Source organism: Balaenoptera borealis (genome assembly GCF_965194805.1).
Source record: "Balaenoptera borealis genome assembly, chromosome: 13".
In the NCBI taxonomy this organism is placed as follows: domain Eukaryota; kingdom Metazoa; phylum Chordata; class Mammalia; order Artiodactyla; family Balaenopteridae; genus Balaenoptera; species Balaenoptera borealis.
In genome coordinates this window covers 99,789,245-100,202,725 of record NC_138870.1, presented here as the reverse complement: position 1 = coordinate 100,202,725, position 413,481 = coordinate 99,789,245, and the positions used below count along the sequence as shown (strand labels likewise).

The 413,481-nt window shown below is 49.4% G+C and overlaps 6 protein-coding genes, 6 long non-coding RNA genes and 1 pseudogene across 33 annotated transcripts; 6 read left to right on the top strand and 7 right to left on the bottom strand.

Annotated features, from left to right (window-relative positions):
* Positions 1-3,003: 3,003 nt before the first annotated feature.
* On the bottom strand, positions 3,004-14,833 carry TSPO (translocator protein). Its single transcript, XM_082352686.1, has 4 exons — positions 14,692-14,833; positions 5,958-6,168; positions 3,921-4,059; positions 3,004-3,443 (listed from the first exon to the last, which is right to left on the bottom strand). Exons 2-4 carry the CDS (start codon positions 6,137-6,139, stop codon positions 3,252-3,254), a joined length of 513 nt encoding a protein of 170 aa, XP_082208812.1. The 5' UTR covers positions 6,140-6,168; positions 14,692-14,833; the 3' UTR covers positions 3,004-3,251.
* Positions 14,834-22,057: 7,224 nt separating this feature from the next.
* Positions 22,058-30,953, top strand: MCAT (malonyl-CoA-acyl carrier protein transacylase). Of its 2 annotated transcripts, XM_082352655.1 has the most exons (4): positions 22,065-22,545; positions 23,736-23,823; positions 26,435-26,652; positions 29,641-30,953. In XM_082352655.1, the coding sequence occupies exons 1-4, from the start codon at positions 22,126-22,128 to the stop codon at positions 30,058-30,060; spliced, it is 1,146 nt and encodes a 381-aa protein (XP_082208781.1). In that variant the 5' UTR covers positions 22,065-22,125; the 3' UTR covers positions 30,061-30,953. The 2 variants fall into 2 exon arrangements, with proteins under 2 accessions (XP_082208782.1, XP_082208781.1); XM_082352656.1 differs by lacking the exon at positions 26,435-26,652 and having other exon boundaries at positions 22,058-22,545; positions 29,641-29,848.
* A 33,787-nt stretch (positions 30,954-64,740) lies between these two features.
* LOC309608730 (mitochondrial import inner membrane translocase subunit TIM14 pseudogene) lies at positions 64,741-67,474 on the top strand (annotated as a pseudogene). The gene is made up of 2 exons: positions 64,741-64,750; positions 64,959-67,474. The product of its transcript is annotated as a mitochondrial import inner membrane translocase subunit TIM14 pseudogene (transcript).
* A 14-nt stretch (positions 67,475-67,488) lies between these two features.
* LOC309610179 lies at positions 67,489-72,270 on the bottom strand. Its single transcript, XR_014233765.1, has 3 exons — positions 70,481-72,270; positions 67,958-69,356; positions 67,489-67,639 (listed from the first exon to the last, which is right to left on the bottom strand). It is a non-coding gene; the product is annotated as an uncharacterized lncRNA (long non-coding RNA).
* Positions 72,271-72,453: 183 nt separating this feature from the next.
* TTLL1 (TTL family tubulin polyglutamylase complex subunit L1) lies at positions 72,454-114,758 on the top strand. Of its 9 annotated transcripts, none has more exons than XR_014233749.1 (13): positions 72,454-72,606; positions 75,855-75,886; positions 80,544-80,617; positions 83,959-84,075; positions 90,357-90,565; positions 92,235-92,415; positions 93,597-93,731; positions 94,496-94,604; positions 98,708-98,851; positions 102,788-102,874; positions 104,672-104,835; positions 109,453-111,075; positions 112,009-114,758. XR_014233749.1 is itself a non-coding variant. In XM_082352644.1 (12 exons), exons 4-12 carry the CDS (start codon positions 83,963-83,965, stop codon positions 109,580-109,582), a joined length of 1,272 nt encoding a protein of 423 aa, XP_082208770.1. In that variant the 5' UTR covers positions 72,454-72,606; positions 75,855-75,886; positions 80,544-80,617; positions 83,959-83,962; the 3' UTR covers positions 109,583-114,758. The 9 variants fall into 9 exon arrangements, 6 of the variants coding, with proteins under 6 accessions (XP_082208770.1, XP_082208773.1, XP_082208774.1 ...); XR_014233750.1 differs by having other exon boundaries at positions 109,453-111,973; positions 112,850-114,758; XR_014233751.1 differs by having other exon boundaries at positions 109,453-112,979; positions 114,552-114,758.
* A 16,635-nt stretch (positions 114,759-131,393) lies between these two features.
* On the bottom strand, positions 131,394-413,214 carry LOC309610184. Its single transcript, XR_014233770.1, has 2 exons — positions 411,572-413,214; positions 131,394-131,692 (listed from the first exon to the last, which is right to left on the bottom strand). It is a non-coding gene; the product is annotated as an uncharacterized lncRNA (long non-coding RNA).
* Positions 133,007-269,544, top strand: PACSIN2 (protein kinase C and casein kinase substrate in neurons 2). Of its 5 annotated transcripts, XM_082352640.1 has the most exons (12): positions 133,015-133,165; positions 161,522-161,612; positions 227,681-227,819; positions 246,163-246,319; positions 248,319-248,554; positions 250,733-250,888; positions 254,839-255,014; positions 257,075-257,195; positions 260,883-261,004; positions 263,094-263,216; positions 263,659-263,855; positions 267,750-269,544. In XM_082352640.1, the coding sequence occupies exons 3-12, from the start codon at positions 227,760-227,762 to the stop codon at positions 267,860-267,862; spliced, it is 1,461 nt and encodes a 486-aa protein (XP_082208766.1). In that variant the 5' UTR covers positions 133,015-133,165; positions 161,522-161,612; positions 227,681-227,759; the 3' UTR covers positions 267,863-269,544. The 5 variants fall into 5 exon arrangements, with proteins under 5 accessions (XP_082208765.1, XP_082208768.1, XP_082208766.1 ...); XM_082352639.1 differs by lacking the exon at positions 161,522-161,612 and having other exon boundaries at positions 133,007-133,165; XM_082352641.1 differs by lacking the exons at positions 133,015-133,165; positions 161,522-161,612 and adding an exon at positions 180,131-180,237.
* Positions 165,966-180,099, bottom strand: LOC309610178. The gene is made up of 3 exons (XR_014233764.1): positions 179,976-180,099; positions 172,693-178,853; positions 165,966-172,652 (listed from the first exon to the last, which is right to left on the bottom strand). It is a non-coding gene; the product is annotated as an uncharacterized lncRNA (long non-coding RNA).
* Positions 274,577-280,531, bottom strand: LOC309610176. Its single transcript, XR_014233762.1, has 2 exons — positions 280,125-280,531; positions 274,577-274,993 (listed from the first exon to the last, which is right to left on the bottom strand). It is a non-coding gene; the product is annotated as an uncharacterized lncRNA (long non-coding RNA).
* Positions 280,722-339,153, top strand: ARFGAP3 (ARF GTPase activating protein 3). Of its 3 annotated transcripts, XM_082352637.1 has the most exons (16): positions 280,722-280,941; positions 287,309-287,427; positions 295,033-295,105; positions 297,479-297,610; positions 298,538-298,621; positions 301,269-301,356; positions 304,449-304,511; positions 305,817-305,863; positions 306,446-306,588; positions 311,671-311,799; positions 312,702-312,824; positions 323,471-323,602; positions 331,030-331,150; positions 332,166-332,256; positions 336,735-336,856; positions 338,072-339,153. In XM_082352637.1, the coding sequence occupies exons 1-16, from the start codon at positions 280,873-280,875 to the stop codon at positions 338,087-338,089; spliced, it is 1,554 nt and encodes a 517-aa protein (XP_082208763.1). In that variant the 5' UTR covers positions 280,722-280,872; the 3' UTR covers positions 338,090-339,153. The 3 variants fall into 3 exon arrangements, with proteins under 3 accessions (XP_082208763.1, XP_082208762.1, XP_082208764.1); XM_082352636.1 differs by lacking the exon at positions 338,072-339,153 and having other exon boundaries at positions 280,764-280,941; positions 336,735-337,051; XM_082352638.1 differs by lacking the exon at positions 298,538-298,621 and having other exon boundaries at positions 280,769-280,941.
* Positions 365,773-391,365, top strand: A4GALT (alpha 1,4-galactosyltransferase (P1PK blood group)). 6 transcript variants are annotated; one of them, XM_082352666.1, is made up of 6 exons: positions 365,790-365,912; positions 373,241-373,330; positions 373,626-373,660; positions 379,346-379,506; positions 387,934-388,075; positions 389,492-391,365. In XM_082352666.1, exon 6 carries the CDS (start codon positions 389,535-389,537, stop codon positions 390,597-390,599), a length of 1,065 nt encoding a protein of 354 aa, XP_082208792.1. In that variant the 5' UTR covers positions 365,790-365,912; positions 373,241-373,330; positions 373,626-373,660; positions 379,346-379,506; positions 387,934-388,075; positions 389,492-389,534; the 3' UTR covers positions 390,600-391,365. The 6 variants fall into 6 exon arrangements, with proteins under 6 accessions (XP_082208791.1, XP_082208795.1, XP_082208796.1 ...); XM_082352670.1 differs by lacking the exon at positions 387,934-388,075 and having other exon boundaries at positions 365,789-365,912; XM_082352667.1 differs by lacking the exons at positions 373,241-373,330; positions 373,626-373,660.
* Positions 375,733-379,396, bottom strand: LOC309610183. Its single transcript, XR_014233769.1, has 2 exons — positions 379,307-379,396; positions 375,733-375,888 (listed from the first exon to the last, which is right to left on the bottom strand). It is a non-coding gene; the product is annotated as an uncharacterized lncRNA (long non-coding RNA).
* Positions 392,639-407,325, bottom strand: LOC309610181. Its single transcript, XR_014233767.1, has 2 exons — positions 402,396-407,325; positions 392,639-401,512 (listed from the first exon to the last, which is right to left on the bottom strand). It is a non-coding gene; the product is annotated as an uncharacterized lncRNA (long non-coding RNA).
* Positions 413,215-413,481: the final 267 nt, after the last annotated feature.

The following is a 413,481-nucleotide window of genomic DNA, read 5'->3' as shown; positions in this document are numbered from 1 at the left end:
ATGACCTAATCACTCACTTCCCAAAAGCCCCACCAACTAACTGTCACAGTGGGGGTTAGGATTTCAGCATGAATTTGAGGGTATAAATAGGCAATAGTTCCTGACCCAAAGCTTGGTTTCCTAGCACTGGTTCCATTTCAGAGTGGGATGAGGTAGGGACAGATGTGGAGCTGAGGCCCATCTCTGCATCATGACCAACACCCGGGAGCCTCAGTCCCCCTGTGAGCCCTGAATCCTGGCTCCGTGCTTACACCTGGGGGTTTCGGGATGGAGTTCCCTCCTGCCTGATTCCTCATTCTGGGGGTAGGGATAATAGGAGACTCTGCCCACAGGGCAGCAGGGGGTGGTCCGTGGGCCCTGTCAGCCAGCACAGTGGCACCCCCTGGTGGTTTTGAAGGTTAAAACAAAGGCAGAGGGCCCCTGACACCCAGGCCAGGGTCCTTCCCGTGCCCCTCAGAAGAGGTGCTCACACCAGGCTGTTCATCAGATGCCTCCCAGGATGCTCCTGCCCGTTCCCAGTTAACTTAGAACCTGGTTGCCCAGTGCAATCCCAGTGGAATCAGCATAGTCACTGGGATCAGAGGACCACATGATCCAGCCTTTCCGTAATTATAAATGTGCTTTTCCCCAATTCCAGAGGTCCTTACACCTCTGATCAGTGAAAATCAGACAACCCCCGGGAAGACCATCAAGCTGGGCTTCCAGGGTCCCAGAAGACTTGTTGCAGTGGAGACGGTTCTTATCCCTCTAAATACTTTCTGGTACCCATCTTCACCTGAGTCAGTTTCTCTGTGTTAAGAATTCATCAGAAGTCAGACTCTTAACGTTTTGGCTTGACAGGAGAGTCCCAGTAGCAGTGATAATTGTACCAAAGTTCTACAGGGCGACACAGAAGAAATCCAAAAGGTAAAGCTTGAGATGCTGACGGTGAAATTTAGAAAACGTCCCCAGGGATGACCTATGGCCACATAAACACGGCAGCTCTTTCATGGACACAGAATAGAATCTCTTGCTATAGGAGAGGCAGGGTTTCATCTTGCAGGGTCTAGAGCAGCAACCATAACATCAAAATGCCAGGCAAACTGAGAGTCGCTGTCGCTTCCCTGCTGACGACCAGCCAGCCGAGCCCTCCTGGGCTGTGTGAACTCTTGCTTGCATCCTTTATGGCTAGTCGGACCGAGAAGGGTTCAGATGCACGGATTTAAGGAGATCTCAATTGAATGAAGCAGCTCCAGGAAAGACGCAGACCAGAAGGACTTGACAAATCTGCGTGCTGTGGATTTTCCTATTAAACCAACACAGAGACTGTCACAACCCTGAAGTCCCTCGTGGGTGGCGACAGCTCAGAAAGGCCATCTAATCATGAAGACGGGGAGAGCATCGTGAGAAAGTAGCAAACAAAACAGCAAAACGCACCCTCCTCTCGCCCGTTTTCCCAGGTGTTTCTATGGCCGTGTGTGTTTTTGTGGCCAGTAGAAAGGATGTGGGATGTTGCTAGAGATGAACAAACCCACGAATGTACGGAATGGAAAAAAGGACTCTGCATGAGCGCCACTGAGAAGATTCCAGAAGTCTCAGGCACACTTAATGTGCTAAGTCTGGCAGGCACACGGGTGCCCACGATGCTTCAAGGAGCACCCCTGACCGTCTTGGAGAACTTTAGAAATAAATTAGTGAAAGGGATGTGCAGAGTCCGCCATCTGACTCTTCTGCTGCAATGAGCATCAGAGGAACTGGGGAAGGACTTCCCAGGCGGTCCAGTGGGTAAGACTCTGTGCTCCCAATGCAGGGGGCCCAGGTTCGATCCCTGGTTGGGGAACTAGATCCCGAATGCTGCAATGAAGATCCCGCATGCCACGACTAAGACCCAGCACAGCCAAAATAAATAAATAAATATTTTTTTAAAAAAGAAGAAGAAGAAGAAGAACTGGGGAGCTGGCCAAGGGCTCAGCTAAGTGCTCGTGGCTACCAAGCTGCTGGATTCCTGAGCACGATCTGTGGGACGTGAAATTCCACCAGGGTTGAGTGTGGGCAAAGTGACAGCCACTGAAAGAGCGGCCCCTTCTCTCAGAAGAATGCAGTCAGCTGTCTGCCCATCTCCCGGAGCATTTCGTACTGTTCGGTCACGTCCGGATGTGAGGACAGAAGAGGCGAGGTGAGAGGGAGAAGCGGCAAAAGCCACTGGCTGCCAAAATGAGTGTGAGCTCTAAATACGGAAATTTTATTTTTACTTCATTTGAATTAACTTTTTCAATGACCAAAACTAAAACAGACAAGCAATAAAAAGGCCAGCAGCTTGGACCAGCCCTGGTCCTAGGAGTCTGCTGCCGGGCGCAGCACAGGCTGTAGGAACTCAGAGGGAGAGGAGGTCGGCGCTCCAGCAGCAGCCCGGGTAAGAGGCTCTGCCCGGCCCCACTCCCAACAGCTGCCCGCACAGGTCACGGGTCACCCAATTCGAAGCCGGGGGTGACACCTCCAAATCTGGGCGGACCTGGGCCAGGGAGGGGCTGCTGTCTGCTGGGTTGGGGCATGGCCAATACTGCCTCTGACCGCCCCTCCCAGATGGAGTGTTTGTGAGGCTGTCCCTGACGGGGTGAGGCTGGCATGAGTCCCGGCACCCAAGGGACAGGTTGGTCGGCGTCCCCCGCTCTGGGCCCAGCCCCATCCTGGCTGAGGCCAGCAGAGGACCACGCTTGGCACCCGAGCGGAGTCAGGTATTGGACCAGGCAGGCTGCGGGCCTGTGCCCTTCAAGTGGCTGGGCTGGGCTTCCTGGACGTGAAGGGGGTGGGCAGGGCCTCCTCCCTCAGCTGCAGCTATGCCAGTGTCTGCTGCTCCAGCCTGGACGGGCCACCTCCGCTCTTGAAAGGGTCCCGAGAATTGTGGCGAAGCCCTGGCCGGGTCCAGCGCCATCTGGATGATACAGCCCAGACGCATCCAGCAAGAGGACGAGCCCCTCGCCCTCCCCACGGCCAAGGGTCCCACCCAAGTAAAAAGGCCACTGCCAGGAGGTTAAAAAACTTTATTTGGCTTATAAAATTCCACATTCTGAGAGCGAGCTTCGAGCAGTGCAGAAAGCGCAGGACACTGTTTCTGGGGTGGGGGCTCGGCCTGGAGCACCTCTGAAACTGCCGGTGACCCCTGGGCTGAGCCCGGACACGCAGGCAGCCTGGCGGCCAGGAGAGCCCGGGGGCCACTACCACCGGCAACGCCTGACCCGCGGCAGCTGCAGTCCTCGGAGGGCGGGGCGCCTTCATTCCGAGAGCCGCCGACGGCCACGGCTGTCGTCCTGGTTGTCCCGCCAGACGCAGTAGTTGAGCATGGCCGCAAAGGCCAGCCAGGCCAGGTACGGGTAGAGCAGGCAGGCGGCCGGTGGGCTCACCTGGTGCCAGGCCACGGCCGTGGCTGCTGCCACTCCACCTATCAGCAGGAGGTCCACCAGGGCCTGCACAGACACAGAGGGACGACAGGGAGGCCTGAGGCTCCACGTACCCATGGGGCTGTGTGTCCCAGCTGCCCACCACCACTATGCCTGAGGGAACTCTCCATCCGCCTCTCAGTGACCTGGCCAAGCCCCGCCCCCATTTTCTGCCTCAGTTTCCTCATCTGTAAAATGGGAACAATCGCCCTTCCCTGACTATGCCATGTGTGGGGTGCACAGCACCAGGTGTAATGTCGGTTCTCCTATACCAACGGCCCCTAAACCCATCAGAGCCCCGCAAGGCTTCCTGCATTGGAAGAAGAGCAGCTGAGGGGTACTGGTCCCCTAAGAGCTTCTGAGGAGACGTGAACCAGGAGCCAAGTGCCTCCCCTGCCCCCGTCTTTAGACCCTGACCCTGAGGGTCTGGGATGTGAGGCCCCATGTCCCCCAAGAGAGGGGCCGTCTCCAGGGACCAGGGAGACAAGCCAAGGTCACACTTACCCAACCCATTTGTCGGGCACCGAAGAAGAGGGGAGGCCATGCCCAGTTCAGAGCCAGCTGCCCAGCGTAGAGGCCCAGGGGAACCACAGCCTCCTTCGAGAAGCCCCCCAGCTCTTTCCAGATCATGTAGGAGCCATACCTGAAACAAAGGCTTCCGGTCAGGGCACCAACAGGGAAGAGGCCAGGAGCCTCCCTGCAGGGCCAGGAGCCACGCTCACCTCTGGGACCACACACTGATGGCTCAGGCATGCCCTGCCACTGACTGCTGTGTGACCTCAGGGAAGTTGCTTAACCTCTCTGGGCCTTTGTTTCTCACGGGGTTGCTGTGGAGATTCTACTTAACACACTGGCAGTGCCCAGGGCAGTACCTGACACATGGGACACTCAATAAATATTTGACATTATTATCAGTGCTGTAAAGGGGGAAGCACATAAGGCATGCAAGTAAACAGGATGGGACTTTTGGGCTGGGCCTTAGAGGATGAGTATGAGTTTGCCAGGGGGAGGCAACGAGGATATGCAAAGGCTTAGAGGCATGCCCGAGATCCCCTGAGTCAGCCTATGTTACTGGTGAAGTCTGGGGGGCACTGGGGAGGTGAAGCAGAAGAGGGCCTGGTCATGGGGCTCTTAGGGCCACAAGGACAACAATAACACCACCAATAATAATATCTAATGCCCTCCAGCATTTACACATGCAGGCATTGCTCTCTTTCCGAGCATTAACTCATTCATTCTCATGATAACGTCATGAGATGGGCAGTACTACCACCCCCATCTTACAGGTGCAGAAACTGTGGCACAGAGAGTCAAAGCGCTAAGAGCTCTTGGCAGGCAATCAGTAGGTGAGTCAGCATGTGAACCCGAGTGGTCTGAGGCCAGAGCCTGGGCTTTTTATTCTGTGAGGGGTTGGACCTTATCAGGACCACAGGGAGTTTCCACGGGGTTCCACAAGAGAGGTGCCAGATTTATGCTCCATCAGGATCTTGATGGTGGGGGGAGGCCTGGAGGCTGGAGCAAGTTAAGGCAGAAACAGTGGTGCCTGGGCCAGGATGGGGAGGAGAAAGCAGAATGCAGGAAGTGCTGCAGCCCGACTGGGCAGGAACTGGGGCTGGCAGAGGGTGTGGCCCAGGTGACACCCAGGTTTCGAGGACTATCTTACTCCCATCAGAACCCTGGGGCGGACTTTCCTGGTGGCACAGTGGTTAAGAGTCTGCCTGCCAATGCAGGGGACACGGATTCAATCCCTGGTCCGGGAAGATTCCCACATGCCGTGGAGCAACTAAGCCCATGCGCCACAACTACTGAGCCTACGCTCTAGAGCCCTCGAGCCACAACTACTGAAGCCCACGCGCCTAGAGCCCGTGCTCCGCAACGAGAAGCCACTGCAATGACAAGCCCACACCTCGCAAAGGAGAGTAGCCCCCCTTGACGTAACTAGAGAAAGCCTGCGTGCAGCAACGCAGCCAAAAATAAATAAACAAATAAAAATAAAATAAATAAATAAATTTTTAAATTAAAAAAATAAAAGAACCCTGGGGCATCAGTCTGGTCTCTGCTACCTGCCCTCTGCAGTCCCACCCTGCACTGGGCTAGCACAGAACCAGTATGCAGGGAACCTTCCAGAGGAGGGTGGGAAGCCAACCAGTCTCCTGGGTGCGGTTCCCACCGGAGCCACGGGGGCGGAGGGGGCACTCCCCCGATCTTGGAAGCATCCACATGCCCACGTCTGAACTTCGCACACGGAGCCGGCCTCACCCTGCTGTTGTGAAAACAGCCAGAATGCCAGTACGGGGTTGCCCGCCCCTCCCAGGAGGCCCCAGAGGAAAAAGTTCAGTTGTGCAACCAACAGGCCCCATAGTTTTCTCCACCCTCACTTGCCAAACGAGGCCAGGAAGTGGTGCCCACTGCCCCGGGAACACCTGGACAGTTCCCACTCTGGAGGAGAAGCTCTGCCCTCGGGCCTGGGCCTCCCCCTGCCCTGCCTGCCCCGGCAGGTGGACAGACCCAGCTGCCAGGCCAGCACCCATGCCCACCTACCCCATGGCCGAGTACAGCGTGCCCCAGATGGGAGCCAGCGTCCAGCGGGGCGGGTGCCACGAGGGCTTCTGCAGGCCGGCGTACCAGCGGAGACTCTCTCCGCGGACATAGTGGGAGGACAGGAAGCCCCCCAGACTGGGCACCAGCGTGAAGCCCACGGCGGGCACCCAGGGTGGGGCCATTGCTGCTGCAGCTGCTGTTCCGGAAAGTTCTGAAAGAGAAGACAGGGCTGGGGTGAGAGGCGGTGATGCTCCAGAGCTGGGGTGGGGCTTCCCCCGGCGCTTCCTGAGGACCTACTGTGCACAGACCCGGGGTGGGTCTGTTACCAGCCCCTCATCACTCATGGATCAACCAATCGATTGATGGAACGCGCAGGAGGTGCAGAAAAGATGTGTGAGGTTGGGGGGCCAGTGCTGAGTCCGCCCTGCAGCCCCTGCCAGCCCAAGGGCTCCAGGGAATGTGCTTCCACCCCCACTCCCACCCCCACCCACGAGGCTGCCCTGACAGGCAGGAGCCTCCCAGGTGCCCCTGCCGTCAGCCCCACGTCCGCTCCTGCTCCAGCTGCCAGGCTCCTGTGCTCTCTCACCCTCACCCTTGACCTTGGGTCTCCTGGCAAGTGACCCCTCCTCTCTGCTGCCTCAATCACGGCCAGTTTGGGTCCCCTCCACCAAGAAGGCTGCCCAGCCCTCCCTCCCCGGGCCGGTACTGCGAGGCCGCCTCGATCCACACCCTGCGCCTGACGCTCCAATACTTCTCATTCAGTCATTCGTCATTCATGCAACAACAGGTATCAGACAGAGATTGGCTCAAATACCCGCTCCCCACCAACATACTGTGGCCTCCGGCAAATGAACAGAACACCAACGTGGCCGACCTGGGTCCAGCCCAGTGCAGGGGGGTCTCTTTGTACACCATCCCACGGGCCCACCCTGAAATCACCTCCCCTTCCCTGTGTTCCAGAGAGGGAAAGCAGCCTCCCTGGGGTCACACAGCACTCTGGGGTCAGGCTCTGCCCAGGCTGAAAAGCTGCTGGGCCCTGACGCCCAGGGCCATGGACGTGGTGGGTGAAAAGGGACAGAGTTTAAGGCTGGTGAGGGCCCCTCAGCAGCCCTGAGAGGCTGACGGGGCTCAGGGCAAGGCAGGCCTGGATGCTGTCACCACCACCTCCAGGGCTGGAGCCCCCCAGGCAGGGACAGAGGGGACCCAATCTTCAGGTCTCTCCGTTCTGCTCGTCAAACACTCCCCCTTGCCCAGCAGCCCCCAGGTCTGCGCTGAGGACCTACTAGGCGCCCAGCAGCGCTCAAGGCTCCCAGGGAGCTGAGCTCATTGGGGCTGAGTCCAGCCAGACAGCAAGCAGAGCCCTGGGCTGGGTGTCGGGGGCCAGCTCTGCCTAACCTGCTGTGGGACCCCAAGCCTATCAGCACCCCTAACTGGGCCTCGGTTCCCCCACCACAAAATGAAGGGGCTGAGCTCCTGCTAACACGCCCTGACTCCAGTTGGAGAAGCCGGGAGTGTCTGTAGGAGATAAGAAGCCACACAGATGGATTATGTCAGCAAACTTGCAGGACGGCCTGCTAGGATGGGGGCTGGGCACCCACGGTGGATGGAGCGGAAGAGGCCCAGACCTCAGACAGGGCACCCCGACCCAGGATCAGAGAGAAGACGGTGCTGGAAGGACACGGAGCCCTTTCTCCCAGGGACACGGGAAGGGAAAGCGGCGGGGGTGGAGAGAGGCACGAGGCAGACGGGGCAGCAGGTACAGGGAAGAGGCTGTGCCCATCCGGAGGCAGTGGGGAGCCATCGGGGCTTCCGGGCAAAGGGCGAAGGCTGCCCAAGGCAGAAGGGGCAGCTGCTGGCCTGGGGCGCCACGAAGCTCCGTGAGATGCAGAAGCAACCTCAGTGCCCAACACCGGGGACTGTTAAGGATGGGTCAACGCCCAAGTCCCGCTTGGAGGACTCTTTAATGATGCGAAAACTGTCCTCAACATAACATTAAGTGCAGAAAGCAGAATATAAAATTGACTACAGAATTATCCCAATTTTAGCAAAAAATGAATATGCATTTTAAAAACGGTAACAAGCGCGTGAAGACGTTAGCAGCCGTCACCCTCATAAAGCAAACATCTCCTGGGGAACGGCTGTGAGCCCGGCCCAGGCACAGGCCTGACCCAAACACTGTCTTTCTGGCCTCACCCCGCGAGGGACCCACACCATCTTATCCCACCTGCCGATGGACCCAAGGTGCAGAGCGGCAGGGGCGTTTGCCCAGGGCCCCTCCACAAGCGGGTAGCTTGGGAGTCTAAGGCCCACACTCAGCAGAGGGATTTACGATGCTTTGTTATTGTTTTCCGAAATGTCTATAACGAGCATAATTTTAAAAGGAACAGTCGGAGAGTGTTAGGCATCCAGCAGAATCTGGCTCTGCCGTCTAGTGACTCTGATTCCTCCGGCCCTGGGCCTCAGTTTTCTCGCCTGTCGAGTGGGCACAGTGAGCTCATTCCGCACGATCACTGCACAGATGAGCCGTGGATAAGCACTGCCCAGGGCTGGCTGGTGACAAGTAAAGCTTCCTGTGCTTCTCCCCCAGCCCCTCCCACCCCACCCCCCGGCCCTCTGGTTTCCAGGGTGCACGCAACTGTTCCTGGGGTGGGGCTGAGGGGCTGATCTCACCACAGTATGAAGGCCCACCTCTCCCGGGGCCAGGAGAGCACTTGCCCAGTGCTGCTGCCAGGTGGATGTGGAGCCCTGGGACCCAGCCACCACTGTGTCATCTCGGAGGAGCCCAGGCCACCTCAGCCGGCTTTCTCACCTACGCCATGGGGCACAGCCCTGCTCAGCCTGTTTAATAAATGTGTTGAATCCGCAGCCAAGTGACAGCCCTTGGGCAACCGTAACAAGCTGTGTTCAGTGCCTGAGGGGTCCCCTGGACCGTGACATGAGCTGGGCAGGTGGGAGGGCTTCACCTCGCACTGACTCTCACACACAGATAGGGACACTGAGGCCCAGGGGGTCGGGGGCTGAACTGTGCCTTTTCCCAGGAAGGTCCCAATTTATGCCCACTTTGTCCCAAAAGAATGGCCCCCCACCCTCTCAGCAGTGCTCCTTTTACAGGTGACCAAGGTTAACGCTACCAGTGTAAGAAACATGACACGGTTCACAGAGGTGGACACACTCGCTCTGGTATTCATGCCCCAAACACAAACCCCAGTCCAATCATGAGAAAACGTCACAATCCCAGACAGAGGAACATTCGACCAAATACCTGGCCTGCGCTCTAGCACTCTTGAAAAGGGTCAAGGTCATGAAAGGCAAGGAAAGACGGAGGGAAATGTCACCGACTAAGGACAAATAACAGCTAAACGCAATGTGGGATCCCAGACGGACGGGGTCCTGGGCCAGCTGAGCACGTTAGCGGGGTTACCGGCACGGTGTGAATTTCCTGGTTCCACTAGGGGAAAGCTGGGTGAAGGGTATGCAGCAACTCTCTGCACTACCTTTGTAGCTTTACCGCAAATCTAAAATTAGTTCAAAATGAAACATTAAAAAGAAAAGAAGGATCCTGGTTTGGACACTAACGCGCATAGTCTCCTACTTTCTCCTCGATATTGTTGTCACTGCTTCGGTCCCTAAGTCCCACCCCTGACCCACCTGCCACCAAGGCCCCTCAGAGTTTCCTGACCATTTGGTTTTTATTTCTTATTGCTTTTGGTTAATGGAAATGAGAGTCATAAAACATAAAATGAACCATTTTAAACTGCACAGTTCAGCGGCATTTGGTACATTTCCCAATGTTGTGCAACCATCCATACCAAGTTCCAAAACATTTCCATTACCCCAAAAGACGCCCACCCATCAGCACTCACTCCCCATTCCTCCCTCCCCCAGCCCCTGGCAACCACCCATCTGCCTTCTGTCTCTGTGGATTTACCTTTTCCACACATTTCACATAAACAGAATCACACATTATGTGGACTTTGGGGTCCGGCTTCTCTCACTGAGCGTGTTTTCGAGGCTCACCCACATTGTAGCCTGGGTCCATACTTCTCCCCAAGGCGCTGTGGGCAGGGGTGCTCGTGTCACCCTGCCACGGCACCCAGCCGGTGCCCAGGAAATCCCCAGTGTGCCAGCTGATGGGGCTGGAGAGCCCACCACCCTGGTCCCTTGCTGTGCAGAACAAACAGACACCCAGGAAGAGGTGGTGGCTCTCCCCGCTGTGGTGACAGAGTAAGGCCTGAGCCCACGCTTCTGCTCACCCTTCCAGGCTGCTGTGTTTATGCACCACTGGGCCAAGGGGATTAAAGGGTCTGCCCAGCCTGAGGGTCAGAAAACAGGTAGGTCAAATGCCCCACATGGAGAGAGCCCAGGCAAGGAGCTTCCTGGGGCCTCATGGGGACTGCCAGGCTCTTGAATCACCCGATTAGGGGACCCACCAAGCTGAGTCATGCTGGGCTGGGCTGGGCAGGGCAGGGCAGCTGGCCCAAGCAGGCCTGAGAGAGATCCATCCTGTGATGGGGTTAGGGTTAGGGTTTGGGTTAGAGCCACTCCTGTGGCCAGGAGGGGGCTCAGGGCTCAGGCAGAGAGGCAAAGCCACCCACCTGCCCTTTATTTCTGTTTCCGTCAGAAGGTGACTAAGAGCCCAAACCTTGGCTCTGCCTCCAATTTTCTTGGTGAAGCCAAGCCAAAGCTCCTCTCTGGGCCTCAGTTTCCCCTTACATCAGGTGGCTGTAACCTGCCCTGTGTCCTTCATGGGGTCGTGGGCAGGCCCAGATAAGCCAGGGGATGTGGGGGTCAGTGTTGGGGACCACTTATCTCTCCAGGAGAAGCAGCAGCCACATGGCGCAGACCCAAGGCTGAGAAAATGTCAGCCAGTTGGTCACCCAACACTCAGTGGGTGAAAATGCTTCCAAAAGGCCCCGCCCTCAAGGCCTGGGGCCACTGAAACAGAGGCCAAGAACGGGCAAAGCAGAGAGCTCAGGCCTTGGGGTCAGGAGACTGTGCAAGGCCTCTGGGAGGGGGGGGGGGGGGGGCGGAGCCTGGTGCAGGGCCCGGCTGTCTTCATCCTGGGTCATCACCGCTTCACTCCGGCTTCACAACAGCCGCAGGGGTGGGGCCGGCTGCTTCTCTTCTCAGGCCCCGACTTCCACATCTCTCGGCCTCCACAGTGGACTCCACTTTCCAGATGAGGAAACCGAGGCACAGGGAGTCACAGAACTTTCCAGGTCTGGGTGACTCTGAGACCTCCTGAAACACCCCTCCAGTTCCTGATCTGGGAGTCTGCTGGCCTCAGCTCTGGGCCACACAGCCAGTCACAACGATGGGCTGTGTCACCTCCCCTCTCTCAGCTTCCTCCTCCATGGTGACAAGGCACTTAAGCCCTGCCCCAGAAAGCTGCGGGGGGGGGGGGGGGGGCAGGGCTCATCTCAGGCCACTCCCACCCCACCTCAGCCATTCCACCCGCTGCCTTGGTGCCAGAGGATTCTCTCAGGACCAACAGCCTCACTCTCTCCAGCACCAGGGCCAGTGTCCCAGCCCTGACGAGGCATCAGGTCCCAGCTGGGCCCGTGGGCAGCAGTTTCAGGATCTGAATCCTCCCTGCCCCTGGGGTGAGACTCAGGATCTCTCGTCCTAGTGATGCTTCACTCCTGGGCCTCTGTGCCCCCATCTGTGAAGGGGGGACTGCGGCAGTGGGCCTCTGGAGGAGCTTTCTGTTCTCTGAGGCCTCCCTATAGAAGGTGACAGAAACTGCTGCTCAGAAACAGAACAGAGTTTTGCCGTTTCTCTGGTCCCCACCTCCAAGCTGTACCCAGCTCCTCCTGGGCCTTATCTCTCCTTCAAGCCACCACCGATGGTCCCAGGGACTTGTTTTAAGGCTCCTTTTTTTTTTTTTTTTAAATGACTTACAGCTAATCATCCTCATTGTAACCTCTGTTAATCTTTTTCATTATGAAAGTATCCAATGTAACAGACAACAGGTCTGGAAACCCAGCTGGTCTGGGATGGGGTGGGGCCGGGGGTGACAAAGGGGAATCTGCTTTACGGAGAATGACTATTGAGACAGAGAGCATGCTCAGGCATTGCTTGCACAATCAAAAATAAGTAAAAGAAAATACAAATAAGAGACAGATTCAGAAATGAACTAATGAAAAGTCAAAAGTGTATACGGCACAAAGTAGGCTCAGCCCCTGTCAGCACCTCCCCTACCCCCGCTCAGCGATCCACTGTCAACGGTTTCTGGTTTCTGGCTGAACCAGCTGGACACCATTCAGTCATGGCCAGGCAGACACACACACACACACACACATGCACACACACATACACACACACGCACACACACACACACACACACACTCCAGGCACACACTCCTCTGGGCATGCACTGTGGAGGAAACAGGGCTTTGAAATCAGACCACGAGCATTTGAACCCCAGCTGCACTGCTCTGTGTCTCTGGGCAGTTTCCGTCAGTTCCCCCCCAAAGGGCTCCCTCGGCGGCCCAGGATTCTGTCTGAGCCTCCCCCTGGGGAGGCTGAGCAGCCTGTCTCCCTGCTCCCCGAAGAGGCTTGTTCCTCAGCTCCTTTCCCGACCAGTGGACAAGAGCTACTGCTTCCTGGGAGCGGCCCCTGGCCTCCCGCTGCCCTGTGTCGGGGTCCCCACGCCACTCCCCACAGAGACACTGGGGCCCTCGGGCCACATCCAAGCAGCCTGGCCTTTGGGCCGCGGGCCTGCTGTGTACCAGGCACTCTGGGCCGTGCTCCTTGTACACAGCCTTCTCCTTGGCCGTGACCCTTTGGAACACCCTCAGTCACACATCCTTAGGGGAGGCTCGAGTCCTGCCCCTCCTGCCGTCCACTCTGCAGCATGTGGCTGGTACCAGGGACCATCATGCCCTAGCAGGCCAGCCCGAGAGGCTCCCAATCCAGGCCAGGCCACAGGCCTCGGCGAGGCTGGCTCTGGCACTCAGCCAGGTGTTCACAGCTGGAAGCCCCCCTGTAAGCAGAGAGGGTCGAGTGCCCCCCAAGGAAGAGAACCACGCATGGCTTTCTTGACACAAGAGAAGCCATTTTAGGCCTAAGCTGTTTTGTGATCTAAGCCTGGCCACAGTGCTTGCCCTTCAACAGGCCTCTAATAATCTTAAGGGAATGAAAGAGCAGACAACTGTTATCAGGCAAGAGAAGTAACAATAGCAAAGATAATAAATCAGTTGTAAAGACTCCCAGTTCTGGGCTTCCCTGGTGGCGCAGTGGTTGAGAGTCTGCCTGCTAATGCAGGGGACACGGGTTCGAGCCCTGGTCTGGGAGGATCCCACATGCCACGGAGCGGCTGGGCCCGTGAGCCACAATTGCTGAGCCTGCGCGTCTGGAGCCTGTGCTTCTCAACAAGAGAGGCCGCAATAGTGAGAGACCCGCGCACCGCGATGAAGAGTGGCCCCCGCTTGCCGCAACTGGAGAAAGCCCTCGCACAGAAACGAGGACCCAACACAGACAAAAATTAATTAATTAATTAATTAATTTAAAAAAAAATATGCTTTCTCCCCATAATTAGTGAACCTTCTGCACAATAAAGACTTCCACCCCTCCTGCCCCTTTAAAAAAAAAAAAAAAAAAAAAGACTCCCAGTTCTGTCTCAGTGGTAAAGGTTACCCCGAAACACGTTTTTGAGCTGTTTTGCAGAATTTAAACACATCTCCCTACCCCCACCTCAAGTGCTCAGCTACCAGATCAACTGGAACCTAAGGGATAAGAAGCTGACCTTTGCTGACCCGTTGTAACTTCAATCAACTAAAGCTTCGACTCTACAGACCTCTGCCCCAATTCTATGCTGAATTCTCCTCTGCTCAAGCCCCTTCATGAATATGCAGCTTAAAACTTCCCCAGTTTTGCTGTTTGGGGAGACACTTCTTTGGGAAAGCTCCGAGGTGCTCTCCTTACTTGCTGGAAGTAAGAAATCCTTCCTTGTCCCGACCTTTGGCTTGGTTGTGCCTTTTGGCTCGGCACCCACCCGAGAGGCAAACCCAGTTTTCCGGGAACACCACGACCCCTCCCACCTGGGCTCCTAGCTCCTTTGCAGGAGGGGCAGGGGACAAGCAAGTCCCAGGGGATGCCCTGCCCACACCGGGATGTGTAGGCTACAGTGCACCTGAGCACTGGACGGCGATCTAGGGACCCGGTTCTAAGGCTCCGCGGGGCCTTCACTGGCTCTGGACAAATAACCTCCCCTTCTCTGGCCTGGGTTTCCTCCCCTAGAAATGGGGTGTCTCAAGCGGATCAGGAGCCCGAGGTCTCCCAGGCACTCTGTGATCCTCAAGGTATCCCGCTCCTCCACTCCCGCCCTCTGCCGGCCGCGGCTGCTCAACTACGCATTGGGCGGGAAGGGGGGGTGCCTGGTCCCTCCCGCGGCTCCGCTTCCCGCGGGACCCGAGGGCCCGGCGGGGTGCGGCGGGGCGGGGTTGCCCAAGTTCCCCCTTCCGCGCCCCCAATCCCGCCGGAACCCGGCCGCGCAGGAGCGCCGACCGCGGAGGCCAGGGCCGGGTGGAGGGAGAGAGGGGTCACAGCCCCCCTACGCCGGCCGACCCAATGGCCGGGTCCCCAATGCTGCCCCGCGGCCGCCCCCCGGGTCCCCGCCACCTCCCGCCGCAGTTTCCCCTCGGGCCCCGCGCCGGCGGGCGGGCCCTGTCGGGGGTCGCTGCCGCGCGGGGCCACCTTCCCGCCGCCCCCTCGAAGCCCCGTCCCCACTCACCAGCGACGAGGACTCGCTAGGGGAAGGGCACTGCGCGGCGGGAGGTGGGGCCCGGGCGCGGCCCCGGCCCCGACCGCGGGGCCCCGCCCACCCCGGCCCCGCCCGGCTTCGCTGGAAACCCGGACGGCGGCCGCCTACAGCCCCGTGGGTTGGCGCGCTCCCTCCTCTCGCCGCCCTGCCAGGAAGACGCGCCTCCGCCTCCCCCGGGCACGAGCGCGCCTCCCGGCCGCTTCTCCTTCCCACCGTGACCGCCCCGCCGCGCAGACACTGCCGGCTCTGCAGGCAGGTCGCGTCTCTTCTTCTGCCTCATTTCTCCTATCTGTAAAGTGGGACGATAGAGATCACCGATCTCAGATAGGGGAATTACGTCGCCTGACGGCAGAGCCTTGAACATCCTTCTACACAACAACCCTGGCCACCATCTCCGGAGGAGAACCCCAGTTCCTTTAGCTGTTGCCCCAGGACAGGAGGCAGCGCTGCCCTCTTAGTCCTGGCCCAGCCTCTCTGTGGCTGGCTCCCTCCGCCTCCATCTCCTCATCGGTAAAATGGGCACAGCATGGTGGGACTAAGGAGGATGCCACATGGTAATGCAGGAGACCACAGACGCTTGGCATTCAGTGACCATCATAGCCCAGAGGTGGCCTCCAGTTTGCCAGGGTCACCCTGATGGGACAGCATGTCCAGGCCCAGGCCTTGAGCACTTCACCGCCTCATCTGCACGCACTGCTTTATTACTGCAGCCCAGGGCCTGTCACTGCCCCCTTGACTAACTTGGCCTGGCAGGGCCCGCAGACTGCCAGAACCACAATTGCCCAAACTGGACACTTGGGGGTGGGGGTCGGGAGGCCCAGGTGAACTCTGCCTGCTCCTCCTGAGCTGAAGTCTGACTTTCCGAGGCCCTGCCTTTTTTGCCTTCATGGGCCTCTTCTACCTTTGACTGTGTTTGTATAAAGGCAGGTATAATCCAGGCTGGGTTCTTTTCATCTTTTTCTTCTGATTTTAAAAGAAATTAACATATTTTCCTGGATCCCTCAAGGTACCATGGGCCCACACATTGTGGCTACTGTTCCTCACGAAGTTGGTCTGGCCACGCCTCCCAGCAAGCTGCCAGCCCTCACCCTCTTCCTGTAAGGAGGTGCCCAGTGGCTTGGCCGAGTGGCAAACCCGCCTGCCCCGGAAGACCCGTGGTGGGGAGGCAATGCAGCTTCCCTCCCGCCTCTCCCCTCCTGCTTGCAGAGCTCTAGGCCCACGGGGCATCCTGGGAGGCAGCGATTTCTGGTCCCAAATACTTGCTGGGCACCAGGGCCCGGTGTGGGGGGCAGAGAACAAACACACTAGGCCCACCCTTTTCACAGATGAGCCCCTGCAGTTCAGAGGGCCAGTGGCCGCCGGAGGGATTAACACTGCAGGTCTAGATGAGATGTGGATGTCCCTCCTGGGGTGCCGGGAAGCCTCCCGTTACTTGTGCCCCCCTCTACCCAACCCCACACACCCCACCTGAGCCTGGGCAGCGGCCATCATCCTCCCTAGCTGGCCTCCAGGGAGTCCCTTCCATGCCCCTCCTCTGCTCGGGACCCTCTGTGGCTCCCTTAGGATACAGTTCAAGCCTTTTACCTGGCACTCAAGGCCCTGACTACCTGACCCCATCCCACCTCCGTGCCTTTGCATACACTGTTCCCCCTGCACAGAGGATCCTTCACGCCCACCCTAGGCAACTCCACGTGTCCAAGTCTGACTGCTCCCCAGTGTCACCCCAGGAAGCTCTTCCAGAACCCCGACTCTGTACCATCCCCACTCTAATCGGGCAGTGACCTCTGAACTTCACAGCACTGAGCACTGGAGCCTCTCCTGGGCATTTGGCATGTGCCAACCTCAAGGGACATATATATTGAGCACCGCAGGTTGCCCAGCTCTGGGCTCAACCCTGGAGGGTACGACACAAGCAAACCCAGCCCCCGGCCTCAGTCGATCGAGGAAGGAGGCATGGAAAACACCCTCCCAATCCCCAGAGAATACTCAGAGAGATGACAAGGTCACACAGCCTGTCAGTGATGCAGTCAGGATTTATTCCAGGGCCTGCACTCTTAACTATTGTGTCATTCATTAGGCTTCTCAATTCTGTGATTTGAGTACAGTATTTTCTTATATTTTATTTGTGTGTTTACTTTCTTACATGAATAATTCATATTTATTGTAAGGAAATTGGAAAATACAGACACAAAGAAAAAAAGTCACCCACTCTCCCATTACCCAAGCACAATCAACACTTTGTGAGTTTTTCTATGCCTTTTTCTAAGCATATGCACATGTTTCTTTACAAGAATGCCTTCATGAAATAATTGGTTTTGTAATTTGTTTTCTTCCCCTTACAATAAATCAGAAACATCTTTCTACATTATCAAACATTTGTCTACATTTAACACATGTACACTTTAGAGTAATAACAAGACGCCCGTCTGTCCACCCCCCAGGTTAATAAGAAGACGATTCCCAGTGCCCTAGGAACCTGGCGCTCTCTCTGGTGATTGCTCCGGCCACTCCAGAGGTCACCTCTATCTTGACTTTTTGGTTAAACACGCCCTTACTTTCCTTTAGAGTTTTATTAAGACCCTTAGGTATGTCTCCCTGAGCCCTATATTGATTCGCTTCAAACAGCTGAGGGGCAGCATGCAGCTGGCTGGAGAGAGTGGACACGATGGCCGGGGCAGAGGAAGACCCCTAGGAAGGTGAAACTGAACTGAGCCTCTGGGGCACAGACTGGTCTCAGCCTCCCTGAGCATCGACAGGAGTCCCTCTGGGGCAGCCGGTGGGCAAGGCTGGGTGTGCAGCTCCCCTGTCGGCACCTCCCGCCAGGCTGTGGTGTGGACATTCAACATGAAATAGTCAGAGGCATGGGCTGTGTGTCTTCTTGCTTCTGAGCTCCCTGCACCTGTGTCCAGACCTCAGGAGCAGGGGTGGACACTTCCGTGAGGCGGAACAATGTCCTTCACCGAGCCAGGCAGCAGGGCATGGAAGGGAGAACAGGGTCTCATCAGCCTGTGATCAAGACAGCCAAGTGTGGACGGGAATCTAGGCCAGGCTCACCAGATATTCCGTTCCTAAACAGGCAGACAGTGACAGGTGGCAACCTGGTGATGACAGCCCTCTGTGCATCTCTGATGTACCGGCTGCTCGAAGGCCTGGTGCACAGGTCATCCTGGGATCTCTCTTCACCACCAGCCTGGGGGTGGTCTTGACCCCTCTGGGAGCTGGCTCCTCATTTCCTGGACAGCACATCTCGCCCTTCCTGGTTCCCCCGTGTTTGCGATGAGCCCATCCTCCAAGGATGCAGTCTTTTTTTTTTTTTTTTTTTTTAATTTATTTTTTTTGGCTGCGTTGGGTCTTCGTTGCTGCACGTGGGCTTTCTCTAGTTGCGGTGAGCGGGGGCTACTTTTCATTGCGGTGCGGGCTTCTCATTGCGGTGGCTTCTCTTGCTGCGGAGCACGGGCTCTAGGCGTGTGGGCTTCAGTAGTTGTGGCATGTGGGCTTTGTTGCTCCGCAGCATGTGGGATCTTCCCGGACCAGGGCTCGAACCCATGTCCCCTGCATTGGCAGGCGGATTCCTAACCACTGCGCCACCAGGGAAGTCCCCAAGGATGCAGTCTTAAGAAAGGCTACATAGGAGGTATCTTTTTTGAGATCTTGCACTCTATACCGTGGTTGACTGATGTTTGACTGAGTAAAAATTCAAAGTTGGAGATCATTGTCCTTCAGCATCATGGAGACGTGCCGTTTTCCAGCTGCCATGGTGCTGATGAGCAGACTGAAGCCGTCCTGTGTTCTGAGCCTTTGTGTGTAACCCCTTTTATTCTTCCTGGAAGATTTTAAGCTTTTTGTCCCCAGAGTTCTGGAATTCCATGCTGATATTCCTCGATGTGGGTCTAATTTCATCCAATGTTCCAGCTCTCAGGAAACTCATATCTTTTATTTTTCAGAAACTGAATTTTTGGAGGGGATGATTTCCTTCCCTCCATTTTCTCACTTCTCTTTCTGGAATCCCTATTACTCAGAATCCTGGACTTCCTGGGCTTGTCTTCTAACTTCCCTTCCTCGCCTGCTTCTCATGGTTTGCTTTTTTCTTTTTTTGTAAACTTCTGTGACGTTTCCTCAACTTTCTCTTCTTGGCCCTCTATTGATTTTTAAAATTCAGCTATCCTATTCTTTTATTTCCAAGGGATTTTTGTTGTTGTTGTTTTCTGAAGGTTGTTTTTTTAAAAAAATAACTTCCTGGACTTCCCTGGTGGTCAAGTGGTTAAGACTCCGTGCTCCCACTGCAGGGGGCACAGGTTCAATCCCTGGTTGGGGAAGATCCGGAATGCTGCACAGCGTGGCCAAAAAAAAAAAAAAACTATAAAAAAAATAAAAACTTCCTATACATTTTTCACTGATGCAATGTCTTCTCTTACCTCTCAACTATCAAGGATAATTTTCTTAAAACAATTATTTTCTTCTCTCATCATAGTCTCTGATTCCTATGCATTGTAGTTATTTTATTTTATTTTTTTCTGTATGTAAGAGGCTTTCCTCAGATGCTTGGGAATCTTTGGCTGGTTGCTCATGATAAGAAGAAAAAAGGAAAATAAGTCTTTGGATGGTATTTGTTGAATTAGCTTCACTGTAAGTTGAACTTGGTGGTCATTTGTCTGGTAACTTCCTGGACTGTCAATATCTTCAGCATTTTCCTCTTGTACTGGTCAGATTCCCCCAGGCCCTCCAGTTCTTGCCTGGAGGGTAGGGGTCTGGTGGCACGTTTCTGGGAGCCCGGTGGTGGGGAGCATGGGAGGAGATCTCTGCATTCAGCAGTCAGGATCCACCTGTTTCAGCAGAGAACCCACGTTCACCATGATCCCTGGCCTGCCCAGCCCTTTCCAAAGCTAAGCATTTGCCAGAATGAGGGAGGGGTATCACCCAGGGGCTAGAGAGAGGGAAGACATCTAAAGATCTAACTGTTCTTCAAAGACACCTTCAAATCGTTCTCTTAATTTCAGCCTTTTTTAACCCTTAGATCTAGAAGTGGCTAGGGCTACCAGTTCCTAAGCGTTTAAGGATTCTGTTGTATGAATAAGGGTTGGTTCTCAGCCTTCGGCTGTCTGGAGTCTGCTGAATCAGGTAATACTGGTCATCCTGGTTTCCAGCTTGAAGAGATTCTGTTGCTGGGGCCCCCTTTCCTGTTCTCCCTGTCCTTGTGTTTTATGTCTTTAAAAGTTTCCTTTTGGGCTTCCCTGGTGGCACAGTGGCTGAGAATCTGCCTGCCAATGCAGGGGACACGGGTTCGAGCCCTGGTCTGGGAAGATCCCACATGCCGCGGAGCAACTGGGCCCGTGAGCCACAACTACTGAGCCTGCGCGTCTGGAGCCTGTGCTCCACAACAAGAGAGGCCGCGACAGTGAGAGGCCCGCGCACCGCAATGAAGAGTGGCCCCCGCTTGCCACAACTAGAGAAAGCCCTCGCACAGAAACGAAGACCCAACACAGCCATAAATAAATAAATAAATAAATATTAAAAAAAAAAAAAAGTTTCCTTTCCTCTGGGTTTATGTGCTTCTGGAGGCAGCGTGTGCTCTGTTCATGTCTTAATCTGAAAACCTCCTCCATATCTTTTATCACCACAGCATTGTATAGATTTGCCATCATTCATTTAACTAATCTCCTCTTGCTGGATATGCACCTCATTTCCTCCTTTTCCGTGTCAAAAGCAAGGCTGCTGCGGATGACCTGAGAGCTCATCTGATTCTTTTCTCAGGACAAGCTCACTGTAGTAGATTTGCTGATGTGAGTCTGATCTCGGAGAGACAGCAGTGAGCGGTCCTTAAGAGAGATTGTAGTTCCCTGCCCAGGAGTTGAACCTGGGTAGCCTAGATGAAAACCAGGAATCGTAGCCGCTAGACCACGAGGGGCAAGAGATTAGAAGCAAAGGGGCCCTAGCTCTTTCCCCCGTTTGAAAGCAAGAATGTTTCAAAGAGGCAAAAACTGTAAAATCAGGTACAAAGTTTATTATTAGAGACACAGCATAACATGTGGGAGAGCACACAGACAAACAGTCTGTTTAAGACAGAAGCAGGGCAGAAATACACACCTGGAGGGAAAGGATATGGGCCTCCTCTCTAACGAGGAGGAGGGCAGTAAGTCAGAAGCTAGCCAGAAATACACACGCAGAGAGGAGTGTGGGAGTCCTGAATAAGGAGCTCAGTAAAGAGGTGATTTAAATCACGTATATAGGACAGTTCTTCGGGTCTTTGTTTACATTTGGCCAATTATCTCGTTTCTTTTTTCACAGCTGACGGGTCCCAGGACCCTCCCCAACATGCATGTGCAACATTTTGCTAAGATGGATCCCACGGCAGAGGCCTTCTAGCTGGGTGTATGTCCACACATACTATGGGGTGGCGGCTGCTCCCTTTCTGACCCCCAAGGAGCCTTCCTGCGCATGTGCAGACAGGGAAGTTTTTATTGACCTCAGGAGTGGGCGCCTTATCTCTTTACCTTAGCAGAGCTCAGCTTCTGCCACTAGCTTTGTCCTTGGAGTGCCTGGGTGAGAACGAAGCTTCAATTTTACTCCACTTGACAAACCCCAGCTGTGCAGCTCAGCGGCCCATCTATCTCCTACCTCAGGTCTACCTAGATCTTTCTCATTCTGAGGTGTGGCGTGACCTTGTGTGTGTGTGTGTGTGTGTGTGTGTGTGTGTGTCCTGGGCTCCTTAGACGAGGCTGGCAGGGAATGAAAGAGGAGCAGGGGCGTAAAGGGGTGTAGTTAGCGATGAGGTCAGAATTAGACTCTCTCTGACCCAGCCTCGCACCCCCAATTTCCAATCCTCCTTTTGTCACTAACCACCTGTCTTTGAGCCCTTGTCTACTCATGTGTAAATTGAGGATAATAATAGCACGTATTCATCACAGCGTTGCTGTGAGGAATTAAACAGACTAATGTCTGAAAAATATCCAGGGCTTTGTTCAATGGAACAAATATTAATTGGATGCTTATTTTGTGCCTGGCACCGTGTCTGGTTTGTAGGAAACAAAAGAGAGGACAGTGCTGGGAAAATCAGATACAAGAAAGAATGTGGAAGCGTTTCAAGCACTTTTCCCATGCTAGGTTGAATATTACATTGCATTGAGTTGTTTACTTAATAAATATTTTTGAGGGCTCATTGTGGTGCGGTGTCGTGTTTTACTTTTGCCTGCGGAGGTTTAGGTAAGCGTGTGGATCACTTTCTGCACCCGGCGCACAGCCGACGGTTTCAGAGCAGGGGCGGAATCGGTAACAGCGGAACCTTTCTTCCCGCCCGGGGATGCCTCGGCCCGCCCGGCAGGAAATGCGTCAAGGACCGCGCCGCGCTGCGCCGCCGCAGTCGGGCCTCGGTCGCCCTGGTAACGCGCGTGGGGCCGGTTCCTCAGCATGAACGTCCGGGTCGCGCGGGCTGCGTGGGCCTGGGGCCGGGGCGTGAGCTGCCGCCGCGGCGCCTCGAGCCACCTGCTGCCTCCCTCGGGGGCGGTGGACGTGGAGGAGCTGCTGCGAGATGGGACAGCGGCGGAGGAAGGGCCCCGGGAGGCCTCGGTGCGGCGGTTGCCGGGCCAGTGCTCGGTGCTGCTCTTCCCCGGCCAGGGCAGCCAGGTGGTGGGCATGGGCCGCGGTCTGCTCCGCTACCCGCGCGTCCGCGAGCTCTACGCCGCCGCCCGCCGCGTGCTGGGCTACGACTTGCTGGAGCTGAGCCTGCATGGGCCGCAGGAGGCCCTGGACCGCACCGTGCACTGCCAGCCTGCCGTCTTCGTGGCTTCGCTGGCCGCCGTCGAGAAACTGCATCACCTGCAGCCCGCGGTGAGGCCCGAGGCCCGGTGGCAGGCCGGGGAGAATGGGCTCTGCCCGAGCTCTCACAGCTAGGTCGCGGTCCAGCCGAGGCTCCCGCCTGCCAGGCCGGCGTGCTCCAACGTCTGATGTGTTCGGCAGATCCTTACTGAGTTCCCACCCGTGCCAGGCACTGTTGTAGGCCCAGGGGATACAGCCTACAACAAACAAAACAAGGATCCCTGCGCTTGGGGAGCTTGCATGTTAGGGCAAGGAGATAGATAATAGAGAATAAATATGCTATGTAAATTACGTAGTGTGTTAAAGATAAGTGTTTCAGAAAGAAGAATAGAGCAGGGAAAGGGGCCAGGGAGTGGAGTGCCGGGTTGCGATTTTAAATGATCCTTAATCATTTAATTAATTACTAAATGATTTTAGAAGGATTAAGCTTCACCCTTAAAGGAAGGATCATTGAGAAGGTGATATCTGAAAGTATCAGTTCACTTGAAGTTGTAAAATGATTGCTATTAAGATTTATTATCACAACAGTAATTGTTAAGCTCGTACTTGACCCCATTTCATCCTCACAACAACCTTGTGAGGTAAGTACTGTTACTTTGTGGGTAAGGAAAGAAGACTCAGAGATATTAAAGGAATTAGTTTAAGTGGTCATGTCAGGTCATGATAATAACATTCATCCAGTGCCTGTCCTGGGCCAGGTCTGTGCTGAGCGATTTAGGGGTGTTATTGCCATGTAATTCAGCAGCCCTGTGAGGTCGGTCCTGCTGCTCTCCGCATTTCACAGATGAGACAACTGAGGCGCAGACGTTAGGGAACTCTCCCAGGCTAAGAATCAAATCCAGCGGTGACTCTGAAGGTCATGCCCTTAACTTCTGTACTGAGCGTCCTCTGTCTCCATCAGCCTGAGAGGCAGCACCAGGGCAGAAGCAAGAGAATCCAGAGCCCTGGGGTGGCATCACAGCTCAACCAAGGAGTCCGCCAATCAGCTTTAACTTGCCTTGCCAGTTAAAGTTCCTCATCAGTAAAGGGCTGGATCAGTGATAGTCAAGGCCACTTCTGTGTGTTGTCTTCTAGCTGGAGCACCAGGCCAGCAGAACCTGGCTCACTGAACTGCTGAACCCCTGTCAGCTTGCAAGTGCAGAGCCCCGGGCTGAACTCGCCTGAGAACTTGGCCTCATGTTCTTCTGCATGTGTCACTGCAGGTCATTGAGAACTGTGTTGCTGCTGCTGGATTCAGTGTGGGAGAATTTGCAGCCCTAGTGTTTGCTGGAGCCATGGAATTTTGTGAAGGTACATAGGAAGAGGTTTGGTTTTTTGGGTTTTTAAAAAATATTTATTTATTTGGCTACATCGAGTCTTAGTTGTGGCATGGGGGATCTTTCGTTGCGGAGCACGGGCTCCAGAGCGCACGGGCTTAGTTGCCCTGTGGCATGTGGGATCTTAGTTCCGTGACCAGGAATCGAACCCACGTCCCTGCATTGGAAGGCGGATTCTTAACCATTGGAACACCACGGAAGTCCTAAGGTTCGGTTTTATGTATGGGGTATTGTCTTGCTGGGCTTACTGAGGACAAGGGGCACTGCCAAAAATAATTCTGGACCTACTCAGGGGTAATAGAGAAGGGAGCCATGGGTGGGGGTGACAGTGGGACCCGAGGACCAGACTTCACCTTGATTCCCTTTTAAGCTTAAAGGGTTCATCAGGGAATTTCTTTCTTCTTGTAGTCTTGTGAAATCTTCTTGCTTTAGTGTCTCCCACTACTTCTGTGCATTCTTAGTCCACTCGTGTACCTCCAGTGCCTGTCGTGTGGTAGATCATCAATAGATTCCCATTAAGTGAAAAAGAATAAATCAGTGTTTGATCTTGAGCCATATCAGTTCCACTTCTTAAGATTTTTGTGTATAAACAGGTCAACATTTTTGCTTATAGTTAAATAGACAGAGGACTTGAATAGATATTTCTCCAAAGAAGATATACGAAGGACCAACAAGCACATGAAAAGATGTGCAACATCACCAGTCATTAGGGAAATGCAAATCAAAACCACAGTGGGCTACCACTTCATACCCACTGGGATGGCCTTTATTTAAAAAACAAAAGAGGAAAATAACAAGTGTTGACAAGGATGAAGGAACCTCACACATTGTTGGTGAAATGTAAAGTGGTGCAGCCATTGTGGAAAACAATTTGGTGGTTCCTCAAGTTAAACATAGAATTACCATGTGACCCAATAGTTCTACTCACAGGTCTATACCTAAGAAATGAAAATATATGTCCACACAGAAAAACTTGTACACAGATGTTTATAACAGCATTATTCATAATAGCCAAAAGGTGGAAATGATCCAAATGTCCATAATCAGATGAATGGATAAACAAATTGTGGTAGATCCATCCAGTGGAATATTATTCAGCCATAAAAAGAAATACTTATGTTGCAGCGTGGATGAACATCAAAAACATGCTAAGTGAAAGAAGCCAGACACACAAATCACATATTTTTATATGAAATGTCCAGAATACATAAGTCCAGAGAGACAACAGATTAGAGGTTACCGGGGATGGAGGGAAGGAGAAATGAGGTGTTTTATGGGCTGATGGAAAGTTTTGAAACTAGAGCTGGTGGTTGTACAACATGAACACAACAAATACCACTGAATTATACACTTGAAACTGGTTATATTTTATGTGAAATTCACCTCATTGTTTTTTAAAAAAGCATTATAGGAAAGAAGCATTATCAAGGAAGTGGAAAAAAATTTTCATATTTCTACATCCTAATAAAACTATACAAATACAGTTTTATGTGTATGTAATTTGCAGGATTATTGACATTCTGTGTTTTTTCACTTGACAATTTGCATAGTTATTTAATGCCTGCCTGGGAGGGTCTCCATGTTCCTGTGGGTCTCTCCTGCCTGCTAACACAGGCTTTTAATGTATTTGCTCCACAGTTCTGCTTGTGTAAGGGCTAAAAGTCCAGTACAGATATATACGGTGCCGGGTGAACGAAGGTGTATTAGAGAGAAAGGGTGCAGGGTTTGTTCCTCAGACTTTGTTGTCCCATCAAACCCTGGATTGGTCCCTTAACCGCTTCTTGGTCTGGTCATCTCCCTCCCCAGCAGGGAGCAGGCTCAGGACCAGGATGATAGCTGTCCAGTAATTGCAGTCCATTCTTTTTTTTTTGTTTTTAAATTTTATTGAAGTATAGTTGATTTACAATGTTGTGCTAATTTCTGCTGTACAGCAAAGTGGTTCAGTTATATTATACATATATGCTTTTTCAAATTCTTTTCCATTATGGTTTATCACAGGTTATTGGATATATATCCCTGTGCTCTACAGTAGGACCTTGTTGTTTATCCATCCTGTATATAATAGTTTGCATGTGCTAATCCCGAACTCCCAATCCTTCCCTCCCCCACCTTCCCTCCCCCTTGGCAGCCACGAGTCTGTTTTCTGTATCTCAGTCTGCTTCTGTTTCGTAGCTATGTTCGTTTGTGTCGTATTTTAGATTCCACATATAAGTGATACATGGTATTTGTCTTTTTAACTTACTTCACTTAGTATGATAATCTCTAGGTCCAGCCATGTTGCTGCAAGTGGCATTATTTCATTTTTTTTTAGACTAATATTCCGTCATATATATGTACCACGTCTTCTTTATCCATCTGTCAGTGGACACTGAGGTTGTACCAGGGACAGCACCCTGCCTTTTGATGATGGTGGTACCATATATGTATGGTTCAGATATGTAGAACTGCGGCTTGTAGACTGGTGATGGATACCAATATCAATGTCTCCAGCACACAGTGTGGAATTTGTGCTTTGTTTTTCGGGTCTGGGCTTCTCTTCTCCATTACGTGCCTTGATTTTTCCAAATGCACTTCTCTCTGGGTAGGTTTGTATGCAGTGAAAATCCGAGCTGAGGCCATGCAGGAAGCCTCGGAAGCTGTCCCCAGTGGGATGTTGTCCGTCCTCGGCCAGCCTCAGTCCAAGTTCACCTTTGCCTGTCTGGAAGCCCAGGAGCACTGCAAGACTTTGGGCATAGAGAACCCCGTGTGCGAGGTGTCCAGCTACCTCTTTCCTGACTGCAGGGTGATCTCAGGACACCTGGAGGTTGGTGTTCACGGGAGCAGCCTTCCTAGACCCCAGTCCAGTACAGAAGGTTGGAATTATTCCACACCTGGGAGCGCACAGAGTGTAACAGGTGCTCTGCCCAGCCCTGGTCCTTGGGAGGCATCTGTGGGCCAGGGGTGTGTGTGGTGGAGTGAGCACTGCAGAGAGAGGCAGGAGGCTGGGGTACTGTCTCCGCTCCACCAAGTACAGACCGTGGGCAAATTCCCAGCCCACGTGGAAAGTCAAGGGGCTGGACCAGATGATCTCCAGGGCCTTCCTGTGATACGTTCTGGGCTTCTCACAGCCTCTGATCCAGTTGCTTCCTTAGAGAAGCTGTTTCCTGCTGGGTTACTCTGCCCTGCTCTACTTTTTCCTAGGTGTCTGTTTTTGCACCCTTTCCTTCTGTCCATCCTTCCACTCACTGCTGCCCCAGACATCCTTTCTCGGGCAGCTCCTGTGTGGCAAGCACTGAGGACACACGGACGGATCAGCCAGGGTTCCTGCTGTTAAAGGAAGGCTGGCTGTAAACAGATGACTCCAGGTTTCAGGGCACAGTGAGGGTCAGGCTGACTACCAGGGTGCCAGGAGGCGGTGCCTGGAGGGTGAGGTGGCCAAGAGCAGGGGCATCCCAGGCAGACAGGAGCGCCTGACGGAAGGGGCAGTTCTGTACCGCGTGCCTGGCTGGGGAGCGTTGAGTGCAGACCGGATGGGTGCTTCCCCGTCTTGTCTCCTCCGGTCCTCCGTCTGGTCCTGTGCTCTGTGGACCGGGAAGCTGAGGCAGAGAGCCAAGTGCTTAGTGGTGGTGGAGGCAGGGTGAGCGCTCCCGCCCATGTCCCTCTGAAGTCCAGGTTTCCTCCACTTGACCATGCTGGTTCGTCTCCCTGTTAAGGCCTTGCCAGTAGGCAGGTGTCCTTACGTATCTCCTCTGAATCAGTGAGAGCCTCTGGGGCAGTTCTGAGATGATGGGAAGACAAGCTACGGTGGCTCCAAGCGAATCACGGAGCTGGTTGCTTATTCCCATTAACATCCTTGGAAGGAAGCCCATAAGTGGGCCAGGAGGGGCCCCCCAGTCAAGGCAGGAGTCTCCCTCCCAGGTTCCCAGACAGGTGGGCATCCAGTGCAGGTGGCGATTCCTGGGATTCCCAGGTTTGGCCTTTGGTGCTGTTGGAAGTGCTACAGCAAAGAGCTCAGGTGCGGGCAGGGTCCCCTGAGCAGGTGAGTCCCTTTCCAACAGTGGATGTGAAGAAACTCCTTGCCCTTTGCTAGACCCGCGCCTGGCCTGAGAGCCAGCCACAGGAGCCTCTGGACCCTGAGGCTGTGTCCTTGACTCCTGTGGCCCTGACCTGGGGCTTGAGGTGGATGAATCCAGAGACTTCCCATGGGAAGCACTTAGAGACCGTGGCAGTGGTGCAGAAGTGCCACCGGGTAGCTGTCTCCGTAGATGCCGGTGATCAGAAGTGTCCGGGCGTGGTGGGAAGCGCTTGGGCTGTGAAGTCCGAGTCTTCTGTTCAGAGAGGCGTGGGGGGCGCATCCTTCAGTGAGGTGGGGATGGATGGAGCGTGGAATTGGGTGTGAAGCACCAGGTCAGTCAGGTCAGGCTAGACTCTGCTGCAGTGACAGCCCAGGCCCCTCCGTGCTTCCCACTCGCATGGTTCACGCTCCGTGACAGTTCGCTGTGCTGGGCTCTGCTCCACTTGGATTTCGCCCCGAGGCTCAGGCGGCTGAACAGCCTCGGTGTGGAACAGATGGACTCGCTCACGGCAGAGGGAAGTGACACGTGATGGGCCTCGGGCTGAACTGACCATGCCTGGGCAGCAGGCTAAACTCCTGCAGGGCGGGGCCCACAGAGAGGGACGAACGAGCTCCATCCAACCAAAAATATTAGTCCCTCCTACCTTTCGGGGGCACAAATAGCTACCCTGCTGTATTTTTTTTTTTTTTTGGCCGTGCTGCACAGCTTGCAGGATCTCAGTTCCTCAACCAGGGATTGAACCCGGGCCACGGTAGTGAAAGCCTGGAATCCTAACCACTAGGCCACCAGGGAACTCCAGACCCTGCTGTATTTTTTCCAGTGGACATGGATGGGCTTGGTAACAAGTTAATAATTGCTACCCTTCTATAGGGTTTGTATACCAAGCATAGTTCTTCATAGCCCTATGAGATAACTATTGTTGTTATCACCGTTTTACAGGTGAGGAAACTAAGGCACTGACAGGTAAAGTAAAAGTGCGCAAGGTCATGCAGCTGCCATGACTTACCTTGGGCCTTCAGGAGCAGCTGGCACAGCTTCTGAGCAGGCCGTGGATGGTGTCAGGTTGGAGGGACGTGGCAGACGGTTTATTGCATAGGAAGGCCTTTGGTGGATCCCCGTGAAGGGCTGTCAGGGTGGTAGGCCTTGGGCTGTGTCCTGAGGGCACAGGGTCTCTTAAGAATATATACTGTTTTAAAGATGTTTGCAAGTGGTTCTAAATTTGGGCCCGTTAGTCCCAGAGGCCCCTTTTAATCAAGCTCTTGTCTTCTTTAGAGAACCCCAGATGAGGGGTTTCAGACCTTGGATTGTGAAATGAGGCTTGGAATCTTGTGAATTTTCATCTTGAAGGTTATGGAGTAACAAGAAAACAGGCTTAAAAAAACTATGAAGAGTAGCAGAATTCTAATTGAAAACTAACACTAGATACTGCTTTTTCATTCATCAGATACCTCCTATTTGATCACTTGCCAGCAATCTTGTGAAGTAGGTGAAATTGTGCTCATTTTATGGATGGAGTAAAAGAAGTTCAAAGAGGTTGCCTGGGGCCACCGGGCTAGTGAGGGCTTCTGGGTCACTGACTTTGCAGCTGTGCAGGATGAAGTAACACGTGCTGGTGTGTAGAGAGAAGCATATCCTACACGTAGGACTGTGATGACATCAGCCAGTGGTGCCTGCCTCTCTGTGTGTTTCTTCCCCTGCGATTTGCTTGGCTTAAACCTCCCTTCTTTTGCTTCCAGGCTCTGCAGTTTCTCCAGAAGAATTCCTCCAAGTATCACTTCAGACGCACCAAGATGTTGCCGGTTAGCGGTGGGTTCCATACCAGCCTCATGGAGCCAGCTTTGGAGCCCCTGGCACAAGTTTTAAAGGCAATTGATGTCAAGAAGCCTCTGGTGTCCGTCCACTCAAACGTTAATGGGAATAGATACATGCATCCCAAACACATCCAGAAATTGCTGGTCCAGCAGGTGGTCTCCCCGGTGAAGTGGGAGCAGACGATGCACGCCATATATGAGAGGAAGAAAGGCACCGAGTTCCCCAAAACTTTTGAAGTAGGACCTGGGAAGCAGCTGGGAACCATCCTGAAGAGCTGTAACCTGCAGGCCTGGAGGTCCTACAGTCACGTGGAGGTGCAGGAGGCTGACGAGGACCCGGACTAGAACGTGTAGGGGCCTCCCATGACCTTGGCTTGGAGGGGGCGTGGCTGAGGAGGCCGAAGGGGCTGCAGTGGGCCGAGCCCAGCCAGGCCGCCTCCTCCAAGTGATTGGGAGGGATTGTTTGCAGAGTGCTTTGAATGCCACATAAAAAGCACTGAAAATGAGTATTTCTTTACATGACACAGTCCATTTCTCCCCCCTTGAAACACGTTTGAGTGCTGGGGAGAGATGCAGCTGTGACGGTTCTGTGAAGACTGGTGAGTTCCTGCCCTGCCTCTTGGGCAGGCCTCTCCGCCTCTCGGGGGCTCAGGGGCTCCTCTGTACAAGGGGCTGGAAGGACCTGGCTGGCAGCTATGTTCCGAGGACTGGGAAGGCCTGGCCTGCTGCTGTGTGGGTGCCGTGGGCAGGTGGCATGGCCACAAGGCTGACCAGTGCCAGACGGGCTCCTCTGCTGCCCCAGCATCCTCTGGCCACACACGGCCAAAGCCTTAGCTCCTTTGTCACTGAAGCCAAAGGGCTTTAGGACCCAGTGGGCTTTGGCAGCCATTCTGTCCACCCCTTCACTCAACAGTCGGGAGACCCAGGGCCCCATCTGTTAACTTACCGCACAGAAAGTATTGAGTGCCTGCTGTATGCCAGGGAGTGGGTGGCCTCTGCCTTGGTAGGGAAGAGGGTCCTTTAGCAAGGCGGGAGTGGTGCGGGGAGGGCGGCTGAGGGCCCCGTTTCCTCCCCCACCCCCAGTCATCCCTTTAGACTGCAATCATGGAGTGCCTGCTGTGTGCGGGGGCCTGGTTCGGCTCAGGCCCACCCGCAGAGCTTATCCTCGGCTGCTCCGCACCAGGAGCCGGGCGCAGACTCTGCTCCTAATATCAATATTAAATATGAGTAATTCTATACTTCTTGGGTGATTTTTTTCATTATTCAGCAATAGTAGGAAAACCATATTGGGAATGAAATCTCTGAGCTTGTCTTTTAGGGTTTTTTAAAGATTTTTTTTTTTTATTTATTTTTTATTTTTGGCTGCATCGGGTCTTCGTTGCTGCACGCGGGCTTTCTCTAGTTGCGGCGAGCGGGGGCTACTCTTTGTTGAGGTGCGCGGGCTTCTCATTGCGGTGGCTTCTCTTGTTGCGGAGCACGGGCTCTAGGCGTGCGGGCTTCAGTAGTTGTGGCACGTGAGCTTCAGCAGTTGTGGCTCGCGGGCTCTAGAGTGCAGGCTCAGTAGTTGTGGCGCACAGGCTTAGTTGCTCCGCGGCACGTGGGATCTTCCCGGACCAGGGCTCGAACCTGTGTCCCCTGCATTGGCAGGTGGATTCTTAACCACTGCGCCACCAGGGAAGCCTTTTTTTTTTTTTTTTTTGATGTGGACCATTTTTAAAGTCTTGATTGAACCTGGTGCAATATTGCTTCTGTTTTGTTTTGGTTTTGTGGCCTCGAGGCACGTGGGATCTTAGCTCCCCGACCAGGGATTGAACCCGCACCCCCTGCATTGGAAGGGGAAGTCTTAACCACTGGACCACCAGGGAAGTCCCCTGAGCTTGTCTTTAAATGTTGCTGTTGTGTAGGCACATGTCAAACCCTGGGTATGGTTTCTCTTTTTTAATTGAAGTCTAGTTGATTTACAGTGTTGTATCAGTTTCTGGTGTACAGCAAAGTGATTCAAACTCAAACCCCAAACTCCTAAGGGTTTCTCATTTTTAGTTCTGTGTTTCTCAACTGGGGCCCTGTTGGCCTTTGAGCAGAAGTGGTCTTCATTGTATGGGACTGTCCGCGCTTGTGGGCAGCTGTCCTGGCCCCTAGCCATTACATGCCAGTAGCATTTCCGGGCATTGTGACCCCAAACATGCCCACACGTTCGCACAGCCCTTCCATGCTGAGAACCACTGCATATATTGCCACAGAACCCCATTTTCACCATGGCCTGAGTTTGCGTGCTCTTTGGAGCACAATGAAGAAAGAACTATTATATTTCTTCAGACTTTGTTTTAGAAAATTTCAAACCTTCACAGAGAACTTTGTTATTGTTTTTAAACAATGCTGAGGCTGTTGGAATCCCCTTTGCTGAGAGCTTTGAGAAAGCAAGCTCCCTGCACGGTCCAGGCTGTGGGCGTCTGGCTGGTCTGCGGGCAGCTCTGGGTACAGTGCCACGCAAGGGAGCCGGAGTAGCGGTGGAGGGCGGGTGGGCCTGCGTGCAGGCCTTACTGCTCCTCTGGACATAGCTCTTTGCCTCAAGGGCTGCCCAGTAGGAGGGAGCTCAGGGACGCAGGTGGGCAGGGCTGCATCTCTACTACAGGAGCCCTGGAGGGTTGGGTGGGCAGGGCCTTCCCCTGCCCCTGCTGACCCTGAATCTGGACAAGTGACAGAGGCGGGGGATTGTGAAGGGAGCTGTGGGAGGAGTCCTAGGGTGAGGGCCTGGGGGCCATGGTGGACCCTACGTCCTGTTCCTCGGCAGGAACTTGGCCAGTTCCTGCCCCCTTGGGGAAGATACCAGTGCTGTCCTTGGTCCGCAGGATCTAGCCCACCCCGAGCTGGGACTCGCACCTGCCACCACATCTCTGGTTCCATGTCCGTGGAGAACCTTGGCCTGCTTCTCCTTCCAGCCACTTGACTCCCCAGGTCTACCTGGAACTGGGCACCGCTCCCCTCCCGTGGTCTGTGTCCACTATGCGTGTGGCAGTGCCCCAGGGCCTGCCATAGAACTGCTGCAGGAGATCGGGGGGCATTGTGTGGAAATTCTCTAGGAATCATGAGGCCAGTGGGTGACCACATGTCACCCCTGCCCTCTACCTGAGAGGGACAGGCCTCTGGCTCTTCCTTTTAGGGACTGGAGAGCTTTCTGGTATTGCTGTTGACTCAAATGGAAGCCACTCTCAGCTCCTAAGGGCTGAGCATCTTTCCGCTACTGTGGAAACTGCCACGTGGAGCAGCCAGAGCGGGTTTGACTCTGGATCCCAATCTGATGGGGATGGGAAGATCCTGGTGTGATGGAAGCCTGGGTCCCCTTGGTCAAATCCCCTGCCTCTGGGCCTCAGTTTCCCCCTAGTCGGGTGGGCTTGTCTGGAGCAGACGAGAGTGAGGTGCTGGCCCAAACGGCCGGAACCGCATTTGCTCAGGAGGTCAAGCGCCGTGTGGGAGCTAAAGCTGTAGCAAGCTAGCTCATCAAGGCCCCAGGGTTGCGTGAACTGGGAGACACAGTGGGTCAGACGCTGCCCCGAGCTGGCCTGTCTGCCTCCATGCCCAGGCCTGTCTCCCAGCCCAGGGCCTTTGTACTGCAGTTCGGATCCCCCAGCCCCTCCTCAGAGAGGGCTTTTCTCACCCACCGCAGGCCCCATCATTTTCTGTCCTTTGGTGCCCTCAGAACACATCCGACAATACTCTTAGCTGAGTTATATGCATTTTCTCCTTCCCTAAAAAGAGTGTGAGATCTGAGGCAGGGACCCATGCTGTCTTCACATCCCCAGAACCTGCACCAGAGCTGATGTAGTACAGTGGGGGCTCCTGATACCTGTGGGTGGAAAGAATGTTGCAAACCCCAGGACAGGATGATCCTGGGGAATGTATCCCCAGACTCCTGCAGGGAGAGGCCACTGCCCAGCCAGCATCAGCTGCCACCTGGGGGCCCCATATAGTGTTTCCAGTCTGTCTCCTCTCTGAGGAGCCCCAAACTCCTTGAGAAGCCACAGGCAACCCTGGCCACAACCACGTGGGTACATGGTTGGGTGGGCAGTTTGTCCTGAGAGCTCAGGATGGAGCAAGCTGGGTGGTCTGGGAGGACTTCCTGGAAGAGGTGCCTCTGGCTTTGGCCTTGCCACATCCTTAGCCACTCTGATTCTACAGTGGGTGCCCGGGCCTTGGAGTTGGTACATCCACACAGGGTGAGGCCTGGGGTCACTTCCAGGTCTATAAGCTTGGTGGGGATGGGGTATTTGTCTGGGATAGAAAGTGACCTCTCCAGATGAAGCAGCCTGCCACAGATGGGGCATCCGAGCAATTGCCTGGGAATTGGGAGATTCTGGGCTCACCCTGTGAGGTTCTGAGGGCCGGACATAGTGACACCTTAGGAAAGGGAGGAAAGAGAGTGAAGTCAGGCCTTAAAGCTGCGAAGGGCCAGACGTTGGGGAGCTGTGGCATAAGGCCTGGGGGCCGGGTGGTCCCTTCAGTCATGAGGATTGGAAGGTGCTGGGGAGTGGGCAGGGTGCATCTCCTGAGGGGTCTGGAGGGGGCAGGGTCTCACCAGCCCGGCTGGAAGGTGGAGAGGCAGCTGCATCTGCTGGATCAGCTCCGGGGCTGAGTGAGGGCAGGGAAGGCTCCCCAACCCTGGGCCCTGGAGGGGGCAGGAAGACGAGGCTGCAGAAGGTGCTGGGTTGGGGGAGTGGAATGTGGGTGGGGGAGCTGGAAGAAGGTGGCTCACCCCAGCCCCCGGTTGGCATGAGGTCGGGGACTGGGGGTGGGGAGAGGCAAAAGGGCCTGGCAGGATCTAGAAACAGCACTGGGTCCAGGTCTGGGGTGGGCCGAGCCCGCAGGGTGGGAGGCCTGGCATCCTGCCCCTCGTGCCCCATGCCCAGCCCCCTCTCCGCACCACACCGATGCGAGAATGCCCACAGACTGCACTGCTCCAGAAGGAAGCGCTGGATAAGCAGATGTGGGGAGAGCGGGCAGCCCAGTTATAAGAGGCACTGACAGCCCAAAGGAAATAATCCCTAATGGCAGACTTCAGGCACTAAGGCATGACAAGGAGGGATAAACCAGCTTGTGTTGGGCCAGACACGCCAGCATTTGCAGGTGCAGGAAGGAGCCGGGAGGCTGTGTGGTACGCGCGGGTGCACAGGTGGCCAGGAGCACGCCCTGCCCTCCCCCGACCCCACAGGCAAAATGCAGCCCACGCTGCAAACCCCCGGAGAGGACCAGAGGCTGGCTGGAAACCAACATTTTATTGAGCTCTCCTCACCCCGCAGAAATCTATTCCAGCAGATTCTTTTTGCCACGGGCATCACAGATACGGGGGTGTGACCAGCACTCCCCCCGCTGCCCGCTATTTGACCGACCCCAGAGAGGGAGGCTGCTTCGCAGGACAGGCCACCGCAGAGCAGGCCGGGGCCAGGAGAGCAGGTCATTAACCAGTAACGACCCCAGAGGTATAATAAATTCATTTCTCTTACAAAAAACAAGGGAAAAACTAGGATGAACCTCAGTGTCCCAGCACTCAGAGTTTAAATATAAAAAAGGGTCATCAGAAAACAGTTAAAAGACAGCCAAACCAACAAGGCCACCTCCAGGGCGGCGGCTGGGCGGGCGGGGGGCCAGCCCCACCCCACACGGGCCAGCAGCGCGTCAGGGGAGGCGACACCCCCAACTGAGCATCACCACCACCAGCAGGGACAGCGCCAGCTCGGGCCACGGCCTGGGCGACACCTGTGGGATGAAGGTGGGGACAAGTGAGGACCTCCAGCCTGCAACAGGCCTGCTCGCTCCACACCCGCTCTGTGGCCGCGGGGACAAGGCGGGCGAGGGGCGGGGTGGGGGAGTCGGTTAAGGGGGGGGACGCAGGAGCACTTCGCTCAGAACTGGGGGGGTCTGGGGCGAGGTGGCCAGAAAGATGAGGAGCACAGGAGGGGTAGGAGAGGCCAGTGGCCCTGAGGACACGGCAGGAGCGGAGGCCAGCCCACCAGGGGCTGCCTGTCTGCGGGGAACTGGTGGGAGGGAATGAACTGGTGGGAGGGACATGCTGCTGTGCTGGTGGGGAGGGAAGGGGAGCAGTCAGGAAAGCTGCTCAGGACAAGGAACAGCTGTGAGCAACCAGTCCGCCGGATGAAGGCGATTCCCGGCAGAGGGAAAAGCACGGCACAGGTGTGGAAGCAGGCAAGGATTCGTGCACCTGGTCCACAAACCAGAGTCTCAAACCCAGAGGCCTTTGGGACCAGGCAGCAGTAGAAACGGGGGAAGCAGGCAGGACCAGGTAGTAGGGAGCGGTGGGGACTGTGGCATCCAGAGAGGGTATGCCCCGGGGAGCAGCTGCTCTACAGCTGGCACCACTTGCAGCAATGTAAGTCAAGGTCATGGAATCAAGGCTTACCCTGTCCCTGAGGGTCAGGAAGCTCCAGAGCCTTCTGTTCTCCCCGAGGTTAGTGAAAGCCACCATAAAACTTCTAAGAACGTCCCTCAGTCCTATGTGGCTGTAGGGAAAAACAAGCTGTAAGACAAAGGGGGGCAGGGCCATTATGCAGGAACAGGGGCGAGATGGCCTTGACTGTAGGTGACAACTGTGGGGAGAAGAGGGCCTGTCCCCTCCCACCCACTGTCACCCTATCCCCCTTCCCTGGGTGCCTCCACCAATGAGAGGCCTCTCTCCATGGGCTGTTTCTGGTCCCGTATTCATCCTGCTAGGGGTCTGGACTTGCGTCCTGGAGCTGGCCCCAGGGCAACGCTCCACTGCCCACCGGCCCACTGAGGCAGGTCCAGGGGAGGAGGAGCCGTGTTCTGAGAGAGGCCCGGGCTCCTCAAAGGAAGGCTGCCTCCCTGGAGACCAAGGGACCATGTCAGCTTGCATCCCGGTCTTTTGTGGTAGGGTCTCTCCGTCCCCACCTGGGCAATTCTGTGAGGTTCCGAGAGCCTGCAAGGCAGCCGGCAATTCCCGGAAGCTGAGTCCTCACGCAAGAGCCCCGTCCCATGCAGAAGGCTCTGCCCACACGGCTGGGCACAGAGCTCCGTCTTGGCTCACCCAGCAGTTCCTGTCATTTTAAGTCAAGGCTCTGCTGGAAAGGGGCTATCTCGGCTCGACGAGGGGAGGAGAGAGAGGCGCTGGGGTCTGTGGCCCAGGCCAGCTGCAGGAGCTGGGGACCCAGCGGGGGAAGGGGGAGCTGCGGGCTTCAGGGCTGCCCAGGAGCGGAGCCACCGGGGGCCAGCCCTGGGCTGTGGGGGTCCTGGGCCGGGCAGGGGCTCGTCACCTGTACACGGTCATCCGGATGGGCTCGACGAACTGGGGCAGCAGCAGCCTCAGCTCCATCTCGTCGGCAATGGAGGCCAGCTGCATGGCCAAGTAGTGGGGGCCGTCACTGCAGGGAGGCCACAGGGAGCTAGGTGTGGTTGCGCTGGTGACCCACAGCCCCAGACCGACAGGCTCGTCGCGAGGTTCGCGGGCAGGGAACCTTCACACACCCCTCCTCTGGCTCCCACTCTGCTTCAGAAGGAGCCCGTGGGGTGCCCTCCCCTGGAGTGCAAGTCCTAGACCCCGGGGAGAGGGCTGCCCAGGAGAAGCCTGTGCCCCCCCCCCCGTGGGAGTGCAGGGACACACTGAGAGCCTGTGCCAGCCGTCAGCTTCCCTTTCCCCTCCCAGGATAACTGAGCGCCCCAGAGGAGCCTGGGAGGGACCCTGGCACATGTCCCCTGGACCCCAATCCTGAGATTACCTCTGATGGCACCACCCCTTCTCAGAAAGGGGGGGCTACCTGGCCCCTGTCTAGGCCCCCCATTCTCACTGAATGAGTCCCTGATGGAAACGGGGGCGTGCACACGCCCACCGGGCACCTGGGCCAGCTTCAGCTCTGCTCTCAGCGGGCTGCCCACATGCCATCCCGGTGACTTGGCTGGGAATTCCCAGGGCTCCGAGCCCCTCCCAGCCTAGCCTTGGCCACCTGCCCAGTCTGGGGTAGGGGTTTGCTACGGAGGGCTGGCCGGCGATCAGGTAGTGGGTTGGGCTGAAGTCAGGACAACACTGGCCCGGGCTCCATCTACAGATGCAGCGTGGAAGGGAAGGTGGCAGGTTTTCAGGTCCCTCCAGCCCTAAAACCCTGACCAGTCCCAAACCCCAAGTCCAGGACCTAACGGCTAAGAGATTCCTGAGGCCTAAAGCAGGGGGAAGCGTCCAGAACCCTGGTGCTGATGCTGGGACAATCTCTTCTTGGCTGCCCTGACAACTGGGGTCAGGTCTGCATCTGAAGTGGCCTCCTTCGGATTTTCTAAAACTGAATCCATCTCTTAAGAGGCCTTGAGGTGACTGTGGTCCTGAGGGCCAGGAGGCACCCTGTCTTAAGGCCACAAGCTTGAGTCATTTTGATGGCCAGTGCCCCAGGGCCATCCTGGGACTAAGAATATGCTGGGTGCTCTGAGGGGCCCCTCTGTGAGCTGCTGTCAGAGCACAGCTGCCTCGCCCAGGGCACCTGCCTGCATGACCACGCCCGGGGAATTTCCACTCTGCAGCCCTGTCTGGAGAACCCAGAAGGCTCTGCTAACCACCCCGCCACGGTCACTGACCAGGAATGGGGGTGGGCGGGGCCCAGAGGCAATTGGGACCTACCTGTAGGGGGAGACAGGGTGGAACTCCAAGATACTGGTCACGCTGGGAAGCCCCTCACCTTGGTCATCCAGGAAGCCAGGGCCATGGTTTTGCAGGAAGGTGTACAAAAAGAGGTTCCTAGAGAGGGGTCTTGCTTGATACATTTCTTCTCTGGAGAAAAAAGACGTAGACTGGATGCTCTGGGGTGTCACTCACTAGTCACCTTACCTCTACCCTAGCTCCCCCTGGCGTGAATCCGGCTGTGTATGCTGGCTGTGTGCCTCTGGGCAAGTCACCGTGCGTCTCTGTTCTGTCATACACCCCTCAGGGATTTGGAGAAGATTCATAAGTGCCCTTGCCTTTTTCTCTTTTCTTTTTTGTGAAAAGAGAATCAGGGAATTCCCTGGCAGTCCAGTGGTTAGAACTTGACACTTTCACTGCCATGGCCCAGGTTCAGTCCCTGGTCGGGGAACTAAGATCCCGAAAACCGTGGGGCACGGCCGAAAAAAAAAAAAAGAGAAAATCAGACTACAAACGTAAGGTTCTAATACTGGCCCCCAAGAGGCCTGCAGTCGAACTAAAAAACCCAAGTGTCTGGTGTCACAGTGGACTAAGGCTGGGCTCCAGCAGGAGAGCCAATTCCTTGGGTTCTGCCAGCTTCCAATTGCTACGCCCCTCGAGCAGAAAAAGCAAATACAAGCTACACGAGGAAAAGTCATCCACAATCCCAGCTCCCAGAGGGATATTGCCAGTTTCTAAACACATGCACAGCACACACATTTTCAAAAATGGGATCACTCCTGGGGCGGGGGGCGGGGGAGGAACGAATTGGGAGATTGGGATTGACATATATACACTACTGTGTATAAAATAGATAATTAATGAGAACCTAAAAAAAAAAAAATGGGATCACTCCTTACATAGTATTTTATAACCTCCTTTCTTCGCTTGACTGTCTCACCTCTCCACCCCCCTGGCTCCTTGCTAATAGAACTAGTTTTCCTTGGGGTGGCCCTGATCTGTGTTCATCTAAGGCAGTCCGACACTCCTGTTCTCACTTTCCTGGCACGCCCTGCAGCTAGTGGTGGGCATGTAACCCAGTTCTGGTCAATGAGGTCTCAGAAGTCTGACATGGGGGCTGAAAGGGAGCAGACACGGCCTGGGCAGCTCTGTTTACATGTTCACATCATCGCTTGTGATAGCCGGTGAGGTGTGACCGTGTTCACCAGAATCTACCCCACACTGTATCAAACAGCCTTCAGTCCAGAATATAGTGAATGAAGAACCAAAGGGCCTGAGTTCAAGTCCCAGCTCTTCCACTCAGCAGCTGTGTGATGTCACAGTTTTCTCATCTGTAACGTATCAAGAGGCCCCCCCACTGGGCTGTAGGGGAATGAAGGAATCTCCTTTGAGTACTTTGAGCAGAGCCTGCAACACGGGGGGAACAGGCACTGTTATGACCTCTGTACTTCAGGCCATTATTCTTATAATAATAATAAATTGTAGGGAATTCCCTGGCGGTCCAGTGGTTAGGACTCCCCGCTTCCACTGCAGGGGGCACGGGTTCGATCCCTGGTCGGGGAACTAAGATCCCACATGCCGCGGGGCACGGCCAAAAAAAACTTAATTGTATTAATAACTACTTGGCTTACACCCAAGCCTCCTGCTCCCCAGGCCAGAGTGGACCAGCGTTCATCCCTGAAGCGGACTGCAGGCAGGACGTGCACGGGCACAGAGACACGGAGCTAAAACAAGCGTGCGTGCGCTTACCACGTGCTTTCAGCATTAAAGGGTGACGGCTGGAAATGCAAAGAAAGACAGGGCAGGGGCTCGTGGGCACACAGGTAAGGTTCCTGGGTCCTCCAGGTGTCTCGGGGCAAGTCTAGACAAGTTATTCTCAACAATGCATCCAAACTGCATGCAGAGATGGACATGACGTCATCAAGGGCGCAGACAGGTATTTGGGGGTCTGGGGCACTCTGGCCTTTGAGAAAGAAAACCACATAAGGACAGCATTGTTCCAGAGAGAATAAATGCCCAGAATTCGTATCAAAGAGAGATGGCTGTTTCAGTTTCCTAAGAGGGAAACAGTTTTACATCTGTTCCAGATGAAAGCTCAGTGTGAAAGGCAGGTCCGCAGGAGCTGGGGCTGGAGAGATCAGACGTGTAAACACAGCCACAAAGGCCACAAAAGAGCCCCGGCCTGACATATGCCACCCGCACCTGTCAGGACAGCCCCTTCCCCTGTGGGCTGAAAGGAGCTGTCAGGTCAGATCTGGTGGGTGGAGGGGGAGGGTGGCCCCCGGCAGGGTTGGGGGAAGGGTGCTGCCACCTGCTGAGGGCACCTGCAGGCAAAGTGTTAAAAGCAGGCCTGACCCAGCGACTCCCCCCACACCAGCAGGCCAGCACACACCTACAGGGAGAGTCACGGGGACTTTTCTAAGACCCCACACCCAGCAGAGGTACCACTCTGGGTGCCTAAATCTTCACACATTTGTTCTAGAGACTGCTGGGTATCGGTGAAAAGCCATGAGGTGAATCTAGATCCACCTGCCATCCTTGAGGAAAAAGTAGATGACAAAACTAGTATAGTTTGAAGCCACTTTTGTAGCCAGGGTTGACTTTCATCCCTTCTCCTTTTGATTAGGGGAGGCTGAACCAAGGTCACAAATCCTACTCCCAGGCCCCGGACCCCCGCGGGGTTGGGGCGGTGCATGGACACCACTTTGGGGCGGGGTGGACTAAATTAAGTTAGGTTTACCTTAAGAAAATTGTAAATGAATCTTAACAAGCTAGATCAACATACAAAAACAGCATTCCTACAAGGCAACTAGAAAATATTATAGACAATAAATACATCTACAGAAATAGAAGTTTTTTGATCAGGAATGAATTTAAGAAAGGATGCTTAAAATCTTTATGGACAAAAATTTTAAATTCCATTAAAGGACTTAAAAGACCCAGATAAATGGAGGCAGGTTTTAACATTGCAGAGGTTGTAAGCCCTGTGAACTTGACCTTGTGTTAGGCTGGCATTTCAGGAATTGTGACCAGGAGGTCTTGCTGCCCTCAGGCCCCAGGTTGTCTATGCAAATGGCTATTTTCCAGGGAAAGCTGCCCCAGCCGTCATTTGCATCAGTCTCCCCGATCCCTCACCCCTCCACCCAAGCCCAGCCCCCTGGGCATGGGGCTCTTCTCTTCCCAGAGATGGCTTATGCTCCCGTGGACACCCCTTCCCAAGGGGTCACAAGGGGACTTCACTGGGCACGTGGCCTGAACCTCACCTTGACCCACCGTCCCAATATCCCTCGTCCCCAGTAGACATGCCTAGAATCCTTGGGCACCTTGGGTACCAAATGGGATGAGGGGCCCTACCAGGCAGGTGCCTGACCAGGGACAGTGGCTACTGGCAGCTTGGCCAGGCTGGGGGTGAGGCCTGTGCTGCGTCTGACCAGCTCCATGGATGGCTGAGCAACGGAGCGGTGCCTCCCCAACCAGATTGAACTGTCTGGGGGACAGGACCCGCGTCTGCACCTTCATGTGGGTCCCCAGACCCCTCTGGACCTCTCTTGAGCTGGCCTGGGAAGAGAAGAAAGACACCAGACTCTCTTCTCCCCTTGCTCATCATCTGAGCCCTGCACGGATGCTCCAAGACAGGTGGGGGAATCTTGGGTTAACGTCCTAACCCACCCACTCACTTGCAGTGAGATCTTGGGCAAGACCCTCAATTTCCTTATCTGTTAAATGGGGATAATGGTCCCAAGCTAATAGGGTTCCTTTTCCAGGCAAGAACCAGCACTAACTGTCTTATAATTCTGGCTCATGTTTGGGTATCTACTATCGTCAGGCAGTGATTGAAGCCCTCCCTGTATACAGATTAACTCTAAAATGCTCCCCACTTAATCCTGTATCTAAGTCAGGGAAGTGAAGATTGAATCCAAGTCCTCAGCCCTCTTGCCCCAAAGATTCTGGCTGGTATTAATGGAGGAGAATCAGCAACCAGGCCTAGGCTGGCCTTGGGCCTCTAGATCTGAGTGTGGCCAGAGGGCTGGGGGCAGGGTCCCTACAGCAGCCTGCCAGCGCTGGTCCCTCCCAGCTACCCCATCACCCCAGTGGAGGCCCAGGGCCGGTCCCTCCTGTCTGGCCCTGCTCCTGCTGGGGTCTCCAATCTGATCCCCACTCAGCAGCCTCAGATCTGACCCTGCCACCCCTTCTTAGCTCCCCAGTCCCCTCGGGAGACATGCTACACCATTACCAGGGCCCTCTTCTCCCCCTGGTCGCCTTAGCCCTGCCACCCCAATCCTGGACCCAGTTCCCACCACACTAAAGAGCACGTGCCCAGACGTGCCAAGCCTCGAGTCTTTGCCTGGGCAGTGCCACTGGCCATCCTCAGTCTCCTTTTGACATCCCTGTTGGTCCCTGCTGGGTGTCCTTGGGTAAGTCAACCTCTGTGCCGAGCTTACTCACTCCTCAATAAGGATGCTAGCAATAGCCATTTCACGGGGGACAAACAGAAGCTGGGACTTCCCTGGCGGTCCAGTGGTTAGGACTCCGAGCTTCCGCTGCAGGGGGCCCGGGTTCGATCCCTGGTCGGGGAACTAAGATACCGCAAGCCACATGGTGTGGCCAAAAAATAAAAAATAAAAAGAAGCTGCCGTTACTGTTAATCTCTGCTTCCTGGCACACAACACAGAGCAGATAAATGCTTGTCGAATGACTAAACAAAGCCAAGTACTGAGGTCACTGCAGCTGCAGATCCAGGAGCCTGGACTGGTTTCAAGCATCTATTTTTTTCCAGCATATTTGCAAATGAGTAGTCTAAAACCCTTCTTTGGTGAAAGGAAGGCACACCCACCCAGGCTGCAGCCCACACATACCCTCCTGCACACTCAGTGGAAACCCATCTTCCTCCAGAGCTCGGGATGCAAATTGCTGTCCCCACAGCCATGAGGACGCCTGCAGGGCTTGGACGGGAGGGCAGGTTCTGGACCAGCCAGCCTGCAGTGTCACTGGCTGTGCCTCTTCCACACACACACTGAGATGGGAACAGCTGCCCCCTCTTTGGAGGAGGGACCCTCAGTTGCCCTAAGCCCAGCCTTCCCCCTGTCCCTGCGGCCTTGCAGCAAAGCAGGAACAGGTGATGACCCCTCTGGGACCACATCAGGGCCATCTGGTAAATGGAGTCCTGGGTGCCAGGCCAGTGGCTGCTGGGTGGATCCAGCTGGAAAGCCCTGGTCCCCAGTCTTTTCCTCTGGGGCTTCCCGCCCCCTCCATGAGCAGGGCAGTGCCCTGGCTTACAGAGCACCCAGTGCTCAAAGCATCAAGCGGAAAAGCCCCGACCTCAGCAAGACAGACCCAGTTTCCAGTCCCAGCTCTGCTACGGCTGTGTGACCAGAACCAGAGAGGGCTCTCGAGCACAGAAGCGGCACAGCCTCCAGGACTGCTCAGAGGAATAAAAGATACCACTGTTGCCCATTTTCTGCCACCTAGCAGGGGCTCCACAGCTGGTTAAGGAATCAACAGACCCAGAAGGGAATGGGAAACAGCTAGTCCCTACTTCTCTGGGGGCCAATTTGACAGTCTCTGCCCAAGTCACAAATGCACACAACCCTTTGATTTCTGGAGATGTGTCCTCCGTGAGGCCGGCCTGTACCTGGCAGGATCTTGCTGTGCCAGGATCCTGAAGGCGCGTGCGCACAGCAAGGAGCACGGCTACACTGTGCTGCCACAGGGGTAAGAAGAAAAGACAAACACCTCCACCTGCGTGAGTGCATCTCCTGAAGGAGAAAGGAGATGAGTAAAGAGGGGAAGGGGCCTCTCTGGGACGAAGGTAGGAAGGAGACTGAATTTTTACTATAAATGTTTTCCTCTTCCTGAACATGTGCTGGTATCACTGATTCAAAAAAGAAAGCAAAAGCAACTGTTTCCAGTTCATAGCTTTAATTTGCGGTCTGAGATGCTGTTTGTCTTAAAGGTCTGTTTCAGGAATCAGGCATCCAACCCCTCCCAGCCCCACTCCCCGCCCCTCCCACCTGGCAGGAGAGGTCCAGACTTACGAACCTGCAGATGCCCCAAGCAGCTGGTCTGACGTGGGTGGGGCTCACTTCCCTTAAGTGACAGAGAAATACCTGGGGGACAAGGAGAGAGGAAAGAAAGGAGGGAGAGCGAGAGGAAAGTAAGGAGAGGGAAAGGTATTTCAAGCAAAAGGTTGGAAATTCACCTGTGGGGTGGGCAGGAGTTAGAAAGCCGCAGCTTGGAAAGGACCCCCCTCAAGTCTTACTACCGCAGCGGCACCGGAGCCCTCCCTCCACCTTGAACCCCAGCACAGGTGCTGGCCTGAGCCACCTGGGACCAGGTGCAAACACTGCCATCCACTGAGCAAGAGATCCAGCCTCGGCTTGGCTTCCGGCTGGGGTGGCCTCAGGCAAAGGCTGCCCACTCTGGGCCTGGTGCTTAACGCTCAGTAACCCCACACCCTTTTTATTTGCATCTACTGAGTCCAGCCTCCGTCAGGACTGAGGGTTGGAACAGGGAAGGGCTTGTCACACACGTATGCGGAGGAGCTACATTAAATCTGGCCTCAACTCCAGGACACACTCTTGGCCGCAGTTTAAGGTCACAGTTTGGCTGGAGCTGCTCAGGGCTGTCTGGGCTCCAGGTCCGCAGCGCCTGGCCCAACGAGCTCCGGAATGTCAGCGGAAAGAATGATGCAAGACCAGCGCCCCCTCCTCCTCCCCACCTGGGCAGGTTGGCCACCGCAAAAATGGAAGGAGCTGGGGCCTCTGGGTAGCATGGAAAGAAGTCACGGTTAGCCGTGAGTGACAAGAGCGAGCAAAGGACCTGCTGTTTATGCAAATGTTTACGTCTCACTGCTTACACAGTATTTATGAATGGAAACGCTGTACCAAAGGGACCCTGGGCTGGGCGCACACCTGGGTTCCACTCCAGCTTGGCTGTGCTACTCTGGACAAATTCCTTAGCCCCTCTGGACCCCTAATTCTTCACTTGTAAAACAAGCATTGGGGACAGATTCTTTTCTGTCCTTTCCTGCTCAAATATCCATTAAAAAAAAACAAAACTGTAGAGAAAGTGTAAAAGATTAATAATTCTCTTAACTAATTTTGAAATGGTTTTCAACCAGTTTGCTGAGGTCTGAAAGTTTCTGTCCCGCCCCAAATTCCTCAGCTGAAAACTTAATGCCCAGTAATGGGAAAAGGAGGTGGGGCCGCTGGGACGCAAGTAGATCATGAGAGCTCTGCTAGTGGGTTCCGTCTCTTCTAAACGAGGCCCAGGAGAGCTCCCTTCCCCATCCTCCACTGAGGATACAGGAAGTCTGGGGCACCCTGACCTTGGACTTCCAGAATCCAGAACTGCGAGAAATAAATGTCTGTGGCTTATGAACCGCCCAGCTTGTGGTATTTTGTAAGAATACACACTTCAATGAATTGAACAGAAAAAAGGCAGGGGAAACATGGTGAGAAGACCCTGGAAGGCCAGGTCGGAGGGGATCCCAGTCGACCAAGTCCTTGTTGACACTCCTGTGTTTCTCCATCACCATTAGAAAGGAAGCGTGCCAAGATACCGCTTGGGTCTGCAGTTTAAGAAGCATGTATTTCAAACAATAAATGCCGAAGAGGGTGTGGAGAAAAGGGAACCCTCCTACACTGTTTTTGGGAATGTAAACTGATGCAGTCACTGTGGAAAACAGTATGGAGTTCCCGTAAAAAACTAAAAATAGAGCTGCCACATAATCCAGCAATCCCACTCCTAGGCATATATCTACAAAAGGTGAAAACTCCAATTCAAAAAGACGCATGCACCCCCAATGTTCATAGCAGTGTTATTCGCAATAGCCAAGACATGGAAACAACCCAAGTGCCCATCAACACATGATTGGTTTTAAGACGTGGTGTGTGTGTGTGTGTGTGTACACAATGAAATATTACTCAGCCATAAAAAAGAATGAAATATTGCCATTTGCAGCAATATGCAATATGTATGGACCTAGAGATTATCATACTCAAACAGAGAAAGACAATATTACATCACTTATATGTGGAACCTAAAACAGTACAAATGAATTTATTTACAAAACAGACTCAGACACAGAAAACTTATGGTTACCAAAGGGGAAGGGGGGGATAAATCAGCAGTATCAAGATTAACAGATCTGCACTATCATATACTTTTTTTGTTTTTTGGCCGCGCCATGCAGCATGCGGGATATCTTAGTTCCCCGACCAGGGATCGAACCCGCTTCCCCGTGGAGTCTTCACCACTGGACCACCAGGGAAGTCCCCACACCATCATATATAAAATAAACAAGGATTTACTGTATAGCACAGGAAACTACATTCAGTGTCTTGTGATAATCTATAATGGAAAAGAATTGAAAAATATATATATTTTTTCTGAATCACTTTGCTGTACACCTGAAACTAACACAATATTATAAATCAACTATACTTCAATTAAAGTTCCTAAGAAGAATTTAAGTGAAGGACTACGCCCTGCTTTCTTCAGTTTTGGGTCTCCCTCCAGCGCTGTGGCGTCTCAACCACTCACCAGATCCTGTCGCGGACCGCTCCAGTCGGCAGCCTTGGGGGCTCCCATTTCCTCCCTGGGACAGATCTCAGCTCCCCACTCCCACCTTTTCACACCCTCAACCCCACCTTTACACCCTCCCTCTGCCTTCCCCAGGTTGGCATCGGGGACCTGCTTCTTCCTCCAGGCCCAGCCCAGAACCCACCTCCTTCCAGGACAGAATTATCTGTTCCGTACCCAGCATCCTGCGTAAACAGACCTGGATTAGGCACTTAGCCCATTACGGTCTCATTAAATGTTTACCTGTCTATCTGCCCCGGCTCAGAGCAGGAACCCGGTGAGCAGGGACAGCCCAGTGGGAACCAGACAGTACAATGTCCAATAGAATGAGGGAACTGGGCTCACAGGACAGTCAGCTGCTGGCTGGGGCACCCTGGACTGGACAGCCTCACCTTTTGAGAGGAGGCAGAGGCTGCATGCGTGGTACACAGTCAGCGCTCACTAATGGGAAGCTCTCGTCTGGTGAGCCTGGAGCTCAGGACAGGCGCACGCCCACCCTGTGTCAGAGCTGGGATTTCCCGGATGCGTCATTGTCGGCACACGGGAAATCCGGCCCATCTCCCTGCCCGGCCTCAGCGCCTCCTCTGAGCTCCAAGCCAGACACAAGTGACCCTCCCCAGATAGCCACGTGGGGCTGCCCGCTCCGGCCCAGAGCTTGCATCTCCTCTCAGACTCTGGGTGACCCCGTGTCTTCTCCCACCTCCAGAAAAACAGGTTTACCAAGCAGTGCCTGACAAGGCCCAGCGGGTGTTTTGTGTAGTCACATCCTAATATTGACACTAGGATAATCAGCTGCCCTCCCCCGAGCCCGCCCCAGTGCCCTGACCACCAGGCCTGGCCTCTCCTGCCTGCCTCAGGGCCAACGAAGGACTCAGACCGGGGACTTATTTGCTTACATCCAGCGCCCGGCCCCAACCAACCCGCGGCAGGACAAAGCCACGGCTGCACACGTCCACTCCAGACCCGCTGCAGGCTTCCTGGTGGCCGCCGCCAACAAAATCCCGAGCGTGCCGGGAACTTCCTTGAAACCCCTTGGAATTGTTCTGAGCCAAGAAAAAAAACAGCCGGACTCTCGTGGGATCCACTATGTCCACGGCAGGGGAAGCAAGAAGCCATTAATTGTCTACAAACTTAATGGGTTCACTAAAAACAGGATGCTTTCCAGGGAGAGGGGAAAACACCTCCGAGGTCAGGGTCAAGACCCACTGATGGATGGAGCCCTTCGCGGTGTACCCCCTTCCATTTACTAGAGGATTGGACATGAAAAAATGGAATAACACTGCTCTCTGCTTTCTTTGCAGCTCAGTTTGTATACCTACTAACCACTTAATAAAATTTACAATAAACATACAGACAACCCTCTAACCAGCTTCTTCCCAGAGTGCCCAGGCTGTGACGGGCACTGGAGATGCTCTAATGCGTGTGACCTTTCTACATTCCTCTTCTAATGGAACTACAGCCTAGTGTAAATCACACGAAGTGAGCACACACAATTTCCACACTGTCTTGAGTGTCCTGAAGACAGTAAAGTCAAGTCTTAGGCCAGCCCACACTCTGGAGTGTTTCTCCCAAGACTGTTCCTCACTTTCTGAGACAGACCTCATTCTGTCTATGGAATGTGTATCTCTCTAAATAAATCCACTTCTTACCTATCCAAAAAAAAAGGTACTAGGCCAGAGGAACCGCTGGGAAGAGTGGCAGGGCTGTAGCTTTAGATCAGGTAGTCAGGGAAGACTTCTCAGAGAAGGAAGCAATTGAGTTGAGATGATGAGTCTGACATCCACAAAGACCCGTGCTGCTAAGCGCATCACTCCATTTGTTTTAGGCCTCACACCCTCCCATGCAAGGCCGCACAGAACCCCTGATGCTTGGAGTAATATTCCTGCTGACATAGTTCCACCAAAAAAAAGAAAAAGAAAGACCACCTGGCAGCCATCTTAGAAGGTAGATTAAAAATGTTCCCCACCCTTGCAGTGGTTAAGAATCCGCCTGCCAATGCAGGGAACACGGGTTCCGTCCCTGGTCTGGGAAGATTCCACATGCTGCGGAGAAACTAAGCCCGTGAGCCACAACTACTGAAGCCCGCGCACCTAGAGCCCACGCTCCGCAACAAGAGAAGCCACCGCAATGAGAAGCCTGCGCACCGCAACGAAGGGTAGTACCCGCTCGCCGCAACTAGAGAAAGCCCACGCGCAGCAACGCAACGACGACCCAGCACAGCCAAAAAGAAATTAAAAAAAAAAAAAAAAGTTCCCCACCTTAAAGGACATTTTGAGGCACTCCCTGAAAGCCCACATTCTGGAAGCCACCCTCTCCAGACCCCTCAGACATTTTAAACCAAACCCAAGCAAAAATAAACTTGTACAGTCTAATGTTGGTAAGGCTGGAGAAGCCACTGTGACCTTGAGGTTAAGATGGTGGGAAATCCCCAAATCCTGGAATGAGAAGGGAGGGGAGATGGGGGTGGGGGTGCAGAGAAGAGCAGCACCAGCAGCCAGATGCTGAGACTGGAATCCAGGCCATTTAGGGATCAGGTGCAAATCACCCAAAAAGTGCTGTTCCTAAGGACCCATTCCAAGGGCATGTCCAAAATAAGTAGAAATAAGGTTAAAGTGTTAACTCCAGAGAAGTCAGTAACAGCCACCAACACTTGGGGGTGGTGTTCCTCCGTCCCTGTTGGGAAACCTCATGGACCCATTTTACAGAAGGAGCAAACTGAGGCTCAGAGGTGGAGTAGCCCGTCTAAGACAACACAGCTGGAAAGTGGCTGCGTGGAGAGTTTGGCCTGGCTTCTAGGAAACGGCTCGTAATGCCTCCTGAACTATGTCTCAGTTTCTCCATCTGTAAAATGAGGCCTCCCATCCTTGGAGGCTGGCCAGCACAGAGCCCTCCCTAGCTTGGTAAGGATAAAGCCGATAACCCTCCCTTCCTCCCTTCCTGGGCAGCTGGAGCGAAGCCTGCGCAGAAAACCAAGCCACATGGGTGCTTGAAAAATGTTACAACAGCAGCGGCAGCAAGAGCAACAGCAACAACACCCGGCCCCCAGGGTGGCTCCTTCTGGCGAAAATTACAGTAACAATGAACGGTTTACAAAAAGACTCACACCCAGGAGGTAACGAGGCCGGAGCACCCCCACCCCACCCCCAGGGCTGGTTGGGGCCGCGCGGGGCTGGCAGCTGGACCCCTCGTGGTCACCGGATAGAACGCGCCCGGCGGCCCCTCCAGCGCCGCGGCGCCCGGCGGTCCCCGGTTTACACAAGCGAGCCGGGCGCCTTCCCCGCGGGGCGCACCTGCACTGGGCGTGGGTAGGAGGAGGGCGCCGCGCCCGCTCGGCGCGCAGTTCCTGTTCCGGACTTCCCCGCGTCCCGAGTCCGGCCGGTCTCGGGCCCCTCGAAGGTGCGCGGCTCCGGGGCGCCCCGGGGTCGGCGGGGACCGGTGCTCGACGCCATCTTCCGTTTTTTGGTGGCCGCGCGGCTGTACCGTCTCGGCCCTGGGCTGGCAGCCCCGCTCTCTGGCCCGGTCCCCCGAGGACGTGGGAGCGCGGCCCCGGAGGCCGCGCAGGCGGGAAGAGCGGGGCGATGCGGCGCCGGGTTCCCGGGGCGCGGCGCAGAGGGGCCGCCCCATTGCACAGATGCGGAGACTGAGGCCCGCAGGGGCCCCGGCTGCCACGATCGCCAACCGGGAACTGGAACCCCCGCCAGCGAGGAGGTGTTTCGGAGCCGGGGTCCCCAGACGTCGCCCGCGAGTAAAACACCCGGGACAGGAAAACCTGTGTACGGGTCCCCCACCTTCCAGCCGGCGCCCAGGGCAGCCCCCGGGCGCTTACCTGCCGGGCTCGGGCTGGGCGGAGGGGCGGACGCCAGCGGAGTTAGGGTCACAGCAGGGGGGGGGAGGGCTCGGACTCACCTCGCGTCGGCGGTGGCAGTGGCTGTGACGGTGGCGGCGGCCGCAGCGCTCGAGCCGGGAAGCGTATTGTCTGCGGCTAGGGGCCCGCGCGCGCGACCATATAAAACGCCGGGCCCCGCCCCGGCCCGCCCTCAGGGCCGCCTCCCCGGCCGATAGCACGGACTCCAGGACCCAGTCGGGTCCGAATGGCAACAGAGCTGCTACAAGCGTGATCTGTTTACTTGTTTACTGTCTTTCTGCCTCCTGCGGTCTGCAAGTTTGTTTTGTCGCGTGCGCTGGTTTGCTCCGGGGAATATTTGTGGATGAATCCCCTGGCTGCATTTGGGTGGGTATTCCAGGATCTTTATATCCTCAAAGAACTCCTAGGGGATTGATGCTTTTTTCCTTGCCCACGAGGCTCAAAGAGGACTTAATGACCTGCTAAATGACAGCATGAATTCAGCGCTCAAATATTGGCGCTCTTTGTGCTGGCAGTTTCAGGAGTTAGGTTTTGTTTGGGTTTTTTTTTTTTTCAATTTTTTAAACTGTGGTAAAATGCACATAACAAAATTTGCCATCTTTACTATTTTTAAGTGTACTGTTCACTGGTATTAAATACATTCATAATGTTGTGCAACCATCACCACCATCCATCTCCATAACTTTCCATCTTTCAAAACAAACTGTGTACCACTAAACAATAACTCCCCATTCCTCCCTCCCCCAGGTCCTGGCAACCATCAGGCGTTAGGTATTTTTAAGCCTATTTCACAAATGTGAAAACTAAGACTCAAACTTCTGTAGAAAAACAGCATCAGCAGCATCCTACCAAAGCCTGGGATCTTCCTGCCCCACTCCTTCCTACCCCACATCCTTCCAGCTGCACCTTCCATCACACCTCCATTCCCATTGCCACAGTGGGGGCAGCCTGCCCTGCTCTGGCGCTCCTGGGCCTAGGGGGAGGTGGGTGGCAGAGAAGGGCCCCCAAAGCCTCGGGGGAGGGAGGAGAAATCAGAAAAGGTCCAGGCAGGGTGGTACCCAGCCCTGGGGTGGGCTAAGGAGGTGTAGGGTCTCAAGTCCCCAACCTGTTATTGCTGGGGTGTGTTGAGGTAGAGGAATGCAGAGCAGAGCACTGGGGTTACAAAGTAGCTGTTGTCCCAGGAACGAAACAAAGCTTGTTTACCTCAGTCCTGCTGCCTCTTGGAATAGAGAAACAGCAGGGTCCGGGGAGCTCCCCTCCCCTTAGTTCTGCCATTTGCTACCTGTTGGAGATCCCCTCACCCCTTCTTCCCATCTCTGAAGTGATGACACTGATACGGATTTTTCCTTCTTTGTTCTCATCTGTGAAATGGGATGATGGCATGCCCCCTCCCACCCCCACACCCTATAGGGTTATAGGGAGGATCAGAGGAGATAATCATCAAATGTTTAGTAAACTCCCAGCAGAGTTTAAGCTTCAAGGCCCCTCCCACCCTCTCTTCTGGCCTCTTCTGATTTTGTAATCCTTTCTTTGAGGGCCTCCCAAATCACATTGACTCCAAGCCCTACAAAGCCTGGGCTGCTAATAGCCACAGGGTGCTTTACAGGAGGAGGGAGGAGCCCTCCAAAATAGAGGCCTCTCTCCAAAAGCACTCTTCAGATGAGAAAACAGAGACTCAGAGGGGAAGCAAAGGCATGGTCTCATCTATGTGTGTAAGAATGCTTCCAGAGGGGTCTCAAGGCTGAAGCCATGGTGCCAGGTACAGAGTAGGTATTCAGTAAACATTAGCAGAACAGCTGGAGGAAGGAGGACAGTTTAGGGACAGATGGGGGAGAGAAGTGCCCAAGGAGGCGGTGGGTGAAAATATTTGCCTTGCAAGGTCCCCAAATAATATGCAGATCAAATGGACAGGAGGAAGCAAAAACCTTTTGAATGGGAATTGGGCCTGTAGAAGGCCTTGCCTTCCTATCAGTCCAAAAAGGATTAGATGGCAAATGATAATAGCAATAACAATAACAATAGTAGCTGCCATGATCTCCTCAGATCCCTCCACCCCAGGGCTAAGCACTTTCTATTATCACCTATAATTCTTACCACTGTCCCATGTTACAGACACCAGTGCACCCACAAAGGGTCCATGTACAGGCAAGAGAGACCTTGTGGACCCATTTTACAGATCAGGAAACCGAGGCTCTGAAAAAGGAGGCCAGCCACTTGCCGGAGACCACCCAGCCCTTAAGCAGCAGAAGCAGATTGAAGCCTGGGTCTCCCTACTCCTGCTGCAGTGTCCTTTCCATCCTCCATGGCTGGCCTCCAAACCTCCTGGGCCTCACCTTCCCCTTCCCCATCGGGATTTGCTGGCCTGTCCCAGGGCCATCAGGCTGTGGATCCTGCTGTCAGAAAACACCATGATCCCGTGGGCAGTCCCTTCCTTCCCTGGGAGCCTCCTTCCTGAAGAGCTGCCTGCTCTGGAGCCTCTGGATCCTCCCAGCCCCAGGCAAGCCCCTCCTGCTGAGGCCATGACCGTGTCTCTCCGCAGTTTAGGGATCCATGACCCAGCAGACCCTCTGCTCCCACTTAGGGTTGAGTTGTGTCCTTACTGTGACTTTCTTTGATCATTCATTTAACAAATATTGATTGACACCTACCATATGCCAGGCACAGGGGTAGGTGATGGGGATCTAGAGACGACACATTCATGGCATTAATACAGGGCCCACATCCAAGTGGGGGAGACAGTGGAGGAGAAACCAGTGACAGGAAAATAGAGCTCTGGGCAGCTGGGCACACAGCACGCACTCAAGGAGGGAGAGTAAAGCCAGGCAGTGTGTGAAGAGTGGGGGCGGGGTGGATCTTTTAACCAGGGTGTCAAAGGAAGCCTCGGTGAGGATGCAACCTTCCTGCAAAGGCTTGAGAGAAGTGAGGACACCTTGCAGAGAGATGAGAACATTCCTATGCCCAAGGCCCAGGAGGGGAGGAGAGGGCAGGTGGGAGCCCCAGGGAGAGGGCTGGCCAAGCATGTTTGCCAAGTGCTGGCCTTGGCATCCAGGGCCCACCTGTGGAGCCAGACGCCAGAGCAGGTTTTAATGGCTGTCTTTCCACGTGCCATCCCAGACTATTGTCCCAGCCTTGGGACACCTTACCTGGAAAATCCTCCAGCTTTGACAGGGACTTTGTAATATCGGGAGGGACCCATCAAAGGGCTTCGAGGTTCTCTCCTGAGCTGGGCCTGAGCTTCTTGCCAGGAGCTAGAGCAACCTCACAGTGACAATCCACCCACGCCCACCTGGTGGACACCTTGTGGGGATACCTTCCCAGGACAAGAGGCTGTTGAGAGCCTGGTGGGCTGAGCGTGTTGCCTGGGTGAGTTCAGGTACCCTACGTGGCCTCCTGAAGGGTAGATCTCCTCATTTCACAGATGAAGAAACTGAGCCTCGGAGATGGGTCCTAAGAGGTCCATGACCACACAGCCAAGAGATTGCAGGGCTGGGGCTTGAACCCAGGTCTCTCTGACCTGTCTGACTTGGGGGTCTGTAGCTAGGCTTCAGGAAGTCTGTGAACCCCCTGAAGTGAAACAAAATGGCAATTGGGGTAAAAGCATTTTCTGGGGAGGGAACCTGCAGCCTGGTGGGTGAGGGCTGGGACTTCGGGGTCACACAGCCCTGAGTTAGAATCCTGCCTCTGCCACCTAAAACTTGCGTGGCCTCAGGTAAGTGCTTGGGCCTCTCTGAGCCTCAGTCCCATCCTCTGTGAAATTTCCCACCTCCCAGGGCTGCTGTGAGGATGAACACACAGGAAGCCCTCAGCGTGATGCCTGGTACACAGTAGGTGATGGGTAAACCCAGAGGCTGTTATTGCAGACAGGGATTAAAAACTGCTGAAGAGTTTGAGGGAATTCCCTGTCAGTCCAATGGTTAGGACTCCGTGCTTTCACTTCTGAGGGCACGGGTTCAATCCCTGGTCAGGGAACTAAGATTCTGCAAGCCGCGCAGTACAGCCAAATTAAAAAAAAGAACAAAAACAAAGAACTGGTGAAGAGTTTGACATATTCACAAAAGAAACTGTATCTTGGAGATGCGTCATTTATTAAATGAAATACACTTTACAGATCAGTGTGTCCAGTACAATCCCACATTAAAAAAAAAAAAAAAACCCATATAGAAAAGTCTGGAAGGAAATACAGCCCTGCAAAATGGGAATAGTGATCATCTCCGGGCATAAGGGTGATAGGCGGTTTAACGTTTGGCCTTGTGTTCTTCTGTATCTTCCCGATTTTCTATATAGAAGTATATTAACTTATGCTAGTATCAGAAATACATCACTTTTTATTCCAAGAAGAGGAAGAAAAGTATGTTTGGTCTCGTCCCAGGCCGGAGCTGAGCCAGAGACAGCAGCAAGTGCCTTTTGCTCCAAGTGAGACAGAACCAGGATAGAGTACACAATGGGTCTTAGGTAGGAAGTACAAGAGCTCAGGAGAGGGAAAACTAAGAGCTGGGATCCTAGAGAGGGGGCAAACATATCAGGAAAGTCTTCCTGGAGGAGGAGGCATTTGCGGGCACCCTGGAGAAGGGGCTGGATTCCAACTGGAATAGAAAGGTGGGTTCGGCCTTATTGTCCTGTGGGTACCTGGGAGCCATGGAAGGCCTCTGAGCAGAAGAGGGGCTAGACCTTTGGGAATTGGAATCTGGCAGCCATGTGGGGAGGTATTAGAGGGGAAATGATGCCCCAGAGTCTCTGAGAATGCCCAGGGCTCCTGAACGGGGACACCCCAGCCTCCATCCAACTGGTAACAGTGCCCAGGTTGCCCCTCCCCCAAAGCTCCACCTCCTTTATTTTGTGTTCCACACCCAACCATACTCACTGTCCTCCAGTTAGTGAGGCCCTCTGTGGACAGAGATGTTGTGAAGCCTCTGGGAACCTTACTACATCCCCATTTTACAGGTAAGAAGAGTGAGGCTGAGAGAGGCCAGCTGAGCTGCAGGGTAGAGAGGTGTGGATGCTGAGGGATGAGAGATGGGACCTTCCCTTCCCTGGCCTAATGCATCAGAGCTCCACTTTCCTTCACTTTCTGGGGAACGGGGATGGTGACACCCAACTCATACATCATGACTGTTCCGGTCACCCAGTGCTTGGCGGGGCTACTGCTCCCCTTCTTCCCTCACTTGCTTTGTCTTCTTTCACAGCACCTTCTGCTCTTTGCATATGTATTTACCTGTTTACTCGTCTATTGCCTGACTCCCTGCCCCCCACTGAGGCTAAGCCAGACTTGGCTTGTTCACAGCTCATGTAGTAGGTGCTCCGTAAATACCTGCAGAGCAAGTAAATGCATGAGGGTGAGCATTCTGGGGCCAACACGCTCGTCTATTTTTGGTCCGTTCCCTCCCTCTGTCCCTCCCTCGTTTTTCAGACGCACAGACAGTTCTCCCCCTTGAACGCCATTTTTAAATTGCTCACAGCTTCCTTTTCTTCTTCAGCAAGGCGTGTGCGGGGAAGGTCATGCTGCTCCTTGTAGGACCCCATGTAGGGGGTGAGGGTGCGCGTTTACACGCTTGTCCCTGGAGCTGTGAGGGAAGGTGGGGGGATTCACACGGAGCCCATGGGGGTTGGTCCCTCCCGGAGTCTGGTGTTGGTGGTCCCGGGCGGGGGAGCTGAACCTTTGCATGGCTCAGTTTCCCCTGGGCATTGGGTTCAGAGACCTGGATCAGGCCAGCCCTGCCTAGACTTGCTACACAGGGCCAGGCAAGGCTGTGTGACCGGTGTAGCCATGAGGACCCCAGGCTCCAGGGTCCGGAGTCCAGGCTGTGTGACAGCTGAGGGCGCTCGGCCTCTCTGAGAACTCCCAGGGACTGCGGGGGTGACCGAGGTCAAGGCCAAGGACTGGAGCCTGGTGTGTGGTGGGTCTCCGGCCGAGGGCCAGTGGAGATGGAGAGGAAGTCAGAGGTGGGGTGGGGTCCCTGGGTGTCACCTGGGGAGACCCCTGGGGAGGCCCCTGGGGACAAGAGTCAGTGGCAGTAAGGTGATTTTTGAGAGTCAAGGCTGGCTCTTGGCAGCTTGAATAACATCTTGGAAACCCAGAGAAGAGAGTTACCCCAGCCACCTTTTCCCTCAATTCCCCCCCAAAGCTTTGGCAGGAGCCTCCTCACAGCCATGAATAGGCAGATGGATTTCTGCCTCTCTGGCCCCTTAAAATTTTCTGCTTGTTGCAAACCGCTTGTAATGAGCTGGCCCAAGGCCAGCAGCGCTGCCCAAACTCCAGGCAGCTGAACTCCTGGGCCCCTTCTAGCCTCGGGCCGGCTCAGAGGGCCTCTGAACATGAGAAGCTGGCGGGGGCACCTGATGCAGGAGAGCCTCTGGCCTTGGAGGGAGGCCACAGCGCCAGCCAGGAGCAGAGCGCCGCCAGGAGCTGGGACCAAGGGGCCTGGAAACAGATGCCTAAGGCCCCCAGGAAAGCCAGTGGAGAACAGAAGTGGGCAACCAATAGACTTCAAAGAAGCTCCTCCATCTCCCCACCTGATATGTAAGAGGCACTTCAGGCCAGTGCAGCCAAATTAAACTCGTCTCCCCCAAACTTACATCTCCCACAGTCTCCCCATCTCAGCTGATGGCAGCTCTGTTCTCCTTGAATGTGGGCCAGATCTGGGGACTCTTTTTTTTTTTTTTTTTGCCATACCACACGGCATGCAGGATCTTAGTTCCTCAACAAGGGATCAAACCCGTGCCCCCTGCAGTGGAAGCGCAGAGTCTTAACCACCGGACCACCAGGGAATTCCCTGGGGACTCGTTTCTAAGGACTATAACGTGAAAGTCTGAGGTAGACCCACATGTACTAACACGGAGAGACATCTGTACCTGTGCTGTGTTAAATGAGACAAAAAGGTTGTAGAATAAGTATAATGTGAATTGGTTTATGTAGAAGAATATGTTTCATTTGCCTTGAAAGTTCTGTAAGGAACACACTAGAAGGTCAAGGTTGGGTAACAGGTGTGGATATCACTCACTGGTCTTTTCTTTCTCTTGTACGTTACTTGTAACTTTTGCCATAAACACGTATTATGTTTCCGGTCATAAAACAGTAACTTTTTTTTTTTTTAATTTTTGGACTCGCCGTGCGCGGCTTGCGGCATCTTAGTTCCCCAACCAGGGATCGAACCTGCGCCCTCGGCAGTGAAATCGCCGAGTCCTAACCACTGGACCGCCAGGGAATTCCCAAAACAGTAACTTTTTAACAGTGAAAGAAGCCAGATACAAGAGAGAACATACTGTATGAATCCATTTATATGAAGTTCAAGAACAGGCAAAACTAATCCACATGATAGAGGTGAGACTAGTGGCCATCTCTCGAGGTGGGATGGGTATTGACTGGAAAGGGGCATGAGGGAACTTTCTGGACTGATATGCATGGTGGTCGCAGGGGTACCTACACATGTAAATATGCACTGAGGGGAATGCTTCAGATCTGTGCACTTTGGGGTATGTGAATGAAAACTTGATACTACAAACTAAAGTGTAATAAAACAAAGCACAATGACCGGACCTGAGACAGCCAGGAGTGAGGATTTTAACCAAGACCCAGTTTTACAGCTCCCAGGGGTCCTTGGCAGGCTGAGCCCACAGTGGAGCCGGAGAGGCCAGCTGTGCTGGTGACAAGGGGACTATCACAATTGAAAACAGAACCAGCACGTTTCAGAGCAGATTACGAGGCTTACCCAGCCAGGTCGCTCAGCTCAGAGCCACGCCAATTTAATAGACACGCGCTAGGGCCAAAAGACTAAATGGCCCGTGTGACCAAAATAACCTAATCTCATGCAACCTGTCAGGGGGACAGAGAACAGCCTCCGCTCGGTCAGACAATTCCAGGAATCTGGGGTCAGGGAGGGGGTGATATCTGCTCCTGAAGCATTGTAGAGGCCCTGGACAGCAGGCTGTGGACATCCTGCAGTGATGGCCACCACTGTGCCCCGCCAGGGGCAGCCTCAAGGCCCCAGGTTATCGCTCAAGTTGGGTCTGGCGGGAGGGACGAGGCCCACGTGGGTGCCGGCAGGAAGGAGCCCCAGTCCTGCAGAATCTCCTTTCACCCAGAAATAACATCCCTTCTGACAGTCGAGTTTATCAGCATGATAGCAGATTTTTTCAAAACAATAACAGCAGTCCTAGCAGCTCCCTCAGCCGGCACTCAACAGGGACGGCTGGCCATGGTGTCAGCGGCCGCTGCTGTCCGCACCTCTGCTCTGGGGGAGGAAGCCCCTAGGAAGACCTGGTCTGTACCCCGAGACGGGAGGCCGTGTACGTTTTCACCGCTCTGCACCCCACATGCTGTGCCCTCAGTAGCCATCTGTTTCACAGATGAGTGAATTTCCCCTTCGCCATCCCGTTTCATCTTCACAACAACCCTCCAGGCTAAGAACTGAAGGTCCCACTTTACAGAGGAGGAAACTGAGGCCAGGCAGGTGAAATGGTGCACCTGACTCAGGAGCCAGTTTCTCATTCCAGGCCCTGGGTTTCCCTGTCTCATGACTGCTAATCACCACTCTCTCAACTCCCCTTCTCCTGCCTGGAAGAGCGAGGAGGACCTGGGAGACAGCATTTGGGGATGGTTTCTCTCACAGGAAATAATTTCTTTCTCTCTTTTCTTTCTTTTTTTTTTTTTTGGCCTCACTGTGCGGCTTGTGGGATTTTAGTTCTGCGACCAGGGATGGAACCTGGGTTCTTGGCGGTGAGAGTGTGGAGTCCTAACTACTGGACTGCTAAGGAATTTCCAGGAAACAATTTCCTTTTACTTAAAATTCTTCAGGGGAATTCCCTGGCAGCCCAGTGATTAAGACTTTGTGCTTTCACTGCCGTGGTTGCAGGTTCAATCCCTGGGCGGGGAACTAAGATCTCGCAAGCCGTAATGTGAGGCAAAAAAAAAAAAAAAAAAAATCTGAAGCCTTGTCCTTTTTTCTGAGGAAGTGTATGTATTCCCATGTCCCCACTAATAACAAAAGAAGTGCAAATAAAGCAATAATGATACTGTCCAACATCTAAGCCTTTGATAACACACAGCGCTGGCAAAGCTGTGGGGACCCTGTCTTCTTGGGCACTTCTTGGGAATACACTTGGATGCAGCCTCTTAGGAGGGCAGCTTGGTAAGCGTCTCAAAACATGCCAGATGCACGTGTTCTCTGACCCAGATATTTCACATAAGGACATTCTGGGCAGAAGGGAGAGCATGAGCAAAGGTGTGGAGATCGGAAAGCTGAAGTGTGGGTGTTTGACAGAAAAGGCTAGTCTGGCCCTTGGCCTCGGAAGGGAGGGAACTGCTAGACCAGCCAGGTGGCAGGACATACTTGTCCCCGCAAGGACTGGACTGAGCCCTCAGTGAGTCGAATGCGCTTCAGGGGAAGGAGAATTCTGGAGAGGAGGCCCCGGCTTGGAACCTGGTCGAGGTTGGAAACAGATGCTTAGCTGCCTGTGTTGGGCTGGTGTGCACAGCCTGTGAAGCCCTTGCAGCATTTATTTCTTTTTTCTATAATCTGGGGAAGCGTGTTTTATGAGCCCAATTCCCAGATGAGCAAGCTGACAGGCTCAGCCGCAGGCTGGGTCTACCATAAAACTTCAATCTGAACTCAGGTGTGACTGACGTCCAGCTTCAAGGTCCCTCATTCGTTCATTCCCAACTCCCCTTGGCATCTCCCCTGGGCAGCATGATTCTGGGGACAACAGAGGGTGTCCAAAGCCTCTGCCCTCAGGGGACTCAGCTTCTAGAGGAGTGGCTGGAATTGGGAAAAACTATTCAGCCAATGGCGTAGAGGTCTGAGTCCTCTGACACCCCAGTGCCTTTGAGGGTGGGATTGTTGCATCTGAGGGAAGAAATGAAACCTAGTGCAGCCCTTTCAGGACCAAATGTCTGCCTGGGCCAGAATGTCCCTGCGAATTTTCTATGGGACGTGGCCCAGGTCTGTGTGGGCCCCAGGAGAACTGCGGGGCCTGGGCCAGCCTCCTTGCCTCCATGAGCCTCAGGTGCCGTCTGTGCTGAACAGGGATAACGGTGTCAGCCTCCAAGGCCACAGAGGGACGATGCGGAGACCCTGGTGAGAACTGGGCCTCCGTTCTCATGTTCCCATGGGAGGCTGGGTAGCTTAATTCATTGGCAGGAACTTTTCTATGACCTCCTTACCAACACCAGCCCTCCCTGTCAGCCACCTCCAGATGTTTTCCTCCCCACACCCTCAGTCTATAAACAGTGGCCAGTGGTACAGTTTCGGGGAGTGGGGGTAAAGCACGTGGTGTGCTGGGCCAGAGGGAGGGACGAGGGCATATTACATTCGGGTCCGGGGACTTCCCTGGTGGTCCAGTGGGTAAGACTCTGTGCTCCCAATGCAGGGGGCCCAGGTTCAATCCCTGGTCGGGGAACTAGATCCTGCAGGCATGCTGCAACTAAAAAATCCGCATGCCACAGCAATGAAGATCCTGGGTGCCGCAACTAAGACTCAGTGCAGAGAGAGAGAGGGAGAGAGAAAGAAAGAAAGAAAGAAAGAAAGAAAGAAAGAAAGAAAGAAAGAAAGAAAGAAAGAAAGAAAGAAAGAAAGAAAGAAAGAGAAAGAAAGAAAGAAAGAAAGAAAGAAAGAAAGAAAGAAAGAAAGAAAGAAAGAAAGAAAGAAAGAAAAGGAAAGAAAGAAAGAGGGAAGAAAGGAGAAAGAAAGAAATATTTTTTAAAAATAAATAAATAAAATAAATCCGGGTCCGTGCACCTTGCACAGTTTGTTGAATTCCAGTGGCAGTGCTGCAAGGCCACGTGCACAGACACTCCGGGATGTGAAACCGAGGCCCAGAAAGGAAACTGTAGGACCGAGCTCAGATCTGAAGAAAAGGATCAGGGTTCAGGCCTTTTCTTCCCAGTCCTTACTGGTCACCTTCCATGGGGCACAGAGATGAGCAGACACAGGCAGGCAGAGGAGGCAGACAGGGGACTGGTCCTGGTCGGCCCCAGAAGATGGGCTCCCTGAGCCTCCCTTACCTGTATCCCCACTTCTCAGCCTCCACAGTTCACAGAACTGTCTGTCCACAGTCCCCCTGCCGCCAGCTACTATGGAAGAAAGAGCCCCAGAGGCGGAGTCCCCCAGACCCGGGCTCAAATCCCTCTGGCACCTGCCAGCTCCCTCCATCCTTCAGTGGCCCTCGCCTGGGCCATATGGAGGAGGCTGAGGCAAGAGTGTCTGCAAGGGCTCGATTCCTGAGCCTCACTGGGCACTGGGCATGGGGGGCGTGTAGGACCCTGAGTCTTGGGAAGATCAGCCCGGTCTCCCTCGGGGGCTTCTGTGTCTGTGCTGGGGGCCTTTTGCACGGGTGGGGAGGGAGGGAAGGGCAGATTCCCCAGGAATCTGAGATCTGTCTGGTAGAGAAGGTCTAGACTCTAGTCCCTTCCCTCCCAGACACTCATCCCAACTCTCCAAACCTGGGTCCTGCTGTGGGTGAACACACACACACACACACACACACACACACACACACACACAGCATGTGATCCTCATCTGAGGGCCTCTTTTTCATTAATGATGAATAACAATAACAACAACAATAATGATAGAAAGCGCCCTCTGTGCCTGAACTGTCCTCGATATCCTGCCCTGCGTTAATCCTCACGGCGCCCATCCCCCTAAGCTGGTTCTGTTACCTACTAAGTAACTCCATCTGAAAGAGGAGGGACCCGCACCAACAGCCCGAGGTTAGGCGTCCAAAGCCACAGCCTGTGGTAGGGCGGCTCCTTCCTCTATCACTGACTGAACACCTACTGAGCACTAGCTGGCAGAAGGCCTGGACACCTGGGACCCCGGCTGGGGGACAGTGCGGGGAGCCCAGCATGAAGACCAAGGGAGAGCTCCCGTGGGCACAGAAGGGATGAGAAGGGAGGGGACTGAGAGCTGGGCCCTGCAGAAGCTCCCCCCCAGCCCAGGCGGCTGTTCTTTGAGGAGCCGCCCTCACCCGCCCACCGGCTCTGGGCATGGAAGGCTCTTTCCAGAAGCTGTCTGTGCGTCCACTCTGTGCAGTGACAGGCATTCTGACTTCCGAACTCCCTCTCAGCCTCAAAGCCCTGGGGATTCTCTCCTTCCTCTGCTGGGTCCGTGAGCCGCCTGGGGCGTGTAGCTGGGACACGGCTGAAGCCTGAAGCGGCCATGTGTCCCCCGGCACCTGCTTGTGGATTCACCCCTCTTTCAGCTACCCTGTGCCAGCCCTGGCTTGGGGGCTGGATGGGGAGCCTGGGCCCCGGCCCCGCAGCCCGGGCTTCTGGACCGGACCACAGGGCATTCAGGGCCAGCCTGGGACACGGGCACGAGATGGGAAACCAAGGTGCTTGGGGTTGTGTTTTCTGCCTGAGTGGGGAGCAGCGTGGCGGAGGATGAGGGGAAGGACAAGTGTACAAGGGGCCTGGCCCGGAGTAGACTCACCACCGATTTTGAAAAAAAGGGAGGAGAGATGGAACTTCCCTGGTGGTCCAGGGGTTAAGACTCTGCGCTTCCACTGCAGGGGGCACGGGTTCGATCCCTGGTTGGGGAACTGAGATCCCGCAAGCCATGCTGGTGAGGCAAAAAAAAAAAGGGAGGAGAGAAAGAGGAAGTGACAGAAGAAGCTTATAGACAAAGGAGTGAAATGGAGGAAGCCGGAACAGGTTGCAGAGGTCAGAAATCACTGGCCCCATGGGGCCCGTGTGTATTTCTTGTCCACAAATAGTACGTAAGTACTTATTGGCTTATGTGCTAATGGTCCCTCTCCCCCAGGGGACCTGTGTTTGTCCCACTGAAGCCAAGCTTGGGGTAAGGGCCCCGTAATTATCTTTCAAATGATAATGACAATGTTTGTTTTCTAATGCTGGTCCTGCCTTCTAAACAGAGCTCACAACCCGCTCTTGGGCAACCACAGTATCAAGAAAGATGCTACTCCTGAGGGGTTTTCCCAAGAGGGTCTGTTCTCACCCTTTTTTTTTGGCCATGCTGTGCAATTTATGGGATCTTAGTTCCCCGACCAGGCATTGAACCCAGGCCCTCGGCAGTGAGAGCATGGAGTCCTAACCACTGGACCACCAGGGAATTCCCTTTTCACCCATTTCTTTTTTCTTTAAATTTATTTATTTTTATTTTTGGCTGTGTTGGCTCTTCATTGCTGCACGCAGGCTTTCTCTGATTGCGGCGAGCAGGGGATACTCTTTGTTGTGGTGTGTGGGCTTCTCACTGCGGTGGCTTCTCTTATTGTGGAGCACGGTCTCTAGGTGTGCGGGCTTCAGTAGTTGTGGCACGCAGGCTCAGTAGTTGTGCCTCGCGGGCTCTAGAGCACAGGCTCAGTAGTTGTGGTGCACGGGCTTAGTTGCTCCGCAGCATGTGGGATCTTCCCGGACCAGGCCTCGAACCTGTGTCCCCTGCATTGGCAGGTGGATTCTTAACCACTGCGCCACCGGGGAAGCCCCCTTTTCACCCATTTCTGAGCCCACAGGGACTCTACTCCTTTGGCCCCAGGCCAGGCAGCCCCCCTCCCCCCACCCTCACCCTGGGGCCAGAAATCGGTGTGACAAAACCAGAGCTGGGCTCCAGTGTCCAGTCCCTTCCTCAGTCCTTAGCAGATGCTCGGTCTGGATCTTGGTTCTGGCCTTCTGGCCTCACACAGCAAGGGCCCGAGGTGAGGGTACTAGGGACCCCAGTAAGGTGGGGGGAGCAGAGGTCTGTGTACCTGCAGGGCAGGGCCAGCCGGCTGGCTTGAGCCTAAGCAGGGTGGTGGGTTGGTGCTGGTTCTGTAGTAATGCTGGGCGCCATTGCAGGTTCATCATGGCCTCAGGGAACTGGTCTGGGGCTCCATCAAAATCCTTGAATGGTTCTGGCTGGCACCTTGACAATGGCAAGCCGCCCTTGGAGGCAGCATGAGTCAGGCAGGTCATTCAGTGCCAGTCACAGATGGATTGATAATATTAATGGGCGTCATGGCCTTGGGCAAGTTAATTAGTGCCTTCAAGCCTCAGATTCCATTTTTTTTTTTCAGATACCATATTAAAGAGTGGGGCTATCACACCCATTAGGATCCCTGCTATTTAAATAAATAAATAAACAAACCCAACAACAGGAAATAAGTATTGGTGAGGACGTGGAGAGATTGGAACCCTTGTGCCCTGTTGGCGGGGGTATAAAATGCTGTAGCCAGGGTGGTCGAGGCCTCTGGGCTGGGATGAACCTCGCTCCGGGTGGAGCCAGGGGAGCCGAGCGGGAGTCACGGCCAGTACAGTGGTAGCATCTGGACTGACCATTGCTGCTGCAGGATTTGCCGGCTGTCTTATGCTTTGCAAGCCAGGAAACACATGGAGCCTCAAGTAAAACAAGTTTTTCAAAGTCTACCAAAATGTGCCTTCTGTGGTGGCTATTACAGAGGTGGGTTTGAAGCCAAAATGACAAAATGGGAAGCAGCGTTAGCATGGTAATTAGTGTAAGCCCTACTGCCAATAAAGGAAAAATAAGAAATGTTTATTAACGAGCTATGCTTTTAAATCGCACGACAAAGGGGCATCTCCTTATATAGCAGCCCAAAATCAGTGATGCTAAAGATTTACTAGAAGGTCAAACTGAAAAATGAAATAAATGTATGATGAATTTTACTTTTTTTTTTTTTTGGCCGAGCCACGCAGCTTGTGGGATCTTAGTTCCCCGACCAGGGATCGAACCCAGGTCCTCGTCAATGTAAGCACAGAGTCCTAACCACTGAACCACCAGGGAATTCCCATATGATGAATTTTAAGTTCTTATTCATTTATGTACTTGAGTACCAGCTTTTTTAAAATAAAGTGCCTCAAAACTTAAAATGGTGTAGACACCCCTCAAAAAACGAAACACAGAATTATCATAGGATCCAGCAAGCCCACTTCTGAGAATATGTCCAAAAAAACTGAAAGCAGACTCTTGAACAGATATTTGAACACCCATGTTCAGAGTTATTCACAATGGCCAAAAGGTGGGAACAACTCAAATACATGTCCATTGACTGATGAATGAATGAACAAAATGATAAATACGTACAATGGAGTATTATTCAGCCTTAAAGAGGAAAAACATTCTGACACATGCTACAACAGGGATGAAACTTGAGGACATTATGCTAAGTGAAATAAGCCAGTCACAAAAAGACAAATTCTGAATGTTTTCACTTATGTGAGGCACCTGAAGTAGTCAGATTCATAGAGACAGAAAGTAGAATGGTGGTCAACAGGGCTGGGGGGCGGGGAATGGGGAGTTAGTGTTTAGTGGGAAAAGTTTCAGTTTTGCAAGATGATTAAGTTCTAAAGATTGGTTACGCAACAATGTGAATATACTTTATCACACTACTGAACTGTACACTTAAAAATGGTTAATATAATAAATGTTATGTTGTGTGTATCTTACCACATTAAAAAAAATATGAGATAACACTACTCACCAGGCAGGGTCCTTGAGAGGGTGTAATGAGGGGATTTCCGGCTAAGGTCTTAGGGTGGTGTCCTGCACGAAGTAGGGGCGGGCTTCATGGGCCTGCAACCTGGGCAGCCGTACAGGGCCCCTGAGCTCAGATCAGCCCCTCACTTGGTTAAAGCTGCTGTAGCTGTGTTGAAATTCCTAATAATTTTTGAACAAGGGCACCCGCATTTTCGTTTTGCATGGCGTCCTACAAATTATGTAGCTGGTTCTGCCCCTCAGCCAAAGGGAGGCTGATGGTTCTTAGTGAAAAAGACACCTGGACAGACCTTGCCATCAACCTCTTTCAGAAAGAGCTGGTGAAGGATATGCCGTGTTGGGGGTGGAGAAGGGTATGGGGGCCACGTGACAACAGCACCCCTCCCTGGGGGTTGAGGAGCAGTGGGGCCACCTGCCAAGGGAGGAGAGGGCCACAGACAGTAGAGGCTGGTAAGGGGCTGGGCCAGATCACCCCAAGATGGGGCCCCGACCATCCCCGAGTTGGTATTTCAAGTCTCCCCCCCGGCAGACTGTGGCCCCAAGGAACCAGCCTCAGAAACCAGCCATCGAAGGAACGTCTCATCCGGGAAACAGTGTTTATTGAACACCTACTATGAGCCAGCGGTAAACACACCATCTGTGATCCTCCCGTTCTCATTCACATTCTGGGTTTAAGGACTGAGGCCGGGAACCAAGGAGGGACCAGTGGCAGCAGTGGGGTGTGAACCTGGCCAGTCGGGCTCCAGATTAGCGCTGGCTCCACTAGATGGCGCTAAACGTAAATAATGATGGGCGCAAAGAGCTCGACGGGCCAGGGAGGGGTTGTGCGGAGGTTCCTGGGATGCCCGCAAGCAAAGCTCAGAGCATCACCTTGAAAGTGCAGCCGTCTCTCCAGAAGGCGGCTCTTTGTTTTTCAGGGAGGCAGTAGTGTGAACGATCAGGTTTCCTAGGTTCAAATCCAGGCTCTGCCACTTAAAAGTTCCACACATTTTCACAACTTTTTAATTTTTATTTATTTATTTTTCTTGCTTAATGTAAGTTTTATTTGATATTCTTGCTAGCTTTTCATTGCTTTTTTAAAAAAATTCACAACTTTTAAACTGATGAAATAAAAATATAATAACAATTGAGTATAGTTTTTTTTGTAATACAGGTCTACTAATGAGAAGACTGGATTTCTTTGGGGGGCAGGAGGGGAGATAATTTCACTTAATTGGGGTCCAAAGTTAGTGTGTTCCCTAACAACAAATCGCCTGCAAACGGTCACAAGTAAAAATCATTCTTAGCTTTCTGGAGCAGGTAGTGGGCTGGATTTGGCCAGTGGTTTGCTGACTCTTGATCTAGTATTTTAACTGTGTTAACTGTTTCCTTGGCATTCAGTTTTCCTTTTGCTGAATTTTGTGCCTTTCTTTTTTTTTAAAAAAATATTTATTTATTTATTTATTTATTTATGGCTGTGTTGGGTCTTCGTTTCTGTGCGAGGGCTTTCTCTAGTTGCGGCGAGCAGGGGCCACTCCTCATCGCGGTGCGCGGGCCTCTCACCATCGCGGCCTCTCTTGTTGCGGAGCACAGGCTCCAGACGCGCAGGCTCAGTAATTGTGGCTCACGGGCCCAGTTGCTCCGCGGCATGTGGGATCCTTCCAGACCAGGGCTCAAACCCGTGTCCCCTGCATTGGCAGGCAGATTCTCAACCACTGTGCCACCAGGGAAGCCCCTTTGTGCCTTTCTTGAATGTTCTTGGTCTTCAATGTTTTTGGCTGAGTGTCTGAACTCTCTTTTTTATGAACTATTCTCAAGGTTCACGGACTGAACTGAATATTTATGTCTCCCCTCACCCCTGACCCCCACCCTCTCATTCCTGTGCTGAAATCCTAATCCCCAATGTGATGGTATTAGGAGGTGGGCCTTAGGGAGGTGATTAGGTCATGAGGGTGGAGCCCTCATGAATGGGATTAGTGCCTGTATGAGACGCTAGAGAGCTCCCTCACTCCTTCTGCCATGTGGGGACTCAGCAAGATGATTATCCATGAATCAGGAAGCAAGCCCTCACCAGACACCAAATCTGCTGGCGCCAGAACTGCGAGAAATACATGTGTTGTTTAGAAGGCACCCAGTCGCTGGTGTTTTTGTTCTAGCAGCCCAAACGGATTAAGACGCATGGCTTTATCCTAAATGTCAGAGGACTGTCTGCTCTCTAAGGAGACCGACCAGTGATTACCTTACTTAATTTTCTGGCCAACTGTCCGTGTCACTGTTTCTTATCTCAGGGTAATTTCAGAGTTTTGTTCAGAAAACTAATTTTGGGGGGAACTTCTCTCTTTTGCGTGGTGGGGAGCATTTGTCCTCATTTTTACTGGGGTTGCCCATTTATCTGTTCTTATCTCATCTTCCAGGAATTCCTCACTGTTTTGTCTATAGGGAGTATTTCTCCTAGTCTTCCAACTAGGTCATGGATTTCCAGCAGATGATCACTTATGCAGAAAACCAAACCTGGAAAGTGGATTAAGACTATTCCTGTAGTTCAACTAACTTAACACCAAAAGGGAGACATGTCTTTGAAAAGAATTTGACAACCAACGTATATTTGCACAATTGCAGTTCAGTACTTTATACAATGGTTATCCTTCAAAACGCATAAACTGGGATCTGCCATAACTTGTGCTGTGATACCCCCAGGTGACATCTCCCCTTGTGCCTGAGTCCTTCTCCCCATGTGAGGAAGATGGGACTGCCCCAAATGAGCAATCCCTCTTGCCTGCCTGGTGGAGCTAAGAACACCAGTGATAATGCAGCATGGCAAACGGATCCTCAATAGCCACAAAGGCATGATCTAGGAAGAGATGATTTTTTTTTTTGGCCATGCCTCGGGGCTTGCGGGATCTTAGCTCCCCAACCAGGGATGGAAACCCGGCCCCAGCAGTGAAAGCGCCGAGTCCTAACCACTGGACCACCAGAGAATTCCCAGAAACAGATGATCTTAAAACAAAACCTTTTAGAGAAATTTCTTTATTTGGATGTTTTTGGTATTCAGATTCCTGGATAGTTAATCTTCTGTTGTATTTTTCTATTTCTTCTTCTGCCTTTTCAGTGAGATTTGGGGTGTGAAAAGATGTTCAGTCAGCTGTTTCAAAATGGAAAAAAGTTATTTATTTTTTTAATTTTTAAAAATATTTATTTTTATTATTTATTTATTTATTATTTATTTTTATTTTAGTTGCGGCAGGTGGGCTCTTCACTGAGAAACAGGTTTCTCTCTAGTTGTGGTGCATGGGCTCCAGAGCATGTGGGCTCACTAGTTGTGGTGCACGGGCTTAGTTGCCCCTCAGCATGCAGTATCTTAGTTCCCCGACCAGGGATTGAACCTGCATCCCCTGCATTGGAAGGAAGATTCTTAACCACTGACCACCATGGAAGTTCCAAAAGTTTGTTTTTTAACTTTATTTTATTGAAGCTTTAAAAAATTAAAAAATAATATTTTTGTGCTACTAAAAAATTCAGACAATAAAAAATATAGGCTATAAGAAGAGAAAGTACTTTCTTTTTTTTTTTTAATTAATTTTGTAAGTGAAATAGGGAGCATTTTCTTTTTTCAAATTTTATTTATTTATTTATTTTATTTATGACTGTGTTGGGTCTTCGTTTCTGTGCGAGGGCTTTCTCTAGTTGCGGCAACTGGGGGCTACTCTTCATCGCGGTGCCCGGGCCTCTCACTATCGTGGCCTCTCTTGTTGCGGAGCACAGGCTCCAGACGCGCAGGCTCAGCAATTGTGGCTCACGGGCCTAGTTGCTCTGAGGCATGTGGGATCTTCCCAGACCAGGGCTCGAACCCATGTCCCCTGCATTGGCAGGCAGATTCTCAACCACTGCGCCACCAGGGAAGCCCCCAATTTTTAATTATTAGAAACAATACTGCTTTAAATGCTATTGTACACATATCTTTGTTTACCTGTGAGAGAATTTCTATAGAATAAACTCCTAAAACTGGAATTTATAGGTTAAAGAGTATATAATTAAACGTGTATTAAAAGTCTGATGAATATTGCCAAATTGCCAGCCTTCTAAAAGCTATGCTAATATTCACTTCTATTAGCAGTGGATGTGAGTGCTTTTTCCCATATCCTTTCTAACGTTAGTTGTAACTATATCTTAAATTTTTGCCAATTTTGTCAGTAAAAAATACCTCATTAAACATTTTAATATACTTAATTTTGAGTGACTTGGGCATATTTTCATATTTTTACTTACCATCTTGCTTTATCCTTCTGCTCTGGAATTTGTGGTTCCATCTCTTCTGCCAATTTTTGTATTTTTTTCTTATTGGCTTGTGCAAACTCTTTGTATATTGTGGATATTAACTAATGCTTTGTCAGATGATGGACACATTTTCAGTTTATCATTTAACTTAGTTGATTGTATTTTTGGCCTCTTATAAGTTATGTTTTTACAACTTGTGAAGATGGATCTTTCTAGGTTAGGCCCAACAGGAAACTGAGATACTATACAGGAAAAAGGTTAACAGATTTTAACTACATTAAAACTAATAACATATTAAGGAATCTGGATGTTATCTTGATGGCAATGGAAAGTCCTTAAAGACTTAACTAGATTTACATGATTAGATTAGCATTGAGATTCTTAGTTTCCTGTCTTTCTCCTGGGACTACCTAGCTCCCAGTTAATTCTTCACATTGGCCAGAATTTTTCCTACTATTTGCTCTTGTGCTGTTGGTCTCCTCCCACTGCCTGCACCTAAGCCTTCTGGTATTTTGGCTGCTGGTGATGCTGTTTGGAGTGGCATGTACTCTGCACAGGGGCAGGACATGGTAAGACATGTTAAACATCTTCCTAGGTGCTATTCACCTAGGAATTTAAACACTTTTCCACCCTTGAGAGATGGAGATCATTATTCCCATTTCTCCATGAAAAAACTGTAATTAAGAGGCTGGAGTCTTCCCTGGTGGCACAGTGGTTAGGAATCCTCCGGCCAATGCATGGGACGTGGGTTCGAACTCCAGTCCGGAGGATCCCACATGCCGTGGAGTAGCTGGGCCTGTGTGCCACAATTACTGAGGCCCACGCACCTGGAGCCCGTGCTCCGCAACAACAGGGGAAGCCACCGCAATGATAACCCCTGCACTGCAATGAAGAGGGCCCCCGCTCGCTGCAACTGGAGAAGGCCCACGCACAGTAACAAAGACCAAATGCAGCCATAAATAAATAAATAAATAAACTTATTTAAAAATAAAAAATAAAGGCTGGGATTTTCCCATGCCCAGACACCTAGAATATCACAGAGCAGGGATATAAATTCTGTTTCTCTTCTTTCATGCTGCCTTCAAGTACACTTTCATGGCTGACAGATGTCTGGGGTACATGCTCTTTTATTGTGTATTAATTCAACAAGTATTTGAGCAATTAGTATTTGTGCCTTTTCTTTTTTAAATAATCTTTCCAACAACCCTTCAATATAGGTGCTGTTGTTCCATTTACAGACAAGAAACTGAGGCAGGAGAAGTGACTGTGACCTGCCAAAAGCCACAAAGCTAGTAGATTTTGAAGCGAGGATTCAATCTAGGCCTGGCTTGTTTTTCTGGGTTTTTTGGCCACACGCGCGCGGCTTGTGGGATCTTAATTCCCCAACCAGTGACTGAACCCGCGCCCTCGGCAGTGAAACCGCGGAGTCCTAACCACTGGACCGCCAGGGAATTCCCCTGGCTTCAGTTTTAAATTTCTCACTAGGCTAGGCTGCCTCTTCCTAACAGAAGGCGTTTTAAATATCTAGTTTGAGGAACTAAACCTGTCCCACGCTCAGGGAACACTTCACCAATGAGGTTACCTTTGAGTAGGCCATTTATTGATTACTAGTTGCTGAGCACAACTTCTTATCCTTACAACAAACCCTACGAGGGAGGTGCTATGAACAGTCCTAGTTTTACAGATACTGAAGCTGAGCAGCAGAGGGGATAAAGAGCCGACTGGACCGAGGGCCCCCGGCATCATACCGCTCTACCTCCCACTATCAGGCTCTATCCCGACCCCTCGCAACCTCATTTCTGGGCCCTGAAGGTTGCAAGGCTCCGGGGGGGTGGACGGCTGGCTCCTCGTAGGATCTCAGCGCCAGGCGTAGCGGGCCACCGGGATAGGGGTGTAGAAACCGGCAGGGAAAGTCTGACCCCGGAAGTAGTCGCGGCGCTGGCAGGGCCGCGTCTTCAGTTGCCAGGGCGCCGCCCCGGAAGTAGAGCCCGTCCGCGCCGGGTAGCGGTTTCCGTCCTCCTCTGAGCACCGAGCGGGGTTGGAGGCGGGGCCGGACCGCGGCGTGGGGCCGCCGTGCTCCGCGCTCCTGGGCGTTCCTCCGCACTGTGCGCCCACAGGTAGGTCCCGCCGCCGAGGCCGCCGCCTCTGGGGACCGAGGGTGTGGCCGTGCTGGTGGGCGAGTGCGCATGCGCGAACAATTGTGGGCCCTGGTCTACGGGGCCGCGAAGGTGCGGTTTAGATGCTGCTCGCTGGACTCGCGTTCCCCGGGAAGCCTGCGCTGACCACTGTGCCCCTCTTCCTCCTCCGAGTTCCTATGACTTAACTTGTGCCGCTCGATCCTTGTAATTGCATTCTTCTTCTTATTGGTTATCCCAGAATTTCATTGCTCCTACGCTTTTTCATTCATTTGCAATCTGTATTGTTCCTATTGGCATCTTGCAGGGCGCGGTGTACCTGTGGCTAGAGCTCTGGACAGGAGACAGGAGATAAGTGTTCCCCGCCCTGCTCACCTCTCTCTGGGGCACTGTTTTCCCTCTAATGATCTAGACCTCAAAGTATCTGGTTGTAAGCCGTTTGGAGGTTTGTTTGCAAAGCGGTTCTTTGTTCAGGAAATACTTAATGAGCACATTTGGGTGCTGGGTTGTGGCAGTAGAAGAAGGTTGACCCTGCCCTGCACCCAGGGAGTTACAGGCACTGGTAAACAGGTACGTGGAGCATGGGGGTGAGGAGACGGACAGGGCAACACAACTGCGACCGAATGCTGCACGGCGCTGATGGGAAGTCGTCATTTATATTGTTACTTTATTTAAAGATGGCTCTTTTTGCCTTTTCAAAAAAGACTTAACTAGCTGGAAAAGAATGCAAGTGTCCAAGGATCCTGGTCTAGCTGGGACTTTATTGAAACTGATAGTGATCAAAGTGTCTGGGGTAGGGGGATGAGGGCAGAGACTGCTCCCATTTTCCGACGGCTGGACCCAGAAGAGTGAAGTGACTCCCATGAGTGTGAGTTCTTCCCCCCCACCCCCGCCGCCCCCCGCTGTTTCTCCTCAGAGGTGGTTCTGACTTTTGTCTGGGAGTAGTCATAACTCCAGGAGGTAAAAGGCCTCCTGGCAGAATTCTGTCCTCCTGGGGTTGTAGGCACAGAGATTTCCCAAGATGTTCCCTTGCTCAGCGGAAATCAGCTAAATTCCCGGCCTCCTATTTCTCACCAGGGTAAAGCTGTGGAAGTGTTTATGGGTGACTGTTTCCAGGGTCTCCCCCTTGGGACTTACAGCCCCTGTAGGGCTGGGCTGCGCCTACTTCACTGCTTGGCACCAACAGTGCTTGTTTGATTGCGTGTGTGGAGGGAACTCACGTCTTTATTTTTGTTAATTCATCACATATTGGTTGAGAGCCTGCTGTTGCTAGACACTGTTCTGGGTGCTGGGGATTCAGGAGGAGATAAAGCGGAACAGCACTGCTGCTCACAACGTGACATATCTGTGTCAGACAGATAGTCACCAAGGAACCAAATACATGAACTAGACCAGGTCTTTTCTTTTCTAAAAAAATTAATTAATTTATTTATTTTTGGCTGCGTTGGGTCTTTGTTGCTGTGCGCAGGCTTTCTCTAGTTGCGGCGAGCAGGGGCTACTCTTCGTTGAGGTGCGCGGGCTTCTCATCACTGTGGCTTCTCTTGTTGCGGAGCATGGGCTCTAGGCGTGCGGGCTTCAGTAGTTGTGGTGCATGGGCTTAGTTGCTCCATGGCATGTGGGATCTTCCCGGACCAGGGCTCGAACCCGTGTCCCCTGCATTGGCAGGCGGATTCCTAACCACTGCGCCACCAGGGAAGTCCCTTTTTAAAAAAATTAAATTAAATTAATTAATTTATTATTTATTTATTTTTGGCTGCACCAGGTCTTCGTTGCCTGCAGCACACGGGATCTTTGTTGCAGCATACGGACTTCTTAGTTGCAGCAGGCATGTGGGATCTAGTTCCCTGACCAGGGATCGAACCCGGGCCCCCTGCATTGGGAGCATGGAGTCTTACCCACTGGACCACCAGGGAAGTCTCATAGAGCAGGTCTTTTCAAACTTGCACTTGCATAAGAATCGCCTGAGAACTTGTTAAGACACAGATTCCCGGGGCCCGCTCCCAAAGAGTCTGAATGTGTACACTCTTGTGTGCACATGGCGGGCGCTGGAAGATTTGTATTTCTAACGAGCTTCAGGTTGTGATGCGGATGCTGCTGGTCTGCGGACCATGCTTTGAGTTGGCACCGACTAAACAACTGTGTACAACGTGAGCGCCACGGAGAAGTAAAGCGACAGCTCTGTAAAGGGGGAGGATTGAGGTTGGGAAGGCCACTCTGAGGAGCTGACCTTTGAGAAAGGGCCAGATGTGGGGGAAGAGCAAAGCCTTAAGACCGGATGCCGCTTGGTGGGTGTGAGGGGCTGAAAGAGGCTGGGGCCTGGAGAGGGAAGACAGGTGGGAAGGGTACTGGGAGACAGGGCCCGAGAGGCATGGGGGTCCTGGGTCACGCTGGGCCAGCCTTGCAGGCCATGGGTGGACTGCTAGGTTTATTCTCAGTGCAGTGGGAAGCCGCTGCGGGCTTATGAGAGTGACAAGATTTGCTTTGTGTCTGAAAAGGTTGGTCTGTGTTGCAATGGGGTGAGAATGGGACCACGGAAGCCAGTTGTGGCCTGGATTGTGGGAATGCTGGGGAGAGACACAGACGGATCCGGAATTTTCTGGGGGTGGAGCGGGCATGATTTGCTGCTATACTGGACTGATGGTTACTTCCTCCCCAGGACTGAGGTTGGATTTTGTTAGGTTGTTAAAGCACTTTGCCACCGGGGCTGCCGCTGGTTGAACGCGTCTCTTGCCTTCCCTGGATCAGGACTGTCCAGGAGCACGTGGTCCCGGGTGGCTTTCCATCTCCCGTCACCCGCCTGGCACGGAGTGGCCTTCGGTGCCCAGTGGATGGATGAGATGGCCACCACTATTGGTGGCCCGGACGCCCAGGGATGTCACAGCGGAAACCTATTCTCAAGCTTGTGAAGATCCTGCCCACTTGCCCCAGGAGTGGGACCCACGGTGTTCTGGAAATAACCAGCAACCGTCTGGTTTCAGGATGGCTTTCCGAGGCTGCCATACCTCAGGTAGTGACAGCCCACGCTGACTCCAGGCTGTGAGCAGCGTGAGGGCCAGCACATCACTCGCTGCTTTTCCTGATTAGGTTTTTATGATGCTCAGTTTTGAGAGTAGCTGACCCTGTGGCTTAAAATTCTGAGGCGTCAGTTCATATGAACCAGTAGAGAGGCAACGTGTCAAGTTCATCACATAATACCGCTAATTCCACTTTTTTTTTCTCTTCTATTTTAGGAGGAAGTCACAGGAAAACAATCTAACCTCAGGTATTTATCTATTTACCTGATAAATAGATAAGGCTTAGTATTTCCTAGGGTTGGGAAGGCGTCAGCCCTGGCTTCTGTAACGTGGGGATTGGCCAGCTGGTTCCTTAGTCTGTTCTACAGATGATACCTGAGCCCCCTCATTGTGCCTGGCCCTGGCTGGGTGCTGGGGGACCCACCCCCTGCCCTGTGGGGTCGATGACGCCTGACAAGGGGGATGCAAGTAATGACGGTTGGCACCCCGTGTGGGAGGGAGACTGTGCGGGTTGCCAAGGCAGCAGTCTCTGCTCTGCCTCTTGCTTTCCAAGCCCCACATTGCCGTCTGTAAGTAGGGAGAGTACCTGCCTGCTGGCCTCAGGTGAGCTGTAGCCAGGTACCCAGTAGAGAAGGATCTACACACACCGCCCAGCCCGGGGCCTGATGCGTCCTGGTGTTCGGGAAGCGGTAGCTGTTGTTTCAGGGATGATGGAAGTACGTACTCACTTACTGTGTGAGGGCGGGGCCCGGCACGCCCGCCGGGAGGAGGAGCTGGAAAGGAGGCACGTGCGGAGCCGAATCAGGGGCAGCTTCAGGGTGAAGCTCTTTCTGCCTGATGCACTTGTTTCAAACCCAGTTGACTGTTCGGAGAACCTGCTGTGTGCCAGGTCCACGCCCACCTGACCTTGCGGTAATCCCAGCAGCACCGCCCAGGAGCTGTCACTTTCTTTCTTTTTTTTTTTTTAACATTTTTATTGGAGTATAATTGCTTTACAGTGGTGTGGTAGTTTCTGCTTTGTAACAGAGTGAATCAGTTCTTTCCCATTTATTTCACTGGGGAGGCTGAGGCCCGGAGAGGACATGCCAGGATCCGCGGTGGCTCCGTGGCTCAGACGCGTCTCTAAGCGAACTGGGTCTCTAAGCCTCGGGTGTGGAGGGAACTGCCGTCCCTCCTTTGGCTCTTCCCAAGGCTGCCTTTTCATCTGCTCTCAGTGGTGGTTTCCACATTGATTTGGGGCATTTCTGAAAAGAGATTCTTTTAAAGGAGAGGGGGCCTTACTTCATTTTTTCCTTTTTGAACCGTAAATGACTCTCTTGTCTTCTTGCTCAGCACTTTACTATGCTCTGTTCCCCAAATATATATATGTAAACCTCCTTATGGGTGTAAATTTCTTATTCTTCATTTTTCCCTAGTGTTTAGGATGGTCGTCTCTTGTATTAGTTTCCTAGGTCTGCGGTATCAAAGTGCCCCAAACTGGGTGGCGCAGTGAGGCCACAAGCCTGAAATCAAGGTGTTGGCAGAGCTGTGCTCTCTCTGAAGATTCTAGGGGAGGGTTCCTTGCGGCTTCTAGTTTCTGGGAGCCCCAGGCATTTCTTGGCTCGTTGCAGCATTACCTCCGATCTCTGCCTCCGTCTGCACATGGCTGCCTTCCCTCTGTCTGTCCGTCCTTGTGTCTTCACAAGGCGTTCCCTGCCTGTGTGTCTGTGTCCAACTTTCCATCTCATAAGAGTACCTGTCATTGGATTAAGGCTGACCCGAATGACCTCATCTTAACTGCAAAGACCCTACTTTGACCAAATAAGGTCATGTTTACAGGTACCCAGGTTAGGACTTCAATGTATCTTTTCAGGGGCACAGTTCAACCCATAACATCTCCAGGGAAGCGATGAGTCAGGTTCCAAGGACCCAGCCTTGAGGACTTGTCCATTCAGTCACTCACACAACAAGGAGTCATTGTTTGCGTCTCATGTGCTGAAGGGCTGGAGATAATGGGGTCGGGCAAATGAACTGTGGGGTTCGCTGCAAATGCTCCCCTTTAAATCTAGAATCAGTGGGCTGAGAGGGAAACGGGTGACTACGAGAGTCCCTTGCCTCATACGTTTATGGAAGGAACGTACATAAAGAACTGAAATGCAAGGTGGGAAGTTCTGAGTGCCGGCAAGGATGGCAGGAAGGGTCTGCAGGGGGTCCTGAGGAGGGAAACACTAATTCCAGTGAAGACGATGAGAGTGGCCCCCTGGGGGAAGTGGCCTTTGAACTGTGCCCCGCGTGGTTGGTGGAGCTGGATAAAGAGCAGCAGAGAGAGGCGTTCGGATGGAGGGACAGCGCGGGCACAGGTTCGCGGGTGAGCGCGTGAGCACAGAGCAGCAGAGGGGGGTGCGTTCAGCCAGAGCAAGGGCTGCGTGAAGTGAAGGGGTGGCCTGGCAGCTTGGGAAGGTCAGCGGGAGCCAATAAGTAATTAATTCAGAAGTACTTATCACGACAAGAGAGGAACCCAAGGCATCCTCCGTTGGGCACTTAAACAGAAGACGTCATCCACCGAATATTCTGGTTAGTTATCATTTGGCTATATTCATAAACTGTTAGGACACCTCTTGATCTTGTGCTGTGTACGTTTCGTCTGTATATTAATGTTTTTTCTAATTTTTAATTTTTTGGCTGTGCTGCATGGCATGTGGGATCTTAGTTCCCCAACCAGGGGTCAAACCCGTGCGCCCTGCATTGGAAGCATGGAGTGTTAACCACTGGACTGCCAGGGAAGTCCCTAATTTTTTTTTTCTTTTTAATTTATTTTTGGCTGCACTGGGTCTTAGTTGTAGCATGCGGGCTCTTCTTTGTGGCACATGGGCTCTGTAGTTTGTGGCACACGGGCTCTCTAGTTGAGGCGCGCGGGCTCAGTAGTTGCAGCACGCGGGCTTAGTAGTTGCAGTGCGCGGGCTTAGTTGCCCCGCGGCATGTGGGATCTTAGTTCCCCGACCAGGGATCGAACCTGCATCCCCTGCCTTGGAAGGTGGATTCTTAACCACTGGACCACCAGGGAAGTTCCCCTAATTTTTAAAAAATTTTATTGAAGTATAGTTGATTTACGATGTTGTGTTAAATTCTGCTGTGCAGCAAAGTGTTTCAGTTATACATGCATATATTCATTTTCATATTTATTTACAGTATGGTTTATCACAGGATATTGAATATATTTAGTTCCCTGTGCTATACAGAAGGACCTTGTTGTTTATCCATTCTATATATAGTAGTTTGCATCTGCTAATCCCAAACTCCCAATCCTTCCCTACACCACCCCCTCTCCCTTGGCAACCACAAGTCTGTTCTCTATGTCTGTGAGTCTGTTTCTGTTTCATAGATATGTTCATTTGTGTCATATTTTAGATTCCATCTAAAATCTGATATCTGTCTTTCTCTTTCCGACTTACTTCGCTTAGTATAATAATCTCTAGGTCCATCCATGTTGCTGCAAATGGCATTATTTCATTCTTTTTTATGGCTGAGTAATACTCCATTGTATATACATACCACATCTTCCTTATCCATTTATCTGTTGATAGATATTTAAGTTGTTTCCATGTCTTGGCTATTGTAAATAGTGCTGCTATGAACATTGGTGTGCATGTATCTTCTCAAATTATATTAGTTTTCTCCAGATATATGCCCAGGAGTGGGATTGCAGGATCATATGGCAACTCTGTTTTTAGTTTTTTGAGGAACCACCATACTGTTTTCCATAGTGGCTGCACCAATTTACATTCCCACCAACAGTGTAGGAGGGTTCCCTTTTCTCCACACCCTCTCCAGCATTTGTTATCTGTAGACTTTTTGATGAAGGCCATTCTGACTGGTGCGAGGTGGTACCTCATTGTAGTTTTGATTTGCATTTCTCTAGTAATTGGCAATGATGAGCATCTTTTCTTGTGCCTGTTGGCCATCTGTATGTCTTCTTTGGGGAAATGTCTATTTAGGTCTTCTGCCCATTTTTTGATTGGGTTGTTTTTTTGTTGTTGTTATTGACTTGTATGAGCTCTTTGTATATTTTGGAAATTAAGCATTTGTCAGTTGCATCATTTGCAAACATTTTCTCCCAGTCCATAGGTTGTCTTTTCATTTTGTTTATGGTTTCCTCTGCTGTGCAAAAGCTTATGTTTGATTAGGTCCCATTTGTTTATTCTTGCTTTTATTTCTATTGCCTTGGGAGACTGACCTAAGAAAACTGGTACAATTTATGTCAGAGAATGTTTTGCCTATGTTCTCTTCTATGAGTTTTTTGGTGTCATGTCTTATATTTAAGTCTTTAAGCCATTTTGAGTTTATTTTTGTGTATGGTGTGAGGGTGTGTTCTAACTTCAGTGATTTACATGAGGCTGTCTAGCTTTCTCAACACCACTTGCTGAAGAAACTGTCTTCTGCATTGTATATCCTTGCCTCCTTTGCCAAAGATTAATTGACCATAGGTATGTGGGTTTATTTCTCGGCTCTCTAATCTTTTTTTTTTTTTTTAAATACATTTATTTTTTTATTTTTGGCTGCGTTGGGTCTTCGTTGCTGCACGTGGGCTTTTCTCTAATTGCGGCGAGCAGGGGCTACTCTTCATTGTGGTGCGCAGGCTTCTCACTGCGGTGGCTTCTCTTGTTGCGGAGCACGGGCTCTAGGCACACGGGCTTCAGTAGTTGTGGCTCGCGGGCTCTAGAGCACAGGCTCGGTAGTTGTGGCGCATGGGCTTAGTTGCTCCGCGGCATGTGGGCTCTTCCCGGATCAGGGCTCGAACCCACATCCCCTGCACTGGCAGGCAGATTCTTAACCACTGCGCCACCAGGGAAGTCCCTGGGCTCTCTATTCTATTCCATTGATCCATATGTCTGTTTTTGTGCCAATCATTTGTGTATTTTATTTTAGGTAAGAATCCAAGTCAAAATTTGGTGAAACTGAAGAGAAATTGGACGTTCCCGTTGGCTCCATAAGTACCTATGGTAGGTCTGGGCTGAGATGTTTTCCTTGGTGACCCCTCGTCCACACAGCAGGTGGTGGGGGCAGGGGGCCAAGAGGAAACCCACCCTTCTCGGAGGCTCCATTTCCTGCTCAGTAAAGTGAAGATGAGAATATTTGCCCCATCGGCCTTATTGGGTTTAGGATTGTACCCTTGGAAACATTTTCAGACTATTTTATGACTGAAGCGCAGCACACGTATAAAGTACGGCCTTTATCATTATTCTGCGTTGTTGCTCTTACTTCTCCGTCATCTCCAGGTGGGAGGTGTGGCGGTAGTGAGGTCACCCAGTGAGACTGGCGTTTGAAGTGCAGGGTGTGGGTTGTGGTGTAGGCGCTACCTGGCTTGGGGGTGATTCTCACCGAAATCCTGTGTCTGCAGTTGGACTCTAGGGGGCAGAGTACGAGCAGGATTGGTCAGGGATGCAGGGCTGTTCAGACTGAAATCAAATACAGGCCAACCTCAGACATAACTGCAGATTCCGGTCCAGACCACCGCAGTGAAGCGAATTATCACAAGAAGGCAAGTCACATGAGTTTTTTAGTTTCCCGCTGGATTTAAAAGTTGTCTTTACACTGTACTGCAGACTGTATTGGGAGTTAGCAACTTGTCTAAAAGAGGTACATGCCTTAACTAAAAAATACTTTATTGCTAAAAAATGGTAACCATCACCTACAGCTTCAGTGAGTTATAGTAGTAACACCAAAGATCACTAGATCACAGATCACCGTAGCACATACATAATAATGAAAAAGTGTGAAATATTACAAGAATATTGTGACACAGAGACATGAAGTGAACAAATACTGTTGGAAAAATGGTGCCGACAGACTTGCTCGATGCAGCATTGCCACAAAGCTTCAATTTGTAACATGCAGTATGTGCAAATCACCCGTGGTGAAAAAGTAAATTCCCCTCAGCAGTCGGCCTGGACAGTGCAAGCGGGTGTGAGGCATGCGGGGTTTGCTCCGGTACAGATGTGAGTTACCGGCACACGGGGACGCGGCTTCTGTGGTGCTTCTGCCATCATTTCCGTGTGGTCGCTGCTGACCTGCACGTGGGTCATGACCGATCAGTTAGCAGCCTTATGTGGCTGTCATGTGGCACTTAGAGTTTGCAGAGAGCGGTTCCATTTATTCCTCACTGTGACCCTGTGGGCGTTGTCATCATCCTGATGAAGGCCAAGTTCACAGAGGGAAGGGATGGGCTGTGTGGAAAGAGGTTTAGAGTAGGGTCACCCTAGGTTTGGCTCAAGCCACCATCAGTCCCTTTGGTCTATTCTTACACAGGCTCTTAACCTTTGAGCCTCAGCTTCCTCATCTGAAAACCGGGGATGATGACAGTAGTATGAGATGTTTCCTGAGCGCTTCCTTACGTACCAGGCACTGTTCTCGGTGCTTTACATGTGTTCACTCATTTACTTCTCACTCCAACCTATGACATGGGTAGATACTGTTGTTATCCCCATTTTACAGAGGGGGAAACAAGTTCAGAGAGGTTAAGTAACTTGCCCAAAGTCACACAGCTAGTGAGTGGTGGAGCTGGGCCTCAAACCCAAGCTCCGGGACCTATGCTTGACCACAGTCCCCCCTCGATGACACTACCCGCCTCGTGGGCAGCGCGAGGAGGGAGTGGGCTGACGCTGGGTGGAAGCACCCTGAGAGTCCTGGTGGATTCTATCATGAGAGTGTCTTCGCTTTTCCTCTCCCAGGCAACACATACCTGGATCCCCGTCTCTTCGTCCCATACTTTTTCTGCCCTGTTAAGTTGCCCCAAATGTGAAGCTATTACAAGTCCATGGGGGAGGTGCCTCCTTTCATAAAAGGCCCTCGAGGCTCATCAGGTCCCCTGGCTTTCAAGCCCAGTTTTTCACGGAAGCCCTTCTTCCTGAAAGCCCTTCACCTTCTGTGAAGAGGTACACAGAAGTAACAAATGCAGCCCTCTCTGGTCAGAGCTGGGGTGGGAGCCTGGAATCCTGGACTGCCCCAGCAGTTTGAAAACCAGAATTCAAAGGAGGAAACAAGTCCAGAAACTTTCTCAAAGTCACATGGTGGTACTGACAGGCCTGTGACCACAGTCACTCATTCTCTCTGAAGTGATCATTTGCTGCATGCCAGGCACGGTGCCAGGCCCTGGGCACAAAGCAGTGACAAAGAAAGCCAGCTCCTGCCCTCTAGCAAGGACAGAACTGCAGGGTGCCAAGGGGCCGTGTAGCTGGTCTGGAGAGTCAGAGAGGCTTTGTGGAGGAAATGACATTCACTTATGCTGGCAGACGAGTGGGCGGTAGCTTGGCCAGGCAGAGCAGGGCGGAGTGCTGCAGGCAGAGCATGTGCCAAGGCCCTGAGGTAGAAGAGGAGGTGGGCAGAGAAGTCCAATGTGGCAGGAACAGCGGGTGAGGGAGAAGGTGGCACAAGATGTACCTGGAAAAGCAGGTGAGGGCCAGGGGGCTGCGTATTTTAAGTACAGTGAGAGCCACGTTGCTTGTTCACCGGGATTGATGTGGTCAGACAAACACTTAATATCACCCACAGTTAGGGACTTCCCTGGTGGTCCAGTGGCTAAGACTCCGTGCTGCCAATGCAGGGGGCCCGGGTTCGATCCCTGGTCGGGGAACTAGATCCCGCATACATGCCGCAACTAAAAAGATCCCGCGTGCCGCAGCTGAGACCCGGCGCAGCCAAAATAAATAACCAAATAGATAAATATTAAAAAATAATAACAATAAGATCACCCACAGTTAAAGAGAGTGAATTGGTGTAGCGAATCGGGAAGCAGCAGGGAGATAGGCAGGACTTGAGGGGACGGGGGGTGCCCAGACTGGGGCGAGTCCTCCCACCCGCCCGTCAGAAGTCAGCTCCAGGGTCCCTGCTCAGGGCAGCCTTCCCAGCTGCCTCCGCTCTCACAGTGGTGCCTGTCCTTGTGCCTCTCCTCGTGGCTCCAGTCGCAGCTGCCATCCAGCGTGTGTCGCCTTTATTTCCCGCTTAACCAGGATTCTCAGTCTCCGCACAACTGGCCTTCGGCGCTGGATGCTCTGTTGGCGGGGGCCGGGGCGGGGCATCCTCTGCGTCGGAGGGTGTTGAGCAGTGTCCCTGGCCTCTGCTCACCAGATGCCACAAGCATCCCTCACCCCAGTCCTGACAAGCAAAGTGCCTCCAGGCGTTGCCAGATGTCCCCCGGGGGGTGACCTGCGCTGGCTGAGAGCCACCGTGGGGGGGGACTGAGCTGGGGGTGGGGGACATCTGCTCACCTTGTGTAGAGGACTCCTTTGGGCGAAGGGACGTGAGTTGTTAAGTTTCATGGCTCCGATAAGGTGATCTCTTCCAGGATTATGGCAGGAAAAGTGAAATGGGTCACTGATATCGAGAAGTCGGTGCTGATAAATAACTTTGAAAAGAGAGGATGGGTCCAAGTGACAGAGAACGAGGACTGGAATTTTTACTGGTAAGTATAAACCAGGGTTTGGTTGTCTTGCAGAGCCCGTTTGTCAGCGTGGTTAATCCCGTACCGGCGCACGGACTGTCCTGTGCAGGCGCCTCCACGCCATCGTGCCGCCTCCCCCTTACACTTTTCTCGTCCCGGGCCCTTCGTGCGCGCGGGGAGAAGGCCCTGGGTTAGTATACGTGGCGGAGTGTGCCACGCTCCTGGTTATCAGGAAGTCCCGGGATGTCTCAGCACGGCTGAGTGTGGTTACACGGCAGTGGGAACTTGGGTGAGAAACAGAGCCCCACCCGCCTCCAGTTCGTGCTGGTCACAGTGGTGCCCCGTTGCCTGGCACCTCGGGGAGGTCAGCATCCTCTGGGGTGGGGTGGGGAGGAGGATGGGGAAAGGACTGTGGGGAGGGCTCGGTGCTTCCTTTCACCTCCCTCTCGTTAGGCCAGGAGGGTGCTGGCTGGACTGACTGAGAAACCACAGAAAGGCGAGTTAGGCTAGAAAAGCAGGGTGTGGGCACTGAGTCCCGGGTGGTACCCACCCAGCCAGGAGCCTGGAGTCTTCCTAGACTCCTCTCCCCGCCTCTCACTTCCTCAGGGTGAGGTCCTGTGTCCTCTTTGGTCCAGGCCTGGTCTGCTCCCTCCCTCGGGGCGGCCTCCACATCCCTGCTGGGTTACTCAGCCAGACACTTCGCCGACCCTGTGCAGCTCTTGGGTCCAGAGCGCTGCAGTGAACCTTTGAGGGGGCAGGGGCCAGTGGGGGCACACGTCGGGGTCGGCAGGGGCTTTGTCACCCTGTACATCCCCCCACCCCAGACTCACTCTCCCTGCCGCCACCTTGAGAGACGTTATTCGGCTTCTCTCAGCCACTTCTCCTCCCCCCGACTCCCCTACTCCCCGCCAGTGCAGCAGGCTGCACGTTTTGCCCTGTTGACCCACTGCTGAAACTATCTTTCTTTTCCATCTTTGTACGTGCTTTGCTTTCTAAGCCGCCTCAGCCCCCCATTTGGAGACGCAGTGCATCCAGGAGTTACATGTCCAGACCCTGGAGCCAGAGCCACGCGTGGCTTCAGCCCTGGCTCCTCCACTGCCGTCTGTGTGGCTGTTAGCAGAGGACTTGGCCTCTCTCTGCAAACACCGTTGTTTGAGGTTTCAAGGAAGCAGTGAAGCACAGAACTCGGGGCAGGGCCTGGCGCGTGGCGGGCGCCCCATCAGCGCGTGCCGTCACTGTCCTTTGTGCACCAGCGCACCTGCCCTGGAAGCCACCTCCGCCTCTCGCGCCCTCCCGGGCTGCTCTCTTCAGGTGCCGTGGCAGCAAATGCTGAGTGCCGTGATTTGTGATTTCCCGGGCTGTCCCCTCTTCCAGTGTCACCGTGAACCCCTGGAGAAAGAGGACCTGGCCTGGCTTATCCCAGCATCCCGGGAGCCTGGCCGGGCCTGGGCACGGAGTAGGCAGCACCCAGCCTCCAGCTCCAGCGGTGGATGGAGAGATGACCCTAGCTTTGCTCCTGACAGCAGTGAAGTCACCTGCCCTTTAAACTGCAGCCTGGGAACTCCCTGGCGGTCCAGTGGTTAGGACTCTGCGCGTTCACTGCCGAGGGCCTGGGTTCGATCCCTGGTTGGGAAACTAAGATCCCACAAGCCAGGCAGCATGGCCAACAAACAAACAAACAAACAAACTGCCACCTAATTTCCCTTCAGGAGCGTGGACTGCAGAGAGGGAGGGCGTTTATGGAGTAGTTCAGTGCCTGTGTATGGTTTAGTGTCAAGTTTACGTTCTTTCTTCTCAAAGGTAAAGGGAAATCCTTTATCCAGAGCCCTGTTTCATGGGAGCTCTGAAAAGAAGGCTGAACAGGACAGTATTTTGTACTTGCTGTTTTGTGTCCCACTGCCCAGTGCTGTGGGCCCAGCAGAACTCAGCGCGTTCTTTCGGCTTCTCTGGGCAGCTGGTCACATGCCAGGGATGGGGTATTTGAGTGCTTGCTTCTTCATGCCGAGAAGCGTTTTGGAGCTCTTCTTAACCAACAAGAGAATGACAGAGAGAAGAAAAGAGCTAAACAGCATGATAAGTTTGGATATTTGAGATATCTTGAGAGCTCATGCTTTAAGCACTAAGTGTCCTGTTGGGTCTTAAAAATTGGTTAGGGAAGAATATTGGAAACAACTAAACATTAACTGGTTGGGGAAAGGTGAATAGATTAACCAAGTGGATTACGGTACAGCCATTGAAATAATTGTGATGATTATAAAGCAGTTTGGGAAACTGAATAACAGTAAGTGTGAAGAAAAACATGTTACGAAATTGTATTTGTATTCTGATAACAACTATGCAAAAGCAGCTTGCATGTGGGCAGGAAGTAGAAGGAGAGTGAAACAGGTGAACACTGGCTCTCCTGGAGGGGGTGTATGGGTTATCCATTGACAAACTGATGGTGAGTAACAAACACCACAAACTTAGGGGCTTGAAACAACAACCATTTTTTGCTGCACATGAGTTTGTGGGTTTGGCTGAGCGGTTCTTTCGGTGTGGCAGAACTTCACTGTTCCTGCCTGGGCTCACTCACACATCTGCTGTCACCTGGCGGGTCATCTGGGGCTTGGCTGGTCTAGGCTGCCCTTGGCTAGGACGACAGGGGCTTCTCTCCACAAATCTCTCACATCCCTCCAACCGGCTAGCCTGGGCTTGTGGTGGCGTCGGGGGCCCAAGAGGGAGGTGGTAGCTCTCAAGGCCTTTCGGGGCTAGTCTCAGAAATGGCACACCATCACTTCTGCCCTTCTTTTTGGCCAAAGAAAGGCATTAGGTCAGCCCCAATTCAAGGGGAAATATATTTTACCTCCTGATGGGAGTTGAGGGGTGGACAATTGGGACCCTTTTTACAATCAGGCTACATAGTAGGTGAACATTTATTTACAACAAAAGGTCCTTTGCTCCTTGGAGAAATGCCTGATGCTGGGCCTCAGGAAGAAATGTACAAGGTGAGCTCGGAATAGCTTGTCTTATGGGAAAGCAAGGACGTCGTCGAGGCCTGCTGGATTCACGTTAATAAAACTCAGGAGACAACTTGCAGAGTTCCTTCTGCCCAAAATAGGGACAACTAGAGCTTCCGTAAGAATAATTACAGCAGACTGAAACTCATGAATCATGTTTGAATCTATGAGTTCATAAAAATGCCCCCCAAAAGAACTGAAACGGAACAAAACCCCACATAATTTGTGGCACGTTAAAATGGCCACAGCGTTTTTGACACCACTTCCCTCTGCAGATGGGGTCTTCGTTCCCCTCCTCCTGACCTTGGGTGGGCTCTGTGACTGCTTTGGCCAGTGGGATGCGGTCAGTGTGACCCAGGCCTTAGGAAACCAGCAGCTTCCTCCTCCTGTGTGGGAACCCCCTGCGGGAGCCCCGAGCTGCCACGTGAGAAGCCTGACCGTCCCGGGACCGTCGTGCTGGAGAAGTTGTAGCTGCGCTCACCTTCCAGCCGTGCCTGCCAGGGTGCCGGATGTGGAAGAAGCCTTCTCGGGGCCCCCAGACCAGCCGGCTGAATCCCACCCAGCGACCTCAGTGCTGCGTGGGGCAGAGCGCTCAGCTGAGCCCTGCCCAAGTTCTTGACCCACAAAACCTCGAGATATCATAAAATGGTGGTTGTCTCAAGTAGCTAACGTTGGGCAATTGTTTTGCAGGGACAGGTTCCCAGGACACGGCTCCTCACACGTCTGCGGGTGGTAGGGAACCAGCTCACTGTTTTGAAAACTGGTAAAGGGAAAGAATCACACACTTACTCAGTCTTCCCTGTAGGAACCATTCATGGGTTATCTAAATTGTTGACGCAGGGAAGTTTCTCCTTGTAGAAATATTCCTGCCAATAAATGAAGGAGGAATGAAAAAGGAGAATTTCACCGTTTTGCAACCCCTCACGACAGAAGGATCTACGCCTGTGCAGGACGGAGGCCGCTGACCACAGGACAATAGGACACTTAAGTGTGGCTGGTCCAGACAGAGGTGTATGTGCCGGAGTGTGACGTACGCTCCCGTTTTAGCACGAAGAAACAAATGTAAAATTCCTCATCACAAATTTTTATGTTGGTAATATGTTGAAATGATAATATTTTGGATATATTAGGTTAAATAAGATACATTAAAATTACTTTCACCTCTTTCCTTTAACTTTTTTTTTTTTTTTTTGGCTGCGTTGGGTCTTCGTTGCTGCGCGTGGGCTTTCTCTAGTTGTGGCGAGTGGGGGCTACTCTTCGTTGCGGTGCGCGGGCTTCTCATTGCGGTGGCTTCTCGTTGCAGAGCACGGGCTCTAGGCGCGTGGGCTTCAGTAGTTGTGGCGTGCGGGCTCAGTAGTTGTGGCGCACGGGCTTAGTTGCTCCGCGGCATGTGGGATCTTCCTGGACCAGGGCTCGAACCCGTGTCCCCTGCATTGGCAGGCGGATTCCCAACCACTGTGCCACCAGGGAAGTCCCTCTTTAACTTTTGTTTTAATGTGACTACTAGAAAATTCACTATGTGACTCAGCTGTGGGTCACATTCTGTTTCTATTGGGCGGTGCAGCTGACTAGTCACTGACATCCCGAAGGGAGAGGCTCTCCGGCTGGATGCCACCCGGGGACGCAGCTCTGCCCCCATCGACCTGCAGCTCATCAGACCTCTAGGTCTGACTCCCAACTTACAGGAAGTACAGGGCCCTGGGGAGCATGATAAATAAGGAAGCTGTGAGAACCCCTACCTGGTGTCTTCAACAAATAAATTGCATAGAAAAAAATTAAGGAGGGGTGGGGGAGAATGTATAGATTTAAAGAGATGTGTGAGAGAGAGAACAACTAATCAGAAGGCCTGGCCCTTATTTGCAAAAGTTGTAAAAAAATATTTATCAGACAACTGGGGAGATTTGAACACTGAGTAATATTTGATGATATTTAGGAATTACTGCTCCTGGGACTTCCCTGGCGGTCCAGCGGTTAAGACTCTGCACTTCCACTGCACGGGGCACAGGTTCGATCCCTGGTTTGGGAACTAAGATCCTGCAAGCTGCGTGGTGCAGGCAAAAAAAAAACAAAATGGAATTGGCTGTGCTCCTTTTTTTTTTTAGTTGTGATAACAGTATAAAATAGGATATCATATAATATAAAAAGGAGTCTTTAACTGTTAGAGATTCTAACAGGAATATAAAATAGGATATCATATAATATAAAAAGGAGTCTTTAACTGTTAGAGATTCTAACAGGAATATTTTGGATGAAATGATATGTTATCTGGGAAGTGCCTCAAAATAAGCCAGTGCTGTGAGGTACAGGCAAAGCAAGACTGGCCTCGTGGTGACTGTTGAAGCTGGATTACGGGGTTCTGTTACACTTTTGTCTATACTTCGTCGTGTGTTTGAGCTTTCCCATAATAAAAAGTGTTTTTTTTTTTTTAATCCTTTTGTTCTGATGATTATGGAATCAAAAGAAGCCCTCTGGTTGGTGCTATGGGGAGGGGTCGGGTTGGGGGCAGGGAGTACAGAGAGGACCTTGTCTTGTGACTCCAGGACTCCCTTGTGGGTGCCAGCCCTTCCGTCCTTCCTGCTTCTCTGGGGGGGTTAGGGAAGTCAGACAGATGTGGCAGGGAGACTGGCTTTCTTAGAGGATGAGAAGGAATCCATTTCTCTTTCAACTCTCATTTCACTGGGGGCTCCGCAGTTTAGCTGGCCTGTCAGGGGTCTCTCCAGGAATATCACATGCCAACTCAGGGTCCTTAAATAACCCCTGTTTTTTTGTTGTTTGTTTTTAATTTTTTGGGTTTGCCACGTGACATGCGGGATCTTAGTTCCTGACCAGGGATGGAACCTGCACCCCTTGCAGTTGAAGCATGGACTCTTAACCACTGGACCACCAGGGAAGTCCCGGGGTTTTGGTTTTAGGGGGTCCCTGTCCTTCCTGACTTTGGGTGCAGATATTGAGTCAATGAGTTTCCTGACTTCAGAGTGTGACTTTCATTAGTTTGGTATCAAAATCAATGTTATCATTAACTGATAAACATTTATTGAGCATCTACTCTGTGCCAGAGGGTACAACCAATCAGGGCAGAGAGTCAAAACAGCCCCTGCCTCAGATAGTTGAGGTACAGTCAGCGGACACACAGCCTGCCGCTGTGGGCTAGGCACCTCCTGGCTCGGTGCCGGCTTGGGGACGGGTAAGCTCTGAGGGAACCTGCTTCCTGGTCAGGAGTCCCCGGGCTTTAACGACACCCGCCTCCACGTGGACACATTCTGAGCTTCCGTCCTGCACATCCCTTAAGCTGTGCTTCTCTTTCAGGATGAGTGTGCAAACCATCCGCAATGTTTTTAGTGTCGAAACTGGCTACCGGCTCTCAGATGATCAAATAGTCAACCATTTCCCGAACCACTATGAACTGACGCGGAAGGATCTGATGGTGAAAAACATCAAGAGATACAGGAAAGAGCTGGAGAAGGAAGGGAGTCCTTTGGCAGAGAAGGACGAAAGTGGAAAATACCTCTACCTGGGTTTGTGTCCTTTCCACCGGCCTCACGTTTTAAATAGATAGTGGAGTATTTTCCAGTGGCACAAGACCGCAAGATGGTGCCTGTTGGCTTTGAGGGATGAACGTGTTTGTGGGCACCTCTTTCATTCCAGGCGTCTCCAGAATTGGGGGAGGGGGCTCCACTTGGAATCTGAGTTTGTGTGAGTGCCTTGGGAATGTGCACAGGAGGTGGTGGGCGTGGGGGACACTCCCTGAGTTACAGACTGCCAGCAGGGATCGTTACTGTGTCCCGCAATGCCTGGGGAGCACAGTGCATCCCTGCCCCGCCTGGTGAGAAAAGCTGGGCTGTCGGGTAATTTCAGAATCCCTTTTGCACAGCTGGGGAAAAGTACGTAAGTGACCTCTCTGGGCCTCGTTTCCTAATCTGATAAATGGGAATGATAACAATACCTATCTCACAGTTTGCTGTGGGGATTAAATGGTACAGATTTGTAAAGTACTTAGCACACAGCTAAAAGAGAAAACTCATTACAGGCAGACCTCAGAGGTATGGTGGGTTCAGTTCCAGACCACCAAAATAAAGCAAATTACTGCAATGGGACTTCCCTGGTGGTCCAGTGGTTAGGACTCCACGCTTCCACTGCCTGGGTTCGATCCCTGGTCAGGGAACTAAGATCCTGCAAGCTGCATGGTGTGGCCAAAAATAAATAAACAAATAAAAAGAATGAAGTTTTAAAATAAAGTGAATACCGCAATAAAAGCAAGCCATATGAATTTTTTTGGTTTCCCACTGCATATAAAAGTTATCCTTATGCTAAACTGTAGTCTATCAAGTGTACAATAGCATTATGTCTTAAAAAAAGTCAATGTACATACCTTAATTAATTAATTAATTATGTTTTTGGCTGCGTGGGGTCTTTGTTGCTGCACATGGGCTTTCTCTAGTTGCGGGGAGCAGGGGCTACTCTTTGTTGCGGTTCTCAGGCCTCTCATTGTGGTGGCTTCTCGTTGTGGAGCACGGGCTCTAGGCGCACGGGCTTCAGTAGTTGTGGCACGTGGGCTCAGTAGTTGCGGCTTGCGGGCTCTAGAGCGCAGGCTCAGTAGTTGTGGCGCACGGGCTTGGTTGCTCTGTAGCATGTGGGATCTTCTCGGACCAGGGATCGAACCCGTGTCCCCTGCATTGGCAGATGGATTCTTAACCACTGCGCCACCAGGGAAGTCCCTACATACCTTAATTTAAAAATACTTTATTGCTTAGAAATGTTAACCATCATCCAAGCCTTCAGTGAGTTGTAATTTTTTTGCAGTAGTAACATCAGAGATCACTGATTTCAGATCACCATAGCAAATATAATAATAATGAAAAAGTTTGAAATACTGTGAGAATTACCAAAATGTGACACAGAAACACAAAGTGAACAAAGGCTGTTGGAAAAATGGTGCCGATAGACTTGCTCCACGCAGGGTTGCCACAAACCTTCAGTTTGTAAAAAACGCATTATCTGTGAAGCGCAGTAAAACGAGGTGTGCCTGTGTTGTACCGGGATTGAACTGCAGAAGCCCTTGCCCTGTTAGATGCTGGGCGGGGGCGTGAGGTAGTGAAACAGGCACTGAAGAGGCAGTGGCAGCATCTTTCTGTCCGTGGCCCCCGGAGGGCTGGCTCACCGTTGTCCCCTCTCTGTTACCCTCAGACTTCGTCCCCATCACCTACATGCTGCCCGCCGACTACAACCTGTTCGTGGAGGAGTTCAGGAAAAGCCCCTCCAGCACCTGGATCATGAAACCTTGTGGCAAAGCCCAGGGAAAGGGCATCTTTCTGATCAACAAGCTCTCGCAAATCAAAAAGTGGTCCCGAGACAGCAAAACATCTTCGTAAGTGGGGGAGCCCGTTGCCTGTGCTTCCCAGCCATCTCACGTCGTCCTCAGTCTCTTGGCCGCGGCCGGGGGGGCCCTCGCTTGCCTTTCCAGGTGCGCAGCATTTGTGCAGGTATACACGTGGCAGCAGGGCAAGGCTCTGTGGCCACTGTAGCGTCACCAGTCGTAGAATCTCACCTGGGGATGGTGGGTAAACTGGCGTAAGGTCACAGGAGCAGGGAGCCTCGCCGGCCGCTCTCTGTCCTGAAAGCCGGGGGGAGACCCGTCCAGTCCTGGTGCTTCTGAGGTGGCGAAGCACATGCTTCACACCTGGGTGCCTGGGCTTGAACCCCTGTCTGGCACTCACCACCTGAGTAAGTTTTGTTGTACAGACTCTTAGGTTCTTCATCCAGGTAAACTGGGGACACAAATAGCACCAGCCTCACGGGGTCGAGGTGGGGATGGACCCGAGCGCCAGGCAGTGTGTGCGGTCAGTGTAAGAGAAGACCTAGGTGGCGGTCAGGTCAGGTCTCCTCTCTGGGTTGGGGGCCCCTCAGAACGGAGGACACCAGGAGATTTAGTCTAAGGCTCACTCTTTGCCTCTTCGAGGTCCTTAACTGCCGGCAAGCGCCTGGAGGCCACCAGTGGTGCCATCCTTTCCGGGTGGGCCGATGGCTCCCCTGAATTTCCAGGAGTGGCAGGGATGCCTCCTTGTGTCCTGCATTTAAGTCTGACTGCATGATGCCAGCACCCGGGGGTTCCTCTGTGGATACCCACCCACCCCCACCCTTGTTTTCTCCCCGTGAACCGGCCTCTCACTTAATGAGAGGCAGCAAGCTTGTCACCAGCCGACTAAACACCTCTGGTCTTTTTTTTTTTTTTAATTTATTTTATTGAAGCACAGTTGATTTACCATGCTGCTTTCATTTCTGCTGTACAACAAAGTGATTCAGTTATACATATATAGATTCTTTTTCATATTCTTTTCCATTATGGTTTATCGCAGGATATTTGAATATATCTCCCTGTGTTGTACAGTAGTACCTTGTTGTTTATCCATCCTATATATAATAGTTTGCAGCTGCTAACCCCAAACTCCCAATCCCTCCCTCCCTGACCCCCTCCCCCTTGGCAGCCACAAGTCTGTTCTCTATGAGACCTCTGGTCTTTGCATCTAACCTCGACTTTGACACGCCCAGGTTCATGACTCAGTCTACCAAGGAAGCCTACGTGATCTCTCTGTACATAAACAACCCGTTACTAATCGGTGGCAGGAAGTTTGACCTGCGCTTGTATGTTCTGGTGTCTACGTACCGCCCACTGCGCTGCTACATGTAAGAGCCGGAGTTTTGTTTCCATTCTTTAGACAGTGCTTTGGGAATTCCCTGGTGGTCCAGTGGTTAGGACTTGGCTTCCACTGCGGGGGGCCCGGGTTCGATTCCTGGCTGGGGACCTAAGATTCCCGCATAATGCGCTCTGTGGCCAAAAAAAAACCAAACAAAACCGTGCTTTGACGCGATACTTCCTACTCCTCAGAGACCTTTCAAGGGTTGGTCGAACTCCCCGTACGAGTAGTGCCTGGTATGTGATCCATGTTGAGTAAGGCAGTAACTTTGGCACGAATGTGAATCTTGAAAACAAAAAGCAACTCTTTTACCCTTACAAAGATACTCAGAGAAAGAAGCCAGACACAGAAGGCCACATGTTGTACAGTTCCGTTATATGATGTACCCAGAAGAGGCAAAACTGTAGAAACAGAAAGTAGATCAGTGTTTGCCCAACACCAGGGTTGGGAAGGGACTGCTGACGGTCGCAGGGTTTCTTTCTGGGGTGATGCAGATGTAAAATTGATTGTGGTGATGGTTGCACAGCTCTGAATATACCAAAAACCGTTGAGTTGTACACTTTATGTGGATGAGTTATATGGCACATAAATTATATCTTAATAAAGCTGTTGTATAAAAAGAACCATAAAAAATAACAAAGCAGCTGTTTAAAAAGTTTAAAACAAAAAGCAGCTCTTTTAAGAGAAAAAAAAGTGTTGTATTTTGTTTACACTTGTCCTCAGAGTATTGAACTAATCTGAATTCCCACTTAGGTATAAACTTGGATTTTGCCGCTTTTGCACAGTAAAATACACCCCGAGTACCAGTGAGCTGGACAACATGTTTGTTCATCTCACCAACGTTGCCATTCAGAAACACGGGGTAAGTGCTTCTTTTCCCTTGAGCTTAAGGAAATGGACTGATTTTATGGGTTTCTTTGTTTTTCTATTTGCAGGAGGGGTTGGGTGGGTATAGGAGTTGAATTTAAGATGCCCTGGCACTGATGAGGATTTTGTGGGTTTCTTCCTTTTTCTATTTGCAGGAGAGGATGGGTGGGTATAGGAGTTGTATTTAAGATGCTCTGGCACTGATTGGGAGGGGGAGCCCCAAATATCCAGTGTGCTTGTCCCACTGCGGGTGGGGCATTTGGAGAAAGTCCCACATTCAAGTAGTTCTGGGACCTTGGGCAAGTTAATTGACTCTCGGAGCCTGGGTCTCTCGAGTTGTAAAAGGAGATAGTATTATTACCTTGTGGGGCTTGTGGGAGGATTATATGAGAGGACTTGTGCTTGGTCATTCAGTTAAAGACCAGATACTGAGCACCTGTCTGGGTTGGTCCCATGCTGAGGGCTACAGATATGGGCAAAAACTTCCTTCACCCCTACTCTCATGGAGCCTAGAGCCTGTGGGGTGAAGACAGTCATCAAATAATCACACTGCAACTGAGATGCGCGTTCTGCAGGTAGAGATGCAGGCCTGGAGGAGCTTGGAATGAAGGAGCCTGGAGTCCAGGTGGTCGGAGGCCGCCATGCACAAGTGGCCTTGAGCAGAGAGCTGAAGTCTGAGCGGGGGTTCCCTGGGTGGAGGAGTAGAAAGAGCATTCTAGCAGAGGGCACAGCACGTGCCAAGGCCCCGTGGCAGGAAGGAGCATCGCAGGAGCTGAAAGGAGTCAGGGCAGCTGGAGCCTCCGAGCGAGGGGGGGTGGAGTGAGAGGGCCCTGTAGAGGCCAGCGGAGGCCGGGACACAGGATGTGGTAGGTTCTGTGCAGGCTTTGGGACTACAATCCAGTCCTGGTGAACAAGGCCTGAAGGTCTCATTTCTATAGGAAAGACTCTTCTCTTTGGGTCTTGCTTGAATGGAAGCCTGAATACCCTAATCTTTTTATCATTTGAATAGAAAGAGGGTAAATATTGATAGAAAACAAGCTTTTCTGAGTAACCTACTGAAGGGTTTGGTCAGACCAGCTTGGGCCCAATCCCATGCCCATCACTTAACCTCTGGGTGACTTGGGCAAGTCACCCAGCCTCCCTCTCAAACAGGAGCCCTGGTTTTTACCTTGCTGGTCGTGGCAACTGGCTTCCCTGGGGGGGCTGACCCCCGTTCACCTGCCCATCGGGTTTTCCTGAGAGCAAACTGAGAGAGTGTTGTCGTTACAGTGTTCGCAGTTAGAGGAGAAGGGGTGACTCGGCCAAGGCCTTGTTCACAAGAATTTGGGAAAATGGTCTTTCAGGTGACACAGCACAGAACTTATCAGCCATTTGGGGAAAGCTGAGCGTTGACGCCACACCCTTCATAGCCAAGTAGCACATTTCGTGAAGTCTGGGCGGGGGTGGGAAATGACAGTGACCGACCTCGAGTCCACTTTGGTGGTGTCCCGAGGACAGTGCATGATGTGTTGGCCTGCTAAGCCGCCTCACCCTGGGGGGGCCAGGCTGAAATTGGGAGGGTCCCATTTGACGAGCCTTCTCAGGACATCAAATGCGAGGTCACTATTTCCATCAATAAGGAAAAGAAACCATTCTTGTAAAAAGACATAAGGAGAGAGCTGAGGCTGTCTTCAGCCTGGCATCCCTACATGCACCGGAAGCAGCGGTGCTTTCCATATTCTTCCTATTTCTAAATGCTTCGCTTTTTAACGTAAGAAAGAGGTTACTCCGAGAAACTTCCTTTTCGCCCTTGAATGAAAGCTTCACATGGCTCTAATTTAACATTGCGTAGAGAATAGATGTTGTATTGAACACAGAAATGCTGCGGACCAGTGGATCTGCTTGCCCACGGAGGGCCCCTGGGGGCAGAGCGCCACCCCGCACTCTGGGGCAGGATGACGAGACACATCCCTGCCCTCGGGAAGCTCAGAGTCCAGCCAGAGGGGCAGACTGCAGAGGACTGAGTGTAAGGAAAGGTCAGGAGACCTCAGTGCTGCCTTGAGAGTGCAGGGGTGGGGTTTGGGGCCTGCCAGGAGGCTGGCTTAACCATGACTGCCAACGGGTTTCCCAGGGTGGAGGGGGAGGAGCTGAAAGAGAAGGGGTGGGTCCTGAAATGCGCAATGTTTGCACGTTGATAGGAGAAAAATGTTCTGAGATAATTCTGATAAAATAACTTTCCTACGGCCAAAAAGCAGGCGCTTTTTGTATCATTACTTTGTATCTATACTTTTTATATCTATGCATGTGTAAGACAGTGTTTTGCATAAAGTATATACTTTATGCCTCTGGAACTTTTTTTTTTAAGTAAACAAATTTTGTCTTGATAGTGAAGAGAATCTGTATATAGGAAAAGAAAAGGTATTGCTGGACAGTTAGCCTAGTTTTTCCTATAATTTATTTTAGGGATACAGTCCTTTTTTTAGGAATACAGACACCAAGTAATATATTTGAGAGCCTGTTTGAGGTGAACAAGCTTGGGCACCTCATCTTTTAAGGCATTTTAGTAAGAACTGACATGTAAAAGGAATTTGTCTCTGACCTTGAAAAGATGTTTTTAAAAATATGGATAATTCTTTGCTTTTATATGTAAACAGAGTCTGCTTTGAGTTTGTTCCTTATTAGGCTGATTTTGTTTTAGTTCACAGTTACGAACTTTATACTTAGAAAATGAAATCTCCATCTCATAACTTTCTAATATACTTCAGTATTTTCTAGCTTTTTGCCTCCAAAGAGGCAGTGTGTGGAGAATTAATGTTCAGGGTCAGAGAAATAGAAAGAGCACTGAACTGGCATCGGAAAACCTGGGCTAAGATCCCAGCTCTGTCACAGCCAGGATGAAAGCTTGGGCAAGTAACGGGGCCTCTCTGAGGCCGAGTCTCTCAGACAGCTGGGACGCTGTGAGGGAGGTTCATGTGTGGGTCTCTTAAACCATCGTTCCCCGGGGCACGGTGTGTCCCAGGTTGGCTTCTCCAGGAAACAGAGGCAGAGATGAGCATGCAGGAGGTTTACTGGGGCACGATGTCAGGGGCCACACCAGGAGTTGGGGGGAGCCGGATGGGGCAGAGGGGGGTCAAGTGGGGACACAGCTGCAGCAGGGGCCCCAGCCAACCTCAGCGCGCTCTGCAGCTGGGTGCCCCTGAAGAGTTGTCCCAGACGGACGGAGACAGGGGCCAATACCCGGGCACCAACCCCTCACCGGCTGTGGGCTGCCCGAGGAGGGGTTGGACTAGGCAGGTCCTTTTAACCAAGGGCAGCTCCCTGAAAGGGTCTGTGCTGCAAGAAGGAGCGCCTTGGTCTTGAAGGGGTGTCTGGGTGGCACTCCATCCACAGCATGCACTGTAGGGGATGAAGCATTGATTATGAGAACACTACAGAGTTGAGTAGAGTCGGCCCTCCATATCCCAGGGCTCCACATCTGTGGGTTCAACCAGCCGTGGGTTGAAAATATTCGGAAAGGGACTTCCCTGGCAGTCCAGTGGTTAAGACTCTGTGCTTCCGCCACAGGGGGAGTGGGTTCCATCCCTGGTTGGGGAACTAAGATCCTGCAAGCTGCCTGAAGCAACCAAACAAAGAAAATTCAGGAAAAAAAAAAAAAATTCCAGAAATTTCCAAAACAGGAAAACTTGAATTTGCTGCTCAATGGCAACTATTTTTGTAGCCTTTTTGTTGTGTTTACACCAATTTACATAGCATTTACATCACATTAGGTATTATAAGTAATCTAGAGATGATTTAAAGTACACAGGAGATGGGGAGGATGTGTGTAGGTTACAGACAAATACGGTGTCATTTTATATAAGGGACTTAGGCATCCAAGGATTTTGGAATCCAAGGGGTGTCCTGGAACCAATCCCCTGTGGATACCGAGGGACAACTGTATTTTTTAAAAATTGCATGTGTAGGAGGCCCAGATCTCCAAGGGGCAGGGCCCATCTGCTTTGTTCCCGGGTGCCTGCCCCCCGCACACCGAGGGGCACCAGGAAATGCTCAAGGGTGAGAGCAAGCGCGGGGTGCCTCTGGGAGCATTGCCGGGGGCCCCACCCCCTTTTCTGTGGCCAGGAGGATTACAACCACATCCACGGGGGCAAGTGGGCCGTAAACAACCTGCGGCTGTACCTGGAGAGCACCCGAGGCAGGGAGGTGACCGGCAAGCTGTTCGACGAGATCCACTGGGTCATCGTGCAGTCCCTGAAGGCCGTGGCGGTGAGTCCCAGGAGCGCGGGGGGGCGGGGCCGGGAGCAGAGAGCGAAGGAGACCACGCAAGCCCAGCACAAGTTCGGGATTTGGGGGTGCAGGTGGTTCTTTTGTTAAAAATAGCTGGGGTTTTGGGGTTTGTTTTTTTTTTTTTTCTTACTTGAGGGTTTTGGGGGTTTTTTTGGTTTTTTTTTTAATTTTATTTATTTATTTATTTATTTATGGCTGTGTTGGGTCTTCGTTTCTGTGCGAGGGCTTTCTCCAGTTGCGGCAAGTGGGGGCCACTCTTCATCGCGGTGCGCGGGCCTCTCACTATCGCGGCCTCTCTTGTTGCGGAGCACAGGCTCCAGACGCGCAGGCTCAGTAATTGTGGCTCACGGGCCCAGTTGCTCCGCGGCATGTGGGATCTTCCCAGACCAGGGCTCGAACCCGTGTCCCCTGCATTGGCAGGCAGACTCTCAACCACTGCGCCACCAGGGAAGCCCCAAAATAGCTGTTTTTGTGGTCTCACCTCCTACACGTCTGCCAGAGGCCAGGGTGGTCTCGGGAAGGGAGAGGGGCTGGCTCCTGGCCGGCGTTGCTGCAGCCATGGCCCTGGAACCTCTGCAGAAGGGCAGGGACCTCGTGACGTCATCATCGGCTCTTCTGTGCCCACTGAGTCGAGCATGAGTATTTTGTCATAGGTGATGCTTTGGAGATGGACTTTTCAGCAGCCTCCCTATTTTTAGGCTTCCTGCTTTGCTATTTCATAGACATTTAGGGCTGGAGAGATCCTCTCTTATTTTTTCCTCAAGTCTCATATCTGTTGGCTGGTTTGCAGCTTTTGTGTGTCGTCTCACCGTTCTAAAGCAGGTGTGCGTCTATTTTCAAAGGAAAAGAAGAGAATAAACCCTGGAGCACCAGCACGCAGGCCGCTATTTCTGGCGCAGATCCCGGTGGGCAGACTGGGGTAGCGCCCACACACGGGAGTGGAGGGGCTGTGAAAAGAGCTTCACTCGCTGGAGTCGGAAACGTGGGGAGATTGCTGTTCTGGAGAAAGTGTGATGTGGGTTTGGCAGCGAGGTGGATGTGTGTGACAATATTTATGTGAAAGCTTCTCAGCGGAAGATTAAGGCCCTCTCTCCCCCCCTGCTTTCTTTCCCCCCCTCTGGCGGCGCTGTGCGGCTTGCGGGATCTTACTTCCCCGACCAGGGCTTGAACCTGGGCCGCGGCAGCCCTAACCACTAGACCGCTGGGGAATTTGCTCTCCCATTTTTATCTTTGAAAATGCCAACTTATACTAATTCCCCTGTACGTGAAAAGCTTTGTTGAAACAACTGTGTAAAGAAAATTATGGACAGGAAAGGTGACCCTTCAGTGGACACCTTGGCTTTCCTGTGTCTTGAATCGAGCTCTTCCTGTTTCACCAAGTGCTGATGAGCCCTGCCTGTGCCTTCAGTCTGCGTCCCGGGCCCACAGGGAGGACTCGACGGGGAAAAACCCAGGGTCTAGTTAGTCTAGTTAGCTGTTGGAGAGAGGCGTCTCAGGGGCCACGTTCCACGTCTCTCACCCCACGGAAGCCATGCCTTGAACCTCGACGCTTGGGTGGGGGTCACGGTGCAGATGTGTGGGGAAGTCCTGGGCTCAGAGTTCAAGCCGAAGCCACCATGTGCCGCCTGGCGACGTGGCACAAGTGCCTGCCCTCCGTGGGCCTCGGGGGTCTCCTCTGTGAAATTGGGATCTCGACCCTGATGTCTCGGGTTGGTTGTGTGAACACGCTCCGTGGAGGCTAATTTACGGGCTGGGAAGGTAAATGGCAGCGGCTGTAACACAGGCGATGTGGGAGCCTTAGTGCCTCCGCTCCCGTCCTGGCCTGATTGGCAGAACTCTGAGAAACGGTTGGCTGTTTAATGAAGAAAACCTGTGTCCTGGCCCCGGACATGCAGCCTGTCTCGAGGCTGGATCCTTCGGGCGCCTCTGGGCGTCTTCTCCTGGGCCTCAGCCTCCTGAGCTGAAAAGCTGTTGGATTTCTAAGGCTCTGAGGCTTTGGGGAGCAGGGATTTGTTTCTGCAGTTTTTATTAATTTAGCAAATATTTGGTCACCTTGTTTTTTTTTTTTTTAAATTAATTTATTTATTTATTTTTGGCTGTGTTGGGTCTTCGTTTCTGCGCGAGGGCTTTCTCTAGTTGTGGCGAGTGGGGGCCACTCTTCATCGCGGTGCGCGGGCCTCTGACTATCGCGGCCTCTCTAGTTGCGGAGCACAGGCTCCAGACGCGCAGACTCCGTAGTTGTGGCTCACGGGCCCAGTTGCTCCGCGGCATGTGGGATCCTCCCAGACCAGGGCTCGAACCCGTGTCCCCTGCACTGGCAGGCAGATTCTCAACCACTGCGCCACCAGGGAAGCCCGGTCACCTTGTTTTTACCAGGTTGTTGCCTTCAGGGAATCTAGGGGAGAGGCGGGCAGGGAAACAGGCGGCTGCGGTAACTCGTGAGGAGGGCCTGGTGCAGGGCGTGGACCACGTGGGGGGCCCGCGGAGAAGCCGGGAGGCGGAGCTGGGGAGCAGAACGCTCAGAGGGCCGGGGACAGCGGGGCTGGGGGATGACAGAGGGTGAGTGACTTTCCTCTGCTCCCTCTGTGCTGCAGAGGCTTTGGGGGACAGTGGTGTGTGCGCTGGCCGGGTTAGGACACCAGGCTTTCAGTGGAAATGCAGCAATTCCACTAAATTTCCACGTGATGAGACAGCCCCCCAGCCTGCTTTTCCTCCAGCGAGTGGGGCTGCACTGGGCTCTCTCCCCCTTAGACGTTTCCTGTTCTAAGTCCAGTGTTTTAGGGAGAGTCCACGCATCCACTAACGTATGAATAGGCCTCACCATCCTCACGGTCGTGTCTGTGTGCTCCCCTCGCTGTGGGGTGCATGAGAGTCCCCGGGGAGTGCGTAGCACCGCTGCTGGCTGGGCCTCTCCTGGAGGGTTTAATCCAGGCAGCTTGGGCAGCCTGGAAATCTGTGTTGTAAACAAGCGGCTGGCGGGTTTTTTATGCACTTGGAGAACAGTTTTTGAAATGGAATTAAAAACTGAGAAGAAGGGACTTCCCTGGTGGCGCAGTGATTAAGAATCCGCCTACCAATGCAGGGGACACGGGTTTGAGACCTGGTCCGGGAAGATCCCACATGCCGCGGAGCAACTAAGCCCGTGTGCCACAACTACTGAGCCTGCGCTCTAGAGCCTGCGAGCCACAACTACTGAGCCCACGTGCTGCAACTACTGAAGCCCGTGCGCCTAGAGCCCACGCTCCGCAGCAAGAGAAGCCACCGCAGTGAGAAGCCCGCGCACTGCAACGAAGAGTAGCCCCTGCTCGCTGCAACTAGAGAAAGCCCTTGCACAGCAATGAAGACCCCAAAATAAATAAATAAATTTAAAAAAAAGAAACCTAAGAAAATCCAAAACTTTTAAGTAAATGGATTTGACTTTTGACATTTGTCACAGAGAACAGAGGTTCATAAGCTCATCCCGAGGGGTCTGTAAAGGGACTGACAGCCTGGTGGGCTCTGGGTGGGTGTGTGTGTGTGTGTGTGTGTGTGTGTGTGTGTGTGTGTGTGTGTGTAAGCTGCACAGGCCTGAACTCTGGGTGCCTGGGCTTGGAGCTGGACTTCTGTCCACTCTGAGGACGGTCTTGTGCCGATGGAGACGTTCATTGCTGGTCGTCAAGCCTCTGATGAATGAGACGTGGAGACAGTGATTGCTTCACGAACCCCCTTTCCATCCCTGACCCTGTGGGAGAAACACTGGGAGGAAGGGGGGAGGGGGGAGGACGGAGATGGGGAGCCGCTGGTCACAGGCGTGAGCCGCTGGCATCACCACCGTGAGGAGGGTCCTGCCGCTTTAACGTCCCGCATCTCCATGATGTGGGTCTCGGCTGGGCCCCCCAGTTCTGGCTCTGTAACCCACCGGTCCTCTCCCTGCAGCCTGTGATGAACAACGACAAACACTGCTTTGAGTGCTACGGCTATGACATCATCATCGACGACAAGCTGAAGCCCTGGCTGATCGAGGTACCCACGTGCTGCATGCCCGCGTGCCTGGTCGCCCTACACCCTCCTGGTGCCTGTGCCTCGGGCTCCGCGGCCCCAGCCAGATGTTTCCCAGGCCGGGGTGGGTGCGGCAGGACGGGGGCAGATGTTCAGGTCTGACGGTTTGCTGATGGTTGGGGAATACACACTGCCGGTCTGTCACCTCTGGCGAGCCCAGCCCACAGAGCCCGAGCCATCCTCCCCCTTCCGAATGGGTGCTTCCGGGTGAGTCCAGGTCCTGGGGCCCGGCCCTGTCGGACGCTGTTTCCATTCAGGAAAGGAGCTCACAGACCCAGAAGCCCTTGGGAGGCGGTAGCGTTCTGTCCGGAAATAAGGAGCGCTAACCTCTTGGGAGGAAGGCGTAGTTTGGAAGGAGACTCATCTGCCTGTTTCAAGGCGTAGACAGGATGTAGTGATGGCCGTTCTAGAAAGGGCGAGGTGCATACACCCTTTTCCTGATGACAGTGGCAGCGGGCGCTGGCACACCCGTCTGAGGCCCTGACATGGAGCCCACCTTGCCGGGTTGTCCTGCTTTGCTCTGCTACCAGGAAGAGGGGCTCAGGCCTCTGAGGGGCGCAGGGCTGGATGGGTGGAAAGGGTGCAGGCTCCCACTCTGGTGACTCATCTCCCCGCTATTGCCCCTGAGTGCCGTGTCCTCTCACCACACCCATGTGGACGGGACGGCTCAGGCCCTTTAGCTCAGTCCTGTTTCCAGCCAAAGCTGAGTCACAAAAGCAAGTGGCAGTGAGTGGTCCCTTGTAGGGAAGTCAGCGGGGGCCCTGCAGGGAGCTGCCAGGAGAACCAGGTTACGGGAGGGCAAGCTGTATGTGTGTGTGTGTGTGTGTGTGTAGATAAATGTACATACAGATAGACAGATAGGTCAGTCCTTAGATATAACATACTTATGATTTCTTTTCCTCCATCTTAAACAGAGTAAATAACTTGAATGGAACTCAAGCTTTCCTTGATGAACTAGGATCTTAATTGTGAACATTACTTCTAAAATAATAACAGGTCTTAACTGTAGCATATTTGTAATAAGAATTACAGTATTATACGATCAGCCACGGTGGTAATTTCAGGGGCACCCGAGGTCCACCCTGCCGGTGGCACAAAGACACAGTCTGACTACTGAGGGGGGAAGCCTGAACAACTTGCACATTTGCTGTCTCTTCTCTCTCACGGCCTGAGAAAACAGCCCACCAAAGTCATTACAGCTGTGCCTAAAATAAGGGTAAATAGGTGCTGACTGAGGGCCCGTGGGACTCTCGGCGGAGTAAATGGCCACGTTTTAACACGTGGATTTTGTGACTTGGCTGACCTCCTCAGAGGCCTGGATGGGCTCCTCACCTGGTCAGAATGTTGCTTTGTTGGTGAGGTAGTACTTACTCTCTCAGCAGAAGGGGTCCTTTTCCTTTTCCTTCAACCCACGATGCTGCTTGGTCAGGGCCATTGGGTCACTGATTCCAGCAAAGCTCTGGGCAGCTTTTGGTGCTGAGGACAGAGCTCATCACACAGGTAGACGCTGAAATTACGTTTGTGATGGACGTTGACCTACGATGTTTATTTGCGTGGTGACGGATTTGTAGCTTCTGTTCCTAGTCCTGTCTTTAAATATCGTTTGTATTTCACCTAACAGCTAATGAGATAGATCACGAAATGCTCCCTGAAGGTGTTAGGTATGAACAGTGTGAATCACAACCTTATCTGTGTTGCGGGGCCCTCGCTCCAGGCGAGTAAGTGGTCCAGCCAAAGGATGTGTTCTCTTTCCTCTCGTAGGTGAACGCGTCCCCATCCCTCACCTCCAGCACTGCCAACGACCGAATCCTTAAGTATAACCTGATTAATGACACCCTCAACATCGCCGTCCCTAACGGCGAAATTCCAGACTGTAAATGGAACAAGTCACCCCCAAAGGAAGTCCTTGGCAATTACGAAATTCTGTAAGTTTGTGTGTCTGTGCAGCTGGCCTCGTGTGTGTCAGATTGGGGGGCACCAGGGCCCAACTGGGATTTTCTAGGTATATGTGGACTCACTTTATCGGGTAGAGTATTTTGTTTTTCGGTGTTACGGGGTCAATCTTGTAGCAGACAAGTGCTTGCATGCTGAACCAGGCCTCTGTCTAGTCTTGTGCCTGAGAAACATTAACAAAGCATTTGCCACGTTCGCTGCTGGGGCAGCAGGAGCTGGTCACCTGCCTTGGAGCAGAGGCTGGCCACGCCCTGGTCCACCCCGAGAGCTGTGTGACACTGAGGAACTAATTGATCTCTTTGAGCCTCCGTGTGTACATCTTTTTAAATGAGGATAATACGATCTGTCTTACAGCGTTGAGAGGAAAAGAGATGCAGCATTTGAGGGCCTGACACACGTGTTGTCACATTTCATTTCTCCAGCAGCTTTGTGAGGTGAGGGTTGTCGATGGCTCCACCTTACACGTGTGGAAACAAAGGCTCAGAGGGGTTACGTGGCACGTTGGTGGTGACATAAAGCGGGGGAAAGTGAGAACCCATCGGGAGGGCAGTGGTCGAGCAAGTCCAATTCGTTCTCACCGTAGAAGAGTGAGTGGACGTTAAAAGGACTGACCTGGGGCTGTGCCGGGGGCCCGGGAGGAAAGCGAGCTGCAGGAAAGGGTGCCTGATGTGGTCCATGTGAAACGGGCAGTGGTCCCGGTGCCCCCTGCCTCGGTGTGATGGGCATTTCCACGTGTGGTGTCTGCTCTGAGAGTGGACGGGCCAGGAAGCGTGGAGGGACACGCGTTAGGGGGTCAGCATGGACACCACCGCTGCAGGGGTGTGGGCCGGGGAAGGGGAACCAGGAAGAGAGGGAAACAGCACCCAACCGAAGGACTGAATATGCTAGGATCACATTGCGAGATTCTGTAAAAGTAAACATGTACGTTTAACTTAGCATCTTTAAAAAATGAAGAAGTGGTGAGTGAACTTTACACAGTGCACAGATCCCAGGCTCTTGGCTGGTAGCGCTGCTGCCATGTGGACGTAAGTGTGCAGCCCGGGGAGGGTGGTCGGGAACCGAAAGGGCGACCAGTTGGCCGGTCGGTTGTGTCCTCCAGCGCGTCTGCCGCACAAGTGAGGTAGAGAGTAGGCAGAGGGTGGAAGTGCCCGGGGTGGGGTGCTCACCAGGTGCGGGAGAAGGGCAAGGAAGCATCAGGGTGTGAGCAGATGAGGACAGTGCGGGGGTGGGTAGGGGTCATGGGGTCAGGGCTGTAGGACAGTGAACTGGGAAGAGAAGGGGCAGAGGTCAGAGTGAGGCTGGCGGCCGAGGTTTTGCAGGGGCTGTGGTCCCCAAACATGGCAAGGTCGGGTGCCCTGGGAACAGGGCTGAGCTGGGGTGGAGGACAAGGTCATCGGAGAGGGCAGTAGGTCAGGGAATCGGGGTCCCATCTGTTTGGTCACTGCGGTCACCAGCAACAGGGAGCCGAGAGCCTGAATCTTAAGGAATTCGGGGCAGTGACACGGAAGATTAGAGGTGACCAACAAGGCCGGGTGAGGGTGGTGAGTTCTGCTGACCTGGGAGGGAGGTTTGCGGTGGGAGGGTCTCCCCCAGAGTGGGAGAGAAAACAGGCCCACTCCAGGGGCTGCAGGGGAAGCCAGGTTGCCGAGCAGGAAGGTGAAGGGGACCTTCCAGGATGAGGTGGAGGATGGGGGGTGCTCTGTCCATTGCTGACGAGGGACAGAGCTCTGAGCGCACAGAGGGAGGGAGAGTTTGCTGGTGGGGCCAGGATGGGGCCCGTCCAGAGCCTCGGGGGTTGGCATTGTGGGCGGTGCAGGGTGACACGCGGGTGACGGACGTCAGACTGTGATGGAGGGCCTCGTGGGCTCAGTCCTGAGACAGATGGGGGGCTGTGTGGGGAAGGAGTCTGGCCAGGGTCTGGTGGGTCCGCCTTTGTCCAGCTGAGAGTGGCGGGGAGGCGGGCTGTGAGGACCCTGTGGGACCCTCTGCCCCCATCAAATCATTGCCTCCTCGAGGGAGTGGGCAGACGCTCCATTTCCAGTTGAAGACGCAGTGGTCCGAAGCCTCAGTGCTTTTACTTGGAGAGACAAAAAGGTGGGCCCCCCTCAATCCGTTCAGCCACCCTCTCCCCAGCTGAGGTGATAAGGAAAGCTCGAGCGCGGGGCCGACAGTTCTGAATCCTTCCATTCAGGACCTGCTCCCGGTGCTTCAGAGGGCCTGTCAGAGCCCCGGGTGGGCTTACAGCCCTGGGGCCGCGTGGGGAGGGCCCCGACGTCACGGGCCCCGCCCTGCCCTCCTGGCGTGCCAGCCTCTCTGCATTCCGCTGCGTGCTCACAAGAGCCCTTCAGAGCGTCCCAGCGAGGGTGCCGGCGCCCCTGGTGTGGCACCCAGAAACAGGCGCTCTTGCCGCTGCGCCAGCTCGCCGTCCTGGCCTTGGGGCCACAGGTCCTGGCACTTTGCATCTGCTCCCTCCGGGGCCCAGTTCGGAAGGTGCCTGTTCTACTTTTACGGCCTTTCAAAAGAGAAATGCTCTGAACCCTGACAGTGAGTGGATTCTGCCTGTCAAAAGGCCAGGAGAGCAGCCCACCAGCACAGGAGGGGCCTGAGAAGAGCCATCCGGTCTCTGACTCTCCTCCACGCCCGCTCTGTCCGTGGGCACACCACCCCTGGGAGCAGCCCGTCCTGGATGCCAGCTGCTTGCCAAACGCTCATTTCAGTTTGTTTTGTTTTTAAGCCGCACAAATACCCAGTGAAACTGGGAGCCCACCTGTGGGTCTCCCCTCTGTTTACTCAGCAGATTCTTATTGCGCGCCACCCCACGGGTGAGATGCGGGGGAGGACCGTGAAGCAGACGGGGGGGCGGGGAGGGGTCACTCCAGCCCTTCGGTCGGTACTGCAGACGCGCGCAGGCAATAGAGTGATGACGTGTGAACGGGAGTCCCCGGGGGGAGGGGAGGGGCCAGGGCGGCTTCCGGGAGAGCCCCCCACAGGCAGAACCGCCAGTGTTCCTGGGGAGTCCCCTGTCCAGCTTCGTCTCTCTGTAGGGAGATGGGGAGGAGAGGGGGGCCCACGTGTTGTGGTCTGACATCTACGTCCGGCAGAGGGAAACCCCGTTGTGCCTGCCACGTAGATAACACTCAGCGACTGGCCTTCCTCCTCCCTCCCCTCCCCTTTCAGCCCCCTTTGCCACCAGAAGCCCAATGCAGAAATGTGTTCTTCAACCTCAGAGGCCTCTAACCCACACTCAACCCACAGATTTTGACTCTGGGAATGAGCTTATAACGGAAGCACACCCTCTTCCAGAAGTCAGCAAGATGTAGCTAATGCAACACAACTGAGCATCTTAGTACCTTTTGCGTTTGATGTGAACGTCTTCACACGTGTAGCAGAGGCTCCTCAGGGTGTGGTCAGCAGTGATACCTACGCACGCACTTCAGCAGTGACAGGAACTTCACACTCTGAGCTACAGGGTAAAAAGCTCCGAATTAGGAATCGGGACTCCTGGGTTTTATTTAATCCTACCTCTGCCGCGTACCAGCTGTGTGACTTTAGCACACTGACTAAACCCCTCTGAACCCCACGTTCCTCAAACAGGAAGTGGGAATCATAATACCTCCTGGTCTGAGTCAGGAGGGTGATGTGAAGCCACGGCGGGTGGGGGGGGGGGCGGGTAGGAGACCCTGTTCGCTGGAGCCTGCGTGGTGCCAGGGCCCACAACAGGTGCTGCGGGTTTCACCACCCTCATGGGACCCCCAAAAGAGGGACCCCACCCCAGCAAGAAAGGATCACCCAGATGCCAAAATGGTCAGGGGCGCTGAGGTTCTAGGCCAGTTCTTTCTTTTTTTTTATAGATTTATTTTATTTATTTATTTTTTATTTTTTGGCTGCGTTGGGTCTTCAGTTGCTGTGCACGCTATCTCTAGTTGTGGCGAGCCGGGGCCACCCTTCGCTGTGGTGCGAGGGCTTCTCATTGCGGTGACTTCTCTTGTTGCAGAGCATGGGCTCTAGGCTCGCAGGCTCAGTAGTTGTTAGGCCAGTTCTTTCTGATGCAAAAGCCCGGGCTGCACTTTCTTCCAGGCCGTGCTTTAGCGCTGCACCAGCCTGATGCAGGAACGTTGGTGGGGAGGAGCCGGGGAGGGGGGCGGGTCACAGCTGGTGGAGGCGGCACTGGCCTTGCCTGTGAGCGAGCTGCAGGGCCTCTCCCTGTCCTGGCCTCCTCCTGCGCAGGCCACTCACACCCTGTGCCCTGTCTGAAACGGGGTTAGTCATCCTCGCCCCACAGATGCTGAGCGAGATGCTGCGTGTAAAGTATTTCCAGACATCACTCCTCTCCCTCGCTCCCCGGAGGTCTCTTTCCTTTCCTTTCCTTCGGGTCATTGCCAAATTCAGTCTGGTGGCCTGCATGAAATGTCAGCTGCAGGGGGTGGGGACCACCCACAGTAACAGTTTGACGCGGTTGTCCTCGTGTTCCATGGCCTGGGGCGGTGGTTGGTGGGCTGGAGGCGTGTGGGACGGGGCCAGGCTGCTTTGCCGCACCTCAGCCATGGCGACACTGCCACTGAACCCTGGAGATGCTTCTCTGTTTCTAGGTACGACGAGGAGCTGGCACAGGGTGACGGGGCTGACCGAGAGCTGAGAAGTCGGCCGGGCCAGTCGCTGGGGCCCAGAGGGGGCCGATCGAGAGACTCCGGGAGGACCGTCCTCACAACCTGGAAGTGACCACCAGCGAGAGCAAGACTCCAGCCTGCACCCACCCTTGCTGAAGACCTGTTTTGGAAACTCCCTTTTTCTAGAGCTTTTTTCCTTTCCTAAACCCTGTAAATAAATAAAGGCATTTCTTTGGAAGGTTAAGGAGCCTATTATTGGGAAGAAATCCCTGTTTCTCCTTTACGCTCACACCCACAACACTCTGACAACAGATGTATGGAGATTTTTCCCACACCAAGCAATTCTGCTGCGGCGCTGGGTGTCCTACCGTTTAACTCAGTTCTGACGCTGTCTGCCTGGAGTTGGAGTCAGATCCCGCAGGGTAAGGCCTCAGTCCCACAAGACTGCCCCCACCGTCTCAACTTCAGACGCCAACCGCAAGCCCACGTTGTTAACTGTGCTTCTGACTAACTGGCTGTAAGTGGGAGGTTCCCACAACCCTATCCTTGGGTTCAATTAATTTGCTAGCGGGGCTCTCGGAATTCAGGGAAACAGTTTGCTTGCTAGATTACTGGTTTACGTAAAGGATGCAACTCGGGAAAAGCCAGATGGGAGCGATGCACAGGGCGAGGTGTGGTTGAAGGGGCACGGAGCTTCCACATCCTCTCCGGGGGCACCACCCTGGACGCTCTTCAGATTCCATAGTCCGGGGGTATTTATGGAGGCCTCGTTACACAGGCATGATTGATTAAATCATTGGCCATTGGCGATCGACTCACCCTCCGGCCCCTCTCCCTTCCTCGGAGGTTGAGGTGTGGGGCTGAAAGTTCCACGCCTCCAGTCACGTGGTGGTTGGTTGGTTCCCCGGGCAGCTAGCTCACATCCAAGGCCATCCAGGAGCCCCAGCCTCCAGTCAGTAGCACAAACTCTGGCTTGCTTGGAAGGGACTTGTTAGGAACAACAAAAGATACCCATTTCACCTTCATGCTCTGTAGCAATTTCAGGAACTGGGAACAAAACTAAGTATAACAAAGATGTCCCTGTAACTCTTAGAAAGGAAATTACAAGGGTTTTAGGAGCTGTGTGCCAGGAAAGGGGATGGAGACCAAATATATATTTCTTATAAATCACAATATCACAGTCTATTTCATTAGGGCTGTAAGAACTGATTCACAAATGTATAAAACGAGCTCTTTCCACAGAAAGTAACAGCTTCAGCATGTGATTTAGTTTATTATAAGGTATTCACGTTTGTAAAATTTGTTTTCTAAATTAAAAACAAACCCAAAACCTGAATATCTTACAGAATCATGCTGCTGTGAGAAAGCAAAATATTTAATCTGACAGCTGCTTTGGTTTCATTCCTTTTAGCTTGACTGCGATTTGGAAGAAAACAGGCTACTAGAAATATTCCTCAGCATTTATCGTTACAAAGTCCTTTGTCTTGATGCTCTCAGACAACTCACTTGGGTTTTGTAGGTGAGTCTGTCAGTCAGATGAGCCCAGGCAATTCCCAGCATGTGGCTTAAGTGACATCAGCATCTGGCTTTGCCACAGACGCAGAGGTAAGCGCTGTTGGCAGCCGTCAGCGGCGGGATAAGCTCTTGATGTGATGTGTTTACCCGCAAGCCACCCTGGTCACCACTGACCTACAGAAAAATACGAGGAGGCAACCCGTGTCCCTCTGTAGAGCGACTGATGCGGCCAAATAACCCATGGGGGTGTTCCTCTTAGTAAGAACCTTTTACTGTCACATGTGACATCTTTCATTGATGCTTCATTCACTGTCCTGAGTTTCTTTTTCAACTCCCCACCTCTTTTTGGTTACAACATTAGGAATAGGATTTTGTTGTTACATAATTACGCCAAGGACATAGAAGATAGAGGTCTTTCCTGTACCCATATGCGAACACCTGTCACGCTTACACATCTTGTGTGTATACATGTGCTCACATATATTTAATGATGTTTCACAGCCATTTAGGGAAAAAGGTCCTTTTAAATGGATCTGGTACAATACAAAGTGAACAAAACGTAATACAAATGGCATTTAGCCAGAATCCAAATAAATTGCAATTTGGAGGGATCTGTCTGCTGTGTTCACGTTAAGCCTGGAACAGTTCCAGCTTATTGATCGATGCATTTCGTGTGTTCCTTAATATTTAGGCCCGCTGTGGATGGCAGATGTGGCTTCGAGCCTCTGAATCAGACCTGGGCTCTGCCATTTATTAGTTTGTCCCAAGGCTGACAGTGGCTCTTTGGACCTTTGCTTCCCAGTGTTTAAGAAGGGGATTTCTTATATTTGCCTTAGAAATAACAAGTGCCACTGCCTGCCCCACCTTGCTCTTGTTCCAAGTCTGACGGTGTTTTCTTCCCCAGGAGGGGACAAAATCCACGTGGCTGGTGGCCTCCACCCTCAGCTTCTGCACACAGCTTTTCCACCCACCACTTCTCACAACCCAGGTTCTCCATTATGTTGCTTTATTTTTGCCTCTCAGATGTGTCTGGGAAAGGGTGAAGTCCCTGGCTGGGAATGTGACCGCAGGCTGAGCTCAGAGGGCAGTTCAATCACGGAGGAAAGAAGTTAGTTTGCCAATGACCAGGTTGCTAGGTGAGAGCGAGTGTCTGCTAAATAGATTTATGTCAAATATTGACTGTGACATTAGTGATGTCATGTTCTGGGGCAGATGTTTCCTCTGGACATTTCTAGAATATACATGGGTAGGAAGTATGCGATGTGTGAAGAGGCCTTGGGAAATTGTTGGGCTGTAAACAGACTGTCGAGTCACTCGGCTCAGATCTTGGCAGTGGTGTCCCCATTTGGAATCGTCCAGGATGACAATTTTTGTTTTCTTATCAACTCCCATTATTTTTTTCCATTTGACGGGGTAGGAGGGGGTGGTTTCCAAAGTCTGAGGGTTGTAGCATCTGGTCATTTTCACAATGATTCTTTTTGTTTGATTTTTCCCAGAGTAAACCCATCATTTGCCTGCTTCCTGAAAGGGCTGCTCCCTCAGTATTCTTTGGCAGATGCTCAAGCCCAGAATGAAGTTGTCTTCCTACATGTTCCCCGTCTCACAGCCCGGCAGTCCCCAAACCTGGTGACAAGCTCCTCGATGGGCCTCCCACCTGGACCACTGGGTCTCGGCCCACAGCCCCACCCCATGCAACTGGGTTCCACCCTCTGGCCCAGAGCATTTTTCTGACCTGTGGCCATTTCCCCCCGCACACAGTGGTTCTTCAGCACCATCCACAGAGCCTCCTGTGCTTGGGGGGACCTGGAGGCCCTCCATACACGGTGTCCACCAGCCCCAAACTCACCTGATTTTCTAACCCCAGGAGACTGGCAGTTTCCACCATCCCTCTAGGTCCACTTTCCAGCTCTGCGGTCTCTCCAGGCAGCCCCGGGAGGAGCTTCCGTGGTCTCCCCAGCGTCAGGCCATCAGCCTCCTGTGGCCCAAGGAAGCAGGTGAGTGTCTGCTGCAGGGACCCCGGCCAGCCGGCCTCTCGCCTGATGCCTGGCACTGCCCAGTGACCAGTGCCCACAAGGTGTTCATTAACAGGAGCTGTGCCCAAGGGGGGGTGCCCTGGGACATTTCAGGACACCTGTGAGGCAACAGGAGCACCATCAGATTTTGTTTCCTGTTTCTCATTCAAGCAGACGAGGTATTTTTATGTCTTTTCTGATTTGTCCCAGCCTGAACCATACTGTGTCTCATACGCTTCTCTCCCACGCCCCAGGCCACGTGGCTCGCGGGATCTTGGTTCCCCAACCAGGGATCGAACCCAAGCCCTCGGCAGTGAAAGAGCGGAGTCCTAACCACTGGACCGCCAGGGGATTTCCTCATATGCTTTTTTTTTTTTTTTTTAATTTTATTTATTTATTTATTTATTTTTGGGTGTGTTGGGTCTTCGTTTCTGTGCGAGGGCTTTCTCTAGTTGCGGCAAGCGGGGGCCACTCTTCATCGCGGTGCGCGGGCCTCTCACTATCGCGGCCTCTCTTGTTGCGGAGCACAGGCTCCAGACGCGCAGGCTCCAGACGCGCAGGCTCAGTAGTTGCGGCTCGCGGGCCCAGTTGCTCCGCGGCATGTGGGATCTTCCCAGACCAGGGCTCGAACCCGTGTCCCCTGCATTAGCAGGCAGACTCTCAACCACTGCGCCACCAGGGAAGCCCTGCTCATATGCTTTTCAGCTGAAGACAGCATCCTCGTACTTCTGTGCCTAGAGGGTTCCGAGCGTTCCATCTCGTGCTCATTTCTTCCGTGGCTGCCGTGTTCCCTTAGCAGAAGGGAGCCTGAGGGTCTGCAGGGTCCCCTGCGGGGAGCCATGGGCTTCCCCGCCCCTTGATTGTCCTTTTTTTTTCCCTTTCTTTTTCAAGTTTAATTCCCTTGATTTTTCTTATATGATAATGCTGTGTGGTAGCCCCGTATCTGGAGTCTGGGTTCTCCTCCCGGGATCTCGAGTGGGTCTAAGACAGCAAATTCTGAGCAAAGTCTCCTTCCAGGGGTTAGCGGTGAGGACACCGTAGCTTGGACAGGACACGGAAGGTGGCCTGGCAGATGGCCCAGGTGGCCGTGGCCATCAGCAGCAGCTTGGGCAGGGGGACCAGGCAAGCTGCAGAGCCGTGGCAGAGGGGCCAGTGGGAACTTGCTGGCCTTGTTCCCAGTGGCCTCCACACCGGGAGGTTGGAAGCTTGGCCAGGATGGGCCCTGCGGGTGGCAGCAGCAATTTCCTTGGAGCACTTGACAGCCACTGAGTAGCCTCCAGTGCCAGCCAGGGCTTTGAACTCGGCCCCTGGGTCTACTTCTGCAGGGGCATCACCTTCAGAACCTCAACCTTGTGGGACACCAGTGACCCCAGACTTCTCTGTGGGTATGCTGGGTTGAACAGTGTCCCTCCAAAACTCGTGTCCACCCAGAACCTCAGAACGTGACCTTGTTTGGAAATAGGTCTTTGCAGATATAATTAGTTAGGGGTCTCAAGATGAAATCGTCTTGGATTTGGGGTGGGCCCTAAATCTCATGACTGGTGTCCCTATCAGAAGAAGAGAGGACACAGGCACAGAGGACAAGGCCGTGTGAAGTCAGAGGCAGATGCCGCCCTGAGCCAAGCAAGCCAGGCGTTGCCGGCCGCCGCTTCGAAGAGAGGCGTGAACAGATCCTCCCTTGGAAGGAACCAACCCTGACACCTTGATGTTAGGCTCTGGCCTCCAGAACTGTAAGAGAATAAATTTCTGTTGTTTAATCCAGCCAGTTTGTGGTCATTTTTTCCCAGCAGCTCTAGGACACGAACACAGTGGGTGAGCGGCAGAGACAGCCCCAAGGAGTTGGCCCTCGACCGAAGGGCCCACTGGTGACAGGTGACCACCTGGTTCTCAGGTTTGCCCCACCGCTCCCAGCTCTCAGTCCTGCTCAGACTCCCTACGAAGGCCCTGCAGGCTCGGCAGCGCTGGGCTGGCCACGTCTGTTCTCGGAGAAGAAGCGTCACACCCGTGCCTTCTCTCTCCCCAGATCCCAAGCCTCCGCGACCTCCCCTCCTGAGCTCCCCGGGCCTGGCTGTGATTGTCCCCTGTTCTCTAGTTTCTCTCTCACCTGAGTCAGATGCTTCAGAGAAAGCCCAAGTTTTCTGGGCTTCTCAGTAATGTGATTGCTATGCTGATGCAGGTTGTGGGTGACCCTCTTGCCTGAAGGACAGCAATGGCTGCGGTGTGGTGTCTCTGCTGGTACAGTGCAAGCCCGCATGCCCCTGGGGCTTTCGTGCCTCTGCTGTCTGATTCAGGGCCATTCTCCAAGCTCCTCTCCTTCACCTTTTAATTCCAGTCCTGGACTGAGCCTTTTGGGTTTTTGCCTCCTGAATTCAGTCCCCTCTGTCTCACTGCCCCCCCATGCCCCCCCCTCCCCGTTCATTCCACCCCTCCCCATCCCGCACTGCCTCCAGCCCCTCCCCCCTCCCCTGCCCCGGAGCTGCCTTTGCGGCCCATCAGGTGTTGCCTGGGATCCTCCTGGGGAGAGGGTGGGCCACAGAGAAGAGCCTCCGAGGGCTTTCTCCTGCCGGGGGTCTCTCCTGTTGTGGCGGAGGACGCCGGGCAGCTCCTACCTCGGGACCAGACTCCCATCCTGGCTGGAACATCGAGCTGGGCCGGCTCGGAGCTCCAGGTGTGCCTCCTACCTGCCCAGCCGCAGAGCAGAGGCTGTGGCTCCCCATTCACCTTGTGCCCCAGGCCTTACGCCCCACAGCAGATGGCGAGAGGTGAGAAAAAGATGCCTTAAAAAGGGTCCACAGGACTTCCCCGGCGGTCCAGTGGTTAAGACTCCGAGCTTCCAGTGCAGGGGGTGAGGGTTTGATCCCTGGTCGGGGAACTAAGATCCCACATGCCAAGTGGTGTGGCCAAAAATGAAAAAAAAAAAAAGGAGAGGGGTTCCACGGAGGCACCTGGGGCTGATCTATCTGGAGAGACCACAAGCACTGAGCTTTTCTTTTTTTCTTTTATAAATTTATTTATTTTATTTATTTATTTTTGGCTGTGTTGGGTCTTCGTTGCTGCGTGCAGGCTTTCTCTAGTTGTGGCGAGCAGGGGCTACTCTTCGTTGCGGTGCGCGGGCTTCTCATTGCGGTGACTTCTCTTGTTTCAGAGCTCAGGCTCTAGGCCTGTGGGCTTCAGTAGTTGTGGCACGCGCGCCTCAGTAGTTGTTGCTCATGGGCTTAGTTGCTCCGCGGCATGTGGGATCTTCCTGGACCAGGGATTGAACCTGTGTCCCCTGCATTGGCAGGCAGATTCTTAACCACTGCGCCACCAGGGAAGTCCCACGAGTGCTGAGCTTTGTCTGCTGACATTGTCCCCGAGGAAGAGAAAGCAGCCCTGACAGCCAAGGGCAGGCCTGGCCCTCGCAGCTTGGTGTTCTCCCGTGGAATGTAAACAATCGCACAGACCATCGGCATCAGACCAGGCCACTGTGTAACTGATCATCAAGGCGGAATCCTTCCATCATCGTGTCTGAACCTGAACAGCGACATCAACATTGTCCAAGCCGCAAAATGACCAAGCTTCCCCGACCCTGTCCCAGCCACAGGACTGACTTCACCAATCACTGCTCTTACCTGCCCCAGGCTCCGCTCCCTGTAGACAAGGTTTACTGAGACACCTGGTCACAGAATCACCTGCCCTTCCTCAGAGCATCCAATCCAGAGCAAAGCCCACCTCCCCAGACCCGTCACCCAGTACACACCCAGTACCCTAAAGTCCCAGGCGCATTCTCCTTCTAGGTAACAAGCGATTCACCCACCCTGTTCCCCCGCAGGATGCTCCTGTCCTTTGGCTGAAGAACATAAGACTATGAGAATGTTTAATGATTTAACATGGGGAATTGCACTAGTTCTGACGTGGCTGAGATTTAAGAAAGACTGAGTCCTTCCCCAAGGTTGGCAGAGATCCTGTTCAGTCTTAGAAACAGGTAAACACGTTTTTCTCTTCAGTTGGTGCTACAGATGCTGTGAGTGGGGAGGGGATAATGGAGGAGCCCCAGCAGCAGCTTGGAGAAGGAAGCTGGCCTCCGGTGTCCCTGCTCAGGAATGCAGCCACCTCCCTTACTGCAAGGTGCGGGGAAGGTGGGGGGAGAACCAGGGAGGCCCAGGCACTCGGGGGGGGGGGCTGTCATGTAGTTATCTAACTTTTACAAATTACATTTCCCACAAAGCCTTAAGGGCCTACTAAATTAAAATCAAACAAACAACAACAACAAAAACCCAGCACCTAATCTGAGAGACACAGAATGCTGCCCGGTCCTTCTTGTGCGGGAGGAGGTGACTCCCCAAGGTCACACAGCTAGTGAAAGACAGAGGCTCATTGGGACCCAGTGCATGTGATTTCCCACCCAGCTCTTTCCAACACAACGTGTTCTCGCCTATGGAAAAGGCAGGGAAACACCAGGTCCCTATGGTAACAGGACAGTATCCAGGGGTTGAAATTGGAGATTATAAAATCAACAAATATTGGTTGCCACTTGCCATTCAGAAGGTTTGGGAAATTGGAAGATGCACAAGGGAGACTGCAGGGGGTAACAGAACAAGGACAGAGTCAGGTATCAGAAGACCCGAGCCCTCTCCCTGCTCTGCTGCTTGTTTGCTGTATGACTCTGAGTTTTGCTTTCTTATCTGCCTGGTGGAGATTATAATCTGTGCTCTGCCCACCTCACAAAGCCATCACAAAGAAGGAAAGACAATGATTGCAAAAGTGCCAAATCAGCATTAGTTAACTAATTAGTTAATTAGTTTTTTGCTGTCACTTGAGTTTTAAGACCTGGTGTCTGCCCTCAAGGAGTTCACAAACTATTTCTTGTAAGAACAATGAAAAAGACAGTATAGGCTCAGTGCCAGAGAAGTGGCAAGAATAATATATGCTCCCACAGCTGTGCTCTGGGTCGGCTGGGTGATCTGGGGTGGTTTCCTTGAGCTGTGTCTTAAAGAATGAGTGGAAACTGGATGGGAGGCAGGGGAGTAGTGGGGGGTAATTTCAGAAAGAGGATTCAGGGCCAAATTATGAAGGATCCTGGATGCCAGGCTAAAGAATTTGGCGCTAGGGAGCCGTTGAATGTTTCTGAGGAGTAGAGTGACAAGGGAGGTGTTCTTAGAGATGAGACTCTGGGGGTGGTTCAGAGGATGATCGAGGTGGGGAGAGGCTGGAGGGAAGCACAGCAAAGAAGAGCTGAGGTTGTGGACTAAGGAGGATATTGTGGGTGGGAGGGTTGGTGGAAGAGGTGGCTTGTGCACCCCGGGTTGCAGATCTTTAGAGCCAGGAGCAATTCTCAGTTGACCAGCAGGGGGCGTGTGTGTAAAAGGGGTTTGAGCCTTCAAAGCAGAATTAGGTAAACTTGGCAAAGTTATGTTAACTAAAGTACTTTCCAGGAGCTGTTCAGTGAGAGCCTATAATTCATGGCTATGAAATAATATTGTTTCCATGTAACAACTGTGTAGCGAGAAAGTCACTGGTTTGCTTCAGTTCCTGAATCTTGTACTCAGAATAAGAATGAAAATGAGTCTGCCGGAAAGCTGGACTGACAGGCAAACTCTTCTCACACACGTCTGTCCCAGGCAGAAACTTCTCCTTAGCATGCGGAATTCCCTGTTTTCCCATCAAATCACCCAATATTGAAGGAGCATTAGCGATTTGATAGCACTGGGTGCTGGGGGCACAGCCCTGAGCAAAACAGGCAAGTCCTTGCTCTGCAGAGTTCAGTCTGAAGGGGAGAGAGATGAGAGAGGAACATTCCCAGAGGTGGGCGAGACCAGAGGGCAGGCTGCTCAAGTGGACCCTCGGAGGGGCCGTGAAGGGCCTGGAAAGAGCTGACTGTGACCGGGCAGAGGTTTTGGAGGGGCGGAGGGCAGTGGATAAGAGAGGCTGGCTCTCTGTGTTGTGTCTGGACAGATCCTCAGGATTAGGGGAGCGATCTGATCTGCTTGGGGGATGGGAGGGCTGGCTGCTGGGCACAGGTGATTTCTCCTGGTCTGGAAGGAGCTTGATCCCCCAAGTGGGTCTTGGGGACATGTCTGTGCTGCTCGGGTCAGCACAGAAACTGTTGAGGTGGAGGTCCCTTGAAGATGTGTTCCAGAAAGAAGGACCATGAGCTTCAGAAGCTGAGGCTGGGGGCTGTCCAGTCACTTTCTTTCCCTAGTCCTGACCTTTCAGGTCTTCCTTCGATTGCACGGAACACTGCCTGTCTCCTTCCTGTAACTCCACCACTATTTTTAGCCAGAGTTAGAGAGAGTTGGCTGCAACTGAAAGAATTTTAACCTTTAAAAGGTCACTCAGGTTACAGTGTGGAGAACAGATGGGAGAATGGTCATCCAGACGATAGATGATGGTGTCCTGGAGAAAAAAGTGGTGTTTGGAAGTAGCGTCAACAGGACTTGGTGGGGGAGGATGGGTGAAGAAGGGGAGAGAGACCTCAAGAAGGATGCTCAGCTTTCTGGAAGGAGGTACCATTCATGTGGGGCTCAGGGGAAGATGATGCCTTTAGTTTTAGGGATGTTGAGCTTGAGGAATCTTGGGGACACTCCTGTGGGGTGTCACTTTGGCACTTGAGGATCTGAAGTTGGGCTGTGATATAGAATCGAGGGCCACTGGCGTGGAGCTGGGAAGGGATGCTCCAGGAGATTGCCTGAGGGTGGAGACCACAAGGAACAACAAGAAGGGGCTGAGAAGGAGCAGGCAGGGAGGAGTGAGGAGCTCAGCTCGGCATCTCATGGAAGCCAGGATGTAGGAAAGTGTGACGAGAGCTGCGTGGGGTCACAGGAGCTCAGCCCTGAAAGGGGCTCTGGGACTTCAAAACCGGGGGCTATGGTGGGCCTGGTGAGAGCAGGGTCGCAGTGTGGCAGGGAGATCCCAGAGGAAGTGGACCAGCCGTGGGGAATAAGTCTTTCAAGTAGGGAGGTGAGGGAGAGGAGAGGAGAGAGAAGGAGGCTCTGAGGGGCTGTGCACCCAACTGAAAATTATAACTTTTAATAGGCTTCATTCATTCATTCATTCATTCATTCTACTGGTATTTACTGGGTGCTCACCGTGTACCATAGCTGTTCGAGGTCCTGGGGACACTTTGCTAAACAAGATGGGTCAGTCCCTGACATCATGAAGCATAAAATCCAGAGGGTGCTAGAGGAGAAATCATCGTCTTGAACAGTTTTATTGAGGTCTAATTTACACACCATAAACACACTCATTTTAAGTGTATGATTCAATGACCTTTAGCAGATTTACAGGGTTGTGCAGTGATCACCAGAATCCGATTTTACAGCATCTCCACTGGCCACACAAGATCTCTCATGCCCATTTGCAGTAACTCCCTATTCCTACTTCTAGCTTCCAGCAGCCACTAATCTACTTTCTGTTTCTATAGATTTGTCTTTTTTGGACATTTCATATAAATGGAATCCTACAGTATGTGGAGTTTTTCTTCTTCTTCTTCTTCCTTTTTTTTTTTTGCAGCTAGCTTCTTTCACTTAGCATCATGTTTTTGAGATCCATGCATGTTGTAGTGGGTATCAGCATTTCATTTCTTTTTACTGCCTAATAGTATTCCATCATATGGATAGATATACCACATTCTATGTACCCATTACCAAGTTGATGACATTTGAGTTGTTTTTACTTTTTTAGCCATTGTGAGTAATGCTGTGTGAGCATCTGTGTATAAGTCTTCAGGCGGACAAATGTTTTCATTTGTCTTGCGTAGATATCTAAGAGTGCTAGGTCATAGGTAAATATATGTTTACTTTTTAAGAAACTGCCAAACTATTTTCCAAAGCAGGTGTACCATTTTACATTCCAACCAGCAGTGTGTGAGGGCTCCAATTTCTCCACATCCTTGCTAGCCCTTATTATTTGTCTTTTTAATTATAGCCATCCTTTGGATGTGACATGGTATCTCACATGATTTGCAATTCCCTAATGACTAAAGATGTTGAGCATCTTTTCACAGGTTTATTGACCATTCCTATGTCTTCTTGGGAGAAACTGTTTTAAAGAGGTGAATTTTCCATTCCTCCTAGGAGATTGTGACTTTTCTCTTATTCTTTGGTAGAAGATTCCATTGACTCTTCCATGAAGACTTTCCTGATGCTCTTGTCTACACTGGTCTCTCCTTTCTCTTAAATTTTAAAGCATAAGTCAGATCATATCTGAGACTTAACGCCCTCCAAGAAAACTTCCCCTGTAATTTAGAATAAACTCAAGCTCCAGCCTCATCTCCCCACCGCCCACTCTCCCTTCTGCCCTTGCTCCTTTTGCTGGAGCCACAGAGGCCTTTGAGGGTGCCACGCCCACCACCGCCTCGGGGCCTTTGCACTGGCGGTCCCCTCTACGTGGAATTCTCTTCCCCTTGATCTCTGCGGGGCCGGCTCCATCTCATCATTTGGGGCATCTTCTCAGAGAAGCTTTCCTGATCATCCTTCCAGCCACAATGTCTTATCATCTTCTCTGGCTTTCTTCAAAGCATTGATCGCTATCTGAAGTTATCTTAGGTATTTACCTGCTTTTTTACTTTCTCCCCCACAAAACCATCAACTCTGTGAGGGCACCACAACCTCTGCTTGGCCCGATCCAGAGTATGGCACGCACCTGATGGATGACAGTTGAATGACTGACTGAAGGAGTCTAAGGTGCCTGCTCATTTGTGATGGTCCTCGCCCTCACCTGTGTGGCTCCTGCTGCCCCAGGGTCATGGCCACACACCCCCAGGCTGAGGTAAGGAAGACCTGGGCGGGCTGGCATTTGTCCTGCGTGGCTGGGGCCCTAAGTGGTCACTGTGTGAAGCACTTCCGGACAGTGTTAGAGCAGCAGACACTGGCGGCAGTGACAAGTCAGAGCAAGATCAAACGGTGTGTGAGGAACGGTTTAAAACTGGAAGAAATTTAGTCTCAAGAAGAGAAGATTTAGGGGTGACACAAAATATGGAAGGGCCGGGAGTTCCCTGGTGGTCTAGTGGTTAGGACTCATGCTTTCACTGCAGTGGCCCAGGTTGAATCCCTGGTTAGGGAACTAAGATCCTGCAAGCTGTGCGGCATGGCCAAAAAAATTTAAAAATTTAAAAAAATTGAGGGGCTGTTAGGTGAAGAGGAATAATATGTAGTCGGGGTGTTTCAGAAGGCAGACCCAGGAGCAGAGGGCAGAAGTGGGACGGTAGATGTTGGCTTGGTGTAAGGGGGCCCTTTCTTGGTAGCATTGCTTGGGTGCAGAATGGGTCATCTTACGAGCCTCGCGTCTCAGGGAGGGTAGCACTCCCAGGGGTGCGGTAGAGGGCATCCATCACGGATAAGACTGGCACACGTAGCTGGTAGGGCCTCTCTGCCTCTGAGCCTCTAGGAGTTCCCTGAGCTGAAGGCATGTGCTGTCCCAATGTTCAGAGGTGACCTAGAATTTTCATCTGGGGCTTAAGGGGAAGAGTCATTTCAGGGCATGGGGAGGAAAGAGATCAGCTTGCCTGCGCCAGCCTAGCACCGCTGGCGGGGAGAGGACGGGCCAAGTTCTAGGGCCCTGCAAGCAAATTTTCTGTTCACTTGCTGATTTGTGGAGTATCCCTCTCCCCCTCTGCCCCAGGGGATCTGCCCCACAAGGACAGGGACTTGTCATCTCATTCACCACAGCACCCAGAACAGTGGCCAGTGGATAGTAGGTGCTCAATAAATCTCTGATTTCAAAGCCTGACTCTGGAATCTGAGTCCCGGGAGAACCCTTGTCCACTGACTGTCTGTGTGGGTCCGCTCCATCACATCTCTGTTTCCTTGTCTTCAAAGTGTGCATGATGACATGAGGGTGATTGCCATCCTCACCTGCCAGCTGGGAAGAGGCAGTGGCCGAGCTTGCGCACCTGGGTCTGGGCTGCCCTGGTTGCTGTCCTGCTATTTTTATTTTTATTTTTAAAATATATTAACTTTATTTATTTGGCCGCACCGTGCAGCATGCGGGATCTTAGTTCCCCGACCAGGGATGGAACCCATGCCCACTGCATTGGGGAGCGTGGAGTCTTGACCAGGGATGGAACCCATGCCCACTGCATTGGGGAGCGTGGAGTCTTAACCGCTGGACCGCCGGGGAAGTCCTGCTGTCCTGCTATTTTTAGCAGCAGTGATCACAAAGCTCTGTTGTGGGTCCGCCTTCTCTCTTCCCACCGTCCCCTGGGCAGCAGTCTCCAGGCCCCGACAGCTGGCTTGCGGAGGAGAGCAGCCCAGCTGGGGAGTGGGAACGTGTGTGCGAGTGCCAGGGGAGGGGGAACGGGCAGAGCCCTGGGCTGGGTGAGGGCTGAGTCACAGCCATAAAAACTGGGCTGGGGGGGGTGTCATGGTTACATTACACTCACTTCCTGCCCGGAGGGTGCTGTGTCCCATGCCTCCAGGCGAGTGAGCCCGAACAGAAAGGCTTTGAGAAAGCAAGGAAACAGGAGGACAAATGGAAAATTTCAGTGAACTGGCCGCCCAGGAATCCCTTCAGCTTGGGAGCGTTCTTGGAGCCTCAGCTCCCGTACCTGGAAAGGCCTGTCATTTGGCCTGGAGCAAGTTTCCTACTTACAGGTACGGTGGAACCTGCAGGCATCCCGCTTCCCAGCCATTCATGCCCCATGCCCGCCTCAAGACCACAGCTCCTGCTGTTCCCACAACCTGGCATCCTCCCCTCCCCTCCCCCACCTGCTGAAATCCTGCCCATTCCTGAGGCCCAGTTAAACGACCGCGTCCTTGAGTCTTTAAACCATCTTCTGACCCAGCACCTGCCACTCTTCTCTGCCTGCCCTTGACTTTTCAGTTCCACACAAGTGAACTCACTCTCACCTTTCACCTCTCTCTCCTCCCACTAAATCATCCTCACTTTTCCCCCCAGCTTGAGTATGGTTCTGGTGGCCTCAAACATTTTCATATAACTCCACACATATTTATCCAAATTTCTCATAGGTGCTTTTTCTGATCTCATAGTTCTATGACACAAAAGCCTGTAAATACAAAGCTGAAAAAAAATATCACCATTCCTTGGTATTTACCTAAATGAGAACTTCTGTCCACACAAAAACCTGCTCAAGAATGTTTATAGCTGTTCTATGCTTAATTGCCCAAACTTGGAAGCCACAAAGATGTCCTTCAGTGGCTGAATGCATAAATAAACTGTGGTACATTCTGGCAATGGAATATTATCAGAGATAAAAAGAAATGAGCTATCAAGCCACAATAAGATGTGGAGGAAACTTATATGCATATTGCTAAGTAGAGAAGCCACTCCGAAAATGTAACAGACTGTATGACTCCAGCTCTACGACATTCTGGAAAAGGCAAAACTATGGAGACAGTAAAAGGATCAGTGGTTGCCAGGGGTTGGGGTGGGGAGAGGGCTGAATAGGTGAAGCACAGGGGGATTTTAGGGCAATGGAACTATTCTGTAGGATATAATAAGGATGGACACACATCATTATGCACTGGTCAAAATCCAAAGAATGTGCAGCACAAAACATGAAGCCTAATGCAAACTCTGAACTTTAGTTAATAATAGCGTATTAATATTGGTTCCTCAATTATAACAAATGCACCACACTAATATGGACGTAAATAATAGGGGAAACTATTGTCGGGGGGGATGTGGGTAGGTGGGAACTCTGTACTTTCTAATCAATTTTTCCGTAAACTGAGGGCACATTAGCAGGTGAGCGGGGGACAGCAGAGCAAGGAAGTGGGAGAGGGCGCGGAGACCACAGAGCAAGTGCCTGGAAACAGTGCCCGACATCGGGCCAGGCTCCAAGGCCAGTGCTCAGGGAGGCCCCCAGGCCAGGGGACACTGACGAGTGACATGGCCTCTGTTCTCCCCGTGCCCTCTCTACTGGGAGACTCAGCATGGTGTGGGGTAGTGCAAAGGGTATGGCTTTGGAGCCAGACAAGAGCCTATGACCTTGGACAAGTCACTTTACCCTTCCGAGCCTCAGTTTCCCCAAGTGCAAAGAGGACTTGTCGTGAGGAAGCAGGAGTTCTCTTGTATAAAGCACCATCCTGGGGCCTGTCGCCATGGAAGGGGGTCATTTGGGTGGCGAATGTGATTGTTATTGGGGCCTGGGAGAAGCCAGGGCCAGTTCAGCCCCTTGGGCCCTCCGTGGACACCCAGCAGGTGATCTGTCCCAGTAGGTGCAGGGTGAAGGCTGCCTGAATGAGTGAGTAGCGGCAGTCTCCCAGGCCTGGTCCCCAGGAGCGCCTGGCCCGGGGACCCCACTCTCTGGGCGCACAACAAGAAAGCTGTGAGCTGTAATGAAGCCAGGCCTGGCTTGGCGGGCTGGCTTTCCCCAGGGTCCACAGATACTCCCATCAGCCTCAAAGAGTGCATGGGCCGAAATCTGAAACCCAAGCCATGGGCTAGAACCAGTTGCACAGAGGACAGAGTTGTCACAACAGGAAGGGCGTGTCTGAGCCTGCTGGAGGGACAGCCAGAAGCAGCCTCGGCCCTTCGCCCCCCAGCCCCCCAGGAGCTGCCAGGACCCAGACGCCCAGAGGACAGCTCCCTGGAGCGTGCTCTCGGCTGGCCGCCCCTGCCCTTGGTCTCAAACCATAAGGAGGGATGTTTGCCTACAGCCTTGAGGAATCAGCCTGTGCTCCACCTTGGGCTGACTGACCAACCCCCCCCCCAACCCGCCGCCCCAACTCCCACTGCTCCCATTACCTGCCCCTCAGACCCGTCCTCCCAAGTCCTGCCCTGTGAGTCTTCCGGAATCTACTCAAACTCTGCTTTTCTCAGGAGCCCTCCGGGACCCCGTCCCCAGGGCACTGCCTGGGCCCCTCACCATCACTGCTCACAGCCGCCTCCTCTGGCCCCCACCAGCATTACTTGCTGGGAAGTGGGGAATGCGTGTTTTTCATTCCTGCCCAGCTCGATACCCGGCGTCACATGTCTGCTGTGTTGGAGGGAAAGGGGGGATTGCTGTGGGGAAGTAAGGAACACAGGAGAAGGAGCCAGGAGGCCCCGGTTTGCGAGGGTCTCTGGCCCTGGCTGCTGGAAAACCTCTGGTAACTCACCTGACTTCCCTGGACTTCCACCTCCTCACCTTAGACGCAGGGAAGGACTCACCTGGTCACCCTCTGGGGTCTCTGGCTTTGATGTTCTGTGGCCCCCAAACAGCTTCCTCCGCCAATCTCTCCCACCCACCCCACCCCCTGCCCAGTACTGCACTCCAATGTGAAATGTCGCCCCTCCGCCTGTTACCCTGCTGACCCCCCATTCTGAACTACTGTCCATCATTCATGCTCCTGGAGAAGAAAAGAAATAGTCCTTCGTCACACACACTTCTGAGCACCTGCCACGCGGCATACACAGCTCCAGTTCAGATGGTTCAAAACCATCCTTGACCTACCCTGGCAGGCTCTGGTGTGGATCTACCATCTGCTGCCCGGAGCCAGAGAGAGGAGAGAGTGGGTGACCGTGGGCAGTCCACAGGGCACAGGAATTTCTTGAGCTTGACGTGGAGTTGGCCTCCCCAGCCCCCTGCCCACAGTGGGGCTGTCTGGATGGGAGGGTGGATTCTGACGGATCTCAGACTTGGTCGGAGGCTCCCACAGAGGGAGAAGGGTGCACAGGGAGACCAGGCGGGGGCAGGAACTGGGCCTGGGGAGAGCAGAGGTCTGCGGGAGTGGGAACACAGGCAGCAGGGTGGGGCGGCCGGTGATCCGGAGGGATGGTGCCCACATTCCTTCGTGGATGATGACGCCAGTGAATCTGGCACTCACTTGGGCTGGAAGTCCACCTTCCCTGGACCATGCCCGCTTTTGGGAGCAGCGCCCCGTGGCTCTGCTTCTTGTGGGGCAGGGGGTGCAGGAGAGGGAGAGGGAACGGGAGCGGGCACGTCCCCTGGGCCCTGCCAGGCCCCTCCCCTGCCTGCCCTCCCCTTTACAGATGAGGAGGGGCTCCCTGCTCCACCTCCGCACTGCGCGCCACGTGGGATTTAGTTCCCCCACCAGGGATGAAACCCCTGCCCCCTTCAGCGGAAGCACAGAGTCTTTTTTTTTTTTTTTTTTTTATTTATTTACTTGGTTGCACCGGGTCTTAGTTGTGGCAGGTGGGCTCCTTAGCTGGGGCATGTGGGCTCCTTAGTTGCGGCACGCATGTGGGATCTAGTTCCCTGACCAGGGATCGAACCCGGGCCCCCTGCATTGGGAGTGCGGAGTCTTACCCACTGTGCCACCAGGGAAGTCTCAAGGAGGCGCTTGATGGTTTGGGCCAATACCAACATCAGCATCGGTCGGGCGAGCGCCTGCTGTGCGCTGGGCACCATGCAAAGTCCTTTTCATCCATTAGCATGTTTAATTCCTCCATGCCCCACCCCCGCCCCAGGCAGGTGGTGAGCCGCTGTTCCCCTGTCCAGATGAGGACATTGAGGCTGGGAAGGGAGGTGACGTGTCCAAACCTGTGAACCTAAAACTGCTCTAAAAAAACAAAAACAAAAACAAAGCAAAAAAAGAACAAGGAACCCCTGAGCCTTTGCCTGAGTCCTAGGTTTCCCTAATTGTTGGTGGTGGTGGGGGGGGGGGAATTCTTTTTTGCAAAGGATAAAACTGGGCCTGTGGCCCTCAGGCCTCTCCTCCTTTCCTCTGACACCAGGAAGTGACCAGGACCTAATTAAATATTTAACCAGAGTCGGGGTGGAAGCTTGACCTCCAGCGCTGCTTCTTGTACTCCTGCCGTGACAGTAACATTGAGCCACATATAATCCCGAGCCCTGGCTGAGGAGGGGGCCCAAGTCCCACCCACCTGGAAGTGCCCACGCCCAACCCAGGTGAGATGTGGACGCCCCCAAGGCAGAACCCCTGTCCGGTGTTCACAGATGGTGATTCAACAAGTCAGGCATGGACACACGGATGAAGGTCACTCAGGTCAGCAGAACCTTTGGTAATAGCTGGTCTGGGGCCCAAGAGCAGTCCTTGAGGGCTCCCCACTGTCTCTAACTGTGGTTTCAAAACCTCTTTATGTTTTTAATTGTGGGAGTCTTTCCATGACATCCTACATGTAATCAGTAGCAGCATTTTATTGGTGTACATTTATTTTATAATGTAAGTATTGGTGCACAACTTCTTTTAAAAGTTCAAGTTCATAACATTTACATATTTTAAATGAACCAATATTATAAAATTAACCAATAATAAGAGCAATGTTACTTTTTTGATGAATACACAGTTTGAGACTGCTCCAGTTCTTTTTGTTTTGTTTTGTTTTTTATAGATTTTTTTTCATTTATTTATTTTTTGGCTGCGTTGGGTCTTTGTTGCTGTGCGTGGGCTTTCTCTAGTTGCAGCGAGCGGGGGCTACTCCTCGTTGTGGTGCACAGGCTTCTCATTGCGGTGGCCTCTCTTGTTGCGGAGCATGGGCTCTAGGCGCGCAGGCTTCAGTAGCTGTGGCACGTGGGCTTCATAGTTGTGGGGCACGGGCTTAGTTGCTCCATGGCATGTGGGATCTTCCCGGACCAGGGCTCGAACCTGTGTCCCCTGCATTGGCAGGCGGATTCTTAACCACTGCGCCACCAGGGAGGCACGACTGTTCCAGTTTTTAAAAACAATTAACTTCAGTATCTAATTTTATTTTGTGTCAAGGAAATCTGGGTTCACCGGAATAGATGCACATGACAACACTGTAAAACAAAATCTTGCTTTACAATCACAGGATGACCTTCAATTTATCTGATCTGGGAGCCTGAAAAAGGGTAAGATGATACTTTGGATTCAGAATGGAATCACTGTGGTGTTCAGGACCTCCTCATCCTCCTGAAATTCAGGGCCTCAAGGAAGGAGTTCCTGAGGGAGTTTATATCTTTATCACATGGTAGAAAATACAATGTATCACATAAAGTCTGGGCATTGCCAGGCCTTCATTCAAAGTTTCAAAACACTCAACTTGAACCTATTTGTCTCATTGTTGATACTTGTTCCACTTTGGCACCCAAGGCAACACTGTAACCCTGAACTCCCCAAATGAGCTTTTCCACTTAGTAAAAGTTAGGGTATCTGTCAGTGTCAGGAATAGAGCTTCAAACTGTGTGAGGCATAAGAACCAACTGAGGAACTTGTGGAAAATGGGGTGATCCCAATGCAGGGCATCCTGGAGATGCCCACTTTGGGAAACGCGACCCAGACGATGTGACCATATCTTGCTGACTTTGGGAGGGAGCAGCCTCCAGGCCCAGGGGTCTTGCCCAGTGGTGTTGAGTTGAGCGTGGCACATGTGAGTGGAGCCGTGTACTTGCTGGTACAATTTTATGTGAGCAGACGCGTACAGGCCAGCATGGAGCAAAACAAAGCAAAGCAAGAAAGGCTGGGGTAATTGCCTCCTAATCAAGGACACATTTATATGGAATTCAGATCTTTACATGACTTGGCAGAGGAGAGCTTCATTCCAAGGTATATTCAGAAATGTGTTCCTCCGGCCTCAACAGTTAACACTTTGATGTCTCCAGAATATTAACAGTTGGTGCAGAGAGCATGTTCTTGGGCCCGTGTTCTTTTTTTAATCACAAATTTTTAAAAAGAGCACTTTTACAAAATGCAAATAGGTCCTTGGAAAACACTCAACAACCTCTGGCTGTGCCAGCTATGTCCTAAGAGTATCACAGGTGTGATCTCAAGAATCCTTGCAGTTTCTCTAAGTGTTAGACTCTGTGATTATACCCATTTTACAGCTGAGAAAACTGAGACCTGGAGTGGCAAAGCAGATTGCCAGCATCACACGGCCACTCACGACTCAGCTGCATGCTCCAGCCAAGCAGAACCCTCCTGTCTCCCTGGACAGCAGGATTTCTTGCCTCTGGGCCCTTGCCCTCATCCTTTCCATCCACTTTGGCTCAGTTAAATATCACTGCCTTCAGTATTGTCACCCTCCAGCGATCACTGCGGTCACTCATTGGGGAGGCCTCTTCTAGACTCTACGTCCTTGCTGAGTCTTCCCAGGAGCACAAACAGGACCCAGGTCCGTCCCTCCCTCAATCCACCCCATCCCTTGCCCTGCACATTCTCTAAACATTGGAAGTAATTGTCAATCAAGTGAATATCTGTAACAGATTTTGATTTTTTTTTTCTTGGAAGACACACGTATATCACTGTACAAGAACTGTATCTGGACGTTTTAAATTTTTTGGAGAATGTTTTGTTCTCTTGAAAGTATGTTTTAACATCGGCTGTCTGTTTATACTGGCTGTTTAGTGGGAAATGGCTAATAAAGGACCAGTCAGCCTTTGCCCCAGACTCAGGTAATGAGCACATTTTGCAAGAAGGAGGGAGCAAAATGACATTGACAAAGCGTGACCACGTTAACCGCTCAGATACTAAGCACTCACGCCTGCATCCAGACCTGCTTCCCGTGCTTTTACCTGATTTGCCCCATTTACTCCTTGCCACAGTCCTGTGAGGTGAGCTCTGTCATCACCCCCGTGTTACAGATTGGGACACGGAGATGCACAGACCTGCAGCGACTTGCCCAAGGCCCCTCAGTGGGGGAGGAGCTGAGGCAGGATTGGGCTCCAGGCCTGTTTGGATGTGACGGGAGGAGGCTGGGTGCAACACTGTGAAATGTTTGTGGGGGTCAAAGTTGGGATGCTCACAGCTGGGAAAGGGGCGCTCTCTTTGGAAAAATAGCCTGATAAGCTGCTGGAACAGAGACGAGACTCAAAGAGCTGAGCAAGTGTCAGAGTTCTGGTGAAAGAAATGAGAGGAATTTTGTTTTTGTCTTCGGAAGGAAGGGGAGAGAAGAGAAGGGAGCCTGTGTGCAGAGGCCAGAGCGCTGCCTGGGTCACGTAGCCAGGTAGTGACCTCAGGGCCAAGAGGCCAAAAGGGCTCAGGAGGTGTCTCGTGTTGCCAGGCAGTGCCAGGCTGGATGCCTCCCTGTGGGGTCCAGTCTGCAGGAACCCCTGCTAGCTTCACCAGTGGTTGGCGTGACGGGGGATTATGTGAGTGTGTGTGCAAATGGAGACGGGGATGATGGCAAGGACCAGCGAACATGTGGGAAAGAGCAGGAGGCTGGAGGCAGAGGTGACGCACTTGTTCGGAAACCATGGGGAGACTCTGGATCTTCACAGGGCCTGGAAAAGCAGTGCACCTGGAATTTCCCCAGATCTCAGAGGTCTGGGAGACCCCAGCTGATGACTGGGTTCTGCACACATGGTCCAGAGGTGTTTTGGGTGGCAGAGTGGTCCCTGAGGGCTGAGTCCTGGAGAATGGCAGGGAGTTCTTGGTAGTAGCTGGTCCTGGCACAGCATGGTAGTGCTTTTTTAAAATATATCTGTCAATTGTATCTCTTTTATTATTATTATTATTTTCATCGAAGTATAGTTGATTTACAATGTTGTGTTAATTTCTTTATTTTTTTAAAATATATTTTATTTAATCCAGTATATTTTATTTATTTTTTTTAAAATTTATTTATTTATTTTTGGCTGTGTTGGGTCTTCGTTTCTGTGCAAGGGCTTTCTCTAGTTGCGGCAAGTGGAGGCCACTCTTCATCGCAGTGCGCGGGCCTCTCACTATCGCGGCCTCTCTTGTTGCGGAGCACAGGCTCCAGACGCGCAGGCTCAGTAGTTGTGGCTCACGGGCCTAGCTGCTCCGCGGCATGTGGGATCTTCCCAGACCAGGGCTCGAACCCGTGTCCCCTGCATTAGCAGGCAGATTCTCAACCACTGCGCCACCAGGGAAGCCCTGTGTTAATTTCTGCTGTACATCAGAGTGATTCAGTTTTACACATATATACATTCTTTTCCATATTCTTTTCTGTTACGATTTATCACAGGATATTGAATATAGTTCCCTGTGCTATACAGTAGGGCCTTGTTGTTTATCCATCTTATATATAATAGTTTGTATCTGCTAACCCCAAACTCCCAATCCATCCCTCCCCCACCTCCCCTCCCCCTTTCTCTTTAGACTGTATGGATCCTTTTTTTTTTTGTCTTGATTTTATTTTTTTTTAACATCTTTATTGGAGTATAATTGCTTTACAATGGTGTGTTAGTTTCTGCTGCATAGCAAAGTGAATACATATATCCCCATATCCCCTCCCTCTTGCATCTCCCTCCCACCCTCCCTACCCCACCCCTCTAGTTGGTCACAAAGCAGGTGGTGCCTTTCTTTTTCCTCTTTCTCAATTATTATTATCACAAGCACATTGCAACAGAACAAATACTTAAAAAGGGAAAAACCACTCTGTTTCTGGTCCTTGTGCAAATGTAGTAGCAGTTTTAGAGTCCCCGCCATTTCGTATCTGGCTTTTTCTTTTAACATTTTAGTTTAAGCGTTTTTCCATATTGCTGCACCATCGTCGTGATTATTTTCAAGGTGGTGATGTGGATCCACTTCAGGCCTGGGGTCTGGCTGACCAGGGTTTCTAATCCTGGCTCTGACAATTATTTATTTACTCCGGGCCTCTCCGCCCCCCACCACCCCGGCAAGTTACCTGGCATCGGTTCCCCAAACCCTCTCGTGGGCTCTGTGCATACGCGCGCGCGCGCGCACACACACACACACACACACACACACACACACACACACCGCTCTCCGTCTTGCTTAAACTAAGCCGGCTCAAGTGAATCTGAGGAAGCCCTGATGACATTGGCTTCTGTGAGTGCCTTAGGGGAGAAAACTTTCAGAAACACTACCTTCCCTGAATTCCCAGTTAAGTGCGGTGCTACCCTCCCGCGGTCCCCACCTCTGGGCGCCCGCAAAGCCGAAACACTGGCTCCAGGGAGTAAGTCCTGCTGACCTCAGCCTCTGAGCGACTCGAGGAAAGTGACCCCAGCCGCCCTCTCCTCCTTTAAGTAGGCTCTCCCTCTTTGATTGACAGAGGTAGTCACCAATGACGCCCAGGGGAGGTCCCTTTGGCGCGCTAGGGGGCGTGCCGCCTCTTCACTTCTCTGGCCCAATCAGGGAGGCCAAAGGGGCTTTGGGGCGGGGCACGGCTCCCAGCAGCCAGTGGCGCGAGCACAGCGGGCGCGGCGGGGGCGGGGCGCTCGGGGCTGGCGGCAGAAGCGGCCGCGGCGGGGCAGGGCAGGGCCGGGCAGTTCGGCCAGAGCGAGGGCGGGAGCCGGGCCGGGGCCGGAGACGGATCCGGGGCAGGAGACGCGGTCGCGGCCAGACAAGGGTCCACGGCGTGTCGGGAGGCGAGCGGCGGCCAAGGTGAGGGGCACGCCGCGACGGTTGGGGCGCCGCGGGCGGACGCGGGGCGCTGGTCGGCGGCCGGGCCAGCGCCCTGTCAGGCCGCCACGCTGGGGCCGCGCTCCGCGCCCGAGGGCAGCCTCTGGGGCCGCGCCGCCGGCGCGCGAACTTCCTGTCGCTGTGGGAGGGGGTGTGTTCTGGGGCCACCGCGGGCGCCGAGGGGCGTCCGGGGGCCGAGGGGGGCGCCAGAGAGGACGTCGAGGGGCCTCCGGAGGGCTTGAGGAAAGCTGGGGGCCGAGGGGTGCGGGGTTGGTGCGGGGGCGCCACAGAGGAGAGGACGAGTTCTCGGGTTGAGGGCTTGCTGGAGAGAGAAGTTGGGGAGCGGGGCCCGCGGAGGCAAGAGCGCTGCTGCAGAAGGGGGGACGGACGACTTTAGGAGAGACTTGGGGAGGGGACGCGGGGAAGCCGAGGGGTGCAGGGGTTCCCTGGGGGAAGCGCGGGCGGCTCGGGGAGCCGCGCCGGAGGAGAGGGGGCCCGGTAGGCGCCGGTTGGAGGGCAGGGCTGGGCCCGAGGGTGGCCTGGAGGGGAGGGGGCGGCCAGAGCAGGCGGGACACATATGCGGATGCGCTTATTTGGGGCGCTTTGATGACCGTCCTCCATTTCCTTCCTTCCCACCCTCCCTGTCCCTCTTCTGGTTCTGTGGGGCGGGGGGATGGCAAGCCCTTCTTTGTGAGCAGGTCCTAGGGCTGGGGGAACAGGCAGGAGAGGCTGGGGGTGTTTGCCCTGTTGCCCCTCGGAGTTTTCCCAGACCGTCATTTTTAGAAACGTGAGTTGCCAGCCTGCTGGGGCATCCGGAGAGGCCTGGGATTGGAGAGGTAGTGATTTCTGCTGCTGCTCGATTTCAGTGGCTTGTTGGGTTTCAGCTCCACCTGGGAAGGCTGGTTTTCTTTTCAGAGGAGTTGGTCAGGGCAGCGAGTTGTGCTGTCGCCGGGAGTCCCACACAGCTGCAGCCTTTGAGGATGCTGCTCTCGGGTTGGGTGCCTGAGGGGAGGTGGCCTTCAGGTGGGGTCTGTGCACCATTCCTGGGTCTTGTCTTCTCTCCTTTACCCCAGCTGTCCTGTGTTTCTGTGGTTAAGGAGGGTTGGCTGCTCAGAGTCTCCAGGGCTACTCATTACTCCGTTTACCGAACACGCCCTGGCTGTCCTGATGAAAATCAGGAGACCAGCTCAAAGAATTTAAACCTGGGCTACAGGCGGTGAGCTCACACCAATTCCTTCCCTTCTCTGCAGTTCCTTCCTCTCCAGTTATCCCATATGCTGCAGTTCTGTTTTAACCCAGGGCAAGGGAGCCAACCAGGTGCGCTCGGTTGATTGCCAGCCCTCCCCTTCTTGCATGAAAGTTCTTATTCCACTTGATTCACAAGCCTGTCTACAGCCTCCCCATAGAGGCATTGAATGGGAGCCAGTGCAACTGGGGTTTCTCTTGATTCACATGGGAAACGATAATCTGTGTGCACTTAAACTTAATTCTAGAGTTTCACAGTCTCCTTGGTGAGGTTATGTTAGTTGAGATATGAGACCACTACATCAAAAACTTTTCTGTGGTGTGTTTTTCTTTTGACAATTGTCTTGAAGCTTTAAAGAAACTGGCCATTAGGCTGATGATATTTATTACTTGGGAAAGTAACGTAACACAGAGGAATAGATGAGTGATTAGGTCTGCACTCTTAATTCACTTTTTTGGAGAAGAATAAAAATTCATTTGAATGGAAATATCATTCTTAGCTCATGCTGTTGGGGAACTGAAACTTTATTACTTTTAGTCTCAAATGTATAAGATATAGGTCATAATATTTAAATGATCTAAAAGCAGGCATATATAGAAAGCTATATCTGTTTTTTTAAAATAAATACTCCATGTCCTTTTTTATAAAGCGTGTTGATTTTTTAAAATGAATGAATTAATTAATTCATTTATTTATTTGTGTCAGGTCTTAGTTGGGCGCGCGGGCTCAGTTGCCCCGCGGCATGTGGGATCTTAGTTCCCCAACCAGGGATCGAACCCATGTCCCCTGCATTGGAAGGTGGAGTCTTAACCACTGGACCACCAGGGAAGTCCCAGTATCTAGGTTTTGAACATGGCTTGTTGCTGGGAGATAAAGTTGTCTTTCCCCAGTCTTGGATGCCCAGTCCAGATCTCTGATGGCCAGGCAGTTTCTGGGGTGGGAGATGAGGGGCATTTGTCCTTACATTTTTTTCATTTCTTATTATTCACTTGAAAGTCTGTGCAGACCAAGTTAAGGGCCTGGTGCTCAGGTTTCCTTCTTCTGACCAGGTCGCAGCTGATTCCAGGATGTTACGGAATATCAAAAAGGTGGCACAGATTCCTTAATAATGGTAATGGCACCTTGTGCTTAGAGATCATGATAGCTTTTACCAAGTGCTCTCTGGCTACCCTTACCTGCACCCTCCCATCTGACTCGGGCCTGCCTTATCTGCCATCACATTGTACTGGTGACTTTGTGGAGGCCACCCTGTAGATTATTTGGGTAATGACCACGTTCACATGAGCGATAGTGCTGGCTCAGTTTTTTTCCAATTGAGATTGTTTGGAAGTGCAGCTGCATACCTGAAGGCAGCGCAGCAGTGCCTTAGTTACGAAGTCCGTCAGTGTGCATTCCACAGGTAGAGACCTTACTTTATGGCCCTGGCAGTGATCCTTCGCATACCTGAAAGCATGTCAGTGCCTGAAACCTGGTTCCTGATGGGCCCAGTAGTGGGCCCTGGGATGGCTGTGTAGGAGTTCCTTGAGACTGGTGGTATTCAGACGATTATGCTATGCTGACTGGAGGCAGTGTTAAAAGAAGAATTCTCAGAGTATTCTGCACAATGCAACATTCTTGGCGTATGTGTGGTTCCAAAGGTAGCTATTTGAGGGGCAGTGGCCATCTAAGAGCACAAGCTTTGGTATTTTGATTAAAAACACAAAATAACAAAAACTCCTTACTTATGTTATATATTAGTTTGTAGTCATTCCCATGATTGTATGTTTATCTGTTTGCTTAATAAAACAGAGCATCATGTAGTCTAGTTTTCTTGTTTCCTAGAATAAAATCTTTATTTTCAATATTAAAACATCATCTGAGTGTTTCCTGACATTAGGCACTGAAAGAACAACATATGAGAATATAGAATGAATAAAACGCTATCTCAACAATCAAAGGCCTCAGAAGCATTAAGAAAAAAAAAAAAGGATGGAAATTTTGCTATAACTTTAGAAACCACGTGTGTGGTTGTTTTTTTTTTTAATTTATTTTTGGCTGCGTTGGGTCTTCGTTGCTGCTCGCAGGCTTTCTCTAGTTGTGGTGAGTGGGGGCTACTCTTCGTTGCGGCGCACGGGCTTCTCACTGCGGTGGCTTCTCTTTGTTGTGGGGCACGGGCTCTAAAGCACAGGCTCAGTAGTTGTGGCTCAGGGGCTTAGTTGCTCCGTGGCATGTGGGATCTTCCTGGACCAGGGCTCGAACCCGTGTCCCCTACATTGGCAGGTGGATTCTTAACCACTGCGCCACCAGGGAAGTCCCTTTTTTTTTGTTTTTAATTTATTTATTTAGCTATATGAGCTTTATGTGACTTTTTTCCTCCCTGGAATGTGGGATAGTAGAGGGGGAGGAGCATAGATGGAGACTAGGAACCCTGGGCTCTGTCCAGCCTTTTCCTGACTAACCCTGAGGCCTAGGACAATCATGTATCTTATGGTCTCAGTTTTCATGTTTGTAAAAGGAGAGCCTTAGAGGTTCTTAACCTTTTGAGAATCTGATAACAACTATGGACTTCTTCCCAGAAGGCACACTTGTGGACAGCGTCAGAGGCCTGGACCCCAGATTAGGAATTCCTGGATCATCCCATCTCTAAGCTCCCTCTCACCTCTGATATTCTGTAATCCTATTTTCCTGGTCATCTTTGAGCTGATAATAATGATGACTTGTATTTATGGAAGACACATTCCAAAGCATTTTCACCTCTCATTTTTTGTCCCCAAAATATTTCTGAACAGCGTGGGTGGTGATGGTTATTCCTTCTTCTGATGGAGAAAGGGGTACCAGACCTGTCCACCACTTTAGTAGCATTACACAGCCAGCGGCCTGTCCTGGGACCAGAGTCAGGACTCCTGGTTGCCAGCTTGGGGTTTTTCCATTAGGTTTTGCTTCCTTGGTGGTTGGTTATGTTTGGCAGTGTAAATATCCCAGAAAGTGTCGCTTGCAGAGGAAATACTTGTGCATCTGCTGAAAGGACTGTTTTTTTGTCTGAATTTGGATCACTAAACACCTTTCTGCCTGACTGTCAAAAGGTTACTTATTTTGTTTTTGTTATTTTTTTGTGCCATACTTTTCATAGGGAAACATTTGTGGGACTTGAGCGTTTTGAGCAGAGTTGTTTAATGTTTATTGATTAAAGAGTACATTGAGATGATTACTTTTCAGTTGAGTGGCACTTGAGAAACTTGTGAAATAAATGTTAAGTGAAAATTCCAAACATTTGACTTGTTCTGTCGAATATGTCCTCACAGATGAGACTTTTCCTGCAGCCTGAGAGGCCCCTCCCTGGGCCCAGAGCCGCTGGGTGGGTTTGAGAGTTGGGTGTGGATTGTGCCAATGACCATGACTATCCAACAGTGACTTCTTGTGGCCTTCTGGCCAGATTCTGAATATTTTAGGGACTGGTTTTTTCCAGTTTATTAACAGAATACAGTGTATCAGCTATATAAAAGGCTTGTGTAAGCAAAAGAATACTAAACTTTAAAGCCTCACAGATGTTAAATGGTTTATTCCTGATGAAAAGAATCATCATAATAAAGATGTTTTGAATAATCAGACATGGAGGTAATAGGATGGTATACAGTAGGTACCACTCAAATGTGGTATATGTGTGTGTCCTCCAGTCTTCCTATTATGTTACGTCTGATACCTGTAAGGAGATTGGCCGACATCATTCACTTTCCAGGCATGGAAAAGGGTATTTGCTCATTTCACAGTGCATTTCTTTAGAATACTGGAGAGGATGAGGCAGACATGCACAGCCTCACTGACATCGAACATAAAGCCTGATGTCATGTGTCAGCTTCCCTAGGTGAGTTGCTCGCCAGAGAGGCATTGGTGAGGAGATGAGGCTGTTAGAGGGCAAGGCCCACGATGAAGTGTGATCTCCAGGCTGCCGCCACCGTGCAGGGATGGTATCCAGTTAACTACACAACCTGCCATGAGGTCTGCTAGTATTCACGGGCCCTTCTCTGACCAGGAAACTTGCATCTGTTGGCTCTTTTCTTCCAGAGGCCTGTCTGTGATTTATATATTGATAGAGCGGCAGAGTTCTCAGTAATGAGCTGGGGAACTCCATTAGGCTGCTATGTCGAAGTACCTGCTTTTTATTTAAAGTTCACTCCCGGGCTGAGTGTTTGGAAGGAGTGTATGCCGATGACGGGAACTGGGCAAGGTGGGTCGGAGGGAGCCTCCCTGGCCACTGTGTGTGCTGTGCCCCTGACGCTTGTCTCTCCTCACAGTTCTGGGATCCTGAGATTCAGGTGACTGTTAGTCAGGAGGTGAGCTTAGAAGCAATCCCATCTTTGTGACAGTAGCAGATAGGAGTGTGTACAAAGTTGGGGCAGACACAGGAGGGTGGATCTGACCGCCCTCAGGACACTGCACAGAAGTTGGCCTTCAGGGAGGTGACTTCGGAGTGGTTTTGCCGCTCTCCAGGCAGAGGCACGGAGTTGTAAAGAACGTGGGGGTGTGAGGGGGCTGCTGAGGGTGGAGGGGGGGAAGACTGGGTGGTCAGACTTCAGGTTGTGTGACCTGCCTTGCAGGCCAAGCTCAGGTTTGGACCTCCTCCTGAAGGGTGGAGTTCAATGGGGAGCTGTTTTGGGGCTGTAGACACAGCAGGTTGAAGCTCTGCACAGAAGTGAGAGGTCAGGTGAGAAGTCAGAGATGCAGATGGGAGAGGGGTGATTCAAGTGGCTTATTTTAACAAAAGTCACTTATGTCCCTGGAGGCTCAAGGATTAGTGTGGAAGTTCTTAGGAAGCAGTGCTAAACTCTGATGAGAGGGGCTTCCACAGTAGGACCGGCGTCAGTCTTAGCTCAGTTCCTTTGCCTGAATTTACGTTTTTAGTTGGTAATACAGCAGCTGCCTGGGTTCTGCTTCTCTTTTCATATGGCTTATGCTCACAAATCCATGCAGTTAGTGTGTAACTTTCACCGCCAGTTCCTGCAGAAAAAAGGTAGTATTTGCAGTAAGGTATAGGAAGTAGCATGGTTTCAGAGCCACACAGCCCTGGGTTTGAGTTCCAGCTCTACTACTAGGTAACCGTGGTCTTCCTTGGCCAAATACTTCAACATCCCCAAAACCAGGATACTGACAGCCCCCTCCTCATACGACTTGGGATGGGCAATGTGAGGGAGTGGACCGTAGACCCCGAGAGCTCAGCACCTGTGCCTGGTTCATGGTGCCAGCTCAGTAACTTTGGTATCGCTCAAAGTGCAGTGTCTACTTGAGTGAATTTGCTAATTAAGAGAAATATACGTTTAAAGGGCTCAAACTGATGTTATATTATCCAATGCTATTGAAAATCCTTCTAAGATGTGTTATTCTTTTCTCAGCCTAAGTGTATTCAGTGTACTCGGACCTCTCCTTGGTGACTCAGGGTCACAGGGATGCTGTTGAGATTGTCGACACGGATGAGTCTTCTGACCCTGCGTGGAACACCCTCCCATCCCGCCCCTAACAGGGCCTGTCTTGTCTCTTCTTTCCACCTCCAGGCTTCTCTCTGATTCTGTCCCCTTTGTTGGGGTGAAGACCTGAGGGCCATCTTTTCTTTCCTGGGTTTTGAGGGCAGCCCTGCCACACAGAGGCCTTGCTCCCGTCTGGGTTGGTGATTCTGTGCTTGAGTTGAATGTTACCTAGGTTATAGAAAACCTGACATTTGGTGTTGTGACTAGCCTTAGTGACTCAGAATTGGAAGGGACCATGTGTGATGGTGACAGTAGCTCATACTTAAGTAATGAAAAATTTAAAGGCTTGAAAAAGCAAATTGTAAAGCAATAGGTATACTCATCACAAGTGTAAAATATTAAAACAATATACAGCAACTGTAGTGAAGGTTGTAGAATTACGGAAAGTTTCTCCTTGATTTCCAAACTGTTCCATTGCCCTTTTACTTTTAGAATTAATATTTAAGTAATACCTTGACTCTGTAATTAAAAAAAATTTATATATATAAATGGCTTGATTGTGTAGGCATTTTCAGTTTACTAGGAATTTTCCCATAGTCCTGATTTTGTTTTCAGAACAGCCTTGTTGGTCTGCTCCCCTCTTCATTTTTCAGAGGAGGATAAGAGGGAGGACTGGAGGGTCATTGGTTTTGCCTGAGGCTGGCCAGCCAGGACCCCAGGTGGGCCTCAGCCCAAGTCTATAGCTCTTAGAGAGCCTAGTTATGGGGGTCTCTGCTGGGGCCTGCAGGGTGGTCTTTCACATATAGAATAAGCTGTGGCTAGTGCTTTGAAGTTTCCTATTGAATAAATGTAATTTTATTATTGTAAAGTGATACCCAAACCATAGTTTGTGAACATTTTCATATTTTAAACTACGTTTGTGTTCCATTGTATCCAATTACGTTGTCGCCAACTGAGCGTGCCAAGTCTGTGAGTTGTGGTCTTCAGAAGAACCACAGAGCAGGCTCTGCACCCCATGTGGACCTCCAGGCCTGCTGTTAGTGGGTTTTGTAGCTGACTGATTGCTGGAGGATGGGGCTGGCCTACCTGGGTACTGTTTAGCTTGGACATGACAATGTTTTAATTAAGGAAGCAATTGTGCCCTCTGCACCAGTGAAGGTAACCATCAGCTGAGGAGCATGGGCAGCCAATGAGGAGGGTAGATCAGGGGCAGGGCATCACCGTCTGGGACAGGCCTCTGGGGGTTTCTGAGGGACCATACAAGAAGCTTCACGCTCCTGCTCATTTAATTCTTGCAACAAGATAAAGTTCACTTTACGCATGAGTAAACCAAAGCTCTGAGAGATGAAGTGACCTTCACAGGGTCACCGGCAGAGCTGACCCTCAGCCTGGCTCTGAAGCCACACTTATCTGCTGTCTTGAATAAGTGGATTCTGAGTCACTTGCCCTCAAATATGAAAAAAATCTTTAAGTTAATCTTCCTTCCCCACTTCTCAGAAACATAGAAAAGAGGCAAGTTATGTGGTCTTTTGTTTAAGACAGGATCTATGCCTACAACTAACTTGATTAAGATAATCCAAAAGTTTGCAATAATTTACGAAATGGGGAGATAAGGGCAGAAAGGGAGAGGCTTCTAAACAGTCCAGAGCTCCTGGCTTAGGTGGGAGTGCTCTCGCCTCGCCTTGGTGTCATATGAGATTGAAAAAGCACTTACTTAGGGGAGGGACTTTCCTGGTGGCGCAGTGGTTAAGAATCCTTCTGCCAATGCAGGGGACACGGGTTTGAGCCCGTCCGGGGTCCGGGAAGATCCCACATGCCACAGAGCAACTAAGCCCGTGCGCCACAACTACTGAGCCTGCGCTCTAGAGACCGCGAGCCACAACTACTGAAGCCTGCGCGCCTAGAGCCCATGCTCCACAACAAGAGAAGCCACCGCAATGAAGAGTAGCCCCCGCTCACCACAACTAGAGAAAGCCTGCGTGCAGCAACGAAGACCCAACGCAGCCATAAATAAATAAATAAACAAACAAATAAAAAATTTAAAAAATAAAAATTAAAAAAAGAGAAAAAGCACTTATTTAGGGGAGAAGAAATTACATTTCTGTAAAGCATTCATTTGCACTACACTTGTAAAAGAGCTTCACATTTTGTTGACATTGTGATATCAAATGAACATCATTTGTACAGGTAATTTAGAGCAGATCTTTGTTTTTATGCTTGTAAATATTTGTCACTTTTGTGTCAAAAGGCTTTTTTTTGTTTTGTGTTTTTGCTTTCTAGTCTTTTAAAAATTGAAGGTACAACATAGGAAATAGAGTTGTTTTTTTTTTTTTTTAATAAAGAACTCTGTATTTTACTTTGCATATGCATAGGGGTTTTTATGTATCTTAGAAGCAGTAGCTGCCACCTACTGACTACTTTGTTCCACACTTCAGAAGAGGCAAGAGGCATTGCCTCTGTCTGTCCTCACAGCAACACTCAAGGCTCTGAGGTTACCAGTTTGAACATGAGGGCCCTGCAGGTAGTGAGATCATGTGCTTAGTCCAAGGTCATCAGTGTTGTAAACAGGGGAGAGAATTTGAAGCCTGCACTGGCTACATGGGGTTGTCCCCTTCTCGTCAATCTACACTGTCACAATTGTATTCTTCAGATTCCCTTATTTTATCAAATATCATGTTTTTATCATTGTCCTTAAAAAGATTTTTAATGGTTGTGTAATCCTGTTAATGTAATGAGGTTAAAACATTCCCCTAATGCTGGACATTTTAGGTTATTTCCACTTTTTTTTTTTTTTTTGCTATTGTAGATGAATTTGCAGTTTACAGTTTCATTTTTCTTTTTTCATTTGTGTAATTAGTTCCTGGGTATAAATTCCCAGAAATAGAAATCTTGGATTAAAGGGTATGAACATCTTAGAGTGTTTTGAAAGCCTACTCCGTTGCTTCTGGGTTTATCTTTCTGATATTTATGGATGAAAAAAATTGAGGGATTTTTTTTTTTTCTCTCTAAAATGCTTTGGCTTTTAGAACTTCCAAGTATCTGTGAGATAAACTTTTGTGAGGTTTTCTAAAATGAGTCACATTTCCTCCTAAGTTTCTGGATATCATTTTACTTGAATTAGATGTTTTTACTTTCATAAACAAGAAACAGTCTTTGAAAAAGTCCTTACTACTTTCTTTATTGATCATCTGAGCCAATGTTCTGCATTCCCTAGGTTGTAAATGTTTATGGTTGCATTCCTTCATCAATTCAGCTGTCATGATACTCTGAACCACAGTCTCTCTGAACTTGTTCGTCTTTTCTTTTCCTCACTTGAAATACGCATAGTGGGAAAGACCATGCAAGGTTGTTTCTGCTGGTATCGTCACACATCAGGACAGCCTGGGGGATCTCGCGATCCTTTGGATTTTGCCTGTGTAGCTTCTAGATGCTGCTCTCACGGACATTCCTAGCATTGCTAGAGGCAAACATCTCAGAGAAGTACTGGGAGGTTTGTTTGGCTGCAGTGCGCAGCATGTGGAACTTCCCCGACCAGGGATCGAACCCGTGCCCCCAGTATTGGAAGCACGGATTCTTAACCACTGGACCACCAGGGAAGTCCGAGAAGTATTGGGAGGTTTATAGTGTTGGTGCTTACACTTTTTTTTTCCCTTTTCTTTTCTTTTTTTTTTGTCTTGTTTGTTTTTCTGTTCTGAAGTCACTGTGTCCTTTACCATGTCCCTTCACCATGGACTGGCTTACTTTTTCACCTTCCATTGTTCCTTAGGTATTCACCTGAAGATTAAGTGGAGTCCTATTTTCCTGGTGGTTCATATTCAGGGTCTGCAAAGGAAAAGGTGCTTAGCAGGGACAAGGAGGGCCCCAGGTGGGGAGCAGTGGCCAGACCTCAACTCTCACCCTCGGGTTCTCTCCCTTGGATTCCTGCTGTGCCTCCATCACACTCCTCCACCCCCAGAAGGCTGCTTCCTCTTTAGTTCTCTGGCCTCATCCTGGGCAAAAACTCCTCTTTTCTTGGTTCCTCTTATCCTAGCTAAGAAAGTCTGACGTTCACAACACAACAAAACAGAAAACATTACTATGTACTAAGGTAGAAATAAGAGGAAATAATCACAAACAACACAGAAGCATAACAAGAGTGTTGTTTCTCGGGCACAAGTAGGTTTTTGATGCCAGCACTGTAGGGCTAGTCTGACTGCATTGGCTCAGCTCGGTGCTGCCTAGCTTCCTGCTTCCCCTCCCCACCCGTTTATTTAGTCAATAAACCCAAATTTTAGAGTAATACTTCGCTCTGTGCTGGGTAATCTGTGTTTTTATCACAAGTACAGAAATTGTACTTTGCCCTGGTTTCCACAGACGCCTAAACATGTCTAAGTTGGCTGTTGCCTGGGCAACTGGCCGAGCTGTTGGCTGTGTGTGTGGTGAAGGCTCTGGTAGAGGCTGGGTAGAAGCACCAAGGCATCCTTATGGCTTCTCAACCAAGCTGGATGGTAACTACCAAGCCCCAGAGGCACACGCTTTTGGCTTCCCTTTGTCTTTTCCACGTTTCCTGTTTTATTTCCTGAGAAATCTCTGCCCAATTGCCCCAGCTTGGCAGGGTGTGGCATGTAATGGAATGGGGCTACTTTATTTCAGGACATGGACCTTTGGACCATGAGGCATGATTCCTTAGCAGCCTTTAACCCCAGCTTTATTCTGGGTTGGACAGGTGCACATTGTTCCATCAAGTTTCTTCTGCTTCTTAGAACTGGGGCCGGTGACTGGAGTCCAGAGCTAGGCCTTGCCTGAGAGTCCCACAAAAAAAGGGCCTTGAAGTGGGGCCTGAGGTGGTAGTCCTGGCCATGCGGAAGTCATGGAAAAAAAATAATTTGATTGGATAATTGGAGTGCTGCAGTATGCCTCCTTTTATGAAAACCGAGTGAAGTGGTTGGTATAGTACATTCCAGACTTTTTTTATCTTTTGGATTTCTTTCTTTCCTTCTTGCTCTTGCAGGTGTGGGTCTGAAGTTGCTTGATTGGGGGTGGGCTGGGCTGGGCTGTCTCATTGTCTCCCTTTATTTTTAAAAATTTATTTATTTATTTATTTTTGGCCGTGTTGGGTCTTTGTTGCTGTGCGCAGGCTTTCTCTAGTTGCAGTGAGCAGGGCTACTCTTCGTTGTGGTGCACGGGCTTCTCACTGCAGTGGCTTCTCTTGTGGAGCACGGACTCTAGGCACGCGGGCTCAGTAGTTGTGGCTCGCGGGCTCTAGAGCGCAGGCTCAGTAGTTGTGGCGCACGGGCTTAGTTGCTCCGCGGCATGTGGAATCTTCCCGGACCAGGGCTCAAACCCGTGTCCCCTGCATTGGCAGAAGGATTTTTAACCACTGCGCCACCAGGGAAGTCCCTCATTGTCTCCCTTTAAAGTTCAGACAAGTCACCTTCCTTGAAGTTTTTTTTTTGCTCCAGAATTGGAGCAAATCTCCAGAATTGTTATTTTCGACTTGTGCTTTTTTGTCTGTAACTTCCAGTAGGAACTTTCAGGTTCATGAAATTTAGAAATAGTTGAAAATAACATGCTCTCTTAACTAACAAGTAAAGAAGCAGGGGAAAAAAACCCCCCAAACCTTTAATCCCTGCCTTACAGAAACTTAATGTTAGTGGTGTGATTGGAAGAGACGGAGGCCCACTCTCGAGAGGCGAACTCTGTCAGCAACCTACCCCCCACTGCACCCCGCCCCAGAACTCCTGGGGGGGTGGGTAAGAAGAGGGGGCTTTCCCTCCCTGGGGTAGGGGTAGAAGATTGCCAGTATCTACAGGGGCTGCAAAGGCTCCTGCTGTAGATGGGGGGCTGGCTTTTGGTCCCAGGTTGCTCTCCCCTGTAGGAGGGCCTTCTTGGAGCAGTGGGACAAGCGCTGCTGAGTTCTGGTTATGGGCCAGCCTGATGTTCTGTGCTGCAGGTGTTACGTGGCGAGTTTATCACGTCACGAGCTCTGCAGGCAGATTGCCTGGGCTTGAATCCCAGTTCTGCAATTTATGGTGGGTCCTTGGGCAAGTTACTGATCTCTCTGTGCCTCAGTTACCTCACCTCTAAAATGGGGATAATGATAGGATTGTTGTGAGGACTGGATGAATGGGTATGTGTCCTGTACTTGGTTGGGGCAGTGCTGCACTTTTAGAGCCCCATTTAGTGTAGCCATTGTGTGCCTCTGAGCCTCCCAACTGTCCTGCCACGTGACTCTTTGATTCTCACTTTACAGTTGAGAAAACAGGCTCACAGAAGCTTAATAACTCCTTAGACCCAGATCTGCCTTAAGGTTCTCTCTTCAGTGCACTGGTGGTTCCCCACAGGGACCCTGGTTCTCCAGGACGCTAGGGGACGATTACAAAGGGATGGCTCACTCACAACTATACCCACCAGGCATACTTTGTAGGGGGATTTTTTTTTTTTTTTTTTTTTACTGCCCCTGTACACAAGCAAAGACACATAGACACACAAAACATTTATATGTTACTGTATAAAAATGATGGCTGTGCTTACGATGAATAAAATACCAGTTCATTTTAAAGCTTGAATTTATTGTAGCCTTTTGTCACCTTGATTTCCTCAATCATTGAATGCGAAAAGTACTATCGTCTAGGGGTCTAAGGACCTTGTTAATATTAAAAAAGGGTCCTTTTGGGGGGAGAATTCAGTAGATGTTTATTGTTGCCCTTTTCTTGCCCTGTATTTTTTTTTTCAAATTAAAAAAAAAAAATAAATTTATTTATTTTTGGCTGCATTGGTTCTTTGTTGTTGCACGCGGGCTTTCTCTAGTTGTGGGGAGCCGGGGCTACTCTTCATTGCGGTGCACGGGCTCTAGGCACGTGGGCATCAGTAGCCGTGGCACGCAGGCTCTAGAGTGCAAGCTCAGTAGTTGTTTGCCCTGTATTTTAGTATATGTCTTTCTGTATGTCTGGCATCTGCATGCCTCCTCAAGGATCAGGGCATGTTGTGGAGATGGAGTCTCCATTGTGGCTGGGCCGAACTGTGAGCTGGAAGCAAGGTTGGGAGCTCAGAATCCATACCAGGTTCAAACAGGAGGAATATCTGAAGTCTCCATGGGAGCAAAGAAGGTAGTTACACCTGAGGTATCTTGAATTCTGCTGGATCCCTCGATTCTCTGAGGCATTGATTCTGGTTCACCCTCACTAGTGTCTCCTAGGGTGCCTTCCTGGGGCAGAGTGATACATATATATTTTTATTTTTATTTTTTATTTTTTCATATATATTTTTAATTTTTATTTTTTAAAGAATATTATTTTATTTTATTTTATTTTATTTTTGGCTGCATCAGGTCTTAATTGCAGCAGTGGGATCTTTCATTGCAGCACGCAGGCTTTTCTCTAGTTGTGGCTCGCTTGCTCAGTAATTGCGGTGCACGGGCTTAGTTGCCTCACGGCATGTGGGATCTTAGTTCCTTGACCAGGGATCGAACCCGTGTCCCCTGCATTGGAAGGCGGATTCTTAACCACTGGACCACCAAGGAAGTCCTTATATTTTTTAATTCAACAAATTCCTGCTCCTCTTTAACGTAAGGCTCTAGTTGCAAAGTACATTCCCGAATCCAAACCACAGACTTAAAGGCTGGGGCCTGCCCCTGGCTAAGCTGCCAGTTGCATGGTGGCCAGCCCCTGAGAGGCCTTCTCTTTTCTAGGAAAGCTCTCCTCTTTGTTAGATTTTGCTCTGCAATTTTACTTCCCTACTCACCTAACCTTGGTCATTGGTGTTCTGATATATGTGCTTGAAACTCAGCACTGTGTTTCTTGACCTTTATTTGGGTCTCAGATCTCCTTCAGAATTTCATGAAAACAGATTACATCCCCCCACCCCACCCCCGCAAAATGGACACAAACATTTTTGCATTCACTTCTGACAGGTTCATAAATCCCCATTCATTTAATGAACAAATATTTGAATTTCTGTCACGTGCCAGACACAGTTCTAGGCACTGGGGTTACAGCAGAAACACAGTAGACCAAGACCATACATTCTAGTCGGGGGAGACAGAATATGGTTAGACAACTCGTGTCCCTCATGGAGGGAAGGTCAGCCTCGGTGGGCTGGAGCATCCAGGCCTCATCCTGCCTGCTTGGGGCTAGGCTCTTTGCCAACCTCCCAGTTCACTTCCAACTTTCACCTTCCTGAACTGGTTTTTGACGTCACCATCATTATCGCATAGATTTTTAACGATTTAATATTTATTGAGGCGTATTTTGTGCCAGGTACTCTACTTTTCCATGCATGATTACACTTATTCTTATGACAACTTTGTTTTGCAGGTGGAAAGCTGGCCTTAGAGAGGTTAAGTGACAGGCCTCATAGCTAGGAAGTGTGGTGCTTTTGATCAGTCTGCAGCTTAGGATTGTGGAATTCAGCAAGCCAGGCCTGAGGACATCATCAGAAATGGCAACAAAAATTAAGTGTGACCATTTTGTCCTGGACATGTCCATTCTCTGACTGGTTCCTTTAGCGGTCAGAAATTTTTCACCTGTCACATCAAATTGCCTTGCTCAAGGCTGGAAACATGAGTGGAACATGCTTTCAGGCCTCTACATGGTAGACGTTACAGACATTTGAAGTTACCAAATATATATATTTACTGTTAGCAAGATTGCATAATTCCATCCTCAGTCCCAAATAACTGCCTTATGAGTGACATTTGAAATGCACATTATTTAGTACTTGGCTAAGGAGATTTATATGCACACTGTTTTTTCCACACCAGACAGTTATTTTCTTGTTTTAATTTTTAAGGCACTACCCAATGAACAGAATAACTTCCTGAAAAGTTGCTTTAAAAAACTTTGTATTCTCTGCAGAGGGTGGAATGAAACAGTATTAGTGACCTTGACTCAGCCCCTGACATAACAGAGTCATTATTCTGACTGGAGGTTTGCAAGCTGCCATCCCCCTGGCATTAACAGCTGTTAGTTCTTTAAATATTTACATTTAATAACTTTATATCTCTGCTTCCTTCTAAGGCTTGCTGCAACTTCATGTCAAACACAAAACTGCACCTTTGAAGTTATTTTGAAACGTGACTAAATGCCAGGGTGAAGTTTCTCTATAGCCATCTCACGTCATGGAGGAACACTTGGACTGTGGGTCTGGCTCAGTGCTAATTAAATGTTGCAGTGTCTAGCCGTCCTTCCTGGGCAGCTGGGTCCCCCGAAGCCCTGAGGCTCGGAGGGGGATGTTGTCCCTTCGTTATGTGACCAAGGGGGCGACTGTTGGAAGTCGAGTCCTGAGAGAGTCCGGGAGGCGTTCTAAATGGAGTTTCCAGTCTAAAAGGTGAGGCAGGGTTGGAGGAGTCTAGGTTTGAAGCCCAACCTGTAGGATTTCTGAGCAGGGTGGGTTGGAGAAGGCATCTGTTGTGGCTTCTTTCCCTGGCCTCCCCTTCTAGACCATAATTCCCTGTCCCAGTAACCCCTTACCCAGTTGCAAGACCCGTTTGGGCCTCTTCCCTGGCTGTGTCCCACTGGACCGGGTGGACCATGCCATCGTGTACATATGCTTCAGGTTGAGAGGTGGTCAAGTGGTGGCTGTGTGCAGGGCGTGTGTGTGTGGATGGGGCTTGGGTGTGCAGGCTGGGGTGTCCCCACAAGTGCCCTGGGGGTCCTTGTGGAGCAGGGCACTCACTGCTCTGGATTCATTGTGTATCTGGCTTTTGGAAAGAACAAAGTCCATACTTACTTATTGAGTGTGCTTGTCCCATGCCACCTCTGCTGCTCACGGTACCCTGCGGAGCTTGGAGGTGTCCCTCCCTGTCTCATAGCTGGGGCTTGGGGAGGTGGGTTCAACATCAGGCCTCCCCTGCTCAGCTGTTCTTAGCATTAAATCAACCACACCAGAGGAGGACCGCTTGCATTGTGCCATTTTACCCAAAGTCTCCTTCTAAGACTTGGCTGATTGAGGTCTTTTAGATTTTGTTAGCATTCTGGCACAGTATCAGAAGGATTCTAGTTTATATCATGGTCTTTTTTAGAGCTCATATTTTATTTTCATTTTATCCATGGACTTAAGCCTGGAAGATTCCCAGCGAACAGCCTTAACATTGTCATATATAACTTTTCTTTGCCTCAAAGCACAGATACTCTGGCTCGGGGGTAAATAGCTCTTCTAGAAACAAGTCAGTTCACTTCAGCAGCAGCAAAGCAGCGCTCCAGGAACCTTTCAGGGCACATTCTTCTTGTGACTTCTTGTCCTCCGGGAGGGGAGGGACACAGTGTCTCGGGTCGCTGCCCTAGCTGCAGTGTCCCACAGTACACGTGACTATCCCAGTGCGTTGGAGCTGGAGTGCCGTCCCTCCAGAAGTAGCTCCAGGTTGGAGATGGAGACAAGCGTGGGGACTGCCTGAGGACTGTGGAGTCTTCAGCGTGTCCCCAGCCCAGAGGGTCACAAGAGCTGGTCTGAAACCGTGTTCTCACAGTGTAGTTTTTATGTGTTAAGATTAGCAACTGCATTTTCTTGGGAAGGATTCTTTTAGTATAAGATGGTGACCTTTTATCTTTCAGTTTTTTTTTTTTTTTTTTTTTCTTTTGGCTGTGTTGTGTCTTCGTTGCTGTGCGCGGGCTTTCTCTAGTTGTGTCGAGAGGGGGCTACTCTTCGTTGTGGTGTGTGGGCTTCTCATTGCGGTGGCTTCTCTTGCTGCGGAGCACTGACTTTAGGCGTGCGGGCTTCAGTAGTTGTGGCTCACAGGCTCTAGAGCGCAGGCTCAGTAGTTGTGGCGCACGGGCTTAGTTGCTCCGCGGCATGTGGGATCTTCCCAGACCAGGGCTCGGACCCGTGTCCCCTATATTGGCAGGTGGATTCTTAACCACTGCGCCACCAGGGAAGTCCTGTATTTTTTAGTTTTAAAATGTCTTTTCTTTTGGTGTTGTTGATATGAGCTGGTAGTTTTTTAAAGAGTATCCTTACTTAACAAAATAAAAAGTTAGCAGCCTTATGTAATTCTCCAAAATTCTAAACAGTTTTATTGAGTATAACTGACAGTAAGTTGCACATATTTAAAGTATACAATTTGATAAGGTTTGACGTATGAACACACCTGTTAAACCATCACCACACTCAAGATAATGAACATATCTGTCACCCCCCAGAGTTTCCCTGAGCCACTTTATAGCTCCTCCCACCTGCCCCTCACTATACCCAGGCAACTGTTGGTCTGCTTTCTGTCACTGTAGATTAGTTTGCATTTTCTAGAATTTTATATAAATAGAATCATACAGTGTACACTTTTTTTTTTTTAGTCTGGCTTCTTTCACTCAGCAAAATTATTTTGGGATTCATCCATGTTGTAGCATATATCAGTGTTTCATTCTTTTTAATCCAGTGTATGGATATGCCACAGTTTGTTTATCCATTCACCTACTGATGGACATTTGGGCTGTTTGTAGTTTAGGGCTGTTACTAATAAAGCTGTTATGAACATTTGTGTACCAGTCTTTGTATAAACGTATGTTTTCATAGCTCTTGGGTAGATACTAGAGTCGTATGACTTGTTGATAATGGTGGTGTTGGTTTAACTTTTTAAGACCCTGCCAAATTATTCTCTATTTCTAAAGTGCTGAACCATGTTACATTCTCACGAGCAGTGAGTGAGAATTCCAGTTCCTCCATGTCTTTGCTAATATTTGGTATGGTCATCTTTTTAATTTTTGCCATTTTAATAGGTCTGTAGTGGTGTCTCATTGTGTTTTTTTTTAAATTTTTTATTTATTATTTATTTATTATTTTTATTTTTGGCTGTGTTGGGTCTTCGTTTCTGTGCGAGGGCTTTCTCCAGTTGCGGCACGCGGGGGCCACTCTTCATCGCGGTGCGCGGGCCTCTCACTATCGCGGCCTCTCTTGTTGCGGAGCAGAGGCTCCAGACGCACAGGCTCAGTAGTTGTGGCTCACGGGCCCAGTTGCTCTGCGGCATGTGGGATCTTCCCAGACCAGGGCTCGAACCCGTGTCCCCTGCATTGGCAGGCAGATTCTCAACCACTGCGCCACCAGGGAAGCCCCTCATTATGGTTTTAATTTGCATGTCCCTAATGACCAGTGATGTTGAGCATCTTTTCAAGTGCTTGTTTGCTGTCTGTATATCTTCCTTGGTGAACTATCTATTCAAATCATTTGCCCATTTAAAAAATTGGGGGTTTTATTTTATTAATTAGCTTTGAGATTTCTTCATATATTCTGGATATAAGTCCTTATATATGATTTGCAAATATTTTCTCCCAGTCTGTAGCTTGTCTTCATTCTCTTGACGGTGTGTTTTGAAGAGCAGAAGTTTAAAAAATTTGATGAAGTCAGTTTGTTCTTCTATGTTTTGTGCATTTTTGGTTGGTGTCATAACTAAAATCTTTGCCTAACCAAGGTGACAGATGTTTTCTTGTAGAGATTTTATAGTTTTACATTTAGGTCTGTGATCCATTTTGAGTTATTTTTTGTGTATGGTGTAAGGTATGGATTGAAATTTAGTTTTTGCCTGTGGATGTCCAACTGTTTCAGTACTATTTGTTGAAAAGTCCTACAAATTTGAAGGGGGGGGGAAGTTTTTAGTTGGTGAAATCCAAAGGTTTGGGAATTGTGGTTCTAGGCACCCTGATTTCTCCCTTTTCATGACAGTTTCACGTAGCCTGGCTTTCTCTTTATTTCATGCATGTCTTGAGCCCCTTGATGGCAGAGGTGCTACCGCTGGGCAGCATGTGAGTAAGGGGCTGGGTGATGCCTGCTGGGATCCCAGGCGGTCTCTTCCTCTGCTCCGGACCTTCCAGATCCCTGGGCACAGAGCCTTGAAGGTCTTTCTGGTGGGTGGGTTCCGGGCAGTGTCTCATTTCCAGAGGTGACTGTGAAGGCCTGCCAGGTACAGAGACGTGCAGGGACAATAAGCCTTCTGTGCCTGGATGGGTGGGGGTGTGCCCAGGCTGGGGATGTGGCTGCAGTTGAGGAAGGTGGGAGGGGCCGTTCTCTTCTGTGTGGGCTGGCAGCAGTGTGACCTGTCATCAGACTGAGAGAATGTGGCTCCACTGTGGGCTCCTGGTCCACCTCAGCCCAGCTTTATGACTGTGTGTGCAGGGAATGGGTGTTCATTCTTCTTTTCTCTTCAGTCACAAAGGCGTCTGAGAGGCCTCCACCTTTGTACCACTACCCGGCAGCTTCACAGGGGGCAGTAAAATGTTTGTCCGCTTTTTACCCGTGTGCGGTTCTCTTGGCTCATATACTGCTGGTATTACTAGTACTAGCACTACTAGTACCATCACCAGCATCTAACAGCAATGGAGCTTTTCCTCTGCTCTAAACCCTTTACCTGTGTTACCCATATAGTCCTCACAGCAACCCTATAGGGTGGCTACAGCCCATTTTACAGATGAGGAAACTGAGACACAGAGAAGGCCAGGTGTGAGAAGTCTTTGGGCCATGCTTTCCATCATTCACTGTTGGAGGAGGGATTTTATTTAACATTTGTCATTAACTCTTATGAAACAAAATAGAAATAGTGGTTTATGGGGCTCTCTCTTCTAAGTCTTCATTTCCTTATCAGCAGTGGGGAGCAGTTTAACTGCTTAACCAGATTAAAATTCTTCTTTTTTTTTTTTTAATATTTACTTATTTACTTGGCTGCATCGGGTCTTAGTTGCGGCATGTGGGATCTTTGTTGCGGCACCTGGGCTTCTCTCTGGTTGTGGCGCACGGGCTCCAGAGTGTGTGGGCTCAGTAGTTGCAGCATGCAGGCTCTCTAGTTGTGATGCGCGGGCTCTAGAGCACGCAGGCTTAGTTGCCCCGTGACATGTGGGGTCTTAGTTCCCTGGCCAGGGGTCAAACCCGCGTCCCCTGCATTGGAAGGTGGATTCTCAACCACTGGACCACCAGGGAAGTCCCCAGATTAAAATTCTTTGGTGGCTCCCTGTTGCCATCACAGTAAAATCCAAACTTGTGATCTGGCCATTGCTTACCCCTTCAACCTTATCTTACCACACTGAACTTCTGTGTTTTTCCCTTCTCACATGTGCTTTCCACAGACCCTGTTACATCTGCTGTAAATGCCCTTTCTTCCCATCTTTGCCTGCTGAACTCCTACTCATCCTTCAAAATTCAACTCTAGTTTCACCCCCTTCTCCTTGACCTAAGGTATCCTGCCCCTGGGCCTACAGAGTGCAAGGTCCACACCTGTTCCAGTGCTTCTCATGTATGGTATGATTGACTGACTACCTGCTGGTCTTCCACTGGGCTAGGTGAGGTGGAGGGCAGGGACTGCCTTTTACCTTGGAATTCACAGTTCTTAGCTTTGTACTGGCATGTGACAGAAGGCAGACATTTGTGGGATGAACAAATGTGACATGAATAATATGAGGACCCTCAGTTCTCAGACCTGTTGCTTTGTAATATCATCTATGACTGCAGGCGCCCAGGGCAGCCTTCATGGGGAAAGTGATGTTGATGCATTTAAAAAGGATTATTGGGACCTCCCTGGTGGCGCAGTGGTTAAGAATCCACTTGCCAATGCAGGGGACGTGGGTTTGATCCATCCCTGGTCCAGGAAGATCCCACATGCCGCGGAGCAACTAAGCCCTTGCTCCACAGCTACTGAGCCCATGTGCCGCAACTACTGAAGCCCGCGCCTAGAACCCGTGCTCTGCAACAATAGAAGCCACCGCCATGAGAAGCCCACGCACCGCAACAAAGAGTAGCCCCCGCTCGCCACAACTAGAGAAAGCCCTCGCGCAGCAACGAAGACCCAATGCAGCTAAAATTGATTAATTAATTAAAAAAAAACATTATTCAGTGATTCCTTTAAATCCTGAGTGAGACTTACATAGATCTTTTTATTTTCCCTCTATGAGAATGAGTTTTCTATTGTGTTAAAGAAAAATGCTATTTCTTTGACCATCTTTTAGATCATAAATTTAAATTTCTACATTTTTTCCCCAGATGCCTGTGATGCCATTGTAATTTTTATGGTAAGCTCAATAAATAATTTTAGAAAATGTTTCTTTGGAATGTTGGGGCCAGAATGGATTGCTTAGAATAGATCAAGTTTCGTTTGGTGTCGCTCTCTTTTTTTTTTTTTTAATTTATTATTTATTTATTTTTGGCTGCGTTGGGTCTTCGTTGCTGCACACAGGCTTTCTCTAGTTGTGGTGAGTGGGGACTACTCTTCACTGCAGTGCGCAGGCTTCTCATTGCAGTGGCTTCTCTTGTTGTGGAGCTCTAGGCATGTGGGCTTCAGTAGGTGTGGCTCGCGGGCTCAGTAGTTGCGGCTCACTGGCTTAGTTGCTCCGCGGCATGTGGGATCTTCCTGGACAAGGGCTCAAACCCATGTGCCCTGCATTGACAGGCAGGTTCTTTTTTTTTTTTTTTTTAATTTTATTTATTTATTTATTTATTTATTTATTTATGGCTGCGTTGGGTCTTCGTTGTTGCGTGCGGGCTTTCTCTAGTTGCGGCGAGCGGGGGCTACTCTTCATTGTGGTGTGCGGGCTTCTCATTGCGGTGGCTTCTATCGTTGCAGAGCACGGACTCTAGGCGTGCGGGCTTCAGTAGTTGTGACCTGCGGGCTCAGTAGTTGTGGCTCGCGGGCTCTCAGCGCAGGCTGAGTAGTTGTGGCGCACGGGCTTAGCTGCTCTGCGGCACGTGGGATCTTCCTGGACCAGGGCTCAAACCCGTGTCCCCTGCATTGGCAGGCGGGTTCCTAGCCGCTGCACCACCAGGGAGGCCCGACAGGCAGATTCTTAACCACCGCGCCAACAGGGAAGTCCCGGTGTCTCTTTTGGAAGGAGAAAGAAGTTTGGCAAGAAATGCTAACTGAACTGTGTTTAGTACAGAGAGCTATTTAGAAGTGTTTTGCTGCATTTCACTGTAGTCCACATGCCTGTGACTATGTGTTTTTAGTCCTGAGCTGCTGTAGTTCAAGGAATTTTAGACTTTTGGCTGATGGATCCTGAGGCTGGACTCTCCTGGGTTGTTGAGATATGAACCTTTGAATTAAATTTCCAGTTCATTGCATAATGTATTTTTTGCTTTAATTACTAGGAGGCAGGATTAATCAATCTTACCCGTCTACTTTCACGTTGGTGTGTGTGGGGGGAGGGGGAGGAAGGAGGGGGAGGGGAAATAGAAGGTTGAGTTGTATCTTTATGAAAATGGGTTTAAGTTTTATTTGGTAGCTGTCCACTCCTGCTCTTGGCGCATGTCTGATTTCTGAACATGGTGCCAGTAAGGGTGTGTGCGGTCTTTCCTCCTGAGCTCAGAGTGGGTGGTCTTGAACCACCACGGTGGGTGGCCAGTGAGGTCCTTGAGGGGAAGAGCCAGCTGCGTTTAGGGGTGTTGTTTAGGGGCTTGAGATAGAATTCTCCTCTGTGGAGAGCTAACCAGCCTGAAAGATAACAATAGGGATCAATGTTCCAGCCCCTACCATGTGGGAGGTACTTCACATACATTATATCCAGCCCTCACTGCAGGGGTTCAAGACTAACACTGTTACCTCCTCTTTACACATAAAGGAAACAGGTTCAGAGAGGGAGCTAAGCTATTTGTTCAGTGTTACCAGCTAGGAGGTGCAGAGCCACGATTTGAAGGCAGGCCGGTCTTGGTCTTTACCCGTAGCACGGGGCTGGTAGGCGTATGGCACCCTTGGGCTCCTTGACACAGCCTCTCCTCTCAGCGTCCGGCCGCAGAGGGCAGTTAAGACAGCCTGGGATGTGAGCGTGCGGCCTCCGCTCACACACAGCTCTGCGTGGGGGTGTCAGTGGTTATGTCTGTCCTGTGTTCCTCTGAATGCTGTGATGTGCATGGCTCCGTCCCGGTCTGTGTTGGGGGGCAGAGATGTGGACACACCCCAGCCATGGGAAATGTCTCCTCTCATTAACCAAGTACGGAGGGGGTAGCAGACTCCACAGCTGTCAGAGTGGTGTGAGGGGAGAGAGCTGTGGGTGCAGCCCGGAGATGGTAGTCAGGAGAGGCTTCGTGGAGACAGTGGAGATGTCTGTATCTCTGTGTGGTGTGGGTATGCATAATTTCCATACAGTAAAATTCTCTTGAGAAATTCAGGGACTTGGATATTATATAGGCGTTGGCAATCAACAAAGGTTTTTAAGCAGAAGAGTAGGATAAGATCAGATCTGGGTTTCAGGAAAGTTTTCTGGAATGGCTAGAAAAGGGTAGAGTTTGGATGTAGAGAGGCAAATGTTTGTTGCAGTAACAGCTGCCCCTTCTTAGAGTCTTTGCACATGTGGTTCCTACTTCCTGGACTGTCCTTTGCCTGGATGGCTTCTTCTCATCCTTCTGGTTATAGCACCAAAGCCGCCTCCTCAGCGGGCTTTCCCTGACTACTCAGTCTAAACTTGCTCCCTGTCCTGCTGTCTCTGTTGCATGTCTGAAGTCATCGTGCTCCCACATGGATCTCAGTGCGTGTTAAGTTACCTCCATCCCTCTCTATTAGACCATCACACAAGCAGCGGCCTGTCTGTCCCGTATTCTCTCCTCTCAGAACAGTGCGGGCCTTGCAAGGCCCTGATGAACGTGTGGTGTGAATGAGCAGTTGTGGTGTGAGATCTAAGATGTGGTGGGTTGGAGCTGGTCTGGTGGTAGCATGGCTGGAAAGGGGAGAGAGGCTCCAAGGTCCTTCTTTTTAATTTCGTTTAACCAGATTAATGCTGCCCTTGGCTTATACTTGTGGATGTTCCAGTTGGGTGGCCACTGCTTTTTCCTAAACAGCTGGAATGTTTGCCAGACTTGCTGACCACTTCTGTGGGCGAGCTTTGTGGCTTATGACAACGGCATCATTTTGTTTAGTTTGGATGGCTTTTCCTTTCCCGTTGAGCAAGTTTTCCTTTGCTAGCTATCATTGCCCTCTTTTAAGTCTCCAGTGTAGCTCCTGGTCTCCGTTTTCATGTTTCTCCCCTGTCTAATGCTTGTTTTTTCTGTATTAATTCTGAGGAAAGGGAAATCAACTTGGAGTTGCCTGACCAGATAATGTAGAACATTTTGAAATTAAAATTCGAGCTTCCTGATTCTGGACTTTTGCGGTGTGCCAGACCCTGAGGCTCAGTCAAGATGACCTTGATGTGTCCTTTGTGCTGGTGGTGTGGGGGTGAGGATGGGTGGCTGGTGGCTCCATATGAACCCATAATGGACATCAACCCTGCAGTCGGCGCGGGGAGGGCACGGTGGGGTGGAGGTGGGTGGAGTGGCTCCAAGTGGAGATAGGGCTGTAGAGTCCGGGGTGAGGATGTGGGTGTACTCAGTGATTTCTGGGTGGGGATAGGGTGGGGAGCACTTGTCAGATTTCAAGGTCTTTTTCAGACTTGACCCCTTCATTCAGAATATGATGTGGTGTAGAGGCACCACAGGTTAAAACCACCTGAAGCTGGGAGACAGACGTGTGAGTGTGTGTTTGGGGTGTGGAGTGCGGGGCTGGGGCTGTTCTTTGTGCTGTTCTCTTTATGTTAGCAAGTGTTTCAAAACCAGGTAGGCCCTTCTGAGGGGTTGGCTGAGGACTGGTCCATGTGGTCAGATGGGGGTGCTGGTTAGTAAAGGGTAACCTTGCTGAGCCCTGGAACTGGGTCTGGGTGTGGAAGGAAGTGAAGCCAGGGGTGTGTAGAGCCTGGGACCACCATGGAGCCTCCAAGCATGCCCATGTGCTGGCCCCAGGGGGCAGAGTGTGGAGCCCATCAGGAGCAGCCCTGGGAGGAGCCAGCCAGTCTCTGGGGGTGAGCACCCCGCCCTGAGAGGTGTGCAGCTGAAGGAGAGGGTCTCTCTCTGGTCGCGCCATCCCTGCACACTTCCTGATTTCATTCTTTATAGGCAGCATCCGGCTTTCCTGACCTTTGGTTATCAAACAGAAGAAACAAACCAATATGTATCCATCTCTAGGGTTTAATTTAGAATAAGGAAAATTAAGTATTGGCCTCATTTCTGTTTTCCAACCACTGTCCCCGCCCCACCCCGCTTTTTTTGGGCAAGCACTTGCCTCTTTTGGTGTAGTCACAACAGCTTGACTTCAAGATCTCATCGTTATTAAATTGGTGGCATTGTTGGTGAGCCAAGGGGAGGAGGAGACCTCTGTCTCCGTAAGGGGGAGGTGTTAAACACTTCCCCAGGCTAAGTTAATCTTGTAATGGTCAAATAGGCCAAAGCTTTGTAATCTTTTGGCACAGGTAAGGTAAGAGAAATTTAATTTCCATTTTCTTCTGGTTTGCTTTGCTCCTTATTCCCAGATGTCCTGAAGCACTGACTAAAGGGAGTGTTTTTTCAACTTGGAGCCATCTCTGCATCAGGTGCAGCTAACCAGCTGTCCTGGGTCAGGCACAAAAGCTCATAGGCATCATGCTTTTGTCCCTGGCAGGTGGGTTTTCACATTATCTCCAGGCTCAATTTGGGGAGGTGGATGAGTGCCAGGTGGGAGCGAAGTTTTGTTTTTGTTTTTGTTTTTATACAGCAGGTCCTTATTAGTTATCCATTTGGGAGCAAAGTTTCATTAGGTTAACATATCAACATCAGAGTACCTTCAGGGAAACCTGAGGCTTTTTCTTTTCTCCCTTCCTTCCCTCCTTCCTTCCTTCCTCCCTCCCTTCCTTCCTCCCTCCCTCCCTCCCTTCCTGCCTGTTTCTCTTTCTCTCTTCCTTTCTTTCTCGCTTCCTCTCTTTCTCTCTCTCCCTCCCCCCTCCCTCCCCCTCCCTCCCCCCTCCCTCCCCCTCCCTCCCCCTCCCTCCCCCTCCCTCCCCCCCTCCCTCCCCCTCCCTCCTCCCCCTCCCTCCCCCTCTCCCTCCCCCTCCCTCCCCCTCTCCCTCCCCCTCCCTCCCCCTCTCCCTCCCCCTCCCTCCCCCTCCCCCTCCCCCTCCCTCCCCCTCTCCCTCCCCCTCTCCCTCCCCCTCCCTCCCCCTCTCCCTCCCCCTCCCCCCCCTCTCCCTCCCCCCTCCCCCCTCCCTCCCCCCTCCCTCCCCCTCTCCCTCCCCCTCTCCCCCTCTCTCCCTCCCCCTCTCCCCCTCTCTCCCTCTCTCCCTCCTCTCTCTCCCCCTCTCCCTCCCCCTCTCCCTCCCCCTCTCCCTCCCCCTTCCCCTCCCCCCTCCCCTCCCCCCTCCTCTCTTTCTTTTGTGCTGGGTCTCACCTGCTCCTTAGTTGCAGCATGCATGTGGGATCTAGTTCCCTGACCAGGGATTGAACCCGGGCCCCCTGCGTTGGGAGCATGGAGTCTTAACCACTGCGCCACCAGGGAAGTCCCTTCTTTTATTTATTTTTATTTATTTCATTTCATTTCATTTCCTTTTTTGGCCACACTGCGTGGCTTGTGGGATCCTAGTTCCCGGACCAGGAAACGAACCCAGGCCCACAGCAGTGAAAGTGCCAAGTCCTAACCCCTGGACAGCCAGGGAATTCCTTGGGGCTTTTTCTTTTAGATTGGAAATTGAGAATTCTGAATTAGATACTTTTTATTAATTTGTCCTGGTCTTTAAGTGAATTATATAGCTGTTCTATTTTCACTGATGGCAAGGAAGAATGTTTTTAATGCCATGCTAAGTGTGGTGCCTCATATCCTGTGCACAACTCCTTCAGCTGAGTCTTATACTAGTTTATTTTACATGAGGCAGTGCTGTCCCCAGTACTTGATATGACCGCTGACCAGTGGTAGCTTAGCATTTGTCTCATGGGACTGAGACTGGCCAGTAGTCAGCTAACTGAAGAAGTTAGGTAAAGCAAGAATCATTAAAAAAATACATAGTTTAGGCATTTTATTTCTAACTTTAAAAAAAGATTATATTTCATGTGCCAATCTTTCATTGACCTTTTACTTTGAATTTGCTGATCAGACTTGTCAGTTGTTTTCTTACATAAACTACGCCTATAATTTATTGTTTGATACTTGGTTTTTGCCTGAAGAGGATTGAGAACTTGGATATGTAAAGCAACCTGAGTTGCTAAATCCTAGATTTTACAAATTTTCACCCAGTCCACTTATCTTACCTGTCTTACCCACAACCTATGATTTAGTTAGGGTTTTTAAAGTTTTTAAAAATCTTAGCAACTGTACACTTATTTCATAGGCTTATATAGTTGTGTGTATGTATGTGTATATGTATGTATATATATATATACATTCACATATACACATCCATATATATTTATAAGTACATATGCATTTATTTATTTAAGATTTAATTTTATTTATTTTTGGCTGTGTTGGGTCTTTGTTGCTGCACGCGGGCTTTCTCTTGTTGCGGTGAGCGGGGGCTACTCTTTGTTGCGGTGCACGGGCTTCTCATTGCGGTGGCTTCTCTTGTTGCGGAGCATGGGCTCTAGGTGCGCGGGCTTCAGTAGCTGTGGCACGCGGGCTCTAGAGTGCAGGCTCAGTAGCTGTGGTGCACGGCCTTAGTTGCTCCGCGGCATGTGGGATCCTCCCGGACCAGGGCTCAAACCCATGTCCCCTGCATTGGCAGGCGGATTCTTATCCGCTGTGCTACCAGAGCAGTCCCTGCAATTTATATGTACAATTGACATAAACAGGTTTGGGGACAAACACTTGTTTAGCACACTGGGCAACATGCGGTTCTGTTTGTCACATGAGGCCACAATGCCAAGGGGGTCTTTTAGTAAATTAGACAGGGATTCTGCTCTTAGGAAGCTTCCAGCCTGGTGGGGACAATTTCTGTATTTCAGAATCTGTAACACAAGTTAAAAAGCGGCAGATGCCTTCAGAGACAGCATGTACTCCCAGCAGGAAGGGATCAGAGAATTCATGGAGAAGCAGGTATTTGACCTGGGCCATTCATTTCTTTCTGTCTTTAGTTGAATATTTTTCCGTTAGTAGAGATATAAACAGATGTAACTGTCACTGGGCCTTAGGCAGTGGTAAGAACATCTGAAGGCTTTTGAGGTTTCTTTGTCTATCCTTTGTAGAAGCACTTGCTATTTCTCCTAAGTGACAAAGCTTCATTATACCCCTGTTGTTGGGGGTTCCTCAAGAGGGATGGTGTTCCTTTCAGTCAGGAAACAATATACTGGTCACAGTTCTGTGGTGCTAAGCTAACCTGAGCATAAAAGCACTTCCTTGGGAGACGTTGGGTAAGGTAGCTTCACAGACCCAGAGGGACCCTGCAGAGGAGCTGGGGAGGAGATTGTTTCCAGGGGGTGGGGGATTCCTCAAAGCCCAGTTGGAATGTTGTTGCCAGAAGGAGGAGGAATGGGTGCTGGACAAAGAGCAGCCTGTTGGGAAACACTTTGTAGAGTGCCCATGAAATGGATAACACATTAACCAAAGGCCAGGATGCATCCTGATAGCAAATGCACTTTTGTATTATCTCCAGTGAGTCCACCTGAGCTTCTAGAGGCAAAAAAACATAGCACATCACCCATAGGAGCTCAAGAAATATGTGATTCTTATGAATTCAAGAAATGTTGCCAGACTGCCTCCCGAAACTTACTGCCCGCATGAGCATAGCAGCCTTCCTGAGTTCTGCCCTGTGTGGGTGGGTGAACTCAAGTGAGGAGAAACGACATCATCTGGAGTGAAGAGCCCAGCTTTGCAGTCAGTCAGCCGGACAGAGGGTGGACTCTTGGCTCTGCCGCCAACTTGATGTGGACCTTGTGCTCTTCTTTGTTGTGTGCAATGACAGCTGTTTGCAATATTCTTTATTAGATTTCTCAAAGTTACAGGTTATTGTATTTTTTGCTATATGCTCATGCCAAGCGAAACAAAAAAGATGTATGCACAGCAAGATGGTAATAAACCTCCAACACCAACAGTCTGAGATGAACCAGCGTTGACCACTTCAGTGTAGCAGAGCCTTCACAACTTCCTCCAGGCTCTCACAAACATCAGTGTGTGTTTTAATAAAAGGAGTAATACTGTAGGCATCACTCAGCAACTTGCTGTTTTCACTTCCCTTTAGCTTTTACGCTCCTGATTTTAAGCTCTCTCAGAACAAAGATCTAACAAAGTGCTCTGCATGTGGTAGGTGTTTATTGTTGAGTGAATGAATGAATGCTATACTCTGGGTATCTCTCCAGGTCAGTAGTTTCTGGAAGTTAGGCCAGATTGAATAGCTTCAGCCTTTTTGTAGGACATACACCAACAGTGTATGAGGACACCATTTACTGGGCATTTCCACCAGCACTAGATGTTTTTTTTCCTAATGTGATGGGTAAAATTCATATCCCATTGTTTTTATTTGGTTTTTTTTTTTTGACCAGGGATCAAACCTGGCCAGGCAGTGAAAGCGCCAAGTCCTAACCACTGGACTGCCAGGGAGTTCCCTCCCATTGTTATTTTAATTTATATTTTCCTGAGTACTAGTGAAGTTGAGCATCACTTCACATGTTTATTGGCCATTAGTATTTCTTCTTCTTCTGTGAATTCTATGTACATGCTTTTTGTCGTTCCCCCGCCAACCCCCGCCCCCGGCATTGAATTGTTTTTCTTTTCAGTTTTTAGGAGGTTTTGTATATTGGGCTATAAATCCTTTGTTGTTAGTATTGCAGATACAACAATCCCCCTGGCTACTGTTTCTATGATTTGTTTTTCCTTTGTTTAGATGTCTTTTTCCATAAAATTTGAAGATTTTTATGTAGTCAAATATGCTTATCTCTTTATAGTGTTTAGGTTTCCTATTTCCTGTTCCATCTATTATCTAGAGAAAGCTATAGACCAATTTCCTATGTGTGTGTGCATATATATGTTTATATATATATATCTGCAACATTTCTAAATATGTTTCTAAGTAAAACAATAACTTGAATACAGTAGTGTAGTAAAAGATTAATTCTCCATGACCAAGCAAGGTTTATTCCAGAAGTACAAGGGTAGCCTCATGTGAGGAATTGTGTCAGCTGGAGAAAGCTGTGGCCCAGGGCTTAGAGCATATAGTGTATCACAGTCCTGCTATGTACTAACTCTGACTTTGGCCAAATTGTTTAATCTCCCTGAGCTTCAATCTCCTTATCTGTAAAATTAGCAGGACAAGAAGAGTGCCATCGTACAGAGTTGGTGTCAGGACTAAATGGGATATTACATGTAAAGTGGTTAGAGCAGGGCTTGGTGCATAGTAAGTGCTCAATTAAATGTCATGCATAACAATTCACTTCACAAAAAGAAAACCTACGTTGACTAAATCAGCAGATGGTTGGAAGGCATATAATAAAATTCTGCAGCTAATCCTAATAAAAATCTAAGAAAAGTGGTCATAGAGCAAGTACAGAAATACCAGAACTCAGCAGCGAGCACGTTAAGTGGCCATTTAATTAAACTCTAGGCATGACGGGGAGGCCTGCATGCAGCACTCTTCCCTCACATCTATGAATCCCCAGATGATCCTGTGGACTTGGCACGCTTGTGGGGAGAGGGGCCAGAGGAGCCGCTGTGGCAGTGTCTGTCCAGCCTGAGCTGGCCCTGGGTTTCTCTTCTGTCTGGAGAACATGACCACCTGTCCCTAAGGCCTACCCTTCCCATTGCACCGTGGGTGTGGCTTCTGCCCTCACCCTGCAGGAACCAGGAATAAATCCCTGGGGTCAAGGGGGGAAGAGGATTGCAAAAAGTAACAAGCCACCTCTAAATGGCCAGGGGAGCAGTTTTGTTGTAGTAGTAGGAGCACTGGGAACCAAGTATGACATCTAGGGCACCGAGGGTCAGCAGCAGGTGGCTTAGCCTCGCAGGTGCACATGGTTCTGTTTTCTCTCTGCAAGGAATTAGCCCAGTCGTAATTTCTAACCTTCCCCTTCCTCTTCCGCATGCAAAATAAGTGGACCAATGTTCTCAACGTGAGAGAAGGAGGGAAGGCCTGAATGATCTGAACCCTGGAGGGGTACAGGTCAGATTAGACCTTCCAGACTGGCCTGGAAAGCCTGGGTGGGAGGGGCGGGTCTCAGCATTGGTCTGATTTTGGCCTGGCATTTGTTGAACACCTGTGTTTTTTTCCTTGGGTCTTTCTTGTAGCACTTTTCTTTTTTGCCTCTAGTTTAGAAATGCTTTATTAGCTTAAAATTTATGTAAACAATCGGTGATGGATATGTAAGTTTCGAAGCATAATTATAAAAACCTCAAAACCAGCCTCCCAGCTTGAAACCATTGTGCACCACAGGGAGGCTCTTGGTTGGGGCTTCCTGCCAGGGGCAGAGGTATTCCAGGATATTTGATCATTCTCTTGCTTTTTTAAAACAGAGAACACTTACACACATATATATGTGTCTATAAATAATATATTCAGTTTTTATGAGCTGTATCAAAAGGGAATCAAGTAATCTGCGAATTTCATTTTTACTACTGAATAATATTCCACCGTGTATATTGTATTAGGGTTCTCCAGAGAAAGAGAAGCGATAGGATCTATATATGTACAGAAAGAGATTTATTTTGAGGAATTGGCTCACGTGATTATGGAGACTAGCAAACTCAACTCAGCACAGGCTCGAGCCCAGGAGAGCCGGTAGTGCAGTTCCAGTTCCCTGCAAAGGCTGGCAGCCTAGGGACCCGGGAGAGTTGATGGTGCAAATGAAGACTGCAGGCTGACAGGTGGAGAATTCCCTCTTACTTGGGGAGGGTTGGCTTTTTGGTTCTATCCAGGCCTTCAAGTGATTGGATTGGGGCTCGCCAACATTTTGGAGGGCAATCTATTTTACCAATTAAAATGTTAATCTTATCAGAAAACACCCTTGCAGAAACACCCAGAATAATGTTTGATGAAATATCTGGGTATTTCGTGACACGTAAACTTAACCGTCACATGCATAGACCACAATTTATCATCCTCCTGTCAGCAGGTATTGCGTTGCTTCCATTTTTTTTGACCAGTAGGAGTACTGTGGTTATGAACCTTCTTTGTACAGGTCTCCTGGCGCACTCATTTCTCTAAGGTTTATATAGGAGTAGACTTGCGGCCTCTGGGGTCGAGTGTGCTCAGCATTTGTAACAGGTCCGGAGGATATGGTGCGCGCAGCAGATGCCGCGCTAGCCGGGGGACGTGCTGACTTTCCCTGACTGTGTTCCAGGCTTTGGCACAGACTCCGCAAAGGTCAGCTTCTTCCGTAGAGCAGACACGCTTGCTCCACCTGGCTACCTTGTGTTGGTCTGGGATGGAGAGAGAAAGAAAAGGGGTGGGAGGGGCTGGTCTTTTTACAGTCGAGGAAACTGAGACTCAGAGTGAAATCACTTTGTGAGGCCACAGCCGGTAGGTTGTGAGCTGGGATTTGTTCTAGGCTTCGAGTTGAGGTGCACTTCTATTCCGGAGTCTTGGCATTCACACCTGAGCTGTACATGCCCAAGGGCGAAGCTGCCATTTCTCTCATGGATTTTTTTTTTTTTTTTCCTTCTTTTGGTATATGCTGTGCCCCTAGGTACTAAGCCCTGTCCTAGGTGCCAAGGAAACGAGGGCAGTGAGACAGGATGGGGAAGGGAGGAGGGGGGGACAGGCACAGGCCTAAGATTGGATGGAGTACAACAACCTGCTTCCACAGCAGCTCAGAGAGGGGAACACTCATCCCACCGGCTATCTGGGGAAGGGGACCACGCCTGGCACTGGTGCGGGGCTTGTCAAACCTGCTGGAGCCACAGGCGTGTGGCCTGAGAGCTTTCCCATGAACTGTGCAAAACTGACAAATGTGTAAAGAGTCCAAGGCGTATTTGGAAAGTTTCTAGTTTAAGAAAACATTAAAAAAATGAATGGGGGAAGCATATGTAGCCTTTTTCTTAATGTGACGTTAAAGGGTGAAGTCTCAGTGGAGGGCTGTTGAGCAGTGACAGTCTTGGCCAGATTCCTAGTTGCATACTTCAGGGCACTGGGGGAGTTTTGACTTGCATTTTGTAAGACGCTCTTCAATTACTGGATAAGCAGAAATAATGAAGTTGCTGAGGAGGGATTGCCTCATCGATGAGAAACATGGCAGATTGTGTTCATTTTCAAATTGTTATGGAGAACAAGTACAACTTTTTTAGATTGTCATCTTATTTTAAGATTATTTTAAAAACATCAGTGCTGGTTTCCTCTCTTTGTCTTTCAGTAATTTTGTTGCAGGGCATTTTGGGCAGGAATATTTCATATAAGTTCTTATTTGGGCTGACATTCAAGCGCAAGACACGTTTGCTTCTGCGCTAAGGCAGACATCCGGCTGCTCTGCCACGGGTGTTTACTTTTGCATTGCTCCCAGCCACAAAAGTCATCTTAAATCTGCTTCAGAATGAATGAAATCCCCACATGCTGTTCTTAGTTTGAAAATCCAGTCTGTACTTTCATTCCTAGAATTGTGTCCTGTTTCAAATGGAGGATGGTGCTGTTATAAAGAAGCACGTACAAAGCTATGTAGAAGCACGAGTGAGCGCTCGTAGGCTCGGTTGTTCCACGCGTGGTCTCCAGGTCAGAGAGACTGAAGGTAGGGTGCTGCCGCTGCTGCTGCGTCCAGCCCCTCCCTTGTTCAGGGCTGCAGCTTCAGGTCTCCTGGTGTACAGTTCTGATCACAGGTCATCTTTGCTCTAGATAAACTACTATTTTTTTTAAAATGAATTATTATGTAGTGGCTTGTAATACCGCCTCCTTTTATTGCTTTCAGCTTAGTGGTAACCTGCAGCCCCTCAGAGATTGCTGAGTGAATGAAGAGAGGTGCTGGTGCTGTGAGGGTGGGCTCGGGGGGAGAGGACTGGGGGGAGGCTGGGGGCAGCTTAGGGTGGTACAAGGAGACTGGGTTGGCGCCTGACCAGCACTGCTCTGGGTGGGGCGGGAGACCAGGCAGGGGCAGCCTCAAGGTTAGGAAGTCACTTCTGGCTGTCAGCCCAGTTCATTATCACAGTCACAGGTTCCCCAGTGGTGTGCTGCCACCAATCACCTGGTGTGGCCGAGGGCCCTGCCTTCATTTCAAGGTGCTTACTTTCTTTGAGACTTCTTAACAAATTGCTTTGTTTCTTTAGGTTTCATCTTCCCAGGCTGAATTTTGAAATGAAAACTACATTGTCACTGACTCCTTCTTGTGAGGGATATGATGAATATTCATTAGCCAGTTAAATTTTTTATATTATTATTTTTGTAATAAACTTTATTTTGGAAAAAATTTTAGATATACAGTAAAGTTGCAAAGATAAAACAGAGATTCTTCACGTACCTTTCACCCAGTTTTCCCTAATGTTAACTTAACCTAAACATGACACATTTGTCAGAATTAAGAAATTAACATCGGACAGTGTTATTAAATAAACTACAGGCTTTACTTGGATTTCACTAGTTTCCCTAGTGAGGTTCTCGGTCTGTTCCAGGATCCAGTCCAGGATATCACACTGCATTTAGTCCTCATGGCTCCTTAGTCTCCTCCATCTGTGACACTTTCTGTCTTTCCTTATTTTTCATGACCTTGACAGTTTTGAAGAGTGCTAGTCAGATATTTTGTGGAATGGCCCTCAGTATGGGTTTGCCTGGTGTTTTTCACATTGTTAGACTGGCCTGATGAGTTTGGGTGAAGAATATGCAGAGGTGAAGTGCTGTCCTCATTGTATCGTATCAGGGAGTACAGTGACGTCAGCATGGCTTATCACTGCAGAGGTTCACCTTGCAGGCTTAGTATTTTTATTCCTTGATTTTATACATGTTTTATGTGGCTCTGGTTCCCCACTGGGTTGCTAGTCCTTTCAGGCCAAGGCCCCTGCTCTTCTTGCTTTGTGCCTCTTCCCAGCATGAGGATGCGTGCTGTGGACCTGCAGGGTCAAGTAAAGATGTATTTGAGTTGCATGCTTCTGTGAGCATTTAACAATTTTCATAATCATAGGTGGAACAAGATTGGCCATGTGTTGATAATTGTTGACACTAGGGGTCATTGTTCTAGTCTCTCTTTTTTATATGTTTAACATTTTTGATAAAAAATAAAGAGAAAGGGCTGCCCTGGTGGCGCAGTGGTTAAGAATCTGCCTGCCAACGCAGGGGACATGGGTTCGAGCCCTGGTCCGGGAAGATCCCACATGCCATGGAGCAACTAAGCCCGTGTGCCACAACTACTGAGCCTGCGCTCTGGAGCCCACAAGCCACAACTACTGAGCCCACGTGCCACAACTACTGAAGCCTGCGTGCCTAGAGCCCGTGCTCCACAACAAAGAGAAGCCACCCCAATGAGAAGCCTGTGCACCGCAATGAAGAGTAGCCCTGGCTCACTGCAACTAGGGAAAGCCCGCATGCAGCAACAAAGACCCAACGCAGCCAAAATAAATAAATAAATAGATCTAAAAAAAAGAGAGAGAAAAACATTTCCAATCTACAGCTATAATGAATCCCAGGTTGTTTTTGATAGTGTAGGTGTTATGATGTTGATTGTTGCCAGAGTTGTTCAGGCTGTTACTCATCTTAAATGTATTTGTTTCCTCTTCAAGGCCCGGATAGGAAGAAAAACTTGCATCTAAACCAATGTTAAGTGGTACTGCTAATAACTATGTAATAATATTTCTTAACATCTTTGAAGAAGAAAAATCATTAGTGTGCCATCAGACAATAATTCCAATTAAAATGAGGTTACAAATTACTTGGAATATATTTATGGAATAGAAAGAAAATCTTGACTGTTGTCACTAATTTACTGTAAAGAACATTTGAATCTAATGAATTTGGATGCGGCCTATTTCTTATATGTGCAGCAATTTGACCTTACAAATTGTGAGTCTGGTCTTTCAGTGAATGTAGTAGAGAAATACTGATTCCATTTAAAGATCCTAGCCCCTCCTCCTGAACCCCAAGACACTTTCTAAGAGGTGGGGGATTGTGAGTGGATTGTGAAGGGTATACTGAGGGAACAAGCACAAAGTGACCCAGGATCTGGATAAACTTGCTGTCTTTGTGCTCCCTCAGTTAACCTGCAAACACAGTCACCGAGTTATGAGTTGTAAAAGTGAACATTGTCATGATGTATAATAAGCACACTTGGTGGTGTCACACTTTAAGAAGATGTTGGCTCTGGAAGTTAGTACTAACTTGTGACTGTTTATACAGTTACCCCCAGCCCTACTCCCGGTGTGTAGGTTTGTCTCTTCTTACCTGTTTCAGGCCTTTATGACAGCTTTGTGTGTGTATGTTAATTGAATGCGTTTGGTGGTCACCAGTCATGTGAGCTGTCAGAGGCACTGTCCCCTCTTAGGGAAGGGGCGGTCTGGCTGTTGAGAGCCTAAGTCTCGTCCTTGCCTGTGTGTGGATGGCGCTAGGGATGGGGCCTTTCACTTGGTTCTCTTCATCCAGCAAACTGAGACTTGATTATATACCAGATTGTCTCCCTTAGACCTGCCTCTGCATGGAATTAATTCATGTGATGTGGAGGTTTTAAAGAACTTCCACACTGTGGATGAGATTTCTGGCTTGAGGCTGGGGCCAGCACCTGCTGCTTTTCAGCGCAGCTGGAGAGTCTTAACTCTTCCTGGAACTTGTGTTTCTTTACAGAAATGGTTTGTAAAATCTCAGACTTTATGGAATAAATTTTGTGGAGTGCTCAGGAATCCCGTCCCTCCTCTTTCCCCCAAGAAATATTGCACAGTTGGTGAAGCCAGCTGCAGGAGGTGACATGCCCTGCAGGCAGGGGTTTGCCCGTGACCTCGCTGTATCTGTCGGTTTACAGAGGACTTCTGCGAGTTGTGGTCCTGAACCCCCTCTCAGTAGTGGGGATCTGGACAGCCCTTTTGAACCCAGCCTTGGCATCGTCTCTCTGGTTTTAAAAACTCCTAAAGGAACTCATTTATTTTTTCATTATAAAATCAGTACATGTACTTTGTAAAGTACAAATATAGGTTTTCAAAAGAGAAAATCACTGTCAATACCTAGATGTACACTTCTCCAGATTGTTAAAGTCACACACACAAATGTGATTTTTAAAAACAAACGGGGGTGCTCGCTTCGGCAGCACATATACTAAAATTGGAATGATACAGAGAAGATTAGCATGGCCCCTGTGCAAGGATGACACGCAAATTCGTGAAGCGTTCCATATTTTTTCAAATCTGTTATTATGTGCTTCATCCCCTTTGCCTGTCAAATGCTGGACATTTTCAATAGCATCTCTGCCTATAAGATATCAGTGAGATTAATCAGTTTTTCTGTTTGATATTTTATCAAATTAGGGCTAACTTTTTGGTATGATTAAAGGATAGCAACTTTAAAAACAAAACAAAGCAAAACAAATGGGGTCATAATATTTAAACTGTTTTGTAACCTGTCCGTCTTTAGCTTAGTTTCACACATGGGAGATACATGTCCCTCATCTTAGGGTGGGTCACCTGTCACAAATGCAAAGTGACCACTGCCAGGCTGAGTGGCTTGCTCTCTCCCTGTGACTCCCGCCAGGTGCTCAGCCCGGTCAGCCTCTTGGCAGGGTTCCCTCACTTTATCTTCCTTCATGAGACCTTCTGAACCAGCCTCTCCGTATCCATACTCCATTCCTGTGGTCATTGTGAGTTCGTTTCCATTTGGATTGTTATGGCATTGATTCATTGATTTTCCGACATTTACTGATTGCCTACTCTCTGAATTTCCTGGGGGTTAACCTTATGCTGCTGCTGCCTGAGTATGTGCCTTCTGTGTTTCAGCCCTACTCTTGGAGAGGCCCCTTTGACCCTTCCCTGACTTTAGTTGTGACCAGCATCCTCTGGAGCGTCCAGTTCTGTCATCAGGAGGTGATCTCCATGGCTACCATTGAAAAACACACTACGTGTACCTTATCTCATTCGGTCTCCCCAAGCCCTGAGGTGGTTATTGAGGCCGTCTTCATGTTACAGGTAGAGGCACAGGAAGCTTACAGACTGGCCAAGATCCTGCATCTGCTCACCTCTGCCCACACTCAGTGCTGCTTTTCTCACGCAGAAGTCTGTGGATGGCCCTGTAGGGGACCTGCCTCCAATGGTTACCTGGCCTGTGTCCTCACACGGCAGGATCGTGACCCGTGCCAGAGTATGACTGGGAACATTGTGTTAAAAGACTGTTTCGTATAGTAGACTTCCATTTTAAATGGTGAAAGTAGAAGAAAAACGTAAAGTTTGTAAAACAAGATACACTTCTAAGTTTGTATTATATTTATAGTCATATTTCAGACTGAGAATGGAAGCTTTTAGAGGTTAGAGACCATGTCTTTTAAGTTGACTTTCTATAACACTCAACAGTGCCTGCGAGCTTTAGACTCATTCATTTATTAAACACTTAATGTATTCTTATTACATGCCAAATTGAAGTACAGGATTGAAAATCTTGAATAAGAGTTCAAATGTTTCCAGTTTCTTGGCACATGGGGTTCTTGATCTTTTCCATCTTTCCCATCTTATCCCTAGCACAGGTCCAAAATGGGGAAGGAGAAAGGAGAAGGTAATGGTAGCATTCTGGAGTGCTTGGGATCACGTTCATTTATTTACATATTTATACCTCTCCTGGTTTCACAAAGGATTTGAGTTGGTTGTTTGGGACTATCAAAAATAAATAAATAAGTAAAAGGTGGCTTCCTTTGCTATCCCCAAAGCAACAGCAATAAAATAGATGTTTAGTATCTGATAAGGACCTCAGAGGTCACCTAGAACGCTCCTACTCAGTGTTTGTGGGGCCCAGGACAGGCTCCGCTGTCAGAGGGAACCAAGTGTAGCAGTTCTGCCCATGCACAGCCACTGCCCCGTCGGCCGTAATTTCCTCATCTGAAAAATAGGGACAGTACTCCCACCTTGTAGGGCTATCATGAAGTGTAGAATCATTGTATGTAAAGATCCTGGCAAATTTATATAAAATGTCATAAAACAGTCCCTAATTTTATCCTCTGTTTGCAGGGTTTCCAAACACAAGTTTATGATGGTATTTTTACTGCTGTGCCGCTAAAATATCAACAGTATAATCATTGTTTAAGCTAAAGACACTTAGTTTGAGGCTTTTCGTTTATTCTGAAGTTGTATGGACCCACATTTTAGTGTTAAAATACCTTTTAAAAATTATTATTAAAATGCCTTTGAAATGGAATAATGCTAAGTGCTAGGTTTTCTCTTTTCTTAACGTCCTTAGTGGACAGAATAAAGTTGGCAGCCTTAAGTTGGGTGATTCTACCTGTTGACCGAAAAAAAATGCACAACCTAAAAGTTGAGAGTTATGTTTTATTTGGTGGACATTCTGAGAACTTCACGCTTGGGACACAGCTTCTCAGATAACGCTGAGAAACTGTTCCAAAGAGGCTCAGTGGGGAGCCAGGATATATGGAGTTTTTGTAACAAAAGACCAGGTAGTCGGAACATCAAAGGGTTACTGTTAATAAAAGAAAACCAGATATCTCAAGTTAAGGAATTTAGCACTTTTCTATGTGTGGGAAGATGCAAGAGTCTGGGCTCACTGAAATCATTCCTTTGATATGCACCTCAGCTACATGGGGCCAGCATCCTGTGCTTTCTCATCCTGAGTCTCCTCGGGGTGCATCATCGGGGTTGGCTGAGGCAATTGACTGCTAGATGGTGGGCATCTTGTTTCTATCCTGAGTTCCTTCAGGGCTCACCGTCGGGCCGCTGTAATGTGGTGGCTTGATGGCTGTAACATCCTTTGTTTACTGATATGGCAGGCAATATTTTAGTTCACATGCCCTTAATGAAAGGCACTGGTCAGTGAAGTTGGAGCTTTCATATGGTGCCCTGCCCTCTCCCCTGGGGAAGAGGAAGCCATAGCCAGAGGTGCAGAGTGACACAACCCCTTCTTACCTGACTCAGCTCAGAGTCCCCTCTCCTGGGGAGTCTTCCCACATCTCTTCCCAGCCTCCCACCCCCAAACCCCCTTCACTCCTGCCTAGGTCTGTTACGTAGCACTTGTCACACTGTGTGGTCCTCTGGGGGCTTGTCTGTCTACCCTGCTGAACTCTAAGCTGCTTAAGGAAAAGTGTGGTGAATTATTTAGCTTGTGACTTACAGAGTCTAGCAGAGAGAGCGTACATGTAAATAAATGAGGGGGGAAATGACACCAATAAGCCCCTAATAAAACATTAGCACAGCATATCTTTAACTCTATTCCTGAAAATACGCCAAAACTCACCACAAACTCTGCTCACCACTCTTTTTTTGAATTCAGACCTTCTTCTTTGGGTGTGTTGCCCAAAGAAGGCTCGAGCTGTTCCCGGGACTGGGGGGCAGCGGCAGGAGCTGTATGACATCCTAACCACTGAGATGTTGTGTTAGAATTCCAGGTGTTGCTTCTCATGCTGGCATTTTATAAAATGCATAAGGAAAGAAATTAACGTGTTTTTTTCTATCACATTGGTGCTTTGAAGTTTTTCTTAATTGGGCTTTCTGCTTTAATTAGCCTGGCTTCATATTTTCTTTCTCTTTTTTTTTTTTTTTTTTTTTAAGCTTTGAGCAAGTGTCAGAGAAGCAAAGAAGCTTATATAAAATGTTTTAACCTTTTTTTTATTTTAACTTTGCCAAAGATAGAACTGGTACTTAGCTTGTCCTGGCAACTTCTTTGATAGAGAGTGATAGAAATTTGGCTTTGTTTATTCCTTTTTATGTACATTATGTGAGAAGAGTAAAGGTAAGATGGCTCTGTTTATGTCTTGGCTCATGAAAAATATGAAAGGCTAACCAGTAAGATTCGAACATAGCCACTACCCTCTCCCCAACCAAAAAACAAAAACAACAAAAAGATCAGAATGTTTTTACATAACCCATTTATGAACATGGTAGGTTTCTAGAATTTAAGATTTACTTATCAATTAAAAAAAAAAGGAAAAGCTAATACCTGTAATTATCGTTCTTAGATTTTACTTATTTACTGACTGTCAACTATTGAAACTTGTCACTGAGAGCTGCCATTTCTAAGTTGCTGACTGGCATTATCAAATTTTACTGCAGTGATGATGGAGAGAACTGAGCTAATCTGGTTAGAAAGTGGACCATTCGGGCTCATCAGAATCATTTGTGTGTGTTAGAGGATCAATTATTCTAAGAATTGAGACCTAATAAAATATACTTAGTGCTAACATTACACAGAACTTATTTCATTTGGCCTTTGAACCAGAGGACCTTGAAGTTCAATTCCTGGTGAATGTCAGTCGCTGTTGTACCGCTGATGCAGATGCTGGGAGCAGGAGAAAGTTCTGTTTTTCAAGTTCTGCAGAGGGCTCCTTTCCTCCTCTTTTTCTTTCTTCTTCTTCTCTCCTGTCCTGTCTGCTCCCCCTCCTCCCCTCCCTTTTCTCTTTACTGAGATATTAATTAACATACAACTGAATGCCCTCATTTAGAGGCTTTGACAAATAGATACGCCTGTGTAGCCACTGTCCTAATCAAGACATAGAACATTTCCATCATTTCAAAAAGTTCCTTGTGCCCCCGTGCAGTCAGCCCCCCTGTCCCCAGCCCCAGGCATACATTGATCTGTCACCCTAGGTGAGTTTTGCCTGGTTTAGAATTTCATGTAAATATGAGACACCCGGTGTGTATCTTTTGCATCTGGCTTCTTTTGCTCACCATGATGTTTCTGTGTTTCCCTCATGTTACTTCTGTCAGTGGCTCATTCCTTTTAAGCGCCAAGTAGTTTTCCACTGCGTGTCGATGATGCTGCCCACGGTTGTTTTTTGATGTCCTGTATGGAGAAGTGTGGCAGAGAAATCAGGGCTCTGCAGGAGTATACGCATAGTCTGTTTGTAATACCCTCTTCCCCCAGCTTTCCTCAGCACTTGAGGAAGGCTGAGAGGAAGAGCAAATAAACAAACCGAGATTTTAGGGGTGTCACCTTTTCATCAGAGCCTTGAGTCTTGTTAGTCCTTAAGTGGTTTGGCTTCTCAGAGCAACACTATTCTGGTGACCCTTAGCTTGTGGCAGCCGATATGATCTTGGTGTTTGTCTATCTGGAGATGGGGGGATGGGCATTCCGAATGGTTTAAAGTCTTGTGACTAGAGAGGCTCTTCTAGGGCTTTTGCATGACTTGTGCCATCCCTGCTGGCGCTGGGCCGCTTGGCTCTGCATTTAGGGCTTGCTAAGTTCCGAGACATGTGAACCGTGGAGCACATGTAGCATGGGGCCGCCAGGCACCCCCGCCTCCCACCCCAGCCTCTGCCTCTGAGTCGTCTGGCTCTTGTCCGGCTCTGTTCTGGCTCAGCTGTTAGCTTTAGCCCAGTTGGGAGGAATAAAGCACAGAACTGCAATTTGCACTGTTTTATTAACAACCCAATTACTGGGTGCCCATAACCTCTTTAAGAATCACCTTGTGGGACTTCCCTGGCGGTCCAGGGGTTGGGACTCTGCACTTCCACTGCAGGGAGCACGGGTTCGGTCCCTGGTTGGGGAACTAAGATCCCTGTGGTGTGGCCAAAAAACAAACAAACAAAAAAACACAGAAAGAGTCACCTTGTAAGAGGCAGTGGTTGCTTAGAGCTGGGGGAAGGCATGGTGGGGTAGGGAGAGGGGCGATTGCTAAAGAGTACAGGGTTTCTTTTTGAGATGATGAAAATGTCCTAAAATTGGGGTGATGTTTGCCATATCTGTGAATATACTAAAAACCATTGAATTGTACACTTTAAATGGCTGAGTTGTATGGTATGTGAATTATACCTCAATAAAGCTATTTTTTTTTAAAGTGTAGTATTAGAGCAAGGACAGACCAATAGAGGAATGGGGGGAAATTGACATCATAGAGATTTTACGCTTTCCCCATATGACATGACCTGTTGCTAAATATCCTAGTTTGCTTCACAGCTCTAGTTCCATGGGGGGCATAAGAGTGTGGCAGAAAGAGGATGGGCTTTGAAGTATCAGGTGAACCTGAGTTTGAATCCCCATTCTGCCATTATTAGCTGGGTGACCTTGGGCAGGTCACTTAACTTCTCTGTGCTGGTTTCCCTTCTGTAAAAGGGGACTAGTAGTACCTATCTTATGGGATCTTTTAAAAGAGCTCGGTAGAGGCAGCCATTTTCACCACGTGACAGTCATATAACAAAGGTATCAGGTAGAAGAGGTAGCGTGGTCAGACGCTGTCCTGATGTCTGTGAGTTCTGCTAGGTTAACCGCTGTTCACTTGAATCCCCCTGCTGTTGTGCATTGGTAACGATGGCTGAGGTAATGGATGACCCTGGCAGTCTTTAGCTAATTTGCTGGACTCTCTGCTTCTGAATTTTTTTTCTGCCTTAATCCACATGGTTTGAGTAGGTTGGTGGCAAGCTCTTGGAGAGCCCACTTGTGTCCCCTGCTTTGTGAAGCCTTCCCACCCTGGGTCACTGCTCCCTTCACGCTGTTCCCTCAACCCTTGGGGCACGTTGGTTCTAGCATTTATCAGCTCGTGCCATTTTAATTTATTTACACTTCTGCCGTGACCATAAACTGTGAGCAATGCAGGGAAGGGACCTTGGCTTTTCAGTCATGGGGCCCCGAGGCCCTAAGCACTGTGCCTGGCACTAATGTTTGTTGAATGAATGCCCAATGGTTTCAAGTCTGGTGACAAACCAGTTTGGAACTGGAAATACCAGTTTAGGCCCCACATGCTAGAAGTTAGCAGGTGGGTTTCCCTGGAGCAGTGTTTCTGTCCCAGCACCACCTCCAGGGGCTGCACCCCTGCCCCAGGATGGGAGAGCTGCCAGAGGGCCAGGAGAGCTTGCCTCCTGCCAGGCACCCACTGGTGAGATGTGGCTGAAGTTATGAGGAGGGAGAAAGTGCCCTGGCCATGCTGGAAAGCTGGTCTCGCTACTTCATAGTCCTACTGCTATCTGCGTTCTTAATTCAGTTCATATATAATTTTTATTAAGCAGCAGCTGTATCCAAGACCCAGTTCTGATTCTTTAGGGAAGCCAAGATGGAGAGGCAGTGTGGTGTAGTGGTTAACAGCTGGGCTTTGGAGGCTGACTGCATGGGGTTCATTCCTGGCCCTCGCCATGAACCAGCTCCAGGACACAGGGCAAGTAATATAACTTCTCTGTGCCTCAGTTATCTCACCTGGAAAATGGAGGAGGTAACAGTACTTACCCTCATAGGGTTATTTTCATGATTGACCATAAATAAAGTAAGCACTATATAAATGTTTATTGAGCAGCCTTTGTTTGTTGGATTTTAAAAAAAATAAAGAGCATGAGGCTCTTAAACCTTGCTGTGATTGTCCCTCCCATAACCAGGAGCGCTAAGTGGGGCTCTGGGGCAAAGAAGAGTTTTCTGTCATGCTAGCTGATAGCAAGGAGAGGTAGACAATCAGCTTGCTTTGCTAGAACAACTCAGGTGTGTATTCCTTCTTAGTGGAAGAAAATACCCCCAGACAAAGGCTTTGGTGACCATATTTTTATGCTGCTTAAGCTTAGTTAAACAACGTACTCTGAAAGAGAACTGCCATGCCATTGGTTTTAGAAAGCCTGTCTTGGTACTCAACAAGCCTTTTGACTTGTTGCTCAACCTTTTCCAGCCTTAATGTCCACCACAGGACAAAATGACCTTTAGGGCCATTAGACCTTCAGTTCCTGATCCTGTCTGTCCCGCAGCAAACCCTGGGATGAAGTGGCCAGCCTCCCTGCAGAACAGAGGATGCTGCTGTGGCGTGTGCACCTCTGTAAGGGTGTAACTGACTTAACTAGGCTGGCGGCAGAGTACGGTGAAGTCTGTGTTGGGTTGACTTCGTGGGGAGAATGAGGGGAAAGTGGTATCATAATTTTCTGAGTAGTGTGAATGATAATCACATGTCAAATAATTGAGGCTTTTGTTGATATGGTCTTTGCTTTATTGGTGTTTTTCCATTAAGGAATTTCTAAACCGAGATTTTTTTTTTTTTTAAAGAATCAATTTTATTTATTTATTTTTGATTGCGTTGGGTCTTCGTTGCTGTGCGCAGGCTTTCTCTAGTTGCAGTGAGCGGGGGCTCCTCTTTGTTGCGGTGCGTGGGCTTCTCGTTGCGGTGCGCGGGCTTCTCATTGCGGTGGCTTCTCTTGTTGCGGAGCACAAGCTCTAGGCGCACGGGCTCAGTAGTTGTGGCTCGCGGGCTCTAGAGCACAGGCTCAGTAGTTGTGGCACACGGGCTTAGTTGCTCTGCGGCATGTGGGATCTCCTCTGACCAGGGATGGAACCTCTGTCCTCTGCAATAGAAGCGCGGAGTCTTAACCACTGGGCCACCAGGAAAGCCCCTTAAAACACTTTTTATTCAGGTATAAATATATGTACATAAAAGTGTGCATATTATACGTGTGTATACCAATGAATTTTCAAAAATACACCATACCCATAACAGCTCAAAAAACAGAACACTGCTCAGAAGCATTCCTGGTGACCCCTTCCTGCTCTGTCCCTCTCTGCCTGTCCCTGTCCTGGCCTCGCTTGGCACAGAGTTGTGCCTTCTCTTTATCTGATGGGAATTATACAGTATGTTCTTGTGGGCACATACATTTGAAAATGAGGAGGTAGGGGGATTTCCCTGGAGGCTCAGTGGTTAAGACTCCGTGCTCCCAATGCAGGGGCCCCAGGTTCGATCCCTGGCCGGGGAACTGGATCCCACATGCATGCTGCAGCTAGGGGTTCGCATGCCACAACTAAGGAGCCCACGAGCCGCAACTAAAAGGAGCCCACCCACTACAACTAAGACCTGGCGCAAATAAATAAATAAATATTTTAAAAAAAGGAAACCCCTCAACACTTAAAAAATAAATAAATAAAATGAGGAGATAGGATCTCTTCCTCCTCACCTAAAGTTATATTATTCTTTTTTTCCTTCACTTTCAGTTCTTTGTAAAACTCTAGGAAGTAAGGTGTTTTTGTGTTGATTTTTACTTCCAGGGAATCACACTTGCATATTTGAGTGCCCTAGGTCCTAGGAGGCAGTCACACTGCTGAGACCAGGGTCCCCTGCCTGTGTCCAGCATGAGCCTGCGTCAGGCTTCCCCTGCATCTCCCACTGTCAAGCTGCTTTGCCTTGTGTGTGGAGTCACAGAGAGAAGCTGAGTTTTACACGTAGGGGCAATGGAAGGTTATCCCATGCAAGTAAACCCCTGTCACATTAACTCCTGGCTCCTTAGAGACAGAGCATGTCTTTTTTTCCTCCTAAGTGGGAGGATCCCAAATACAAGAAGAGACTCTAAGACCATCATATACAGTGTAAGTTAGTTTATATATAAGTTGATTTTGGGGGGTGATTTGACTTTCGTTCTCAGTCCTTTTCTCTCTGATTTTCCATGGAATACTGAGATTTCTGTTTGGCTACTTACTGAAAAGAAAGCTCTTCTGTGATGGTCCCAGCAGGCTTGCAGCGGCGGTCTGAGAACCTGGTGCCTGTAGGGTGAATGCAGCAGTGTAGGGGAATGGCCTTATCTCGGCTGCAAGGAGTCGGCAGCCAACAGGAAATGATGAAATGTGCTGGGAGAATTCTGCTGGGAGCCGAGGTCAGACATACCAGCAGGGACGGAAGGAGGCAGGTACGGAAGCTGATCTGCCAAGTTAGGCAGTTGAAGCCGCCTTTGACAGGAAAACGTGAGTGTGCTGTTTAGAACATGCATTTCCTTTAAGGGAGACCTTCTGAAAGTAAAATTTTCATTGATTGTTTTTTTCCCTCCAGAGTGATTGATTTAACAGAACTCTTACCTTTTAAGCACACCTAGTTTTAGAGCTTCTTGATAGAAATGTTCACTCAGTTCAATATCAACTGAACAGTGTGGAGTGTTTTATCCAAAATGCTTTGAGAAAATGTTAGAGTACGTGTTTGATTTTCTTGGTGAATTCATCTTGACCTAAACAAATGAAGGACTATGCTTTATAATTTCTACTCTGGTTTTAGAACATATGTGCATGCTTCATTTCAAAATAGAGGGAATAAATTAAAAACTTAGGCATGTTTTAGACTAGTTTGCATACCTCTGGCTGTATTTTTTTCTTACTGTGTAGCTAAATGAATTACTTGAGTTAACAGTTAATAGAGGGTTGGTTTCTTTTCCCCCTACTGTCAGGCATTACGTTTATTACATGCTGCAACTTCCTTTCTTAACAGCCACAGCTAATCTACAAACTCACAACTGGGACTTGTGATAGAAAATGAACAAATTAGCTTTTCCAGTTAACTGTAATTGCTGTTTCATGACCGGCTCTTCCAGAATCCCAGAATTAGCATGCGGCTTGCTCCAAGGCCCCCCTCTGTCTTCCTCCTCAGTCAGTTCTTATTTTTCTTCTCATCTGGACCCTGTGCTCTCGTCCCCATCTGACTGCTATCACTGGACACTTTATTTTCATTTTTATTGGATAGCAAAATGGAAAACTTTTATTGTTTCAATAGCTGAGCAGCTTTACATACATATTTGTTTCTTATCTTGAAGTCGTACTCTGGAATTGAAAAATTTTGGCTCCCTCTCCCTTTCCTTTGTTTATGCAGTACTGTAATTCTAATTAGAAGATTTTTTTAAAAAATCCCGATATGTGAGTGATTCATCACTATTTATTGGCTTACCTATTGCTGTGAACGTTAGAAAGGCAGTGTCCTCTTTCTGTTCTCCAGAAAGCGCCATGCTGGTACAGTCTGTGCCACACACACAAGCATATTTTCTTGTTAGGTCATTACCTAGTGTGATGTATGTATTTCTAACACTTTTAAGGTTGCATATTTCCTATTTTCTAGACCTTAATCAGGTTTCCTATTTTCAGACGTTAATCAGGTTTCACCCTTGCTCATATAATTTAGAACAGGGGTCCCCAGCCCCGGGGCCGTGGACCGGTACCGGTACCAGTCTGTGGCCTGTTTGGAACCGGGCTGCACAGCAGGAGGTGAGCGGCAAGAGAGCGAAGCTTCATCTGCTCCCCCGTCACTGGAGTCTCTGCCTGAACCTTCCCCCTCCCCTGCCTGTGGAAGGATTGTCTTCCACGAGACTGGTCCCTGGTGCCAAAAAGGTTGGGGACCGTTGATTTAGAATATCTCAACTTCCTTCTTTCTTCATATATAAGATATCTTACCTAATTCTAGGTGAACTTTAATGCTGCATTTATGAAAATGATAAACAGGTATCCTAGCTTCAATCTGAAGCATGTCTTATAGGTCTGAGATTTATGCCAGTAGTAAAAATAAGCCTCCCCCCACTTTTGTACATTGTTAGTATTCTGTTTTGCTCAGCCATATAATTCTATTATTTAGGAGGTGGCATAATTAAAAAGGTGGGAACATGATCTTCAGAGTTGTAATGGCTCTTGGAGTCGTTATAGTCAGGCCCATTCATTTAAAAAAAATTTTTTTTTAAATTTTTATTTAATTAATTTATTTATTTGGCCACGCCGTGCAGCATGTGGGAATCTTAGTTCCCTGACCAGGGTTCAAACCTACGCCCCCTGCAGTGGAAGCGTGGAGTCCTTTTTTTTTTTTTTTTTAAACATCTTTATTGGAGTATAATTCTTTACAATGCTGTGTTAGTTTCTGCTGTATAACAAAATGAATCAGCTATACATATATATATATCCCCATATCTCCTCCCTCTTGCGTCTCCCTCCCACCCTCCCTATCCCACCCCTCTAGGTGGTCACAAAGCACTGAGCTGATCTCCCTGTGCTATGCAACTGCTTCCCACTAGCTATCTCTTTTACATTTGGTAGTGTATATATGTCCATGCCACTCTCTCACTTCGTCCCAGCTTACCCTTCCCCCTCTGCGTGTCCTCAAGTCCATTCTCTACGTCTGCATCTTTATTCCTGTCCTGCCCCTAGGTTCTTCAGAACCACTTTTTTAAGCGTGGAGTCTTAACCACTGGACGGCCAGGGAAGTCCCCCTTCATCTTTTTTTTTTTTAAACAAAGGAATTAAGACTGAGAGGTGAAATGCCTTGCTGACTTGTCCAAGGTCACATGGCTTGTTGGTGGCTGAGTGAGTCTGGAACCCAGTTCTCCTGACTTCTGGGCCACTGGCTTTTCCTTTATCTGCTTTCTCCACATATTATCTCAAGATTAATAGGACTTGGCCAAGACTGGCTTTTTTCTTCTTATGAGTCCATTTTCATTTGTTTCATTTTCAAATACTCAGCTTTTATTCAAGAATTTCCCTAAGTGAGCACCATTCGGCACAGGTGTGCAATGAATTACCTCAAGCACAAATTAATTACCTGTCAAGCACAATGAGCATTGACATTTCTCCCTTTGTGAGAGATTTTTCTTAAAAACAAAGAATTCTCTATTTTATAAAGGTTTTCTTGTTTCTCCCCTAAACTAGGTCTTACTCAATTGTTACTGTTATAAGAAAACCTCATTATATGATTATCTGCTAGATGAGAAATCCATACTTAATAAAATCATAACTAATAAAAAAATAGACGAAAGTACTTTATTCTTCTTTGAAAAGAGGATTCTTCAGATTGTGAAAGGAAAACCCTGAACTCTGTGGGAGCATTTTGGCTCCTAGGAAGGAATACTGACAACTCTATCTTGCTAACTCTCAGTCTGGACTGACAGGGTTTTGGAATAGGATAGACTTTAAAATAATACATTATAAGTAAATAAAAGGGGTAGTGATTTAATTTATAAAAATGAAATTTATCTACAACCTTCCAGAAACATTTAAAAATAGTCTCTCCTAAAAATTGAATTTGAATCCTCTGAAATTCAAGTATGGGAATTAGATGCAAATAGAGGCATGCTGAGAACAGTGAGTGACTGTTCTTAGACCTTGATGTGGCTCCCACTCTGTCCAAAGTCACCTTAAAATGCCTTGGAGAGGTTCATAGAATAGCACTTATTTGTATTTTCTGAAGTACTTAGAGTATATGTTGTGGAAAATTTCTGAAACAAATATACTACAGGAAAATAGGCATTTTTATAAATATTTTAATTGTACTTGAAATTGTGGTCAATAACTTTATACCTATTTTAATTTATAAAACCTGGGAATGAAGTAGGATACATGAGCAATGTTTTTTTTGTTTTGTTTTGTTTTTTTAATGCTGACTGTGGACATGCATTCTTGCCCTCTTTGCCTGGAGAGGAGCAATGCTTTTGTGCACTAGGTTGGGACTGTGTCTTCCCTCCTGGTATTCTGGTACCGCTTTTTGTCATTGTCCTTGAAGAAGCTGCTTTCAGTTGGTGAGCCAGATGACTACATCGGGGGTTAAAGAAAGGGTGGGGAGGCTGCTTCAGGGACTGGCTTAGTTCACTTCTCCCGTAATTTAGTTACCTTTGTTCCCCAATCAGCATTTTATATGTCCTGCTGTATTTTCAGTACATATTAACTATAGAATATTTTAACTGGCTTCCTTTTCTTAATACATATCGGGTTGGCCTTAATAAATATATAATTATATATATGTATATATAAACATAATTAATATATAATAGTCCTAGTCAGTAATAAGTAATATTTGACATTCCTCCTTGCCCCTAGCTTCTGTCCACATTAGTGTAAATTCTGATTGTGCCTGTGAGATTTAAATATGTGAAGGGGGATGTGGTGCTGGCTTTGCTGCAGGCTGAGGAGGACTTTAAAGGCAGCCCCTGAGGCTGCTCTTGGCCCAGAAGTCTCTGAGAGTGTGAGGTTGGGGTTGTCTGGGTCTTCTTCACTTCCGTCTCTGCTCGAGGCATCTCTGCACGCCAGCTTCTAGCGGTGGCCTTAGAACCACCGCTAAGGCTTTGAAGAAACTTCTCCTAGTAGCCCAAGTAGATCCCAGGCTCCAGAGGCAGGTAAAGAGGACTGTGTGTGTGCTGGGGGTCAGGGTGGGGGTGAATAGTAACAATGGAAAACATGGGCCATTAATTTGAATGAGTGAGTGAACGAATGAAAGGGTTGCAATGGTCTCCTTCCCACAGAGATTGAAGGCGTTATAGTTGTGTTTCACTGGGCTGGTCTAAATGCATTTGCATCTCACAGTTCTGCCTTGATGTCAAGTGGCAGACTAGGTGTCTATTTAATGTCTCCAACAGCCCGGGGAATCTGGCCTCAATTTTTTTTCTAATTAGACTGTCATACGTGAATCATAAGACATGAATCTCTACGTGGACTCGCAAAGCACGATGTTCTGTCTTTTGGAAAACTTAAAGAATCTAACACAAAGTGTTCTGAATTTGAAATGTGTGATGATGGCCATCACAATAGTACGGGATTTAAAATTTCTTTATGTTAATGGGAAGCCTGTGCTACGAATTTCATACCCAGTCTTGTTTCTCATTGCAATTTGTTCTGCAGTGGAGTCCTTGAGGGAGATCAGGGAGAATGATTTTGCTGGAGACTGCTACTTGACAAGATGTTACTGATGGAACTAACAGGGCTAAAATGTTGAACTTACCAATTTGGAATTTTCTTTGATTCTCAAGTTCCTAACATGTATTGGTAGTGCTCGTTTAGCAAAATAAATGAAGCACAGGGCAATATGGAGACAATGAAGTGATCTTTTTATGGTTCTTTTCTGGTATGAGGTGACACATAAAGAAAAAATAGCACAGGGCACTTATGACCAAGTATCTGTTGACTTGGAAAACAGAAACATTTTGTTAACTTACCACCTCTGAGGGTGTTCAGCTCAGGTTCACTTATTTGTGAGATCCGAGCCTTATTGTGCTGGAAGAATGTTACACAACAAGACTACGAGGCCATGCGGAGAAGTGTCAGGACCATTTTTTGAGGAGAAATCGTTACATATTTAATGTTGACTTCTAAGGCATTAATTTATCTTAGGCACATCCAGTAGACTTCTGAGGTTGAAGAGTTTGAATTTGGGATGGGTAGAGGTTGTCGTAATGATGAAAAGTCATAGTGTGAGACTTATGTAAACTGTGCTTGTTCCATCACCTGACTACTTTCATTAAAAGCTATGCAGGCACTTGAGTGAGCCCTGTGCTTATTTCTGACCATCCATTAGGTCACTACCTGGAGGGACAGTCCACCTCAATGCTGGCTGGCTGGATCACTTGCTTCGTTCACTTGTGCGGGCACGCATGCATTCAACTTACCCACTTGGTGGAGTTTCTTGTGCACTCAGTTTGTGTCAGGCATGATGCTAGTAGGCCCTGGGATCCATGATGGTTAAGACTGAGTTCTTGCCCCTGAGAAGCCCACGGTCCAGACGGATAAAGAGACTTCTAAACTCCAGAGTGATACGTCTTCTTACAGTGCTACAGGCACCTTATCTGCTGTGAAGAATGGGGGAGGTCGGGGAAAGCTTCACAGGTTGGTGGTGTGTTTTGGAGAGAGAGGTTTGTCAGGCAGACAGGAGAAGCAGGAGGAAATACATATGCGAAGGCAAGGAGGTCAGAAGGAATATGCCGTGTTTGGGAGTTTGATACGGCTGAACAGTAGTATATATGTAGCTGGGCTTCAGGTACGTCAAATTTATCTGGCCCAGGCCAGTATTTTTCATCCTAACCCAGTTCTTTCTTCTGAATTTTCTGTTTCTCTTTGTGGCATCACCACCTACCTTGCCTCCAAAACTAGGAACTTTTAAGCCTTATTCCCCCTCCGCCCTTCATTCACAGGTTACTTCATCCTGCCTGTTCTTCTCTTGAATATTACTCTTCTTTCCTGGTCTCCTAACCCTTTCTCTTTCTCCAATCTCTAACCTCTAGAGCTGCACTGTCCAATATGGTAGTTGGTAACCATGTGTGGCTATTTATATTAAAATGAATTAAAAGTAAATACAAAAAAGTCAATTACCTGGTTGTACTAGCTGCATTTCAAGCAAGCACTTAGTAGCTAGTGGCTGCTGTATTGGACAGCCCAGGTCTACAAGCTTGATGGTCTGTTCTCTGCTCTCTGTCTGAGGGAACTTTCTTTCACGGGCCTTTGATCAGGTCCCTCCCCATAACTTTCCCAATTCCCAGTGTGACCTTCAAGACCCCCAGCCTGGTGGCACCTATCTTGCCTTGTATTCAGCTACTCCCTTTTTTGCTCTCCCACTGTCACATTCTTGATTCTTTCATACCTTTTAACCTTAGTACATGCTGTTCTGTCTTTCTCCAGAGTACCTACCATTTGCTGTCTGTGCATTCTACTGCACACTTCAGACCTAGCTCCAGGCTCTCTTCGCTGGCTTTCTTCAGGTTAATCTCCTTCTCCTTGTACTCCAGTACTTGTAATCACACCGTCGTAGGCGGCTGTGAGAGAGCACAGATGGTGCTTATCGTGTGGTGCCATCGTCGTTTGTCTATCGCTCTGTGGCAGGCATAGTGGCTAAGCTTTGGAGACAGATAGGCTTAATTTCAAAACTAACCATTTACTTGCCATGTGCCTTTGGGCAAGATATTTAACCTCTGACTCTTGGTTTCTTCTTCTGTACAATGAAGATTATAATGGTCTTTCCCTCATGTTAAATGAAACCAAATGTGTAGAGCCCCCAGCACTGTACTTAACTAGACAGCTCTCAAGTCATAGCTGAGAGCTGTCATTCTAGACAGATATCTTTAGTGTCTGTCAGCCTTGCTAAAACCGTATCATCTACAAATAATGTTTTGATTCTCCTTTTCTAATTCTTATACTTTATACTTATTTTTCTTATTGCTTTGGCTAGTCTTCCAGTACAATTTGAATAGAAGTGGTACTGAATAGATGCAGCCCTTTCTTGTTCCTGTGCCTTCTCTTTGCTACAGTTCTTCTGTGTGTGTGTGTGTGTTTACGTGTGTGTGTGCGCTCGTGTGCCTTTTTGTTTTGATTGAGTTCCACCATGCTCCTGCTCCCCCCCCAACCCCAATCATTGCATTTGTTTTTCTCTCTTAGCTTGGAAATTAAATTTTGTCTAGTCCTTCAGTGGTTATCCTAGATATCCATTTTTAACAAAAACATTTAACAAAATCTAAAGTGATGACTTTATGTTTCTCTTGACTAATGGAAGGATTTAAAACATTTTAACTCCACATCCCCTCCCAACTTGTCCAGTATTTCTTTTCTGAATTTTTTAATCCTATAAATTAGATACTGTGTTTTATAGTGTCAATGCTGTTTAGATTTATCCGTGTATTTACTAGTATATTTACTTACCATTCTCTCTTGTGCTTCAAGCTTTCCAGCTGAGATAATTTCTTTTTGCCTGAAGTATATCCTTTAAAATTTCCCTTTCTGCAGGGGTATTTTGGGTGGTATATATTTTGTCTTTCTGAAAATGTCTAGTTCTTAGTTCTTAAAAACTAATTCTGCTGGGTTTGGAATTCTTGGTTGGCAGTTTTTGTTGCTTAGCATGTTAAATATATCAATTCTGTCTGGCTGCTTTTATGATCTTTTCTGTACCTTTGAGGTTCCACAATTTTAATTTAATTTGTCTTGGTATGGTTCTCTCTTTCTTTTTAAAGTCTTGCTTGAGTTCATTGGGCTTCCTTGATCTGTGATGTAATGTCTTTCAGCGTTCTGAAAAATTATCTTTAAATATTACTTCTTCCCCGCTCTTAATGTTATCTCCTTCTGGAACTTCATGAGTTGTTAAGTTAGACTTCACTATTTCTTCCAAGTCTATTAGTCTTTCTTTTGTATTTTCTCTCTTTGTCACCTCAGAGAGAAAGCTGACTTATCTACTTATATCCTAGGGTTTCTCCTTTAAATTTACCTTTTTGGTATCTTTAGATTCTTTTTTTTTTTTTTAATTTATTATTTATTATTTTAATTTTTGGCTGTGTTGGGTCTTCGTTTCTGTGCGAGGGCTTTCTCTAGTTGAGGCAAACGGGGGCCACTCTTCATCGCGGTGTGCGGGCCTCTCACTGTCGCGGCCTCTCTTGTTGCGGAGCACAGGCTCCAGACGCGCAGACTCAGTAATTGTAGCTCACGGGCTTAGTTGGCCTAGTTGCTCCGCGGCATGTGGGATCTTCCCAGACCAGGGCTCGAACCTGTGTCCCCTGCATTGGCAGGCAGATTCTCAACCACTGCACCACCAGGGAAGCCCCAGGTCAGCCATGTTTATCCTCATTTTACAGGTGAGAAGAATGAGGCTTAGAAGTTAAAACTTACACCTATCATAGCTACCACTGCTAGTTCAAGCCCTGCTCTCTCTTTCCCCATTTAAGGGAAACTTTATTTAGCTCAGTAGCCTTAGATTGTTGCTTGATAAGTGGGTTCCCTGTTCCTTTTTCCAAATTACTGGATAGTCCTTCACGTTATGGGAACTTTTTAAAAAATAAAATCACAGTCAAGTTAGAACTCAGTTGTCAGTTTGTCACTCGAGGTCCACACTGGCACTGTGTCCTTCCTCCCCTAGAACAGAATGCTTTGGCTCCAGCTTGTACGTTTGAATGAAATGTAATAGTGTCTTGAGAAAGTGGCCCCGTAGTTGAGTGCGTAGATACCTACAAAATACTTAAAAACCAAACCCTTTTGTGGTTTGCATGACTTTTTTTTTTTTTTTTTTTTTAGACTTCAAAGGCACATATTTACAGCACTGCTTGAGAAGTATTTGAGTAGTTTGTTTCCTGACAGAGCTCTGATGGGTGTGAAGTCTAGTCAGTGGTTTCCTAGCCTTCTCGTGGTGGGCTTTTTTCAGGATGTGCTTTTTTTTTTTTAGTTTATTTGGCTGCATCGCATCTTAGTTGCGGCACATGGGCTCTTAGTTGCAGCGCGCAGGCTTCTCTCTAGCTGTGGTGCGCAGGCTCCAGAGCGCGTGGCTCAGTAGTTGCGGCACGAGGGCTTAGTTGCCCCGCGGCATGTGGGATCTGAGTTACCCGACCAGGGATCGAACCCACGTCCCCTGCACTGGAAGGCGGATTCTTAACCACTGGACCACTAGGGAAGTCCCCCAGGATGTGCTGCTTTTTATTGCTGTTAGGTGGACAGAGCAGAAGTCACTCTTCTTGCAGCATAATGAGCCAGTGAGGCTGGCGACCAGATGGTGTGACCATCAGCACCCTGCCCTTTGTAAATTATCTCTCCTCTTTCCTTAAAAGCCACTTCCCAGGGCTTGCCCTCAGGATCTGTGTGACCCTCTACTGCACTGGTTTATCCCACCTTCTCTTTGCCATGCAGGTTCCTCTACTGGAATGCCCTTCCCTACTTCTCCAGCTGATGAATTCCCACTGAAATGTCAGCCCCATGTACCCTTTCAGGACCCTCCTGTTCCAATAGTGTGTTCTCTCCTAGGCCTTGGTGCTGTGTTGGAGGAGGTTGTTCAAATGTCCGTCAAGCCTGTGGGAAGGGGAGTGCCTCAGTGATGGTGCCCGGCTTGTTTGACTGAAGCTGGCCCATAGTCACCATCACTCTGGAGGCCCTCACAGTGGCACTGGGCCAGGCGCCAGACAGATTCCATTTGATCTGCACTACCTCTAAGGCAGATTGGATTCCACTTTACAGATGAGCAGTGTCAATCACAGACCTCTTGAGTTTTTTGCCTGAGGTGATGAGACCATCAAGGGATCACCCTAGCATGTCTTGTGAAGCATCATAGATGCAGATTTCAGCGGCTAGATTTCAGTTCTAGCTGTATGCATCCAGGTGTGCCGTGTCCTTTGGTATTGTTCTCTCTTGCTGTGTCTAGTTTTCAGGGCGGGTAAGTTTCACCCCTTGAGCCGGGGTGCAGCCCCGCTAGAGTGCTCAGTGCTCAGTCAGACTTTGAGAGAGGGAAGAGCCTCGGAAAGTGCTGGTGCTCTGCACAGGAAAAGAGGCCGAGGAACTGCCCACAGAGGCCCTTTGTGTGACAGGAAGTCCTGCTTCTAGAGGGGGCCGCCTCAAAGTGGAGGGGTTGAAAGAAGCTGAAGTGGTTGACCTGGGGCCACTCTGACTCATGCTTGTTGTTAATAATGTCCTTTGTCGAATCTTGGGAACCTGCTTTAACAGAGCTTGGAGGGCGGCCCCATAACTGCCTGCTCTCAGTGGTCAGTGTTTCTCTTCCCCTCTTTCCCTATCACATCTGCCCTTGTTGAATACCCCCATTTTCTTGCCTGAACAAAGGACAACCTCCTGACCCATTCTGTATTTTTTCCTTCTACTTTTGCCAGAAGAATCTTTCTGTCTCGTCTGACTTTTCTTTTTTAGTGTTTAAGTATGTCTCTTGAGTTGGAAAACTTGCAGCTCAAGGAAGAAGTAACCCACTGGGCAAGAGATTCTCACTGAGACAAGGAATCTTTGGGAAGTGTTTGATAAAGCTTAATAGCTGTCTCTGGCGGTGCTCCTCAAAGATTGGCACAGGGGAGGTGGAGCCGCACAGAGAGTTTCAAGGAATAAAGATGAAATGAGGGTGCCCGAATCGACAGCCCAGTTCCCTGCAACTTTCATACACATCTCTTGTATCTGTGACATCTGTCTCTTGTTAGGTGCTGTGTTAGGATGTAAGGACATCCTGAAGTGAATGGGGGAGCTAGTGGTGGTGATGAGCCAGTGCGTCCCCATGTGCTTGCTTCCCAACCCTGACCGCCAGCTGGACATGAGAGAGGAGCAGCGAATTTCCAGGATGGTGTGTGTGTGTATGCGTGATGCCACTTGTGTGAAGGCATTCTAAGATTATGTTAGAATAACACTGCTTCAGCCTTGGTGGGCAGCTTTGCGTGCTGTGGTGTAACTGGGGCTTCTTTCTGGGTTGACATGGTAGCCAATCAATGAGTACTTGTTCTTTGGAGCTGTAAAATGAGTCTTTGTTGAATGTGACTGCCTGGGCGATCATCATAGAATGCTTACATTTTGGGGACAGAAGAAGCCACATCTGTTGAATGTGTTTAATCGTGGCTGGCAGATACTTCCTTGAGATTCTGATGACCACAGGTCATAACCCTTTTCCATTTGGAATGATAGAAAATCAGAGCTGCAAAGACCCTTATCATTTAGCCCACCCCCACATTGTGGAGAAGGGAAAACTGAGTGTCAAGAGAGTGAGTGGGACAGATCTGTGAATGACTCCAGCCCCTTCCCCATTCATGCGAAGAAGCCTGGGGTGAGTTACTTGGTGGCTCGGCCTTTGTTCAAATACATGTAAAATGAGGCCTATTACAAACTTGCTGTGAGCGTGAGGGGCCTTGTGGAGAATGGCCTGGAGCGTGGTGGGCACACAGCACATTACTGCTGTCACCAAGTCAGAAGCCAGGAGGGACCAGTGACGTGTGCTCAGTCTGGCAGCGGTGTCCCCTGCCCTGACAAGTCCTGGGGCTTTGTTATCTTCCTCTGTTCTTCACTTCTAGACTGAGGCAAACTTTGGGCACTCACCCTGGATTATATTAGCTATATTACGTTGTACTCACATTCAACTTAAACACTTTTTTTTATATTGTAAAACTAATTGAAAGGAGTTTTATAGTTTTGCTTTTGAAACTATTTGGCAGCGAGAAATTAATTCCTCCTCCTCTCGTTCACTCCTGCGTTTGTTCAGCAGGAACAGCGTGTGTGAAGGCGCAGAGGCTAGAGGAGCGTGGTGCTTGTGTGGAGCTGACTGCAGGTTGTTAACTGGCGGAGGGAGTACAGGGTGACTGGGGGCACGGTGTGAATGCTGAGCCTGGAGGGGGCAGTGGTTAGAGCTGGGAGGCCCTGCTGGCCACAGTAAGAAGTCTTGGAGGGATTTCAAGTAGAAGCATAACTTGATCTTCCAAAAGACATACCACCAACCACCATGGTAGCATCATGGAGATAGACAGGAAGCGGGACCAGACTGTTGACTGGGGGGTCAGTTAGGCCATTGGCGAACTAGGCAAAAAATGATGGTGGCCTTAATAAAGGTAGCCATTGTTGTGGGAACTGGCAAAGTAAGAAGATTCAGGAGATACTGAAGAACTAGTGTTGTCAGGTCTTGGAAACTGATTAAATGTAGTGGGGTTGGTAGGGGTTGGGTGTGAGAAGAAAAGGAGTTTCTGGCTTGAGCAGCTGGGTGAATGGTGGGACCATTTCCTGATGGAGGAGACCCAAGGATGGGAGCAGGCTCAGGGAAGGTAGGAAATGGTTTGCAGGGACTGTGTGATGGCTGAGTGGAGGCATCCAGTAGGCAGTCAGATGTGTGGGTCTGGAGTTTGGGGCCAGAGATGCGTATCCAGGGTTATGAGGTTAAAGGTAGTTTGATGTGTGGGGACAGAGGATCTTGCTTAGGTAGAGTGTGCACTTAGAGAGCAGGGCCTGGGACAGAATCCTGAGGAGAGAGGAGGAGAAAAATCAGGAGATGCAGTGTTGTGGACACCAGGGGCCTGCTTGTAGGAGGAGAGCGTGCAGGAGGGGCAGTGAGAAGACCTGAAAGAGCTGGGTGGTTTAACACTAGGGTGGCACCTGACACCAGGAAGGTCTTGGGCTTTCTAGTCTGATCAGTTTTATTAGAAAGATGGGAGAGGGGGACTTCCCTGGTGGTCCAGTGGTTAAGAATCCACCTTCCAATGCAGGGGATGTGGGTTCGATCCCTGGTGGGGGAGCTAAGATCCCACATGCTGTGGGGCAACTAAGCCCGCACAGTGCAACTACTGAGCCCGCATGCTCTTGGAGCCCCTGTGCCACAATTAGAGGGAAGCCCGTGCGCCACAACGAAAGATCCTGCTTGCCACAGTTAAGACCCGATGCATCCAAATAAATAAATTAATCAATTTTAAAATAAGAGAAAGAAAGATGGGAGAGGAAGCAGTAGGCCGAGAAATGAACAGGTGGGGTGAGAACTGGAGAACTTGAGAGTGGATAGCTCTTGTAAGAAGCTTGGCTATGAAGGGAAGAGGGGTGAGCGACTGCTAGAGAGGGTCTGGGAGTCAAGGCTGAAGACGGAGAAAGGGACTGATGGCTGGAGGGGGTCCTGTGGCAGTGGGAAGAGGCAGATGAGGGGTCAGCCTTAGACAGGAGTGTGTGTGGAGAGGCCGGCCTGTGGGTGGCAAGAAACAGAGGAGCTTCTGACTGCCCACTTGCCCATGTTCTGTGAAGGGCAGGGAGGTACCAGAGAGAAGGTCTGCAAGAGCTGTTGCGCAGGGCTTGGGAGAGCTGCTGGGAGACAGAAGGCAGACTGCTTGTAACTGCGCAGGAGGCTGAGGGCCACGTGATAGGTAGAGGGCAGAGTTTTCACCAGGCAGGTGTGAAGGAAGAATTCGACTCAAGGAGTTGACATAGTTAGTTCCAGTGCTGCCCTGAGCGTTGAAGACAGGTGGCACCAGCCAGTCCAGGACAAAGGAGAGAGAGGAGGTGTGGTGACAACTCAGTATTACTTCTGTTGAGCTTCTGGTGAATTTTTTCCATTAATGTGAATATTAGTCCAAAGGAAGAAACAGGATATTTATAGTTACAGAAGGAGGTTCTATGATTACAGATAGGAATCAATTGAAAGTAGACACTGGGGAGGTCTAAGAAAGTGTCCAGGTGTCTGAATGATGCACCTTTACAGTACGTGTCCACACACTATAAAGTGGTTCGGCACATCGGCATCTACAATACAAGTAAAACTGTTAAACCAGCTCCTCGGGACCTGACCCTGCTTCTCCCACTTCCCAGCACAGACCACGACCTGCCAGCCTCTCCTTGAACTTCACGGTTACCACTTACTGAGGATTCCTTCCTAGTGTTTCAGAGCTTGGATTTTAGTGAGTTTTTCTTTGTGTAAAGTCATGACCCATCCCCTTGAAACATTAATCCAGCTTTGTTACATGAAGGAAGAATACTACTTCCCTTTTCCTAATTCAAATATATGCATCTTAAAGTGTACACACTGAAGTCATTTTACAGAAATAAGGGGCACTCAACTCCGTCCCCAGAGTCTCCTCCAGACCTTGTCACCCCCCGACTCGGTTATTTGTTGGTTCAGACATTCAGTCTCTTAGCAAATATTTGAGCGTCTACCTCATGCTAAGCACTGGGGTTACAAAGATGAAAATACATAATCCTTGCCTTTAACACTTGTGTGTAATGAAGGTCTGTGTGCTATTTTATTCTGTTTTTTTGCTTATGCCCAATTTCGAATATAAAGTGGTTCCCCTACTTGTCTTTTATAATGGCTGCGTAGTGTCCACTCTGTCAGTTCACCAATGATTTCTCAGTTTGTGAGCATTTGACTTGTCTCCAGTCTTTGCTGTTATAAATATTACTGGGATGAACATTTTGTTCAAGCTATTTTTTCTTTGAATTTATTTGCTTGAGGCTTATTCCCCAGAGTGGGACTGCAGGGTCAGAGGTTGGTAACTGTTATCTGCCTTGTTCTGTGTTTCCAGATTTTTCCATGAAGTCTATTGGCAATGTTCAAGTTCATTCCTATTTTTCCTGTAGCCCCAGTGGCATTGTCATTTTAATTTTTCTCATCTTTACAAGTTATTTCCATTTTTAAAGGAAGCTGTGCTTTTTTCCCCACACGTTAATTTGTTGTGTTAGATTTGGCTAGGTTAAGCTGCAGTAACAAGCCAACCCCAAATCTCAGAGGCTTACATAACAAAATGTCTCTTTTGCTTGCTCTGCATGTCCCTTGTGGGGCACTGGGGTGCAAGTCCACGCAGTCACTCTGGGGCCACGCTGACTCAGGAGACCTTGCTCTCCTGTAGCTGCAGTGTGATCCTCCTCAGTGTATGACAGGCAGGCAGGAGAAGGCTGGGGACTTTGCACAGGCTTTTCACTAGTTACGTGACCTGGCTTAGCAGAGAGAACTTCTGTGAGCGTTCCTGTCTGTGCCCCAGCTGTCTTCTCTCCTGTATGTTCATCTTCGACAACTTCTTTATGCAGTGGAAATGGGTCTTCAGTTTCATATCAGTCTTTAGTATATTTTAGGTAGAAAGATTATCAGTTGTGTCAAATCCATTTTTCTTTGCTTTCTGCATTACACTTTAATGTGCAGACGTTTAAATAATATAAGTTTGGGGCACATCCATCTTCTTCTCTGATATCTTTTGTTTCTTTAATATTACAAATTTATCATTTTCTAAAAGCCAGAGAATAAGCTATTTTCTTTGAGTTGCTTAAAGTAGATTTTTATTTGGCTCCATATGACACTTCAAACTCATCCAAGTGTATAACATCAAGTGGTTTTAATCTAAGTTAACTTTGGTCCTTGGTCGTACCTTTTTGTTCTGTAACAGTAAAAAACAAAAAACAAAACAAACAAACAAAAAACAAGCAGAACAGTACAACACCCCTTCCTGATAAAAACATTCAGTGAAACAGGAATAGATGGGAACTTCCTCAGCCTGATAAAAGGCATGAATGAAAACTCACAGGGTTGCAAAGTCAAACACTGAAATGACAATGACGTCTACTCTCACCACTTCTAGTCACTGCACTGGAGGCTTGCGAGGGCAGTTAGGCCAGAAAAAGAAATAGAAGGTGTACAGATTGGGAAAGAAAAAGTAAAACCATCTCTTTTCACAGATGACATGATCTTATGTGTAGGACATCCTAAGGAATCCACTAAAACCTATTAGAACTAATATACAGGTTTAGCAAGGTTGTAAGATACAAGATCAATGTACAAAAATAATAGTATTTCTATGAACTGACAATGAATAATCCAAAAATGAAATTAAGAAAACAGTTTCATTTATAATAACATCAAAAAGAATAAAATATTTAAGAATAAATTTAACAAAAGAAGTACACAACTTCTGTACTGAAAACTATAAAACATTTTTGAAAGAAAGTAAAGGTGACCTAAATAAATAGAAAGATATCCCACATCCATGGATTGAAACATTGTTAAGATGGCACTACTCCCCAAATTGATCTACAAATTCAGTGCAACCCCTATCAAAATCCCAGCTGCCTTTTTTTTTTTTTGGTAGAAATTGACAGGCTGATTCTAAAGTTCACATGGAAATTAAAATGCAAAGTACCCAAAATAGTCAAAACAATTTTGAAATAGTAGAACAAAATTTGGAGTACTCACACTTCCCGATTTCAAAAAGTCCTACAAATCTACAGTATTCAAGACGGTGTAGGGGAGTTCCCTGGTGGCCTAATGGTTAGGACTCTGGGCTTTCACTGCCATGGCCAGGTTCAGTCCCTGGTTGGGGAACTAAGATCCCATAAGCTGTGCGGTGTGGCCAAAAAAAAAAAAGACAGTGTGGTATTGGCATATAGGATAGACATATAGATCAATGGGATAGAATTTAGAGAACAGAACTAAACCCTTAAATTTATGGTCAGTTGATCTTGGACAAGGATGCCAAGCCAATTCAGTGGGGGAAAGAATAGTCTTTTCAACAAATAGTGCTGGGACAACTTGATATTTACATGTAAAAGAATAAATTTGGACCTCTACTTCACACCACATACAAAACTGATACAATAAATCAGAGACCTAAATGTAAAGAGCTAAATCTATAAAACTCCTAGAAGAAAACAGGCATAAATCTGTCACCTTGGATTAGGCAATAGTTTCTTAGATAGGATACCAAAACACAAACAACAAAAGAAAAAAATAGATAAATCGGACTTTATAAAAATTAAAACATTTGTACTTCAAAGCATGCTATCAAGAAAGTGAAAAGACAGCTTGCAGAATGGGAGAAAATATTTTCAAATCATATCTCTGACAAAGGACTCATACCTAGAATATATAAAGAATTCAGGTAAAACTCACCAATAAAAAGACAAATAACGTAATTTAAAAATGGACGAAGGATCTGAATAGGCATTTCCCCAAAGATGATGTACAAATAGTCAATAAGTACATGAAAAGATGCTCAACAACATTAGTCATTAGGGAAATGCAAATTGAAACCACAATGAGATGTGACTTCACACCCCCTGTGATAGTTATAATAAAAAAGACAGACAATAACAAGTGTTGGTGAGTATGTGGAGAAATTGGAACCCTCACACACTGCTGGTGGGGATGTAAAACTGCTTGGAAGACAGTCTGGCTGACTGTTGGAAACAACTAACTTGGAAAACAGCTCCTCAGAAGGTTAAACGTAGAGTTACCATGTGACCTGGCAATTCCATACCTAGGTACCTGAAAGAAATGAAAACATATGTCCACACAAAGACTTGTACACAAATTCTCATAGCATTATTCATAATAGCCAAAAAGTAGAAACAAGCCAAATGCCCATCAACTTGGTAATGTATAAACAAATTGTGGTATATCTATACAATGGAATATTACTTAGCAATAAAAGGGAATGAACTACTGATAAGTGCTATAACATGGATGAACCTCGAAAACATTGGGCCAAGTGAAAGAAGCTAGCCGCAAAAGATCACATATGATCACAAAAGATCACATCGTATGATTCCATTTATACGAAATGTCCAGAATAGGCAGATCCATAGAGACAGAAGTAGATTAGTGGTTGCCAGGCACTGGAGGAGAGGGGAATGGGGGTGCAGAGTTTTTTTGGGGGGTGATGAAATGTTCTAGAATTGACTGTGGTCATGATACACAACTCTAAACACACTAAAAATCGTTGTGTACATGTCAAATGGCTGAATTGTGTATGAATTATATTTCAATAAAGGTGTTGAAAAAATAGCAAAAGTTTCAGGTACTTAAACCATTACCCCTCCCACAACTTCTCCTGGCAAATAATATCATTCCTTTGTCTTTTCTTGAGATGTGTTCAGATCTTTTTCACTTGTAGAAACAAAATTTTGTTTTTTCTTGAACCTCCTGAACTGTGATTTCCAGGGTTAAACACAAAACCCCACAGTGAGGGAGGAGGAGGAGGAGGAGGAGGGAGGTGTGGGCTTCCAGCTGGTAGGGGAGGGACTGGGACTGGCGGGTCTCCATCTCCAGGCCACGTTAGTTTCCCTGTCCTTAGTTCAGGGCTCCGTTCTGGTGACACCACTTCCTACTGAACTCACTGACCACGGTGACTCAGCTTCTGAGTCTGCGGAAGGACAAGCAGGTATTAAAGAGAGTGCGAACAGTCCCTGGAGCACCACAGGCTCTCTGCTGTAACCTTCATTCTCGCCAACTGTAGGGACTTAGTCGACAGTAGACACGTGGTGACCCTCTGCCATGTGCAGATTCTGATATGCAGAGGTGAAGACGACATGGGTTGCCTGGAGCAGATCACAATCTAATTATACTTCACAATGCGTTTCTTTCATTTTGATGCATAGAATATAAAAATCTATATTTGCAGTAAAATGCTGTCTTAATTGCTGAGTGGTTAAGAAGGAATTTGAGGTTTTACGCCAGCATGACTTCTTTCCGTTTAGTTTTAGTTTTTGTTCTTTAATGGCTGTGTAATGATAGTGATCGATAACATTTGTTAGGCTGATCACAGCCATCATCCTGCTCGAGCCTCACCACCCTCTGAGGAGCTTCCCTGCAACAGGCTGCACTAACGCAGCGGGCCAGGGGGAGAAAATCCAGCTTCAGAAATCTACTAATTGGGTCTGGTGCTAGGTGGAGCATTCTCAAATTCAACAATTTATCAAAGGCCTGGTATATGCAAATCCCACATTTAAAATGCAAGCTCTTCTTCCAATCCAAGAACATGGATGTAGATGTAGAGAACTGACATGTGGACCCAGGGGGGGAAGGGGAGGGTGGGACGAACTGGAAGATTAGGTTTGACATAAATCCACTACCATGTGTAAAATAGAGAGCTAGTGGGAACCTGCTGTACAGCACAGGGAGCTCAGCTCCGTGCTCTGTGACGACCTAGATGGGTAGGATCGGGGTGGGTGGGAGGGAGGTCCAAGAGGGAGGGGATATAGGCATACATATAGCTGATTCACTTCATTGTACAGCAGAAACTAACACAACATTGTAAAGCAGTTTTACTCCAATTAAAAAAAAAATGCAAGCTCTGTGAAGTCAAAGACTTTATCTTGCTCATGTGATCTCCCCTACCTGAACATAGTAGGTGCACAAGATATGTTAATTGGTAAATAAGCGAATGACCAGAGGGACTGGCCTCAGTGCAGTGATACTGTTTGTGCAGCAATTTCTAACAGTCCTTCCATCGTCTGAGAGCTAGTCAGGGCAGGGAATGTGTCTCTTTTAGTAGGTTAGGAAACTGAGGCTGGCTGGGAAATGGCTTGTGCAGGTAAAAGCCAGAGTGAGCACTAGAGTCCAGGTCTCCTGGCTCTGTGGTCTCACTGTACATTCCAGTCCCACCCCAATCTTAAAAACATGGGTATATTTCTCATAAAAATATTGCCCTGTGGGGATGTGTCCCATTCCCACTGTGGGGTTGGCTCCTCATAGGAGCTGTGGGGAGGGGAGTAGATTTGAAAATGTGTCATTTTTAAAGTAACTTTCTCTATTTTTAAACCTATGGAGCATTAACTCAGTTTTTAGCTTAGGGAAATCTTCAGCTTGAGTCTCCACGTTCCCAGGGTGCTTGCCAACCAGAGGTCTAAAAAAGTACCGCTGCAAAGAAGTCCAAGGCTCGGACCTGTCAGCTGACATGTTTCCATTACATAAGAAAAATGAGTTTTGGGGACACGTCTAAATTCTGTTTGCTCCAGCTCCTCGTTAAATCATGTGGGTGAACCAGCAGCTGATAGGCTGGACCGAGGCCAGGTGACTTGGAGTCTCATCCTACCTTTGCTGCCGATTCTCTGTAACCTGAGACAGTTATTACCCAGAACATGAAAAGCCATCAGAAAATGACCAGGGAGCTGGCCATCACTTGTTTTCTTTCAGCTATTAGGATGTAAAAGACACGAGGGGCAAAACATAGTCATTTTAAGGGTGACTACATGACTCCAAATCTAGTATTTTTTAATACTGATTTCTTGCACAGAAAATCTGTCACCTTCTGTAACCTTCAAGATCCAACTCAGCACCTCTTCTCTCCCCTCCTCTTCCCTTCACCTTGTGGTCCAATCTCATTTCTTGAGCACCTGTTTTGGATCATACATGGATAAAAGACAACAGAGTCCTTCCCCTGTGGGATTCCAAGTAAAGTAGGAGACAGACCTTTGTGAGCCTGTGCAGATGGCGCGTGGCAGGAGGAAACGGCGGAGCCTGAAGGACACAGGGAAATTGCCAAGTGGCCTGTCTGGGGCCAGGCGTGCTTGTACACCCTCTGCTTGGTGTGGTCCTTGACACACAGTGCATACTCGGTGAGCCCTTCTGAAAGAAAGAACTTCCTTAACTGCTTCTGAAGCCAGCTGTGTGATAGAACAGTTTTAAGATTTGAGTTCATTTCCTGTAAGATAATCGGAAAGGAAAGGTCAAGCCTTTTAACACCTCCTTGCATATCCCAAAGGTAGAGGCTTTATTAAGGTCTTTCTGCATCTGGGGCTTTACTTTCTTCTTCAGGCCAATTGTAAAAATAAAATAGACAGACCCACCTTTCTCTGGATCTACAGAACCCTCTTAATTTTCATTCTCAGGCCTTAGGAATTCACAGCTGAGTATTCACTATTCATATCTTCTGCTGTTTCGTGAGTCCAGAAAACAATTTAGAAACTAAAGTCCTTGTGCAAATCCAGAGTGAGTGATTTCAAATGATCTTCTCTAAACTTACCTGAAGTGACTGGTGTGCTTCAAAAACGTTTTACATTCTGCTCAGTTTCAATGGTGTTGGTTTTTAGGATTGTCAGCTTCAATCTAGCATTCAGCAAGATGATTTTGTTTTACTCTGTGCATGTGTGGGTAGGGGTGGTGAGGAAATGAGCTTGGGAATAGTCTGCTGCACAGAACAGGCAAGACTTCTCACCTCCCGGTCTCGTTCTGAAGTTACTGAGTGGAAGACTGAGCCTTCTGGAGATGGGGGTCCAGGACTGCTCGGTGGGGAGGAGAAGCTGCTCTGGTTCATGTCTATGCAGCTGGCCCCCCAACAGTGTGGGACCCGCAGGGGTGCTGGACTTTTCCTGCTTCTCAGAACTACGTGGCTTCAGCGGAAAGGGCTTGGGGCCCACATCCCCGCTCCTTATCCACAGCGGGTCTTGAGAAAGTCTGGGTCAGGGAGAGCTGAGCTCAGGGATACACAGGGCACGATTGCTGCTGGGCACATGTTTGTTGAATGCTTGAGCCTGGAAACCTAGTCAGGGAGTTGGGGTAGACACTGTGGTATGATAGAAGTTGAAAGAATGAGGCCATTTTGTTTTATCCTCGGTATTCTTTCAAAACTCATGTATCATTGTTTCTCCTGCTGTCTGTGTGGTCTCCGCCACCGTCATCCCTCCCTGGGAAATACTTCGGTAGCTGTTTCACTGTTTCTCAGACATGCCAGACAAGCCTTCCGTGCCATCATATGCGATCTTCCTTTTGCTGGGGGCCTTCTCCCTAGAGGTCCTCAGGGCTCCTCCTTCGCATTTTGTCTCAGATGTCACCTTTTCAGTGAGACCTGCTCTAGCCACCCTACTTAAAAGTACAGTCTCCTTTCCACGTCCACCCTCATCCTTCTTCCTTGCTTTATTTCCTTGCTTTATTTCTCTGCATAGCTGCTACTGTGTGATTTATTTTCTTTGTCAGTCATCTGTGCTAGAGCATAAACTCCATGAGGGTGGAGAGATTTTTGTCTGCTCCATACCCTGTTAGATTCCCTAGCACATCATGTGACTACGGGTGTGGAAAGAATGGAAAATAAAAGCAGTAGGGTGGATAGATTACCAATGCATTCCCAATGGATATATGCTAATTTAATTAAAAATAAACCTCCTTTTGGTTGCTGCTTTGATTTATTAAAAAAAATCATCTTTCTTCATTTGTTTTGAAACAAAATGCATAATACACATTTTCACTTAAAACTTTGAGCCAATGCCAGCCCCATCCATCCTTTGCCTGCATTCCCAGGCTCCCCTTAGCATGTTAGAGTCTACGCAGGACTTAAAGATCACCTACTTTATGAACAGGGAAATCGAAGCCCCAAGGAGTCTTGTGCTGAGACCAAGGTCATTCTGTTCCATCTCACTAAATTTGCACCAGAGCCAGGGAAGGGAACCAACGTTTATCGTTTGCCACATAAGAGACAGGCACTTCCTTGCATTATCTAAGCTAAGCCTCGTTAAGAAGTCTGCAGCGTGTGCGTGGTCATCCCCCTTCGTTTTATGAGTGGAAAACCAGAGGCACAGGGCAGTAATGTGATTTGCTTGGTGCACACGGCTAGTCACACCTGGATGGTTGGGCCAGTCCTGTTCCCAGCCGCTGCTCTCAGAGACACCCCCGAAGCCCCGCACGGCCTGCACAGGGAATCTCCTCCTCAGCAGTGGCGGGGAGCATCGAGATCCTGCTGTCCAGGCCTGGTGGTGTTTGCTGCTGCTGCTGGTCGGTCACCTGTGTTTTCATTGGCTCAGTGTGTTCCATTTTCTTGCCGTGAGCTCGTTCTCAAGTTGACCTTTGTCTCTGTGGGCAACACTTTCCATGGCTCAAAGCCAGTGTGTGTTGGGGCGGTTCTTCTGGGCTTTTGGTAACAAACCAAATTGGAATCGCAGTGATTATGGGACTTGATAAATAATTTATGTTGCAAAAGATTAAAAAATTAGCCCTAAACAAGCAAAGTGAATTTTAAGGGATGCCTAAGTACAGTTTCTTCATTGAAACTGTTTATCAGTTGACAGCAAACTGAAACAGTTGAAAGCTGTTTCGCCAACAAGTTCTTCTGGTGCTCTGACTCCAGACAGAATTGTAGGTGAGTATGTAGTATGTCCAAAACAGCTCTTTGGGCGTGTGAAAGAGTGGCATTTTGGTCAGGAGAATAATTATTTTCGTGGGAGAAGAAGAGAAGAGATACGGTGAGTAAGGCTGGGGAAGGGGGAACTGGGAGGAGCCAGGTCCTGACTAATGAGGATATGGCACAGACACGCCGGGACTCTGAGGTTTCCTGAGAGATGCATTCATTCCCTGGCTCCATTTCTTCCTTCAGTGACTGTCACTGAGCTTCAGGTACTGTGATAGGCACCAGGGTACCCCCAGGAGCTAATAGTCTGGTTGTGGAGATGGAGTTATAGCAGCCAAATAATAGCTCCATGGAGGAATTATACTGGGACAGTGCTAGGCAGAGGGTCACTGGCATGGTTGAGAGGCTCCTCAGAGAAGATGACACTCACACTGGCGCTTGCAGGATGAGTAGGAGTTGTTGAGGAAGGTCAGTCTCAGGCAGCACTCTGCTGCACATGTGGGGCCCCCAGGCCAGAGACCTGTGGGTTTATTCTCTGTGTGGGTCCAAGAGGGTCCTCTGTGTGAAGCCGCACATTAAAAGGTGTGTATGTGTAGTTAAAGGACAAGCAGTGGAGATGGGGTCCAAGACAAGGAGGTGGGGTGTTCATGCAGGTGAAGAAAGGGAGAAGGTGGTCACACACACACAAAATGCCTTGAAAGGTTGTACATTAATGATAGAAATTGTGCTGCAGTTCTTTACCACATTTACTAGTATTTGAGCACTTAGTATAGCGCACTCTGCGGCCTCAGTTATTTTTGAATTAGTTTGGCTTTTATTAAAAGCCTCAGAAAAGTTCTCTCTTCATGAATGTACATTTCCATACTCCCATCAAACTTTAAAACCTATAAGGTCCTATTCATATCAAGTTGCTCATAAAATTAGAGGAAAATTTCAAAGCTTCTTTTCACTTTCTTTGTCTCACGTTTCTCCAATGGGGAAAATGCCTGGAAGACTGTCAAAGAACTGGCTGTTCTCATAAGTATTTGAGGAGAACAGTGTGAGTCATTGTAGCTTTTTGCTGGTATTTTAGTATCCGGTTTATTTTTAAACAGTTCTGTGCAACTGGAGTTTCTTCCGTGGTTTCTGTTACCGTGGCTTCATAATATTTCCTTAAATCTGCTTGTTCATACTTTCACACACTTTAGTATCAAATTTACAATTCCTTAGAATTAGAATATCTTATTCATGATATCCAAGAATGTTTCTCCAGCTGCAATAGCATTTTTCTCCAAATTGAAAAAGTTAGCTGTTTTTCCCAGTACAGATTTTGGGGAGAGAGAAGGTTTGGTTCTGTGAAGTACCATGCAGTGAGTAGGGTGGGTAGAGATTATTAGGGGATGCCCATTGGCCGTCTGAGCAGGGGACCGGTGGCGTCTGTCTGGAGCCATTTCCCCTTTAGGTCCCATAGTGAGCGTACAGGATAGACAGGCAGCTGCCACCTTTGCTTGGGAAGTGATGGCACTGGATGTTTTGGTCCAGACATCCAACAGACTTGGTTCTTGGTTCTCCTTAAGCACGAGTGTGTGTTTGTTCTCTTGCTCTTATTTGTTTATTCATTTATTTTTGGACTTGATTGAGGCTTCCACTTTGGGAAGGTTTCTTGTTTTAAGAGTTTGCAGTCAAAAGAAAAACAGTGCTGGTCCTGGCAGTCACTGGTGAAGTTTGCCTTGCTCTCTCTTCCCGGCATTTCAGGACTATTCAAGGAGATACTTTTCTGAATTTTACTGCTTTGAGAAATGTGTATTTCTTAAAGGACTGTTCAGGATTTAAAGGAAGTCCCAGAGCAATATGGAGTTGTAGAGGTAGTTTGTTTCCAGTCTCTTAAAGTTTTTGACCTCTTCCACTTTTCAGGGATAACCAAGTTTTCCTAGTATCAGACTAGGTTCTGGGCCTGTATCTAAGGCATATTATAGGGGATTCGTCTGGCCAAACATTTTCAAATTCTACTATAAATATTAATGCTGACTTAATGATAGAGCAATTCCTAATACTTGAGAATTTAAAGTGTATTATCACTGACTGGACCTTTGGTTACTAACACAGCCGCTTCCACTGATTCAGAGAGGACCCCTTTTCCAACAACAAAACCAAAATAAAACGTGGTCCTGAGTGCTCTGGAGGCTGCCCAGGAGGCTCCACGTGGGAAGGTCTTCCGACTGAGTGACTATACAAGCTGGCCATTGTAGAATAATTGACTTTTAAAGAATCACTGAAAAATTCAGTTTTGCTCTCAGCTCAAGAAGCATTTGTGATTAATAATCTGAGTAACTAGTCTCTTTTTTCTTTCTTATGTAATCCAAGAGATGTCACTGTATAGCTTCATGAATGAAATTACTAACAACAGTATATTACTGTAAAGATCTTATAGATCTTATAGAGGTGATGGTGGTGGGAGGTGGGGCTGGATGAGAGAGAATGGTCAGGGAAGCTCCTCTCAGGATCTTTGGGCAGAGGCTCCTGTGGTGTCAGGGAGCTGGCCACACACTTACCTCAAGGAAGAGCATTCTAAGGAGAGGGAACAACATGTACAAAGGCTCTGAGGCAGAGATGAGCTTAGTGTGTTGGAGAAACAGCAGGAAGATAATCGTGGCTGAGATAGAACAGGATCAGCCAGTGGGTGAGATCAGCCAAAGTGGCAGGCAAGGGCCAGGTCAGGATGGGACCGGTAGCAAAGGTGATGAATTAGGGTTTAGCTCTGAGTGCGATGGGTTTTGGAGCAGGGAAGTGACAGGATTTAAGTATTTTTGAAGGTTGTCCTGAGGGGACTAGAAATTGAAAGTGAGGGTAGATTTTTTGTTCTACCTAACATTGGGGTTACTTAGAAAAACATTAAACGTTTGTTCTCATTTTAGATTTGAAATTTTAGAGTTATTAATACCACCTGCATTCCTAGTGATCTGGGATTTTGTGAAGTTTTCTGGGTTCTTTTTGAGGAGAGGTATTGTGTGAGTAAATGTACTCTGGTTGTTAATAATGATAAAATGATCTCTGCATGATCCTGTCAATGAAAACTTGTAATTATTAATACAGTAGTGTGTAAAATAGTTCCCAGCATAGCCAGCAGCTGGACGATTACAAGTTATGAGAAACTCATCAAGTTTAAACCACATGGGGATTTTTGTATAGAAGTGTGACACCAGTTCCTCCTTCCTTCCTCACTGTTCCTGTTTCAGGGTGGGCACCCCACCATGCTGTCTAGCTCTCTGAAGCCTGGGTGGCCTGTGCCCCCTCTCTACCCCCATCTTCCCGACCCCACCCTTTCCCCAAGGATTCTTCTGTCTGGGACACCCTGCCCCTGCACCTGTACACCTGCCTGATTCCCACTGGCTCCTCAGGATTCAGCTTGGCGTCCCCAGGCTGGGAAACTGTCTGTGCTGGACATTGCTATTCCAGCCTTCCTCAGCACCGTGGTGGAGAGCAGCTATGTCCACCCTGAACTAAGGTATTTCAGTCGCCCAAGAATCCCAAGGAGTAATAGGAAGTATTAGTTTTATTTTCTAGATGAGGAAACTGAGGCTCAGAGAGGTTAAGTAATTTGCCCATGGTTATCTAGCTAGTGTGTGGCAGGGATTCATTCACTGTTCATTCCTTCTCTCATTATTGCCTTGTCATGCTGGCCGCTGTGCCCACCTCTGAAATACACCTGTGAGTGAGGCAGGTGTGGGCTATGTGTCTGTCTCCCTCCCCAACCACCCTGAGTTGCTTGAGCAGGCACGCTTCCAGAACAGGACTCCTCCACAGTGCTTGGTGAATGCTGAATGAATGAATGCGTGAATGCTAACATCCTACCCTTACTGGGGCCTTGGTTGGAGCGCCATCCCGTCAGGCCCCCAACCTTTTGTTTAGTCGGAGTCATGCTCATTTTCCTCCCTTCTGCCTCTCCTTCGGTCTTCCATCGCCTCTGTCTCACCCAGGAGGAATGTAGCCTGGCGGCTACAGGGCAGGCTCTGGGGTGCCTGGCCTGGGTTTGAATCCCAGCTCTGCTACTTCCTACCTCTGTGGCCTTGATCAAGTTATTTAAACACTTTTGTGCCTTGTTTCTTCACCTGTAAAATGAGGGTGATAATAGCTGCCTTGTAGGGCTGTTCTGAGAATGAACGGTGCCTAGCACCTAGGAAGTGCTCAATAAATATTGACTTACTGTTATTTCTGCCATCTAGTGAGGACAGGACCTGTGTCCCATACAACTCCAAGGGCAGTTGTGAACCCCTCACCAGTCTTACCATGGTGTCTGCCACTGGTTCAGGGCTTGTAAACGTTGGATGAGGGAAGAAAAGGTGGGAGGCGGTACTGGGCTGCACGTGACTGTCCAGGTTAGAGTTCCACCCACGCTGGTGCGCGTCTGGTGGCTGTGGGGCACGTGGATGCTGACCCTGTGGGACCCTTGTGAGGGGCAGGACGGCCTGAACTGCGGTCAGCTTTTGGCCCCTTATTTTTCCTGGTCTTTTCTCCTACTGTCCTAGGTTTGGCAGGTTTCCTTGTTTTGTCCTACTTGTTTTCTCCCTTCTACCCATCCCGCTGCCTATCAGTCTTGACGTTTTAGTCCAGTAAATTATTATATCAGCTCATGTGTTGCCAGTACCCCTCTTAGCAACAGTAACCGATAACTGAAATGACCCCTCATCACCTACTTTTGCCCAGATGCTGTTATGTCTTTGCTGTGTCTGCTGCAGCCTTAGTAGTGATGTTTCTAAGATTATTACTTTCATTTGCTTAATATTTTCATTCTTTTAGTCAGTGAAGCACATGGAAATACATTTAAGTTACACAGAATATAATATACCAGGAACTTGAATATTAGTTCAAATTTAAGTGTTCAAGCTCATCTAACATCTCATTAGAAACCATTACACTATACATTTAGCATCTGTCTCTAAGGTTAGGAATATCAGTAAGAAATAAAATACAGTTACTTCAAGGTTAGATTTACTTTTGTTTTTTTAATTTTTATTTTATATTGGAGTATAGTTGATTTATAATGTTGTGTTAGTTTCAGGTGTACAGCAAAGTGATTCAGTTATACATATACATAAATCTATTCTTTTTCAGTCTTTTCCCATATGGGTTATTAGAGTATTGAGTAGAGTTCCCTGTTCTATACAGTAGGTCCTTGTTGATTATCTGTTGTATATATAGTAGTGTGTATATGTTAATCCCAACCTCCTAATTTATCCCTCCCCCTACCTTTCCCCTTTGGTAACCATAAGTTTGTTTTCTAAGTCTGTGAGTCTGTTTCTGTTTTGTAAATAAGTTCATTTGCATCATTTTTAAAGATTCCACATGTAAGTGATATCATATGGTATTTGTCTGATTTACTTCACTTAGGATGATAAATTTACTTTTGAACCTGACCTGTCAGAAGCTTTCATTTTGTAATTCTTAAATTTTCCCATCGACTCAAACCAGGTTGAGAGATTGGATCACCCAAATCATGGCGGTGTTTTTTTTGTTTTTATCAGTATGCTGTTTATTCTTTTTTTTTTTTTATAAATTTATTTTTTAAATTTATTTATTTTTGGCTGCGTTGGGTCTTTGTTGCTGTGCGGGCTTTCTCTAGTTGTGTCGAGCAAGGGCTACTCTTCGTTTCAGTGCGCGGGCTTCTCATTGCGGTGGCTTCTCTCGTTGTGGAGCACGGGCTCTAGGCACGCGGGCTTCAGTAGTTGTGGCACACGGGCTCAGTAGTTGCTTGCGGGCTCTGGAGCGCAGACTCAGTAGTTGTGGCACACGGGCGTAGTTGCTCTGCAGCATGTGGGATCTTCCCGACCAGGGCTCGAACCCGTGTCCCCTGCATTGGCAGGTGGATTCTTAACCACTGCGCCACCAGGGAAGCCTGGAGGTTCTTTTAAAACATTTTAAACTCAGGGACATCTAAGAGTTTGCTTAATCCCACGCTCTTTAGGTGAAGGTAGTGGGATGCTGAGAAAATGCCCTAGGTCCCGCAGCTGTTTAGTGGCAAATTTGGAGCGAGTCTTCTAAATTTTGGCCCTGAGAGCCCTTTGTAAGAGTAAAAAATGACTTCGGAATCATCAAAAATTAAATTATGTTCAGTACCGCTTTACCAAGTTCATTTGTTTATTTGAGGTATATGAATATCTGTGTGTATTTTTCTTTAAAAATTGGCATTCCCAGCAAGGTGTACCCAGTGAATCCCTAAACCAGACTGATTAACCACCACCATCGCTGCCTCTTGGGGGGAATTAATTGTGTTCAGACATTCACAACATCCCACTAAGATTAAAGGACATCGGTCCACCAGGATATCCATGCGTGGATAACAGGTGTCCAGGTAAGGCTGAATGGAGTGAGTCCTGAACACTCTGCAAATGTATACATCAAAGGAATTTCATATTTATAAGTTTCATAAATGTTTATTTACTTGAAGCTTTTTAAAAACAAACAAAAAACCACAGCCAATCTGATTTCTGTATTTACCAAGGGAGAAGTCAGAAGCTGTGATGAGGCTCATTTGTCCCCACTGCAGCTAAGTCTCCTTTTCACACGAGCTTATTCTTTTCCTTTTTCTGTCCATTTCTTATTCATGTGTAATATTATTGGTGCTATTTCATCTCCTAAAATATCCTCAGGGACTTCCCTGGTGGCGCAGTGGTTAAGAATCCGCCTGCCAATGCAGGGGGCATGGGTTCGAGCCCTGGTCCGGGAAGATCCCACATGCCACGGAGCAGCTGAGCCCGTGTGCCACAACTACTGAAGCCCGCACGCCTAGGGCCTGTGCTCCACAACAAGAGAAGCCACCGCAATGAGAAGCCTGCACACCGCAACGAAGAGTAGCCCCCGCTCGCCGCAATTAAGAGAAAGCCCGCATGCAGCAACAAAGACCCAACGCAGCCAAACAAACAAACAAAGAAACAAATAAATAAATAGAAAGAAAGAAAGAAAGAAAGAAAAAAAAAAAATCCTCAGATTCATTGTGTGAAACAAGTAAGACCCCAAAGGCCAAGGTGTGTTTTGGGGTCATTTTTTCTCCGTGCCTCTCAGGGTGTCTTTCCATCCTTTCTCATGCGTGTGTAATCGCCCCCTTAAATGTAGATTGAGGATGTCAGATTGAACTCCTGCTTTTTAAACTGTATTTGAGAGGTTCACCAAATATCGTTAGAACGTGTGAGCCCAGAGCCCCCAGTGAAGTAACTGGACAGAGTGGGAAGCTGTATGTACCGTGACATTCCCCCAGTCTTGGCTCTGACTGGGAAAGACCCAAACCCCCGAGGTGTGACTGTGAGGGCCTGGCGTGGTCATGCGGGGCCAAGACGCGATGCTGTATAGCCGTTAGGAGTGATGGGGAGACGGCGTGGACAGCAGGGGAGGTGCTCAAGGTGGCTTGCTGGCCGTGACTGCAGCACAGACAGACAGTGGATGACAGGAGAAGAAAGGGCTGAGTAATGAGAATGAAGGCTAGCAGAGCAGAGCCCCGCCACGAGGAGCCCTCACTGGTTTTGACGGCCCTGTGGTGACCAAAAGAATAGACATTTGGGCTTGAAACTGTCACGGGCTTAGCAGTACAGGGCGGGTTGAATGAGCAAAGCTACGGCAGCCGGGTGGTCACACCTGAGTGGGAACGCACCTGCTTTGGAACTGATGCTGTGCTGAACCAAAGCAGCGCCACATTTGATACTGTGGAATAGCTTCCCTGTTTAGAAAATTTTGTTTTTCTTTAACCTAACCCAACATGATTTTTTTCTGTGAGAGGAAGAGGCCCTGTAGTGTTGACTAAACAAAATAAGATGTGTTTTTTTCCCCCACTCTTTTTGTCTTTTCTTCTGAACTGTGACATTCCAGGGTCTGAGCCATGTTTGTTTTTGGCAGAATGGCTCTGTGTCCTAATAGAGTTCTTGAAATTCCCCTTCCTCTCACCAGCTCTTACTTCAGTTCGCAGCAGGTAGTTCTGTGCCATCAAGTGGTTGCGAATCCTTTACTAGTTTCAGGAGGTGGTTTTCACAGCAGCACCAACTTTGTCTGTGAGAGATGCTGACTGTTGTTTTCGTCTCTGGAAGTACCTTTGAGTGTGTTCGGCCCACACTGCCCGCACTTGTAGGTGCTTCTGGAGGACCCTCCCCGCCCCGTCCGGGGCCTGGGACTTGCCGAGGTGTGGCGTGTGCTTCCCTTGGAGTGGGCAGCCTTTAAAACTGAGCATCTCGCGGTGCACAAGCTGCTTTCCATTGTTGAAGTCAATGCACTACACAATGTTCCAGAGATATAAGTCACTTTATTTGCCGATCTCTATCTCTTCCTTTGAGGAATGTTCACTTTTCCAGATGAAATCGTTGGCAACAAAATAGTCTGTGCTGGACATTTGAGCCATTAAAAAAAAGCGTTCCTGCTTTGCTAATGGTGCAAAGGAGTGTATTACCTCAGGCCCTACTCCCTGGACACCGGCCGGGTGGGAGGTGGCTTGAGGGCCAGAGAGAAGCAGGAAAGCCCGTCCTTTCTCAGGAGGGACTGACTAGACGTACAGGAATAGCCTGAGCTGGAGGCGGAGAGGACCCAGGAGCTTGTGGGCGCCCATGGTGGTCAGGCCCCGTGGCTGAGCAGGAGAAGGGCTTCCTGTGTGGCTGCTGGTAGACAGCCGGGACTGAGCCACGCGTCCCGCACGGTGGTTACTAAACCCAGCTGTGGTTTAGTTTAACATGTGCAGAGTGTTTGTAAGAGAGTTCTAACCACTAGAGTTAAAGCATCTTCACATAAATGCCCCAAGTATTTTCCATCTGTGGATCTTCAGTCTGTATGAATCAAAACTACCCAGACTTTTCAGTTCAACTTTTCTCCTCCTGAATTCATCTAGCAAGTTTTTACTGAGTGACTGCTCTGTGGTCTGACTTGAGTTTTGAAAGCGTCGCTGTGTTGAGAATAGACTGAAGGGCAGTGGGGGAGCCAGGACACCACTGGGAGATGACTGCGGTTATGCAACGGAGCGGTGCCGGGGCGGGGGCTTCGGGCACCTCTGAAGAGGGGGTGGTCAGTCCTCTCTCGAGGCTGTGGTGCAGTCACGTGGCACACAGGGCCCCCTCCTTCATTCCAGCACAGGCCATTAACGAAACAAAGTAGGGTATTTTTTATTAACTAGTTGCTGTATCCTAAAAGTATTACATGGTGATAGTCAAAATTTTCAAACAGGTTAGAACGAGGTGAAATGTGAAAGTCCAACCCCCCCCCCAAGTCTGAGACCCCACTGGGACTTTCTGTGCGTTGGCACACTTTGGTGGGTACCTAACTGTGTTTTAATACAGTGGGATCAGATTATATCACCGTGCTACAACCCACTGATTCCGCTTGATATGGGGGAACACCGATGTGTCATTCTTCCGCGTCTGTACACGCAGTTCCCCGCCCTCTCTCTCCTCTGGCTGCCTGTGTTCCACTCCACAGGTGTATCAGCACTTGCGACTCTTGATGGACAGTGAGGTGGTTTTCAGCGTCTTATTTTTCTTGCTATTGAAAACAGTGCCACAGTGAATATCTACCTGTAATCCTTGGGTAAGTTTATCTGTAGGAGAAGTTTTAGAAGAAATAGTTGGGTCAAAGGCTAGGTGTTTCTCTTCGGTTAAATATATCACATGTTGAGAGGCAGCACAGGTACAGACAGGTATGGAAGACTATGCGTATATACGTGCTTGGTTTTCAGTAGCATATCTTACAAGCACTTGAGGCTTGAATTTTTGTCTGCTAGCACAGATATAAGATCTGAGTTACCACGCAGCTCACCAGTGACGCGACCATTCCTCCCTGGCGTCCTCAGTGGCACCTCAGGCAAGCCTGTGGGCTCCTGCCCTGCTGGGACTGGAACAGCCACCTTTGTTCCCTGGGGCCTCCCTCTGCTGGAAAGGCCCCTCCCCGTCCTTCACACCCCCACTTGCTCTCCACCTTGGGTCCTCCCGACCATTCTACCTTCACAAGTCCTTCCCCCCGTTCTTCCCTCCACTCTCTCATAACGCCTTATTTACCTCCGTTCTAGCCCTTTTCACACTCGTGGCTGTTTTTACTTTACTGTGTGTCAGTCTGCCCTATTAGGACGTCAGGCCCAGGCAGGCAGGGGCCGTGTCTGTCTTGTACACTGCTCCAAACCCTGGACTTAGAAGAGTGCCTGGCACATAGTAAGTACTCAAACATCTGTTTGTAGAATGAATGGGTAAATCCACTCCTTGCTTAAGGATTGATCCTCCCCTCACTCCAGGCCAAACAGTGGCTTAGAAGAAATTGTAGTCACTTCTAATGAGTGAAGAATTTCCCACCCTGGATAATGAAGGAGGAACAAACCTTAGATTCAGTGTGTGCTCACGGCGAGGTCTGCAGGGTAGCACAGGCCAGGCCAGCGTTGTATGTGGGCAGCAGTGAGGACGCCTTCCTTCTGTGCTGCCTTCTGCAGTTACAGAGATTAGAGATGGCTTCTCCAAGGCTGACTTTCAGAGAGATGAGCAACATGTGCCTCCCCTCGGAATGTTCTTGCTTTATAGTAATATCCTTTTGGCCTAATGACCTGTTCTGTTTTTATTTCTTGGAATGAATTAAGGGCATTAAGGGGGAGCTGAATGTACTTATGTAATTTGTACCTTTCTTTACTTGATATATGTGTTATCAGGCCCGGAGGGGAGGAAAGATGTTATGCCAGCTCCCAGCCTGGACCCAGGGCACCCTTGGCAGCCTCCGTTAACCTCTGATACTCTGTGCACCATTTTGGGAATGGCTCTGACTCACGGTGTTTACTTACATCAGTGGCAGAAGTCATTGGAATCCAGAGATCTGGGAACCATTTCCCTCACCTCGGTCATTCCTGGATTCCTGAATGTATTCAGCAAGTATCTTTTGAGGGCCTACTGTGTTCCCAGGACACACATGGGGGACCACGAATGTGTTTTTCAGGACTGGGAGGGGAAGGGGGAGGGGGGATGATTTGTACATCTTTACACTTAGGATTTTCTTGCTCTCAAGTCTCAAATTTGTTGCTTTTACACCTTCAATGGGCAGAAACACACTGCCCCTACCCCTTGTGCAACTGGAATTTTAAAGTCTCCGAGAGGAGCCTGCCTGAGGGCCTGCCCACTCCACTGATGACCAGCAGTTCCCTGAGTGGCCACAGCGGAGCTGCGCTCCTCCCAGAAGCCTCAGAAAAGGAGGGAGAGGTTGGAAATCCCCACCTGCTATTCACTCACTCAGATCTTGGTTGAGCACCTGCTGTGTGCAGCACTGGGGGACACTAGAGCCGAGTGGTAAGTGAGACACATGGCAGAGCCTGCAGTCCAGGGCTTCCCCTGCGCCTCCCCGCCTGCGAGACCTCCAGCCTGGCTCCTCCCTGTCCCTTGACCAGCCTCTTACTCCCCCTGTTTTATGTGACTGGAGGTTCCTGTGATCTTGTCATCTAGGTCACTAGCTTCCTCTTTAATCTTGTCATTCTATTATACACACCAAACATTAAAATGTTTATTTTGGTAATAAGGTTCTTAAAAATTAAGAAAAAAAATTTACTTACTACCTAATCACTCCTTTGTCATAGCAGCCTGTTCCTGTTTTACGGGTACAATAACCCTTGACTTTCTTGGAGAATTCTTACCAGCGTTTATTAGAATTTCTCTCTTGTTCCCTGAAATATCTGTGTTTTCCCCAGAGATCAATTCAAAGTAAAAGTCGTCCTGCTTATCCTGGTCCTACTCTTTCATGGTTTGGGTTTTTATTTCATTATTATTTATTTAATGGTTGAAGATCCTTGGTTATCAGTTCATGTTCATGAGAGAAGAAGAGGGTTGATTAGGAAGCTGATCCGGGTTTCCCTGTTGGCCGCTGCCTTAAGAGGGAGGATGTCTGCGTTTCAGCAGAGGCTGGGCAAGGCCCCAGGTGGGCCTCCCTGAAGGGTGTCTGGGCTCGATGGTCACAAGTGCAGTTTTAAAAATTACTGTGATGGTTGCTTCTCAGTCCCCCCTCCCCCAGCTCTGTTCGGCACCCCTGCCCTGGGAAGGCTCGTCCCCACCCTGGCCTCTGGGATGGTTTTCTTAGTTTCCTCCCAGCCCAGACCTGTCTGCTTTCCTCTAGCACATCCTCCCTGCTGCTCTGTTGCTGCACTGTTACAGGTTCCTTCTTGTCAACCTAGTGGGCCCTTAGGGGCAGGGAGGGAGAGATGTGTGCACCTCTCTTGAACTGGCTGTTTTAGTGTGATTTGGGGGAGAGAAACAGAGTTGAAGGAAATACATGGGGAACATATTTTCTTGTCTGTTTCTCCTGTTGTGATGGGAAGGGATCAAGAATAACTCAGTATACACTACCTCATCCTAAAAGTTCATTTCAGAGCGGTTGTTTGGGATTCAGATGGCATTCTCCTATCACCAGGTTAGAGTGTAAAAGCCTGTTTCAGCGTGTTTGGTGTGCAGTGTAGCCCACAAGATAGAATCAGGACCGGGTCCATGCGCAGGAAGAGTGTCCGACAGGAGTGCTCTCCCTCACGTGCAGCGTGTGTTCCGAGGTAACTGAACTCATTCAGCATTATCGTCGAGTACTGTAGTTCAGTTTCTTTAGGGAGACATAGTCAGTCAACTGCTGGGTGCTAGACAGTCTGAAATATACTACGGAAGTGCCAGACTCAGTACCTGTCCTTGGGAAGAGCAGTACTAACTCACTTGTCTGTCACTTTGCACTTTCCCAAAGTTCTTCCACATCCGTTACCACCCCTGAGCCTCTTCATACTCGGGAGGGCAGGAGCACCAGTGATGCCCTTGCCTTACAGAGGCGGACAGGGCCGTCTGGAGGGATAGGGGGCTGGCTTCCCAGAGGTGAAGCTAAGACTTGTTTTCCACCCATCCTCACACTGTCTTCTGAGGAACTTCACCTTCCTGTTGAGACGCACCCAATTAATTATTAAATATACATTTATGTTGTTGGCATTGATAAATGTATCTTAGGAGCATTCAGTACCATTTGGCATTAGAGACCGACTTGTGCCATAGCATGTCTTTTAAGACCCTGAAAGAATGAAGGAAGCAGAACTAGGAAATGTGCCCAACCTGATCTCCCTTTGAAGCAGAGTCTGCACGTTCTCTTGTTGCCCTCAGAAGCCTCAGGTTCCCCAACTTACGTGTTTCTTTACCCAGAGTGTACTGAAACCAGGTTCATTTTTATGGTTAAGGATGTTTGTGTGTGGAAAAAAAAATTCTGAGTGATATTCCCTGACACGTCAGGGTCTTTGGCCCTTAATAAGACAGCTCTGAGAATCAAGCCCCCTTTCTAGGGAGCAGCCTCCCAGCCGAGCAGGGTTCCCAGAGCTGGGAATGACTCAGGCTGGAGTTGAGGTGTCCTGCTGGGGTTGGGCAGTATGGAGTCAGACAGGCTGGGTTGAGTCACGGCCTCGCATTTGCAAGCTGTGGGGCCCTTGACGAATGGTTTGAATGGTTTGCACCTCGGTTGCCTTCCTGTTAAATGGGCACAGTAATTCACTTTTGCAGGGTTTTTGAGGAACAAAAATAATATGTCTAAAGCTGGTGCTAAGATGTGCCTGGTATGTGGAAGCTGCTTAGATGTTGGTTTATGCCTACCCTGGGCTCCAGGTGGAGCAACAGAACCACACCTGGTTGAAGCAGGCTTGCTTTACTTGACACAGACATGGCTGACTTCAGCCCAGGGAGCCTTCTTTGGGGCCGTCTTTCAGTCATTAGATAGTTACTGAACACCTGAGTGGTGCCATTAGGCAGCTCTTCTAGTTCCTTCCTTGGTGGCCTTGGTTTCACTATGGGATTGAGAGTGCTCCTGGGGTGCGACCTGGTCTGCAGCTGGTCCCCCCTCAGGAGGGGGGCATACTAAAGTGAACCTGCACACACTAGAACAGAGCGCCAGTGTGTGGCTGGACATTCGGGGGCTTTGTTCAGAAATCTTATTTTTCTCTTTGTGTGTAGGCTGTGCCCTGTGCCCTCTCCTCTTACCTTAGACTTATTTGTCTGCAGCTCCAAGCCCCCTATTCACACATGTCCACCCCTATTCCCACCCCACTTCGCACTTTAAGGAGGGAATTAAGTGATGACTGGAAATAAGCTTTGAGGGAAGAGCATGCATTGTGTTGTCTTTGAGTGATGGAACTATGGATAATCTTTCTTCCTGTTCTTCCTTTCTCTCCCAAACTCTCTTCTCTGAGTCCTCTATGGAAAACATGGGTTATTTTTGTTTTTTTAAGTTACAAATACATTAAAAGAAAAAACATTGCAAGTTGATTGGTACATTAAGACCCCATAGCATTGAGTATCACAGTTTCTCTTGTCTTATATAAATTTGTAGAGCAGATATCCTGTGATTTTATTTAGATTGTCATCAAGCATTTACTACCAATTTCACTTTAATTACAGTGCTAAAAGGGCAAAGAGTATTCTGTTTGTGTTTGACAAATTTAACATTTGAGTATCTCCTGATTTTCCCATTATTCTAGTCTAGTTTTTCATTTTTACTTAAAAGAAATTGAGGTCTAGCCTACAAGCTGTTTGTATTCCCAGCACTAGTTCAGTTCTTGAAATTTAGATCTTTGTTGAATGCATGAATGAGGCTCCCCAAGAGCAGCTGAGGATGACAGGTCTTCCCTTCTTTCCAGTTTTAAGTTGACACAAGACCAGTGTGTCATTAAGCCACAAGATGCTTTCTGTGCTCTTTTCTTCCAGTCCCTTCCTGACCGTCTCTGAGCTTGGCTATCGCTGGTATGACTCAAGAGGTCATGTGGACCCAGGGATAGTGGTTGATCGTGATGCCAGTCAAATCCTGGTCATAAAAGAATGGATCTAACTGTTCATCATGGAGAACATTTCTTGAGTGAGCCCTGAAGGCTGAGAGCTGATTCTGTTACTTTTATAAAATCACCAATCATGGATTTCCAGGGGCAGATGAGATTTTCTTGGCCTCTGTTAACCCATCTTGTCAATCCCTCTTGCCCCTCCCCTCTTCCCCTGCTTACAGATAGGAAGCCCTTCTCCTGTGTACCTCAGCAGAGCCTATTTGCCTGTAAGTCCCTTTCTAGCTTTTCCCACATCCTGTGGAGGAAAAGACCCGACTTTGCTTTCTTGATATTTTCATAGCATTTTATTCATAATACCTATAAACTACTAATTATATGTAATGTACTATAATAGGAAGAACTTGAATTTTAGAAGCACAGAACCTGGTTTTGAACCTTGATTTCACCATTTGTCACCATTTATAATTTTGAGCAAGTTACTTGACCTGTAAGTCTCCCAAGGCATTAGAAATAAAAGCAAAAAAAAAAAAAAGATGGAACCCACTTACAAGCCTTTGTTCAGCAAAGGAAACCATAAACAAAACAAAAAGACAACCTACAGACTGGGAGAAAATATTTGCAAATGAGGCAACCAGCAAGGGCTTAATTTCCAAAATATACAAACAGCTCATACAACTCAACAACAAAAAACCAAACAAGCCAATAGAAAAATCGGCAGAAGATCTACATAGACATTTCTCCAAAGAAGGCATACAGATGGCCAACAGGCACATGGAAAGATGCTCAAGGTCACTAATTATTAGAGAAATGCAAATCAAAACTACAATGAGGTACCAGTCAGAATGGCCATCATTAAAAAGTGTACAAATAACAAATGCTGGAGAGGGTGTAGAGAAAAGGGAGCCCTCCTACACTGTTGATGGGGATGTAAGTTGGTGCAGCCACTATGGAAAACTGTATGGAGATTTCCTCAAAAAAACTAAAAACAGAACTACTATATGATCCAGCAATCCCACTCCTAGGCATATATCCAGACAAAACTATAATTCAAAAGATACATGCAGGGACTTCCCTGGTGGTCCAGTGGGTAAGACTCCATGCTCCCAATACAGGGGACCGGGGTTCGATCCCTGGTCGGGGAACTAGATCCCATATGCCACAACAAAGTATCCCGTATGCCACAACTAAGACCCGGTGCAGCCAAAATAAATAAATATTTTTAAAAAACAAAAACAAGAAAACAAAAGATACACGTACCCCTTAGTTCACAGCAGCACTATTCACAATAGCCAAGACATGGAAACAACCTACATGTCCATTGACAGATGAATGGATAAAGAAGATGTGGTATATATATATTCAATGGAATATTACTCAGCCATAAAAAAGAATGAAATAATGCCATTTGCAGCAACATGGATGGACATAGAGATTATCATACTAAATGAAGTAAGTCAGGAAGAGAAAGACAAATACCATATGATATCACTTATATGTGGAATCTAAAATATGACACAAATGAGGGACTTCCTTGGTGGTCCAGTGGTCAAGAATCCTCCTTCCAATGTGGGAGACGCAGGTTCAATACCTGATTGGGGAACTAAGATCCCACATGCTGCAGGCAACTAAGCCCGCGTGCCACAACTGCTGAGCTTGCACACCTCAACTAGAGAGCCCGTGTGCCGCAAACTACAGAGCCCACGCGCTGTGGAGCCTGTGCGCCATAACTAGAGAGAAGCCCATGTGCTGCAACGAAGAGCCTGTGCGTCACAACGAAAAATCCCGCATGCCACAACTAAGACCCAATGCAGCCCAATAAATAAATAATAAATAAATAAAATATTTTTTAAAATAAATTTTAAAAAAATGACACAAATGAACCTATCTATGAAACAGAAACAGACTCACAGACATAAAGAGCAGGCTTGTGGTTGCCAGGGGGAGGAGGGATGGGAGAGGGATGGATTAGGAGTTTGGGATTAGCACATGCAAACTGTTATATATAGAATGGATAAACAACAAGGTCCTACTGTATAGCACAGGGAACTATATTCAATATCCTGTGATAAACCATAATGGAAAAGCATATAAAAAAGAATGTATATATATGCATAACTGAATTACTTTGCTGTACAGTAGAAATTAACGCAACATTGTAAATCAACTGTACTTCGATAAAAAAATTTTTTTAAAGTTACTTGACCTTTAGTTTCACATCTTCAGAAAAGAAAATAAATATGCCTACCTCGTGGGACTCTTATGAAAAAATAAATGAGATTGTAGAATATAGCTAAAACTGTGCTTAGGGACTTCCTGGTGGTTCAGTGGGTAAGACTCTGTGCTCCCAATGCAGGGGGCCTGGGTTTGATCCCTGGTCGGGGAACTAGATCCTGCATGCATGCCACAACTAAGACCTGGCGCAGCCTAAATAAAAAAATAAATAGTAAAAACAAAAACAAAAGACACACAAAAAAACACTGTGCTTAGAAGGAAATTTATAGCTTTAAATGCATACATTAGAAAAGAAAGGCTGAAAATTAATGAATTAAGCTTTAATTTCCAGAAGTTAGGAAAAGAACAACTTGAACCCAAAGATGGTAGAAGAAAGGAAATAATAAAGGGAAAAAATCAAGGAAAAAGAGGACAAATATTCAATAGACAGCTGAAAGAAAGCTAAAAGTTGATTCTTTGCGGAATTCCCTGGCAGTCCAGTGGTTACGACTTGGTCCTCTCACTGCCAGGGGCCCGGGTTCAATCCCTGATCAGGGAACTAAGATCCCACCAAGCCATCCGGCGCGGCTGGGGAAAAAAAAAAAAAAAAAAAAAAGTTGATTCTTTGAAAAAAAGAACAAAAATCAATAAACCTTTGATGAGACTGATGAAGAGAAAAGGCACAAAAACCTAATGTCAAGAATGAAAAGGGGAACATTACTACAGGTCTTTCAGTCTTTAAAATGATCATAAGAGGATAATATGAACAGCTTTTTGCTAATATATTTGAAAAAATGAACTGGATTCTCTAGAAAACCACAACTTTACAAAATCATCACAAAGAAATAGAAAATACGTGACTAGTCTTCTACTTTTTAACTAGAATCTGTCATTAGAACTGCTTAAAGAGGGCTTCCCTGGTGGCGCAGTGGTTGCGAATCCGCCTGCCAATGCAGGGGACACGGGTTCGATCCCTGGTCCGGGAAGATCCCACATGCCGTGGAGCAACTAAGCCCGTGCGCCACAATTACTGAGCCTGTGCTCTAGAGCCCGTGAGCCACAACTACTGAAGCCCACATGCCTAGAGCCCGTGCTCCGCAACAGGAGAAGCCACCGCAATGAGAAGCCCACGCACCGCAACGAAGAGTAGCCCCCGCTCGCCGCAACTAGAGAAAAACCCGCGCGCAGCAGCGATGACCCAACACAGCCAAAAATAAATAAATAAAATAAATTAAAAAAAAAAAAAAGAACTGTTTAAAGAAAACTCCAGGCCCAGATTATTTCACTGACAAATTCTGCCAAACATTTAAGGAAAAATAAATCCAATCTTACACAAACATCCATATGTGATAAAAGCTCTTAGTAGAATTGTAGTAGAAGGAATCTTTCTTAACCTGCAAAGTGATATTTTAAAAAAAGTCCTATAGCAAACATTATACTTAATGGTGAACTGTTGAATACTTCATCTTTGAGACCAGAAAGGATCTCTACATTTTATTGGAAGTCCTCTCCAGTGCAAAAAAGCAAGGAAAAGAAATAAAAGCCCTAAGAATTGCAAAGGAAGAAATAAAACTGTCATTATTTGAATATGATATGAATGTGTGTATAGGTCATCCAAATGAATTTATAGATAATTAGAAATAATAAGTACAAAAAAAGGAAATAAATAGTGCAAAGTTGGTGGATACATGATTAAGTATACAAAAATCAGTTGCTTTATATGTTAGCAATAAACAAAGTGAAAAAAACTTTAAAATACTATTTATAATATCAATGTCATATTAAATGCTGAGTAGTACACTGACCAAAGGTGTGCGTGAACTCTATAAAAAGTACAGATCCATACTGAGAGAAATTAAAGAAGGCCTGAATAAATGAAATACATTCCACGGATTAGGAGGCTCAGTACTGTAAAGTTGTCCATTAACTCAGAGTGGTCTGAGGATTCAGCGAGATCCTGATCAAAATCCCAGCAGAGTTAGTTGGTTGGTTGGTTGGTTGGAACTGAACAAGGAGATTTTAAGGTGTATATGGAAATGCAGAGGGCCGTGGGACTTCCCTGGTGGTCCAGTGGTTAAGACTCCATGCTCCCAATGCAGGGGGCCTGGGTTCGATCCCTGGTCAGGGAACTAGAGACCTCATGCCGCAGCTACAAGATTCCCCCATGCCGCAACTAAAGATCCCGCATGCTGTAACTAAAAGATCCCCCATGCCGAAACTAAGACCCGGTGCAGCTAAATAAATACATGTGTACATACGTCCAAGCATAGCCAAGCCGCTCTTGAAGAATAAAGTCGGAGGACTTCTTCTGCTAGATGCCAAGAATTCTTATAAGATTGTGGTAATTAAGACAATGTGGTATTGTCACAAGAACAGACAGAATACAGAATAGGGAGCCTACGTGAAGATCCACACATCTGTGGACAATGGTGGCACTGCAGAATACGGAAGTAAAGAAGCTCTTTTTAACAAATCATGCTGGAACAGTTGGATATCCATATGGAAAAAAATGAAACTTGTATATCATATCACATACAAAATTAATTTCTGGGTATGAAAAGTAAAAACCAACCAAAACAAAACCATTTAAAAGATAATAAAGGTAAATGAATATCTTTATGACCTCAGCATAAGAAAAGACTTCTTTTTTTTTTTTTTAGACACCAATTGTACTTGAACATTTGTTATTTTATTTGTTTTATTTTTTAAATTTATTTATTTTTGGCTGTGTTGGGTCTTCGTTTCTGTGCAAGGGCTTTCTCTAGTTGTGGCAAGCGGGGGCCACTCTTCATCGCAGTGCGCGGGCCTCTCACTATTGTGGCCTCTCTTGTTGCGGAACACAGGCTCCAGACGCGCAGGCTCAGTAGTTGTGGCTCACGGGCCTAGTTGCTCCGCGGCATGTGGGATCTTCCCAGACCAGGGCTCAAACCCGTGTCCCCTGCTTTAGCAGGCAGATTCTCAACCACTGCGCCACCAGGGAAGCCCAAGAAAAGACTTCTTAAACAGAACATAAAAAGCACTAACTATAATAGAAAATATTTGAGAAGTTAGACTATATTAAAATTAAGAATATTCATGCAACAGGTGGCACCATTAAGCAATGAAAAGGTAGGGCATAGGGCAACGCATATAATTTATACAAGACATTAGTGAGGGAAATCAGATTAAAATCAGTGTTACAACTCACATGCATCTGAAGGCTAAGATCAGCAGACTGTCCGTGAGGACTGGACTTCAGTAGTAACTCATAAAGAAACAGCAGCAAGTGTTTTGTTTTTCACATTTTATGTTCTAGAAGATTTGAGCTCAGCACTGAGGTGGTTACTGTCAGTGGTTAAGAGCATGGCTGGTGTGAACCTGCCTTTATTCAGATCTCAACTCCACCACTTGGCCCAGCTCCTTACCCTTCCTGTGACTCAGGATCCCTTTAACAAGGAGCATGATTCTAACACTTCCCTCAGAGGGTTGTCATTAGGGTTAAATGAAGGCCCCAGGGCCCCAGGTCACAGCCCATGGCAGGGCCTCCCTCAGTGGAAGCTCATCCTAGGTCAGCACCCTTGCAGATTGCCAGCACATGCAAGGCACTTAGTGCAGTGTCTGGCTCATGAGAATGTCTTCCCAGGCATTAGGTGATGATTGGCCTCCCCATTGCTGAGTGAAGGAGGGCTGGTGATAGTATCAGGGTGGTAGGGGAAGCCTCGTACAAGTGCTTATCCCAGTAGCAACAGTCATGGGAAAACAAAAAGCAAATCCAGCCCCAGTCACTGGCATTTCTCACTACCTTTTGGTGGTTTGCTGGGTGGTGATTTTAAGAGCAATGGCTACCACTGGGTGTCAGATGTATGCCACATGACTTTGATTCCCTGTCTCTAATCCTCCTTCAGTCCTGTGAGAAAAATATTCTCATTCTTATTTTATTGAGGGGCTGACTCTTGGAAGAGGTGCCGCTGCTTCCCACATATGGGTGACATTTGAAGTCATAGGAAGGGATGAAACATTGCTGGGAGGTACAGGGAGAGCCTCAAGAATGGACCATGGGGCGTGCCAGTGATGGGGAGAAGGAGAGGGGGTTATCAGAGAGGGAGAAGAGACCCAGGAGAGACCAGGATCACTGAGGTTGGTACAGGGTGCTTTGGGAGGGGTGGAGGGTTGGGCAGGACCCCTACTGCAGGGCAGGAAAGGGGGACCTGGGGAGATGCTGGTTGAGAATTCCGCTTGGGCGACCGCGGCGGCCTGACCTCAAGCCCCGCAGAAGTTGGTGTTGCTCTGTGAATGTCAGAGATGAGTTTTCAGGTCAACTGGTGCTTTAATACCAGTTGGGTTTTCCTCTGTGGTACAGACCCTGGTCCCCCAGGCCCCTCTTTTTTTCCTGTCTGCCTTACGACTGTCATGTGGAGCTGAAGGAAAGAGTGAGGACACTTGGAGCCAAGGGTGTTGGCCCAGGGCGAGGCTCCCACTGAGGGAGGCCCTGCCGTGGGCTGCAACCTGGGATCCTGGGGCCTTCATGCACCATTTCGTCTAACCCTCGCTCAAACCTGGTAGAACACAGCTCAGGAAGCGGGGCCTCAGAGAACAGAATGGCTTTCCCACAGTCACCTAGCTCATCAGTGGTAGAGCTTGTGAATCTGAGCTTTCCTGATTGCCACCATCCTAGGCTTTCATCTACATTACCTCACTAACTCTTTGGGCAGGAGATCTTCAGTTCTTCCTCTTACTCTCTATGTCTACTTGGGTTTTTTTTATGCCTTGCCTCGGTTTCCTCTCTAGGACTTTGAATGTCTTTGCTGACTTCTGACTTCTTAGAGGAGACTGAACAGATCTGCTTTGAGGGTTCAGAAGGGAAGTGTCATCAATTCTGAATTATTACAAGTCAGAAGTGAAGTGGTGGCACAGAGCTTCCAAAAGTCATTTATTAATATAAATGGAAGGCCTTGCACAATTTTACAGAAAGAGATTGGCCTTACTGATTTTGTTTTACTTAGATTATGGCATTTACTTAATGACATTCATATATAAGCTTGGAGAATGTGTAAGTGGGGAGATGGGGAACAAGAGCTGAGAATCTGTGCGGGGGAGCTGGTTCTGCATTAGAAGCAACTCTAAACAACACACACGCAGATAGGTGAGCTGACTGCAGTCATTGCACATTGGGCTGTGGCTACACGGGGTGCCGGTGGAGTCAGCTTGGCCTTGATCTTGGGAATGTCGCAGTCACTGAGCACAGTGCTTTGGTGAGAAACAGGTCCCTGCACTGACAGGGAAAATTACCAAGTTGCCACTGTGTGACTTGGGCAAAGAAAGCTGGACTTTCCTTGTTTCCACTGGTCAGGTATGCCCATGCCTCATCTCCAGTGCCCTCTGCAGCTCTGGTGTTTCTTGGTTTTGTTACTGGGCAGGGCGTCTGTACTCGGTGATTCAGTCTCTTGCTCCTAGAAGTCTGTGTCTTTTCGTGCTGAGCCTGGTGGCAACCTCTTCTTGGCTCCTGGCACTTAGTAGGCTCTCAATAAATCTTGTGCAAAACTCATCTTCTGTTAGTGTCTAAACCAGGGCTGAACCCAGGCAGAAAATGAATTCCTGAAAATGAGCTTTTCAGGTGTCAAGCTGCTTCTCTGCCCAGAGCAGGCGCCCGATCTCCCTGCACCTGTCCCCTGCAGCTGCTCCCCGGAGCTGGCCAGGCAGCTCAGCCAGTGGCTGGATTTGGCCACTTTGAGACTCGCCTGAGCCGAAAGCCCAGATATTCCCTGAGGAGCCTGGAGCAGAGACCAGCTGCTCTGGGTAGAAAACTTTCTGCTGTTGCAATCATGGACTGGGGTGCTTCTAGGAGGGCCCTGGCTAAGAGCATCGGATTCCACAGGAAGGGAATGCTGTGAAACGTAGCACCAGGGCCCAGGCCAGAGAAGCCTGTCTGGCCTTTGTTATATCCCAGGAACGAAAAGGACACGCTGCCTCTGTGATTATGGAGCAGAGATCCTGCCAGCACGCTGTCTGGAAGAGTGCATGTGTGGCACCCATGCGACTCTGCCTGGTTATAGAGTGCGTGCATTTGGAGTACTTGGCTTCGAGGTACCATAATTTGCTCTTTACTTCAAATTTATTGTCCGTACAGGGCTGTGTTCAAGTTGGGAAGCTGTGAAATACATCAGATTAAACCTTTTAATTAGCAGTTAGATCTTAGGTTATAAGATACCTGATTTATTTAAATTTGAGATCAATTTTTAGAAAACATCTTGGTATGATAGAGAGAACATTACCTTAACAAACAGGCACAGTTGGTGTCCTGCTGGTCTCCACCATTCATTGCTTGGGTGACCATGGACAAGTTACTTAGCCTCCCTTAGCATCAGTTTTCTGAGCTGTAAAGTAGAGATAAAAGTAATGATAGTGATAATAATTACTATCTAATAATAATTACATTATCATTTACTACATAGCAGTTAACTGGAGACCACGTACTGTTCACCCCTGTATGTCCTGCTGCATTTGACCCTCACAGTAGTTCCTTGCAGTATTGTCTCTCTTTTACAGATAAGGCCACTGAGGTACAGAGAGCTTAGGTACCTTGCCCACTGTTGCCCAGCTAGTGAGTAATGGGTCTGGGATTAGAGCCCAGGCAGCTGGTATTCCTTACTCTGCTTCTAGACTGTCTCACAGGGAATTACGAGGATTAAGTACGATAACATGTGGGAAAGTACGTAGAACAAAGCAAAGTCTTGTACCTTGTAAGTGTAACAATGTAGATCACTCTGCCTACCCTGCCCTACCTTCTCCCTCCTGTGGCTAAGCTGAGGCTTTGGACTCCTGACTGCGGCAGTTAGGAAAGTTTCAGATCTCTGGCTGTGTGGTCTGAATGCAGGGTGATGTATAAGGGAGGGTGGAATCACTTTTTCACCAAGAAGTCAGGGAATCTCATCTGGTTGTGGACGGGTCATTCCATCAACGTGACTTGTGCTTGTGAATCTAGCGGGGAGTCCTTCAACTTCTTCTCTCTGGCAAGGGAAATAATCACCCTGTTACCCTTGCTTGGATTTAGAACTTTACTCTTTCTAACTGACCCTCACACAGACTGTATCAGAATAAATTGGTCTGAATCGGGGCATCAGTGGCTGAAATGAGCCAGTCGTGGAAAGGGGGAGACAGTGCCCAACACAAGCAAAACCTGGTGGAAACTCTCTGGAGAGTGGAGTCAGGTGTCGAAGGTGGGTTATTTCCACTCACATTTTACCCCAGGTCCTAGTCCTGTCGGATGGGTAGGACAGGCTGGAACAGAGTGGGCCCAGAGATGCAGGGACTCTGCTTTGGCGTGTTCTCCTCACATGTTCTCTGTCCCCTTCTCCAAGGGATGAGGCCGATTAAGGTTATCAATCTGTTGATTTAAGTACACGGACTGTTTGCAGAAAGCTCTTTGAGCTCCTCAATTAAGATGTTGAAAGGTTTTCTTGTTACTGTGAAATACACACACACATGCATGTAACACACACATGTATGTCAGTGCCAAGTTTAGAGTTTATTGACTTTCTCCCACCAAAAGGAGACATTTTAGACTGCTCTCTACTGAAGGCAGTAATGGAAATGGAAGTAGTGAAATGGAGATGGCTTGCTTTTTTACCTTGGGAATTTAACACCACAATGATATGTTTTTCTTTTATAGGTTTGTCTACGGATTTTGAGCATCTGAAGCTGACCTCTGAATTTAAGCATTCCCTGCTGCTCCCTCACCCTTTGAAGAGATGTCTGTCACTTATGATGATTCCGTTGGAGTCGAAGTGTCCAGCGACAGCTTCTGGGAGGTAATGCCCATGATTTCTTCTGGATGAATGCAGAGACCACGCCAATCGTGCCTGACACCCCCTCCCTCTTTTTTGGCTGAGATTTGGGAGATGAGATGAACATACCCCAAAACCAGCCAGGCATTTGTGGTCAGATCTAGGTGGCAGCAGGTATGGCTTAGCTCTCAGTGAAGGTGGTAAACTTACCTTGTTAGGAGAGTTGGATTAATGAGAGAGGTTAGAGGTGTTAATTAAGGTCTTGTCAATTTGTCCATTCTCAGAGCTTCCTTTCCACGTTTAGCCTTGATATGACTTGACGTGACGTACACTAATTACCGGGCTTGGCCTGAGAAGCAGCATTACTTTTGAGTTTTGTATAGAAAAATGGACGGCGGTGATGTGACATCATGTTGGACAGTACAGGCAAGTGGCCGGAGGGCTGAACACACTACCCTTGAGCTTGCTGGAGCATCTTCTTGTCAGTCTGTGCCCATGAGGAATTCCTTTCCTAATCAGATTATTTTGTGGTGTGTGTGGTTTTTTTTTTGGAGGTTACTCTTCCTGAACCCCACTTACTTCCTGCCTGCTGGTTAAAGCAAAGTCCATGTTTGATAAAATTTTGTTCGTATGGCAAAACCCCCGGAACCTTCCCAGCATCTGTGGGCTTAGTGGAAAGAACACTGGCTCTGCAGTTGGAAAGATCTGGGTTCTGATCCCAGCTGTGCCATTACTAGCTGTCTGTGTGACCTTGGGCAAGTTGCTTGACTAATCTGAGCTTCAGGGTTTTCATCTCTAAGAGGGAAAATGATACTGGTCTTCGAGGGAGGTTGCCAGGATGAAATAAGAATGGAGACATCGGCGCCATGTGGGTGCTTTCCTGACACAAAAGGCTCAAGTGCTGCAAAAGATGAGGGTGAGGCCCTGGGGTTTGCTGGAAACTAAAATACATTAGTTTTATGAACTTAGATTAATTAGGTGTATAATTTTGTCTGACATCAAATACCATCTGATATTATAAATTTATTTATTTTATTTATTTTTGGCTGCTTTGGGTCTTCACTGGTGCGCGCGGGCTTTCTCTAGTTGCGGTGAGAGGGGGCTACTCTTCGTTGCGGTGTGCGGGCGTCTCCTTGCGGCGGCTTCTCGTTGCGGAGCACGGGCTCTAGGTGCGCAGGCTTCAGTAGCTGTGGCTCGTGGGCTCTAGAGCGCAGGCTCAGTAGTTGTGGCGCGTGGGCTTAGTTGCTCTGCGGCATGTGGGATCTTCCTGGACCAGGGCTCAAACCCGTGTCCCCTGCATTGGCAGGTGGATTCTTAACCCCTGCGCCACCAGGGAAGCCCCCCATCTGATATTATAGTCTAATAGAGACAAGTGATCACAGGAGCCCAAGTTTTCAAAAGATGGACTCAAAATTGTCTCAACACTTTTCTTCTTTGGGTATTGGGGGAAATGTCATTATTGACTTTTAGCTGAATACTTCGTTTTATTAAAAGTGTGTGTTTATTGAGCACCTCCTGTGTGCTAGGCCCTGTGAGTTCCAGGGGGAAATGTGACAGCCTGAGTCCCTACCCCTCGGCTGGTAGCAGCCTTCCTGGTGGGTGTCCAGGCTGGAGCTCAAATTTCAGTAGCCAGAGAGGCACATGTGGCCCGGGAAACATTTCACCGAAGGCAGCAAGAGTGACGGGGCAGCAACGGAGTCGCGGCGCATCCCAGCCGCTCAGCAGCAGCAGCTCCCTGGCATAGTCAGGTGCATTCTCACAGCATGCGGGAAGGTCGGTGGTAAAACTAGATAAAAATGGATCAGAACAGGCAGTTCCAAGATGCAGTGTGGAGGTGCCTCTGGGACATCGCTGGGATTCAGGACTGCCCCTCTGGTCCTGTATGCAGTCCTGGGTTCACAGGCAGGCAAGCTCCGCCTGCTGTCCTCTGGGGAGGCTGTGGCCTCGCCAGCACTGCAGAAGCACTTGGGGAGCTGGCGCTGGCTGCAGAGACTTCCTGTGAGCTCCTGTGAAGCTGGCCTTTAGACATGCAGGTTCCTGTTCTTCTCAACACTGATCTGAAACTATGGACAGAATCCTTTACAGTCGTGGGGAAACTTTCTGTTTGGTAACTGTCGTGACATTGCCATCAGCGCCTGCCTTGAACGAGGTGGTAGTATGGAGAGGCTAGAGCACACGAATGGCCTTGTGAGGGATAGACCAGGAGAGGCAACAGGACAGGTTCAGACACAGGCTTTGGAGCCAGTGGCCTGGGTTTGACTCCCTGCCTTGTCACTTAACTGTGTGTGTATGGCTTTAGGCAAGTTACTCATTTTTCTTTTTCTCACTTTCCCAATCTGTAAAATGGGGATACTAACAGTACCCACATCCTAGGATTGTGAGAGTTAAGGGAACAGATGCATGTAAAGTGGTGTCGGGCCTCAAGACAGGTGCTGGCTGGGAGCTCTGTCCCTCTGCTCTGGGGGATGGGGGGCCATCAGCACACACACGACATATAATCTGTTCCTCTGGGGTGTGTTGGTCAGCGTTGCCGTAATTACCCAGATGCCAGAAGCTGCTGTGGAAAAATTAAGTAGCTAAATACAGTGCTATTACAGAAGTCTTCAGCTGCTGGTTAAAAAAGAAAAAAGTAGGTGGAAGTTGCCAGTGTGTATTGTCAGCATATATTAAGTCAAGTGGCTTGAACAAGTCCTGTCATTGATGTAAACCCTTAGGCACCCTGTTAAATTCTTAACTGCGATGTCGGTAGACAAGAACATCTCTTGTATGAAGAATCCTAAGGATTCTTCAGGCTCTGCTCATCTTGTGATGCTGTCCCTGAAATTACTCTTCATCTCATATAAATCAGCAGTGCCGCCCTCCTCCTCCTCCTCTGGTGGATGTGCCCTGGATTGCTCGGGCTGAACCGGCCCTGCTCGTCTCTGAGCAGCTTAGGCACACGTTGCCAGTTGCACAGCTCCCAAGCTGCCAGCAAGTTCCCTCTTCCCCATGGAAGGCCACTTCTCACTGGTGTGACCCACAGAGCTGTACAATCTAAAGAAAGCCTTGCGGTCTCGAGGTGGAAAAGTCTTTTGTGCTTAATTTTACTCCTTCCCACCAAAAGGTGCTAACTGAAGTGGGTCATTCCAGAACCATCTTCTGCATGCTGGCTGTGTGCCTGCACGGGAGGGACATGGCCCTGCCCTCCAGGAGCCTTTGGCTGTGACATTTGGAGGTAAGCTCCCTGAGGGAGGAGACAGATCATTGTTTGAGGTGCTACAGAATTTGCTGGGGTGCAAGGGGGAGGTAGGGCTCCCCCTAGGGTGGGGGGCAGGAAAGGTAGCATGGAAGATGGGCAGGATCGGTACTTTCTAAGCACTCAGATGTTTGCTAGATGAATGAGTGAACAAGTAGTGATCTTGGGAGGAGAGATTACCCACAGGGACATAATATCAGCCAGAAGTATTTAGTGGGCATTTGGAGGGGACACTTTCTGTATCCCCAACGCCATAGTAAACGATTCAGAAGAGAAGAGGGTTGGATATCTGATTCCCACAGTGAAGGTGTTGGGAGGAGAAAGGATGGTGGCCTCCATGGAGAGTGAGGGCAGTGAGGCCAAGCCACAGCTCTGCTTCTCAGGGTCATGGTATTCAGAGCAGAGGGGTCTGCTGCTGGCATCACCAGAGAAGATGTGTGGGGTGGGTGGGGCTGGGCTATGAGTTGGGAGCAGGGACAGCATTCTAGGCCGGAGCAACGTCTGGAGGTTGGAATGAGCATGGCCTTGCAGAGGGCTGAGGATCTTGACCTCTTTGGAGCCAAGGGTCTGTTTTGGAGGTGAGAAGTCATGTGGGATTAGGTAGGTCGAGGCCTAGTGGAGGTGGTTCCCCAAGAGGATGACTCCTTTAGCCACCAGTTGGCTGAAGTTGGAGGCTGGCACATCCTGCCCACAGGCTCCCCAGTGGGGCGTGGGTGGCTCGGTCGCTTCTGGCAAGTCCTGGCTTGCGCGGGGAGCCTGCAGGTGTCCCCCACGTCCTTCCCTTCCAGGCCCTCCTTCTGGGTCTCCTCTTTGGCTCTTGGGGCTGGGGTACAGAGAGAGCCTAGGCTGCAGACCATGGTGCTTTTCAAGTGTTACCAGTGCTTCCTAGGAAGCCTGGCCCCCCTCTCCCCTTCGTAGGCTCTGGGAACACGACAGCGCATTTGGCCCCAGCAGGCCTGAGGGCTGCTGCCTGAACCTCTGAGGGCTCCTGGGGCCAGGCTGGGAGGGCAAACTGCTGATTTCAGGAACTGGGCCCTGCATCTGCCTCATCCCTGAGGCAGGAGCTCTGTTCAACTGTCAGCAGTACGTGCAATTAGAGCTCAGATCTCCCCGGCTGAAGCCAGGCTGGGGCTGGCCTGTACTGCACTCTCTGTGGGCACAAGGAGCCTTTGAGGAGAAGGATATTTTGGAGATGAAGAGGACATAAATATCTTGCTGTAAAATGTTCTGGGAATGTTAGCCCTAAAGAGTTGGCACGTGACTAGTATTTGCCGTCTCCTTCAGAGAAGGTTCTCCCTGCAGGGTCCTCTCAGACTCGAGCACTGTGGACACAGCACATCACATGAGAACATCTCCATGTGCGTCAGTGTTTCGTCTGGAAAGCCATCCGTGTGGAATGGTGTGTACTTTTCCCATCCTTTTAGACCAATTTTGTAGGTAACATATTTAGAAGATGCTGCTGCCCCCTGTTCATGGAGTCCATAAAGCCTTATTTGGCACCTGCCACAATCCAGGCCCTGGGCTGAGTCCTGGGGTCCCAAAATGAGGGCACAGTCTTGGGACCCCAGAGCCAACATTTTTAGTGGTGGGCAGTCATGGGCGGTTGGGTGGGTGCCGTGAGTGGAAGCACGAGGTGTATGAAAGTAACTGTCACCTTGCCTCTCAGCAGCAGTGGTCCATTCCATGTGTTCTCCAGCCACCTCCCACATACACAGATCTGGATGGACTTCTCTGCATGGCAGCCTTACTGTGGGTGTGTCAGCCTTATCACTATTCCACAGCACTTGAACACAGCTGCCAGCAGGCTGGTGGCTTACCTTTATTTCACTAAAGTTTCTAAATAGAACCATTAATTCATTCTTTCAAGCAAACTAGCATTTGCTGAACCATGACCAAGCATTAGGGCACTAGCCTCCCCTGTGCCGCGTTCCATCTGTTCTCTACCCTGCAACCAGGGTAGCCCATCCAGAAAAGCAAACCTGTGCAACTCCCTGCCCCGGGTAGGAAGCTTCACTTTTCTGCATCACCTTCAAAGTAAAGCCGCACTCTTTAGCATGCCTAAGACTTGAGCATGTGCTGGCAGCTGCTGGACACCTGGCCCTTCCTAAGGAGCTCTGCCCTGGGCTCCAGCCAAGCAGAGCCCCCCCAGGCTCCCATCCACCAAAAGCTGTCTCCCTGCCTGGGAGGGTAGGGGCTGAGGGCAGTGGTCTTTTCTCCAGCCTGACCTCCATGTCTTTCCCGGGGAGCCCCTCCTCCGGGCAACCTTCCCTGGTCCTCCCTGGCAGGACCGGGCAGCCTTCCCTGGTCCTCCCTGGCAGGACCGGACAGCCTTCGCGCACGCCTGCCTACCATGCTGTACCGTTGGCTTCTCCCTCTAGGCTGTGAACCCCCTAGGGGCAGAGACGTGATTCTTTCCTGGGAATCTGATACTTAGCACAGTGCTTGACACGCTAAGTGATTGTTGATTGAATGTACAGGTGAATCAGAGAAAGGATAAGGTTTAATGCTGGGTAATAAGATATGCCCTGCTCATAAGAAGCTTACAAACAAATATTTGGAATTAAAATATGTATGCAAATAGCCATAATACTGAACAGAAATCATTATTTCAGTAAACACCTACAGAGCACCCACTATGTGCCAGATCCTATTCTAGGCCTTGAGGGTGCAGCATGAATAAACAGACAGAAGTGACTTTTACATCTGGCAAATGCTGTGAGGCTGTGGAAGAGGGCCCTCCCTCCTGAGTGGGTGGACTGCGCCATGTCAGGGGTGGCGTCAGGAGAGCAGTGACTTTTGCCGCCCCTTGTACCCCATGCATGGGTGTGTATGTGCTGCCAAGTCCTGGAGCGGGGTGCCCGTAAGCTCTCTGCGAGGGTCTGTGCACTCTCTGTGGGAATGTTAACCCACAAGACGTTCAGCAATGAAAACCGGTGATAGCGGCTAGCATTTATTGCACACTTGCTTTGTGCCAGGCACCTACTCTGCTTCACATGGGTGCTCTCGGTCCTCTCCACTGCCTCTGCGATTGTGGGCTCCACTTTACAGGTGGGGCCGCTGAGGCTCGGGTGGTCTGATGGTGCTAGCAGTGGGTGGAGCTGGGATTTGGGCCCAAGCACCTGCTCTGTAGAACTGCTCTCCTGCCTCTGCTCTCAGCCTCCTGGGAGCTCCTTATAGAAGAGAGGCATTCCTTTGCAGTGACCGCCATGTACTTAAATGCCTCTGCTTCAGCGTGAGGAAGTAGCATCCTGTCTGGGTTCAAACCCGGTGGCAGCGTTTCTTAGTGTGTGACCCTGAGGATTCAGGGAAGAGAAGTAACCTGCTCAGTGTCCTAGGCGCGAGCATGGCATTGCTAATTCCTACTTCCCAGGATGGTTGTGAGAATTAACAGACAACACCAGCAGCGCCAGGGTCCGAATGGCTCCGAGCCCGAGTGGTCTCAAAGCGTCACCTCTTCACGCGTGAGCGTCGCACCCGTGGAGACAGGCGAAGACGGGCGAATCAGGTGGCCTTTCCCCTGGTCCGTGCAGGCCTGCCCCTCCCCTGCCTAAATGCCGCTGTTCTAGATGCCAGGTAGCGAGCCGCTCAGCTCTGGCCTTGAGAGACTCGAACACTCAAGATGTTTTGCTGTCAAGCTTATTCTCTGAAGATAGATTTTTATTTTCTCTCTTGATTTCAGTGATGTCAAAGTAACTTGTGTAAGCCCTGTAGGAGAAAACGTTTTCCATTTCTACTCAGTAACAAATAGGAATGCATGATTTTAGAACTGGAGAAGTCCTGAGCGCTCAGTTAGCCTGTGGTGGCCGGCTGCACTGGGACACCTTTATACAATGGGTGGGTGCGTACGGTGGGCCTGGTGCTGAGGGGCCCAGGCACGGAGATGGGACGGAGGCGCTCGAGTCCTGGGGCGGAGGGTTTCCTTTTTTAACAGGAGTCAGGAAGATTCAACCAGGGAGCTGGGGGAGGGGCGGGGCACTGTGGAAGCCGCAAGCTGGGGAGGGGGTGGACATGGTGGAAGCGGGGTGTTCCCTGGAGGAAGTGCTATTTATTCCCACTTTTCCAATCTGATGATTTCCACACTAGGTCTTTTGGCTTTTTACCCCGGGGGTTCACCGATTTCAGAAATCTCTCTAACCATCCCTGCCTCCTTTCTCTGTTAGAGTTTCTGCCAAAAGCGGCTTGGTCTTCAGCGAGCCCTTATTTAACAGAGCCGGAACTTATCTCACCGTCAGGGTTGGCGGCAGCCCTTAGAGCGAGGAGGTGCCACTCATGCAGCACCTACTGGAGCATGAGGGGGAATAAGAGGGGCAGCGCCCTGGTCACCAGGCAGCCGTGTGCTCAGGCTGCTTCCCGGACGCTTGGCTGAAGCATGAGCGTGTGCACGTACACTCATGCCGGGGAGACTGGGCGCTCCAGGGCAGGGTCTTCGGGGCGGTGGCTCACAGGTGGGGCATGTGCTGTGCTCAGGAACAAGTCCCCAGGCGTCGCTGGGCCTTTATCCTGACATCTGAGCAACGTGTGCCGAGAGGGCAGAGCACAGTGAGCCTGGCTGACCAGTGTTGAGGAGGAGTTCAGGTCTAAAATAACTGTTTAAACACGTCCTTCCTCTGTACGTTATTATGTGTTCTGCTTTGAGTTAGATCTGAGAACTGGAATTTCTCACTTTCCATTTCATCCATTTTTCAGCTTGTCATTTTGAACATTTAGATTAAAGATTGATAATGCAGTTATTTTTAACATTGTTGAAGTTTGGGATTTGTGCTTTAAAACTCTCAAACAGCAAGGGTGATGAGCCACAATTTCTTCACCCTCCTACTTGATGAATACAAATTCCAGGAATAGGGGGTAGGGCTGGTAAGTGTTGGGGGTGAGATCTGAAAACCAGGAGTTGGGACTGAGTGAGGCCCGGGGCAGTGACAGGACTAGTTTGGGTCAGCACACAGGTCAGGCTCAAGGTGGCTGGAAACTGAGGCTGTAAATAAACGACAGCAGCAGCAGGCCGGCAAGGAGCCTGATGTCTAACCCTCCTGGGGCCCTGCCAGGTAAACTGCATTACCCTGTTTCGAGAATGGAGAGCCCGGTGAGGTCAGGTTCAGGGGAGCACTGAGGTGAGGAGATCCTAGACCTTCTGCTCCAGTGCAGGACGAATTGGGAGCCCGATGGTGGGTGAGCTGGAAGGTAGGTTGGAGAACTGGAAGTGGAATCCTGTAGAAACGAGGACTGCCAGAGCCCAGTTTGAGAGCAAGGCACAGAGTTCATGGTTCTCCAAGGATACGCCTTACTCCTTGGTCCTTTCAAGCGCATCACAGATTTTACAACCTTAAGATCGATTGTGACCCCTTGTTTGGAAAGGGAGGTTCAGAGTAGGGGTTGGGATGGATTGAAGAAGGGTGCCTGAGACGGGAGGCCCTGCTGGTGTGTATGGATATGGCCTCTGCTGTGCACTCCGCAGGGAATGCGGGTGGGGAAGTAGTGGCACTGAAAGGCCCAGTCCTGGAGCCCTCTCGGCCTGCGTGGACATGGCGGGATGTGGAGGTAAACTGACTGGGAATTGGAATTTGACTGAAAGCCGTGCAGGTGCAATGAAGGAACTGCGAGGCTCGCCTGCTGGTTTGTGCTTGGCAGAAGTGTTAGTTAGTTGCTCACTTGTCATCTGTGGAGTTAATATCTGATAATGTGCTGAGAGGTGATCCTTTTTAGCTTTTGTGGGGAGAGCTCAAGGGACTCACTGGATTAAGAACTCAATAAATAAAGGATCGTGACTTATTTCATTGTCTGTGCCTCTAGCTGGGCACTCAGCAACTTCTCAGTCCCCTCCTGTCTACATGGAATGGAATCTCTGCTCCCAGCATCATTCGGGCATTGAGAAGATATTACAGGGTGCCCTCTGTGTGCCTGGCGTGGTGGATGGAGAAGAATAAAGGCACAGTCCTTGCCCTCAAAACCCATATGTTACCACATTTTGCATGTGACAGCAGACATCGTGGCAAAAGTAACAGGGAGGGATGAGCTGCTGGGGAGGGGGGACCTGCACAGAGGGGGTGGCATCGCATATAGCTCATGCTCTGTGGGCCTCAACATGCTGCCTCAAGCCTTCAGAAAGTGGCCTTGCCCCAGAGGTCCCTCGGCTCTTACCTCAAACATCGTTTCCTCCAGGCAGCCCCGATCTCCTGGAGTGTTCCTTCCAGGACTTGTCACCGTCTGTAACTGTTACTTGACCGAAGTCCCACAAAGGTAGGGATGATGACAGTTCGTTCACCATTGCATCCCTAGCCCCTTGCATAGTCCTTGGCGCACAGTAGGTGTTCACCCCGTATTTGTGAGTGGCAAGAGGGTGTTGCCAGACCCTCAAAAACAGAGTTCTGAGTGCTTCGGGAGGTAGCCAGCCAGCTACCTGGAATTGTGAAGGTCCCTTGGAGGTCACCTATTCCTGTCCCCTCTCTTCATTTTGTGTTTGGAGGGACAAGATGAAGAAATGGCCAGGTCTTGTCAAGTGATGGCTGCCCCAGGCTAAGAGCACGTCTGACTGGGAAAAAACCCACCCTATGCTGTGAACTTACCAGTGCGTACGTCCTCACAAAATCCACCATACAGCTGAAGGGATAGAAATGCAGGCAGAGGGGCTTCCCTGGTGGCGCAGCGGTTGAGAATCTGCCTGCCAATGCAAGGGACACGGGTTTGAGCCCTGGTCTGGGAAGATCCCACATGCCACGGAGCAACTGGGCCCGTGAGCCACAATTACTGAGCCTGTGCGTCTGGAGCCTGTGCTCCACAGCAAGAGAGGCCGCGATAGTGAGAGGCCCGCGCACCGCGATGAGGAGACGCCCCCGCTTGCCGCAACTAGAGAAAGCCCTCGCACAGAAACGAAGACCCAACACAGCAAAAATAAATAAATAAAATTAAGAAGTGTTGTAAGAAAGGTTTAATTAAAAAAAAAAAAAAAAAAAAAAGAAATGCAAGCAGAGAGACCTGGTCATTTCTTTCAGGGCAGGGCCAGCTCTTTGCTGCTCCCCTCGTGAGAGGGGGTAGAGAGAAGGCGGCTTCATCAGAGAGGGCCAGGGGCTGATGGCCACCTCTTCAGGCTTGTCTTTCATCCTTATCTTTCAGGCTGATTGAGAAGCTCCTGGAGCCTCTGGGCATACTGCAGCAGCTTCGGACAGAATGTTGGTCTCTGACTCTGTGCACATGCCTGGAGGGGCACCATCAGCCGCTTTTCCTTCTTGTCCGGTCAGCTCGGCACAGCTGGCTCACTCTCGGACCTGCCTCTCCAGGGTGTAGAGGGAGCAGCTCTGGGGCTTGGGAGTTCAGAGTCACAGGTTAAAGAGCATGAGCATTCTGAGAGTAAAGTCAAGGTCATCTCTGTCAAGCGGTCTTAGTAGTGTACAGGTTTGGGGGTCCCGGCATGAGCCTCACCGGCACAAAGAGGAGTCGGGGGGTTCAGGAGTGGGGCTCATATACTGCCTCACAGTCCTGAACTCTGTGGCCTTTCCTGGAACCTGCAGGGCTGGTTGGAAACATACACATCACCTGATATGGACCCGTTAAGTCTTCATTCTACATGCTCTCTGTTCTCAGCCTGAGGAAGGTTCTAGAAGGTGGGGTCTGCCTCCTTTTGGCTGCATGATTATGGGTGACTTTGCCTCTTCAAACCTGTTTCCTATTCTGTAAAATCCTCCTGCCTGGGATCATCACAGGATTAAATGAGGTTGCATGTAGAGCTGTGAGCACGCTGCCTGGCAAAGTGTAGGTGTGCTCTATTATGATGCTGCCACTGATGGAGAAACTCTGTGTGTGGCCGCTGTTACCAAGTGGTTTGCAGTCCAGCTAGGGCAGGGAGGCTAACATGCACAGTTGTGACCCATGTGGAACAAGCTACGACTGCGGGGCATGGGGGCAGTGTTTGGAAGGGCCCTCGTGACCCCCAGGTGGACCAGCCAGCAGAACCCCATGGTGGGGAATTGGTGTCGCCTGTCTGCTAGTGCAGGCGATCCAGACCCGCCCTCTTGGTGGTCCGGCAGGGATGGCGGGCGGTGTCAGGGAAGCCTCTGTGGGGAAGACCAGCTGAGCCTTAGCAGAGAGCTGAAACTGGGGCAGGTAGGACGGGACTCGTTCAGCACCACCTCCTTCTCCATTTCTTTCCCTGCTTTTGGCACCTAATCTCTCCCCCTTTCTAATATTATGGCTTTTGTGAACGTGTGTTCTTGTAAACTTTGTACCCTTGCTTCATGTGCAGCTATTTTTAATTCACATCAAGGCATCCTGTGCCCTGCCGTTCTGTTTCTTTTTCTCCTCTCTGCACTGTGTGTGAGGTCTGTTCCATTGCAGTGTCTACACAGTCCTGCACTTCCTTCTTGCTGCCACACTGGGGTGCCCCCCACATTCACCCATGCATTCCCCAAGGAGGAGACCCCTATGTGCCCTGTGACCCGAGCCAACATATCTATGGGGATAAAACTCTGGAGCCATGTGGCTGGGTCCTCCTAGGGCATGTGTATGCTTAGTGACTTAATTACTGCCCGGCTCTCACAGGCTTGCCCCAGGCTGGTTTCCACCATTGTATTCAGAAGGGGTCCTGCGTGCCCAGCTCCGCCCCACACTTGGCATTTCCCGCTCTCTACAGTGTGCCAGTCTGTACAGGTAAAGAGCTACCTTGCTGCTCTCATGGGCAGTCCCACGAGCGTGAGCATCTCGCCTAGGCCTTTAGCCCCATGGACTTCCACTTCTCTCTGAAGTTACCACTTCATACCTTTGCCCGTCTTCCCCGGGGGCCTCTCTTTCATGTTGATATGTAGGATTTCCTGGGATATTCCAGATTTTAGTCCCTTGTCAATTTAGACAATTTAGACAGATTAGTAGACAGTATTTGAATCTGTTAACTTTGTCCTTGTTATTGGTTTCTGAACAGAAATCCATAATTTTTGAAGTAATAAAATTTATTTACACACACACACACACACACACACACACACGGATGTGTGTGTACGTAACGTTATGGCTTCTACTTTTGAAATTTTGTTTAAGGAATCCTGCCCTGCCCTAAGTCACAAAGATATTTGCCTACATTTTCTTCGAGTCGCTTTATGGTTTTACCTTTCACATTTTTATTGAGTGCCTGACAAGACCCAGTGAGTGGAAGGCAGTCGAGAAAGAACAGTGAAGTAAGACAAAGGTGCATACTTTTGCGGCACCATTGGAAGGTGCGTGGAGTTGGTGTCCTGTGTGCTGCGGGCTCTGGTCTGCCCAGGCCCGGGACGGCGGGCGGTGAGGCCGTCTGGGGGCGGCATGGGCAGAGGGGCTGGCGGGGGGAGGGCAGGGTGGTCCGGGCCGCAGGCCTAGGAGCACCCTCTGTGTTGTGCATCAAGTCAGAGTGAGACAGCCAGAAGCTCGCTGGGGTTCCTGGGGACATCCAGAGTCCACAGGGATTCTCGGTGATGTTGAGATGAGCCACTGGAGGGAAGAGGCTCGTGCCTCAGGGCCAAGGCAGCACGGGGTGGGAGAGCGTGAGCTTTGGGGTGTCCCTGCCGGTTCCCTTCTCACCTGGGCCACTGGTTTCACCCTGGGACTTTGGTTGTAATCACGCAATTTGTCTGCGAGATGGGCTCGCTGGTCACCGACCAAAGAGAAGGGTAAAAGGAATAACATGGAAGATGTACGTGAGGTGACCCCATAGGTTCTCTGACCTGAGCCCGCAGTTCACAGAGGTAATGGTAACTGAGCTGGCACGGGGGCCCAGCACTGGCACTGGGGGCCAACAGGTGGGAGGAGCTGCACGTCCGCATTCGCACTCCCTCTCATCCACCTGGGATCCCAGGGGTCCCACTGACCTGCGGAAATCCTCCAGCTTTCCTGTTGCCTTTGGCCACTGTGTTCCACAGAATGGAGTTGGCCAAGGTAAGTAGGCTGTAAAGTCGGAGAAGCAAACATTCTCCAGCGTCCTTGTGAAAGGCAGTTCCAGACTGTTTACACCCAGAGGATAAATGAGGAACTGGTGCGACCTGTTTGAACAGTCCTTCCCAGCACCCCTGTAATTATAAACCTGCTGGTTTTTAGGCAGAGCCCACTGTCTCTGCTCTGATTCCTGATTACGCAGTTTCTGCCAGGGGATGTCTGCAACTCCAGCCCCAGACTCGTCTTAGCTGACTGAAACCAAGGCTTGTGTGACGCTGGATTCTCAGGGCCTGGGGCAGAGGAAAGCCAGAGGAATGATGAGATCCAGACTCACAGGCAGCTGGGAGGACGGCGGGCAACAAGGGGCCTCTGGGCCCAGGTGAAGGGCACTGAGGGTAGAAAAGGGTAGAGCGACTCAGATTCCCGGGAGGACGGCAGGACTGGTCGGGCTCCTGGTGAGCCCAAGGTAGGCCTTTTGGTGATTGGGTGGAGGGAGGCAGGAGACTGGTTTCTGGAGGACTCTGGAAAGGAGGAGGACTCCGCTCTCTCCACCTGATAGGTCCAGCCTGCAGGAACCACCCCCCCCCCGCCCCCCCAGGTGCCTGGGAGTTGGGATCCTGCTACCTCTGTGCCGGCCCCCTGTGCCACCCGGAGGACAGCGCAGTTCCTTTTTCCTGCTTTCCTGCTCTCCTCCCCACTGCTGTGCCCCAGAGTCAGCAGGCTACTCATACCTCCCCTCCAGGGGCTTCACCTTCCTGAACCCCACCGTTCCCTGAGCACAGCGCCCTTTCGGATGAAGGCCTGACCCTCAAGATTCTTCACCATCTCACTGACCCCACCTCACACACCACTTGCTGTACCCAGCACCCAGCTAAGTCTCTAGTCACCCGCCTGCATTCTGTGGTCCACGTTCTGTTCCTGACGGACTTCTCCCAGCGCCAAGTCTCCATGCTGTCACACCTTCTTCATTTTGCCAACATTGTCTCTGCTGGGAATCATTTCCCTCACCTCACCTTTAATCTGTCCCCTTGTCCTTGAAAATTCAGTCTGGTTGTTGCCTCTAGTATACCTGCCCTACCCCTGACCCTTCCTTCGGCCAGGTGGGTTCCTGAGGGGAGAGTAGGGGTACCCCCACCTTGCACCCAGGCACTTGCATGTTGAACATCTGTCTTTAGCATCTTGGTATCTGAGGGGGTGAGTCTGAATTTAAAGGAAGTTAGGAACATAGATGGCTTCAGACCTAGTTTTTAAAATGGGCATTTTATGAACAAATCAATTGATAATAAGGATTGGAAGAAAGCTTGTTTATTTTCAATTCCTACCTAAAGTTATCTGTCATTTGGCCATCTCAAAACAAGCTAGTATTTTGAGAAGCAAGAGAGAAGCTTTGTAATTACAAAACTAATAGAGCAGAAATAGCTAACCATGTATGTCCTGACTTTAATGTATTATCAGTTTGTCATATATTTGAAATTAATTTTTCTTGGATTTTAAAAAACAGTCATTATACTTCAGTTTTTAAAAAGAGAATACACTCTACCAAAGAAGACACATGGATGGCAAATAGGAACAAGAAAAGATGCCCAGTGTCATTAGACACTAAGAAAATGCAAATTGAAATCACAATGAGATGTTGCTATATACTAAATGGCTAAAATAATTTTTTTTAAAAACCTGATAATACCAAGTGCTAGTGAGAATGCAGAGCAATTAAAACTCTCATACACTGCTGATGGGAATGCAAAGTGGTATAGCCACTTTGTCTTATAAAGTTAGACATACACTTAACCATATAGCAATTCCACTTCTAGGTATTTACCCAAGAGAAATGAAGACATATGTCCACACAAAGACCTATAGGAAATGTTGATATCTTCTTTATTTATAATTGCCCCAAACCAAAAACAACCCAAATGTCCTTAAACAGGATGAAAGGGTAAACAAATTGTGGTGTGTCCATACGATAGAATACAACTTAGCAATAAAATGGAGTGAACTACTGATATAGGCGACAATGTGGATCAGTCTCGAAAGCGCTGTGGTAAGTGACGGAGCCCGTCACTGGGCATCATGAAAACGGGACAAAAATCGGATTAGTGGTTGCCAGGGGCTGTGTGGGGAGAAGATTGACTGCAAGAGGGTGCAAGGGAACTCTGTGGGGAGGTAGAAGTATTCTGTACCTTGATATGGTGATGGTTATACACAGTATACATTCATCTGAACTCATCTAAGTTTATACCTGTAAAGGGTGATTTTTATTTTATGTTGATTGTGTCTTATTTTAGAAACAAACAGTGGCTCTGCTCTTAGGATGACCGCCAGCGCCCTGCTCAGGGAGTGGGAAAGCCACATTGCTCTGCTGCTGTGTGGTTTATGGAGATGGAAGCAGTGAAACCTGATGAATGTCCCCGTGTGTGGACTGAAGTGATGGTCTGTCACAAGCCCATATGTAGCCTTCCATTGAGCAAAGGACAGCAGGGCCGATGTTGCTGGAGCATCTCAGTGCCTATTGTCATGAGCACTCCCCTTTCCCCTTGGGCCCGGCATTTAAACCTAAAACACATGCTTCCAGGAACAACCTTCGTATTCCTTGCTGCTTTTCAGATTTCAAGAGTTGTCATTTAAATATGAACATTATCTATTTGTCGTGAGGTGGATGGACCTAGAGTCCGTCATACAGAGTGAAGTAAGTCAGAAAGAGAAAAATAAATACCGTATGCTAACACATATATATATGGAATCTAAAAAAAAAAAATGGTTCTGAAGAACCTAGAGGCAGGGCAGGAATAAAGATGCAGACATAGAGAATGGACTTGAGGATACGGGGAGGGGGAAGGGTAAGCTGGGACGAAGTGAGAGAGTGGCACTGACATATGGATACTACCAAATGTAAAATAGATAGCTAGTAGGAAGCAGCCGCATAGCACAGGGAGATCAGCTCGGTGCTTTGTGACCACCTAGAGGGGTGGGATAGGGAGGGTGGAAGGGAGACGCAAGAGGGAGGGGATATGGGGATATATGTATATGTATAGCTGATTCACTTTGTTATAAAGCAGAAACTAACACACCATTGTAAAGCAATTATACTCCAATAAAGATGTTAAATAAATAAATAAAACAAATACATAAATAAGAACAGTATCTATGGTATGTGTTGATGGGCTGTACCAATGTGTACCTTGTTAAGAAATATCCTTTTCTTTTCCCTAAATCTTTTTACAAGGGTTTTGAAAATCAGAGAGGCGGGCAGGTTTCTGGAGAGCCAACATATTTTAATATTGATTGCCAGTTTGAATATTGTTGGTAACAGTGGGATGAAAAGCAGATCTACATCGTGGTTTCCTGTCGGCTGTCAAGTCTGTATTGAGCTGTGATTATCTTAGCTCTTCTTGCCACCAGCTCAGCAATACTGAGTTGTGTTTTGTTGGTTATTTTTTTCATCCTGCTGTACATTTCAAAATGACAGCAAGGCCCTATTTTAAGGGAAGTGAACATGTGATGTCACTTCTAATTGGTTGTGAAATGCTTGCTTTCTCCTTCCTAAAAAGGGGCCGCTGAAGGATGGAGTTGAAAACTCCGGTTCACCTTCTGTGTTTTGGTGAGCTGCTGACCTGCTCTCCTTGCTGGGGGTAGCAGCCAGGCCACGCCTGGGCGGGAGGGGTCTGTGGAGGAAACGATGACTGATCGTGGGGCCTGAGAGCTGTTTGTGCACCTCAGCAAGACTGCTGGAAATCATACCAGACCTCTGGAGAAGTCCACCCAGACTACCTGCCTTCCAGGGATCCTCGCTGTTCCCCAGCATTCTGGTTCCCATGGGAGTGGGGTCATCTCAGCCTGTCCAGAGCTCTGGCCTCAGGGACAGCCCTTCCTGGAGGGACCACAGTCCCCTTTCCTCCCGATGCCCATCTCCATGTGTTCTGTCTCTTCGCAAGGTCTTCCTGCCACTCCAGTGTAGCCTCTTCTTCACCTGGCTAACTCAGCACAAGATGGGAGGGACTCGGGCAGTTTGAACTGTTCATAAGTCAGAGTTAAACAGGCTATGTGGCAGAGAGAGGACTGTGACCTTTTCTGTAGAAGTGGGAACTAGTCCTCCATGTTCTCCAGGAGCTTCCAGGCTGACTCTAAATGGAGATGAAATATGAGAGTGATTAGCCAGGCAGAGACATTTAGAAACGGAAAAACTGACAAAAAGGTGACTACAGTTTTTGAAGACAGTTGGGAGGAAAGGGTTGAAAATACAGTTGATCATTTTTCTGTCATATTTCCTCCAAGTGCTCCAGTATCAGCTACCTGGTATCCTTTCTAATCAGCAGGTCAATGAATGGAACATATGGAACACTTTGATTTTTCACTCCAAATTAGCCGCTAATATTTTCTCAATGACTCTTTTATTATTTATAATATAGATAAGCTAACTCTCCTCTCATATGTGAGATAAAGTAATCAAGCCTCACCTTGGCTCTCGTCAAAGCAGATAAGAGTGTGAGCTTTGCCATCGAGACTCCTACCTGGAACCATTTGAAAACCTGCTTTCAGCTGCAGCCCAGCCTCTAGGACTGCGACTGTGGGATCTTAGAAAACAGTGTAACTTCCCTGAGCCTTGGTTTCCTCATCTTAAGATGGGGACAGTTATTCCTACTCATTAGGGCAGTGGCAATGTTGGGGGTGTAGAACACCTACTGTGGTGCCTGGCATGTGCTCAGAAAGTGGGAAATAGTGTTTGTTGCTCTAATTGGGAAGTAATTGTAATCTAGCATGTGATGACATCTCAGCAGTCGGCACCTGAAAACCTGCTTATTCCAGTAATGTTCAAAAGGCCTTTAGCCAAGAGTCTATAATGTTAATTATAAAATCATTTTAATCTGAGTTACTAAAAAATTATTTTTCTGTTTTTGTTGTTTTTCATCTTTCTAGTTAGACATTACCCACTCTGGGAAGCTGCATGAGATGCCCTCCGGGTGCCCTCAGCCCCTCGCTTCCCTCCATCAGAGCCCTTCCCACTCTGGCCTGTCTCCCTCCCTGACCCACGGGTCAGAGCATGGACGCCGGCCGCATGGACATTGAGAAGCTCCGAATCACTGTTTTGCGTGTTTCTGCTAGTGATAAAAACGGGGAGCTGGTCGTCTAGCAACGCAGGGTGCCTTTGAAACAGGAGGGGGGCACGAGCACCCGAGAGCCGGGCTGGCGTGGAAGCCGTTTGTGCAGCCACGGCCCCAGGCCTCACAGCGTGGCTCTGTTTCCTAGGTCGGGAACTACAAGCGGACCGTGAAGCGGATCGAGGATGGCCACCGCCTGTGCAGCGACCTCATGAACTGCCTGCACGAGCGGGCGCGCATCGAGAAGGCGTACGCGCAGCAGCTCACCGAGTGGGCCCGGCGCTGGAGGCAGCTTGTGGACAAGGGTAGGGAGGCCACCGCTCGGGGCGTCTCAGCCCCAGGCACCCAGGGCAAATCGTCGACCCTTTCTGAGCCAGTTTCCTCTCTTGGAAGATGGGGGCAGGAGTTTGTCTCACAGTTTCGGGGGGCTGTGATTCGTCACCCGGCAGCATAGGCTGCATGAGCTTTCCTCCCCTTTCCTGGGGACACAGGACTCCTGTCCTCGGACAGCATCCAAGACTCCTGTGGCAGTCCTTGTCGTCCAGAGGACGTGCTGCGCTTGCCGAGTTAACAAAGAACGGCTCCTTCGGGGCCCAGACTTGAGTAGCCTCCTATCTGGTCAAAGGCCTTGCTGCTCAGCACCGTGGTGTCTGACACTCCGGCTGTTTATTTGTAAGCCTGGCCAAGTAGCAAGTCAGATAAGCCTAGATGGCGACATCGGGCAGGCTTTCTAATATTGAATTTTAACAGGAATAACTACAGGTGTCGTATGATGCAGGTTTTGCCTCCCCTCCCTCCCTAGCAAAAACTCAGAAGATTCTAGAGCTTAGTGACAATGCTGCTGTGGATACGGATTGTGCTCAGAACGCACTTCCCAGCAGTAAAGGGGGAGCTCGATTGATTACAGGACGTCCTGGGACAGAAGTGGGTTAGCGGGGCTTTCTCAGGGTATGTTTTGGGGCAGACTCTTCTACCGTGACTGACTGTCCTCAGGGGAGCCGACCAGGGGAAACCAGGCTAGGGCGAGGGGCCACCAGGCGACTTCAGCTGGGTCTAGACCAGCTGCCCGTCTTTCACCTGTTGCTGAAACGGGTTTTCTGTGGAGCTTAGCCCAGTGCCATGGTACAGAGTGGGTGCCAGGGAGTGGGGCAGCCGCGCTTGGGTGAGGGGTGACTGGGGATGAGCCAGCCCCCTCAGGAAGCGGTAGCTGTTGTTATTTTATTTCCACCTGCCTGAATCCCCTCTCTCAGGATCCAGCTGTCAGCGCCGCCCGTTCTGTTTATTCAGAACCTGAGGTTCATAAAGCACTCTTGCCCGCTCACTTTGTGGATCCTGCCACAAGACCTAGGCAGGACAGGGAGCTGCTCGTTTTGTAGACATGAGGGGTTAGAGGTTCAGAGAGGCTAATGTTCTACGTTTATTCATGCATGCACGCGCACACTCACACACACACACGCACACACTCACCCACACACCACGCCTCTCTGTGTCATTACCCGGCTCCAACAGTCATTGACGCCCGGGAGCGCCTTGAGGGCAGGCGCTGGGTCTTCCCGTTTCCATCCTCAGCTTCTGTCATAGCCCGTCTCTCCCTCCATCACCTCACGCCACACCCTCAACAAAATGACGGGCCAGATTAGGAGTTTTCTTCCTGAGAACAGTGAGTGGGGTGACCCAGGCAACCCCACACTGCTATCTAGAGAATTCTGTCTGGGCCAGAGTAGATTCCTGTCTCCTCCTCTCCTTCCCCAGGACAGGGCTTCCATTCTGCTGAGGAGACAGTCCTTCATTCGACAAGCAGTTCCCAGGGTCCTGCTCTGCATGGAATGAATGGGCCTTGGGAGAACTTGTGGTCCAGTGGATGGGGAGCCAGGGGGCCAGCAGGAGCCCACACGGGTGGGCTCAGAGTGGCCTGGCAGAGAGGTAGGCTCATTTCAGAAGGCCCTCCTTCTCTAGCCAACCTTAAGCAAGTCAAAACTTCCAAGATGAAGCAACTTGAGTTTTTCAAGAGCTCAGTGACTTTACAGAAAGGAAATGTGTGTAATCCCCCAGTTTCCCTAACAAAAGAACAGATCCAGCTTCAGTTCCTTATTCTTTTCTTCATCCCAGGAACTGAAAAAGGAACGGCACTGAGAGAAAAGTATCTGAAACAACCAAAAGGAAACCTCCCCGCCGAGCAGCCAGACTGCCGGCCTAAAACCCCATCCCAACAGCTGAGGGAGGTTAATAGAGGAAATCCCCTCCCCCAGGGCCTGTCTGGGCCCCGCAGTGCCTAGTAACCCACCAGCTTCTCTCCTGTGCCAGGGCCTCAGTACGGGACGGTGGAGAAGGCCTGGGTGGCCGTCATGTCCGAGGCAGAGAAGGTGAGCGAGCTGCACCTGGAGGTGAAGGCCTCGCTGATGAATGAGGACTTCGAGAAGATCAAGAACTGGCAGAAGGAGGCCTTTCACAAGCAAATGATGGGAGGCTTTAAGGAGACCAAAGAAGCCGAAGATGGCTTTCGGAAGGCACAGAAGCCCTGGGCCAAGAAGCTGAAAGAGGTGCATCCCTCCTGCAGGCCCCTGCCTGGCCCCTGCAGCCTGCTTCTTGCTGGCCAGGCCTCCCACCTGCAGCGCCCCCTCCTGCACTCCCAGGGGTTCCTGCCTCAGCTTTAGGCACAGAATGCTGCAGTTGGTAGACAAAGGCCCGCGCTCAGGCCCGGAGCCTGTGGTGCCTAACGTTTACCCATGTTCAAGACGCTGAGTACTTTATGTGCCTCCTTTACATAATCCTTATCAACCCATTTCCCAGTCTTGGAAACAGGATGAAAACCACACACAGGGCGTAGAACTCAAAACCCAAACTCTCTCTCTCTCTCTCTCTCTCTTTTTTTTTTTTTCCCCAATAACTCCATGTCATGAACCTTCTGGTCTATCAAGAATATTAAATTGATGCAAACTATTACATTTAGAATGGATAAACACCAAGGTCCTACTGTATAGCAGAGGGAACTATATCCAATCTCCTGGGGTAAACCATAATGGAAAAGAATATTAAAAAAATAACGTATATCTGTGTAAAACTGAGTCACTTTGCTGTACAGCAGAGATTGGAATGACATTGTAAATCAACTATACTTCAAAAAAAAAAATTAAATCCACAGTTGCCAAAGGTTATCTGAGGTTAAACTATTGCAGAATAGTGCTTCTTAAATTTAAGCAACTTGCTAAAACCCAGATTCCCAGGCCCCACCTCCAGATATAATGATTCAGTAGGTCCGAAGTGGGGCCTATGGGACTTCCCTGGTGGTCCAGTGGTTAGGACTCCGTGCTTACATTGACGAGGACCTGGGTTTGATCCCAGGTCGGGGAACTAAGATCACACATGCCACGTGGCACTGCCAAAAACAAAAACAAAAAGAAGCAGGGCCTATTAATGCTCAGTTCTAATAATCTCCCAAGTGATGCCACGCCCACTGGTCTAAGGACTACATTTTGAATAGCACAGTTTTAGAAGAGCTCTTGGTAGCACTCAGGAGCTAGTAATTAATATCCTAGATGGAAAACCCCAGCTCTTAACCACTAACAATGCCTCCCCCAACCCCGGGAAGTTGTCTATTACAGAGACTTAAAAGTCCATTTGGACTAGTAAAAAGGATAATTTTAAATTGTTCTTTCTCTTGTATGGGTTTTTCTCTCAAATTTGCAATGATACTGATACTCATTTTTGTAAAAGTAGCAAATGGAAACCATTGAGTCTCACCCAGCCTTGGCTTGCTGGAGGCTGTCACACCTACCCCCCAGCCTTCAGCACGTGAGGACCTACAGCCCGGTCCGCCCGGGCTCGGGGTGGACATGCCACTTCCTTCCAACCCCACTCCCGCCACTGGCTCTTCTCAGGAGCTGCACCGCCTTCCTCCTTCTCAGAATCACCCAGAACAGACCTCTGTCTTCAGGTTGTAACAACAGGCTTTCCTTCTGTGCTCTGTGCCTTGGCTTTTGCCACGTCTCCTTTCCCTTCCTTCTTGTCTCTGGTTCCATTTGTAATGACACTATCCCCCTCATGAGGCAGTGGTTACAAACTCATCTTTCTTCTCTAGAATGAAATCTGTGACTTTGGCTCAAGTAAGAAGTGTCTATTAAATTACATATATACACACACATACACACACATCCATATCTATATATACACGTGTGTGTGTGTGGAATGTGCCCATAACCCTGCCTCCCAACATTACTCTCCTCTTGCATTAGGTTTCCAGCTGCCTGGCGGCTCTTGCCTCAGATCCACACGTCCGTCACATTCTTGCTCCATGTTGTGTGTGTGGTTTTCTCTAACCGTTCCATGGACCGCTCTACCAGCCCAGACCCACCCACTGCACCTGCCCCTCCTCCCTGCTTTATTCTCCTCCTTGGCATTTGCCACCTTGTAATTTACTGTGTACTTGAACTGTTTCTTGGGGCTGCCTCTCCCACTAGACGGTAAGCTCCATGAGAGCCCAGGCTTTTGACTGGCACTGTACGCCTGCTGCCTGCATGTTTCCTGACAGCAAAGCAGGCGCTCCGCCAACAGTGGGTGAATGAACTCTGTTTTACTTGTTGTAATTATACTGAACATACAGCTTTGTACCTGCTCTTTCCTCTCCTCTTGAGAGCGCAAGCACTTCCCACAGTCTGTGTAACCTCTCGTGAGGATTTTGAACTTTAAACGTGGTGTTCAGGAACTCATTCTCCCTGTAGGTAGAAGCAGCAAAGAAAGCCTACCACGCAGCATGCAAAGAGGAGAAGCTGGCACTATCACGAGAAACCAACAGCAAAGCGGATCCATCCCTCAACCCTGAACAGCTTAAGAAATTGCAAGACAAAGTAGAAAAAAGCAAGCAAGATGTTCTTAAGGTAAATCGTGCACTTCTCTTTACATATTGAGAGCACACGCCTCACCCGTTCACGTGTCTGGCACGCAGTGTACCTTCGTCGCTGCTTGGTCAGATGCTCGGACAGATGGCTGCGTCAATGAAACACATTCGTGCCCTCAGGGTCACGCCTTACCTTACCACAGCCATTAGTGCCTGCCTCAGGACCAGGGCAGAACCGAGTTCTGGTTAGGCAGGGGCCACGGGTGACTCCTGTGCGCGGGGGCCAGGGCAGTGGGGCAGCGGGAGGGAAGAGCTTGTGCAGGACATGAGTTGTGGATGTCAACAGTGGGGAGCTGATGGGCGAGCTGGTTCGGAGGGTTATGAGGACCAGACGGCCGGCGCCCTTGCAATGCAGGCAAAGTGAGGCGCTTGGGGCGTTGTGTCAGGGAGCCACCGGGAGAAGGTTCGAGAGCCTGGGAGGGGCGGGGCGACGTGAGCAAGGCTCTGGGCCTGTGCCCTTGGCTCCCAGCTTGGCCCCCAGCCCCACCCTCCTCCTTTGCTCTGTTCTAAGGGCTGGGCGGCCGGAGGCTGCCCGTGTCAAGGGCCTGCCCTGCTGCAGTGTTCACGGAAGAGAGTCCCAGCCTGGATTTGGAGAAAAAGGTGACGTTAGAGAGGAGGTGCGCTTCAGGAATAGGTCGTGACCCCGAAAGGGGAAGCAGGAGCCCCGAGCTGATGTGTTACGACCTGCCCACCTTTTCGGGCCTCAGATGAGCATCGCTGAGCCCCAGGGAATTAGGTGGTGTCATCTTTGTTTTGTGACGTAGGAAACGGAGGAACCTCGGAGAGGTTCAGTCAGGTGCCACCCAGTGATGTGAGCGTGGGAGAGCCCGTGCCCTCTCCAGTGCTCCTCGCATAGCAAGGAGGGTGGGAGAGGGGAGTTCGTTGCTCAGAGCGAGTGTCAGAATCCCTCGGGGAGAATCCCTCCACGCCCGCGCCTGTCTCTAAGACTGGGCCTGAGCCAGGAATCTGGGGTTGTGGAGCAGCCTGGGGGCCTCCTCCGTGGGATCAGGTGAGGAACCTGGGACCACCTGCTGAATGTGGGGGGCACCTGGACTCAAGGAACACAGGCTCGGGGGACTCTCGGGGCTGCCTTCATCAGGTACACAGGGAATCGGGTGCCCAGGAAAGTGCCTAGAGGAGAGATGAGGCATCTCCATACCCAGGTGTGTGTGTGTGAAAGAGAGAGTGGTGCGTGCCTTTCATGTTTTACAACCACCCAGCACAGACTCCGCCAAACTGATACGCTGGCACAACAAACCCAGGGCCTGAGGTCAGACGTAAGGCACGTGTCAGGATGACCAGGGCGCTTTGTAGAGGGTTCCCTCCCTGCCCCTGTGGTCTGGCCGGTGACCTCGGGGCGCGATGGTCCTTGTAGGCGGAGAGCTGGCCCGGAGAGGAGGGCAGCTCACTCCCGCTGCCCTTCTCAGCAGTTTCTAAGAACCAGCACCAACCGGCTGCACACGTCCTCTGTGTTGCGTGTGGGCCAGGCAGCGCCTGCATCTCTCAGCGCCGTCGGGGGGGCCTCTCACCTTCCGTGCTGAGCATCGCAGTACACGCGGGGGGAGGGGGGGCTGCCTCTCATTTCACCCCGTGAATATTTATTGGGAACTTTCTCTGTGCTAGCAGTTCCCCGAATGGCGATGACCAATGACCGTGCTCTCTACCTGGCCTGTGCTGGGACGGGGCTGCTCGTGAGCACAGGCCGGGTGAAGCCCCCCCGCCACCACCAGGGGTCCTGGGAGGTTACCGAATGGTGAAGGAGCCCAAGAAGTGGTTGCTCTGTGTCACTCTGATGGCACCACTATAGTGTTTGAACCCACAGCTGCTTGTCTCTGGGCGTCTGAGCTCGAGCTGCTGCGAGGGGCCTCGCACGTATAGGCGCGGGCAGTTGGTGATGAATAACCAGAGCAGCTGTGGAGCGCTGCTCCCGCTGGGGATGCCCAAACTCTGGCAGGGATGACCTTCTTCTGGGGTCACAGAGGACCCAAGCCCAGCCAAGGCAGGAGGCTTAGAAGAGAACAAGGAACCAAAGATAGCAGGCGAGGGGTGAGGGGCAGAGGTGGGGGGTCCGGGGGTGGGCAGGCCTGCTCTCTGGAGGTGGGGGAAGCTTCAAGAAGAGGGTCTCTTTGGAGCATAAAGGGGAGTCTTCCAGGGCATGAGTCAGAGAAAGTCGTCTGGGAGAGGAGCAGGGGAGGTGGTGAGTGGACTTGGATCCCAAATGGGGGCAGAGAAGCTGCTCTAGAGGCGGCAGGGGCCGGGCCCTGAGGCCAGGGCTTGGTCTTAAAAGCACGGGGTCCCGCAAAAGCTCAGGGAGGGTTCATTCCTTCCTCAGAAGGCCCCACGCTGTCGTCAGGAACAGAAAAGCAAAGTTCCTAGGTGACCAGCCCACCCATCCGTGATCAACCCCCATTTTTCAGGGTCTTGATAGTGGAAAAGGCTTGTGATAAATGAGCGGCCCCAGCCCTGCCATCCCTAACTTTACCCTCGGAGGCTACCATCACTTTGATGGTCCCACCAACTATCAAAACCATGTTGGGGTAGGGGGACTTCCCTGGTGGTCCAGTGGCTAAGACTCTGCGCTCCCAATACAGGGGGCCCGGGTTTAATCCCTGGTCAGCGAACTAGATCCCACAGACCGCAACTAAAGATCCTGCATTCTGCAACTAAAAGATCCCCCGTGCCGCAACTAAAAAGATCCCGCATGCCACAACTAAAAAAAGATCCCACATGCCACAGCTAAAAAGATCCCGCATGCCACAACAAAGATCCCATGGGCCGCAATTAAGACCTGATGTGGCCAAATAAATAAATAGATATTAAAAACAAAGAACAAACAAAACAACGATGTGGGGTGCAGGGAAGACCGCATGGGTTTACTGACCCCGGGCACATCCCTGCGAGGTAAACGTGCTGACTTTAGCCATGGCTCTTAGGCTAAAGACTTGACACACTGTCCCTAGACACCCTTGAGAATAGGGCATACCTATACTCATATTTTCTTTCTGGTAAAACCCCTTCTTGAGGACAGTCTGGGGAGGAACAGCCGTGTTGGGGATGTCTTGGGCTGGAGGAAAGGGGACTAGGACCCTTTTGAATGCCTTGGTGCTGCTTGGTGTCCTTGTCTGTCACCTCATTTGAGTATCAGGATACTGTGAAGTAGAAGTACTCCGTTTTCTGAGAAGGAAAGCGAAGCTCCCAGAAAACGAGCGGCACAGGCTTTGGCCACGGGTCTGTCTGGCGCTCGGAGCCCTGTGATCTCACCTTTAAGGTAACTGTCGAGCCACTGCTGCTGTGGGCAAGATCCGAGGCTCAGCCCTTCCCCGTGGGAGAGAGGACATGGGCAAGTGACGTGGGGCTCGAGGCCACGCACACTGGGCTCCAAGTGACCGCCTCTTCCCCAGTGGCTACCTGTTTCGGTCTTACACCAGCTGAGAGCCCTGGCAGATGCCAGGAGTGTGATTTGCATTTCAGAAGTGGAGGGGCTGGGACTTGAACTTGGAATTCTATCAGACTCTGGAGCTTGTGCTCTTTGGGTTTTGGAATCTGGGGCGGCTGGGGGACGGAGCAGCTTTCCCCAAGGGCGACATTGGTGGTGGGGAGAGCATCCAAGATGAGCCGGGGGGGCCTGGCGTGTGGAGTGCGGAGGGCTGTCTCACAGCCGGATTGGGTGGCTGCCCCGTCAGGAGCAGAGGTGGGGCGTGAGTCCTCTGGGCAGGAGCTTGCGGGGCAAAGGCGATAGATCGGGTGCTTCTTGGACGCGGGGTTGCCTGAGGAGGAGTCTAGATGCCAATGGATTCAGAAGTGGTGGAGGGGGACAAGGGCCGGGCGAGGGACAGGGCAGTGCAGAGCCGGGCTCGCTCGCTCTCGGTCAGAGGGAAGCGGGCTGAGTGGAAGTTAGTCTTCAACTCGTGTGCCTGCACTTTCTCGTAGACCAAAGAGAAGTACGAGAAGTCCCTGAAGGAGCTGGGCCAGGGCACGCCGCAGTACATGGAGGGCATGGAGCAGGTGTTTGAGCAGTGCCAGCAGTTTGAGGAGAAGCGCCTGCGCTTCTTCCGGGAAGTTCTGCTGGAGGTTCAGAAGCACCTAGACCTGTCGAACGTGGCCAGGTAAGTGTCCCTTAGCTGAAAAGCACATCCCGGGGAAGTCAGCGGAAAGTTGCTTTGGAATAAAGATCGGTTGCTGCTCTCCAGCCTTGGGGTGGCAGTGCTTGTCAGAAGGTCTTAAGTTCCCCTGCCCAGGGAGGGCCCTTTGGCCGAGCCTGCCTGCGGCCATGCAGTGTCCTGCTGCCTGGGACGGCTGCTCGCTGGCCTGAGTCGGATAGCCGCCTGCCACTCTCTGCCAGCTCTGGGTGCAGTCCTCTGCGTCTGGGCAGGAAGGGAGGGCCGCGGCTCGGACCCGCCACAGTTGCACATTTGAAATCAACCCGGGAGCGAGTCGAGCAGTTCCGGGGCTGGCACACCCTGCCCCCGGGATGGCCTTTCTTTGAGGACCTTTACGAGGTCCTTTCAATCCAGAGCAGCTGGCTGCCAGCTTGTTCCTTGACTTCCAGTGGTTCTGGGCCGCGGGCAGCACAGACCCTCAGAGACTCGGTTCTGAACGGAGACGCCGAGGCTGTGATATTCCTTCCGTACTTTCCTTGTCTTTGGTCCCATGACACCTTCGTCGGGGCAGAGGCCCGTGCTAACCCTGGACCTAGACTTCTGTCATCCACATAGCAGAGCCATTTAGAAATGACTCACAAGTTAAAGCTTGTCGTGAATAGGAAATTACATTCCTTTTGTCTCCTTCTAATAGGAAAAACATCAAAAGCAACAATTATTGTTCAGCTCCTCTGGCAACAACTAATGGGTCCTTATGAGTGTCTATGAAGGAGGGGCAGTATTCCCCATCTTGCTGATGAGGGAGCAGGCTGGCGTAGTTAAGGGACTTGCCCAAGGCTGCACCGCCGGCTGGCGCAGGGCTGGGGCTGCCAGGCTCTTCTGCGGGTGGAGTAACTCCCATCGTGCGAGGGCTTGTCCTCGGTTGATGTGCCTTGCTTCCCTTAGTCCTCCAAGCCACCCTGGGGAGGAGATGGTGTAGTAGTGTTCTAGGGCTGCCATAATGAAATACCAAAACCTGGGCAGCCTAGAACAACAGAAATTTCTTCTCTTGCGCTTCTGAAATCAAGGTGTCAGCGGGGCCTCACTCCCTCTGACGGCTCTGCTCTAGGGGAGGACTCTTCCTTGCCTCTTCCAGCTCTTGGTGTTTGGGGTCAATCCTTGGCCTTCCTTGACTTGTAGTTGAGACGCATCACTCCAGTCACGTGGCCGTCTTCTGTGTCTTCACGTTGTCTTCCCTCTGTCTCTGTACCCAAATTTCCCCCTTTTTATAAAAAGGTGGTTTTTTAATTTACAGATGACCTCTGTAAAGATCCTATTTCCCAATAAGGTCCCATTCCGTGGTACTGGGGCCTAGGACTCCAACATGATCTTTTTTGGAAGACACAGTTCACCCCATAACAGGTGGCATTATGCACACTCAGTGAAGGAAGACACTGAGGCCAGGCCCAGAGAGGGTAACTGACTTGCTAGCCGTACAGACTAGAAGTGAAAACACCAGGACCCGCGCTGGTCACACTCCTGTCTGACACGGTCAGCTTCCTAGGGAGGCGAGCTGCTCTGAGCGGTCACGCAGAAGCAGGAGTCCCCCCCAGGTGGCTCGTGGGGTCTGCAGCCACCACAGCACTGGCCAATCTTCGTTTACTGTTTTTGCACAGCTGAGTGTAAACCTTCCTGCTTTTTTTGAAGGGATGGGGGGGAGCTTTCTGACACTCAATTCTGGACCTGGTTAAATGGGACCACACAGATTGGTGGCCCATGTAGCCCAGATGCCAGCACCTTTTGTATTATCTGACACAGAGCAAAGCCAGGTTGTTGCCACCTGGTTTGATTTGTCAGAAGCTGAAGCTGTGGCTTCCACGCCATGGTTGTTGTTTGCCCCATTCTGTGTGCATCACGGCCAGATGACCGTCCAGCTGAGCCAGGGCAGGGGTCTGGTCTGCCCTGTGAAGTCGACTCTCGTGCGGCTGCAGACCATAGCGCCAGCTCTGGGCAGGCCCTGGGCGAGGCTGAGGGCTGGCCTTCCCTTCCTTCGAAAAGAGTCACGCTTCTCTCTCTCTCTGATTTAGCTACAAAAACATTTACCAAGACCTGGAGCAGAGCATCAAAGCTGCCGACGCGGTGGAGGACCTGAGGTGGTTCAGAGCCAACCACGGGCCAGGCATGTCCATGAACTGGCCACAGTTTGAGGTGAGAGGAGGCTCTGCCTGTGACCTGTTGGCCTGGGAGGGGCCTAGGCCCACAGGGTCGAGTCATACACGGTTCTTTCTCCATCCAACTCAGAGCTGGCCTGTGCCCTGTTTATGTGGCAGCCTTTACACGTGGCTACCCTAGACACCAAGTGGATGTTTAATGTTCCGGGGGGCTTCAGGATCACCAGAGGGCCTTCTGAATCCCTGGTGAAGATGCAACTATGTTCTTTGTAATTGACAACTTTGACGGTCACTTGTTGCGCATCTGGCATTCCCTTCGTGGTGAGTCCCAGGAGTTGCAGGAGTCACAGTTCCCTGCTCAGCCCTGCGGGATGGCCAGGGAAGGAGTGGCCACAGTGCATTCCAGGCCTGGTGGGCCAAGAGCACTGGCTCAGCAGCCTCTGGTCCAGGACGAGAGGGGAGCATGGTCTCAGTGTGTAGCTGTTCTCACCCTTCACATGAGGGCTTTTCCTTATCTTCTTAAATAAATTCAACCAGCTTTGGTGTAGGATTAACTTTCTTCTTTTCCCATTTTCATGGGTCCAAGCTGTCCAGTTTCTTTACATGCAAAATTCGAGGGCCTGGGGATCTCAAGACTCTTCCAGCCCTAGAATTGAGTCCCCAGGCCCCACCTGGCCTCCTGCTGATAGCAGAGAAGGCAGTGGCCACGAGTCCCACCACCCTGTTCTCTGAGGGCAAGGATTCTCCCCACCTCGTGGCGAAGCAGGGGCTGGGAAGGGCCCCACAGGGCCATGGCTGCTGCCTCCCCCGGGGAGGATGCTGGAGGCAGCCCCCTCTGCCTTGGGCTCCAACCACCTGGCCCCGCTGACTCGGTAGCGGCTGGAGCCCAGGCTGCACTCAGATCCTGCCTCAGCACTTACTAGCTGTGGGATACTGAGCAAATAAGTCATCTGCCCTTTTCTGTGACTCAGTTTTCCCATGTGTAAAACGGGGATGACAACAGCCCCGATCTTCTTGGTGGCTGGGGGTTCAGTGACCTGGTCCGTACTGGGTATTGCCCCTGGGCCCACCACACAGAAGCTTGTTTGGCCCCGTCCTAGCCTATAGTTTTTTCAGTCCGCATCCCTGTGCCTCTGTTTCCTGGAGTTTCTCAAGAAAGCTCCTCCAGATGAAAGTGTGGGTCCCTGCAGCTGAGCATTCCCCCTGCACTGCCTTTAGGACACCTGCTCCCAACAGGGACCAAGAGCAGAGGCCCGGGGCCTCTAGAGGAGACAGCACAGCCCGGCTTCTCCTCCCCCTGGTGATGGCACACGGGCAAGAAGCGAGTTGGTGATGGGACTTGTGCACACACCTGGATTCTCCTCTGTGGGGAGTGTTTGCGGCTCTCAGGAGAGGCTCAGGAAACCCCCTGTGACATGCATCCCCTCCAGCCCCCAGGTCCTTTAGGGTTGTTCGTCCCTACCCAGAGAACAGAATGGTCTGGAAAGGAAGACTTGACAGGCAGTCTTGCTGGGGTGGGTGTCCTGGCCAGAGCCCATGGTGGCCCTTCTCTCTGTGGGTCCCACGGGCCGGGAACCCATGCCTGCATGTGGTGCATGCTTGCAGCTCTTACAGGATCATGCTTCCTTTCTCTAATGAAATTATTTGCTTTTATTTTCCATGCCACAAGGATGAAGTAAGTTCCTATTTTATGGCTAACTTATTGAATTCCAAACCTCTTGCAGTGTGTGTTCAGCCCAGGTGGGTCTGTGTGTGGCGTCCGCAGCCTGCTTCTAACAGCGTGTGCTGGTTAAAGAACCGTGGCCACAGTGTAGCCCAGGCTGTTTTGTTGTCCAAGTTAATAGCGGACCCTTCCCTTCAGAGTTGGCCTGGTGTTGATCACATCGGCCCTTGGAAGCCACCCCGTCAGGACGGATTTATATTTCAAAAGGTCCTGTTTGCAGGGCAGAAAAAGAGACACAGACGTAGAGAACAGACGTATGGACACCAAGGGGGGAGACTGGCGGGGGGGCGGTGGTTGTGGTGGAATGAACTGGGAGATTGGGATTGACATACATACACTAATATGTGTAAAAGGGATGACTAGTAAGAACCTGCTGTGTAGGGCTTCCCTGGTGGCGCAGTGGTTGAGAATCTGCCTGCTAATGCAGGGGACATGGGTTCGAGCCCTGGTCTGGGAAGATCCCACATGCCGCGGAGCAACTAGGCCCGTGAGCCACAGCTACTGAGCCTGCGCGTCTGGAGCCTGTGCTCCACAACGAGAGAGGCCACGATAGTGAGAGGCCCGCGCACCGCGATGAAGAGTGGCCCCCGCTCGCCACAACTAGAGAAAGCCCTCACACAGAAACGAAGACCCAACACAGCCATAAATAAATAGATAGATAGATAAATAGCTGAGATTCCATTCAAATTTCTTCAGTTGTCCTAATAATGTAATTAGGGCAAAAGGATACAGTTCAGACTCGTGTGTTCCATTCAGTTGTCATGTCTCTTTAAAATTTAAAAAAAAAAGAAATAAAAAAGAACCTGCTGTGTAAAAAATAAGTAAAATTCAAAAATTCAAGAAAAATTTTTAAAAAAGGTCACTATGGGGATTCTGAGTGCCAGTTGAGTTCTCAGCTTATTTCAGTTAAGAAAATAATTAACAAATAAATAGGTGACCTAAGTTTGGGGTTGAGGGCCCAGGTCTGCCACCAACTCTGCGTGGGCAAGTCACTTTTCTTTCTGGGCGTTGGTTTCCTCATCTGACAAATAGGCAGGTTAGACTTGAATGTTTCTAAGGTGGCTTCTAGCCTTGAAATTCCATAACTACACATGAGCAAAGCTCATGACTCAAAGCAAAGCTCAAAGTCATCCCAAATATTAATTCAGATAAAGTTGTTTGATAATGGGTGGAAATGGGGCAGGGGGAAGAGTTCATTAAATGTGTACACACACGTGCTTTTCTCCCAGTGTTTTCAGTGCAGTTGATAAAAGCCTGTTCACATGCTGGAAAAATAGTGAACCTCTGGGGAGATAAACACTGCTTTGCTTTGTTAGCTAGCCCCCAGCACGCTGCTCAGATGGGGGAGGATGTTCCTGGGCAGGGGAGGGCACTGCTCCTTGGAGACCTGAGTGGCCGGGTTGCCCCTGCAGTGATGCGGGAGCTCCCCTGGGCCCCTGATTTTGTTTGCACCCAGGGCCCATTTCCCGCACTGCAGGCTTGCTCAGGCCCCCACGCCCAGCTCTCTTGCCCTGCTGACAGTTCAGGGCATGGATGGGAGAGTCTTCAGCACTGAATGCCAAGCCCCTCGGAGGGTGGGCTCTGTCTCCTTTGGAAGCGCGAGGAAACCTGGCGAGGCCTCTGGCTGCTGCTGCGGGCCTGAGGGTCCGGAGGCTGAGTGCCACGGGGACAGGGGTAGGACGGGGAGGCTCCCTGGGACTGGAATGCAGGATCCCTGAGTGTCGGCTCCAGTCTTCTTATCATCCATCCGTCCCTGCAGGCTGGGCCTGGTGCTGACCTCCAGGCCCCCTGAGGAGTCCACACTTTGCACAGTGAGGAGGGGTCAGTGGTGGGTGTCATGAGCCCGGGGTCTGCTGGGAAACAAGGGAGAGCAGAGGCAGCAAGGCTAGACGTCACTAAGTGTGCGGGGCAGGCCACTGGCTCGCTGGCCGGTGTTTTAGACTGACGTGGCCTCAAACAAATGAACTTCCTGACTTCTCTCCCTCGGTGCCCGTTGCTCAGGAGTGGTCTGCAGACCTGAACCGAACTCTCAGCCGGAGGGAGAAGAAGAAGACTGCTGATGGTGTGACCCTGACGGGCATCAACCAGACCGGCGACCAGGCTCTGCAGAGCAAGCCTAGCAGGTGGGCACCGGGGCGGCCGCAGTCCCGGAAGGCCCCCCGGTCCTCTGCACGGGCTGGGGCGCCCCCACCTGGGACACCGGGAGACTCCCCGATGGGGCTTCGCAGGGCACCCCAGGGCCATCTGTCCAGACGCTCCCTGGCTGCCTGCGCTCTGCTGGGCAGTGGCCCAAGCTCATCTCTGGGGAGAATCATCAGTCCCCCTGGTGCCAGAGCTGCAGAAAGATCCAGAGGGGGAGCCTTTGCCACAAACGTGCTTTGGGCCCCAAATGAGGCGAAGAACTGATGTTAGGTGCTGGTCATTATGTGTCCCCAGTGGTGCACACGGGCAGGTGGAGGTCACTGTCGGTGGGGTCCTTCAGGCGGGTTCAGGTGCCCTGGCCAGGTTTGTACTTACTTCCCCGTGCCGTATGCAGGTGCCTGATTCGGGGGTGGGGCATTGTCAAGTGCCCCCTTTTTCAAATTACCTCTTTGCTGAGAGCACTGGTTATTTCTGACCTCATTGTTTGCTAAAACTGAGTTTGGATCAAAGAGGTGGCACTGAGGTCCTTTAGAACCTCCTGGAAAGCGTGTGCCAGATGAGGCCCCAGAGTTCCCAGCAGATAAATCTTGCCGTCCTCTGCAGAGCTGAGGCTGCCCTGCGGGCCCCGGGCCCAGAGGCCTCCACGGCATGCTGGGTGATAACACACCTCAGGCTCGTGGCTTTCTGGGAAGCGTCAGCACAGGTTCCGCAGGCCTTTCTGTAGCCCTGGGCAGTGAAGCCCCCCCCCCCAGGCTCCCTGGGCTGACATGGGCACTTGTCATTCAGCTGCTGTGCCACCGTCTGGGCAGGTGGGCCTGGTTAAGTGACTGCAGCAGTGAGCACCGTGCCAGGGGTCAGGCCAGCACCTGTGTGACTAGGGGCGGGGTGGGGCGGCCTAGGCTGGCCAGGGCTGCTGCACAAATTCAGCTGCCCAGCACCAACCCCCTCTCAGGTCAGCTGCAGAAAGGTGCCGAGGAGGGAGGAGGGCCTGGTGGTCTCAGACATGTGGCCCGGATGTAGGCAGCAGGCAGGCGTAGGCCCAGTGCCTCTTGCCTGGCCTGAAACCAGTGAGGCAGTTGCCGGCCACTTGGGGTCACTCTGGTGGCATCTGAAGCATTTCCTTGCCTACCCTCCCCTGCTCTGACTGAGCCATCCCCCCAGCACTTTGTGGGCCCGCTCCATGCCGCCCTGGCTTGGGAGGTGGTGCTGGCCTGGGGGGCCCTGCCCTGCAGCTCAGTGGTGCGGTCCCTCAGCTCAGAGTTCTACAGTGGGGTGCCTGGGCTCTCGGGGGCCTGTCTTATCTCTACTGTCTTGTTCTGCACTCTGTACCTGTAGTCACTGCATTTCATCGCCTGGCTGTCAGCACTCAGGCCAGGCTGGGGTCAAATTTCTCTCTGGTACCCTCTGGGCCTGGCACACAGTAGGCAGTTGATACAGTTATGCAGATGGATTTTCCCTCTCTGGAGCACGAAAGGGGTCCTTTCTTCCCAGAAAGGGCTATTCAGCAGGCTTTGGTTCTGATTTTGGAAGTTGCAGACCCAGGAGAACCAGGGCGGAGGCTGTTGGGCCCTTCTGTAGTCAGAAGGAGAGGGTACGCTGCGCCGTGGGGTCTGGAGAGCTCCGGGAGCCTCCCTCCTGCTCTCGGCAGGCCTCTGAGCCTCCCCGGCTGTCACCCTCCCCAGGCTGAGCCCCACAGGCTGTCGGCTGCCAGCTCTCAGCAGAGAGCCAGGTGGGGCGGACTATGGAGAGAACCCCTGAGCCCAGAAGCACTTTGCTCCAGCGACAGCCTGTGCGCACCCCAGGGCTCCTGTTAGGATAGACTGTGTTCAGACACAAGGAGGGCAAAGGGAAACGTTGTTCTCTCTTAGACACTTAAAGCGCATTTAACAGCCAAAGCGTTGCCAAGTGTTTTGCTGAAACAGGCTTTCTGCGCAACAACATATTCCTCCTATTTGACGGGGAGCTGATTTGTCCCTTCAAACCCTGGCCCTGTGATCCTGCAGCTGGGAGCACCGGGGCCGTGGGGGCCGCCGAGTTGGGGTTCCCTGAAAGCTCTCTCTCTCCCCGTAGCGACCTTAGTGTCCCGAGCAACCCCGCACGGTCAGCGCACTCACTGTCCAGCTACAACCCCTTCGAGGACGAGGACGACACGGGGAGCACCGTCAGTGAGAAGGAGGACATTAAGGCCAAAAAGTTGGTGAACAAACGTTTCCCTCTGGTTTCCACCTCGCTCCCTTTGTCTCTCCTCTCTGTCCAGGGTCTCACCCCCTCGGCACTCAAAGCAATGCATGAGGCCTGCAGGAGGTGGCCCGGCTGCCAGCTGGTGGACGGTCTCTGGCTTCTCGATCTCTTAGGGAGGGAGGCACCAGTTAACAAGCTGTGGTTGCTTTTTCTCTGCCTTCTGTTAACCCATGTCAAGGTCCCGGCACACCAGCACAGGAAGATGGGCGTGCCGGGTGGCCCCGCAGGGAGCCTGCCCACGCAGGGCTGCTGAGGGGGCCGTGATCCTGCAGAAGGGGTCCCAGCCCAGCCCCAGGGCTCCCTCGGCCACCCGGGCGGGGACCACGGCTCCAGGCAGGGCCTCAGGCCTCTGCCAACCCCGTGCTCAGGCCCCTGGGTCAACCCTTTCTTGCAGTGTGAGCAGCTACGAGAAGACCCAGAGCTACCCCACGGACTGGTCCGACGACGAGTCTAACAACCCGTTCTCCTCCACGGACGCCAACGGGGACTCAAATCCATTTGACGAGGACACACCCTCGGGGACGGAAGTGCGGGTCCGGGCCCTTTACGACTACGAAGGGCAGGAGCACGATGAGCTGAGCTTCAAGACTGGTAGGTAGACTTCCCGGCTGGCATCGGGGGCGAGTGCTTCCAGCCTGCTGGGGGAGGTTGGTTTTTTTAAGTCTGCTAAAATTCCTGCTAGTTTCATTTGTGTGTTCGCCAATCCACCCCCCATTTTAAAAGTAGCAGATGGGGGCTTCCCTGGTGGCACAGTGGTTAAGAATCCGCCTGCCAATGCAGGGGACAAGGGTTCAAGCCCTGGTCCGGGAAGTTCCCACATGCCGCGGAGCAACTGAGCCCGTGTGCTACAACTACTGAGCCTGCGCTCTAGAGCCCGCGTGCCACAACTACGGAAGCCCGCTTGCCTAGAGCCCGTGCTCTGCAACAAGAGAAGCCACCGCAATGAGAAGCCCACGCACCGCAACGAAGAATAGCCCCTGCTCTCCGCAACTAGAGAAAGCCCGCGCGCAGCAACGAAGACCCAACGCACCCAAAAATAAATAAATAATTAAAATAAATTAATTAAAAAAAAAAAAGTAGCAGATCCTCAACACCAAAGCTTAGAAGACAGCGAGGTGCCCATGTGCCTTTGCCCAAGATGCTGCCCCAGCAGGGCTAAGGCCTGTGCACAGGAGATGCTGATCGCCAGGCCCCCTGGAAGCAGCTGCCCTACGGGTCCCCAAGCGAAGCCTTTCTCCAGAGGCCCACAGCTGGCAGAGGAGCCCAGACCCCAGAATAGCAGGCAGCGTGTCCGTGGGCCCGCAGAGCCTCATCTTGGGGCAGTGCCTTTCACGCTCTTCCTGCAGCCATGCTGTGTGCACACCTACCACCAACACACCTTTGCTGCCAGTAGCTGAAGCCCCGGTTTTATAGAACAGTCTGCATCCTGATTGTATGAGCTCTGCGTGTGGAGATTTTCTATCCTGTCCTTTTTTTTTTTTTCTTTAACGCTGGTTGCAGCTCACCAAATGGGTTGCAACCCTCCATTTGAAGAGCACTATCTTAGAGCCTGTCCAGAGAGGCCTGATCGGCCTGGCGCCAAGTGGGCCCAAAGGGAGCCAAGTTCCTTCCTTCTGCCTTGCCCCTTCTCAAAGCCAGCCCAGATTCAGCACCCATTCCTCCAGGGCAGGGGCTGTGCTGGGCCCTGACTCAACCAGCACAGGCTGAAGTGTGCCCTCCGCGCTCCATCTCTGGGACAGACCCTCACTTCTGAACCCACCCCACCCCGGCTGGGGCTGTGTCCGGAAGCCCTCCTCTCCGCACTCAGCAGGCCAGCCAGCTCTCCCCAGACACTCGACCCCAGGGTTGGTCATTGGGTGCCTATGGCTGGTTGTAGAAAATTCTTTTTTTTTTTTTTTTAATTAATTAATTTATTTATTTTTGGCTGTGTTTGGTCTTTGTTGCTGCTCGCGGGCTTTCTCTAGTTGCAGTGAGCAGGGGCTACTCTTCATTGTGGTGCGCAGGCTTCTCATTGCGGTGGCTTCTCTTGTTGTGGAGCACGGGCTCTAGGCGCGTGGGCTTCAGTAGTTGTGGCACTCGGGCTCAGTAGTTGTGGCTCACGGGCTCTAGGCACGCGGGCTCAGTAGTTGTGGCACACGGGTTAGTTGCTCCGCGGCATGTGAGATCTTCCCAGACCAGGGCTCGAATCCGTGTCCCCTGCATTGGCAGGTGGATTCTTAACCACTGCGCCACCAGGGAAGCCCTGGATGCAGAAAGTTCTTACGTGTCTTTAAACACCTCTGTTTTCTTTTCGTTTCTTTTTTTTGGGGGGGGGGGGCGTGCCTTGAAGCTTGCGGGAACTTAGTTCCCTGATCAGGGATCGAACCCGTACCCCCCGTAGTGGAAGGGTAGAGTCCCAACCCCTGGACCGCCAGGGAATTACCTCGAGTTTTCTGACATCTTTGGTTGGGGTTGTTTCCCCCCTGCTTTGTTTGTTGACTGATTGATTTTCAATTTCTCATTCTTTCTAAATCTTTTTTTTTCTCGTTTGGCCCCACTGTACAGCTTGTGGGATCTTAGTTCCCTGACCAGGGATTGAACCCGGTCCCCGGCAGTGAAAGCGCCAAGTCCTAACCACTGGACCGCCAGGGAATTCCCTCTAAATTTTACCTATTGGATTAGTCAGCAGTTTTATAGATTTAAAATGTTTCCTTCCGTTCCCAGTGAATTACCAAAAGCAAACTGAAATGAATGTTTCTAGTCACCGGTTTACATTTTCACAACTTGGAAGGTTCCTATTAGTTTCGTCTGTTTTCCGTGTTATTTTTCTTTTCCCCGACGTGACATTAGTTCCCGGCCCATACCGCTTCCTCTGTCTTCAGCACGCTCTGGCCGCTCTCCACGTCTCTGGGCCTTGGGAGCCTGCGGAGTCTTCGCTTGGTGCACTTTTCACCACGTGACAGCATCATAGAGCTGGTGCCCCGTCGGCTCCGGGGAGCCTCGCTCATCAGGGCCTGGTGGGAGAAACACCAGTCGTCAGTGTCGGCCCTGCCGGGGGCCCACGGGGGCACCTGGGGGTGGGCGAAGATGAGGTTTACCACTCAGCACGCCACGCCTCGGCCCCCTGCATTCGCTCCTGATGTTGCCAAGCCAGACTTGCACGAGCACGGGTGCTGCCAGAAGCGGGTCGGGTGCACAGCAGCGGGCAGGAGAACCATCTCACTCATGGGCGTAACAGCAGCCCCCGTTTACCGAGTGCTCGCTGCACAGACCCAGGGCCCTTTTGTGTTTTAACACTTAGTCCTCACAGTGCCCCCCCACCCCTTCCCCCGGTCCACAGATGAGGAAACTAGGCCCCGGGGACGGGGCCTTGGCCAGGTCTCCCAGCAGCCCCGGTATTGGCCCCCCAGGCATCTGGATCAGTATCGCTGCTACACAAAGTAAGGAGTCAGGGAAATGTTGCTAAACAAGGCGTAATTGCCTGAGGAAAAAAAATGCAACTGAGCCTGAAAAATGGACCAAAATGCCAGCAAGAAATACAAAGCTGCAAACTGAACAATAAGGACAGGCCTCAGCTGGCCTGTCTTCCGCCAGTTCCCACAGCCGTCTCTGCAGGGTGCTCACCGGCCAGAGCTCCTTCCCGTCCCCTGGCTGGGCGGCCCTGTCTGTCCTGAACAGGAAGGTGCCAGGCCTGGACCGCCCTCCACCTGAGCCCTGACCACGCCTTTGGTCCTCGTCCCCTGGCCTGTCTCCTTGAGGGGCCAGGGCTCCATCTGTCCCTCTCTCATGTCTGTATCTCCTTCACCACACAGGGCCTTGGCGTGATGTAGAGGCTCCTTCATGCTTGAACAAACGAAAGATAAACTGCACCAACACAGAGCCATGGGGAGATTCCAGACCTGTGCCAACACTCTCAGTGTTGGGAGGGGTTGATTTCTTTAAGTCAGAGGACAAATGTTCTGAGTTAGGTGCTGGGGATAGAATAATGGGTCCCCAACCCTCCCACAGCCTGCAGTCTAGACACACATTAAATGAAGGCACCAAGACCATGGCAACAAGTGCTGGAGGAGATACAAGATCAGGCGGGCCAGGGCCCAGGGGAAGGAAGGATGGCAGTACAGGGCTGTGAGGGAGGTGGCACGGACCCTGTGAAAGGATTCCTATGACCTGGCCTGGGACAGTCAGGAAGGCAAAAGTCCTGCAGCGTTTAATTCTGCAGCGTTTAATTCTGGGAGCCCCGCTGGCAACTGAGAATGGCTTGCTTTGGGGTCACTGTGTGAGAGACCGGGTCTTTAGATCTCTCAGAGGCCCCCATGGCTAAACACAAAACCTCAGATGCAACTTGGTAGAGAAAGAGCCAGGCCCTCGGGCCACGTTGCCCCCAGGAGAATGCCTGCCCCTCCCACCCAAGTTAGGGACCCTTTGTGGGCCCACGGTGGGGGCTAAAACATGAGGGTGACTCTCTGACCCGGTGGTCACCAAGACCGCTTCCTTTTTGTCTTGCAGGGGATGAGCTGACCAAGATAGAGGATGAGGATGAGCAGGGCTGGTGCAAGGGACGCTTGGACAGCGGACAGGTTGGCCTGTACCCAGCGAATTACGTCGAGGCGATCCAGTGACGGGCTGGTGGGCTGGCTGGCGGAGGGGTGGAGGTGGAGGGCCCAGGAGCTGTTAGCCATTGGCCCCGGGCTCTGGTGCCTCCAGCCAGCTGTGTGGGCCTCCACTCCTTTTCCTGCAAAAGATGATGGTTCCATTGCTCTTGGCTTCATGGTGTCTCTTGAAGGCAGACAAGCTGATCATTTTACCTGGGACTCGGCACCCTTTCCACAGTGCAAATGGAGAGATGTGCAAACAGGAAGATGCAATACAACAGAAATCGCCGGGCCCCTCCCCGCCCCCGCTCCCACTCCCCTACTCGCTGTGTGTTGGCTTATCATGGATCTGTATATTCTTGACCTTGTCTTTCCTCCTCTCCTCCAAGTCCATGGTAATGGTGGGTTCCACTGATTCTGGTTCCACTGATTACTTTCTCTGACGAGTCCCATCACCTGCAACTTAGATGAACAAACTTAAATGCCATTTTCTGAGGGAGGACTTTGAGGTTTTTAATTTAAAGGCTGTGTACAGTTACTTTTTTACATACATGTTCTTCCATTCATTTATACTTAAATTATGGCATAGATGGATGTACACCAGTCTTAAGGAAATATCTCTATTTCCATGTCGTACTGTTAATCAACCATGCCACTGCCTGGGGCAAGCTGCGAGAGCCGGTAGCTCATTTGGACAGACAATGTTTGAGACAAGAGATTGCAGTAGAAAGATGGGAACACGTGGTTGGATTCCTGTTGTGAATGCTGTCCACATTTGGGGCATCCAAATGTGAGTTTCGCAAATAACCTTATGTAGTACTCTCTAAAGTCACCATATTTAAAAACTATTTTCACTCTGTGCTTAAAACTTCACTCATGCAAATTAACAATTTTATCAGTGATTTGAAAGGTTAAAAAATAAGAAGACTAACTTTTCAAGTGAATGCATCTATAGTTAAGATGCTTTATATTAGACTGTCATGTCTTGGTGTATATCTGTATATATTATTTGATATTCAGAGAATCTAAAGAGCTCGTCTACTGTGTTAATGAGATTTAACAGCTTTTGACAGTGGGTTTAATTTGTAAACTGCTTGAAGACCGTGGCATTTGGGCACAGGCCTGGCTGGTCGGCTGAGACCCTCCGGGCTCGGGCCCTGGGCCTCTCTGAAGTGGAGCCTGCGGTAGGGAAGTCTGTCCTCACTGGCTGGCTGTGGGTCCAACTTCTAACTAGCCTTAGTCCTTTCTGTAGCAGAACACTGTACAAACCTCCCGTGTCTTTCCAGCAGTTGCAGATTTCACTGTCATCTGTATTCCTCGTGAGCAAACAAAAGCTGGGTCTCACCCCCCTAGCACAAGGGTCTCTTCTCAGCATCCTTAGTCATCAGGGAGCAGGCGTGCTGGGGCAGGAAGCTACAGTGTAGTCACAGGGCAGGGGAGGGAGGGATAACCTTTATTTTGTGTAACTCAGACATTGGAGAAATGGCTGCTGCCATCACAAGCTATGCATTTTATTCAGTGTTTCCAGTGAGCTTGATGTCTTGCTTGGAAAATGGATGTGTGTCTGTCTGTCATGAACACTTACCAGCAGAAATCCTCATTCCTTTGCTACAGATGTACCAAAAATTGTCACGTCTTTTCAGTTTAGGTGTTTCTTTAAACGCATAGTATTTTAGAAAAAAATCAATAAACAGTTGATCTCGTGAGTATGACAGTCTCTGTGCTGTGCATGTGCCTCACGCTCTCATCAGCTGGTGGACGTGTCTTCATTGGCATTTATGCACCAGCTCTGGAGCCGGGCAAGATCCCAGGTACAAGACCACTGCCCAGAGGACCGTGTCCCTGTCCCACTGCCCCTGCCAAGCTAGAGGTTGGGGAGTTGAGGCACCGGAGCCCCTTGCAGTTCTCCTCTCCCCCAAACCTGCCGCTGTGTGGCCTAGGCTCCCCCAGTGTGGGCAGCAGGCTGGCGCCTCCCTACCCACTCGCCAAGGCCCAAATAGCAGGACCAGACCAGAGGCCACTCATCACCCGAGCTTCCTTGAAGGTATTTCCTGAGCACCCGCTGTGCACTGGGCCCTCTCTACTTACATTATCTGCAAAGAGCTTGCCCATCTCCAAACACGCTGTGAGTGAGATGAGTCTCCCCGTCTCCATTTTACAGAGAAAGAAGCAGAGGCTCCAAGAGCCAGACTCACCCAAGGAGTCCCCGCTGGTCTGTGGCACCAAGTAAAATCCCTGAAGAGCCCTCCACCCTCACCCTCGGGGGTGACCTGAGTCGAAAGGAGGCCGGGGCAAAGCGGGAAAGGAGAGATGTGCGGGCTGCCGGACTCACTAACGTCGGTCAGGCTGCCAGAGAAGCGCCCCACCTGGGCACCAGGGCCTCACAGGGGAGCAGGAGGAGCGAGGGGGTAGCTGCCACGGCAGGGGTAAACTTTGCCCAGCTCATGAAGGGCCAAGGATGAATCTCTGTCATCTGCCACCTGGTCTGATGGTGATGGGGCCCCTGCTGTCCGCTTCTGAGGAGGAGTTGGAGCCCATCGCCGCTGCCCGCTGCCCAGGGCGGTCACCAGCTTCTGCCTCGCCAGCCCCAGGCTCCTCCGAGAGACAGGCTGGGCCAGGGCAGAAGGGGGGGTCAGAGCAGGCTCCCACTCCCGTCTCCTGAGCTGGGCCTGCTGGGCCAGCCAGCCCTGGGCTTCTGGTGAGCTCAGGTTCTGTGATGCCAGCGCACAGGGGAGGCTGGAGTCACCCCACTTTGCAGAAGACGCAGAAGGTCTGGAAACTCAAGTCCAGTGACTTGCCCAAGGCCCTGTGACAGAACCGTGATTCAAACCCACATCTGCAGGATTCTCGAGGGCAAGCCCGTCCTCGCTCCCTCCACTGGCGGATAAAGAACAAGGTGGGTGAGCAGGAGGAACCCTCAAAAGTCGGGCGGACACCACCGCTGCTCAGCGAGGCCCTTTTCTCAGCTTCCTGTATCCTCAGAGCTCCTGCAAGGAAGCCTGGAGGGCCCACACTGCCCACCTGCCCTCTCCTGTCCTGGCCCTCAGGGTGAGCCTGGAAACCTTAACTCACTCCTGGGCCTCATCTTCTCAGGCAAGAGTGATACCTGCCTCCCCGGGTGGGGGTCAGGGTTAAGGGGTGAAAGGCCACAGGTGCTCAGGAGATGATAATTTTTGCCATGATTATGCGTGACACCTCATCCTCCTGGTCCCCCGTCAGGACCCCCTGGCATCCTTGGCTGCCCCTCCCACGCCCTCCATGCTGGGCCACTGAGCTCTCTTTGCCTCTCTGTCCTTCCCCACCCCCACAGCCACTGCCTGGGCCAAGCTGCCCCTTCTCCCCCTGGGTCACTGCTGCATCCACACCACCCTCAGGGGTCCCCAGGGCCCTCAGCAGCCCACCCCACTTCCCTCAGCGGGGGGGGAGTATTTCCTCCTCTTCAAGCCCCCCAGTAATGCCCAGAGGGCAAGTGACCTCTGGCCTAGTGACCTGGGCAGGGATCTGATGCTGCCACAATACGAGCTAAAACACTGGGTCTTCTGAAGTCCCTGCAGATGGAGGACAGGGCTGGCCTCGGTGTCCCAGGCTTCCCTGCAGGGCCCTTATCCACCTAAACACAGGCAGGCCGGTCCCCTTGCCTGGCCTGGCCTTCTCTGGGTGGCCTGTGGGTCTGGGCTGTGCCAACGCCTCAAGTCCTAGGGGGCAGGTTTGGGGGGCCGCTTGCCATCCATGGGATAGGGGTGTGGGAGGCTGAGGGGCCCCTCCTTGTTCACGGGGAAACTGAGGCCAAGTGAGGGCCAGGAGTGACGCGCCTGTGGCCACAGAGCAAGTGGCTGGAGGAGCTGAGCCAGGTCTGACCCCAAGTAGCCCCTCCTGGCAGGCAGTTGGCTCCCTCCCTCCCTATTTTCTGTTCCTGGGTTGTATTCATTCACCAAGCATTTCTTGAGCACCTACTGTGTGCAAGACTCGGTGGTGCCAGGACAGACATGAGGAAGGGCCCACGTTTGCCTTCAGGGGACGCCAGAGATCAGGGAGGGATGGAGTCACTGTGATACTCGCCGCAGTGGCCAGAAAGGAGGGGGCAGGATGGTCTCCTGAGTGTGCACGGTGGATTCTGGAGGTCAGCCTACAAGTCTCAGGAAATTTGGACAAACAGGGCCTCCCAACCCGGCTCCAAGACCCTAAGGGGCGGAGCACTATGGGGTCCTTGAGCTGCTTCCCCCACTTCCAGCGGGAAGCGTCCCTGCCTGCGTGGAGGTCAGGCTGGGCTGTGGGCAGACTGGGGGGACCTCCACCCCTGGGGGTCCTGAAGCCCGAGCAGGTGCCTGAGCCTCTCTGAGCTGGGTGTCCAGAAGCGGGAGAACTTGCCAGGTCGGGGCCCTGCTCTCAAGGTGTCCTGGAAACTACCTCTCGTCCCCCCACCCCCTCTCACAGCCCCAGCTCTCTCCAGGGTGGCAGCTGCCCCCCTCTGCGCCCCTGCCCAGACACCGGCAGGAGGTGTGTGCCCCTTTCCGGGCCTTAGTTTTCCCTTAGACGGGCCCGCAGTGACCTCCAGGCTGGATCTCTGTGGTCTCTGGAGGGAGCGAGCAGAAGGGCCGGGCCACAGGGCCTCAATGGACAGACCTGGGGCCCCCTGGTGGAGAGGCCTGGGCCCAGGATAGAAGCAGCTCCGCTGCCCGGGGAAGGACAGACCCAGGTTGAGGTATGAGGCTCATGCCCCACCAGGCAGGGCCACTGCCAAGCACAGGGTCAGAGGAGCCACGCTGATGCCGGCACTCATAGGGGACAGGCAGCTTCTCAGCCGGCTGTTTCCAACCAGCCTTGGGCTAAACATGTATCAGCTACATGCCAGGCCCTGTGCTGAGCACCTTTTCCTGCAAAGGATCATAGAAATCTCACAATGTATGAGTGCCATTTTATAGATGAGGAAACAAACGAGAGAGCTTGAGTGACTTACATCAGGCCACACAGCAAGTCAGGGTAGAGGTGGGGTTTGAACTCCGATGCCCAACTCCAAACAGCAGATGCTGCTGTCTAAACTGCTGGTTCTCAAACATCTAGAGGGCTTGTTACAGCCCAGCTTGCTGGGCCACATTCCAGAGTTTCTGAGTCACCAGGTTGGGGGTGAGGCCCAAGGCTTGCATATCTAACAAGTCCCCAGCTGACGCTGACCCAGGACCACCCTCTGAGCAGGTCAGAGCTGCCCAAAGTACCAGCGATTCCGTGTCCTCCTTGATTTGTTCATACAACCAGCAGATGCTCCTAACCCAGCTCTGGGGACCCAGAGACCGATCAACCACAGTCTGGGCCGAGGAGGTGGGCACGGTATGGACAAAGAGAGCCCAGGGAGCAAGGGACACAGGCCAATGTGACCTCCCATCCCTGGCAAGGGGCAGGGAGGGTTAGGAGGCAGCCAGGTAGTAGAGGGAGAGGTGCCTCATGAGGGTCGGATGGGCACCTTATGTCCCTGACCCTCAGTTTCCTCATCTGGAAAATGGGGAAATGGTTCCTATCTTTTCTTTTTCATCATCATTTGGTGTCAAGAGTGTGAAAGTGCTTGTTAAAACACACAAATATGAGGCACCTTGTTGTGAAAGTGGTCTCACCCCCAAACACCATCCTAACTCAAGCCGGTAATAACCAAAGTATGCAGACCCCAGATGGAGACTCCGGATCTTCCCCAGCCAGAGGCTGGGCGTGAATACTTCCTCCAAGCCGTATATTCATCCATCTCTGAAACTGTACGGAAGAAGGCTGGGTTTTCCGCACCAAAATTTGACGACATATTTTTTTCTTCTCTGAAAATTAACGAGTCTTACAAAGGTGTGAAAACGAAGCCAGTGGTTAAGAGCATAGACTGTGAGGTCATATTCTCTGCACTCAAACTTGGCTCCAATTGTGGGACCTTACGTAGCTACGTTACCTTGAGCAAAATACTTAATTTCTCCGAGGCTTGGTTTGCTCATCTATAAAATGGCAATAATAGTAAACATTTGTATTTCACTCTGTGCCAGACCCTGTTCTAAACTCTTTAACATTTATTAATATTTAACAAAGCAGCCCTATGAACTAGGTAAATATTATTATTCCTATTTCTACAGGTAAGGCACCTGAGGCACAGAGAGGTTAGGTAACTTGCCCCAAGGTACCGTACAGCCAAGCGAGGAGGTTCAGACGCGGGTAGCGCAGTGCAGTCCCTGCCCACTAGGCTGTGCTGTTGGACAACGAGGTCGCCTGCCTCGGAGGGCGAGGATGTGCCTGCCCCCAGTGGCGCTCATTAACATACCTACCAGAACGGGAGTTACCCCATTTCAGAGACGCCGGACCTGAAAGGCCCTCCTCCGTGCTCTGGAGCACCTCAGTGCCACTACTGGCACGTCTTCTTGCTTAAACAGCAAGCTCCTTGGTGCAGACACTGGGCCTTAATCTTCTCTCTAGCCCCAGTGCTTTGGAGCGAAACTGAAAAGAAAAAATGAAATCAATTTTGGACCACCCAATAAAACTCAGATTGGACTGTTTTAGACCTCGTCAAATCCTCTGTGGAAAAGGCTAGGAAATGAAGGAAGGAAGGAACAGATGAACAAATGAACTGCATAAATAACATCACTCTCTGAGGAAAGGATAACTAACACCGGCCGTCAGCGGGCTAAAGCCCTGACATGCAGCATGGCAACCGAAGGCCACAGAAACCCGAGTGCCTGGCCAAGAGGTCTGAGAACAAAAAGCCCCGAGCCGGATGGCATTTTTTTTTTTTTTTTTAATTTATTTATGGCTGTGCTGGGTCTTCGTTTCTGTGCGAGGGCTTTCTCTAGTTGTGGCAAGTGGGGGCCACTCTTCATCGCAGTGCCTCTCTTGTTGCGGAGCACAGGCTCCAGATGCGCAGGCTCAGTCGTTGTGGCTCACGGGCCTAGTTGCTCCGCGGCATGTGGGATCTTCCCAGACCAGGGCTCGAACCCGTGTCCCCTGCATTGGCAGGCAGATTTTCAACCACTGCGTCACCAGGGAAGCCCCAGCCGCATGGCATTTGATCAACAAGGTGAAACTGACTGCAAGCGAACTGTGTGCAGCTCATTGGCCACTTCCTGGTCGAGATCAGCCAGGCTGCTCCAGCCCCTCTATAACAGTTTTCACATAACCACGTTAATGACCACTCTGTAGCTGTAAAAGGAACAAAGGTTCAGATGACAACCTGGAAACTAAGCAAAAGTATTCAGAAAAACATTGAAGTCCCAACATCCAGAGGTAATACTGCTGACATTCTGGTACATTTTTTCTAGTCTTTTTTCTATACATACACATATGCCCATGTTTCATTGTCCTTATCATTAATGTGTGTGTTTTTTACAAAATTGGGATCACACTCTAAACGTAGTTTGGTACCCTGCTTCATTCTCTTAATATTTGATCATGAGCATTTTCTCCTGTCCCTAAATATGCTTCCACTGAAAATGTTTAATGGCTGCATGACATTCCATGTGTTAGAAGTCTCATATTGCTGAGCATGTCTTTGTTTCCCATCTTTTTTTATTTTTTAAGGTATAATTTACATACAGTAAAATGCACCCTGTTCAGTGTATAATTTGACAAATGCACATAAGTCATGTAACCACCACCACAAACAAGATATAGAACTGTCCCCTCACTCTCCAGATTTCTGCCTGGTCCTCTGTAATCAACCCCTCCTTGTATTTCCAGCCCCTGGAAACCACTGATCTGTCTTGTTTCCATAGTTTTGCCTTTTCCAGAATGTCATATGAATGGAATCATACAATATGTAGCTTTTTGAAATCGTCTTATCTTTCACTTCACGTAATTCGTCTGAGATCCATCCACGTAGTTTCATGGATCAGTTTGTTACTACTTATTGTGGGTAGTTTACATTGAATGAATTTACCATGGTTTGTCAGTCCAATTGAAGGATATTTGGGTTGCTTCTAGTTTTTGATTACAAATAAATGTGTTATAAACATTCAAGTACAGGTTTTGTGTAAACATAATTTTTCATTTCACTATCCAATTATTTTTTATAATATTGTAATGTTGCAAATGTCACGGTAATGAGGATTCTAAATCTTTTATCCCATTAAAGGCGGTAATGGCATCAGCTTAAATTTCTTTTTTTTTTTTTTAATAAATTTATTTATTTTATTTTTGGCTGAGTTGGGTCTTCGTTGCTGTGCGTGGGCTTTCTCTAGTTGTGGCGAGTGGGGGCTACTCTTCGTTGCAGTGCATGGGCTTCTTGTCAAAATGGATTCTCTTGTTGTGGAGCACGGGCTCTAGGCGTGCGGGCTTCAGTAGTTGTGGCTCGCGGGCTTAGTTGCTCTGCGGCACGTGGGATCTTCCCAGACCAGGGCTCGAACCTGTGTCCCCTGCGTTGGCAGGCAGATTCTTAACCACTGCACCACCAAGGAAGTCCTAAATTTCTATTTTTAAAAAATCAATCAAGGGGCTTCCCTGGTGGCACAGTGGTTAAGAATCTGCCTGCCAACGCAGGGGACACAGGTTCGAGCCCTGGTCTGGGAAGATCCCACGTGCCGCAGAGCAACTAAGCCCGTGCGCCACAACTACTGAGCCTACGCTCTAGAGCCCGTGAGCCACAACTATGAGCCCACGTGCCACAACTACTGAAGCCCATGCACCTAAAGTCCGTGCTCCGCAGCAAGAGAAGCCACCGCAATGAGAAGCCTACGCACCACAATGAAGAGTAGCCCCTGCTTGCCGCAACTAGAGAAAGCCTGCAGGCAGCAATGAAGACCCAACCCAGCCAAAAATAAATAAATAAAATAAATAAATTTATTTAAAAAAAATCAATCAAGGTGAATTCCCTGGCAGTCCAGGAGCTAGGACTCCACGCTTCTACTGCAGGGGGCACGGGTTCGATCCCCGGTCAGGGAACTAAGATCCCGCAAGCCACACAGCGCAGCCGAAAAAACGGGGGCGGAGAGGGCATTTGTGAATTTCCAGAAGTGTGAAACCAAGCAGGACTCCGCGGGGCCCTCCTGGGTACAAAAGCCCCTCTGTGTCCCCTGTCTCTTGTTTGTGAAAAACGGCTTTAGTCTCCCAGAACTTCCCTGTGTTCCAAAGACCAGACTCAAGCAGCTACTAATCAAGGAAGTGAGGAAATGCAGAAACAAAGGAAAAGCAGTCAAGAAACTAGTTCATCGATAGAGCAGAGTCCTAGTTCCTCCTCATAACAATTGTCATAACAATCTGATGCATCTTTGAGTTGTTCTGAAGAAACTAAGACCCCACACAGGTGGAGGTTATTGACTACACGCTGACCCCAAGCACATTGACCCCAGACTGGTTGGAACCAGAAGGTTCCTGAAATATCACCCTGTTAACTCACCACCAATCAATCAGAAGAAAGCCCACGAGCTGAAACCCTCACCCCAATGTTGCCTTTAAAACCCATTTCCTGAAAACCATGGAGGAGTTTGGGTCTTGGAGCATGAGCTGCCCATTCTCCTTGCTTGGTGCCTGCAGTAAACACTGTGCTTTCCTTCACCACAACCCGGTGTCAGTAAACTGGCTTTGTTGTGCAGCGGGCAAGCAGACCCAAGTTCAGTTTGGTAACAAGTGCACTGCCTGAGCATATACGGATTGGTGGAAATCAGATAAGACTGGGAATTCCCTGGTGGCCCAGTGGGTAAGACTCCACGCTCCCAATGCAGGGGGCCTGGGTTCGACCCCTGGTCGGGGAACTAGATCCCGCATGTATGCCACAACTAAGAAGCCTGCATGCTGCAACTAAAAGATCCCGCATGCCGCAACTAAAGATCCCACGTGCTGCAACTAAGACCCGGCACAGCCAAAATAAATAAATTAATTAATTTAAAAAAAAAAAGCAGTTAAGGTTGCTCATGATTCCATGAGCTCATTTTCAAAAGTATCTGACCTGTACAGAAATGGCATGTCTGAGATAGTGTTCACTTTGTAAAGAAAAAAAAATGTTGCCTGCCATACCAGTTCTACAAGGATCAAGCCAATAGCCACTGCAGTCACCCACTGACAGTGTACCTGAGGGGAATTCAGGATGGAGAAAAACAGGGATCATTCTGTCCTTTGGATACTGGCCCTGAGATAGTTAAGATACACAACTAAGGAAAAATTTCAGTAACCCCAGATTCTTGTATCTTCCCATACAGAGAAAAGCACTAAAATCATTAACTTGAGATGTCTGTTTTTGTGATTCCCAGTAATCTTTTGACTTTCAACTACATGTTTTTTTCCAGCTCCCCCCCGCCCAAATTCATATATATCCTGGCTCCTCCCTCACCTCTTTGGAACAGTACATCAAGGCTATCTGAAAGGCTGTCTCCTGGGTTACAATCCTCAGGAAGACACTGAATAAATTCAACTCACAGCTCTTACATTGTGTGTTTTTTTGTTTTGTTTTGTTTTGTTTTTTAAAGTCAGCAATTTGTTTTCTTTTCAGCACTAACTAAAGTCCACCAGGGCAAGGACGAGATCTGCGCTTATTCTCACTTTGTGACTCATCATACAACTATGTAAGCATGTCCGGTTTTTCCTAGAGTGGCACTTGGCTTTCAGCAAGCTCCTGTCCGACTGGATGGACTAAATAAACTAAATGTTGCCTCACTTGGCCAGAGCCACAGCAGGATATCCCCATAAGACACAGATGGCAAGGACAGTACCCAGAAGGCAACGTGGGCCTGCCTGTTGGCTGGGCCCTTCTTTCGAAGCTCTTCTGTGTTCTGTTATGCTCAGATCTGAAGCAATGAATTTCTGCCTACCTTCCTTTGAGAGCAAGAGGATTTCCTATCCTCTTCAGGATTTGGTATGACTAGATTTTGCTTCTACTCCTGGCAGCAATGGATCTTTGCTTGTAGCCTGAGGGAGAGTGAATTTGCTGCTTTTGCTTTCTAAGAGAGAAGGGAAGCGGTTGGGGTTTTGTGCCCGTCCTCCAAAAGTTGGATGCCTGCCCTACCAAGGGGTTTCTCTCTGGTGTCAGAGATCTCTGTCTCCATCTTTCTCATGAAGAAAGATTTCTGATGGAGGTTTACAGAAAAGAGCTTGTGAATGAATGTAAACTCTTGTTGTTTCTGAGGCTCCTGGCTATTCCAAATTGACATGCTAGCCCATGCTTGGCCTCTAAGAATTCATTAAAATTTTAACTGATTTCCTCTTGCCCACTTGTGTGGCAGCCACCTCTTTCCCCTGTGCTTTGCCAAAGGTGAAAGAGCTCTTTGTTCAAAGTGTCTTTGGAGAGGCTAGGCTCTCTTTGGAATTCAGTTTACTTGGTTGCTTTGCAACCTCAGCTCTCTGATGGGCTCAAGAGAAGTTATGATTTTAAAGGTTATCCAGCCTTTTCTCATTATGATGTTAGGAGTGACATTCTTTGCAGCTTTCTACATTCTAAGCCCATTCCGCGCATCCTTATTGAATGCATACTATGTGCCAGGCTTTGTTCTAGGTGCTGGGGATAGAGAGGTAGATGCAATACATCTGATCTCAAAAAATTTATATTCAGTTGAGGGGAGTATTACACATTATGGCATTAGGTGATAATAAGTTCTATGAAGAACGCTTAAGCAGATGATAGAAAACAGAAAGATGGGTGTACAAATGGTATTTTTTTTGGGGGGGGGTGTGTCTCCCTATGCCCCAACTAGTGTAGATACTGTCTACACTTCATTGCACTTTTTTCCTTCTTCTCAGGGATCTCTGTACTGGAGACTGGAGTAGACAACATCCTGAATCTGATATATAACTTGGTAAGAAGATTTCAACCCCCAACAGTAACTGGGACCATCGTTCCCATTCCCATCAGAAAGCACAGGACTCACAGGACTCATAAACATGCCAGGTATTCTGTGTAGGATCAAACCCGTACCTAGGGACACAAAGTACAGGGGTGTGTATATACTTTGACTCAATACAAGACAGAACTTTCAGTCACAGCTGAAACTTACTGTAGAAGTAACTTACTGTTCTGGAAGGTAATACATTTCCCTTCCTTAGAATAGTTCCAACCCTGCAAGCTTCCAACTTCCCTGAGGGCATCTAACCAGACAGGTTGAAAGACCACTGCCAAAGCCTTTCCCAGGGCTTCACTGGGAAGCTGCTCTCCTGCACTGCTCAGCACTGATACTCCATCTCTCACCGCACTGTACAGAGGAGCAAACCCAGCTTTAGAGACGTGATCTGACCAAGGTCACAGAGCTGGGAAGGAGCTGGCTGGACTGAGCTTGGAGCCAAGGTGTTGCATTTGACTCCAAAACCTGTTATCCTTCTCCTGACCCGCGGAACCTCAGGTGACACTTACCTAGCGGCTCCACACCCACTAACGCAAAACAGGCACCTTTCTCCAAGCGTTTAAACCCTCCAGTTAGTAATGTCAGCCGAAGGGTAGGAAAGGGCCAGCTTCTTTTCTTGTCCATATTCATCAGATTTGACTGAGCGCCTTTTGCCTCAGGAGAACTGCTGACTCTCTCACTGACGTAACCCAAACTGATCCCTTTCGCCATAGGACGCTTCCCACCAGGGCTCAGGCGACTAGCGAAAATCCGGCGCCTGGACTGAGTCCTCGGGTGTGGGGAGACGGCGGGGAGGCCCTTGCCCCGCAAGTTTCCTCCTTTGCCACTTGGAGTGACAGGTTCTGCCGCTCTCACGGGGAGGAGGTGAGAGGACCTTGGCCGAGGAAGCAGTGCGTCAGCCGAAGCGGCGGTGGCTCGACCAGCCGTGCGCGTAGGCACAAAGCCGACCCGGGCCGGGCTTCGCCACGCACTGCCGGGAGCGGAGGTCCGGCGGAGGCCTGGAGGAGGCGCACGAGCCTCCTGCGCAGGAACTGGGGCGGGGCCTGAGTGGGCGGAGCCAGTGGCACGGTTAAGCGAGGGCCACGGGGGAGAGGGGCGCGTGCGCTCCGGCAGTGGGCGGGGACATCGAGAGGCCGGGTCTCAACGTCACGGGCAGCCCCGCCACTCGGCCATCGTCTACCTCCCGGAGGCGGCAACCGCTCCTGCTCTGCCCTTCCCGGTTGGCGGGGCCAGCTGCGCCTCGTTTCTTTGTTGACCATGGGGGACCCCAGCAAGCAGGACATCCTGACCATCTTCAGGCGCCTCCGGTCGGTGCCCACCAACAAGGTAACGGCCGCCGGGCGTGTTCGGGCTTGCTTCGCATCACTGCCGGACCCTGCGGGCGGCCCCTGCGGCGCCAGTGGCCGCGGCCGCGGGAGGAGGAGCCGGCCCGGCCTGTGACACGTCGCACTGTGCGGCCGCAGCGGCTGGGCCTCGCCTGGGTCCGGACTGTGCGCCGCCCCCCAGCTTCAGCAAGGGAGGGGCGGGGGAGGGGGCGCACCCCAGGGTCCGAGGCAGGGCGGGCACCTGGGAGTCCTGGGGGCGGGAGGGAGGCGAGAGCATCTGGGGGGCCCGGGGGCGGACACTTGCGGGCTCCTAACACCGGGCCGGGGAACGTACGGGGGGCGGAGGCGGCCTTTGGTGGGGGCGGAGTGGACACGAGTTCTGAGAGAGCCGGGGGCGAGCTCGGGGGCCCGAGAGAGGGCTAGGGGGCGTACCCGCGGCTCCTGCGACGGGGGGCGGAGACCGCAGGCCACCTATGACCCAGCCGGGAAGCATGCGCCGGGCCAGAAACTCCAGCTGGTAGCGCTGGGCGCTCGGGGAAGCTCGGCTCGCCCCCTCCCCGTCTCCGAGCTCACCTCTGAAGCTCCTCAGGGAAGCTGTGTCCTCTGGTGGCAGCCTCAGTTTCCCTGTATGATAAAGCTGCTAAGTGATCACTGCTAAGTGGCTTCGAGCTCTTGTCTCTTGCTAAGAAAGCCCACCACAGACCCCTTTCCCTTCCTTCCCTTTTGTCTTTCTCTTTGGAGATGGGGGTTTTCCTTTTTTTTTTTTTTCATCTCCAGAGACTGTCCCTTCCCCCCACCCATGACTCTTACAACTTTTCGCTACTGGCTGGAGATGTTGTGGTGACACATCGGGCTAAAGTGACACCCTCCGCTGAGGATCACAGGTCAGAGTGGAACCTGGACAGTGCAAAGGGCCGTCGTGTCAGCGTGGACTCTGTGTGCCATGACATGATGGCATAGAAAGAAAGTCCCAGAGTTTTACAAAACTTAGATGTCTTTGTTTTAGGTCTAGGTGGAGGGGAGCCCATCTTTTTACAGCCTAAGAGAAGTGAGCGAGGAAACAGTTTATTGGAGGTGTTATCTGATGAACATAGGAAAGTCAGGAGGGGAAAGGGTCCAGGAATTCTCCAGTGCCAATTTCTGTGCTATTTTCTTGATTTTCAAATTTAGGTTAATCTGTTTATAAAGAGGGGTTGATGTAAACTAGACCAGATTAGGATCTGCAGTTAGCAGTGTAGAAACTATACATTGTTTTGTCTGCTTTATCTCAGAAACCCAACATGTATTCTCTTTGACTGAATTCATCAAAAGATGCCCCTTTTAAATAAGAAGTCAGTGTCTTTATACCAAGAACACTTTTGAGGGACATGTGTGGGCTTGCTTGTAAATTGTTATCCAGACCCTGGGACTTCCTAACTGTCACTTTGGGCAGGTCACTTGACTACTTTGTGCCTTATTTTCCTCATCTGAAAATGGGGCATGAACTAGATCTAATTCAGAGATCTGAATTATTATTATTATTGTGAGGATTAAATGAGAAAATCCAAGAAAAGCACTTAGAGCAGTACCTGTATATACTGGCCCTCGATACATGTCAGCAATTTTTTGTTGTTATTATTATTTTAATTATGAACAACACACTTGTAGAAAATTTTATATTCTGTAGTAGGATTCATAAAAGCATCGAGCAAAAATATTTTCTGGTAGTGTTCCACAGTATTGTGCTGCATTTCTTGATTAAGACTTTTTATTTGATTGTTAATAAGAAACCATTACCTAAGCAAAGATGAAAACTAGTTTTAATGATGTGGAAGAGTTAATAAGCATTTTTAAAATGAGGTGGTTAAAAAGAGCTCTAAGACACACAAGACAGGAAAGTACTTAAAAACACCTTGGTTTACTTTTAGAATGTGGTGTCCAATTCTCCCTCTCATGTGTGATGAATCTTTACTCTGGATCAAAGGTTTTAACTCAAAGGGTCAGTTTTCTAGTTTGTGAAATCCTCCCTTGTCTCTGCTGTTCCCTTAGTGTTATATTGATTGTTTGAGTTACTCAGCAAATACCCATTCAGCAAGTATTGGTTAAGCACCTGCAGCGTGCCCGGGCACTGCAGAGCACTGAGGATGTACTGATGGAAAAAGAGACAGGCTCCTGCCTTCAGGAAGCAGGTGGTCTATCTGGTGCCTGGAGGACAGATAAAGGGCTGCCTGGCGGGGTAAGAGGCAGTGTAGTGAAGGGGTGACGAGTGCGATCCGGGGCAGACTGCCCGGGGTCCAGTCCCTGTGACACCACGTCTTAGCTATGACGCTTAACTTCATGTTTCCTTAGTTTTCTCTAACACGGGGATGAAAACTGGCGCTGTATACTCTGCAGGGAACTTGAAATGTGTAAAGTGAACGTGCAGGGCCCTTGTTTGAAAAGTACTAAGCATTTCAAGATGAGACAGCAGAGCATTAACCACCCATGGGCCCTTCTGTGTGCAGTGTCCTGTGTGACTGCGTTGATCACACACACGCCCGGAAGCTGGCTCCGATGGGCATAAGAACAGTACCTTCTTACAGGGTTGTTATCAAGATTCCGTTGGCCAACAACAGTGCATGACATGGAGCAAACACTAAATATTAGCTGTGATTTCTATAGTAATTATTCTCACCATGTGGCAAAACAAATTGTTCGTCCAAAACTACTTTTTATCACCATAAGAACTGATATTCTGTGTAGAAAACCATATCTCCACTTTGGTTTAGGATTGCCCATCAAAACAAAATGGAGTCCCTGCTCCAACAGAGAGCCAGACTTGGATTTCGAACTGCCCTCTGACCTCAGATTCCCCAGGGCCCAGTCTCGGCTCGTGAGCTCTTCCACCACCTGTATTTGCATTTGGTGCCTACTTTGTGCCAGGCTCAGTGCTCAGCGCTCAGCTCAGGTGAACAAGGCCCCAGCCCTCACAGAGCTACATTCTGCAATTCCTCATCTTTTTTTTTTTTTTTCAGGAGAAAAGGATTTTTTTTTTTTTGGCTGCCTTGGGTCTTCGTTTGCTGCGTGCAGGCTTTCTCTAGTTGTGGCGAGTGGTGCGTGGGCTTCTCATTGCAGTGGCTTCTCTTGTTGCGGAGCACGGGCTGTAGGCGCACGGGCTTCAGTAGTTGTGGCACGCGGGCTCAGTAGTTGTGGCTCGCGGGCTCTAGAGCGCAGGCTCAGTAGCTGTGGCGCGTGGGCTTAGTTGCTCTGCAGCATGTGGGGTCTTCCCGGACCAGGGCTCGAACCCGTGTCTCTTGCATTGCGGAACGGATTCTTAACCACTGCGCCACCAGGGGAGTCCAGAAATGGATTTATTTAGAGAGATACATATTCTGTAGACCGAATGCGGTCTGTCTCAAAAGGCGAGAACGGCCTTGGGAGAAACACACTCCACAGACAAGAGTGTGGGCCATCTCCGAAGGCGAGAGGCCTGCAATTCCTCATCTTAGTTGGTGGGTCAGGAGGATTCTGAGGCCTCTTGTTAGAAACCCCGCCGCTGTCTTTTCGTAACCAGCCTTGCGACCACCTCGGGAGTGATTCTCAGACTTGCCTGCTCTGGGCTGTGTGCTCCCAATCTCTGGGTCATGTCCCTGCACAGGGCCATTTCCTGCACAGGCTTTTGCCCCTTCTGCCCTTTTAGACTCTATTCTTGATATCCCACATGCCACTTGGACTCTGTCTAGAAAACTTTTTGCATCCTATCCTTGCTTACTAAGGTTCAACATTGTAACTAGTTGTCTTGCCCGCTGGGACTGCTGGACCGTGAGCTCCATGCGGGCTGACTCTTCCCGGGCCACCTTTGTACGTGCACTCCGTGTGTGCCGGGGGCATACTGATAGTGACAGCTGTTAGCTAAGTGAGTGAGGGATCACAGTGGCCTCTCGCAGAGGGACGGCACCTTTGGCAGAGTCGGGCCCACTGTTTGGCATCCCAGGGGAGGGCATTCCTTACTCTGATGGCTGTTACCACAGGGCATCTTCATTTCCGTGTCCTTTACTCCCACTTCAATGGCCTGTCCGGGGCGGGGGGTAGGGGAAGGTGGGGAGACTCGGCAAGCGCTTGTGGGGTCAGTGCCGCCATCCACTTCTTAATACCTCAGCCTCTGCCTCAGCGCCTGGCACACAGCAGGCAATCAGTAAACACTGAAGTGAAGGCCTGGTGCCTCTCGTGTCAGCTGTCACCGCTCTGCCACTACTCCTGCCTGCTTATGGTGAACCTGTCGCCATGAGGGGCTTTGGAAAATCCACGCGTGTTTTCACGCTTGTATTGCCTCAAAAGGCCAGAAGCCAGAGCTTGCTTGCTTTTTTTTTTTTTTTTCCACACTGCATGGCACGTGGGGTCTTAGTTCCCAGACCAGGGTTTGAGCCGCTCCCCCCTGCATTGGAAGCGTGGTGTCTTAACCACTGGACCGCCAGGGAAGTCCCCAGATCTTTCTTGATGGTTTTAGTTGGGACAACCTTCACATAGGTGGCTCTGCCTATAAAGCATACCTAAAAGATGTGGGCTTTTAAAAAACCTCCTATTCGTGGAATTTTTACCACTCCGTTGTGCTGATGGTAATTCATTACAAATATTAATTCCATGACAAGCACTGTGTATTTTAAAGTACTTTTGTGTCCTGTTATCAGATGAAGAATATTTGACTTCATCGTTGAGGGGGCTGGTGCTAATTTTTGAGCTGGTAATAAGTTTTGTAAGTTGTTCATTTGATTAACATATATTTCCTGAATACTTTGTATGGGTAGGTCACTATTTTTCAGGCTTTGTGGGAGATGAAAAAACACACAGAAAACATTTATTGAGCGTTAGCCACGTCCGGGCTCTGTGCAGATGCAGGAGGAAGGCAGGGTGAGGGAAGGGTCCCCGACCCTGCAGGAGCTCCGAGCTGTGCAGGAGGGGGCCCACTCCTTGGACGTGAGCTGTGTGTCTGAGTAATAACAGTGACCTGGACAGAGTGGAGGGGGCAGAGGTCATGAAGGACACGGCATTTCACGCAGGGACAGCTCTCTCTATTAGCATCTGTTGCGGAGCTCAGCATCTTAAAACAACAAACACAAGTTGTCTCACACAGGTTCTGAGGGCCAGGAATCTGGGGGTGGCTCAGTTAGCTAAAATATGGTTTTATTTTTCCTGGAAAACAATTCAAAACAAGTCTATTATTTGTGGAATTTTTAACTGTCCTGTTGTCCTGGCTCTAATTACTCATAAGTTTTCATTTCCACAGCAAGCACTGTGTATTCTAAAGTACGTTTGTGCTCTTGTTATCAGGTGAAGAATGTTGACTTTAGTCGGTGCTGAGGAAGGAAGGCTCAGGGCTTCTCAGGAGGCTGCAGTCACCGAAGGCTGGGGCCTCCACTCCACGCTCACTCACGTGGTGGTCAGCCGGCCTCCCCTCCTCACTGGCCGTTGGACTAAAGGCCTCAGTTCCTCTCCACGTGGCTCTCTCCACTGGGCGACCCAGTGTCCTCAAGACATGGCACCTGGCGTCCCCCAGAGCCAGTGATCCAGGGGAGAGAGCGAGAGAGAGAAAGGAAGCCCCAGGGTCTTTTATGACCTCACCCCGGAAGGGACGCGCCAGCACTTCTGCCATATCATTGGTCACACAGGCCTCCTGGGCAAATCGAGGGTGGGGATTACATGAGGGGGTGAGTACCAGGAGGGCAGGATCCAGGGGGACATCCAGGGGGCTCTCTTCCTCTGGCTGGGGAGAGAAGAAATCTGCACAGACGCCTGCCATTTGGTAGAGAGCCACTGCCCAGGGGACAGTGAGGCCTTGGGCCTTTCCAGCAGGGGACATCCCTGTCTAGTGTTCGTTCATGTGACTGGTAGGAACCCTGTTGATGCTCATGCATGAGTCATACTTGAGACAATAAACACCTCTAGGTTCTCTTCACCACGCGTACTACGTGCTATTATAATAGATATGCAATACTATATAACTTACATAATTAATGCATTATGTTAATAGTTTATTGATATATAATTATATAATACAGGAACATTATTATAATAATAAAAGAAACAGAAATTTGAGGTTTTAAAAAAAAATCTAGGTGAGATTTTTTCTAATAACCAGTTTGTTTATCTATTCTTCTTTTTTTTTTTTTTTTTTTTTTTTGCCGTACCGTGCAGCTTGTGGGATCTTAGTTCCCCCACCAGGGATTGAATCTGGGCTCTGGTAGTGAAAATGCTGAGTCCTAACCACTGGACTGCCAGGGGATTCCCTCTAATAATCAGTTTAAATTGTAAAGATTAAGCAGCTTTCAAGCCAAATCCTGTATTGTCCTATAGGATGGCTCATTTGGCTAATAAGAATCGATGAATAACTGAATTTTGAAATTTTCTTTCAGGTGTGTTTTGACTGCGGTGCCAAGAATCCCAGCTGGGCCAGCATCACTTACGGGGTGTTCCTGTGCATAGACTGCTCGGGGTCACACCGCTCGCTTGGCGTCCACCTGAGTTTTATTCGGTAAGGGGACCTTTCCTCACTGGGGGTGGGAGTGATTACCTCGTTACGTGGGTCTCTCTCCCCTTTTCCTTTATGTTTGTTTTGACGTCAAGTAAAATGAGAGGTTGGTTATGAGTTATGGAGATTTATATCTTATGTAATTGAGTAAACTCGGAAAATGAGTTATTTTCTACTTGGTCGCTGTGCTGTAGAGCTTGGTGTGAGAGGAAGCGGTGCTGAAGCCACAGTCAGAACAGAAGGCTTGAGGCAGCATCTCCTTTTCCTTTCTTGTCTCTGATGATTAGCAGCACACAGGAGTCTTGCTCTGATGCCTCCTGGGGGATGGGGTCTCTGTCACTCCTCCAGGTGGCGACTCACTGCAGGTGGCAGGAGACCCTTGTCAGAGCAGGGCTGTGCCCCCAGCAAAATGCGGCAGCTCAGCCTCCAGGGACACTTATAGCAGAGCCCGAGGGAATGATTTTTGCATGAATTTTAGTGGCAATTTCAAATGTTTGCAATGTGAAAGACGTGGGCTGCCTGGGCCCCTCTGGCGAGTCCCTGTCTCTGCTCTGACCCCTTGGTAGTAGCCTCTCTGGGGCCTTTGTGGCCATCAGAGAAAGATGCCCCCTCTGGACACAGTCCCACAGGCCAGTAGGAGGCCGGAAGTGCAGGGGCACCCCTGAGCAGTCGTGGCTCAGACCTCTGTGTGGCCGGCCTCCCCAGGTCAGTTCACCTGTTTCCCTGCCAGTTCTTTTTCCAGGGAAGGAGCCAGCTAGGCAGGTAGGCTGTTTGAAATCATGGCAAGCAGTTTTATTTTATATTATGACTTGAGGAATACTGATACTACAGTGTGATTGCCATAAAGAGCATTTGTTCCTGTAGGGTAAAATCTATGATAATTTATAACAAGATATTTTGTATCCTGGCGCAAAAACTATACAGTAATAATAACAACATAACTTTCTTTCTTTTTTTTTTTAAAGCATATTTATTTATTTATTTTTGGCTGCGTTGGGTCTTCGTTGCGGTGCGCGGGCTTCTCATTGCGGTGGCTTCTCTTGTTGCGGGGCACGGGCTCTAGGTGCGCAGGCTCAGTAGTTGTGACTCGCGGGCTCTAGAGCGCAGGCTCAGTAGTTGTGGCGCACGGGCTTAGTTGCTCCGCGGCATGTGGGATCTTCCCGGACCAGGGCTCGAACCCGTGTCCCCTGCATTGGCAGGCAGATTCTTAACCACTGTGCCACCAGGGAAGTCCCCATAGCTTTCTTTTTAATGTATTAACTGAAAAAAACTGTGTACTTTCCTGAGTTTTTTTTTTCAGAAATCAATTTATCAAAGCAGAATGGGCTAAATATTATAGCCATAGAACTCCATAGGTCATGATTTAGAAAAGGGATTTCTCTTGGGTGTTCTTACTACTTTCAGAATATCTATCAGTTTCCTGTCTTTTCTTTTTTCTTAGATGCTGGACCCAGGATATTTTTAATACACTCCCCTGACCTTGTCTCTTTTTGAAATGTGGAGGGATTTGGTTGCCAGGGCAAGTTTATTCTTCATGTACTTTTTCCCCCAGGTCAGTTGTCACCAGCTGGCACATGGTGACCCACTCTGTCCAGAGGCCGCGATGCCTAGACTCGAGGCAATACGTAGTTTGTTGTCTTCCTTTCTCTCTTACTGTGCTCTTTCCCTCTTCCTCTCTGCGAGGTCCCGCCCATCAGAACCCGGCCCTCCCTTTTCCTCACCACTGCAGCGCAACACCAGTTTGAACCATTCCAGGAAATCAGGTGGTTTTCTGACGTGTTCCCCAGCTGAGGGCAGGGCTGCCTGAGAGCCTGATGAGGCTGGACAGCAGGGCCTGTTTGGGATGTGGCAGGTTTAATCGCTACCCTTTTAAAGTTACATAAATATAACTGTATGAATCATGATGCTTATAAATGATTCAAGAACAACTGTTTAAAAAAAAAATCACTGTACATATAACCCAAGGGCAACAGTCTAGGATTTGGGCAAGAGAAAGTCAAGGATGATAAGGGTATTAAGGATTTTCTTTCTAAGAGGTGGAGGGCTGCTCTTTAAACATTTTTTATTGATTAAAAAATTTACAAACATTAGTTCACTGGGAAAAAAATCCAGACAGTCCCAGAGTATATAAAGTAGGAAGTGAAAGTCCCCGCTCTAGAACCCCCTTCCCTCTCCTTCCTCTCCCCATGCTAGCTGGCTGCACACACACGTGCACACACACACACAGAGTCCCATTTCCCAGGCTTGAACATATTAACAGTTTGGCATGGGTGGAATGTTTATTTAAAAGGAGGTTTGGTTTTGTTTTGTTTTTAAGTAGAATTTCAAGTCAACAAGTTTACAAAGGGAAAAAAATTTTTAAACTACAGCTTTTGCCAAGCAAAAAGGAAAAGGCAGGTTAGGCAGCTATGGAAAAGGCAAGCTGCATTGGGAGCTGACTGCAGAGTGGACCTGGTTGTCTGGCCCCTCCCCACCCCCCCGGGACTCGGAGCGCTTCGCGCAGTGCCTGTGCCGCTGAGTCTCCCAGTGCTCCTGTCTCTGGCTCTGTTTATTCTCAAGTTCACCATTAAGTATGTCACGAGCTGTGACAAGTGCAGGGGGTCTCCCCCTTGCGTCACTGTGGTTGGGCTGGGGGTACAAATACAACATAAATAAGAAGATAAACTATAAAGAACATTGATAGAAACAGAGCATTGTGTCTACTTCCGGTTGGAAAATTAGGCAAAGTGTAAAGGAGGAGGTCACATTTGCAGTGAACTTCGAAGGTCTGGTGAGATTTTGATAATGGAGACAAGGTAGGGAAAAAGGAGGGCAGCACTCAGACCTTAAGAAAAGATATAGAGATGGGAAAAAGTGAAATGTTTAGTAGCTAGTTTTTATACGCATAGGAAAATGAGGAGAAATAAGATTCAGAGGGGAAGATCTGTGTGACCTTGGGAGGGCCAGTGTGGGAGCTTAAACTTTATGCCCCTGAGGCCCTTGGGGGGTACACGTGGGACGGGAAGGCTGATGTGAGCCTGGGTGCAGTAGGCGCCCCGGAGAGTCACAAGGCAGTGCTGGGTGGGTGATAGCAGTGCGGATGCTGCAGCCAGGCTGCTGGGGGCTGAATCCCGTCGCCGTCCCTTACTAGCTCTGCGCCTGTTCCTTACCTCTCTGTGTCTCAGTTTCCTTCCCTGAAAAGTGGAGATGGGAAGGCTTATACTCGTCTTAGGGCTTTGGGAGGAGTGAGCAAATGAACTCACATGAATCCTGGCACGTGGCCAGACCCCAGCTTGTTTTTTTCGTTTTTTATTTTTTTAATACATTTATTTATTTTATTTATTTATTTTTGGCTGTGTTGGGTCTTCGTTGCGGTGCGTGGGCTTCTCATTGCGGTGGCTTCTCCTGTTGTGGGGCACGGGCTCTAGGCACGCAGGCTTCAGTAGTTGTGGTTCGTGGGCTCAGTAGTTGTGGCTCGCGGGCTCTAGAGCCCAGGCTCAGTAATTGTGGCGCACGGGCTTAGTTGCTCCGCGGCATGTGGGATCTTCCCGGACCAGGGCTCGAACCCGTGTCCCCTGCATTGGCAGGCGGATTCTCAACCACTGCGCCACCAGGGAAGCCCCCCAGCTTGTTGATGATGATCAGATCTGAATTATCTGGGTGCCAGCTCAGTGGAGAGGTGCCAGCAAGAGGAGAACCTTTTTATGATGTTAGCCTAGAAAGGCAACATCTCTCATGATTTAAATCAATCAACCAAGCCAGTTATAAACAAATGGCTGCCTGGAAGCTGTTGCCGGGCTTGTCTGTACGAGTCTGGATTAATTATGGTGTAATTTACTCCACTGAAAAAGTTTGATTACAGGAAATTCCCTGGCTAGGACTCTGCACTTCCACTGCAGGGGGCAGGGTTTGATCCCTGGTTGGGGAACTAAGATCCCGCAAGCCACGCAGCACAGCCAAAAAAATAAATAAAAGTAAAAATTTTGCTTACCTAACGTTGTCATGTTTATTTGTGAGAGTCATTCGAATTTCATAAGTTTCTGAAATCCATTTAAATGCTCTACTTAAAAAAAAAAAATACTGACTATGGTAGCCATTAGTGAAGCTAATTCTTGCAATTTTTAAGGAGGTTATGTCTTGACTCATATAAGGATTATAGAGGTTGTGGGAAACCTGTTTTTTCATTTACCTAATTTGTTAACAGAAGCTATTTTCTTAAAGTGACACGAATTCTCCAACTTCTCTTACTTTCTCTGCTTTACTGTTTTCTTAGCACTGTCACAGACCCCTTCCTTTCACGTAGCTCTTAATCTAAATTAAGGTGAGAAGCCACCTACAGGGAGCCGCCCCCTGCTGTAGGGATGGGAACTGATGAGCAGTTCGGGTGCCTTCTTACGGCTGACTGTATTCAGAGTCCATTACCACCAACCTTTTATTGCGAAATGTCAGTGTTAGGAGAGAAAATCCCTGTCAGGTCAGTTCAAGGACAATTAGTTTTTACCTCTTACCTTCATTTCTAAGAAACATATAGAGAAATGTTTGCCTTTTTTTTTTTTTTTAAAAGATAGTTTAGGATTAAAAGTTGTAAGGCAGATACAGCCACTATGGAGAACAGTATGGAAGTTCCTTAAAAAACTAAAAATAGAATTAACATATGACCCAACAATCCCACTCCTGGGCATATACCCAGAGAAAACCATAATTCACAAAGACACATGGGGACTTCCCTGGTGGCACAGTGGTTTAGAATCCACCTGCCAATGCAGGGGACACAGGTTTGAGCCTTGGTCTGGGACGATTCCACATGCCGCGGAGCAACTGAGCCCATGCGCCACAACTACTGAGCGTGTGAGCCACAACTACTGAGCCCACGTGCCACAACTACTGAAGCCCGTGTGCCTAGAGCCTGTGCTCCGCGACAAGAGAAACCACTGCAGTGAGAAGCCCACGCACCGCAACGAAGAGTAGCCCCTGCTCGCTGCAGCTGGAGAAAGCCTGAGCACAGCAACAAAGACCCAACACAGCCAAAAAAAAAAAAAAGCACATGCACCCTAATGTTCATTGCCACACTACTTACAATAGCCAGGTCATGGAAGCAACCTAAATGTCCATCAACAGAGGAATGGATAAAGAAGATGTGGTACATATATACAATGGAATATTACTCAGCCATAAAAAGGAACGAAATTGGGTCATTTGTAGAGATGTAGATGGACCTAGAGACTCATACAGAGTGAAGTAAGTCAGAAAGAGAAAAACAAATATCATGTATTAACACAAATATGTGGAATCTAGAAAAATGGTATAGATGATCTTATTTGCAAAGCAGAAATAGAGAACAAACGTATGGACACCAAGGAGGGAAAGGGGGTGGTGGGATGAATTGGGAGATTGGAATTGACGTATATAAACTATTGATACTATGTATAAAATAGACAACTAATGAGAACCTACTGTATAACTCAGGGAACTCTACCCAATGCTCTGTGGTGACCTAAATGGAAAGGAAATCCAAAAAAAGAGGGGAGGGACTTCCCTCGTCGCTCAGTGGTTTAGAATCTGACTGCCAATGCAGGGGACATGGGTTCGATCCCTGGTCCGGGAAGATCCACATTCCACGGAGCAAGTAAGCCTGTGTGCCACAACTACTGAGCCCACGTACCACAACTACTGAAGCCCACGCGCCTAGAGCCCATGCTCCGCAACGAGAAGCCATGGCAATGAGAAGCCCGCGCATCACATCCAAGAGTAGCCCCGCTCGCCGCGACTAGAGAAAGCCTGCACGCAGCAACGAAGACCCAACGCAGTCAAAAATAAATAAATAAATAAATAAAATGAATTTTTTTTTAAAAAAAGAGGGGACATGTATACGAATAGCTGATTCACTTTGCTATACAGTAGAAACTAACACAACATTGTAAAGAAACTATACTCAAGTAAAAATTAATTTAAAAAGTGTTGTAAGGCAGATTAGCAAATCTGAGTACGTATATCCTCAATTTTAGGACTTTTAAAAATGTTTAAAGTCAGCCCATATTCAGGTACCTATTACGTGCCTGTGCTAGGAGTTGAGAGAAACATGTGGGAGACTCCTGTCCTCTGGAGCTTGCCGCTTATAACAGTGTGACAGAGTCACCACGATGATAATGATGGTGATGGTGATGGTGATGGTGATCATCATGATGATGGTGGTAGTGATGAAGGTGATGGTGGTGATGGTCGTGATAGTGATGATGATGATGATGGTGGTGACGGTGACAATACTGGTGATGACGATTATCATCATCATCATGATGGTGGTGAGGAGCATTTTAGCCATGTGGTGTTTACCATGAGCCAAGCACCTTTCAGATATTAGCTTATTTAACTTCTATGAGAGCAAAATGGATAATACTATAATTATACCTACTTTACAGATGAGGAAAGTAAGGTGCAGAGAGGTTAAGTAATTTCTCCAAGGCCGTACAGCTTATAATGGCAGAGTTGAGATTTGTACTTTCAGGCTGCCTCCAGAGACTGTGCTGTTAACTGCCACCCTGTGACCAAGGGGGGTGGGGATGGCACCTAACTCAACCTAAAAATGTGGTGACTAAGCAAGATCTTTCAGGGAAAGGATTTCAGAGCAAGATATATAATTTAGTCACCTTGCTTGGTAATCAAATTCTAAAAAGAGATTTTTTTGTCTTTATAAGAAATCTGTTTCTTATAAAGTATGGTTTAATTTTTACTTTTTATATATTACCATGAAGGCGATCTGTCCTATGTATATGTAATAATAATATGTATTAGTATTATTATTAATCTTATGGTAGCTGTTGGCTTCAAAATAACATCCTAGTATTTACAAAAGTTAAATCATACCAATAGGCAGAGAAATAAGAGAAATAGGAACGGCAGCATAAAAGACATTTTTTGGTGAATCTAAAGCTTCTTTTCTTTCTACCTTGCCCATTTTGTAAAGGGTGTCCAACCTATACCCATTTTAAAACGTCCACATTCCTTTCCAGTTAGTGTGGGACAAGCTAGTGTTGAATGTGGGTTAGCCTTGCTTTCTGCTCATGTCTATGGATTCAATAGAAAGATTTCTAATATTGTCGCGCGGTCACATCTTGCTTTACGGTGATCACTTGGTGAATTTCTTTTTGTTAGGGACTACAATTATTGCCTTTTTCTTGCTCTGATTTGATCTTGGATTATAGATAAGTAGGGCATAAGGTGTCGCTGGGGGATAGGAGGCACTTAAGCAGCATTAAAACCTGAGTCTTCTCCGCTCCCTGATGGTGGTGATGTTGAGTAGGTCCCTTCTACTTGATGATAAGACCGTGAGCATCCTCCAGGCTCCTGTTAGGGGTCACACTGGACAAATCGATAGCCAACCTGAAAAAAATCCAAACAGTACATCTATTTTTGGAGCCTTGGCTTCTAGGAAGGGTGAGAGGGGCCAGGAGTGGCTTGTACCAACTGTTGTGCACCCTGGAGTCCTAGCGTCCTGGAAGCATGTGTCACTGTTAACACGAACTTAGAATTCTTCAGGATCCTGAAGATCGAGGAAAGCTTATCCTCAAAAGTTTAGTGGCTTGATTATGGGGAAGAACAGTATTAACATTTAAGAATATTTTTTCCATTTAGATCTACAGAGTTGGATTCTAACTGGTCTTGGTTTCAATTGCGATGCATGCAAGTTGGAGGAAATGCTAATGCAGTAAGTTCATTTCAGACTTGTCGTTTTCTTCTTGTATAAATATGTGTAGCACTAGTAAAGAAGTTCAACGTTTCCATGTAAGAGTTTGGGAGGCCCTGTCAGACCGCGGAAAGACATGGGCTTAGGAGCTGGACGACCCAGCTCGCTTGTTTATCCAGAAATCTATTAAAAACCTAATAAACACGAAACTCTGGGCTAGGATACAGTGATGAACAAGACAAATGAGACCCCGCCCTTACAGGCAGAGACAGAGAGCAAGTAAAGCAGTAAATAAACAAAGTAAAAGGTGGTGATAAGTGATTTGAAGAAAATTAAACCAGGAAGTGATGGCATAGAGGAATTGGGAGACTTCTTTATGATAATACAGTTCTTTAATATCTGAGGGTGACATTTGTACTCAGATGGAATGCTTCTAGCTTCTTTTACCTGAATTTTATTTAATTTATTTAATTTATTAAATCTACAAATTAAAAAACCTGTTTTCCAAATCTTCAGTTAAATATCATGTATCAATTTATAAACTTAGTAATTTCTGTGTAAAAAATAACTTTTTAAGTGTTCAATTAATTTATAATTTTAAAAGAGCAAATTTCCTTAACCCCGTTTACAAACGTAGTTAAGGATCCTCACACATTTTAAACTTCATTTACAAATTCAGTATATCTGATTTCTAAAATGCTAAACTGTCAGCCTTATAAATCTAGCCAGCAAAATCATCCTTTATATAAAATACCATTGTGTTTTTATAATGGTATGCCAAAATGGTATAGGTTGAGTAAATAGAATTCCTTTAGACATACCATTAAACATTCAAAGTATTGGAAATCAAATTTGTCTACATTTCAAATAAAAATTATGTCTAGCATCAATTAAATATTTAGAATTAAAACAGTAAATCTAAAATAGTAGTTTTCAAAATACCCAGATGCCCCTGGACCAGTGTATCTCAACCTTTTTTCATTATTGTTCCTTAAGCAGAAAAACTGAATTAATTGATTAACTTATTTTAAATCTAAATTGGATTTAGTTTTCCCTAGTGAGAGAAATTAAATACTAGGGAATATGATTTTGTCAGGTAAGGGTGATCTTTGGAAGGCTACAAACCATTGTAATAACTAAGATTTTTTTTTTTCCACTTTCCAGGAAACCATTTTTGCCCCTGTTGAGAATGCGTGCCTTAAGTATTTCAAGCATGTTATTAGAAACCCATACCCATTTTCATTATGTCCACGAACTTGTTCCTCAACTTAATACTGTGGGTTTGATAGTATCTGTCCTTGTTACTAAACCTTCCTAGGTTGCAGAGTCCCCCACCAACTCCAGAGAGCAGCTTCCTTGTCTCAGCCAGCGGAGATGGGGCAGATGGGGTGAGGCAGGTCAGTCAGGGGTCCTTCAGCTCAGGCAGCGGAATTGGAACCATCCTGCTTGGGTTTGAGTGCCAGCTCTGCCCCTCGCTTGTCTGTGTGACGTTGGGCAAGTTGTTGAACCTCTCTGCTTCAGTTTCCCCGACTGTCTGAGAGTCTGGCCGCGAGGATTTGACGGGATGGTGCCCACAAAGGACCAGACAAGACCTGGTACATGTGGGTGCTCCGTACCGTTATTCATCCCATTGAGTTAATAAGAGGGTCCCTCATGCAGGCTTTTAGAACACCTGCTTCAATTAAGATATGAATACTGTAATTCATGTCTGTACATAGATCAGAGGTGGTTGAAAGCAGTGTCCTCTAATTGTCTAAACATCTGTTTCATCACCTTGCCTATGCTGTGGTCTCTGCTGATGAAGAAATAGTGCTCGACAAGGAGAAGGTTAGCGTGGCTCCTGACTTGTCAAAAATTCCAATGTAGGGAGCCCCCTGGTGGCCTAGTGGTTAGGATTCTGGGCTTTCACTGCCGTGACCCGGGTTCAATCCCTGATCGGGGAACTGAGATCCCACACGCTGCACAGCGCAGCCAAAAAAAAAAAAAAAAAAAAAAAATCTCGTATAGATACAAAGAAAAAAAGAAAAAAAATTCCAGTTTAGTGGAATCTAAAGTAAAGTGGATTCCTCAAATTAAAAGTAGTCCTGAGTGGAAAGTGTCCCCCCAAATAACATTCAGGATGATGGAGGTGGCTTAGTGGAGCAAGGAAGGGCCAGTTATTTTGTTTTGTGAGGCAAATCTCATGTCCACTTTTACCAGAATATTAATGTTACGTCTGTGGAAGGTATTACCCCTTTTACAAGGAAAAATTTTATAAAAATTTTTCATGGTTTAAATTATTTTGGTTTTCACTAGTATTTTCAAAAAAATTCTTCATAGCATGCAGTAACATTTTTGATCACTATGTCAGATTTAATGCAGCGTTGCTGTTAACCTACATATTTTCCTCTGCAGTCTTCCTTTTTCCATCAACACGGGTGTGACACCAACGACACCAATGCCAAGTACAACAGTCGCACTGCCCAGCTCTACAGGGAGAGAATCAAGGGGCTGGCCTCCCAGGCAACCCGGAAGCATGGCACTGACGTAAGCACAGCGGGTTGGGGGGTCTCCTTCAGAGGAACATTTGTTTCAGTAGAAAAAGTAGTTTTTATCCCAAACAGTAAAACTTGCTAGCCGGATTCTCTTACAAGGAAACAGCGTGTAGTGGACTCTTACTATTCATGGTCCTGCTTGATAACGTGTCTGTGAACGCTGCAGGAGAGTCCTGCAGCATCACCTTTGTCAGCTGATCAACACTAACCTTATTTTACCTGTGTTTCTGTTTAAAGACACCTTCTTTAGTGTATATTGTTGACTCACTGACACTGAGCTGGCGGCCAAGGGCATTGTGGCTCGAGCTAAGTGACACTCATCTAACTGCATCCCTGTGCTTAGGAACGCGAGGTGGCACTTCAGCACCGTGCTCCGGACCATTGTAAACAATGGATCCACCATCAAAAAGCACAAAAATGTGGAAAGCGTGTCAGTAAACAGCCCGTAAAACGGACCCGTGTTTACAGCAGGAGCCGAAACAAGGAAGCGAGCATTGCCTTGTTCCACCTCAGCTGGGAACGTGCACCTTGGGTGACAGATTCTCTGCTGCTCTGCGTGTGTCCATGCAGGACGGCAGATTTGGGGTCACAAGTCAATTGTAGCATGTAGAGAAATTCACAGACATGGAATCTACAAATGATGGGGGTTGACTGTACTTTGGAACCTGCACTTAGACGTGAAGCCCTGGCTCTTTCCTTTTCGGAAATGGCTTGGGGAGCTGGCGATTGTCTTCCATAGGGTTTGGTGGCAGAGGTTACTGGATTGATGTGTTACTAAAATGTGCTCAGGGGCCCTGACTTTATAATAATGGAAAGTACAAATCTTTAGCAGACAGGCCTCCAGAGAGGGAGTGAAGAGCATTAAATAAACACTTTAAAGCAGGTGAAATGCTGAGCGGTGCATGTGTTTTTGTTCCAGCTGTGGCTTGATAGCTGTGTGGTTCCACCTTTGTCCCCTCCACCAAAGGAGGAAGACTTTTTTGCCTCTCATGCTTCTCCTGAGGTATGTGTTACACTTCACATAATTTTCATGTGTGCGTCTAAGACATAACTAAAGTTATCAACAGTAAAGTTATAAAGGGCATATATTACAATGTTTCAGTTAGGATATTGGCTAAGCTGCTGTAACAAACAGCCCTGAAATACAGTCAGGCCTGGAATAAGGTAGGAGTTAATTTCCCACCAGCAGTGCAGAGGTAGGCCGTCCAGGGCTGACCAGGGTATGGATTTTGGTCTTCTCATTGTGTGGCTCCTACCTCAGGTTCCAGAGTGGCCGCTCCCGTTCATGACCTTTCCCAGCCAGCGGGAGGAGGACAAACATTCGGGAAAGCAAGTGCCCCATCCTTTTACAATCTAGAGGTAGCACACGTCACTTCTGCTCATAGCCTGCTGGCTAGAATTCAGTCCCATGCCCTATACCCAGCTTCGAGGGAGGCTGAGGACGTCTTACTAGGGGTCTTCCCAGTGCAGTTCAGAGCTTTGGAACTGACAAAGAATGAAGACAGTTTTTTTGTTGGTTTTTTTTTAACCCAGATTTTAAGAGCGGTTTGAAACGCATTGCCCCTATTTAGCTGTGTACGTAGAACATATCTCAAGGCTATTGTGAGAATGAAGTGAGTTAACACAGATAAAAGTAGCTGGTACCTAGCGCAGAGGAAGCCTTCAACAAGTGCCGTTTCACTAACCTCATCTTCGTAGTCCGATAGGAGTAGTAACAACAATCCATGGTCCCTCTCTGCATTTTCCCCAGATCGCTTAGATCAGGGAACATGAGGCCTGCACAGCCTGAAGTATTTACTAGCTGGTCCTTTAAGAAAATGCGTGCCACCCCGGCTTACAGCCCCAGATGTTCTGTTAGCTGCCCTGCGTCTTCCACTCCCGATGGGGCGGGGCCACCGTTCGCTTAACTGCTACTCAGTCCTTTAACTGATTTTCAAGTAAAAATTATGTAAAGTTGTATACATTGCTAAACCTTGATTTTTTTTTTTGCTATTGTAATTTGCACATAATGTACATGTTATCTTTGACAGAATCAATAGTTACCAGAAATAGTTATCAAAAAAGATGGGAACAGAAAACAAAAGAGAAGGGTGTGCTATCGTGATCTGCTGCTATTGTTTAATATAGAACTAGATACAGAATATCCATGATTAGTAGCTGAGAAATGTTAGGAATAGAAATGATGGGCTAAAAAGAGGAGAGATATGAACAGTTTGGTATGGATTAGAGTTGGAGATATTAGTATGAATTCATGTTTATTTTAGTGTCTCTCTCTCTCTCTCTGTGTTTATATATCTATATGCACACGCACACGCACACGCACACACACACACATACACATGATGGAGAACTAATTGCAGATACGTGTGTACACACGGGTTGGTACACACAGATATATGACCTAGCTCTGTCCACTGAGAGGCCTAGAGACAGTGACACCCCGGGACAGCAGGCACACCCAGCACCCACACCTTGGTTTCTAAATGCTGTTTTCCAGTGGAAGGACCCCGGGCTACCTTTGGAGAGATGGCCGGTTCTAGGACTGGGGCTGCTGCGGCAGATAAGCCTGGAGCGCCCTATGGTGCTAGAAGAAAGGAAGTGCTAGGAGGCCGGGCAGGGGGAATGGACGAGGACATGTCTGAAGGACTCAGGAACCAACCTGGAAGAGGTGCCAGTCGTCAGAGCTGGAACAATTTGAACAACAAAATAATGATAGTATTGGACTATAATCCAAAGAATAAATAAATATCCATACTAAGACAAACGGATGATTGCATAAAGAAATGGAGGGAAAGGACAGTCTTCCTTACAGAAAATTCCAAATCATGCATATACCTCTCCACCCTTCTGGAGGTGGGGCTTAACCCCCCTCCCCTTGCCTGTGAACTGGACTTAGTGACGCTTCCCAGGACTAGAGGATGGAAAGGGGAAACCGGTAACTTTACAGGGAAAAGACTGCCAGGCGCCAGCCTAACCAAGTGAAAACGATTGGCATCACCAGTGCACAGTCGTGTTGACATGAGGCACTGAGGGGGCACCTCCTCTCTGCTGTTCTTCCCCCAGACCTAGTGTAATCAAAAGAAAACATCAGACAAACTCAAAGTGAGGGGCATTCTACAAAATACCTATCAGTACCCTTCAAAAGTTTCAAGGTCCTGAAAAACAAGGAAAGACTGAGAAACTGTCACAAAGCAGAGCAGACTGAGGAGACCTGACGAATGCAGCGTGGGGTCCTGGGTGGGTCCTGGAACAGAAAAGAGACACTGGTGGGGAAATTGGTGAAATCCAAATAAAGTCTGGAGTTTAGCGAATAGTGTACCAATGATGATTCTTCGTTTTGACAAATGTACCCTGGGTATTTTAACATCAGAGGAAGCTGGGTGAAGGGTCCATAGAAACTTTTATCTTTGCAACTTTTGTGTAAGTCTGAAATTATTGAGTAATAAAATTTTTATTTAAAGAAAAGGAGGAAAAATAAGGAATTTGAGCATGGAAACAGACTTAAGAACAGGTATATTTTAATCTTATCCTTCCTTCCCACTAATCCAGGTGGGAAGGTGACTGTTTAAATTACTAGGTTCTTCCCCTGTTATTTGTGTTTTATGACTTTTCTTGCTTTGCTGGTAACGACTTTTCTCCCCTTGCTTCAGGTGAGTGGCACAGGGTGGGCATCAGCAGAACCAGAACCATCTTCTTTAACACCAGGGAACGTGGACGCTCCTCCAGCAAACAATGAAGGTAGTGCTGAGACCTGCCCCGTAGTGCTGTCCTGTGCTTCACTGGCATCTGTGGAACTACTAGAAAATGAGAATCTTGCATTTGCTAGGGAAAGATGCCCATGGTCAGTTATAAAGTGGGGAGAAAAGATTACTGAACACGGAATATGATCTCATTTTTATAAAAAACAGAACCCAAATCACACAGTTAACACCAAATTGTTCACTGGAGAATGAAATTACTGAGGATTTTTACTTTCAACTTGCTACAGTTTTTGTTCTGTTTTTTAATGTATTTTATTTTATTTATTTTTGGCTGCATTGGGTCTTCGTTGCTGCACGCGGGCTTTCTCTAGTTGCAGCGAGCGGGGGCTACTCTTCGTTGCGGTGCACGGGCTTCTCATTGCAGTGGCTTCTCTTGTTGCGGAGCATGGGCTCTAGGCACGCGGGCTTCAGTAGTTGTGGCACGTGGGCTCAGTAGTTGCGGCGCACGGGCTCTAGAGCAAAGGCTCAGTAGTTGTGGCTCGCGGGCTTCAGTAGTTGTGGCTCGCAGGCTCTAGAGCATAGGCTCAGTAGTTGTGGCTCACGGGCTTAGTTGCTCTGCAGCACGTGGGATCTTCCCGGACCAAGGATCGGACCTGTGTCCCCTGCATTGGCAGACGGATTCCTAACCACTGCACCACCTGGGAAGCCCCCTAATTTGAATATTCTAACTCTTACAATTTATTAGCATAAAACACCTTCTGAGATTGAGGGTTACCTGCCACGGGAGGTCTAGTAACCTCTGAAGTTCAGATGTCTCCGTTTGTTTTACTAACAGAAAGCTAAGGGAACTGAATGCAGACCAAGATGTTTTCTTGGAAATCTCTCAGAAGCTGCGTCCCTAGCTGACGAATTTCCCCTAAAAGGTTTTATTGTTTGGAATCCCGCCTCTTCTGCACCTGCAACAACATTTTCCTCTCTCTTCTCCATCTAGAACTTTTCTTAAGCTGTGGTTAGTTAGGGAGACTTGTCGTCTCAAGGCTTGACCCAGAATTTCATGTGTTAGCATCGGGTGACAAGGTACAGTCTCGAGTAAATGTAAGGGTCACACAGTGAAAACGAGAGAACAAAAGAATTTTAACAAATAGAATGTGGGGCCTGCAATGCTCTGCTTCTGTGCTGTCGTTCACTGCTGTTCCTCCAGTGCCCGGAGCAGTTCCTGGCCCAGAGTAAGTAATCAATAAATGTAGAATCAGTTCTCTTGCTACAAATTGGCATTGTTCTCACTCATCCTGCTTTGCCTGTTTAAATGCCTTAACTAGAGTTTACCTTTTAAAAAATGTATAAAAATAAAATACTTGAGTTTCCTCTAAACCACTGTTGGGCCTGCTACTTTTTTAAAAATAGCTTTATTGAGATATAATTTGCTCACCATAAGATTCACCCTTTTAAAGTATGCAATTCAGTGGTTTTTAGTATATTCACAAGGTTGTGCTACTATCAGTACTATCTAATTTCAGAACATTTTCAGCAGCCCAGAAAGAAACCCCTACCCGTTAATAGTCAGTCTCCATTCTCTCCTTGTCCCAGCCCCTGGCAACCACCGGCCTGCTTTCTGTCTCTAAGGATCTGCCTGTTCTGGACATTTCATATACATGGAATCATACTCTATGTGGTCTTTTGTGACTGGCTTCTTGTGCTTAGCATAATGTTTTCAAGGTTCATCCATGTTGTAGCGTGTATCAGTATTTCATTTCTTTTTATGGCCAAATAGTATTCCATTGCGTGGATATACTATATTTTGTTTATCCATTTTTAACGTAATAAATAAAATTAAATTAAAATAACAACATTTTTAAAATAAAAACTTTAATAGAGTTCCTAACCAGAATCATTTTTTTTAGATCAACTAGAAAACAGAGCAGATTTCTTGGCAACTGAAAATTTAGGTTTCTATCACTGATAAAATTGGTATTAGAATTTCCAAATGTTAACATATATTGGGTGTTTAGTCCACATATGTACTTGGTATCTCGGAACAGTTTACTTTATAAAGCATTTTTTAAAATTTATTTATTTATTTATTTATTTTTGGCTGTGTTGGGTCTTTGTTGCTGCGCTCAGGCTTTCTCTAGTTGCAGCGAGCGGGTGCTACTCTTCGTTGCAGTGCGCAGGCTTCTCACTGCGGTGGCTTCTCTTGTTGCGGAGCACGGGCTCTAGGTGCATGGGCTTCAGTAGTTGTGGCTTGAAGGCTCTAGAGTGCAGGCTCAGTAGTTGTGGCGCACGGGCTTAGTTGTTCTGCGGCATGTGGGATCTTCCCAGACCAGGCTCGAACCCGTGTCCCCTGCATTGGCAGGCAGATTCTTTTTCTTTTTTTTTTTTTTTTTTGAATTTTTGAATTCTATTTTATTTATTTTTTACACAGCAGGTTCTTATTAGTCATGCATTTTATACATATTAGTGTATACATGTTAATCCCAATCTCCCAGTTCATCCCACCACCACCCGCCCCCCACTTTCCCCCCTTGGTGTCCATATGTTTGTTCTCTACATCTGTGTCTCAGTTTCTGCCCTGCAAACCGGAGGCGGATTCTTAACTACTGTGCCACCAAGGAAGTCCCTCAGAACAGTTTACTTTAAAACACCAGACCATGGGACTTCCCTGGTGACGCAGTGGCTAAGACTCCGCGCTCCCAATGCAGGGGGCCCGGGTTCCATCCCTGGTCAGGGAACTAGATCCCACACGCATGCCTCAACTAAGAGTTCTCATGCCACACCTAAGGAGCCCACATGCTGCAACTAAGACCCATTGCAACCAAATAAAGAAAGAAAGAAAGAAAGAAAAGTAAAATAAAACACCGGACCATAAGGTAGAATTCCAAATGATATTAAGTAAGGAGACCAATTACATTTTTATTCTACAAAGCAACTGGATACAAAATATACTTCTGTTTTAATGGACTTTTAAATTAAAATTCTTAAAATGATAGAATATGGAGCTAAAAAGAAAAGACAGTCATTGACAGACTTGGATAAGATTCGTAGTACTGAGCGAGTTGAGTGTATTATATATTCAAAAGTACATTTGATGAGTCTATATTCTGCATTAATATCAATATTTTCAACTTTCAGGTGGACCAGAACAAGGACCAAGTGTGGAAGGTCTTAATGTACCAACAAAGGCTGCTTTAGGTGGTATGTGTTACCCTATATTCTGATTTAGTGAATGAGATTAACTAAGAAAAAAATGAATCCTGTCTTTACATTGTGCCTAGAACTTAAAATGTAATGAGATTTATTTAAGCAAAAAACGCTGTTCTGTTTCGGCCAGCTTGATGACTGTGAAATGCAGCAGCCTCTGTGCCCGGCGAAGGTTGCTCTTGACGCTTTTCATTTGCGGGTTTATGTCCCAGCATAAGCAGAGGTCAGAGCAGCCAAGTCATTCCTAGCTACTCAAGAGCTCTGAGCGTTGTCTTCGCTTTCTGATTTTATTGTAGGTGAACTTAATTTCTAATTTTTCATTATCAGGGAAATACAATCTGAAATTAGTGCATATTACACTGCATTAATTGGAAAGCAGCTGCTTTGGTGAAAAATAACTAAACTATTAGAAATGTTCCAGGTATTTTCATCATGTATTTATAATAGACTTGTAGGAGATTGGGAGCAGATTATGTGAGTACCGCAGTACAAATCTAAAAGAAAGTGATGAAAAGGAGAATTTCCAGGGATGGCTTTTTTACACTTGAAATGTAATGAGGTTATTCCCTCATTAGGACTAAAAGTTTTAATCTTTGTTGTTTGTGGTTTTATGCTATCTTTTTCCTATTAAAGCACATTCTCACTTTGTAAGAAAATAATGGTTTATTCTTACTGGGTCTCTTTAACATAATTCTAAACACAGAATATGTAATCTATGATTAAAATTTACCCAGAAAACAATTTTTAAGAAACTTTATCTGAAAGCATCATATATTTTTGTGCAATTTAGAATGTAATGCTACCAAAATAATAGAGTGTTTTATATTTCTTATTGGTTAATATGATAACATAAATCAGAGTGGAAAGCACTTCACTGCTTTAGTTGTATACATAATGCCTGGCTAACTTTCTACTTTAAAACAATTTTGAAAATTTTTGAAGAGTAGAGATTAATAGGAGGGTTTGTTCTAATGTAATATGAAATGCTCCTGAAGAAAGTAGTGAATGGGGCAAACTTAGTCTCTTTATTTCTCTTTAGTGTGGTGTCCCCAAAAAATATGTACTCTCTGAGTTTGGATACTACGTGGAAATACTGAGGACTCTATTTTGATGAAACTCTGTTCATCTAAAGTACACTCGTATACTTGAGCCTTCTGGATGACAAACTAATGTGGAAAATGTTATAGTCTCTTAAATAATAAAACACAGTATCTTAGAATTTTTAAAAATACACTGAAAATATACACTGAAATTATATATTTCCATTGGTCTGACTTTGTACTTTTTATTTTTTGACAGAGGTTTCCTCTATCATAAAAAAGAAACCGAATCAAGCTAAAAGAGGAGTGAGTATTATGTATAAAATATCTGGTAGTTTAGCTGTAAAATGGCTTATGCACTCAGAAAAGCCACCTTTGTCATTGTACTTTTATCTTGAGCCATATTATAATGAATGTGGCTTTGATAAAAAGCTTGTTTTGTTCAATGAGGGGATGTTATACTTAGTGAAGATTTTGTAGAATGAGTGTTTAACGTTTCTCTGTCAATGACAAAATTCTGAAAAAAATCAGCAGAGGCTCCCTGGGAGTTTCTGTCATGGTCACGGTTCTAAAAGCAGTGCTGTCTGGTGAGGCTGGGAGAGTTGTCATTGGTTGAATGTTGAGATGCCGTGATTCCTGTCAGAGCCCCTGCTCTGGAGGCGGGTGCGGGGTTTGAGTCCCGACCTCGTCACTTGCCAGCTGTGGGATCTTGGTTGAGTCGCTAAACTGGCGGGAGCTTCAGGTCCACATCCATCACCCGGGGGTGGTGACAGTGCCGGCCTCATGGAGTCGTGAGGACTAAGTAATAACCCTCGATAAATGTTAACTTTTGTTGTAAACGTTTTCAAACAGTTTGGGTAGAATGTAATCTTATACTGTATCTTCTAGCTTGGGGCCAAAAAAGGAAGTTTGGGAGCCCAGAAACTGACGAATACGTGCTTTAATGAAATTGAAAAACAAGCCCAAGCCGTAGATAAAATGAAGGAACAGGAAGACCTTCTGGCCAGGGCGGCACCTAATGAAGAATCAGTGTAAGTTTGATTGGGTCATAGTAATATGTTTCTAGTGACTAACCCTATTAATTAAACAACTCTGAGATTTGCTTTCCAAATGCCATTTATTCTTACACATGTGTGTGCGGAGGATAATGCAAAATTCAGTTTTATGATAACGAAGACTGCATGGACGTGTAGATTAGAAGCGGAGAGACCAGGGGTGAAGGAGGCAGTCGCCCTTTCCGGTTGCAGCTGTGCAGGCAGGATTGGGATGGGGTCGCGGGAGGGGAGAGACAGCGCGCTCAGGAGGTGCTTACGCAGGAAGGGCGCTCAGCATCGTCAGTCGTCAGGGAGCTGCAAGTCAGAGCCACAGGGAGATGCCGCTTCACTCAAGGTAGCTGTAACCAAGAAGACAGACAGCAAGTGCTGGCAAGAATGCAGAGAAACTGGAGCCCTCGTGCTTTGCTGGTGGCAGTTACCACATGACCCAGCGATTCCACTCCTCAGTACATTCTCAGAGAAGTTAAAATATGCCCATGTAGCCACACCAGAACTTGTACACGTGTCCGTAGCAGCGTTAATCCCTGTAGCCAAAAAGTAGAAATAACCCAAATGTCCATCAAGTAGTGAATGGATAAACAAAATGTGTATGTCCATACAATAAAATATTATTCGGCCATAAAAAGGAATAAAGTACTGACACGTGCTGCAGTATGGATAAATCTTAAAAATTTTATGCTAACAAAGAAACTGGCCACAGAAGACCGCATATTGTATGATTCCTTAGAAATGGAATGTCCAAATTAGGCAAATCCAGAGACAGAAAGCAGACTAGAGGTTGCCAGGGGCTGGGGGCAGGGGAGAGAACGCGGTGTGACCGCTAATGGGCGGGGGTTTCTTTTGGGGGTGATGAAAATGTTCTGGAATTAGATAGTGCTGACGGTGGCAGCCTTGTGAATATGCTAAACTGAACTGTGTACTTTAGAAAGGTGGATTTTATGGTATGTGAATTATATCTCAGTAATGAAAAGAGTGTTTATAATGTGAAGCCCCGTTGAACTTGGTGACTAAATTCTAATTGTATGATGGAAGGTTGTGGGTATGGTGGCATCTCCAGAGCTTTTGAGCCTGGATCTTGAAGGAGTCTCAGAGTCAGACTTGGCACGGGGCAGGGGGAGCAGGAAGAGCCTAAGAGAATGAAGAAGAGGGAATCCAGACGGTGGTACTGGGGTCCTGCCTGGATTGGGGACATGGGAATGATGCTGTGGGTCACCCTGAAGTCAGGCCAGCAGTTTTACATCACATCTGAGGGGAGTGCTGTGAAGAAGGGGTGTGTTTTAGAAAGTGCGTTTGGTGGCGATATCCAGGACAGAAGGAACGGGAAAAAACTGGAGGCCAGGAGGCCAGACTAGAGACTTGTTTTAGGTAGATACTTAAGGCTCCTGAGAGGTTTTCGTTTGTGTTGAAAACAGAAGGGACACATGGCCATCTGGAAAGTGCCCGTGACTGGGCATAGAGGATGGTAAGGAGAGAATAGAGGAAAGGCGACTTGGACTCCTGTTTTGTATGCGTGTTTATTTTATTTATACGGTGTTTTCTCTTATTTTCATGTGTATCTGTTTTAGCTTAAGTTAATTACTACGGGTTGCCTAATGAAGAAAATACTTTATGAGGTTGTTTTGCGGATTCCTTTAGTGAATTCTCATTAAAGTGCATCAAACAGCGCCTGGCGCATAGTAGGTGCTCCGCCAGTGCGACTTCTTGCTATCGATGCTCACAGTGCGCTAAGAGGACTTTCATGTGATGAGCCCAGATCATTTGAAATCGCTCATTATTCCTCGCTGTCCTTTAACTCACAGAACCTAGGGGGCAGCACGAAACTGTATTTGGGTAAAATGTGATTTGAAATGCTCTATGTCAGGTTTACTCTGAGTTGTCACAGACTTCCCTTTGATGTCTCTGACTTCGCTAGGCTTTTTGACACTGGGCAAGGGGGAAGGTTAAATCTGAGTATGTTTGGGACTTCCCTGGTGGCGCAGTGGTTAGGAGTGCACCTGCCAGTGCAGTGGACACGGGTTCGAGCCCTGGTCCGGGAAGATCCCACATGCCGCGGAGCAACTAAGCCTGTGCACCTCAACTACTGAGCCTGCGCTCTAGAGCCCACGAGCCACAACTACTGAGCCCACGTGCCACAACTACTGAAGCCCGCACGCCTAGAGCCCATGCTGCACAACAAGAGAAGCCACCGCAATAAGAAGCCCGTGCACCACAACGAAGAGTAGCCCCCTCTCGCCACAACTAGAGAAAGCCCGCGTGCAGCAACGAAGACCCAACGCAGCCAAAAATAAATAAATAAAATAAATTTTAAGAAATAGTTTTTAAAAAATCTGAATATGTTTGGAGCAGAGAACGTGTGAAATCCCCGCCTGATCAGAGCAGGAGACACGGAATACAGGAAGCAGCAGCTCCCTCCCTGCGGGTCAGGTGGACGGACACTAGCGTGTTACTATTAGAAACAACACCAGCCTCAACGTGGCTCTTTCATTAGGACCATTCAGTACAGCATAAAAGCAAAGATGCAGATCATGGGGTATTTATGAACTGGACTCGGGAACCCAGTTTGACCCCTTTCGTGGCCTTGTTCAGAACAGCTGCACCACCACGCCCTAATCACTGTCCTGCCGCTCCGACACATCACAGCTCAGTTTCACCAAACTAGCGGTGTGCCAGCTATGAGGAGGTGCCCAAGCTTTATGTTAGTCTTCTGCAAGTTCATTTTTTTAACAGCTGTAAATAAATTTATTTCAGTTCAGTCAGCTGTCAGGAGCAGTATCGTTTCTTGTGTTGTCAGACTGAAACTAAACTCTGCGTGCAGTAGCCTGAGCCTCGCCTGGCAGTCTCTGGGCCCATCCTCGGAGGCGTCTGTGTGCACAGTTGGTAGAAAGAGTAAGAAGACACAGTGGCGCCGCTGGAGCTGCTCTCTTGCTGACCTGAGTGTCTGGCCAGCCCTCCCCTGAGCCGAGCTGGTACTGGAAGGGCTTCTGCGGGTCTGAGAAGCTTGGAGTCCTGGCTTCCTTATTCCATTAGTGCTTCCAGGGCCCGGCTGTTAAAAGTGCACACTTTTAATGGAGGATAGACCCAATCGTACGTCAAGTACCCCAAGAAGGAAAACTTCCCCATCTCATACCACCCCTATCCATTCATCTCCAGAAGACTCTGTTACCACAGTTCTACTGATTTTAAACAGATCTATTGTTTTCCTCCAAAAATTATACTTGAAAGAGTATATTATATTTTCCAAGTAATAAAGTGGGTATATTACCATTACCTGATCTGTAGGAATAATAGTAAAGAAAACAAACTGCCAGATTAAAACAAAATAGAAATCCTGCTTGACTCATTAAGGAGGGAAACAGCAAAAGCAAGATTATTTTTTCCTAGTAAGAAATTCTGTTGTCATTCCCTTTTACTACAGAGAAATGTATTTATATTATTATGGAATTTATACAGTGTCTTTCTTATGAAGAACTCGTGACGTTTTACACAATTTTATAAAATGGATGATAGCTCAGAAATCATGATAAGGTAGGTATATCATTTTTCAAGGTCCTGAAATTTTGTTGCTGTTTTACTAATATGATAATATACTCTTGTAATTGTTAATATAGTCCTGGTTTTCTTTATGAAAAATTAAGTATTTATAGCATTTTTGGAAATCTGAGAGTAAAGGACAGTGTTTTATTCGTTGTTTCTCACCTGGGTGCATTATTTGTCACAAATATTTGAGAGGTAGGTGATGAGTATCTGCCTGGTGGTGCAGAGGAAACTATTGGCTGAGGAATGACAACTCCAATTGTTTTTTCTTTTTTTTTTTTTTTAGTTTTTATCGGAGTATAGTTGGTTTACAATGGTGTGTTAGTTTCAGGTGTACAGCAAAGTGAATCAGTTATACATATACATATATCCACTCTTTTTTAGATTCTTTTCCCATATAGGCCATTACAGAGTATTGAGTAGAGTTCCCTGTGCTCTACGGTAGGTCCTTATTCGTTATCTATTTTATACATAGTAGTGTGTATATGTCAATCCCAATCTCCAGTTTATCCCTCCCTGCTCCTTACCCCCTGGTAACCGTAAGTTTGTTTTCTATATCTGTAACTCTATTTCTGTTTTGTAGATAAGTTCATTTGTACCCTTTTTTAGATTCCACGTATAAGCTATATCATATGATATTTGTCTTTCTCTGTCTGATTTACTTCACTCAGTATGACAACCTCTGGGTCCATCCATGTTGCTGCAAATGGCATTATTTCGTTCTTTTTTATGGCTGAATAATATTCCATTGTGTATATATATATATATATATATATATATATATATATATATATATATATGTATACACACACACACACACACATCTTCTCTACCTATTCCTCTGTTGATGGACATTTAGGTTGCTTCCATGTCCTGGCTATTGTAAATAGTGCTGCAATGAACATTGGGGTGCATGTATCTTTTCAAATTATGGTTTTCTCCGAATATATGCCCAGAAGTGGTATTACTGGAGATAACTCCATTTTAAATGCTCTCAGAGCCTGATTACATAAAGAGACCCTACAGGAAATTTTCTTGTAAACTGAAGAACCCTTTTGCAATGAAGTAATCCCTTCTTAATTTATCTATTTGTTAAGTCAAATTTGTATATATTTTTTATCTTAAACCAGAGCAAACCAACAAGACTAACCTCGTATTTTTGATATGTAATGTTGAAGTATAGTAAAATATTAGTCCAAGTAAGAAATTCTGCTTTTTACTATCCTTTAGAGAAATAATTTCAGTATACATCATGTTATGACATGATAATAAGTGATATAAACTAGAATAGTAATGTAAGTTCAGCAGCAACCAAAAAGTATCTGTAAACTCATTCAGATTTTCTTGAGCATCTACTCAAAAAAGACCTTTACCCAAAAAAAATGCCAACTTGCCTTCATAATTGTTATTTTATGGAAAGAAGCACAAAGCTAAAAGTAGAGTGATATGTTTAATGTTCTTCGTATTTTAACTTAAGAACACAGAATTAAAGCTAAATTAAGGAGCATTTGGTTTTTCTGGCAGTGTGTCATCATTACGATTAGCCTATAAGGATCTTAAAATTGAAATGAAGAAAGATGAAAAGATGAACATGAGTGGCAAAAAGAAGGTGGAATCAGAGAGACTTGGCATGGGATTTGGAAATTGCAGAAGGTATGTAAGACTCTGCTTTCTTGGATTTCAGAATTTAAACTAGTTTGCTAATCATGAACGGATTTTCCTTGTTAATTTCAACTTCAGAAATGTTTTCTCATTATTCACTTTCTTCAGTTGTTTTGCTTTTGCTCTAATACAGGCCGCCCGCAGCCCTCTGTATCCACGGGTTCTGCATTTGCAGATTCAACCAACTGGGGATTGAAAATGTTTGGGGGGGGGAATTCCAGATAGTTCTAAAAAGCAAAACTTGAATTTGCTGCACATACCACTCTTAAGGGCAACTATTTACATAGTATTTACATTGTATTTGCAATTATTTATGTAGCATTTACATTGTATTAGGTGTTATTAGTAATCTAGAGATGATTTAAAATACAAAGGAGTACTGTGGATTTTTTTTATCTGCTGGGGTCCTGGAAGCAATCCCCCTCAGAAGCTGAGGGACAGTGGTGTTCACTGTAGCATGAAAAATTCCACATTTGATTCTTAGGTAAAAGGAAACAGGTCTGACTTGTCATTAAGTGGATGCCGTGAACATAGCTGACACATGTGACTGTGTTTTGTATAATCAGTCACAGTCCTCACTGAGGTCCAGTATCTTTCAGTGCTTACACCAAAAGAATATTTTTTTATTGCTCATGTTTTTAACCCCACTAATAAGTATATTTTTGTTGAGAGTATAAATTAAAACATTCATGGGAATTCCCTGGCGGTCCAGAGGTTAGGACTCCACACTTCCACTGCTGGGGGCCCGGGTTCGATCCCTGGTCAGGGAACTAAGATCCCACAAGCCGCGCAGCGAGGCCAAAAAAAAAAAAACGATTCGTTCTTTGGTGAACACACAAGTGTCTTCATGAACTAATATTATTCTTTTCCATTTTATTCTCTATTTTCTCAAGTGGTATTTCACATTCAGTGACTTCAGATTTGCAGACCATTGAACAGGAAACGCCAATCACAGCAAAACCAAGAAAAAAGCATAGTGATGACAGTGATGACTCGTATTTTGCTTCCAGCTCAAGGTAACCTGTTAAAAATCATCTTTAAAGTGTCTTTTTGAAAAGCAGTGATCACTATGGACTCACGAGTTTATTTGCATTAGGAACAAATACAAATCCGTTTACTTCATTGTTTTTAAAAGCTTTGGCTGGAGTCAAGGATGTCCTTTGGAAAAAAATTGGGGTAACCGTCTTTAGTGGATGATGTTTGCTAATATTGAAATGTTTGATAATAAAATCTGCAACCTGGGGCTTCCCTGGTGGCGCAGTGGTTGAGAATCCGCCTGCCAATGCAGGGGACACGGGTTTGAGTCCTGGTCTGGGAAGATCCCACATGCCGCGGAGCAACTAGGCCCGTGAGCCACAATTACTGAGCCTGCGCGTCTGGAGCCTGTGCTCCACAACAAGAGAGGCTGCGATAGTGAGAGGCCCGCGCACCGCGATGAAGAGTGGCCCCCGCTTGCCACAACTAGAGAAAGCCCTCGCACAGAAACGAAGACCCAACATAGCCAAAAATAAATAAATAAATAAATAAAATAATTTTTAAAAAAATAAAGTAAACTCTGCAACCCGGAGTTAAAAGTAGAGGTGGGAAAGTTGTATTTATCTAAAATGTGAAATTGGAGAAATACGTAAAATCCCAAAGGTATATGTTAAGTTGTTTAGTCTTATTCTAACAGTTGGAATATTTCACAGCTGCGCCTTCAGCAGCTTCTTTTGTTTTCAGAATACCAGCTTCTGGAGTCTCCAGTTGGCAGGATAGAATATTAAATAAATGCTCTTTGTGTGTGCATATTTATGAACGTAAAACACTGTTGTTTTCAGAGGGGTGTCCCAGGATAAAGCCTAGGCCCCATCCTTCGGCACTCCCCATCCGACGGGGACAAGTTGCCTAACTCCAGTGTGAAGCTGACCATGGAGAGGCCGTGGTTCAGGTTCAAGCTGCCTGCAGAGGCCGGAAACAAGTTTAACTTGAATTGACTCACTCTGTGCGGTTCCTCCAAGAACCTGAGCAGCACAGGGAGAGGCCTGCTTCACAGGCACCAAGTGAACTTGGGATATCAGGAGGTGGGCACCAGCTGGGAAGCTGGGCGACCTGGACTTGAACCCTGGCCCTGCCACTTACTGACTGTGTGACCTGGGCCGAGCTGTGTAACCTCTCTGTGCTACAGCTTCTTCAGCTGTAAGTTAGGGACACCAGCAGAACCAACCTTTCAGGGTGTGCAAGGGTTAAATGAGTTAATACAGAGCACTGGGAATAGTGCTGTCATGTTTAGCTGCTATTATTATATAGAAACTCAGTTCAGGAGCCGTGTGACTCAGTCTAAATGTTTAATTACTATTGTTAGATACTTAAGTTAACCGCATTGAGGGCCACCTTCAAGTTTGTAGTTTGGGGAAATTGAATGTGTGCCCATCAGTAATGGGCGGTCCTTACAAGGAGACGCCATCACTCACCCACATCTCAAAGGGCATTACTGTTGTCTGGCAATTATACAGGCTTGAAGCGTTTTCATATACATAGCAGATATAAATATATGTTAACTAATTAGAATCTAATCCTGAAATTCTGTATTCTCTTATCAAAGTTCGTAGGTAAGGAATTGTAATACAGAGAACTATCTTTAAATCATTCTCCTAGCATAGCTTCAAATTACTTCAAGTCCAGATATTTTACCCAAAAAAAAGTTAGTAGTTTAGAGGTGTTCCCTGTCAGTGCTTTCAGAGACAGGGATGGTTTGATGTTTGCCGCTTGTGAGTAACCTATATAACATACTGGGTTTCAGGTTACTTAGAAGTAACTTCCAAATCATGCCTTTTAAAGTATTTAAATACATTTTCTACAGGCTAAAATTAAATGTCTAACTTGATTTGAAGGCTGCATGTGTGTCAGGTCACTTCAGGTGTGCACACTAGATGAGAGGATGTGTCCGGGTCAAGAAAAGTCCCAGTGGTGCAGGGTCTACACTCGCCCGCTTGGCTTCTCCCCAAAGCCTTTTTGATTATTTCACTGCTCATTACAACTCCTGCAGAGGAGAGCATAGGCAAGTAAAGGAAGTAGGTTTCCAGCTCCATGAGTGGTGCCGCTTGGTCACAGGGTTGGAAGGAGAGGCGGCTATGGGTGAGGACGGGCCCTGGGGGGCAACTGAGGAGCCTTGCCCACTCCAGGCCGCCGCCGGGCTCCTGTGGGGCTTCCTCTGCCCGTTGGGAGCTTTAGGAATCCTGTTGGCCTCCCTCTCCAAAAGCTTAGTCAAAAGAGTTAGCCCTAAAGGCCTTCGTTGCTATGGAACAGTTATTCACGGTTTGAAACCGGGGAGCAGATGGCGCTTGTATGTTGACCGCACTTGCTGGGTTCCTGCCAGAGACCTTGGTGTGTTGTTTGTCATCACCTGCAGGTTGTCTGATGGGAACGTAAGCGCCTCTGCTGGTCCTCCTTGTGGTAGCCACTATTGGTAGAACAATACTTACTTTGGCAAATGAAGTCAAATAAACATGGACTCTCGGAAAGCAGGCATATTCCATGAAGAGCTCTCATTGCTTCCAAATAATTCATTAGCCCATTAGAACTTGAATATTATGAATTATGAAAGAGTACTGTTTCTATTAAAAATAAGACCAACCATATCTTGGGGGTTTGTTTTTGTTTTTCTGTTTGTTTGTTTTTTTGAGTTCCATTATTTCCAGGATATAAACAATGTAATTATATATTGAGTACCAAATAATGAAACTAGAACAATTTGTTCAGCCTTATAAAGCCAGTGTGGCCTTCAAGGGAATAGACAGTTGTCTATAGCTGTAAATCAGATATGTGCTCTTAGGGGCTCTTATCAAGGGATTGTAAGGAATGTTTTCAGGTTGGGTGAAGACAGACTGGGAGGGCGAAAATAAAAATGAAATGTATTAAGAACAAGGATCTAGAAATCAAAACATTAGAAAGTCAATAAAGATTTGGAGATCCAGGGCAGCTGTTGTGTTTCCGAGGAAAGGCAGGTGCCCCACGGCCATTGGTGGGTGCCCGTCCTCCACCGCATCCTCCCTGCTGCATCTGGAGGCCCTCCCGCACCGTGTGCACCGTGTAGGAGCACAGGGAGCCTCGCTGGTGATGGGTGGGAAGGGCACCCTCCCCGCCGCAGCGCAGAGAATGCGACGTAACGGGCTCCTGCTAATCAGTAGGACCCTAGCAGAATGGCTTTCTCTCTCCTTCTGATTTTTGAATTGTCCAGTCATTTAAAAAAAAAAAAATCCGATGGCCCTACATTCCAGGATAAGCACTTTGGCTTACCAGAATGAAGAATATTCCCTTAGAGTGATACTAAATTCGAAAAGTCATGAGTACCAGTGCCTCAGAGTTGTGAAGGGCCTGGAAGTTCCACCCACCTCCATCCAGTGCTCACCCCCAGCCCCACCCCAGAGCCCTCCAGGGGACGCCGCAGCCCCTCAGCACTCCCCCTCCTCCCCCTCCCCTCCCTCCTCCCCCTCAGCACTCCCCCTCCTCCCGCTCCCCCTCCCCCTCCCCTCCCTCCTCCCCCTCCCCCTCCCCTCCCTCCTCCCCCTCCCCCTCCTCCTCCTCCAGGCAGCCGTTCAGTCCGACAGCAGCTCCATGAGAAACACGGCCCTATGCTTACATATCTCCCCGGGTTTCTGAGCTCAGATCAGCCAACCGCGTAAGGGCAGGGTCTGAGTATGTCTCCTTGCCCAGTATCCTCACCCAGCAAGTGCCTGGCCCCTCATAGGTGCTTATTAAGTAGTTTGTTTTTTTTTTTTCACACACACACACTGTATTTTATTTTTACAAGAGATAAATAGACTGACACCAAGTATTGTACATGGATGACCACAACAAAAGCAACAATGATTGCAATTACCAAACCTGAAACACACTCATACTATGTCATAATGTTGACATTCAGTCCAGTAATCCTCCACTGTAACAGCTCCTTTACTTTGCAGTGAAAATTGATTTGTATATTCTTTGCCTCTGAGTCCTTGTGGGATTTTTTTTTTTTTTAATTCAGACAGAAAGTCACAAAAATTATACTCATCCTCATCAGTTCACTCAGTCCCATGTAATTAAATTTTTTTTTCATCTTGATCTTTTGTTAGCACTTTTTTGAGTTCATCAGTTTTTCATTAGAGTTCTGAAAATGCTTATTCATTCAGTTCAGCAGTACAGTCAGTTACCAGAAACCTGTACTTGTCAGAGTCTTTTCCATGAATTTCTTGAAGATGGAACCCTTTTATAGGAACATATTTGCAAAAGCATCAGAGTACACCCAGAACTGTCTGTAAATGACAAAAGACTTAAAAATGACCACGGTTAAAGATTTGATGAAAGTTCATAATAATGCAGTTGACAAGAAAATTAGTTATTTCTGAGATATACATTTTAAAGTAATAACTAGGATTATTACTTATAACATTATACCAGAACATATAAGATTTTTAGAAATTTCATGTAATGTCTGAAACATTTATATTAACATATTTCCATACATATTTCCATACAAATACAAATATAAGATTTTTAGAAATTTCATGTAATGTCTGAAACATTTATATGAACATATTTCCATACAAATAACCCAATGAAAGTTTAGTATTAGTTGTTTTGTTTGTTTTTTTATACTGTATGTTCTTATTAGGCATCAATTTTATACACATCAGTGTATACATGTCAATCCCAATTGCCCAATTCAGCACACCACCATCCCCACCCCACCGCAGTTTTCCCCCCTTGGTGTCCATATGTCCATTCTCTACATCTGTGTCTCAACTTCTGCCCTGCAAACCGGCTCATCTGTACCATTTTTCTAGGTTCCACATACATGCATTAATACACGATATTTTTTTTCTCTTTCTGACTTACTTCACTCTGTATGACAGTCTCTAGATCCATCCACTTCTCAACAAATGACTCAATTTCGTTCCTTTTTATGGCTGAGTAATATTCCATTGTATATATGTACCACAACTTCTTTATCCATTCGTCTGTTGATGGGCATTTAGGTTGCTTCCATGACCTGGCAATTGTAAATAGTGCTGCAATGAACATTTGGGTGCATGTGTCTTTTTGAATTACGGTTTTCTCTGGGTATATGCCCAGTAGTGGGATTGCTGGATCATATGGTAATTCTATTTTTAGTTTTTTAAGGAACCTCCATAGTGTTCTCCATAGTGGCTGTATCAATTTACATTCCCACCAACAGTGCAAGAGGGTTCCCTTTTCTCCACACCCTCTCCAGCATTTGTTGTTTGTAGATTTTCTGATGATGCTCATTCTAACAGGAGTGAGGTGATACCTCATTGTAGTTTTGATTTGCATTTCTCTAATAATTAGTGATGTTGAGCATCTTTTCACGTGCTTCGTGGCCGTCTGTATGTCTTCTTTGGAGAAATGTCTATTTAGGTCTTCTGCCCATTTTTGGATTGGGGTGTTTGTTTCTTTAATATTGAGCTGAATGAGCTGTTTATATATTTTGGAGATTAATCCTTTGTCCGTTGATTCGTTTGCAAATATTTTCTCCCATTCTGAGGGTTGTCTTTTCGTCTTGTTTATGGTTTCCTTTGCTGTGCAAAAGCTTTGAAGTTTCATTAGGTCCCATTTGTTTATTTTTGTTTTTATTTCCATTACTCTAGGAGGTGGATCAAAAAAGATCTTGCTGTGATTTATGTCAAAGAGTGTTCTTCCTATGTTTTCCTCTAAGAGTTTTATAGTGTCCAGTCTTATATTTAGGTCTCTAATCCATTTTGAGTTTATTTTTGTGTATGGTGTTAGGGAGTATTCTAATTTCATTCTTTTACATGTAGCTGTCCAGTTTTCCCAGCACCACTTATTGAAGAGACTGTCTTTTCTCCATTGTATATCTTTGCCTCCTTTGTCATAGATTAGTTGACCATAGGTGCGTGGGTTTATCTCTGGGCTTTCTATCTTGTTCCATTGATCTATGTTTCTGTTTTTGTGCCAGTACCATATTGTCTTGATTACTGTAGCTTTGTAGTATAGTCTGAAGTCAGGGAGTCTGATTCCTCCAGCTCCATTTTTTTCCCTCAAGACTGCTTTGGCTATTCGGGGTCTTTTGTGACTCCATACAAATTTTAAGATGATTTGTTCTAGCTCCGTAAAAAATGCCATTGGTAATTTGATAGGGATTGCATTGAATCTGTATATTGCTTTGGGTAGTATACTCATTTTCACAATGTTGATTCTTCCAATCCAAGAACATGGTATATCTCTCCATCTGTTGGTATCATCTTTAATTTCTTTCATCAGTGTCTTATAGTTTTCTGCATACAGGTCTTTTGTCTCCCTAGGTAGGTTTATTCCTAGGTATTTTATTCTTTTTGTTGCAGTGGTAAATTGGAGTGTTTCCATAATTTCTCTTTCAGATTTTTCATCATTAGTGTATAGGAATGCAAGAGATTTCTGTGCATTAATTTTGTATCCTGCAACTTTACCATATTCATTAATTAGCTCTAGCAGTTTTCTGGTGGCAGTTTTAGGATTCTCTATGTATAGTATCATGTCATCCGCAAACAGTGACAGTTTTACTTCTTCTTTTCCAATTTGTATTCCTTTTTCTTCTCTGATTGCCGTGGCTAGGACTTCCAGAACTATGTTGAATAATAGTGGTGAGAGTGGACATCCTTGTCTCGTTCCTGATCTTAGAGGAAATGCTTTCAGTTTTTCACCATTGAGAATGATGTTTGCTGTGGGTTTGTCGTATATGGCCTTTATTATGTTGAGGTAGGTTCCCTCTATGCCCACTTTCTGGAGAGTTTTTATCATAAATCAGTGTTGAATTTTGTCAAAAGCTTTTTCTGCATCTACTGAGATGATCCTATGGTTTTTATTCTTCAATTTGTTAATATGGTGTATCACATTGATTGATTTGCGTATATTGAAGAATCCTTGCATCCCTGGGATAAATCCCACTTGATCGTGGTGTATGATCCTTTTAATGTGTTGTTGGATTCTGTTTGCTAGTATTTTGTTGAGGATTTTTGCATCTATATTCATCAGTGATATTGGTCTGTAATTTTCTTTTTTTGTAGTGTCTTTGTCTGGTTTTGGTATCAGGGTGATGGTGGCCTCATAGAATGAGTTTGGGAGTGTTCCTTCCTCTGCAATTTTTTGGAAGAGTTTGAGAAGGATGGGTGTTAGCTCTTCTCTAAATGTTTGATAGAATTCACCTGTGAAGCCATCTGGTCCTGGACTTTGTTTGTTGGAAGATTTTTAATCACAGTTTCAATTTCATTACTTGTGATTGGTCTGTTCATATTTTCTGTTTCTTCCTGGTTCAGTCTTGGAAGGTTATACCTTTCTAAAAATTTGTCCATTTCTTCCAGGTTGTCCATTTTATTGGCATAAAGTTGCTTGTAGTAGTCTCTTAGGATGCTTTGTATTTCTGCGGTGTCTGTTGTAACTTCTCCTTTTTCATTTCTGATTTTATTGATTTGAGTCCTCTCCCTCTTTTTCTTGATGAGTCTGGCTAATGGCTTATCAATTTTGTTTATCTTCTCAAAGAACCAACTTTTAGTTTTATTGATCTTTGCTATTGTTTTCTTTGTTTCTATTTCATTTATTTCTGCTCTGATCTTTATGATTTCTTTCCTTCTGCTAACTTTGGGTTTTGTTTGTTCTTCTTTCTCTAGTTTCTTTAGGTGTAAGGTTAGATTGTTTACTTGAGATTTTTCTTGTTTCTTGAGATAGGCTTGTACAGCTATAAACTTCCCTCTTAGAACTGCTTTTGCTGCATCCCACAGGTTTTGGGTCGTCGTGTTTTCATTGTCATTTGTCTCTAGGTATTTTTTGATTTCCTCTTTGATTTCTTCAGTGATCTCTTGGTTATTTAGTAACGTATTGTTTAGCCTCCATGTGTTTGTCTTTTTTACGTTTTTTTTCCCTGTAATTCATTTCTAATCTCATAGCGTTGTGGTCAGAAAGGATGCTTGATATGATTTCAATTTTCTTAAATTTACTGAGGCTTGATTTGTGACCCAAGATGTGATCTATCCTGGAGAATGTTCCGTGCGCACTTGAGAAGAACGTGTAATCTGCTGTTTTTGGATGGAATGTCCTATATATATCAATTAAATCTAACTGGTCTATTGTGTCATTTAAAGCTTCTGTTTCCTTATTTATTTTCATTTTGGATGATCTGTCCATTGGTGTAAGTGAGGTGTTGAAGTCCCCCACTATGATTGTGTTACTATCAATTTCCTCTTTTATAGCTGTTAGCAGTTGCCTTATGTATTGAGGTGCTCCTATGTTGGGTGCATATATATTTATAATTGTTATATCTTCTTCTTGGATTGATCCCTTGATCATTATGTAGTGTCCTTCCTTGTCTCTTGTAACATTCTTTATTTTAAAGTCTATTTTATCTGATATGAGTATAGCTACTCCAGCTTTCTTTTGATTTCCATTTGCATGGAATATCTTTTTCCATGCCCTCACTTTCAGTCTGTATGTGTCCCTAGGTCTGAAGTGGGTCTCTTGTAGACAGCATATATATGGGTCTTGTTTTTGTATCCATTCAGCCAGTCTATGTCTTTTGGTTGGGGCATTTAATCCATTCACGTTTAAGGTAATTATCGATATGTATGTTCCTATGACCATTTTCTTAATTGTTTTGGGTTTGTTTTTGTAGGTCCTTTTCTTCTCTTGTGTTTCCCACTTAGAGAAGTTCCTTTAGCATTTGTTGTAGAGCTGGTTTGGTGGTGCTGAATTCTCGTAGCTTTTGCTTGTCTGTAAAGCTTTTGATTTCTCCATCAAATCTAAATGAGATCCTTGCCGGGTAGAGTAATCTTGGTTGTAGGTTCTTCCCTTTCATCACTTTAAGTATATCATCATACCACTCCCTTCTGGCTTGTAGAGTTTCTGCTGAGAAATCAGCTGTTAACCTTATGGGAGTTCCCTTGTATGTTATTTGTCGTTTTTCCCTTGCTGCTTTCAATAATTTTTCTTTGTCTTTAATTATTAAGTAGTTTTAAAATTCTTTATTGAATCGGTCCTAGTTCTTTCACTTGGTCCCTTAGAAATATGTCCCTCAAATATTTTAAGGTAACTTAGCAGGCCAACACGTGAGTCACATCTTTCAAAGCTTCTTTCTCAGACGTGACTTCAAGCCTCTTCGCTGTTCTGGTCTCTTCTCTGAACAGGGATTGGTTGTCTCTGTTCCTCTGAGCAGAGCTCAGTGGCTCAGGGCTCATCCGCTGATTGGCCACAGGGAGAGCCTGGTCAGTTTCTAGCTGAAATCCAGATAGGCTTTGAACACTGCATGTTTTCCTTCCTGGGGAGAGAAGGCTAGTGTAACAAGTTTTGTTCTTAATGACCTCCTTGCCAGAGAATGCAGAAACCACATTTGGAAATTCTGCCTTTTTTCTATTATTCATATGAAGTCATACCATCTGCTTCAAACGGCAGGTTTATCCCCCCTCCTTCTTCTGGTTTTTTTTTCTGCGAGAATAAAAGAGTATATTTAGTCTTTTCCCCCGCCCCCCATCTTAGCTCATCTTTGAACTCCTTATGCCCTCGGGGCTTGGCCCTCACCTTGTTTCCTGTGTGCTTCTGTTCTTACTCTCTGCAGAAACCTTGGTGACATTTTTGAAGCCTCTGTGTCCTCTTCCATCATCCTTCCTCTCCTAAGGCCCAAGCACTGGGATCCGCATCTCTCTTCTGAACTTCGGGAACCACCTTTATAAGGAGTGCATGCCTGGCCGGGTTTTTTTCCACCCTAAGCGGTCCTGAATCCTGAGATGGCACGGTCACTTTTCATTGCGGCTCTGGCACATCCACCTCACCTATCAATCTCTGTCCTGTTCCAGGCAAACCCTGCTGCTCTTGGTCAAAGATTTTTCTCCCATCACCCAGGACCAAAAGCTGTCACTGAGTCTTGCTCTCTCAGCGATGCCCTGCTCAGTGGCGCTCAGCTAATGAAAGTGTAAACCCACCCAGAAGGCCAGCAGCTCCCCTGAGATGCTTACAGACAAAGCTCACATCCAGCTCCAGACCAAGAGGGCATCTCGGGGCGGGGGTCCTGTGATCAGCGATCGCAGCGCTGTGACTGGTTCCAGCAGGAGGCTGGTCAGCACCACTTACACTCAGTGCTGGTTGCTGTTCGGGGTGATGCCTTACACCGTGGCTGACATGGCAGGGTTGCCGGCAAAGAGCTCCTCGGATGGGGTCGAAGCATTATTTGTGACTAACCTAGAGTGGGGTAGCACTCAAAGGCGTCATGCGCTGTTGGGATAAGCTAGGTTATGCTGCAGTGAGAAATACTGCCCCCCACCCCCCCGCCCCGATCTTAAGGGCTTAACACAGTGATGGTTTGTCTCTCATTCACTAAAGTCAGCTGAGGGTACAGGTGATTGTCCAGCTTACCTGTCCTTCTGGTGGAATCCTGATTGTCCAGGTGGATGGTGGTTTCACCTGCCCGAGGCTGAAGCACCTGGAAAACTCGACCTCTTCCATGCGACGAGGGAAGAGAAGACTGGGCACCTGAAAGGCCTTGGAAATGACTCGCCTTATGTCTGCTCCTGTTGCATTGGCCAGATCACGTGGCTGCCCCCAACTTCGAAGAGGCTGGGAAGGGCAGTCCCCATGTACCGGATGTGAGTGGTCATCGGAAAGGTCCTCCCAAGTCACTCTTCTGCTCTCTCTCACACAGGTACTTTGACGAGCCAGTGGAGTTAAGGAGCAGTTCTTTTTCTAGCTGGGATGACAGTTCGGATTCCTACTGGAAAAAAGAGACCATCAAAGACACTGACATAATTCTGAAAACCACAGGCTACACAGACAGGTATGAATACCAAAGCAGTGGGATTGTAAATAGTGACTCCATGCATCTCTAGGGAAATTCTCTAACACTAGTAAATGATTTTGTTGTACTCTTTCGAGAATATTCTTTGTATCCTGGTCTGTATTCTGACCTCACAGTTTTTCCTTTCCCAGAATGTCATGTAACTGGAGTCATGCAGTAACCAGCCTTGTTAGACAGGCTTCTCTGACTTTTCGTAGTGCACTTGAGATTCATACATGTTGCTGTGTTCCTCCCTTTTTATTTTTGAGTCTGTTTATCCATTTACCTGTCAAAGAACTGTCTCCAGTTTTTGGTGATTATGAGTGAAGGGCTGTGTAATGTATCATCCAAACCAGGGAACTCTTTAGAGTGCAGGGGGACAATACTAGTACGTTGGGACAACAGGTGTGACCTGGGATTGTCCTCGGTGACTGGGATATACCGTCATCCTACTCATTTTGTATCCTACATAATGTGGAGCAGTGTCTTACGTGCATGACAATATATTCAATATTTACTAATTGATCTGTGGAACTAACTGAAGAGTGAAATAACAGGCCTATTTTAAATAGCAAAATTCATTCAAATGTTGTGTGGTTTGGATATTTATTCATTTTTCTAATTAGAATTTTCAGGCTTTTCAAAGTGGCCTAAAATCCTTTTACAAAATTACTGCTGTTGGCTTTTTAAAAAGTAAAATGGCATGTGCATACATTATAAATGAGAAGTGCATTTGCCTTACTTCAAATCAGTTTAACCTAGTTTGGCTGTTTTTGTTCTTTGTGCTGAGAACATTTAAGCTCTACTCTCTTCCCACAGTTCAAGTAACACTATAGGATTATTAACTATAATCACCATGCTGTACGTTAGATCCCCAGAACTTATTCACCTTATAAATGAAAGTTTGTACCCTTTGACCAACATCTGCCCATTTCCCCCATCTCCCTGGGAACTACTATTCTGCTCTCTGTTTCTTTGAGTTCAACTTCTTTTTTTTTGATTCTGCATACAAGTGAGGACATACAGTATTTGTCTCTCTGACTTCCTCCAGGTTCATCCATGTTGTCACAAATGGCAGGATTTCCTACTTTCTTTTTTATAGCAGAATATTATCCCATTGTATATTATATACTACATTTTCTTTAGCCATTCACCCATTGACGGCTACTTAGGTTGTTTCCATATCTTGCCTATTGTGAATAATGCGGCCGTGCACATGGGACTGCAGAGATCTCTTCATGATACTGATTTTGTTTCCTTCAGATATATATACCCAGAAGTGGGATCATATGGTAGTTCTATTTTTAATTTTTTTACGAACTCCCACACTGTTTTCCATGTGACTATACTAATTTCCATTCCCACCAGTGGTATACAAAGGTTCCCTTTTCTCCAGTCCTCACCAACGCTTATCTCATGTCTTCTTGATAATAGCCATCCTAACAGGTATGAGGTGGTATATCTCACTGTGGTTTTGATTTCCATTTCCCTGATGATCACTCATGTTGAACACCTTTTCATATACCTGTTGGTCTTAAACTTCCCTCTTAGTACTGCTTTTGCTATATCCCATAAGTGTTTCCATTTTTATTTAAGATATCCTTTTTTTTCTTTTTTTTTTTTATAATTGAAGTATAGTTGATTTACAATATTGTGTTAGTTTCTGGTGTACAGCAAAGTGATTCAGATAGATAGATAGATAGATGCAACTGAATATGTAAGAATATATATATATATTCTTTATGATCATATCCTTTTCCATTATAAGTTATTATAAGATATTGAGTGTAGTTTGCTGTGCTATATAGTAGGACCATGTTGTTTATCTATTTTATTTTATTTTTTAGAAAATTGGTGGGATTTTTTTTTTTTTTAATTATTTTTGGCTGCATTGGGTCTTCATTGCTGTGTGTGGACTTTCTCTAGTTGCGGCGAGCAGGGGCTACTCTTCGTTGCGGTGCGTGGGCTTCTCACTGCGGTGGCTTCTCTTGTTGCGGAGCACGGGCTCTAGGTGCGTGGGCTTCAGTAGTTGTGGCATGTGGGCTCAGTAGTTGTGGCTCACGGGCTCTAGAGCGCAGGCTCAGTAGTTGTGACGCACGGGCTTAGTTGCTTCGCGGCATGTGGGATCTTCCTGGACCAGGGCTCGAACCCGTATCCCCTGCATTGGCAGGCGGATTCTTAACCACTGTGCCACCAGGGAAGCCCTCTGTTTTACACTGATATGTAGTAGTGGTATCTGTTAATCCCAGACTTCTAATTTATCCCTTCCCCCAGCTTTCCCCTTTGGTAACCTTAAATTTGTTTTCTTTGTCAGTGAGTCTGTTTGTTTTGTAAAGTTCATTTGTATCACCTTTTTTAGATTCCACGTGTAAGTGATATCATATGAAATTTGTCTTTCTCTGTCTTACTTTCTTCACTTAGTATGATAATCTCCAGGTCCATCCATGTTGCTGCAGATGGCATTATTTCATTCTTTTTTATGGCTGAGTAGTATTCCATTGCATACATATAAACCACATCTTCTTTATCCATTCATCTGTTGATGGACATTTAGGTTGCTTCCATGTCTTGGCTATTGTAAATAGTGCTGCTATGAACACTGGGGTGCATGTATCTTTTAGAATTAGAGTTTTTGCCTTTTCTGTATATATGCCCAGGAGTAGGATTGCTGGATCATGTGGTAGCTCTATTTTTAGTTTTTTAAGGAACCTCCATACTGTTCTCCATAGTGGTTGCACCAACTTACATTCACATCAGCAATGAAGGAGGGTTCCTTTTTCTCTATACCCTCTCTAGCAATTATTATTTGTAGACTTTTTGGTGATGGCCATTCTGACCAGTGTGAGGTGATACCTCATTATAGTTTTGATTTGCATTTCTCTAGTAATTAGTGATGTTGAGCATCTGTTGATGTGCCTGTTGGCCATCTGTATGTCTTCTTTGGAGAAATGTCTATTTCTGCCCATTTCTCGATTGGGTTGTTTGTGGGTTTTTTTGATATCGAGCTGTAGGAGCTGTTTGTATATTTTGGAAATTAAGCCCTTGTTGGTCGCATCACTTGTAAATATTTTCTCCCATTCTGTAGGTTGTCTTTTCACTTTGTTTATGGTTTCCTTTACTGTGCAAAAGCTTATAAGTTTGATTAGGTCCCATTTGTTTACTTTCCCTTTTATTTCTTTTGCCTTGGGAGACTGACCTAAGAAAACGTTGGTACAATTTATGTCAGAGAATGTTTTGCCTATGTTCTCTTCTAGGAGTTTTTTGGTGTCATGTCTTATATTTAAATCTTTAAGCCATTTTGAGTTTATTTTTGTGTATGGTGTGAGGGAATGTTCTACTCCATTGATTTACAGCATCCAGCTTTCCCAACACCACTTGCTGAAGAGACTGTCTTTTCTCCATTGTATATTCTTGGCTCCTTTGTTGAAGATTGTGTTTTAAGATATCCTTTAATTTCCCTTTTGATTTCTTCTTTGACCCATTGGTTGTTCAGGAGTGTGCTGTTTAATTTCCACCTATTTGTGGATCTTTTACTTTTCCTCCTGTTATTGATTTCTACTTTCATACTATTGTGGTTGGAAAAGATACTTAATATGATTTCAACCTTCTTAAATTTGTTAAGACCTAAATATCATTCAGATTTGTTTGTGACTTAGCCTGTGATTTATCCTGGAAAGTGTTCTGTGTGTGCTTGAGAATGTGTGTTCTGCTGCTATAGGATGGAATGTCCTGAATATGTCTTTTGTTCCATTTGGTTCAAGTCCAGTTTTCCTTATTGATTTTCTGTCTGGATGATCTGTCCATCGTTGAAAGTGGGGTATTAAAGTACCCTATTATTATTGCAGTACTGTCTGTTTCTCCCTTCAGATCTGTTAATATTTGCTTATTATATTTAGGTGTTCCTGTGTTGGGTACATAAATATTTGCAACTGTTATATCCTCTTGATGAATTGACCCTTTAATCATTCTATAATGACCTTTGTCTCTCATTACAGTTTGTGACTTAAAGTCGGTTTTGTCTGATATAAGTATGGCTCTCCCTGCTCTCTTTTGGTTTCCATTTATGTGGAATAGCTTTTTCCATCTCTTTACTTTCAGCCTATGTGTGTCCCTAAAGCTGAAGTGAGTCTCTTACAGGCAGTGTATAGTTGTATCTTGTTTTTGTTTTCGTTTTTTTTTAATCCGTTCAGACACTCTGTGTCTTTTAGTTGGAGAATTTAATCTGTTTGCATTTAAAGTAATTGTTGATAGTTAAGCATATACTATTGCCATCTCATTAACTGTTTCCTGGCTGTTTTTGTAGTTCTTCTATTCGTTGCTTCCTCTCTTGCTGTCTTCCTTTGTGATTTGATGATTTTCCATAGTGGTATGTTTTGATTCCTTTCTCTTTTTCTTTTGTGTTTCTACTATAGGTTTTTGCTTTGTGATTACCATGAGGCTTACATAAAACATCTTATAGTTATAGCAGTCTATTTTAAGCTGATAACAATTTAACTTAGATTGCATACAAAATCTCTACTCTTTTACTCTCCTTCCCTACATTTTATGTTTTTCGTGTCATAATTTACATCTTTTTATATTGTGTATCCACTAATAAATTATTGTAGCTATCGTTATTTTTACCACTTTTGTCTTTTAACCTTTATACTAGAGTTAAGTGATTTACACACCACTATTACAGTATTAGAGTGTTCTGAATTTGGCTATATGCTTACCTTCACCAGTGAATTTTATACTTTCATATGTTTTCATGTTACTAATTAGCATCCTTTCATTTTAGCTTGAAGAACTCCTTCTAGCATTTCTTGTAGGACAGGTCTGGTGGCTGGCAGTTGTTTTTGTTTTTGTTTTTCCAGCACTTTGAATATATCATCCCACTATATTCTGGCCTTCAGGATTTCTGCAGAGAAATCTGCTTATAGCCTTACAGGGCTTCCATTTTATAGAATGAGTTTCTTTCTGTTGCTGCTATCAAAATTCTCTCTTTGTCTTTGATTTTTGACAGTTTTATTATATATTTCTTGGTGAAGGTTTCTTTGGGTTGAATCTGTTTGGGGACCTATGAGCGCCATGTATCTGGATGTCCGTATCTCTCTCCAGATTTGGGAAGTTTTTAGAGATTATTTCTTTAAATAAGCTTTCTGCCCCTTTCTTCCTCTCTTCTCCTCCTGGGACTCCCATAATGCATGAATTGTGTTCTTGATGGTGTCCCATAATTCACATAGGCTTCTTTGCTCTTTTTCTTTTTCTTTTTTTCTTTTTTCTCTTCTGACTGGATAATTTCAAATGAGTTGTCTTCGAGTTCACAGATTCTTTCTTCTGCTTCAGCGGTCCGCAACCTTTTTGGCACCAGGGACCGGTTTCGTGGAAGACAATTTTTCCACGGACCGGGATTGGGGGGTGGGTGGTTTCAGGATGATTCAAGCGCATTACATTTATTGTATTTATTCCTATTATTATTACATTATAATATATAATGAAATAATTATACAACTCACCATAATGCAGAATCAATGGGAGCCCTGAGCTTGTTTTCACTTGCCACTCACTGATAGGGTTTTTTTGTTTTGTTTTTTTAATTTATTTATTTTACCTATTTATTTATTTATTTATTTTTTATTTTTGGCTGCGTTGAGTCTTCACTGCCGCACGCCAGCCCTCTTCCAATTGCGGCGAGCAGGGCCACTCTTCGCTGCAGTGCACGGGCCTCTCAGTGCAGCGGCCTCTCTTGTTGCAGAGTATGGGCTCCAGGTACGTGGGCCTCGGTAGTTGTGACCCGTGGGCTCCAGAGTGCAGGATCAGCAGTTGTGACGCATGGGCCCAGCTGCTCCACGGCACACGGGATCTTCCCAGACCAGGGCTCGAACCAGTGTCCCCTGCATTGGCAGGCGGACCCTTAACCACTGTGCCACCAGGGAAGTCCCCACTGATAGGGTTTTGATATGAGTCTGCAAGCAATTGATTTATTACGGTCTCTGTGCAGTCACACCTCCCTGCTGATGATAAGCCGTATTTGCAGCCACTCCCCGGCGCTAGCATCACTGCCTCAGCTCCACCTCAGGTCACCAGGCATTAGATTCTCATAAGGAGCTCCCGACCTAGATCCCTCACATGCGCAGTTCTGGTTCGAACCTACTGGGTTCACGCTCCTATGAGAATCTAATGCCGCCACTGATCTGACAGGAGGCGGAGCTCAGACGGTAATGCGAGCGATGGGGAGAGGTTATGATTTCTATCTCTATGTTGAACTTCTCATTTTATCTGTGTATTATTTCCCTGATTCTATTGAGTTGTCTGTGTTCTTGTAGGTTGATGAGCTTCCTTAAAACAATTATTCTGAATTCTTTGTCAGGCAATTCTTTGGGATCAGTTACTGGAAAATTATTGTTTCCCTTTGTGGTATCATGTTTCCTTGGTTTTTCATGTTCCTTGGAGTCTTGTGTTGCTCTCTTTGCATTTGAAGGAGCAATCACCTCCTCCAGTCTTTACTGCCTGGCTTTGGGTGGGAAATACCTTCAATAGTCAGCCCTGCTAGAGACGCTGAGGCTTACGCAGACCTTCTCTATGGATGCACTCACTCCACACTTCTTATTCCTTTTGGGGGGTGACGTCTTAGGATGGTACGTCTTCTCTCAATCCCACAAAGCAGGACCAGGTGCCGAGAGCCTCCTGCTTGCTTTCCCTAGGGTGGTGCCCTGAAATGCTCAAGTCTGTGTGCTTTCTGCGAATCCCACAGAGTTGGGCTGACTTTCTGCACATGCTCACTTGCTGTCTGCAAAGGCTTGCCCTCACCATCTGCAGGGGCACGTGCAGGGAGCCAGCTGTGGGGCCAAAGGTGCATGGGTGAGGCATGCGGAGCACTGGAGGGCCAGTTGGGGGCTCCCCGGGCAAAGTGTATCCAGTGATTTGTGAGCAGGCCTCCTCGTGGAGTTCGGGAAGCGGTTAGTGGAATCCGCGTGGCTTTGATGAGTTCTGAGCCCTGGCTGCTCTGCTTCCAGCCTCCCCCAGCCCCTAAGCCGTGTTGGTCACCTCAGTATCCTGGGTGGGATGAGAAAGAAATAGGCACCCTTGGCAATGTCCCACACAGCTGGGGAGACCAGGCACCCGCTCACCACCCTCTCACCTTCCCCTGTGGGAGAAATTGCAGGCCACGTGGGTCTCTGTTGGCACTGAGCTGTGCTGCCTTGGAGGAGGAGTGACATGGGCCCAGTGAAACTATTCCTCTTACCCTCTTTAATGCATCCAATCTTGGATTTTTTGCTCCAACAGTGTGCTGGACCCTCTCTGCTGGACTCCTGGACTCCCACAAAGGCATCCTCATCTGTGGGTGATTGTCAAAACCAATGTTCTCTAAGGGGTAATGGTAGAAAACTCCTATTCCATCATGTTACTGATGTCATTCCTGTTTTGCCTGTTGCTAACTGTAGACCTGCTCGCCGCAAGCCAGACTATGAGCCAGTTGAAAATACAGATGAGGCCCAGAAGAAGTTTGGCAATGTCAAAGCCATTTCCTCAGATATGTACTTTGGAAGACAAGCCAAAGCTGATGTAAGTGCCCAGGGGGTTTCTGTGTGGTCCCCACAGAGCAGGAAGCCAGCAGGGCCACGGGAGGTGTGGGAGGAGGTGCTGGATGCTGAGTGAGATGGGGTCAAGCGGCAAGGGACCCCTGTCCCCAGCGTGCTGGAGCAGGACTCGAACCCAGGTCTTTCTGGCTAATCGCCCCACTTTGCCGCTCCAGCTAGAGGAGTGATTGGAAGGTAGGGACAGGGTCTCATATTTCTCTTATTCCTTTCGCAGTGTTTTGAATAGCCATCCATTCGATATCTTTTGAGTAAATTTCAGGAGATTTTTGATACACCTGTAATTTACTTAGCAATTTTTTAACCATAGTTAAATGAAGTATATAGATAGTTTCTCAATGGTAGGTATATTTATTTTCAGAAAAGAGATTATTGCCTCTTTTCTCAGAAATGTTAATGAGCTTATCTTAGTGGAGTCTGGCTAAGCAGTAAGACTCAAATGGAAATGGGGAGCTTAAAGGTTTCCTTCTAATTGTGAAGCACTAATGTGCTTACGCAAAACTCTTATAGATAAGTGTTAATTACTAGGCTTCTTGCACGATACAGAGAATAATTATTTCCTCAAGTGTACCGATTTTATTTTGTAGCAGTAGAAATTCCACTAGCATTTTGAGTGTATTTAGAGTTGCCACTTGGCTATTCTCCACCCACTAAAATCTGCCTTGTTTTAAAGTTGACAACATTCAAGTTCAGTTAAGAAATAACATAAGGCTATTGGGAGAGAGCTTCTTGGAGTGGCCTTTCCTGGCAGCTGGGTGAGGGCGGCACATGACAGAGCTGTCACTGCCACTCTCCCTCTGGGTTCCCCTCCACTGACCGTTGTTGGCCGTGGCGTTGTGCGTTCATCTGTCTGCTTGTGACCCGCAGGACATGAGCGTCATGCCGGCCCCCAGCCCGGCCGTGATAGCTCCTCAGTGATTCTTTCTGCAAAATTGCTCATGGTTTTTGGAGCCTAATGTTTCTTTTCTCCTGGTCTCCTCTAGTATGAAACCAGGGCCCGGCTGGAGAGGCTTTCGGCAAGTTCGTCCATCAGTTCGGCTGATCTGTTTGATGAGCAGAGGAAGCAGACAGCAGGTAGCGCAGGGAAGGGGCAGGCGGGTAGCGGGGCTGGCCTCCACCTTGTCTGCGGTGTGAACACGTTTTCTCCGGATAGGACTTTTCACTTTTCCAGGATTGTTAGCGGCCATTATCTGATGCTCCTATGGCCTCTGTAAGTCAGGCAGAGCAGAAGTTATTATTCTGGGCTTTACACGTGAAGAGACCAAGTCATGGAATTTAAGCAACGTCCCCAGAGTTACCCGGCATGTCGTCTCCCTGAACCGTCGCCACGGGGGGTGGGGTGCCTAGCATGGTGTGAACCTGGTGTCTGGCTCGTGTGGTGTCACAGCCTTGGAGGGGACAGCCCTGGGCTCCCGTGTGACGGGACCCACTCCCTAACTGTGAGACCTGGGGGATTTCAGGTCGCCTTTAGCCTCGGGCTCCTCCTCTGTAAAATGGGTGGGTAATATCCATACCTATCTCACCAGTTTGTACTGAGGCTGAAATGAGGTCCTTTATGTGAAGTGTCGCCTCGGGGTCTGGCACATGGCAGGCCCTCCCCGGCCCCTCCCGGACCCCAGGGCTGGTCAGAGCAGATAGAGCGGGTGAGTGCACCAGCCTCCGCCTCCCGGGGAGACAGAGGGGGGCTTTGGAGCCAGCCAGGGGGAGAGGAGGGTCCAGACCCCGGTGAGGAGATGTCTGGGCCCCCCCAGGGAGTAAGCCTCGGCACCAGGCCCGTCACGAGCGTCCAGAACCAAGCGCCTCTCTGCTTGTCCCTCTGACCCTGAGCCGTAGGAAAGCCGTGTTCCAGTCCCAGTCAGCCCTGAGTCAGGCCTGGGGGGAAGGGGAGGGCCACGAGTCCCCTTTGTGTCGTGGCCGACGTTCAAGGAGCAGGGTCCTCTGAGGTCATTTCAGAAGCCCACTCGTCAGCAGGAGCACCCAAGTGGGGGGGAATCTCCAAGGCCTTCAAGGCCCGGGACCACCCCTCGTCTCCAACCCTGGAGGAGCTGGGCGTGGGCACGGAGGGACCCCACGCGGGCGGCCGCTGGGCCTTGCAGCCACAGAGAACAACTGTTTTCGGAGTCCCGAGAGAAACAGCCTCCACAGAGAAGGTCATGGGGGAGACCCGAACGCCTGGGGCCTTCTGTGTTGGGGCTTGGGGGGCGTTTCAAGAGCCGCCGTGGCCCCGGGGTGAAGCGGGCACTGCCAGGCTACGGTGCTGCAGTGAGAGGGAGGGTTCTAGCCAGGTGGGCGGACCGGAGACCCGCGGGACGCAGGCCCCGTGCGGGCCCGGGCAGGAAGCATCTTAGGCCGCCCTCTGGCCTCGAGCCGGAGGGGCTGCTTTCTGACTGGCCGTTTCCTGCACTGCGCCTGGGCTGGGGCAGGTGCGGCTCACGGGCTTGTGTTCTCATATGCAAACTTCCGGTGTCCTGGCCTCTTGTCAGGGCACTTCCTTGTGTGGCCGCCCCGGCAGAGGGGTGCTCGGCTCCTGTGGAGGCCTCCCAGGGTCCCGCCTCCGCCCCCCGTGGGTCAGTGCTGGGCTGCCTCATGGGCGCCCTGGCACAGGGGGCAGGGCAGCCCGGAGAACCTAACAGGTTGAAACTCACCCCTGGGCGTGTGTGTTTTTGTAATTCAAGTTACTGGAAGTTTCACTCTGAAAGGTTATTGTTTGTTAAAAAAACCTTTCAGAGATCAAATGAGCAGCCTTTCCAATTGTTGAAGGAAGGTTGCAGCCAGCGATGACGTTTACCTTCCTGTCCCCTTTCAGAGAACAAAGGTCCATTGATCTTTTTGGCCCTCTGTGGGTCCCAGACAAGCTCCCGTCCTGGGGACTCGCAGCCATGATAGGACCATCCTGGGGTGTGAGGCAGCCCCGCCCCGGCGGCCAGTGGTCCAGCTCGCAGCACCTGCCCTCCCTCCCCTTCCCTCCCCCATCCCAAACCCAGATGGTTCAGACCACGATTACCCCCATTCTGCATCTCTCATCAGATGCCTTTAATAACTGCTCTAAATGCAAGCCCATTGAACAATTCTCATTAAATATTTACTTTTTATTTAGAGTGCACTTCAGCAAAGAGCAAAAGCTGGTTTTAAGAGAGTATTCTGTGTTCCTTATCTTAAATGTTTCCCCATCCGTGAAATATCAGTGCCACTGGGTAGATCACCTTTATAATTTCTTCAGGGTTAAGGGGAAGATAGCTCCAAATTAGAAATGCCTCCTGGTGAAGTGAAATACTTCCTGGGGGCGTGCTTTAACCCTGGCTTTGCTCGGAGGCCGTTCCCTTCCACGGTCTTGGAGGGAGTGGATGAGGAGCACACGTAAGCGTCCACAGCTGGCACAGTGTCGTCCCTGCCGTCACTCCAGAGCAGGGTCGGCTGGGGGACGGGGGACGGCCGTCGCTGGGCACTGCCTCAGAGGGAGCCACTCAGGCTCAGAGGGAACCAGATGACAGAGCAGAGGTGGCTTTGTTCTTTGTTGAGAGCAGTGTCGGAACAAACGCAGCTGGAAACCCAGCTTGCCCCTCCGGTGTATTTCTTTCCAAAACCTGATTCTGATCATTTGAGTCTGAACAGGGCCACCTGGGAAGCCCAGGGCGCTGCGGACGCACACCTCTGTCCGGGCTCGGTGCGCACTGCCCAGGGTCGTAGGGGCTCCTGGCACGTTTGCTGTTGTCCCTGGCTCTCGAGGCTCCCTGGAGGCACGTCGGCCACTCTCTCCTTTCCTCCTGGCTCTGGCCCGGGGTCCAGGAGCCTGGCCTCTTTGGGCCTGTCGGCCTCCAAAGCACTGACTTCAGTCGGCCGTCGGGCGGTTTTGTTTGGTGATTTGCTGAACGTGTTTGTCATACGTCACAGCTGTGCGGTGCTGTCGCCAACCAGGTTCAGTTACACAAACCGGAGTCTTGTCAACCTGAGCGAAAAGAAGGGGCGTCTGTGCGCCCGAGTGGAGCAGCCACCGCAGCGCTTTGGTTCCACGTTAAACCTCCTGCCTCAGCTCTGCTCTCCTCTTTCAACGTTTCTCGAGTTGGAAGCTTGTAAGTGGAGGCAGTTCTGCTGAGGTCACCTCCGCTGACCTCTGGGGCACAGCTCCCTCGCCCCTGTGGACCTCGCCACGCCACGGAGCAGCTGTGACTCTGGCCCTTTGCGCTCAGGATGTCACACTAGCTCTTCATTTCCTCTCAGGTGCATCTTCCCGGCTGGCAGCACCACTGTGCTGGGCTTTGAACCCAAGTCCCATCACTGGGCTGCGCTGTCGCTCTGTCATTGGCAAAGGGCTACAAGACTCTAAAATGTCACCCAGAGGCAGAGAGGAGAAGCAGCCGCACCTGTGGCCCCTGCCCAAGTGCTGGGCACGGGACGGCGCTGTGGGAAGACACACTGTCTCTCCTGGGTGGCGTCCGTGCTGGAGGGTAAATGCGTGCCTCCTATTTGGTTCTTGGAAAGGGACCTGGCTTCTGCTGCTGCTTAAGGGGCAGGTGGGTGTAGCGTGACCTGCGGAGCCATGGGGCAGCTGGGCTGGCTCCCTGGAGGATCTGCAGGGCTTGGGTTCTGTCACAAGGTCTCGGAGCCCCGCCGGCCCCTTATTACAGCTGTGTGACAAAAGTGCGCCGCAAAAGCCCATCTGTCAGCGCTAGGGACCCCTTTATGTGTAGTAACTCTGATGCGCTTCACCTGTGTGCAATATGCTGCTGTCTGTGTTGGGACAACCAAAACTTAAGCAACAGAAACCCAGCCAGCGGCGGCCTCGCTGAAGGTGAGGGCTCGGCCTCTACCTGGGAGCGCTGGCAGTGCGCTTGGCCCTGCTGAGTCGGCAGACAGCCTCACCCACCATCTGGCTTTCCTCCTGGGGTGAGCCTCCTCCCGCACTGCCAGAGGCTCCCTCCTTCCCTCCTTGAGGAGTGAGTGGGAGGGGACAGCCCTAGTCCCAGACGGCTGCAGCGGCGCCTCGTCCCCACCAGTAACCCCAGAGCAAGCAAACGGCTCCCCTCCCTTGAGAATACGGGAATCCAGGAAGGCTCTGATTGGCTAGGTCTGGGTCACGTGCCCACGCGTGGTTTAGGGGGCTGGGGAAGAGACCTGCTGCAGAGGAAGGGAGGAGGGCTTTTACCAAAAGAGGGAAGGGATGCTGAGTCCGAAAAACCCACAGATGTCCGCCCGTCTGCCATTGACTGACTACTTCTCTGTCAGGTCTTGTGTTAAGTGCCTGGAGGAAACAGGGGCCCAGAGAGGGTAAGGAACCTCTCCAAAGGCACACAGCTTGGAAGTGGCAGTGCCAGTATTTGAACCCGTGGTGGTCCTAAGACCTAGTGCTGCATCTTCTCTCACCGTGGGGTCTTGCAGCTGCTTCGTGGTAGGGCTGGCGCTGAAACCCACCGCAGGCTCCTTTTCCCTTAACCACAGCTGCTGCTTATGGGCTGGAGGGGAGGGGGGCCGAGTTCTCCAAAGCCATCGGGTCCCTGGGCACTGGCTGTGCCATCCCTGCGGTAGTGACGAGCCAGCGTCTGCTCTGTGTGCAGGAAACTACAACCTCACGAGCATGCTGCCCACGGCCCCCGACATGGCCCAGTTTAAGCAGGGAGTGAGATCCGTTGCTGGAAAGCTCTCCGTCTTTGCTAACGGAGTCATGACTTCGATTCAGGTTAGTGAAACGGGGATGACGTTAACTGAGTTTGATGGTGGGTTCATAGTTTTGAAAATGAGATTTGGACCACTCTTCAATTGCTGGAAAATTCGATTTTATATTATTGATTTATATGTTTGCTACAGTGTAACCCAGGACATCATGAAAACCAGAAATTATAATTTCATTTTTGTTTAAATTTTCTAATTTATGGCTCCAGAGGAATTGTTACAGGAATTGTCATAATCATGACCTACGTTTTTCCTATATTGAAACAGAAATATTAAGAAAATAAAAAATTACCCATAATCCCACCTCACAGGGGAGACTTCCGTTAATATTTTGGTTTTTTCTATTTTAATTCTAGATTTCTGTGCATACCTGTTTATAATTTTTAAAGGGTTGTATTGTATATGTGGTTTTGCATCCTCTTTTTTCTTCATGATGTTTTGTTATGAGCACTTCCATGTTGTGAAAGTCTTCAGAAACCACATTCTGAGTGAAAATAGATGTAATTTATTTAAATATTCCCCGAGTTGGGTATTTAGATTGTATTTCAATCTTTTAAATGAGGCAAGAGTGGAACATGCTCATGTATAACGCTTTAAGGCTGACTCTGATTATACGAAGACTATTTTGTGAACCTTCTAGCTTACGTCACGTTATTTCAGGACGCTATCATTAACGTAAAACACGGCTGTAGGGAGTAGGACCTAATCGACGTGGACTCCGCTGCCGCTAAAGGGAGCTCCCGGGTTGGGGAGGTGCCCCCACTGTGGAGAGGTCCTTGGCCCTGGGGCTCCTGCTGTTGGTGACACAACCTTTGGTTAGAATTCGCAGAGCTCCTTCACGTCCCTTAGGTCAGCCGAGCCCACATCAGTCCTTCCGCGGAGGTGACATCCCTGTTTTTTGTAGGTGATCATCCTCAGTTTATAGATTGAAAAACAGAGGCACAGAGAGGTTCAGGTTCTCCTGCAAGATCACTCAGCTGAACCAGAATTTCAGGGTTCCTCTGTCCCCCCATCACACCTGCCCCCCAGAGGGCTCACCATGGGGCCCTGCACCCCTCACGGTCCTTCCCACAGCCCAGGGGCCGCGGCGCGGGGGCCAGGAGCTCCCAGTTCCCACTTCCTCGGGTGCGGGTTCCCGTCACTGCGGCACCCGTTTTGGAGGCACTGAGAATGAGGAACTGATGCTGATAGTCATAAACTTTCGTGTTGGTTCTTTCTGTAGGATCGCTATGGTTCTTAATACTGACGTTGCGATATGTATTTCCTGGAGAAATTCCTCTTTAAATGAACCAGTGACCACATCACAGACTGCAGTGAAGACCAGCCAGTTTTGTGGATTGTTTTGCTACTTTTTCACAGGGTATACATACATTACTGATTTTTAATATTTCTTTTGAGAAATTGTTATTTTTGATGTAGTAGAAGCTTCCTTGCGATTTCTGTTTTGCGTGACTACGTGCACACACCTTCCTTCTGGCATATCCGTGCACACCCCTGCTTTATTTCCTTGGACTCTTTGGTTTCAACAGCTGGGGGTCTGGAAACAAGGGCTCCTCCGCCTCTCCTTGGGGGCGGTGGGGGTGCGGTCAGTGCTGTGAGGCTCATGGGCTAAGGGTTACCAGCGTCAGCTGATACGAGAAGGGCCTGGAGAAACAAAATTCACAACGTATATTTCATTAAAAAGGGAACAAAGAATAAAAACAAAAGACCAAAAATGGCTGGTGTCTAATTTGACAGATTGCTTCATTTATATTTCCACATATTAAGGTGATTTCAAAATAATGTTTAAAGACGTCTGTCCCTTTGAAATTGTTTATTTTGGATGATCGATAAATTTAAAAATAATTTTCAGTGAGTGCTTTTAACAGCCTAAGCTTCTACATTGCCAAGCAAATTAATCTTTTGACAAGGCGTTGCTGTTTGAATTTATGAGAAATGTAAGATGAGAACTCCCTAAGTGCATTTATAAATCGACTAGTGTACAGAAGTAAAAATGAATAAGGTAAGAAGACACACCCACAGAAAATATTCCAGTACATGGGAAAATAGTCATTGTAATTGGGTAGTTTTCTTAACATTTTTTATCTTAATCTTGGTTTTCAAAAAATTACAGAATGTGTACAAATGAATGAAAGAAAAATAATTTGGCTGTGTTTTAGACAGCATTAGAATATATTGTTCAGCACAGTAAAATATATTTGACATTTGATGAACCAGAAATGTGGTTTCAACTGAATATTTTGTGAATTTTTCTTAAAAGCTCAAATTTGTAGACTTCTAAATACAATAAACAGTTGCGGCAGATCGTGTTGCCTACTTTTTTTTCTTAACGAAAGCTTTCCCGATGAATCATAAATCAAGGCTCATGTTGTAACATTGATGCACATTTGATTAGCATGTAATTCCAGATGGATCTGTTTTTAGGGTGTCTGTGAGGCCTGAGGTGCAGCTGTCCTGAACTGAGGTGTCGTCCATAGCACCGGAGCAGGGCCGGAGCCCTTGTTGAAACTGAGGGTGTGCAGAGTGGCGTCTTTCAAGCCCAAAACGCTGCCCTAACAAGGTGCCGAAGCCCAGGCAGCCTAAACAGTGGAATGTACTTTCTCACAGTCCTGGAGGCGAGAAGTGCAGGGTCAGGGTGGCGTCAGGGTGGTTTTGGAAAGGACTCTTTCCCTGGCTTGCAGACAGCTGCCTTCTCTTCCGTGTCTCACCCAGCCTTTCGTCGGAGAGAACCAGAGGTCCCTCTGTTGTCTCTTCCCCTTATTATAAGGGCACAGTCCTGTGGGATCTGGGCCTCTTTAACCTTAATTACCTCCTTAAAGGCCCCATCTCCAAATGCAGTCATGTTGAACTTTAGGGGGACACAATTCCGTCCGTAACAGTGTCCATGAGACGCTCCCACACTGAGTTAGCCCTGCTCCAGGCTGGGGCCTGGGCTCAGTCCACCTCCAGGAAACCCTCCGAGCAGGTTATGTTCCCATGTTACGGGGGGAGCGAGTGAGACTCAGTGAAAGGTCCTCCCCCGACTCTGAATGTGGCCTTGCTTTTCTCCATCATTGAACTTCTTCACACGAAGGGCCTCTGGACCACAGGGCCGTGGCTGGCAGGAGCCCCATCGGGATGGGCTCGCCCCACTGCGCAGCAGCACTACCCGCCCATGGTGTTTTGTTCTGTAATCAATTTGCATGCGTGCTTCAAATAGTAAAGATGTTAGTTAATAATTGTTCTGACAAGTCACATTTGGGACCTATTGATTAAAAAAGAAAATGGTGGGCTTCCCTGGTGGCGCAGTGGTTGAGAGTCTGCCTGCCAGTGCAGAGGACGCGGGTTCGAGCCCTGGTCTGGGAGGATCCCACGTGCCGCGGAGCAACTAGGCCCGTGAGCCACAGTTACTGAGCCTGCGCGTCTGGAGCCTGTGCTCCGCAACAAGAGAGGCCGCGATAGTGAGAGGCCCACGCACCGCGATGAGGGGTGGCCCCCCGCTTGCCACAACTAGAGAAAGCCCTCGCACAGCAACGAAGACCCAACATAGCCAAGAATGAATGAATAAATAAATAAATAAAATTTAAAAAAAAAAAAAAAGAAAAAACGGTGGGCTTCCCTGCTGGTGCAGCGGTTAAGAATCAGCCTGCCAATCCAGGGGACACGGGTTCGAGCCCTGGTTCGGGAAGATCCCACATATTGCGGAGCAACTAAGCCCGTGCGCCACAACTACTGAGCCTGTGCTCTGGAGCCCGCGAGCCACAACTACTGAGCCCGCTCGCCTAGAGCCTGTGCTCCACAACAAGAGAAGCCACCGCAATGAAAAGCCCGCGCACCGCAACGAAGAGTAGCCCCCGCTCACCGCAACTAGAGAAAGCCCGTGCGCAGCAGCGAAGACCCAACGCAGCCAAAAATTAATTAATTAATTAATTAAAAAAAAAAAAAAAAGAAAATGATGATATGACAATCCAAGGACCTGAAGGAAACTGGCCGAGACTGGGCTGTAGGGTTAAGCAGTGGTGCTTTGAAAAAGATATTTATTATGCTTTTGTTCTTGAGAGCAAAGCCAGTGAGGGCCAGGTATTTCTGTGAAATTAGGAAAAACAAAGGGAGAGAAAGGGGAAGCGGAAGGGAATGTTTTACCAAACAAGCTCTCTGTGAAAATGCAGCATTTTTTGATCACCTTGAAGAGCTGTTGGGAATGTAAGTAAATGGATGTGAATGGAGATGTAGGTGCTGCCTGGAGGGGGCTTTCCCAGTGAGCTTGAACCCAAGAGTGAGACCATGGGGCTCCCAGGGGGGTGGGGAGCCTGGGGGGCCTGGGTGACGCTGGAGGCCCGAGCAGAGCCGACCCGAAGGCCTCAGACGGACGCCAGGACTCCGGCCAGACTCCCGCCTCCCACTTGCTCACAGGCAGTTTGAGGCTTCAGGACACCTGTATCCTTCTCGCCTCTGGACACTCAGCCTGAACACCTGGCTCCAATGTGACTCTCCCCCAAATCGTGGGACGCCACCTAGGGAACCCGGGGTCTCCTCGCTGGCCCCTTCCAGCTGTCAGAGCCTCCCCCAGACCTCCACTCTGCCAGGCCCCTCTTGGACCTAGGCCGGCCTAGGTGCTGGCCAGCGTGCCCCTCCTCCCACCTAAGGCCCCACCCTCAGGTCTCCGTCCTTCTCAGTGACCCCGCTCTCCCTTCTAGAAATTGCAGCCCTCCCCGAGACACTTCTGATGCCCCAGTCCTGCTCTCCTTCCGCCTTTTCCCACAGTTGCCTCCCTCGTCCTGTTTATTGCTTGTGTCTTCCCAGCACCGGTAGAACACAAGCGCCCTGAGGACAGGGTAGTTGGTCCGTCTGGTTCACGGGTTCTGCCGGTGCCTAGAACCGTGGCTGGAGCACATTTTGAGGGAAGGAATTCCGTCTTCCCAGCCCTGCCCTGCAGAGGGTGATGTGCTAGCGTGACAGGAGATGCTGAAGCAGGAGCTGGGCCAGGCCTCAGGCAGGACGCTGGGGCTCGAACCCTGGACAGACTTTCCCAGCACCACTAACCCTGTGCCGCAATCCCTGTTTTAGGCACATTTTCCAGCCATCTCTTTCACCACCACTCGTTTTGGTTTGTTCACAACGCTTTCCCTGCCCACCCCCCCAAGAGCTCGGCGGGCCCACTGCCATATAAAGCAGGTTGCTAAGGTGGGCAGACGGGTGACAACCTCCCAGGACACACGGTGGGCAGCGGCAGTGGCGTAAGAGGATTCGGGAAGCCCGGCATCAGGGTCTGGGTCCGCCACTGGGACTCAAGGTGACCGTGACCTCCCAGGGTCAGACCCTGAGGCCCCAGCCCTCCCCCCAGTGGTGCTCCTGCGCTCAGGATGTGGGGTCACTGACCTTCCCCCCAGACCCGAAAACTGCTCTGCTCTCCGTGGTTACGTGGCTCAGATACCCTTGTTTGCACTGAGTCATGTGATCGATTTACAAAAGCACCTGTGCTTTCTCCCGTCCCTTCCATTCCGGGTCCATTTTCCTCTATTTGTAGTTCTTATCGTCCTGCCTGCCCAGGTCATTTGTCTCGCTGAAAACAACAGCGCAGTGGCAGGAACGCCAGCCGTGGGCCCGGCCTGGACAGATGGATGGACAGACGGACGGAGACACCAGGGGTATCTCTGACCACACAGGCTCCCTCGCCTGCCCTCCACCCTCTGTGCTGGTCCCTCTCTGGGGCCCGAGGCGCCGGGTCATGGGGCCCCCTGCCCGCTGAGTGTCCCAGCTTTGCCCTGAGGATTTGGTGCTGACTCCCCACGCCTGGGTCACCCTTTTCCTACCCCGGCCCCACCCTGCCGCCTGCACCAGACATGACCTCAGTCTTCTGAGCGCCCAGTTCCTCTCTTGCACTCTCTGACCTTCCTGTCGGCTGGGTCACTGCGCCCTGTCTGCACCACACGCCGCTGGTGTGGGAACTGGCCTCCCTTCCAGCAGCACAGACGGCCCCGGGCCGCACGTGGGGCTCAGGCACCCAGGGCTCGGCCTGAGTTTAGGTGAACCCTGCCGGGCATTCGAGTCCACCCCTCCTCCCTCAAACCGGCCCCTGCGACCCCTCACCTGCAGGCAGCCTCCCCCCTCGCCTCCCCAACTCACCCGCACCTGGTCCTCCAAGGACCAGCGGGGCCGTGGCGAGAGCGGCACCTGCCAGGCCCCTGCCCGGCTGCTCTGGCCGCCCTGCTGCTGCTCCCACCGTCCGCGTGCGGAGAGCTCGTGCAGAGCCTCCTTCCCACGTGTGCCCAATCCCACGGCCTCCCCCCAAGCTGAGCCCTCGCTGTCCCCGGCCAGGGGGACTCTGCAGCCCCGGGGGCCCCTCCTCCAGCTGCTCACTTACACACAGAGGCCCCCCTGTCCCCCCAGCTCGCGCCCTGCACCAGCTCCCTCAGGGTGGTCCGCAGACCCTCGGGTCTCCTCCCTGTCGGCCCCTCGCGGGCCCTGGGGCAGCCAGGCTCTGTCTCTCCTCCGGGCCTCTCCCCAGCGGTTGCCTGCGCTGGGAGGAACCCTCACGGGTGGTGGGTAAGAGCTGGTTCAGGAGGTGAGCAGGCTACGAGGGGTGATGACAGTCTCACCGCTTCATCGTCCAAATGGGGAGAAGAGCAGGGCCCACCGCCTCGTGGGCGATGGGAGGAGCCACAGAAAGTGCATGAGGCGCCTAGTGGGGCCCCCCTGCACACAGTAGGCCTGCGGCTTGGGCCCTTGGCTGAGGCCCCCGAAGGTAGGTAAGTCATCCCTGCCCCTTCACAGAGAAAGCACGGAGGCACGGAGTGTGCCCAGGATGTGCTCAGGTCACATGGGTAAATGCGGGTATGGGAGGTGCCAGCCTGGGGTCCCCCTCTGCAGGGCGGCCTCACTGAAGTGGTCTCACTCCTTCCTTCACTGAAGCACCCGCCGTGTGCTCTCAACACACACCCGAGTGACCAGCGCCCAGCGCCCAGCAGGCTCCCCGTGCCTTCTGTCCCCGTTCAGGCCTCTGTCCTGCCCCCTCCCCGAGTTCCTCAGGCTTTGGAGGGGAGGCTGAGAGAGGCCCAACCTGGCTTCAGTGTAGTAAGTGTAGGGGCGGAAAAATTCTTTTTCCTTCTACCCTCCTAGGTTCTCTGGCTGGGGCCCTGTAAAATTAGACTGACTAAAGGCAGATTAACAAGAGAAAAGCAAACACAAGTGTGTTAACACGTGTATCGCACATACACATGGGAGCACCCATGGTTAGGACCAAGGTTTCTATAGCATCTTTTTTTTTTTTTTAATAAATTTATTTAATTTATTTATTTATGGCTGTGTTGGGTCTTCGTTGCTGTGCACGTGCTTTCTGTAGTTGCGGTGAGCGGGGGCTACTCTTCGTTGAGGTGCGCGGGCTTCTCATTGCGGTGGCTTCTCTTGTTGCGGAGCACGGGCTCTAGGTGCGCGGGCTTCAGTAGCTGTGGCGCATGGGCTTAGTTGCTCCGCGACATGTGGGATCCTCCCAGACCAGGGCTCGAACCCATGTCCCCTACATTGGCAGGCGGATTCTTAACCACTGCGCCACCAGGGAAGCCCCCAGCATCTTAAGAAAAGAATAATAAATCCTTGGAGAAGTGAGAAGACAAAGGAAAAGGGATTTAGGCTTTCAAGAGCAGCAAACTGTGGGAAGGTAAATATACAGGGAAACTAATGGAGTAATGTTTGTTCGTGCAGGTCCGTCTTGGCCCAGAGCTTCCATCTTCTTTGTGGCCGTAAAGCTCTCCCGGGAGCGGGGATTCGCGGCAGTCCCCGTTTTTCAGAGGTTTCTGCTTTAAGTCAGGTGAGGGAGGTTCCAGGAAGGCATCCTTCTGCATTTGTTGATTCTCATATGCCCCCAGCTCAAAATCATCCTTATGCCAAAGTGGCATAGTCTGGTCCCGTATATAAGTCAGAGGGGAGTTGGAGATGGCCTAATGCCTGCTGAACAGGGCTGCGTTCCTCTCTGCAGGATCGGGGGTGAATCTGCTTCCAGGTTCATTCAGGTTGGTGGTGGAATTGGCTTCCTTGCACTTATGGACTGAATCTCTGCTGTCCTGCTGGCTGTCAGCTGGGGCTGCCCTGAGCAACCTGAGAGCTCCCCGTCCTTACCCAGGGAGCCTCCAGCAGAGCCAGCTGCAGTGCGTCAAGTCCTTCTCACTCCTGGAATCGCCGTCACATCTCCTGCCTCCAGCCAAAGAAAGTCCTCTGCTTTTTTTTTTTTTTTTTTTTTTGTGAAAAATTTTTTTTAATTTATTTATTTTACTTACTATTTATTTTTGGCTGTGTTGTGTCTTCGTTGCTGCATGCGGGCTTTCTCTAGTCGTGGCGAGCGGGGGCTACTCTTCATTGCCGTGCGCAGACCTCTCACTGCGGTGGCTTCTCTTGTTGCGGAGCACGGGTTCTAGGTGCGCGGGCTTCAGTAGCTGTGGTGCACGGCCTTAGTTGCTCCGCGGCATGTGGGATCTTCCCGGACCAGGGCTCGAACCTGTGTCGCCTGCATTGGCAGGCAGATTCTTAACGACTGCACCACCAGGGAAGCCCTGGATTAGTGTTTGATCGAATAACTGGGCGCTATAGCCCAGCCACATTGACATAAAACTGACCATTGCAGGTTCCATCCACCGTGATGGCCTATAGAATTTTCCAGTTTAGTAGAAATGAAGAATCAGGAACCAACATGATCTAAGGCTTGATATGCATCCTAAATCTGGGGAAAAATGCATTTAGGAAAAGCTGTCAACCTGTCAGCTTTCTCCTGGGGACAGGATTTGGAGTTGGTTTTTAAATTATTACTGTTTCTTTTTTAAAGTAAGTTCTCGAATTAAGTATTCCATGACTACAAAGATACACACAGCAGAATGGATTTTCACAAGTGATGCCCCCATAAAACCAGCACCAGAAAGTATCCTTGGGCCCCTTCCCAGTCACTATCTCCCATCGTGAGGTCTTCTCAAACTGCAATCAGCATTGCGTGTTTTGTTCTTTTTTGTGTGTCTACATTTTCTCACTCAATGTTGTATTGGTGGGCTTTGTCCACACTGTTGTTGTGGTGTTGTGATTTGCTCATTTTCAGCGCTACTTTTCCATTTTGTGAATACACCACGGGTGTGTATCCATTCTCTTGTTGAGACTTTCGGGTTGTTTCTGGTTTGGGGTTATTATGAATGAAGCTGCTGTGAACATTCAGGTATGAGATTTGGGGGGAACATCTGTGCACTTTCTGTTGTATGTACCTAGGGGTGGAACTGCTAGGTCATAGGGTGTGTGTCTTTGGAAGATATTGCCAAAATGTTTTCCAAAGAGGCTGTAACCATGGGCACACTCACCAGCAGCGTTGGTGTCCCAGTTCCTCCCCCTCCACAGTCTCACCGGCAGTGAGTGGCATCTGTCTTTTCACTCGAAACATGCTGGCGGGTAAACAGTGCTATGATGTGGCAGCATACATTTAATCTCATTCCTTGATGACTAACACATCTGCACGTCCACGCTTTTATTACTGACCTTTTCCAGATCCTCTTCTGTGAAGTCATTCGCTCCTGTTTTGATCTTCTTTATCATATTGATTTGTAGGAGTTTCCTATATATTCTAGATACAGACCTTTGTCATAAATTTATATTGCAAATATCTTTTTTCTTTCTTTCTTTCTTTCTTTATTTTTGGCTGCGCTGGGTCTTTGTTGCTGCATGTGGGCTTTCTCTAGTTGCAGCGAGCAGGGTAGCGCTACTCTTTGTTGCGGTGCGCGGGCTTCTCATTGCAGTGGCTTCTCTTGTTGCGGAGAACTGGCTCTAGGTGCGCGAGCTTCAGTAGTTTGGCAAGCAGGCTCAGTGGTTGTGGCTCGCGGGCTCTAGAGCACAGGCTCAGTAGTTGTGGTGCACAGGCTTAGTTGCTCTGCAGCATGTGGGATCTTCCCGGACCAGGGATCGAACCCATGTCCCCTGCATTGGCAGGCGGATTCTTAACCACTGTGCCACCAGGGAAGTTCTATGTTGCAAATATCTTTTCCCACTCTGTGTGTTACCTTTTTCTCTCTCTTAATGAACAGAAATTCTTAATTTTAGTGTAGCCTAATTTATCAATCATTTCATTTATGGTTAGCATTTTTTGTGTCCTCTTTAAGAAGGCTTTGCATAACCCAATAAAGATATTCCCTTGTTTTCTTCTAGAAGCTTTGTTCGCTTTTCTCATTGTTTGATTGTCAGTACACTGGGAGTTGATATTTATGTATGGTATGGGTGTTACCAAATTCAGGTTTGGCTGCTTGTTGCTCAAGAATCCAATACTGATGGGACTTCCCTGGTGGTCCAGTGGTTAAGAATCTGAGCTTCCAGTGCAGGGGGCATGTGTTTGATCCCTGGTTGGGGAACTAAGATCCCACATGCCATGCGGGCACAGCCCAAAAAAAAAAAAAGAAGAAAGAAAGAATCCAATACTTAGAGACAAGTGTTGGGTAAAAGGAAAGAGAGCTTTATTGAGGAAACTGGCAATCCTGGGGAGAAGGTGAACTCATGTCCCAAAGAACCAACTCCCCTTTGTTGATCAAGGGGCAAGAGTTTTTTGGTTTTGTTTTGTTTTTTAAATATTTATTTATTTATTTATTTGGTTGCACTGGGTCTTAGTTGCGGCAGGCGGGCTTCTTAGTTGCGACAGGTGGGCACCTGAGTTGTGGCATGCAAACTCTTAGTTGCAGCATTCATGTGGGATCTAGTTCCCTGACCAGGGATCCAACCCGGGCTCCCTGCATTGGGAGTGCGGAGTCTTAACCACTGCACCACCAGGGAAGTCCCGAGGGGCAAGAGTTTTTAAAGGGGAATTTCAGGGGTGCATAGGCAGGGGTGTAGGGAGGCTACATGCAGAACAGCACAGTTAGCTCTGAAAATCATCTTAAAATTGGTCATATGGTAGTCTGATCAGGGTCATCTCGATGATTTTAAATACAGTTAGTCTTCAGCTCCAAGGTCGGTTTGTTCTCATTTCCTTGAGGCCAGTTCCCTGAATTGTGTAAGATGGAGCAGCTTATGTCATGGCTACAGTCTGGTCATCATGTAGTTAACTCCTTCCACCTGGTGGGGGTTTCAGTACCTATAAAATAGCGCAAAGGATGCGGCTCAGAATATTATCTACAGCCCTTGAGGAGGAACTAAAGGTCCTTGACTTTGTTTAATGACTAAACTGTTATTATTTTGTCTTGTTTGACTATTTTCCTTTGCTGCTGTATTTTTTCATTTTTCTGATTAAATGTATTGTTTGACTAAAGTTTTCTACAGGCAAGAGGCAGGCAGAGGACTTTGCGGGGGTCGTTCTGTCCTAGGAAGGCCCATAGGGTCCTGCTCCATTATATGGGGAATGGTGTTGAAACTCACTTATATCCATATGGATATCCCATGGACTCAACACCATTTATTAAAGCCGTGTGTTATTGTTACTATTGTTAGTTTTTGAACTCTTACATGTTATTTCTCTTATTTCAACAATTGTGAGGGCTTCCCTGGTGGCTCAGTGGTTAAGAATCCGCCTGCCAATGCAAGGGACACGGGTTCAAGCCCTGATCCGGGAAGATGCCACATGCCGGGGAGCAACTAAGCCCATGAGCCACAACTACTGAAGCCTGCGCTCTAGAGCCCGTGAGCCACAACTACTGAGTCCGCGAGCCACAACTACTGAGGCTGCGTGCCGCAACTACTGAAGCCCACGTGCCTAGAGCCCATGCTCCACAACAAGAGAAGACACGGCAATGAGAAGCCCACGCACCGCGACGAAGAGTAGCCCCCACTCGCCGCAACTAGAGAAAGCCCGCACACAGCAACGGAGACCCAGTGCAGCCAAACGTAAACAAGTAAAAATAAATAAATAAATTTATGAAAAAGAACACACACAATTGTGAATCTTCTTAAAATTTTCCTTAAAGCTGAAGGACCACACCAGTGCTGGAAGGACAAGCAGGCCCTAGGCAGCTGCTACGCTGAAATCGGCCCCATTTGCTGAGCCCTGTGGCGTGGCTGGCCCTAGCCGGGCCTTGCCTGTGGTTCACTATCGTCCCCATTCTGCTGGGGAGGAGACTGAGGCTCGGGAGCCAGGGGACGTGCCCACAGCGCACAGGCAGTGCTCACACGGCGGAGCTGGAATTTGAATCCAGACAGATCCAGCCCCACGGCTGTTTTGGAGGAGAACGGTGATGACGATAAGCATTTGGGGTGACTTTACAGTTCTCAGAGCATCCTGCAACCGGAGAGGGGCTGTGACTCTGGCCCATCGTTCCTGGCTGGCTCCGGCTGGAGGACAGGAAGAGCCCAAAGAGAAAGACAAACCCGCCTGAGGAGGGGACATATTTCAGGGTGGCTATAGCTGAGACATTCTTGGGGCTTCCTGGAGGCGATGCAGACAGGGTTTGGAGGGTAGGGGTAGTGGTGGTAAGAGAGTCTCCCTGGAACTCACCCAGAAGACCGAAGGCGCTTCGGAAATGGCAGGAGTCTGCCTCGATGATTTCTTCCTCTTACTCAGAAAAATACCACATTGGCCAGGAAAGCCCAGCCATGGATCATGGAGACATAATTGGTATTTAATCTGCTTGTCTTATCCATTTGGAGAGTGGAACAGCAAGGGAATCTGCCAGAACTGGAGCCAGATGCCCAGATAATTTGGTTAGGGCCGAAGCTGTGTGGATGGACAGCCTGACAAGTGTCCTGGGAGGACAAGGGAGTGAGGCCACGGACCACAGAAGCACAAGCCCTCATGGCGAGAGGGTTACCCTGTCCACCTCCATGGTGCCCTCCCTGCCCAGGCCCCCAGGTAGCCGGCACTTCACCCTGAACCTGGGAGGGAAGCATGAATATTATTTCTAGTTTGAGGATGAGGAAACGGAGGCTCTGGATGGCCCACAGTCTCCTGGAGGATGAACAGCCGAGTGACACCCAAGGAAGCCCAAGGCGGGGTGGACCATGGGGTGGGTGGTGCGGAGTCTGGTGTGGCCTCCGGCCCCTTCCTCCTCTGGCCTAGAGGGACTGGGGGGCCCTGGCATTCCTGCCCCTCCTCTCTCCCCTTGCCCAGCAGGGGGACCCAGGGACAATGCCTCTCAATGCTGCCTGAGTACCAGGAACGCCTGTCACCCCCTCCCACATGTGTCTGTGATACGAAGGACAATTTAAAGTCCTCTCTTGGTTCCTAAATGGTTGACACATTCTGGGCAGCAACTGTCCTGCTTTTCTGGGGAACCATTTTTAAGTCGATTAGGAGACTTTTTCTTTCTTTTTTTTTTTTTTTGGGCCACGCCTCGGGGCCTGCGGGATCTCAGTTCCCCCAGGGATTGAACCCAGGTCACGGCAGTGAAAGCCCGGAATCCTAACCACTAGACCACCAGGGAACTCCTTAGGGGACTATTTTTATATCCTGTTTGGCTTGACTACAAATAACAGGTCTAAGCAGCTTAAAGCGGGGTAGTCAGAGAGAGAAAGTTAGATCCCACCCAGGGGCAGCCTAATCCTGCCGACTTGTGAGACAGCCAGAGGCCCATGGAGCTGTGGGCCCAGCCCCAGGCCCCCCACAAAGACGACCCGGGTTCTGAGCTCGGGCGGCAGGACGGGGGCCAGCGGGTGTGCACAGCTGCCATGGCCCTCGCTCTCCACTCACCCTGGCCTCGCCCTTTGGGAGGTCTCACCTCCACGGGAGCAACGTTTATAGTGAAATGTTGGCCGTGGGGGACCTTGCCTTGATCCTGCTGTGTCTGGGCCCACTGCCTAAGGAAGAAGGTTAAGAAGAAGGCCTGGCTCTTGGCTTTCTCAGAGCCCTGGGGTCCTGGGGCCCAGCTCCAAAGCCCGGCTCAGCCCCGGCTGCCGGCCCCTTGCTGGCTGCAGTCCCCCTTCTCGTCCTCCGGTCCCACCTCACAAGGCTCGGGGAGGGCGAAGCGACCTGGTCGTCACGCTCCCTCCCTGCGTGTGTTCTTGATTTTGCCTTTTGTTTGGTGAACAGAGGCCCAGAAGGCCCTGGAGCCGAGCCAGCCCCCGCAGCGGGTGCTCAGTGGACGGGGCGCCAGAGCTCTGGCTGATGGGAAAGCAAAACTCACGGGGCTGTAGTTTATAATGATGAAATGAAGTTCCTGTATTACAGCGAGATGAGAAAAATTTAAATATAAACCTTTTCTTTGTCCGTTTGGGCCTCCTCCCTCCCCTTTAGTGTATATTGTGTATCTGCATTCATCAGACCTTCTTAGGAGAAAACATTCCTCCTTAATCTCACCAAAGGTCAAAACTCCTTAGGAGATAACCTTTCTTAATCTTGTAAGAGGCCACAACGACCTATGACTTGCTTTCCACACGTAGATCTGGATTGTGTAAACCGTCAATAACATGTCATTTGACGTATAACCCTTTGTCTCAAACACTTAATCACTGTGCCTTGACCTCTCATGGGCAGAACAGTCCTCAGAGCTTTCTGAAGGACTGTCTCCTGGGTTATAATCCTCAGGTTGGCTCGAATAAAATTTTCCATTTCTGTCTTAGATCGACTATTGATTAATTTTTCATCAACAGTAGTGATGAAGGACCTGGGCCCAGGCTGAGGCCATTGGTCATCGGCCAACCATGGACCTACACTCAGGGTGACGAGAGGCCTGGCTGGATCTATGCCTAGCCTTTGACAGGGGCAGTTGGGCACCTGGAGAAACCACCCAGTAAGATGGGACATGCTGGGGACACACCCGTCATCCCAAAAAGAGGTGGGGGGCAGGACTTTCAGTGCCCAGGATGCTCACCATCATGCTTGGTCCCGATGCCACCTCCACACACACAGGGGACCTGGAAATAACAGTTGCAGGGACACTTGGGCAGCCCTCAGGTGCAATCAGGCAGCACCTGAGTTTTGCAAGATGATCCCATCTTGTTAAGAACAATTACTATGAGGTATGTACTCTAAGGAAACAAAGAAGCAATACAAGCTCTACCTTGTGCTGAGTTCCTGCTGTGAGCAGGTGTTCCCGTCCACCCTGAGAATGTGCTGTGTGGCAATAATTGCGCTTATTTCTGCTCCAGAGAGATGATGTGTTTCACCCAAGGTCCCACAGGGACGGTGGGGCCCAGTGGACACTGGAAGGAAACGCAGGCCAGACATTCTTCCCACAGCCAAGCCCCAGCCTACGAGAACTCAGGAGAGCACAGGGTAGGAAGGGAGATGTTTTAAGCCCCACAGGAGGGCTCAGGACCCTCACCCACGGAAGAATCCAAACCTTGCTCCAGGGTGAGCTGCGCCCTGCATTGCCATGCTTTTCCTGCTGCTGGGGCAAGGATCCTCATTCCATCTTCAAGAGGAAAAAGCTGAGGCCCAGAGAAGTCCAGGGGCTTAGCCAGGACCACACAGGCTCAGTGGCTGACCCAGGCCTCCTGAGGCTGAGGACAGGGAGCCTGCAGGAATGGGCCCAGCCAGGCCTGGCGACCGGGCAGTGATGCAGGAGCACCCCAACCTGGCTCGGGGGGTGGTGAGGGCCAGCCACCTGGCCCACGAGGCTGGGGAGGGCGGAAGCGCAGCTCTCAGGAGAGGAAGGGGTTGGGGGAGCTGCAGAGTGGCAAGTCCCTGGAAGTCTGTGAGCCCGCATCCTGCCCAGCTGTGAAGCCAGGGGAGCTGACTTTGATCGAGGCAGCAGCACGGTGTGTGCAGGGGCCACGGGAGCTCAGAGGAGGTGTCTGAACTTTGCAGTTTGTGAAAATGAAATCGAATGGGACCCTGTGGGGCTCCCGGGAACGGAGGCCTTTTTTGTCCCCCATTTCTTGTAGGCAAGATTCCAGCCTCCAGGACCTTCCCTGAGTTCCAAAGAGCAGATTCAAACAGTTGCCAATTAAGGGAGAAGCAACCAAGAAACCACCTGAGGCAAGATTAAAGGGACCAGAGAAGATTTCCTGAGGGTGACCTGGTGGTTAAATGGTTAAGACTCCGGGGCTCAGGTTCGGTCACTCTTCGGGGAACTAAGATCCTGCATGTAGAACAGCCAAACTAAGGTTAAAAAAAAAGGATTACCTGGGGTGAGATTAAAGGAAGAGAGGCCCTACACACACCCTAATCTTATCAGCAACCCCACCCTTGAACCATTGCTGTAAAACTCCTCACCAAACTCCCCTGGCTTGGGACACATAGTTTCCAAGGATAGGACCCCGCTGTGGCCCCCTTTGCCTGGCAAAGCAATAAAGCTATCCTTTTCTACTTCACCCAAAACTCTGTCTCTGAGATTCAGTTCTGCACCGGTATACAGAGAAGCTGTGCTTTCGACATCAAAAACATACCTAGGTTTAGATTATTTTTATTTATTCTGCTTAATATATGTTGTGATTCCTATATTTGTAGATTCACGACTTGCACCGTTTCTGGAAAATTCTCAGCCATTATCTCTTCTTTTGCCACACACACACCCCCGCCCCCGCCCTCTGGGACTCAGGTTAGATGGGCTATGTCTTCTTACTTCCGTCTCCTGGTCTCTCTGTGCTGTGTTCCGAGTAATGTCTTTATATCTCTCTTCCAGCTATACCCTCCAGCTAATTCTTCTGTGTGCCTAATGTACTGTTTAAGCCCCTCTTGGTTGAGAATTTAATTTTTAAAAATTGTATTTTTAATGTCTACACGTTCTATTTGGTTTCATTTTAAATCAGTTTGACCGCTTTGGATGGTCTCTTGTTCCCTGCTCACTATTTTTACTCCATCTTTTATATTTCTAAACATCTGAAACTTGGTTTTATAGTCTAAGTCTGATATCGACTACCTGTAGTCTTCGGTGGGGAGGGGGAATTATGGCTACTTTTCTCATGTGTTATTTCAGCTCTCAGAGCCTGTGTGTGTGTGTGTGTGTTTTGTAAATTCATATGCTGTTGAACTTATTCTGGAAATCCAGAGAGCTTGAATTGGGGATGTTTCCCTCCAAAGAGGAATTGTACTTGCCCGTGCCAGGAGCCAGGTTCCTGGATTATCTATCACTAACCTGGGACTTTCGTGCCCTTTGAAGATCCCAGCTTCATGCGGCTATAATGAGCTTAGTTTTTCTTTCATCCCACGTGGGCCTGAGGGAGATGTGACCCCTTCCGCTGTTCCCTCCTCTCAGCGCTGCTGGGTTGTCTCAGTTCCCCTCTGCTGTGCTCGCCCTGCTCTGAGCCTGGTTGTGGCCTTGGCTCACGAGGCCTGTGGCTGGCTCCTGGCACGGGCAAGTACAAATCCTCTTCGGAGGGAAACGTCCCCAATTCAAGCTCTCTGGATTTCCAGATTAAGTTCAACAACATATGAATTTACCAAACACACACACACACACACACACACATACACAGGCTCTGAGAGCTGATATAACACATGAGAAAAGTAGCCATAATTCCCCCCACACCGAAGACTACAGGTAGTCGATATCAGACTTAGACTATAAAACCAAGATTCAAATGTTTAGAAATATAAAAACAGGTTAGACCACAGTGGGCTCCTGTCCTTCCACCCCTGGGCCTTTGCTTAGGCTGTCTCCCTGCCTGCAACGCCTTTTCCAGCCAAATTTTCCTCTCTTCTTTCTCACCAGGAAGCCTCTCCAACGTGCCTCGCTGGGGCGGAAGCCTCTGCTGGGCTCCCGTGGCCCCTGGACACACTGTGCTGCCCTGACTGTCGACTGGCCTGTCCCCCTCGCTAAGGCGTGAGCCCCCCGGGTGGCCAGGTCCCCAGCCGGCAGCACAGATCCTGCTCCGAGGGTGCTCCAAGAGGGTCTGCTGAATGAATGGGAGGGTCTGCTGCTGAGAATACCCTGTGCTGGTATGAGTGTGGCCACAGCCTTACCCCCAGTAGCCTCTGAGGGTCTGGTCGCACTGAGGGAGCCCCGGGCCCGTAACCAGTGCCCAGGGGTGGTGTGGTCATGGCCAATGTGGCGTGTGGCCTGGCTCAGTCCAGTAACAGTGTTCCCACTGTTCGTGGCAATACCCTGGGAGCATGGCTCCCAAACGTGTCCATCCCGGGAGGCCCACGGCCCGAGTGGCAGCTCTCAACTCCCTTCTCCCCAGGCTCTGGGATCAAAGGGGGCCCCCCGGGCTCTCAGCCTCTGGCCCAGGTGGCCAAAGGCCTCAAACTGCTTGGAGCTGAGACTGACCTCAGGTCCCTGGGGATGGAGTGTGTGGTGGGCAGGGGGTCAGCCTCTAGGGCTCCCTCCCACGGCCTCCTCTCCCTGCCTCTGGGCCTGGTCTCCGTCCTCTCTCATGACCCTTTCCCTCTCTGCCCCATCTCTGGTCCTCTCTCTGTATCTTTTCATCACTCTTTCATCCTCTCTTTCCCCCCGCATCTCTCTCCCTCCCTCTCACACTCCCCTGCGCCCCCAAACCCAATCTCCAGGGACGCTCCCAGGCCCCAGCCTGACAAACCTGAGGGATGAGCACAGACCAGAGTGTTGTCTTCTTGGTTTAGCGGAGACCAGAGGGAATCTCCCTCAAGCAAATTTCCTAGGAAACTGGGGACAAACAAAGGCCAAATGACAGAAAGGACAAAGGCTCCAAGAGGGGGAGACCAGGTGGGTCTCCTGCCAGGCCCATCCCCAGGGCCGAGCCTGAGCCTGGCCCCAAATGCCCACCCCCACCCCACCAGGGGCTGCAACCCCAGCCTCTGGGGGTGGATATCCGTCAGGGGGCCCCAGATGGTCCCTCCAATCCCCTGGGGGCCCTAGTAGGGGAGGTGAGAGGGGGCAGGTCAGGTGGGCACAGGTGGAGCTCCCCGGAAACACTGACATAACCGAAAATGAAGCATCCGTCCTCTGAGTGGTCGGTCAGCAGCCCGGGACTGAGGGCGGTCTGGCTCCAGCCCCGTCTGAGTGTCCCCCACCCCAGACCCTCACAGGTTTTCAATGTCCTGCCACACCAGACGGCCACTGAGGGGAGGGTCCTCCCAGAGGGAGAGAACACGCTGACCAGCCATGGCGTGTCCAGACCACAGCCAATGGGCCGAGAGGACCTGTCAGAACCCAGATCCGGGATTTTGCAAACTGGAGCTGAGGACGAGAATGTCACGTTCCCCAGGGTGGAACTTGGAAGCCTTTGGCAGAGCCGTTTCTGACCCCATGGAAGAAGCTGGTCCCTAGGAGAGATCAGGACGGGGGGTGGGGGGAGAGCCCTCTTCTTCTGGCGGGGGCGGGGAGGGGTGGCATTTGAGCCCCAGTTTTGGGGCATTTCTGCCTTCCCCAAGATTTGGATTTGAAGAGGTTCAGAACATGCTACCCCCAAATACACCGCTCTGGAAATTGATTACTCTGAGCTGAAGGTACTTGAGGAACAGAAGATACAGGAAGGGCTCTCTGCCCTCCCCTTTCTACCTAAAAGCAGGTCATCCAGGGATTTCCCTGGTGGTGCAGTGGTTAAGAATCCTTTATAACCCCTTTAAAGACACTGTCTCGGGACTTCCCTGGCCGTCCAGTGGTTAAGACACTGCGCTTCCACTGCAGGGGGCACGGGTTCCACCCCTGGTGGGGGAACTAAGATCCTGCATGCTGAGCCATGCGGCCAAAAAATAGAAAAAACAAAAAATGTTGAAGACCCTATCTCCACATGCCGTCACATTCTAAGTTACTGTGGGAGGGTACTGTGTTAGGACTTCAGCCTATGAACTTTGCAGGGGAACAAAATTCAGCCCATAACAGACAGTAAAATAAACAAATTCCTCAAAGGTCCTATCACTCAGAAAATTTTAAACAATACTTGGGGGAAAAATTCAAATTGCAGAACGTTTAGAGAAGACAATAATAAAAGCACGTGTCAGAACTTTTGGGATACGGGATAAAGCAATACTCTATACATATTAAATGACAGGACTTCTTTATGTTAACAAACCAGAAAGAATGAAAGAAAATAAATCAAGGCACAGAGAAATTACAGAACATATCTAAGATCACACAGCTGGAACAGAACTGAGGTAGGATGTGAACCCAGTCTGATTTAATAGGCACAAAGATTTTAATTACAGCACTGTTTCTAAGAGCCACTCCCCCTTGGGAAAAAAAAAGAAAAGAAAAGGAAAAAAAAGATTAAAAGGGTGTCCAGAAAGAGGGGACCATTTAAATAACCATAACACAGCCATGGCAAGAGACACGAAGCAGCAGGAGGGAAGATTTGATTTGTATTTCTCTAATAATTAGTAATGTTGAGGATCTTTTCATGTGCCTGTTGGCCATTTGTATGTCTTCCTTGGAGAAATGTCTAGTTAGGTCTTCTGCCCATTTTTTTGATTGGGTTGTTTGTTTTTTTGATATTGTGCTGTATGAACTGTATAGTTTCCCTTTCTTATAATGCCTTCATCTGGTTTTGGTATTAGGGTAATGCTGGCCCTCATAGAATGTTAGGAAAGTGTCTCCTCTGCTTCTGTGTCATTTCTTCTTCAAATGTTTGGTAGAATCCACCAGCGAAACGATCTGGGCCTGGTGCTTTCTGTTTTGGAAGGTTATGAAGGAGAAACATTCTATAATCTTATAATTAAATCTTCATGGTTGCTGTCATTGTTTTCTTTTTTTTTTTAATAAATTTATTTATTTATTTATTTATTTATGGCTGTGTCGTGCTGCACGTGGGCTTTCTCTAGTTGTGGTGAGAGGGGGCTACTCTTCGTTTGCAGTATGCAGGCTTCTCATTGCGGTGGCTTCTCTTGTTGTGGAGCATGGGCTTCAGTAGCTGTGGCACATGGGCTTGGTTGCTCTGCGGCATGTGGGATCTTCCCAGACCAGGGATCGAACCTGTGTCCCCTGCATTGGCAGGCGGATTCTTAACCACTGCGCCACCAGGGAAGTCCCAGCTAACCCTAACTGTTAATTCACTTGGGTCTCAGTCATTTCTCTGGGTCTCTGTTTTTGTTGTGAGGGCTCCCACTTATATGTAAATAAAATCCATATGCTTTTCTGCTGTTAATCTCTTTTATGTCAGTCCCAGCTGGAAACCGTAAGAGGGTAGAGAACAATTTTTATTTCCCTTACATTACAGAGAACAGAATGCTCATGATGTATTTCCAAATAATTGGTTTCCCCTCTCACTGCCCAAAGCGTGAAAGTTTGGGGTCCCCTTAAGTTTTTAACTCTCAGGCTAATCTACGCTGGAGTCTCCAGCAATTGTCACCCGCCGTATAAGTGTCCTACCAGCCGCGCTGGCTCTAGCTGTGGGCTTCTGCTCTGGGGTAGCTCTGCATCCACCTCTCTCTCCAGTTTTCAGGCCACTGATTTGCCCTGTGACCTCAGTTCTCTGAGGGATCTGAAAAGAGTTATTGATTTTCAGTTTGTTCAGATTTTTTTCTTGTTGGGAGAATGGGAGTGATGACTTTCAAGTTCTTTACGTGCTGGACTGGAAACTGGAAGTTCTCATTATTTTTAAGAGAAAAAAACCCCACCACCCTGATAGTGGACATCTGGCGACTCTCCTGATGGGTTTTTGAACGCTGGTGCCCCTCAGAGCTCTGTCCAGGTGTCCATCACTCTGAGCCAATGACCTCCAACTGTGTATCTCCAGCCCAGATCTGTGTTTGGAGATCTAGCTCCAATGTCTGTCTGCCTTTGACCTCCCACCTGGATGGCACAGGTGCCTCAAATGCATATCACACACACGTAACTTGAATTCACCATCTTTTCCCCCAAAACTAATCCACAGCCCAGGTTTCCTGTCTCAAGTGACTGGCATCCAGGTGCCCAAGCCAGAAATCTAAGCTTCCTTCTAGACGCTTGCCTCTCTCCCCGCCCCACAGTACCTGTCAGCCAGGGTGTCATGGAGTTTGCGGCTGGCTGGTTCACCCATAGCCAGCCCCCGGCAGCTGTCTTAGAGCCCTCAGCATCTCTTCCGTGGGTTGTCTCAGTGGCCCCCTCATCGGCCCCTCTCAGCCATCCTCTACTCCTTCCCACTGCTAGCAGGGAGATCTTCCCCCCAAACGTTCACTTGTCTCTCTCTCCTGCATGCAAACCACCACTGGCCTCCAAGTGTATGCAGGGTAAACTCTGTTTCTCCCAGGTGACAACACAAGGTCAGGTGACCCTTGTACCTGCTCTGCCCTCCAACTAGAACCCCTTCTGCACTCCTAGCATTCTTCTCTTCTAAACCATTTGCTTCCTTTCTAGGATAGACCAAGTGCCTTGCTCACTTTTTGTGAGACTTAAGCAGACAGGTAGAATGTTCCAGGTGAAGGCAACACTTGTCCACCTGCCCACCCCCGACCCATCCTGCCAGGCTCAGCTCAGAAGTCATCTTCTCCAGGAGGCTGTCTCTACCTCCCAGAATTGGGTGAGCTGCAATGGTGTGCAGGCTAATGTTTAACCACTTGCTTTGCAGGAAAGAAGCCCTGATTTGTAGCATTTGCCAACTTCCATGGTGTAAATACTCCCAGCGTAGCCAATTTCATGCTACCAATGTGATGTCACTGAACATGAGTTGGGAAGAGATGCCCGCCATCAGCTCTCTCCAGCTGACATGGGTCAGCTCAAGCACGTAACAGGTGGATGAGCCTCCTCTGGGGTCACATCACACCATGTATAGCCCTCCATCAAAGTATGGCTCACGAGGAAATGCTAAAAACAAGCAAAACTCTGGTGACCCAACAGAAGGATAGAGTGAAAGGCTTAGCTCTAATCTCCACCCAATGCCTTCCTGGTTGTGTGACCTGAGGTAAGTGACCAAGCCTCTCTGAGCCTCAGATTTGTCATCTACAAAATGGTCAAAATAATATGTTCTTCCTAAGCTTGCACAGAAATTAAATAAATGTAAACACTGTAAAATCCTGTTAAGAAGTTAGAGGGTCAGTCAAGGAGTTGGGAAGGACATTCTTAGGCTGAGGACCAGCAGGAGGAGAGCAGAGAAGCAGGAGGGAAAGGATGTTTCTGCTTGGTTAGAACAAACCTGTGAATCCTGGGCTGGAAGGCAGTGGAGAAGTCCAGGAGGGTGGCCTTTGGAGGGCAGTGTAAAGGAGCTGGACCTCATCCTTAGCCCTGGGAGCTTCGGGAAGTTCCGAAAGAAAAATTAGATGAGGTATCTTAGAAGCAGGAGACCATTCAGGAGCTGCTGGTGGAGGAACACAGGGCTGGCCAGGCAAAAGCCCTTTCAGAGGCTGGGGTGGATGCAATGAGAGAGGAAGGGGTTGAAGGCAGTGTTGTTTGTTTTTTTCTCCAGAGACGGGGTGAAAGCCTTGGGCATCTTAATTACCAAGCTCAGGAGGCAAGAGGCTCACTAAGCATCATGGGAAATTCCCTGATCCAGCCAAGAATAGCAGAAGAGCCCTGTCCTAGGGAAATTGATTTGATGAAAGAAACCAGAGTCTATTGCATTGGCCCTGGAGAAGGACTTAACGTCATTTGGGTGAAAAGACCCCTCCTTCCTGGCCCCTCCATGGCCCTCTGCCCATTCTGTTTGGCAAGACTCAAAACCCTTGTGTAATCTGGGACCTTGGTACTCAAAGAGTGGGCCTGGGACCACCACCAGCAGCAGCAGCACCTGGGCGCCTCTTAGAAATGCAGAATCACAGGCCCCAGCTCAGACCTGTAGCATCAAAATCTGCATTTTAACCAGTCCCCCGGGAATGGTGTGCACAGTAAAGCTTGAGAAGTGCTGGCTTAGGCTCCGAATGGCAGGCCCTGGTCCGCCTTGTATTTCTAGGACCTTAACATTGTGAGTTGTCAGAAAGCACCGAGTGATGGATTGATGGCTAGCTGAGGGCCGCTGTAAGAGGACAGAAAGGAGAAGGCGTGTTCGAGAGAGTGAGAAGGTGAAATTAGCAGGACTTGGTGGTTGATTGGACAAGGGAGCGGGAGAGATGAGGACCCAGGAGCGTTGATGCTGCCGTTTCAGGAGGTTGAGGAGATGGCAGCTCTGGGCACCTGCAGCCCCTCTGCGGGCTGGACAAGGTTTCAGCTTTGGAAGGAGGCCAGGGTGGAATGGAGGCCAGGCCACAGGTACAGGAGACACATGGGGAATGCGCACGGCAAGGAGAGAGGGGGCTGGAAAAGGGCCTGAGGACTCCTGTGTGTGGCACGGGTGGGTTGAGAAGGAAGAGTCCACTCGAGGATGACCAGTCAGAGGGTCAGGAGGCCAAGGGCACAGAGAGTTCATGGTCAACTGTCAGATGCCACCGGGAGAATCAGAGAGGCAGCCTATAAACCACCCGCTGCATTTGCTGACAGAGCTGTTGCTATCAAGACACCTCAGTCCCTAGAACTATGTGGACCCTAAAGCTCTTCTACTTCATAAATAAAACTTAAAAATCCAATTTTTCTTGAGTATTCCAACCTTGATTACAAACTTGAATAAGTAAATCCCTGTCATTTAAACTGCAGTTACAGATTTCTTACGGCTACATCCGAAAACAACACTGTCATAACATTTATACTTAAAACTCTTGTAAAATGTCAAGACCGTGAGCGTCATTTCCAACTTGGCTTTTATTTCTTCTTAGGGATTTTGCTGTATTTGTTGTGGTTTCTCCCCAGGGCTTTGCTGATGGAATTTGGATACCCTCTCATGTTTGTGATAATCTCCCAAGATAAGCTGAGGTCACTGCATCTGGATGTTTGACCTTGGTCCTTGGCTAGGACACAGGGCTTGACTGTCTCTACTGGGGTGACACTTGGCTAATTAATCATTGTGGACATTTTCTGTGAACCCTCCTTCTCCTGGACAGCTGAGGGTGACCCCACACTGTGTACCTGAAGGAGCCTCATCAACCCGGTGGTCCTGTGAGACCACCACAAGTCAGCCTTTCCTTTCATGGTGCAGTTTCTGCCTGCCCCCGGCCTCCAGCCCAGGGCTCTGAGTTTACTCTTTTCTGATTAAACAGATAAAGCAAACATGTCTCTCTAATTAGTTAACACCAATAAAAGAAACAAGATAGATACACAAACTAACACATCCCAACTTAATAAGTTCCATAAAAATTCAAACAAGTCATATGGCAGTCATCTTTCTTATACTACAACCCTCTCTGAAGGCACATTATGGTAACGTTTCACTTTTGAGTATCATTATAGCCATGGCTTTTCACAGAGTGAATTTATTCAAATTAACTATATTTCCATTAACAACTTTTGATGCCTGTATTGTTATGGGCTGGCTAGCATTGGGAGAGACTTTTGATTGTTCCATCATCTTTCCCCTGCTTTCCTAGTATTTCTGAGGGTGGCCTTACTTCCTGGCCACAACAGGACATTCTGGACTGTTCCCCCACTCCAAATTTTTTTTTTTAATGTTCCGAGGAACCCTGTTTTCCTTTGGTGAAGAAGGTCTTAGAAACCAAAGTCTGGGCACTGGGGTGTCCCTGAGACTTGGAGGTGGCAGACCAAAAGTTACTCTGGCTTTTGGGCCTCTCTTGTCAGAAACAAAGCTGGAAATACTGATATCTTTAAGGTCTTAAATTTACAGTCAATTCTTTCAGTCTGTTGTTTTGTTAACAAAGGTTAACAATACTGTTGTTTATCCTATATTGATGGGATTTGGCCACAAACAGGTCACTATGATACTGGCAAAAGCCTCCATTCCCAGTAGGGGGCAGGAGGCAGATGACAACAGGCAAGGCAGACTAGGAAGGGAAAGAACAGAAACAGCAAGTGGAGGTGACTCTTCGGAGAAACCTGGTTGAAGGCAGGAGAGAACTGGAGGTAATGGGCTGAAAGGGGGGACTTTGCTTTTTGTTTTCTTATCCTTTTTATTAAAATGGGAGAGGCTCCAGCTTGCTTATAGGCAGAGCAGAAAGTGCTGTAGTGAAAACTGTATCAATTAGGATTCTTCTGTGTACAGGGAAAAAGAATCCAGCTCATCTGGTTAAACCAAACTTTATAATGGGGAAGCCGAGGGCCAGTCAGATCAAGCCCAGAGGGACACAGAGGCTCCAGTGAGGTCAAGTTCCACTGCGTGAGTCTTGGCCTCCCTGAGGGATGGGCTCTGTTCTGAGACGGGTCGTCTCTTCATCTGGTGGTGGCGAGGCACCGTAAAGCTCTGGTCTACACACTCCCCGCTCCTCGTCCAGAACAAAGAGAGTACACCCAGTGCCCACACAGAAGAGAGAGGATACCCTTCTCTCCCAGAGTTCAACAAAAGTTCCTGGTGGCCAGGCTGTGCTTCCCAGGCAGCACTTTATAGATAGGTAAACTGAGGCCAGAGCAGCACTTTATAGATGGGTAAACTGAAGCCAGAGCTTCCATCCCCATTATCGCCTCCCCCGAAACTGCCCCAACAGCCAGGCCAGGTCAGACTAGAAGGGATTTGGCCTCAGAGTCTGACAGGGGCTCAAATTCTAGTCTCTGCCCATCTTAACAAGCTCTGTGAGTTCGGGCCAGTTCCCATCTCAGCCTCAGCCTCCTCATCTGTAAAATGAGGGTGAGGACAGCATGACCTCAGAGGATTGTTGTGAGATTAATTAAGCTGCAAGGAGGCAGATTCCCCAGGGATATCTGAGCACAGCCCAAGAGATGGCTCCCAGAAGAAAGCCATTGCCCTCTCAATTCTGGATTTTTTTTTTTTTTTTAAGTTCTCTGCTTAGGTCCAGGGGCAGGTCTCTGCTAGGTGCTGGCCTGTCTTGACTGCCTCTGTATATCTTGTGACTCTCACTTCCTCACAGGGAGAAAGCGGGAGAGGGTTCAGCCCTTGGATAGGCCACAGGACCCCCAGAGCCTTAGAGCGCTGCTTTATTCTCATTTTCACTGTTTCCTTCTATTCTAGGCTAGTGATGGTGGCGCTCCTTCCAGGGCAGTGATATAAAGTTTCCTTTTAAAATATATTTATTGGAATGAAAAAGCCAATATACAGAAAAAGTATTGTGAATATTACCAGCGGTGAAAGGGTACAGGTTTATCCATTCCACACATGTTTGTTGGGTGCTCAGTTACCGTTCCAGACACCGTTCCAGGAGGGAGTCACAGCAGTGAACAAGTCAGCAGGACCCCCCTGCCCTGTGGAGCTCACATTCTAGGCAGGGGATTGGCAATAAAATAAATGCCTAAGAGAAATGTGAAGCAGGTCACATGGTGATGCTGATAGGTGTACGGGGGGGGGGGGGGGGGCGGGCGGAAATTGAGGAGGGAAGGCGTCGGGGTGTGAATGGAGGTCAGGGAAGCCTCACAAAGAAGCTGACATTGAAGCTTGAACCTGAAGGAGGTGACAGAAATAGCTGAGCATATACGTAGTCAGGGCTGTTCCAGGCAGAGGAGTGGCAAGAACAAAGGCCCTGGAGGGGGTGAGAGCCAGCAGGGAGGCCAGTGTGGCTGGGCAGGGTCTGGCTGATGGAAAAGAGGATGTGGTCAGAGGGCAGAGGTGGGGCTGCTGAGTTCAATGAGGAGCCACTGGAGGGGGTGGGGCGGAGAAGGGATGTGATCTGGACCTAGTTGTACCATCATCTCTCGGGCTGCTGTTTGGACAGGGGTTTGGGGGAGGCAGGAATACGAGTGAGAAGAGGCCTCTGCACTCAGCCTGGGGAGTGGCTGCTGGCTTGGACAAGAGGGTGGGGTGAGAAATGTCAGATTCTGGGTATATTTTCAAGGTGGAGCAGATGGGATTTGCTCTTGGAGTGGATGTGGGGTATGTGGATTGTGGGCAGAGAGAGGGATCCAGGTTTAGGGCCTGAGTACCTAGAACGTGGAGTTTTCGTTAGCTGAGAAGGGGAAGATGCAGGAGGACAACTTTGGGGGAGATCAGGACGTTGGATGGCGTGAGATAAGGGAGGTCTCCAGCACACAGTTAGATACGTGAGTTTAGGGAGAGGTCCAGGCTGCAGGCCACATTTGGTGTCATCCGCAGCTAGTAGCCTCCAAAGCCACAGGTTGGGGTGACATTTAGAAGTTGGGGGGCTGCTACAAAAGAGAATGGGGGGTCACCAAGGAGGAGGAGGAGAACCAGGCAATGTGGTGTCTGGGAAGCCAAAAGAGGAAGGCGCATCAGAAGGGAGGAAGTGGGCAGCGCTGACAAATACTGCTGGAGGGACCAGTAAGACAAGGACAGAGACTCAGCACGGCATCCAGCAACATGAACACGACTGGGGCCCCCAAATGACAGATCTGGGGGATTAGTGGGGAGAGGGGCAAGAGCCTGATTAGATGGGTTTTAAAGGAGAATGGGGGAGAGAGACTGCAGACAGCCTGGAGAAACAACCCTTGGAGGACTTTTGCTGTAAAGGGAAGGGGAAAATGAGGCAGCCGTAGCTGGAGGGGGCAGACAGGTCATAAGAGGGTTTTGTTGTTGTTGTTTTTCTCTCTGCTTTTAGTTTTAGGATAGGAGAAGTAACAGCGTGTGAATTGACAGGAATGATTGGGGAGCGGGGAGAGAGGGCAGAATCACTGGATCAGTGTTGGCTTGAAGGGTGGGATCTTGTGGACAAGTGGAGGGGGCTTCCGGGCCAGCTGGGCCAGTTCAGCCTGGTCCCCAGAGGGAAGGGGAGGTTGGGCACCATCTCAGGAGGTGGACGGATGGGTGGTGGAAGCTGGTGGGAATTTTCTTCTGAGTCGTTCATTCAGCGGCACATACTAAGAGGCAGACTGTTCCCGGGGCTGGGATAGAGTGTTTGCATTTTCTCAGTGGCCTGGGCACTGGTCATCAGCTGAGTGAGAGGACGGGCGAGGAGGAAGTGAAGACAACACAGCAAGTGTGCAGTGGGCCAGGAGGAGAGTGAGAGGGGAAAGGACAGAGCGGCGAAGGTAGAAGACCGGGTGACGCAGGCAAACCGTTTAGCACGGGTCACACTGTGAGGGGGTACGGTAGCATCAGGCAGGCCCGAGTTCAAACACCGATACTGCCCCTTCTCAGTTGCTTGACGTTGAGTTACTTAACCGCTCTGAGCCTCGTTTTTCTCATCTGTTAAATAGGGGAAATGGGATTATAAACCCATAGAACAGGCGGCAGGGAGGCACGGCGAGCGCGCCATACCTGCTGGCCCGCGGCTTGGTGATGGTCCAGCCCCGGGCGCCGGGAGCGGGGAAGATGCGCGGGACCCCTCAGGGGCGGGGCGGGGCGGTGCTGACCACGCCCCGGGCCTGAGGGGCGGTGCTCCCGCCTGCCGGGCTCGGGGCACTACCCTCCCACCGCCTCGCTGACCTCCTGCCGGCCCGCCCGGCCCGCTGGGCCCAGTTGGCCGCCTCCCGGAGCCGCGGGAGCCGGAGGTATGAGGGGCTCTGCGGAGGGTGCAGCTGGGCGGGCTCCGGGACGCTGACCTGGGGGCTCCCCGCGCACCGGTGGGGAGGAGCGCTCCGAGAAGGAAGGGGAAGGGACAGGGGCTGCGGAGGGGTGGGGAGGGCTCGGCCGCCGCCCGCCCGGGCCACCTGTCCCGGAGGGACCCTTGTGTGCGCACCGACTGGGCGCCCTGGTCCCCCGGCCGCCGCCTCCACCCCAGCTGCGCCGCAAGTTGAGCGCGGCGGCTGGGCCAGGAGCCCGGCCCGCGGAGGGAGGGCGCACCCCCCCCCCGGGAGCCCTCCGGGCAGCGCCGCCCGGGCCGGGGTCCCGCGGGGGCGAGAAGCCCGGGTCCGAGTGCGGGCTCCGCCGGCCCGCGCTGCGTCCTTGGGCGAGTCGCGCCGCTCTGTCTGGGGGCACGGAATCGCCCCGGGAGGCCTCACCGCCCGCTGCGCTCGCCCCTGGCCCGGGAGGGGGCGCCGCTGGGGAGAGGGGTGGGGAGCGGCCGGCTGGAGGGAGACCGCGGGGGAATGCGAGGCGTCCCCCCGGGCCTTTAGGGATGCTGAGGCTTTGGACGGCCGGCAAGGGGAGAGGGCTCTCCAGATGGAGGGACGGCCTGGGTCGGATCCGGGAAGCGGCGAAAGTCGGGCCTAAGCGCTCGCTCTCAAGGATCCGGATCCTTAGACCACTCCCTCTTTCGGGAGTGCTTCTCTCCCTCCCTCTCCTCCAGATGGGAAACCCTGAGTCCCGGCGGGAGCGGTGGTGTGCTTGGGAGAGGCTCTGGCTCGGAGGTGCAGTCGCAGAGGCCACGCCCCTTCGCGCTAGGGGAGTCCCCTGGTCTCAGTTTCCACATCTGACACCTGCGGGTAGAAGTTCCCACCTCCTCGTCAGACTCAGCTGAGCCTCTAGCTCTGAGAGGGTTAAAAGCCACCCCTCTCTCAGAAGGACACCCTTTTGGTCTCCCCCAAATGCTGAGTGATTGACTGCTCTGTGGAGGCCCCTTGGGGTCTCTGAAATCGATCTGTGCCCTCCTTCAACAAACACCCGGGAGCACCTGCTATGCTCCCGCTCTGGCGCTCCCCCCACCCCACCCGCCGCCTCCACTCCAGCTGTCCAAGGACTTCCCCTTTGTTACCTCCTCCCAATGAAGGAGGAGCCATCCTGCTCCGGGTGACAAAGCAGGGCCCAGCCTGGGGGGACTGTCCCCTCAGTGCCCACAGCCAGATCCCCTAGGGAAGTCCCCAGATCAGGCCCAAATAAAAACGGGAAAAAAAGAAAAGGAGGGTCGAGATGGAACCCTCTCAGTTGTTCATTTTCCTCCCAAACATGTTTCTAGTGCCTCTGGGGCCTGTCCCTCCTTGTCTGCTAGGGTCATGCGATAGATATCAGAGGACAAACACCGAGGTGGAAACTCTGTAAAATGTGTTTTGCTTCCCTGTACCCATCGAAGCCCTGTAGCTGCCTAGGCTAGTGGACTTGCTCCTGGTGTGTGCAAGGGTCCCAGGTCCCCAGTGTGTGCAGGGTTGGCAGAATCTTTCAAGGTGACTTACTTTGAACATCATAAAGTTGTGACTCACCACATTACCTAATCAGCCCCAGCCAGCAGCTCCCAAACCCACGCGGCCGTGGTGGTCCAGATCTTCAAGGACCCGGGGCAGCAGGGGATGCAGGTCCCCTCGGGTCTGAGTTGGTACCAGGGCAGAGTGAGACAAGGTGGCTGCCAGGTACATTTTTAACAAGACCAGAAGAAGGGGTGGATGAGAAAAGGGAAGCTTGACGTGTGAAAACGGCTCTTCCCCACCACAACTCCCCCACCCCGCAGCTGCTGCACCTCCAGGTGGGTAGAGGGGATGGCTCCACCTTTGACCTGGCTACCCAAGCTGTGCTCAGGCGGTGCTCTCTGGAAGGCACTTCCTTCCAGCCAGGTACCTCTTAGGTGTGCCCTCAACTCCCGTTGATTGATCTGCATTTCGTTGCCTAACCCCTTCTCTCCAAATTGGAAGCTCCTGGAGGGAGGAAGCTTGCCCGAAGCCCAGTGCCCAGCCTGACACATAGTAGGCATTCACTACATTTTGCTTGAATGAATTAACTGAAAGAAATAGGGAAAAAATTCCACATTCACATCACTTGGAGATAACTGTTGTTAAAAGTTGCCCCTTTTGCCAGACTTTTTAAAAAACACATTGGTACATATTTGAGTGTCTTGTTTATACAAACATTTTAAATTCCTCACCTTTCTCAAATTATTTTTTATATTTTTCAGTGCTTAGATATTGTTACATCTTATTTAGTTAATGGATCTCATTCGACATTTAGGTTTTGTTGGGGTTTTTTTTATATTTGGCTCTTTTAGATGTTACATTGAGTTCATACATAAATTTATACATTGCCAGATTTTTTTCTGGAAAGGGAATTACTTGGTAGTCACTGTATATGAACCTCTAGAATGGTTATACCTAGAACCAGCAGGCTCTCCAAAGGGAGTGTACCATTGCCTACTTGCTTGGGCTATGAGTGTGCATTTCTTGTTATTTCCTGGAAATGAAATTACTGGGTCAAGGAGCATGAACGTCTAGGGTCTTTGTGTGTTTCTTAATCGTTTGTTTGAGTTCATCAATGAGATATTTGCGCCTTGTCTGGTCTCTGCGGCAAAGATCTTCTCCCAGGTTATCATTCGGCTTCTATTTTTGCTGCTGATGGTGTGTGTATTTGAGCAGCACGTTTTACTTTTTATTTTACTTTATCTGTGTGTGTGCTTTTCAGTAAGGTAGACTTGGCTGCACTTATAAACTAATGGGAAAGAGCCAGAAGAGGGAGTGGCTGCAGCCCCTGGAGAAGGAGGGGCAGGTCGGTAGAATGAGGTCCCAGAGGATGCAGGAGGTGGGAGGGGTCTGGAACTGGTCCAGAGGGATCTTCTGAGCTGATGAGGACAGGAGGTGTGAGGGAGGGGGCTGGGAGGACATCTTATGAATCGTCTTTGATCTTCCTAGAGAAGGAGGTAAAAAAAGCATCAGTGGAGAGAGGGTTCTGCACCCAAGGTCCCCAGCTCCCTGTTGCTGTTTGCCCGCCTCATCCCCTTGAGTCCTCCCTGCTTCCCTGGGAGGTAGCAGGTGTTATCACCCCCACTGACAAACTCCAGAGGGAGGGGAAGTGCCTTGCTTAGGGTCAGTCAGCTGATGAATGGCAGGGCTGGGTTCAAAGAAGGCTCTCCCTGCACTAACCACATGCCCTTGAGAATCGATTTCCTCTCCGAGCCTCCATCTCTAGTAGATATCGGGAAGCGGTACCCATCTTACTCTGTCTGGTACTTGGTGAGTGAGCGTCCCTTCCTCCCCTGTCTACCTCTGTTTGTCTCTTCTCTCTGGAAAGACCCCAGTGAGTCCAGGAGCTTCCAGCTCCACAGGGCTGGCCACAGGACTAGGAGGGCCCCTTCCCCTTCCCTTCCTTGTGGGTGCCTGCACAGTCTCCCCTGTGCCCATGCTCTCACCCAGCAGGAACCAAGTCCAGCAGGAGCACACAGCCTTCTGGATGTCACACCTGTGCAAAGTCTGAGTTGCTGGGTGAACGTGAGAAAATGGGAAAAGAGATCTTTACATTCTGTGAGCAGGCTTGATTTGAAAGAACAGAAGCCATTGTCCCAGATACAGATACGGAGCCCAGAGAGGCACCCCTCCCCTCCCAGTTGTCTGAAGTCTTCAATTGCTTCTCCCCACGGGCCTCCAAGGCAACCACCTGAGTTGAGGGCAGGCTTCCATGAACTGAGCCCCCTCTAGGTGCCAGACACTTTGTTACCTGATCTTTTTTAAACCCTCTCGGCCATCCTGTGCTGTCAGCCCCATTTTACAGATGAGGGAACTGAGACTCAGACTCAAGCGCCTCTTCTTTACCACAGTGAGATCTGAGCCCCTGGCCGTGGTGCAGCCCCAGGTGAACTTGGCTCCTTTCACCTGGCAGAGGGTGTTTGAATCCCAGCTGTGCCTCATTTCCAACTCAAACTGTAGTTGATAATAAGAGGACCTGCCTCGCGCAGCTATTGGGAGGATTAAACGAGTTACTCAAGGAAAACCGCTTTGACCATTGGCTGTGCGTGGTAAGCCCTCAGGAAATACACACTCTTGTTGTTATTAAACCACACGGCTCCATGCCCGACAGGGAGCTTTAAATAAATGTAACTCAGCCACGCCCATCCCTTCCTGCAGTGAGAGGACAGCAAGGCAAGCACGCCCTGACACCGGAGAGAACTTGGACTTTTTAAAACCCTTCCGGAGACAAGTGAATGATCTGTATCTAAAACCTTAAATGACATTTCCTTTGACCCAAGCAGCTCATTTCTAGGAACCAGTCCTATAGAAGTAATTAAGGATGTGTTCAAATATGTAAGTGCTAAGAAACTCCCCACAGTGTTGTCTAGAAAAGCAAAAAGATAGAAGCCACATTTCCAGTAGTCAAAGTAGTCAAGATGGGATACAGATGATGAGATACAATGTAGCCCTGGAACGTTAGGGCATGGAGCTGTGTTTACTGACATAATGGGAAGGCATAGCATATATTTCCAAACAGTTTTATTCAGGTAGAATTTACATACCATTGCATGCGTACAGTTCGATGAGTTTTAAGAAGTGGGTCTGGTTATGTAACTACCACCACCATCTAGTTTTAGAAGACAGGGGCCCCGCATATTTTTAAGTGAAAAATAAAACAAGGTGTAAAACGGTGGGTGTAATAGGATCACTTTTTGTGCGTCTCCTGTCCACAGCTCTGTGTAAACACTGCTCTGTGTGAGTGGAGGCGTCAGAAAAGGACTAGAAAGGGTATTACCAAAATGCTGACATGTCATGTGCCCTCACCTCAAGTCTTCAAGATAAAGAGCAAAGCAGGAGGTGTCACTGCAGGGTGGTGACTGGACCTCCCCCGCACCTCCACCATGTGTGCGTGTGCACATGCGCACACACACACACACACACACACGCACGCACGCACGCACGCACACACACACACACACACACACTCTCTAGAAAGACTGGGAGCCCCACCGGCTGTGATCCCACCGTCGGCGAAGTGTCTGTGCATGCGTGCTGTGGAAATACAGAGGCAATACCCAAAGGTATGAAGAGAACCGGGACAGCAATTGTGGTGGATTCTTGGCAATTGGCCCTCATCTTACGTATGATGGGGTTAGGAGGTTGCCGGGTAGGGGAAGGTGGAGGGACATTTTGGGAAGAGGGAAGAGCATGTTTCAGAAACTTGGAATTCCCAGGTTGAGCAATAGAGAGGAGTTGGTTTTCCTTTCAAGGTTTTACCATCATTTTCAAAGGCATTGAGGGTATCAGGATGGCTCTCCTGTATCCCTCACCACTCAATCAGTCATCATGCATTTATGGTGCGTCTGCTATGCGCCAGGCCCTCCCTAATTTAATGTCATTTATAGTCTTCGGCAGGGTGGGCCGCTTCTGGCTCATTGCCGACTTTCCTCTGATCCCAGTAAACTCCAAGGCCAAATTCACCCTGGCCCCTCCCCAGAGGACGTACCCGTGGGCGCTGAAGGTCTGCTGGTGGTCTAGGCTGTGGGTGAAGCACAGGGTTTGCGGTGAGTGCTGCTTACACACATGCTCCTTTGGAAGGTAGCCACGAGCTCCTACTGTGTGCTGGTGTGTGCAGCACTGGGGACCCAGCCCACGGGCCACAGTGAGAGCTGTGCCAAAATCCAGGTAGCTTCCTGGAGGTGGCGGCTCTACTCACCTAGGTCAGGAGAGACCGAGGAAGGAAGGCCTGAGACTGGGGAGCAGACACTCCTGGGTGGGTGCAAATCCTGCCTCCCACCTTTACTAGCCGGGTAGCCCCTTTCCTCTGCACCTTAGTTTTGTCGTTTGTAAAAGGGGCCACTGTGGTGGACATGAAAACACAGGACGAGCGGTGCTTGGTAGGGTGCCTGACAAGCGGCGTGTTCTTGGCAGGTGGCAAACTTCCTACCTCTTATGCTCCGGAAGTTCCTGGGCAGGGGAGCTTGGAGGGACATTTTGGGAAGAGGAAAGAGCATGTTGCAGAAGGCTGGAATTCCCAGAGCCTGATGGTTTGAGCAAAATGGCAGATGTCAGCTTGGCTGGTCTGGAGGTCGTGGGCCTGGAGAGGGGCAGCGCTGAGGGGAAGTGCCCGCAAGGCCTCAGCATTGTGGGGTCTGTAGACCTTCTCGGGGCTGAGGCAGGAAGCCAGGGAGGAGGCTGGGGTAGTGGGTCCCCCGACAGAGACAGAGAGACGGGGAGAGCTGAGCTGGGCTGTGGCCGCGGCGCTGACAGGGCAGGGAGAGGCCTGGGGGAAATCTGTTCAGAGAAGCTCTCCCCCTCCTTTCCTGTCTACAGCTCCCTCTCCCCTGGATTATCTCAATAGCCCCATAACTGCTTTCTTGTTGCTGTATGTCCCCTGGGGTTTAGTCTTAAAAAGCAGCCAGATCTTAAAGATTTCTTTAAGACATAAGTCACACTAAGGAATTCCCTGGCGGTCCAGTGGTTAGGACTCCACGCTCTCACTGCTGAGGGCCTGGGTTCAATCCCTGGTCAGGGAGCTAGGATCCCACAAGCCGCAGGGTGCCGCCAAAAAAAAAAAAAAAAGACATGAGTCACACTATAACCCTTTCCTCCTCAAAATCTCCCAATGGCAGCCCCTCCCAATCAGCTGTCAAGTCCTCCCAGTGACCCTCAAGGCCCCCCCATGGCCCAGTGTCCCCTTGTCCTTCTGGCCTCCTCTCCTGGTGCCCTCATCCTCCCACCCTGCTACTCTGGCAGCACCTCCGGCACACATGCCTCGGGGCCTTTGCACTCACTGATTTTCCTCCCTGGACACGCTTTCCCCAGATATCCATACAGCGTGTGCCTCGCTTCCTTCTGGTCTCTGCACAAATGTCAGCTTTTCAGAGAGGCCATCCCTAACCATTCTGCATAAAGTGGCACCCCAGCCCCCAGTCCTCCCAGCCCAGTTTCCCTGAGAGCAAATGTGTGGGTGTCCAGATTCATGGTGACTTATAGCTCCCGGAACTGAGCAGAAAGTGACTCCATCCTGCTCATGAGAAGCTGGCCCCAGGCAGCCTGGCCTTCAGCCCAGGCTTCACTGCAGAGCTGCAGTGACCCTGGGAGGGAGGGATGGCCTCGGGGAAGAGAGGAGGTCCGAGACTTGGAGGCAGGCATACCTGAGGCAAACCCTACTCCCCCTCCCCCGTATACTAGCCATGCTGAGCTGGGAAGGTCACCTTTTCTCTCCTGGGACAGGTGAGTACTCAGGTACTTCAATATTAAGGGACACAGCCTCTGACCTTATTTTGTACCCTCAGATGGAGAGGCAGAACGTACCAATTACACTTTCCAACAGTTGTAATCTGCACCCGCTCATGGTTTACAGTTTGCAGATGCCACTCCCCTAGGTTGGTTACCTCATTTGATCCTGGCTTTCTGGGCAGTTTAGGGATCATTTACTCATTCTTTCAAAAAATATGTATTAAGCACCTATTATGTGCTAGGGTCTGTGCTGGCCATGTGGGACCAGACTAATGAGTAGAAGTGGCCTTGGTCCCTGCCCTCTGGGAGCAGACATTGTTTTTCATGGTATTGGTGTCACTGAGTATTTAATCAGTCCCTTCAAGAAAGACCTTGGGTTGTTTCTAAGCGTTTGCAGTTGCAAACAAACCTGTGACCAATACAAATATCACTTATCTGTAGGATAAATTCACAGACTGGGATGGCGTGGTGAAAGGGTATGTGTATGTGTAATTTTGTTTTTTAAATTTTATTTATTTTTGGCTGTGTTGGGTCTTCGTTGCTGCACGCGGGCTTTCTCTAGTTGCAGCGAGCAGGGGCTACTCTTTGTTGTGGTGTGTGGGCTTCTCATTGCGGTGGCTTCTCTTGTTGCGGAGCATGGGCTCTAGGCGCGTGGGCTTCAGTAGTTGCAGCATGCGGGCTCTAGAGCGCAGGCTCAGTAGTTGTGGCACACGGGCTTAGTTGCTCCGCGGCATGTGGGATCTTCCCGGACCAGGGCTCAAACCCATGTCCCCTGCATTGGCAGGCAGATTCTTAACCACTGCGCCACCAGGGAAGTCCCACGTGTATGTGTAATTTTGATAGATGTTGTTCACTTGCCCTCCGCCCCTGAGGCAGGGCCATTTGGCTTGCCTACCAGCACTGTGCGGGGGGGCCTGTTTCCTCACAGCCTTGCCAGAAAAACGTGTTGTCAAAGGTTTGGATTCATGCACATCTGACAGGTGAGAGATGCTGGGTGTTCTGACTTGCATTTCTCTTACTTACAAAAAGCTCCCCCGTCTTGCTTACCTGTTTAAGCATCATTTTGTGTGTGTGTGTGTGTTTGTGTGTGTGTGTGAACTGTCCTTGGCCCATTTTCTTTTGGATTGTTGGGTTTTTTTCTCCTTGATTTGTAGGATCTCTTTATAACTTAGAAAAATTAGACTTCTGGGATCTGAGGGACACAAAAGTCATTCCCAAGTTGTCACTTGTATTTTTGACTTTCTTGGTATTTGGCGAAAGATTGTGGGAAGTTTTTTTTTTTTTTTTCGAGTCAAGTTTATTCTTTTTTTTTTTTATGGCTTCTGGATTTCACACATAATTAAGAAAACCTTTCCAATTCTAAGGTTATAAAGGAATTCACCCATGTTTTGTTCGAAACATTTATTTTATTTTATTTTTTTTAAATTTATTTTTTATATATTTTTTTGGCTGTGTTGGGTCTTCGTTTCTTTGCGAGGGCTTCCTCTAGCTGCAGCAAGCCGGGGCCACTCTTCATCGCGGTGTGCGGGCCTCTCACTATCGCGACCTCTCTTGTTGCGGAGCACAGGCTCCAGACGCGCAGGCTCAGTAGTTGTGGCTCACGGGCCCAGTTGCTCCGCGGCATGTGGGATCCTCCCAGACCAGGGCTCGAACCCGTGTCCCCTGCATTGGCAGGCAGATTCTCAACCACTGCGTCACCAGGGAAGCCCCTCGAAACATTTATTATTTTATATTTGGGGTTTATCCTAGGGCACATTCTGAGGTATGAATTCATCTGGTTCTTTTTCCCTAGTGGCTTCTCTGCTTGCCCAACACCTGTATTAAGAGATCCATTTTTGCTTTACTGTTTGGAAACACTGCCTTTACTGGATATGCAAGTACCATATTATTGGGATGGCCAAAATTTCACTCGGGGTTTTCTGTAACATCTTATGGAAAATCTGAACGAACTTTTTGGCCAATCCAATATTTCTGTGATTTCTTTTGTTTCATTGCCCTGTCTGTTCATATGCTAAGACAAGGTTGTTTTAATTATTGGTACTTTGTGTTTTAATATCTCTCCTAAAAGACCAGTCCTTCCTCATGTGTTCCTCCTCCTCAGAGTTTTCCTGTAGGTCTTGCTTGTTTATTTTTCTAGATGAACTTTAGAATCAATTTGTTGAATTGCAGAATCGCGTGCAATTTATAAATTGGCTTAGAGAAAATCGACATTTTTATGAAGCTGAATCTTCTATCCAAAAACATAGTGCAACTTTCCACTTGTTCAACTTTATTTTGTGTTGTCAGCAGCTTTAAAATTTTGCTCACGTAAATTTTGAACATCTTTTGTTAAGTTTAATCCTAAGTATTGTGGTGGCTGTAGGTGGGAGTCTTTTCTTTCATGATATCTTCTGCTTCTGTCTGCTTGTGTGTGTGTGTGTGTGTGTCTCCTACCACCTTACAGTATTCTTTTATTAGTAGTAGTTTTTCAATAGTTTCTCTTGACTTTTCCAGGTATACAGCAGTATCATATGAAAATAATAACTGTTTCAACTTTTTCTTTTCAGGTTTGTTTTTTGTTTTTTTTCCTATTCAGTTTTTATAGCTCTAATTTCTTTCTCTTGTCAGATTGCTTTGATGAAAACCTCCAGTGCCCGTGAGGTGCTGGGCACCTTTGTTTTTCTCCTGTCTTCAGCAGGAGTTCCCTCATGTATGAAACTGAGTACTCATACTCCCCTATGAAGCTGGCTCTTAGCTTTGATGGTGATATATATAATTTTGTTAAGGAAGTATCCATTGATTCCTAATTTATCCAGAAAGAGTGTTGGAAATCTTATCAAATTTTTTTAGCATTTCTGGGGAAGACAGTATGTTTTTTCTCCCTAGATCTATGGAATAGGATGAATTATATTGATGATATCCTAATATTGAACCACCCTTGCATTCCAAGAATAAACCCCACTTGGTTTGGTTTTGTTTTTATAAATTTATTTATTTTATTTATTTTTGGCTGTGTTGGGTCTTCGTTGCTGTGCACTGGCTTTCTCTAGTTGCGGCGAGCGTGGGCTACTCTTCGTTGTAGTGTGCGGGCTTCTCATTGCAGTGGCTTCTCTTGTTTCAGAGCACGGGCTCTAGGCACATGGGCTTTGGTAGTTGCAGCACGTGGGCTCAGTAGCGGTGGCTTGCGGGCTCTAGAGCGCAGGCTCAGTAGTTGTGGCACACAGGCTTAGTTGCTCCACGGAATGTGGGATCTTCCCAGACCAGGGCTCGAACCCATGTTCCCTGCACTGGCAGGCGGATTCTTAACCACTGCACCACCAGGGAAGCCCCCGCACTTGGTTTTGATGTTTCATTCTTTTGATGTGCTGCTGAATTCTATTTGCTTGTCTTAGGATTTTTACAATAATATTCGTAAGCAATATCGGTCAGTAGGGTATCTTGTGCAATCTTTGTGAGGTTTTGGTGTCTATGTTATACTTAAAAAATTTTTTTAAGTGTTCCTTCATATATTTTGCTATTTAACACTTTTAAAAGCATTGGAATTTTCTGTTATTTAAGTTTGTAAAATTCCTCTCTAAAAATGTCTTGCCCTGTTGCTTTTGTTTCTTAATGATCTTGTATAATTCTGTTTCTTATGTGAAAGTTGGCCTGTCTGTTCCAGGAACAGGCTTGATTTATTACATTTGTCTAGAAATTATTTTTTTCCAGTTTTAAATTTTATTTGCAAAGTACTATCTTACGATTTAAAAAAAAGTTTTCCTCTGCTTCTTTGGTTATTTTCCCATTTGGCATGTCTTGGTTTGCATTGGGTGCTCTCTCCTCATCCCCTTCACTTTCTGTTTTCCTTAATTAGGTTAATGGTGATTTATATATTTTATTGAATTTTTTCCAAAGAGCCAGTTTTTGGCCCTATTTCTTAGTCCTACTGCTTATCTGCTTCCTAACTTTTTCTACTGTAATCTTTCTTTCCTTATTCTTTCTGTTTATTTTGTGGTTCTTTTTCTAACATTTTTAGCCTGGTGCTTTCTTTCTTTCTTTTAAACTGTCCTGTTTTACTTGTCACATGTATTGGAGGCTGTAAATATTCTTTTTTTAAAAAAATTATTTATTTATTTATTTATTTATTTTTGGCTGTGTTGGGTCTTCGTTTCTGTGCGAGGGCTTTCTCTAGTTGGGGCAAGCGGGGGCCACTCTTCATTGCGGTGCGCGGGCCTCTCACTGTCGCGGCCTGTCGTGTTGCGGAGCACAGGCTCCAGACGCGCAGGCTCAGTAGCTGTGGCTCACGGGCCTAGTTGCTCTGCGGCATGTGGGATCTTCCCAGACCAGGGCTCGAACCCGTGTCCCCTGCATTGGCAGGCAGATTCTCAACCACTGCGCCACCAGGGAAGCCCTGTAAATATTCTTTTGATTATTTCTGCAGCTGTATTGTATAGATTCAGATTCATGATATTTTGATTATGGTTGTTTTCTAGAAATCCTGTAAGTTCAGTTTGTATTTTCCCTTTTGACTCAAGAATTGTCCAAGAGAGGTTTTTTTTCTTAAATTTCCTGACTTTTAAATTAATTTCTAGTCATACTGCCTTGTGATTATAAAATGTCTGCATTTTTTATGTTTATGGGTGTTGCTGAGGTTTTCAATTTTCACAAATGTTCCATCAGCTCTTGAAAAGAAAGTGAATTGAGAGTTTGATACAGAGTAGTACCTTCTGATTATTTTGTAGGTCTTCTGAATTCTTATTTGTGTTTCTTGGGCTGAGAGAGGTGAATTAAAGTCTGTTATTAGTGTGTTTCAATCTAATTATTCTGATATCCCTGTAGTTTCTTCTTCCTGAAAATTGCTGCAGTGTTTTTGGTGCATTGTGAATTATACCACTTAGCATTATAAATGACCCTTCTTTGTCTCATTCGGTGATGTTTGGCTTTAACTCCCATTGTCAGATACTAAGATTATGGCCCCAGCTTTGTTTTTGTTTGTATGTGTCTTTAAACCTTTGCTCATTCTTTTACTTTTAACCTTCTAAATCACGTTTTTTGATGTTTGTCTCTCAAGTACAGGATAGAGTTTGGTTTTGCTTGAGATCTAAACTAAAAATCTTTTTCTTTGTAAAGATAAGTGAGTTAAATCTATTTATATTTATTGATATGACCGATGTCTGTTATCTTTTCTCTCGTGCTGTGTGCATATGTATGTATGTGTCTTTGTGCATGTGGGACGGCTATATTCTTTATTCTTTGACTGTGTGGTCTGTTTTCTTTGATTTAAAAAAAAATAGCCTGGGCTTCCCCGGTGGTGCAGTGGCTGAGAATCCGCCTGCCAACGCAGGGGACACGGGTTCGATCCCTGGTCCGGGAAGATCCCACATGCCGCGGAGCAACTAAGCTCGTGTGCCACAACTACTGAGCCTGTGCTCTAGAGCCTGTGAGCCACAACTACTGAGCCCGTGTGCAGCAACTACTGAAGCCCACGCGCCTAGAGCCCGTGCTCCACAATGAGAGAAGCTACTGCAATGAGAAGCCCGCGCACCGCAACGAAGAATAGCCCCCGCTCGCCGCAACTAGAGAAAGCCCGCGCGCAGCAACGAAGACCCAACACAGCCAAAAATAAATAAATAAATAAATAAAATAAATTAAAAAAAAAAATAGTCTGATATTTAGGAAAGCTTGTATTTTTGTTCTAGTGGCTACATTTATATTTATCCTTTATACAATACTCTTAGGGACTTCCCTGGTGGTCCAGTGGTTAAGAATCCGCCTTCCAATGAAGGGGACGTGGGTTCAATCCATGGTCAGGGATCCCACATGCCGCGGGGCAACTAAGCCCGTGAGCCGCAACTACGGAGCCTGCACACCACAACTAGAGAGCCCACGTGCCACAACTACGGAGCTCACATGCTCTGGAGCCCACGTGCCACAACTAGAGAGAAGCCCGCGTGTTGCAAAGAGCCTGCCTGCCGGAACAAAAGATCCCACATGCCGCAACTAAGACCCGATACAGCCAAGAGATAAATAAATGGAAAAAAAAACCTCTTAGTTCCTTCTTTCTTTAGATAGTATCTATTATTTGTCTTCTATGAACAACATTAAATTTAACTTGTTTCTTCATCCTCTCCTTTCTCTTGTCACTACCGTGTTTCAGCTGATACTGTATTGAGTGAGTAAGGCATATATTGTTTCCATCCCAGTGCCTCTGGAAGCTCTCAGTCAGGTGGTGTTCATGATAGTTGCCACTTCCTGCACATGCAGTGACATGACAACCTGAAGAGGTGTCCACAGCTCAGAAGAAAATTCTGGAGACAAGAGTGAAGCACTCTTTTAAGAGGTGCTGTGTCACCCACACTTGATGGTAAGTGTGAGCCAAAGATTAATATATGGTTGTCCCTTGGTATCCAAGCAGGGAATTGGTTCTAGGACCCCCACAGCTACCAAAATCCTCAGATGCTCAAGTCCATTGTGTAAACTGGACTTGATGGTACCATGTAGGAAAACACAGACATCAGTGACACTGAGTTGAAGTCATTCAGAAGATTCAGGTTTTACGTGTGGTGAAGTGTCAGGAACACCCTACTAAATTTATTTCACTTATTTTCCTTCTTATGTGTGCACAGGTGTGATAGGTGATTTAAAAATCTGACTAAGGGACTTCCCTGGTGGTCCAGTGGTTAAGACTCTGCCCTTCCAATGCAGGGATGCAGGGGGTGAGGGTTTGATCCCTGGTCGGGGAACTAGGATCCCACATGCTGTGTGGTGCAGCCAAAAAAGAAAAAAATAAACGCTAAGAAATCTGACTAAAACATTCTTGCAAAAGAAAAATTCTACATAATAAGAAAGCAAAGTAACATTGCTTAGTTGGCAGCATTTTAATTTCTTAGTGTTATATGACATAATGATGTATCTTATTAGATGCAATAAAATTGGGTAGTATTATCCTTCTTACTATCACCTTTGTACTTTAAATATGCTTAAACTTTTACTACTTTAGCTTTTACCCCTAGCAGTTAAAGATAGGGCAACCACTGAGCTTGTTCTACTTTCTACCTTCTTTCTGCCTGCCCTACCAATTTTTTTAGTTGTATCATTTTTACATGGCCTGACTAGATAACATTGTCATTCCATTATGTCATCCTTATTCCTACCATCTCTTTTTTGGAGGCAGGTGGGGGAGCGGGGAGCTGAAGTTAAATATATTCAGTCCTGTTACTAAAGTTATTCCAATCACCATTTGGTTGGCTGTGCTTATTCCTCAGTTTTCCTCATAATACATTATTGCCTAAGTCCTTATATTTTGAAACTATTAGTGTGTAACCTTTATTTTATTTTACTATTTGTTTAACATCTTTATTGGAGTATAATTGCTTTACAATGTTCTGTTAGTTTCTGCTGTATAACAAAGTGAATCAGCTATATATGCATACATATATCCCCGTATTCCCTCCCTCTTGCGTCTCCCTTCCACCCTTTTTATCCCACCCCTCTAGGTGGTCACAAAGCACCAAGCTGATCTCCCTGTGCTATGCAGCTGCTTCCCACTAGCTATTTTTTTTACCTTTGGTAGTGTATATATTTCAATGTTACTCCCTTACTTCATCCCAGCTTGCCCTTCTCCCTCCCCGTGTCCTCAAGTCCATTCTCTACGTCTGTGTCTTTATTCCTGTCCTGCCCCTAGGTTCTTCAGAACCATTTTTTTTTTTAGATTCCATATATATGTGTTAGCGTATGGTATTTGTTTTTCTCTTTCTGACTTACTTCACTCTGTATGACAGACTCTAGGTCCATCCACCTCACTATAAATAACTCAATTTTGTTTCTTTTTATGGCTGAGTAATATTCCATTGTATATACGTGCCACATCTTTATCCATTCATCTGTCGATGGACACTTAGGTTGCTTCCATGTCCTGGCTATTGTAAATAGTACTGCAATGAACATTGTGGTATATGACTCTTTTTGAATTATGGTTTTCTCAGGGTATACGCCCAGTAGTGGGATTACTAGGTCATATGGTAGTTCTATTTTTAGTTTTTTAAGGAACGTCCATACTGTTCTCCATAGTGGCTGTTGGTTGCGCCGGGTCTTAGTTGCAGCAGGTGGGTTCCTTAGTTGCGGCTCGCTGGCTCCTTAGTTGTGGCATGTGAACTCTTAGTTGAGGCATGCATGTGAGATCTAGTTCCCTGACCAGGGATGGAACCCGGCCCCCCTGCATTGGGAGCGTGGAGTCTTAACCACTGCACCACCAGGGAAGTCCATCTAACCTTTGTGTTAAAGAACAGCTTGGCTGTACCCTCAGCCCTCCGTATCTGTGGGTTCCACATTCACAGAGTCAACCAACTGTGGGTAGAAAATATTAAAAGGAAAAGAAATTCTAGGACATTCTAAAAAAGCAAAACTTGAATTTGCTGCACACATGCAACTATTTATGTAGCATGTCTATCAGTTCTCACCTATCATCCTCATATCTTTTTTTAAATTTTTATTTGCTTATTTATTTTTTTGGGCTGCGTTGGGTCTTCGTTGCTGTGCGCAGGCTTTCTCTAGCTGCAGCGAGCGGGGGCTACTCTTCGTTGCGGTGCGTGGGCTTCTCATTGAGGTGGCTTCTCTTGTTGTGGAGCGCGGGCTGTAGGCGCGTGAGCTTCAGTAGTTGGGGCACGAGGGCTCAGTAATTGTGGCGCATGGGCTTAGTTGCTCCGTGGCATGTGGGATCTTCCAGGACCAGGGCTTGAACCCGTGTCCCCTGCATTGGCAGGCGGATTCTCAACCACTGCGCCACCAGGGAAGTCCCCATCCTCATATCTTGCCATCACTCTTTCTGTCCATTTCTTCTCCAGTTCTTATATTTCTGCTTTCTGGTCTTTCTTCAAGCTGGAATTACTCTTTCTCAAGGTTTTTATTTTGACTGTTTTAAATTCATGCTGCAATTTTGGATTAGAATTTTTGTTTTGTGGCAATATTTTTATAGTGAATCTTCTTTATACATGAGGGAACATCAGTGTTCCTTTCCCTCTTCACTCACGTAGCATATTTGTATGGATGTCGTGTTTATGCCTTTAACAATTTTTTTTTCTATTTGAATTAGTTGAATTTTCCTGGACCAGCAACTAACAGGAGGTTTTGGTGGAAATTGGGAGAGAGGCCAGGATTGTTCTCTAGATTTCTCTGCTGAAAGACTCCCTCCTCTGTTTTTTTTTATATATATATAAATTTATTTATTTATTTATTTTTGGCTGTGTTGGGTCTTCGTTTCTATGCGAGGGCTTTCTATAGTTGCAGTGAGCGGGGGCCACTCTTCATCGCGGTGCGCGGGCCTCTCACTATCGCGGCCTCTCTTGTTGCGGAGCACAGGCTCCAGACGCGCAGGCTCAGTAGCCGTGGCTCACGGGCTTAGTTGCTCCGCGGCATGTGGGATCTTCCCAGACCAGGGCTCAAACCCGTGTCCCCTGCACCGGCAGGCAGATTCTCAACCACTGCGCCACCAGGGAAGCCCCCTCCTCTGTTTTTACATGAATGGATTGTTCCTTTAAAATATGGCCTTTGTCTGCATCCACTCTTCCGCTGCCTCTCAGAACCCAACCCGATTCAAGAGGCTACTGCCGGGAACTTCCCTGGCGGTCCAGTGGTTAAGACTCTGTACTTCCACTGCAGGGGGCACGGGTTTGATCCCTGATCTGGGAACTAAGATGCCACATGCAGCATGGTATGGCCAAAAAAAATAATAAAATAAAAAAATAAAATAAAACTGCCATTATTTTAAAAAATGAGGCCACTGCCTCTAATCTTGAACCCCCCTGGTTCATTAAGCCCCCAGCTCCTGTCTTATTCATCTCCCTTTTGTTTATTTATTTATTTATCTACTTATTTGGCTGAGCCGGGTCTTAGTTGCAGCACACGGGATCCTTAGCTGAGGCATGTGGGATCTAGTTCCCTGACCAGGGATCGAACCCGGGCCCCCTGCATTGGGAGCTCGGATTCTTAGCCACTGGGCCACCAGGGAAGTTCCCATCTTCCTTTTAGAAGTGGTGATTTCTGCAATCTTGCACTACTGGGCGCCCCCTGCACCCCATTCTTTCCCTCCCCCCGCCCCCCGCTCACTGCTGTATCTGCTGGCCTCAGGTGCTTTGTGCCACACTTACATGTAACTTGGAGTTTAGGGGGTTTTCCTGCTCCTGATTTCCCTAATGTTGTAGCTTGTGTTTTATTTTTTCTTTGCCCTGTTGCTCTGTCTGACATCAGTAGAAGAGGAAAGATTCAGAACTAAGAATCTGCCTTATTCCTATTGGAAAAAGAGGTCTCCGCCTCTCTAATTTTTCTGTTTGTAATATCCCCCAAAGAGCAAGCCATTGCCTGCTTGATTTCTGGCTTTGGAATACCTTACAGGCTTTGGAGGGGGAACATTTTATAACCTCTGCTCTGAAAACAGCCACTTTTACAAGGATCACTGACGTCTAGTAACTGTCACTGTTAATTCTTGAGCAGAAATCATTTATTTATGCCCTGAAAGAGCGGGGGTAGACAGGACAGCAGACCCTTCAAGTAGGGTTTGGAAGCTCTAAGTATTGATTTTTCACACCCAGGAGGGTCTGAGTTCTAAGACCGAAGAGCCCACCCCACTCAGTTTTGTGGATGAAAAGGATATGGGGCAGGCACAGGCCCAAGGTCACATAGCCAATTAGTGGCAGAACAGAAGCTGTCAGGAGGGACCTGGGTTTGAATTCTATGCTCCATTTCCTGGCCTGGTGACCTTCCCCTGGATACCTCAGTGTATAGCCTCGGGTTATCAAAATGTTAACTTATCAAGGAAGTTGATCAGCACATGCCCTGTGTCCCCACAGTTAGAATGTTTGGTTAGCTTTGTTCTCCAGAAAGGGGAAGTGATTTGCCTAAGGTCACACAGCAAATTCAGCAGGGTTGGGCAGACCTGGAAGCTGGCTCCAGCCCCAGTGCCACTAGCTATGGCCCCCTGGACAAGTCACCTAAATTTTCTGAAAGTTAAACAGGGGAGCGGGGGCTGGGATTAGCTGGAATAATAGCTGCACCCCTCACTGGTGGTCAGGCTGAACTGAGAAACACACTGACCCCAGCTAAAGCCGGGCCAGGGCCTCCTGACCCCATGAGATGCTTCCTCATCAAGCAGAAGGATGCAGCAGACTCCCCTGTCTTCTCTGTCACCCACTGCGTCCCCCCTGGGTCCCCAGCCCCAAACCTCCCAGTACATAATTAATCCTGGTTTCTTCTGCTTGGCATGGGGCACAGGTGCCAGCTGGGGCCTTCGTGTCCCTCCCTCGGGGAGCAGCTTATTTGGGGCGAGGGGAGAAGCAGCTGCCCCTCCAGGTCCTTTCGGTCCTGTCAACCTGGTCTCTGGCCCCTGTCTCTCTCTGTGTCTTTCCATTGCAACCCTGCCCCCGATGTGGTGTCGTGGGATCAGGGACCAAAAAAAGGCATCCCAGGGTTGGCTGAGAGGGAGAGAGATGGAGGGAGAGACGGACAGACAGACAGACAGACAGACCTGGAGGGGCAGCAGGGAGAGGAAGAGAGAGACCAGGGACAGAAAGCAGGAAGAGAGGAAGAGACGGAGTGGGGTTAGGGCATTGATTGATTGCTGATTGAATGACTGATTGGAGAAATCTTCAGAAGGTGTGATCATTTGCTTTGATGCTCTCCTTTCCTCTCAGGTTGTGGTCCGCCCTGCATTTCAGAGGACAGGGTCCCATCAGCTGCTATCTCCTCAGTCCTGTGGGTCTCCAGGAAGAGAAAGACCCTCTGGCAGTGCCTCCTCTGCCCTTCCTATGCATATCTGCCCACAGGCTTTGGTTTCCAAACCGCACCCCGCCCCGCAACCAACAGCAGAGCCAGCAAGGTCCAAGTGCAGGTAGAAATGCACGCAGTACCTAGGGCAGTCACTGCGCTCCCCTTCCACGGGTGAGGAAACTGAGGCCCCTGGCATTAAGTGACCTGTCCCAGAAGAAGAGGACTGGCAGTTGCCTGCATCCCCTGAGGCCACATCCAGAGCTGGTTCCCAGCCCCCAGGGCCCGTGGGAGGGAAACAATGGAGAATTCACAACCCTGATATCTAGTCGCATGTGTGCTGGTGTGAGAGCTGAGTTCTGGTCCTGCCTCGGCTGTGATTCTGTGTGGGTTTGAGCATATCTGAGCCTCAATTTCACCCCCTCTAGCATGAGAGGTTGGGCAGGTTGTCTCTAGTTTGGGATAGTTCGTGGCTCCTAAACCTGGTAAGTGCCAGAGGGCTTCTGTCTTGTGTTCGCTTGGTCCTGTGCATGTCCTCTCCCGGTGAGCATGTCACCAGCATCCATGGCACCTTCTAAGCTCTGAAGGTAGAGGGTGGGGCCAGTCACTGTGGCTGGGGGAACACGACACAGGCAGTAGGCAGACCTGAATCACGGGGCCACCCCAGAGTTGGGAGTGGAATCTGTGGGGCAGGGGTGGTTCCCCAAAGGAAATTGGGGTGCTGTTATCAGAAGTGGGAATGAGGCGGTCCAGTGGTTAAGACTTTGCCTTCCAATGCAGGCAGTGCGGGTTCGATCCCTGGTCGGGGAGCTAAGATCCCACATGCCTCCCGGCCAAAAAACCAAAACATAAAACAGAAGCAATATTGTAACAAATTCAGTAAAGACTTTAAAAATGGTCCACATCAAAAAAAAAAAAAGAAACTTAAAAAAAAGAAAAAAAAGAAGTGGGACTGGATGCTGGGCGAGCAAAACCAGCAGACAGCCACCCCATCTCCCCTGGGAACCCCAGCTACACGTGGCTTATAACCCTTTTCTCCTGCCCTGGGCTGGACACAGGAGCCCAGCGAGGGTCAGGGGTGGAGCGCCCCTGCTGTGGGGCAGAGGTGGGTGCAGGCCATGAAGGGGTGATGAGTGCCCAGTACGGGAGCCTTTTCTAGGCGCCTGAGCCTGGCCCCCGAGGCCAGTGCTCCCAAAGTGGGGTCCACAGAGCTGGTGCCGAGGGCCAGGTCAACAGGGCTCTCTCTGGTCAGACCTTTAGCCCTCTGTCTCCACCAGCCACGCCCTTACTTCCAACCTGAGATGGATCACAGGGGATCTTGATGACAGGGAGCCACAGAAGGACTTAGAGCAGAGACGTGACCACAGTTCTGTGCTAACTGGGAATATCTCCCCAGTGCAGGGCTAGAAGTGGTGGGCAGGGAGACAGGAGGTGGCAGGAACATGCCAGGCTCGACTGACAAAGGCCGGGACTTGGGCTGCAGCTGGGAGGCCCATCTAGGGGACCGGGAGGATGCTTTGGGCCTGAGGTCACACGGGTATTGGGCTGCGGCCAACTTAGCCCCGTACACAGTTTCTATTCCCGGGTCTTGGGCTCCAGCACCAAATACGGTGCTACTGGTGTCTGTCCCCCTCAACCACGGCCGGCCAGGGCTCCCGCCTCCCTGACGGGCTCCTACTCCCCACACACCGTGGCAGCGCCAGGTCACTCCAGCGCTGCGGGCCCCCAGGCAACCACGGCCTCGCTCCATCTGCCTGTCTGTGTGGTTCATAGTGGATTAAAAATACTCAGGACCGAAATAGCCTCTCTCCCTGCAGGGGAAAACCAGGGCCAGGGGAACACAGGGTTCTCGGTTTACGTCATGGCTCTGCCACTCACGACCCTGGCTGGGGGATCCCAGGCAGCTCACCCTCCCTGTGACCCGCAGTTTCCTCACTCACATGCTCACTGGCTCATTTCATGACTCGCTGATTCGCTAACTCATTCATCTGTTCATTCATTAATTCACTGATCACTCGTAGCTCCGCTCACTCATTGGTTTGCTCCTTCATTCACTCACTTGGTCCACACGCTGAGACACTCACTCACTCACTCAATATTTATTTACTACATACCAAGACCCAGGCACTATTCTGGAGGCTAAACCAAACACACCAAACACAAAAAAAATACCTGTCCTCATAGGGTTATGTTCCAAATAAATAACCCAAACAAACAAGTACAAAAACGTATAGTATGTTAGCATAAGTACTAGGGAGAATAAACTAAAGGGGGAGGCTATGAAGTGGTGGGGGAGTTGGAGTCTTGGAGGGGCTGGGGAGGGCCCGTGGGAAGGTGATTCTTGAGTGAAGACCAAAGGGAGGTGAAGGAATGAGCCGTGTGAACACCTGCAGGAAGAGCGTTCCAAGCAGAGGGAACGGCAGGTGCGGAGGCCCTGGGACAACAGTGTGAGGGGATGGGTTTGAGAAAGAGCAAGGAGGCCAGGCGGTGATGGGGAGAGAAGGGGGTGTGTGAGGTCAGGGTATGGGGACACGCAGCCCCTCGTGGACTGGGCCTCCCCCATCACTCAGGGTCCGAGCAGAGAAGCAACCTGGCTGGACTTGTGTTTTTAAAGCGGTCCTCTGGCTGCTGAGTGAATCAGACAGCGAGTCCGTTTCCTGTGTGGCTACTGTGTCCCAGGCACTGAGCCGGGTCCTGGGGAGAGAGGTGTGCAGGCCCCCACGGCGCTCATGGAGGCCCATCTGGCTAATTCCCTTCTCATCAAGTGTCACCTCCCCCAGGAAGCCACCTTCTCCCGCTCTGCTGGCCCCTTTGCTCCATTCAGCCATCATCTAGTTTATCGTCCTTGTCTCTCTCCAAATGGTCTCCCCTTAGGCTGAGCGCTCCTCCAGGGCAGGGCTGTGCCTAACTCTTCTCTTCTCACAAGCATGTTCCCTAAGGGGCCGAGGGGCCCAGAGATTGGAGGAATCAGTGAACAAAGGAGCCGCAGGCCCAGCCTGCCCGGCCTCACTCTGTCTCTCGCCATCTTTTGCAGATGGATTTGCGGGCATGGAGAGCGTGTGGAAGGACCGAGTTCTTGTTGGCAGAGGAGGTTGGCTGCTGAGCCAGGGCGTGTCTCCAGGAGGCCTGCCAGGCTGCCTGGATCCCCACCTCGCCACCATGGGCCGGCCAGGCTGGTCAGTTTCCAGCCCATGCCGTGGTCACGGTTCCCTGCCTCAACCTTGGGGAGCAAGTCACGGGCTCCTGGCACCACCCTCAGGCCACAAGGCCCCTCTGTCCTGGGAGGGGTTGACTCCGGCCCCCCCTTGGCCCCCAGGCTACACCCAGTCCCGCACCGCTTTGCACCCAGGCTTCCTGGCCTTAAAGGGGAAACTATGCAGCTGTCCCCTGGGGTTACAGTAAATGGTGGCCAGGACTCTCTTAATAGTGAGCACTGTCCTGGTCAGTGTGTACCAAGTCCCCAAGTGCCAGGCATATTCATGGTTGCAAGCTCTGTGTGCCAGGCAGGATGGCGCAGTGGAGAGAACACAGACTTTGGAGCCAGGTGGCCTGGGTTCAAACCCCGCCCTGCCACTTGCTGGCCAGAGGAATCTGCATGAGTTACCGGACTCCCGTGCCTCAGTTTCCTCACCACAGGGTGGCTGCGAGTGTTTAATGAGTTAATATGTGTGAAATGCTGAGAAGGTTGCCTGACATGTGCGTGGAGGACAGTCAGTATTCACTGAATGAATGAATATAACCCTTGCTCCAGTATTACCGTCTTGCTGCTGGTTCAGGCAGACCTGGGGCCCCTCATGTCCCAGGCATTCACACAGTCCCACCGCAGGCCTCTCTTGTCCCTCCCAACCTCCTGCAAGGCACCCAAGAATGTTCCTGCTGCTGGCCAGCAGCAGCCTGGGCACCAGGAGAGAATGAGAGTCCAAGGGCAACAGTACTAGTCAAGTCACAGACTATATATAGCACAACCTCCCTGTCGCTTTCCCTCCAGGCAGGGGCTGGGGAAGCCAGGGGCCCAGGAGACCCCGTCATGTCTTGCCCAAGGGCTTCGGGACCCGGCCAGCATGCCCACGTGCATAGAGTCCGCCCATCCTGCTCCGGAGCGAGCTTGGCTGCCAGCACCCGGGCCCCCCAGAGCCCCAGGCCTCCTGCTAAAAGTCCCTGTGGCTACTGGCAGTTATTCCTCTTGGACCAGCTCCAGGCACGGCTGGTGGAACTGAATGGGACCGAGAGGTGCATGCATTGGGCCTCAGATCATAGATTACCAGCCTCGTGGTTCAAAGGGGACAGGCCTTGCCAGGCAGAGAGGCCAGACCCTGCCCTGGGCCCATGTTGGCCGCACGTCGTAGGTGGTGCTGGCCCAGCCCTTGGGGAGCTCACAGGTATGTCACAGAGTGAAAGGGACCCTGCTCAGGTCTCAGCCCATGGCCCGCTGTCCCCATTTTACAGATGAGGACGGAGACGGGGCTCTGACCACCCGGCAGGCCCGTGGGCTCTGGAAGCCAGAGTCGGCTGTGGCTGGTGTTTGTAGGAAGTGTCTTTCTTGGGTCAGGGGTGCCAGCAGCCTGCCCGAATGCGGTGCTCGTCTCTTACAGACCAGCCAGTTTCTGCTGGAGGCTCCTGATATCACCTGGGGAGATGACGTCCAGGCCCCCCGGCTGCCTGCTGCGGCTGCTCCGGGGTGCCCCGAGGCAGCGGGTCTGCACCCTGTTCATCATCGGCTTCAAGTTCACGTTTTTGGTCTCCGTCATGGTCTACTGGCACATTGTGGGAGAGCCCGGGGGCCAAGGGCAGTTCTCTAACCTGCCTGCTGACATACCCTGCCCGCGCTTGGTCCCCCACACACCGCCCTCCGGCACCCCACCTCCCGGCAACATCTTCTTCCTGGAGACCTCCGACCGGACGGACCCCAACTTCCTGTTCATGTGCTCAGTGGAGTCAGCAGCCAGGGCCCAGCCTGAGTCCCGGGTGGCGGTCCTGATGAAGGGGCTGTCCGGCGGGAACGCCTCCCTGCCCCGGCACCTGGGCCTCTCGCTTCTGGGCTGCTTCCCCAACGTCCAGATGCTCCCGCTGGACCTGCAGGAGCTGTTTCGGGACACGCCCCTGGCAGCCTGGTACGCGGCCCTGCAGCGGCGGTGGGAGCCCTACGTGCTGCCCGTGCTCTCCGATGCCTCCAGGATTGCACTCATGTGGAAGTTCGGAGGCATCTACCTGGACACGGACTTCATCGTCCTCAAGAGCCTGGGGAACCTGACCAACGCGCTGGGCACCCAGTCCCGCTATGTCCTCAACGGCGCCTTCCTGGCCTTCGAGCGCCACCACGAGTTCATGGCGCTGTGCATGCGCGACTTCGTGGCCCACTACAACGGCTGGATCTGGGGCCACCAGGGCCCGCAGCTGCTCACGCGGGTCTTCAAGAAGTGGTGCTCCATCCGCAGCCTGGGCGAGAGCCACACCTGCCGCGGCGTCACCACCCTGCCCTACGAGGCCTTCTACCCCATCCCCTGGCAGAACTGGAAGAAGTACTTCGAAGACGTCAGCCCCGAGGAGCTGTCCCGGCTGCTCAACGCCACCTACGCTGTCCACGTGTGGAACAAGAAGAGCCAGGGCACGCGCTTCAAGGCCACGTCCAGGGCACTGCTGGCCCAGCTCCACGCCCGCTACTGCCCCACGACGCACAAGGCCATGAAGCTTTACTTGTGAGGGGCCTGGCTGGCTCCCTCCGTGCCCCCGGCGTCCTGAAAGAAAGGGCTCGGCCACCCTTCCTGGGGAGACCTGAGCTGCTGCAGCCCGGGATCTGGGGCAGAGGCAGCAGGGAGGGCGGGGAACTGTCGGCCCAAGAGCTGCTACCGGAAGGCGTGCTGCGGGCCCCGGGACCTGCTCCCTTCAAGCTAGCGGGAGGCTGGTGGGCCTGGTCGCCCCTACCCCCTAGGCCAGTGCACTGTCACAGGGCAGAGGCGACCAGTGGTGGGGGAAGGGTGCCCAGCCAGAATCAGCTGGAGTGCACCGGGTAAGCATCCGGGGTCTTGTAGACAACAGGCAAGACTGGCAAGTATGAAAGCGTCTTCCAGGGCAGCGCGGGAAGCAGGCAGGATGGGGCTGAAGTGCCCACGAGGGGGGCATGGAGAAGCCCAAGGAAAGGTGGTAGGAAGGAGGGAGAGGAGGCCGCTTGTGGGGTAGCCAGAAAGCACACCCAGCTTCGTGAGCCCAAGGGGTGGGGTGCTTTTGGGGTTTGGGTTTCTTTTTTGGGGGGCCGAGGCCGGCAGAGCTGGCCTGGGGAGCTCTTTGGGGGAGGGCCTGCCTGCCCACCTCATCCTTCTTTCCAGAAATGTTGCAGGAGTGACACGTGCCAGCTGCCCACTCACGGGCAGGGGCCCTGGAGTTCTTGTGGCTCAGGAAAAGCATTTTAAAGGAAACACCCCTTACCCTACCCACAACAAACACAATAAAAGTGAGAATAATAAATACAGTATTTAGTGCTTTTTGCTTGATGATATACATTCATTCGCACTGTTGGCCTCACCCTGCAGCTGAGGAGGCAGCTGGGGCTGGCGGTGGTGGTGGTGGGGACGGTGAGGTCACGCAGCCTGCCTAGGTCAGGGGGGCCCGGGGGCCTGGCCCGCTGGGCAGGCTCACGGCCCCGGTGCCGGAGAGTGACTGCGGTGGGGAATGGGAGAAGCCTGCTTCCCACCTCCCTTTTCAAGGCTCACAGACAGCCTCAGTCAGGCCCCATGCCCGCCCCCACCCCATAATGAGCCCGAATCTGTTCTAAACTGAGCCAAATACGGAGCCCACCACCAGACTGGGGGCATGTACCTCCAAGCTTAGAGGAGGCCCAGGGAGGGTGGTGTGAGGCCTGTGGGATCTCTCCTGCCTCACCCTGGCTGTCTGGCAGAGAACCTAGGAGAGACAGAAGTACCGTGCCGGCAGCCGCAGGGATGGGCAGAGGAAAATCTGCTCCTTGCAGGGTGAGGCCCCAGCTGGTTTGTGTTGAGGACGGAAGCTGCCTGTGAGCTGGGCGTTCCGCCGGGCTGGAGAAGCCCTCCCTGTAGGAAGCTAGGATGGGCGATGCTGTCAGAAACTCTGGGCCTCAGCAGGCTGCTCTGTGGCAGCCGACGGGGAGGTGTTTAGAGGCCTCTGGATTCTGCCAGCAGAAGGTCTCGGGCAGGACTGCCCTTGGTGGCGCAGTGGTTAAGAATCCGCCTGCCAACACAGGGGACACGGGTTCGAGCCCTGGCTAGGGAAGATCCCAGCCGCGGAGCAACTAAGCCCGTGCGCCACAACTACTGAGCCTGCACTCTAGAGACCGCGAGACACAACTGCTGAGCCCGCGTGCCACGACTACTGAAGTTTGCGTGCCTAGAGCCTATGCTCCGCAACAAGAGAAGCCACGACAATGAGAAGCCCGCGCACCACAACGAAGACCCAACACAGCCAAAAAGTAATATAATTAATTAATTAATTAATTAATTTTTAAAAAAAGGTCTTGCGCAGCCTGGTAAGGAGGTGAGATCCATGGCTGTAGGGGTATTCAAGAGCAGGTAATGTTTTTGATGAGAACCATGAATACTGTGTCAGTTATTTCTCCAACCACAATGTCACCTCACCTATCTTTTAAAATTTTCTTAGAATGAGTAGATTTTACTTTAATAATACAAACAATCTCTCTCTCTCTCTCTCTCTCTATATATATATATATATATACTCGAGCAAGTGGGATGACCTCTTAGTGTGAAACATTGTTTTTGTTTGTTTGTTTGTTTTATAAATTTATTTATTTTTGGTTGCGTTGGGTCTTTGTTGCTGCGTGCAGGCTTTCTCTAGTTGTGGTGAGCGGGGGCTACTCTTCATTGCGGTGCGCGGGCTTCTCATTGCTGTAGCTTCTCTTGTTGCAGAGCATGGGCTCTAGGCTCGCAGGCTTCAGTAGTTGTGGCACGCAGGCTCAGTAGTTGTGGCTCTCAGGCTCTAGAGCACAGGCTCAGTAGTTGTGGTTCATGGGCTTAGTTGCTCCGCGGCACGTGGGATCTTCCTGGACCAGGGCTCGAACCTGTGTCCCCTGCATTGGCAGGTGGATTCTTAACCACTGCACCACCAGGGAAGTCCCGAAGCATTGTTTAGTCACTTGGCCATCATATCATGAGTGCCTACTAAGTGGTCACATACAGAGATGAAACAGACATGTCACTCCCTCACCCTAAACTCTTCCTTGGCTCCCTGTTGCCTAGGGAACAAAGCCCAACTCCTGGGCCCAGCATTCAAGGCCCTCCATAATCTGGCCCAGCCTCCCTCTCCAGCCTTGAGCATTGCCTTCCACTGCCATTACACCACATTCTTGACTCCCCTCCCCACCCTAATGGCCATGTGTTGGTACTCTCTATGACTTTGCTGCTTGCCTGCAGTGCCTTCCCAAGCACCTTCACCAACAAACTCTTGTTCTTTCCCATAAGGCTGATGTCCCCTCTAGGAAGCCTTCCCTGACTGCCCCCTCCTCCAGCCCCACAGCTTTCAGGCATCCTCCGTGATCATTGGAGTCTTGGCCCGTCCCTCCAAAGATCTTGAAGGGCAGAGCCATGTCAAGGCTCTCTCAGGGTCATTCCTGAGGTTGGGCTCAGGCTCATGGCAGGGGGACATCCATGTGGCTTTGCAGAGGCCTCAAGAAGTTCCCATCAGTCCATGCAGAGCTGAGGGCCCGGAGGGACCAGCTCTGTACCCCTCTCGCTGGGAGCATCAGTTAGGGCTCCTTGGGCCCTTGGCCACCCTGGACACCTTCTAACCCAAAGAATCAGGCCAGGCCAGAGCAGCTGCGGCCAGCTCTGCAGGAGTGCAGGCTTACAGGCCTTCTCAGAGGACCCCATCCTGGCATGGTGGTCAGGGCGGCAGCCTTATCCCTAGAGTCTCCTCACACCATGCCAGGCAGGGCCCTCCAAGGATGGGCGAACTCTCAGATGCTCCTGGCATCCTTGTCTCTGAGAAGGTGGGCAGGGAGGGACAGAGAGGGGACACAGAGGTTTGGGGTTGACTTTTTCTCTTTCACATTCTAGTAAGGACCCTTCCATGCATTGGCCAGGATGGTTGTGGGCTGTACCTCGCTGAGCCCTCCCCTCACTAAGGCTGCCCCACACCCAGCCTCTTAATGCAGCGAGCTCTACACCAGGCAGGATCCACCAGCCAGAAATAACAGCAGTATCCTGGGGAATAGAGGCCTCGAGGGTGGGTGTAGGCGGAGCCGAGGTAACAGGAGAAAGGCTGATTCGTCTCCAGGCTGTGAGGCCAGTCGGTGCCCCCTGCTGCCCTCACCCCCTAGCCTGGAGGCCCCCAGCCTCGCCTGTCCTGGTGCTGTGTTCTGGTACCTCCTCTGGGCTGGGAGGAACCGTCCTAATGCCCAGGGCAGGGCAGGGGGGCCCAAAGATCACCCTTCCCTGCTTCCTGGCCCTGGCCAGAGCTGTGCCTGTGGCCTCTTTTACAATGAGGAGACGGATGGTACCCACTCCTAGCCTGCTTGTGACGATCACAGGAGCCAGCACAGCGCCTGGCATGGAGCACGTTATATACAACACACCTCCGTTTCTACGTGGGGAAACAGGCTCAGCCAGTGCTGTGATTTGAACCCAGGCCTTGGCTGTCCTGAGGAAAGAGCTCAGGGCAGGAAGGAAGCTGGCTGGGGGGCTAGAGAGGGCTCCAGTGCCAGCCTGCGGTGGGAGCTTGGACTCCTCATCACCTCCTTTGTGCAACGCCCACGGACGGGAGCCCAGAGCCCTCCCTGGGCCCCTCTGCCTGGACCAGAGACCCCGTGCTTCCTTCTGCCCCATCCCAAGTCCACAGTCGGCCTGATGCCTGGCAGCCTCAGGCTGTCCACCCCCACGCCCCACCCCCACCTTTGGAGTAGGAGCTGGAACATTTGTTGGGCATTTGTTCTTAAGTTCTCGGAAAGGAGAAGGAAGGGAGGGGCGGGCTCCCAGGGAAGGCTGCCCTGGGGACAGTCATCAGATCCTAGGAACCATGTTATTTGTCTCTGGCAGATGTGTTTACAGATGTTTATGTCTGGAGGTTGGGGAAGAAGATGAGGACCCATTCCTTTATTGGGGGGCAGCAAGTGGCGCAGCAGGGGCCCAAGGCAGGTTTGCTATCAATTATTTAATGAACCTTCCCGGCTGGCCAGGCACAGGCAAGCAAGGAAGTAGCTTTTCCAGCAGCTCTGGAGTAGGGGAATAATTCCCCCTTGCTGCTGTATCAATATTCAACTTCTTGTTTACATGTTCAGTTGGAATGTCCTCTATCTGAGAACGAGGATGAGGAGTAACTTAGGACCATATTCCTGGAAGTCTGGTTTCATGGTTCACTTGTTCCTAAATCTCTGTTTGTCCTAAAGTGGACCAGCCAGTGCAAGGCATGCTGGGAAGTTTGCTGTGAGGTGGAGGGGTCAGGACTGGACACGGCTTCGGGGCCTGACAACTGACCGTGGGCTCAAGTGTGATGTAGGCTCTGCGGTGGGGTGTGGGGAGGGCATCCACCTCCCTGGGCCGGAAGCAGCAGCAGGAGGGAACCAAGGTGGTGGGTGAGACTGAACTCAGTGGGGCGGGGGGAGGAGACGCCCCCAAACGGGAAGATGTTCCTTGTAGCCACATAGTCCACAGTCAGTGAAAATCAGAACACAGCCCCAGCCCCCATCAACTTCCAAGGAGAGAAAGAGCAGAGACGAGGTCCTGGCTGCTAGAAACAACTCAGGTGGCTGAAATCAGGAGGGCCTTTATTAGCCCACATGATATATTGGCTAAAGTACTTGGGAAGCTGCTGGTAACAAAAAGACCCCCAAATAAAGTCACTTAAATAAGGTAGAAGACTGTTTCTCTCTCACATCGCAGCCCCAAGGTGAGTGCTCCAAGGCCAATGGGACCACTCTGTCATCTCCAAGATAGGGCTTCCAAAGGGCTCCAGCTGTTGCTATTTTTCAGCGAGTGAGAACAGGGGGAGAGAGTGCCCAAGGCAAACATCTTTAAGGAGATGATCCAGAATTTGCAATGGGATGTTCTGCTCACATCCCATTGGCCCGGACTTAGTCACATGGCCACACTCAGCTGCCAAGGATGCTGGGAAGTGTAGTCTGCAACTGCGGGGGTGGCAGTAAATGTCCAGCTAAAACTCAGTAGGTTCTATTACTAAAAGGATGACAGGAGGAATGGACACTAGAGGACCGCTAACAGTGCCTGCCACAAGCAACAGGAGTCTGGTGATAGGATACCTCTAGGGTTGATTAATTCACTAGCTCACCAACATATTCATGTCTTCAGGGATCCAGTATATTGACTTTTAGTCTCAGGCTGGTCCCCTCATGGCCTCAAGATGGCTGCCAGTACTACAGCATCACACCCTTAGGCACTAATGCAAAAAGGCAGAAAAGAGAATGTTCCTCCCTTGTGTCTATGAAAACTTTCTCAGAAGCCCCCTTCTCCAACTGACTTCCCCTAACTTTCCTTGGCCAGAATAGCATCATGTGTCCATTCCTGCTCCAATTACTAGCAAAGGCAGTGGAATGACCAGGATTGGCTTAGGTCGATTGAGAATAACCCCCCAGGGCATGTGATAGTTCTATGTCATTTCATTTATAAGAACTTAGAGGACAACTTAGCTGCAAAGGAGGAGTTGAACTGTGATGCAGTCCCATTACAAGGCTCAGGCAACCCCATTGTCACTCTGGAGCTGAGATGGCCTTGCAGAGTTGTACTGAGCTGGGGCAAGGAGCTGGGTCGTTATAGTTCACATTGATCAGTCTCTGGTTACAGGCTGTCTCTGGAAGAAGAAATGACCTTGGATGAGCCAGTTTCTTCAGCCCAGGCAAATGCTGCTCCCCTGGTGTTGCTGCCTCAGGAGCTTGGAGAAAGGATCCCACTGAGCCAGCCCCAGGCCTCTGAGGATGGGGTGCCAGTCAGCTGGTGCCAGAGTCTCTGAGAGGGTGGGATGCAGAGTGTGGAAAAAAATCTGAAACTGGAACTAAGTGCCACTGCTGCCTGAAGAGCCCAGAAATACACCCTTACACTTATGGTCAATCGATTTTTTTCTAAGACAATTCAATGGGGAAAAAATAGTTTTTTTCAACATATGGCGCTAGAAAACTGGATATCCACATGCAAAAGAATGAAGTTGGACCCCCCTCCTCACACCATATATGAAAACCAATTCAAAATGTATCAAAGATCTTAATGTAAGAGCTAAAACCGTAAAACTTTTAGAAGAAAACATAGGATTTAATCGTTACAATTTTGGATTAGGCAATGGTTTCTTAAACATAACACCAAAAGCACAAATAACTAAAGGAAAAAATAGTTAAATTGGACTTCATTAAAATTAAAATTTGGGAGGAATTCCCTGGCAGTCCAGTGGTTAGGGCTCCGCACTTTCACTGCCAAGGGCCAGGGTTCAGCCTCTGGTCAGGAAACTAAAATCCCGCAAGCCACACAGCACAGCCAAAAAAAAACAAACAAACAAAAAAATTAAGTTTTTTTTTTAATGTTTCAAAGGACACCATCAAGAAAGTGAAAAGAGAGCCCACAGAATGGAATCAATTATTTATCAATCATATATCTGATAAGGGACTTATACCTGGAATATATAAAGAATTCTTACAACAAAAAAATTTAAAAATGGACAATGGATTTGAAAGGCATTTCTCCAGGGAAGATATACAATGACCAAAAAGCACATTAAAAGATGTTCAACATCATTAATCACTAGGGTAATGGAACCAAAGCCACAATGAGATACCACTTCACACCCACTAAGATGGCTATAATCAGAAAGACAGACAATGACAAGTGTCAGAGAGATGTCATACATTGCTGGGGGAATGTAAAAACGGTGCAGCGGCTTTGGAAAACAGTCTGTCAATTCCTCAAAAAGCTAAGCATAGAGTTACCACATGACCCAGAAATTCCCTTCCCAGTTGTATACCCAAGAGAACTGAAAACACATATCCACATAAAAACATGTACGTGAATGTTCATAGCAGTACTATTATTATAGCCAAATGCATTAACAACCCAAATATCTATCAGCTGATGAATGGATATATCCATACAATGGAATATTATTCAGCAATAAAAGAGAATGAGGTACTGACACGTGCTACAACATGGATGAACCTTGAAAACATGCTGAGTGAAAGAAGCCAGACAGAAAAAGCCACATATCGTGTGGTTCCATTTATATGGAATGTCCAGAATAGGCAAATCCATAGAGACAGAAAATGGATTAGTGGCTGCCAGGGGCTGAGGGAGGGGGGAATGGGAGTGACTGCTAATAGGAATGGCAGTTCTTTCTGGAATGATGAAAATGTTCTAAAATTAGTGATGATGGTTGCCTAATTCTGTGAATATACTACAAAAAACCACTGGGCAAATGTTATGGTGATAATAATAATATTATTTTAAATATATAATTTATATTTTATATATTATATATATATATTTATTTTAGTTATTTATTTTGGTCCCTTGGATAAGGAGCCTAACATGGCCCCCTGGCAGTTCCAGCTTCCAATTCAGTGGAACCATTGTTCTGTCCACTGTTGGAAACATTTCCCCTTGCAAGTTTCAGGAACAGGAAACAAAAATTCCATGAGTGATTACTGGGTGTAGTCATGATTCCTCACTGTGTGTTCTGTTAACGGGATATGTTGGCCTCTGATTCAGCACATACGCTTTATCCTCTAAGTCAGGACCCCATTTTTCAGGTGTTGCCTCCCAACTAGCGACATACCTTGAGTCTTCAGTAGGTCACGCCCCATATTCTTGGACCAGCTGTTTCTGGGTGGTGAAGTACCTTAGAGACAATAGCTTAATAAAGGCTCACTCTGCCCTGGAAGATCCCTTGCTGGGTTGCGGATGAAGTGTGCCCAGCTGTGCTCTCCAGTGCTGCTGAGCAGGGCCCGTGGCAGAGGAAGGGCAGGGGGAGCAGCACCTTTCACCCCAGCTTGGTCTAAAGTCACGAGATGTGACCCCCACCCCACCCCCAGCTGAAATTTTCAGCAAGAGTTCATTTTACTGGAGTCTGGGAGGAAACAACAAGGATTGAATAGTGAAGGCTGAGAGAGAGAACATTTTACCACCAAGATTCTGCAAGATAATATTCAAAAATGAAAATAATGGGGACTTCCCTGGTGGTCCAGTGGCTAAGGCTCCGCGCTCCCAATGCAGGGGGCCCGGCTTCGATCCCTGGTCAGGGAACTAGATCCCACATGCTGCAACTAAACATCCCGCATGCCGCAACTAAAGTTCTATAAAAAACGAAATAAATTAATTAAAAAAAAGAAAGAAAATGCTGATGAGCCAAAATAATGTGAATGTACTGAACACTACTGAACTTTACACTTAAGAATGGTTGAGGGGCTTCCCTGGTTGTGCAGTGGTTAAGAATCCGCCTGCCAATGCAGGGGACACGGGTTCGAGCCCTGGTCCGGGAAGATCCCACATGCCGCGGAGCAGCTAAGCCCATGCGCCACAACTACTGAGCCTGCGCTCTAGAGCCCGCGAGCCACAACTACTGAGCCCACGTGTCACAACCACTGAAGCCTGCGCGCCTAGAGCCCATGCTCTGCAACAAGAGAAGCCATGGCAATGAGAACCCCGCGCACCTCAACAAAGAGTAGCCCCCACTCGCTGCAACTAGAGAAAGCCCGCGTGCAGCAACAAAGACCCAATGCAGCCAAAAATAAATAAATAAATAAAATTTTTAAAAAATGGTTGAAAGGATACATTTTATGTTATGTATATTTTACCACAACCAATCTTTTGTTTTTGCTTTGTTCTTTTTTTTTTTGGCCGCGCCACACGGCATGCAAGATCTTAGTTCCCCGCCCAGGGATGGAACCCACGCCCCCTGCAGTGGAAGAATAGATTCTTAACCACTGGACAGCCAGAGAAGTCCCCACAATTAATTTTTGTAAATCAAAATAAAAAGGAGATGGGAAATGTGAGGCAAAGTCAGGAAGCACTATGACAAAGTCAGTGGCTGAACTTGAAAGCCATGCAAAAGATGTGCGTCAAGTTTGTGCTTAAAAGATAGAAATCCTGAACCTAGATTTCCTCAAATTTCAGGGAAATCGAAGCACCTCCTTATTTGCCTTTAGCAATCCACTGTTTTAATAGCAGCATGGAACTCTCTTATAACAAAACCTTTCTTGGTTTGAAAGAACACAGCTGACTCCAGTGAATAATTTTCAATTTAAATGGAGGAGGGGGGAATGATGATGGTGACGATTGGTTTTCCAGCCCTTATTCTCAGCCAAGCGCTAGCATAAGCACTTTATACATGTTAACTCATTTAATCCTCACACTCACCCTCTGAGGAAGGGTGTATATTGACCCCACTTTGCAAGATCTGGAAGCACCTTCTAAGTCAGGATAATTCATTTGTAGTCAATGTCATTTTTACATTGGTCTTTAACCAATTTCCGCTTCCTCCATGTTTGGCCAGTCTGACTCCTGACAAGTCATGCCAGGTGAGTCCACCTGGATAGGAGCACCCCATCAGAAACAGGCCAGCATGGGGACTGTGCCCCTGGAAACAGCTACCTGGCTTCCCTGCCCTCAGACCTCTGTCCTCAGCCGATGCTGCCCCGTCACCCTCTCCTCCATTTCTGCCACTGCCTGAGCCTCGCCATGGCTAGGGCTCCAGGCTCCATCCCCTGGTAACCCCACCTCCCCTCTCACTTCTGATGTCATCTCCCCTAAGCCCTGAGCCTCCCCATTCTCTTCCCTCTCTGTCCCAGGAAAGTCTCTACATGCCCAAAAACCTCAGAGAAGCCAAATAAACCTGAATATTTCTTCACCAGGAAACTCCACATCCTAACCACGCTAGAAAAAAAAGCTTTCTTTTTTTTTTTTTTTTTTTAAATCAGAGTTCATAAAACCCCCGATGACTTTGTGATGTTTTGGTAGAGAAAAAAACAAACAAAAAGCAGCATTTCACAAAATGGATTTCTGGCCATTGCAAAGTGATCATAAACTGTCCCAACTTCCCAGAGAGACTGAAAGGAAAATTCATCTGCAATCACCTTCTTACTTTCCATTTGGGTTTTAAATGCAGTCCCACCCCCAGTTCGATTACCGAAGTTCGGAACTGAGGTTGAGGGAAAATATTCACACGAAGAAAAAGAGATCAGCATCCAATCCAGAGCCAAGAAACTGCTGGAAGACTTCAGCCCAGCCCAACCCTTTCCCATCACAAAGCCACAGAATTTCAGGACTGGGAGGAACTGTAGACCTACTGGCCCAGCTGTTACATCCCTGGATAAGCACTTTCCCTTCCATTTGGATTGTCTATAAATTACCATACAATTTGAGATGCGGAAACAAACACTGAAATTAACATTGACTTAAAGAAGGTAGAATTTTATTTCTCTCTTAGGTAAGAGGCCAGAGGTGGGGAGTCAGGGCTCAAGGATTTAGCTGCTCCCCAAAGTCATTCAAACACCCCAGGCTTCTGCTGCCCTGTCTGTCCCTCCACACTCAGCTTTCATCTCATGGTCCAAAGCAGTTGCTCCAGCTCCAGCCATTGCACCCATAGTCAGCCAGCAGACCTGACCCAGAGATCACTCCCATCACTTCTGTTCTCAAGGGAAGCTGGGGAAAAAAAAAAAAAGCAGTTGTTATTTGGGAAGCCAGGTGCCCAGCTAAAAAGTCTACTGCTACATAAGACAGAGAAATGGCTATTGGGGAGGAACTGGCCTTGTCTGCCACAGAGGGCTCCTAGGGGAAAATGCAAGTCATTCTATGGCACAAATTTCCAGAATGAGTTGTGCTGAAACATAATGAATGTCACATTTTGTTTTATTTGGCACTCGCTAGCATCTTGGGCACAGTTCCACTTTGTTGTGAATGTCAAAATTGCATCTCAAGAAAAAATGTAATGACTACTGGCCTTTGCTGCTAGTTCAGAGGGTGGGCTCTGGAGGCAGACTGCTCAGGTTTGACTCTGGGCCCTCTTCCTACAAGCCAAATGGCTTTGGGCAAGTTACCTACCTGTTTGTGACTCAGTTTCCACGTCTGTAAAATGGGGATAATCATTGTTCCTGCCTTACTTGACTGTTGTGAGATTGCATGTGGGAGTACCCAGCACCATACTGGGCACATAGGAAAAGCTTGATAAATGCTAGTTCTATTATTCTTCCACCCCCTGAGCCTCTAGTCCCATTTCTGAGTCTCAGTTTCCTCATATGTAAAATCAGGGATGTGGTAGCTAGTCTCCAAAGATGACTCCAAACAATCCCTACCCTCTCTGTACACATATGCCCCTCCTCCATCAAGATGTGGAGCTTACATGTAACCCCTTGAGTCTGGGTTGGGACTAGGACCCAGTGGAAGTGATGGCCACTCTGGGCCTGACCTTTAAGAAAACAGGCAGCTTTCACTTCCTCCCTCTTGGAGCCCAAATGCCATGCTGTGAGGAAGCCCAAGCAGCTGCATGGATAGGCCCACATGGAAGGCTACTAGGCTCCCAGCTCACCCACAGTCTCCACTGAGCTCCCAGCCTTGTGAGTGAGCCATCTGGGAAGTGGATCTTCCAGGTAGTAGTCAACTATCCCAGCTGATGCCATGTGGAGCTGTGTCAGTCGCTGTTAGACTGAGGAACAAGTCCTGAGAGCAGGTGAGGGGATTAAGATGAGATGGGGTCAGGAGGGTGGTGTACAAGCACACACACACTTTATTTCCCATCAAAACTCTTTTTATAGATTGCAGTAGGCAATACATGTTTTTGTTAAAATCACAAGACAGAATCATCAGACAGTATTTCCTTAATGTTGAAGTTATAGTACAAAACATTCTGCAAACCAGAATATAAACATGCGTGAGAACAGACTGTGATTACCAAAATATGCCAAGGACAAACTATAGTTAGAGAAACCGGAAGCAACCTCACAGGCCAAGACTCATATCTTCTCTAATAACTCTTTCAGGTCCTGTCAAGAATTAAGCAGGACTTTGCCATGCTTTAAGCTGCAAGGACTGTGTCAGCTTGCAGCTGGTTCCCGACAGAGCTGAGAGATGGTCCTGCCGAGCCTATGAAATTGCAAACTGTGAGCAAAGAAATGACTGTTATTTTAAGCTACTAAATTTGGGGGTGGTTTTTTATGCAGTGATAGACGACCAGAAGGCAATTTGATATGTAGAAGTAGGATGCTATTGAAATAAAAACTTTAGGGACTTCCCTGGTGGTGCAGTAGTTAAGAATCCACCTGCCAATGCAGGGGACATGGGTTCGATCCCTGGTCCGGGAAGATCCCACATGCCCTGGAGCAACTAAGCCCGAGCACCACAACTACTGAGCGTGCGCTCTAGAGCCCGTGAGCCACAACTACTGAGCCTGAGTGCCACAACTACTGAAGCCCGTGCACCTAGAGCCCATGCTCCGCAACAAGAGAAGCCACCAGAATGAGAAGCCTGCTCACCTCAATGAAGAGTAGCCCCTGCTTGCCGCAACTAGAGAAAGCCCGTGCGCAGCAACGAAGACCCAACGCAGCCAAAAATAATTAATAAATAAATAATTAAATTAAATTAAATTAAAACTTCAAACGTGCGGCATTAGTTTGGGAACCAGATGGCAGGAAGGGCCTCGAGGAAACTGTGAAAGCTTAAGGAACAGTGAGGAGAGTGCTATTGGATGCTGAAGAAAATAGGACCCCAGTTATGTAGCCGAAGTTGGATAAAAGCAGACGCTTGTTTTAATCTCCTCCTATTCACCTCTTTGGTGAGAGAGGGATCCCCCATCTGAAGGTGGTGGGAATGGCTGAAAATACAACACCCAACACTGGACAGATGAGACAGCAATCTGTTTACGCATCATATATACTCACAGCCCAGGGAAAGAGGACACTGTACCCCATGTAGACCCACACCTAACTTGCCCTCAGGAACAGTGTGAACAACCAGGGGCGGGGAAGCCAGGCTCTGTAGTATCAAGAGGGTGAGGTGCCTCTGGTTCCCATGGGCAGATGTGATGGGGTTTGTTTGTATAATTCCTCGGGCTGCCAGGGGGCTGAAACCCGCTTCACAGGGATAAGCAGGAATTGTACCAGGTCCGTGTGACAAGGTGGGTTGTTTAGCTAGGGGACCTTATCCACAGGAACGGAGTTCTTGTGCAGGGCATTTGCTGTCAGGCCATTTGAGGTTCTCCCAATTTCACCAGAAGTCAAGGCAGTACATAACACTGGGCCTAAATTTTAGTCTTTATACCACAATGCTTAGCAAAACCAGTGGCTGTGGTGGTGTGGAAGATAGACCAAGTGTCCAGTGACCATGTAGGTCTGGTTAAAGGAACTACCAGGCAGAATGTTGAAAATGCCAGGTATCCTCTGCCAGCTGCCTGTGATAAAATACAAGAGGAATTAGGATCCAAAAAGAAGCTGGTCAGGTTTTAAGCAGAATTAAGAGGAAATACAAAGGAGCTAGGATTTGTTGGCTTCAAACTTATAAACTATTATGTATTTCATTTCTTTAGGAATGAGGTTGTCAGGATGAATGTTTTCAAAAAAATCTTGGCTGTCTTTGTGCCGAGGACAGAGCCTGGCACGCTGCTTAACTGCATTATTATTTGAAAAAATGCCTTCCGATGCCTGTGTCCTGCCACAGGTCCTGTGTCAGTTTCAGCAAGTTCTTTACCTGCAAATAGTCTGTTTCTGTGAACAGTTTAATTAAGCAGAGCAAGTGACCGGAGCAACAAGCAGGGCACCTAGGGAGCTGAGATGACCAAAAAGTACCAGAAGGTAGTATTTCCCAGGTAAAGTTAATTTCGTCTGCTTCAACCGCCATAATATTGTTTCCCAGAGAAAATGGTCAGTGATGTCAAATAGGGGACGCAGAGGGCTCAGGGGCTGGTCGCTCTGAGGTTCCTCCAGGGAGCCAGTGGGCATGTAGGAAGTGGGCAGGTCAGGCTGCCACAGGTCCAGTTCACTATGCAGGTTTTCTCACCCACGTTTTCTTGTTTAAGTCACACACCCACCTTACTAAGTTGACATAAACATTCCCATTTTAGAGATGAGGTTATCAAGGCTCAGAGAAGTCATCAAGATTTGAACTCCTGTCTCTGGGAATAAAACTCATGCTCTTTCAACCACACCAGGAAGTCCCAAGCTGTCTCCCAAAGACCCTGCCCTGTGACTACCCAGGGGACCCACCAGAGTCCCCGATCTCAGATAGGAATGAAAACGGACTACATGGCAAATCCCATCCTTTGCATGTTACAATGCACAAACCTGCAAAGCTCATCTGTGTCAATGAGCAGGGTGGGGTGTGGACACCCCCAGACCCCAGTCTGACTTAGGCCAGACCCTCTCTTCACAGGGCACTTTTGCAGTGTCACTCATTCAACTACTATATATCGTGGACTACCATGCACCAGTCCCTGGTACAGTGGACTGTGTCCAGCCTAGGGCCAGACTGCCTAGGCCTGAATCACATGCAGCTGTGTGATGCTGAGTAGGTGGCCTCAGTTTCCTCATCTGTGGAATGGTGGTAATACAGACATCCACCTCCCAGAGTGGTCAGAAGGAATGGATGATTTAAGGTGTATTGCACAGTGTCAGGCATATAGCAAGCACTCTCCTTTCATTATCATCATCTGATGAATAGATGAATGGAATTCATTGCAAAACTGTAAGATAGACAGGAAAGGCTATAATTAACCCCATTTTATAGATGAGGAAATTGAAGCTCAGAGGCATTAAAAAGGTTGCAGAGACAGAATGGGTACAATTATTCTTATTTTACAGATGAGGAAACTGAGGCTCAGGGAGATAAGTAACAAGCTCAAGGTCAAAGTCAGTGTCAAAGGCAGGCCTAAATGCTCTGGCCCAGGCTCCCCCTCTGCCCTCAGTAATATCCCCCTCTTTGGAATTCTGCACTAACGCAGCAGGATTTCACAGAGGGCACAGGTAGCCTTCGTCACCAATGGCCAAGAGGACAGGTGGCCTGAGATGGTGTAGGTCCTGCAGTAGCTTGTACCTTCCAGCCAAATCTGCCTGTGGCCTCACCCGTTCAGGTCTCACCTGCTCAGGTGCTGCAGGAAGTCCCCTGGAAAATGTTGGCTCAGGAACGCCCCTCCCCCTCTCCCACTGGGCTCAGCACCTGTGCCTGCCCAGGTGGATGGAGACAGGGGGGCTGGACTTGGAGACCCGCAGGACCTCACCCTCAGCTGGCTGGATCAGAGGGCCCTGGCGCTCTGCCTGAATTGCACCATTATTGCTTCCTTTGGGTTTAAGGTGGTATGTACCCGGAACTTCCCCACGAAGCAGAAATTACCCTGAGGGAGGACTATTAAGAGTTCTTAATGGGTTGAAGAAAGAAAGGGAGGGGCTGGGTGTGTTTCTCGATTTTTAGTGAAAGGAAGTAGTTTGTTTTGAAAGGAGGGTAGTGGAAAGGGATGGAAGAAAGTTTCAGAGTGTGGAAGTCGGAGGGGGAGTTGACTGGCACTTATGAGAGGTTTGGGGGAGACTGCTGTTAAGAAGCGCTCACGTGGATTAAGCACGTTCTTTTGCCAGGCTCTGTCCTCAGCCCTGACCTGCGCGACCTCATTGAACCCGCCAGGTGGGGACGCCTAGCGTTGAGCCCTCCACACGGCCCGCCCCGCGGACGCCAACTCGGCCTCCATTCAAGTGCTTCATCCAACAACATCTGGAGCCCCTGGGGCGCAGGCGCAGGAGAACTGGGGGGACAGGGCTAGAAATGCTGAGGGCAGCGGGGGAATAAACCGGAGAAACGAAGGCGAGGGAAGGAGCTGGAGACGGAGACAGGGAGGATTATCGTGAGCGCTGGAGGCTCGGTGCTGCCTCCTTGAGGTTGCGCGGGGGACCCAGACGGAGGGCCCGGAGGCTCCAGCGGACACCCGCCGTCTCCCGGGGAGTCTGCGGGCGCCCTCGACCACAGCCACGGGGGTGGGGATGCAGGTCTCGGCAGGCGGACCCCCGACCCCTCACCAGAGCCTCGGCCGGCCTCTCCCACCCTGGGCTTTCGGCGCTCCCAGCATCCCCAGCTCTCCCACCTCCGGGCGCTTGTTCAAGCTGTGCCCTCTGCCTGAAACACTTCCTCCAGGCATTAAACTCCTCGTCCTCCCAGGCCTCCCCAGGCAGCCTCCCTTGGCCGTGCACCCCGCCCCTGGCCAGAGTTTCTGCTCCTGCCTCCGGTTTCCCCGGAGCCCCACAGCCCTCGGGTACAGCGTCCTCTCCTCCCCACCGAGGGGTCCGCAGGGCTCCGATGGACAGACGCCGAATGAACTGGAATATCTGGAGCAGCGGAGACGCGGGGCGTGGAGGGTAAACCCCCGCCGACTCGCACACCCGCCCCCCAGGGCCGGCTACGTGGTTGAAGGGACAGCAGGACCCGGCGCGGGCGCAGGGAGCCTTTTCCTGGCCCGAGGGTGCCCCCTGGGGGCCGGAGCCGCCCAGCAGGTACGTTCCCTGGCTCGGCGCGCCCCCGCGTCTGATCCTCGACCCCGGGCGCCTCTGAGAGCCTCCCCCCACCTCTCCCCAGGGTCCTCGTGGTCTGGGAGGATCGACTGTATCGATAGGTCTGTGAGTCAGAGGGTGCGCCTCCTCGATGAATACCCGGGCGACGAGAAGGAGCGGGCGGGAGGGCAGATCCGAATCAGCACGGACCCGGCCTTTCGTCCTGGACTCCCCCTCCTCTGGGTGACACGCGCACACTGTGCGCACACACGCACGCGCCGGGTGCACACGCTTGACGCACGGCCCACCCCACACATGCACTCACTTGTGCACACACTGACACACACGACACTCGCTCGCACACCTTACCTGTGCATGCGCGCGCACACACGTAGACACACCGCCCTTTCTGTAAGTGTGGTCCACCCCTCTGCCCACCTCACCTCGCCTGGGTCATCACCAGATGGTGCTCCCCAGGCCTTGCCGCCCCCCCCTCCCCAATCCCTCTTGCTGCTCAGGTTAGTTGCAGGGCTGGGGTGGTATTCCCCAGCTTCCCAGAATCCCCGGGTGGTGCCCACCTTCCAGACCAGACCCTTCAACTCCCCACTCACTCATAACTCACTCATGTGCCAGACACCGCCCCCCCCCCGGAACAGAATACGGCATAAGCTAGCCCTGTTGTGAGAGTGGTGTTGACAATGAGTAGTGTGACTGCACCTTAACCCAGAGTTAGGAGCCGTGGTGGTGGAATTTTAGGTCATGTGACAGGCGGGGGGCGGGCTCTCAGCAGTCTCCCCCAGCCTCTTTTTTTTTTTTTAATATATATATATATTTTTTAATTAATTTATTTATTTATTTTTGGCTGTGTTGGGTCTTCGTTTCTGTGCGAGGGCTTTCTCTAGTTGTGGCAAGCGAGGGCCACTCTTCATTGCGGTGCGCGGGCCTCTCATTGTCGCGGCCTCTCTTGTTGCGGAGCACAGGCTCCAGATGCGCAGGCTCAGTAGTTGTGGCTCATGGGCCTAGTTGCTCCGCGGCATGTGGGATCTTCCCAGACCAGGGCTCGAACCCGTATCCCCTGCATTGGCAGGCAGATTCTCAACCACTGAGCCACCAGGGAAGCCCCCCCAGCCTCTTTATTGACTAATTCATCATTCCTCCTCCTCAATTTGAAATGCCACCTTTATACTTAGGTCTATTTCTGGACTCTCAAAGGGTTCCATTGACGTCTACTCTGCATTGGACAGAACCAATTATTCTCATCTAGGGAGAGCAATAGGGCTTTCCGTGGGGCTGGGAGCCTCCTCTCACCGCCTGCTCCCGCTTCAGTTTCCCTGTGTAGGGGAGGAAAACTTCCGGCTACCCTCTTAGGTTCTGTGGCCGAGAATTAACTGACATAAGACAGATTACCAGGAGAAAAGCATATAAACTTATTTAGTATATTTAGGTGTAAAACATGGGAGTCTCCAGAAGAAAAATGAAGACCCAAAGAAGCCGTTGGGCCCCAAAACTTATATACCTTTTTACATAAAGAAGACACTTTGTGGGGATGTGACAGGATGAAGGGGCTGGGGCCCGGGCAGTAAGCTGTAGGACAGTGACAAGGAAATATGTGGGGAAAACTAATAGAAAATCAGGGTTTTTTTTTTTTTTTAATTAATTAATTTATTTATTTATTATCTATTTGGCTGCACCAGGTCTTTGTTACCACCTGTGGGATCTAGTTCCCTGACCAGGGATTGAAGCCCAGGCCCCCTGCATTGGGAGTGAGGAGTCTTAACCTCTGGACCACCAGGGAAGTCCCAACTGGGGTAATTTTAGCAGTTTGTACAGATCCCCTTCAGCATCGACCCCCAGTCTCTGGTGATAAGAATGTTCTCTTCCTGGTGCAGGGAGGGCACCTTTCTCTTGGGAAGTGTATGACCTGCTTTTAGGTAGAAAAGGGAGGGCAGAGAGTCCCTCCTGCATCTTCTGTTTCTCAAGTACATTTAGCTCAAAGTAATCAGTGTTCCAAAGCAGCATATTCTGAGGTGAGATGTTCTGAACTCTTTTACCTGGAAGGGATTTTTTCCCAACACTTAGATCTCTGGCCCGTTATGTCACCATCAGAGCATTAGATTTGTTAAAATTGATGAACTAATATTGATACACTATTATTTACAAAAGTCCACCATTTACATTAGAGTCCGTGCTTGGTGTTGCGCAGTGCTATGAGCTTTGACAAATGTAAAATGTCACGGATCCACCATTACAGTATCACACAGAATAATTTCACTGCTCTGAAAATCCACTGTTCGTCCTTCAAAATCCACCTATTCATCCTTCTCCCCACTCCCCCAGAACCCCAGGTGTTGATCTTTTTACTGTCTCTATAGTTTTGCCTTTTCCAGAATGTCATATAGTTGGAATCATATAGTATATAGCCTTTCCAGACTGGCCTCTTTAACTAATCAATAGCATTTAAAGCTACTCCGTGTCTTTTTGTGGCTTGATAGCTCATTTCTTTTTAGCACTGAATAATATTCCGTCGTATGGATATATACTCCACTATCCATTCACCTAGGGAAGGACATCACTGTTGCTTTCAGGTTTGAGCAATTATGAATAAAACTGCTATAAACATCCACGTGCACATTTTTGTGTGGACATAAGTTTTCAAGTCAGTTGGGTAAATACCTAGGAGTGTGATTGCTGGATCATATGGTAAGGCCGTGTTTAGCTTTGTGAGAAACCACCAAACTGTCTTCCAAAGTGGCTGTTTTGCATTTCCACCAGCAATGAATGAGAGTTCCTGTTGTTCCACCTCCATGTCGGTATTTGGAGGGTTTTTTTGTTTGTTTGTTTGTTTGTTTTTCAGTTTTTTTGGTTTTAGCCATTTGGATTTTAACAGGTCTGTAGTGGTATCTCACTATTGTTTTAATTTGCAATTGCTTAATATATATGATATTGGCCATCTTTTCCTGTGCTTATGTGCCATCTGTATATCTTCTTTGGTGAGGTGTCTGTTTGGATCTTTTGTCTGTTTTAAACTGGGTTTTCTTATTGCTGAAGAGTTTCTTATTAGAAGAGTTCTTTGTATATTTTGGATACAAGTTCTTTATCAGATATGTGTTTTTCAAGTATTTTCTCACAGTCTGTTACTTGCCTTTTCATTCTCTTGAGTTCTACTTTAAAAAGCCCATTGTTGCCACCATCTACACTGCAGCCTCTAACCCAGCTTCCATCAGTAGTAAGAAGGATATATCGATCCCTGACTTCCTTGTCCTCCTCTCAGTGGGTTTGAACTTGGGCCGGGGAAAAGGGTCCATGTATTAAGCCCCTAAAACCCTAATCCCTACTCCTGCAAGTGTTGTAATGAAGATCAAATGGTGTGGTCTTTATAAAGCCCTTGGAACAGGGCCTGGAATATAATAAATGCTCAATTACCTTAGATAATTATAATAACAAGCATTATCTCTTTTAATAGCCAATGGAGTCAGTCCTTCCTCATTACTCTTCCTTTTCAGAATTTTCCTACAGCTATTCTCACACATTTATTCTTCTAGATGAATCATTTGATTAATTTTTAAATATCCTGTTCGAATTTTATTAAATGATTAAGTAATTTAGAAAAAATAGACATTTTAATGATGTTGGGTTTCTCATACAAGAATAAAGCCTGTCTTTTTATTTTTTAATAAATTTATTTATTTATTTATTTAGGCTGTGTTGGGTCTTCGTTGCCGCATGCGGGCTTTCCCTAGTTGCGGCGAGCGGGGGCTAAAAGTTCTCATTGCGGTGCGCGGACTTCTCATTGCGGTGGCTTCTCTTGTTGCAGAGCACGGGCTTCAGTAGTTGTAGCTCATGGGCTCTAGGTGCGTGGGCTCAGTAGTTGTGGCACAGGGGCTTAGTCGCTCTGCGCTATGTGGGGTCTTCCCGGATCCCGGACCAGGGCTCAAACCCATGTCCCCTGTGTTGGCAAGCGGATTCTTTACCACTGCACCACTAGGGAAGTCCCTAAAGCCTGTCTTTTTATTTAAGTCTTTATACCCCTTTCTTCACATAGAACTTACACAATCCTTGCTAAAGGATTTTTTCTTAAATGCCATGATGAATGAGGTCTTTTCTTCAGAGACATTCTAATCAATTACTATATATCTATATTTATAAATAGACAATTGATTTTTTTTTCTTTTTTTCCTTTTTTTAAGTTCTTTTTGACAATTGATTTTTTTTCTTTTTTTCCTTTTTTTAAGTTCTTTTTGACAATTGATTTTTTTAATAAACTATTTTTTGGAGCAGTTTTAGGTTCACAGCAAAACTGAGTGGAAAGGTACAGAGATTTCCCATATACTCCCTGCCCCACACGTGCAGAGCCTCTCCCATATCGATGTTCCCCAGCAGAGTGGTGCATTTATTACAATTGATGAAGCTACATTGACACATCATTGTCACCCAAAGTCCATTAGGGTTCATTCTAGGTGTACATTGCATGGGTTTGGACAAATGTGTAATGACATGTGTCCACCATTATAATCTCACACAGAGTAGTTTCACTTGATTTTTAAATATTAATTTTTTCTAATCTCCTTGAAGTTTCTAATAGTTTTTCTAATTGATTCTCTTAGCTTTTCCGGGTAATAATCTAAAAACAGTGAAATTTTGTATCTGCATTTCCAAAACTTAATCTATTTTATTTGTGTGTCCTAATTGCCTGGGTTAGCTCCCCCAGAACAGCATTAAATGGTAGTGGTGACAGGAAGTCCTTGCCTTATTCCAGAAGTTAATGGAAATGCATCTACTGTTTCACCAGTGAATACTGGTTTTTAGTGTCATATATTTACATATTTTTATCATGTTAAAGCATAAAATCTGCTCCTATATCAATAAAGTCATTTTCTAAAATTAAGAATGGATGTTGGACTTTATCAAATACCACCTTAGCATCTACTGAGATGCTTATTTGGTGTTTCTCCCATAATCAATATATTTGGTGAAAGATAGGATTCTCTACAATTCAGTAAACAAGGCTCACAGAGGTCAGGTCACCTGCCCAGGGTCACACAAGGGGCAGGTGGCAGAGCTAGGGTCTCTTTCTTTGAGCCCAATGTTGCCTGCTCTGAATGCCTGTGACCTTGCAGCTCCTGGGACACCCGCACCCCTGGTCCCCTGCCAGGCCTTACCCACCCCTTGCTGGCACAGTCCGTATAGCTTCCGCGGTGCCCATGGCCCTGCTCTCCTGCAGGAGAAGGTGGCCCAGCTCAGCAGCTGCCCATGTCTCACCTGTGAACACAGCTTAACACAGGAGACTAGCCTTGGTGAGTGGAGAGGTATCGAGCAGGCCCCGGGTCACAAGTAGGAGGGTAAGAGAGAAAGAAGTTTCCCTCCCTTCCACCAGGTTTGATAAAGAGGGAGGAATGGGCCGCTGCCCTCCAGGCAGAGGCAGGATCTAAAGGGGGCAGAGAGAGCAGGTTCCGGTGGGCATGTGGGCTCAGACGAAGAACGTCAGGCTTTATATCAAGTCTACCCTGGTCATCCCAGGTCTCTGCCCCGGCTTTGCTGTGTGATCTGGACAGGGCCCCAGGCTCTGTGTGCATACTGAGGCACAGAGACCCATGAGGAGGACCCTGGGGTTCTGGGCTGGGACGTGAGGTAGGCGGCAGGGGAGGAGCTGGCCCACTCTGCTTTCTGCTCTGGGTGCCACCGCCAGGCGCTGCCTGCCCACCCCCACCTGGAACAGCTGAGCCTGGAGGTGTCTCAGAGCCCCAGCAGGACGAGCATTTATTATGGTGACTCTGCCCTAGGAATATATATATTTAAAAATATATATATTTTGCATGCATTGTCTCATTTGCTTTAAATTAACTTATTGTAATTAAATCCTCAGAATAGTCCCACCTGGAAGATGACGAGGTCTTCTCAGTGTTGAGTGTTTTATATACCATCTCATTTACCCCATTTTACAGAGGAGGAGATTGAGGCCCAGGGAGGGAAAATAACGTACCCAGGGTTGTTCAGGGGGGTGGTGGCAGGGATGTTAGTATTCCAGCCTTCTGTAGACTTTCTGAGACCTGCAAGGTCACCGCGGGGCTCCGTCCTCCTGTCACCACTTGGCTACACCAGTGATAAAAAACGGTGTGAGGGGCAGGAAGGGACTGCCAATTAGCTGAGGGCCTC

What these genes read in the sequence shown, in the direction of transcription:
- A4GALT (XM_082352665.1), top strand. Translation starts at nt 389,535, where the DNA reads ATGACGTCCAGGCCCCCCGGCTGCCTGCTGCGGCTGCTCCGGGGTGCC.
- ARFGAP3 (XM_082352636.1), top strand. Translation starts at nt 280,873, where the DNA reads ATGGGGGACCCCAGCAAGCAGGACATCCTGACCATCTTCAGGCGCCTC. An exon ending in CCCGGAAGCATGGCACTGAC is followed by an intron (nt 297,611 to 298,537) that starts GTAAGCACAGCG and finishes TTTTTGTTCCAG; the next exon opens with CTGTGGCTTGATAGCTGTGT. An exon ending in GGATTTGGAAATTGCAGAAG is followed by an intron (nt 311,800 to 312,701) that starts GTATGTAAGACT and finishes TATTTTCTCAAG; the next exon opens with TGGTATTTCACATTCAGTGA.
- TSPO (XM_082352686.1), bottom strand. Translation starts at nt 6,139, where the DNA reads ATGGCCCCACCCTGGGTGCCCGCCGTGGGCTTCACGCTGGTGCCCAGT. An exon ending in ACGCTGTACTCGGCCATGGG is followed by an intron (nt 4,060 to 5,957) that starts GTAGGTGGGCAT and finishes CCTTTGTTTCAG; the next exon opens with GTATGGCTCCTACATGATCT. An exon ending in GTGCCCGACAAATGGGTTGG is followed by an intron (nt 3,444 to 3,920) that starts GTAAGTGTGACC and finishes GTGTCTGTGCAG; the next exon opens with GCCCTGGTGGACCTCCTGCT.
- MCAT (XM_082352655.1), top strand. Translation starts at nt 22,126, where the DNA reads ATGAACGTCCGGGTCGCGCGGGCTGCGTGGGCCTGGGGCCGGGGCGTG. An exon ending in TGCATCACCTGCAGCCCGCG is followed by an intron (nt 22,546 to 23,735) that starts GTGAGGCCCGAG and finishes GTGTCACTGCAG; the next exon opens with GTCATTGAGAACTGTGTTGC. An exon ending in TGATCTCAGGACACCTGGAG is followed by an intron (nt 26,653 to 29,640) that starts GTTGGTGTTCAC and finishes TTTTGCTTCCAG; the next exon opens with GCTCTGCAGTTTCTCCAGAA.
- TTLL1 (XM_082352647.1), top strand. Translation starts at nt 83,963, where the DNA reads ATGGCAGGAAAAGTGAAATGGGTCACTGATATCGAGAAGTCGGTGCTG. An exon ending in AGTCCCTGAAGGCCGTGGCG is followed by an intron (nt 98,852 to 102,787) that starts GTGAGTCCCAGG and finishes CTCTCCCTGCAG; the next exon opens with CCTGTGATGAACAACGACAA. An exon ending in TGAAGCCCTGGCTGATCGAG is followed by an intron (nt 102,875 to 104,671) that starts GTACCCACGTGC and finishes TTCCTCTCGTAG; the next exon opens with GTGAACGCGTCCCCATCCCT.
- PACSIN2 (XM_082352639.1), top strand. Translation starts at nt 227,760, where the DNA reads ATGTCTGTCACTTATGATGATTCCGTTGGAGTCGAAGTGTCCAGCGAC. An exon ending in GGGCCAAGAAGCTGAAAGAG is followed by an intron (nt 248,555 to 250,732) that starts GTGCATCCCTCC and finishes TTCTCCCTGTAG; the next exon opens with GTAGAAGCAGCAAAGAAAGC. An exon ending in CTGCAGAGCAAGCCTAGCAG is followed by an intron (nt 261,005 to 263,093) that starts GTGGGCACCGGG and finishes CTCTCCCCGTAG; the next exon opens with CGACCTTAGTGTCCCGAGCA.